Raw genomic sequence first — 467,834 nt, forward strand, 5'->3', positions numbered from 1 at the left:
TTTTATGTTATAGCAAAAATGGGACCAAGGTAAATCTTTTCAAATTACGTCAAAATAAACTGACAACTGTAACTCTAAAAGTGTGGACACTCTCTTATTGACATGGCATGTGGTTGTATTCGAAATGTTTCATAAACAATGGAATACAGTTCTCCCCTTATGATGACTCCACACCCCGGGGGGGTCCAAAGTAAGTTAAGGATAAAAAAAGGAAAGGAGATGGAAACTGTTTGCTTCATCAATCATTATGAGAAGGTAGGTGACTTGCTAACTAAATCACTAAAGTAACATACAGTATGTACTAAACAACCAGTAGGCTGACCAGGAGAGCAGTCTCATGTCTACTTTTCCTGAACTGAAAAAGATTTATATCTCACTAGAGTGTACCCTGTCATTTTCTGCATCCCATCAATGCCTGCCTCATACCTGTCATCAGCTTGTTTGAGCGGCTTGGACTGCCATCCATTTTATGGACATCACTTTGTTTCAGCTGTGGTTATTCTTTAAAATGTGCTATAAATAAAGTTGAATTCTTTTTGTGCCACCCAAAGAATGCGAAATATGTGATTTGAAGAGTGATTTCAAGCAATCAGGCCCTTAATCTTTCAATAAAGTAACACAGTGTTGGAAGTAAGCTGGAGGGGGGAGAATGTGATCCACACAGAAAGGCAAGACAAGAACCAGGCGGACCTCATTGTGGGGACAGCAGTGCAAAGCATGTCCCTGCTGTGCTGATCCTTGTTGCTTTTTACAGTTTACATGGAAGATTGACAGAATTGTGTCATATACCTCGACCATGTACCTCGACATACGATCGCTTCGACACACGGTTCGCCATTTGTTTGTACATCCGATGACATGACGAAATATGACGATTTAAGACAGCCGCAGTTTCTTTGTTTTCCCGCAACGGCAGATTTTCTTGTGAGGGAAATCAACATGGTTTCCAACAATGTTAGTGGAGGTGGTGAGTAAAGGTAAAAGGTGGGGCTTACCATTGAAATTATAGAAAAATAGCGTGTGGTGCGCATCCGTGAACTGGTTCAACCTTATAGCCGTTGACGAGCTATGATCTCGGCGGTCCTCCTCCGTTCGCCAGTCTTTATAAGTTAAAGTGACAATTATTATTACTGTAGCATTGCCAAAGAAATCACCAGCTTCCATAGGTTTTTGACCTCAAAACTTGTACAACACAACATGCCTATTGTTCGTCGCAGCTGAACAAGTGAAAGTAAAAAGTCCTCCCTCACTCTGACACGTCAACCACGCAGTGCGTTCAGGTACACCACGCAAAAATACATCAGCCACATTAGAACCCAATAAGTCATATTATTACAGGTGTTATTATTATTTTATTCCGATTTTTATTCATAATGTATTTTTTTCGCTTTGTGTAATTGCTGTTTGCAATAGTGCCAGCAGTATTTATTAAGGATTTAGTGTAGGTTTTGGGGCTGTGGAACGAATTAATGGAATTATAATTTATTCTAATGGGAAAATCCTGCTCGACATACGACCATTTAGACTTACAAACAAGGTCCTGGAACAAATTAACTTCGTATGTAGAGGTACCACTGTATCTTCTAACCAAGAAAAGGACAGCAGAGAGAGTTGGCCTGTAAACATCTGTTAGGGCAAACAGGTGGTGCAGCCTCCTCACTTCCTGGTGTAATGGCTGGACCACCAATTAATTTATGCTCTGTCAATCTCCTCATTCTCCTCCTTGTGGGTCTCTGTGACCTGAGATAAGAATGCTCTAGAGGAGTATGTCAAGACTGTTCAAGGTCTTTGAGGGAGAGAGAGAGAGAGAGGGAAGGTGGGCATTGGGCCTCAGGCAGTGTGAGTGGTGTCAAATTGACTGACATGTACAGGTGAAAGGAAATTGGATCAACCTTGTGTCGCTGAGGACACACACATGCAGACTCCATTCAAACGTTACCTAGTAGGGAACAGGGTCAACTTCAGATGTGATGTTTGCATCAAGAGCAGGTAAAAACACCCTGACCAAAACTGTTTTAGGTATTGATCTATTCCAGCATGGGGGATTTAATTAGTACTACATTTATAATGTATTAAAACCTAGTTAAAGTGATGGAAAGGAGTAAAGATTCTGCTATTGGAATTGAAAAATACCGTGCACCACTTTTTTTTTTTCCTCAAATACAATGCATCTTTATTTTGCACTGGTATTGAACTGAACTACAGTGAACCCTGTCTTATTACGTGTCATATGTTATTCACGAACAATAGGTGAAGATACATTTTTTTTTGTTTTAACCTTCTCACATGCTGGAAACATTTAAACTTATTGGAACATACTTTTTAAAGTGCTCCTTAGCGCCTGCAGCAACACGAAATGTACAGCAAACGGCAATGCACAGGCATATACAATATGCCCTCTGCTTTGAAAGAGCAATGAATAGTATTGGCACTCAGTTCAACTTGGGAACCTTCTCTGCGCTCTTAGTGGGGCAACACTTTGGATAATGCTAGCTAGCTCTAAGTAATGCTGGTACAATACAGTGAATACATTTATTCATCTTCTGAACCAATTATGCTCACAAGGGTCGCGGGGGGTGCTTGAGCCTATCCCAGCTAACAACGGGGAGGAGGCAGGGTACACCCTGAACTGGTTGCCAGCAATAGCCAAAATAAAATTGAATAATAGTACAATTATAATGATAAACCTTCAGTATTTGAATAGACAACAAAACTGAATTGAGTATACAGTGGTATGACAAAGGATCTGAACCTTTTGGAATTGCTCACATTTCTGCATAAAATTACCATCAAATGTGATCGGATCTTTGTCAAAATCACACAGATTAAAAAAAAAAACTGTGGCGGCTTTAACTAAAACCAACCAAACATTTATAGGTTTTCATATTTTGATGAGGATAGTATGCAAATAATGACAGAAGGGGTAAAAATAAGTAAGTGAACCATCACATTTAATATTTTGAGGCTCACCCTTTGGCAGCAATAACTTCAACCAGACACTTCCTGTAGCTGCAGATCAGTCTGGCACATCAATCAGGACTAATCTTGGCCCATTGTTCTCTACAAAACTGCTGCAGTTCAGTCAGATTCCTGGGATGTCTGGCATGAATCGCTGTCTTTAGGTCATGCCATAGCATCTCAATGGGGTTCAAGTCTGGACTCTGACTTGGGCACTCCAGAACTTGTATTTTGTTATTCTGAAACCATTCTGAACTTGATTTACTTCTGTGTTTTGGATCATTGTCTTGTTGCAGCATCCATCCTCTTCTTAGCTTCTACTGTCTGACAGACAGCCTCAGGTTTTCCTGCAAAGCATGCTTATAAACTTTTGAATTCATTCTTCCATTAATGATTGCAAGTTGTCCAGGCCCTGAGGCAGCAAAACAGCCCCAACTCATGATGCTCCCTCCACCATGCTTCACACTGGGGATGAGGTGTTGATGTTGGTGAGCTGTTCCATTTTGCCTCCACACATGAAGTTGTGTGTTACTCCCAAACATTTCAGCTTTTGTTTCATCAATCCACAAAATATTTTACCAAAACTTCTGTGGAGTGTCAAAGTGCCTTTTTGCGAACATTAAACGAGCAACAATGTTTTTTTTTTTGGGACAGCAGTGGCTTTCTCCATTGAGTTCTCCTATGAACACCATCCTTGGCCATAGTTTTACATATAGTTGATGTGTGCACAGAGCTATTGGACTGTGCCAATATGGAAGTCTTTAGCAGACACTCTAGGGTTCTTTTTTGCCTCTCTGAGTATTTTGCGCTGAACTGTTGGCGTCATCTTTGGTGGACAGCAACCTTGGGAGAGAAGCAACAGTGCCAAACTCTCTCCATTTGTAGACAACTTCTCTGACTGTCGATTGATGAACATCCAGACTTTTAGAGATGGTTTTGTATCCTTTCCCAGCTTTATACAAATCAACAATTCTTGATCGCAGGTCTTCAGACTGCTCTTTTGACCGAGCCATGATGCAAATCAGACAATGCTTCTCATCAAGACATTTCTTACCAGGTGTGTGTTTTATGGTGGGCAGGTTAGCTTTAAACCACTCATCAGTGATTAGGCACACATCTGACTTAAAATGTTTGGCAAAAATTGGTTTCAATTGCTCTTTAAGTCTCCTTAGGTAGATGGTTCATTTACTTATTTTCCCCCATTCTGTCATTGTTTGCATGCTGTCCTAATTAAAATATGAAAACCTATAAATGTTTGGGTGGTTTTAGTTAAAGTAGACACTGTATTTTCATCTGTGTGATTTTGACAAAGATCAGATCACATTTGATGGTGATTTTACGCAGAAATGTGAGAAATTCCAAAGGTTTATACTTTTTCATTCCACTGTATTTTATTCATCTGTTGTCTATGTGGTTGATATGCCCATGTGCAATGCATTTTAGCACCATTGGGAAAAGGAGTGCTTTTTGACTCAGTGAAATCAAGGACAAAATTGTCAAACTTCACATTTTTCTGTTGAAAACAACTCAGTAGGAGTTTACTGTTAAATACACAAAAAATTGGCCCTGTTTTCACTGCTGGAAATGTGTTTTTTTTTTTCACTTATTGCTAGGAATTTCATTCTTTAGTCGCACTTCTGACCTTGGAGAGAGAAAAAAAAACCTGCATGAAGAATTGAACAAATAAACAAGTAGGAGAAAGTCCAGGCCTTGATATTTAGATGGTGGATTTTCTTCCTGCGTGTGAAGCGTGCGTGACACGCTTCGTTGTTGCTGTAGGACCCAGATAATCAAACACTTCAACTCCTAACTACAAAGAGGTCCATCTTGTAACCATTATTGCATATCAAAATTCACTTTTGAAATGCTTGCAGTTAAGTGCAACATGTGCAGGGACGTTTATCAGGCTGATAGCTTTTCATCAGGAATTTGAACTATACTGACCCTTTCACCTAGTCTACTTCCTCCTTGCAGTGGCACCAACACTCTCTCTTCCTGTTTGGCCGGATGCAGAGCTGTGACTGGCAGCAAAACGTAGCTGTTATTTCTGGCATCAAACGGTAACACTGACGCCGCAAACTTAGTGGCACACTAAACTCAGAAATATAGAATCAATTTTATTGATTATTAATATGTTTTTTAAAAAAATATTTGTTTGGTTAAATGATTAGAACCTGAACTTTCCTGAATGCCATTTATAATAACAGACATCCAAATATTTTTAACTTGCAGGGCTCTCTGTGAATGCTCATGTTTCGGTGATATTGATGACTTTTATTATAATACATATTTTTATACTGGAGTGCCACGTCAAATTTCGTTGTTGACATCGTTCTTGCTGACAATGGCAATAAAGTTCTATTCTATTCTATTCTATTCTATTCTATTCTATTCTATTCTATTCTATTCTACTCTAGAGGTGGTCCAGCATCTTTGCCATCCTGAAACTGTCCACTAGATGTCCCTAAACCTTCCCTCCAATCGTCATCTACTCAACTGTTCCTCATTTCTTGACCAACTCATCTGTTCCCAATCCAAGCCAAAATGTCCTTTCTTTTTGCTGGGCCCTTTCCTATGTTGTCTGTCAGGTCGTTAATGTCCTTTCCCCTGCTGAGCTTTGGTTGGAGCGGCAATTTGGGTTCTTCCATTTTAAACTATTTAGTTGTTTAACAAAAAAAAAAAAAAAAAAAAAAAAAACACAAGTTGAAAGGCCATTGTTTCCTATCATGCCTTTACTTTTTTAATGTACTTATAGTAAAATACGAGGTGGGTCCGAAAATATCCAGGATTTAAGCACTTTTTTGTGTGTGAAACTGGTCCTCGAACTTTTGTGATGTACAGAACAAAGGTACACATTTTTAAAACACTGATCAGAGAAATACGTGTAATTTCGGAACGTGTACAAAGAAGTTTGTTTATTCGACCTTTAAAGTACTCAGGCTTGGCTTATATTGATGGAAAAGTAAGTTTGCTTGCCACATGCAAAGTCTGTTTTATTAGACAGTTGCATGCTTCTCACACAGTGGCCAAAGTTTTTTTTATTTTTTTTTAACACGCATTGCCATCTTTGAGGTAGTACTCACACATTTCATTCATAAACAGTGGAACATGTAAGGTAGAACACATTTGATGGTGCTGGTCGACTGCTGGTGGCAATATAATTCTACATTCCTGGAATTGAGTCACATACAGTATTTGTAAAAGTAAGTTATCAGCAACTAATGTTCATGTCGACCATGAAAGATCTAAAATACACCTCAAATTTTATGAAGTGCAGTAAATGTAACACAGGAATCTTACTTCTTTGAATGTGAGATGGCACCTGGTGTATATTATTCTCACATTCTTCTCAACACCTATTGGTCTTCTTTTTTTTTGAAATAAAATAATTCAAAAAAATGTCCCCGAATGAAAAAAACACATGTAGGGTTCATCATGAGATCTTTGCTCAGTAGAAGTCTGGGTTAATAGCGTACTGTTTGGACAACAAACATGCATTTGATGTCATTATAACAATGTCACTGGTTACAAATTACGCATAATTCCAACATCCTAATTTGCAATGTTGTTGTTTTTGTTGTTTTTTTTCTTTTTACCTCACTGTCAATACTCACATCACCAACGTAAAAATTTCCTCCTCACTGATGTTCAATTAGATGTCTTGCCTGTGGAGTATGAAGTATTTATTTATGTATTTATTTTTGAACAATGATAGAAATAACATTTCCCTTAATTAAGGCCATGAAAGCACTACCTGTTCACATACAAGATGCCATAACTTGTCCTGAAGTCTTGTATGTGCACAGAGTACAAATGCAATGTCCCTTACTATATTATGTATATAATGATGGAATCACTCGTCTTCATGAGATGTTATCTTCATTTGAGTCTTGAATATCAGGTATCCTGTAAGCATGTCACCCATCAGTGATTTTATTTGGCCACATGTAGGCATTGTCAGTATTTTAAAAAAAGTAATCACTGTTAGTAGGGAATAAGATGTATCGGCATCAGATGTTTGAAAACAAATACAGTAAAAGAAAATGTCTGAATATATGAACATAGCGTACAGAGGGGCTGATTTCACATTGTCATTTGATCTGAACATGTGTTCTGTGTTGTGTACTGTAACGACTCACTCCCCTCTGGCCCATGTCATCACCAACTGCTGATAAAACCTGACAAATCAACATTAAAAAAATAAAAACCACCCTTTACATTTCACCATTTTAAATTTCTTTTCCTCAAAACATATTTTTTTCATGCAGCCTTCATCCCCCAATGATAGCTTATGCCCTGGGCTATTTCATTGGCCCTAGAGTCTATGACTAGACATAGGGCCGGCCCAGGCCATTTGGGGGCTCTAAGCAAAATAATGCAAAGGTCCCCATATTTTTGGCCCACCATTTCGTCACAGTGTAATGTGAAACCCATACATGCAATCCAACCCATAAGTCCATATTTTGTATATTAATCAAATTTTGTTGCACTGTATACTTCAAATTTCTCACCCCAAATGATTGTCAGTACTCATAGTAGATAGCGCCAAACCTTTTTCTAAAAGAGGAAAGAAAGAAGTTAAGGAAGACCTTTTATTTTTTTTTAAGCTTGTAATCAAGTCTCAAAACTCACAAAAGTCAAATAAAGCAAACTGTAGTCAACAAAATAGAACAAATTAAACAATTGCCAGATTGGGGGCCCCCTTTTGGTCAGGGGCCCTAAGCAGCTGCTTAGTCTGTGTATAGGCTGGGCCGGCCCTGACTAGACATTGTGTGTACAACAAATTTGTCAAATAAATAATGTGCAATTTGTCTCGTAAGTAACTCCATAGTATTTATTGAATGAACGAAAATCTATTCTGTTTTGTTTGTAAATTAAACTAGTCGATTATTTGTTGATAGTGTGGTAGTCAAGTGGTTATCATGTCTGCTTCTCAGGTTGCGTTTAGAGTTTGAATCCCTCAACCTGTGTCACATTTGTTTTCTGCATGCTTGAGTTGATTTACTGACTTTTTAAAGGGTGCAAATTAGGCTTATTGAAGACTCAAGTTTGTATGGGGCGATTGGTTGTTTGTTTTTGCCCTGAAATTGGCTAGTGATCAATACAATCTCACCTGTGTCTCGATTTAAAAAATATTTTTTAATTCCCTTGATGATTTAACGTGATTTTTATGTGTAATTTTATTTCCTGTATCAGTTGTCTTTGTTTTTTAATTGATGTGATTTTTACGAATCATTTTATCTCTGTGGATCTTCATGTGATGTAAAGCACTTTGAATTGCCACGTGTTGAGTTTTGCTATACAAATAAATTAGCCTTTGACTTGCCTTAACAAACTTCAGCTTAAATAAGGCTCATCACGCCCATGAACTGAATAGAAAATGGATGGATGAATGCAATTGTTTCTTTTTAAATGTGATTTTAAGATTCTTAGTGGGGAAATAAACAATATTACAGATAGTCAATTACTTTCATTTTGATCTACTCAATGTCACTTATAGATCAATTTTAGTTCACCATATAACATACAGTGGTGGCCAAAAGTATTGGCACCTAGGGATGGGAATCGAAATCCGATTCCAATTCGGAACTGGTTCCTAGTGTTTCGAGGCCTCGACATCACAATGAAAAAGCTTTAACGATCCCTTTAACGAGTCCTGAAGACGCATATTGCGTCGTGACTGTCTTGTTGTCCAAACACATCAAACTAGCATGGAGGAGCATGCTGTGACGTCGTTACTCTCGCGAGATTCCGTAGACGCATGACGCAATCAACTGCCTAGGCTAGCAAGTAACTTTGCTCAAGAAGACTTCAACTAATTTTTCCCTAAAAATTTTCACGATCGTGATTTACCTTTTTTCTCCGACTCCGCCACACATCAAGGAAATGCCATGGCAACATCCAGTCAACGCAGTGATCTCCCGGCGAAGCGTAAAAAGGCAGATTCTATTGATTCGGCTACATCGACCGACGATCTGTTGTTAGCAAGCCCACCCGAATACACAAAGTCACTTAGCGAGGGAATTGGATCAATCGATAAGAAAATATCGATAGCATTAGAAATCCTTCAAGCCGAGATTAAAGAGTTAAAAGAAAGCCTCGTGTTTACTTAGCAGGAGGTAGTATATCTCAAGTCGCAAAACGATATCCTTAAAGGCGCCTTCGAGTCGACGACGGGTCTATTAGAATCCCTGAAAAAAGAGAACAAGATAATGAAAGAATCTATTTTGGACCTTCAATCAAGGAGCATGAGGGACAATTTAATTTTCTCTGGCATCGAAGAAAACACAGTAGACAAACCAGAAGCCCTCGTTAAGTCATTTATGGCAACATCTCTCAAGCTGCCCAAGGAAATGGTGGATTCGATCAAGTTTGCGAGGGTACACCGTCTTGGGAAGCCAAGAGGAAGCGGTCCGCGTCCAATAATCGCCAAGTTCGAGCTCTACCAGCAGAAAGTACTGGTGAAATCCAAAGGAAGAGAATTACAAGGAACAAGATTCGGTATAAATGATCAGTTCCCGCGCGAGATCAACGAAAGACGGAAAATCCTCTATCCAATTCTGAAGCGGTCCAGAGCAGAGGGCAAACGTGCAATTATCACGTTCGACAAACTTTTCATTGATGGTCAACTATACCGAGACCAAGTGCTCACCCCATGGCTATTCTGACCGATAAGTAATGCCTAAATATTTCTATTATGCATACAATGCTGAATGTAGCTGTCTTGATTTAAGCAAGACATATGTATAGATTAGGGATGCTTAATACTTAATACCTATTCCTAAACACTTCCAGTATGCATATAATGCTGAATTAAATTGTTTTGGGTTGATTAAGGCACATATGTAGATTAGGGCTGCATGATAACTATTTTGTCTGTACCTTCGAAACACTTCCAGTTCGTATATAATGCTGAATTAAGTGTTTTTTTGTTTGAGCAAGGCACATGTGTAGATTAGGATTGCATGATAATCACTTTGTCTGTACTTCCTAAACACTTCCAATATGTACACAATGCCGTATTAAGTCGATTTTATTTCAACAATGCACACGTACAGATCAGGGTTGCATGATAATCACTTAGTCTTTAAGAGTCACGCATGTCTCACACTACACATTTCTGTACTGGCGCTCATATTTTTTCTTTTTCTGGGTTATTTGTCTCACCTTTTCCACACCGCTGTTTTCAAACACACACTAAGTACACGCTTTAAAATTGTAATGTTTAGTGATGATGCTACCCATGTATTTAATCCTTCTAACAACGTCTTAATGTCGTGTGAATTATGCCAAGCGGTTTACAAAAAATTGCATTCATTTCTATTAGAATTTGATTTATTGCATACTCGTATGGCTTCTAATGAATGTGAATGGTTGATGGCACTCAGGACCAAATATTATAACACACATCCTGAGATCATTACTTTCCTTAAGATACTTAGAAATATCCGCATATGACATATATAAATTTGGTTTCATTTAATGTGAATGGCTTCCGATCGCAGGCAAAGAGAACTAAAATTATGGAATACATCACCAAATTAAAGGCAGACCTCTTCTTCATGCAAGAATCACATCTAGCCAAATCCGAAGAGAAATATCTTAAACACTCAAATTTTAACTTGATGTATTCAGCCAGCTATAACAGCAGACAAAGAGGAGTATCAATATTAATAAATAAAAGAATCTCATACACATTAAATAGTGCAATTGCAGACCCGGAAGGTAGATTCATAATAGTACAAGCTACCATAAGTAATAAACTGTTCACATTAGTGAACATATATGCCCCAAACAACGAGGATACACAGTTCTTCCACAATATCTTTGTTAAACTGAGTGACATGTCAGTGAACTCAACAATTATTATAGGAGGGGACTTTAACACTACACTTGATCCAAGTATAGATAGCTCCAATTATAAACTCACTAAACAGTCACAAACTGCAAGAACCATTAGGAAATATATGGACGATTTTGGCTTAAGTGACGTCTGGAGAGCAAAACATTTAACAAAAAGGGAATATACCTTTCAATCCCTAGCCCATGGTTCGTGCTCAAGAATCGATTTTTTTCTAGCGAATAATTCCGCTATTAATAATATTTCGCCAAGAATACATCCAATAATCATCAGTGATCATGCACCAATTTCTTTAGCCCTTAAAATTGACTCCCGCACGATACCCCACGCAACCTGGCGCTGTAATGATTCCTTGTTAGATGACCCAGCATTTGATACATTCGTTAAGAAAGAATAGAAAGACTTTATGGAACTTAACGATTCCCCAAACATCTCACCGTCATTGCTTTGGGAAACAGGAAAATGCGTAATTCGAGGCAAGATTATCTCATATTCATCATATTAAAAAAAACAAGAACAGAAGTTGGAAAACGAATTAGAAATGAAAATCAAACAACTGAAGGAGGAATTCGCCAATAATCCCACAGACAATACCACAAAAGAACTTTTCAGCGCCAAAGAACGGCTCAATAGTATTCTGTCTAAAAAAAACTCAGTTTCTGTTACAACAACTACGATATACCAATTTTGAGCATAATAACAAATCCGGGAAATATTTAGCAAACCAACTCGAACGTAACAAAGAAAAAACATTAATTACAACAATACAAGATTCAGCCGGCATAATAACACAATCACCAGAAAAAATTAACGAAACTTTCTATAGCTACTACAAAAACTTATACTCGGGGACAAACGATCATAATGAAGACATTGACCTATTCGTTAATAATCTTGACATCCCCCAAATAACTTTAGAAAGCCAACAATTGCTAGATACCCCACTTACCCTCGCTGAATTATGGAATGCCGTAAAGGACATGCAAATAGGTCGCGCACCGGGGCCCGACGGGTTCTCGACATCATATTTTAAACACTTTTGGAATATGCTGGCACCACTTTTCTATAGAATGGTTCAAGAAATCAGTGCCAAGGGTCAAATTAGAGACAATATGAACACTGCAGTAATCAAACTACTGCCAAAAGAAGGGAAAGACCTAACCCAACCAGCAAACTATAGACCAATATCCTTAATGAATACAGATATTAAAATTATTGCAAAGGCTTTAGCTACTAGATTAGAACAAACTCTTCCCACTATAATTCATAAAGACCAGACCGGCTTTATTAAAGGACGTAACTCTACAAACAATATAAGACGCTTGTTAAATCTTATTAATATTGCACAGAATTATAAACAGAAAGCAATTATCCTCTCTTCGGATGCAGAAAAAGCATTTGACAAAGTCAACTGGTTTTTTTCTCTTCAAAGTTTTGGAAAAATTTGGCTTCGGTGAGCCATTTATCCGCTGGATAAAAATATTCTACAATGCCCCAAAAGCCACTGTAAACACAAACGGGGTCATTTCACAAAGTTTCTGTCTTCAAAGGGGAACTCGACAAGGCTGTCCATTCTCACCCCTATTATTCGCTCTATTTATTGAACCATTAGCAATTGCAATAAGACAAAACGCTAATATCAAAGGGATCTGCTCGCACACATCGGAACACAAAATTAACTTATACGCAGACGATATACTTTTATATCTAGAAAAAACCAGAATCCTCCCTACATGAGACTTTTGAACTAATAAAGACATTTTCACAAATATCAGATTATGCTATAAATTGGTCAAAATCAATTATAATGCCCTTATCAACAAACTCATAGAATCCTGCAAATCAAAATCACAATATTCCAATAGGGAATATAAAGTATCTTGGAATCAACATTTCACCAAAACTTACAGAATTAACTAAACTAAACCATACACCCCTCCTAGCAAAAATATGTGAAGATTTGACACACTGGAATAATCTACCCATCTCACTTTTGGGCCGGATAGCAACAGTCAAAATGAAAGTATTACCACAAATAAACTATTTGTTCTCAATGATCCCCTTTAAACCCGCTCAAAAATGGTTTCAAGACCTAGACTCAGCCGTCACAAAATTCTACTTTAAAAACAAGAAAAACAGAATTAGCCTTGCTAAATTGCAAAGAAATAAACCAGAGGGGGGTCTAGAGGCCCCTAATTTCCAACACTATTATATAGCAAATCAAATACAATATCTTATTAGGTGGTTATATCTTAACACTGAACAACAGTCATGGCTAGAATTAGAGCAAACAGACTGCAACCAAATACAATTGGCAAACCTCCCCTTTATTAGTTCTAGTATTAAGCACCATAGCTGCTTCAAAAACCCAATGATAGCATGTACCTTGAAAGCCTGGTGGAGAGGTATGGAAATTACGCAATCACAATAAGCCCCGTGTAAATTCTCACCAATCTGGCACAACCCAGACTTTAGAGTTAATAAAATTCCTATTTATTTCAGCACATGGGATGATACGGGAATAAACCAGTTACAGCATTTGTTTAAAGATAATACATTCATGTCATATGAAAAAATATTACAAGATTTCCAGATCAAAGGGGTCAATTTCCTTCAATACAATAAAATCAGGGCAGCCATCAGAAGCAAATTTCCATCACTAACGGGTACGTTAGACCCACCACCTTTCGTAAATAAAATAATAAATATACATCCTCAACAAAAAAAAAATACTTTCAAAAGTATATAAAGCCCTCTCATGTAACAACTCTACTTGCCTACCAATCGAAAAATGGAATAACGAACTTTCGGTAACATTAGATAATAACTATTGGTCCAACATCTGTAAAAATACATTTATAATGACAAAGAATAAGAACCTTCAGCTTATACAGTTCAAAATACTGCACAGATGGCATATTACTCAATCTAAAATGCACAAAACGGGGTTCTCCCAATCCGATAAATGTACAAGCTGCAACGAAGATACTTCAGATACATACTTTCATGCACTTTGGCAATGTAAACCAATACACGATTTCTGGGCACAGGTAACGAAGAAACTCTCTTTCCTATTGAACTGCAGGATTCCATTGTCTCCAACTCTTTGTCTGCTTGGCGATCTGAATACAGTGAATATCTCTATCCATCAAACCCGTCCACTACTAGCAAGTCTAACGATAGCCAAAAAAACAATATTGTTGAATTGGAAAAACAAACAAAACATTAGCATTAACCAATGGCTAAATCTAATCATTGAATATATAACATTAGAGAAAATATCTGCCAAACAGACAAATAAAATGGACAAATACGAACAACAGTGGGAAACGGTCGCAAGAATGATGAATATAGAATAAGGATTCTCTCTCACCTGCGAAGGAATGCCACAAAAATAATAAAAATGTAAACATAAATTGATGTATGCGGGGTGTCCAGGGAAGTTGTATGCATCCTTCTGCAGCTGGAAACTGGACATGTTTAAATCCGAACTGTTTTATACACTCCCAACAGCATGTAATAAATAATTTTTCTTCCTTCATAGTTTAGTCGGTCAATGGGCTTATTTTACAAGGATACTCATAGACAATTTGGTTTCCAGCTACTGGGGAACATATGCAACTTTTTTAGGAACACCCTATATACTACTTATCAGACTTGGAACAATTAAGGAACTATGCGTAAATAATACACTTCACTGGTCCTTGGCATACATCTAATGGTGTTTGATAAACCTCTTCTTCTGTCAGCTTTACAGGTGGAGTTTGTTGGCGTCCTGCCCTGGGCCGTCCCGCCGCCGGTCTTGGCCCCCGGGATTTTCGGCCAGGGCTTGTCTGGTTGCGTCTGGCTGTGCGGGGGGTCCCGTCGGGCGTGCGCTGGTGTCGTGGGCGAGTGGGGGGGCCGCGCGGGTGCCGGTCCGGGGCCGGTCCGGGGCCGCGGCCCTTCCCCGGCCGGCCGGGGTGGGGTGGAGTTGGGGTAGGGGCCGGGGGGTGTATGCGGCAGCCATGGTTCCCTCCCAGGTCCGCCCGGCCGGAGCCGCGTCTCCCTGTACCGGGTGCCGGGGAGGTGCCCTCTGGTGCCATACCGCGCGCCCCTCTTGGCCCGGGGGTGGGTTGTGGGGGGTGTGCTTCCCTCCCCTTGGTCTGTTTCCGGCCCTGTCCGCCTCCCTGGGCCGCAGCGGCCGCCGCTGCCCCCCGGCCGGCGGGGTCATTGGCGGGGCCCGCGGGGCCTAGGGTAAGGCTTGCTGTCCCTTGCCGGTGGGGTGGACGCCCCCTGGTCGCCGGCGCTTGGTGTGGCGCCTGCTCGGGGTGCGGGGTGGGTGCTCGGTGGGTGGGCGGTCGCGGAGGCGCCGTGGGTGGTCTGGGGCGGGGATTGATCGGGGCCCTGACGCTTCTTCCGCCCTGGGGCCGGTAGTTCTGGTGGACGGGGCCACGCCCGCGGGAGCCTGCCTCTTAACTCACGCACTTCTCACTTCGGCACTGTAAATATTTTTCACCCTGGCACTTACATGCTCATACATTTCTCCGGGGAGAGTTGGGACGGGGCTTTACAGTCCCAGCCCGACTCCCCCCTGTTTTTAATGCACCACACACCAAGGTTGTGGGATGGTTGGGACCTGTTGGGGGGGGGGGGCCTCACGGCTGCCTCCTCACCACAGGCCCCGCCATCCCTGCACCTTTTTTAAATGCACCACACACATCATACTCCACAGGAGAGCTCCGGCAAAGGGCGGTGGGACGGGCGGCTGGGCAGAAACTCCATGCTGCGGTCCCACTGCCCCAAGCCAAGCTCTCCTATTTTAATGCATACATTGCACTACCCTCCCCTCACACCCCCATCACGGTGCTGGGTGATGGCTGCCAGTCGGAAACCTGGCAGCCACAGTAATAGGGTGGTAGGTGGGTCCCACACTTTTTCTATATGGCGTGGCTCCCGGGGTGTGGCCTCCCCTCTGCCTCGGCTGCCGGCCGCGGGAGTGGGTTGGGGGGTCGGGTTTCCGATCTTGCATCACCCCGTGGCAGTTCCTGGGCGTTCTCCTGCCTCCGCCTTCCCCTCTCTTCTCTGGCTGGGCATCCGCCCTGCGCTCCGTCGCGGGTCGCTGGCTGGGCGCCGGTGTATCAGCGGGGTGTCGCCTGCACCGGCGGGGGACCCTGCCTTGCCTGGGGCTTGGTGGACCGTTGGGGGTCCAGTGGCGTGGCGTGCCGTGCCGGTTGGGGGGCTGTGGCTCGTGGCCCGGGTGGGCGGGCGGGGGTGGGTGTAGGCGTGGGGTTGGTGATGCGTCCCCTCCTGCCATCCCTGAAGGCCGGTTGATGGGCGCGCGGGTGGCCCGGGGGACCACCCTGGGTCCCGGGGGGGGGACGATGGCTCCTTTGCTGGGCGGCGGGAGGAGGGATGGGCTGTGCATGGCCCCCCCACCACCCCGACCGCCCTCCCTCCCCGGGCTGGCTGGGTGGGGGCCGTGGCCCTGGGTTGGCGCCCGCGCGGTTTCTCCGCCCGTCTGCGTGGCTGTCGCGCGCCCGGTGGGGCTTGCGTGCTGCTGGATGTGGTAGGGCATGCTCGGGTTGGGGGTTCCGGTGCCGGGATTGGCGATGCGGCGGCGTAGGGTTGGTCGCCAACGGGCTTACACTCATAAGAGATTCACACGATTACTGGGTTCTAGATCACAGAACTGATTTGTGTACACTCTACCCCTTTCGATCACTTAGCTTATAGTCTTATAGACACCCCCACCCCCATTCTCCTCTTTCACTGGCCAATAGGCCCCCACATGGTGTAAACCGGAAATACATCTCGTTGACGATAGCACCAGCATATTAGTAACTAGTTTAGATGTTCAATGTATTTCTTGTTGTTTGTGTATGTTTCTTTTCTTTCTTCTCTTGTATTTCTTTTCTTCTGTCCCCCCATAATCCCTTCCTGTTCGCTGCTTTGTCATAATAAAAAGGTATTTTGAATGATCACAATGGGAGTATGTCAGACTCTCAATGTGAAACATTAAAACTGTTCAGAATCCGGGCACTTAGACTTCCATTCTCTGTGTCAAACAGCTGAACAGGACAGGTTTAAAAAAAATTTTTTTAAAAACTAGCATGGCGCCAATAACCACCCGCTCCAAAGTTTGGCTACACTTCACCAGGAAAGAGGGTGAAAATGAAAGGTTACGATGGTTTAGCACGAGCATTGCCGCTGTAAACATAACAATGACAGCACGTAGGTTCAAACGCTCGAAAGGGTGTCTTCACTTCACGAGGAAAAATTACAACAAAACGACTTGCAATCATTGCAAGGTGGAGATAACTGCATTTGGAGGGAAGGTGGAGATAACTGCATCGGGAGGGAATAGACTGCACTGTCCTCACCGAGACAGCTATACAGCTAGCTAAACTCCGAAATGACGATACAGAAGACGTTGGTATAATTTGCTGACTTTATTCAACCATCACTTGAAGAGTGAAACTAAAAATAAAAATGAAACAAATCAATTTCGTCCCCAATAACAAACAGGTTTGCATCAACGTAAATCAGCGATGATTATCGGCTAATTCAGTAATAACAAAACAGTTAGCATGCGTTCGCTAGCATTAGCACATCGTTCAAACCACTACACAACTGGATTTAAGTGTCCGATCGCGAGTGGAAACACACAACAACAACACAAAAGATGATACATACAGGCGTTGCCTCTGTAGATATTTTACAAGCATTAACAAAGAACGTAGGGTCGCAGCAGTGCTTCCCTCTCTCACTAACTCACTCACTCGCTTGGATGCGCATTTCTTCTTCTTCACGTGAGCGCGTTGTTCTTCGTGTGAGGAAGCGCAAGGGCGCCCCCACTTGAGCGTGAAAGCACCATAAAAACTAAAAGGCATGCATTTCAATATACTGGTAAATAATACTTTAACAGGGGTCCCCAAACTACGGCCCGCGGGCCAAATACGGCCCGCCCCGACATTTGGTCCGGCCCCCTGAACAATAGACCCTACCCACCGACGTCACAAAATCACGTGATCGCTGTATTGTTCCGCCCCATTGTCTGTCATTTTGTGTCTGTATTATCAATGGTCTGAATTAATCGAGCAATTTATAATGCATTTCATGGAAGACCCGGTGCTTTCGGATGCCGTAAACTCACTGGATGCGTTGCATAAAAGGCGTTATGTGGAAAAGCTTCAGTTTATCCATTCGCCAGATCCATATTTGATGCCTAAATCGATGTTTTTCGACCCGCTGTCTTCGCCGTCTTTGCCTGACATCTGCTAGCTACCCTGATATTTACAACTATCTTGTCCACACAAAATCAGCCTATTCTCACGAAAGTTTGAAAAACTTTAAGAGCTCGGAGGCTTATAAATACTTTGTTGCTGGTTGGGTGAAACAGGTCCTCGTCCACGAAAATTCGGCAGGAATCTATCTTGTGCTTGGAAAGGTGAGTTACGAAATTATCAATTCAAAATCTTTTGTTCTTGCTAACATCCACTGTCAGGTCTAATGTATTTCATGTCATTTGTCAATGAAGCTAGGGCTTTTAATGTTTATATGGTTTAGCGATAGCACTCTCACTACATACATACGTGTATGTTGTCGGCGATTAGCCTAGCAATGATCTTAATTGTTGTTGTCAGCCCAAAACCCTCTAAATATATATTAAATGCATTTTACCAGATATAAAATGACTACTACATAATCTGTGGTAATCATTTGGAGCCCAGTTTTCTCGTCGAATTGCAGCAGCCCATCTCGCTCTCCTCACCGGGTCTCTCGGAATCCGGTAGAACTTCAAGTCTCTCCGTCTATCTTCTCTGTTATTGCAACCGACCGCCACACACGCCTTCACCATTTTGATTATTAATGTTAACGAGCAGAAAAACACGCCGTAAATAGGAGGAATGTACGTAGCCGTAACAGGTAAACACGATGTGTTGACGGACAATTGGGCGGCACCAGTCAGGAGGGTGGAGTTGTGACGTCACGTGGGTAGGCTCTATACCAGAGAGCATTTTGATTTTTTTTTTTCTTTCTCAATATTGTTAATTATTTTCTGGCCTTTTTCTGTGAAGAACTCAGAGAGGGTTATTTGGTTATTATCTATTTGATTAATAGTGTTATTATTATTTATATTATTGTTTTTATTTTATTTACTTTTGTTCCGTGAAATATCCAGAAAGGGTTATTTGATTGTGGCATTCTGAAAAACAAAATTTTTTTACATCTAGGCACTCCTGCAATCGTCACAATTTTTCTGTTACAAACTGACCCCGGCCCCTCATCAGAGAAGGGAAAAGTTATGCGGCCCTCACTGGAAAAAGTTTGGGGATCCCTGCAAGTTTAACACATATTGCTAACGGCAGACCAATGACCTATATGCCAATATATACCATTTATTTATTTATTTTTTCTATTAGAAAAATGTTTCAGTAAAATGTTACATTCTTGTGCATTTGCCACTTATTGCCACAGTTAATATTGAGGCTTTGGGCCTCTTTTGACCTTGTTGTGAGTTTTTAAGGTTGTGACTTCTGATTAAACAAACTCAATGCCAATCAAAACGTTTGTTCTTCTTTTTCCCCAAATTAGAATCGATAAGAGAATCGATAAAGAATCGAATCGTTAAGCAATATCGATAATGGAATCGGAATCGTAAAAATCCTATCAATTCCCATCCCTATTGGCACCCCTGCAATTCTGTCAGATAATGCTCAAGTTTTCCCAGAAAATTATTGCAATTACAAATGCTTTGGTAGTAATATCTTCATTTATTTTGCTTGCAATTAAAAAACACAAAAGAGAATGGGAATGTTTTTTTTTTTTTTTTTTTAATCATTATCATTTTACACAAAACTCCAAAAATGGGTCAGACAAAAGTATTGGCACCCTCAGCCTAATACTTGGTAGCACAACCTTTAGACAAAATAACTGCGAGGAACCACTCCTGTTGTACATCAATGAGATTCTTACAATGCTCTGCTGCAATTTTAGACCATTCTTCTCTGGCCAACTGCTCCAGGTCTCTGAGATTTGACGGTTGCCTTCTCCAAACTGCCATTTTCAGATCTTTCCACAGGTGTTCTATGGGATTCAGGTCTGGACTCATTGCTGGCCACCTTAGACGTATCCAATGCTTTCTCTCAAACCATTTTCTAGTGCTTTTTGAAGTGTGTTTTGGGTCATTGTCCTGCTGGAAGACCCATGACCTCTGAGGGAGACCCAGCTTTCTCACACTGGGCCCTACTTTATACTGTAAAATTCGTTGGTAGTCTTCAGACTTAATAATGCCATGCACACGATCAAACAGTCCAGTGCCAGAAGCAGCAAAGCAACCCCAAATCATCAGGGAACCTCCACCATGTTTGAATGCGGGGACTGTGTTCTTTTCCTGTGAATTCTATGTTGATGCCTTTTCCCCAAAAGCTCTACTTTTGTCTCATCTCATCAGAGAACATTCTTCCAAAATGTTTTTGGCTTTCTTAGGTAAGTTTTGGCAAGCTCCAACCTCTGGGTCAGAAGTGGGGTCTTCCTGGGCATCCTACCATAGAGTCCCTTTTCATTCAGACGCCGACGGATAGTACGGGTTGACACTGTTGGTACCCTCGGACTGCAGGAGAGCTTGAACGTGTTTGGATGTTAATTGAGGTTCTTTATCCACCATCCACACAATCTTTCGTTGAAATTTCTCGTCAATTTTTCTTTTCCGTCCACATTTATGGAGGTTAGCCACAGTGCCATGGGCTTTACACTTATTGATGACACTGCGCACATAGACACAGGAACATTCAGGTCTTTGGAGATGGACTTGTAGCCTTGAGATTGCCCATGCTTCCTCACAATTTTGCTTCTCAAGTCCTCAGACAGTTCTTTGGTCGTCTTTCTTTTCTCTGTGCTCAATGTGGTACACACAAGGACACAGGACAGAGGTTGAGTCAACTTTAATCCATTTTAACTGGCTGCAAGTGTGATTTAGTTATTGCCATCAACTGTTCTGTGCCACAGGTAAGTAACAGGTGCTGTTAATTACATAAATTAGAGAAGCATCACATCATGTTTTAAACGGTGCCAATACTTTTGTCCGGCCGATTTTTAGAGCTTTGTGTAAAATGATAATGATTTGATTCTTTTCCCATTCTCTTTTGTGTTACTTTATTGCAAGGAAAATAAAAGAGATTACTACCAAATCGTTTGTAATTTCAATCATTTTCTGGGAGAAATTGAGCATTATCTGACCGAATTGCAGGGGTGCCAATACTTTTGGCCAGCAGTGTATAGGTCAATATTAGTTCACCAAATAAAATATTTGGTAAATTATTACAGTGATTACAGTAAAATACGTGTACTGTAAGAGACAAATTGCAAATGAGTTTGAACAGGGTGGTGCAGTTCACTGGTTTGACACTGTGTGGTAGTGTTGGAAATATGAATGATTGAAGTTGCTGCTACAGTGGCTATAATTGTAAGTAATGACAGCGTGAACCACGATGGACCACGAGGACTTCAATGTGTTAACATCCCTGTGAAGTTAACGCATTCTCTCTACAGCTGAACTTTTTTTCCCCACAAGTTCATAAACCTTACATTGTAGGACAATGTTTTAAATCAGCATCAATGTTATTTATTTTTAATTATTATTATTACTTTTATTTCCCTCCTTTTGCTTAATTCACACGCTGAATAGATAGTTTTAGGTTGTTTAAATATTTGGAATAATATTTAATACATATCCCTCAATATAAATACATGATCCCAATTGTCTCTCGTTGCATCGACTATAGGCGAACTGTTTTAACTTTAATACTGAGCTGTATAATAGGATGTCAGTGTTTTTAAGCGCTATATGTGTTACTAGTAAGCGACTTCCCCTATGAAGTGCATCACGCATGCTTCAGTGGAAATCCCGTGCATACTGCTTGTGCTGACGCATGTGGGCAGCGTGCATGAGAATTTGCTCAAAATCTCCCGAATCATAAATGAGCAGAGCGGGGGGGAGGCTGTTCGAGAGGGGGGAAGTCGTGTGTGTGTGTGTGTGTCGGGGGGTTTGCCTTTTGGGGGTGTCTCGGCGGGTGCCGAGAGTCTGGGATGGCGCTGAATTGCGAGCGAGTTCGCAGCCAAACTTTGTAGCGCCGAGGCAAAGCAGAAAAAGTTCGCCAAGGAGGCTGAGTTCCGCTGCCATGTTTCTCCTGGACCTCCCGTGTAAACCAGCGTATGGACTACAAGCTACAAAAACCTGCGCGGGTTGTCGTCTCGTTAAAGTGGATTTATTTGTGGGAGACCCAAGTCATCGCTTTGCTGCCTTCGCTGCACGCTGCTGTAGTTTCAATGGACTGTCGTCTCTCTTATCATCCACTGGACTGAAATGCATTGCTTAACTTGGAGATACGAGAGAGGGAGCATGAGAAGGACTTATACCATGTAGCCTGGCGTCGGTTCTTTCTAACAAAATGCATTCCCCCCGTGACAAGGAACTGGCGCTCTTAACTCGGAAACACCGACTCATGGCTGCGTCCATGCCCGGCGAGGATAGCCCTTTGCCGGTCAACACTTCCAGAGCCGACCGCAACGGCCTGGGGGGACTCGTGCACTGTTTTATATGCGGAAGCGGGGTAACGGCAGGGAAGGAGCTAAGGCTGCAAGTGACCTATCAAAAGGAACGATTTCCCTTTTTCCCTTTCCTTCAAAACCAGGAGCCAGCTCCAGGTGCGAGTGAGCTGAGCCCGGAGGGTCACGCGCTGGTGTGCGCCGTGTGTCACTGCTTCCTCGCGGAGCAGTGGAACTCCTTTGAGAGGAGCAGGACGCCCATTGAGAAACGCATGTACTGGCTAAAGCGGCCCTACCAGTGCGATTCTCGCCGGGTCCCGCAGGAGTGGAACATCTCCTACGAGCTGGAGAGGAGGATCAGCACCGGCAGTCACAACTACGATGGAGGAGCCGAGTCGGACTTCTCATCCTTCTCTGACAACATGTCAGACCAGGAGATGGAGGTGGTGGACAGGGGCGGAGGGAACAAGGACAAGTGTCTGAGAGCAGCTGGTAAATCACAGAGAGAGGTAAACAGGAAAAACTGTGTTAAAAACAGCCCCGATTCCCCCCGGACACTCCAACGCTGTCCGGTTGGAGTCTACCCAGGGTCACCAAATCCAGAAAGCGTGCTGTCTACGAGACGTGCACCTAAACTGATGAATAACGTGTGCCAGACAACATTTTCTTTGGCAAAGTTCCAGGAGAGCGTACCCCAGCGGAGCCGTGATAATAATTTCCCTGACCCACCTGTGCTGGACAACGGAGTCATTATGCGCAACAGGTTGTGGTTGGAGGATGGGACTGGGAAACACGTCTCACCTGGTTATCCTTCCACCACCTGCCACTCTAAATGTAATCACGATGTTCCAAGAGGGAGCAACTCGGATGAGGATGAGATTAACATCACAAGTGATGAAGATGGGGACATTCACCGTCGTAAAAATGTCACACACCGTGGTTCTACTGGTGACCTTTTGACCCCCAAAGTTGCACAATTGCATCACAATGTAGAGTCAAATGCAGATGGATGCGTGTGCTTCATCTGCGGAACTGAATTTGGGCGAGGCGGGAGTTATAAAGTGAGTGTCCAAAAGCAGGAAACGGCACCGGGGGAACCTTTTTTTCCCTTCCTGTGGCTGCACAGCCCCCCTCCAGGTGCATTACCCATCAGTTCCGCAGGTGCCACCCTAGTGTGCGGGAGCTGTCACACCTCACTCATGCAACAGTGGCACAACTTCCAAACGGCTGAGGTTCCTGTGCTACAACGCCTCTATGTTGTCCCGCTGAACTTGCAGAACAGGCCTACTCAGCCGATGGGCTCTGACCCCAAGGGTGCCTGTGAGGCCTGTTTTTTATGCGGTCAGGAGTGCGGAGCAGATAAAGTAGTGCACGCGCAAGCTAGTTTGGGGAAGTCTCGCAGTGTGATGTATTTTCCCTTCATCAATATGCTCCCCTGCCCACCCAATGCCCGGCCAATGCGAAATGGGTGTGTGCACTGCTGCTCACAGTGTCTTTTAATCCTTGAGGACATCTGGAGTGCTTATCGCCTTTGTCTCAGTGAAGACCTCATCACCTCTGTCAGCTCCTTTCTGGTCAGGTACCATTCCGTCATGGCCATCGAAGGGTTCGGTTCTGCTCGTTCTCAAACAGGGATGTCGTCTAAGAGCTCTGCGTCAGTGTGTTACTTATGTGGATCGGACTTATCTACGGGCTGTGAGTTCCAGCTTCATGTCAACCCTCCTGGACGTTGTGGTGAGAAGGAGCCATTCTTCCCGTTCCTCACAGTGCATCCGCCTGCTCCTCGAGCCAAGCCAGTTGATTCCACAGGCCTGGTGTCGGCCTGCACCCTTTGCTACCACGACCTGCACAATCAGTGGGCCCAGCACGAAAGCCGAGGCCTGGGCCCCACCACACCCTCGACATCTGGCTCTTCAAGCTCTCCTTGGGCCCGCCAGTACACCTGTGAGGTGTTTGTGTGCTTTTTCTGCAGGCAGGAGCAGCACAGGCAAGGGCGACTGTCCGTGGTCACTGTGGCTAGGCTACCTGTCTTCCTCTATGCGCCGCGCAGTGCTCACACGCTCATGGTGGATGACGGAAGGAGGCTGATGGTTGGCTCGTGTGTGGATTGTAAGGCCATGGTTCAGGTGGGCCAAAGCGTACCGGAGGACAGAGAGAGGATGCAACATGGAACCTCAGATGAAGAGAGAGAAGTACAATTAACCTCACCACAACCGGGACAACAGGTTGGTTATTTTTACATATTCCCTTTTCACCATGCAATGAAGGCTGCCAGCCTTGTTTAATTATGCTTTCATGCTCCCTACTTTCCTCACAATATGTGCTTGTCAATGCATTTGTCCTGGAATGACCTCATAGTTTTCAATAGCAAGCGATGTTGACGTTTTGCATAATTGAATTTCTGTCACATACAAGCTAACATTAAACAGTTTTTTTTTGTTCTTTGGTAAATAAGATAGTGGTAGTGGTTAGTAATCTCATGCAGTCTAGTTTTATGTAAGTAACTTGGGGTCTTGTAGTATTGAACTACAATGACACAAACATCAACACCCTCTGTAAACACTTGAAGTAAAGTAAATGGGGGCTGAAGGCCAACGCCAGCCTTGTGTTTACTTGAACAAGCAGGGCTGAGAATGCCTACCTTAAGCATCACAGTTTCTTTGGCAATGGCCAATGTTGACATTTTCATTTAGTGTTTCCTCAACATACAGTACACAATCAATCCTTAAGAATTGTGTTGGAAGTTGCTAAAAGGTTTTTGGGCTTCATCTTCTCTAATCATGCATTAAAAAAGAGTTAAATCACTGCTGCAACATTTCCCACAAACATTACATTTGATGTTATCTGCTAAAAATCTGAAAATTTTGCCCTAACTTCATTTACTCTCTAAAATATTTATTTATTTATTTATTTATTTATTTATTTTACAAATTTCTGTTCTTAAATACTGGTACTGGATTGTTTTATTATTTATTTAAATTTTTGTATTATAATTATTATTATTATTATTTTACAAAAGCAGGATTTAAATAGAAAATATTTTGTCATACAATAATATATTAATAACGACAATGGTCATGGAAGGCCAAAAGTGTCTTTTTTCCCCCTTTTTGACTTAAGTAAATGATTGTCAGTTTTCCACACTAAATCCACTTCCCATTCAAAATTATAAATATCTCATGTTTCACTGCAATACTCCTTTTTTTTTAATCATGCTTTAATGTCATTTTTCCTTGAGTAAAATTTTCATCCTGCTGTTTTAAAGCCGAGGGTGGAGAATGCAAATGGGAGCCAGTGGGGCTGTGTGAGTGCTTGTGATATTTTAATGAAGCGCTGAGGAGCCTTTAGACCGCCAGTTGGCCCCGTGAACCGCTCTCTCATGCAAACAGTTACCGACTGTACAGCCTCGCAGGACATAAGACAAACATCTGTGAATGCCATTCGCACTCGGCAATCTCAAAATGGAAGCACGCTCACGCCAGCTGTCGGGAGCTGTCCACCTCATTTTCTATCTGTCCCTGAAGATAACGGAAGTTTTTTACTTCCTTCGAAGTTATTCTACAGATACGGAGCCACGTTCAGCAAATATTTATGTCAAAAGTCTACTGGTTGTTACTACTTGTTTTTATACTGTTGATATTGGTCCAAACGGTCACCCATGTTCTCAGATGAGCTCATAGAGGGTACTCCTAACATTGAGTCTAATTATGGGATAGGTTTTTGCTTATTGAGACTGAGGTGTCGCGGAATGGGAGAAGTGTCATGTGTGGAAAGGTTTCGGGTGATCGTTTTGGACTGGGGTGCTTGCAGGTGGCACAGTCCTTTTGGCCTGTGTGAGCTAGTAATCTGTATTAAGTGACTTTGTCTCTGTTGGGAAGTGTGACTCTGTGTGTATGTTAGAGAGGGACAGAGAGAGAGGTGGATAGGACTTCAGGGAACAGGTGTTTTGTCCTCTTGGGTCATGTTTTATGCTTGACAAGATATTTCATTGCAGTTGTAGGGTGTGGTGAGATTTAATAGATTTAACAAAATCTCAAGTGAAGAATGTCATTACTGCCATGCAAAAAGACCTGCATGGCATTTTTTGAATGGAATCATAAAATTTAAGAAAAAAAATAGTCTTATTCAGTGTTGTCAGTAACGCGTTACTGTAATCTGATTTCTTTCAGTAACGATCAATCTCACGCTTTCATTTTTCTAAATCAGTAATGTAATTGAAGTTACTTTCCTTGATGCCGGTGCATTACTATTTTGTTATTGCCTCATAATGTTTGTAGAATGAAGAATACTGTAGGCATGGGAGTGACATCACATGTCACATTTTCTAATCAGAGATGGAAAAAAAACGAGTCACGTGTACTACCATGCTGTTTGAGTCCTGAGCGCTGGGAGTTTGCGGCCAAAACAACATAGCCTTGCTACCTTGTCAGGATGTAGGACTGCAGCTATCGATTAATTTAGTAGTGGATTGATCGATTAACTAGTTAGTTCGAATAATCGAGTATCGAAAAAGGAACATAACGTAAAATACCTGAGCTGAGCCTCAAATGGTATAAAAATAGAAATAAATGAGGATCTAAGAACAATTGGCTAACTTACATAGCAAAAGTCCGCTAGCTTAAATGCTATGAAATGCTAATTTTTTTTTTTTTTTTTTTTTACAATGCTCTTAACAAATGGTTCACACACATATTCCCACATAAAATGACTAAATATACCTATAAAATAAATTACATTATTAGCTTATGTTGGTCTTAACAGGGAGCAGCTGGATTAAGCCATGTGAAATGAGGCGGACTAGAGGGCAATGTATCCACCCAAATCAATAACTCTTAATGCAAACATTTTCAAAACAAACCATTACAACGGCACTTTAATTAAACAAATATTCGAAGCAGCAAAATTTAATTCGAACATTTTTTTCTAATCGAATACTCGAGTTAATCAATTAATCGTTGCAGCACTATCAGGATGCAATGAAAGAGGCGGGATATATACTACAATTGGCTGCTTTGCTCACTGGAAATACAGCCATTACTTCAGATTTTTGTCCAGTAAAGATGACAAAAATATCTCCGTGTGTTGCGAACTTTGCGCTGGCTCAAAAAGACCGCCAAAAGCATCCAATTCAAGCACCACTTGGTATTACAGCACAACGCGACAAAACTCGAAATAAAGGCTACAGGTAACGAGACAGCCAGTACTTTTTGATACTGCTCTTGCTCAATCATCGGTTCAAGCTCAGTTGTTGTTGAAGCTTTTGAAAGCTTAGGTTTAGAGAAATTCTAAATATCCATCTTGCCTCCTCAGCTGTAGTTTGGGTTAAGCAAAGCAAACGACCGTCTTTAAAGTGCTATAGTCACATGATCTGTTCGAAAAATAATTTGGACCCATTATGACATACTTTGAAGGATTCTTGGTCATTTCATTCATTTTTGTTGTTTGTTTTATTGCTTTACAACTTTTATAGACAACATTTTAATGGCTATATTTTATGGTGTTTATTTTAAAGGGGAAGTTCAGGATTTTTGACATTAGGCTTAATCTTTGAGTTAATTAGTCGTTGGAGTTGATTTGAACAAATTCTGTGCAGTTTGTCAGTTATTTGTTAGTTTAGGGCTCCGAAGTGGCTAAGCTAGCGCGAGTCAATGGTAGTTGAAATCAACTCCTACAACTAAACCCCTGCTAACTTGAATATTAAGCCTCATGTGAAAAATGCAATTACGTACGATGACATTTTTCTGTTGTCATTCTTATGTTGAGGCTGCAAAGGGAGAAAAATTGATAAAAAGTAACTGATAAATTACTTTTAAAGTAACTTAGTTACTTTAATGATAAAGTAATCAGTAGTAACTAGATTACTTTTTTGAGGCGTAATCAGTAATTAAATTACTTTTTCAAGTAATCTGTGACAACACAAAAGTGTAAAATTCAGCGGAAGTATACTGTAGCCTCTTGCTTTGGCAGTTGGGGGGAAAATGGGTAAGAAATGTGCAATACAGGTAGTCCCCGGGTTACGACGTACTCGATTTATGTGATTTCAACTTAACGACGAGTCTCTTTCGTCATTTTGCCTCCAGTCGTTTTTTTTTTCTTTTAGTCGAATAATCAGTACCTTATTGTACCTCGCAGTATCTTATTTAGTAGTAGTAGATGTCCAATCCATTTGAACTGGGAGGGTGGGAGCAAATGAAGCTGCCATCCCTCCCACTTCAAACAGATTGAACGTCTATGGCCGTCAGTAGCAGCCAATGCCAGGCAACGAGGTCATTTTAGGCCATTTAAGGTCATTTACCTGTTGATTTTCAGTCACTTCCTGTTGATTTTGGGGTATTTTATGGCTCACTTCCTGTTTATTTTGAGTTACAGAACAGGAAGTGACCTGGGAATCAACCAAATATATAGGCAGTGACTCTCAAACTCAACAGGAAATGACCTGTAAATGCCCTAAAATGAACAGCAAGTAACCTGTAAATGCCCCGGAAATCGGACCTAATGACTGTGAATGCTCTGGGTTTGAATGAACAAACGTTTCCCAGTCTAAATGGATTGGGCGTCGAGCACTGTCAATGGCAGCCTTAGAGTTAACCGAGACATTAATATGGTGGAAGATTTTGGTAGCAACTTGATGGTTCCTTTAAAAATAATAATTAAAAAAAAAACCTTTTTACACCTTTTTAAAACTATATCTCGATTCTTGACAAAAGCATATCGATAACCTTTTGGGATACAAAATATCACGATATATCACCATTTCGATATTTTGTCACACCCCTAGTCACCAACCTGCGACGTCAACAACAATGGCGACTTACTTGCCTGGCACGGCCAGACTGTTCTCCCTGAGTTTTTCAAACACTGAGAGTATAGTCTGGGACCCAGCCCATAAACGGCCTCTCGAGCAAGTACAAAATAAATCGACAAATCAGATTCGTTTATTTGCGTGACGTGTTCTTAACGGGCAACGTCACTCTTCCGCATCGGAAGTCGTCTCCACAGCACCAACACAGATGGCGAACAGGAGAGCCGAGAATATGTTCCAATCCACGGTAAAATCAGTTTAAATTACCAAAAACACATCGACACAAGTCATTGACAACAGTCTGTGTCGCGCTAGCCATGTTGAATAAACTCCGCTCTCCTCGTATGTTTACTTCCGCGCACAAGTCCCTCGTCCCGCCCGTCGCTGATTGGTCCACTCCGCTGTCTGTTTGCTGTGGCTTGCTCCGCCCTGGAAATTTTATCCGCTTAATAGTGGCCAGACTCAGGGGCAATTTACATGGCGACTCTGCGACACAAAGACGCAATGACTGAGTTGCGGACTCACCTCGCGTGCATATGGTGTCGGCGAAGACGAAAAATTCTGAATCCTACCTCCAAAGTGGAAGAATCCGATTACGGGGGGTTGAGGGGGGCTTCCTCAGCATGCATGTCAAAGGCTCCTGCAGCGCGAGACCGCGTCGTTAACGTCAGCACTCGTACACGTCACATTGGGCGTGCGCAGCGGTGCTACTAAACATTAAAAACAGCAAATATGGCGGAATGTCGGCTTTAATTTACTGTTTTAATAATATTTTTAAATTAAATATGTTGAACGTTTCAATTTTTGTGCCTTTTTTAGCAAAATAAAAATGACATTGCTTCGAGTGGGCGGGCATATTTTTTTCCGGGCTGAGGGATCATTCTCTGCATCATTCTCTGTCGCCCAGTAAATCTGCACTGCCCCCTAGGGCCTGGCATGAATACTACATCGTTTTCATGCGGAATCGCGACATTGTTCAAATGGAGACGCAAATGCAAATGCAAATTTGACATTTTTCGTATTCTCGGAGAGTCACAATGTAAACGGCCCCTCAATAGCTGGAACAGCGGTGAGTCTGGAGTACCAGGCTAGCCACCTACTAGTTAAACTAATTTTACAAATTGTATAAAAAAGAAAACATCAAGAATGCTTTCAATATCAAATTATTTTAACTCATAATAACGTTTATCTTTTTTGAACTACATACAAGCCTTTCTATCTGTGGATCCCTTTAAGGAATTTATTTAGAATTTGATCCAAGACTGGAGTCTTTGGTTTTGATGCTGCTACTTCCTCCTTCATACTAGCTACTTGGTACCACCTGTTATAGTGACCACTCAAGGTGTTTTAAAACTGAAAACACTATTATGTGAGTGCTTTTAAAAATGAAAACTATGGGAAGCCTCGGAAAACCGATTTCTAGCCTTGCGATAGCCAATGCACAGCTCAACACTCTATGTATTCCTGGATTAATGGCGGATTTTGTATTGATTGAGGAGCTTGCTATTGATACGCTTTTCTTGTCCTTACAAACGGATATCAGTAGATTCATTTTTTTAACTCTATCATAAACATGGACTGTACAACATACACTGACTACTGTACTATTATCAGTGAAATAAAACACAGAGCAGGCGCAGAAAGCTATCACCTTTATCCAATTTATGTCACATTCCAGCACAATTTAAAATAATCGTTATTCACACTTTCTAATGCCCCTTTCCCACTGAAACTAGTGGGTCAACGCGCATTTTTTCCAAGCCGATGCAACCCACTAGCAATTGGCATTTGGCACCTTTCCCATTGAGAAAAAAAAAAGCTGTGTCTTTTTTTTTTTTTTTTCACCCGTCTAACCCCCCACCCCTCCTCAGTCGTGCGTAAGGTTACGTGACGTCACCACGCTAAGATATGCGTCGACAAGTGCTCCCGAATTCATTCAGTTCAAGGAAGTAAACAATGCAGAGCAACATGGAAGCCTCCTTTCCGTTTGTGTTCTCTGTTTTCATGCTTTTTACTGCCCTCAAATTGGTCGACATGCGGCAAAGGATCAACACTCTGCTTGTGCTGAGGCAACGTAGGCGACGTGAAGTCTTCTTCTTCTACTAGCTTTGTTGTGAGCCTCGACGTAATTACGGTTGTGGGGCATGTTAAATAGGAGGCGAATGGCACGTTGTTATGACGCATCACGTAAGAGCCTACGTCACCACGTAGATTAGGGTGTTGACTGTTGACCCGGGGTTTTGCTTTCACACTGCATGACGATCAGAGCTGAAGTGATTTTAACGCGGGTCACTTGGCGGGTTGATTGACACGGGTCGAGGCGGGTCGCTGCACCTTTCCCACTGCCACCAAAAGCCAATTGTTAGGGGGTTGACATGGGTTTTTTGGCCAGTGGGAAAGGGGTATAATACACTCTTTTCTCTCACATTGTGTACGCAAGTGGTTAATATAGATGGTTGTGACCTATCCTATCACATGTGTGTTGTCACTGCAGATCTGGTATCCTGTGTAGAGGGTATTTTCTCTCAAAAGAAAAACATGCCAGGCTTCTCACGGCACTGCCAAGCAAGATTTATGTCGTAGCGGCGGAATGAGGGGGAGGTCAAAATTGCACTTTGGATCAGGAAGTGAAGCTTAAATAGGATATAAACAAATTAACTAGCGTGAACAATTGGAAGTAAAAGAGAAGAAAAATAGTGGGGTTTTGACTGAGGGAGGATTAACTGTATCAGCTGCACTCAGAAGAGAAATGAATAATAGTTTAAATAATTCACTGAAAAATAACAACTCAACCCAAGGAAAACCAATGTTTGAATACTGTCGTGCAGTTTTCTCACTGATAGATTCTGAAGGACTGACATGAATCTAACAGCAAATCTTTAAGTATTCAGTTGACTTAATTTCAAATACATTTTCACGTACGCAAACTGGTTTAACAACTCACTTTCTGAACACGTCTGTGAGTCTTGCGTTCTCGCCCAATTCTAATTCTGTGAAGAACACAGAAGTTAAGGCGCTCCAATGTTTGTCTGATGACTCAACTAGGGATGTACACACTTTAAGTGTGATAATGTAATGCATTATTCTCGCTGATAGATTATGAATGAAGTCAGTTCACACTTTAAGTGTGATAGATTGTCCAAATGGAATTCTATGGCATTCTCAGTACTCAGGAAAAATCCATGCCTGAGGATTTAAAGCGACTCTTTGACTTTAATTGGTCACACCTCTTAAGTGGTCACACACGCATTAGCTGATTACTCACAGTGAGTGCGTCAGAAGTTTTGATGGGAGAATATGTGTCTGGAAGGTGCACAAGCATAAATGAGAGAATATGCAAGTCAAGCAATAAGACAATAGACTCTGGTCAGCTCGACAAGCACATTGTGCATACACTGTTTTTTATAGAACAGTAAATTTTTTGAAAAATTGTGGGTCAAGCAGTCTACAGATGGATTTCCAATACTTGTAATATCATGAATGGTGTTCAAAACTGAAATTCCTAAGAATGGTAACTTCCTTGGAAGTGGTAAAGATCAAATACTAACTCTAGCTCTTTGAGATTTAATCAAGGAGTTCCAGTTGAGCTTCTTCTTCACTTCCTGTTACCATAGAAAGGAATGCCATTGAGAGCAGAAAGAATGAATGAAGAATTAGAGTGTCACGCTTCTGTTCTTGGCTTGTTGTGTTTTCCCCTCCTGGCATTAAAGTCATGGGCAGACAATGGAAAGAAACTGGTGCTCAGGGGCTTGACGTCAGAACCTCAAGGGCCATGATGGAGGTCAGTGTATATAAGGAAAATATTGACCTTTTTGATCCTGTAGTGCAAGATTGGGCATTAATTTTCCCAATGGGGCACATGAGAAACTAGAACAATAGCGACACTAAACCTTAAATATATTCATTTTTACAGACTGAAGGCCTGTCAAAGCGCCCCTGAAATAGTAGTAGTAGTTGTTGTTTTTCTTCTTGTGGAATCTGAGTTTGAAGTCCTACTCCTCCGTCATGCAAGAACTGATCATCTTGAAACTTGGTAGCTATGTAGCATGGGTCACTATCTATTGATCCTTGGAAACTGATTTGATTTTTTTTTTTTTTTGTATTGCCGGATTATTTAATAGAGAATTTATAGAATGAATGAATGAATGAATGAAAAGTTTGGAGTTAGCCAGCTGAGGGCAGCCTTCTATAGGTCAGGAATTTGCCAGTAGAGTAGGAAGCCTTCAGCCTGTATAGCACACTACTGCATGTTATTTTAAATAGATGTATTTCTTTGTTCCCATTATACCGTCATGATATTTGGCTTTGAAATAAATTCCACAAATATCAAGAAATGGAGCACACTGCATGCATAATTCCCTGAATCTCCTGCTATTCCGTTAAAGTAACTAAGCTAGACACTTGATTAAGTGCACCAGCACAACAATCCAAGAGGTTCCAATGGAGGAATAACAAAATATCCTGCCCTTATAAAGAAAAGTGTGGTCAGCGACTGCATTCAATCATTTAGGAAACAATATTAGATACTAATTCAGATTCACCATACATACATACAATGTTTTTGGAAATCTTATGAACAGTAGATTTTACCAGTCAAAATCATCACAGATGATGTTAACCGGTGGTCCCCAACCTTTTTGCACCGTGGAGCAGTGTGATGTGGGCCTTTTTTTCACAGACTGGCAATATGTGGCAGAAAATTAGAGTAAATATAAAATAATGTTCATTTCCATCCCCTTGTCTTAAGTCCAGGGAAAACGTAATTCACCATACGCTGAATCAACCTTTTTTAACAGCGGCCTCTCCTAAAACTTGATGGCAAATATCTTTGGTCGCAGGCATAATGAGTTCTTCCCCATTCGTGAAAGGTTTGTTGGCTTTAGCAGTACGGTTCGCCTCGAGGTATGATGCTCTCAGTGCATCCGCTTTTGTTGCCTCATTTGCTATCTTTCATATTATGCAGAATGGACTTGGTTGTAGGCTCCTCTTCGAGCTCAACAGGTGGCCTTTTCCCTGTAAAAAAGCTGTCCAAAGCACACATCCAACAGCAGCTTACGTTACTGTTTACATTGACTGACGATGGGCTGCTATAGACCCCAATCACCAACGTCACACAATCACGTGAGTGCTGTATTGTGCCGCCATATTGTCCGTTATTGTGTGTCCGTATTGTCAATGATCGTAGTTTCTAAAGGTGGATTCACTTGCAAATTATGGAAGCCCTGGTGCTTTCAGACGCTGTAAACTCATTGGATGAGTTGCATAAAAGCCGTTATTTGGAAAAGCTTCGGACGATCCAGTCGCCAGATCCATATTTGATGCCCAAATCGATGTTTCCTCCCGTCCGGTCCGGTCCCGTGCGTCAGAGCTCGTCCTGAGACCACAAAATTTCTAGTCATGCTCCAGTTTATGTCACGATGAGGAGTCGGGTACCCAAAATTGGCACCGGCCCGAATATAAACCGACATTTGGGCATCTGAGCGTCACCATTGTCACGATTGTAAAATGAAACTTGATCGGCGTTTCGACAACGGGCTGGTGTGTGCGTCGAAAAATAGCCGCCCCGCGTGAAATGTCCCCCCCAGAGGCGTAGCAAGGTTCCCCGGGGGCCCCAGGCAACAGGCAACATGGGACCCTTTGAGCATGTGCAAGTAAGGGGTTTATTAGTTCAAGCAGAGTAAAATAATACATATTCACGGTACAAGAATGTCGTTTCCGTGTGGGCGCTCCCGTCAGGGGGGGGCATTTCACGCAGGGCGGCTATTTTTCAGCACAACACCTGTTTCTGCGCTCACCTTCTTGTTGAACGACCGTGCCCACGAGCTTCGTAGTCTCCGTCTGATGATTTCTGCGATTGTGTTGGTACCACAACTATTGATGTTTTCGCCGCTCTCTGACGGCTGTTGACACAAACGCATCATGGATCGCGATAAACAAACCGTGCTGCTTTAGAGATTTGCCCTTTTAACAATGGGCACATAGTAACTACTAAAATGACCGATTATCTTCTCTGTTACTGCAACCAACCGCCACACACGCCATTTTGATTAATCAATGTTAACGATTGTCAGGAAGGTTTTTGGGTTTGTTTACTAGGCGGTGATTCCTTAGACAAGCAGAAAAACACGCAGTAATAGGAGGAATGTACGTAGCCGTAATATTTAAACACGATGAGTTGACGGACAATATGGCGGCACAAGTCAGGGAGGCGGTGTGAATGGGGTCTTTAGGTGTGCAAACACCCCTGTAATGGCGGCCAACCACTAGAGGGGACGTACACAAATCTCTACTTGAATTAGTCAAGAGGCAGAGGCCAGATTGTGGTTGTTAACAAATTTTTGCAATTCTCTGTGGTCCGGTAGCAAATGCGCGACGGACCGGTACCAGTCCTCGGCCCGGTGGTTGGGGATCCCCTATGTAGACTATGTTTATTTTTTTTGACTGACTCCCTGCACGACTTCAATTCCCTCTCAGTATCCATGTAAATTTGAATGTGAAAGGTCACCTGTCAATGTTTGTTTGATCCTGAACAAGATAGCTGGTAAAGTGAATGGATAATTGGTTGCTATAACAAAGTCGTCTTTGAATCATTTCAATTCTTATATTTTGAATCTACCTCCAAATGTTTTCTCCTTCGGAAGTTAACATGCTACTTTAGCTGCAAAGTTAACAGAAGAAAAAGGTGCTTTTAAAATTGCATGTCGAGTTTCATTTTATTGCTAGTGACAGAACTAGCTTAGCTAATGCTGAATTCATGCTCACAAGCCTATGTTGACAAATGAAAGTCATAATCCAGTTGAGTGGAGTGAATAATAGTAACAGCTTTTGGGAGAGTTTGTTATGGCACCAAATGGTGGAAATGATAAATTGGGCAGTGATGTTGGGTTAAATAAAGCAATTCTTTGTTGCTGTGAGTTTGTGCTGTAGGTATTTATTGTATTTCGTAGCACATGTGACAACTACAGCCCTCCAGTGAGACGGCGAGTGAGATACAGTACTTCTGGAGATAATACAAGGTGTTTGTGCCAATTTGGATGAAAGTTGTGAATGAGTTATCGTTTGACTGATAGTCATGGTTAAAACTTCACATAATGCAAGTCATAAAATCCCATCCATGCAATGTAATTCTAACGTCTTAAATCATACTCTGTTTCTCTATAAACCATGAAGTTGCCTTCTTAACAAACTAACAGCTTGCATATTTGTCGAGAGGTGGAGTAAAGCCTAACACTAGCACAAGTGAAGGAATATATTTAGAAATGAGTGTTTTATCAATAATCCAATGGATGACTCGCGTTCGTGGGGAAAGGGAAAAAGAATAAATTTGGACATGTGACGTGCAAGTGATATTCTTTCCACTTTGGATCACTATCCTCAAATACTGTCCTGTCACATCGGTGACTATTCACCAGTGAATATGGCTTTACAAGGCGTGCCTGGTCTGGCGGGTGATGTGGGCGCCCCTTAAAGGGATCTACGGATAGAAAGACTAGTAGTTCTTAAAAAGATAAACATTATTAAGAGTTAGAATTGTTAGGTGAATCCTGAGGGATGGAGGCAGCGTGAGCCTCACTGCCACCGGGTTGACGACCTTATCAACTTTATATGGTCCGATGAAGCGGGGACCCAGCTTCTTCGAGACCCCAGCAATGTTCAAGTCCTTTGTTGAAAGCCAGACCTCCTGGCCTGGCTGATACTGGGGGGCTGGTCTTCGGTGACGATCAGCCAACTGCTGGTTGCGCTCTGCCGTCCTTGAAAGCGCTGCACGAGCATCCCGCTAAACTTTATGGGCTCGTCGCAGGTGGTGCTGCACCGAGGGTATGGAGACGCTCGACTCCTGGGTAGGGAACACAGGGGGCTGGTAGCCGTAAGCGGTCTTGTAAGGCGACATACCTGTGGCAGTGCTGACGAGCGTGTTGTGCGCGTACTCCACCCAAGGGATATGGGTGGACCAGGAAGACGGGTGCTGGTGGCAGACGCACCGAAGAGCAGCGGCGAGGTCTTGGTTTGCCCGCTCAGTCTGGCCGTTAGTTTGATAGTGGTACCCTGATGACAAGCCCCACTTGCTTTGCAGAAGGCCTTCCATACTCGCGAGACAAACTGAGGACCCCTGTCGGACACCAAGTCAGTAGGAATGCCATGGATTCGAAAAACGTGGCTCACGAGTATGTTCGCAGTCTGTAGTGAAGAAGGCAACTTGGGCAGAGGAATGAAGTGGGCCATCTTTGAGAACCTGTCAACGACTGTCAGCACCACCGTCTTTCCCTGGGACACAGGAAGCCCAGAGACGAAATCCAAGGCGAGGTGAGACCACAGACGGGATGGAATTGGTAGTTGTCGCAGGAGGCCGGAGGGAGCACGGTGGGACGACTTGTTGCGGGCACAGACCAAGCAGGTGAGAAAAAGGCAAAAAATACAATACTCGAATACCTGCACAAGGTAGAGATTCAAAAGGAGGCAGCAGACGAACAAAAATCCTAGGCAGCGGATACGTAATATAAAGACTAGAGACTATAGTGCGAGATGTCAAATAGCGATCAGCAAAGCAAATATCTCGGCAGCTGACTTTGAGATCTTCCGTGCTTAAATGCAGTGTTGATGAGCCTGCATCGGCTGCAGGTGCGACGTCGGGAACGCCCCCACAATCAGCTCTGCAACAAAACACAATCTAACCAGCAGCAGAACATGACAAGAATAATTTGATAGTGAAACCACTCTTGATGTTTTCGTTTTTATACAATTTGTAAAATTAGTTTAACTAGTCGGTCGCCATTGTTGATGACGTCGCAGGGCGGTGACATCACATGGTTATGCTGCTGGGCTTCCAGAGTATGACTCTAGCAACATAAACCTGTCATCTGTTCAGCCCTTTCAATTTGAACCCGAGAGGAATATTGATGAGCATGACAGCACTGCCGATATTTCGCAAAACGAGCAGCAAAAGCAAAATGAACAGGAAAGACGGGATGAGACGTGACGAGAGTCGGGGAAAAAAAAAACGTTTTTCTTCCAAAATGTGCTACACAGGTGAAATATGCTACTAGAGGCGAATTTGACACACAAAGTACTACCAGCTTGTTTTGCTTGGATGCATACAGACAGAACATACTAAAGATGCCTTAAGAAAATACTTAAACATTGTAATATCAAAAAAGGGTGGTTTAAATATGCTACATGACTAATGTGGTAAACAGTGACCACAAGAAAACACAATACTTAAAAGTATGAGAGGGAAACACATGTAAAAAGTATTTTGAGGCCATGAAAAGGTTATGAAAGACTCAATAAAAATACAAACAGTAGGTACTCGCTGCTTTTAACCGATGAGTGCATGTGTTGGACGTCTCGCCGCATAGAAGGAATTGCAGTAACCCGGCAGTATTCGTCAAGTTACAGTGACAATCTATGTCATCACCCGAGCGTCCATAAAACATAGCGCCCTCCGTAAACAAACATGTACTCAATATTATAAATTTTTAAATCAATGGCAGTATTTTATGCGTTTCTATTTCTAATAACATACGTATCTTAGTAAAAGAGAACAATTGTGGCTTATTAGAGCCTACAAGTCTTTAAGTCCGAGATTCCCTTTAAATGAGGTTGTGAGGCCATATTACATTTTCATAACATTGTAAGATGCAGAGTAAGTCTGGTGAAAAAAAAAGTGGTATCGGTGCCTCCCTCCCAATATCTTAACATACGGTATTATATCTTACATGTTTGATTTTGATAGTTTATGTTGTGGTGATGTTTTAACTTAAGCCTGCTATGTAGTGATCCACTGAAATGTAAAGTGTGTGTTTTACAGTTGGTTGTGAGGCCATATTACATTTTCATAACATTGTAAGATGCAGACTCAGTCTGGTGGAAAAAAAGTGGTATCGGTGCCTCCCTCCCAATATCTTAACATACGGTATTATATATTACATGTTTGATTTTGATAGTTTGTGTTGTGGTGATGTTTTAACTTAAGCCTGCTATGTAGTGATCCCCTGAAATGTAAAGTGTGTGTTTTACAGTAGTAAACCAGGTTTAACTGGCGTAATTATAGAGGACAGAGTGCAAAGAAACTACAACTCTGAGTTCTTTTCCAGCTGCCCCCTTGCCATAACACACACAACACAAACGCACTCATACACACGCAAACCTGCCTCCACTCGGACACGTAAAATATATAATCTTTGATCTGCATCTAAATTCACAACAGCTGCAAGTGTGTTTGTGCACGTGTGTTTGCCAGGTGGTCTGCCGCACTGGCAGGTGTTTGCTCTTGTGCTCCCAAATGCAGCTGGATTGTGCCACAGCTGTCAGTGTGCAGGGCCGATTGTGTGCATGTGTGTGCTTACACAGTAGCCACCCTTGCTGCTATTTTTAACATGCAACTTAACATATGTTTCTAGCTTTTTTCATCCCGTCTTTCTGTCTGGTTTTCCTCGTTTCAGCTCTATTCTCGTGTCACTCGTTCATTTTCCCCCTTTTGCGGTAATCATTTCAACTGGATTAAAGAAGATGTCACCCTGCTGTCAGGATAACTGTAGATGTCAGCTGGAACCCTGAATAGCACATTGTGGACTAAATATACTTGGCACCCTTCAGTCAGCACACTGACTCCAAGCGACCAGACGGCGGATTTGTTTACGTTCTTTCTGTCGGCCAATCAGAGGAGGGATAATCATCTGTAGTGGTCATCTTTAGGGATCCATTTTTGGCTCTAGAAGTCATTCCCTTCTTGAATGACTCTCTCCTTCCATTAGCATCCCCTGTTGCCATGACCCCACCGCCCCCTTGTACAGACCAACCACCTGGTCTCTGACAGCTTGCTCCAGCAGGACAGCTGGGAAGTGTGACAGACAGAGCAGGGAGTTTTTGGACTGAGTTAGATGACAGAATGTAGCAAGCAGTTCAAGCAGAAGCCATGATGACTTTGGTGAAGTAGCCTGCACACTTTGCACTGGAGTTTTAAATTTGAATCCTGGCTTTGTCTTTTTAATGCTTATGTGACATTAGGAATACACCAAGATCCACAGATGAAACTGTTGATTTCCTATTGTCGGGTATTAAGGAGACCTCATCTATTTTGATTTTCTTGAAATAAGAGCTGACCAACTGCAGGAAAAACAAATTACATCAATGTCCCCAGAGACTCGCATCGCATACATTTTATCTTGATAAACCTCTCACACAATGTCACCCTGTATTCATCAGACCTCATGACCCTATTCCTTTGCTCCAGATTGTTCCTTGGCCAATTACATTTTTTTCTGAGCAGTTTTCTCAAGGCATTAAACTATTTCTTCCCTCTTAAGCTGGACGTATACTACACAAACATACACAAGACACAACACAAGACATTTGAGGCTCCCTGGCTTGACTGAATCAGTGTTGATTCCAAGTGTTTGGCGTGTCAAAAATTTGGTCGACCTTGACAATGATCTCATACAGTTGAAAAAAAGTTCCACGATTTTTCAAACACTTGAATCTTTTTCCACCTCACTGGGTCTGCTCAACGTGATTGAAATTAATGCACTTTGTGACTAGTGAAGCTATTACTGTCCTGGTTGAGAACTTCATTTGTAAGCTTTGTGTTGCTGGTGATTTATTTGTCCAGTGTGAGTTGAAATAAAAAAAAATATATATAATAAAAAACACTTATAAAATGAGTACTTTTATATGATAGTAGCTTTGCATTAAATACAAAGCAACCTTACAAAAAAAAAACAAGTATGTTCAGCTTTGTTTTTAACACTGGATAAGTGCTTGCTGCACAATTTATTTTATGACTGTTACTGAAAGGGAGAGTTGCATCCAAATTTCATTTTTATGAGCTTTAAATCATGCTCTATGATCATTCCTTGGTTAAATTAAAACTGAATCATTCACCTACAGTATGTTTGAGAAGTTGTCAATTGTCTCATGTGTGCCGATGGGGGCTGCTGAAACTCTCGGTGGTACCTACCTCCGCCTCTTTCCCCGAGCTCCTCCTCTGCTCTGACGTGTGCCGTAATGCTCACCTCCCTGCGCCACACTTCCCCGCTCCCTCAACTCAAGTTTACATGTAATGCTACAGCTTAGCTAACACTTAGTGCTTGGGCAGACTACAAGTGTGAGAAAAAAACGCTCAAAGCAGCTTTTTTAATCAAATGATTAATGTATTTATAAAATGTATTTTTGATGCAATTTCACATTTCCAGAGGATGACGCATTTTTTTAAAATAGCTTGACTCAGAAACAAAACTAAACAGGAGAGTTTGAGTAAGAAGGAGAAAGCGGGGGATAGGTTTCTTAAAGAGACAGTTCCATTTCCAGCCGTTTGAGACAGCCATGATGCAAAGACAAGTTTATATTAAGTGCTGTATGAAATATATAGCTTTCAGAAATGAACTCATGGTAAAATTGTTCCTTGAATATTCTGTAGATGATAACATATGCCTGAAAAATAGGCAATAACTGCCTTGAAAGGGACTGATAACACACAGCGATCATCATATGAAAGACGGTTTCTCAAAGGGCAGCCACTTTACTGGAAATGGTGGCTTTTATTGACTGTAGGTTTTTCTCTACTATTTTACATCAGAAAAATTAAATCCTTTTAAAACATTATAACAGCGTCCATAGACTTCATAATGATATTGACGAGTCAGATTCGACCTTCAGTGTGCCACGCCATCAAGTAGCGGCCCATCCCAGAATCCGCTTCAGTTATTTGCAGTCGGTCGCAGCGAAACATACACCAATCCATTTTTCGTACCATGCATGCATTTTGAAACGTGAAAAAAAAATCAATGGGAGAAATTAGCCGCTACAGCATTGGCATTGTACTTCGCAATATTTACGTAAAATAAATGCTACCTGCGCATTTTTTTTTTCTTTAACCAAGAATCGAGGCACTTTTACGTCCATATCTATAAAGAATTCAGGGATTTAAGCATTTATTTACAAGAATTTTCAACGGAAAAAGCGCTTTTTTTACATATGGTGGCCGCTAATTTCCTTACTGACTAGCCTCATAGTTTGCAATATTTACGTAAAATGAATGCTAACTGCACATTTTTTTTTGCTTTTAGCCAAGAATCGAGACTGTTTTATGTCAATCTCTATAAAGAATTCAGGGATTTAAGCATTTATCCACAAGAATTTTCACCAGAAAAACTCTGTTTGCATATGGCGGCCGCCACATCGACTGACAGACTAGCATCGTACTTCAACATATTTACGTAAAATAAACGTTAACTGACAATTTTTTTTTTTTTTTTTTTTATGCTTTTAACCAAGACTCAAGACGTTTCACATACATATATGTAAACAATTCAGGGATTTAAGCATTTATTCACAAGAATTTTCAACGTAAAAAGCTCTTTGCGATTCCATTTGGTCAGCTTTGACCACCACGCCAACAATGCAGGCCACCTATTAATCGGCCCCGTGTCCCGTCAATATCATTATGAAGTCAATGCAGCGTCAAATACAGTAGGTGCTTTCGCCATTGCATTTCGAAATGTGTTAGCATTAAGCCAGTGGATTTTGAGGCAAAATTTGCACTTCCTTTTGTTTTATGTATACTTTGATGTTAAATAAGAACTGTGAGTTGCATAAAACAGCTTTAACCCTGTTTTTTTTTTTTTTTTTTTTAAGAATTGTTCATTGTGTGCCATTTTAGTTTTGTGAAGTGAACTCCCTCGTGAGGAAAAGCGGCATGGAAAATGAATGAATGAATGAATGAATGAACTGCCAGCATGCAGCACTTGTATCTCAAAATGTAAGGAAAAAAAGTCCAAATCACGGTTTGTACTTAAAAAACACAGTCGGCTCACTCGAATCTCAAAGCACCATTGCACCTCCCTTCCACTGTGTGATGCACATCACTGCCCTCTACAGGACTGGTATGGGATAGTATTTTGGGGCTTCACAGTCTTTAAAACCAGGGGTTCAAGTTTAGGATTGTTAAACAAATTTTACTAGTTCAAGTACTCCTAAAACGTTCCAGTTAACAGAATTTTAATGTTTTGAAGCTTGTTTTCACACTTGCACATCTCTTACTGACATGACTTTGCGATGAATCAGAAATACACATACAGTGTCTCCATCTGTGCGGCAGATAGATGCTGCACATGCCTACTAAATGCCTTTTGTTGTTCATTTGAGGCTGCAGTAATAGAGCCAGTTTAAGTGGACATGATTTCACATGTAAAGCTTGCAGCGCTGTTAATGGTTGAATTTGTCCTCATTGTGCATCTGATACGTAAATAGCAGCCGGGTCAGTGGGAGATCAGTGACTAGTTAGTGTCAACACGATATATCAAGAATTAAGTTTCCCCCTTCAATTGACATCAATTTTAAAAGCTAAAGTTGTTTGGGAAGCACAAGCAGGAGGCTTCAATATGTTTTTATGTTCCTTTTCTCCTCCACAGGGTGCAATAAAAATAGCTCTTGGCGCATCACGTTTGCTGCCGGAGGGATTCTCCTCACTCGCTTCTTTCACTTTCCCCCACCATCTTTTTTCTTTTTCTTTTTTGCCCCCTCATCCAGTCCTCCCCTCTTTTGTTCCTCTTCCCCCCTCTTTTTCTCCCCCTTCCGCTTCATCTCTCCCTGTGGTATTAGAGGGGCCACATGTTGCTGGCCTCTCCTGGTGGTGTGAGCCCCATGGCAGGCCCTGGCTCCAGGCTGACGCGTAGTTTGGTGTGAGTGCGTCTGCCTGTGTGTTCGTGTGAAAGTGTGTGTGTGCGGCCGCTAACACAGTAACCTGATAGCGGTGTGGCTGAGCAGTACAGAGTGGAGCAGTGCTGTGATTTATCCCGCGGGCCCAGCAGATGGCTGCAACAGGAGTTTGTTTAAGTTTGCTTCAGAGCTGGGCAAGCGGCCAGGAGCATAGCAAGGGCCTGCCAGAAAAATGTTCAGTGACTCTGGATGCCTAACCACACTACTCCCTCTTGTAGTCCCCCCCCTCACCCCACAGTCAACACACACACATACACACAAGCCATTGCAGACTTGCTGTCGCTATTCTCCTTTTACCCCTCTCTTATTTCTCTCTTTCCTCCCATCTGTTTCACACACATGCTTACATCGGACTGCAAACACACAGGTACTCACACGCACACATTGTTCTGTCTGCAGCATCCCCGCTGATGATATGCGCTTTACATCTCATGAGGGGGATTGACAACGTGTCTGTTCTGGCAGAGGGACCAAAACCGTATAGTTGAGCTGAGTTATACCTTTTTTCTGATCACTTTGTGATCTCTAATCTACCATTCTTGTTCAAAAAACTCCATCACCATGACAGTGTAACCTTGAAGGTTAAACACAGCGAAATTTGTCATTTGTTTTTCTTTGCGGGGGCATTTGAAAAACATTTGCATTCCGGGTTTGTCCTGGCTTAATGTTAGGCAAGACTATCACCATTCGTATCATTTTCATACATGTGCATAACAGGCTCCTCTTTGGCTCTAAGTATACAGTCGTGTAAAAAAATTAGGACAACCCATTAAATCAGGGGTCCCCAAACTTTTTCCTGTGAGGGCCACATAACTTTTGCCTTCTCTGATGAGGGGCCGGGGTCAGTTTGTAACAGAAAAAGTGTGACGATTGCAGGAGTGCCTAAATGTAAAAAATTATTGGTTTTTAGAAAGCCACAATCAAATGACCCTTTCTGGATTCTTACGGAACAAAAGTAAATAAAATAAAATAAAATAAATATATATAATATAATAATAACACTATTAATTAAATATATAATAACCAAATAACCCTCTCTGGGTTCTTCACAGAAAAAGCCAGGAAATAAATAACACAAGTAAAAAATAAATAAATAAAAATAAAAAAATAAATGTTCAGGGGGCCGGACCAAATGTGGAGGCGGGCCGTAGTTTGGGGACCCCTGCATTAACAGTTGAGTTCTTCATTAAGAAATGTTCACATATCTATGTCTGACCTGGTTTTTCTTTATCTCTGGGAAAGAAAGTGATTTAATTGCAGGTAAACAACAAAAGTTAAGTTAAACCAAATATATCAACAAAAATGCATATTCTAACTGAGGAAAAAGTTAGGACTCTCTGCCACCTAATAGCTTGTGTTACCTACCCCCTTTGACTGAAAGAACTTCAGTGAGACACTTTTTGTAGCAATCTACCAGTCTTTGACATCGGTCTGAAGAAAGTTTGCCCCACTCCTCAACGCAGAATACTTTCAACAGTGACTGACTGTCGAAGTGAGAGAAAACAACATGGTGAGGTCAAAGGAGCTGTATGAGGCCTTCAGAAAGAAGATTATTGACCAGTGGTTCTTAACCTGGGTTCGATCGAACCCCAGGGGTTCGGTGAGTAAGTCTAAGGGGTTTGATAAAGGACCCTCAGGGCCCTATTGTCGTACACTGACTAAATCTAAGCAAAGGGGCATGTTACATTAGTTCTTTGACTGGCTTGTCCCCAATTTATATGCTTTATTCCATTTCTTTCAACTACTTGTCCTCTATCTGATGGAAGCAGAAACTGTTTTGCTTAGTGGAAGGTTGACTCACACTTGGTATGAAGATTTATAACAGACTGATGGGCATCATGGACTCAAATTTTGGCCTGTTTAAAAACATGTGGTCAAAATGAGAAGTTTGAACGGGAATTTGCTTAGATATTAGGTGAGATGTATTGGTTTTGAATTGGATTTTTTTTCTTTTTTTAATTATCTAATTCCGAAGGGTTCCGTGAATGCATATGTGAAACTCCTGGGGTTCAGTACCTTTAGCAAGGTTAGAATCACTTTTGTAGATGCTTATGAGTCTGGTAAGGAATGTTAAAAGATCTAAAAAGAATATAAAACCAGCCATTCCGAATAGTGTACCAGTGGAGGACATTCAAAACAACTGCCAACATGCCCAGGTCTGGCCGTCCAAGCAAGTTCACCCCGACACCCCGAGATCAGACTGCAAGATGCTAAAAGAAGTCTCCAAAACCCGTAAAATGTCATCACGGGCTCTTGTTACTGTTGATGTGAAAGTGCATGCCTCTACAATCAGAAAAAGACCGCACAAGTTTAACCTTCAGGGGAGGTGTGCAAGGAGGAAACCTTTGCTCTCCAAGAAGAACATGAAGGCTAGACTGAAGTTTGCCAGAGTGAATGTAGACAAAGACCAGGACTTCTGGAATAATGTTCTTTGGACAGATGAATCTGAAATTGAATTATTTGGACACCAGAACATAAGATATGTTTGGCATAAACCCAATACAGCATTCCAGCAAAAGAACGTAATACCAACTGTGAAGTATGGATGTGGAAGTCTCATGGTTTGGGGATGCTTTGCTGCAGCAGGACCTGGCCAGCTTACCATCATAGAATCCACCATGAATTCTATCATGTTTCAGAGGGTGCTTGAGGAACATGTGAGATAATCTGTGAAAAAATTCAAGCTGAAGCAAAACTGGACCATGCAACATGACAATGACCTAAAACATACTAATAAATCCACCAAGGACTGGCTAAAATGGAAGAGAGTCCTGGAATGGCAGAGTCAAAGCCCAGATCTTAATCCCATTGAGATGCTGTGGGTTGACTTGAAACGGGCTGTACATGCAAGAAACCCCTCAAACATCTCACAGCTGAAAGTATTCTCCGTTGAGGAGTGGGGCAAGCTTTCTTCAGACCAATGTCAAAGACTGGTAGATGCTACATGAAGCGTCTCACTGAAGTTATTTTTGCCAAAGGGCGTAACACAAGCTATTAGGTGGCAGGGTGTTGTAACTTTTTCCTCAGTGACAATATGCATTTTTGTTGATATATTTGGTTCAATAAGTAAAGTGTTGGTTTTTTTGTTTTATTTTTGTTGTTTACCTGCAATTAAATCACCTTCTTTTCCAGGGATAAAGAAAAATTAGATCAGACATTGATATGTGAACATTTCTTAATAAAGAACTGAACATGTAATGGATTGTCCTAATTTTTTCACATGACTGTTAATTTTTTTGTTTTGGATTTTTGCATGTAATTGTATCAGATTTGCAAGACAATTTGCATTAAGAATGCCAGAATATTATTTTTTGACCTCGTGACTATTTTAGGTAATTAAAATAAATCATCTTTCTGACATTTAGGGTCAAGTAGGCCACAAAAATTGGTTTTGTTTTTAATAATAATATTAATAATAATAATTTTTGCTTGCCTCTCAAAATTGCCAGAATGTCATTGGCCCTAAATAAGGCAAGTTTAAGGCACTTAAAAAAAATAAAACATAAACACATACAACAAAATGTGATGTCTACATATGTGGACAACAGGTCTCAATTATATTTAACTTATTATTTTAATCAGTATTGTAATTGTTATTACTATTTAGTTACTTCTATTACAATTTACTTACTTTTACTTACTTACTTTTTTTTTTACTATTTACTATTACTATAATTTTAATAAAAACTAAATTAATCAAATCACTTTTCTATTCATAGTATTTATTTATTTATTTATTTATTATTATTTTTTTAAAAATAGTATTCATAGTATTTAACTTATTGCCTGCCATTGACGAGAATAGACGTCCCAGTGCATTTAAACCTGGAGGACTGGCCGTGAATGCTCATCTTTCAGTGCCATTGACGGCGCTAGATGTCCAATCATGTCATCTTAGAGAATTTTATATTATTTTCTATGAGGCCAAAAGTTGACATAGATATTCTTAGTATCGAGTAGCATTTCCTTTCAACCGTATGACTTAAGTCAAATGTTTTGTGTAACCTTCTACAAGCTTCTGACAGTTCTCTGCTGGAATCCTGGCCCATTTCTCCTGACAGAACTGGTGCAACTGGGTCAGGTTTTTTAACAATTTCGGTCATTGTGCATTTGGAATATCCATTTGTGCCAAAGTTTTACCTTCCTGACTAATGTCTTGAGATATGGCTGCGCTGATGTTACAATAACAAGTGCTTGACAAGTGTTTTTTGCGCTGAACTACACTAATTCTTTGTGCTGGTTGCTATAGTTACTGCAGCTGCTTTTCTTCATTCAGCTTTTTAATTGAAATTGTGACCTTAATCAACATTGATTATTCATGTGATGTTGCTCTTGTACAACATGGCCTCTCACACATCTTTTTGAAAGCCTCTTCAAACACGCACGCGTGTCACATCAAACAGGGCACAGGGCACACAGGTGAAGAGAATTCATTTCCGCCTGCAGGAGCAGGAAGTGAGGAAGGGAGGGGGTCATAGGTCAGGTAACTTAGCAGCCCACTAATGAATATTTATTTCTCAAGGTCAGACTCTGTGATCACGGCAGGTTTATTGCCGGGTCAAGTATGCTTAGTGCTTTAATGTATAGTACATGTTAAGTGGGGCATAGCCATACTTGAACTGGCAATTGAGCGAAATTTATCAACCAGGCCTTCATAACTTTGAGTTATAGGTGTGTAAGGGAAATATATCCAAAAACTGCCAAGTAGAGCTGAAACTAGGGTTGTTCCGATCATGTTTTTTTCACTCCCGATCCGATCCCGATCGTTTTAGTTTGAGTATCTGCCGATCCCGATATTTCCCAATCCGATTCCTTTTTTTTGCTTCCGATTCAATTCCAATCATTCCCAATAATTTTTCCCGATCATATACATTTTGGCAATGCATTAAGAAAAAAATGAATAAAACTTGGACGAATATATACATTCAACATACAGTACATAAGTACTGTATTTGTTTATTATGACAATAAATCCTCAAGATGGCATTTACATTGTTAACATTCTTTCTGTGAGAGGGATCCACGGATAGAAAAACCTGTAATTCTTAAAGGATAAATGTGACTTTGTATATTGTGACTAAATATTGCCATCTAGTGTAATTTTATGAGCTTTCAGTAAATGATAATTCAGCCATTTAACTTCTGCCCAAATGCATGATGGGAAGTGCAACCATTACTGTGCGTAGTGGCACCAGTTGATATATCTTCTCTGTGTTGGGAAATAACATAGGGTGTTAAGGAAAAGATCAACTACTACCTTTCTTCCCCACATTGCTTCCCATGATATTTCTAATGGTTGAGAGAGGGATTTTAAGGCTTTAGCCAACTAAAGAAAGGCTCCAAAGACTGCCAAAATTCACTCCACTCATTTTACGCTTCCTTATAGCTCTATATATAGGTAAAATGGCGCCATTATAGATTGAACGCGACAATGCGTGAGTAGGTCGTGCAGCATATGCGTGAATTGCGTAAAATATTTTTAACGTGATTAATTAAAAAAAAAATTAATTACCGCCATTAACGCGATAAATTTGATAGCCCTACTTTAAGCAGAAACTAAAGACTCTGGATGAGTGTAAGACATTTTGTCTGTAACGTTAAATACAATTAGAAAACGATTTAATTAGAAAATGTTTTAAAAAAGCATGTCCGATATTTTTTTGCCGATTCCGATACTTTGAAAATGACGTGATCGGACCCGATCAGTCGGCATCAATCTTTAGCTGAAACGATTACTCGAATAATTCGAGTTGCTTGATTTTTAAAAATTGATCGAGGCGTTTTCTCCGCCTCAAGGAATTGTTTAATTTTGCCAGCTCCAAACATGACTTTTTGCCCGGACTACTTTTAATGCGGCACAACGCGCTGACGTCACGTGCGTAGAGGAAGAAGCAATAATACCTGACTGCAGCCGACAGCCGCTACAAACTACGCCAATGTTGCTACAAACTATGCCCACATGATGGTGAAGGTGGTAGCGTCTGATGCGTCTCATAGATATCACAGCTATATAGAACTAGATGTGAAATGACAGACTTCGCAACGTTATCACATGCATATAGAACTAGATGCAAAATGACAGACTCGCCGGCGTTAGTAAACAGCCACCATTTTAAAGCAGTAGACTTCTCAGCGCTAATAAATAAGATTAACGTTAGCACTGTGGAGGGCTAGGTTTCTATTAATTATGACTAATGTCGATGCGTGGCTAACGTGTTTTACATACAGGCTTTATTTAATCTGTAAAAACACAGTGCTATAGAGTTATGAGGGTGTAAAGTAACAACATAATAAAGCTAATTCTCAATTTTAGCTCGCTAGTCATTGCTGGATAAAACACCAAGTAGCACTGGTGCCTCGTGTGCTCCAATACAGCAGGTATCATGCAATTATTTTGAACACTGCAAAAACTAAAAATCCTATCAGGACTTACAATTTAGACTAACTTAAAACTTAACAAGAACTTATAAATAGCTTGACACAAATGGAAATTCAATTGAAACGTGGGACAAATACCTAACTTTTAAGTGATGTGTGTTATCAAGCGTAATGACATTTTTAGGTAAGAAATAAGACTTTTTTTTCTTATACGATCTTAAGTTTTTTGAGTGAAAGCAGTGAATTTTTTTCATTTTTCTAGTCACATCTGAGATGCAATTGTTGGCTGTTTTCAACAATGTACATCTAAAATAAAGACATTGATTGTCTAAAAACGGTTCAATATTGCGTGAATTGTCTTGTTTTCTCTTGTATATTCATAATTGCTCTTTACATTAAAAAATGTTTTAACCGATTACTCGATTAATTGATGGAATTTTCAATACAATACTTGGTGCTAAAATATTCGATAGCTGCAGCCCTACTGCCAAGGCTGAAAACTGTGTATGTTAAACCTGTACAATATTTTCGATAACAAATCCATTTATGTGCTTGACACCACCTTTGGCCAAGTGACGGATTGTTAGGTGTAACTGAATACTAGCCAATTAGGGAGGGACTGTGTCATTAGAATTCTCACTATTGAATAATTTTAAAATTGATGATCTCATTGAATATTTTATTCATTTATCGAAAAATTAGATCAGTATTTATTTTACATTTTAAATTTATTAAAGGGGTGAAACCTTTCTTTGTGTCTTTTATTTCGTGTCTTACGTGTCTTTGTATTTTACGAAAGCCTAGATGCGTTGTGGCACCATGCTGCCTCTCATAGGTTACTCCCGGTACTACAATATCTTTTAGTGAGTGTTACCGAGTTGGTCGTTGGTCTCCAGCTGCATTACTTGGCAGCAGTCCTGTTGGATCTCCGTGATAGGCTGTAAAACCCGACTGACAGCCGTTCTTTAGAAGCCGCCATACGTCAACCTGTGGATCTGCTGAAACCGTGGGAATGCAGACGTTTGTGAGTGAGCAACAAAAGGCCTTCGGCTCGGTGCTCTTACATGACTAGCTGCTCAACGACCAGGCCTGCTTGACCTCGTGACCGCAAACTCTCTGTGATGAGGTTGTCTCAAATTACATTGGTCCTAATGGTCGCTGTCTGCCTGCGTTAAAACAGGAAGGTGTAATCTCTGGAGTCTAGTCAGAGATCAGTGATGGATGATGGGCTTCTGTCCAGCAAAGTTGTTCCTTGGCTGGGAGTACAATGTCATGCTTAGTAATATTTAGTGTTTACCTCATAGGAAAGCATCTATTGGATTTAAGCAGAAACCTGTTTTCTCATACCTGAATTGACTGAATTTTAACCTCTGTACACATTGTAAAGTGGTTACATTTTGAGGCAGTATGTTTGTGAAATTAATTAGTGTATGAAAGTTAATTGTAATGCTTATATTCTACTGAAAAAGGCTTGAATGACTGTTGTAATTATTTTTGGTTCATAAAGGACTACTGTAATTTTTGAACTATGAGCCGCTACTTTTTTTCCTTCATTTTATAATTCTGCGGCCTAAAGTTCAGTCCGGCTTATTTGTTGTTTATTTTTGGTTAATAATGTAACACTCTATTTGATAGCAGCATCATAAGACTGTCAAAAGACATACTGTAATTATCATTATGACATGGCACTATCATGGGCATTAATGAATGCTTATGACAGATGCCATTAAGTGTCATCCGGCAAATTATGTCACTAACTCCATTTATGTCGAGCTCGGATCTTTTACATCCATTCAAAAGTGAGATAATTTGTCGGTAATTAATAATAATTTTGTTGCTGTCAAATAAAGTGTTACCAAATACTATAACTAGCAATTAATGAAACAACTGGAAGAGTAATTGAAGAAATAATTAGCACAGAACATTAATTTTGATTGTTATTTACAGCTGTAGTGCTGCAATGCATGCTAGGAAGCATGTTGGACAACTGTTGACAGCAGGTAGCGGCAGAGGTTGAATGTCTCCCCCAAGGGAGCAGTAATGCCCAAATGAAGCTTCTTGAAGCAATGAAGCTTTGCAGCCAATTGGTTCTAAACTCAGGCATGAAAATTTCTCACCTTTTGGAGAAATTCGCCGTTTTGAAGTCAAAAAGGGTGACCTACGTGAATTGTGTAGATCCGAGGAGAATTTTTTTTTTCCGGGGGGTTTGGGACGGGGTTCGGGAGATTTTTTTTTTATTTTTTATGCTGGACGCTTGGTATGCAAGCGGAGAAAGCGGCACAAAGCCAAAAAACCAGAGTGGCCAAACCAACAAAACAAAGGAGGGTACACTGTTGTGTCCTATTTCTTCAATGCCAAGCTTGGCTGCATGTCGGCCGTGAATGAACACTGCAGATCGTAAATCCATTTCACTAACTAACAAAATGTTTTATTGAAGTTGCTAAGCCTGTCGCGAGATGCAATGAGTCCATTTATCGCACGGTAAATAAAAATGAGGGCAGTAATTTTTACGGCTCTGTTTTATCGCCCCATGCGCGCATACATTTGTGCGTGCGTGCTGATAGCATATGAGACAACAGTTCCTTTCACAGATGTTTATTGGTCATGAACACGCCGTAAAATTAAAGTTCAGACATACAAAATAAGGAAATACATCTATATTAAACACTGTAAAAGTTTGTGTTGCTACATTGAGGCTAATGGGGAAAAAAGACAATCTACTTCAGCCTGCTTTAAAACATTGGCAGTCTTCTCCAAAACGCAAACTTGCGGTTAAAGGGTGACATTTCAAAATGAAAAATCGCTGGTTAACAGGATTTGTAAATGAAAAAAATTGATTACTGACACCACATGCAATGACAAAAAGAGATTTTTTTGCGGAGTGTAAAGCTTACAAAATAAGAGCACGTCGTGTTTGTCGTATAAATAACGATTTCTGGAGTTAATCCCACATACTTCAGAATTTAGATTCTACAATAAGAATTGCTTTAACATGACACCCGTTACGAAAAATCTGATTGGCAATGAATAATTATTATACTACTATTATATGTAGTAGTATGCTATAATATGAGTGCTAGATATTTTTTTAAGAATTGTTTTCAATCATGTTGAAAAGGCGAAGTCAGTGTTCTGAATCTGTTTACATTCCATTCTTTTGCACTAGTTAATGCTATCAGTATTTGACCTCATTGTTTATTTGTGATTTGTTGTTGTTATTTACATGTTTATTTGTACTTTAATAAAGAATTTAAGTGTTACAAAATCTTTTTGTGAATTAATAAGAGTCATCAAAAATTTAATTGTTAAATTACTGAAAAAAAGGGGAAAAAATTATTAGATTAGTCGACTCATCGTAAAAATACTAGTCAGCAGACTAATCGGGAGAAAATTAGTCTTTGGGACAGGCCTAGTTGTACAATCTGTGTACCGGAACATATTTCCTCCACACCTTTCTGACCTTTTTAACCTTCTGACCCATTTTCATGCCTGTAAACTTCATGGTATTTCATTTGGTCTTATAACAGTTGTATGATGCTGCTGTCATATAAAGTGTTATAGGTTAATATATTTTCGCTGTAAATATCCCATAATACAGTGAGGACAGTTTATACTCTTGTGCGGCTTATCTATGATGGTGGGTGGCGGCTTATAGTCAGGTGCACCTTATAGTGCAAAAATTATGGTATATGAAAATCTAGTTTAAGTAACATTAGTGATAGCACCACTAGTAGCTTATTATCTTAATTTAAACATAAAATACAAGATGGCAGTCACATGTGTTTTATTTGTCATCATGGGTATGATTCTTTTGTGGCTTTTTTAAAGTCACATTTGAATCTCAGTGCAACGTACACCAAGTAAATGCAATCTTTGAACAAGGGAACACTACATTACTCTTTATTTCCCTCCCACATTTGACCACTTGCTCTCTTGCATGTGAACAAGAGGCATAGGTGAGAGCGGGGTCCATGTTTATGGTGAAGCTACTGTCTGTGTGATTCTGTGGCTCAGCCCTGAGGTAAATATTTGAGAAGTGCAGGCACCATTAGCACAGGCTCTGTTTGATGGGCCAGTGTCGTGTAAGGCTGAAGATGACGTCAGCTTTTCCTCACAAACGCACTTTTGGGTTTGAACAATGGCTAATCGTTGTGCATCTGCTTCTTTCTCCCAAAGACTGTTCGTCCCGGTCGGAAGAATCTACATTTCTGATGATGTTTAGATTTTTTTTTTTTTTAATTCTACTCAAGAGTTTTGACTGGTCTAATGAATTGGTCACCTGGGCTTTGCTTTATATTTCACCAACTTTGTCGGTCCCTAATTAGCACGCTCATTCTCAAGTCAAAATCTTCCCTCTCCCCTTAATTCTTTGCCTCTTCTCGTCACTGTTCCAGTACAACGCGAGCCAATCTCACTGGCGCCGGAGCTTGCTTTTTAGTTTCCTCTCTAGAAGACAAAAATTTATTGCTTCTGTTTTGTTTTTTCATGACAAATTTCTGTCTTAACGTATTTATCGTTGCCTTTTTACAGTCATAGAAGATAGGGATGACTCACTCTCCCCTATGTGTAAATGTGCATGCAAAAAAGTGCACGATTCAGGCACAGATGTTTTCAAAGGCTCCAGCTTTTAAGGAGCACCGTTCCCTCTCCTCTTAGGGAAAAAGGGAAGTGTCTAATAGAAGGGGTGTGTGTGTGTCAGTATCACATACACAAACACACACATGCCATGGTTTTGAGAGCCATGGTTTTGGCCTCCCTCGGTCTCCTCAGCTTGTAAGAGTGAGAGAGCAAGGCAGGAAACAGAAAAGGAGGCTGTGCCAAGCTGGAGCTGAATTCCTGCCAAGAGTCTACTTGTTTGCTCGTCTGGCTGGAGCCAGAGGCTGACCTTATTAGCTCGGAGGGCAGCCGTCTTATTAAAACACATCTGGCGCTCAGGGAGCCCAAATAGTCCTCATATTGTCTTCCTGCTCGCTCCTGACCTTGCGTTACCTAGCAGGAATGCTGACAAGAGCTTCACGCATCTGTTGAGAGTTTCACCAGGGTAGTCCGCTCCACACACTCCCGTACTGCTCCCCTCCTCCTTGCTGTCTTTGCTGGCGCCTGCACGGTAGCTCAGTGGGACCTGTTTTTCTTCCTCTAGCCCCCCTTTTTCCCTTTTTTACTCCCACCTTTTCCATACAACCGCAATACACTCTTTGGTGCAGTGTCAACGTACCCCCCACGAGGAGTGCTTTTTTTTTAAAATTTAATCCTGCAAAGTTTCTGTATGGATACAATTCTTCCTGTGTAACCTGACCTTGGTTAAATGGCTGTTTTTTTAAGTGTGAGAGCAGGTTCAACTCACATGCCCTGCTCTATATTGTCACAATTGTTGTTTAATACCTGCATCCATTTTGTCATTTTTAAAATTTATATAAATATGAACGCTGATTACCTCCTTTTGAAGTTCAAAATTGACCAGTGTTGTTAATAACGGCGTTACAATATAACGGCGTTACTAACGGCGTTATTTTTTTCAGTAGTGAGTAATCTAATTAATTACTTTTCTCATCTTGGCAACGCCGTTACCGTTACTGAGGCGGGAAAGGCGTGCGTTACTATGCGTTACTAAGTTGGTTGAATAAAAAAAGTCAGAGAGACGGACTCACGGAGACGAGAGAGCAGAGCAGGAGTGGGGAAGATGCCGTTGTAAACGCGATGCTAGGTGGCTCCAATAATACCTGACTGTAGCCTACAAACTATGCCCACATGATACGGTAGATATCACATATTATAGAACTAGATGCAAAAGATAGACCCGGCTGCATTGGCAACATGTTTTAAGGACTACATGCGTTAGTAAACAGCGGCCATCTTAAAGCAGTAGACCTCTCAGGAAGGCTCTGTTGTAGAGATCCTTCCTAGCGAACCTACTTTTTTATTTTTATCTTATTTTTTTAAATATAAAATGGTCCTAAATCGGCAAAATCTTGACTTAAATCTATCTTTAAATTATGAAACATTTTTAAAACTTGCACATGTTGAAAGTAGACAGAAGGGAACTAATGCAATAGCGGGAGCAATTTTAACAACTTTAACGGTTGATTCACAACTTTAAATGACTTCCACACATAGCAAAGATTACTATCTAGTTATCGCAATACCCTTGTGTCTAGTTAAGTGGAGGGTAAAGAATTGGGCTTGGGCCACTTGTCCCAAAAACCCTTTAAACTTCACATTGTGTGACCTTTTTTTTTTTTTTTTTTTTTTTTTTTTTTTTGAGGGGAAAAAAAAAAAAAAAAACATGAAAATTATCACTAGTTACTTTGCCAAGTAACTAATTACTCTTAAATTCAGGTAACTGAGTTATTAACGCAATTACTTTCTGGGAGAAGTAATTTGTAACTGTAATTAATTACTTTTTAAAAGTAAAATTAACAACACTGAAATTGACACCCTTGTCAGGTCACCTGAACCATGTAGTGTAAATCCTGCTTTTTGTCTTGTTTTTAGGCAGTTGTCATGCCCAGTATCAAGAATGTAAGTTTCAGACTCTGTTCTATTGTGGCCTGGCATTATTCGGGGTATGTCGGGGTAAAATGATGAAACCAAAAATGACAACTTGATACTTTTAACACCTAATGATCTGATCAGTTTTGGTTGTACTCTCCCTGGCAAATAATGTTTTACAGTATTGTTCAGAAAAAAAGCAAATCATAGACGTTACACAAAACTTTTGTCATTACAAAAGGCAACGTTATGGTTTCAGGAAACAATAAAAGTAACCATGGATGTCCCGATGGCATATTTTCCGAGTCACCTGATTTTAAGAATCTGCCGATACCCGAGTCCCGATCCGATACCGAAAAAAAATAATTTTATTAAACAAAAGTTTCAAACATGTTACAGTACTGTGCTGTTTACAGTACTTCCTCTTCCGCTTTTTCCGGGAGTGTTGCGGAGTATAAAACATATATTTTTTTCTTTTGGCAATGCCATTGTATTCCTGGATTATTTTGTTATGCTGTTGTGCTTTTTAGTCTTTAAAAAATTTTTTTTTTAAAATAAAATGAAAAACTGTCCCGATCAGCCCGATTTCTGATCATACGATCGGATCGGGAACATCCCTAAAAGTAACCCCCCAAAAATTTGTAGTCTTTAAAGTTTACTTCAACAGACCACACACTGGTGGAAAAATCATTAAATTCTGAGGAAATAAAATATGGAATCCCTCAATTCTGTTTTGATAGTACGGTAGTACTACTTTTAATGGTACTAATACTATTCAGTGTTTCCCCTATATGAAAAAAGATTGTGGCGCACCGCCACACCAAAATAAACCAAATTAGATTTTTTTTTTTTTTTAAGGCCATTTCAAACCAGCGGCAGACTAGTGTGAAGGGTTCAGCGGCAACCTATTCATTGTGTATTGGAATGTCTGTAACTATGTGCGGCACCCCTTAAGAGACGATCGGACTGGGGAGCTGTGATGTACGGTGAAGCAAGTAGGAAGAATGGGAGAACAGGCGAGATAGCGAGAGATAGCTGTCACATGTTGCACCAGCCCGCTGTCATTTTGCTATTGTTTTTCTTTATTATTGTTGCCACAATGAAGTGGGTAAGCCAATACCGACTTCTCTCCTTCTTCCCCCATCCGGGTCATTACAGTATTTAGGACAAGTTTGAATGAATTTGCGCCGAGAGGCGGGGCCCAAAATAGAGCCTTGCTCTATTTTCAAAGCACCACCGCGCTAACGTCAAAAACATATCATTGTCCAATAGCAGAGGTGCAGGCGTACTCATATCTGTGCTATCAGGCTATTTCGGCAGACAGATATACGCAATCACAGCTGACGAAAGCTTGATGAATGCGCTTTTTATGTCAAGTTTTGTGAGCTGTGGGACACTCGAAAAATTACTCTCATACCTCTCCTTGCTAAGTTAACGGTACCTAAATGTGCGTTTTTGTGGAAATGTAGTACAACATAAAAACTATTCAACTTCTCACCGAAACTAGTAAAACTCTTTACACGGCTACTAGAATTTCCCCCTACTCCTTGAAATGCATACGTTAACAGAAGGACTAATATTGTTGTGGTAATATAGTACATATAAGGGCCACATAAAAGGAAAAAGAAGGACTTCCAAATGTAGGTCGTTCTATTGCTACCAAAAAAGTCGTATTATTACATAGGGTAATGTAGCTGTAATCAGCTACGCATTTACGTAATGTACCGTAGCTGAGAGCTACGTCATTAGCCTGGCTAATGATATATTTCAAATAGATCTTTATTATGGTTCTTCGTGAGAAAAAAATGTGAATTTTTTTTCTCATTTCTCATGAGAAAACGCAATTTCGCCGTGACGCGACATGGTGAGCTTGTCCGACTCCGATGCAGCCCACCACCACAGCTTAAAAAAATTCTAGAGTTAAATCCTGCTATTAATGGTTACGATTGCAATTGTATTTTTTCTTGGTTACTTCTAGTGTTCCTTAAAGCCAGGGCGTTGCGATTAGAGCTGACTAAAGTCTTGAGTCATAACTATATATGTTTTTTTTGTTCATTTTTACACAATAAAACAACTGAATAAACATCCACCGGCAGTGGTGATTCCATAATTTCGATTGGATTATATCTTGTTTGAGATCAAGGTGTTCTTAAGCATGGAAATTGGTGTGTCAACAATATTGCCTTTGTTCTATTTGGTAAAACCTAGTAAATTAAAAATCTGACAAGATCAGGTTTGTGTGATTCACACACAAAAAAGTTTAGCACAGCCCTATGACATGTTTTCTTGCCTTGAGTTTTTATGTAGGGTATTTCCTACTTCCTGAACATTCAATTGCAGCAAGAACCCAAGTTGAAGTCGTAATACTAACCTGGTTCCTCTTGTGGCCAATTGCTTCTTCCTTGACAATTGCACCATGTTTTTATAGTCTAATATATACAATACAGTACGTTGTTTGGGGAGCAGTTTATCTGTTTTAGCCTCTTCTCGGTACGAAGAGTCAGCATCTGTAATTTGGTGGTCCACTTCAGCCATGTCTACGTACGGCAGCCATAGTTAGTTACTTAGTCTGTCCTGCTTAAAAAAAAAAAAAAAATCCAGCACAGTTTACTAATTTTTGTGTTGCTAATGAATTTGTGCTCAATTATCATTACCAGCATCAATTGTCATTACCAGACTTAACACCTATAAGTACATGTCAGCTGCTACAGATTGGTGATAAGCAGTGTTGTTAATGACGCCGTGTGTATAACGGCGTTACTAACGGCGTTATTTTTGTCAGTCGTGAGTAAATAATTTATTACTTTTCCCATCTTTGCAACGTCGTTACTGTCACTGAGGATGTGAAGGCGCGCGTTACTACAATTTCGGTGAATGACGCGGGAGACACTGAGAGAGCAGAGCAGAAGGGAGGAGGACAGAAGGGGGTTATGACGCCATTGCAAACCCAGTGCTAGGTGGCTCGGAGCGTTATCATAGCATTCGAGTTCTCGCTAGCATTAGCATTTAGCAAGGCGAGCGTCATAGTAAACTCTCGGGCAACTTTTTTTAATTTAATTTTATTTTTTTACATACAGTTTGTGGTGTTCAGGAGTTTACAGTTAATTGAAAATAATGGACTGTTTTCCTGTTGACTTTGCATTATCATCAAGTGGGCGTTGTCGTTGTAGATGCTACAATTTAAAAATACTTTTTGTTTTTACTACCAAAAATAGTCACTTGATCTAAACTTTTCTTGAATGATGTATCATCAAAACAACTAGAGCAAAGATAGGGGAGGGAAGAGATTCAGAGCCTCACCTGCACATTGGAAAAAAAAATATTAGGAGTGTGACGGTACACAGAAGTCCCGGTTCAGTACGTACCTCAGAACGGGGGTCATGGTTTGGTGCGGGTTCAGTACAACAGCAAAACAAAAGGGCTTTTTTTCTCAAAGCATTTGAATGTTAAAGTTTGTTTACCATTACACTCTTAAATAGGTGAGATAAAGAAAAAAAAAAAAAAAAAAAAAAGTATGACCTTTTTTTTTGGTGTGAAAAAGTTCAGTTCAATTCAATCAACTAATATGAACATATTTGATGTAAAAGACGTTATAGAATGGCTCATGTAAAAACATGTAGAACATGAAAAGAAACGTCAGTTACTTTGCCGAGTAACTACTATTGAGGTAACTGATTTACTAACTCAATTACTTTTTAGGAGAAGTAATTTGTAACTGTAACTAATTACTTTTTTAAAGTAAGATTAACAACACTGGTGATAAGTGGTTACTATTAGAGACTACAGGCTCCCACTATTGATTTGTTCTGGTGAGTGTGTTGTACATTTCTAACTTACCAGCCACACTTGCTCAAGTTGTGCTTGTGCGAAACTAGTTGCTGTTTCTGCTCGTGGATGGTCTTTGACCCTGCAGCATCCTTTGCTTTCAGCGCCAACATCTAGATGCCCTCATGACCCTAAAGCGAATGGTTCCACTCTGCTATCAATATAGGATGTAGACATTTGCTTTTTCTAATTCATATTGCGTTCTTGGTGTTGGTGTGCCTTTTCTGGAAAAAAACAAATATTCAGTCTTCGGACTGTTGAATGTCCTCAAAGGGTCATAGCACCTTTTTTAAGTTTGGGATTTGTGACATTGAAGACTAATGTCTTCATGTGATGCCATTTTTTAAAAATCTTTCAATCAAACAAATGAACAAACAAACAAAAAACGACAAACAATTAGATGCAATTTTGCAGTGACCCCGAGTTCACCCCTTTTTCTTTGGTGCTATGCAGAGCATATAAAACTCCAATCTGTTTTCAGTGTTTCCTCTGTTAACTCCTGTGATGTGTTAAATAGCGAGCACACATTTCAAGAACATGCCTTTAAGTCAACCATAACAATAAAGATGATTATTATTCCCCTTACAAGAACCACGGCAGGGCTGAACATCTGCTGCTGAGTCTGCACATGCCCCTCATCTCTATTCAGCTTCTCCTCAATTTTCTGACCTTTTCACCTACATACTGTGTGTGAGTGAATCTGCTTTTATACTTTGTTTTCTACTGCATGTAATTCTACTTTGTCGACTCAGCCATTGTTTCTTCGCACTGTTCTCCCACAAGTGACATATTGTAAACATGAAGGGATAATCATGCTGTTTTTCTTGTAGCTCCGCCAGGTGACACTATGGCTCGCTTTTTGTGCTCCATGTTTGTACGCTGATGAATGCTCATTGCGCACACACTTCCTTCCATTTTAGCTTGTGAGCTAAATTTCTGTCATCAAGCAGTCGCTCTGCTCCGATTGGCTTCCAGTAAACTGCTGCATGCGTCACTTACCTCATTTTGTCATGCACACATACAGATATAATAAGCAGTATTATGTTGTGTCGGTGTTGCTGGTAAAACAATTTGAGCCCAGCAAAATTAAAACAAAACACGAAGAGCTGAATTGTAGTTGAATTTGCTCATAAAAAGTGATTCCCTACCAGAGTGCAGTGGCACCAAGGGCGTAGGTTTTTATAGGGACAGTAGAGACATAACACTAGCAACTTTTCAGGATGCTCAAATTGTCTCCTACCAAATTTTAAGCAATCTTATATGCATGGTATAATGAGTTCAGTTATGTAGGTCATTTAGATTGTCTTCCCATATGTTGTAAGGATAGAATGGACCCTACCATTATTAAGTGAACTATTTCAAACTTGCATTTACACCATTTCACTTGCTGAATGTGCCAGTCCATTCCCCCCCCCCAAATACGCGTTTTATTGGCTAAAGACTTGAGCCACCCCCGACACACACGCACACACACACAAACCCAGCAGAAATACATATAAAAAAACATGCTGCCTCCTCCACCCCCTTCGAAGAGGAGGGATATTAGAATGTTTTTTTTCGGCCAGCAGCAGCCACTGCAAGCGATTTAAAAAGATGCCGATGTTGTGAAGGTGGAGAAAACACTACTAATTTTGCTAGTGAAAGTCCAACCAGTATCAGAGTTAGCATAACATTCAACTGTGTGAACTTGCTAACCTGCAAAACTTGAGTAGGAAGCTGCTTAGAGAGAAGTGTCCTTCTGTTTGTGTTTTCTATGGTTAACGTTAATTAAACTGTGAGAAACGTAGTGAACTCCGCTGGAAACTAGGGATGTCCCGATCCAGTTTTTTGCACTTCCGATCCGATACCGATATTGTTTTGCACTTCCGATCCGATACCGATACCTATACCGGCCTATCTGAGCATGTGTTAAAGTTTAAAGTTATTTAGTCTCCTTACTTAGTTGTCAGACTCATGTTGAAAAAGGTTTTAGTACTCTTGATAACAACTAGCCAGCTGAATTAGGTGAGTTTGAATAACACACAACGGTTGGTAACAAGAAACTGACCTGTTTATTCAGTGACAAACACAAAACATTATAAATAACAAACAGAAATGGCATAGTCAGTCAGTAAAACATGCAAATAATATTGTAAACTGTCTTAAAAACGCAAAACGCACAAACAACCTCCGTGGAAAATCCCACAAAAATCCCCCAAGCTATTACTGTAGATGCTTTTAATGTTTTGTGCATTAGTTACAAAAATTGTATAAAAAGCCTCTCAGGTTTAAATAAACGACTATTTCAGTATCAAGTTAACATTTTAAAACAGTAAATAAAATACTCAAGTCCCCATTCTGTATCAGCAGCTTTAAACTACGTTCAATTCATTTAATTTTGCGAATCAACTGTTAAAGTTGTTAAAATTGCTCCCGTTATTCCATAATTTCCCTTCTGTCTACTTTTGACATATGAAAGTTTTAAAACTGTTTTGAAGATAGATTCAAGTCATGATTTTGCCAATTTAGGAGTATTTTAGATAAAAAGTTAATTAGGTTCGCTTGGAAGGTTCACAACAGCCTACTAGGGAAGTCTCCTGCTTTAAGATGTCGGCTGTTTACTAACGCAACTAGTTTTCAATACTTCAATGTTGCTAACGACGTCGAGTCTGTCATCATGCATCTAGTTCTATATACATATGATATCTATTATCTACAGTAAAACGAGTTTGACGTAGTTTGTAGCGGCTGTCAGCAGCAGTCAGGTATTCTTGTGTGTTTTTATCTAGCAGCATGAGTTGAGCTAAAGCCGTGAGTTGAGCATTGGCATTACCCGGGTCTATCACAAGCATGATGTTTACTCTCGGGACGCAATGCGGTCCGTTTCTCATTGCATCCCGAAGACCGCGCGGTGTATTAGTTCCGCTTTACTTGACATATTTCAATAATCTGAATTTGGATGTTTGTGAATCGTTCTCGAATCTTCCACGGGCGAATCGCTCAAGGTTGTAATGACGGCTGGGCATGTTGTACCGTGGGTCTAAGTGTTGGATGGTGCGTCTTTACTCACGAGCGATAATGGCTCGTCATCCAGAATGAATTCTTCGGCGATGACTCTTGTTATTCCCTAGCTGGGCTTTGGGACTGTCGAGTGCCAGAGTTTGTCACGCATAGCAAAAGTTTCTGCCAGTGTTAGTTGCCCAGGACCTTTCTTTTTGTCTTCAGTTTTCTTAACATACTCCTTTGTGGTGGTATTTCGCTAAATGCTTGATTAGGTTGGTTGTATTAAAACTTCTTACAGGTTTACCACCACGCTTGACTTTATTGTGGCATATGTTGCACTCTGCCTCTTCGTCTTTGTCGTCCTTTAAGGTGAAATGATCCCACACAGCTGACATTTTTACCGATAAAGTCTCTCGGTAAATTGGGAGACGGTAATGTAAATGTAGTGTGTTGAAGGTGTGCCGTAAAATGCGGACCGGATTTTAGGGAAACCGAAGCAAAAACTGGAATGGATTATGTAAATCGGTGCGCTGCTAACCCGGACCGGATTTTAAAAAAACACTGGATCAGAAGTCTGGATTGGAATTTTTCCGTGTCGGCCGATCCGATACTGATGCGCATTTTTTGCCCATATTGGCGTCCGATCCGATCCAAATATCCGATCCAAATATCGGATCGGGACATCTCTACTGGAAACTATAGAACTTTAGTTTTGTGTCTAAAAATAATTATAGCGGACAGCCAGAAGCCAAATCAATTAAGACGCCACTTAAAGACATTAGACCCCAATCTCATTGATAAGCCGCTTGATTGTTTTTCAGTGAAAACGTGCCGAATATTGCCAACAATCGTCCTGCTTTGTCAGTGTTATATCAATAATCCAGTGAGCATTGTTAGCAGGCTCATTGCAAAATAACTCCACACCATTGCAAAGGAGGTAAATACTGTGAGCAGCAAAAATAAAAACTGTCCTGTCCAAGGACACTCTTTTTTTTTCTTTTATTCAGTTTAGTTTTTTCGGTCAAATTTTTTGGCATATTGTCCTCATGAGTGAATGTTTCTAATCAATTTTAATTTGTTATTGTTTACTGATTTTATTACATTTTATTTTTCTGTATCAAATGGTCAAAAATGTACCTTGAGTGTATTTTTTACAGTTTGGATGTGACTTTTTTTTACATTCAGGCAAATTGATGCACGTCAAGTCTTCTCTGTTACAAACAAAACAATGTTAATAAAGTTATACTTTATTATAAGTTGATCTATGTTACTTTTTTTCTTTATTAGAAAAAAAAGGACACAATGTTAGGCAGATGCGTATTTATAATAGTAATTTTATAGACAAATGGTACTATTTACAGTGGCGGCAGAGAGTTTGGGGGGGCGCAAAACATTTACGGCTTCCTTGGGGGGGGCGTGACAGAAAATAATTGAGAAGCACTGCATTAAAGTGTTCGCGAAGAGATAATCAAACGATCCAATTTCACTTGATGGGTCAGAAAATTATTTATTTTACAAAATTAATTTTGAACAAAAAAAATGTGTTCCAGTGTATTTGCACATCAACAAATGTGTTATTCTTTGTCTAACCACTTTCAACTCCCTCACGATAAAATACACACACAACCCAAGATGCGCTGGCTCAAAATGTTTTTGCCGCTGCATTTTTGTTGCTCACATAGTTGCGATTGCGCATACTGTAGCCCTGATGACCGTGTCTCAGTGAGAGGTCCAACAATAATGTGGAAGAAAAGGCTGAGCTGAGCAGACAGACCCTTCATCATCCTCGAGAGGAGATTCCTGACATTCTTCTACTTCCCTGCCCACTACAAAGAGACACACTCCCTTGAGGCCTATCACGGGGCTCTGCCTTATAACGCACACACACTAAGAATTTAAAACCTTGACTGTAATGCTGTAACTGCATTCATCCAAAGTGTGTGTTGGTGCTGGAAAAAGAGGCTCTCTTCCTTCCTTCCGTGGATGAAATAAATAGCGGGTCTTCCTCCCTTTGCTTTCACATGCTTCCTGTTGTTCCCCTGATGAATGGCGGAAAGAGCACTTCCACACCTCTCACTGTTATCTTTGCGTCATCGCTATCTGAAGCTCTGCTCCAACTCCCATTCCTGACCTTTGCCCCCCCCCAAAAAACAGAGTGTGAGTGTGCGTGTGAGTTAGACGACCATCTCCTCAGAATGAGAACAGCTGTTCAGAGCAGCGCTGGCCACACACACACATGTATCCGATTAGCACTTGGTGACTCCACACAGCCTTCTCCCCCCTGCCTTTCCTCCTCACCTCCCTCCCCTTTTTCAGCGGGGGCCGCGGCACACTGGCGGCACCAATAATTTTAATGCCTAGTCTGTCTGCCAGGAGCACACGCGCGCATAGACACGCACACTGTGCTGACTGTTGTCGAGAGGGTGCTCCTCATTTCTTGAGCTGCTCTTGCTCTCTTTCCTCACACTTTTCTTCCACCTCTCGGTCTGAACAAGGTCAAGGATCTCATATAGGTGCCCTCATCCACTCTACTGTTGTACAACGACATGTGCCGATTACCGGTTTCAAGGTATACCGTGGTATGAAAACGTAAAGGTTTCAAAACCGCAAAAAATTTCCGCCATACCGTGCCTAAGGTATTAGCTATTTTTTATGTCCCAAAAATGCATGGAGAAATCCCTTGCTTGCAGCTGTAAGACTTAACCCTCCCCCACCGGTTGTTGCTCAGTGTCTGTGAGTCTGCTGTGCTACACGATGGCCGGAGGAAGTGAAACTCCTGAACTTTTCCCCCATCGAAGAAATTGAAATCGTTGGTATGGGGATACTTCGGCGACAGAAAAGTTACAGACGGCCGCGGCTGAGAGGAGGAGGGCCATCCGACATGTAAAACATGTTTGCGAAGGGTGGCTGCCGAGGAGGCGATTTCAAATTTATACAAAATGAAAGGTTATTAAACACTGTCATGAACATTTCCCACCCGCTATGAGAGTTAAATTTAGCGTGTTTAGTGTGCCTAGCGGTGGTAACACATTGTTTTTTTCTCTCTAGCAGCTGTCTATGTTGAGAAAGAGCGTGTATTATGTAAACATGATACGAGTCATACACATGCTTTTTATGGAAAATAATTCATTTATTTTTGTTCTGATGGGAATAATGTCGAGTTGTGGTTGTTGGATTAGGCTCACCTAAAGGAGTGCATATATTTTAATTTTATTTATATTTTTTTATTTATTTTAACTCTACATCGCACTTACGTTACAATTTGCTAATATGTTTTGAAAAATAAAAATCCTGTTCAATGGAAAAACGTTTTTATTTATTTATTCATTTATTTTTAAACCCAGATATCTCAAAGTAACACATTTTAGATCTGAAATTGCAATACCATAATACAGTGAAACCATGATATTTTAGCTTAAGTTATCATACCGTCAGAATATCCTACCGGCACATGCCTAGCTATAAGTTCTATTTATTTCTATTTATTTATTATATTCATGTTGATGTTACAATTTGCAAATATGTTGTGAGAAATAAAAGAAAATCCTGTTATATGGAAAAAAGTTGTTTTTTTTAAACGCAGATACCTCAAAGTAACACATTTTAGAGCTATAATTGCAATTCCGTGATACTGTAAAACCGCTGTCCCCATTCCTGCTCTGCTTTCTCCGTGAGTCCGTGTCTCTCACTTTTCTCGCGTCATTCAACAAACGTAGTAACACATAGTAACGCTTGGTTTACATCCTCAGTAACGGTAATGGCGTTACAAAGATAAGAAAAGTAATTAATTATATTTTCTACTTCTGAAAAAAGTATCGCTGTTAGTAACATGGTTATACTCTAACGCGGTTATTAACAACACTGGTGATAATATTTAGTCAACTTGTTTGGATAAACATTCAACAGAAAAAACCTAAAAAAGTTTTATTTTTGATAATTCAACAAAAACAGCAGGTATGGTCATCGGTGTTTGTGTTCTTTCTACATACTATGGTATGTAGGTTATATACAGTAGACCAGGCGTCGGGAACCTATGGCTCGCGAGCCAGATCTGGCTCTTTTGACGGCTGCAACTGGCTCGCAGACAAATCTTTAATTATTAAAAAAAAAAAGTTTAATTATGCTCCTTTGCACTGTTACCGGCATCCCCAAGGGGCCGCTGTCCTGTTTCAATTTGACCGGCATTGCCACTTTAGTGCAGAAGAAGAAGTGGGCTAGCGCAAGGGGAGAGAGAGAACGGGGTAGCGAGAGAGTTGCGATGGAGCGCTGTGTTGAGTGGCTGGGTGTCCCCCACTCGTTTTTGTTTCTGTTAATAAAGTCTCCGATAAAAAAACCATTTGACACTTCTATGTGTTTTTATACACTACGCCACCTCCCCGACGGGAGAACCAGACTTTGGAGCGACGACGAACGAGCCACGGAAATTGTCAGTCCACTCCCGGCAATGGTTCGGAGTTGAGAGGATCGCATTACCAAACACTGCAGATTGGGAACGGCGACGGTCACCGGCAACTAGAAAGCCAGTTCGCAATAATCTTAGTGGGAAAGTGGCAAACATACGTGTCGTTGTGTCTATCTATCTGTCTGTCTGTCTGTCTGTCCGTCCGTCCGTCCGTCCGTCCGTCCGTCCGTCCGTCCGTCCGTCCGTCCATCCATCTATCGCATAGGCAACACAGATGAGGCAGAGGCACTGTTCAAGTGGTAGTTGGCCGTATTTTGCTGTCAAAAATAGTGGCTGATGTGCGCATGTGCGTGAGATCAGGCAGTAAAGTTCCCTCGTTTTCAGTTTCGTTTTCCGCGTTGTTGCTTGTCAGCTAATTTTAGACACCCTTATGAGAAAATGGCAAAAAGAAAAATGACGAGGAGTATCGTACTTATCATCAGGACATAAGGACATAAATGCGGCACTGTTTTTTCCTCTCGCTTTGGATGAGTCAACAGACATAAGCAACTTCTCCCAGTTTAGCGCGATTGCCGGGTTTTGACTGAAAGGGACAACAAGAGGGGAGGATTCATGGATTTATACATGAATATTGTTATTTAAGCAGTGTGTATCTAACTGTTATCATTAATCAGTGCAAATGAAGTAGCTCTCAGTTCCAAAACGGTTGGTGACCCCTACTCGAGAATTTATCTAGGTACGGTGCAATATAGCATATAAAGGTTTATAAGACGAATGATTGAGTTTCAGGGTTCCGCTTGTGGTTTTGGTCATTTGGATTCTCTTTGCCCATCTGCAATTTATGTTGTAGTTCCTAGTCAACAGAAAGACAAGGAACTGTGAACGTGTAGCTGAATCCACAGATCAAAACCACTGGTGTCTATTGCAGCTATTTGTTACTCACTGAATTCCAAGTGACAGGCGTTTGGAAAGACTTTAGGTTGCTACACCGCAATACTATTTTTTGTAAGATATACATTATATTTGTATTTGTATCAAAAAATGTTTTTAATAAAAAAATATGATGCTTGAATATTTGGTACGGCTATGGGTAAACAATTTCAAAGACTCATTACATTAAATGAATTTACATGAATATAATACATGAATATGATCACTGATGTTTACTTTATCTACAACTGATATGCATTTATCAATCAGCATGAAGGTTTGTCGTATTGAATTCTGCTGCCTATTTCTCTGCTGTTTGTTAATATCGCGTATAGTCTACTTTTTCAGACAGCCTGGGTGCCTTCTGCATTTATAATGCTTATTAAGGTTGTGCCGTATCATACCGTTGCCAATATTACCAGTTTATTTTTTTGGTGGTGAAGTGAATTTTGAAATATTGCGGTTGTTATGCTGCAGTCATATGATAATGTCAGACATTCCGTAAAACGTCACTACAGAAGGTACACATACGACAATTTTGAAGAGTGACAGAACATAACCAAGTGTAAATACTGTATGTACAGTATACAGTAGATATTCACTTCAGGATTCATTAAAAAAAGAAAAAAAAATATATATATATACATATATATGTATTGTCTTGATATCGTTAGCTAGGAGGCATTAGCACCCCTCGACCCTTATGATTGTAGCAGTACGGAAAATGATTGAATGAATAATTTGTGTGCGTGTGTGCGTGCTTTTATTGTCCATTTTAAAAACTCATTTTCACAACTTTTAAAGGTGTGTTTCATCTATACCTCATGACTGTAGCTGTAATTAGTAATCATGGAATAGAAATATACAGTACATCAGAGGTCCTAGCTGTAAGTATCATGGTAGAGACTCATGCACATACCAAACTAAGCATTTTTAGCTGTAAAAGTAGCCTTTTTTCCATATTCCTTAATAGTACTCATTATAATGTACTGTATAGTCCCACCATATGAAGAGTCTTTAAAAAGGACGAAACAGACAACAAAAACAAGTTTCCAATGGGCACTTCTGTGACCTTGCTGTAGGTGTCAAATATGGAATTATATCTTTGGCCACCAGATGGTGCCAGTGATCTACTCAAGTGAGGACTGAGCATATGAGTGGAGCTCAGTCACAAAAAATGGTAATATAGGCAGCTTGGGAACTGAAAATCTGTGTGTGTGTGTGTGTGTGTGTGTGTGTGTGTGTGTGTGTGTGTGTGTGTGTGTGTGTGTGTGTGTGTGTGTGTGTGTGTGTATGTGTGGGAGGGGGTGTGTGCAGAGTGCAACAGTTTAAGACATTGTGTAGTGCAGGGTGGCTTGGAAAATGTACATGAATTTGTGTGTGGTTTTGAGGAATTGGGATATGGAGCAGCTGTGAAACGGCTTTGTACAATAATTGCCGTTATGTGTGTATTTGGGAGCGTGTGCATTTGTGTGTTCGCGCACGGTGTTTAGTGTCATCACTGGGGCTTGTGTTGTGGTAGACTCTCGGCTCCACGCAGCAGGCGAGTCTGTAATTAGTCAAGCCAGAGCTCCTACACAGTGTAGGCTTGTAGCGTCTGTGGTCCGCTCTCTCCCTTGCGCTGTCTAAACTCTTCCTCTGTGATTCCCAGTGCGGTCCCGGCTCTGGTTTGGCCTCGAGGCATGTCTCCTGTGTTTTGGAATGTGTCCGTGTCTCCTGGCCAGTCCTCCTTCATACTCACACTTGCCCGTTGGGTACAGTAGACTCACACTTAGGAACTAACATGTTAGCTTCTTTGACCTTGTGAACAAGGTTTACACAGATGACTGTTTTGAAGAACACAGGTTTTTTTTGGAGTTGCAGCAATTAATTTAAATTTATCTAATTAATTTTACCCGTGGGTTCTCGGGAAAGCTTACTTTTCATGGTGCCTAATTGTCGTAGGGGCAAGGTTCTAGGAATTCTGGTTAAGGTTAGCCTAGGGGTAAGGGTAACAGGGTTTAGGGCTTGGTGAGATGGGTTTTTTTTTGGTTAGGTTTAGTATAAAAGTAAGGGTAAGGGGCTAGTATGAGAGATCAATATTTTAAGGCCAGGTGATACATCGTTCCGATGAAAGGGAATGCAAGTGAATGGTCAACAGTTAGGGATCACTAAAAGTTAGCTTTACCTGGGTTCTCCAGGTTTCATGTATTGATGGCTCTTTCAGCGTATTCTTAATTGCCTGTTTGCTCCTGTTTTCTGAGTGGAGCTCCACAACCCTGATATTGGCACTGGCGGGACACAATCCCCTGCTGCTCCACACCATGACTCACATTAGGTACTTACCCCCCCCCCCCCCACACACACACACACACAATTTTGTGTACTCGTGTTCTGAGAACTGCCAGAGGACAAGAGGCTAAGCCACATTTTGAACCAGTCTGAGAACTAACCTATCTCTGCCCACACACAGACTGAAATGTTAGGCAAAATTTCATATATTCTATTCATGTTTATAGCAAAGGTTGATTTTTTTATTTTTGTCTCTACCATCACACACACACGCCCACCCCCCACCACCACGCAATTCTATGAATGTGTCCACACTTGCATCCTCCCAGCATGGCTAAACTAGATTAGAGTGTATAAAGGCTCATAATCCCTGCTGCCTCCCCAGCAGGCAGAGAGGAGCCTGTCCTCCAAATTAGGTTGGCTTCTCTGGGTGATGAATGGCTGCCAGAGAGGATCCACTAGATTCACTTGTGCATATTTGTATTTGTGCACGTTACCATAAGTGCCTGCATGCACTGTGAGCCACCTTACTATACTAATGTTTTTCGTTTGACACATGCATGACTAAATGTGAACTGAATCAGTGGACTAAACACAAAAAAGTCATTGAATTTCCACCCAGTGATGGTGTAAATGTAAGCAGTTTTCTATCTCCATGTGATATTGTGATTGACTGGCGACCTGTCCAGGGTGCTGTCTGCAGTCAGCTGGATTCAGCACCCTGAATGAGAGAAAATGAAGGAAGGAATGTGTTTGTGAATGAAAGAACGGAAAAGGGAGCTTTGTTTAGAAAATCTTCCCATAAGGTTGGAAGTCATTAGAGCTGCAAAGGCAGGACCACCTTGATAGTTTCTCTTTTCATTCTATTTATAGCACTGAGGGTGCCTTAGTCAATAGCTTGAAATTGTCAAATGTTAATGTTGTGTTATAGTTTGAAAAAATGTTTACATTTTGAACTATAAGACCACCCTGAGAGAGCAGACTTCCACCTAAGAAGCCAAATTCAAAGCATTGCCAGATTTGTGACCTCTTTGACCTTTGACCCGTTCTCTTTTCATTGTCTTACCTACCCAGTAAATTTAAGTTCAATAGGCTAATGTGTTATATATAGGGTTGGGCATCATTTGAATTCGAACAATTCAGATTCCGATTCCACGTTTCGATTCAGGTTCCAAATGATTCTCGATTCCGATTTTTTTAATAGGCCAGGTAAAAAATTTGCATAGTTTATATTGATTTCTTAACTTCTCCATTATTTTTTAAAATTATATGAACTTTTAATTAACTATGAATTTATCACAGGGCCATTTGTAACTTATATATACTGTAAATATCAGTCTTTGAAATTGAATATGATGAAGTTTCCACAGGAGAGCACTTTCACAAAGATGTTTATTTTTCAAAAGCTCACGGAGAACAAATTTACACATATTCTTTTGCCTATGTTTTAGAGTGTCTTATGCTGCAGGCATTTTTACATGTTATTGAACTCCCACTAATGTGACAACAACAACTTGTAAAACCCAGTTCAGATTAGCACCAGGTACAGTATACAATCAGAAACAGTTTTTGTTGAGGAAAATGATCATATCTGCTTTCTTAGGCAGTAAGCGTTCTGGACAGAAAGTGTCTCCTGCAGTGGAGAATACACGTTCACTGGGTGTAGATGAATCTTGAACGCATAAATACTGTGTGAGAAAGAGAGAAAAAGTCTCAAATATTATGTAGGGGTAAGGTAACTGTGAGCTGCTACGCACTTCACATACATGTACCTTATCTGGGAGCTACGACGACTATTTGTTAAACCGATTCCAAAACAAAGATGCATTTAATACTGTTGATTTTAAGGCGGCAGCAATGCACTACATAAAGTAGCTGCTTATATAGTACCTACATTAGCCCAACATAATAATTTGACTTATTCTCCATCCATCCATCCATCCATCCATCCATCCATCCATCCATCCATCCATCCATCCATCCATCCATCCATCCATCCATCCATCCATCCATCCATCCACCACTTAATCTGGGGTCGAGTGGCGAGGGCAGCATAAGACAGATGTAATTTATTGTTTTACTTACCTAGTTCTCACTAGTTAAAGGACCAGCCATGAAGCTGGAGATGTTTAATCATATTGGTCGTGCAGCCACCTTTGCATGATATAGCTGTGTTGCAAATTTTGCACTGAGCTGACTGGTCATGTTTCTTTGTGAAGTTGAGCCAAACTTTTGAGCGCCGCCACATCGTGTTCATGGTTAAAATCAAGTTACAATGCACAAGCATCCGCTTCATGTGGCTTCTTCTTCGTGGTGTTAGGCAGCTATTTTTTCTGATCCGCGGTCAGGGCATCGAAACATGGAATCGAAATTTAAAAATTCGAACAGTTCCGGGAGAATCGGAGTATTAGTCCCAGATCCCATCGATGCAACCCTAGTTATCAAGATATCCCAAAATTCCTCTTCTGAAATCTGTGACCTTTGACTTTTGACCTCATGACCCCAAAATGTTATCTTCTCTTCCATTTGATTTTAAAAACATATCCTACATATTTGGTAGTAATCCCTTTTTTATTGAGTTATCTTGAAAACAAACATAAAGCAAAACATCACTTTCAGTTATACAATGATGCATTTTGTCCCCCATGAATTTCATTCTCTCTCATTGTGTGATTGCTATTACAAGGTAATATAGAACCCTTGGTTCACAAAGATGACGTCATTAGAATGTGCGTGCAGGTTTGGCTCAGAAAATATGACAGTCCTCTTGTGTAAGTGTTAAGGTTAGCAGGCACTGTGTGAAAAAACTGTGAAAATAACCATCAAAACTAACCTTATCAGATGGAAAGCATATTAGTGGTCCTTATAACTTGCAACCACAAGCTCCTTTGGTATTTCTGAAAGGCTTGTTTCCTCTTGGGATCGAGAACAACTTTAATCCCTTTCCAGTCCAATTTGTACACCCAAAGACAAAACAATTAGTAGGCATTTTGGTATTGTTTGAAACTGAGTGAAAATCTATAAAAACGCCGCGTGAACAAAAATATATTCACATTCACTCACTTTATCTCCAAGTGGTCTATACTGTAGGTAAATCGCTCCCCTTTTCAATACAAATTACAAAGCTGCGCTGTACTCAGCCATGTTGTGGCTTGACTGCTTATTATGACAAGATTGCATGTACATAGTGTAGATATACAGATGTTAGTGATTTGCAATACTGTCAATATCACATTTAATTTTGTACAGGTAACAAAAATGGCTGAATCAGTTATAATTAATCAGTTTTTTTATTCCTTTGTTTCTGACAAAAATGTGATTTAAAAAAAAACTAATCAGATGACTAAAAAGAGGTCATTTTTAGCCCAAGATTGGATGCAAAATGTACAGAAAAATGTGAACATGTTTCAAAGCAAATTATAACCTTTCTTCTTAAGCAAAATAGTACTGACTCCTAATCCAATACTTCCCCTTGGGATGCAATTATTGTTTATTTGGGATGGTGATACTGACTGTTCTTCTTCTTTTGATTTGTTTCTGCACATATGGTCATTTTAATGCATTTGAATGCCGTCATATCTTTAGCCTCTGTGGTGCTTCATCATCTTTCAGCAAGCCGACTGACTGTATCAGCTATGGGCCATACAGCGTTCTTTGGGGTCTTTAGTATACTAATAGTGAAAAGCCCATTGGGAAGCACAGTAATTGGTCTTTATTTATGCTGAGTGAAGGCTATGATTAACTAATATCATCCCTTTGTGTATACAGTTTCCGCAAAAGTGCACACACGCACACAAAGATCCACTTATATAGCATGTGCAGTGGTGAAATTGAGTGGAGAATTGAACATTGAGCTAATCCCCGGTGGCAGACAGGAAGCTCTGTAATGCCACTGTCAGGCATTAAAAAGCCACATTGTAGTTTGCACGCAGCGCCATTGTGGATTGCTGGAGGGCTGGTGTAAACAACACAACAACATGCTTTTTGTCACAAATCACAAGCAGCGGGAGCACAATTAGTTCTTCACTGCCGTGTGTCGATCGCGGCATGCGGAGAACGCTCTTTTGCAGCGGCGTGACAATCAAATTAAAACGCCCGTTGCGTGTCTGTATGACTGCGAGGCCCGTGTGCGTAAAAGAAATTGTGTTGTTTGTCTCCTTCACCGCTGCTAACGAGCAGAGTGCGAGTACGAGCTTTTGTCTTTTGAAGAAACAGACGGCGAGCGGGGGGAAAGTGGTGTGCGTTGAGCGACTGCAGCCTACTAAACTTACACACGAGGGCCTCATGCATCACTTGGCTTGCAGCTTTCTTGTTCTGCCTCTGTAAGCACGGTGCATCCACACCTATATGGGGATGCATGTGTGAGTTCATGTACATTATTGTAGTGTTGGTGTTCTCATGGGCATCCTCCTGGCGTGGAAACTAAACACCAGTTTCTGTAATCAGAGCTGCAATGTGACGATCACAACAACAGTGTTCCCTGATTATGGCGTGGGCAGATCACCTTTACGTACCGTGTGTGTGATTATGGGCTCCCCCGTGATGCATACAGTATGTGAACAGAATGTGTGCATTTGGAACAAGCAACTCTTTAATATTCAACATTAAGCATTAAAACACATTTACTTTACTGTATGTAGTAATTAACATTATCTCTGATGAAAATGCAACTGTGAAGAAATTGTAATTGACTTTTCATTGTTTTCTGCTGAACCAGTAGAGTTGCAGTTTGGAACCGGAGGATCTGGAGACAAAATGTAATGTGACCTGACACAATTTTTTTTTTTTTTGCTCTGACTTGCGAGCAAAAATTCGAGATATGGGCGCTCTATAGGGGGCATGTCAAACCTTAACAAGCAGCAGGTTGGTAGATAAAGTGGTAAACAAATCTTGTAAGACAGAGACTTGCACTTTTTTAATGCCCCTCTGGATGATGACATGTCAACAGTGGAATGGGTAAAGAGCTAGTATGCAATCTCTTATTGAAAACGTGTTATAAATTCTTGCTCTTTTTTAGGAATACAGTGATCCTCGTTTTTCGCGGTTAATGGGGACTAGAACCCGCCGCGATAAGTGAAAACCGCAATGTAGTGCTTCCCCAAATTGATGTGTTCAATGTATTTGTTCAGATTTAGCATTGGAAAGAGATACATACAAGACATGTTTTGTAACCCTAAAAAAACAAAAAAAAAACTTTTATGTATATGGCAGAAAACACAGACAAGGCTGAAAAATCTTTTTCTGCTCTTGCACCCCTCTTTAAAATAAACTGTATTTTAAGCCAAAACAACTGTTGTGTTTGATAGAACAAAATGTCTATATGCTGCTATAGCAGTTTTATGACACATTAAGCACCAGAACGATTTTTATATTGTCCGTTTTACAATGGAGACCCCCGTTTACAGACACCGCGCAACCACATTTGTTTAAACCCAGCCATAAAAAGAAGGTAAGTAATTATATTTGTTATTCAAAATGTCTGTCATTTTTAGCTTAGAATCATTAATTGATGTCTAATATTTAGTTAAAAAAACAAACAAACAAACAAACAAACAAAAAACGACTTTATAAAATTATTCACTCGCATATTTTAAACTTTTAAACAAATTACGTCACAATGAAAAAAATAGTGTCTGTAAACACTAGGTCCCGGATATCTACCTCATAACTATCGATTAATTGTATTTTTTTATGTTACTGTCACTTTTTACCCGATATTTTAGTATCGATCCAATAATAATCGATCCAAACAAAGACAAATTGAAAAAAAAAAAAGTTTAAAAGGGTAAATTAGAAAAATGCTTGTCTGTAATAAATGCTTCATTGAGTGAGTCCACTCAAATCAGCACAGGCTGCTCATTTACAAACAATGAGTTGCCACACCAACTGTTTAACAAGTTAAACGATGATTGACGCATGCAGCGCTTTGACGTTTTGGCTTCTGAGCGTCCCTGGCAAGATCAAACCTTAATGTCTGTTAATGTCTGTCAATCATCGTTAACTTTAATAAGCAACTCCAGTGCACTGCCTGACCACGAAAAGTGGCAGGAGCGAGAGTGAGAGACTACGTGATTGGATCGGGACAGCTCTATAAAATACTGCATTTATTTATTTTTAATTGAAAAAAAATCTGCGATGGACTGAGGGTGTGGAGTTTGAAGCGCAAAGTAGTGAGGGATCACTGTAATGTAGTGACAGGATCTGTCGTTCACTTGAGTAAACGAATCCATTCCGGTTCGTTTAGTAAAAAGATTCATTCAAACAAATCGTTCAACGAATCGTTCGCCCCCCTCATCTCCCTCCGCGCCCAAATGAATCGTTCGGTTACTGAACGGGAAGTGACGTTGCCGAACGAATCACCAAAGACCGCTTCGCAGTATAACTGAACGGGAAGTGACATTGCTTGGTCCCTCCCTCTCTTGCACACAGGCACCGCTCGTCGTAGTTTCAGAAATGAGTGACAGGCGGTATTATTCAGCTTTCACAGACAGCCTCGTCTCCCTCCCTCCCGCTGCTGCAAAAGCGAGGGAGAACTTCCGCGTCGTCTGTCCTAGTTCTATGGGCTCAAAGTCATGGCTCGTGCTTGCATTTCGATTTAGGACACAGTTAAACATTTTCCTTTTGTGGAGGGAGTGGGGGTTTGGGCTCGGGGGCGCACGGACTTTCTTTAGCATGTTCTTGATCACATATACAATGCTGCCGCTACCAGCCAACGCAGCATGCTTGCTGTCACAAAAATAAAAATAAATCGAAAGTTTAACTTCTAAATATGGAACGACCAACACATCATATTTACCTCTCGCTCTGTTGTATTTTTGTTTTTATGCTCTTCACTATTATTTTAGGTCACTATTGTTAAAACTGAAGTGTAAATAGCTAGTTGTCAAATGTGCTGCTCTGAAATAAAAACAATACTACATTTTGATATTCGACAGTTTAATTGCAAATCAGTATTAAGATGATCATATTGAATTTTTGCACTGGTATTAACAAATAAAATAATCCGGTCAGCTCCCCTGTCGCCCCCTCATCTCAGATCGTCAAATGCTGACGAGAAATAATTGTTTGCTCTTTACGATGTTGCCTTTCTACTCTCATTAGTCTGTTAAGAAACATGTAGACATATTGCGACATCTCCCGTGTCCGCGTGCGTTGTTTTTGAGTAGCACATGATGGACGGATGGACATAATTTGTGAAATCAACACCCGACACGCTGACACGAAAAAAATAAAATAAAACAGTTGTAAAAAATTGACATGTATATACAGTTTCATTGCAAATCAGTATTATGGTGATAATACTAAATATTTTTTCTGTGCGCATATGAGGTAAATATCGCTGCCATGAAGCCTCCATATAGTGACAGTTCTCTGCCCCCTTCACTGCCGTGAGTGCCGTCACGCGACCGCAGCTCACTTTTGCTTGCCTCGTAGCTACCCGTGTTTTTATTTATTTATTTGTAGCTACCCATGTTTTAACTACTGTAAATTTGATAGTATGTTGTCATTCATAGGTAGTCCCGAGTCTGTTGAGAAAAGTAGTACACTAAACCATGCTCGCTAGATTTGTGTGGTGTTTTGTCTGTTTGAGCAGCATTTGATAGGCTCACATTAACAAATATGTGACAAAGTCATTTCCTTCCATTTTTTGACTCGTTCACCGCATTACTGGAAAGTCAAGTTAGCAGCAAGCTAGGTCAGGAACCGGAGGACCGAGTCACTGAACGGGAAGTGACATAACTCAGTCTTGCCCCCTTGCGTGCACGCTGGCTGCTTATTGGCTCCACGTGGAAGTGAGTGACAGACGCCCTGATTCTGTTTCCGCTCCCTCCCCTGCCCGCGATGAGGCTGGCGTCTGATTGGTCGTGTGTGATGTCAGAAGACGCTGCCACTTGCTCAACGCCCTCCCACGCAGCGAACAAGCCCTAACTTCATAGAACGAATCAGTGCAGATGGTGATTAGTTCGGTCTCGTTCACCCAAACAATTCGTTCAAAAAGACCGTATCGTTCGCGACCGATACAACACTACTGTAATGCCATTCATTTCAATTGGGAAATACAACTGTTTCCACTTTCAACTATATTCACGGAATGTATTAAACTCACAAGTCAAGGCAACACTGCAGTTTTTGGAGGGTTACTACTTGCTAGTCTGATCCCTGGTGTCTGTCGAGGTGCCCTTGAGCAGGGCATTCCCTCTTATCCACATCTCCACAGGTGCAGAACTATCTGCATATGTAGAATTCTCTACACTTGTGACCAATACAAAAGAGAATATATGCAGCAGAATTTAAAGAAAGAGCATTTAATATGTGAAAAAATATATAGTATTCACTACTACTGATCGTTTTTCGAGTTCTAGAGTTCTTCGTGTGCACAAGTCGTCATTAGGCCTATCGTAAAATTATCTCCGTCTGGCCCACTCACAAATCACAAAGTTTGTGGAAATTTCATTTATTTATTTATTGTTTTGATGTATTTGCATCCGTTTTAATTCTTACTTTTGCAGTGTCAAAACCAACGTCATGAAAGAAGGAAATAAGTTTATGATCGCCTCAGACTTCAACACAATACCATACATACTGTATAATTATTTCAATTCAATTAAGTGAAGTGTTGACGGTGAGGCACATTCTTCAGCTGAAGCAATTGCTCTTGCCACAGGGGTAAGATCATTCATCCTCATTTAAGTACAAACCAATTTCGTCTGCTCTCGACTGATTCCTTCGATTGAATTAGGATAACCTGGCTGTCCTCCATCCTTGTCTTCCTCTTAGTTTTAATACCAGTGTATTATCTCCACCTCCTTAACCCTCCCTCCCTACTTTAATCGGGTCCAATAATGAGACAGTGACAGATTACCCACAACCCTTTTATATACCTCCTCACACATTTCTCCCCCACTTAGTGAAAGTCAGAAAGTACCATTAACCTAATTTTGACAAAGCAGGCTGAGAATATGCAAGCTAAGCATGAGCCACAGGACTGAATGTTCTAGTGGCATTGTTTTGTATACATGACAGTGATAGGGTCACATCCGGGTGTGACGATTGCATATAAAACTTCAAGTCTATGTATGGTTTTAACTACTGATAATCCTTTTGATACAACAACACCAAATATAGTTTGTAATATGTCTGTGCTTATAACTCAAAACATCAAATTATTCCTCCATTCGACATTAACTGCTTTTAACACAATCACTATCAGGAGTTTTCAGAGCATGTTGACTTATTATTATTATTATTATTTCTTTTAATCAGAAAGTTAGGGTTTAGAATGACATTAAACTACTTAAAAGATGTTTTTAAAGAAATACTATCTGCAGTATTAAACTGCCTCTTGTTGTGAAGTGCTGTGAGTTCACAGGCACAATACACCAAGCGTTTCTTAATTTGTCCCTCACAAGTGTAGGTAAAAAAAAAATTATAATAATGATGAATGAATGCTCTTATCTCAAAAATATTTGGAAGGCATGTCACTTGTGCCCCAATGCACCACTGTATTCACTTTCTTTAGAATCAAGGCATAGTATAAGGTAATTTAATGTGAACTGGTTAGCCTTTTTTTCACATAATGCCATTTTGTTTTGTTTACAAAATGATGTTAGTACAAGAACTCAGCGAAACAGACACTAAAACTCGCAGAGCATTGTGTTTGGATATTCAACAACATGTCCCCCATGCAGCAGTTGTGCTGTTCAGTGACGAGGCGCATTTTCACCTGTGTGGTGCAGTGAATCAGCAAAACTTCAGATATTGGGCCGAGAACAACCCTTGTGAGTTGCATGAACACCCTTTGCATTGTCCTCAGGTGACTGCAAGGGCGTAGGTTTGCATAGGGACGGTAGGGACATAACACTACCAACTTTTCAGGTTGCTCATATTGTCCCCACCAAGTTTTAAGCAACCTTATTTGCATTTTATAATGAGTTCACTTCCATAGGTAATTTAGATTGACTTCCCATATGTTGTAAGGATACAATTGACATTATTTTCATTATGTTCAGACTTATATTTACTGCTTTTTCACCCGCTGAATGTGCTAGTCCATTTCCCCCCCTCAAACTCAAGTTTGATTGGCTGATGACTAGACCCCCCCCCCCCCCCCACACACACACACACACACAGACACGCACTGACCCGACGAAAATACAACATTTCGCCAACATGTCGTCTCATCCGGCCCCTTCAAAGAAGAGGGATATTAAGTAGTTTTTTTTTCACCCAGTAGCAGCCACTATAAGTAATGTAAAAAGACGTCAATGTTATGGAGTTGGGGAACACACCACTAATTTTGCTACTGAAAGTTTGCTACAACCTGCATTGGAGTTTGCATAACATTAAACTGTGTGAATTTGCTAACCTGCAAAACTCGAGTAGGAAGCCGCTTAGAGAGACGTGTCCTCAACTTTTGTATGTATTTTCTGCTGTTAACGTTAATTAAACTGTGAGAAATGTAGTGAACCGAGGTTTACCCCCTTCTACGCAATTTTCATTTTTGTTTTGTTTCTGTGGTCTTAAAGAAAAACTTGGTAACTTTTCAGTTTTGGTCAATTTTAGCGACGCTGGTGGACAAATGTGGTATTTTTTTGAAGAGTGCGTTTCCCATGAGGACGAGCACATGAGCGCATAGTGTCTTCCTATGATGGGCGTAAAAGAAAATAATTGCGAAGCACTGGTATAACTGAATGCAGATTTATTTTGCAATGATCAGTTAGTCTATCAATTAATTAGGTTCATATTTGTGAGAAATGTAGCCCTGACCCCAGTTTACCCAATCTAATGTCCCATCCCCAGCAAAAAGTGTACATGCATGTTACGCTGTTATATCGTCCCTACCCTACCCAACCCTAACCTAAACCTACACCTTTGGGTTACTGTATGGTGTGCTGTGGCAGAATTTGGTATATGGGTATGTACTTGTTACAGTGACTGTGAACTCTGATCAATATTGTGAGATGCTAGAGACTTCTCTCAGACCAAAATTGAATATGCTCTACAATATGGACAATGTTTGGTTTCAACAGAATGGGGCATTAGCCCACACTTCTCGACGTGCGATGGGGATTTTGAAAGAGGTGAGTTCCCTCGTTATTTAATCTCATTGTGTGGTGACATCGGTTGGCCCGGCTGTTCACCTGGTTTAAATCTGCGATATTTTTTTCTCTGGGGATACCTCAAGTCAAAGGTATACAGTAATCACCCTCGATCTATTGAACAACTGAAAGATGCAATTTGTCAAGAAATTACGGCAACATGAAATGACTCGCCCATTTATAGACAACTTTCGTGAACGCCTTCGACAGTGTGTGGACAATAACTGATCGCATTTGACTGATTTAATTTTTAAAACCTAATGAAACAGAATGGCATTATATGTACTTTTCGAAAATAAAAACACTTTTTTGTTTCTTTATTTGGCTTTTATTAAACCTGCAAATGTGTCAGATCATTTTGCCTGACCCATACATGCTTCCTTAAAGGGAACCTTGGATAAGACATAAGACATGCAGTTCTTAAAAGATAAATGTTAGTACGAGTTACAATAATTTGATATTAAAACCCCTCTTAATGTTTTCATATTAATAAAATTTGTAAAATTTTAAGCCAAAAAATTAACCAGTAGGTCGTCATTATTGTTGTCGACGTCGCAGCGCGGTGACGTCACATGGGCTCGCTGCCGGACTTCCACAGTGTCACTCGTTAACTAACATGTCGTTGGTTCTGCCCTTTGCCAGGGTTTTTTTTAAATATTCCTGCTGCCCTTGTTATTTGAATCATGTGCAGTTATTTAAGTTCACAATTTTTTTCACCTCACTTTTGGGGCTTCTCACCACGGTTTTCCCTCAGTTTTTTTTTTTTTTTTTTTCTATTGTCTACCGTTTTTGCAATCGCGTTTTTGTGTGTGTTCAATAAACCGTTGTACGCAACACCTCTGCATTTGTTGTCTAATCTGTGGTCAAGCTTCGCTTCCGCATTCGCCAACCATTTGTCACTTTTCATCTGAGGACTTGAGTTACTTTTGCAGCTAGTTGATCGATAAACAATACACAAACTATCGATGAAGAAAAAATAACATTGTCATTGTGGCGTTTCCTGGTTGTTGCCAAAAGTGTGTGGTCTTGAACGCTCCCTTATTGCAGCGCCAGTGCGGAGTGGAAAAGAGAATCAAGTTTGCTCACAATGTGTCTCACGTGCTTTAAGTACACAACAGTCCTTTTAGATCTCAATGTGCAAAATAATGCGTCATTATAACCTGTTGGGGCAATCTGTTGGGCAGAAAATGATGCGAATAGCCAGCAATGAGAGTAAGTTTAAAACATGTATTCATTCGTTTTTAAGCAAGCTTTCGGACTATCGGGAGCAACATTTTATAAAGTGAGACACAGGCAGGCTGATCATCGACGACGTGGACAGCGCATTTACGTGAAAAAAAATAAGGTAAGATGATGCAAAAAAAAATCAAACCGCTGTGTACTACTGATGCCATCCACACGACAGCTCTGAATGCTAACTATCTCCATAATAATGTAACGAATCAGGTTATACTATAGTGGGGGTATTCGCTTGCATTCCTCCTGAATGCACCGCGTGACTTACGGTGGTGCGGCAGACAGCAGCCGTGTGTTGTACAAGTTCCCAAAATAAAGAATTGCAACTTTACTAATCGGGTGACACTTTTTAGACGTTACAATAATATTGGAATAAGTTGGATCCCACAATAGTTTACCGTGAAGATTTTTTCACATCACTCTCCGGCTTTGTCACTAGAGTAGGAGTGCTAGCTGTCACTAGCGAACTTAACACACGTATGCTACTCCTCTCATCCCATTTTTGATGTTCATTTTGCTTTTGCTGCTCGTTATGTGAAATATCGACAAGGCCCTCTTATTAATATTATGTTCGGGTTTAAATTGAAAGGTGACACTGTGGAAGTCTGGCAGCGAGCCCATGTGACGTCACCGCGCTGCGACGTCAACAACAATAATGGCGACCTACTAGTTAAAATAATTTTACAAATTTTATTAAAACGAAAACATTAAGAGAGGTTTTAATATCAAACTTGTATAACTCGTACTACATTTATGTTCTAAGAGCTACATGTCTTTCTATTCTTGTATCCCTTTAAGGACTGTTACATTGGAAAGAGTATGTAGACTCATTGCCAATGAAATCTACGTGGAGCACTACAGCAAACCTGGGCTGTATCAAAAACGTTACATCATACGGAGATATAATTGTTGTATGTTAAAGTGGACTTGTAATTCAAATTTTGGCTTACAAAACCAATAATAGTAAAAAAACATCCAACAAGTGATGACTTTTAACAGAGAAGAAAAACTCTTAAACCGAGGCACTCGTAAGTCAAGGTACTGTTGTATTTCCATGTCAGTCACGTTTGTTGGTTGTGTTTAATGTGTGCTAACCACCCCCACCACTACCATACAACTTCTCGCCCTCCTAATCAGGCTGTAGCTGCACTGTGGTCTGTTCCGCCCCTGGCTCAGTGCTGTCTCAGAGCACACAGTCATTATCTAATCTTCCTCCATGTTTAATTTACAGCCTTGGCTGCTGCTGCCATATGTTCCTTTTGTCTCCGCCTTTACTCACACTCACGTACACACACACGTAGCATTGCATCAACCCCAAAAAACAAACATGCCAACGAAAGCCTCCGCCCACCTACCCTCAAGCGTGTTGACACAGACAGAGGTGTGTGTTTGTGTGATTATGTCTGTGCGTGTGTTTATTGTCAGCCAAGCGGGCTGTGAGGCGGAGGTGTATTGAGGCGACAGACTGACCCGCTTGAGGTTAGACACCTTTTTTTTCCCCCCGACCTCCATTTTTCTTTCCTAACTCTGTCGCTCCTTGGTGTTTTTGTTTGTGCTGTGGCGGTGGGTGTGTCCCACCTGTGCTTTGCATCCCAATAACTGGACTGTGACCTTCTGATGTCTCATGCTCGCAGGATGATGAGTGTTTGCAAGCTGTGCGCTTATCCGCAGGCAGCTTTGGTGAAGTGTCATAGTGAAATATTATGAACTACATATTAGCACTCCGAGGGCCCATTTTTGCAGAGCCCCTATCCTTATTCATTTTCATGCCTCTGCAGTCCTGTTGTTTTCACCCACCTACTCCAGTGTCTTGTGGGAAAGATAACCTACTCCCAGTGACAGGAATTGAAATACAGTATAGTGGGTCTACTTCATTCTGACTTTGCTTTTCTCAGAATGAAGGTTTCTCTCTTTTCTCGTTCTATCCCAGCTTATAACATCTATTCTTCTGTGGTCAGCTGCTTCTCCTTCATGTTACCTCTTCCTCGCTCCTCCTGGTCAGTAACACATGTTCTGAAATGACGTCTTCACACAGCAAGAGGGTGTGCGTGCAAGTCAGTGGGGGTGGGGGTGAGAGAGAGAGAAACATAGTGAAACGAGAGGTTTGCGGTTAGTAAGGCTTTCTCTCTGGCTCCAGAGGCCCTGGCCAAGTCAGCGACGAGGTTTGGCTCATTTTTGGCTACACACACAATTTTTCACACACACCCACATCTACCCCTATACCAGTGCTTCTCCGTTATTTTCTGTTACGCCCCCCCTAGGAAGACGTAAATGTTTCGCGCCCCCCCAAACTCTGCTGTCACTGTAAATAGTATCATTTGTCTATAATATTACTATTATAAGTACGCCTCTGCCTCACATTGTATCCTTTTTTTTTCTATTAGGGAAAATAACAGATCAACTTATAAAGTATAACTTTATTAACATTGTTTTGTTTGTAACAGAAAAGACAACGCGCATCAATTTGCCTGAATTAAAAAAAAAAAAAAAGTCACATCCAAACTGTAAAAATACACTCAAGGTACATTTTTGACCATTTGATACTGAAAAATAAAATCAGTAAATAATAACAAATTCAAATTGATTAGAAACATTAACTTATGAGGACAATATGCCAAAAAATTTGCCCGAAAAAACAAAACTGAATAGAAGAAGAAGAAAAAAAAGTGTAATTGGACAGAAGAACAGTTTTTATTTTCGCTGCTCCCAGTGTCACTTCCAGTTTGCAATGATGTGGGGTTATATTGCACCGAGCATGCTAACAGTGCTCACTGGTTTACTGATATAACACTGACAAAGCGGGACGATTGTTGGCAATATTCGGCACGTTTTCGCTGAAAAACAACCAAGCGGCTTATCAATGAGATTGGGGTCTAATGTCTTTAAGTGGCGTCTTACTTGATTTGGCTTCCGGCTGTCCGCTATAATCATTTTTAGACACAGTAAACAGTGGTCTTTCCTCGTCTACCACTGTATTAAATGTCAAAGCCAAAAGGCAAACGGCCCGAAAAAAGCGCATTCTCGGCGGCCGAGGGAGAACCGTAGGTGAGGGCGGTTGTGGTGACGATCCCAAGCCGAAAATGGCACTTCTCGGGCGGTCACGTGAGAACCGGAGAAGACAGTGGATCGCTGCGTGAGTCCGGCCGGAAAACGGCTTTCGAAAACGGCGCACAGCTCTCCAGCTCTTCATGAGTCTCTTCCGTGTGCTCTTGCTTACTTCAAAAATACTGTGCGCACTTTGAAAATTAGAGCGCCACTGCCACCAACTGAGTGGATGTGCAAGTACACTTTATTCTAGTACGGCAAAAAAAAAAAAAAAAACATGTTCCCCGAGGTCACACGCGCCACCCCAGGCATCACTCTGCGCCCCCCTGGGGGGGCGCGCCCCACTATTTGAGAAGTACTGCCCTATACCCACACGTGCACGTACACGCAAACACACACAATCTGTCTGCCCTTACCTCTTAAAACTGATGCCAACTCTCTTAGTCTTCTTACTGTGGGGAGTCCAAATTACAATTGATTATTTGTTATTATATTTATATTTATTAGATAAATGGTTGTGGCTATGCTGAGAGACTTAAACGTTCACATTTTACAGTGGAGCCTCTGAAGTCGATTGCCCCTGCGGTTGTGGAATTTCTAGCAAATAATTTCATGAAAAATATGCCTCTAAAGTCACACAAACCTTGACAGCATGAACTACCGTCGCGATCCGACGCCTCAAACCTGCTAAGCTCAGGAGAGCTCAGTTCAGCAAGCAATAAATGACTCACTGTGCATGTTTTGAGTTTTCTTTGAATGATGATCTGTCTCAACATGGGGTAATATGACAATAAGTACAAGAGAAGCAGAGACCTATTACACCTGAAGCTACATGAAGTCACTGATCTTCAAAGTAGAAAGTCTCCAGCTGTTCCCCAAAACTTTTTTTTCATACTTGTGTGACAAGAATGTTCAAAATGAGGTGAGATGTATCTGTAATGTGAATTATTGCGGCATTGCACATTTGTCATTTCAATGTTTTATTATTAACAGTGGTAGGTTTAACCTGGTTAACTTGACTCTGCAAGATTGTCCATTTTTACAAATATTTTACTTCGGTTTTGTGCTCGAAAAAAACAAAACACTTGTATCCCAAGTCATCTTCCAGTCTACCCTGCAAAACAAAAACCAGAATGTTTTTCTTTTTTCTAGTGATTAGGGGTGTGCCGTCTTAGGCACCTCACGATTCGATTCGATTACGATTCAGGGGGCTACGATTCGATTCTTGAACGATGATCACGGTATTGACGATGATCACGGTTGTTACGATTATCACGATTATCGATGCATCGTACATTACTAATTAATATCATAGACAAAAAAAAATTGTGTATTATTTATTTAAAATATCCTGATGATTCAACAGGAACAATGGAAACATGCCCATTCAACAAAAACCTGCCCTTAAAATGCTTTTTTAGTCAGTTATTTTTACAAGAAAGTGCAAAAACATTAACCATTTCAAAGGCAGTACTTATTTCATTCAACAATGCAATAAAATTTACACAGTTGGAATGTATTCCACATTTTCTGGAAACAAAGTGTCTTTAGATATAAGCCTTCTGTACACGTTCTGCATATGAAATACACATGAGTGAATTAGCTAATTAGCTATTAACTATTAACACTTCAAAAACAACAACAATAAAGGCTAAACAGTACAAGAGGGTTCTTGTACTCACCTCTTGTAGACGCACACAGGTCTTAGCAACACACTCAGGACATTTTTCAATTGACATGACTTCAAACTACAGCTGGACATCTGAAAGACAAGGAGCAACAAACTATCTCTCTTCCCCTCTTGCTCTAAAAAATAACTTCTGTCCCTGCCTGTCTCATACACAAATTTATTTTTCAGTCTTTTGAAAGAGAGTAAATCTCTCAGTCAGTTACAGGCAGCATCCATTATAACGTGCGTGCGTCCGTAAAAGGTGTCCGGGTGAATTGCATTTTGAATTGTGTTTAAATATCAATTGCTTATTGGGCTCTAAAACCGCAACTACCAAGGCTACCTACTAGCATTTTAATGGGTAGCTTTAAGATAGCTCGCTTTTCCAAAGTTCATTTGTTTTAAACATAGAGCACGTATTTATTTTTCATTATACAACTGGGAGTTGCATTAAACAGCTTGAAACCTCTATCTTGATTAAATATTCACTATTTGCCAAAATGCTGCGTATTGTGAAGTGAGCTGAATTAAATCACAGGTAGACTGGTGCCACATTTGTGACTTCATTGTATTCCTCAACAACAACAAAAATTGGCCAAATGTTTTCAGTTTATTCAAATGCTGTCATAGAATAACAAGTTCCTTTGGTTTGGGTCCCAAACAGTTTGCATCCCCAAATATTTGGACTTTTTCCACAAAGATGATCAAACGCAAGCTCATTGAAATGAAAACAATCATGTCATGGCGTCACCTCAAAGAATTTAAAGTGTCCCGTTAGATTACTCTACTTTCATTCCTATACCTCTTACAGTCCCTTTGCATAGTTTGATTGCTGAGTTTTATGTATTTGTAACACCTCCCAGCATTTACACACACACACTCACTCTGACTGAAGACATGACATTTTCTGCACTGAAAGGGACAGAGCTATAAGTGAGAGGCAGCTGGAGGGGAGGTGTGATTATAGTCTCTTAATGTGGTCTCGGAGCTGTACTGAGTTGCTTTTAATGTGGCCTTAAACACATTACAACCCCCGGTAGGTCCAGCTGAGGTCACCACCAGGTGGGCTAAAAGGAGAGGGTACGAGAGAGGAATTTGATGAAGGAGAGCACACGATGAGCTGATCTGACGAATTGTGGTTTTTACTGAAGTCTTTCCCTTTTTGCATTCTGAATTTCTTCCAGACACTCCCGCCGGCTCCCACTGCAGCTCATCACTCGTCCGACAGTGAAAGTGGGAGTTGTCGGTGAGCGGAGCCTTTAAAGGAAAGCCGCTGTTCTTTAAGAGCACACATAAAAATGCAAGAAGCTGGCGCCATTTAAAAAGCCATCACACTTATCAGGCAGGACAGCCTGGAGAGAAACAAATTAAGCGGAGTGGATGGAAGACGATGCAACAGCATACCTACTATTTCTGTCTCAACCTTTTGAATGTTTGACTTTTTCATTTTTATTTTTTAAAATATATTTGACTAGTTTGCTCTTTTTCCTCAACCACACATTCTTTTCACGTGGTTCCTTTATAATGATAAGCATCCCTCCGTGCATCACAAGGAGCTGCAGATGTGCTTTGCGTTGACATTTTTCCCCATTAATGCGTAAATCTGCTTAGATATGTAGTCATGTCAACCCCAGGCACAGCATCAGTATATGGTATTGCGTAGTGGTGTGACAAAATCTCGAAATGGTGATATATCGTGATACTTTGTATCCCAAAAGGTTATTGATATGCTCCTGCAAGAATCGAGATATCACTTTAACTCAGAAAATGAGCTTTGTGTAAACGCATACACTTCAAACATAACTTTGATTTTAAAACAGCTATTTTTTGCATTGGTTACATCACAAACATCTGAATAATGTTTTCCTTTCACAAAATATCATAATGAACAAGTCAAATGGAGCTTTTGATAGCAAGTAACAATTTGTATATACATGCTACTGAGAGATACGGTGGCCGAGAGGTGTCAGGCAAAATGCAAAGTCCAAACACTTTGCAAATAGAAAAAGCACGAACCCCAATTGCAAACGCTTTGCAAAAGAAAAAAAGCACGAATGCAAACTGCCACAACACGATCCCCAATTCCTAAAGCGTGATCGCAAATTGGCAAAAGCACGAACCCCAATTGCCACAACACGGCAGCAAATGGCTTGCAGCACGAATGCAAAATGCCACAACACAATCCCCAATTCCTAAAGCGCGATTGCAAATTGGCAAAAGCACGAACGCCAATTGCCACAACACGACAGCAAATGGCTTGCAGCGCGACCGCAAAAGGCTCGCAAGACAATTGCAAAGACGACCCAGAAGTTAAAAAAAAAATAACAATAATAATAAAAAAGACGTCACTTTGCTATATGTGCTTTGTGACCATCTCTACGGGCCTCCGTAAAGTTGCCCCCCCATCAGACGCAAATTTATATAAAAATGATGTTAATCGTTTGTGCTGCAACGGTTTTGTAGATACAGTATTATGCTTTTATTGAGATATCAATTTTGAGTGGGGACGTCACTCGTAGCTTTTTCTTAGCTTAGCTCCTGCAGCTAATGGAGCATATCAACTCTCTCAATAACAGAGGGGATGTCCTAACAACTAGCACGAACAGAGCACAAAAAAATTTGGGTCCATTTTGCAGTAAATTGGGGGGCTTGAGAAATTAGTTTCGAGTGATGATGTCCCTCTAAGCCCCTCATTTACTGCAAAATGGTTTCGAATTTGTGCCATTCGTTTGTGCTACTTTTTAGACACCCCTCTGTTATGTTATGTTATGTTAATGGAGCGTACCAACTCTCTCAATAACAGTTCAACTGGATTGGACGTCTACTAGTGATAACTCATTCCAGTTCACAGCAGAAGCTTGTTTTTCTGTTTATTAGTTGTTTGTAGAATATCCTAGAATGATTTCCTGACCAATGTATCGATAATCGTTGTATCGCTACATCGTCAGATCATCGTTATCTTAAGCTTTGTATCGCAAACCGTATCGAATCGTGAGGTACCAAGAGGTTCCCACTCCTAGTATTGCACAACATTACAGTATTGGTTCAATAATGTCGACTTAATGTGTTTTTGCTCAGTAAACACTTGTAATAGTTTTTTTTTATACACCTGTAACTAGTAAGGCTGTATTTTCCTGTGCCTCTTTCACATCTGACTGGGAAAACTCGCTGTATTGTCAATCACACATTGAATGGATGTAAAAAGTATCATTTTTCAATAGTTCAATGGTGACATTTAAAATAATAATTTCATAGCTTTCACTTCATTTATCAAGCACAATAAAGGCAGATCAGTTCATTTGAGACACAAGTGTTTGGGAAGACGTTCACAGGATGAATTAAACTCGTAAGTCAATGCATCATTATGCATCATTGCACGAAATGATAACCCGTCATTTAATTTCTTTTTATTTTCTAATTATGCCTGCTTGATGGACATGATCATTTGATGTTGAGTGGCTGTTTATTTGCTGCCATAATTGGTAGCTGGACATGCCGATCAGTGTTTGTGTGGGTTGATGTGGGTATACATGCAAATCCCTCACTGCGTTTTATTGTAATACACACAAGGTATAAAAAACCCACCTTGGCCTGTGTGTCCCATTCTGCCAGCTGCTCACCACACTGCTACTATCGGCCTTGTTGCTAGGATACGCAGACACAGTTGCTCACCCCTTGTCAAATATGTTTTGTTTGTGTCCCTAAAAACTAGCTGCTATACAGTACACAAAATGGTGATTATTCCCCAACTCAAATTCATTTAAACTTTCATGCATCCTTGTATAAACACATTTTTACCATTTGCTATTTATACTGATCATTTGCTTCATAAGGTTCCTGACATACATTCCCTCGTCAGGAGGGGGCAGGATGGAGGCGTCATTGATTGTGTATATATGAACCAATAGAGGGCGCTCGCTATCTATTTGTCTATTTACCTTCTTGTATTGAGCATCACTTTCACTCTGTTTCTGACTCCTTTCCTCGCTTTTTGGGGTCTCTGCTCATCCTCATCCCTACTTCCCGCTTCTCTCCTTGTTTTATGCAGGGACCACTCCCAGTTTCTGCCCTCTGGCCTTTTTCCCCATCCATCCTTCTCCTTCCTAACACTCTTAGCCTCTTTGTTCCTTAGCAAAAGCGGAAGAGAACCCGGATCCTTTCCAGAAAGCCCTTCACTGCTCCAAACCTCTTCATCTATGCCTCTCCCTCTCTTGCTGTCTTGCTCCACGCATTCATCACTCTTGCCCCTCAGGCTTTGTTCTGCCTTAATCAGCAGCTTAAGTGTTGCATTCTCGCCCAGACAATGCTTGCCATTCAGTCTGCGGCTGTGTAAATAGGTGTGTGCCCTGTTTGTGCGCCAGCGGGCGAGCCATGCCAGCCTTAACGCGGTCGTAGGGATCAGCCAGGGCCCCCAGCTACTCCTCACAAACACACAACATAGCAGGAGGTGGCTAAGCAGAACTGGGAGCTGCCATACAAAAGCAACGGAAGCATGCTTAATGACAAATTCTAATAAAGCTGTACAAGTGACACGGAGGCATTATCAGACAAGGGTTGTCTTTCGAACAGTTTGGTTGCTTCAAAGCCCAAACTTGAGATACAAGCACTGTATGGTGGCACTGATTTAGCAGACTATACATTGAACAGCAGTTTGGCAGGTAGTGAACATGTTTTTCGAAAAAATAGGCTCCCAATTCAACTTTATTTCAAACTAAACATTAACTCATTCACTCCCAGCCATTTTCAACGGAGCAACCCCCTTCGCTCCCGGCCGTTTTACTGGATTTTGACTGATTTTGCAAGGCCCTCAGAAAATTCTGTTCTATTGCTATATAAACATGGAACCCACCAAAATAAAGATTACTCTCTTCTTTCAGCAGAAAAAAAGTTAGTTCATATCATTTTCCATTCTTTAGAAAACAGCATTATAAAATAGCTTAGTTTGAGCAATTTTCCAATTTCTGATGAAAAAACAGAGAAATTGAGCTTTTTGTAAAAGCATACATTTGAAACATTAACTTTGACTTTAACACAGCTATTTTTCGCTTTTGTGACATGCCAAACATCTGAATAATGTTTTTCGTTCTACAAAATAACATAAACAACAAGACAAATAGAGCTTTTGATCGCAAAGTAACAATTTATTTACACAGAACTAAACTATTGAATTGTTGAACTATTTGCGCACACCGCTCCCGGTTGAATTAGGTGGCTCCCAGTAATCTGTTGCGTCCGGATCAAGATCGGTCTCACTTTTTTCATCATCTTCATCGTTGGTTTCAACCTTGGGCTCTGGAGTAACGCAACGTGACTCTCGGCAGACGTGATGAACTTCTCTCTCATCACCGTCTGTCTCATCAAGATAGATTTTTTTGGAATCCTTCTTTGACGATGGTTTCGTTTTCTTTTGAAAACGCTCATCCAGTGTCGTTGGCCTTTTTTTTTTCCGATATTTTTTTCACAAGTCTTCACAAGATCCCTCCAACTTCCGTTTCCTGACTATTTTTCTTCACTTTCTTTCTTGGCCTGAGATGAGTTCTTACAAAATGCGCTACTGCCCTCCAGTGGCCAGTTTTATTGCTTTAAAATGGGTTTTGAGCATTGTGCATTACAGTAAAGGTGCATCAGAACCTAGAGAATAGTCTTGTCAAAAAAAAAAAAAAAAAAAAAACACAACAACAAAAAAAACATAAAAGACGTATAAATACGTTTTTGGGACACTGAAACAAAAATGTTTGTCCATTTTTTTTAAATTATTGACAGTAGAACTCATAAACTGACTGTTTTTTTGCCCCGATGATTTATGAGGATCTCAACCATCTAATCTAATAGTTATTAGAAGTGGGGATCTTGAGGCACCTAACGATTCAATTACGAGTACGATTCAGAGGCTACGATTCGATTATAAATCGATTGTTGATGCCCCCCCCCCCCCCCCCCCAAGCTTTTAGCTTGTAATGTTTCGTACATTAGTTACAAAAATTGTACAAAAATCCTCTCAGGCTTAAATAAACTACTATTTCAGTATCTTGTTAACAGTTCAAAACAGTAAATAAAATACTTAAGTCCCCATTCTGTATCAGCAGCTTTGAACTACATTCAAATAAGTTAATGTTGTGAATCAACCGTTAAAGTTGTTAAAATGCTAGCGTTATTCCATAATTTCCCTTCTGTCTACTTTTGGCATGTGAAAGTTTTAAAACTGTTTCATCATTTAAAGATGGATTCAAGTTAAGATTTTGCCGATTTAGGAGTATTTAAGATAAGTTAATTAGGTTTACTCGGAAGGTTTGCTACAACAACCTTCCAGACATGTCTGCTGCTTTAAGATGGCGGCTGTTTACTAACGCCGGCGAGTCTGTCATTTTGCATCTAGTTTTCTATACATGTACTGCTAACGCCGCCGAGTCTTGTCATTTCGCACCTAGTTCTTTATACATGTGATATCTACCGTAGCATTATGTGGGCATAGTTTGTAGCGGCTGTTAGCCGCGGTCAGGTATTATTGTTTTTTTTTATCTAGCGGCATGAGATGAGCCAGAGCCGTGAGTTGAGAATTGATGTTTACTCTCGGTCTAGTCCTCGTTGCGTCCTGAAGACCGTGCTGACTGTGTTATACTGTAGTTCCGTTACATGGCATTTTTCAATTATTGGAATTTGGATATTTGTGAATCGTTCTCAAATCTTCCACGGCTGAATCGCGAATAATCTAAAAATCAGAAACTTCCCACACCTCTCATAGGTATATCAAGTTCGAAATTCCTAGTTGGGCTGCATAAAAGATGGCAATGGACATGTACTGTATATGCCCCATCAATGGCATTGAATGTCAGGTTATTGACAAATGTATTCGTTAATTGTACGAGCTAAGCAAAAAATTGAACAGAAAAATATGCGGACAGACATTATAAAAAGTTTGGACACACCTTATTCAATGCAACACAAATGAAGGTCCCAACTCCACTGATAAAGCAATGCATTCCACTAATCAACCCTAAAAAGGCATTCCCTTGAAGTCAAAAACCATTTTAGGTGACTCACTCTTGAAGCTCATCAAGAGAATGGCAAGTGTGCAAAAAAATAATCAGAGCAAACGTGGCTACTTTAAAGATAATAGAATATTATACGTTTTTTTTTTTGTGCAAAGAACACAATTCCACACGTGTTCATTCAGTTTTATTACCTTCAGTGAGAATTTACAATGTAAATAGTCATGAAAAAAGAAAACGCACAAATGAAAAGGTGTGTCCAAAATGTTGGCCTGTGCTGTATTATTTTGGTAGTCAAGGGTTTTGAGTTACAAGGTAATGGATTAAACTCAAATCTCATGGTACCACTGTAGACAATTTTCTCTATTGGCTTCAGTCTTTTTTTCTTCTAAACAGAACCCTGACTGCATTTATTTGGCCAAATATTCAAATAAAATGATAAACTAGCGTTCTGTGACTTGAGCTTGATTACTGACCACCTGGTCGGGTTTTAAGGACTTGCCGCCGGCCTCTTCCCAGCTGGATGATGCTTTTTGTCAGGCTGGCGTCAAATGCAGCCAGGCGGCTTCACTACCAACACCTGACCATCTGTTTGCAGCCGCGACGGCACTCGGAGAACTCTGGAGACAAATCTTGAAAGTGCACGCACACAACATGTTGGGAAATGTGCGCTTGATGCACAAACTCAGAATGACAGCAGCGTGGGCTAACATTCTCTCAATGCTATCTGTCCACCTCAGATGGCCATTTGTGCTTGTTAATCTATCGCCTGGCAACAAAAGCAGCCTATCAACAACCGCCACGCCCCTACCCACATGCTCATAGAGCGGGGTTGATTTGAATCTTTGAAAATGCACATACCCCAAACACACACACACACATTAAACTCCCCACAAATCCTGGCCTGTCATTGCTCTCCATTGTTTGGCTGTGCTTGCTTTCTCTTGGTGTGACTGCCAGCAGATGGCTAGCACTGAGCTGTCAGAGTCGGCCCGGGGCCCACACACATGCATGCACACGCGCACATGCACGCACACACTCATACTGCAGGCGAGTCGCCTACACAAAGAGTGTCTTATTGCACACAGAACATATGCGCAGTGTCCACTGAATGCTGCTATTGGCGCTTTTACAGCTTATATGATATGTTTACTGTGCAGCAGGCTTCTTTATTCTCGCGCACTTATGCATCCAGGCTTTGGAGACACTCAGCTACAGGTGCCCCTCACGACCTCTCTTTCTGTAATGACTGTGTAATCTCATAAAAGGGCCACCTCACTACATTAGCATGTGTAAAGGCCTTTTGTGCGTGTGCCTGTGTGCGTGCGTGTGCAAGCAACAGTCTTAAATCTTGCGTGCGCGTGCGTATTTCAAAGTGATGCTTGTGTAAAAAGCAGGTGTCAGACCTAATGGAGTGTGTCGGCCGCTGCGTCAAAGCAGCTGCCGCCGCCGGGGTCGCCTCAGGGTTAGAGGTCAGGGTCTGGGTGAGGAGTCGTCTGTAGCGACACGACATTCCTCTGCTGGCTAATCATAGTTCTGATGAATGACTGCAAAGTGGCAGCTGGTAGACAGAAGGCTGTGGCTAAATGTGTGTGTCGGTGTTAGAGGAAGATACGAGAGGGGAGGTGGGTGGATGGAGGATGAAGGGAGGAGGGGCTTTGAACTCATCACACCAGTGTTGATCGTGTCAGGTTGAGACATGGATGGAGGTCTACATCAGAGAGGACAACACATGCTTTTGTCTCAAACATAAAACTTCAACTCAAAGGTTCACGCACACAATGTTACATCTGCAGGAAGCCGCTTCTAATGACAGGTTGTGTGTGTGTGTATGTGCCCCCTGGACACACTTTACCAACCCAGCAGAAAACAGCTCTTTGTGTTGTGGCCTCTCTCCCTCTATTTATGTATGCCTCTCTCTATCTTTACTGCTTGCCCTCTGGAGGATACGGTTGTTCTGCTGTGCTCTGCTCAATATATTACACACTGTATACATTTTCCTCTGGCCTGACAACAGATATATGAGCTGAGCTGTATTTTTTGGCTGACACCAGCCTTTCACGTAGCTTGAATTGTGCTGTAATGCCTCCACAAAAAAAATTGAAAAAGAGCTTTCACGATAGAAAAGTGTACCTCTGGATAAATGCACTGGATGGACAAAAATATGGGGACACCTGGCCATAAAGCTGAAAGCAAGGGAAAATAATAGTAACTTTGCAACTTACGCTTTCCTGGAAAGATGAACATTTGTGAGGTCGAAGGTCTCTAGGCGATTGCCTCATAGCTTACAATCACCCTTAAAGGTCAAGATTTGAAGCGTACTTTTATAACCGTTATGTCGGTGGACCTGTGTGATAACACAAATCGTCTTGGCGAGAGGATGAACGATGCATGGATGTGTCCCATATCTTTTGTTCATACCTAGTTGATCAGCAATCTTGTCATATCTCTTCTTCAGACTTGAAATCCTTTCATATTTCCTCCATCACATCTTAATACATTTTTTTTTCTCAAGAGATATGTTTCTAATGTCACCATGCTGTCTGAAAAGGGGCTCTTCCTCGATGTGCAGTATACAAGCTTGGAGCAAATATTGTGCTCATACACTTAACCATTGTTACATGGTTATTCATCCAGGACACAATAACTTGGATTAATAGGAACGATGTATTAAAACTGCTATAGTGGTGCCCTGAGATATGAGTACCCTTAATGTTTTTTAAATGCTTGAGGCCATTGGCAGCGTTTTTTTTTTTTTTTTTTAACTGGTTGATAAAATTCTAAGAAATGAAGACAAAAAACAAGCACCAGTTTGACAGACAGTTAATGACACTCCAGATTGAGGTTTTCGGTCAAACTAACACTCTGTTTATCTGTAACACTCCTTAAAGGGTTTCACGGATAGAAAGGCTTGTAGTTCTTAAAAGATAAACATTATTAGGAGTTAAAATAATTTAATATTGAAACCTCTTATGTAGGCCTGTCGTGATAACAAATTTTAGTGTGCGATAATTATTCTCATAAATTATTGCGATATGTGATATTATTGCGCCCCCCCAATTTATTTCTAACCAATTTACAATAACACAGTGAGAATACAGTATATATTAATAGATCAAGTACACCAATTTAAACGCGATAAATATTTACTCTTAAATTCAAAAATACTTTTTAAGAAATCACAACTAAAAACAATAGACCATGCCTCTTAAGTAAAAAACAACAATATTGATACCGCACAGAAACACAGAATAAATGAAATGTGTTAAAAAAAAAAAAAATGCACTTAATAACTTAAGCATTTAGGCAAATGAAAACTTTTCCCGTCATAGCTTCTGCCAGGGTGTTCCATAGGGATGCAACGATACAGTTAAGTCATGGTTCGGCACGATTTTTGATACGGGGGACACGATTTTCGATCCGATTCAATACATTTAATGCTCTGTAAAAAAAAAAAAAAAAAACAATTCTATTTTTTGTTTCGTTTTTTTGTTGTTGTTGTTTTTTTTAGTTTTTTGCTAACAAGCAAAAATTAAATTGCCATCATATAAACATGCATTTTAGTGCATAATATTTATGTGCTTACTTCTTACTGATCTGAAAAAAATTTGTATAAAAGTGCTGAGAACAATCTTTACTGTTTGTAAAGTGAGGCAGGGCACACTGTTGATTGCTACAGCTCTCCTAGCAGCTAGGTTTACTACATGAGCAAGACATCCTATTTGTAGTCCGAATCCATCTGTGTCACGTACTGAATTAACAATATTTGCAACATTATCTATAGTCACTGGTATGGATTGATTTGGCCTTCTTAACTTCCATTCAGTCATGACAGTTTAGAATTCATCGATGTAGCATATGGACTACGTGTCCGATAATCACTCTGAGCTCACGTAGCCAATGGCATGGGAGGTAGCACATCTAGTTTGCCATTTCATGATATCTAGTGTGTGCGCGCATTAAAAAAGTTAGCAAGCGCCGCTGAAGTCACGTCTGCCCATTACTACACAACACCAGCATATGACACTCGACTTTCATAAACAGGATGAGTTTGAAGCAGCTGTTCGTTATCAAAGCAAGGTTGTTCATAGCAGCCAAGTCGGTAACAATGTTTTGGCGGACTTCGTTGTAAATATACGGCGTTGTGCCGAAAAATAGCCGCCCCGCGTGGAATGTCACTCCTGACGGGAGCGCCCACACGTCAACAACACCGGTGCGCCGTAGATGGTCCACAGTCACTCCGGAGCACTGACGCGGCCCGTATATGTTGAACAATAGGATATAATGGGAACGATTGGCTCCGGCGCTAGTTTTTGCCGGACCCGGAACGAAGATGCATTTTGCGCAGTTGGTAACGAGGAATCCGAACTTTTAACAGCACGTCTGCCGCACGCGCGCACGCACGGGCACGTGAGGCGATAAATCGCAGCGGAAAAATTACCGCCTTCATTTTTATTTATTGCGCGATAAATGGAATTATTGCATATTGCGACAGGCTTACTCTCATGATGTTTTCGTTTTTATACCATTTGTTAAAATTAGTTTAACTAGTAGGTTGCCATTGTTGTTGACGTTGCAGGGTGGTGACGTCACATGGTTATGCTGCCGCGCTTCAGAGTATGACTCCTCCAGAGTATGACTCCAGCGACATAAACATGTCATCTGTTCAGCCCCTTTCAATTTGAACCCGAGAGGAACATTGATGAGCATGACAGCACTGTCGACATTTTACAAAACGAGCAACAAAAGCAAAATGAACAGGAAAGACGGGATGAGACGAGACGAGAGTGAATGGGAAAAAAAAACTGTTCTGCCAAAAGGTCCTACAAGAAACGTCCTACAAGAGGCGAATTTGACACCGAAAGTACCACCGTACGCTTTCAGCTTGTTTTGTTTAGATGCATACAGACTAAGGGTGTAACGGTACATGTATTTGTATTGAACCATTTCGGTTCGGGGTCCTCGGTTTGGAACGGAGTCGTACCGAACGAGTTTGTAATGTAATGTAAGTTATGTAACCCTTACTTTTCGAGGCTGTGAGTCGATCGGGTACAGTTTCTTTGTGTAGATTATATTTACTCCGTCTTCTCTACTATAATGAGGACCAACACAATAGGACAGTATAAGAAATGTCAACGGCACGATAATGTGGCCGCCGCAAGAACGCAGTGAAACGCGGGCGTTAAAGTCAATCAGCCAATGCACACCAGTCGCAGTGCGGCCGCGTGTCAGAAGCAGCTCAACGCGACTCACAAGAAAAGAAAGGCAAAGTTTATTATTTGACGCGAAACGCGGGCCTCCTGCGTCAATACAGACTACTAGCTAGCATCGGGCAGACCGGAAGTCACTCGTGTAAAAACACGGTGGATCCGGTCGATTTTCAAACTAATATGCAAGCGTAACTCACTTTTTGAGTCCATCAGATCTCTTGAGTGGTAGATCGGGGCACAGTTCACTTGTCTTTGTTGATTTACTGCTGTGTTCTCTGCTATAATAATAACCAACACAGCCCCGTGTTCAATACAAAACCCTCCGACCACAACAAAACAAGTAGGAACTAATATTCACATAGGAACTAAAGTTATACAACATAAAATATATCAATGAATACTACATCACATTTGTAAAATATAAACACATAATAAAATAAATAACAGCCCATTTAAATAAAATAAATTGAAATGAGCTAAAACACCTGTAATTAAATAATAAGATCCTGCTCACACAATTAAATTTATTAATTTCTGTGTGGCGCTTTGAGAAAATCCAAGCTTTTGAAAACCGTTCATAAGGGAAAAAAATTATTCATTGAGGTATTTCATTTGTGAAATTCATGTTAAAATCTTTGTCATTGGGATGGCTTTTCTCTTTAGCACAGGACTTCTTTTTTCTTCTTTCTTTCAGAAACAAAGCTGACCAATACGTGAGGTCTGAAAGGCAAATTGTTGTTGGATTATTATCTTTAAATACCCGCTACTTTTTGAGCAGAATTCTAGCTTTGTATAGGCTAATATTCCTCTTGTTGAAAGCACAAAAGTGTGTAATAAACAACGAGCACATTTATATTTTGCGTTTTGTTTTCTTACTGTACCGAAAATGAACCGAACCGTGACCTCAAAACCGATGTACGTACCGAACCGAGATTTTTGTGTACCGTTACACCCAGACACGGCGCTCCCCATACGCATAACACACACTGCTCGTAGGGCACCAACTCTGCCTGAAGGGGCACAAAAAAAAAAAAAATCAAGTTTGTAAAAAATCCTAAAAAATAGTAATTGTAATAATAACAACAATATATAGTATTTAAAATAAAACGTTGTAAAGCCTGATAAATGCAAGTAATACAAATATAAGTAACATAGGCTCATTATTTACACAAAAAAAGAATCTCCTGTGCGGCCCTCTCGTCAGTCTACCTTTGGTGCCCCCCCCCCCAATTCCCTAGTGGTTTGCTCCATTATGCTTCAGTCGCAAATTTGGCAGAAGTTTATTCTTGAAAGGAAATGTCATCGAAAAGACAACAAGAGTCGGGGGCGGAAAAAAGGAAGAGGAAAAAGCAGCGAGATGATGCCCGCGCATCACTTGCAGGTGAGAATGTTTTGTTTTTTAAATAATTGTTTATTTATTACCAGCTACGTTTACATGACTACAATAATCTGATAACTGGGAATAACCAGGTAATGACAACAATGAGATTTGACGCATTTACGTGCACTTCAGTGATGTGATAATCAGGAAAAAAATGGTTTACATGTTAAGTCAATAGTTCGATTTCTTTCCAAGTACATGACGTAAAACTCTTGGTCTCAGCATAGGCCTTCCTCCATGTTTACCAAAAACCCATGCTTGCTTGAAGTTGTCCCACTGAACCTCATCAAATGCGAGTGTGGCGATTGCGTTACACAAGCTCGCTAACTGCAGAGTAGGCCCATAGGCTGAAAGCGAATCAGTTTGGCGTCCCTAAGGCCTCTCTAGCGACATCCGTTTTTCCATTTGTACACATGCTCAGAGATGTAAAATAGCTGTGTTTATCAGATAAAGGATAGCGGATCATGTTCTTTACATAACCACTTGAATAATCTGGTAACTCCAGAAATCGGGTTATGATCGGTTTATTAGAGTGCACAACCAAAAAAAAAAATCACTCCAAAACGCTGTGGTGGAAATGATGTGACTTGCAAATTCATTGCACAATCAGAAATTTTTCCATTAGTAAGAAGCCATAGTCATTTTCGAGAGGTTCAGTGGCCAATAGCGACATCTACTGGTGAAACAAATTAGAAAAAAAAAACAATTCTAAAGCTATGTAGATTTCCCCTTTTATATTCATTGTTTCCACATTATATCCAGAATGTTTATATAGTGCCCTATCAGTCCATGTCTATAAAGATATAATATTAAAGTTTTCATGTATCTGTGTTTTAAATATGGGCCTGCATAATACTATAATTAATTTAGAAAATGTTTGTACCATGGTTCAAAACAAAATTTCACCGTATAATCCCTGAATGTTTTGTCTTGTATTGGTGGATGGGGGGGATGGGGGGTGGGGCACGGGGGGCGGGGGGCGGCACCACAAAGCATTTATGCCTAGTGCACCAAAATAGCTAGCGCCGGCCCTGGTTACACCCCTAATACAGACAGAGCAAACTTTAACTCTTGCAATGTCTTCGAGTGTTTTTTTCTCTATTACTGACAACAGAACTGACATCACCTATCTAATTTGTTAATTGATTGAGTTTTGGACGCTAACAGTGCATCAGCACACGTGGACCGACAACAATACTCAAAGGCCTATTTGCTTTATCCTCTAAAAAAAAAAAAAAAAAAAAAAAGGACTAATATTATTGTAGTTTACTGAGGCACTGACAGTAGTTGTAGAAAGTAGTAGAGCGTCTTCTTCGGCCATGCCTTCATGACTCTATTATAGTGTCCCTGGTGGCCAAGTTGCACACACCTAAAGAATCCACAATCATCATCTACAAATTATCTAGTTATGTATATACTAGGGCTGTCAAACAATTAACATTTTTAATCGAGTTAATTACAGCTTGAAAATTAATTAATCGTAATTAATCTCAATTAATCGCAATTCAAACCATCTATAAAATATGCCATATTTTTCTGTAAATTATATATATATTCTGTAAAATAATTTGTTGGAATGGAAAGATAAGACACAAGTTGGATATATACATTCAACATACGGTACATAAGGACTGTAGTGGGCATTTCACTCTACTGTCATTTAAATCTGTCTATGCTGTCCTCACTCCGAAGCGTCTACTTTTTCCAAAGCTAGACAGCTAGTGAACGATGCCTTAATAATCGGACTTCTTCCTTTCTCATCTGATTTATTAATAAAATGGCCTCAAACCACTGTCCTCTTTAGACCGTAGTGAAACTACAAAAAAAAGTACACAAGCATTGCATTAGCAACAATGTTAGCTTAGCACGCTATACAGGTTCACTAAACATAAACAAAAAGCGTCTCATACAAAAAATATAACATTTCGCTTACTAACATAATATGTACATTCTTTACAACAACCATACTTACGGACAAATCTTGTCCAAGGATAATATAAGCACAACATTACAACGTAGGCGTCAGCCCGAGACGTCGTGCAGCCATATTGAACTGGCAAGAAAGCAATAAACCATGTCGCAAAGCGACCACAAGAGTTCGCTGTTAGACAGCACAAAAAACCTTGCTGTAAAACTTAACAAAAGGCAGAATACTGTCTGAACGCTACATATGCGTTAATTGCGTCAAATATTTTAACGTGATTAATTTTTTAAAAATTAATTACCGCGCGTTAACGCGATAATTTTGACAGCCCTAGTATATACTAATCAATTATGTCTAATAATATATGCTTTTCAATTAATTATTATAAAGGATGTTTTTTCTTTATTATAATATTATTATATTAATATTATTTTTGGGTGGGGTGCTTGAATGTATTACTGGCATTTCCATTAATTTCGACAGGGAAAATTTATTTGAGAGACAAACGTATCGAATTGTGTAGTCATGAAACAAATTACAACTCTTATTACAGATGACCACTCTACTACTTACAACAATAAGCAATAATAGACTACAGAATATATGAATCCTCTTTCTCTACAAGCCTTACTTTGCAACAAAAAAAAAAAAAAAAAATCAAATTTTGTGTGTGTGTTCCAGCAATGCTCAGCTCAAAAGAAGGCGCTCTAATAGTCAGCTTGTTTTTGCTCTGTCCACGAGGCCAATCGATAGCACTTACCCTTTTCCTGTTAGACTCCCTAATAGACCTGGAAAAGAGGCACTGCAGCCTGCTAGTTGTCACCAGCTGTGTGTTGTGTGAGAATATACAGTATATGTGGCTACTCGTCTGCACATACTGTGTTGTCTGTTCAGCTGGGTTCCATTCAAAGGACCAACCCGATAACACATCATGCTTTTTTCTTAGTAGTACAAGTGTGGCCTACATCACCCAAATTGTGATGGCCACTTATTTGGACATCAGGTCTCAATTATATATACAGTGGTACCTTGACATACGATCGCTTCAACACACCATCTTTTTGACATCCGACGTCAGGGGCGGACTGGGACTAAAAAGCAGCCCTGGACTTTGACTCGGCCCAGCCCACAAGAATCGCTATACGAAGGGAAACACGGACCCCCTAGGGGTCCGGGGGCATGCCCCCCCCCACCCCCGGGAAGACTTTTTTTTTTTTTTTTTTTCATTTTATTGTAAAATGCATCAATTTCGTGCACTTTGAGAGAAAATGAAGAAAATGTGTCTAGATTGTGACTGTCTGACTTGGGGCGCTCAAAGTACTGCAATGCTGAACTGGAGTTGGGTTCATTTTCTGTACTAGCTCTATGATCAACCTGAAAAAACAAATGAAAGAATTTATTTTTCAAAGCAAGTTTTATGTATCTAATGTATTCTAATATATCTCTATATATCTCTGTCTATAAAATGATTTCATTGTTCATGCCATAATTCAGTGGTCTCCAAACTATTCCACATAGGGCCGCAGCGGGCGCAGGATTTCATTCCAACAAAACAAGACAACACCTATGCACCAATCTGGTGTTTTACAAGTGCAGTCAGGTGCTGATTGTTTTAGCAGAAACTTCATTGGTTAAACTGTCCGTACTCGATCGGTTGAAACAAAAACCAGGCCCCACAGCGGCCCTTGAGGACCGGTTTGAAGACCCCTGCCATAATTAATCTTGCCATACAAATAATAAATTTCAATGAAAATACAATAAACATTTCAAGACAAATCCTGGATACATAACCTTCATTGGAAAGTATTAACCAGAAAACAAAACGATATATACACGATTTAAAAAAAAAAATCATATCAATTTGACTTACTAAACTTTAAAGTAAAACCATTCATTTTATTAATATTTTGTTATATTTCTTATGAATTAATATTGCTGCTGCGTGTGCATACGTTGTTTTACAGCTAAAATGTTTTTCTTTAGGAGAGTGATAGTAGGACTAGCATGCTGTAACTTGACACGATTGCAAATGGACTAGCTGGCACTAACCCTTTAATTGTCATTTAAAATGTAGCTACCTGGTGGATAACAATTTCCGGTATACCGAGCAAGTGACTCTCTTCATCCCTTTTTACTTGCCCTGCGCTTGTATGGGGAACTTCCACCAGCTTATCATTACACCCTCCCTCTTCTTTTCTCTCTCCTTGCACCGGCTGCACGTCAGAGCGGCTCCCGCTACCCCTCTCACCATTGCCGGGGGCTAGGCTGCTGTTACCCGACATGGCCGTTGCAGCCAGACTGCTGCTTGTGAAAATATTTGTAAACTTAAGACATTTAAATGCTTTGCTCTCCTGTTTCTTTGATTTTTTTCTCCCTAACCTAAGTTCTCCGTGCCACCCTTTTTTTCTTATTTTTGCCACCACCATCCATATTGTGCATTAACGCTCGTCGCTAGTTTGCTTAGTACAAAGAACCAATGAAGGGTACTTTGTGTTTTCTTCGTTCTTTTATCAGACTGGCAATGAACAGCCAGGCGCATTGCTGCCACCTGTCGGATTGGATGCGAACTGTAGATAATGAGAGGCTAGGGGGGATAAAAACAGTGATGTATAAGGAATGGCGGCCGCCGGCCGTCCAGGGCACCGGCCGTTCTGTGATCCTCCAGAACCCACAGATTACCAGTCCGCCCCTGTCCGACGTAAAATTTGACTCGCCATTTGTTTTTACATCCGACGACATACTAGAAATATGACGATTTATGGCAGCGCTGCAGTTTCTTTGTTTTCCTGCAAGACGGACGCACGGCGGATTTTCTTGTGAGAGATATCAACATGTGTTCCAAGAAGGTTAGTGCTGGTGGTGAAAAAAAAGAAAAAAGTTGACGCTTACCATTGAAATGAAGATGGAAATGATTTAAAAAATATGAGCGTGGTGTGCGAATCTGTGGACTGGCTCGACAATACGGCCGTAGATCTCAACGGTCCTCCTCTAACCTCCGTTCCGTCTTTATAAGTTAAGGTGACAATTTTTATTGAGATAATATCGCCAAAGAAATCGCCAACTTTGTCAGGTATTTAATCTTTTATTTCACAACTTGTGCAACAGAACACGCCTACTGTCCGCCGTAGTTGACGCCAGCAACAAATCATTAAAAGAGAAAGTAAAATCTTTACCGCACTCTATCTCACTTTCACGTCAGCCACGCGGTGCGTTCAGGTACAGCACGCACAACACATCTGCCACAATAGAACCCGATTCGTTACATTATTACAGGAATTATTATTATACTGTATTATTTTCTGATTTATTGATAATTTATTTGTTTTGCTATGTTTAATTGCCATTTGTAATAGTACTAGCAGTGTTCATTAAGAATTTATTGTAGGTTTTCGGACTGTGGAACGAATTAATGGAAATATAATGTATTCTTATGGGAAAATTCTGCTCAACATAGGACCATTTTGATTGACAAACAGGGTCCTGGAACGAATTACATGTAGAGGTACCACTGTATATTCATACAGTGGGGCAAATAAGTATTTAGTCAACCACCAATTGTGCAAGTTCTCCTACTTGAAAAGATTAGAGAGGCCTGTAATTGTCAACATGGGTAAACCTCAAAAATGAGAGACAGAATGTGAAAAAAAACCCAGAAAATCACATTGTTTGATTTTTAAAGAATTTATTTCCAAATTAGAGTGGAAAATAATTATTTGGTCACCTACAAACAAGCAATATTTCTGGCTGTCAAAGAGGTCTAACTTCTTCTAACAAGGTCTAATGAGGCTCCACTCGTTAAGTGTATTAATGGCACCTGTTTTAACTCATTACCGGTAGAAAAGACACCTGTGCACAACCTCAGTCAGTCACACTCCAAACTCCACTATGGCCAAGACCAAAGAGCCGTCAAAGGACACCAGAGACAAATTTGTAGACCTGCACGAGGCTGGGAAGACTGAATCTGCAGTAGGTAAAATGCTCGGTGTAAAGAAATCAACTGTGGGAGCAATTATCAGAAAATGGAAGACATACAAGACCATTGATAATCTCCCTCGATCTGGGGCTCCATGCAAGCTCTCACCCCGTGGCGTCAAAATGATAACACGAACGGTGAGCAAAAATCCCAGAACAACACGAGGGGGACCTAGTGAATGACCTACAGAGAGCTGGGACCACAGAAACAAAGGCTACTATCAGTAACACAATGAGCCGCCAGGGACTCAAAACCTGCACTGTCCCCTGCTGAAGCCAGTACACGTCCAGGCCCGTTTGCGGTTCGCTAGAGAGCATTTGGATGATCCAGAAGAAGACTGGGAGAATGTGTTATGGTCAGATGAAACCAAAATGGAACTTTTTGGTAGAAATACTGGTTCTCGTTTTTGGAGGAGAAAGAATACTGAATAGTTCCCGAAGAACACCATACCCACTGTGAAGCAGGGGGGTGGAAACATCATGCTTTAGGGCTATTTTTCTGCAAAGGGACCAGGACGACTGATCTGTGTAAAGGAAAGAATGAATGCGGCCAAGTATCAGGAGATTTTGAGTGAAAATCTCCTTCCATCAGCAAGGGCATTGAAGATGAGACGTGGCTGGGTCTTTCAGCATGACAATGATCCCAAACACACAGCCAGGCCAACAAAGGAGTGGCTTCGTAAGAAGCGTTTCAAGGTCCTTGAGTGGCCTAGCCAGTCTCCAGGTCTCAACCCCATAGAAAATCTGCGGAGGGAGTTGAAAGTCCGTGTTGCCCAACGACATCCCCAAAACATCACTGCTCTAGAGGAGATTTGCATGGAGGAATGGGCCCAAATACCAGCAACAGTGTGTGAAAAGCTTGTGAAGAGTTACAGAAAACGTTTGGCCTCCGTTATTGCCAACAAAGGGTACATAACATAGTATTGAGATGAACATTTGGTATTGACCAAATACTTATTTTCCACCATGATTTGCAAATAAATTCTTTAAAAATCAAACAATGTGATTTTCATTTTTTGTTTTTTCCCACATTCTGTCTGTCATGGTTGAGGTTTACCCACATTGACAATTACAGGCTTCTCTAATATTTTCAAGCGGGGAAACTTGCACAATTAGTGGTTGACTAAATGCTTATTTGCCCCACTGTATTTATATATTTTTCATGAAAATTTAAATGATAAATTAGTGAAATGTTATTAAAAAAAAAATCTTCTAATTTTTTTCACGAAATAACGTTGTAAAATTGATAATTCGTATAATAGCAATAATAAGAATTTTACTTCAAAATTATCTTGTCTTTAATAAAAAAAAATAAATATGAATAAGCTTTTTGAAAAATAAAGACAATAATTAAAGTTGAATATTTTTTATTTAAGCTATTTTAAAAAAAACAATTGAAATGAATTCAAATAAATAAAACCAATTGGTTAGTCCGTCACAGTTCTAAGATCAAGGGTTCAATCCGCCTCCAGCCTTCTTGTGTGGAGTTTGCATGTTCTCCCCATGCCTGTGTGGCTTCTCCCCGGGTAATCCAATTTCCTCCTACACTCCAAAAACAATGCATGGTAGGTAGATTGTACACTTCAAATTCTTCATAGGTGTATTTTTAAGTGTGAATGGTTGTTTGGCTACATGTGCCCTATGATTGGCTGTCAACCAATTCTCCGGCCATAGTTAGCTGGGAAGGACTCCAGCACCACCGTGACCCTCGTGAGGATATGTCGCCTGGAAAATGAATGAATGAATAAGAGAATATTCAAGCCCCCGCCCCATTTTTAAAAATGTAACATGTCAAAAAGAAACTACCGTAATTTGAACATTTTCAAAAATAAATAAGAGAAGGTGGCAATTATGAGTTTAGATGAGTACAATATAAAGGTGTATGATGTATTTAAACACACACGCGCATGAAAATACTGTATGTCCAAATAAGCTCCCTTACTGGGTTCAATAAAGTTCAATACAAACTAATCCTTTGCATGCATGCATCCTGACCTCAGGGAACAAAGGAAAGGACATGTTTATTGTGCTATGTCCAACACTGTGCGCAGCCTGTCAGATTATGCCCGAGGAGGACATGAGAATGAGGTCAGAGTAACATTTTGTAAGCAAAACTGACTGACCTCTGGTATCTTGTCAGAGATTTTAATGATCATACAGTTTATGCACTGCTAATTAAATTTGAATCGCATTAACATTTGTAATGGTTGACCAGAATTGCAGTAAAGATGCGTCTCCGATCTTCATGTTCACTACTTAAAGGTGCGTGTTTGAAGTTTGACATGTGCTCAAGCCGCAATGGTGTCAATGTTTCACTTTCAAGAATATTGAGCCATTTGCTACACGATGAAGTGTTATTATATTGTAGAATTCAGTAGCTGCAAGGTTGCCTTGATAATACAGTACAGTAGTTGTAGTTGATACTCTAAAAATTGTATGTGTGCTTGTGCAGTGTTGCAGTACATATACAGTTTGCATCTAGTGTCAGAGAGTGGGATTGGATTTTTTTTGTATCTTCCTATAACTGTGCCCTTGATTGACCACAACCAGCCCTCAAGCCACCTACTGGCCAAAATGTACATTTGGATTTATGCTTATTGGGATAATGTGTGTGTGTGTTCAACATAGGGTGGTGGGGTGTAATCTGAGCCCATGGCTAGGACAGCACTGCTGCAGTGTCCATCCAGGCAGAAAAAAACAACATTGGAGCCGCAGGGCTGATGGAAAGAAGAGAAAAGAGCGATGGAGGGACAGATGAATGAACTCATGAGAGAGAGAGGACAAAGCCTAGTGCGCTCTTTTCAGTCTATCTTAGTGGAAGAGAGATGTCAGTGTGTGTCAGTTCGCTCCACTAACCAGCCTGTAGCTGGAGAAACAGATCTCTGGCTCACACTTTCTTGCTTTCCTCGCCTCCCACACCCTATCCACTTCCTCATATCTCCTGGTCCTCGCTCCTCTGCCTGCGTTGGGGCCAGCAGAACAACTCAACAGCTCAGGGGAGAATAGAAACTAAAAGACTGAGCAGTGAACCAGTCATCTCTAAAAGGCTGGCAGCGTATAGTGCAGCGGTCGCTCCATGGGTGAACGAGATCGCCAAATGGTGTGCGGTGAGGCCCTGAGGGCGAAATGCACCGCCGGCCTCCCTCGGTGTCGAGGAGGGCAGCGCGCAACTTCCCGAACACAGAAGGGATCAAATCTTTAAATCCCCTGGAAATGTCAAGCACGTTTGATGAAATGTCAGTAGAGCCGCACACAAACAGGCAGCCGCCGCACACGCTGGCATGTACGCTCAACAGCATGGCCGTATTGCATTGTAGGGCAGTCACGTCCTGTAGGTGACATCTGCCTCCACTTCTCAAATCCCGAAAGGAGAGTCACTGTATCCCTCTGGAGGAATATATTCCCAGTGCTGTTATAAACAGTAATCCATGACATTTTTACATGCCAAACATCTGCTTTACTCTTCTCTAATGCCAAGCAACAGTCATTCAGCTGGTTTAATTTGATTATTTGCCTATTCATCGGATTGTAAAAAGTATTATTTTATCAGTACGTATTAATGTACAAGTATTTCAAAATGACTATTCGTACGGATGTAAAAAGGTAATGTGATCTAGTTGGATTTCTATTTGGAACTAAAATCTAGGTACGCACAGTTGAAGGCATACAATTTCAATAGGCATTAAAGGATGATATAATGATTTAACTTTATTTTTACCTTTTTTGATTGTTATAAATATGCATTTTTTAGGGATGGCAATAATGTTTTTCTTTTGTTTTCTTTTTTTGTACTCGCAAATGGCACCTCCAGCCATAGACTTCATAATATATTGATGTAACACAGGGCCGATTCATAGGAGGCCTATCTCTGTCAAAGCTGACCGGGTGGAAACCCGGACAAAGAGCTTTTTATGTTGAAAATTCTTGTGAGTAAATGCTTAAATCCCTAAATTCTTCATAGATATGGACGTAAAACAGTGTTGATTCTTGGTTAAAAGCAAAATAAACGGGCAGTTAGCATTCATTTTACGTAAATGTCAAATGTGCTGCTAGTCTTTAAGCCACTGTGGCGCCGCCTTATCACCACAAAGAGCTTTTTTTGTTGAAAATTGTTGTGAGTAAATGTGTACATCCCTGAATTCTTTATCTATATGGATGTAAAACAGTCTCGATTCTTGGTTAAAAGAAAAAAAAAAAAAAACAGGCAGTAAGCTTTTATTTTGCGTAAGTATGTCGAATGTACTGCTAGTCAGTAAGCAAATGTAACGGCTGCCTTATGTAAACAAAGTGCTTTTTCCGTTGAATATTCTTCTGAATAAATGCTTAAATCCCTGACCTTTATATAGATATGGACGTTCTTGGTTAAAAGCAAAATAAATGGGCAGTTAGCATTTATTTTACGTAAATATGTAAAATCTGCTGCTAGTCTTTAAGCCACTGTGTCGGCGCCTTATCACCACAAAGAGCTTTTTACTTTGAAAATTCTTGTGAATAAATGCTCACAGAGCATACGACAGGAGAAAAAAAGTCTTAAATGGCATTATTATGTGAATTAGAATCATATTTTGAGACGATTCGACTATATACAACAATTTAGCAAAGCGCAGATGACGAGAAATTAGTCTTTTAATCTGCCGGTTAGCCACGCCTACCATTATAGGGCTTTAGCGTCCCCAACAGGTGGATGACGTCAGCGGTAGACTGGGCTCATCAGTTTTACTATTCAGCCTATTGAGGGGGAATTATTCAGAACGAGGAAAACGTGACGAAGAGAGCCGCAAAATGTCATTGTTTCAGTCTCTCTACTCCAATATTTTTACAGGATATTCTTTTTATCCAGGTATTTTCCCCAATTGCTAAATAAATGGCATGGTCATGACAAATAACAGTCTTGTGCTAAATGGAATATGAAATAATAAAAATGCATTTATTCAGGATGACATGGCAAAATTACTCCATAATGGTCAAAACTGTCGACTTCACCTTTACTGTCGCACCTCCCGAACGATATTTTATGACACCTAAATCGGACATATGTCATTTCCCTTCCGGCTTCGGAGAATGTAAACAAACCAAAAGGCGTGACAGCTAGCCAACATGCTAACCCAAACCGAGTGATGTTTCAAAGTCTTCGAAGCGGAAAACCACACATAACTAGCCTGGATTATTTGACATGACGACTGGGTTGCCGATTGTCTTTGCGGATCGGCAAGCCGCCCGGCGGAGAGCAATTTACAGTTCGTTCCCCGGAGGAGGGTGCCTGCAGTTGTTGTGCAGCTAATGTGCTGCTAATGTGCATGAGGAGAGCTTTTTTCATGCCTATCAATGATCAGACATAATTAGTCTTTTATTTAAAGAAAGTGTGTCGTGTTTACTTTGTAATAGCTGCATTAATATTTGACATAATACTAAACAAGATGTTTACTCACTTCCTCGTAAGTCCAATGGTCCCACAGTAGTCAGGCTTGTTTAGGCCAATATCCACGGTGAATGGGAACCTTTTGAAACTCCCAAAAGGCGCATACGCCTCTCCCTCATACAGAATGATTTTTCTGTAGCCGTTTGGCTGGCGTGATGCGAAAAATAAACGTATTAATCCGCAAAATCAGCTGAATCCTTCGTCCTCATACACAACGGTACGCTGTATAGTGAAGAGGACGCCTTCTACCGTACACGTCACAGCGCCCTCCTCCTCAATGCAAGACCGAAGCCGGAAGTCACTCATTTTCATGGCGCGGGATTAAAAATAAATAAATAAATATAGCGATCGCTTCCACACACATCCAAGCGGTCCATATCATTCAGGAGCATAAAATACCGCGTGTAATATGAAATAAACATGCTTTTTCGTGTCACATGCACTTTAAATCCCTGAATTCTTTGTAGATATGGATGCAAAACAGTCTTGATTCTTGGTTAAAAGAAAAATAAATGGGCAGTTAGCATTTATTTTACGTAAATAATGTGAATTATAACGCTAATGCTGTAGCGGCTAATTTCTCCCTTTGATTTTTTTCACAACGCTTCAAAATGCATGCATGGTACGAAAAAATATAATAATTACCTTGAATCCTCGAACAAATCACTCCTGAGACAATCCTTCCTGTTTGTATGCGGTACAGCTTTCGTACTTTTTCAACCTGAATCCGGCGTTAGATCGCTGCATACGTGTGTTTGAGAATAACTCCTCTTGATGCTGGGTGTGGACAGGCCCCCTACTTGAAGGCGTGGTGCAGTGGCTGAGGAAGTGACCCGTCAATATAATAGTGAAGTCTATGCTCTAGCCTAAAGCTTAACTTCCACTGTATTAAGCACGTGCATAGCGGGCATGCTTGTACGTACGAGTAGAAACATAAAGCTCGAGTTGGGGCTGTGCTGGAAGCTGATCTATTCTTATTATGGACACTTACCAGCTTGCGTGTGCAGTGTTTTTGCCAAGCGGAGACTGGGAGAAACAACGCCCCTGCCGCGTGGTTGTGCACAGGCACGTGTTCTCCCACAGACCCTCTCCATTGAAGGGACGAAAAAGAGCTTTTACGGGCAGTCCGGGTTAAAATGTCTGGGCTAGTGTACTCATCAGGGCATTGGTGAAGCATGCATGTAGTAGAAAAGTATTTTATATTAATTTATTTTATGTTCCATATAGTACCTTTAAACAGGTCACTGAATTCTTTTCGTTTGGGAGTTATTAGCGGATAGAAGTCATAGGACATATTTATGGTATTTGCATCAATGAAGCCCAGTGTGACTTGATATGCAAGATGTCACAGAATTTATTCAGTTAATAAATTGAGCCACTATTGTAAGGTAATGTAAATTTAGCATTTTCTGTTTTTTAAATAAGCCAGTTAAAAAAACCTTTTATTATTCACTTCAGTCTCTAATGGATTTGGTAACAAAATAATATTTGTATAATGTTTTGAAAAATTACAACAATCTACAACTTTGCCATGTTAGCAAGAGACTTAAAGCTGATGGACATGATTTGCTTTTGTGGATCAAATTAATTGATGTGGCAGTCCAGTTCTGTCCCCGGGGCCTTGAGTTTGTCACCTATGCACTATTGGATTTGACCCTCAATCAGCAGGTCAATCAGCAGCATGGTTTATGTGCCCCACAAAATGTCTGTCGCACACCTTGCGACCCCCGTTAGGATTAGCAGTACGAATGATGAATATAGTAAACCAAGGTAACCAGACTATATACTGTAAGTGTGTCTTAGTGTTCTGCAATGAACACTTAAAATGTATTTTAACTTAGGCAATAGCTCTTGCATTAGCTCTCAATGGACTGTGCGGGTGGACCTAAAGGACTGTCTGGTGGCAACTCAACTATTAAGGTTTCGTGTACACGCACAGTCACCTCCTGTGATGCACCAGCTGACATCTCGATTCTCCATTGATCCCCTCCGCTACCTTGCTGACTAACTTATCGACCTCCTCCAGTATATTTCCTGTTTAGACCTTCGCCAGTGTTTGTAGACAGGTTCACCCCTGCTGGTGACACACTCCCAAACAATGGTGTCCAACCCCGTCAATTAATCTTGCAGTTGTCGCACGGCAGATGCTGCCTGGCGCTCAACTATCGATTACCTCAGTTCTGAAGAAAGTGCACGTCCCTTGAGTGGACAAGGACGATGCGCCTTACACCATATTGGAGGCTCAAGTCAGTCCTACTTTCAGATACAGTTTTGGTAGAGTTGCATGTGGTTCAGTACAAGGGTCTATAGTGAGAGATAGTGAAAAATAAAAAGAAATGTTTGGAATTTGGAGCCATTTTAAAGATATTTGTTGGGACTGCTCAATCAATGTCATGACTGTCTTTATTAACAGCAATAACACATTATCAATATCTGTGCAAGTCTGGAGGCTTGCCAGTGTTTATTGGTACTAATGAGAGCTGAAAGCTTCGAGTAGACTCCCTCTGTGGTTGAAAATCCTCCTTTAGCACCGAGCCCTCCTTCCTGATTAGAGGAGATGTTGCTCAACAGTGGAATTAACCTCAATTAGCACTACTTCAATTGATATTTCTCATTTCACCTCCTGACTCCTGCGCTGCATCTCCCACAATTCTCTTCCACCGTGACTCAACAAGAGTGTTCACTTAATAACACTCTTCAAAATGAGGCCTTTAATGACATTCCTCTCATAACCGAAGCTCTCTGAAGTAGTTTGTGCCCACAAGACACTCATGTTGTGCAACATGACACACTGTAAATAACAAGTGTGATGGCCGAAGATGAGTCATACGAGAGCAATGGTAGCAACGGCATCATGTGTAGCATCAAATCTTTACCAATATGTTGTGTTACAGTCAACCATCTGTTTTATCATTTTGTGGGGATTGTTTAACCGACAGGCGTTTTAAATATGTGTGTCTATTTGCACTTTTAATCAAGAGAGTATACCTCAGGATAGTCATGAAAAAAAGTTAATTGTAATTTTTCTGAATGTGTTTGCACTAGAAGTAATTATGGAACTTTTTTTTTTAAGCGAAAGCCCTTAAGACTTCACTTTTCTTGCTGTAAGCTGGTTAATGTGTTGTAAACTCAGATTCCTTCATGTGATCTAAAGAAAAGCCATTGTAATAGTTCATGTGTTTAATATAGTGGGAAATAATTAGAAGTTTAATAACATTTACTGTGGGTACACTCATCTAACTTGGTCAGTGTGCTAAGTTCACACATTTTATGTGAAAGTAAATCATTGGTGGGTTCCTGCCGGGTCTTTAAGGTCAGAATTATGATAAGGTCAAATTTATTAATGTTGGTAGAATGTCTTAAAAAGCAAGGGCGTAGGTTTGGTCTCAATATTGGTAGGTGACGATATAACAGCATAATCTGCATGTACACTTTTTGCTGGGGACGGGACATTAATAAAATCAAACAGATTCGGTGAACAGGGGTCAGGGCTACATTTCTCACCAGTATGAACCTAATGAACGGATAGGCAGATGATTAACGCAAAATAAATCTGTATTGACCTATACTAACTTTCACACTTCAAATTTACAGTACAACGGCTTAGTGTGATAATTTTTCTTAAATCTAGTCGAATAATTTTCTCCATCTTGTTTTAAGAGTTAAAGGCTAGTAAACAGAGTAATGTGTCAGATTCTTCCACTTACTTTAAATAAATATTACTACAGTATTATTTGTTATTAAGCCCATACATCTAAAAGTTGGCCACCTAAATCAAGAACAAAATAATCAATAAACTTGAAAAGTATGGGATCAGGGGAGTGGCACTACACTGGGTGAAGAGTTATTTAAGTAACAGAAAACAATTTGTGAAGTTGTGTGACTATTCATCATCATGCTTGGACATTGCTTGTGGTGTCCCCCAGGGTTCAGTGTTAGGTCCAAAACTGTTTATTCTTTATATAAATGATATATGCAAAGTTTCAAGAATACTAAAATTAGTTTTATTTGCAGATGACACAAGTATCTTTTGTTCTGGGGGGGATTTACATGAGTTCCTGGATAGGGTTTCTGATGAAATTTGTAAATTAAAAACGGTTTGACAGAAACAAATTATCATTCAACTTAAGGAAAACAAAATTCATGTTATTTAGCAGATGCAATAAAAACAGTAAAGTACAAATACAGATAGATGGGGTAAATATTGAAAGGGTCTATGAAAACAAGTTTCTTGGGATAGTTATTGATGAGAAGATTAACTGGAAAGCTCATATTAAACATATACAAAGTAAATTATCAAGAAGCATTTCAGTCCTGAGTAAAGCAAAACACAGTCTTGACCATAAATCACTCCACATACTTTACTGTTTACTGCAGAAGTCTGGGGTAATACTTATAAATGTACAATAAATTCACTATCAAATTTACAAAAAAGAGCCATAAGAATAGTAAATAACACTGGTTATAGGATCATACAAATACTTTATTTTTAAATTCAGGAACATTAAAATTCATGGACTTGGTTCATTTTCAAACAGCTCAGCTAATGTACAAGGCTTCACACAGGTCACTTCCTGGCAATATACAGAAATTATTTTTTAACAGAGAAGGACAATACAGTTTGAGGGGGGAGCTTCCCTTACAGCATCAGAGGGTACGAACTACACTAAAAAGTTTTTGTGTTTCAGTTTGTGGAGTGAAGCTGTGGAATAAACTAGATGAGGGGCTGAAGCAATGTCCAAGCATGACCCAGTTTAGGAAGTGGTACAAGCACATGGTTTTCACTGGGTATAGGGAAGAGGAAGGGGTTAAATTATAGGGGGTATTCACATATCTGTTATTGGCTAAGTCCTGTTTATTTTTGTTTATCTTGCATCTTATATATATGGTTATTTAGTTTATTTCATTGTTAATATGAGGACTAGTTACATAGGGCGGACAGATATCATTAAGGAATAGAAATGGGGGGTAGGTTTTAATAAGCAAATGCTTCATCCTTCTCCTTTTTGGACACAATGAATAAATTCTGATCTTGTTTATTATTATCATTATTATTATTGTCTTAACTATTTTTTCTGTTATCTCGAGAATATCATGTGTTCTGTCTGATTCTTAAAAGAAAAGAAAAAAAAATTCATTTTGTTTTTCGTTTTTTTTTTTTTTTTTTGTCTGTTATTTTAATTTTTTTCTCATGTCCAAATAAAGCATTCATTCATTCATTCATTCATTCATTCATTCATTCATTCATTCATTCATTCATTCATTCATTCATTCATCCATGCTTTCAAATAATGTTTTCAACAATATATATTCCTGAATTAAGAACATTTCTGACAAACAAGTTTTTTTTTAATATTAAATATACAAATTTTTTGCTTAAAATAAGTCTGTTAAGCTTATTTTCAGCAAGCTAGTATATGTCAACCAATCTAAGTGAGTAAACTTCCTTGAAGCATTGGCAGATAATTTCACTTATTTCTAGTAGATTTACACAGAAAACAAGGAAAGTTTTTTTTTTTTTTGGTTCGGGTTTTCCGGTGCAAATGTATTGGTTTAGGTGGTTCACTGTTCGATTTAAACCTTTGTTTTCAAAAACTACTCAAGAAACATTTTGAGAACTTCCAGAATAAGTGTCTGCATTTCATAAGCAAATTTGAATTCCAATATCCGAACTAGGACTGCAGTATTCGAATATTTTAGTAATCGAGTAATCAACTGAAAATCCTATCGATTAATCGAGTAATCGGATAAAAGATATATTTTTTAGGTGAAGAGAAATTATAATATATACATGAGAAAACAAGACATTTCATCTAATATTGAGCCATTTTCAGTCAATCAATGTCTTTATTTTTGATGTACATTGTTGAAAACAGCCAACAATTGCCTCTCAGATGTGACTAGAATAAAAAAAAAAGACCAATTCACTGTTTTTCAAAGTTAGGTGTTTTTCCCATGTGTTTCAATTGAATTTCCATTTGTGTCAAGCCATTTTAAAATTCTAGTTAAGTTTTAAGTTAGTCTAAATTGTAAGTCCCGATAGGATTTTGAGTTTTTGCAGTGTTCAAAATAAATGTATTGTAACATATCAGGTTATAATATGGCGGGGATATTTGCATGCGTTCCTGAATGCACCGCGTGACGTGCGGGGGTGAGGGAGGTGCGGGAGAGCGAGAGACGTGCCTTCCTGTTGTTGTTGTCGTTCCACAAGTTCTCAAAAAAGAAATATTTGCAACCTAACGAAGCGGGTGACTCTTTGTCAACGTTACAGTACGATACCTGCTGTATTAGAGCACATTAGGGACCAGTGCTACTTGGTGTTTTATCCAGCAATGACTACTGAGCTAAAATTGACAGCTTTATCATATTTTCATTTTACACCTTCATCACTCTACAGCGCTATGTTTTCACAGATTAAATAAAGCCTGTATGTAAGACACGTTAGCCACGTATCGACAGTGGTCTTAATAGAAACCTAGCCCTCCGCAGGGCTAACGTTACGTGAGCAAGTAACAGTAACATTAATCTTATTTATTAGCGCTGAGAAGTGTACTGCTTTAAGATGGCAACTGTTTACTAACACCGCTGACTCTGTCATTTCGCATCTAGTTCAACATACATGTAATATCTATGAGACGCATCAGATGCTACCTGCTACCACCGTAGCATCATGCGGGCTAGTTTTTAGCAACGTCGGCGTAGTTTGTAGTGGCTGTCGGCTGCAGAAAGGTTTTTATATATTTTTTATTGCATCTTCCTCTACGCACGTGACATCAGCACGTTGTCCCGCATTAAAAGTAGTCCAGGCAAAACATGATGCTTAGAGCTGGCAAAATTAAACGATTCCTCGAGGTGAATAAAATTACTCGGGTCAGTTTTTAAACTCGAGTTACTCGACTTCCTCGAGTATTCATTTCAGCTCTAATCCGAACACAAATCATATTAACAATCATCCAAAAGAAATACAAACTTCTTAATCATCTCTTAACTATGCAGGATTGCAAGAAAAAGAAACTGTTCTGCACATGCACATAATGTTAAAAACGGCCGCGAATGCTGCGGTTCCAAAGTCAACACTACAAACTTTTGAAAAAGTAATATTTACTTAGGTTTGATTATGGACGGACATGTAGACAACTTCTCCTCGGACACATCCTGCCATGTGGCTGCACACAACTAAACTGCACGCCGCTCTCTCACCGTTCACGTCTTCGCTGGGTCTTTAAGCATTTATTTCTGCCATATTCATGTTGCCCGTGTATGTTTATGATGTAACTTGTTTATTTAGCACCTTTGGATAACATTGAGAGTCCAACTGAAAGTAAAAGAGTGCTTATTCACCACCACAAAAGCTTCGTGTGCAAAATATCATCATGGGTGAAAAATGTGACAGAACACCCGCTGTGAATGTATGTGTGTGTGTGTTTGGGGTAAGTCGTCAGCTAATCAAACTTGCATTTGAGGGGAAAAAATGGACTGGCCCATTTAGCAATTCAAAAAGGGGTCAATGTAAGTCTGAACATATTGTACTTCTGTAATTCACTTAATAATGGTAGGGTTGATTCTATTCTTACAACATGGGGAGACAATCTAAATTACCTTTATAATTGAAGTCATTATATAATGCAAATAAGGTTGCTTAAAGGTTGGTGGGGACAATTTGAGCATCCTGAAAAGTTGGTAGTGTTATATCCCTAACGTCCCTATGCAAACCTACGCTCTTGTTGAAAAGGCATTAAATTTTGTTTTGTAGAATACATTTTATATTGGAATGCACTGCATGAAATAGTGTCTGAGAAATTTCCTGACTTTTGTGGAGTCACTGATCAAAAAAGAAACATTGCAAGCTTGGCAGTCAAATTTACTCCAGAATTGAAAGTGAATTATATTTTAAGTTGGCTTTGAGAGGGCTTATAAAGACTTAAATCTCTACATGTGCCGTCTGATTGACTGACTTGTCCAAGGTGATGTCTTATTTCTTCTCAGATTGCAGAGATGCGCTCCAGAAAGTAGTTGTGATGACTTTTAATGATCAAATTAGTGCAAATTGCAAAAGTACAGGTTTTAAACTTCTAAGCCAACTCGTTTTCCAAGACCTAGTTACTGTCTACATAGAGCAAACCTGGAGTGCAATCAATGTGATAAGACTGCTCTCTAAAAACAGCCAGTTTTTAGTTTTTTATTCTTGAGAAACATTCCCTGAAGGAAATCATCCTTCAATATTTACTATTTTCACTTTGGTTTTCAGAGGGCCTTCTTCTACTTGCTCTTCTGTCTGTTTCCAGCTTGGTGGTATGTTCATTTCAAAATCTATGATAACTCTTTTCCTCATGCTGCTCCTCATCTACCTTGCTTATTCTCCAATCCGTTTGTCAATAATGGGAACTTCTTTAAAGTATCTCCTTTCTTACAGTCACCCTTTCCTGCTCATGGCCTCATCACTTCCCTCCTGGAGCCTCATCCCAGGTTCCCCTCAGCTCTGGAGCAGAGCAGCGCACATCCAAACAGCTTGATACTTTCAGGGTTTTTCTCTATGTCTTTGATTGCATCTATTTTTTGACTTCTGTAGCTTCACAGGAAGGATACTTCCTGTGCTGCATCCGTCTCTTTTTGCTCCTCTTCTTGTGGATGCCAACTAGTCGTGTGCCGATTACCGATTTCAAGGTATACCGTGGTGTAAAAACGTCACTATTTCAAAACCGCAAAAAAATTTCCGTCATACCATCCCTATGGCATTAGCTATTTTTGTTGTCCCAAAAATGCAGGGGAAAATCCCTTGCTTGCTGCTGCAAGGCTCAACCCTCCCCACCCGGTTGTTGCTCAGTGTCAATAAGTCAGCTGTGCTACGCGATGGCTGGAGGAGGTGAAACTCCTGAACTTTCCCCCCCATTGAATAAAACTAAATTGCCGGTATGGGAGTACTTCAGCTACAGAAAAGTTACAGACAGGCGCGGCTTAGAGGAGGAGGGACAGCCGACATGTATAATATGTTTGCGGACGGTGGCTGCCGACGAGGCAATACTTCCCATATGATTTCGCTTTTATACAAAATTAAAGGGCAGTAAACACTGTCATGAATGTTTCCCACCAGCTACAAAAGTTAACTCCAGCGTGTTTAATGTGTCTAGCGGTGGTAAAACGTGGTGGGTTTTTTTTCTCTCTTGCAACGGTCTGTGTTGAAAAAGAGAGTGTGTGTATAATGTAAACATGATACAAGTGATACACACGTGCTTTTTATAGAAAATAATTCAATTATTTTTGTTCTGATGGTAATATTGTTGAGCTGTGGTTGTGGGTTTAGGCTCACCTGAAGGACTGCATTTATTTTAATTTCATTTGGAATATGTCAGTTATTTTTTATTACTTTTTATGTATTTTAACTTAACGTTATACCAAATAAAAATTCTGTTCAATGGAAAAAAAGTATTAATTCTTTTTTTTTTTTTTTTAACCCAGACTTGTATATGTAACACATTTTAGAGCTGTAATAATTGCAATACCGTGAAACCATGATATTTTGGCTTAAGGTTATTATACCGTCAGAATCTCATACCGGCACATGCCCAATGCCAACACCTAAAATAGTTGAACCAGCGATGGGGCTGGATGATTGATCCAATTTCAGCCAATTATTCACAATAGCTCTGTTCACTCATATTAGCTAACCAGCAGTCTGTATTGTTTTTCCTTTTTTCCAGGATATATTTCATGTTTTATTCATCCCATTTGGTGCCAGGCCCTTTGATAAAAGCTACTACAGAAACCATGACATTTTTAATGCAAAATATTGTGATTTCTGGGCTGACATTAAAGGGTTAATACAGAGTACAGATGCATTTTCTTAACATTTAAAACTACTTAAATTTTGTACACGTCAATTGAACACTTATGTCATTCTGTAACCTCTTAAGTCATTTATTCACTGCGAATGATCACTGCTATCCGGCCAGTCGAAAAGGATTGGACATCTATTGCCGTCGACAGCCAATGAATTCAATGTTGCACACAGCCTTCCCAGTCATACCGTATTCTTTCCTCTCTTCTCTTTGATTTTAATGTCTGTCATTGGCAGTCAATGGGTTAAACGTAAAATTTCTTCTTATCTTTCAGGCCTACACTGTGACAGAGGAGCCAACCAGAAGCGGTGAGGAAGCGAACTCAAAGACCTCCCAACCTGCAAGTGACCTCACTGCTAACACAGTGACCTCGGAGCCAGAGATATCCGAGTCGGTCGACCGCCCATGTTCCAGTGAGTCATACTGTCATGAATGCTAGAGATGAAGGCAGTTTTTCAGTCTTAAGTTGTTCTGCAATATATGACCATAAAGGAGTCTGAAAGTGATGCACACAGCTCATATTTAAGTTACTGACTTAATAACGCTTTTGTTGTTCAGATTTCTTTAAGCTGTGAAGTGGTTTGATTAGCTTAAATGATTAGAGGATGTCAGGTTGTATGCTATGCATTGATTCAACCCTCCTTTTCTAGCTTTTATAGTCCTCGAGCTTGTGTGACTTAATGTCTTTGTTAGAATGCTGTTACAATTTTGTCTTTCTATAAAATAGAAGCTAAGAGAGTTTGTGCCAATGGCCTAAAAAGAAAGATATCATGACATGCTTTTAGAGTTCTTTGTGTTTATAGTATATGTAATGTGCTGGATTCTTGTCTTAATGGTGTTTGTATACCGTCACCACCCGGTCCGTTTCGTCTTTCCTGAATGTAAATTTAATTTTTCCTCCAACCACAGTCTTCTTTATCTGTCTATTCCAGCACCCTTATTTATTACTTCCCTATCTGCCTCTTTTGATCAACGTTACAGCCTGCTCAGGCTTCCTCCCTTTTTTTTTTTTCTCTCAGGCTATTTTCTGTTTAGCCATGAGGGCCCCCCGATCGTTTTCAGAAGGCACTCACACAGAACCAATCTACACACAGCCAAACACACACATGCCGACCCGTCATCTTAACCACAAGTAGGTCTCTGGCACTTGGCTAAAGAGTCGTGACAAAGGCCGCAGCATGAACGCAGACATGCACGGTGCAGTCTGATCGAACATGACTCCCTGTGGTCTCAGGGTACATGCGAGCTGCATTTTCATGAGTTATTTAAGTACTCTCCATCAGGTTTGTTGGACTTTAGCTCACTTTGACATGGCGCATCCTTTTCCCCTCTACTCTGGTGAAAAACCTGACCTGATCACACGCATTAAGAGACCATAGATTTCTCACTGCTTTTAATTTCTAGTCAACAGTTTAATTTGATCTTAATGCACGAATCCGATTTTTTCGTGTTTTTCCGACTCGAGTGAGGCATTAAGTTGACAGTCTGAACGGGACAAGTCACATAGAAGTGGACCATTTCAAATGCGATCTGGGTCACTTTCGTATGTGGTTTAAATCCGATCTGGGCCACATTTTTCCAGAATATGACGGCGGTCTGAACTGTCAAGTCTCCCCAATCGGAATTCATGCAGCAATTTCGTCAGCAAAGAGCGAGAGCGGCAGGCAGGAAGGATGGCAGCATTAGCTGTGCATTACAGTTAGCGCCTAGCTTGAACTCGGCTTTTACGCAGGAGGCGGGCTTGACCAGTGTTCTTCCTCTTACTTTAAAAAAGTAATAAATTACAGTTACAAATTACTTCTCCCAAAAAGTAATTGAGTCAATAACTCATTTACCCTAATGTAAGAGGAATTAGTTACTTGGCAAAGTAACTGTTGTAACTGTTACTGTTATGTTTCCTATATTGTACCATCTTTATCAGTTGCTAAAGCGCCCCATCTTGTGGCCGGTTTAATTATTGTTTCCGCCAAAACAGTAGAAGAAGAATGCAAATAGGAAGTTCTTCAAACGTGATTCGGTGTGTTACATGGCAGCTTCACTCTCAGAACTTCTGTGGAATTTGTGTTTGTTAGAGCAACGTCTTTTCACAAAAAAGAAAAGAGAGACACATAAAGGATTTCAGAAAACATCCGGAGTGTGAGCCTTTTCAATGTTTAGCTGTTTGGATAGCGGAAGCGAGGCCATTTACAGTGAAAAGACGGCAATACGGCATACAGCAGAGCTACAGAAGCCACTACGTGGAGCCACTGCCATCTCAAAGAGCTAAGTGAAATACACTGAGGCATCAGACGCCTGCACATTAACTTAGCACATTATATGTGATTTAACTGAATCAAAATGACTGAAAACAAATCTCGCAAAAGTTACACTCAGTCATTCGCCTCAAGTAAATCTTCATCACACGCAAGCTCAAAGGCGAGCATTGAACTGCTAAGAGCTAAAGCAAGAGCAGAAGCTGCCCAAGCCAGGGCTTCCTACGCACAAAAAGAAATTGAAATAAAAGTTGAACAAGCTCGTTTACAAGCCACTCTTGATGCACTTAGAGCTGAGCAAGAAAAAGAGGCTGCTTTAGCCGAAGCTAATGCTCTTGAAGCTGGCCTACATGAATTAGGCCTTGAAACACGCAGTGAAACTTATGAGATCTCTCTGCCTGATAACCAGCAACAACGAACTGCCCAATATGTTTTAGAGCAAGCTACTGTCGCTGCAGCTCAACAGATCAGTTTCCCCAAGGCTGATAATCTCTCTCGAACACCTCCTTCTCAGTCAGAAGACGTAAAGCAAGAAGATATGTCAAGCCACCTGTTAAACAGCGCTGCACTCGACAACAGCCTCAATGCACATCAGTCAGCTAGCTTTAAACCACTCATGCCTGTTATCCAAACTGCTCCTAAAGCATTCAATCACAGTGAATGTGCGCCAACTCAGCCAACCTACGACCTTGCCAAGTACCTCGCCCGCAGTCAGCTCATAACCACCGGTCTTTCTGCCTTCGACGACCAGCCGATGAACTACTGGGCGTGGAAATCATCTTTCAAGAACGCTGTAGCAGGGCTAGACCTTTCCGCGGTAGAAGAGCTTGATTTGCTAATCCGGTATCTTGGAAAAAACTCAGCCAGACAAGTCAAACAGATGAAAGCAGTGAACATCAGGTGCCCTGAAACTGGTTTGAGAATGGCCTGGGAAAGACTTGAAGAAACATATGGCTCTGTAGAGGCTATCGAACAAGCGCTGTTCTATAAGATAGAAAGCTTCCCCAAAATCGCAACACGAGAACCTTTCAAACTTCAAGACCTGGCTGATCTACTATTAGAGCTCGAGGCTGCTAAGCTTGATGGTTACTTATCTGGCTTGTCGTATTTAGACACATCTAGGGGGATCCAACCGATCGTTGACAAATTGCCTTACAACATACAGGAGAAGTGGATGGCCTACGGCTCCAAGTACAAGCGTGACCATGGTGCCAGCTTTCCACCTTTCACCGTTTTTGCCAACTTCATACGTATTGAAGCCAAAATACGTACTGACCCAAGTTTCAACCTGTACAGCTCTAACCAGCCAGCACCTGAAAGAAAATATGGTCCTAAAACACCCATATCCGTTCATAAAACTCAAGTGTCATTAGAGGACAAGTCAGAGGGAGAAAAGATGAAAACGCCAGCAAACCCAAACAAACAATGTCCGGTTCACAATAAACCCCATCCATTGAAACGTTGCAGAGGATTCAGAGAGAAATGTCTGGATGAACGGAAACAGATTCTCAAGAAGTTCAACGTCTGCTTTCGTTGCTGCTCATCCTCCGATCACCTAGCAAAGAACTGCACCGCAGAAATTGTATGTACAGAATGTGGCAGTAATACTCACATCGATGCCCTCCATCCAGGTTCTGCTCCCTGGGAGTCTAAAGCGTCCCTTCCCATCACAAGGCAAGGCGGGGAGAACGACAAAGCGGACACCCAAGAAGTTACTTCGAGCTGCACTGAGGTCTGCGGAGAAGGTGTGAGTGCAAGGGAATGTTCAAAGATAACGCTGGTGAATGTGTACCCTGCTGGTCAGAAGGAGCTGACAAGAAAAATGTACGCAATCTTGGATGAACAGAGCAACCGCTCACTTGCTCGCTCTCAGTTCTTTGACCTGTTTCAGATCCAAGCAACAAGTCATTCCTACGTGCTAAGAACGTGCGCTGGGCTCACAGGAGTAACAGGAAGAAGAGCTTGTGGCTTCATGGTAGAGTCAGTGAACGAAAAGTTAAACATTCCTCTGCCGACACTCCTCGAATGCAATGAAATTCCTAACAACCGTTCAGAAATTCCTACACCAGAAGCTGCACGTCATCACTCTCATCTGCAACAGATCGCTGACATCATCCCGCCACTAGAACCCACAGCTGACATACTGCTTTTGCTCGGCAGAGATGTTCTAAGGGTGCATAAAGTCAGACAGCAAATAAACGGACCAGGTGACTCCCCATTTGCTCAAAGACTTGATTTAGGATGGGTGGTGGTAGGTGACGTTTGTCTGGACGGAGTGCATAAACCTTCACAAGTCAATGCCTACAAAACCTTCATCCTCGAGAATGGCCGCACAAGCTATTTCCAACCATGCAGCAGTCAAATCAGAGTCAAAGAGACGTTCACAGAGGTTCTAGAACACCTTCACAGCTCACCACAAATCGTCCCAAGTGTTCACAGTCCAACGTATAATGTGGACAACGTCGGCCATCAGATTTTTGCATGTACAGCAGATGATCACAAACTTGCTCCTTCATTCGAGGATGCACAGTTTCTCCAAATCATGGACTCGGAGTTTTATCAGGACAGTGATAATAGCTGGGTGGGCCCCTTACCCTTCAAGTCGCCACGACAACGGCTTCCCAATAACAGACAACTGGCTAATGACCGGCTCATGTCTCTCAGACGCACTCTAGACAAACGTCCTGAAATGAAGGCACACTTCATCGAGTTTATGGAAAACATGCTCAGCAGAGGACACGCAGAAGTTGCGCCACCTCTTGAAAGGAATCAAGAATGCTGGTACCTTCCTCTGTTTGGAGTTTATCACCCTAAGAAACCTGGCAAAATCAGAATTGTGTTCGACTCAAGTGCTCCTTACGAAGGAGTTTCGCTCAATGATGTGTTGCTAACAGGCCCTGACCTCAACAATAGTCTCGTGGGTGTACTAATGAGGTTCAGAAAGGAACAAGTCGCGACAACAGCTGATATTGAACACATGTTTCACTGTTTCGTCGTCAAAGCCAACCACAGAGACTTTCTCCGCTTCCTATGGTACAAAGATAACGACATTTCTTCAAAAGTCGCTGAATACCGTATGTGCGTGCACATATTTGGAAACAGTCCTTCACCTTCTGTCGCAATGTACGGCCTGAAAAGAGCTGCAGCTAGTGGTGAAGAGGATTATGGAAGTGATGTAAGACAGTTTATTGAGCGAGCTTTCTACGTTGACGATGCTTTGAGGTCATTTCCTACTGAGGAGGAAGCAGTCCACGTCCTCAAACGAGCACAAAGCACCCTTGCATCTTCAAACCTCAGACTACACAAAATCACGTCAAACCGTTCATCTGTCTTAGAGGCCTTTCCACCTGAGGACAGAGCGAAAGACATCGAGAACTTAGATTTGTGTGCTCAAGATCTACCAGTTCAACGCAGTCTAGGGCTGTTATGGAATATTGGTACAGACTCTTTCGTATTCAACGTCGATGAAGATCAAAAACCCTTTACACGTAGAGGCGTCCTCTCTACTGTTAATAGTCTGTACGACCCACTTGGGTTTCTCGCCCCAATCACGATCCAAGGTAGATTCATCCTGAGAGAACTCAACACAGTTACAGCAGACTGGGATACAGCTCTTCCAGACAACATGAATGCAGAGTGGAGTAACTGGAAAAACTCACTCCAAGACTTACAAGGTCTGCAAATACCACGTCCATACACATCCATTTCCACAGTGAGTGCTCAGAAAAAAGAACTTTGTGTATTCGCCGACGCCTCCGTGAAAGCCATTGCTGCTGTTGCCTACATAAAAGTATCCACTGCAGACAAAACAGAAGTGGGCTTTGTATTCGGTAAAGCAAAGCTGGCTCCTCAGGCAGGTCTGACCATCCCGAGGTTGGAGTTATGCGCAGTGGTTCTCGCAGTCGAAGTTGCAGAACTAGTTGTTGCAGAAATGGACATTACATTCGACAACATTGAATTTTACACGGACAGTAAAGTTGTACTAGGCTACATATACAATCAGTCCCGAAGATTTTATGTGTACGTGCATAACAGAGTGCAACGCATCCTCCAATCAGCACGTCCCAACCAGTGGAAATACATTCCATCTGAGCTCAACCCAGCGGACTATGGGTCCCGGTCTGTACCAGCTGCACAGCTTAGCACCACAACGTGGTTAGAAGGACCAGCTTTCCTAACCAAGTCTTCTGTGCAGTTTCCATCTCCCGACACGTACCATCTTGTTGATCCTGCCCTCGACACAGAAATACGTCCCGCAGTGACAACAAACTTCACTCGTGTGACAACGTCTACACTAAGTCCCACACGCTTTGAAAAGTTCTCCAACTACAGGACTCTTCTCAGAGCACTAGCTTGTCTAATCCACGTGGCTCATTGTTTTCACCACTCCAACCAAACTTCTAGCTGTCACGGTTGGCACCGCTGTCGACCTACAGAAGAAGAGCTGATTAAAGCCAAAGTTTGTGTTGTAAAGACTGTTCAATACGAGTGCTACAAAGAAGAATTCAGATGCATACAAGAGAAGACCAAAATACCTCCCTCAAGCAGTCTTTGGAAACTGAACCCCATTCTCGACAAAGACGGACTTCTAAGAGTAGGAGGTCGTATTACACAGTCTGAACTTGGTATTGACATCACCAACCCTCTCATCATCCCAGCGCGGCACCACTTCGCTATGCTTCTAATACGCCACTACCATGAGTCTGTGAAACATCAGGGGAGACATTTCACAGAAGGTGCTATTAGAGCGGCTGGATTCTGGCTGGTAGGAGCCAAACGAAGCATCAGCTCAGTTCTTTTCAAGTGTGTCACCTGCAGGAAATTGCGAGGTAAAACAGAATGTCAACAAATGGGAGAATTGCCATGTGAGCGAATCCAAGTGGCACCCCCTTTCACATATGTCGGCGTCGATGTTTTCGGACCATGGGATGTCATGTCGCGTCGTACAAGAGGAGGACAAGCTAACTCCAAAAGATGGGCAGTGATGTTTTCATGTCTGTCGACAAGAGCAGTCCACATCGAGTTAATTGAAACAATGAGCACCGACGGTTTCATCAATTCCTTGAGACGCCTGTTCGCAGTCAGAGGTCCTGCGAAGCAAATAAGATCTGACTGTGGCACAAACTTTATTGGCGCTGCCAGAGAAATGAAACTGGATAAGACAAACCACAACATGAAAGACATTGAGAGCTACTTAAATGGACAAAACTGCTCATGGGTCTTCAATCCGCCGCACGCCTCACATATGGGCGGTGCCTGGGAGCGAATGATTGGAATTGCCAGACGTATTCTCGACTCCATGCTCCAAAATTGTAAGACGATGCAGTTAACACATGAACTTTTGTCAACATTCATGGCTGAAGTATCCGCCATCATGAATGCTCGCCCACTAGTTCCTGTGTCGACCGATCCAGAGTCACCCCTCATCCTTACACCTTCGATGTTGCTCACAATGAAGACGGGCTCAGCATCACCACCTCCAGGCAACTTTGAAAATGGGATGCTCCTGAAAGAACAGTGGAAAAGAGTACAAACTCTCGCCGACACGTTTTGGTCCAAATGGAGACAAGACTATCTTCATGCTCTTCAGTTGAGACACAAATGGCAGGATAAGAAGACAAGTCTCAAAGTAGGAGATGTTGTTTTGCTTAAAGACTCGCAAGCGAAAAGGAACGAGTGGCCTATGGCTATCATCTCGGACATCTTCCCAAGTCAAGACGGATTAGTGAGAAAAGTCGACGTAACAACTTCTCATGCAGGCATCAAAAAGACTTTTCGTCGGCCTGTAACTGAACTGGTCTTACTTTTATCTCCCGAGTAGTGTATATCGTTTATACAGTTTATGTGGGATTATAATCCCAGGCGGGGAGTGTTATGTTTCCTATATTGTACCATCTTTATCAGTTGCTAAAGCGCCCCATCTTGTGGCCGGTTTAATTATTGTTTCCGCCAAAACAGTAGAAGAAGAATGCAAATAGGAAGTTCTTCAAACGTGATTCGGTGTGTTACATGGCAGCTTCACTCTCAGAACTTCTGTGGAATTTGTGTTTGTTAGAGCAACGTCTTTTCACAAAAAAGAAAAGAGAGACACATAAAGGATTTCAGAAAACATCCGGAGTGTGAGCCTTTTCAATGTTTAGCTGTTTGGATAGCGGAAGCGAGGCCATTTACAGTTACTTTTCATGTTTTTCACCCCCCCCCCCCCCCCCCCAAAAAAAATAAAACATAGGCCACACTACATAAATTTCAAAGGGGTTTTGGCCCAATTCTTTACCCTAAACTTAGCTAGACACATGCGGATATTGCGATACCTAGATAGTAACCTTTGCTATGTTTGGAAGTCATTTAATGCTGTGAATTAACCGATAAAGTTATTAAAATTGCTCCCGTTATTCCATTAGTGCCTTTCTGTCTACTTTTGACATTTGGAAGTTCTAAAACTGTTTCATCATTTAAAGATAGATTCAAGTCAAGATTTTGCTGATTTAGGAGTATTTTAGATAAAAAGTTACTTAGGTTCGCTAGGAAGGTTCTCTGCATCTCTCCTGAGAAGTCTACTACTTTAAGATGTCGGCTGTTTAGTAACGCCAGCGAGTCAATCATTTCGCATCTAGTTCTCTATACATGTGATATCTACCGTAGCATCATGTGGGCGTAGTTTGTAGACTATCGGCTACAGTCCGGTATTATTGGAGCCACCTAGCATTGCGTTTGTAACGGTGTCACAACTCCCTTCCCTCCTCCCCACTCCCGCCCTGCTCTCTCATCTTCGTGAGTCCGTGTTTCTCAGGCTTTTTTCTCGTGTCATTCAACTAACGTAGTAACGCATAGTAACGTACGCCTTAACATCCTTAGTAACGGTAACGGCGTTGCAAAGATGAAAAAAGTGATTAATTAGATTACTCACTACTGTAAAAAAATAATGCCGTTAGCAGTGTTGTTAATCTTACTGAAAAAAAGTAATTAATTATAGTTACAAATTACTACTCCCAAAATGTAATTGCGTTAGTAACTCAATTACCTGAATGTAAGAGTAATTAGTTACTTGGCAAAGTAATTGGTGATAATTACTTTTTTTTTCCCTCAAAAAAAAACAAAAAAACATTGGCCACACTATGTGAAGTTTTTTGTGAAGGTTTTTGGTACAATTGGCCCGAGCCCAATTCTTTACCCTAATTTACCCTTTACCCTGAATCAACTGTTAAAAGTTGTTAAAATTGCTCCCATTATTGCATTTGTTCCCTTCTCTCTACTTTCGACATATGAAAGTTTTAAAACTGTTTCATCATTTAAAGATAGATTCAAGTCAAGATTTTGCCAATTTAGAAGTATTTTAGATAAAAAGTTACTTAGGTTCGCTAGGAAGGTTCTCTACAACAGAGCCGTCCTAAAAAGTCTACTGCTTTAAGATGGCGGCTGTCTACTAACGCATTTAGTGCCATGCAGTGTTGTTAATTTTACTTTAAAAAAAGTAATTAATTACAGTTACAAATTACTTCTCCCCAAAAGTAATTGCGTTAGTAACTCAGTTACCTGAATGTAAGAGTAATTAGTTACTTGGCAAAGTAACTAGTGATATTTTTTTTTTCCTCCAAAAAAAAAAAAAAAAAAACAGGTCACACAATGTGAAGCTTAAAGGGCTTGGGGGACAATTGGCCCAAGCCCAATTCTTTACCCTCCACTTAACTAGACACAAGGGTATTGCGATAACTAGCTAGTAACCTTTGCTATGTGTGGAAGTCATTTAAAGTTGTGAATCAATTGTTAAAGTTGTTAAAATTTCTCCCGTTATTGCATTAGTTCCCTTCTGTCTACTTTAAACATGTGTAAGTTTTAAAACTGTTTCATCATTTAAAGATAGATTTAAGTTAAGATTTTGCCGATTTAGGAGCATTTTAGATTTAAAAAAATTACTTAGGTTCGCTAGGAAGGATCTCTACATCAGGGCCTTCCTGAGAGGTCTACTGCTTTAAGATGGCGGCTGTTTACAAACGCATGTAGTCCTTAAAACATGTTGGCAATGCAGCAGTGTCTGTCATACGCATCTAGATCTATAATATGATATCTACCGTGTCATGTGGGCGTAGTTTGTCGGCTATGGCTGCAGTCAGGTATTATTGGAGCCATCTAGCATCGCGGTTGCAACGGCGTCTTCCCCACTCCTGCTCTGCTCTCGTCCCCGTGAGTCCGTCTCTCAGACTTTTTTTTATTCAACCAACTTAGTAACGCATAGTAACGCACGCCTTTCCCGCCTCAGTAACGGTAACGGCGTTGCCAAGATGAGAAAAGTAATTAATTAGATTACTCATTACTGAAAAAAATAACGCCGTTAGTAACGCCGTTATATTGTAACGCCGTTATTAACAACACTGGCCGTTAGTAACGCCGTTATACTCTAACACAGTTATTAACAACACTGGGCTTGGCCACAGTCATTGAAAAATAAAATGAAGAAAAGGATAAGCCTTATAATGCTCGGTTTTCTTTCTTTGAGTCAAATAAACAATATTTCAGTGTTGCTTACATGGCCGAGTCTGGGCAAACTGAAGCACACGCATAAGGCTTGTGTGTGTACGTCACACAAGCACAGCGCGTGCATGTGTTTTATCAATCCCATATAAACTATGAATATTAGACTAAATGGGGATTAGTCATATCTATTATTTGTATCCTCTTTTTGGAAATCAAAATATGATCACCCTGGAATGACGTACAGCCAGCATATGTAGTCATTTGTTTTGATGCTTCTGCGCATGCGGGTCAGTTTGCTCAGCGTACGTCGGACTGCGAATTAGTGCATATGCGTAATACTTGAATGGGCTCAATGGACAAAGGTTGTCTGAACGAGCACGCCAAAAAAACAGATATGACAAAAAATCAAAATTGTGCATTAAGACCTGCAGTATGAACCTAGCCCAAGAGGTGTGCTTTATGTATATAATGTAAATAATACAACGAAAACATAGTGCAGTTGTGAATTATACAGCTTCAGGGGCTTTCTAATATAGAGCTTTCACTTTATTCATGTTTGTGTGTCCTTGACATGTGTTTGTCTCGGCATTAATCATGCTACAGATGTAATTGCCACGAGATGATGCTTTCAGTGTATTGTGGCAGCAACATTGCAGCTGGACTTGGCAGTGCTTGCAATCTGGCTGCTGGCCAGTTCAATACAATTACAATCACCCGCTGTGAGTGTGTGGAGCACCACTGGGTGCCGGTTGAGGGTGTATTTCAGGATATTTTGCATTTGCTTTTAGGAGGAAGACTCCAATGCCTTGAGCAGAAATGACCACAGTTAGTCATGTTATTTGAGGTGCTTTGAGGACACATCATCAGGAAAGCAGTCTGCTTGTTATGAGAATCATGACTGGGCAGGAGACCAAGTGACAACCATTTAGGACACGGAGAGGGATGACACTGCTTGCACACACCCAGTCTGCTACTTGTCTTTTATTTTCTTGTCTCCCACCTGGAGCGGAGGGTGAGGTGAGACTTTCAAGGTTGTCACAGCTCCCAAAAAGCTGATTGAAAAAAATGTGTATATTGAGCCATGGGAAGTTGCCACCTTCCTATTCTCCTTTTACCACCGAGCAGAGTTAAGGTTAAGCTCAGTAGTCATCATAAATCACAGTGATGGTGGCAGGTACTCTCAAAAGCCTCACTTAGATTTTTCTTTTAATACCAAGGTCATGGTTCATTACAGTTTTGCTGTTGAGTTTTGTTATAAACACAAGACAACATTTTATTTTGCGCTACTCTTTTTGTGCCATAGAACTGTGATTGTTAGCCCCATGAAAGCCTTTAGTTTTGTTTAGTTTGACAGTAAGTGAACAAGAATTGGCGATAAAAAGCTACTCTTTTTTTTGGGGGGAAGAATTGTTTACAATCTGCCAAACTGCTGCTTGTTGTGAAGTGGATTGACAATAAACTCTCGCTCACAGCGTGATTCTCGAAGACCTCGTAAGTCAGGTCACTCAAGGCATGACCGGGTTGGGGGTAGGTGTGGGAACCTCTTGGTACATTACAATACGATACGATTTGCGATACAAAGCTTACGATAACGATGATCTCACGATGCGGCGATACAACGATTATCGATACATTGGTCAGGAAATCAACCTAAGATGTTCTACAAAACGACTAATAAACAGAAAAACAAGCTTCTGTTGTGAATTGTCATGAGTTTACCACTAGTAGACATCCCATCCATTTGAACTGGGAGGGTGGCAGCGAATGAACATTCGTTCAGCGGCATTCGTTCATTCGCTGCCATCCCTCCCACTTCAAACGGATTGAACGTCTATTGCCATCAGTGGCAGCCAATGCTAGGCAACGAGGTAATTTTGGGGCATTTCAGATCATTACTTTATTGATTTTGAGTCACTTCCTGTTGATTTCGGGGCATTTTATGAGACACTTCCTGTTGATTTTGGGTTATGGAACAGGAAGTGGCCCAGGAATCTACCAAGTGAATAGGCAGCGACTCAAACGCAACAGGAAGCGACCTGTAAATGCACTAAAACGAACAGAAATTTACTTGTAAATGGCCTGAAAATCAGAAAGAGTGACTGTGAATGCTCTGGTTCCGTATGAATGAACGTTCGTTACCAGTCTAAATGGATTGAGCGTCGAGCACCATCAGTGGCAGCCATAGAGTTAACTGAGACACTATTATAGTTGAAGATTTTGATAGCAACTTGTTGGTTCCTTTTTTTAAACATTGACACCTTTTTAAAACGATATCTCGATTCTTGGCAGGTGCATATCGATAACCTTTTGAGATACAAAGTATCACGATATATCACCATTTCGATATTTTGTCACACCCCTAGTTGGGGGTTTTAAGACGTTTGCATTAGACAGCGTGATTTGCGCCATGCTGACAGCACATCATTAATAATAGACTGCATCAAATTTGTGGGCAGGGTAAAATACTTGGAAAATCGCCATCCTCCTTGTGACTGAAGTCAAACATCAACTCCTACTTTGATCCTTTTCTGTTTTGACATTTAAAAAAACCCTAAATTTGCAGCATGCTTGCTAATAGTTCCATAACGTCTTTTCCTAAGGGGGAAACAGACTTTTTTTCTTTCATTTTTTGATACTAATTCGGTAATCATCATGGGATTTTTTTTTTTTTTTTTTTTTGAGAATCAGAGGCCTGTTCTGCTGAGTGGCGCCAGTCCTGGCTGCTGTGGGGGGATGGAATTAGTCAGGAGACAGTGGGTTTGGCACCGTGCCATAGTTATTAGCCACTCTCAGGGTGGGCACGGGGTTATGGCCTCACTCAATCGTTCACTCTGTATGTGTGTGCGCCTATTAAAGTGTTTGTTTGTCTGCATACGAGTCAGCCTCCTCTGGTCACACTGACCTCATTGTGTAGTCACTCCTGCTTGATTTGTCCACTCTCCAACACATTCCTCTCCAACAGGCTGAGAAACAGACCCTTCGCCCTCCTCACTTTCACCACCCCCAAGCCCCCCTCACTCACGCTCTCTCCACTTTCCTGCGGATGGATTTGATTTAGTGACTGTGGTTTTCCATCCACAGCCTGGGAGCCAGCAGCGGCAGATTTAGGGAGAGACCTATAGATTCACAGCCAGCAGAGCACGTCATTACTTGGCTCGAGCTCATCAGCAAATACATCAGCAGGACAAAGCACTAATAGATGTGAACCACCACTATTCAGGAAGTAATGAACCTTCCTTCATTTCATCCCCTTAATTATTTCCTCCTCATGGCCTGCATAATCGCACCAAACAATGACGGGAAATGAATAAAACACAACCAGAATTCAGCTGTTTAACCCAATGAATATAGAATATATATGCACACAAAGGATTATGAGAGTAGATATTTTGGCTTTGCAACTCAGTGCGAGGTTATAGCCTAATGTTAAGCGATGAGATCAGGTTCTAGGAGCAAACCTGAGATGACCACTTAGTAAAGACCTCTTGATGCTCAACTTTGACCTCGCTGGGGCAAGGAAACAGGTGTTCTAGCAAGATTAGACCTGTCTGCCTGCACGTTCAGTGCTGCTTTGTGTTTCTTTGTCATCCTATTTACAGCTGCTAAGAGTCAGACCAGTTAGGATTGACAGCAGCAATCCATAATCGTGCTGAAGGATGAAATTGTTGTTAAAAAGAGTAGATATGTTGTATTCTTCACTTCCATCAATTGTAAATGTGTAAAAATTATGTGCATTGAGGCAGCGTTTATGCCGAAACTCCTGGAAAGATTTCCACGTAACTTGGTGGAGGTGTGACACATGGCATTTAGGTGTAAATACAGACAAAAAAGCCCATTCAGTCATAATAGAGCTATTCCCCTCGATCAAAGAATGCTAGTAGGAGGCTCCCGTTCATAACATACATCGCAATATTATGATCATCTCATTTTACGCTATTCTTGCTGTACCACATTTGATTCTTTAGTTGGCATATGCTTAGCCTATTTACAGAATTTACTGTTTAGTTAATTGGAAGGCTGAGAATAGCCATTCTGCCACCTCATTCTTGTCAGACAGCAGAAAATGATGAAAGAAAAAAAAGTTTTTTAAAGGTTTTTTTTTTGTTTGTTTTTCATTCTCTTAACGAACAGAAGATGACGACACACAATTCAGGAACAAAAAAGAAAGCAATAATCCCCTATACATTTATTAAGGAAAGAGTAATTAAAAGCTGGCTGGCCGCGACGGATTCTGCCTCGACCTTAGAATATATCCAGTTTATATTTTCCATCTCCACGAACAGTGGAAAAAACCATGCAACCTAGTGCCGCCCATAGCTAGACTAAAAAATGGAAACAAAAGTCCTTGTACACAAGCAGTACTGTAGATAATCACACAATTACGAGAAAAAAGAATGATTATGTGAAGTGAACAGATATGTTCAAGTGAATGAATGGAAATACTAGTCCTTCTAAAAAAATAGCATATTGTGATAGAGTTCATTATTTTCTGTAATGTACTGATAAACATTAGACTTTCATATATTTTAGATTCATTACACACAACTGAATTAGCTCAAGCCTTTTATTGTTTCACAGTAATATTGATGATTTTGGCAAAAAAGTCAAGAAAAACCAAAAATCCCTATCTCAAACAATTAGCATATTTCATCCGACCAAAAGTCAACCTTCAATTAATTACATCAGCTATGCACTCACTGCTTGGTCAGGAATCCTTTTGCAGAAATGACTGCTTCAATGCAGCGTGGCATGGAGGCAATCAGCATGTGGCACTGCTTAGGTGTTATGGATGCCCAGGATGCTTCTATAGCGGCCTTAAACTCATCCACAATTGCCACGTTTACATGGAGCCAAATATTCCAATTACAATCGGAATATTTGTTCAAACCGAATAAATGTGTTCCATATAAACACCTCATTCGGAATGAACAGGCCCAAACCGAATGGAATTTCATTCCGATTCACAGGGGTGGAATATTCCTTTTCCCAAACCGATTAGAAGTAAAATTATATCATGTAAACAGGGAAGCGGAATGGTGTCTGGTTGCGTTCTTTCTGCGCATGCTCCGTACTGACGTGGTGACGTCACTTGGTGACGTAAGTAACGTCACTTGCAACATGGCTTCCAAGCACACGCACAGCGCACCCACACAACTTTTTAAATGAACGGCGTGTCATTCTGAAGTTTTGTTTCCACTCGAAAAGTTAAAACAGCAGCTAATCTGACGATCGATCTCCATGTTTTGCAACGTGACGCTTTGTTTTGATTAATCTGCGCATGTCAGACGGCAGTTGTCAAACGTCCTTTCGGAATAAAGGCAGTCACATGTAAACGCTGGATCGGAATAGATGAAGTGACATGTAAACAGCTGATGTGAAATTTCCATTCGGAATGATTTGAATCGATATGAATAAAAGTCAGCATGTAAACGTGGCTAGTGTTGGGTCTGGTGTCTCTCAACTTCCTCTTCACAATATCCCACAGATTCTCTATGAGGTTAAGGTCAGGGGAGTTGGCAGGCCAATTGAGCAAAGTAATGCCATGGTCAGTAAACCATTTACCAGTGGTTTTGGAACTCTGTGAGCAGGTACCAGGTCGTGCTGAAAAATAAAATCTTCATCTCCATAAAGCTTTTCAAGAGATGGAAGCATGAAGTGCTCCAAAATCTCCTGTTAGCTAGCTGTATTGACCCTGCCCTTGATAAAACACAGTAGACCAACACCAGCAGCTGACATGGCACCCCATACCATCACTGACTGTGGGTACTTGACACTGGACTTCAAGCACTTTGGCATTTCCTTCTCCCCAGTCTTCCTCCAAACTCTGGCACCTTGATGTCCGAATGACATGCAAAATTTGCTTTCATCTGAAAAGAGTACTTTGGACCACTGAGCAACAGTCCAGTGCTGCTTCTCTGTAGCCCAGGTCAGGCGCTTCTGCCATTTCCAGCACTCGCCTGTGCACGGTGGCTCTGGATGTTTCTACTCCAGACTCGGTCCACTGTTTCTGCAGGTCCTCCAAGGTCTGGAATCGGCCCTTCTCCACAATCTTTCTGAGGGTGCGGTCTCCTCTTCTGATTGTGCAGCGATTCCTGCCACACTTATTCCTTCCCACAGACTTCCCACTGAGGTGCCTTCATACAGCACTCTGGGAATAGCCTATTCGCTCAGAAATTTCTTTCTCTGTCTTAGCCTCTTGTTTGAGGGTGTCAATGATGGCCTTCTGGACAGCAGTAAGGTCGGCAGTCTTGCCCATGATTGCGGTTTTGAGTAATAAACCAGGCTGGGAGTTTTTAAAAGCCTCAGGAATCTTTCGCAGGTGTTTTGAGTTAATTTGTTGATTCAGATGATTAGGTTAGTAGCTTCTTTAGAATACTTTTTCATGATATGCTCATTTTTTTTAGATAGAGACTTTTGGTTTTTCTTGACCTTTTTGCCAAAATCATCAATATTAAAACAATAAAAGGCTTGAACTACTTCAGTTGTGTGTAATGAATCTAAAATATATGAAAGTTTAATGTTTATCAGTACATTACAGAAAATAATGAACTTTATCACAATATGCTAATTTTTTGAGAAGGACTAGTATGTCTACACTGACAACCACCAAAACGAGGTCAAATAAACAAGCATTTATTCAGCATTTCAGCCAATATTACTGTCATGTGCCTTGAAGATATTTCCATTTCACCCCCTCCCCAAAGTACATAATTTCCCATTTTTAACTTTATATCAATTTATTGCTTTTAGAAATGCCAATTGGTTGAAAGTCCACTTTTGAGCTGACAATTTTAATGCAAACAGCAAAATATGTGCGCTTGCTGACATACTGAACTCCTAATGTTAGCATTTAATGAGCACATGGTTAGGGTGACCGTATTTTAATTTAGGACACTTCGCCTGGCCTCGAGATACTCAGATTTGACTCAAAGTAAACTCAAAGATGCCTTATCACTTTAATATATATAAAGTGTGCCTCCTCTGTCTGGATAGAAAATTCAGTTTCATATTTAAAAAAATAAATAAATAAATAAAAATCACTATACAACCAAAGACAAAAATTCAAAGTATCAGAGGTTACTCAACAGGCTTTATTAGTCCCAAACTAACAGAATGATAATAATGTAAAAAAAAACTGGAAGGATATAATGATTAAAAAAAGATAAAAAATAATGCCTCTTCTGTATTCGCGAATCATCCTTGAACAAAATAATAGCTGTTGTTTCCATTCTTACTGTACCAATAGATAATCTGAAACAATGTTCTAAATAATACTTCTTCTGTAGAAAATCCAGCTTGAACAAAAAGCTCTTTTCTCTTTCCAGTGAAATAATATAAATCAAAACGTAGCCTCACAACAATACTAATTTAACAAACAAAACACAAAAACCTCTATTTAGTCTTTAGTTTTATGTGTTTTAACACTTTGGGGAGGATGGAACACTGCTCCGATGTCTGTTTACTCAGTTATTGAGCACAGCAGAACCAACCACTGTGCAGGCTCTCTGGGAACACGTCACATGCAGCACAGTAGGGTAGTAGTCAGTCAATTTCAACGCACGCGAATTGGTCCCGTAAAAAATAATGAAAACTGACCATTTTCATGAATTTATAAAACCCTGCCGGACACCCTGGACAGGATGGGAAAAGTGGACATAGGAGCACTTTTGGTCACCCTACACATGGTGCAAACTGACTGTTTACTATTTAACAAACATATTTTCAATTTCTGAAATAGACCTAGCGTGGACTTAGCTTGAGAACATCTAACAGTACATTAGAGCTGTCCCGACTAGTCGACATAGTCGACGTCATCAATTATGTAAATCCGTCGACGAGCACAACATCCCATCGACGGTTAATGAAGGGTTAAAAAAATGTATGCGTGGAAAGTTCAGAATGTCAGACACTTGGTATGCAAGCGGGGAAAGCGGCACAAAGCCAAAAAAGCGCACCAGAGTCCAAAACATTACTTATTTTTAAAGAAACAAAGGAGGGTACACTGTTGTATCCTGTCTGCACGTCAGCCGTGAATGATAACCACAGGAGATTGTAAGTCCATCTAACTAACTAATGACATGTTTTATTGAAGTTGCTAAGCCTGTCGCGATATGCAATTAGTGCATTTATCGCATGGTGAATAAAAATGAGGGCAGTCATTTTCACGGCTGCGTTTTATCGCTGCGCGCGCATGCGTGTATATATTTGTGCGTGCGTGCTGATAGCATATGAGACTCCAGTTCTTTTCTCTCATCAACACGCTGTAGAATTAAAGTTCAGACATACAAAATAAGAAAACACATCTATATTAAACACTATATACGTTAGCATTGCTACAGTACATTGAGGTGAATGGGGAAAAAATACAACCTACTATAAAACAGGCAGCCTTCTCCAAAACTTGCAGTTAAAAGGTGACACTTCAAACATGAAAAATCGCTGGTTAACAGCATTTGCAAAAGGAAAAAAAATCTATTACTGACACCACATGCAATGACAAAAAGTGTTTTTTTTTGTGGAGTGTAAAGCTTAAATTAGCGGTTTAGCAAACGTACTTCCGGTGAACATTTCAAAATAAAAGCATGTCATGTTCGTCATATAAATAACGATTTCTGGAGTTAATCCCACATACTTCAGATTCTACTCTAAGAATACCTTTAAAATGACACCCTTTATGAAAATTCTGATTGGCAATGAATAATTATTATAATACTATTGCATATAGTACTACAGTATACTATGATATTGATGCTAGGTATTTTTTTAAGAATTGTTTTGAATCATGTTGGAAAAGTGAAGTCAGTGTTCTGAATCTGTTTACATTGCATTCTTTTGCACAAGTTAATTCTATCAGCATTTGAACTCATTGTTTATTTGTCATTTATTATTGATATTTATCTGTTTATTTGACCTTTAATAAAGAATTTAAGTGTTCCAAAATGTTTTTGTGAATTGATAAGCGTCAACAAAAATGTCATTGCTAAATTAGTGAAAAAAAAACATTTTTTTTAAATTATAAGATTAGTCGACTAATCCTAAAAATAGTCGGCTGACTAATCAGGAGAAAATTAGTCGTTTGGGACAGCCCTACAGTACATAAGCAAGTAATGATCTTTGTGTTGACTGAGTGATTGTGATTAACACCCCAAAGTCACATGATAAATGTTGTTTCATGCTGATTTTCTCGTTTTTGTCTCTTTCCTCCAACCAAGCATTGTCAATTTTCCCCTCCCCCCTATTCATTCCTCTCTCTCTCTCCACCTCTGTTGGCTGTGGCTAAGTGCTTTTTGCTGTCTCTCTGCAGGTGGCACTGTAATAAAGCCTGTCAGGAGAAGGCACGGGTCGTACTGTCATATGCTCTTGTTAACTCCCTACACCCACCCTTTTCTCCCCTACCTACCATCAGCACTACTACACTCTCATCTCCAGCTTTCATTTCCCCTTATTTGCTTTTTCGTGCCTGTCTTGCTCTTCAGATCAAAATGGATGGTTTCATCTTTCATGTTCTTCTGCTCCTGCTCTTGTGATTTCCTTAAGAGCTGGAACAAGAAGTGCCCCCTTTTCGACATCACAACCTATGTCATATGACTTTTGTGATAGTGGACTGTAAAAAAGAAACAACTAATTCACTTCATTGGTTAATTTATTAGGAAGTGAGAACCCCAGCTTCATTATCTGGATGATACACTGGCTTCTAAAGAGAAGAATAGCATCTCTATTGTTGCCGTGCTGACTCTGGATCCCCCACTTGAAAGGAAAAGACAAAAGCGAGAATTAGGCCAGCATGGTATATCGTTTTAATATCGCCATCGCAATGTCCGCATGCGCAATAGTCACATCGCAGGACGTGCAATTGTTTTACTTCATAAAACCAGTAAGTGTGCAGATCCTGAATCATTTTAGATACAGCAAGCCTTGATTAAACGGCGTTATATAAATTAGGGATGTCCCCGATTCGATCACGTGATCGGAAATCGGGCCGATGGTGCCATTTTTCAGAGGATCGGAATCGGGCGAAAATGATCGAGTTGTTAATAAAAAATAATGTAAAACATGTTACTTAGAAATAGGGGTGTGACAAAATATCGAAATGGTGATATATCGTGATACTTAGTATCCCAAAATGTTATCGATATGCTCCTGCCAAGAATTGAGATATCGTTTTGAACAGGTGTCAATGTCATTTTGAAAAGGTGTCAATGTCTAAAAAAAATAAACCCAAAAACAAAAATGAACCAACAAGTTGCTACCAAAATCTTCCACCATAATAGTGTCTTAGTTAACTCTAAGGCTGCATTGACGGTGCTCGACGGAGTAGACGCCCAATCCATTTACACTGGGAATGTTCGTTCATTCGAAACCAGGGCATTCACAGTCATTCTGTCTGATTTTCAGGACATTTACAGGTCATTTGCTGTTCATTTTAGGGCATTTACAGGTCATTTTCTGTTGAGTTTGAGTCACTGCCTATTCATTTGGATGATTTCCAGGTCATTTCCTGTTCTGTAACTCAAAATAAACAGGGAGAGGCCCATAAAATACCTCAAAATCAACAGGTAAATGACCTTAAATGGCCCAAAATTACATCATTGCCTGGCATTGGCTGCCACTACCGGTCATAGATGTTCAATCCATTTGAAGCGGGAGGAATGGCAGCCAATGAACTGAATTAATGAACTGCCACCCTCCCAGTTCAAACGGATTGGACGTCTACTAGTGATAAACTCATTCCAATTCACAGCAAAAGCTTTTTTTTCCTGTTTATTAGTTGTTTGTAGAATATCCTAGAATGATTTCCTGACCAGTGTATCGATAATTGTTGTATCGCCATATCGTCAGATCATGGTTATCGTGAGCTTTATATAGCAAATCGTATCGTATCGTGAGGTACCAAGAGGTTCCCACTCCTACTTAGAAATGTTAATGTTTTTCTGCTTCCACAGCCTCTCACGCTCCTTCGCGCGGTAGGCAGTGCGACCAAACTGTTATTCGTGGTCACCAGTGCAGCTGGCGTTTGGTATTTAACGTTACCAATGATTGACAGGTTTGTAGCTTTGATCTGGCCTGAGAAGCCTCGGTAGCTCTACGATCAAAGGCAGAAATGTGTTAATCATCGTTAAACTTGCAGCCCAGTCTGAAGTGTGCTGTGCCAACTCATTCATTGTTTAAGTGAGAGGCTGTTCTCGGCAGCTTGAGCGAATTTGAGTGGACTCACTCAATGAAGCATTTAATGAAGACAAGCATTTTTCTACGTTGTTTTTTAAATAATTCACATTATGAAGGGGGTACGGCGGGACAGTGGTTAGCACGTCCACCTCACAGTAAGGGAGGTCCAAAAAATCAATTATTGGATGCATCGCGATTCGACACGTGACGATTCGATTACGATTCATAAAGGTTAAAAAACGATGATTTTCCCTAATGACTTTCTGACAGCCGCTCATAGCGGAACGAAATTCAAGACACGTCTGCCGCCTGGACAACCTTAACGGACGCACACACAACGTTATGATGGATGCTGCCGGTTACTGAGGGAGAGAATTACTCCTTTTCAAAAGACTGGAAAATAAATTTGTGTAAGAGACAGGCAGGGAGTTCCAGGGACCCGGCGGTCGCGCGTCTGTGCGCAAGTTATTTTTTAGAGTGAGAGGGGAAGAGAGATAGTTCGTTTCTCCTTGTCTTACAGATGTCCAGCAGTAGTTTAAAGTCATGTCAATTTAAAAATGTCCTGAGTGTGTTGCTAAGACCCGTGTGCGTCTATAAGAGGTCAGTACACAAACCCTCTCGTACTGTTTAGCCTTTATTGTTGTTGTTTTTGAGATGTTAACAATTAGCACTGAAAGCAGAAGCAGAATTAAAGACGCCATGATTTTAACGAGATATTGTTGCGTACTTACCTTGTTTCGATCAAAAACTCCATATAGCATGTATCATCGAGTGTCAAGACACAGCTGTGAATGGCCACAGCTAGATTTTTTCAGGACTTTATAGGTGAAACATGGTCATATAACAAGGGTTACGATGCAGAAATCGCAGACGTCAAGGAGTGGTCGATTTTCTTTTCATATATTTACCCTTTTAAACGTTTTTTTTTTTTTTTTTCCCAATTTTTCTTTGGATCGATTATTTATCATCTATAATATTGGGAAAAATGCGATAGTAACGAAAAAAATACAATTAAGTGATAGTTATGAGGTAGATATATGTGACTTTTTTACAGACGGCAATTTTTTCATTGTGACATAATTTGTTTAAAACTTTAAAATATGTGAGTAAATAATTTTTTTAAGTCGATTTTTGTTTTTTTAACGAAATATTAGACATCAATTAATGATTCTAAGCTAAAAATGACAGATATTTTGAATAATAAATATAATTACTTACCTTCTTTTTATGGCTGGGTTGAAACAAAAGCGGTTGCGTGACGTCTGTAAACGGGGGTTTTCAGGGTAAAACAAGCTAAATAAAAATAGTTTGGGGACTTAATGCACCATGAATCTGCTATGGCAGCATATACACATATTGTTCTATCAGACACAACAGTCCTTTTGGCTTAAAATGCAGCAGTTTATTTTAATGAGGGGTGCGAGAGCATGAACTGCTTTTTCAGCCTTGTCTGTGTTTTCCGCCATATATAAATGCGACATTGGATAATTTCTCGCGGCACACCTGACGATCTCTCACGACACACTAGTGTGCCACGGCACACCGGTTGAAAAACACTGGTGTAAATAATGTTTAAACACAAATAAAGGACACCACTTGCGAGCACAGCCATTGTGTGACAATACTATCACCAAGTGTACAGCACATGAACGTTGATTCGCTCAAAACAAGTCACAAGTAGTTAACAAAGTACGCACACTCTTTATAGTTTCTGTACCTGTGCAATATGTCTCCGTCTTTCCCCATTCTTCGTGTGGGACTCAGGCGAAGTCCTCTTCACTGACTAGAGCCATTAAATCTTATTTCTCGATTAAGACACACATATTAAGGTGGATAAGTAATCTGTAACAAGTAGGCAGGACAATCTAAAATACACTTGATTGGCAGACAACAGCTATTTTTTCATACTTCCTGGATATATTGGCTTTTATTGATGTTTTTCTCTAATATTGCACATCATAAAATTTAAATTGGTTTTTTTAATTCTTTCTGCGATGATGCACTTGATCAAAGCTTGTCTTTCATTTTAATACTGGTGGACCAGCCAGCACACCTGTCACATTTGGTGAGCTCAGAATTATGTGTGGTGGAAAATGCAAACTTTGCTGCACAGTAGATTCACACTCCCCCATCTCACCAAATACAAGAGAACACAGATGAGTGTGTTCAGTTTTAGCAAACGTAAATTAGTAAACCGTTACAAAAGCATGTGATTGCTGTTGTTTCAGATTAAATCAACTTTATGCCTCTAGAGGGAGTCGTGGTGCAAATTCAGTTGCTTTCACTCGTTTGGATCTGGCCGGATGCATGCATCACTTACAGAGGAGTTTTCTGGTTCTCTTTGTCTAATAATACAAGTATGTGCTCACAGTATGCAGGCATCTATGTTTGTGTGTGCAGCGTCGTATTTGCAGCAGCCACATGATGGCAACACTGAACCCTTTCTTTAGAGAAAGCTTTCTTTTATTCTTCAGAGTCCGCTGTGACACACACAAACATACACACGCACACACACTGTGACAGTGTGTTTTTAATAATTTAGTTGTGGCCATGTTAACGGTTGACAGAGAACATGGCCTTTCTACTCTGTTGGTGGATCACTGGTGGTTGATTTGTTTTCACTCTCACCTTTTCTACCCATGTCTCCTGTTTTTGTGTCATGTAAAAATTACTTTAGTGCATTACCTAGAATCAGAAATTAAGGATCGCATTATTTTGAGTACAGTGGCTCTTAGTGATGCAGATGACTTACGATTTTAAAAATACTGGCCAGTTTCAAGTCCATGATTTTCTTTTAAGGATATACAAAACTGGATGAACACTGTATTGTTGCAGTGAACCAACTCGCATCACAACACAACAGTTTGGCAGAATTGTAACTACAATAGGTTTGCATTAACAATATTTTTTTTTTAGCTAAAATCATGTAGACATACAATATACTGGCAATACTTATGCATATTTGTAATAGTTTGTTAAAAATGTTCAGAAACCAGTTATGTAGTACTGGTTATGTCTTGCCCAACATGACCATGTCACACACAACAGGAAAACAGTTTAATTATATAATTTAGGGCTGTCAAATTATCGCGTTAACGGGCGGTAATTAACTTTTTAAATTAATCACGTTAAAATATTTGACGCAATTAACGCACATGCCCCGCTCAAACAGATTAAAATGACAGCACAGTGTCACAATTTCCACTTGTTACTTGTGTTTTTTGGGAGTTTTGTCGCCCTCTGCTGGCGCTTGGGTGCGACTGATTTTATGGGCTTAAGCACCCATGAGCATTGTGTAATTATTGACATCAACAACTAGTTTATTTTTTTGATTGAAAATTTTACAAATTTTATTAAAACAAAAACATTAAGAGGGGTTTTGTTATAAAATTTCTATAACTTGTACTAACATTTATCTTTTAAGAACTGCAAGTCTTTCTATCCATGGATCGCTTTAACAGAATGTTACTAATGTTAATGCCATCTTGTTTATTTATTGTTATAATAAACAAATACAGTACTTATGTACCGTATGTTGAATGTATATATCCATCTTGTGTCTTATCTTTCCATTCCAACAATAATTTACAGAAAAATATGGCATATTTTATAGATGGTTTGAATTGCGATTAATTACAATTAATTAATTTTTCAGCTGTAATGAACTCGATTAAAATTTTTAATCGGTTGAAAACCCTCATATAATCATGTCATATTCTTTTTTTTATGGAGTAGTGGAGTGCTTTTTTTCTGAATAAAATACACTTGGGGAAAAAAAAAATGTTGTAAGAAGAGTAAAAGCATTTACAACAAAAGATTTAAGATGAGAGTATTTTTCAATGCAAGCGTGTTCTTGGAATTAATTAAACTTTTACCTCGAGGCACCACTTTCTAATTGTAGTTGAATGGGCTGCATTGTAGATTTACGGTAAATCAAGTGTTTTAATTGTAAGGGAAAAAACATTAGTCATTGCTTCTTTTAAATTATGTTCAAAGGTGTTCAATAAACACTCGGATTACAGTGTTGAACATTCCAAACACAATCATGTATTTCATCTTTATGCTTTACCAAAAGAAAAAAATTGCACCTAAAATTGATACCATGCAGCATTTTTCCCCTCATCTCATCTGTTTTCCTCTCTACCCTTCTGGCCATACTCTTAAAAAAAAAACCGTTGAGCAGACACTGAAAATAAATGTATCTCATTCTGCTTAAGCGCAGTCAAACACTGTTATTGCCTTGACTGTGGCACTCAGCTTCGGGAAGTGTGTGTGTGTGTGACGTGGGTGAAGAATAATATGACCCCAACACTAATCCAATCACATCCACTAAGCAAATTACAGCTCCAGCGCACCCTGTTTCTCGCTTTTCATTTCCCTCTCTCTCAGTCGAGCCATGAGGGTGTTTCATGTGGTCTGCGTGGTTTTCAGCTCGCGCAGGCTATATGTGTTTTTCTAGGCTCTGCCTCACTTCAACAATCCCCCCACCCCGCGCCTTCCTCCTTCATGATAAAATCAGTATGAGTGCGTTTGGGGCCATAGGAGCCTGGCGTTGCAATCTGGCCAGGCTCAGGCAGGCTCAGGGGGGATTGGAAGTGACGCGTTCTGGGCTGTGACGCCCCCTAGTTGGGACTCCCAAGCAGCCTCTCTGGCTCCAGGCGGGCTGTTGGAGTCCAGCATGGTGTGGAGAGGGAGAGGCGGCGCTCCATCTATCTCCCATAAGTCCCCTCCCCCCGTTTCTACCTCCGCTCTCCTTGTGTCTGTCACTTCAAAGAACTCCTCATTTCTACATTGCTTCTTTCTTACCTTCGTTGTCGTCACCGCTTCCAGCTTGCCGCATTTTCTTCCGCCCCTGCTGGGTGTTTCTCGCACAAACACTCGCACGGCCCTTGAATACGGGGTCACGATGGAGGCGTGCTGTTAATTAGCCGCCAGTGGTTGTTATAGCAATATGATGATAAGGTGTAATTAATTAGGTGGCGTGTGCACAGTGGGAGAGAAAAGAGGAGGAGTGAAGGGGAGAAATACACGGCTATCAGGCCTCCTTTTATCCACGGAGCTCGTAATGAGAAAAAATGAGACGCTCCCAAGCTGGGAAGAAAGCATTTTGTCCTTTCACATGTTCTCTCTGCCTCTTCCTCGGCTCGTGGTTCTGTCACTGCCTTGTTTCTGTTTCATCTGTCTATCTCATCCGAGCTCTTGCTAGTGGGGTGCCGGTGAATCGGACTCACTCGGCATTGTATTTCCTTCATAAGCATGCGGCCTTTGGGACATACTCATGAATATGGCGCTTGACTGCTTTTGTATACAAAGCGTATTTTTATACATTATACTTGGGTTAAATGCAAACCCGTTTTAATTGCAATTTCTTTGCTGCCACGCTGCTTTGTTCAGGAGAAAATAAGCATTTGAAGAGAGGAAAAGGCAAGGGGTGCACAAACACTGTGCTCTATTGATCCTCTCAGCAACTCCTCGACACCTCTGCATGTCAACAACGGTGTACGCTTGTGTGTCAAAGACTCGACCATGGTGCAATACGTCTGTTTACCACACCGGTGGAGGATCTCAACTGTTGTCGACCTTTCCACTCTTAACCACATCATGCATATTTAAACGTGCACAACAAAGATCCTCACGTTCGACTAACAGCCTGATGAGCTTTGTAGTAAGGTAGTTTAGCTACAGTATTTATAACCCCACATTAAAAACCTTGAAACTTCATTAGGAACACTTAAACAATATAGTGAACTCAAGGACAAAAGTAAAAAAATAATACCCGACAACGAAACTCTATTTATTTGCCAATTTTAGTCTGCCGAGATTAAATTGATGCAAAGTCTTTTGATTGATTTAATATGATATTATGTACACATTTAACACAGTTACATTTCACCTTAAGCAATAAAAATGCAAGCAAAATTGATGTTTTGCAATTTTGTTGTTGAAACATTTGACTGAATATCTAAAACTGTTTTTCAGCCACTGTGTTGTGGAGTAGTGTCTGGTATGCCACGGAAAATCCTCCACTTTAACCTGATGTAAAAATGCCTGTTGAAAAATGAATCTGCAAATGTAGCGTTACAGAGGGGCCATTTACATGGTGACGCTCCAAGAATACGACAAATGTCATGTTTGCATTTTTATGGTTCTGTCTTGGTTCCGTCTCCATTCGAACAACGTCACATTTTTGCATGAAAATGATGTAGTATTCATGCCAGGCCTCAGGGGGCAGTGCAAGAGTTTGCGTCTTTGCCTTCTGTTTTCGCCGTTACAATGTAAAGGCGAGGCCATTCCGCAACACAATTGTTGTGTCTAGGTGTCGCAGCATCACCATGTAAACTAGAGGCGTTCCAAAAAATTGATTATTACATGTATTGCGATTCGACACGTGACGATTCGATTACGATTTATAAAGGTTAAAAAACGATGATTTTCACTCATAACTTTATGACAGCGGCTCGTTGCCGAATGAAATTCAAGGCATGTCTGGTAACGGACGCACACACAACGTTATGATGGATGCTCCCAGTTACTGGGAGAGAGATTTACTCCTTTTTAAAAGACTGGAAAATAAATTTGTGTATGAGACAGGCAGAATCAGAAGCGCGACCCAGCCCGCTTTTGTGCGCGTTATTTTTTAGAGCGAGAGGGGAAGAGAGATAGTTCATTGCTCCTTGTCTTTCCTACTGTCCAGCAGTAGTTTTAAGGCATTTCAATTGAAAAATGTCCTGAGTGTGTTGCTAAGACCTGTGTGCATCTATAAGAGGTGAGTACACGAACCCTCTTGTACTTTTTAGCCTTTATTGTTGTTTTTGAGATGTTAATAGTTAGCGCTGAGCGCTAAGCTAATTAGCTAATACGCTAACGTGTATTTCTTATGCAGAATGTGTAAAACCATAATTAAGTACGGCGGTGACACTACAAACATGCGAAATAGTACAGAAATCTGTTGTTGCGGGAGAGCGAGGGAGAGAAGAAAGTGTGCACGCTGTAATGAGTGTGTGTGTGTGGCGGTGTCAAGAGCAGTTGTGACCTGTAACACTGTGAAAACAAAGTATATTGGTTGAAAGAAGTCTTATTTCTCAAGACACTTTGTTTGTATCCAGAAAATGTGGAATTCATTCCACCAGTGTAAATTTTATTGTATTGTTGAGAGAAATAAGTACTCCCTTTAAAATGGTTAATGTTTTAGCACCTTCTTGTAAAAAATAAATAAATTTAAAAAAGCAGCTTAAGGGCAGCTTTTTGTTGTATGGGCATGTTTCCATCTTTGCTGTTAAATCATAAGGATATTTTAAATAAATAATGGACATAAATGTGTTTGGCAACTTTATTAATCTGTACTTTACGATGCATCGATAATCGCGATAACCGCGATCATCGTTGAAAAATCAAATCGTAGCACCCTGAATCGTTATCAAATCGAATCGTGAGGTGCCTAAGATGGGAAACCCCTAATGGACCGCTTCCATGAGTGTCTGTGCTGTTTGTCAGTAATCATGTAAATACTCTTACATAACAGTAAGCGGCAGCAGGTAGCTAATTGCCTTTGTTGAGTGATGCGTCAGTTGGAGGTGACAGTGGCATTGTGGCTATAGCCAATAGCGAAACTATAACAGTGACAGCGGTGGGAAAGATTTTGAAAAGAAAGATGATAACTCACAACTGGACACTGAACAAAATTCTGACCTAGATGAAGGCCTAAGTATGAGTGATAGTGAAAAGAAAGCAAAGACTGTTTTCCTCGCGGTGTGATTTGGCAATTACCTCATGATAGAATTGTTTGTCTTTTTTCTCTAAAAAAATGTACAGGTTTACCAAGTATTTGATGGACATCTGTGGACTACAAAAATCTGAACTACTATTCAACTCATTAGACATTCAATTCACCTAAATTAAGAGGGCGGGCAGTGAATGCTCATGTTTCAGGGCTATCGATAGTGCTAGAGTGCTAACCGATTTTGACTGGGCGCATGATCATTGCCATTCCTCCCTGTCAAAATGGATTGGATGTTTATCAACGTCAATGACAGCCAATGAGTTAAATGACCGCCCTATAGACAAGTTTCCGAGGTACTTCCGCTTTACCTCCGCCTGACTGCTAGAAACTTCTGTTTTAGAATTTCTCCATCCAAAACAACAGTGGAGCTGGAGTAACATTACTCATCAAAATACATTAAAAAAGACAATTTGGAAATACTGCCCCCATCTGCCATCATCACGACAGGGGAGGACAACATGTTCATGAAGGCAGATGTGGAACCAAGCTCGTGCCACCACAAAGACCGAGTGTTTTGTAGCTATGTTGCCGCTGTGTTATGGAAGGTATGCTCTTCCTGTCCCTGCATTTTCATGTGTGCGGTGCTCAAAAAATACTAAAGACAAAATCTTGCGAATGAAACGACTTGTTGCTTTCGATATTGTTATTACGATGATGATTGTAATTCTGATGATCTTTAGTAGTAGTATTTACTACAACTACCCAGGGGCGGCCGAGGCTAACTACAAGCTTTTTAACTACAGCAACTTTAAGATACGCTATTGGAGTTGGAATTATCGAGAACAGTGGGAGAAAGTCCATCTGTAGGCTGCTGAGGGTCTGCGAAATTTCGGGTGAAAGTTTAGCAAGGCTCTCAAGCCGCTCCGGACCTCTGCTGTCTGATATCACATTATTGTATGCTATTTTTTCTAAATTGTGATTTATTGACGTGTTTTGCACATGCACCAATCGTTTTAAATAAAACAAGAAATGGAATCATGTTGACCAAATGTTTTATTGCGATCAACCTCTGCAATAAAAAAGAATGACATACTATTTTTGTTTATACAGTGCCTTGCAAAAGTATTCAGCCCCCTTGAACCTTGCAACCTTTCGCCACATTTCAGGCTTCAAACATAAAGATATAACATTTTAATTTTTTGTCAAGAATCAACAACAAGTGGGACACAATCGTGAAGTGGAACAAAATTTATTGGATAATTGAAACTTTTTTAACAAATAAAAAACTGTAAAGTGGGGCGTGCAATATTATTCGGCCCCCTTGCGTTAATACTTTGTAGCGCCACCTTTTGCTCCAATTACAGCTGCAAGTCTCTTGGGGTATGTTTCTATCAGTTTTGCACATCGAGAGACTGACATTCTTGCCCATTCTTCCTTGCAAAACACCTCGAGCTCAGTGAGGTTGGATGGAGAGTGTTTGTGAACAGCAGTCTTCAGCTCTTTCCACAGATTCTCGATTGGATTCAGGTCTGGACTTTGACTTGGCCATTCTAACACCTGGATACATTTATTTTTTAACCATTCCATTGTAGATTTGGCTTTATGTTTTGGATCATTGTCCTGTTGGAAGATAAATCTCCGTCCCAGTCTCAGGTGTTGTGCAGATACCAACAGGTTTTCTTCAAGAATGTTCCTGTATTTGGCTGCATCCATCTTCCCATCAATCTTGACCATCTTCCCTGTCCCTGCTGAAGAAAAGCAGGCCCAAACCATGATGCTGCCACCACCATGTTTGACAGTGGGGATGGTGTGTTCAGGGTGATGAGCTGTGTTGCTTTTACGCCAAACATATCGTTTTGCATTGTGGCCAAAAAGTTCAATTTTGATTTCATCTGACCAGAGCACCTTCTTCCACATGTTTGGTGTGTCTCCCAGTTGGCTTGTGGCAAACTTTAAACGAGACGTTTTATGGATATCTTTGAGAAATGGCTTTCGTCTTGCCACTCTTCCATAAAGGCCAGATTTGTGCAGTGTACGACTGATTGTTGTCCTATGGACAGACTCTCCCACCTCAGCTGTAGATCTCTGCAGTTCATCCAGAGTGATCATGGGCCTCTTGGCTGCATCTCTGATCAGTTTTCTCCTTGTTTGAGAAGAAAGTTTGGAAGGACGGCCCGGTCTTGGTAGATTTGCAGTGGTCTGATGCTCCTTCCATTTCAATATGATGGCTTGCACAGTGCTCCTTGAGATGTTTAAAGCTTGGGAAATCTTTTCGTATCCAAATCCGGCTTTAAACTTCTCCACAACAGTATCTCGGACCTGCCTGGTGTGTTCCTTGGTTTTCATAATGCTCTCTGCACTTTAAACAGAACCCTGAGACTATCACAGAGCAGGTGCATTTATACGGAGACTTGATTACACACAGGTGGATTCTATTTATCATCATCGGTCATTTAGGACAACATTGGATAATTCAGAGATCCTCACTGAACTTCTGGAGTGAGTTTGCTGCACTGAAAGTAAAGGGGCCGAATAATATTGCACGCCCCACTTTTCAGTTTTTTATTTGTTAAAAAAGTTCAAATTATCCAATAAATGTTGTTCCACTTCACGATTGTGTCCCACTTCTTGTTGATTCTTGACAAAAAAATTAAATTTCATATCTTTATGTTTGAAGCCTGAAATGTGGCGAAAGGTTGCAAGATTCAAGGGGGCCGAATACTTTTGCAAGGCACTGTATGTACAATCCTTGTATATTTCCCTGTAACACCAATATCCGTGTCAGCCTTTCTACATTCGGCAAATGTAATATAATTTGTAATTTCACCTCATTTTGGTCACTCAAGTGCCCATCGTATCAATCTAAACCTTACGTCAACACAGGCTGAGAGGTTGTTATAATTTTGTCCACGAATGATCAACGAAGTGATAAGAACAATCATACAATCTCATCTACGTCTCATCTACGTCGTGCTGAATCCATTTTTAGAGATTCCGTGAGTTCCTCTGGCTTGATTTCGCAGTTTTAACTTTGTCAACACACTGCTGACTTCAACCGCAATTCATGTTGTTCTTTCTAAACCGGAAGTTCAGAGCAGACATTTTCCAAGATGGCGCCGCCTATATTTCGCTCAGGAAACTTGTCATAACTAATTTCCACATATTCAGTTCTGGCTTGCATAAAAGTGCAGTTTAATGCAAAAGATTTTGTATGCAATGTATTTTAGGGGGTGAAGCTATAGTGAAAAAAATGTTTAAATGGCCGTCAATTATTTGTGAAATTCTGCACCCCTTTTGTTTGAGTCTAGGAAATATTAAGACCACAGAGGGCCAACGAGTTACTTGAGCGCGACAGATGATTACTGTGTATATCGGTGCAGACGGATAGTGACAGTGGATATGAGTAATGGGTTTTTGTCCTCAAGAAACATTCCTTTTGCCATTATGACCAAGAATGACAGCCTTTGTTATCAAAATTTTGCGAAACCACAATTAAATATCCTGTTGACATTTGGAAAAATGTATTTTACCCTGATAAAACCAAGTTGATTATAATTTTTTTATTATTATTATATTAATCAAAAACCTGTTGTTTGAACTGGGGTGTGTAGGCTTTTTGTATCCATCACCACAATCACATGGAATGACAGGCAACCACACAAATGTTGTCGATCCATATCTTGTTTCTTTACAACCCCCTGCCATCATATTCACAACCCACTTTTCTTTCAAACATCCCCTTCCCTTTATCCCCAAATACCGCCATACACACACGCGTACACACCTTGACGTCTCATCTTCTTCAACTATCATTTAGCTTTACGAGGTGTGCTAAAAGAACCCTGAGAGGGGGGCCGCCTCTCTCTCCCTTTTATATGGGAAGATATTGATATGGTCCACGAGTTGGACGTGCCTTCCTCTGTTTCCTGAAAATTGATGACAGGAGGGGAGTGCAAGGAGTCTGCTGGGTACTCCTAGTCCGTGTATGTATTGGCGTCTGTGTTTGTATAAGACGAGTCCTCTGCGAGTGTGCCTCGCATGCAAACTGGCTCATTAAGGAAATAAGAGGAGGTGGTTTGGAGAAGCGACAGGTTAAGCAAAGGAGAAGTGTGCTAATTGAGCGGGAACATAGTCAGAGATGTGCCCTTCTGATGAATACAGCTCTGTTTATAGGTCTGTGTGTGATACTGTAACTATAAACGGGGGGTCAGCTAATGACTGGATCTTTACAAGTCTTGCGCTCTAAGTGAACGTATCAAAAAAGCCTATGAAATACTCATCAGCTTGCGCGTGACTACAGTTTGTGTTGTGTAGTTGTACTCAGAGACTTCGCACGAGGATCAATGTTGCACCTGGTGTTCTGTTTTACAGTGGTACAGTGGCCGTTAGACAAACACCCATGTTGGAATAATCTTTTTTTCCCAATTGGAGTACATGAAAATGCAATTAACCGATTGGCTGCCGTTGGCAGCAAAAGGTGTCTTATCCATTTTGAGTGGGAGAGGCTGGCAGCGAATTACCTCCCACTTAAAATGGATTGGACGTCTAGCACCATCAATGGCACTGAAAATGACCATTCACAACCAGTCCTCCCAGTTTAACCCCTTCAGACCTGTGCATGTTTCTGAAGGACATGACTCGTTCGCGTTTCTAAACCAATAAATACACTGAATTTTGTTGCTATAGCCACTTCTGGGAGATGATTATATGAAACTTAAAATAAAATAAAAGCATGAAATGTCCCTGACCAAAAAATTGCACTTTGTTCTGGTGTAAGAGTAAAAATCTGCTTTTTGTTTGTTTGTTTGTTTGTTTGTTTGTTTGTTTGTTTGTTTGTTTTTTGCCCAATAGAAAATAGCGTGCATGAAGGAGTTAAATGAACTGGATTTTGAGACATTTCACCATGCAGTAGGATGAGAAAATGTCTCAAAATATTTGACGGCCGGTGTACTGTTGTCAATTTTGTCAATGAGTTAATTATGCTTTTCTGGTATGCCTGCATTGGCCACCGTGGGCCAACATAATTTAAGTTTTGGCTTCAGCAAGTAAAATGCATGTTCAATCAGGTTTAAGTCGGGGACTGAGTTGAGTTTACATTTGCCGGAAAAAAAAACAAAAAACATTTTAGTTCCTTTTAGTGGGGTTCTGGTTATTGTTCAGCAATACTATGAAGCTCCATCCAATGACTTCTGAAGTATTTGACTTGACAATTTCTCTTGTTGATTTCTTTGGTCAGCACCCACATCATCAATAAATACAACTAAACACATTTCATTGTCGTTAGTCATCAGGTTTCTATGTTTGGTCAGAGAGAAGACAGAACAAGCACAATAAGTGTTGAAAAATAGGTCTAGACATTAGAGGTTGGAATCATGGGACACCTCACGATTCGATTACGATCCAGAGGCTACGATTCGATTATAAATTGATTATTAATGCACAACCCCCCACCATCCCCAGCTATTAGCTGCTTTTAATGTTTCATACATTAGTTTAAAAAAAAAAAAAGTACAAAAATCCTCTCAGGCTAAATAAACTACTATTTCAGTATCAAGTTAACAGTTCAAAACAGTTTATAAAATACTGAAGTCCCAATTCTCTATCAGCAGCATTAAAATACATTCAATTAATTTAATGCTGTGACTCAACCGTTAAAGTTGTTAAAATTGCTTCCGTTATTCCATAATTTCCCTTCTGTTTACTTTCGACATGTGAAGGTTTTATTACTGTTTCATCATTTAAAGAAAGATTCAAGTCAAGATTTTGCCGACTTAGGAGTATTTTAGATAAAAAGCTAATTAGATTCGCTCGGAAGGTTCGCTACAACAGAGCCTTCCTGAGAAGTCTACTGTTTTAAGATGGCAGCTGTTTACTAACGCCGGCGAGTCGGTCATTTTGCATCTAGTTCTATATACATATGATATCTACCGTAGCATTATGTGGGCGTAGTTAGTAGCAACTGAGCGTTGTTTTTAGCAGCAGTCGGAGGTTTTTTATCTAGCACATGAGTTGTGGATGTTTACTCTCGGTCGGTTCCTCATTGCGTCCCGAAGACCGTGCTGACTGTGTTTTAGTTCCGCTTTACTTAGCATATTGAAATAATCGGAATATGGATGTTTGTCAATCGTTCTCGAATCTTCAGCGGCTGAATCGCGAATAATCTAAGAATCGGAAATTTCACACACCTTTACTAGACATCACCTTTACACTGCTCTGTTTCGGATATGAAATTTAGAATGTAGGAAAACGGAAACCACACCACTTAGGGGACTATAGTCTTCCCCCCTCTGATAGTGCTTGTGTGTGGAAAAGCATCATCACAAGCACTACAGTAAAAAAATAGAGCCAATGCTTGTAACAGTTTTGTATTGTTTTAGTGCATTAGCATACTGTGTCACTTCTTCGAGGCAGTGAGACTAATCTCACTTGAAGAAGTCACCTTCACTTGTCAAAGTTGAGTCACGCGACCATGCATCACAAGTAATGTGTCTTAAGTGGTGTGATTAGTCAACTTGTTTGTTGTGTGAATTGTCTGTTTTGCATATTTGTCTGCTTCTTGTGTTTGCACGCTTCCACTGCCTACTACCTTTTTTTCCTTCTATTCCTGGGGATAAAGAAAAGGTTTGTTTGATTAATTAATGCTGTTAGACATGAATGTAAATGATCAAAGGAGATCATTTGCATTTGCCGTTTAATTATTCATGAGCTACAAACGCTCATGAATTAGGACACCTGTGAGGGTCTTCTCCTTTCCAGCTCATGCACATATGCACGATGCATCATGGGACGTAACCCTGTGTGTTTAACCGGCCCAGCTCATCACCCTGTGCGTGCGTGTGTGTTTGTGCGCTGTCAGGCATGCGGGTCACGGCAGGTTCACGTAGGTATTATTGAGTTATGTCGCCACTCTCGCTGGGGTTCAGCATTGTGATTAGGTTACAGCGTCGCGCTAAGGCTCAGACTGTCACCCCGGCTGTATGATTCATCTCCATGGAGACGAGAAAATCTCTGATCTAATTAACCCTGCTGCTGCCATCTCTCGACCTGAGGGCTGCACGGCTGGCGTGAATATGGACTACGTTAGGAGGTGAAGATGTTTAAAACCAGCCAAAAGGGTGGCGCTATGAAAACAACTGAAATCCTGCCAAAAGCAGGTTTTTTTTTTTCCTTCATCTCCTCCCCACCCCATCATCAGCAGCATCCGACGGAAGCACAAATGGGCCCTTGTTGCCATGGATATGAGGAATGGTTCCGCACGATGGGGCTCGGTGATAAATAGTGGGATGTGAAGGAAGTTAATAATTTATCCCGTGGAGGGAGTGACTGTTCTGGGGAGCGTTACCTAGCATAATGGGTTAAGTGCTGCGATTGCCGCGTGCCAAGCAGCCGACTCGGAGGAGGTAATATATAAAAAATGAATAAAGGATGAGCTCCCTGCTGGGAAAGAATCGTCAGGGGAGAGTGTTGTTGTGTGTATGTGTGCCTGTGTGCGGTGGGGAGGAAGGCTTTCTTGAATCACTGGATCGGCAGGTAAAGAACAGTCGCAAACTAATAGAGCCTCCCTCAGGCTTTCGTTAATGCTCCACTTTCACTCGAAAAGTAAAACAGCTCCAAATGCTTTGCTCGTTTAACCCTGTAAGTGACTATTTTCCACATTTATAAAACAAAAACAGCAACAACCCCATAAAGGCGTGGTGCTCACACTACATCACATTTTGGGTCATGTAGGCCACAATATTATATTTGGTATGCTCAAAGTGATGTCCACAAACATGTACTGTATCCTTTTAATTAATCATTGTTTTTATATATTTTGTGGGTAATTAATAAGTAATATGGTAAATTAATAAATGGTAATGTAAAAAAAAAAAATTAAATGAATAAACACAGAAATAACTCTGGTTATGGCTCCCCAAAACACTTGAAAGTTTATTGGTTGATTATATATTCTTTAATTTCATCAGATTTAACTCATTGCGCGCCATTGACAGTGATAGATTTCCAACTCATTTAAACAGGGGCAACTCATTGTGAATGCTTTCAGTGCTGTTGATGGTGCTTACTTGGATTTAAATGACAACATGGATTGGACATCTTTTGCCATCAATGGCAAATTACTTAAAATTAGTTCCCAAAAAGTATTAAAAGCATGAAGTAGCTATGTCACAGTCATTAATCACTGCCACTAACCAAACTGAATTTTATTATGGAATAACCCTTTTAATTTCCTGTTGGACTCCCTCTGTGTACCCTGGAGATGTTTTCGTAAAGTATGAAAAAAAGCATCCACAGGCTCACTCCGCCGGCCAAGAGCACGAACACAACACCTGCTTTGTGTCTTCTTAGCAATTCATGAGGTGCTACGCTCCCAAAGACTCCTCCCTCTTTATCCATCTGATGCCGGAGGTCATGTGGGGGTCACCGTATTGTGTTAATCCTCTGGAACATATCAGATCAGCTTGATTTCATTATTGTCCCTCTGATGCCCTACATGTACTCCTGTGGGGGAAGGAGGGGGTGTTATAACTACTTCAAATGATCCTCTCACAACAATGTGAGGAAATAAGATGCGGTGAATTACCGTATTGGCCCGAATATAAGACGACCCCGATTATAAGACGACCCCCTCTTTTTCAAGACTCAAGTTTGAAAAAAGACTTTTTGAACACCAAATTAATTTTTATACAGAAACGACCACGGAAAGCTTTTCTCTGACTGTGAGCATTTTTTAGGCGATCTTTTTGAGCTCTCCATCTCCGTACATTACACTCTGTGACACCATATTTCACAGCCGCTTTGCAGTTGTTTGAAGACACCGCCTCATTTATCACCATCAACTTGAAGTTTGCGTCATAACTTCTCCTCAGCTGCCGGTGTTCTGCCAAAATATGCTACATCGGCGAAACGTCCTACATTAGTCGAATTTGACACCTAAATTACTACCGTGCGCTCTAAACTTGTTTTGTTTAGATGCATACAGGAATAACGTACTAAAGAAATGCCTGCAGAAAATACTTAAATGTAGTTATATCAAATAAGGACGGTTTAAATACGCTACGTGACTAATGTGGTCAACTGCTTCAAAGCTAACACAAAAAAACACAATGGTTAAAAGTATGAGAGGGTAATACATGCAAAAAGTATCTTTGAGGCTGTGAAAAGGTTCTAAATAACTAAATAAAAACAAAAATAGTGAGTACTCACCGCTTCCAACCGATGTGCGCATGCGTGTGAATGCATACGCAAGCGCCCTGAGCATTGTGTAGGACGTTTCGCCGCGTAGTAAGGAATGGCCGAACACCTGTTAATCTGGCCAATCTTCGACCCACTTTTCTCCAAAGTGTCGCGAAGTTTCTCCATTTTTGGTTATCTCTTCTATTACCGGTATTTTCTTCTCTTTTCCTTCTTACCACTTTCTTCTTCGTGTCAGGGGTTCGCTTTGGCCGCCCGAGTCGCGTTCAGCATTCGATTCATTGATGACTGGCGCCATCCAGCGTCGTGAATGGGTATATGTCTAGGCCGCAGTTTTTTTTTTTTTTTTTTTTTTTTTTTTTTTTTAGGCCGCAGTTATAAGACGACCTCCTCTTTTTCAATCTTATTTCAGTGCAAAAAACATCGTCTTATATTCGGGCCAATACGGTACTTTATACTTCGGACACTCTCTGCAGCCGAGCGAGGATATGGAGCAGAACGAGCTTGTCTTAAAACACAGCAATGACTATTCTGAAAAGGTTTTCAATGCATATGGCTGGTACCGATGAGTTTCTGCTCCTCAGGCGCAATATATGTCTGTCTTATAGTTCCTTTTCATTTTGTCTCTTCTTGCTCGTGGCTGATAAGTGAAGCAGATAGCCATGATGGATGAAAAGTGCCTAGCACGTATAAACCACTGTTTTTATTGTTCGTGTGTCAGCACTCTTCTTTAACATCGTGTGTGTCCTCTAGTGTTTTGTGACCACAGGAGAGGGCCTTGAGGTGACTACGCACATATTCACATATTCACAGGGAGGAATGAAGCATGCAGATTAAGGAGGAAGGGAGTGGGGGTGGGGGGTGGGGGGGGGGGGGTTTAGCAGGTGCAATCACCATATGCCATGAGTAAACCTGAGGAAGTCAGGTTGCATGATTTTCAATATTAGCTATTGTAATAAACTGTTGATGCTTTTTTGTTGTTATAAATGCCACGTGAACATCACAGATTTATTTTACATTAAACAATTTTTAACGGTTACCCTGTCTCGTATTTCATGGCGCATTCATTCCGTAGCAAGACAGAAAATTAATGAAAATGTAAAAAAAATAAAATAAACAGTTGATTTATTTCTAAATTAAATGAAAATGTGCATCTATTTGCTTGTCTCTGTTTTGTGTAGTAAAGTTGGGGCGGAAACAATCTGACGTTAGCATTTCTATTAGGAACTCAAGTTCACTCATTCTAGACATGCAAATTCTAGTACCTGATTGCTAATGTTCTTCAAGCCAACGTCATAGCAATACCGCTAATTGTCAAATTAAGAGGGGAAAAAAATTACTTCCAAAAGTACCTGGGAAACAAATCCCAAAATGGCAGACTTTTTTGAAGACACCTTTTCAGTAATGCTGATAGCGTGGACGTTAAAAACTAACGAACAACAATCAAAACAAAAAAAACACCACTGTTGGAAGGTTTTAGCAATTTTAAACTGATTTTCAAAACTCTACAGTAAGAGGTTGGCAGCTAGAAGTGAGTAACATTTGCCCATTTAAACTATTTGCATGTGGCTTTGTGCCTGCATGGTTAAATCGGGATTTTTAATGTACAATTTGTATGCCAGTCATGTTATTTACGATGATTTGAAGTAGGGTTGGGCGATATGGCCTTAAGCACGTATCACGATAAATTGAGCAGATTTACCTCGATAACGATAAATGACGATAAATTCACCCAAGCAGACTGTTATATAATTTGAAAATCTGAATCAATGCATGAAATACAGATTAACCGTTTCTTGTTGATTTATTTACCAGCTTTCAATTTAATATATTTAACAATTGTACATGCAGTCTAAACATTAAGTATACAAAAATGTATTGTAAACAATAAGAATTCAAGTATGAACATTCAAAACAGTTTGTATGGCCTGAACAATGTACATTGTCAAAATCAATTGGCCTGTGCAAACATGTCATTGTAACACAAATTACTGACAGCTTGAACAGTACACTTCAAAAAGACAACTTGTTGTTGATGGCTGCTATGACATAATTACTCAACACAAGTGTTTACTGCAAGGTTTCAGGGTTTTTTTCCCAGTGCATTTTTTAATACATACACACACACACACATTAAAGCTGCATTGATCTAATGACACAGAATTAAGCACATACAGAAAAATAGCTGGGGCCATTAAACATTTATATTATAATTTTAACTGTTTGATTGTACTTTATGCTGAATGCTATACCATCACAAACACTATCAGAGAAATCACACACAGACAAGAGATACACAATAACGTGATAAACTAATGCTGCATTCCAGAGAAGTGGGAAGTCGGATTTATCCCACTCGGATGGTACCAGTTCCGACCTCAAAGCGTTCCAAGCAAATGTAAACAACAAAGATGGCTGATCGCGACGAGGTGTTTTTTATTTTGGCCATTCAAAGACATTTTGACCTCCAGCGAACCTGCCTTCCTAAAAGCGATCAAATAGTAGAGGAAAAACGACGGCTGCGTTATCGCCCACACTGTAAACTGCCTTTTTTCAGTTACATACTTTGCTGATCGTCAATATAAAAACATAGCACAACAAAGATAATTCACTGTATGAGAAAAAAAATACATGGCGTCTCAAATAAACTTGATTTACTTCATTATTGTGTTATCATTCAATACGTTTTCATTAGCGCCATTTTGTCCAGTGACGTCAGATTGAAACAACTTGGAAGTCAGGGTAGTTATTTTTTCTCCGACTTCGCGACTTGGACCTCCCAGTTCGAGTGGCGTTCCAATGATATTTTCCTACTCGGAGGTCGGAAAAGTCCGACATCCCACTTTTCTAGAACGCAGCATAATTGCTAGATGCAGTCCGAGACCAATCCATTCATTAAGTTCAGCTGTTTCGACAAGTTTAGAGCCGCTATCCGACTCCATCACGTTCATTTGTGGTGTTAACCGCTAGCGTTAGCCACTAGCGTTAGCCTGTGGCTTGGCTACCAGTAGAAATCATTGAAAGTATCGTCTTTGGAAATCGGGAGGACAGCGGGTGAAAGCCCGTCTTGATGCCGCCAAGAGTCTATTTAATGTCGGGTGAAAGTTTGGCGAACCTCCCTTAAGCAACACTCCATCACGTTTGCTTGTAGCGTTAGCCGCTAGCGTTAGCCGCTAGCGTTAGCCTACCGGGCTCGTTTGTTTGGCTTCCTGATAACCACGTGACTCCATACGTAAGCACACTGTCTGCTTTCTTAAAGGGGAATGAACATAGCCGAACAACACAGAGTCAAAGCAGGATGAAAAGACTATATTTTCTTGTTTTATTAAACTACCGAATTTATCGTCATGGTCAAAATGACGTCGGTCATCGTAAAGAATTTCGGTACCGGTAAATTTTCGGTTTACCGCCCTGCTCTAATTTGAAGGCTAAACATCCTTTATTGCTCTGAAATTTGAGCATACGGTAAGTGGTGCTATACATACATACATACATACATGCAAAGTCGCATGGATTGAATTTATGGCTGCAGCTATCGAATATTTTAGTCATCGATTAATCGATGGACTAGTTAGTTTGAATAATCGAGTAATCGGATAAGGAACATGAAAAATGAAAATACCTGAGCTAAACCTAAAACGGTATAATTTGTTTTGCTTTGTTTTTTATAAATGAGGATCGATGTTCGACAAAAGAACAATTGGCTTACTTACATAGAAAAACTCCGCTAGCTTAAATGTTATGAAATGCAAAAGTTTTTTTTTTTCTTTTTTTACAATGCTCTTAACAAATGGTTCAGACACATATTCCCATTTAAAATGGCTAAATATACCTATAAACTAAATTATGAATGCATTAAAAAACATTAGCTCAAACAAAAACTTAGCTTACGTTGGCCTTAACAGGGAGCAGTTGGATTCAGCCATTTGACAAGAGGCAGACCAGAGGGCAGTGTACCCAGCCTAATCAACAAAACTAAATGCAAACACTTTCAAAATAAACAATTACAACACCACTTTAATTAAACGAATACTCGAAGCAACAAAATTTAATTTGAATATTTTTTTTCTAATCGATTACTCGAGTTAATCGATTAATCGTTGCAGCACTAATTGAATTGGTGTATTAACCAAAGCATGATGACACAAGTAATACTGTAGTAGTCAAGTGTTTGCCTGGCACCGCCAGACTATTCTCCCTGTATTTTTCAAACACTGTGAGAAATAGTCTGGAACCCAGCCCATTAACGGCCTCTCTAACAAGTACAAAATCAACCGTCCAGTCAGATTCATTTATTTGCGTGACGTGTTCTTAATGAGTAACGCTGTCTGTTTGCTGTGGCTTGCTCCGCCCTCGGAATTTGATCCGCCTGACGGTCGCCAGACTCAATCGCTGGAACAGCGGTGAGTCTGGTATAGACCCCAATCATGTGACGTCACAACTCCGCCCCACTTACTGGTGCCGCCATATTGTCCGTCAGCTCATCGTGTTTACATATTACCGCTACGTACATTCCTCCTATTACTGCGTGTTTTTCTGCTTGTCTAAGGAATCACCGCCTAGTAAACGAATCCAAAAACCTTCCTGACAATCGTTAACATTGATTAATCAAAATGGTGAAGGGTTGTGTGGTGGTTGGTTGCAGTAACAGAGAAGATAAACGGTCATTTTAGTAGTTGGTGTGTGCCCATTGTTAAAAGGGCAAATCTCAAAAGCAGCACGGTTTGTTTATCTAACAGACATAACAATAAGAATACCGATACCATATGAGACAGACAATAAGCTTTTCTGTGGTTGTATATCTGAAATACATACTATATTGTACTCTTAGAAGACATCTATAAGGCCAATGGTTACCTGAAGATGTTTTGTAACATATTGGCAAACACCAAGATATACTGCATGAAACATGTATGGCAGTAGCTAAACCTCCTACGCGCAAAACACATGACCGTTATTCTTGTACTCTCATTTGAGATTTTCTTCTTCTTTGGTTACTGCCAAAAGATAAATTGCAGCCAGTGTTATATGAGATATTCATTAGTTCAAATTATCAGGTAAATGTTATTTTGTTATCATCTGATTACTTCTGTTTCGCATAAAGAGAAATCTCACTTATCATGCAGACATACAAATAGTGTGAGAAAGAAGTTACTATACATGGACATTAGTTGAGCAACACAAACTGCACATGCAAGCTTATTAGTGTCATATTTCATGAAGCAATGTGGGTTAGTTAGACAGCGGCGAAAACATCAATATGATGCCAACACGAACGCAGACATCATCAGACGAAGCTCGTTGCCTCATTCGCGCAGCAAGAAGGTGAGCGCAACAACAGGTGTTGTGCCGAAAAATAGCCGCCCTGCGTGAAATGTCCACCCTGACAGGAGCGCCCACACGGAAACGACTTTCTTGTACCGTGAATATGTATTATTTTACTCTGCTTGAACTAATAAATGTCATACCTGTGTGATTGTCATTGGGATATGGTCGTGAAAACCTGTAGACTAATACATATCTGTTCAAAGATGGTTATGTGGCCCAGTCCACGATTTGTTGCTAAAATACATTACTAATATTTTGTGTAATTTAATTATTTAAAACTGATCTTACAGTCGTAAATCCATTACTGTAATGCGTCCATGAAAACATTTGATGTTTTCACATAAATAAAGTGTTATAAATAAGCGCTTCCGGCCAGGGGAACATTTCACGAGGGGCAGCTATTTTTCGGCACACACCGGCCCGTTGTCGATCAAATTTCATTTTACAATCGTGACAACGGTGACGCTCAGCTGACCAAATGTCGGTTTATATTCGGGCCGGTGCCGATTTTGGGTACCCGGCTCCACATTCATGACATAAACTGGAGTATGATTGGAAATTTTGTGGTCTCAGGACGAGCTCTGACGCACGGGACAGGACCGGACGGGAGGAAACATCGGTTTGGGCATCAAATATGGATCTGGCGACTGGATCGACCGAAGCTTTTCCAAATAACGGCTTTTATGCAACTCATCCAACGAATTTACAGCGTCTGAAAGCACCAGGGCTTCCATAATTTGCAAGTGAATCCACCTTTACAAACTACAATCATTGACAATACGACACACAATGACGGACAATATGGCGGCACAATACAGCGATCACGTGATTGTGTGACGTTGGTGATTGGGGTCTATAGACCCTACTCACGTGACGTCACAGCCACGCCCCCGCGCCATGTTGTCCGTCTACTCGTCATGTTAATGCATTAGCGCTTCGTAAATTCCTCATATTATGGCGTGTTTTTCTGCTCGTTAACATTAATAATCAAAATGGTGAAGTCGTGTGTGGCGGTCGGTTGGAAAAACAGAGAAGATAGACGGAGAGACTTGAAGTTTTACCGTATTCCGAGAGACCCGGAGAGGAGAGCGAGGTGGACTGCTGCAATTCGACGGGAAACCTGGGCTCCAAACGACTACCACAGATTATGTAGTAGTCATTTTATATCTGGTAAGATGCATTTAATATATATTTAGAGGGTTTTGGGCTGACAACCACAATTAAGATCATTGCTAGGCTAATCGCCGACAACATACACTCAGACGTTGTGAATGAACTACCTGAAAATATATAATTATAAGGGGATAATAAGACAGTTGTCATACAATTAATTTACAATTTCACTATTGAGGTCAAAAGCCAAAAAATAAATTCAACGAGGGACAATCTGGAGTAGTGCTATCGCACTTCATATTTATTACATATTATATATGTATGTAGTGAGAGTGCTATCGCTAAACCATATAAACATTAAAAGCCCTAGCTCCATTGACAAATGACATGAAATACATTAGACTTGACAGTGGATGTTAGCAGGAACAAAAGATTTTGAATTGAAAATTTCGTAACTCACCTTCCCGAGCACAAGATAGATTCCTGCCGAATTTTCGTGGGCGAGGACCTGTTTCACCCAACCAGCAACGAAGTATTTATAAGCCTCCAAGCTCTTAAAGTTTTTCAAACTTTCGTGAGAATAGGCTGATTTTGTGTGGACAAGCTAGTTGTAAATATCAGGGTAGCAGATGTCAGGCAAAGACAGCGGGTCGAAAAACATCGATTTACGCATCAAATATGGATCTGGCGAATGGATAAACTGAAGCTTTTCCACATAACGCCTTTTATGCAACGGATCCAATGAGTTTACAGCGTCAGATAACACCGGGGCTTCCATGAATTGCTCTATAACTTGCACGACTAATTGAAAACAATGAGAATAGGTCTAAAAAATACGGACAATATGGCGGCCGGATACAGCGACCCGTCATTTTGTGACGTAGGTGAGTAGGGTCTATACCAGGCAAGTCAAGTGTAGCTTGACTTAGCTAGTAGGCTTGTATGCACTCAAAATTCGCGCTGGGTGTTCCGCATCATTTAGATATAAGCACCTTCATCTTTTTTATGGGCCCTCATTGTTACCAACACTTAGTGGTGTTAAGCAGGTATAGCTACAGTGAATTGTGACAGTGTCATGTACGCAAAACACGGCCAAACGCAACCAGGAGTCACCACCCTTATTTTCTTTTTGCGGCACCCTGAGTGACAGCTTAATCAAACCTCCTCCCTGTTGTACACATGCGGACCCACACACTCGAACCTGCACATGCATGTGCCTCTCCCCAGGTTCCCTTTTGTTCCCTGCATCTGTTTCTCTCTGTGATTAATTGCAATTAGTGAGAGGTTTGAAGGCCCGTGGAAGAACACAGCGAGAGGAAAAGCGAGGAGATTAATGAGGGGAGGCATCCGCGGGAGAGGGAGGGGATCGAGAGAGAACGGTGAGGAAAGAGAGAGATTGGACAGATGACATGGTAATAAGGGAGGGGCTGAGAGAGGAGGAGGAGGAGAAGGCAGGGATGCTCGGATGCTAATGACATAAGAGATGGGAAGAGCGCGGGAGCGTGACATGGAGCTAAAGTGGGAGAAGAGAGAGAGTTGGTTGTCAAAGCACAGGCCACAGAGCAACACCGCAGGGGACTGATTAAATATGGAAATTATAATTGCTAATTGACCTTTATTAATCAGAGCAGCGGAAGGGGGTGTTTTTTGAGGCTCCTCGTGGGCGCGCGACACTGAGTGTACTTGTTTGAGTGTTGTCTATGTGCAGCGTCTGAACTCCCTCTTGTCTCAAATAGCTCTCTCATGTTTAAATACAGCATAATGGGTGTTACAGCTAGAACACACACAAAATGAGAATGTGAATGTGTTAGTTAGAGAGCTAAACAGGGTCAGTCTACATCCGTTTGGGACTGCCAGATGTGCATGAGCGTTTACTTTCCCTTGTGCTTTTTTTGTCTTTGATATTTAGTAAAACCCTGACAGTTTTTACATCAGGAGCCTTTCAGCTGCTTTTTCTGCCTCCACTAAGATTTATTTTATCTTGCTATCAATATAAAGTTACATTTATGATCACACAAACAGAGGCACACTCATGCACATCAGTCATGCAGCCAGATCACACAGATTTGATTAGAGACCTCCTAAATTCATTAACACAATGTGATTTGGCCAGTCGTCATTAGAGCAGCATGTAAACTGATCCAAAGTGGTTTGATTTGGTTTGAGCTTGTTAAAAGGGAACTAAACACAAAATTTTTTTTCAAGACTGTGAATGTTGTGCCACAATTAAAAGCATGGCGTTTTGATATAAAAATTATAAAGGAAGTTTCTTCAATTTTTATTCAGCTGGCATCTTGTCCAACACCACCTTCTGCTGTCACTTGAAATTAATGGTCTGAAACTGGAATGTCATGTGACCAACCCAAGAAAACCGATTTATGGTCTGTGACGACTACCATAACTTCGGTCGACAGCATCGGTGAGGTGAATGATAACTGAAGTATTGTACATTTCTATTCATTTGTTATTTCTAAGACTACAATGTCAGTCTGAATGAGATGTTTTGAGCAATGGTAGCGTATACAACAGAATTTTGTTCCAAGCCGCTTCTCCTCACGATGGTTGCGCGGATGCTGGATCCTATCCCAGCTAACTATGGGCAGTAAGCGGGGTACACTCTGAATTAGTTGCCAGCACACACTCTTACCTAGGGTCAGTTTAACCATTCATGTTCTTGGGACGTGGGAGGAAACTGAAATACCCAGAGAAAACCTACCCAGGTACATGTAAACTCCATACAGGAAGGCCAGAGCCCCGGATTTAAAGCAACACGCGGTAACTTTTCAACCTTTATAAAATATTTTCATGACATTTGTGATAATATGTCGACTGACAACTACAGTAATTTCCCGAATATAACGCAGTTTTTTTCCCCCAAAATCAACTTGTAAAATCATGGTGCGCATTATAAACGGGTACATGGATGGAGACAGAAATATATGTGTATATATAAATATATATATTAGGGCTGTCAAAATTATTGCGTTAACGCGCGGTAATTAATTTTTTTAATTAATCACGTTAAAATATTTGGCGCAATTAACGCACATGTCCCGCTCAGACAGTATTCTGCCTTTTGGTAAGTTGTACAGCAAGGTTTTTTGTGCTGTCTAACAGCGAACTCTTGTGGTCGCTTTGCGACATGGTTTATTGCTTTCTTGCCAGTTCAATATGGCTGCACGACGTCTCGGGCTGACGCCTACGTTGTAATGTTGTGCTTATATGATCCTTGGACAAGATTTGTCCGTAAGTATGGTTGTTGTAAAGAATGTACATATTATGTTAGTAAGCGAAATGTTATATTTTTTGTATGAGACGCTTTTTCTTTATGTTTAGTGAACCTGTATAGTGTGCTAAGCTAACGTTGTTGCTAATGCAATGGTTGTGTACTTTTTTTTTGTAGTTTCACTAAAAAAGGACAGTGGTTTGAGGCCATCTTATTAATAAATCAGATGAAAAAGGAAGAAGTCTGATTATTAAGGCGTCGTTCACTAGCTGTCTAGCTTTGGAAAAAGTAGACGCTTCGGAGTGAGGACAGCATAGACAGATTTAAATGACAGTAGAGTGAAATGCCCACTACAGTCCTTATGTACCGTATGTTGAATGTATATATCCATCTTGTGTCTTATCTTTCCATTCCAACAAATTATTTTACCGAATATATATATAATTTACAGAAAAATATGGCATATTTTATAGATGGTTTGAATTGCGATTAATTGCGATTAATTACGATTAATTAATTTTTAAGCTGTAATTAACTCGATTAAAAATTTTAATCGTTTGACAGCCCTAGTATATATATATTAGGGCTGACAAACGATTAAAATTTTAAAATATATATATTCCTAGTATATATATATTAGGGCTGACAAACGATTAAAATGTTTAATCGAGTTAATTACAGCTTAAAAATTAATTGTAATTAATCGCAATTAATCGCAATTCAAACCATCTATAAAATATGCCATATTTTTCTGTAAATTATTGTTGGAATGGAAAGATAAGACACAAGACGGATATATACATACAACATACTGTACATAAGTGTTGTATTTGTTTATTATAACAATAAATCCACACATGGCATTATTAACATTCTTTCTGTTTAAGTGATCCACGGATAGTAAGACTTGTAGTTCATAAAAGATAAATGTTATAGTTACAAGTTATAGTAATTTTATATTAAAACCCCTCTTCATATTTTCGTTTTAATAAAATTCGTACAATTTTCAATCAAAAGTAGTGTTAATATAATAATAATAAGAATAAAAATAACAATAATAAGAATTGAGTGACCAAACTCCGAGTAATGCCAGTTCACTTGGCATTGTTGTTTAGCTGTGTGAGAATAGGGCCTCATTACTACAGACTGAAGTGCTTTTCTTTTTGTGAACATTATTTTTTTTGAGAGATAGCAATATTATTTTTGTTGTGCTTTCACTAAATGATACTTCTGTTTGTTGTGAAGGAGTTGCAGAAGCTTATGCCAATAAACGGTGCAGCCCAAAGAACGCCTGTGTCCAATCGCTTTTATAACAGATATATCTCTGTACATATCTTACCCAAAATATAACAAGAGACACATAATTGCCACTAAAAGAAAGCAAACTTACCGAAATATGTGTGGAGCACAAAGCAAAAGCATAAACGTCTCACAACTACTAATTCTCCCACTATTAGAAGGAATAACATTAGTATGGAACGGCGCTGCGCTGCCCCCAAGCGGCCGGTGGCATTCTCTTCACTCTTAATGTCCATAAACGGCGTCATTGAAATCTGTTTGAGGCAATGCGAGAGCGGCTCATTCAGTGCATGCGTTAATTGCGTCAAATATTTTAACGTGATTAATTTTTAAAAATTAATTAACGCCCGTTAACACGATAATTTTGACAGCCCTAATATATATATATATATATATATATATATATATATATATATATATATATATATATATATATATAAACCGATTTTTTTTTTTATTGACACGGCCACGTTGTGTTGAAGGAACGTATGCGGCGATCCATTGCCAACCATTACGGTACGTGACGTCACCATTTTGTTCCGGTAATACTTCACTCTAATCGGCCGAATGATTTCGTCTGTGTTAAATTCTGCTTTTTTCACTGTTCATCAAGCACAGAATTTAGTTTCTTGAACTCATTTGAGTCAATGTTTATTGCAGCTCCGCAACTTGGACCATAACAAACGTAAGCACACAGACTTCCTGTGTCCGTTAACTATATCTGTCCCTCGGGAAACTCAGACCCAAATAACAATAGTTCCTATTGTTACTGTCGTATCGACAGCGATGAGCTCTCACGGATTTCCGATTACGTTCTCACTTTCATTTTACCGTATCAATCCATGGAAGAAACATTTATTCATCATGATGAAACGAGCAAGTTATACAGCAGCCTATAAAAGAAAATTCACATCTGTTTTTTTTTCTCCTTGATTCTGGTAAGTTGCAGAAGTTGTCAAATCATATTATTACCGTAAATATTGTCAGTTTATGGTAATGTTTCGAACTACCAATGTGCTATGCTTGTGCTGTGTTTCATCAGTCAGTAAAATGACATTCCTGTATCTGTACACGAGCTCTGTTTTCTTGTATTCTTCTATTTATTGGTGCTAAAATTAGGGTGCGCGTTATAATCGGGTACAATAATTTTCCATTGATTTTACAAGTAAATTTGGGGTGCGCATTATACACGGGTGCCCCTTATATTTAGGAAATTACGGTAGTTGAATTACACCTCTTTTATATCTTGAGGGGGTCTGAGGAGGGTGGCCATACAAAAAAAAAAACTACAAATGTGCTGACTGCTTTACGGCATATGTCACTTCCCCCTCTCCCCATTCATTATAAAGATGGAAGTCGATACGAATGCCTTCGTGCGAATTCTGTAGAGATGGCAGAGTAACAAAAGAGACAAAAAGTTTTGTCTGAGGAGGAAAAAAGAGAGGCTACCAGGATATCCAGAATAAACATTGGTCCGGCCTTGTGATGCCCCTGAGTTCGGGTGGGGTGGGGTGCTTAGCCACACTAAGCCACATGGTTGCTAAACGTCATATGCTATTGTTTAGCCACAACTGGATTCATTACATTATTATTATTCATCTTTCACACAGCCGCTGGAACATAAATATTGTTTAATCCATCTACTGAGATTGATTTTTGATTGATTGATGATTTTACGACACTGCCGTCACACACGGCACTGTGCGCGCTAGTCCTCATGGGAAACGCAGTCTTCCTTAAGGCAAAACACTACCATGTTTGTCCACCGGCGTAGCTAAAATTGACCAAAACTGAAGCTATCAAGTGTTGCTTTAACCCTTGATCTCAGAACTGTTAGGCAGAAGTCCTTAGCCCTCTTCCACTGTGCTGCCCGAATTCAAGTTATTTTCCCTTTAATTGCAGATTCATGTTCCATGATCTTGTCAGGTCTTTTTTCCTATCAAAGCCCTTAAACGGAAAGGTGACTGGAATGTATATCTGTCTGTGGCATAAGTAGTCTTTACAATCGTGTTCTGGGTGAAAACAGTCTTGTGTAATCCTCCCCGTATTCTAATAGCCTAAAATCATTTGTGTTTATCTCAAGATCAGACCTATATGAACGAATTTAACACTAACCCACTGAATCAGCCCCTTTCCATCAGTCAGGGGCCAGTGGGACATGAGACTTCAAAGGGACAATCGTTGCAGGGTCCAGATGTGATTGTGCGGTCAAGCATCAGAGATTAAACACAAACTTGGGACCGCATACATGTAAACACATAAGAGAAATGACTTTCCATATTTTGTGTCATGTCCCATTTGTCGCTTTTCTGTCCTCACATCACACGCGCAGACTGCACGTGGTATGTACTAGACTGTAAACTGCAGACTGTCTGAGATCTTTTCCAGCCATTATTCCCTCTTTTGTGTTCTTAGCGAGAAGCCCATCTCTCCTGGGGATTGGATCGCTTGTTTTAGGAGTGCAGCACAGCTCATCCGCTTTGAACGTGTTGCCAACTTCTTATGGAGAAGCAGTGGAGTGGTATGTTGTACTTTCTCAATCCAGCAGAGGGTGCTTAACATAGATGAGCCCTCACTCCCAATAATGGCAAAGTCACCCACTGTGCAATGTTAATAGGCACTTTGTGAAATTAATTAGCGAAGAACGTTATTCACCAATCAAAATCTAAGTGGTGATGAACCTAGGCTAGTGGTTTGTGTAAGGGTGATGACAAGGGGGGTATACAGACTGATTTGTCTGGTGTGATCATCCTGAGTCTGGAAGGAATGGATGGAAGTATGGCTTCCTTGGTATGTGCATGCATATGTGCATGTAATCCCGTTTGTGTGTGTATGTTTACCGTTGGGTAGAGACAGTTTGATTGAGCTTCGCACTGTGAAGCTGTCTGTTTGCCAGACAGTTTGTCTCCCAGCCAAGACTCTGCAGCTGAGAAGAATACAATAATTATCCGTCACATGGTGGGAGCATTCTTCATCTGGTCAACCGTGACCACCCTTTCCGCACCTCGGACCGCAAACCGAGCCACATTTTGGGTCTTTCTCCATTCGGCTTTAGTCAAAATGTTTCATTGTTCTTTTTGTCCAGCGTTCCGGCATGTTTACATTTGGCTTGTCTCTGTTTGACTTTGAAAGACTCCGGGAGGGCGCTCACCTCACACTGTGGTTGTGCTGTGTTTGTATGTGTGTGTGTGTGTGGGCAGAGTCGCACTGTTCAGCAGTTTGTGAGGAATGTCAACAACCTCTAACCTCTGGGCTCATTAATGCGAAGGATGTGGGGTGATGATGTGGCGCTGGGATAATTGGTGTGTACGTGTTGGGGTAGACTTGATTTATCACACGTTTGTCGGCATGGAAGACAGGTCTTGCTAATGCCAGAGGTCAAAAGGTTAGGCCAAAGGTCTTGAAAGGTCAGTGTGCTGAGTGGATATCAAAGAGCATCCCGGGACCTAAAGATGACCGATTGGCTACCAGAGGTCGGCTGACCAAACAAAACTATATAAACATGCTAACTGCAGCACCGTCACTAGTGCGTGCAAGCTAAGGTCACTGCGTTAGATCAGACTGTGGATTCCACCCGCGCATTTTACTACATTCAGCAACGACGCGGGTTACCTCTTGACAGCCTGGTGACAAATATGGTACAAAATACGCGTCAAATCCAAGCGTGCTGGTGCACCCAAACACACATGCACACAAGCAGACAAAGCTCCACAAAGGCAGCTAATTTCACGCCGGCTCTACTGGGGCCCGCTTTGGGCCCGGCTGTGAGGCACAGACAGAGAGACAGATGGTGCAGGCCTGGCAGGAGGAGTTTCTGCTGTCCTCGTGCGCCTGCGATTGTTGACGCGCTTGTGAAGCTTGTCTGCCATAAACACCAGCGGAGCAGACACTCTTGACGGCCACGTCACTTCCCGACCGCCTCCAGCTGCCAAGTGAGGTGTCAGGAAACGTTACCCCCATAGCGACCCGCGCGTCTTCAAAGATGGTTTTCAAGCCAGTAGTGCGGTGTTTTGTAAGTCGTTTCCCTTCTAAGAGGCCACCGAGTGGAAGCTGCGCATTTTAAACGGAGCACTTGTTTGAAGATGAATAGCTGGCAGTGAATGAAACACAGTCTTGTATCCTTCCTGCAAGTATTGTGTTTTCATAGTTTACGTGTAATCGAAATGACTGCTTGCAATGATAGCTTTCGCATATCTAAATCTTGTTAGAGCGCTCGGCTTAGTTTAAGATGAGGGTGAAGGAGAGGGAAAAGGAGGAATGACAGAAGGGGTGGGGCTACAAACAATTGCGAGAAAGAAGAGGCACGCAACTTGAGTAGCAGCAGACCTTAACGTGGTGAGCGGTTGATGAACACAGGTGGCGCTAGAAAGCTGTTTTAGCAGGCAGCAGGGATGAGATGAACGGGTCTGGCAGGACGGCAGGCAGGGCGACTGACTAACTGACACTTTGGACCGACAGCTGAGCAGACAGCCGGACGGACCGACGGGCCGACAGCCAGCGCTCCAACCGGGCAGACGGGGAGCTGGTGTCATCCCATAGCGAGCGAACAGGCGGGACGAGCGGGGTTCATATTCCCCGGGACAGGTGGCGGGACATGCCACTGCTGCCACCTGGCACTCTGCACCTGCCCTTGTGTTCCCCCTCGCTCCGCCTCCCTCTTCATCTGGGCCAGGATATCGCTACAGGCTCTTGACCTCATCCTCAACCATACACCCATGCTGTGAAGCTACAGCAGTGACTGGGAGAGACTATCCTCATTGTCAAGGCTCCACTCCACGGGAAAGAATGATATAGGGCACATTGCGCATAGAGTTTAGTCATATAAGTTTTGAGTGGCAGTGGTGAATTACAGTAATTCACAGACACATAAATAACATCACATACGCTGTAAATGAGCAAATTATTGCACAAAACAAAATAATGAATTGAAATAGAACCACTATGACGCTGCTAAAGCCTGAGTTATGCTTCTGCGTTGCTGTGACGGCGTAGCTACCATGTAGACCCTGTGGCGTCAATGAGCATTCGATAGTTCTGCGGCAAGGGAACGCGTTGCTCTGTAATTCCCCGCCAAGCCACTAGAGGGGTGTGGCGTTGCCTTTGTACGGTTTTGAGGGACTCTTGTCGACTTCCTCTAGTTTTCCTCCGGTTACACAACAATGGCAACGGAGATGGAACACTTGAATGTGGCTGTTCAGCTCATCAACATTGGACAACAAATGTTGATCATACAAATGTTGAGGCGCAGGCGACGCAGAAGGCTGTTGCATAGGTGGTCTGTCCGACTATTGATGCCGCACAGAGACTGGCAGTTTACGAATTCTAGCATCGGGTGGAAGCCAGCAAGCTGCGTTGTCCAGCGTTTTGTCTGATATCTTTGCAGTGTCCTACAACCAGCCAGTGAGACACAATACCAGATTTCTGGCGGCTATAGAACTTCCCAAACTGCATTGGAAGCTTTGATGGTAAACACGTTATCATAAAAGCACCGAGGCACTCTCAATCAGTGATGGTGTATCAAGTGTGTGAACTGTCTGGTGTTGAAAATTAAACATCAAAACAACTCTTTTGACACCAAACCTGTGCTTTATTCTTCATATAATTGAAGTGTAAAATGTAAATCAGTCACAGACTCACAGCAAACATATGTACACAATAAATGATAATGTGCACCAACCAAAGGTACGACATAAAGCTGGCAGTTTTTGGCCGACTGTGTCACCGCTTGGTGTGGCCATTTGCTTCCGAGCACAGGCATACTTGTCTCGGAGGTTCTTCCATTTTTTTTAATGCAATCGCTGACCCCCCCAGCCCCGAATTTTCAGCAGTCTCCTTCCACGAATAGCTTGCCATTTAGCAATCTTTATCATGTCTTGATGAGACATTGTAGAAGTTGTCTTACTTGCAGACGTCTTCGATGATACTTTGGTTGGCTTGGTCCATTTTTGCATGTAGCACAACAATGTTTGAAAATGGGGGTGATTTTGCGCTGAACCGGAAACTGCAGTCTGAGCGTACCAGTCACTGTCCATTTGCGTCACGTCACCACGCGTTGACGTGACGCCCAGTCAGGCTTCTGTGGAGGTGCACGTCAGGCTACGGCAGACGGTCGTAAATCTGGTCTGCCTTGACGGCGTAGGTCTGCCGCAGAAGCATAGCTCAGCCTTATGACAATACAAGTCTTCATAATTTGTCTGATAAATCAAGTGGTGAAAGTGTCAGTGCAGCGAACCCCCTTTTCAAGACATAGGGATCGAGTCACTATAGAAAAAACTTGTGATTATTGACACCCCACTACATTTTACACTTTTGCCTACACAACAGCAAATGACTACCAATGTTTTGGCATATAAATGGCACCAGATAGCGACAAAGCAATACTATTGTTATGTTTTTACTAGGGCTGTCAAATGATTAAAAATTTTCATCGAGTGAATCACAGCTTAAAAATTAATTAATCGTAATTAATCGCAATTCAAACCATCTATAAAATATGCCATATTTTTCTGTAAATTATTGTTGGAATGGAAAGATAAGACACAAGACGGATATATACATTCAACATACTCTACATAAGTACTGTATTTGTTTATTATAACAATAAATCAACAAGAATGCAAGAACATTATTAACATTCTGTTAAAGCGATCCATGGATAGAAAGACTTTTAGTTCTTAAAAGATAAATGTTAGTACAAGTTATAGAAATTTTATATTAAAACCCCTCTTAATGTTTTCAATTTGATAAAAGTTTGTAAAATTTTCAATCAAAAAATAAACTAGTAACTCGCCATTGTTGATGTCAATAATTACTCGGGCTGTCAAACGATTAAAATTTTGGATCGAGTTAATCACAGCTTAAAAATTAATTAATCGTAATTAATCGCAATTCAAACTATCTATAAAATATGCCATATTTTTCTGTAAATTTTGTTGGAATGGAAATATAAGACACAAGATGGATATATACATTCAACATACTGTACATAAGTACTGTATTTGTTTATTATAACAATAAATCAGCAAAAAGGCATTAACATTAACATTCTGTTAAAGCAATCCATGGATAGAAAGACTTTTAGTTCTTAAAAGATAAATGTTAGTACAAGTTATAGAAATTTTATATTAAAACCCCTCTTAATGTTTTTGTTTTAATAAAATTTGTAAAAATTTCAATGAAAAAATAAACTAGTAGCTCGCCATTGTTGATGTCAATAATTACACAATGCTCATTGTGAAACAGGCTAAAACTGTTGCGTCAGGCTGAAACCCATAAAATCAGTCGCACCCAAGCGCCAGAAGAGGGCGACAAAACACAAAAAAAACACAACAAGTAGAAATGACACTACTGTCATTTTAATCTGTTTGAGCGGGGCATGTGCGTCAATTGCGTCAAATATTTTAACGTGATTAATTTAAAAAAATAGTTACCGCCCGTTAACGCGATAATTTTGACAGCCCTAATAATAACACAATGCTCATGGGTGCTGAAACCCATAAAATTAGTCGCACCCAAGCGCCAGCAGAGGGTGACAAAACACCCAAAAACACAAGTAACAAGTGGAAATGACACTGTGCTATCATTTTAATTTGTTTGAGCGGGGCATGTGCGTTAAAAGCGTCAAATATTTTAACGCGATTAATTACCGCCTGTTAACACGATAATTTTGACAGCCCTAGTTTTTACCTAATCCGCTTAGAGGGAAATTTGTTAATGCCGTGCCACAAATATGCGGGTTTCAATGTCATGCTCATCACAAGTGGTTGTTATACAGTTTTTCCTTTGCTCATCAAACTTAATGCTAACATTTTTTATACAGTATAATCCTGCTGACTCACGAATGAGCTATTACATTTATTGCACTCTAAAAAACAGTTTCTACATTAGTACCTGAATGTCGTAGTTTTTTGTTGTACATATAGGGTATAGTATTAGCATAATATAGACAAAGTTTGTCTGTGTGCGTGTGTGTGTGTAACCGATTATAAATGGTTGACTATCTGTACGCACATTAATTATTCACAACTTGATTTGCAATAACATTGATTTTGCAGAACAATAAATGTGTTCTTACTGATTGCAGTCATTTTATTCAGGCGAAGAGATATTGTACATGCAGGTTAGTCCTCTGTCCCAATCACTCCTGGCCAAGGTTATTTGTAGGTAGAGCATTTGTGTGTGTGTCTATAATTCTGTCCCCCCCCAGGTAGCATAGGCCACCTGCTCCCATTCACCCCTCTAGAGCCCTCTGTGACCACGATGCCGCCAGCAGCAAGCTGCTTAATTAAACTCAGCGTGCTGGGCTCGTCGTCTCTTCCTCCCACTCACAGTGAGACACCGGCACGCCAGTTCGTATCAAATGTGTGAATTTGTATTTAAATTAATAACACAAATAGACACAAAGAATGTAATCCGCCCACTCGCTGTACGGCAGGAAGACACAGAGTGAAATGCAAACATTTTTTAACGTGGAAACAATTGTGCGCCTCTCAAACATGCACGCTCAGGCTTCCCGCTGCCAACACCATGTCCTGTTTTACAGTAGGGGCGTTCTATTTGGCTTGCTACTCCTCTCTGTCATCCCAATGCATCATTTTAGTAGTCCCCTGATGTCCTATTACATCCCATCAAAATCATCAAGTAATATGTTTTCTTCAGTCGGAGTTTACACTTTGTTTTACTATATATAATACTGTCTAGAGGCTTTTGCTTTGGATCCTTGTTTTAGCATTCTAGCATTGTGTGTTGGAAAATTAATAATTTACTTTATTGATTTACATTTCATTTCTGATCCTATCACGCTTGTCTTCTCGTCCTGTGCCTATGTTTCATTTCCTTGCAATAGTGAAAATTAGTTCACGGGAAGTCTAGTCATATCCTCTTGTCATCCTCCCCGTTTTGCATAAACTTTAGGGGGGAACATAAAACACATTCTTGGGGCTATTTAAGTAGTATTTCTTCCTGGGAGGGATTTTAAGACTTATGTAAGCTAATGTGTGGTCATACATTCTGTCAGGGAAATCTCCTGACCTATCTATATGTCATCCAAGCTTCAATAGAACATTCAAAGACAACTTTGGTTTTGCATGGACAATGGCGTACCGCAAGCAACACGTCACTTTTGCTTATTAATATTCATGACATTAGCAATAGTTGCTAGGCGGGTATACTCCCGTTTGTCCCTAATAGTAAATGTATGGAAATAGTGTATGAACGAGATGTTTACTGAGCTAAGCCTACCAATTCTGTCCGAAATGATGTCCCTGGTGCCACATTCACAGGTAAAGATGTGGAAGAACATACAAATATTCAGTTAAAGAGATGGCTTGAATGTTGAGGGCTGAAAAATATGGGAAAAACAGCCGACCTGATCCAGAGGTAGCTTTTTTATCGACAACTTTTTCTTGTGTGCATTGCCTTGCCCCACTGACAATGACATTCTCCTGTTTCAACAATCTGTCCTTTACTACCATATGCCCTGTCTTTCTTATATCCTCTGGTTGCGATCGCAAAATACTACCCAGTGACAGCCAAAGAACACTTTTAATTTTTTGATTAATAACATCTTAATTATTTAATGTATTTACACTTCCCCCTTACTAAAGTTGTTGTTTTTTTACAACAGGAAAGGTAACATCAGTGGCAGTCAGATACCATTTTAATTTTTTTCAGGTCATTCATTGTCAGACAGAAGCAGCACGGGAAAACGCCACGCTAAAAGATAAGTACAAATATCGAAATGGCTTACCTCTTCGTCCTCTGTCGGACCATGGCCCCCAACAAAATGTTTACTGCATATGAAGGTAAATGGCTTCACCTTGTAGGCGTTAAACTGGTCTTTTGACGGCCGCACAAGTTGATCCATTCTTCACATTTTTTCCTCCGAGTTTTTGGCTTCGGGAAACGTATGAAGAAAGCATCCTTCATACTGTATGCCTCGAGTCATTTCTACAAGTTCCATAGCAGCAGTGTCTACTCGGCATGTTCTTTTTTGAAAGATTACCGGCAAAAAGGAGTAATAACATGAGTTGTATACGAGGATGTGTCTATGTTGACCCACTTCCTGGATAAGATGGTGACATACGGTCTAAAAATAGCATTCGTGCGGTACGCTATTCTTTGTTGATGAAAATCACCAGAATTTAAGGCACAACAAAAGTTTTCTTTGCACTAATTACTTGTTAGTGCCTGTAACAATGTGAAGGGTAACTGTTTGATTTCAAGCTGCTACTTCAAAGGTTGTCAGTCAGACTTGTGTTTGCAAAGAGAATATAGTAAAATATGGAATGACAAATAATAAAGAATGTTGGGATAGCTGGTTTTGAGGACTATAACTTAAATAATTTACAATAGCGAGTGTGAATATTAGGAGGTTATATTAAGTATGTTGGTGCATGTGGCAGAGAAAAAGTAGCAGACATTGGCAGGGAGGAACTTTTAGAGGTGTGACTGTTCCCTAAACAGATTTGAGGGGCGGCCCTTCCAAACCCCCACAGCTTCCAAAATGCCACAGGGACTTGTCCCATAATCCCTTGTTCCAGGTAAACAGCTTTCTTCCTCCAAAAGCTTGGGCCCACTCCTCTCGCACACACCATCAAAAGCTCCCCTTTGCATACGACTTCAAAATCTCCTCTTTGCTTGAAGCTCAAGGCCCCTCGTGGCTAATGCAAGTCACCGATGTGCAAACGCCGCTCTGTAATTGTTAAGAATCAGCCAGATGTCTGCTAAATTGCCACTGATGAGCTGATTTCACAAACATTTGAGTGATTGTGTTCCTCTAATTGGTTGCTGCCTTAAGTTTGTGTTGGAGCTCTGTCACAAGATTTAAGCAATAAATGTACAAATAATGTATACATTATAACTGACTGTTGGTTATTTGTACAGTGAATTTAGGTTGTAATTTTGTGTGACATTTCATTTGCTGAAGATGTCCCCATACTTCGAATTTGATGAAGTAATGATTTTTTTCCTCCAATAGCATTTTTTCAGGCATTGTTGTTACATTTGGTTGCTAAATTTGATGTCATTAATATACCACCAGTATAAAATAATTTGCAAAGTTTCAACATTTTAAAGGCCAACATGATTCATGCTAAACATGTTTCTAACCCAAATTACGTTTATTTGCAACCTGTTCGATTAATGCTCCTCTGTTTAAATGTTAGCCCCCTCCACTATAGCAATCCCGTCAAGGAGACAAGAACAACAAATAGATGGCCAGGACAAATGTGGGGTGGAAAGAGAAATAATTCCTCGATGACGACATTTTACAAGGACGGCAATTATTAATGTAACCACATCACAGTTTTGTGTCACAAACCAATTGTCTTTTTATAAATTACTGCAATGGCATGACACTTTATGTGTTGTGCTCAAAACTGTTTCGAATTTAACTAAAAAGCCATCAGGACTATTACTCTGCACAAGTAAGTGTACTTTCCCAGCTAAAAGCTAAGCTAATGCTGTTGTTTTGGACAGTGATCTTCAAATGGCATTAACCATTTTCAAGCCTCTTTTTTATTGTAATTGTTGAGTCTCTTGTATCGCAAGGCACTAATGAATACAGTTTTTATATATGTATCAATGGAAAAACAGTAGTACACAACTGACAGTGATAGAATAATCAGATTTGCCCTTCGCCCTTTCAGCAACAGTGCTCACTACAATGGACAGCTAGGTTATTATTTCTCATCATGCCTACAGAGTTACAGAAACACTCCCGATTTGGATCATCATGATTTGTGCATGAAAGGGTTAAAAATGAACTGTTGTTACTAGGGCAGCAGCTATCGATTATTTTAGTAGTCGATTAATCAATGAACTAGTTAGTTTGAATACTCGAGTAATCGGATAAGGAACATGACAAATTAAAATACCTAAGCTGAGCCTCAAACGGTACTTATAAAAAAAAAAAAAAGAAAAGAAAAAAAAGCGTAAATGCTATAATTTTTAAATTAAAAAAAAAAATTATTTTTTTTACAATGCTCTTAACAAATGGTTCAGACATACTGTATATTCCCACAAAAAACAGCTAAATACATAAACTACATTGTGAATGCACTAAAAAAACCATTAGCTCAAACAAAAACCTTAGCTTATGTTGGTCTTAACAGGGAGCATTTGGATTCAGCCATGTGAAATGAGGCAGACCAGAGGGCTGTGTATCCACCCTAAGCAATAAAACTAAATGCAAACACTTTCAAAACAAACCACTACAACGCCACTTTAATTAAACGATTACTCGAAGCAATGAAATTTAGTTCTAATATTTTTTTTCTAATCGAATACTCGAGTTAATCGATTAATCGTTGCAGCACTAGTTGTTACTTTGACCACACAGTAACTTTGGCATATTACCACTTACACCACTCAAACTCAGGACACAGATCAACAACATTCCTACTCTTCTGTTTTATGTTAGTTTATTAATTAACTCAATGGCTGCCATTGACGGCAATAAACGTCCAATTCATTTTGACTGGGAAGACTGACAGCGATCATTCACTGCAGCTCCTCCCAATCAAAGAGGAATAGATGTCTATCGCCATCGATGGATGTTTTTAATACATACTAGTATATACATAGTATATATATATATACTGTATTTATATATGTTTTTTTCCCTTGTTGTTTTACCAACTACACTGCAAAAACACAAAATCTTAGCAAGAATATGTGCCTAATTTCTAGTAAAAAATATCTAATCACTCTTGAAATAAGACAAAATCCCTTAACAAGTCAAATTGGAGCAAGAGATATTTTCTTATTTTTTAGATTATACATATTAAATATCTTGTTAACCCGGAAAATGTTTTTGGTTTTGAGTGAAATATCACTCAAAACAAGCGTTTTTTTTTTTTGTCTGTCAAAATCACTTTTAAGGTTTTTGAAGTATTTGTAAAAGAGGACACCTCTTGTTTTAAGAGATGGACCCAGCTTGTTTCAAGAAAATGTATCCTTTTGATTGAAAAGCATGCACGTTTCGTGTACACATCTTTAACTCACCAATTTCATCACATAATGATACAAAATTGATTCTTTGGATAACAATATGGTATTTGCAGTTATTACCAAGTCTGCCACGATTCATGTACTTGTACTACAAGTACATGTACTACAAGTAGACGTGTATTTGTACTGCAAGAACTTGTACTACAAAGTGCCTGTGTACATGTAATACAAGTAAAGTAGTGTGTGTGCACTACAGGTACGTGTCCTTGTACTACAGGTACGTGAACTACAGGGACATGTATGTGTACTTGTACTACAAGTACTTTGTATGTGTACCATAAGTATGTGTACTTGTTTTATGGGTACTTGTGTGTACTTATAGTATGTGTACTTGTAATTTCTTGGTAAGAAAAATTAACTAGAAAAAAAAATGCTTGTGGCATTGGCAGAATTTTCTTACTTGTTATAAGCAAATCTTACCTTGTTTCAAGTAATTTTTTTACTCGTTTAAGAAGTGGCATTTTTTTCTAGTGTACCACAGCACATAATCTGTGACTACTAAACTGGCAGTGGCAGTACATGGTGTGTGCCCGCGTGCTATAGGACACACCCCTCAGGTTACCCTTAACATTCTCACATGACCCTGGCGATGACGGCCTTCCATGTTTTGTTTCATTTAGCTCAGCCGCATAACGTGCAAAGCTGTGCTCGCTCCTCCTCTTGCGTTATTGTTCGACAAAGCCATTCTGTAACACGGCAGAGAAACTCCTCTGTTTACACTCCATCACAGCCACTTAAACACTACTGCCTTGCATCCCCTCTGTAATCTCTCCCTCCTCTTTCTTTTCTTTTCTCCATCCACTCCATTTAGTCATTAGGTCGCCTCTCATCTGCATAAGCTTGCTGTTGTGCAGCTCAATTGCGCCGGGCTCTAGCTCATGTTTATTAAATAAGGCTTCTTGTTGTGTCAGGCCCACAGCTCTCAGCCTTGTCCTGCTATTGCCCGGCGTCGCCGCTTTCTATCTTCCCTCGCTGCGCTCCGCTGTTGCGGCATTAACGACTGGTTCTGCTGGCCGTCACTCTTCATAAGTGGTGTCTTGCTCAATGTGTTCGCCTCGTTCCCTGTGCGAGTGCACCTCAATGCCCCGGTGCGCGTTCTCTCTACAGGCCCCACTCAGAATGGAAATGAAGGGAGTCTGTAATGAGTTCCACTCAGCCAAGGTCCCCGACCCCATCGCCATCAGCCAGCTTAGAGGAGAGAATCAGAGAGACGAGAGAGGGCAGCGAGACGGGGGTCAGAGATGGAGGGAAGAAGAGGCTCGAGGGAAAACACAGTGCTTTTTTTTTTTTTTTTTTTTTACACCCCCCTTCTTAGTGCCTGGTTGCCAAGCTGCTACAATGTTAAGCTGGCCTTTCTTTGAGTCTATAGGGAACAGTGTGGGACCGTCAAAGGGGGAAGGAAAGCAGCGACGGAGAATGTTGAGGGGGCGATTTGAAAAGGGGGAGGGGAGAAATGACTCTACAGAAGACAGGAGAGATTAAACATGGCACAAAAGGATGTGCGGTAGTTTGAACATATGGACGGGGCAATATATAGGATGATGACGTGATAACTGACACGCATCCTCCTGCATGCTCACCGCACTGTGAAACACTTCCTGCTCTCATCTGGCCAGGACGCCGCATTGAGCTTAATTGCATTTAAGCCTTGGAGGCTTAATAGCCATCATTTATGGCCATAAGTGTTAACCCTGAAACCCAACAAGCCGTGTCATCCTAATTGTTGGCTTGGATGCATGGAGGGGAGGTGGACTTACAGACCATGTGGCAAAAGCGGGAACAATTACGATGGGTGTTCGTCCAACTCATTGGCTGCACCTGACTGATAGGTGTCCAATTCATTTGAACTGGGAGGGGCTGTCAGTGAATGATCATGTTCAAGTGCTGTCAATGGCAGCCCGATTGTTTAATTGGACACAGTGTTTAGCCCTTATTCCAGTGATTCTTAAACTTCAATTAACCCCCAAGGGTTTGTTCTAGTTTAAAACATGCACTCGGTATGGGAGTAAACACTGCCAACTGGTTTGCAACCAACAGGCTTTATTCTGTTTCCTTTAACTGGTAGTCTCTACCTGATGGGAGGGGGAAAAAAACGGTTGGTTCATTGGAAGGTTGACACAAAAAAATGGTTGAGAGTACCTCAGACCTACTGGGTAGTCTGTTTTCAATTTTTGTATTCTTCTAGTGTAATATTCACATTTAATTGATTTATTTTTCGTTCCTTTTGAACAAACAGATTTGTGTCAGCAAATCGTGCACTAATTAAGTATATAATAATCAGAAAGAAATTATCTTTATTACCGTATTGGCCCGAATATAAGACAGTGTTTTTTGCATTGCAATAAGACTAAAAAAGTGGGTGTTGTCTTACATTCGCGGTCTAGACATTATACCCATTCACGACGCTAGATGGCGCCAGATATCATTGAAGCGATGTTCTGTCATGACAAATGTCAGCTACTCTCAAGTTTAACCAGTTTGCATTATTTTATTGCAATAATTTTCCTTATTCAGATTTGTTTCAAGACTACAGTTACAGTTAGACTTCACTTTGATGGTTAATGCAGTTATTGCAATTTTGTGGTTTTATCACAATAGATTGGTTTATTTACATTTCAAAAACCAGAAGCCATTCATTTACGAATGTGTTTGCGCTTTAGTTTACATATTTAAATGTTCAGATATTAAAATTTAAATGAGGCAAAATAACATGCTTTTTCTCTCAAATATGTTGTTATAATCATTTGTTTCAGATGTACTGTAATTATTTTCTGTATAAAAAATTAATTTGCTGTTCAAAAAGTCTTTTTTCAAACTTGAGTCTTGAAAAAGAGGGGGTCGTCTTATAATCAGGGCCGTCTTATATTCGGGCCGATACGGTATCTAAATACGATGGGTTTGGTGAATAAACATATCAAACGTGCGGGGTTCCGTACCTTAAGCAAGGTTAACAGCTACTGCTTCAGTCCAATGCTTAATTAATGTGCATATACTGTATATAGAATATAGGATACATGACCTTGATATGAAAGAGGGTTTCTCAAAGTATTGAAGTATGCAAATCACGCATTTTCTAGACCTCCGTTAATGAAGAAAATAGCTAAACACAAAAAATGACGCCACTTACAAGCACAGCCGTTATGTGACGAATGTGGCGTCGGTTACACGCACGTGCATACAACACATAACTGCTGACACACTCAAAAATGGTATAAAATAGCTAGAAAAATGAGCACACAATTCTAATAGCTCCTGTACTTGTTCAATCTGGCATGGTCTAGCTTTCTTTGAGACACAGATGATGCTGCCAATAGCTGCACTGACCACGGTCACTGGGTAGCCAATGCGTGACAAATCGGCAGGACCATTTGAGATACTCGCATTTGAATGACTAAAATAATTCTGGCATTTAAAAATGTCTGAGAGTAGCTATTTTGTCTATTTCTCGACTATTGCACATCAGAAACAGGAAATTCAGTGTTTTCTTTTTTTTTTTCCATTTAATCAAATATGATACTTTCGGCTGTGATTCACATGATAAAGGTGTTGTCTGTTCATTTCACGGCATTCCCATTGATTTCAATAGGAAGAGATGGTTGTGTTTATGACATGGAATGAATTAGTCTTATCTCAAGGCAACTTGTACAGTAAATACTAGCTGATTTATTATAACAATGCCTGCATGTGCACTCTTTGCATGTGTAATTTGGACTTTCATTGACCTGAGTGCTGTTTGCAAAGAACTCAACGCGGTCACACATTAAAGGACTCAAAGGAGCTGCTGCAAACTGATCTTGATTTAGTGCGCGCATATGATTCCTTTGGAAGTGGTTGAGTTATACTAGCTGTTATTTACACAAGGTATATCCCACCAAGGCAGTCCGAGGGAGAAGCTGGAGCTGTGTCAACGCCGACGGAAATGAGAGGAGAGGAGCGTGTGCGTGCTCGTGTGTGTGTGTGTAAAGTGAGAGTTGTATCGGAAAGGCTGTGATAGATGAGAGACAGCTGATAAGACAACCTGCGGTGGGAGCAGTCAAACATTGTGGAGATACAGAAGGTCCTGGCCTTTCCTATTTATCCCTCTTGTGTGCATGTGTGTGTACATATCTATGAGTGTATTTGGATATGCTGACAGATTTCCACCTTTTGACACATTTATGAGTGTTTGGATAGGATTTCAGTTGAGGTTTTTTAGACGTTTGGGAATACTGGAAGCATATATTTACCCCACTATGATAAAAGAAAAAGCAGAACCATGCATGTGCTGGCGTGTATCTTCAGCATATCTGATTAGTAGGAGATGGCTCGAGTGCGTGTAGCATGCGTGCATGTATGTATGTCTGAGTAAACGAGGGTAATGGCTGACTCTCCGCGGCCCCTGACCTTGCTGGGCCGCTTAAGTCCTCCTCTGTTTCTCCTCACGCTGATTAAAGGGTCAAAGCTTCGACACGCACATGCACACGCACACACAGCGTGCCTCCTCAGGCTGTGCTGTCAGCACAATAGAGAAGGAGAATGGGGACATTCAGCAATGGTGAGACAGAGAGGGGGAGCACAGAATAGAGCAGCGGCGGATTGACAAAGATAATAGAGAAACACGGATATCACGGTGTTGGCCTGCATGGAGAAGGCATATCTGCTCAAAGAACGATAAAAGCCCGCAAGCATCATATCTACCTGCTTTTTCGAAGCAAGGGATGGTTGGGCGGAGTTAAAATAATGGGAAAAAATGAGGCTCTGGGCAATGATGATTTTTACTTGCTGAACAATTTGCTTTGATTCTTTCTTCTCCTTAAAGAGGATACATTCCTCGGGTTTTTCTAATTGATTCTTACATTTATGCCACCTGTCTGTCTTGATGCCTCACATTGTGCTTTATATCTCTCTGCCAGCGGGTTGTTTAGCATAGAGACACACTTCGGAAGAAAATAATGTGTGAGAAACTGTGTATAAGTGTGTGTGTGTGTTAGACTGACAGGATTTTATCCCTCATGGCAGCTTTCTTGGCATTTGACTAAAGAATCGGGTGTCTGCAGGCCATGTTGTTGAGTACGCTTGCTTGTATCCCCCTTCGAGTTTGTGTGTGCGTTCCCAAGTGTGTGTGGGTATATGCAGCGCTGACCTATGTAAAGGGAAAGTATGTGTGCGTCCCATAACAGGCAAACTAGCTGCCACTCATGCTAAAAGGCTTTTAAATTCCTAGAATATACTCTAAGAAATGTAGGTTATTTCTCTTACTCTAACACTATAGGGAGTCGGGATGCTTTGCCTTGAGATACAATTGATCTAAACTACAAGATTATCGAGCCATTGATCACATGATTTTTGCTCTGACTGTCTGTATGCTTGAACTGTATTTTGAGGGCGAGGGCAAACTTGAGATATGAGCTGTGTGGTGGCAGGTGTCTCAACTATTTTTGGAACATTTTGGCAGATATAATTAGTCCGATTAGATCCGATCCAATCACGTAATAGGAAATCGGGCCCGATTGCGTCATTTTCAGAGAATCCTAATCGTGTGAAAAAGACTGAAGCACTTCAGTTCTATATGTACCCTGTAAAATTCATGTATTGAACTTAAGGATTTTTTTGTCAGTGCATAGTGGAATTTCCAATAGGTATATTACCCCAACATAATTTGTTTGCATCCTTATATTGTGCTGAAAAACTGAGTTTTTAGTTTTATTTTGTTCTATTTTTGTATGGCTATCATGCTGGGATAGCTTTATTCAAATAAATTCCTTATTACATTTTGGCAGCCTGAGCTGAAGGTTACCGTCAAACTAACATAAAACCAATGGCATGTATTCAACACAACCACGTTGCCTTTTTTGTTTTTCATCTAACACACAATACACTCCCTTCATATTTGAGAGAAATGCCTAAATATATCTTTTTGTGGTTTCAAACATTACCAATTCACCATCCCCCAAAGTTAATCTCTCAGCCCCACACCTTGGCATCAACTCCTCATCTGTATAATTGCATCTCAAGCTCTTCAAAAAGACTGTGCTACCTCCCCTCTATATCCCCTGTTTTCTGGAGTAAAAATACCATTTGTTTCGTGAACTGTTCCAGAGAGGAGCAGCCAGAGTCTCCCACCTGTTAGACACCGATAGCATGGCTGCGCGCACACTTGATCTAGTTCCTCAGGAGTCCCTGAATATTGCACATTATCCAGTGACACACACCTCCTGTGTGTGCCGCTACACGCTCTCTCACTCGCTCGCTCGCTTTCTCTTAGGCCACTGGCTTGTTTCCAGGTTGCAGCATTTCAAAGCTTGTTATTCTCTTCTGAGCCTGGTGGTCATGATGACAGAGACTGCTGCTATTTGTTTTGGTCTGAGGAGGTTGTGTGACCTCTTTGTTAATACAAAAAGGTTGACTGTGTTACCATAATGCAGCTTAAACACATCAGAAGCAAAAAATACTGAAGTCACAGGACTCAAAGTTAATATTAAATCCTCCAAGTGAAAGGGGAGTTTATCAAAGACATTGTGACTGTCATATGATGTGCCTTTTGTACATTTTTAAATTACCTATGTACTATTCCACTTAAAGTAAAGTATGCTCCTTTTCTTGATGAACATTAATCTGGTTTCATTGCCTGTTGTGCAGCTTCAGGTCTGATCCTAGACTCTTGAATACTTATAGTAATTCGTAACATATTTTTTTCGGTAATAAACTGGCCAACTGCACAATGAGTTTTTTTTTTTTTTTTTTTTTTTTTTGTTATTATAGCTGTATTTGATGTTTTCTTTCCAAAAATAATAGTGCTTCACTTTTATCAATAACAGCCTGAATGGTATTATTCTAACAAGTCGTATAACATAGCTGTTTTGATACGGATGTTTGATTTATGTCGACATTTTGTTGACTTTATGCTGACACTCAAGCATGTGCAGTCATGCTAAAAAATGCACTGATGTCATCATTGCGTTTAAGTGTCAGATTTGCATATTGTTAACAATGTATTTTTGTTGGCAAAAAGGGGGATTTCATTTCTTTTCTTTGTATGATCTCCTATTAAATTAGTGCGAGAACAGATTTTGTATCTGAGCACTGAGACTTCATGGAATGTAAGTCTCAAGGGAATGTTTGTGTGTCAGTGCATTTCTTTGTGTGCACACGCGCTCACTTTTTGTACACCCAGGAGGCCGAGCCACTTGAAGCGTCGCCATAGTGCGGTAATTAGCAGGCAAGGGTAAAAGGTCGGCAACAATTCTGCTGGCCCGGGACAGGACCTCGCTCTCAAGAGCAAAGAAGAGGTGCCGAGGTGCCGGGAGTTGAAAAGGAGGGGTGGTGTGAGTGAGGCGGGGGGCGAAGCAACCAGCTGGAGGAGGCTCCTGACAGAAACAGGAGAGAACAGAAAGGCATTAAGCTGTGTTAGTTTAGTAGCGGTTAGCGTCCCCACTCTGTCTGTGCTAGCATATGTCAACATACTTACTTTTGAACAGCATGTGTGTGTGCGTGTTTGTACAGTAGGCTATGTGTGTAGGAAGTTTAGGGGGTAAGGCAAGTTCAGCACATTTGGCTACTTGCTAACATTGTTTGAAAAAAATGCATTGTCATTCTGTCAAGTGTTTGGGGGTTTTCTTGCTCCCTAAATCATTTCATCCTCAGTTGTTGGTTATACCTAAACACTTAGACACAATAGGGATGTAGAATCAGTCGGTCTGCTTGTCCATCTGTCTGTTCAGCCATCTCATTTGCAGCACATCATTTTGAGTCCCCAAAAACATGTCACCATGTTTTACTACACCACATTCGCCCCACTCTAGTATGTATCAGTAAGTATGAATTAATAAAGGGACAAAACAAGAGCTCTCCATCTCTTAAAACCTCTGGTAGATGTCCTGTCACATCCACAACTGTTGAGGAGCGTTATTATGACATGTTCTGTATCTCTTGTGAGCTGGAAAAGCACTATCTTTATCAAAGTATAATGTCCCGAGAGGGGATGGGCGACAGTTGTTCCTTGTCAGTTTGTCATCTTGGGTTGAGTGGAAAAGTAGGCCTGTTTATAATTAGATGCTTCTTACAGAGTGTATTGAATTGTTATGACTGTATTCCATCGCATGCAACTAGGGTGATTACCTGTCCGGTTTTAGGACGGACACTCAGCCTTTTCAGTTATGTGTCCAGCGTTCTGAACAACCCATTAGACGCAAGGGCGTAGGTTTGCATAGGGATGGTAGGGACATAACACTACTTTTCAGGATGCTCAAATCATCCCTACCAACTTTTAAGCAATTTTATATGCATTATTCAATAAGTTCCGTTATAGATTATCTTCCCATACGTTTTAAGTATAGAATTGACCCTACCATTATTAAGTGAATTATTTCCATTATTTTCAAACTTACATTTACCCCTTTTCACTTTCTGAATGTGCCGGTCCATTACCCCCCCCCCCCCCCCCCCCCCAGCAACGCACGTTTGATTGGCTGATAACTTGACACAGCCTAGACAAACACAGGCAAACTCACACAACCACAGAAACGACCCCTTGAAAGAGGAGGGATAAAAGAAGTTTTTTTCGACCAGCAGCAGCCACATTAAGTAATTTAAAAAGACGCCAATGATGTTGAGGTGGAAAACACACCACTAATTTGGCTGCTGAAAGTCCGACATGAATCAGAGTTAGCATAACATAAAACTGTGTGAACTTGCTAACCTGCAAAACTCAAGTAGGAAGCTGCTTAGAGAGAAGTGTCCTTCTGTTTGTATTTTCTACTGTTAACATTAATTAAACTTTAAGAAAAGCAGTGAACTCTGCTGGAAACCACAGAACCAGAAAAATGTGAGCAAAAAGCTTAGAGAGAGACTGGTGCTGCATAACCTCATATGTTGCTCACACAACACAACGTACACACAACATAATCATATTTTACTATGTACATAAAAAATATATGTATTTTTCTGGGTGCCGCAAGCTACCCACTCTAGCGTTACGATCGACTGGTCGACCGCGATCGACATCATGAGTAGGGATTGGAATTGATAAGATTTTTACAATTCCAATTCCATTATCGATATTGCTTAACGATTCGATTCTTTATCGATTCTCTTATCGATTTTAATTTAGGGAAAAAGAAGAACAAATGTTTTGATTGGCATTGAGTTTGTTTAATCAGAAGTCACAACCTTACAAACTCACAACGAGGTCAAAAGAGGCCCAAAGCCTCAATGTCAACTGTGGCAATAAGTGGCAAATACACAAGAATGTGTAACATTTTACTGAAACATTTTTCTAATAGAAATAAAAAATATTGGTATTTATTGGCATACAGGTTGTTGTTCTGCCTTTGGCAATATGTGTTAAAGCAGGGGTCCCCAAACTTCTTCCTGTGAGGGCCACATAACTTTTCCCTTCTCTGATTAGGGGCCGGGGTCAGTTTGTAACAGAAAAAGTGTGACAATTGCAGGAGTGCCCAAATGTAAATTTATTTATTTATTTTTTTCAGAAGGCCACAATCAAATAACCCTTTCTGGATTCTTCACGGAACAGAAGTAAATAAAATTAAAAAATATAATATAATATAATATAATATAATATAATATAATATAATATAATATAATATAATAACACTATTAATTAAATAGATAATAACCAAATAACCCTCTCTGAGTTCTTCACAAAAAAAGGCCAGGAAATAAATAACATTATTGAGGGGGGAAAAAAAAGTTCAAAATGCTCTCTGGTATTGTTCAGGGGGCCGGACCAAATTGGGGACCCCTGTGTTAAAGTGTATTATTTACCATTACTGTATATTGAAATGCATGCCTTTTAATTTTATGGTGCTTTCACGCTCAAGTGGGGGCGCCCTTGCGCTTCCTCACGCGAAGAAGAGTGCGCTTACACGCGAAGAAGAAGAAATGCCGCATTCAAGCGAGTGAGCGAGTTAGTGAGAGAGGGAAACACTTCTACGAGCCTACGTTCTTTGTTAATGTTAATATCTACAGAGGCAACGCCTGTATGTATCATCTTTTGTGTTGTTGTTGTGTGTTTCCACTCGCGATCGGACACTTAAATCCAGTTATGTAGTGGTTTGAACGATGTGCTAATGCTAGCGAACACATGCTAACCGTTTGTTATTACTGTGTTAGCAGCTAATCATCGCTGATTTACGTTGATGCAAACCTGTTTGTTATTGCGGACGAATTTGATTTGTTTCATTTCTATTTTTAGTTTCACTCTTCAAGTGATGGTTGAATAAAGTCAGGAAATTATACCAATGTCTTCTGCATCGTCATTCGGGAGTAAAGCTAGCTGTATAGCCAGGACTGAGCCTTAGCGTCTCGGTGAGGACAGTGCAGTCATATTCCCTCCCGATGCAGTTATCTCCACCTTGCAATGACTGCAAGTGGCTTTGTCTTAATTTTTCCTCGTGAAGTGAAGACACACTTTCGAGCGTTTGAACCTAAGTGCTGTCATTGTTATGTTTACGGCTGCAATGCTCGTGCTAAACCATCGTAACCTTTCATTTTCACCCTCTTTCCTGGTGAAGTGTAGTCAAACTTTGGAGCGAGTGGTTCTTGGCGCCATGCTAGTTTGATGCGTCTAGACAACAAGACACGTCACGACGCAATACGCGTCTTTAGGAATCGTCAAAGGGATCGTTAAAACTTTTTCATTGTGATGTCGAAGCCTCGAAACACTAGGAACAGGTTCAGATTTGGAATCGGATTTCGATTCCCATCCCTAATCATGAGCACCCCTGATTCCTCATTTCAATTAATTAGGTTGGTATTTGTGAAAAAGGTAGCCCTTACCCCCGTTCACCCAATCTGTTTAGTCTTATTATTGTCCCATCCCTAGCAAAAAGTGTACATGCAGACTATGCTGTTATATCGTCCCTGCCAATGTTGAGACCAAGCCTACGCCCTTGATTAGACACTATTTGGGCCGTGGTTCAGTTTATGTGACACAACTCTGCATCACAGTTGTCCCAAATTGTATGTGATTGGCCAAGAGTGGCTTCAGTTTAAAACATCCTATATCATTAGTTCAAAAAAATGTAAACAAGGCTTCATGTGTGTTTATCTGATGACATCATTTCCTAGCTGAGATTTTACAACAGCGCTAGCAAACACGCCAAAACGGCAGACTTCTTTTAACATTGAATGGACAAAAGAGCACGATTTCCTCACCAAAAATAGTTAAGACTCGTTCCATGATTTCAGTACAATTTGCCGGTGTGACGTGGACGTGAGCAGCGGGGGCAAATAGCCATAGAACGTCACGCGGGAAGCGCGAAACATAAAAGAATGAGGCGAGCAAGGTGCGTCGACATTGACAATATTTTTTCGAGAACCCTCATCGTCTCTGGATAACAAAATAACTGTAGCTGAACTCTATAAAGTTGTTCCTCTCATAAAGGCTTCACTTCTTTTGAACAGTTCAATGCTTACATTTTTTTTTACACAAAAATCTTGTTCTTAAGAATTTTGCTTGTTACAAATTTTTCTTGTTAATACAATTAATATTACAAAATATCCTACACCAGGGAAACATCTACCAATGGCGAATTTGACACCCTAAGTATGACCATGCACTTTCAACTTGTTTTGTTTAGAATCATATAGGAAGTACGTACTAAAAATGCCTTAAGAAAATACTTAAATGTAATAATATCAAATAAGGGTGGTTTTAATACACTACATGACTAATTAGGTCAACAGATAAACACTATGCTTTAAAGCTACCACAAGAAAACACAATACTTAAAAGCTAGCAGAGGAAAACAAATGCCAAAAGTATTCTAAGGCAATGGAAATGTAAAATAAAACACAATAAAAACGAAAATAATAAGTACCCGGTACTCGCTGCTTTTGACTGATGTGCGCGTGCATGTGCAAGAGTACTAGGCATTGGTTGGACTTTTTGCCGTGTATGATATTTTGGCAGAACACCGTTTCAAAATAAGATTTGTACTTGGGCACGTTGCAATTTGAAAACGCGATACTTTAAACTAAATAAATTGTCCCAAAAAAGTTTGACCTTTATTTGGCATTTTTTACTATTTTGTTATACAAACATAATCTATAAACCACAAGTCTGATGTATATACTGTATATATTTTTTTTCTATATGTTCTTCATTGTGGACTTATGGAAGTGGTCACCCTACATGCAATCCCATACCTGCTCAAATACTCGATCAAATACTATATACGAACACATATTGGCAAGTAGCACGACATGTTAACTAGCCATAGTGCAAGCATCATTGACAGACAACTACATTGCCAGACAAATGATTCTTGTTTACTATTTTACTGTCATGGGGTGAGTTGAACATTTTGATGACCATGTCAAGTCACATCATGAAAATGTAAAATAAAGCCAACTGACTTTGCACTTGTTAGCCAGATTAGCATGCTGGCCGAGGGTCCGCTCATTAGCATTCATAGACGTTTGTCGTGACATCTTCAGTCTTATCTCCTTTCTTTGTCCATATCTGATGACTGTACATTCATACTCTAAAGCAAATTTTATGGAAATTTAGAAATTTTTCATGTTTTTCACAATGTACGGTAATTATAGAATACCATAGTGTGGTGATGTCAGCCAACTTTTTAAAACCAACGCGGTTAAAAGTTTTCATAATGCTTGTTATAATTGCTACTGATCTATATAGCCTAACATTAGCTGTTCAGTCACAAGTATGAGGTAAACCTGCTTTGTCCACCATATATTTATATTATTATAATAATCGAAGTTAGAATTGTGGTTGAACTGATGCACTGAATAAATAATGAAAGGGAAGATAATGTGGAATTTAAAACGGGTTCCTGATAAGGCTCCTTGGTCGACTAATTGTGCACTTTCCGAGGTTAAAATTCAATGTAAAGTAAGTGGACAAAATTAATTTTATTGAGATTAGTGCCCCACGGAAAAATCATTAGACTATCAAAGGTCAAGTGATGTTTTTATTCCCTCTCATTATCTCCCTCGCTAATAATGGATTTACAAAATAGTAAAACACACAGTTCAAAACCTCTGCAAACCAAAACCACAATTTTATATATATATATATATATATATATATATATATATATATATATATATATATATATATATATATATATATATATATATATATATATATATATATATATATATATTTCAGAGGTTGCATTAAACTTTTTCGTTGTCTGTCATTTTGACTGACAGGGTCATAAAAATCCGGTCATAATCTATTTTTACCCGTCACTTAAATTTTTAAAATGATGATAATGACATTGTGGTGACCCTTTGTTTGGAATAATTCACCTTCCGTACTTGTGTGTCCATTTGGCCGAGCGCGTTAGTGGCTACGACACAGTCACGTGACAGAGACACTTAAGAGCCGCGCGCGTTCCGGCTTGAATAGAGAGTTCACAGAGAGCAGCAGAGCTACAGCGGCTGGACACAGCAATTCAAGCTAACAAGACTCTTAACATTGCATACAGCTTCAGCATATTCAATAGTATTTGGTTTTCATTCATTTTAAATTAATATTCTGTCTGAACAAGCTTTACAGAGAATCCACACCGTGCCATCACACATCAAGCAGATGAATATGTAACTTTTTCTCCGCAGTGACAAAAACAGCTGACTGTGGCCCCAGTAGGTAGGCTACATTATGGAACAATGAAATTAACAGTTCACCTGCTGTGGCCTGAACGGAGTCTTACACCTTCCTCCTGGTGCGCATGGACTTGAATTGCGTGCCCGCTTGTGCAGTCCCTGTTTTTTCACCTCTTTTATCAACACCATCATCGTTTTGGGGCTTTTTGAAGAAACTTCGGACACTCAGTTGCCTTGACGTTTTTCAGAGTAAGGCCAACAACGTCATACATCAAGAGAGACAATAGCTAATTAATATGCTCACTCGCCACCCTGTGGTCTGGGGTGTGAATTGCAACCTGTCAAAATGACAGGTGGACTTCAGTTTTTTCCGTCACCGTTTTAAAAAATCGGTCAACGACGGAAAATATTCGGTTAACGCAACCCCTGATATATATATATATATATATATATATATTTATATATAAATATATACTCACCGGCCACTTTATTAGGTACACCTCTCAAACTGCTCGTTAACACTTAATTTCTAATCAGCCAGTCATATGGCGGCAACTCAGTGCATTTAGGCATGTAGACATGGTTTAAGACAATCTCCTGCAGTTCAAACCGAGCATCAGTATTGGGAAGAAAGGTGATTTGAGTGACTTTGAACGTGGCATGGTTGGTGCCAGAAGGGCTGGTCTGGGTATTTCAGAAACTGCTGAACTACTGGGACTTTCACGGACAACCATCTCTAGGGTTTACAGAGAATAGTCAGAAAAAGAAAAAATATCCAGTGAGTGGCACTTCTGTGGGCGGAAATGATGTTGAAATGTTGATGCCAGAGGTCAGAGTAGAATGGCCAGACTGGTTCGACCTGATCGAAGGGCAACAGTGACTCAATTAATCACCCGTTACAACCAAGGTAGGCAGAAGAGCATCTCTGAATTCATAGTACGTCGAACTTTGAGGCAGATGGGCTACAGCAGCAGAAGACCACGCCGGGTGCCACTCTTTTCAGTTAAGAACAGGGAACTGAGGCTACAATTTGCACAAGCTCATCGAAATTGGACAATAGAAGATTGGAAAAACATTGCCTGGTCTGATGATTCTCGATTTCTGCTGCGACATTCGGATGGTAGGGTCAGAATTTGGCATCAACAACGTGAAACCATGGATCCATCCTGCCTTGTATCAACGGCTCAGGCTGGTGGTAGTGGTGTAATGGTGTAGGGAATATTTTCTTGGCACTCTTTGGGCCCCTTGGTATTAATTGAGCATCGTTGGAACGCCACAGCCTACCTGAGTATTGTTGCTGACCATGTCCATCCCTTTATGACCACAATGTACCCAACTTCTGATGGCTACTTTCAGCAGGATAATGCGCCATGTCATAAAGCTGGAATAATCTCAGACTGGTTTCTTGACCATGACAATGAGTTCATTGTACTCAAATGGCCTCCACAGTCACCAGATCTCAATCCAATAGAGCATCTTTGGGATGTGGTGGAACGGGAGATTTGCATCATGGATGTGCAGCCGACAAATCTGCACCAACCGTGTGATGCCATCATGTCAATATGGACCAAACTCTCTGAGGAATGCTTCCAGCACCTTGTTGAATCTATGCCACAAAGAATTGAGGCAGTTCTGAAGGCAAAAGGGGGTCCAACCCGTTACGAGCATGGTGTACCTAAAACTCCATGTAGCATGTATCACCGAGTGTCAAGACACAGCTGTGAATGGCCACAGATGGATTTTTGGGGGACTTTATGGGTGAAACATTGTAATATAAAACGGGAGTGGTCGAGATTTTCTTTTTCATATATTTACCCTTTTTAACATTTTTTTTTTCAGTTTTTCTTTGTTTGGATCGATTATCATCTAAAATATTGGGGAAAAGGCGACAGTAACAAAAACAAAAAAATACAATTAAGCGATAGTTATGAGGTAGATATCCGTGACTTTACAGACACCATTTTTTTTCACTATGACGTAATTTGTTTAAAAGTTTCAAATATGTGAGTGAATAATTTTTTTGTCGTTTTTTTTTAACTAAATATTAGACATCAATTAATGATTCTAAACTTAAAATGACAGACATTTTTAATAATAAATATAATTACTTACCATCTTTTTATGGCTGGGTTGAAACTAAAGTGGTTGCGTGACATATGTAAATGGGGATCTCTGGGGTAAAACGGACAAATGAAATATAGTTTGGGGGCTCAATGCGCCATGAATCTGCTATGGCAGCATATAGACATACAGTATTGTTCTATCAAGCACAACAGTTCTTTTGGCTTAAAATCCAGCAGTTAATTTTAAAGAGGGGTGCAGGAGCAGAAACTGCTTTTTCAGCCTTGTCTGTTTTCCGCCATATATACTAGTACTGTATATATGTATATATTCTTTCTTTTTTTTTTTTTTTTTTTTTTTTTTTATTGATACTGAGTGCTTTACAAGAGGAAATCTTTGTTTGGGCTAATTCTAGTTTGTAACTGCAGATAAACAAAAAATCTGTTCATGACAAATCTGAGACTGTGTGAATAGAATGGATCCTAGGGCTGTTAGGGAGGACAATTGTCCAATCAGTTGACCGAATTGGAATTGCTCTGTAATTTTTTTCCAAGCCAGCAGGGAAATTTAATTTTGGACGTGACATTTCAGAGACAATGTGTCAGCATTCAGTTATTTGAAGAGGCCACTGAAGCAAAATAGCCCTGGCATTTATTTGCCTTCCATATTCACAATCGTTTAGTTCACTTACTGTAAATCAAAAGACAAGCTATGACCCATTTCATCAAGTTCAATAGTGTGGTAGTACAGATCTCACAATACTTGAGCAATTCGTTGTAATCTTACATTTATACACTGGACGTGGAGAGCAGGCTGACTTAATGTATGTTTATTGTCTTTCTCAAGCCTTGCTTTGTGAGATGTGCCATAAAGGTTTGTTACGGCTGGTTTTGATGGCCTTACTTTCGAAAAAAAACCAGTTAATGTCAACCTATAAGATTTGGATTGAAATTAGAAAATAATAAGGATGTGCCACTGTTGAAAGAACCTCTGAGGAGCAAATCAGTGCAGCGAGTCTTTTTTTTTTTTCTTTGTAGTTCACAAAGAAGGTATCCTGTTTTTTCAGTATTCCACAAGTCGAGCTTAGGAAGAACAGAACAATAATGACACTCACATTGTGTATCATGGAACTCTAGGTTCATGCAGAAGATTTTTTTTTGTTGTTGTTGTTGAATGTCTTGCATGACTGCTTGTAAATTAAAAGGAACACTGACTATTGACACCTCTTCTCTATTTCTTGGTCAAAAGTCTCTCCTTCTGTATAGTATTAATAAATATACAATGAAGTATATCGCATCCTACTGCTTTTATACATATCGACTCGCACTGAAAATGGCAATGAATGTGATATATTTGAGTCTCACTGTGATATTATTATGTGGTCTGTGTTATCGTTTGGCCTGTCGCGTGATCTAAATAAAGCAGGGAAATTCCATTCATGCATTCAGATATTTGAAAGCTGAGAAAATGACAGTAAGTAAATGTTGCCTTCCTGGAGTATGATTGAAAGCTAATGTAAGTTATCTTCCAGGCATATAATTCAAATTTATTTTGTCTGACACTGCCATTTCTTATCATTGTGTATGAGCTTGTGTATTGTACATATGCATTCAGGGATGTACATATAAATTACTTCTAAAAATGTCTGTTTATGAATGCCTAATATGATACATAATGAGTTTTACTCCTGCACAAATAGATGTGTTCAGTTTTGTCCAGTACTGGACTCAATGTGGGTTTAGCCAAGAGGTTAACATAAAGGTCCAGCATGCAGTGACGAAAGGTCCCCGTGAATAGATGAATTATGTGTATGTGGAGGCGGATATGCTATCTGTTTGTGTGCTCTGTGCTCCACATTGAGGGTGTGTGCCGGTTAACTCATGTGGGCCAACTGGCACTAAGCCCCCCTGGCATTGGGTTGGCATTCAGATGCCCATTCAGCTTCCACCACCTGTCTGGTCCTTGGAAGAGTCACCGCACCCCTGCAGTGAGCGACTCCTCTGCGGTGTAGAATGTAGTGCATCCATGTGGGTCGTTTGTACTTTGTGTGTGGGATGTAGGTTGGGTGGCATTTGTACCTTTGGAGGAGGAGAGCAAGCAAGGGCAATTTGTGCTTCTGGACCTCCAGATCGAGAGAAGAGACGGTCAGACTGGGGCAACCATGGAGCCAATATGTCTCCTTTCCTCAGTCCGTCTGTTTGCCTGTCCATCTGCTTTCTTAATTATTACATTTTAACTGTGTATCTATGCCTTCGTATCCTGCACTTAGAAGTCAAACAAAATACATGTTTAAAAGGAAGCAGTGCTTTACTTATGCCATTGATAGTGAGTTCCCCTAAAAATTAGCTGTTTTTACATTGACCACATTGTCACCACTTACAACACTGAAACTAAGGAAACAGATTAACAACCGTTCAAACAGTTGTAATGTAATTTCATCAATTAACTCATTGGCTGATCATCTGATCGCTGCCAGCCCTTTCAATCAAAATGGATTGGCCGTCTATTGCCGCCAATGGGCCTGAGAGGGGATCATTTGATGCTAGCTGTCGAAGTTAAAATGGCTATCAATGGCATTAATTTGATAAATACAGTGGTACCTCTACATACGAAGTTAATTTGTTCCAGGCCGTTGTTTGTAAGGCGAAATTGTTTTATGTCAAGCAGGATTTTCCCATAAGAATACATTATGATACCATTAATTCATTCCACAGCCCAAAAACCTCCATTAAATCCTTAATAAATACTGCTGGTACTATTACAAATGGCAGTTACACATAGCAAAACAAATAAAATATAGGTCTGTCAAACGATTAAAATTTTTAATCGAGTTAATTACAGCTTAAAAATTAATTAATCGTAATTAATCGCAATTAATCGCAATTCAAACCATCTATAAAATATGCCATATTTTTCTGTAAATTATTGTTGGAATGGAAAGATAAGACACAAGATGGATATATATACATTCAACATACGGTACATAAGGAATGTATTTGTTATAACAATAAATCAACAAGATGGCATTAACATTATTAACATTCTGTTAAAGCGATCCATGGATAGAAAGACTTGTAGTTCTTAAAAGAAAAATGTTAGTACATGTTATAGACATTTTATATTAAAACCCCTGTTAATGTTTTCGTTTTAATAAAATTTTTTAAATTTTCGATCAAAAAATAAACTAGTAGCCTGCCATTGTTCATGCCAATAATTACTTACACAATGCTCATGGGTGCTGAAGCCTATAAAATCAGTCGCACCCAAGTGCCAGCAGAGGGCGGCAAAACTCCATAAAACACAACAAGTGAGCGTTTCACTGTACTGTCATTTAAATCTGTCTGAGCGGGGCATCTGCGTTAATTGCGTCAAATATTTTAACGTGATTAATTTATAAATTAATTAACGCCCGTTAACGCGATAATTTTGACAGCCCTAATAAATTATAAATAAAAATCTGAATAATGATATAATGATCAATATAATAATAATTCCTGTAATAATGTAACGAATCGGGTTATAATTTGGCGGACATTTTTTGCTGTACCTGAACACACCGCGCGGCTGACGTGACGAGAGAGGGAAAGCTTACTTTCACTTTGAACGTTTTCTTGAGAACACCGTCAACTGCGGGGGACCGTAGGCGTTGCACAAGTTGATGGAATAAATAATTAGAAACCTGACAAAGCTTGTGATTTCTTTAGGGATGTTACCACAATAATGATTGTCACCTTACCTGATAAAGACTGGCGAACGGTGGTCGGAGGAGGACCGTGGAGATGTATTGTTGAGCCAGTTCACGGATGCGCACCCCACACTCTTATTTTTCTATAATTTGCATCATCATTTCAATGGTAAGCGTCACCTTTTTCCTTGTTTCACCACCTGTACCAACCTTTTTGAAACCTGTATTGATTTCTCTCACGAGGAAATCTGCCGTGCGTTTGTTCGCGGTGCTGTCACGTCGTCGTATTTCGAGCATGTTGGCGGATGTCGAAAAGATCGTGTGTCGAAGCGATAGTACGTCGAGGTACCACTGTGCATGTTAAACACAAGTGAACCGTACTTAGTGATTCTTCCACCTACCACAAGAGAGAGCCGATGTACCCATACTTCACTTTAATAATTAAATAGTAAATGGAGTTGCATAGCGCCTTACCACCTTTATGGCACTCAAAGTGCTTTGACACTATACCATCATTCACCTACTGATGATGCAACACCAGGAGCAATGTGGGGTTCAGTACCTTGCTCAAAAATACTTCGACTAGGTCACCAGGGTGGAGAATAGATCCTACAAACTTTGGGTTCGGGCAAGTGCCAGCAGAGGGCGGCAAAACTCCATAAAACACAACAAGTGAGCGTTTCACTGTACTGTCATTTAAATCTGTCTGAGCGGGGCATCTGCGTTAATTGCGTCAAATATTTTAACGTGATTAATTTTAAAATTAATTAACGCCCGTTAACGCGATAATTTTGACAGCCCTAATAAATTATAAATAAAAATCTGAATAATGATATAATGATCAATATAATAATAATTCCTGTAATAATGTAACGAATCGGGTTATAATGTGGCGGACATTTTTTGCTGTACCTGAACACACCGCGCGGCTGACGTGACGAGAGAGGGAAAGCTTACTTTCACTTTGAATGTTTTCTTGAGAACACCGTCAACTGCGGGGGACCATAGGCGTTGCACAAGTTGATGGAATAAATAATTAGAAACCTGACAAAGCTTGTGATTTCTTTAGGGATGTTACCACAATAATGATTGTCACCTTAACTGATAAAGACTGGCGAACGGTGGTCGGAGGAGGACCGTGGAGATGTATTGTTGAGCCAGTTCACGGATGCGCACCCCACACTCTTATTTTTCTATAATTTGCATCATCATTTCAATGGTAAGCGTCACCTTTTTCCTTGTTTCACCACCTGTACCAACCTTTTTGAAACCTGTATTGATTTCTCTCACAAGAAAATCTGCCGTGCGTTTGTTCGCGGTGCTGTCACGTCGTCGTATTTCGAGCATGTTGGCGGATGTCGAAAAGATCGTGTGTCGAAGCGATAGTACGTCGAGGTACCACTGTGCATGTTAAACACAAGTGAACCGTACTTAGTGATTCTTCCACCTACCACAAGAGAGAGCCGATGTACCCATACTTCACTTTAATAATTAAATAGTAAATGGAGTTGCATAGCGCCTTACCACCTTTATGGCACTCAAAGTGCTTTGACACTATACCATCATTCACCTACTGATGATGCAACACCAGGAGCAATGTGGGGTTCAGTACCTTGCTCAAAAATACTTTGACTAGGTCACCAGGGTGGAGAATAGATCCTACAAACTTTGGGTTCGGGCAACAAGTACTCCACATCTGAGCCACACCACCCCACACAATTACTGCTGTAGTTGCGATGAAACATTGCTAATCACGATTATCACATCATTCATAGTGCAAATTTTGACCAGGTAGCACTGGGCTGTCTTATCTAAGTTTATCTTAAAAATGCTCAGGTCATATCACGTACGTTTGTTGCCTGTACTACTGGTTTTCAACTTGAAACAAAAAAAAAATTCATCTTATCTGCCTTGTGAATCGCAGGCTTCAAACATTAGCTTAATTAAGCAGCTGACGAACTGATTTGTTGATTCCTTCCTTCAATGTAAAAAAAAAAAAAAAAACCTAGATGAATTGGTGTATAACAATGACAAACGGAAGGGAAAATACCCTTATTTATCATTTGAAAGCTGTTTAGTTTCATTTGTGACATAAAGGCATTTGTAGAGCTTACTATGGATGTTGCCATTGAATTATCTCTGCATTCTGAGCAGTATGTGATGCTATATTTCTACTGTGGTAGTCAAAGCAAACAATGACAGCTCTTGTGGCCTTACAACATTTTGCTTGAGAGACCCTCTAGTCTGGAAATGAAATGGTGCATGTTTAACACATCAGTTAATTAACCGCTCTAGTTTGCTTGTCATTTCTCTATGCTTTCCCCTCAATAGAGCGAGAGTGGGGCTGACTGTGTTGAGAAGTTGTGGCTTTTCTGCAAACCCCGGCGCTCCCTTTTGGCGAGGGATTGTGTGAACATTAAGGATTAATAATTTAGCAACTGCAAAGAGTGCTTCTGATTAAATAATGAAAAAGCTCGCCGCTGATGATCAAGCTTGGCCGAATAAGTGAGTGTATGTCTGCTTGCATGACAAAGGGGTTTATCCATTCACATGCCCGCTTGCACTCAGATGACGCCCCATCACATAATAACTCCAATCAAGGACGATCTACAGCAACGGGGCATGACAAGAAAAGAGTCATTACAAAAGCAAAGAGATACTGCCTGTCCTTGTGCACTTGCTGGGAGCATCAAGATGCAATCATCAAGGACAATCAGGCAAGTGAGAGATGACATTTCTCACAAGTGTTATATTATTTCAGCCTCAAAACTAAAATCTGATTGCTCATTCCTTAGTTCATCACAAGTTGAGGTTGTTTCATGCCTGTATTTCACAAGACCTTTGCAACAGAATCATTTGCGCAATAGTAATACCTCTAAATTAATACAATAAAGTTTTCTGTTTTCGCTCAAATTCTTTCTTTCTCCCTTAACTATGCATGTACACATATACTGTATGAGTATATATATATATATATATATATATATATATATATATATATATATTTATCGCGTTAACGAGCGGTAATTAATTTTTAAAATTAATCCCGTTAAAATATTTGACGCAATTAACGCACAAATGCCCCGCTCAAACAGAAAGGACAGCAAAAAGAACTGCAAAGTGAAAGGTGCACTTGTTGTGTTTTTCGGAGTTTTGCCGCCCTCTGCTGGCGCTTGGGAGCGACTGATTTTATAGGCTTCAGCAACCATGAGCATTGTGGAAGTAATTATTGGCATCAACAATGGCGGGCTACTAGAGGGGTTTTAATATAAAATTTCTATAACTTGTACTAGTTATTATCTTTTATTTTCTATAAATGTTTATAAATATATATTTTATTTATTTATATATTTATATATTTTATTTATTATTTTTATTTATCTTTTAAGAACTACAAGTCTTTCTATCCATGGATCGATTTAACAGAATGTTAATAATGGTAATGCCATCTTGTCGATTTATTGTTATAATAAAGAAATACAGTACTTATGTACCGTATGTTGAATGTATATATCCATCTCAGTCTTATCTTTCCATTCCAACAATAATTTACAGAAAAATATGGCATTTTTTATAGATGGTTTGAATTGCGATTAATTGCGATTAATTACGATTAATTAATTTTTCAGCTGTAATTAATTCGATTAAAAATTTTAATCGTTTGACACCGCTAATATATTATTATTATTATGTTAGCGCTCTCTAAATTATCGCGTTAACGGGCCGTAATTCATCTTTTAAATTAATCACGTTAAAATATTTGACACATTTAACGCACATGCCCCGCTCAAACAGATTAAAATGACAGCACAGTGTAATGTCCACTTGTTACTTGTGTTTTTTGGTGTTTTGTCGCCCTCTGCTGGAGCTTGAGTCCCACTGATTTTATGGGTTTCAGCACCATGAGTGAGCATTGTGTAATTATTGACATCAACAATGACGAGCTACTAGTATTTTATTTTTTGATTGCAAATTTTACAAATCTTATTAAGACGAAAACATTAAAAGGGGTTTTAATATAAAATTTCTATAACTTGTACTAACATTTATCTTATAAGAACTACAAGTCTTTCTATCCATGGATTGCTTTAAGAGAATGTTAATAATGATAATGCCATCTTGTTCATTTATTGTTATAATAAACAAATACAGTATTTATGTACCGTATGTTGAATGTATATATCCGTCTTGTGTTTTATCTTTCCATTCCAACAATAATTTACAGAAAAGGCCCTTAATCTCATCGTTATCCATGGAATCCAATAATGAATTCAGAAGTAGTAAATAGCACACTTTTTAATTTTAAATGTACTTTAATTTATGATAATATTTATTATAACAATTGGCCTTTTCCTACAACCATACTATTTCAATGATGAGGGAAAAAAATTGGAGTCTATTCCTACAACCATACGTTTTACTCTTCTGTAAACAGCGATGAAATAAATTATTAACAGATGATAACGATGCTTTCTTCTGTACAATATGACCTTTCACAAAGAAATGTTTCAGGTGTGGTTAGTTACAAGAAGTTCTGTGCATAGGAGGCAACCTTGCTACAGTGGTCTGAAAAAGTATCTGAACCTTTAGGAATCTCTCACATTTCTGCATAACATCACCATCAAATGTGATCTGATCTTTGTCAAAATCACACAGATGAAAAAACAGTGTCTGCTTTAACTAAAACCACCCAAACATTTACAGGTTTTCATATTTTAATGTGTTTACAGTATGTAAACAATGACAGAAGGGGGAAAATAAGTAAGTGAACCATCACATTTAATATTTTTAATATTGAATATTTTAGCTATAATAACTTCAACCAGATGCTTCCTGTAGCTGCAGATCAGTCTGGCACATCGATCAGGACTAATCTCGGGCCATTCTACAAAACTGCTGTAGTTCAGTCAGATTCCTGGGATCTCTGGAATGAATCACTGTCTTTGGGGTTATGCCACAGCATCTCAATGGGGTTCAAGTCTGGACTTTGATTTGGCCACTCTAGACGGCCTCCGGTTTTCCTGCAAAACATCCTGATAAACATTTGAATTCATTCTTCCATTAATGATTGCAAGTTATCCAGACCCTGAGGAAGCAAAACAGCCCCAAATCATGATGCTCCCTCCACCATGCTTCACGGTAGGGATGATGATGTTGATGTTGATGTTGGTGAGCTGTTCCATTTTTCCTCCACACATGATATTGTGTGTTACTCCCAAACAATTCAACTTTGGTTTCATCAGTCCACAAAATATTTTGCTAAAACTTCTGTGGCGTACCCAAGTGCCTTTTTATGAACATTAAACGAGCAACAATGGGGGTTTTTTTAGACTGCAGTGAATTCCTCTGTGGAGTCCTCCCATGAACACCATTCTTGGCCATAGTTTTACTTATACAGTGGGGAGAACAAGTATTTGATACACTGTTGATTTTGCTGGTTTTCCCACTTGCAAGCCATGTAGAGGTCTGTAATTTGTATCATAAGTTCTCTTCAACTGTGAGAGACGGAATCTAATAAAAAAAAAACCAGAAAATCACATTGTATAATTTTTAAATAATAAATTTGTATTTAACTGCATGAAATAAGTATTTGATACATTACCAACTACTAAATATTTCGGCTTGTAGTTCTTTTTTAAGAACCCCTCCTGTTCTCCACTCATTACCGGAAGTAACTGCACCTGTTTGAACTTGTTACCTGTATAAAAGACACCTGTTCACATGCTCAAACAAACAAACTCCAACCTCTCCACAATGGCCAAGACCAATGAGCTGTGTAAGGACATCGGGTATAAAATAATAGACCTGCACAAGGCTGGGATGGGCTACAGGAAAATAAGCAAGCAGCTTGGTGAGACTGTAACAACTGTTGGAGCGATTATTAAAAAATGGAAGATGTTCAAGTTGACGGTCAATCTGCCTCGTTCTGGGGCTCCATGCAAGATCTCACCTCGTGGGGCATCACTGATCATGAGGAAGGTGAGGGATCAGCCCAGAACTACACGCCAGGACCTGGTCAATGACCTGAAGAGAGCCGGAACCACAGTCTTGAAGAAAACCATCGTACACACATTACGCCGTCATGGATTAAAATCCTACAGCGCACGCAAGGTCCCGCTGCTGAAGCCAGTGCATGTCCAGACACGTCTGAAGTTTGCCACTGACCATCTGGATGATCCAGAGGAGCAATGGGAGAAGGTCATGTGGTCGGATGAGACCAAAATTGAACTTTTTGGTCTAAACTCGGCTCGTCGTTTTTGGAGGACAAAGAAGGATGAGTACAACCCCAAGAACACCATCCCAACCATGAAACATGAAGGAGGAAACATCATTTTTTGGGGCTGCTTCTCTGCCAAGGGTACAGGACGACTGCACCGTATTGAGGGGAGGATGGTTGGGGCTATGTATCGCCAGATCTTGGCTGACAACCTCCTTCCTTCAGTGAGAGCCCTGAAGATGGGTCGTGGCTGGGTCTTCCAGCATGACAACGACCCAAAGCACACAGCCAAGGCAACTAAAGAGTGGCTCCGTAAGAAGCATCTTAAGGTCCTGGAGTGGCCCAGCCAGTCACCAGATCTGAACCCGATAGAAAATCTATGGAGGGAGCTGAAAGTCTATGTTGCCCAGCAGCCCCGAAACCTGAAGACTCTGGAGAAGATCTGCATGGAGGAGTGGGCCAAAATCCCTGCTGCAGTGTGTGCAAACCTTGTCAAGGACTACAGAAAACGTTTGGTATCTGTAATAGCAAACAAAGGTTTCTGTACCAAATATTAAGTTCAATTTTTGTGATGTATCAAATACTTATTTCATGCAATTAAATGCAAATTTATTATTTAAAAATCATACAACGTGATTTTCTGGGTTTTTTTTGTATTAGATTCCATCCCTCACAGTTGAAGAGAACTTATGATAAAAATTACAGACCTCTACATGCTTTGCAAGTGGGAAAACCAGCAAAATTGGTGTCATCTTTGGTGGACGGCCACTCCTTGGGAGAGAAGCAACAGAGCCAAACTCTCCATATGTAGACAACTTCTCTGACTGCCAATTGATGAACATCCAGACTTGATAGTTTTGTATCCTTTCCCAGCTTTATACAAATCAACAATCCTCGATCGCAGGTCTTCAGACAGCTCTTTTGACCGAGCCATGATGCACATCAGACAATGCTTCTCACCAAGCCAATTCTTAATAGGTGTGTGTTTTATAGTGAACAGGGCAGCGTTAAACCACTCGTCAGTGATTGGGCACACACCTGACTTAAATTGTTTGGTAAAATTATTTTACCAAACTCTTTAAGTCTCCTTAGGCAGAGGATTCACTTTCTTATTTTCAGCCTTCTGTCATTGTTTGCATGATATCCTCATTAAAATATGAAAACCTATAAATGTTTGGGTGGTTTTAGTTAGGCGCAGAGTTTTTTTTTTTTTTTATCTGTGTGATTTTGACAAAGATTAGATCACATTTAATGGTGATTCTATGCAGAAATGTGAGAAATTCCTAAAGGTTTAGATACTTTTTCATACAACTGTCATATTTGTGTGTGTCTCAGTTCTTTTTCTTTCCTTTATGCAGCACCTGATTGAGCCAGATTGGCGGGGTAATGCGACACACCTGTGCTTGATTAGGAAAGCTCAGTATTTAAGGAAGCTTGTCACCATCTGCAAGTGTCAGACTATTGCTTGCTATTTGCCTTGCTTACCGCCTGTGTGTTCATCGTCATCCTTCGAGTTTCCCGACGTTCTACGGTCGTATTCTGGTTTGGTCATCTTTACTTTAGTGCTCTTTTGGGCTTTGTAGTCAGATTCTTGTACTGTGTTATATTCATGCATTCTAGCGTGCTCTCTTAGTTGTACTTTGTTAAACTCGCATTTTTCGCGTGCTCCCTTTGTTGTATTTTATTATATCCGCGTTTATTGGCGTGCTCTCTCAGTTCTACTCGCATTTTTGGCGTGCTCCCTTTGTTGTACTTATTAAATACAAACATTAGCTCTACCTGATCTCCTTGTCTGTTTTTGGGATCCACATCAACGGCTTGCCGTTCATAACGACAACTGTATTTGAGTCTTCATGTTTGGACAACCACGCTAATAGGTAGCCCTACCTTTCTGGCACAGTTTGTACATTAATTCAACTTTGAACTCTTTGCAAAGTTAAATTCGAAGTCTTAGTTTGTCAGTTTTGGTTCAGGTGCATATGGCAGTATTTCCTCACTAGTGTGGTCAAAGGCCAAGAGAGCCTGTTGCTGTCTGCAGGCTATAGATGTTACTAGTGGCAGCAGATTTACAGCCTTCAGCTTGACCTCTGAACTGCACCTCTGAGGTCATAGCTGTAAGCGGCAGGCGGCCACACAAGGAAGACCTTTTGTGCCCTCGGTCAACATGAAGTTCAGAAAAAGGTCTCTGTGTGCTCATGTTTTTTGATTAGCTTGGCATCACTATTGTATTACACTTCACTCAGGAGGTCCACTTTGAATGTAGCTGTGTAGTTTAATATAAGTGTACTGTGGGTGTGTTTTTGTAAGGAGCAAAGAGAACGTAATGTGGTCAGGGCCTACCTTCTGTAATGTAAACCATCCTTCATGTTGTATCTAAGGCTGCTAATGTCTGAAAGCACTGCTGTCTGCTGTTTTGTTATTCATGGCCAAGACCTTGGCTTTGTGAGAGCACTCATCAATAAAACCCTGCCCTACTAGTATACATGTTTGTGTGTATTTAACAGTTCACTGGACTCGCCACCTCCTATAAAGATTTTGCATCAATACTTCTAAGTACCTCATCCATCATGAGTTGGCATGGTAACACCACATTGTCCATGTGACATTATCCTAATATCGTATTCATTGCCATATAACAGTTCAAAGGCTTGCTTGCTGATGATTGCCCCTTTTTAAATACATTTTTCAACATGTATTACAAACTAACAGGCAATGGTAGTTAACACATATTAAACATGCAGTAATTAAATTGGCCGTGTTTTACTTACTGTATATCATTATGTTTAGGAGTCAGTCCCATGTGATTTTAGACAAGGAGCAAAACAATGCACCTTTACCTTCCTGACAAAACAGCCACAAATAATGATCGGTGTCAAAATGCCCTTGTGCTGACTCGCCTGCACATCGTTTGCACTGCTAGTGCAAATTGAGAGGGTATCATATTGCAAGGGTGGCATAGAGAAAGTAAGCCTGGACTTTCTTTTCTGATAATAAGGTGACATTTTGCACAGCATCACTTTTGAATAAGAGCCCTGTAGGGTTTTGTTGCTGTTACAGTACATATGTTATGTTGCTTCCTTCTCAAACAAGGAAAGAATTGTTTGGACCTTGTTAGCACATTGGGAGGAAGAACAGAGGGTGACTGCAGCTTGCCCTGAGGACAAATATAATGTATAAAATGCACATGCCCAAGAATTATATTGAACATGTATATAGTAAACAAAATTGAAACACTTTTTCTGCGCTTTTTTCATGACTTGTCCTATTTCTCCAAACTATTGTTGACAAATCTGTCTAAATTTGTGCAAAATGTTCCATTTTATAGTACTGGGGGATCTGGGGGGTTTATTTATTTGGGTTAATAGGTAACACTTTATTTGACAGCGGCGTTATAAGACCATCATAATTGTGACATGACACTATCATGTGCATGACTGAATGCTTATGACAGATGCCATTAAGTGTCATCCAGCAAATTATGTCACTAACTCCATTTATGTCCAGCTTGGATTTTTTACATCCATTCAAAGGGTGAGATAATTTGCCGGATGACACAAAAGGACATCCGTCATAGGCATTAATTAATGCTCTTGGCAGTGTCATGTCATAATTACGATAGCCTTATGTCGACATTGTCAAATAAATTGTTACCAAATACCATAACTAGCAATTAATGAAACAACTGGAACAGTAATTGAAGAAATAATTAACACCGAACATGAATTTTGATTGTTATTTACATCTGTAGAACTGCAATGCATGCTAGGAGGCATGTTGGACAACAACAGTGTTGACAGCAGCTGGCAGCAGAGGTTGACTGTCTCCGCCAAGGGAGCAGTGATGGCCAGATGGAGCTTCTTGAAGCAATGAATTGAATTGAAGCCATGAAGCTTTGAACCGATTGGCTGCAAAGCTTCGTGGTGGTTCATTTGGTCTGATGACAGTCGTATGATGCCTCTGACAAAGTGTTACCGGTCAATATCTTTTGGTGTAAATATCCCATTATACAGTGAGGACAGCTGCGCCTATAGTCTAGTGTGGCTCATAGTGCGAAAATTAGAGTATTCCCTTTTCAAAATGATACATGAATATAATCCATGCAATTATGTAAGAAATGACGGATTGACAGCCATCTTAATGTTACCACATTAGAACCCCCTTTTGAGGAAATGCTTGTGCTTTGCCACGTCTTTCAATGGTCCACAGCAACCAGCACTTTAGCAAGAAAAATATTTGAACTTACAATTAATTTGTTCTTCATTTTATACTTGATGCATATACTTCTAAAACTTGTAGCAAAATAAAACACTGCACTCTGAGTGAATTTCCAACTAGCATAGTAGAAAATCATTCGACTCACTCAGAGGCTGCGTTTCAGGAAAAAAACGGTCTTGTTTACGACACGATGGATTAAAGACTGACATCATCCGCTGCATCGAATGCGAAGCTTCTTGAGGGAATCTGACATGACGTCCGACGTGGCCGCCATTAACTGCAACTGATTTCTTTAGTTGTTTCTTCGTTTTCATGGAATTATAAATTCGCTCTCTCTGTAAAAGCATTTTTTTCAAGGCATTAAGGTAGGAAATCCAAATCAATTCCACCTTTGATATATGATCTGAAGGGTCAAATTTGTTGAAAGTGTATTTTCAGCTTCTGTTTGTTGCTATGTGCATGTATGAATGAAAAGACATCAGTAATGAGGATTTTGATACCAGGTTTGCTGGTGTGGTACCCTAAGATTTGGTCGCTACAAAGTGATGAAAATATATGCATATTGTTCCCTAATTATTTTCATACACGTTAGTTAAAATTATAAACTTGCACTGCTAACGAGAAATCTAATCACCTTTCGGCCTTTTCAACAGTTTTAGTTAGCAAGAACTCAAAATTTCGTGCGCAGTCTCATCTCATCATCAAAAAGTCATTGCATCGTTTCATTGGGATTTCATCATTAAAGAGCCACCATGTTTACCTCATCACTGTCATGTTGTCGGTTTGAAAAAAAGGGACGTCAACAAAATCATGTTGTCACACCAATTTTTGACAAAAACAACACTTACGTTTGCTCTGTTTTTGGTCGATATGCAAAACTAACCCTCACACATGTGAACTCTTAGTCAAATGCAAAACTTAAATTGCAAAGTGTCTGTATACAGCTCGGTCAGTGATTAGCCAATAATTTTTGCTGTTCAAAATTTTGGAGTGGCCTTGATTCCACTCGAGTAGAAAGAAAACTATACTAAACAGCCAGTCTTTAAAAGTCAATTTGTGTCAAGTGGTAGATGTTTCATAAATCGGATCTTGACGCAGCAGAAAGCAGAGCAAATGTTCTTGAGTCACGCTATTAGATGCTGCAATTGAATTGTTTTTGTTTCATTATGGCTCTTTACTTTTTTAGGGGTAGATAGTGCACTGATGGGGGAAAAAAAACAAATATTTTACTTGTACATCAAATAGATACATTTTTCTTATGCATTTTTAAATCTGACCAAGTTGATTGTCAATCAGCCTCCTGAAGCAAAATGTACTTTATTCTGAAGGTCCACTGTAGAAAGCTACATTTGCTAAGCAGTCTTCTCTCTCTTCATGCTTTCTGGGCGACTTGCGTTCATGTGTATATCTTGGTTGCCATTCTGGCCTGTGGCTCTCCTTTCTGCTCTGTCTCCTCTTTCATTTTCTTCCAACAAGCCCCCTGCCCTTTTTCGCTGCAGCTCAGACAAGATTATCCTACCGTTATTCCACCTCAACGTTCTGTCTCGCACTTGCCTTAGCCCTCAGGCGTGACCCTGGTGGCGACAGGAAATGGGTATTTGCAACCCTCGCTCCTCTTCATCTTGTACGTTCCGTGCGTGCATTTCCTCTCCCTCCTAGCTGAAGTACTTAGGACAGGTCACAGATCATTTGGAGCACCTTGAGTGTACTGAGGCAATTACTCTCCCCTCTGGTCACCTCCAGTGCCCCCTCCTACTCTCCATCCTCCACTTTGAGTGGGGGCCTCTCACCATTATCCCCCTCACCGCACACCGTGGAAGTCACTAGCGATGTCAGTCCCGCAATGTTCATTTCACCCGCTGTTGTGTGACAGCTGAGGGATCATCTGTGTGTGGCTTATCTGCAACGCGGCCATCAGCATCATCAAGGTGCCACCGTGTTTGTTATCTATCCCAGCAGAGGAGGCTGGAAGCCAGCTCGCATTGGCTCCTGAATAAGGCGAGCAATCCATCATCTATCTCCCTGTTAGGTTCCCTTCATTGCAGGAACACACACAAATACTCATCGTGTGTGTGTCTGATTTATGGCAACTGTATGGTCTTCAGCAGGTACTAGCGATCCATTTAGTGACATCACACGAAGGAGTGAAAATCAAAGAGTCATGACACTTACTCATCCTGTGTGATCTTTTATCACGCACGCACACACGCATGATTGGCTATCCTTCTAATTGAGGATACAATCGATATGTTTGGTGTAAATCCTTATACTGTCGTCACCCTCAGAAGTGTTTGTACCCTCTTTTCCATTGATTCATCTGGTTTGTTTACTTTGACAGGGAATCTATCAAGCGTACAACCACACACTCGAGCACAAATCACCTGAATCATGCAGTCAGATGGTACTATTGGTCAGTCTGTTGGGACAGCAGACACACACAAATGCAAGCATGTACACAGTAGACACACAACAGAGCTTGCCAATAGCAGTCAGTGAGATTGATGAAGCTAATTTTGTTGTAAAAAAAAAAAAAAAAAAACAATAATAATGAAAAAAACTCCCAAAACAAACCAGCCTTCATTTTATCATATTTTGAAATGCTATTCACCATTGCCAGGTAGTAAGTGCCATCATAAAATTGCCGGACAAAAAATGCTAGTAAATTATTCATTTCATACCTAATAAAAGTTGTGAAAAAAGAACACCAATAAAATAGGAAAACATTTTGTGACCAATACAGGAATACAATTCTGAATGAATAACAAAAAAATAATTGCAGCCCAACAACAGCTTATAACATCTTTACCAGAATGTTTTATACTTTTAAAGGTACGATGAGGAATCTTTTGCGTAAATTAATAGTTTTCTACTCCATGCATGGTCCATAAATGCTCTAATGAGCAGGGTTGGGCATCGAGCATCGGGACTAACACTCCGATGCTTCCAGAACCATTCGAATTTTTATATTTTGATTCCATGTTTCGGTGCCCTGACCACCGTGCAGAAAAAAATAGCTGCCCAAAATCACGAAGAAGCCACATGAAGCGTGTGTTTGTGCATTGCAACTTGATTTCAACCATGGACACGGTGCGACGGCGCTCAAAAGTTTGGCTCAAAAACTTCACAAAGAAAAATGACCAGTTGGCTGAGTGCAACATTTGCAACTCAGCTATATCATTAAATGTAGCTACATGACCAATATGATTAAATATCTCCGACTTCTTGAAATACAAGTGCCGAGTAGTGCACTGTCTTCTGCTGTCCCCGCGACCCAACCCGAGATTAAGCAGTAGATGATGGATGGATGGAATAGTACGAGAATAAATCGTATTATTACGTCGGGCTATACGGTAGATATCACATGTATCTAGAACTAGATGCGAAATCACCTACTCAGCGGCGTTAGCACATGTATAGAGAACTAGATGTGAAATGGCAGACTCGCCGGTGTAAGTAAACAGCTGCCATCTTAAAGCAGTAGACTTCTCAGTCTATATTGATTACATAAGCAGCTACATACTTTAAGTAGCGCGTTGCCGCCGCCGTTAAAATCAACATTATAAAAAGATCATCAAATTATAATCAAAAGAAGAATTTATATTAATGCTTCGTTGCAGCTCGCAGCTAAGGTACATGTATGTAAAGTGCATAGTAGCTCACATCTACTTTACCCCTAAGTAATATTTGCGACTTTTTCTCGCTTTCTCATATTCATGTGTTCAGGCTTCATCTACACCCGGTGAATGTGTTCTCCACTTGCTCCACTATCTGTCCAGAACGCTCATGCTTACTGCCTGAGCAGGCAGATAGATCGTTATCCATCCTCAACAAAAACTTTCTGATTTTAAACGGTACCCTCTGCTAATCTGGACTGGGTTTTACAAGTTTTTTTGTTTGTTTGTTTGTTTGATATTCTGCACCAGGTTAGCTCATTAGTGGGAGCTCAATAACATGTAAAAATGCCCGCAGCATTAGACCTCTAAAACATGGGCAAAATAATGTGTTTTCTCTGTGAACTTTTGAAAAATAAACATCCCTCCGCACATGTGGAAAGAAACTTATATTCAAGTTGCAGGACTGATATTTAATCTATATACACGTTAATAATAGCCCTGTGAGAACTTCATAGTTAATTGAAAGTATATATGATTTAAAAAAATAATCGACAAGTTAAGAAATTAATATAAACTATGCCATTTTTTTTACCCTGCCTATTAAAAGAATCGAGAACCGTTTGGACCCGGAATCGAAAAGTGGAATCGGAACCGGAACTGTTCAAATTCAGACGATGCCCAACCTTACTGATCAGTACACAGAGACCTGACATTTTAACTAGTGATGGGTCCAGTGATACTAATGCGCCGGCGCGCACGCCGAGCTCATGGAGCAACCCCTGCGTCGGTGCGCGTATCGCTACAAGAAAATCACGTGACCGATGCATGAACTCATTGAACTGTGTCGACACAGTCATGACGCGGCAAACTGCTTCAAAAGGAAGCGCGTCTGTCAACGCGATGGAGCTGCTGAAACAATCCACATCTCACGGTTACTTCCTCGTTGTCTACATGCTGTGGAAATGGACGTAAGACAGGGAAAATGCACTTGTCATCTTCCATTCAAAATACAATTAATTTTAATGTAAATCTTAGTTTATTAGTGTGACTGGTACACGCGGGTCCGTCGTTTGTGGAGCCTTGCCTATGCGTTGACCTGCATTTGACCTGCTAGCTTAGTGGTCTGAGCGAACGCCATTCGTCCCCGACGCGTAGTGCGCGCGGGTTCGAGTCCTGATCGGAACGTATCGCGGCGCGAGACCAAAATTTTCGGTTTTACTGTTAGTTATTTTTTGTTTGCAGGTGAAATGTCGCATTTGTACTTTGTATATGACTAACCTGCCATATACAAACAGTTGCCACCTCCTCAATGCTGAAGCATTACTGGCCCAAGCATGAGAATGAAGTTTCTGATAATCCCAAAATAAACACAGGTATAGAGCCATTCCTTTACTTTCCCACAGTCACTTTTTTGGTAATTTATTAGAAATCTGTAATTAAGCTATAACTTATTTTTTATCCAAACCTCTTTCAACTGGAAATTCTTGTGCATGCTGGTATCGTTGGTTCCATGCGAGTGTGTTGTCCACAGCAGGCTTGTTTAATTTAAAAAAAAAAAAAAAAAAAAAAAGGTAACCAACTAAATTTTAAACATTAAAAAAAACAACTATGTTTTTGAATAAAATTTTATCAGAACAAAAAGTCCACAGGCATTCCTCATTCACACATTCATTATTACTTACATTTTCACATTATAATATATGTTCACATAATTTAAAGATATGGAATAAGGCAATATGAATGCAAAGACTTAAATTATTTGATTTTACATGCTATGTCATCAATTCAGTGTCAGTCTGTCAAGTGGGTTGCCTGTAGGGATTTTTTATGTCCAGCAGGTGTCAGTATTCAATGACACAGTATCCACACTGTGTCAACACAGTGTGTCACTGTGTCGACACGCTTCATGAGGTCTCACGGACCCATCACTAATTTTAACTGAGACAGCCCCAAAAGCCATTTTTCTTTCTTTCAATAGAGAGTGTTCAGGACAAACACTCTAGGCCACAGGTGTCAAACCGATTCCAGAAAGGGCCAAGTGGGTGCTGGATTTTGTTCCAACCGATAACGCGCAGAGAGTTAAACCAATGAACTTCCTGCTGAAACAAGCAGCACCTGACAAAGTTTAACTGATTACACATTTAAAAGATCTAATTGATGAAAAGGTGTCCTCTTCATTGGTTGGAAAGCAAACCTGCACCCACTTGGCCCTTTCTGGAATCGGTTTGACACCTGTGCTCTAGGCAAACACGCGTCTGTTCACGTCCACACTCATCCCCACAGCAGCAGCTCTGTTTCACTGAGCCTCAGCTTACTCTATGCTTGGCAAAACACATTTTTAATCCACTAAAGATTTGCTACTAATAGTGAACAATCGCATTTTCTGTTTAAATGTTTCTGGTGATGATTTGATGGGCCGAACGCTCGTTTCTTTATGGTCGTGCTTGTACAAGCATGCGCGGTTGCACGCCATGCATGAGCTTAACACAGGCTCCAGTTATGCTTTAGGCCAGACGTGGAAGTCACGAGTAAGAACTGTCAAACTCCATATATCACCTTTAAGGGTGAACAAATAAAACGCCATTAGTGCAATTGTTAAATTATTGCGAAAGGAGTAGATGAACAATTTGATTGCACTTTGTCAAATATTCGGGTCAAAATGCCTCTACTTAGGAGCAGCTTGGACCTTTAGTTACATTTAAAACTAAGGGCCAACGTCCCTGGAAATGACTACATGCCATTATGTTTGACATTTTCTAAACTAAACGTTTTGTCGGAAATAGCATTTGTGAACTATGAAAGTAATTGTTTCTAACAGCATGAGTTCTTTGTCAAAGTGATATTTAACAACAAACCGCTGTGTGTAAGTGGCTTTCTAGCCTATATTCTAAAACTGTCAATTAGGAGCATAAATGTTGTGATTTGATTTTTTTCCACATCTATCCATTCTTTATGGATTGTTCTCCCTTGTCTTGTGGGTGACTAAGAGTCTGATCTCAACAGACATGGCAGCATGCATCTTTTGGGAAAGTGGGAAAAGCCCAAGTACCTACAAAACATGCACCTTAATGAAAAAAAGCAATTAAAATTGACTCATGGCCTTGTGAGCTTTATTAGAAGAGGGCTATCAAACAGGCGAGTTGTCGTTTCCTCCAAATTACAGAGAGCCAGTTCCCACGGTGACCGAATTCTAACAGCGCTATTGTTGCAGCCCCCTTTGAAGCTTTCCCAGTTCCTCCCAACCCCTTGCTCTTCTTTTTTGCTCTTTTTTTTCTCTATTCATACCTTCGTCACATCATGGAGCCAAGGCCAGGCTCCTTTGGCCTTATATCCAAATGATCCAGACACGTTAACTATCACGAACTAGACAATGTACAAGTACAAAAGCATGTCACTGAAACTTAAATACGTACTGTATCTGCACACTGAGCTGATTTCGAGACGGAACTCGAATCTCAGGATTATATTCACGTTTTGTGTCAAAATGAAATGATGCAAATCGAGCATTTATCCCCAGTGAGATGAGATTTATACGGCTGCTGAACAGATTTGTGTGTGGAAAAAGCAGACAGAAAGGAGGGATTCTTGAAAGCCACTTCAGTCTTTGTGGCGGTGAACTGAGACACTCTGTACAATGAATAGCGGTGATGTCAGGTGATTTCAACGGTGGGACATAAATAACCATAGCAGTAGCGATTTGTGGCTTTAAACTACTCTCAGATCTTCTGAGTAAGTTGTGACACTTTAAAGAAGCTGGAGTCTCAACCTTTTTTTCCCACTTTATCAACTGTACCCTTTTTGTTTCTTGTTGTTTCTTTGGGTTATTTAGTAGAAAAGAATTTTAAACAGCGATTGACACTCATATTCACACCCATTTAGAGTTTTTATTCTTCAAAAAAAAAAACATAAATAGCATTTACTTGTCGTGTAGGTGCTAGGAAGCCGAATTAGGCTACCCCTTCCAACCACTTTCTTACCATGCTGCCAATGACTTTATTCAGGAATCCTTAAAATGTACTTTTAAAGTCAGTGGAATTGCTAGGGTCTTTTGGGGCTCCAAGCAAGAAATCCCAGGGGCCCCTTACTCGACCTGTGCACACCTCAATAATAGGGATGTTTATTGCATTTTGAGTTTTGTGTGTGTGTGTTGCAAAACATGAAACAAATTTCAAATATCCATTTTGCAGCCTCAGGTGTAGTTTTGGCAAAGCAAAGTGAAGGATCGTTTCTCAGGCGCTAGTCAGATGATCTGTTTGAAAAATAATTTTAACCCATTATGAAATACTTTGTAGGATTCTGGTCCATTTTATTCATTTTTGTTATGTTTTATTGCTTTATAACTTTTATAGAAATCATTTTACCTGCTAGATCGTTAAGTTCATATATAAATACAGTGGTACCTCGACATACGATCGCTTCGACACACGATCTTTTCGACATCCGACGTAAAATTTGACTCGCCATTTCTTTCTATATCCGACGACATGCTCGAAATACGATGAAATGACAGCACCGGAGACGGACGCACGGCTGACTTTCTTGTGAGAGAAATCAACACAGGTTTCAAAAATGTTGGTACAGGAGGGGAAACAAGGAAAAAGGTGACGCTTACCTTCTAAATGAAGATGCAAATTGTAGAGAAATATGAGCGTTGGGTGCGCATCCTTGAACTGGCTCAACAATACATCTCCACGGTCCTCCACCTACCACCGTTTGCCAGTCTTTAAAAGTTAAGTTGACAATGATTATTGTGGTTACATCGCCAAAGAAATCGCCAGGTTTGTCACGTTTTCATCATTTATTTCACAACTTTTCCAACACAAAACGCCTGCTGTCCGCCGCAATTGACTGTGTATACAAGAAAATATTGAAAGCGAAAGTACAAAGTACTCAACTGCACCGCTCCTCTCTTTGTCACGTCGCTGTGCGTTCAGGTACAGAAAAAAAACGCCTGCCACATTAGAACCCGATTCGTAGTAAGTAATGTGTTTTGCTATGTGTAATTGCCATTTGTAATATTACCAGCAGTATTTATTAGGGATTTAGTGTAGGTTTTTGGGCTGTGGAACAAATTAATCGAATTATAATGTATTCTTATGGGAAAATCCTGCTCGACATACAACCATTTCGACTTACAAACAAGGTTCTGGAACGAATTAACTTCGTATGTAGAGGTACCACTGTATAGACCCTACCCACGTGACGTCACAACTCCTTCCTCCTGACTGGTGCCGCCCAATTGTCTGTCAACACATCATGTTTACCTGTTACGGCTACGTACATTCCTCCTATTTACGACGTGTTTTTCTGCTCGTTAACATTAATAATCAAAATGGTGAAGGCGTGTGTGGCGGTCGGTTGCAATAACAGAGAAGATAGACGGAGAAGACGGAGAGACTTGAAGTTCTACCGGATTCCGAGAGACCCGGAAAGAAGAGAGCGAGACGGGCTGCTGCAATTCGACGAGAAAACTGGGCTCCAAACGATTACCACAGATTATGTAGTAGTCATTTTATATCTGGTAAGATGCATTTAATATATATTTAGAGGGTTTTGGGCTGACAACCACAATTAAGATCATTGCTAGGCTAATCGCCGACAACATACACGTATGTATGTAGTGAGAGTGCTATTGCTAAACCATATAAACATTAAAAGCCCTAACTCCATTGACAAACGACATGAAATACATTAGACTTGACAGTGGATGTTAGCAATAACAAAAGATTTTGAATTGAAAATTTCGTAACTCACCTTTCCAAGCACAAGATAGATTCCTGCCGAATTTTCGTGGACGAGGACCTGTTTCACCCAACCAGCAACGAAGTATTTATAAGCCTCCAAGCTCTTAAAGTTTTTCAAACTTTCGTGAGAATAGGCTGATTTTGTGTGGACAAGATAGTTGTACATATCAGGGTAGCTAGCAGATGTCAGGCAAATACGGCGGAGACAGCGGGTCGAAAAACATCGATTTAGGCATCAAATATGGATCTGGCGAATGGATAAACTGAAGCTTTTCCACATAACGCCTTTTATGCAACGCATCAAGTGAGTTTACGGCATCCGAAAGCACCGGGTCTTCCATGAAATGCATTATAAATTGCTCGATCAATTGAGACCATTGATAATACAGACACGAAATGACGGACAAGGGGGCGGAACCATACAGCGAGCACGTGATTTTGTGACGTCGGTGGGTAGGGTCTATAGGAAAGTCAATTACATGCAATGAAATTTTTCGGCCACTGGGGGGCACTGCCCTGCCTGCCGTCCCTCAATCTGCGCATAAGCATATAACTACATTTATATACATCACATTTATTCCTGAAACCTCATCCTGCAGTCCTTTTTTTGTTTTATGTTTGAACAACATGTGGCTTTCATTATTACAATTTCTCTTTTTTAGTGTAAACCTGCTTTAGTCCAAACCTGATTCTAAACACTCCATGCCTTCGTTTTTGCAGTAAAAGCCAAAATTAACCCAAATTTCAGACTTAAAAAGACTAATCCGAGCAAAACGACCAGAAGTACCCCGTCCACCATTGCTGAGGTGTGCAGCCCGCAACACACAGGCAACGGCAGCTAATGTTACTGTTTACATTGACTGAGGTTAGGGAGGTTGCTAGGTTGCTTTAGGTGTGTAAACACCCCAGCAATGGAGGGCAACCACTACTCTTCTCTATCACTACTCCGATTGCAGATTGCAAGGCAATGCAGCTGTTCGCTGCAAACTACTGGACGGGAGTAGAAGTGCAGCCATTGAATTGTTTATTTCTACCAAAAACATCAGATCGATACAGACGGATTTGAATCATTACGAGAAATGCTTGATGCAATATCGCGATATATTTTTGAATCTATTTTTTGAACACCCCTACACAATAAATAGGTAAACAATGTTCAGGCTACATCAGAAGAAAAACAAAGTTGGCAGGCAATTTATATATAAAACATTTGAAAAGAAAAACATTTAATAGTGTAAATAGATAACATCAAATAAAATAAACGTATATACTAAAATTACACACTTATTTCATGAAATAGGCGGTGTTCAATGTCCGTGTCAAGTGCAGGTTGCTATGGCAGATAGAGTAAGGGGGGTTTGCTACTGTGGTGTCATTTTAAATCTCCAATTCTTGTCCTTTCTGCTGAGTACATTTGGGCAGCCCTCAGGGGCTCCTTTATTGGCCAGAGCCCCAAGCATTTGCCTGGCTTGCCTGTCCGCTAGCCCCACCGCTGTTTAAAGTAATAGTTCACATTCAAATTTTGTGTTTGAAGCAGCATCTGCATGCATATGAAGCGTTTTCTTGCCACTGGAGACGAAAGGCAAAAACTTTGAGAATCTAGTGCTACTGACGTAAAGTAAAGATGATGATCCAAGTTGTTGAGAAAACGCATAGAATATGAAGAGTGAAGGAAAGAATATACATCCAATTAAACCTCCTTGAGTTCAATCAACAGTTATTGTTCTGCGATGGATGCTCCTCATTTTTGGCTTTAGGTTGCAACTAAGCTAACACGTTAGCTAAACACAGACTAATGCAAAGGCGAGGCCATGGTGAAGAAGGAAACTGTTACCAGCAGATTAGTGCCAGCAAAAGGATTTATTCACACAAACACAGTGGGCATGTTACAGAAAGTCACCTATTGGATTGCGCGGATTATGGATTTATCCCATATGATTTGTGTGTCGCTGGTAATGCTGTGGTAGAGCTGCTGAATATTTTCCAGTCGGCTAAAGCTAGAGGACAAAAGTGGACTGCTATCGTCTGCCTGACACATGTTAAAGTTAGATATTTCATACAAGAATACCCCTTTTATACTGCGTGTTACGTACCTGACTGGTGTTTAATCGGTATTTGGTTCATCTTCACTGACATCAACACCAATGTAACAATAGTGATGTACAGGGTGATTCAAAAAGAATGCCGCAAGATCAGCACGCAATATTTCAAAAGTGTAAAACATTGCAAAACTCTAGCATGGACATGTGTTGAATATAACTTATAATATAACAAGAAGTTTTATTTCATGTTTTACAAGGCAGCCACTACCGGCAGCATGTACATCATTAAGCTGATTTGACAATTCCTCTAAAAGGTGCTTCAGCATGTCATCGATACTGTATTTGCTGGAAGTGGTAGTATGTGAGAGACAAAGTTTATGTTCTACCACTTCCGGCAAATATTGGTAACATGAAAGGTGGAATAACAGCTGCAATCAAGATGGTAGACCTTGACATTTTGAGGTGTGTTCGATTCTATTCGAATCACACTGTTTAATTTTGATCCCTCTGTGTTCATGCAGGTTTGATATTGTCACATTGTCGTAATATAATATCTACTACGGCTGGGCGATATGGCCTTAGGTACTTATCAATGGTAAATTGAGCAGATTTACCTCGATGATAATAAATGGCGATATAGTCGCCCAAGAAGACTGTTATACGTATAATATGAAAATCTGAATAAATGCATAGAATACAAATTCACCATTTCTCGTTGAGTTATTTACCAGTTGTCAATTTCACATATTTAACAATTGAACATTCATTGGAAACATTAAGTGTATAAAATATCTTTTAAACAATAAGCATTCCAGTATAAACATTTAAATGGCTTGTATGACTTGAACAATGTACAACATTGTAAATATTGTTGCGGCCATTGTGCAAAAATGTCATTGTAACATAAATGACTTACAGCATGAGGAGCTTGGACAATGCACTTTAAACAGAAGACTGAGTATCAGACAATTAATGTTAATGGCTGGCGTGACATGATTACTCAACACAGAAGTATTTACTTCAAGTTCCTGCTGAGAATTGTTAACAATAATGTTAACAATTTCCGGTTTCATTTTTTTTTTTTTGGAGCATTTTCTGAAATACACGCACAGACACACATTAAGCTATACTGCTCTAACTCTTATGCCAATAAAACATTTAAGATTTTATGATGGCAGTAATGACCCAGAATAAAGCAAGCACATACAGAAAAATAGCTCTAGCCATTAAACGGTCATAGTATAAGCTACATTATTGGCTTATACCTTATGCTGCTTGCTGAGCAAATCCATTGAAAATTTTACCATCATAAAAGCTATCAGAGAAGTCACACACACAGATACAAAATAACGCAACATATTAATTGCCAGGTGCAGTCCGTGCCCAAAGCACTGCTCCCGCATCCACTCATTGAGTTCAGCCACTTTGTCAACGTTAGAGCAACTGTCGGTGGTGATGGCGATAGGGTTCTCCTCCTTTTTAGAGAGCAATTGCATCAGGCCTGAGCGATCTTTTTACCCGTGTGGTTGTCTGAGAAATAGGCTGTATCCAGCACCTGAGTGCGCAGCTCCTACTTGTTGTCTATGAAATGGACCATCAAACTGATGTAGGGCTCCATGGTTCGTCGTCCTTCTCGAATCCAAAATATTTCCAAACAACCGACGTCGAGTTCTTTCTTGGCATCAACACCACGCTATGAGCGTTGACTAATGCTATGCTCGAAGTGCCTGTGGCCTGCTGCCGGTAGCTGTTTCACTATTATCCAACTACATCCATCACGTTCACTTGCCGCGTTAGCGTACCAGTTGATAGCACATGCTTCTGTTTGTTTGATTTTCAGGTAGCAACGTGACTTCACACGGAAGCACACTGGCTGTACTTTCTTAAAGAGGAATGAGCATAGCCTAACAACACATAGTCAAAGTGGACTGAAAATACTTACATTTTCTCTTTCATTAAAAAACCTAATTTACTGACATGGCCAAAATTACGTCGTTCATCTTGAATCATCTAGGTAACTAAATTTTCGGTATACCGCCCTTCTCTACTCTTTATCTTCTCTGTCTAGCTAGCTCGCTAGGTCTAGCTTGTGATCTAGTTACCTTGCTAGCAATCTATCTAAACGATTTTTTTTTTTTTTAATGACTGTGTTGTGAGTTTAGAAACAATCACCTTGTAAACATAACTATTGTAATACACTAAGAAGGTTTTGGGGAAAAAACCAAAATGTACTCTTCATGCATGTTTGGGCATTGAAATGTGATCTTACACATGGTGCCAACCTTTCAATAAAGAACCTAAAGTGTATCAAATACTCTTTTAATTTTTTTTTTTTTTTTTTTTTTTTACTTTTATTTGAGCGAGGACACAATTTAAGTTTTCAAATGTTGGTACTTGGAAAAATAACATGTTTGGCCATTGCACGTTATTTTATTTTGGAGTGTTTCTGGTGGATATTTTGGGGAATTAATCCAAATCATTATTTGCAACATGAGACATCACTGATGTTGGTCCACAACCTTCGGTATTGAACCAAGCGTCTGATTGATGGGATTTAGATTCTTCCAAATCAATCAATAACGTCATGCCTTCTCGGATCGTTTTGCTTTTCTGTGCACTAGGCCACAGTTATACAGTGCAGTGATTCCTTCTTCCTCATTTTTCTCCCTTTTTCACAATCTTATCTGGCTCCCTCACTGTCGCTCTCCTTCCTGGCGCCCTTCCTCCACACAGTATTTGTGAAGATGACAGGAAGGTGTTTTTCCTTTGTTGGTGAGCTGCTTGCATATTTTCTCCTCTGTTGACAGGTAAAAGACATGAAAGACACTAAAAGACAGAGCATGATGGAATCCTCCTGAGGATGGAGAGGCAGCGGGATAAGGAGAGAAAGAGAGAGAAAGGGGTGCAGTGCGAGGGGGAGGGTAAAGATAAGGTGCTAAAGGTAAAGCATTTAGTGATAGTGAAGGGGCGGGTTGAATCATGTGGAGGGGGGAAGTTCGACAATCCGTGACCTCGGTTAAGTCTCTTGGACGGCGTGCTGATGCGTGAAACCTGAGCACACGCAGCATCAGCACGCCTCACTTACTGAACACAGCAGAGGCCTGACAGAGGGCAAAGCGCGCACACACACACGCACGAGTGTTGCACTTCTTGTGGCACGTTTACTCCCTTCGTCACACACACGCAGCATCCTCACGGGTTTCTAGCAGAGAAGGTCAAATCGGGCCTCGCGGCGTCGCTCTCAGTGCCGGCGCTCCGACGACCCCTCAGCTTCTCTTCACTGCTTTTGTATGTGCGTGAGTGCGTGCGGCGCAACGTGTGCGTTCGATTGGCGCACGGCCAGACCTGCGCTTGTTTGCGGCCTTGCACAGTTGTATGATTCACAACACGCCTCAGGCAGGTCAGACTATAATCCAACTGGCTCGCTTGTTCTCTCTCGCCTCCTCCTGCTGCTCGTGTGTGAGTGGATGGTGCTAACCACCTCTGTCCAATCAGCAGAGTTAATTGAGACAAACGAGCCAATGAGGAAATGTCACAGAGTCAAGTGGAAAACACTGCCAGCAGCTCTGTGTGTTACGCAGTGTTTATGCTGGGTCCAGCAAATTAAATATTAAGATCTGTTCCTTTCTGTGTGTGTAGGTGCAACCTTCCCATAAAGTACGATTCTCCTGGTGCTTCTGCTTTTCTGCATTTGCATACCATTCACCTGCACATAGGGAGGCCATTTGTATAACACCAAATAGGAGGACACCTTGTTGTCTATAGTCAGGGGAAAAAAATAGCAACCAGAGGCGTAGCGTCCCATTAGGCATACGCAGGCAATTGCCTAGGGCCCCCAGCCAGCAGGGGCCCCCAGAGGGCCAACAGATTTGGCACACAAAGATTTAGCACACTCAGCTTGACCGCACTGTCGTAGCTCCAAAAATTTGGAATGATTCAATACCATGGAATCATTGGCAGAGTATCTGAGTAAAGAGTGATCCACCAAGAACTTTATGAATAGTCCTTGCTGTAATATTTTATGTTGGTTTTCACAGGCCACCTCATTATTCATGTGACTACTTAAAGAAATGGTGATTTTTCCAAGAAAGTCTATTAATGGGTCTATCGTATTCCTCGTTGAATACTCTATAAGAAAAATATAACATAAATGCATCTAAAATAATCCTAAACGATTTTATTAGCAATTTTAATACTCCTTTTAGCAAGGTTCCTTGGGTATGCGGTATGCCGCTGCGTACGTTCCCATAGCAACCAGTCCTGTTATTGTCCTACGTCACAAGCGCTGCATATTCTAAGAACGAGAATAGGCGTAAGCGTAAGGTGCGCATTTCGAGCAGGGGACGGCCACCCCACCTGTTAGAGGATTAATCTGTGCGTCCATGAACGAATGTAAGTATTTCCTCTTCATGCCATAAAGTTCTTATGATAAGTTAGAGCTGTTATCAGCGCGACCGTTTCATGTTTTTCCTGTTACGTCGGCTGGTTGATCCCACTCGTTCTCGCTGCATCGAGGAGAGCGTTCTTTACATTTGCTATAAGAGTGAAGGTGTTAGTTTAGCATCTTAAAATGATGTTGTACATCCATATGAATGTAAAGTGCTTAGTTTTCGCCACTTTTATGGCCAAGATGACCGCACGCAGCGCGCACTCGAACCCCTCCCCCACCTTCGTGTTCATTTTACTGCGCAAATATGTATGTGTGTCACGTGACTCTCGTGAGAGTGGGCGGCGATCGGGCCTTATTTTAATTAGCAAAATGAAGAGAAGTTATCCGTCTGGAAATGAAAAAAAAAAAAAAAAAAAGCAGAAGAGGAGAAAAGGAAGCAAGACAGCGGTGAGTTTACTATGTTACTGTAGTTTTATGTCCTAATGTAGTAGAAGCCGGGCACTTTGAGTGTCCTAAAAAGCACTCTATGAGGCGTTATTATACTTTTATTAAATATGCTATTGCTCCAAGACCAACTGTCCCCCTTACTTGCACACGCTCAAAGGGCCCCATGTTGCTTGTTGCCTGGGGCCCCCTAGGACCCTTGCTACGCCTCTGATCGCAACAATACAATTGTACACATAATAATGCAGTGATTCTAAAAGAAGTTGTTCATTGCAAGACATACTGTATACAGTATCTATGAAATACCATATCACGATTTTCGCCTATGTGTACCAAATTGGCAAAATTGACTTGGAGAAGGAAGATTTTGTTGTTGTTGTTGTTGTTGTTACTGACAGTATCTTTTTTTTTATTTTATCAATGCATCCCTTTTGCAAAGTGTAGTGCCACAATGTAGATCATTTATGGGTTTTAATGTCAAAACTAAATTTGCATATACAGTGTATCACAAAAGTGAGTACACCTCTTGCATTTCTGCAGATATTTAAGTATATCTTTTCATTGGACAACACTGACAAAATGACACTTTGACACAATGTAGTCTGTGTGCAGTTTACATAATACAGTTAATTTATTTTCCTCTCAGTATAACTCAAAATACTGTATAGCCATTAATATCTAAACCCCTGGCAACAAAAGTGTGTACACTTAGTTAGTAGATACGTACATACCTAAATGTCCAAATTGAGTACTGCTTGTCATTTTCCCTCCAAAATGTCATGTGACTCTTTACAGGAGTGCTGTCAGCATTGCTGCAGAGATTGAAGAGGTGGGGGGGTCAGCCTGTTAGTGCTCAGATCATACGCCGCACTCGACATCAAATTGGTGTGCATGGCTGTCACCCCAGTAGGAAGCCTCTTATGAAGACGGTACACAAGAAAGCCTGTGAACAGTTTGCTGAAGACATGTCAACAAAGCACATGGATTACTGGAACCATGTATTATGGTCTGATGAGACGGTCGGACGTATTTACTAAGGAGTGTACTCACTTTGCGAGGGGTGTACTCACTTTTGTGATACACTGTAAATAAATACATGCAAAAATATGAATCCCAGTTTTTAATAGAATTTATGTTGACAAAAACGAAAGAAAAAAAATACACTATTTATTAGGTGCATATACCAAAAGACAAAATATTTAAACGCAACACATAACTGATATGACACAATTTTAAAAAATATATATATTTTATAGTATTTACAATACTGAATTTTCCAAGAGACAAAAAAACCACAGCACACGCAACTACTGCCAATGTCAATGTTGAAAGCAGCTAACGGCTAGCATGCAAAACTTTAATCAAAATCACCAATTCCTTCTTGTTTACAGTCCCGTCACGTTGACAACGGAAATTAACTCATCTGATTCAGTGGTGCCTACAAGTTGAAAGTCTATTAAACGTTAAGGTAAAAAAGAACTTTCCTAAGTGCTTAACATTGCATTGCCTGGAAGCGGCTCTCAATGCAGGGAGCACTCGCGAATACACTGAAGTGTGTTGTGTTCAGGTGCAACTCCAAAGAGGCTGTTCAATAAACCGGAAGAGAGGTATAATAAATGAAGGACTGTCCTGCATAAATCAGGACATCTAGCCACTGTACCTGAACACACACGTATATTCATCGAATAAGCAATGCTTTTAATGAGCCCATCAGTCCTTTTCCGGCTTCTGTGCTGGGTCTCTGGCTGTGTGCACTTGTCTCCTAACTACGGGGCTCTGCGAGAGGCAGCAAATCTTGTGCGTTTGAAACGGCGACACATGAAGGGTTGGGAGATGCAGGTAAGAGCTGAGTGACTATAAAAAGCCTCATCAGAGCAGAGATATGTTGCGTTGATGTGTTCCCTTGGCTCGGCAGTGGAGACGCTTGTGTTGTCAATGCTTGAAAGCAGGTGCGCCACAAGGCATTCTGGGAGTGTTGTTATATGACGGCGCATCAGTTTGGCAGCTCTGGCCAGCTCCCCCCCACATAGAAGTGTTTATGCACGTGCGTGTGTTGGTGTGTGTGCGTGTGTCAGCCACAATAACAGCTCACAGACATTTAAAAGGGAAATCCATTCTGAATCAGGTGTGACAGCAGTGGAGCGAGCAGGCAGGGAGGGAGAGTGCAGGCTTGATTTGTGAATATTAAAAAAGGGACTCGAAGCACAACATGCAAGTGCCAAGAGGCTCCTGAAGATGCCATCAAGAGCAACTCGGGAGAATATTTTCACACTTCAGAAATCATCAATTTTAATGAGTTTATTGAGATAGATGTCTGCCAGTTTCAATGAGCCACACAGAACGAGGAAGAATGTAATACCTGTAGCTTTTAAAACATCTTCAAATCTGATTTCTGTTACTGCATGAGACCCCAGATCATCTAGATTAGTGATCTTTAATATCAGAGGAACAGCAAAGATATCCCATCCCTCACGCACCCATACTGTTTTCATACTTTGACATGTAAAAACACATACTATGTACAGTTTTAGCTATTGTGAGTTCACACACACTGTATGCTTGAGAAACCACATAAATTTGTATCGTTAGATCCACTAACACTATCCTAATGTTAACACATAATGCAAAAATTAAATATCCAAGATATCCATCCATCCATCCATCATCCTCCGCTTGCTCCGGGGTCAGGTCGCGGGGGCAGCCGCTTTAACAGGAAAGCCCAGACTTCCTTCCAAGATATCTTGCATGCCGTTTTGAACCTTAGGCGAGGAAATCCCTAAATATTTTTTAAACTGTTTCCAATTTTTAGTCCTCACACAGTTATTCACAAAGTGGTGAACCTCACACCATGCTGAACAACGTACCGTACTTGACTCTTATGTGTAAAACAACAACAACAAAAAAGTAGCAGTTTACTGACGCTCACTGAACTGAGTTCTATCAATTTACTGTTCTCGCCGGTAAAATCAGGTTTAGTGGTGGTTCAAGTAAAACTGATGATATTTGTGTTCGTGTTAAACAAGTGTGTGAGGAGCATTTCTGGCATGCCTTAAATATGTGTGACACTTGAGGCGACTAGAAAAAAAAATAATTACGAAGAGGTGTGTGAAACTGTAATGTCATTTCAGGATGAAAATGGCTCGAAGAGCAGCTGGTTGGCATCCGGTTGCCGACTAAACATTTCGTCACGATCACCCTGATGTGACCTTTTCTTTTAAATACAAGAAGGGCCCCACAATTCCTGAAGCTAATTAATAACTAATGCACACCTAGTTTTTGTTGTTGTAAGTGAAGCAGACTCACCCTGCCCTAACCACAAAAATGTCACCCGATATCCAGTACAGCGTGAATATATCAGCAATGCCTTAGTGAATCTCACAGGAATCATAAATAGGTAAACATGCACAATGTAAATCTTAATGAATTAAAAAAATTGATTCATTCATTGCCATCAACACAGGCCTATCACTGGCAGCTAATAGGTTAATTCTAGTGCTGTCAAATTTATCCCGTTAACGGGCGGTACATTTTTTTTGTTTGTTTTTTAATTACGTTAAAATATTTGACGCAATTAACGCATGCACGGAATGACCTGTTCAGGCCTTGCCTCAAACAGTTTACAATGACGCTGTTTTAGCACATTGAGATCAAAAAGGCAGAGAAATGTGAGTTCACACAGGCGTTCATTGGATCGCGTCTTTTATTGGGTTAAGCTTTGGCAACTCTTTCACAACAAATACAAGTACTCTGGCGAACGACGTGGGGATTAATGACAGGTGATGATCTTTTTGTTAATACGCTTAATTGAACCCAAGGCAGATAATGGTTGCCCAATTTCCCATCATGCATTTGGGCAGAACAGTTAAGTCACTACAGCATCATTGAGTGTAAGCACAACAAAAATGATATTCCTATCTCTGACAGGAGACAATCTTTTTCTTAACACACTTAATTGAGCACAACGCAGAACATACTGTATACCATTTGCAGCCACCACTGACAGTCATGGTTGCCCAACTTCCCATCATGCATTTGGGCAGAACAGTTAAGTCGCTACAGTATCATTTAGTGAAAGCACAATAAAAATAATATTCCTATCTCTCAAAAAAATAATGTTCACAAAAAGAAACGCGCTCAGTGCAAAGAGAACTGGCATTCCGAATCAAAATAGCTATGCAAAATACACATAAAACTTACTCAGACTTGCCTTGGCTAGCTCTCTAATTAATTTAAAACTCGTCATTGACAGCTTGTGGTGTATTTCAATCACTACCTTACGTAGTTAAAGACACTGTGGAAGAACGGCAGGGAGCCCATGTGACGTCCCGCTCTGTGATGTCAACAATGGTGAGCTTGTAGTTTATTTTTTGATTGAAAATTTTATAAAAAACGAAAACATTAAGAGGGGTTTTAATATAAAATTACTATAACTTGTACCGGTACTCAAATTTATATTTTAAGAACTACAAGTCTTTCTATCCGTGGATCCCTTTAACAGAAAGAATGTTAATAATGTTAATGCCATCTTGTGGATTTATTGTTATAATAAACAAATACAATACTTATGTACAGTATGTTGAATGTTTATGTCCGTCTTGTGTCTTATCTTTCCATTCCAACAATAATCTACAGAAAAATATGGCATATTTTAGGGATGGTTTGAAATGCGATTAATTACCATTAATTAATTTTTAAGATTGTTTGACATTCCTGGTTAATTCAAGAAATAACATTACGGTAGAACAATAGAATGTTTGTTGATCTGTTTCCGTAGTGTCAGTGTTATAAGCTGATGTAACTTGTGGTCAATGTTAAAACAGTTCAATTTTAAAGCAAATCCGTTTCGCTTGTCAATGGCAGCCGTTGAGTTAATAATGCTCAGTAATCTCTCATCAAATGTTATGATGTATGTTATCTTTACCATAAAGCATGGAATCTGGCTTCATTTTTTTCATCCTCCTCAACGCATTTCACTTTGACCTTTTGCTTCACAGATGCTTGTGTGAATGTCCACACACATTGCTAAATACTGATGAAGGTGTGTGATGCTTTGAGTTCCTCGTGAGGCTACGCTTTTTGAATGCTGCTGCAAAGAAATGCTATGGTACACGTGCAGTACATGTGAGATCAATACGGGTTTAAAACTGTTTTTTTTTTTTTTTTTTTTTGTCATGAAGCAAAATTTGTAATATTGCACAAAGCATGTTGGTGTCAGTGTTGTTTTTTTTTTGAAAATAATGTGCATGTGCATGCATGTGCCAAAATGTGCATGGTGCTCAGCTGGTCAGGCTAGAGTAGTGTAATTGCAGGGTTATTGCTGCCGTGCCTGATGGGTAATGGCACATTTGCAAATTAATTCTCAGTACTGGGCTGTGATTAGCATACGGACAGAAGTGAGTAAAATACCAAAGCAGGGTTGATTCTTGATCAACACAGGCAAGGTATTAGTATTTCTTGTCCTGCTTTTATATATTTAGTGGGTACAACATTAAAATAATAGCTATTATTGTGGTTGTAGTTTGCATTGCTATCTTATGGCTACCTGAGCATTATTTTTAACCCATCGGGGAATATGCACTTTGAGATGTCCCTTTTTTTCTTTTTTATGGTGATGTCAGTACCTGAATATACCATGAATTTCAACACATCTTAAATTGAATTATTTGATTCATACTGTGCCTTATGATTTCTAAGAATTCCATTATGGTACTTTCGAGCTTGATATTAAGACAAGTATCTCTCTGTTTTTGAGCTGGCTGACTAGCCTCCTCCGTTTGCACTTTTCACTTTTATTTTTGTTCTTTTCTACCCCTATGTGTCGCTTCCCTGTTATTTTCTGATCATAACGTTTTCAGACACACACTCTGCTTTGGTCCTTAGGGAGTGTTTTCTCTCTCACTCTCGCTCTCGCTCTCTCTCTCTCTCTCTCTCTCTCTCTCTCTCTCTCTCTCTCTCTCTCTCTCTCTCTCTCTCTCTCTCTCTCTCTCTCTCTCTCTCTCTCACTGTCGTTGAGGATGAAAGAGTGAGAGAGAGGTTGGATGTGTGTGTGTGTGGGTGCGTGTGTCTGCCATCTTGTATATTACATTAAGCAAAGGAATTTGTCAAAACAGGGTGATTATCATCTCTTCCATGTCTCCTCCTGTTTGAGATTAATGAGATAAATTACAATTACTGAGATAAACAACAATCATAAGGTGAGGTAATGAACTCAAGAAGATAAAGTTACCAATCTGAATGTTCTCATTTCTAAATTCATGACCATATACAATTATAAGGAAATGACTGTCTTTGTCGCTATATAGTCTGTAAAGCGTCACAGAAAATACAGTCCTCACAAGAGAAATTCCTGGAATGGTCTGAAACTGCAAATCCCTGGGAAACAGTCAAGTGATCCAAGCGTAGCAATAAAATGTGGCTTTTAATGACATGGCATTTACATGTATTGAGTTAGGCAGGAGGGCAGGCAGATGGCAAATATGAACACTGGCACTTGTTAAGAGTCCCATTTTGTAGCCATTTTGGGAGTCATTAGAAATCAACCTGTAATTACTTCATGAAGTGTTTTCTTTTATATACATACATACATACATACATACATATACATATATATATATATATACATATAGTTGCTAGTTTTGCAAATATTCATAATTTTGAGTGTTCAAAATATTTTTGTGAGGAATTTTAAGAAAAACATGTATTTTTTTTGTAGTTTATGCTGTTTAAATGTGACCATTAAGTATAGATTTTTAACCTCAATGACATTGGTTCCAAGCACTTCTTAACAATGTTGTTAGGTAGCACACCGCTATGCTTTTAAGTTACATGCACTTCAGACAAATATTTTTAGGACTAAAAGCTAATCATGTAACACCAAGCAATGGGTGAAAACGGGGGAAGACGAAGCAGCCATGCTACCTGCTAAGCTAATACGAAATAAGCATAAGTTCTTGTTATGTACGGTCCACTTTGCTGTCTGGAATCACATAACAGTGAGACGAAATCATCTATGAAAACAAAATATCTTAAACTGGATGAGCTTATCATAACGTTATATGTACACTGTATATGTACAGTATGGATCAAATTAGATTGCAAAGAAAGTAAGAAAAAAAAACAATGCTTTGTACACTTTATCACAATAAAAAGAGTGTATATAACTGCAAAGGGATTCAATTTATTTCATGATACAAACTTTAGGCCTTTTCTCAAGTCTTACTATCGCATATGTCAAAGAAATTATAGTTTTATTCAGTATTTGCTTATTGTATTCCTCTTTTAAACTAGGAAAATACATTCCATTATGAGATGGGCATCCACTTGAGATTTTGTGTGTGGAAGTGTGAGTGCGTATAAATATATAGAGTATGATTATCTAGCTGAATAGACACATCTACTCACTGCAGTCATGTACTTGTCTTAATTAAACAGTCATTGATTTCCTGTCTTTGTATTAATAAAAGGGCTATGTTCCCAGAAGGTCCACCACCGCCCACCTCCTTCCACTCCTTAATCCATACATTTCCCTCCCAGCCCACTTGCTGTCTTTCTTAAAGCAACAACCAAACCACCACTACCACCATAAGAGATTTCTCATCTTTTGCCTTCCTTGTGTGCACTAATTCTCACTATGATTCGTCTTTTGGTGTGCTTTCATGCCATTTGAATTCTCCTAAAGGCATAGGACCCCCTTAGTCCACCTCCCCTCTGTATGACACTCTTGCCAATAACCCCCTACCGCCTCCTTTCTCTGTCTCCCCCCCGCTGAGCGTTTCATCGAGTGGGTTTGAGAGCAAATCAACCCCCAGGGCAAACTATCCTTGTAGACCATCTCCATGCAATATCGTTCTTCCCCCCTCTCGTCGTCATCTTCTCTTTCTCGCCCCTCCTGCTGATTTGGACTTTGACATAGCAGATAACTCCTCACCCGTGGGTCTCACCAGTAGAGCATAATATTTCAGAGAAGGTGTGTGTGTTTCACAGGAAAATAGAGAAGAAAAAGAGGGTAAAAGAAGCCAGGATGGTGAACAGTCTGCGCAAGATATGCCAAGTCTCCTGGACTGACACATAAGTGCACCCACACACTCTTGGACCACAAGACTCATTTTAAAGAAGGACGGAGGCGGAGATCTTCCATTTCCCTTTTTCGAACATATCTGCTACATTGTGCGCTCGGAGTTGGATGCCGCTTTTCTACACTGTCTGTTACAGTGTGAACAGATGCTCCCTTGATAGTCGGCGCCCCCTCGCTGTCACCGGGGCTGTCCAATCAGCCGTCACCCAGACTTGGAGTTGAACTGTGAACACATACACACACTTCCTCAGGGTGGTGGATCAGCAATGGGGAGCATTTTCCTCTCATCTGTACCCGCACCTCATGTATCTTGTCTAGCTCTAACCATACTCCCCCTTCATTTTTTGCGCGTGCACACGCACGCACACGCCCCACGCTATCTGGCTGTGTTGTAGCCTGGAGGGAGTTCACTCTGCCCTCCTCTCCTCCACCTCCTTCTCTCCGAATCAGCAGGGAAAGAGAGGGAGGGTGAAAGACAGACAGAGAGAGAGAGAGAGAGAGAGAGAGAGAGAGAGAGAGAGAGAGAGAGGAAGCAGAGCACTCTCTCCTCTGATCATCTTTCTTGGATAGCTGGATAAAAGACAGTCCCGTTGGAATCTGCCGTCGCTCCCGTCTGCAGGATTTACCCAATCTGTATTTTATACTCCCTCCTGCCTATTTTCCGACTCATTTTGGCACAGGACTGCTGTCTTTCCCCCCCTCCCCAAAATTCTCCAGTTGTCCCGTCGGCTTGTGTGTGTGTGTATGTGTGTCAAATAGAGGTTTGTGCAAAGCGCATTTCCTGCTGCCGCTCTGCTCACAAACAGACAGCAAGTGTGTGACCCTTCGCCCCCAGGGAGCGAGAGCGAGAGAGGTCGAGAGCGGGAGTTGCCCTTTGCACCGCTTTGTGTGCATCCGTCTGTGTGATTGTGTGTGTGTTTGTGTGAGTGTGTGCGCCTGTCTGTCTTAGCTTGCTGGGCGGTCCCAGCCTCATGCTTGGTTAGCGAAGACCAGAGAGCAGGGATGACAGGCTGAGTCCCACCCCGGTGTGCCCCACACACAGAGCCTTGTTTCTGGGTGACCGCCGAGGGCACGTCCCCCCCTCCTGTCCATCTCAAGTCATCCAGGACGGGACGACAGCCCTACATTGCAACCATGTTTGGACTAAAAGCACCACTTTACTACTTGCCAGGTAAGGAAATGAACAATGTTACGGTGCAAATATTCTTGTATATCTACACGCATTGTTGGATGACAGTGTCCTCTGAGAGAGGAGCGCATCGGAGGGTAGCTTTTGACTACATCTGAGGAGACACTTGTCTTTTGTGATGCTGTTACTGAGGTTGCAACCTGAGATGCACGTGGGGTAATGCCGTGTGACAGCAGCTCTCACTGCGCCTTGTTAAGCTCTCAGCCCTTTTAACAGCGCGCCAGTCGCAGGTAAACCGGACACTTAAGTGGCGGCGTCGGCTCTATTTGACAAATGGAAAGCTTTGTTGGTGTCTGTTTGCAGAGACGTGCCTGTGGCTTGAAGCGTGTAAGTGCGAGTGTGTGTTTGTGCCTGTGTGTGCCGGGTAGTGTGGAGATGAACGAGGACTCGGGTGGCGTGAGGTTACCGCCGGTCGGCGCTTAAGTGCGTCTCACGGCTCACTGAGCACTGATTGTGGAGAGGATAACCAAGAGAGACAAGAGGGGTGGAGGCGTGATGGGTGGGGGGGGGGGGGGGGGGGTGAACTTTGAGGCCATGTTTGCTTCTTTTAAAGATTCATTTATCACACTATGCTTGTTGTTACTTTCACCTTAAATGCAACATAGGTCACAGTTGTTGCTTGTCTCGGCGTGAGTGTGATGTGACGCATATTGAAAAATGCTTTGGTTAAAGACTGTCTTCATGAGCGAAAGCTGCTCCCCATTGACGAGTGCTGCTACAATTTGGTCCAGCATATGACAAACTACAACCTGTGGTCACTTCATCTCATTGCAAACATTATCAAATGTTATAATTTAATGAATTGCTGTACATATATATATGTATTGTATTATTTATTCATTTCAAGAAATAGATTACATTACATAGTTTAACCTTACATGTTACAAAACATTTGGATAAGAGTCCAATTGTAGACCTTCATTCTTATTTGAGCTGTCTTGTCCTCATATGATTCAATTTCCAGGCATTGAATGATCATACTTCAGCACTATTAATGGCATTAGATTTCCAATTCATTTTGAGATTGAACACGAAAATAATTAAAATAGATTAAAAAAAAAAAAATTTTTTTTTTAAAGAATACAGTATTTTAACTTTTTTTTTTTAAATTAAATAAAGTTTTTAATTTAAATTTAACTTTTTTTGTTATTTAAAAAAAATGTAAATAATAGTAATAATAATAGAATATTTACTATTTATTTACTTTTTTAGTTAAAAATTAATACACATTTCAAAAAGTAAAAATGAATAAGAAATTATTTAGCAGTTTTATATTTTTTTTAAATAAATGTCAATGCATTTTCATTTTGTTTGCAAATTACAAATATTTACCAGTAATACTGTAAATGAATAAGATAATATCACTGGCAGCACCTCCCAGTCAAAATTGATCAGACTTCTAGCGCTTATAATGGCAGGCAATGTTGATTTATGAAATAACATTAAAGCCATAACCACAGTATGGGAAGGTTGTTAATGTATTTCTCTAGTTTAAATGTTGTAAGAGGTAAAATTCCACAGTAACTGTGTGGTCAATGCTCAAAGAGTCCATTTATAGAGCAACTGTAAAACAACTAACACAACTGATTTGTCAAAGCTGCTCATATTAGAAAGCGTCACATGATGTTGGATGGGGCAATGAGTCACGTTCACTTACTGTTTGGATGAATTTTTAACAGCTTTGTCCCTGTATAGATAGGCATACACTCATTTCCCTGGATTTAATGTCACAGAACAGCCACTACTTCCACCATCCTTCCCACCGTCACAATTCCCGCTTCTCCTCAACCTCGCTAGCATGCCGTGCTCAGAAGAAATGTTTTGTGATGGAGATGGGCTGCTAAAAGGCAGCCGAGCTCATGCGGTGTGAGAAATAAAGACAGAAAGGCTCGGATAGAGAGGTTGTGTATGAAGGGACGGTATTGAGGAGGGAGGAGGTTGTGTAGCAGCCTTTGGCTGCTTGTTCTCTTTCAACCTGAGGTGATGGATGGGTCAGGGATGACAAGAAACGAGAGGGACGGAACTGAAATGGAAATGGAACAGCTGAAGAACCATCCAGAAGTCACTCAGACTTGGGGAAAAAGATCTTGGGTGTAACAGTGGCCATCACTGAAGAGGTTGTGTGTAACCACCTTCCACCTCTGTTATTTTCCGTGTGTGCACGCATGTATGTGTGCTTACATGCACTGAGCACTGCAGGTTACTTCTTCACCCTCCCCCCTCTCTTATTCAGCCACTGAATGAGCCCCTGCCTGCTTTGCCGTCTTAACCGCCGTTGCCTTGGAGACCATGTCAGACACATGCTAGTTCCCCATGATTATTTGACAACAACAGCAAAAAAAGTGGGGTTAAATAAAGACTAATGGGCCCAGGGTGGGGGAGCCTGGGTTGAAGAGGTAGGGGAGAGGACAGAGAAATTAAGAGCGTGTAACAGAAAGTGACGTGGAGATAACGGTGGCAAGAGGAAGCACTTGAACTTCACATCCCAGCGAAGGTACACACACGCAGGGAGCAACCACTTCAAAATGGAGGCTCATGGTCACTCCCTCTCCATACGCTTCTTTTCACTCCTTACTGTTATCCTTTTCTTGCCCGGCTTGTCTTCCTCCCTTGTTTCATCTCCCTTTGAAGGTGTGATTTCACATGGAATCATGTGTGGTCTTTGTTTTGTGTGTGTTGTGAAGAATTGAGGAAGACACAGTCACAGCATAAAGTACGCCTGCTGGTGAATAAAATACAATATGCATCCTGTGTGATTGCAATATATTGTATTGCCTTTATGTAGCTAATAATGCCATTTAAAGGGCAGCTGAAGACTTAAATCCATGAGCGTTTTACTTGGTTAAATTGTATAGAATGCATCATTCGCTGTCTCAAAACTCACATTGCCAAAATATTTTTGAATTAACTGCGTAGTTTTTGAGTTACTGCCATAGCAACACCCTAGCAACGAGGGAAGCGCCTCGCAGCCAGCCGCAACCTGATGACGTCAATTCCTGAAGACCTCGCCAGCAGTCAAATACGAAAGTATAGCACCATGCTATTTTTGTCATATATTGCAAACATTTTCTGGGTTTTACTCACCAGATTCGTCGTGCCATCTCAATGTGTGGCGATGAATTGCTCACACGAAGGCACAAGACTTTGAGAGGCCCAAAAAACCTTCTTCTGGAAGGATTTGGACATCTTTTGTAAGAGTCAATCGGAAGAACTTCTCCCCAGCTCCTCGATCGCGTCTGTTTTCAACATTTCAGCGACGACGTTAGGGTGCACTGGGCAGTGGACGGCAAAGCAGACAAAAGAATAACAGTACTGGTATGCAACGTTTATTCAAGTGCACACATGGCCCGCAGCAGCGCACGTGCACGCGGGGTCGTAGCTGGCAAAAGTTGACGGGCGGTCAATCAGGCAACGGTACAACTCAGAGATCAGGCTTCGGGAATCCTGGGAAGGAACACAGAAGTCAAATAGCCGGGTGATACAATATGAGAAATACCTGAATGCTGGACGTAACTGACGGTATGCCGAAAGTGTTGGTCTGGCGGCAACGACGAGCAGGCTTATGAAAGTTGCTGATTGTGATGGGTTGAAGCTGTCGTCGTTCCCCCGTCTGGCCTCCTGCCTACCCTAAAGAACGACAGCTTTGAAATGCTAGGAGGATACAACGTAAGTAGACCTTTACTGGCATTTTTATACGTTTATTACTTGATGGCGACCGTTTTTATGTTGCTGTTGCTTGCCTGTCAGAAGACAACTGAAATGTTGTCTATTCACGTCAATTTGATACATTTATTACTAAATCTACATAACATAAAAAAATGACACGGTTGTTTTGACAAACTCATCCAAAGTTTATATTCGGAAAATTACACCAAAATCCGAAAAGCTCTTCAGCTGCCCTTCAAATTTTATTATTTTGGTTAAGAGGGCCGTTTGTAATATTTTGGATTACTTTCAAGGTGACGTTAAATATCAATTGCAGTTTCTCTCTTGGAGGTCACAATGTTGTTTTGTCGAAGAAGTGAATTTCATGGCAGTTTAAAATAAATCGTGAATAACTGTGTAATGCTTGGATCACTGTTTACTGCCACCAACTTTGACTGGACATACATCAAGGAAAAGACTTAGACTGTGGTTTTTCATCAATCAGCAGAGCTAACCTCACTGTGTGTTTGTATTGAAGAATTTGTTGATAAAATTATTACCAGTAGAAAACATATTACAGATTGTATGTACAAATCAGTCCTGTGAAGTATTTTTTCTTTTTTGATACAATATACTGTATACTGGGTTTTTTTCTATATTTTTTTTAATCCATAGAAAACACTTAATGGAAATTCCTGTGATTTTAGGGGGTAAATAGGGAGTAAAATATCAAAAATAAAACATGTACATATACATTTGAGAAATACAATTCACTATTCTTTATTAGCTGAATGGCAGCTGACTTCCACCATGTTAATCGCTATGTAGCCTTAAGGCTAATGTTATGGAAAGTCAATGCTGTTTTAGTTAAAGTAAGCCAAGCAGTCAAGTATTACGAGTCTGCTTGTCTTCGCACACAGTTAGACAATTAGAGATGTTTCAGTTGTTTATGGGTTTATCATTGTCCATAATGGCCCTAACTAGTACTTTTTTATTGTTGACAAGATTCCTTAGCTCCCTCCCTATTCTGTGTGTTAAAGTTTATGTTCCAGTGAGCTTAACATCTTCAGATAATTTGAACTGCAGTCTCTTGTTTTGCTATAAACAGTTTAAGTTGACATGTACATTTATATTTTTTGGATCTCATGTATCCTAAAATGTTTTTCAAACAGAAAAATATAGAAATACAGTTAAGGTATTAGTAATTGATATTTTCCTCAATAGGTGCCTCATCCTCTCAGTTTGACTGAATATGATAATTGAGAGTCCATGCTCGATTGAACCTGCTGATTTTTGTGGTCTCTTTATTGTGCATTATTCCAATTTGCCATCAATCTGAAAACAACACACATTCGAGCGTGTTGAGCTGATCAATATGTGTGCAGGGAGGTTGAGCTCCACATTAGCGCAGACTAATTGTGATTACTGAGGGCTTGTTAGGAGGGAGTGAAAGATAATGTACGTCAAGGATTTTCAAAATTGGCAGACATGTCGTGCCTGTCAATTCATTGACTGGAACAGCCGAGTCCATACTGCGTTACGAAAGATTATCTCTGCAGTGTTGTAATGATTATGAAGCCCAATCTCCTTCCTCCTACTTATGTGCTGAAGCTGGATCAATCCTGAAAAGCTCTGTGTGTGTATATGTATATACAGTAAGTGTGTGCGTGTCATGCAATCGCCACCCTTCTCTCGCCATCTTTCTACTCCCTTCTCTATGCTTTTATCCCCTTGTATGCTCTATCATTGTATCCATTTATCTATTTTACTCCCCCTCCACTCTGCAGCCCCGCCGTCCGTCCCGCCATTCCTTCCACTCCATGCTCCCTGACAGCTCTGTCATTAGATGGCAGTAGTGGCAGTAAAACAGTCACAATGATGGACTACTGGCTCCCTCACCTACTCTCTCCCGCTCCCTCTATAAAAGCTCTGACCCGAGCCGTGTGTGGCATCTGTTCCACGCCAGTCCGCAGGTGGCACCTCTCTGGTCACGGCCGTAAAGGTTGTAGGTGCCGCGTCTCACCGGCTGCCCCCGTTAGCCACCTCGTAAACCCAGAGCTGTTAAACTCTGACCTGCACACCTGCGGCCTGCACTCTCGCCTGGATGTGAGCCACCGGCCATGTCGGGGGAGCTCCAGTGACACACATGCTTTTAAACTCTTTCTCTCTCACATACACATTTGCTTGATATAAGCATCAAACTGAGAATATACACTATACCTACAAACCCATCATCTTCTCTTGTTTTTACCCTCATGTTATTGTGGTTGATTGCTTTTTAAGCCTTGAGAATAATTGAGGCATGCGCACTTGCACAACCTTATGAAATATAATATCAACTGTTTCATTTGAAGTACTTGCATCAAAGATTATAATGATTTGTTTTGATTAACGATGGACAAATGCTACAATCTGGTTCATAGTTTTAAAAAATATCGTAATTTTGAAACAACAACGAAAACAATTGCTGCTGTATCAAATTCCAGTTACCTATGACACCTGGTCATTAAAAAAAAAGAGAGAGAGAGAGAGAGAGAGAGAGAGTGAGCTATGGCTAAAGAAGAGACCTGTTCGCCAAGTCCTTGGCAGCCATTTTTTTAAACATAAAATTCTGACCCTTTTATCAGTAACTTAAGGAAAATTAGCATCACCGCTCTGCCACCTGGGGTATTCTGTTAAGCTGTGGATTTCTGTGATATAGTGAAAGGGTCTCAAAACATGCTTTTTATTTAATTTTATTTTTTTATTTATTTTTGCCGTATTATCAATGCTAAAGATTGGCCTACTTTACAAAAGCACATTCCTACACAAGTATGGGATGCAAACTTTGAAGTGAACATTTTAGAGGACAGTTTATGCATAAATATATACAAATATTTGTTTTGTACAATATTATTATCAAGAAGGCCTGATCTCATTTTGACCATGTGCAACAAGCATCTGCTTTCGGTGAAGCGTCAATGATAATACTTTACCAATGTCAATCCAAGCTTTTTTTAACATTTTAATACATTCATTCATTCATTTTCCGAGCCGCTTATCCTCACGAGGTTCAGGAGGTTGTGGGAGCCAATCCTAGCTAACTATGGGCAATAGGCAGGCTAACCCTGAATCAGTTGCCAGCCAATCACAGGGCACAAGGAGACGAACAACCATTCACACACACACTCATACGTAGAGACAATTTAGAGTGATTTTAAAACATTTTATACAGTAATTCATATATGACAGCATTGTCAAAACATACAGTATTTGATATCTTAATTAGAAAACTGGGGTATTAAGACACAATAATTCACCACATAAACAGCATACATCAACCAGTTCAGGGTGTCCCCTGCCTACTGCCCGTGGTTGGCTGGGATAGGCTCCAGTACCTCTGCGACCCTAGTGAGGAAAAGCGGCATGGAAGATGAATGAATGAATGAACAGCATACATCCATTGCACAAAATTCACAACATCAGCAATATTAACAGTTTATTGCTGTGTTTGATACATGTCAGATTAATTGGACAGCGAATGTTTTTTGTGCTGCATTTTGTCTCGCGACAAGTAGTTTGTCAAGCAATTGATTCTCGTTCTGGGCACCCTCTTCATCTCTTTTGCATGAAACGACTGTAAACTTACATGAACCTCATTTGAAACGCAAGAGTGACGAGCATGTGTGTGTGTGTTTCTGTCTGTTTATGTGTGTTGTCACCTCTCGCCTGATATATTGTTCCAACAGCAGAGATTGCTTTGCTGTAATTGCCTTCATCTTCTATTGCCTGCTCTAATAAAATTAGACTACAGAGAATTCTAATTAAACCCCGTCTGCATCTGATGGGTCCGGGTTCATGTGCACTCAGACATGCATGCACATGTTTTTGATATTATGTTCCATTTATGTGCACTGAGATGACTTGTGGTTTAACATTTGAACGGGCAGTGGTTTATATGCAACCTACCAGCTGTCCAGCATTGTAAATGAATTGTGGATCAGCGTAATGCTTCATACATGCTGTATTATAAGGCTGTGAAGGCATTTTGATACACAAGGTTGTTTAGACTAGAGATGGTCATTTAGGGCTGGGCGATTTTAAGATTAAGATAGAAGATTGAAAAAAACTTTTGCTCAATTTTGGTGAGGTGGCGCAGTGAGATAGTGGTTAGCAGGAATGCCTCACACCTCTGAGATCCAAGGATTTAATTCCTGTGTTGTGTTTGCAAGTTCTCCCCGTGCCTGCATGGGTTTTCTGCAGGTACTCCGGTTTCCTCCCACATCCCAAAAATGCATGGAGGGCTGATTGAAAACTAAATTATCCATGGGTATGAGTGTGTCGATGAATGGATGATTGTATCAATGTGGCTTGCGATTGGCTGGCAACCAATTCAACATTTACCCCGCCTACTACCTATAGTTCGTTGGGATAGGCCCAAGCATTCCTGCGACACTCGTGAAGATAATTGGCCCGCAAGATAAATGAATAAATAAATTTTGCTGATCAGTTGTATCATATTTAATCAACCATATGCAGATGGAAAATGCCTACCGTATTGGCCCGAATATAAGACGGTGTTTTTTGCATTGAAATAAGACTGAAAAAGTGGGAGTCGTCTTATATTCGGGGTCTAGACATTATACCCATTCACGACGCTAGATGGCGCCAGATATCATTGAAGCGAATGCTGAACTTCAGTAATGTTCTGTCATGACAGATCTCAGCTACTCTCAAGTTTAACCAGTTTGCATTATTTTATTGAAATGTTTTTCCTTATTCAGATTTGTTTCAAGACTACAGTTACAGTAAGACCTCACTTTGATGGTTAATGCAGTAATTGTAATTTTGTTTTTTTATCATAATAGATTGGTTTATTTACATTTCAAAAACCAGAAGCCATTCATTTACGAATGTGATTGCACTTTAGTTTACATATTTAAATGTTCAGATATTAAGATTTGAATGAGTCAAAATAACATGCTTTTTCTCTCAAATATATTGTTATAATAATTTGTTTCAGATGTACTGTAATTATTTTTTGGATAAAAAAATAATTTGGTGTTCAAAAAGTATTTTTTAAAACTTGTCTTGAAAAAGAGGGGGTCGTCTTATAATCAGGGCCGTCTTATATTCGGGCCAATACGGTAATTTGACAGATTTTGAGCAGTCCCTCAAAAAGAATCCAATGTGGATAGTTTTCATGCTGTTTATGACACTCCAGGTGAATTGATCTATAAATCTAGACTAAATTACACATATTATGTACTAGAATACAAAATACATATAACTTTTTGAACGCCTGCTAGCTTACTGGTAATAAACATGGTATACATCATTGTATAATAATTACTTGCAACTCTGTTTTGTCTAATCGCCGTCAACAGCAGTGAATGATATAATGACGGTCTCTTCTGTAACATTTCTTAAATGTGTATCTACAAAATAGATATATACACACACTCACACTTAAAATAAATACCCAAAACAAAACACTTTTGAGAGTCAATGTTCCCCCCATTTTATCACCAGATAAATGTGCCGAGAAATGAGCACACAAAAAAAGATAGATGAGGTTAGCGGTGGAAGCTCAGTAATCCTCCCTCATTTCTCGGGGTAATTAAGAGGCGAAGATTTATGAGGAAGAGGAGGGCAAAAAGGGATGTACCACCCAATGAGAGGGTAATAGGGATTTGGAAACTGCATGCTTCCACCCGCCCCGTTTTTCTTTTTTAATTCGGCGATTCTGCGGGAGAGTAGAGTTTGTGTGCATGTTTGTTGTGTGTGTGGTGGGTGGGGAAGGCCTTTTAAGCTGACAGCCTTCCAATCATTAGTCATTGGGATTTTGGAGTTTAGCCAAGCAAGATTAAGACAAGAAATGTTATGAATCTTCCTTAGCAATGTCTCTTAAATTTTCATATCCATACAGTTTGTCATGTGTTAATGCCGCATGTGGAGTGGCAGGCGCCCCGCTCCCTGTCTCCCTCCCTATTAGTCATCGCCAAGGTTCATGGAGGCAAGCAGAGTGCTGCAAATGAGGTTGTAAATACCTGTGCCATGGTGCTTCTCTCAGCTCGTTTGTGTGGGTGTTGAAGAGGTTAAAAATGAAACGCAGATGACCCCTGGGTGTCAGCGAGAAGTGCAAATGGTCAGTGGGGTAGCAGATTCCTGGATGGAGTGTTATATTTAACGCACAGTACAAGCGAGATGGGTCAGAGGCCGCATTCTGAGTGCTGAATTAATCATATCCGTCTTTTGCTTCTCGTGTATGTCCGTGTGTGTGTTTGTTTGTAATCCCTCTATGGGCCCGGTTGCCGCCTTGCTGCACACAGGATATGGAAATTAATCATTGGAGGCAGATTAATGGAATGGCAAGAGCTCATCACATCCTCTTAAAGAATAGGAAGAGAGCCAAAGAAGCATCTCCTTGCCTCTCACTCTCCCTTTTTAACACCTTACATAAATCTTCCGACTGTCTGCACCTCTTCGGAGATGCCATGTGATCAGTGATGGCCTCAAAAGACAGTGTTAAAATAGGCTGTGTACAGTTTATGTGTACATGTGTGAAGCGAGGAGTGTGATTGATGATAGATGATGGCTGTGGCCTGAATATATGGCTCAGAGTCGGTCAGATGGCTTCCTCAGGAGGAGTAGGAGTAATGAGAAGACAGCACAGGATTACAGATCCATCATTCTATGTGTTGTCCCACTAAACAAATAGCACTGGGGTCATGGTGTTGTATAAATCTCATCCCAAAGTATTTGTCTTTGCGCATGTTGAGGGGGGTTTTAAACACAGAAAAAGCAAAAGGGGCAAAGGTTTTGATGCTATTTCTTCCTTTAAGCTCATAAGTCTGGTTATGTGCTTTTATTTATGTGTTTGTCTTGCTAACGCATATGTAAAGGCACAATATGGTGGGTCTGTTTGTGATTTTGTCTGCAGTCTCTTAGTTTTCATGACTATTCACATGTCAAAGCATGAACACTAAATCAATGGTTAAGGTCACAGCAATGCCACATATATCAAATTCAAGAATGTAATATTCCCAAAGCAAGATTGACAAGTAGTGGGCCTATAGCTGTTAAATTGCTTAGTATTTGGTGAGGATTGACCTTGATCTTAGAAAGCTTGGCTGAAGTCAAAGTTCACAGTCAGTTCACATTCAATTTGCAACAAATACGTCATTCCACGCCTCAAAATCAGCCTTTTTGTGAGAGTTCACCAGAGCTGTATTTAGTTATTGTGCCCTTATATTTTTACTTATTGTCCCCCCCAAAAGCCACTGTTCCTCCTAATTAAACTAAAATAATAACTAAAACAAAAAAGTGATGTCCATACCTGTCAAGTTGTACGGTTTCGACATAATTTGTACAAATGAGCACTGATTTTTAAATGTGTACGCCGTACGTTCAAAATCTGTACGTTTTTCGTGCATTGTGGGTTTTTTTTTTCTCCATTCGGATTTTGTCACCGTTTTGGCAACGAGACAATGTGCGTTACGATGCGTTATTACGTTGGTTGAACGACGCAAGAAAAGTCAGAGACACTGAGAGAGAATAGTGTTGTGACGCTGTAGCAAACACGATGCTAGGCTAGGTAGCTCCAATATTTCCTGACTGTAGCCGACAGCCTACAATCCACGCCTAGATATCAAATGCTTATATGAAGTGCAGCCATCAACACATAATAGAAATTGCCAAATGTTTTACATACAATTATAACAAAAGTAACTGTTAAATTTTATTAATCATGATGTAGCTGAAGATATTGATTGATTGTGATGTTACAATATCACCAATAAATTCATATTATTTTAAAAATTGAGTTTTATTTTTGTTTCATATTGCACGCTATATAGAACGTTGTAAGATTAGTCACCAATTTGTAAGGGCATACGTCACTATTTTTAAGACTGCCAACGGCCTCGGGTTGACAGGTATGGATGTTCACCTTATAGTCTTTGTCTTCAGAGCACTTTTATGAAAAATGCACCAAGTATCTGTAATGTTTGTGGAAATTCCTTAAAAAAATAAGACCTCAAAATTCCTCCAGTAATTAAATAACTTAATCAACTAAAGGGGACGATTAATAAAATATGTCACGTGAAATACATAATAATTATTTTCCGTTTGTGTTATTTAAGTCAACAAAGCTTTGTCCACTGTTTGTGCCGAACCATAGTAACGTTTGCTATGTTTTTATTTATTTATATCATACAATCTATATGACAGCAGTGTACATCTTAACACACAAATGGCGTCCTTTTTAACATGGAGCTGTTTGGAAAGATATTGGGTCAAAGGTGAAGTTGCTACCATTTTTTTTAACCACTTTGTGAAAGCTTTGATAGGGAATGTTTGCGCCCCTGTTGGGTGAACCTAAAACTGAAAGGCCTAACAAGTTTGTATCAGTAACCTTAAGTGAGTGGACAAACATACGCTTTTTCTCTTCACGCACGACATAACTTGTGCCTGGAGAGAAGCGCTTGTGGGAAAAACATGCCCCCATCCAACACACGCAGTGAGGTCTACTATAAATCCCATAGTACAACCAGTTGAAAGATGATGCATTGATCTGACACACAGTCGTGCTGCACTCTGGTGCTGATTGATGTGGCCTGGCTCCTGGCTCTGTGAGTGTCTGTGCCGCTCTTCCTGCATCATGTCAAGGGAGGTTTGAAAACAGGACTCGGGGACAATTCAGAGGAGTGAAAGCAGCGGATGAAGGTCAGAGGACTGAGAAAAGGGTAAGGAGAGCGAGAAGGAAGCACATCAGACAACGGATGCTGTTTTGTGCTGAATTAAACTGATGACAAGCACATGAAGGTTGAAACCAGGAGGAGGGAAAACGGGTGTTGAGTGAGGGAGGTTGATTGGCGGGAGCCAGGAGCAGATTTGGGGAGGACTGGCCATCTGAATCTTGTCAGGGAGTAGCTGTCAGAGGTACGCTGGCAAAGCAGAGGCAGGCATGGGGAGGCCAGGTTGGCATTTTGGCTGCCACTGGAGCGTGCACCTGTCGACAAAGGGAGATCCTGCCAAAGAAGAGGAGGGAGTGAGGAGTGACTGATACACAGTGTGGGCTCCTGGAAACAGTCCCTAAAGATGTAGTGTAAGATATTAATGAGGAATTTAATTCTATCAGACAACTGTTTAGGCTTTGCACATCCATGCACACAGGTATAGATGTGCTCACTCATCTCCCAGCTGTGATACATGCAAACACACGCACCAAAAATCCTAAATGCACATACTTGCTCTTCTCACATGCACAGAGTAAACTATGGTTTTGTGCATGTACAGTAGATGTTCTTCACATAGTTTCAGTGTTTTCTAATCAGCATTTAGGTGTTGTTGGCTGCTCGACACAGCGCGAGCAGATGCCGGAGCCAAAAGCCAATGCCCTCGTTAGGCAGCTGTCAGAGAGAATTTGTAACAACACACAGGAGCCCAAACACACACGTAAACTATGCGCATGAAACACGCACTGTACATAAAAACATTGTTTCTGTGTTTTATATTTTATGTGTGCGCACTTTTACATATAGTAATTGTCTTGTGCTGCAAATACAGAGTTGCAACCCATTGCCAAGCATAAAACGTGAGGAATGATGAGATCTGTGTTTCTGTTTGTTCCTCACAAATCCAAACCTGCAGTAGTACTTTCACTTATGATTCTTTTTTTTTTTTTCCAAAGAGGAGGAGATGATGGCATCAAATTCAAAATACTGTAATTTCTGGACTCTAGAGTGCACCTGTCAATAAGCTGCACCACTTCACAAAATTTAAGACAAAAAAAATCCACATATGCGACCCACGTGACTATGTCCATGTCTTAATATGAAATATTAACATACACCCGCAGTCAAAATTTTTGAGACACTTCACCATTCGGTTGGATGAGAATCTGTCTCAAAACATTTCACCACGAGTGTAGAGAGATGTTACACAGAAGTATTTGATTGATCAAAATATCTTTATTAAACAAATAAACACTCATCAATGCGCTGAGTTGCATCGTCCTCATTCATCTGCAGCGGCCTGTCACTCGGAGGAGCCAGACACCAGTAGACTCACTCGTGTTATCTGAGATAATCTGAAACATTAAAAATAACACCTAATTTAAAAAAGCAAGTCATTACATGTAAAGTGAAGAAAAAAGAAGATACACTTTACCTTGCCTGCTAAATTTGAAACAGACAAACTCCTCTTAGAAATCCCCCTCCGATGGCATCACAAACAGTATACCCAGGACTAGGAGTGGGAACTTCAGGGTACCTCACGATACGATTAGTGAGACAAGGCTCACGATAACAAATATCTCACGATATCACGATACAGCGATTATCGATATATTGGTCAGAAATTTGATTCATGATATTCTACGATACAACTGTTGAAACACAGAAAATATTTCAAAATAGAAAAAAAATACTGTTTAAGTCATTTATTAAACAGTGACGCTTTTTCTGTGCAACATTGCTGTAAAATATAAATCTACTGCAAATTGTTTACCTGCACATATAGAGGAAACAAAACACTACCACTGATATCTCTTGGAGAGATCATGATGAATGGCACCCTTAATTTCTTTAAAGTTTAAAATCTTTTTTAAAAAATTAACAGTGCTGTAGGTGTCAGTCAGCAGTTGAGCTTGGTGTGGGGCAATGATAAAATTGGTGGGTCTTTTCTTCGTAAATGACCTTTGTTGCCAAAAGCATTGGTTTGAGCACTTCCACCATGAGATGTCGGACTCAGTCAGTCACATTCTTCCTCACCCTAAAAACAACAAAATAAAACAAAAAATATTAGCTTCTTAATAGCTTTTGAGTTGAAATCATGATTTTTTTTTGTGTTGGAGGTATTGAGTGAATTAAAAAAATATTAATTGAATGTATAAAAATTAAAAATGCAATAATTACCTATTTTTAATATGTAGGCTACATTAATTATCATGCACATCACCTTAGATATGTTGGAAGCTATTCAAACCATTTTTATAGCTTATTGTATCAAAATGGCAGTAATAACAGTTTGTGTAGTAAACTAGATGGAAAGTGGCTCTCAAATAATATCAAATAAATTAGTAAATTCATGTAGGCTTGTTCGATATTCATTTTCATCCAGTTTAGGGTCCTAGTTTATTTTATATCATTCAACACCAAATGTAATCAAAATAGTACATGTAAATTAAAAAATCAATTACATTGCAAAACTTTCTTACCTCAAGTGATGAAAGCGAAGCAGTGAAGAAATCCGGTGTCCACTTCGTCACCAGCTGCCAGTGACCCTTATTTTTGTTAGACAATTCTTGCATTCAGCAAAGTCCTTGTTCACCTTACGTCCTTTCTTGTTCATGTAAAATCTAAAGTGTGTCCACATGTGTGATTTGTAGCAATATTTTTCTCACTTATTCCTTCACCGTTCTCACGAAGCTTTTTCATTTTTTTATTCAACCCAATGGCGTACCGCACGCAGGTTATTTTTAGACCGTGACATCGCATCGTAAAGCGGAAGTAAAACCGAAGTGGGACATTATAGACCCGCCCTCGCATAGACCCAACGTAAAAAGTGCTACTTTTCGCCGGTAATCTTTCAAAAACGAACAGGCCGATCACGCATTGCTTTTTTGGAACTTGTAGAAATGACTCTAGACATTACGACCATGAAGGATGTTTTCTTCATCTGTTCCCGGAAGCCAAAAACTCGGGAGGAAAAAATGTGAAAACCGAATCAACTTGCGCAGACTTTAACACCAGCTCGGCGAATCCATTCACGTTTCATATGCAGTAAACATTATGTTGGGTTGGCATGGTCTTTCAGAGGACAAAGAGGTAAGCCATTTTTATATTTTCACTTTATTTTTTTAGCGTAACGTTGTGCCGTACTGCTTCTGTCTGACAATGAATGGTATGGACAATGATATCTGACTGCCACTGTTACCGTTTCTGTTATACACATATATATATATATATATATATATATATATATATATATATATATATATATATATATATATATATATATATATATATATATATATATATATATATATATAAACTTTAAGGGGGAAGTGTAAATAAATTATAGGATTAAGATGTGTTATCAATGAAAAAATTAAAAGTGTTCGTTGGCTGTCACTGAGTAGCATTTGCGATCACTACACAAAGCTAACTAAATTACCCCCAAGAACGGTAAGAGACGTAGGACAACCAGAGAATATATAAGAAAGACAGGGCTGATGGTAAAGGATAGCTTGTTGAAACAGGAGAATGTAATTGTCAGTCGCGTCGATAAAAAAGCTAAAGCTTTGTTTAGGTTGGCTCGTTTTTTTTCGTCTTTTTCAGCCTTCGACACTAAAGCCATCTCTTTAACTGAACATTTTTATGTTCTTCCACATCTATGCCAGTCAATTTGGCACCAAGCACATCATTTTCGGAGAGAATTGGTAGGTTTAGCGCTGTAAACATCTCCTTCGTACACGATTTCCATTCATTTCCTATTAGGGACAAACGTAGGCTTGTCCTAGCTTTGTCCCAGTTTAGCAACAGTAGCTAATGCCATGAATATTAATGAGCGGAAGTGACGTGTTGCTTGCGGTACGCCATTGGAGCTTCCTCTCTTCTTCTGTAGACGACTTGTGTGCACTTTACCTTCACCGCTACTCTTGAGCTCCCCTATAGGACTGCCAAGGAATTGCTCAACAAACATTGAGCAGTTTACAGCGTCCATACTCCATTGAATGGCCAATATGTCAAATAAAAGTATTGTGGCGAGCGACGTGGGGAAGGATGAAAGGAGGATAACTTTTATTTCACACTTGCTGCTCTTGTGCCCCATACACCGCACGACTCTAAGAAACAGCACGCTTTATTGAACACAACGCACAGTATGTAACACTGGCAACACCACCATGCATCTCGGGCAGAACATACAACAATGGGCGGAACACAACAATCGCAACAGTATTGATACTTGGCGGGAGCATATCGATAACCGATCTGGTTGCAAAATATCGCGATATATCGCTGTATTGAGATATTGTCACACTCTTACCCAGGACTAACGGCAAAAAACACAATTTGGGATTCTGTTGTTTTTAAATCAAAACAAAATCAAAACACCTATAGCTAGCTAGCATTTAAACTTCTTCTGTAATGGGATCAAGCGTGGAAAGAAGCCTTCCTGGGCAATTAACTCTGATTGTTTGTTGGAAACAACTAATTGGCTCTAGCATAGCATTTTCTTGTTGTAGCAAGCAGTTTATTCTCATGCTTTTCAAATCATTCTTTTCTTGTAGTATATAGCATCAGATGGAGTCCTATTAATCTATAAAATCTATAAAAGAGTTTTTGATGACATCTGATGAAGCTTCTGCCAAGCTATGTCGGCACTAGTATAACAGCTGAAGTCCGTTTCATGGTAAAATTTGGATATCCAATCTTTTAAAATATGTCTAATCATCCATGGTTAGACTTAAATGGTTCTTCTATTGCGGCAGCAAGTGTCTTCTTCCCTTAGTAGCAGTGTCAGCATGATGTGCCGGGCAGGGGGGAAAAATGAAAACATTTTTAAAAACAAATTATGAAGTCTTTTTGTCCCCCCCAAAAAAACAAAAACATAAATAAGCCACTTTGTCATAGAAGCAGCAGCAGAAAAAACGGAGAGAACGAAGTAGTCCACAAAATACCATAACTTATTTCAAAACAAGCAGCAGTTGGACTCACGGTTATACTGCGTATTCATCCAAAACACCGGCTAGAGGCTGTTTAACAGCAATCCCATTTGAAGTTTACTGTAAAAACTAAACATAAAAAAAAAGAATTGTATTTAAAATCTTGAATGTCTGCTTGCTTAATTTAAACACAATGCAAGATGCCATGGACTAATGAATATCTACTGTTTATGGCAGGTTTACTGTATATTGCTTTAAGCTATTGATTTTTTTTTACCATGGGGAATATATTATTTGTCCTCTGTGAGAAACAACTAATATAACTGCAGCTTACTGAATCGCTAAGTTCTGAAACATCATATTTTGTGTCTATCAACGTACTGTATGGTACCACCTCTTGAATGAAAAGCACTTCCATTCATTTCCATTCCATTCATTATGTGAGATGAATGTTGCGGGTTTAAAACCCAGAATGAATTGAACCCTAACTGTATGGCTAAACTGTAGCATCATCCTAAAGAAATTTGTATTTGTAATTTTTTTGCATTTTTTAAAAAATAACAGTATACTGTATAATCAGGGGTGCACATAAGTGGTCCGCATGCGCGCATGCGTACTGGACGTAGACAAACGCGCTGGCCCTCAAAGGCTTCCATATGCTTTTGCGTACCGATGGCTGACCACTGTATTTGCGGAGGACACGAGAAAATAACTTCTCAAAATGTCGAAGAGGCAGGCCACACTGAGTAATTACTTCCGTGTTCCCCCACCCCCGTCAAAAGACAGACAGACGACAGAGACGTCACCGGAGCTACCGAAAAAAAGGACTTTTGCTGGCAAGAAGCAAATGATGCTTGCACGGAAAGCGGTACAAAATGAAATGCGGTACAAAATGTGCCGTGAGAATCCCAATGTCGCCGATAAGAGCAGCGCATTTTATGTAGGGTCAAAGAATTTCAGCCATCCCAACTTTGAAAACCCACGGAAAAAACAGAGAGCATGTGGCAATTAAGCAAACTATCGATGTCAAACAGGACCCCACTCGCCCTATGGACAAGTGGCGGAATAAAGGTAATGAACTACGACATGCACTGACAAACGTGTTTTTGCTCGCATTTTACAAAGCTAAACATGCACGTTCAATGAGGTCTTATGAGGAGGACATCCCACTTTTAAAAAGGCTTGGAGTTAATGTGGGAGCCGCATAATGCCCTTTATTTTGAATTCGTGCTTTTTATCTCTTTACATTTCACTTCAAAGTAATGGCAATTTTGTTGTGCCATTTGATGTTAATCAAGCATTAATTGTTAATATAATTAATTAAAGTTAATTGGCTCTAAGTAAAGCTTGTCATAAATTTATCGCATCAGGCGGGTTGGCTCTCAAGCTCAATGAGGACCAAGTCACATCTCCAGGTCCTCCTCTGAGAACCTGGGCAAAAAAATTATGTGCACCCCTGTGTATAATGTATAATTATATGGACTGATCCACAGAACATGAGTCATGGTTTATCACATTGTAATAAAGCCTCGAAATACTACAAAATGGAGCATTATCCCATGCATGAAGCATAGAGGACATTTGACATTAGTAAAACAACAATGCATAATTAACAGGCCGAGTTAGCTAAAAAAAAAAAAAGAGAGAGAGAGATAGAGAGATCGAGAGAGAGGCATTTGGCAGGTGTCCAGGATGCTGTTTTGTAGCTAAAGTGTTAAGGGCAGCAATAGCTCTCCTGTGTTAGCCTTGACTCTGGATGCAAGTCGTTGGGCTGCCCTGTATTCCTCTGATCTGGCTCCCCTCTTTCATAATGAGCACCGCAGAGGGCAAGATAGCGGGATACGAAGCACTTTCAAGGCTGGTAGCAGCTCCGTAGCCTTGAGGTGTTATCTCTGCCCCTTACTGTGTAGCAGAGAGTGTTGCTGCGCTGCACAATGAGAGGAAAAAGAGTAAAGGACTAGGGCCATAATTGCTGCACAGCCTTATATTTCTTTTCCCTTTTTTTCATCTGCTTTCCGTGCAGAGCAGGATGGTTAGCAGATGGTCTTGTTACCAGCAAAATCAAAATGAAGGCAGTAAAATTTGCTTGTGTTAATTTTCACGTACCCCCAGGTGAGACCTTGAGCATTCACATACTGTACACAGCTACACACTCGCCTCTATTCACACATGCCACCGATAAGGACACATCCACACACACATTACTGACATGCACAGTGCTGCCCTGCTGGCTTTGAACATGCACCATCTGCATGCAGGCAAAGTGTCTCGGAGGAGTGAGAAGTGTGTTCTTGGCTTGGGAATGTGTTTCTAATGTTCATAGCCATAGCTTATGTTGCTTTGGAATGTAAAGAGTGTTACCAAACACCTGATGTATCATCTCTCAGTTCTCCAAAGAAAATGTTTCAGGAGTAGGATGACAGTTATTAAAAGAGGGATGAATTGGCATTTTCAGTTTAAGAAAGCTAACGGGAGGATAGAAAATTGTGAGTGTTCTTTCATAGATATAGTCTCATTCTTTCATAATTGACACTTCACTTTTTTGTTTTTAGTCTAAACTACACATTTACTTTTTTTTGTATTACTTCCTCACATTTTCTTGGTGAAGACTTCCAATGGCAAAAAATGATACTCAAATGTATTAGTGGCTCATCAGATGGGATTTCAAGGTTTATCCTGTGCTGAAAAGTTGATGTAAAATATTGTCATTTTCAGCAAATAATAACGGTCATTGAACAGTAAAGTGGTTAAGTCACACTGGTTGGCTTTATGTCATATAACTTGCAGTTTTTATAATCACACTTTGAAGAGAAAAAATAGAAGAAATCATACTTACATCACTGATTTTTGCTATGTTGTGGATTAATTGGTTAAGATTTATTTTTTCTAATATTATGTTCTCATTGCTGTACATGCAAATTTAAATGGGTATTCTCTAGAATAAGGGTCCCCAACCTTTTTCGCACCATGGAGCGGTGTGATTTGGGTCTTTTTTTCATGGACCGGTGTTTTGACAAATTTTGCAACCCATCAAAAACTGCAACTATGCGGTTCTGCGCATGCACGTAACATTAAAAATGGCCGTGAATGCAGCAATTCCAAAGTAAACACTACAAATTTTCTCTAAAGAAAGGAATATTAACTTTCGTTTGATCGTGGATGGATCTGTAGAAAAGTTCTCAGACCCATCCTGCCATGTTAGCTGCACCGCTCTCTCACCGTTAGCGCCTTCGCCGTGTCGTTAAGCATTAATTAAGAAGCCTGCTTCACAAAGATGCGATGCTGGAAATTGTTGCAAGGTTTTCAGTGTTCTCGTAGCGCTGTCACGATATTCCGGAATGACTTTAATTGTCTCAAATGTATGTTTAAGGTCGCCGTCATTTGCGATCTCTACAAGCTGATCGTCCTGGTGCACAGACATGCTCGAATCACTCGGTTCATTCACAAACGGGTCACGAATCCACTCCTTCGCAGTTCATGGGTCTTCGAGGTTGTAGGCTCATCTTCTAGCTCATCAGGTGCCCTTTTTCGCCGTAAAAAATCTTTCCAAAGATGTCTGTTTTCCAGTCATTTTCGCTCGTGTGGGGGAACAAATGTGCTTCACCGCGGCCTAGTCATACGTTATTATGGAGGACAAAAGATGTACTGCTTCCAGTCCAATCAATGGATTTCTATGACGACATTCTAATCTATACTGTAGTATTATATCTAGAGTAGACAGGGTGTGTTAATGTGTGTTGATGTGTTAAGCAGGGCACAGGCCAAAGTTAATTTGGCCAGAATGCGATCGTTAATAAAATATTATCTCTGTGCGGCCCAGTAGCAAATTCGCCACGGACCGGTACCGGTCCGCTGCCCGGCGGATGGGGACCTCTGCTCTAGAATATAATAGAAGCACCTTAGCTTCTCTAGTATCGCCAAGTTGGCAACTCAATAAGGCCAGAGCATTCACTTCTAATTGCTGGTGAGTGATGGATGTGGCCACAGTTCCCGTCATTCTTTTTAGAGCATAACCGTTAATAACATCACTTGTCACTTGTTAATCATAGTACTTTCCATCACTCACATTCCTTCAGTGTTTCACAAGCAGATTTGAGGAATGGTTAAGTTTACTGACTTTTCTTTTCGTTTTCTCTATTTGCCTATACTAGACCTACTGATAGAAAGAACACCACTCATGCTGTATATTGAGTTTAGCTGACTAATAGATATGTTGTATCAATGCAGATGTCCTTATGTGTGTGATGGTCAGAATGCAAAATGGCGCTGATGTGTTTTCCAATTGATTAATATTGTCTACACTACACTACAACAGTGGTATTAAACAGGTTGAGGCCTTTATTAAATTCACCATTAAACCTAACTTGTCTTCAAAAGTTAGGTCACTCTTAATTCAAGGCACCAGTAGGTATGGAGTCGAGTTTCCTCATGTTTGTGATAATTTGATTGAAAAGAAGGCTCAGAGGAAAGAATTACTGCTTGTTGAATGAACCCAAATGACATATGTTCCATTCAAACATTATATAGATTGTTACACACATTTGCACACAAATGTACTCTACACTGTTATACCAAGCCGCTACACCACCCACACAGCCTTTGAATAGAAATGAAATGAATCATATGTGACGATGAGTGTTCCAAATGTATAGCATTTATGGACAAAAGTATTGAAACAAATACCTTAATTAAACATGGTGAGGTCTACAAGGGCATTCTTCAGTCAATTTAGTTTGGAAGAACTCAGGTCCTGACCTTAACCACATAATTTTTCTTTTGTTCTGTTTTATATGTACTGGCAAGGTGTTCCATTGATTTTTTTTATGATGTAATGTATGAACCAGTCAAACCCTCTGTGGTGTGTTTCTGTTCACAAAAATGCTTGGCACAGTACTTGATGTGTGCCGAGTAGTGATGAAGTCTGTCTGTGTTCTGGACGTGATGACCACATTAATGTAGCACTAATACAACATTGGTGTTATACAGTCGGGAGAACAAGTATTTGATACACTGCCAATGGGTTTTCCCATTGACTGTGTATCAAATACTTGTTCTCCCCACTGTACTTGTATAGGTAAATGGTGTCATACTTGTATAGCGCTGTTCCACCTTTCAAGGTGCTCAAAGCGCTTTACACTAAATTGCCATCTACCTACTGGTGACGCAGCACCAGGAGCAATGTGGGGTTCAGTATTTTGCTCAAGGATACTTAGGCGAGGTCATCAGGGCAGAGACAACTACTTTACCACTGAGCCACACCATCCCCCGACAGTTACATTCTGTCCTGTGCATGCTGATAATTCCTACACTCTCTCTCCCTAAAGTAGTCTTGTGATATGTAAGATGCAGAAGTACAAACACAGGTAGTCCCCGGTTTAAGAACAGGTTACGTTCCTGCGCTGGCGATGTAACCCAGATTCCTGAGTAAATCGGACATTACCCTTTAAATACCTCAAAATTCCCTCTAAAAAAAAAAAATCTATCCAAAAACATTTATTATTCGTCATTGTACTGTCCTCGCCAAGACGTTGAAGCTTAGCTCCAAAATGACTATGTCAGACATCCATGTGGTTTGCTGACTTTATTCAGCTGCTCATGACATCAACAGTTGCAGAATGAAACTAAAATAAAATGAAATTAAATCAGTCTCATCTTCAATAACAGCAATTCAAATTTATGTTTACAAGTAGCTGCTGATACTGCTGATATCAGTTAGCATCTCCACATCATCAAAAACAATCACATAAACTCGCCCCAATTATTTGACCACAATTGACAAAGCACAATAAACAGTACAAAAGAAGGGGTTATAAACAGCCGTCGCCTCTGGACGCTACACAAGCAACAAATGTACGCGCAGGCTGTCACCTCTGTCACTCAGCTGCTATGTGTGCGTGTGTGTGTAAATGCGCTTGCTTCCTGTTCTTGTCATGTACCAATGTACCAGCATATTGCATCACACTCATGCATCACAAAGCTTTCACCACAAAGACTGAGTACTCTTTAATATGTCACAAAAAAAAAACTGAGAACAGTATATAAGGCACAAACAAATAGCATTCAGTGTCAGGTCGTCAGCGTCCCAGCATACGTTTGCATGCCAACTATCCATTACCGCTTGACCTGATTGTTTTCGTTGCTTGTCAACATCAGTAAAATCCTGTGTCTCCGATACACAACTGGTTTCTCCATCTCGTACCGATACAGTTCTACGCTTCCTGCGCCAAAACAAAAGCATGCATCACAAAACAAAGTGAACATTAAAAAATTAATAAATAAAATGATGAGATGTAGGCATCATAAAGTCAAAATCGCATAAGTCGGGTCCTTTGCAACCCGGGGACTACCTGTATAAATAAAGACCTTGGAAGATTAATTGGATTAAACCTGTTGACTGTCACATCCTTGCTGCTTTTACTGCTTGTATTTTACATGTAGTTTTTATTCATGTAAAATAAATAGTGAATAAGATGGCTAGATGAATGCTGTTATCTTGAAGACCTATGACCAGCAACGCTAACAAGCCTTTTTCTCACTTTAGGCACTGTTAAACCTTGTCAAGCATTTGTTCCTGACGTTACTATGACTTAATGCAAAAAAGTACCTTAATTATGGCACCAGAGCGCATCAAAATTTCATAAAATCTAAGAACAAATACATATCCAAGTCGCACCTGACTATGAACCGCAGATGTCCACGTGTTAATATGGGATATTTACATCGAAAGATGTTCCACAGAAAGATTTGACTGATCAAAAATCTCTTTATTATGGCTTAAGTTAGGATTAGATAAATTTAACATCAAAATAAAAATAAAAATGCATATACAGTGGTACCTCGACATATGATCGCTTCGACACACGATCTTTTCGACATCAAACGTAAAATTTGACTCGCCATTTGTTTCTACATCCGACTGCATGCTCAAAATAATGACGACATGACAGCACCGCAAACAAACGCACAGCAGATTTTCTTGGGTGAGAAATGAACACAGGTTTCAAAAAGTTGTTACAGTTGGTGAAACAAGGAAAAAAGTGATGCTTACCTTTGAAATGAAGATGCAAATTATAGAAAAATATGAGCATGGGGTGTGCATCCGTAAACTGGCTCAACGATACAGCTCCACAATCCTCTTCTGACCACCATTCGCCAGTCATTATAAGTTACGGTGACAATTATTATTGTGGTAACATAGCAAAGGAAATCGCCAGCTTTGTCACGTTTTTATCATTTATTTAAGAACTTATCATATACAAAACGCCTAGTGTCCTCCGCAGTTGACTGTGCTCTCAAGAAAACTAACGTATTATCTCTACTGCACCGACCTGTCTCATTGTGACGTCAGCCCCGCGGTGCGTTCAGGTAGAGCAAAAAGTGTCCGCCACATTAAAATCCGATTCGTTACATTATTTACAGGAATCATTATTTATTATTATTATTATTTTTACATTATTCTGATTTTTATTCATAACTTTTTTTTTTTTTTATTGCTATGTTTAATTGCCATTGGTAATAGTACCAGCTGTATTTATTAAGGATTTAGTGTAGGTTTTTGGGCTGTGGAACGAATTAATGGAATTATAATGTATTCCTATGGGAAAATCCTGCTCGACATACAACCATTTCGACTTACAAACAAGGTCCTGGAACAAATTAACGTATGTAGCGGTACCACGGTAAATACAAAATTGGGAAAAAAGATTCAAAAATTAAAAATAAATACAAATTAAATATATTAATTGAATTAAATATCAATCAATCAATAAAAGCGTGCGCTAGTATTTATTTATTTAATTGTCAGTGTGAAGCAAATGTTATTCATATGAAGAGGTGGCCCTATGTTTGCTTAGAATTTAACTGTTTGCCTTTTGGTTAGTTATGCAGATGCTAATGCTATGTAGATGTAAATGAGTAGCGCTACACTAACCTGGACATTATCTGGGTATTTGCTTATATTAATTGTAAATGCTAAACGCTATTATTATTGTCTGCAACAGCTAGCATTGGATTTTGTGATGACTAGCTCGTTCTTTACTTTTTGTTTTACTTGGTCATGTACAGGCAGGCATTACCTACTTAACCACTGCACTTGTATGTCGACTGACCAGTAGGTGAATAGTTCAACACACAAATTCATAAATAGGTTGTTTCCTTATTAAAGCTGCAGAGTCCAAATGAAGAGAAAAGGTAGCTGAAACAATAGAAGCAGTCTTTATCAATCAAGGATTTTCTTTGACATTTGGCCCCTCAAATGTCTAAACAAATCCCTCCTTCACCTCTTCAACTGACATGCATGGCTCATCAGATAAACATGGCCACTTCAAACAAGTTCAGTGTCTCTGCCAACAGGCCTGATACAACAAAGGAGTGTGATACCAGAAACAATCAGTGCCGTGTATGCATGACTGTTATCAATGGCCAAAATATGTAAACGGTAGTTTTTCCAGTTCTGAAAAGGGTGATTGGGGACAGAGTGTTTGCGACAATTGTTTAGTGGCATGTCACAGCTTGAAAAAAGTGAGCTGAGAAGGGAGCGGAAGGCCTTGTTCATTAGGTTAAATGCTGTAAATAACATCAGAGGGTGCCGCTAAATGGGAATCAATGCAATTACCCTATTAGCATGGGCTTGAACTCTCACTGGCTCATCAACACACACCCCTTCCGCTCTGTCTAATAATTGCGCATTTCCCTCGCACACAGTGCTATACTGTAATGTGTGGCAAACTGGCGAAGCAGTGCACAGTCACTTGCTCGTCACTTTCATTGCCGGATAAGCCAAGTGGGCACACGAGGAGGTCCTCTTTTCAAAATGATTTTGTTTAGATTTGCATAACCCCCACTCATCAGCTCAATTTGAAGACCTAACAGTGTGTGGGGGGAGACTTTGCTTTGCTGTTAATTCATAATTAGAAAGATAATTGGTTTGGCTGGCACCGTCCTTTTGCTTGTTAAAGAGGTGCGTGTGAATGTGCCATGATGTGCTCAGGCGGCAGGCATGATAAATGTCTTTTTTATTATTATTGTTGCTGAACATTTTTGCCGTGTATTAAAAAAACTGCCATTCATCATTAGTTGTACTGACAATAAAACTTCACGATCATTCTGACTTTCTTTTAGAAGAGTTGCATGGCTTCAAAACGTGAACAACCACTCAATAAAAGTGTGTGTGTGCTTTACACATTTTATACACGTATTTGGAAGGGCTTATTAAGGTGGTACATATGCAAAAATAACATCAACATCTTAGAGAAACAAATCATCTTAAAAGAAGCGAGCATTCACATCTGATGTGTTAAATGATATGCATCGACTTCTACATCTGGTTCTTTCATCTTACTTATTATTTTCCCTACTTTACACCTGTATCCTCATTCTGTAAGCTTCAGCCTTCATGTCCTGAATTTGAACCCACATTGAGTACAATATACTGTCTAAACTCATAGGAAGCAGTGCTGAAGTCTGTAAGTGTGTGATCATTGCTGTTCTGTATGCACGGGCAAAAAGCCGGCGGGGTTAAAAGGCTTCGGCTTAGCTTGAAGTATTGACACTGACAGCTAACAATTAACCGCCACCAACATGTCTAATAGAGGAGTGCACATTGATAATTTTGTCACAGCTGAGGCTGAAATGAGGAATGGCTTTGAATAATTAGAAAATGCTATAACAAGATGCTTTTTTAAAAAGTTCCTCAGTCCCTTTTATTAGTGGCACGAAGAGCATATTTGTATCATCCATAGACATAAAACAAGTATACAGTATAAAATCATCTTTACTTTCTCTTATACGCTCACACACACAGACGCAATGACCAATACGGGGGGCGGAGGGTCTGTAGTGCTCGTGTGCCTGTTTTTCCAGATCAATGATGTGCGGCTGGGTGATCGATGTGAGGGCTTAACGGAGTGGAGAGAGCTAATGGGCAGGTCAGTGGCTCAGACACATCCTGGCTCCCCCCAGCCTATTACCACCATGTCTGTGAATAGGCCTCACCACACTCCCCCTATTGCACACTCAAATACACACGGGTAGACAGGAGGGATCACAGCCAAACACGTTCAATCCATACATCTCCTCCCTATATCTTTCGTTTAGCCACATCCCATCCGAAAAGCTCTTTCCCCCCCTTTTATTACACTGCTCTGCTTTCTTTCACCTTACACTGTCTTCTGACATCAGAATATTAGAGCTGCCACAATTAATCGACTAATCAATAGTCAAATTAGTAGAAAAGTATTTTGATAGACGATTAATCGTTTAGAGACATTGTTTACCTCAGAATTGTCCACATACACTTTTTGTTTTTAGCCTCTTAAGATGGCTGCAATTGACGCTTATAGATGGTTGCCAGCCCCTTGCATTTAAAATGGGATGGATGTCTAACGCTGCCAATGGCATTGAATTGTTCATTGTAAATATTTTCTTACTGATTATTATTTTATTTTTTTTTACTAATTAGTAAATTATCAAATAAATATATGAATTAATCAGTTCAAAAAGGGGAACATTTAAATATTCTTTTTTGTTTTTAAAATGTGTATTAAATTAAAAGAAAATAACTGGAAGCAGTCACTCATTCTTATATGTTTTTAATGTGTTATTTATTTTAATTTTTTTACAAAACATTACATATGATCTTTTCATAGACTTCATAACCTATTGGCATGAGACGGGAAACGGGGCCGGTTTGTAGGAGGCCTATTTTCAAAAACTTCAAATTCAAATATTTACAAAACCAAAGCTGCTACTAACCTAAAACCAAAACAGCCACCTACCTTAGCCATAGCCTATATGAGTCTCCATGAGCAGCGGCATCAAAAAATTCAAAGTCGTTCCCTTATAAAATCCCGATTAATTATTTTTAATATGAGTATAACACAACTTACAATGGCTATGAAAGTCTCATATTTTACACTTGTTGGGTCTAAACTATGTACTATTCTGCAAAGTAACCCAAGAGAGGATGTAAATAACTGAGACAGCAGACAGAGAGTGAGATTTTACATGACGGCCGCTTGGGGTGAGGTCGGAGAGAGCGCAACGTGCCAAATCGGAGTCTCACCGAAGTCTCTCTCAGAGCTCCTCATTCTGCCGTCTTTTTATTAGGGAGCCGTTGTTATGGTTACACAACACAGTCATGCATTACATCAGTTGCAAGGCGTCATTGTGACGGCAGTTTGTGATTTGCAACGCACCTCTAAGTGAAGATAGCAACTTAGTTTTGAACACACACACTCGCACACAATGTGGTTGGGGAAGTACAAACATGTACATTAGTCGCTCCGCCTGAGTATGCATTGTTACAGTGTTTAACTATCATTCGCGTCATAGCTTGGGAGTAGTTATGGGAGAGCATACTTGTACGACTGGTGTAATAAGTGTCATACAATAAGCTTATCTTACACACTAGATGCACAAAAATCACCAAATGCAGAGACAATCACCTATATTTTCAGGATCAATAGCAATATTTAACATAGCATATAAGTTTTTGACGAAAATAGCAACTTTTTTTTTTAATTTACTGCAAGTTTTCAACAGCTAATAAATCACTCGATTTAACATCAGAAACTTAATACTTGAGGAAAACACGCAGAATCAACTATAAATAATATGTGAATAGATTATTAATAAATTATATATACAATCACAACTTATTATCGAATAGAATTGCCCCAAATTCTTCATAGATAGGGACGTAAAACAGTCTCGATTCTTGGTTAAAAGCAAAGAAACCGTGCAGTTAGCGTTTATTTTACGTATGTTGACGAAGTACAATGCTACTTAAAACAGTCTCGATTCTTGGTTAAAAGTAAACTATGAGCCTAGTCAGTTATGAAAATTAGCCGCCTCCATGTTGAAATAAAAAAGAAAATTCCTGCGAATAAATGCTTCAATCACGCATGCATGGTACAAAAAAACATAATGTTTACCTTGAATCCTCGAAAAAATCACTCCCGAGACAATACTTCCTGTTTGTATGCAGTACAACTTTCGTTGTGTGGTACAAAAAAATATAATGTTTACCTTGAATCCTCGAACAAATCACTCCCGAGACAATCCTTCCTGTTTGTATGCAGTACAACTTTCGTAGTTAAATCCAGTCGTGCGTAAATCCAAGCTTAAATCCAAAATGAGGGTGTGCCGTCTTCGGCTATTACTAAATGAAGCTTGGCCCCCTCTGATAAGGCGTCGCGCTAAGAGTGACGAAGTGACACGTCAATAGTAATGATGTCTATGGATCTTTTTAACTCAGTTTTCAACTTAAGTTAAAGAAATATATTTCAAGTTTGCAAACAAAGCAGGTAAAACATACTGTTCTCTTTGTATCCATTATACATTTTTTAAATTATATATTTTATATTTTTTTTGTTTTCAATTCAAAGCAAAAATAAGGAAAATAAAAGCTATATACTTTATAATTTATTTTTATATTAGAAAAATATTCATTTTTGACAAAATGTAACAAAAAAGAAAAAACATTAAATATCGTCTTATATATCTTTCACTCTTTTTTATTTCTATTTTCAATTAAAAAAAGTAAAAATTAAAAAAATATATTCTCTCCTATTTTCTGTAATATAAACAGTAAATAACATTATTTAAATATGAACTGACTATCGCAAAAAAAAAAAAAAGATTATTATTTTATCATTTTATTATCAAAATAATAATTTGTAGCAACCCAAGTGTATATATTTACATAGCTGAGACGGCATGTAAGACACATATTTTCCGTAATGTTAAATAGATTTAAAGCTTTAAAATACATTATCATGCTATACCCACTAATTCCTGACATGTATTTTCACTGGAGATGAAAGCCCTTCTTCACTGAGGTAAACAACACAGGGGTTTTCTTTTTTACCGTCACTTCCTTGTTTAACCTGTCACATTGCCGAGCTCCTCCCCTGCTGTTGGTTCAACTTCTCATCAGCATGTTAATTACCCCTATTAGCTGCCAGGGAAGAACGTGGAGCACACAGTGGCCTAGCCAGTCATCCAGCAGTAGCTGTGTAAATATTCATTTACATACGCACATAAAAGCCACAGGCTGTATCGGGATCCCTGCCACAATAAAGAAAATACTGTTAAGATTGACATTGTTGGAGGGATAATAATTTAAAAATGTTTTATTGCAGTTTCAGTTTAACGTGGAAATGCACTGAATCGAATGAAAAGTCCAATATGCTCATATGGCAAACAAATGATGAAAAACATCTCGAAATAAGATGCGTTGTGGTTCAACTCCACTGCAGTACAACCACACTAATAAAAAAATGCTAAATAATCCTTCTAATCTATGGCATTGACAATTTTTATTACATTGTTTGATACAGGTTGTGTTTTGGATGTCATTATACTGTGCAAATCTCACCCAATGAAGTGTCTCGAATGTTGTTCTCTGATTTAGATGTAGAATAATATGGATGAAAACCAGGCGTGACCTCTTTTATAAACTACACTAGTGTATATTCGTTTTTTTGAGCCAGTCTCCCATGTTGAAGGCTAAAAGAGCTGCCACTTGTCATCCTCATAATCGAGTTGTTGCATGAGGGAGTTCAAAGAGGTGAAGGAGGCATCCTGAGTGGGGAGAGCTGCCATAATATCAGGACAAATAGGCGTAAATGTAATAATTAGCACTTTTTTTTTGCAGCCACCGCTCTTCCACAGCCATGCTGTCTCCGTCTCCTGTGGCTGATAGATTGTAATGAATGTAACAGCAGTCAGATCCTTCAAAAGCCTCTCAAAAGCTTAAGCCCCTTTATTAAATTAAGCAAACGATGCCTAGGGCCAGGTCTGCTGCTGGGGAGAGTCGGTTGGGGGAGTTGGGGTAGGGGTAAGGGCTGCAGCGATAAAGCAGAACGTTAGCAGCGTCGATAGAAGGTAATCATGTTGGGGGTAGAATAGGAAGGTGGTGGCCAAAATTTTAGCTACACATCAACTATGTAAACACGTAAAAAAAAAAAGTCAGTGAAGCTCAGTTGTGTTACAGAAGTATCCATTTGCGGTATCAGTGTGAAATGAGTGTCAACTTATCACTTACAGCAAACAATAATCACCAGAAATGACTCAACTCATTGTTGGTGAATGGGAGAAAAAAAAGCAGGATCAAATTAAACTATTAAGTAAAATACATTTTAACACAGGCATGTGTGAGTAAATCAACAGAAGGAGGCTCTGTCAGTGTGGAGAAAGCTGTCCAAGTGGTAGCGTGTGCACAGACGGCGCGAGGCAGATCAGAGGCGGAGGTCTCTTTGCCGCATCATACCTGCTCGCTCTCACTGGCAGGCAGGTCAAATAGAGGTGAGGGACACACTAGCACTTGGATGAAAGACAAGACACACAGTCATTACCACACACTGCACAAGTGCATCCATACACACTTTCTAGAGTAAGGTCATAACATGTAAAGCACTGACATTAGCTAGGGTCAGTGGTGGGAAGTAGCAAGGTAAAAATACTTGATTATCATACTTACTTGTAAGTAGTTTTCAGTTGTCCATTCCTTCTTTTTTTAAAACACTTTTTTACTTCCTAAATTTAAAAACCGATATACAGTACATAACTTACTTTGTCAAAATAGATTTCTTTCCCCATTGTGCAAAGTTATCCAAAACAGTATTGTACAGTATAATATATCTTTACTGAGCTCACTGGCTACCATTGTCACTGACAGCCTCTCCCACTTCAGATGAATTTGACATCTATCACCGTCAAATGGCAGTCAATGGGCTAAGTAGTCTGTCCTTTTCACTTAAATAAATTGAATTAGTACTATTTTTTTTTCTACTCAGGTATCTCGACTTCTAAGTAACGGGTGTCATGCAGGTCGTGGAAGGAGCCCCACAATTTGTATTTAAAAATTAACACGCTGCCATTTAAAAAGCTTCCTCCCACCTCCTCCTCAGACATTGCCTATCTAATCCAAATATCCATCCCTGGCTTTGGTAGAGCAGCCCCTCTTTACCACTTACAAGAGTGGCTTTGATTGCACAAACTGTGGAGCTGCTGCTACCTAATCCACAGTAAGACCATTGATGAACCAGGAAGGGGTTGTGAGGTTTTATGAAGCTTGTCGTCTGTGTGCTCACTGTGTGCTCTTGGTTAATGGCTGTCCCCTTGTGGACAATCCACGAATTACCTCTCCTTTCTACGAGTTTATAAGATAATTGATTATCTTGACAAAAGTGTCATTTACCTTCAGCTGTCGCTTATTTCAAATAGACATGTATGTGACTTCCATATTTAATCTGGTTTTAGTTAATCATTCCAGCTATCATAGTGCCTTCAGATGTTTTGAGAGATTTACAAGATTAAATGATGGATTTTGTGGGATTGTTTCAATTGCGTGATTTCTTCTACATAAGGGTGCATATTATTACAGTCTAAAACGAGACTTGTAATCCACTGATTTGTATTGCCATGTTTTGATTTGCAGTCTTTGAGGCATTCATTTTTATTCATTCTTTAAATTCTATTTTGACTGTGGTTGATTGGCAACCAGTTTAAGGTGTACCTTGACTTTTGCCCCCAAAATGCTTGAATAGTAAAAAATACAACAATAGCCTAGATTTACATCGTTACTGTCCAGAAGGGACCCCTTTGAATCATCGGTTGAATATATTTTCTTCATCAGAAAAGTGGATTTGCGTTTTCCTTCAGATGGCTTTTATGACTGAAAACCATCTAATAATAATAATAATAATAATAATAAGGTGAATTAATATGCATGGATTTACATGTAGTGTACTTCCAGTCATTCACTAACTGAATTTGACATCAGAAGTCATGGAAAATTGTTGCATACAAATTGTTTGTTTTAAGGATTGTGAAGTCTTTGCAAGGTGAATTTACACATTTCTTTGTAAATATTATATGAAGAGTAGATGATGAAGAGTGACACTGAGAACTCTAGCACAGGGATGTAAGTAGTATGTAACATTTAAGAACCCAGCCAAAAGTAAATGTGCAGTTTTTTTTAACAACATTGTTCTCTGACGTGGGTAAATTTAGGAAATATTTTTGCCTTTACAGAGACTTTATGAAGTGAGTTGGTGGGAAAACAAATTGAAAATGTGCCTTTTAGGTACATATTGTGTGCCCAAATGAAAAGAACAAACCTGTTTAACAAGAAACTTGAAGTAGACACACTATTTGCTTTAGTGGACCATAAAATGTGATGCAGTGGGCTTCATCTGAATTTGATAAATTTACAGTACTGTAGTATATTAACCTTCTAAAGGGCACTTTTTAAAATTCATAGTATTTAACTCATTGACGGCACTAGAGACATCGAATCCATTTTGACTGGGGCTCTCATTCAAATTGATTGGACATCTCATGCCGTCAATTGCACCGAAAGATGAGCATTCACAGCCAGTCCTCCCAGTTTAAGTAGACTTTAGAATATTTTGGGCGGACCATAACCAGATTATAATCTGTTTTTATTTATTTAAATGTTATTAATTTTGTTTTATTAACATTTTATTGATTAAAATAATAAAAATATTATTTTAAAAAAGATAGTTGTTATGAATAAATAAAAATATAATAATAGACCTGGTGTCTACATGTGGACATCAGATTTTGTTGTCCACCCTTCTATCCCAAATGTTATTACAGTGGTACCTCGACATACGATCGCTTCGGCACGATCTTTTCGGACCTGACGTAAAATTTGACTCGCCATATGTTTCTGCATCTGACGACATGCTCTAAATACGACTATCTATGACAGCGCCTCAGTTTCTTTGTTTTCCCGCAAGACGTAAGGCAGATTTTCTTGCGAGAAAGCAACATGTGTTCCAACAATGTTAGTGCGGGTGGTGAAAAAAGGGAAAAAGGTGATGATTATTTTAGTAACTTCGCCAAAGAAATCGCTTGCTTCATCAGGTTTCTGATCATTTATTCCATCAAATTATGCAACACAACACGCCTAGTGTCCCCCGCAGCAAGTAAACAAAGTGAAAGTAAAAACGCTCATGCGATGCGTTCAGGTACACCACGTAAACACATTCGCCTCATTGGAACCCGATTTGTTACATTATTACAGTTGTTATCATAATTATTGCTATTATTATATGATTATTCTGATTTTTATTCATAATTTTTTATTTGTTTTGCTCTTTGTAATTTATATTTGCAATAGTAACATCTAGAGGTGTGCAAAATTTCTGATTCTTAGATTATTTGTGATTCCGATTATTGAATTATACCAGGTAAAGGGGAACTTAAACACAGTCAGTGCGGTCTTCAGGACGCAATGAGGAACAGACCGAGAGTAAATATCATGTTCAGTACATGCCGCTAGATAAACGATAATACCTGACTGCGGCCGACAGCTGCTACAAACAACGCCTAGTTGCTACAAAAATAAGGCAACATATGGCCACAGTAGATATCCTATATATGTAGAACTAGATGCGAAATGACACAACGGCGGGATTAGAACATGTACAGAGAACTAGATGCGAAATGACAGACTTGACAGCAATAGTAAACAGCCGCCATCTTAAAGCAGTATGCTTCTCTAGTAGGCTCTGTTGTGGCGAACCTAATTAACTTTTTATCCAAAATACTCCTAAATCGGCAAAATCTTGACTTGAATCTATCTGTAAATGATGAAACAGTTTTAAAACTTTCACATGTCCAAAGTAGACGGAAGGGAAATTAGGGAATACCGGGAGAAATTTTAACAAATTTAACGGTTGATTAACAACATTAAATTAATTGAATGTAGTTTAAAGCTGCTGATATAGAATGGGGACTTGAGTATTTTATGTACTGTTTTTAACCGTTAACTTGATACTCAAATATAAGTTTGGTTTAGCCTGAGAGGATTTTTGAACAATTTTGGAACTAATGTACAAAACATTAAGTGGGGGGGCTATCATCAATAATCGATTTATAATTGAATCGGTGCCTCTGAATTGTAATCGAATCGTTAAGTACCCCAAGAGTCCCACCTCCAGTAACATCAGTATTTATTATGAATTTAGTGTAGTCATGGAAGTAATGGAGTGTAATGGAATTATAATGTTTTGTTATCGGAAAATCCTGCTCGACATATGACCATTTCGACTTAAACACAAGGTCCTGGAACGAATTAACTTCGTATGTAGAGGTACCACTGTATTGTGGTCGACCATAGATGACCCATACAGTAATGTTATGTCCAGTGTGAGGACGCCAGCCAGCTCTTTAAGGTTTGTTTAATGACCAAAATAGTCACTCTCCCAATGAAGGGTTTTAAAGGGAAAAAATACAGCAGTCTGCGTAAATGTGTTAGTTGATGCTCTATCTGTTAATTAGTCATTGACCTATCGTAAATTGTATAGTTTGAGGGGTAGTAGCTACTTTCTTGATTCCATGTAGTAGCGGGCTCAAAGCGAGGTTAGTCCCTCGGCCCTGGAGGCGTGGCTGAGGGGGGAGCAGGTGCTTATACCCCCACCCCCTCCGGCTTGTTTGTCTGTCCGTCCGGCCCCCGCCTGCGAGGAAGCCCCACCTCCCGGCGCCCGGCTCGGCTCCCAGCAGCCGGCCACCTTCTCTTCTTCCTCTCAGCTCCTCGCTGGAGCTTCCTGCGTGACAACAAAAGTCGGACTACTCGACGGATGGATGTATCCGCGTCTCCACCGCCAACGACGGCAGGGAATTACTAATTTATTAACCCTGGAATTAGCGCGTTCTCGCTTCTTACGGTGAGTGAAAACCTTGTTATGTTTTGAAGCCCTTTCGGGGGGTTGTTTGCGTTAAGCGAGCATGCGGCGAGGGGTTGTAAAGGAAGTCCGGAGGATATCGAGCAAACGCTGGTCTGTTTTTTGTTTTGTTTTTTTTTATACCCTCAACCGTCGCCGAGCGGTTATTCAAGTCGCGAAGTGCGGAAGGGGAAGCAAAAGCTATTGCAATTGAAGCGTTTAGTTCTCGTGCTCCTTTCCAGACAATTGTCTTTTAAAAGCTGATTAGCCTGAAGGGATGACCCCCTCCGTCACACCCACCCAAATTAACTTCAAGTTACCGTAGGGCTGTTGCGATTATTATGCAAAACACAACCTCGAGGCTTGCTTTACTGAATGACCCTTTAATGTGAAGTAAAGTGTACAGTAGCTTTTCCTCGACACTCGCTGATACCAAGGCTCGTTACAACCTCATAGTGTTTTGCGTGCCCGTCTGGAGATGCACGTTGTTAAGAGCCATTTGGTGCCCTCGAGTGAAGAATATGACCCTGTTTGTTGACGTGTGTTTAGTGTGTGCACGTATGTCGGCCCACGGCAGGTGGACCGCGTTGAATCACTTCCCACGCGCGCGCCTTCACTTCACTTGAAGCGCGGGCACGTTCAACAGCTGCTTCTTGAGGCGCGCACATGCCACTCATCGCTCCTCACACACATTTTTTTTCAAGTGCAATTGGCCACACACAGCAGGTACAAAACTCACTGCTTTTGCCTCACTTGTAGTATCTCGTGTGTGTACTACTTTCTAGTAGTATTCATTCATGAAACGAAATATACGAGGTGTTACAAAAGTCCAACAACAGCTGTCACACGATGTTGCAAACCAAATTCCTGAGTTTAACCATTCTTTGTCAGCTCATCTGCAAAAAGCTGAAAGGTTTTGTGGCATTCTGTAAGTCAAAGTTGTGACGGGTAATTTTGCTGTGCGCAATGTCCTGAGCATCTGACAGTTCCTGGCCAAGAAGATCAATGTGGTGGAGAAATCTCCCTACTTACCTTGCCTGGCTTGGTGTAATTGTTTTCTTTTTCAAACTCAAAGACACTCATTCTAAAGATGTGGATGGCATGAAGGTGCGGAGGATATCTGAGAAATTGTACCTGTACATGTAGATGTTACAGAGTAGGTCAGAGAAGTTGATTCGATTTCAGGGTGATTTGTTCGAAGGGGAAAACTCGTAGCTTTCGATCAGAGACATGCAGTGTAGCCCACCCGTCTCATCAGACCATAGGACATGGTTCCAGTAATCCATGTGCTTTGTTGACATTTCTTCAACAAACTGTTTGCGGGCTTTCTTGTGTACCGTCTTCAGAAGAGGCTTCCTCCTTGGATGACAGCCATGCACACCAATTTGATGTAGAGTGTGGCATATGGTCTGAGCACTAACAGGCTGACCCCCCACCTCTTCAATCTCTGCAACAATGCTGACAGCATTCCTGTAACGAGTCACGTGTCATTTTGGAGGGAAAATGACAAACAGTCCTCAATTTGGACATTTAGGGATGTACGTAGTTTCTAAGGGGTGTACTCACTTTTGTTGCTAGGGGTTAGGATATCAATGGCTTTATTTTGAGGGGAAAATGAATTAACTCTATTACTCTCTCATACTGACTACTTTTCATTGTGTCAAAGTGTCATTTCGTCATCGCCGTTGAGCTGAAAGGCAACACACGGAGCGCGATGCAACACACACCGCCATATGCCTGTGCGACATCGCTCGTCTCTGATTAGCTATGAATTTGGAAGGCGTTTTAAATAGAGATGTCCCGATCTGATATTTGGATCGGATCGGACGCCGATATGGGCAAAAAAATGCGCATCGGTATCGGATCGGCCAACACGGGAAAAATTCCAATCCAGACTTCCGATCCACTTTTTTTTTCTTCAAAGTCCGGTCCGGGTTTTCCAGCGCATCAATTTACATAAGCCATTCCAGTTTTTGCTTCAGTTTCCCTAAAATCCGGTCCGCATTTTACGGCACACCTTCAACACACTACATTTACATTACCGTCTCCCAATTTACCGAGAAACTTTAATGGTAAAAATGTCAGCTGTGTGGGATCATTTCACCTTAAAGTAGGCCTGTCGCGATAACAAATTTTAGTGTGCGATAATTATTCTCATAAATTATTGCGATATGCGATATTATTGCGCCCCCCCCCCCCCCCATTTTTTAAACCAATTTACAGTAACGCAGTGCGAATACAGTATATATTAATAGATGAAGTACACCCATTTAAACGCGATATTTACTCTTAAATTCAAATATACTTTTTAAGAAATCACAACTAAAAACAATAGACCATACCTCTTAAGTAAAAAACAACAATATTGATACCGCACAAAAACACAGAATAAATAAAATGTGTTAAAAAAAAAAAAAATTGCACTTAACAACTTCAGCATTTAGAAAAATGAAAACTTTTCCCGTCATAGCTTCTGCAATGGTGTTCCATAGGGATGCAATGATACAGTTAAGTCATGGTTCGGTACGAATTTTGATACGAGGGACACGATTTTCGATCCGATTCAATACATTTAATGCTCTGTAAAAAAAAACATAACAATTGTATTTTTTTTTTTTTTTTTTTTTTTTTGCTAACGAGCAAAAATTAAATTGCCATCATATAAACATGCATTTTAGTGCATAATATTTATGTGCTTACTTCTTACTGATATGAAAAAAAAATTGTATAAAAGTGCTGAGAACAATCTTTACTGTTTGTAAAGTGAGGCAGGGCACACCGTTGATTGCTACAGCTCTCTTAGTAGCTAGGTTTACTACATGAGCAAGACATCCTATTTATGGTCCAAATCCATTTGTGTCACGTACTGAATTAACAATATTTGCAACATTATCTATAGTCACTGGTATGGATTGATTTGGCCTTCTTAACTTCCATTCAGTCACGACAGTTTGGAATTCATCGATGTAGTATATGGACTACATGTCCCATAATCACTCTGGGCTCACGTAGCCAATGGCATGGGAAGTAGCACATCTAGTTTGCCATTTCATGATATCTAGTGTGTGCGCGCAACCGCGCATTAAAACAGTTAGCAAGCGCCGCTGAAGTCACGTCTGCTCATTACTACACAACACCAGCATATGAGGGCTTTCATATACAGGACGAGTTTGAAGCACAGCGCTCTTACCGGTAATTTCATTCAGCTGTTCGTTGTCAAAGTGAGGTTATTCCTACCAGCCAAGTCGGTAACAATGTTTTGGCGGACTTAATTGTAAATATCCAGCGTTGTGCCGAAAAATAGCCGCCCCGCGTGAAATGTCACTCCTGACGGGAGCGCCCACACGTCAACAACACCGGCGCGCCATAGATGGTCCACAGTCACTCCGGAGCACTGACGCGGCCGGTATACGTTGAACAATAGGATATAATGGGAACAATTGGCTCCGGCGCTAGTTTTTGGCGGACCTGGAACGAAGATGCATTTTGCGCAGTTGGTAACGAACTTTTAACAGCACGTCTGCCGCACGCGCACACACACGTGCACGCGAGGCGATAAATCGCAGCGGAAAAGTTACCGCCTTCATTTTTATATATCGTGCGATAAATGGAATTATTGCATATTGCGACAGGCTTACCTTAAAGGACGAAGAAGACGAAGAGGCAGATTGCAACATATGCCACAATAAAGTCAAGCGTGGTGGTAAAGCTGTAAGAAGTTTTAATACAACCAATGTAATCAAGCATTTAGCGAAATACCACCACAAACAATATAAGAAGTATGTTAAGAAAATCGAAGACAAAAAGAAAGGTCCTACGCAACTAACACTGGCAGAAACTTTTGCTATGCGTGACAATCTGGCACTCGACAGTCCCAAAGCCCAGGGGATAACAAGAGTCATTGCCGAAGAATTCATTCTGGATGACGAGCCATTATCTCTCGTGAGTAAAGACGCACCATCCAACACTTAGAACCACGGTACAACATGCCCAGCCGTCATTATATCCTTGAGCGATTCGGCCGTGGAAGATTCGAGAACGATTCACAAACATCCAAATTCCAATTATTGAAATATGTCAAGTTAAGCTGAACTAATACACAGCGCGGTCTTCGGGACGCAATGAGAAACGGACCGCATTGCATCCGGAGAATAAACATCATGCTTATCATGGACCCGGGTAATGCCAATGCTCAACTCACGGCTTTACCTCAACTCATGCTGCTGGATAAAAAACACAAGAATACCTGACTGCTGCTAACAGCCGCTACAAACTACGTCAACATCGTTTTACTGTAGATAATAGATATCATATGTACATAGAACTAGATGCAAAATGACAGACTCGACGGCGTTAGCAACATTGAAGTATTGAAAACTAGGTGCGTTATTAAACAGCCGCCATCTTAAAGCAGGAGACTTCCCTAGTAGGCTGTTGTGAACCTTCCAAGCGAACCTAATTAACTTTTTATCTAAAATACTCCTAAATCGGCAAAATCATGACTTGAATCTATCTTCAAAACAGTTTTAAAACTTTCACATGTCGAAAGTAAACAGAAGGGAAATTATGGAATAACGAGAGCAGTTTTAACAACTTTAACAGTTGATTCTCAAAATTAAATGAATTGAATGTAGTTTAAAGCTGCTGATACAGAATGGGGACTTGAATATTTTACTGTTTTAAATTGTTAACTTGATACTGAAATAGTCGTTTGTTTAAACCTGAGAGGCTTTTCATACAATTTTTGTAACTAATGCACAAAACATTAAAATTTAATAGCTTGCGGGGTTTGTGGGATTTTCCACTGAGGTTGTTTGTGTGTTTTGCTTTTTTAAGACAGTTTACAATATTATTTGCATGTTTTACTGACTGACTATGCCATTTCTGTTTGTTATTTATAATGTTTTGTGTTTGTCACTGAATAAACAGGTCAGTTTCTTATTACCAACCGTTGTGTGTTATTCAAACTCACCTAATTCAGCATGCTAGTTATCAAGAGTACTAAAACCTTTTTCAACATGAGTCTGACAACTAAGTAAGAAGGCTAAATAACTTTAAACTTTAACACATGCTCAGATAGGCCGGTATCGGATCGGAAGTGCAAAACAATATCGGTATCGGATCGGAAGTGCAAAAACCTGGATCGGGACATCCCTAGTTTTAAAATTCCGTCTCTGAGCGCCAACAAGTTTCCATACTGCTGCTTTTTTATTTACATCCCGAAAATCATGCCGTGAGGTATCGTAAAGTATTTGCTGGTCGCACACAGCTAAAATGATATGCTTCTCTATGTTGACAAAGTGTGGCGTGTGGATGTCAATTTCCAGGTTGGCCAGTGTCCTCGCATGTGATTTGTCGATCAATAAACCCATTGCTGATTGGTTGTAGTGACAGTGACAGAAATGGAAGAAAATTCCCTTGTTAACCTAATTTCAAAGTTTGTAGTTTTATGCATTTATTATGAAAGTATTTATCGGTTAAACCAGTGTTGTTTTTGGCAGCCTTTATTTTCGTCTTAATCTTTTGGACAATAATACTTATTAGTCTTAGTCATACTTTAGTCATCTCAAAATGTGTTAGGTTGTCGTCAACTAAAACTAGACGAAGACAAAGACTAATTTCGTCTAATTTCAGTCTATGTTTACTAAAATGTTTTTGTCTGTAAAATGCAATTCCTCCCAAAATGAATATATAAATAGATAAAGGTTTCCGACAAAATAAATAAATAAAGGTTCCCAACTATTTCAATTATACTTATGTAACCCCTGTGTCAGCGCCGCCCCGCGTTCCGCTCCCACCTCTGACTAGGCCGGGACGCGAACCCGCGCGCCAACGACGCTTCCACTCGGCAGGCAAGATCGGTAACCACTACACCAATAAGCTCGAGCCAACGGCGCAGCCGCTAGCGTCCTTACATGAAGGAATCGGCAGGGAGGTTTCCACGCTCCACATGGACTCGCGTGTACCCGTTACACTCACCCCCCGAAACCTTCGCTGCCGATCCGGGTACACGGCACCATTGTAACCCCTGTGTCAGCGCCGCCCAGCGTTCCGCTCCCACCTCTGACTAGGCCGGGACGCGAACCCGCGCGCCAACGACGCTTCCACTCGGCAGGCAAGATCGGTAACCACTACACCAATAAGCTCGAGCCAACGGCGCAGCCGCTAGCGTCCTTACATGAAGGAATCGGCAGGGAGGTTTCCACGCTCCACATGGACTCGCGTGTACCCGTTACACTCACCCCCCGAAACCTTCGCTGCCGATCCGGGTACACGGCACCATTGTAACCCCTGTGTCAGCGCCGCCCAGCGTTCCGCTCCCACCTCTGACTAGGCCGGGACGCGAACCCGCGCGCCAACGACGCTTCCACTCGGCAGGCAAGATCGGTAACCACTACACCAATAAGCTCGAGCCAACGGCGCAGCCGCTAGCGTCCTTACATGAAGGAATCGGCAGGGAGGTTTCCACGCTCCACATGGACTCGCGTGTACCCGTTACACTTACCTAGACACCATGAACTGTATAGAAACAAAAAAAGGTTTAAGAAAATGCCCGCCACGCTAAAGTTGATGCTAATGCAAATGCTACATTTACTGTGTGATGATCACTCAGCACAGACTTTTAACTCTTTAAAACCTAGGCCTATTTTGTCCAAATTTGCATGCCTCTGATGTTGCCTTTATATTTCAAAGAAAAAATGTTCACAATGGCCTGGTTGGGTCCCTTTTTTAAGGACACTATAATCTTCATGTCCAAACTTTTTTTTTTCACTGACCAATTATAATCAACATTTTGGAGCCAAAAAGACAACAATAAAAAAAATCCCAAAATCGTTTGTCAAAATTTGTAATATTGATGTCCCATTGACAACCAAATATAATTAACAACAAATTTTGAAGCTTAATTATATTCATTCAACTTGTTAGGATAAACATTGAACAGAAAAAAAATAGACTGAATAGTTTTATATTTGATAAGTCAACAAAAAAGGCAGCTATGGTCATTGGTGTTTTTTGTTCTTTCTACATACTATGGTCAAAACAGGTTATATACAGTAGACCAACAGTGTAAAATAATGAGGAAAAAAATGTCTATATATATATGCTGTATATCATCTAACACAAAAAGGGTTTGGAGGATATATTTTTGTGAGGTTAGGTATTGCACCGATAACCTTAACAAAACTATATACGGTACGTCCAGTCAAGCTTCTCGAACACACCCATCCATTTAATACAAATTGAAAAGATTGACAGTGAAAAAAAAATCAGATATAACATTGAAAAAAAAAATATTGACAATAAACTAGTTCAGTTCAATTTTTTCAGGCATGCTACCCAGTTTCCCCTTGAACAGGACACATGGCTACGTCACACTACGTCACACAGAACACTCCTCCGCCGTTTGCGCACTGCTGTCACTTTTCACTAGCTAACTCATCCGGACAAAATGACAAATCTGGCCAATCCACTTCCTAGAGTCGATGAAATAATGCATTAGCTTGCGCTAAATTTATTTTTCGATTCATTCGGCACATTTCAAAGTCGCTCGCTACCTCGCCTCCCTCTCCTTAGGTGGCGCCTTGCTTGGCAATTTATTAAAAACGTTAACATTACGTCCGTCCTTTGTGATCTCACAATGGCTCCTGGGATATGTAGTTTTTTGTGGTGCTTTCGGTTTTGAAAAAGGACAAGAAATGATGGAAATATGGACATAAATACATGGTCCATGCAGGAGCGCAAGTCGCGGAATATATTTTTTTTCCGAACTAGAATAACGTGCAATTGCACATCCACTCATTGGGTGACAGTGGCGTTGTCATTTTCAGAGTGTGCGCAGTATTTTTGCATTACGTACGTAGTGTTTGGCTACCTTTAATACTAAGGGTGTAACGGTACATGTATTTGTATTGAACCGTTTCGGTTCAGGGTCCTCGGTTCGGAACGGAGGCGTACCCAACGAGTTTCTAACGTAATGTAAGTTATGTAACCCTTACGTTTCGAGCCCGTGAGTCGATCGGGTTACAGTTTCTTTGTGTAGATTATATTTACTCTGTCTTCTCTAGTATACGTTTCTATTATACGTGGCCGCTGCGAGAACGCAGTGAAACGCAGGCGTTGAAGTCAATCAGCCAATGCACACCAGTCGCAGTGCGACGCACGCGAAAAGAACGGCAGAGTTTATTATTTGACGCGAGACGCAGGCCTCCTGCGTCAATACAGACTACTAGCTAGCATCGGGCAGGCCGGAAGTCACTCGTGTAAAAACACGGTGGATCCGGTCGATTTTCAAACTAATATGCAATCGTAACTCACTTTTTGAGTCCATCAGATCTCTTGAGTGGTAGATCGGGGCACAGTTCACTTGTCTTTGTAGATTTACTGCTGTCTTCTCTGCTATAATAATAACCAACACAGCCCCGCGTTCAATACAAAACCCTCCGACCACAACAAAACAATTAGGAACTAATATTCACATAGGAACTAAAGTTATACTGTACAACATAAAATATATAATATATCAATGAATACTACATCACATTTGTAAAATATAAACACATAATAAAATAAATAATAACCCATTTAAATAAAATAAATTGAAATGAGCTAAAACACCTGTAATTGAATAATAAGCAGTGTTGGGCACGTTACTTTAAAAAAGTCATTAGTTACATTACTCACTACTTCTTCCAAAAAGTAACTGAGTTAGTAACTGAATTACTCTATAGTAAAAGTAACTAGTTACCAGGGAAAGTAACCATTTCCGTTACTTTAAAAAGAACTTGTTGTATGTCAAAGAATTTGACATTTTCTGAGCAGTATTTGAGTCAGTGGAATAGAGAAGAACAGACAGGTAGTTAACTTGTTAGGTGCTTCAGCAGATTTGAATTGCTTTCCACAGATGTCGACAAAAGCTTTGCCCCGGGACATAAATTACACATTACATGCAGGTTCTTTCCTTGAATTTCGACAAACTTGAAATACTGTAGTGTCTATATCTCCACCTCTTAAAGGACAATTTTTCTTCTGAATACTCTGCCATCCCAACCCTGTGCATCTGTTTTGCGTGTGTGTGTTTGCCGCACGCGCTGTTCCAAGTTGCTTGTGAAATCACCGGCTCTGATTGGCTTACCAAGACACATGACTCTAACCCTCAGCCAATCACAATCACTTCCATCGCATCTCTCGAGGGGCTGCATTCAGGTAGGCCCGTTTCCCGACAATTCACGTCACCTTCAAAGCGTCTGCCGTCCTTAAGATGGAAGCAGAATTATTGCTGGCTGACAGTGGGAGATGGGAATGAGGCTAGCATCAGGTGTAGCAAACACAGAAACGTTGCCAAACTTTGGAAAGCATTGTCTAATTGAATGAGCAGGGACAAACAGCTTGGAGTCAGAAGTACGTGCGCTATTCTCGAACCTGAATGCACCCCAAGTCTTGGATGACAAATCAACAGAGCAGAGTCTCGACTCGACACGGCTGGTAGTTTCTTCAATTTATTCAGAGTAAGTAACGCACCGCTTTTGACCGTCAGTAACGGTAACGGCGTTGTAACGGCGGAAAAAGTATTTAGTTAGATTACCGGGTTACTGAAAAAATAACGCCGTTACGTAACGGCATTATTTATAACGGCATTACTCCCAACACTGATAATAAGATCCTGCTTACACAATTAAATATATTAGAGCTGAAACGAATACTCGAGCAACTCGAGTAACTCGAGTTTAAAAACTGATCCGAGTAATTTTATTCACCTCGAGTAATCGTTTATTTTGGCAGCTCTAAGCATCACGTTTTGCTTGGACTACTTTTAATGCGGGACAACGCGCTGATGTCACGTGCGTAGAGGAAGAAGCAAAAAAAAACAAAACTTACTGCAGCCGACAACCGCTACAAACGACGCAGACGTTGCTAAATACTAGCCCGCACATGCTACGTTAGTTGCAGGTAGCGTCCAATGAGTCTCATAGAGATCACATGTATGTTGAACTAGATGCACATTGACAGACTAGGCCGCGTCTGGGCAGCGTTAGCAAACAGCCGCCATCTTAAAGCAGTAGAGCACTAAGCGCTAATAAAGAGCACTAAGCGCTAATATATAAGATTAACGTTACTGTCACTACTAGCTCACCTTACGTTAGCCCTGCAGAGGGCTAGGTTTAAATTAATGAAGACCACTTTCGATGCGTGGCTAACGTGTCTTACATACAGGCTTTAACATAACATAGCGTTGTGGAGTGATGAGGGTGTCAAATAAAAACTCAATAATGCTAACTATCAATTTTAGCTCAGTAGTCATTGCTGGATAAAACACCAAGTAGCACTAGTCCCTAATGTGCTCCAATACAGCCTGTATCATACATTTATTTTGAACAGTGCAAAAAACTCAAAATCCTATCAGGACTTACAGGTTAGACTAACTTAAAACTTAACTAGAACTTAAAAATGGCTTGACACAAATAGAAATTCAATTGAAAAACGTGGTGGAAAAATCCCAACTTTTAAGTGATGTGTGTTATCAAGCGTAAAGGCATTTTTAGGCGTGTTTATATATATATATATGTATATACTTTTTAAAAATAAGATCTAAAGGTTTTTTGAGTGAAAGCAGTGAATTAGTCATTTTTTTTCATTCTAGTTACATCTGAGATGCAATTGTTGGCTGTTTTCAACAATATACATCAAAAATAAAGACATTGATTGACTGAAAATGATAAAATGTCTTGTTTTCTCATGTATATCTATAATTGCTCTTCACCTGAAAATATATTTGTTTTATCCGATTACTCGATTAATCGATAGAATTTTCAGTCGATTACTCGATTACTAAAATATCCGATAGCTGTAGCCCTAAAATATATTAATTTCTGTGTGGCGCTTTGAGAAAATCTACCAATAAAGCTTTTGAAAACCATTCATAAGAAAAAAAAATGTTTCATTGAGGCATTTCATTTGTAAAATACATGTTAAAATCTTTGTCATTGGGATTGCTTTTCTCTTTAGCACGGGACTTCTTGACAATGGGACTTTTCTTCTTTCTTTCAGAAACAAAGCTGACCAATACATGGGGTCTGAGAGGCAAATTGTTGTTGGATTATTATCTTTAAATACCCGCTACTTTTTGAGCAGAATTCTAGCTTTGTATAGGCTAATGTTCTTATTGTTAAAAGCACAAAAGTGTGTAATAAACAACTAGCACATTTATATTTTGCATTTTGTTTTCTTACTGTACTGAAAATGAACCGAACCGTGACCTCAAAACCGAGGTACATACCGGACCGAGATTTTTGTTTACCGTTACACCCCTATTTAATACAGTGGAGAACGAGGTAAGACTGATATGAGTACTGTGCCCAAAAATGGCAGCGGACAGCATGAAGCGAAATCAATGAAGATGTTACTTAAAGACATTAGACCCGAATCACATTGGGTAAGCCACTTGAATTTTTTTCACTTAAAACGTACCGAATATTGTCAACAATCGTCCCGCTTTGTGAGTGCTACATCAGTAAACTAGCGAGCATCGTTAGCAAGTTGCTCAGTGCAAAAAAAAACCCACACCTGGTGCAAAAAAAAAACCCACACCTGGAGCTGATACTGCCTGCAGTATTAGACATGGTCTCGGTCATGCTGGACGATACAAGTGCTACAAAAATAAAAACTGTCCCTCTGTCCAAGGACACTCGTTTTTGTTTTATTAATTTTTGTTTGGCATATTGTGCTCAGAGTTAATGTTGCTAATCAATTTGAATTGATTATCATTTATTGATTTTATTTTATTTTTAATTTATTTGTACTTAACCTGTCCTGTTCAGCTGCTTGACACAAAGAATGGCAATCTGAGTGTCCGATTGGTCTGAACAGTTTTAATGTATCACATGGGAGCATAACATACTCCCATGGTAATCATTCAACGTGCCTTCTTTATTAGGAGAAAGCAGTGAACAGGAAGGGGTTATTGGGGGGGGGGCAAAAAAGAAGAGAAGAGGAGATACAGACAGAAAAAGCACAAAAAACAACATGAAATAGAAATACATTGAACGCCTACACTATGAATAGGTTGGTGCTATCATTAGCTAGTTGTATTTCCAGTTGACACCGTATGGGGGGGCCTGATGACCAGCCTGGCGGGGGGGGGGGGTTATTGATTTTATTAAATATTATTTTTCTGAATCAAATAGTCAAAAAGTGTGCCTTGAGTTTTTGTTTTTTGTTTTAATTCAGGCAAATTGATGCTCTTTAAGTCTTTTCTGTTACAAACAAAATGTTGATAAAGTTACTTTTTTGTAAGTTTTGTAAGTATTTTTTTCTTTAATGTTAACAAGGAAACAATGTCATGCAGAGGTGTGCTTAAAATAATTTTATAGACAAATGATACTATTTATAGTGGCGGCAGAAAGTTGAGGTGGAGGGGCGCAAAACATTTACTTCTGCCTGGGGTTGGGGCGTAACAGAAAATAATTGAGGAGCACTGGCTAAAGCAACAGTGCATATTCTCTCTGGCCAAAAAAAAAAAAAAAAAGTACCGTGTGTGCAAGCCTGGAGACTGGAGAGGACACTGGTGAGTGGTGGAAGGGGGCGCAGCACGTCACATGAGTGATACAACCAGACACTGCTTTGATGCAGGCTAACTACTAAGGGTGTAACGGTACATGTAATAGTATTGAACCATACATACGGACGCGTACCAAACGAGTTTCTGACGAGGCTGGGAGTCGATCGGGTTACAGTTTCTTTGTGTAGATTATATTTACTCCGTCTTCTCTACTATAATGAGGACCAACACGTTAGGACAGTATAACCCAGAAACGTCAACGGCGCGACAACGTGGCCGCCGCGAGAACGCAGTGAAACGCAGGCGTTAAAGTCAATCAGCCAATGCACACCAGTCGCAGTGCGGCCGCGTGTTAGATGCGTCCCAGAAAAGGCTCAACGCGACGCACGGGAAAAGAACAGCAGAGTTTATTATTTGACGCGAGACGCGGCCCTCCTGCGTCAATACTACTACCGGTAGCTAGGATCGAGCAGACCGGAAGTCACTCGTGTAAAAATACGGTGGATCCGGTCGATTTTCAAACTATTATGCAATCGTAACATACTTTTTTAGTCCATCAGATCTCTTGAGTGGTAGATCGGGATACAGTTGACTTGTCTTTGTTGATTTACTGATGTCTTTTCTGCTATAATAATAACCAACATGGCCCCGTGTTGAATACAAAACCCTCCGACCACAACAAAGCAAGTACGAACTGATATTCACATACGAACTAAAGTTATACAACATAAAATATACAATATAAATGAATACTACATTTGTAAAATTTAAACACATAATAAAATAAATAATAGCCCATTTAAATAAAATAAGTTGAAATGAGCTAAAACATCTGTAATTAAATAATAATAATACACACATCCTGCTTACACAATTAAATTTATTAATTTCTGTGTGGCGCTTTAACTTGAGAAAATCCACCAATAAAGCTTTTGAAAACCGTTCATAAGAAAAAAAAATGTTTCATTGAGGCATTTCATTTGTAAAATACATGTTAAAATCTTTGTCATTGGGATTGGTTTTCTCTTTTGCACAGGACTTCTTTTTTTCTTCTTTCTTACAGAAAGAAAGCTGACCAATAGGCGGGGTCTGAAAGGCAAATTGTTGTTGGATTATCTTTAAATACCCGCTACTTTTTGAGCAGAATTCTAGCTTTGTATAGGCTAATGTTCCTATTGTTGAAAGCACAAAGGTGTGTAATAAACAACTTGCACATTTGCATTTTGTTTTCTTACTGTACCGAAAATGAACCGAACCGTGACCTCAAAACCGAGGTACGTACCGAACCGAGATTTTTGTGAACCGTTACACCCCTACTAACTACACATAAAATGTCACACATTGTGAACACGTGATGGAAACTATTGTGCTTTTTCGTCTTGTTCTCGTCTCTTCAGACGAAAACTGGAAGACATGTTTTCAGCTCGTTATTGTCTCGTCATTGTCATGAAAAAATTGTTAGTTGACAAAATATTTTCATTATAGTCATCGTTGACGAAAACAACACTGGGTTAAACTGTGAAAATTAGAGGCAAACTTTGCATGTCGATTTACAATGTGTGCCCTGAATCTTCTGCAATCGCCCCTTTAATTTTAAGTTGGGAGCCACTTTGCTCGTAGTAAAAAATGCTACCTGGCACCCTGCTGACTCGCTTCAAACAGTGGTACCCTGACTGACAAGAGCACTGACATTTTTCAGTCTGGTCAACTTTAGTTTTTGTCTAAGCGTGCATTAAAAAGTATCATTAAATGCTTCGAATAGCCGTTGAACAAAGTATTTGTTAACAGGACACACATAGTGGCTTAATTCGCAAAAACTGACTTAAATCATGAATCTTAAGAGTTAGAGCATTTAGCCAATGACACAGACATACAACAAATGTACTACTGTACTGTATACTTCTAGGGATGTCCCTGATTTAATCACGAGATCTGAAATTGGGCTGATCGGGCCATTTTTAATGGCATTGCCAAAAGAACCCAAAAAATTTATATTTTTATACTCCGCAACGCTTCCGGAAAAAGCGGAACAGGGAGTATCGTAAACAGTACATTACTGTAACATGAACTTTTTTACAAAATACTTTTTTTTTTCCCCCAATAGCGGATCAGGACTCAAAATCGGGTGACTCAGTCTCGGTGGGGAAAAAAAATTTGCGATCGGGACATCGTCTCTTTGAGTGACTATAAATAGTTAACAGCGTTATGTAGGGTGTTTTATTTGTGAAATATTCATTCATTTACAGTTAAATGAATCTTATTGTGCTTTCTCTCAAACTGTGTGAATATTATACATTCCTTGAGTCACATATTCTACATTCAGGTATGTATAAACTGAACTACCATACTACGTGTTCAGTCATCCACCTTACTGCCCGGATATGTACGTTTTAGTATGTTGGCTCTTGTATGTTTAAAATGTGTGTAGTATCTCAACTGTACTTAAGATGACTTTGACAGTACTTGCAGTAAAGAAGCAGAATTGCATTTTTCCAGCAGCTACTTAGTTGACGCTACATTTTGTCCACAGCGGTACTCAAATAGTCTCCTGCCTGTCTGCATAGTTGAACTACACCATCTGCATTATATTTCTGTAGGGTCTGGCTCAAAGAAAAATCTATTTAAATTTGAAGCTGGGACTAAAATCTACACTCAACGTATTATGTCAGCATTTTCATGTGTTTTGTAATTAATGACAGCATTCAGAATTATGCTGGTGGTTGGTATTAGTGTTAGCAGGTCTGTGTTGGGTTGTGTTTATCGGTATTACCCTGAAATAACTGCTGTGGGATTGAGTCTTTGTTAAATCTAATGTTATGTCTTTTGTACTTGCTTGGAGAAAAGTGTAGTTTGGCTTATTTAGCCTTTAAAAATGCTGTTGGTTTTCTGGCAAAGGTTTTACGTTTTTTTTAGAGAACCCAACATTGCATTTTAGGCATATCAGCACAATTTGATAATATTCCAAAATTAGGTGCTGTCACAGAATAATAGTCATCAGTGAGACTTACAGTAATTCCGTGTCGGAGAATAATACATTTTCATGCAAGTTGTGAGGGATAAAAGAGCTTTATTCAAAGTTTTGTTCTCAAAAGTACTACGTTCTGTCCAAAGTTATGTTGGATTACCAGCCAAATAAAGATCAAGCAGGTGGTTAAAAAAACAAAAGGACCAGGGTTGAGGCAGAGACGGACGCAACACGAGCCAGGTTCAGCTGTGCCTTGTAAAATGCTCAGCATTAGCCACCTATGCTACAAAACAAGCCCACCAAGTAACTTGACAATCCAAACACGGACTACAGGTAAGCTGACGAAAAGGAAGGAAGGAGTGGAAAGAACAGGGCAACGAGCGCCGAGCTTCTCAGTTCCTAAGCAGGATACTCTACTTGTTGCATGATCAAACGTGCGTAGAATCAAAGACACATTGATTTTAATTAGATACTGTCGCATAATTACCTTGTTACAATCCAATAACTCCTTTTAACATGTATCACTGAGTGTAAAAATGCAGCTGTGAAATGCCGGGACAATACTTTGTTATGATTTGAAATCTTAAACGCACATGGCTCGCGAGACCAACTTTACGGACAAAACAAGTGCTCGAGATTTTAACTCTCAATATTCTTTTTTGAATGATTTTTCTTTTTTTTTACTTTTTAATGTCTAGATCAGGTCCTGTGAGGGCCACATAACGTTTCCCTTCTTTGATGAGGGGCCGGGGTCAGTTTGTAACAGAAAACGTGTGACGATTGCAGGAGTGCCTTCATGTAAAAATGTATTTTTCAGAAAGCCACAATCAAATAACCCTTTTCTGGATTCTTCACGGAACAAAAGTAAATAAAATAAAAATAATAATATAATATAATAATAACACTATTAATTAAATAGATAATACCCAAATAACCCTCTCTGGGTTCTTCACAGAATTAAGCCAGGAAATTAAAAACACTATGGGGGTTGGGGAATTTTTTTTTTTTTTTTTTTGTTCAGGGGGCCGGACCAAATGTGGCCGCGGGCCGGATATATTATTAACAATATTGGGAAAATGCAACAGTAACAAAAACTATACAATTAAGCTATGCTATAGTCTATGAGGTAGATTTAAGTGACCTATTTACCGACGCATTTTTATTCATTGTGACGTAATTTGCTTAAAATTTGAAAACACGACTGAATATCTTAGGTTTTTTTTTCTTTTGTAAACTAAATGGGAGATGTAAATTAAGGTTTGTAAGCTAAAAATGATCATTTGAAAAATAAATATTACTCACCTTTTTGTAGCTGGGTTGTAAAGGGGGGGGGGGTGTTGCGATGGGTCCGTAAACTGTGGGTCTCAGGGGTAACATTGACAAATTAATAATTGGTCTGGGGCAAATTGCTTGATGGAACTGCTTCGGCAGCATGCAGACATATTGTTCTATCAAACACATCCATTTTATTGGACTTAAAATACAGTAGTTCATTTAAAAATCGTCTGCAAAACCCACAAACTGCTTTTTCAGCCTCTTGTGTGTTTTTTGCCATATATTATTCGGGTTACTGATATTTTTGATATTGTTACTCCTCCCATTTTCACTCTTCCCTCTGAAGTACCAGTTTACAGCACCTCTACATACGAATTTGATTCATTCCAAGACCTGATGTTGAAGTAGTCGTATGTCAGAGGGATTTACCCATAAGAATACATTACAATTCGATTAATTCATTCCACAGCCCAAAACCGAATCCTTAATAAAAATTGCAAGTGCAATTACAAGTAGCAATTACACAGAGCAAAACAAATAAATTATAAATACAAAACAGAATTATGATAATAATAATAATAATGTAACTAATTGGGATCTAAAGAGGCGGTTGTGTTTTGCACGTTGGTACTGAACTAGAGGTGCACGATAATTATCGGTCCAATAATAGGAATTATGACGTCATCACAATAAATCCAATAACATTATTAATAGGCCCGATAATATATAATATTTTCTGCACTGTGTCGGGGGATTTGGATGTGTGCGTTTTAGTTGTTTTATGGACCAAGACCACAAAAGTCTCCTCTTGCACCAAATGTGTTATCTGTTGACAAAGCACAATATCTGTTGGGTTTATGTTTGTTTTAGTTCAGTGCTCATTGTTCAGGGGAACACATCGTCAATGATATTGACTAATTGATTGTGATTGACTCAAATTTTATTTATTTCAAAAAATAAATATGGGTACTTTATTTGAAGTCATAACTGTTCTTGTCTTTGTTTTTTTCATTATAATAATGTTCATGTCATAATGAAAATTCTGGTTAGGTCAAAGGCAAGTCTATGCTGAATCCACCGCTAGTATTTTTGGCCTACACGTGTTCAAAAACCCATGTGAATATACATTTAAAACTTAGTACATATCAGTTATCGTATCGGTATCAGCCTTGAGGAGCAGGAAGTTAACAATATCGGTATCGTTTTCAAAAAATATATATTGTGCACCCCTATAATGAACGCACCGTGGGAGTGACGAGAGAGTGAGAGAGACAGTTTTTACTTACTCTTTCCATCTACGGTTGTTGTTGGCGTCGGCAACGGCGAACAGTAGCAGAGTTGTGTTACACAAGTTCTATACACAAGTTCTAAAATAAATTATTAAAAACCTGACAAACCTGACGACTTCCTTGCCGATGTTCCAATAATAATAATAATAATAATAATGAGAGCCGACTTAAGAGATCGTAGACGTATTCACGCCACCGAGTGAAAGCCGGGCTGTTTTTTTCCTCCTCAATAAAAACTTTTTGTCTGTTTTGTTGCTCTGCCACTTTAGCAGAATTCGGGGGGAAAGCGTTCGCTTCAACTTCCGTCTTTATATTGAATGGAGGAAGCGACTTATGCCATAAAGCAGTCAGCACATTTGTATTTTTTTTTTTTGTGTGTGTGGCAGGGTTCCTGCCACCCTCCTCAAAGTTAATTAGTGCCGGTGAAACTGATACAGACCCTCTCAAGATATAAAATAGGTGTCACTCAACTAGTTGTCAGTCAACATATTATCACAAATGTTATGGAAATATTTTGGATGAAAAATTACCTAGTATTGCTTTAAAATATACATTTTCTGATTTGCGGATTTGCTTTGTCATCATGTATCTTAAATCCTGATTTTGGCTTCTTGAAGTTGATGGAGCATGAAGATTGCTGCCTAAATATTTGTCACGTTATCTGTCAGTGTCTACAACTAATACACTAATTGATTTTTTTTTTTTTTTTTTTACGACAACATGCATGGTCAGAAAATGTGAACGCAAATGCATACGTTCACTATCAAGCATTATTATTAGCTATATCACAAAACGCATTTTCATCTTGAGTTCCTCAAATGATCTGACAACCTGTTTTCTCAGATTGAGGAGGGAATAATTGCAAATTGCCAGATATAATCTGGCATTAAAAGACTCGGGGCTACAGCCCCTAAATGACACTAAAGCACTGACATTCATTTAAATGTGTTTGTCTGTTTTTTGTTGTTCCGTTTTTAGTGCATGTACATGTGATGATTTACAGAAGGAAAAATGGAATTGAAGACTTTTTGGGATTTCTCCCTTGTAGATGACTTTTGCACAATGAAAGTGGAAGATGATGTATGAAAAGCTGGCTCAGACATGAAGCTTTTCCCCCTCCTGACGTGCCATTTCAAAGTCGTTGAACACTTTCCTTAACTCTGTCAGCGTTTTTTCTGGGGCCTTTTGTGCTGTTTGTGGTGTTGAGCTAGTGGTAAGCATCTGGGGGCAAGATGGCAGCTGCTTTCAGGAGAATGTTGGTGACAGTTTGTCTGTGGTGACAGCACCTGGTGCTGTTTAGAGAGTGATTAGCACAGTCCCAAGCAGCTCCCTGCACTGTTTACACAAGGAACCATGGAGTTAAAGGTGACCCACTTTGCATTTCCTTATCAACAGCATTCATTGATAGCTTTGAATAGCATTGACTGTAAAGTGGGCAAGGGGAAGAGAAGGCTTTTGCATGGGTTTGCATAGTTCCTCAATGGAGAGGATGGTGTTTATTTTACTGGAAGAGGCTTCAATTTGACTAGCATTTCAAAACAATGTCCTGAGATGGTATGCAGATGGTGCTGCATGCAAACCACTCTCTTTGTATGTCAGGGCAGGGTTGCTATGTGGTCTGCCTGTATAATAGTGGAGAAACCATTATAGGATGTTTAGGAAATGAAGGTTTTGCTTGGCCAACACACACTACTTTTTTTCCCTCAAGCCGCCACTGTTCGCCTCTCTGTAGAGTGACTAAGTGAATATGTTTGGGATTTTGAGTAGTGTTTGATGGCTTTACCCTTTTGCGTTTGAGATGAGCCTACCACTTGAAATTAAATGGTTGTACAATCAAGTCATAAGGTTTAGAGACAAGACAGCAAGACAACCTACTCTTTTCGTTTATCAAAACCTGCTGCTTCACGTTCTACATTTCCTAGGGTTGTCTATCGCTGTTTGTTCACTAGCCACTATGTGCTTCCTTATTAGTTCTATGTCACGGACATATGTCCTTGTATGACTTCACTTAGCAAAACTCACTCATCCCTATGTGGGCATGGTGTGGCTGATATGTGCTTGAAAGGAAGTTGTATAATCTTATAAATAAACTCCTTTCCATGGATTTTTTTCCTAACAGAAGTAGTAATAGGCCTAATTTCCTTTTTACTGTGTCACAGAATGAGATAAAAAGCAAAGATGTATAGCGACTGTGGAATAACTGTTGTTTGCTTGGGTAACTTTGTCTATTCACAACACCAAACCTGTAGATATTGTGGGATAGTTTGTGTTAGGCGGCATTCCCTGCAGCCATTGTCGTGCTGTGGTGGCTGATAAGCAGCGGCTCAACAAACAGGGTAGGCAACATGAGCACACTAGATAAGGGAATGATACACACTCAGCAGTGACCATCCTTGACTACTTGCCCTCACCTTTCTCATTCCCCATTATTAATGTGACTGTGCTCAATACATAACTCATGTTCCACTTGTGTATGCATGTTAGTGTCGCTGTTGAACCTAACATTGCGCTACAGACTTTTTTTTTTTTTTCTACAAAGGCCTTTTCTTTTGCTATCACACCATCATTTTATCCTTCCCTTCTGGCAGTGTCAGCCTCTATCTTGCTTCAACATCGTTTGTCTGTTTGCCACTTGAAACACACACATACACCCCTGTCCCTTGTGACATCAGCTAAATCAGCTGACTGTTATATTGTGTGTTTGACTCAACTCACGCACATGGCTTTCCGTGTTCACCGTGTGGCCTGTTTGTGTTATCTGGCTGCTGTTTGCACAGGTAGAGCTGTTCTTTTATTTATCACTCTTCATATTTAAGCTAAAGCCTGGTGATAATCTGATCCTTCATTCCATTTCTCGATGACTATATCATGTGTCGCAATTCATTACAGGCATGAAGGTCATACTACTGAGTAAAAATCGGAGTGGCTCTTTAGAACTGAATAAAAAGGTTTACTGTAAAATATCCATTGCGCTTTTATCACACCCTGAGTATTACAGTGCTGTGTGCGACCTTTTAACTAGAAGGGTTGAACCACAATTTTTAAAACATTAATGAAGCAAATGTATTAAAGATCAAGCATTTGTTACAGATAATTTTTAGCATTTTAGCTTGAGAGCATTTGAAAAAATGTATAATTCATTTAGCCCATTATATGTAATTATTAATGTGATATTATATTATTATAATTTACTAGTAAAATGAAATGTTTTAGCGAGGTTCGAATGAATGAATCAAATTTTGGTGTAATGAGCTCCAAGATGGTGCCATATGTCACCATAAAATTACAACCACCTTTTGGCACCACCTGTCTATTTTCCTGGGATTATAAAGGTGGAGGCATTTTATTTGATGTTACATTTTACATTTTAATTCAGTTTTTGATTACAGTCCATCACATTCAAGCATTACAATGACTATATACTGTATAATCACGTTTTAAAATGTATTTCGCACTTCAGTTGAGGTGAGGAGTTAGAAAACAGAAAATCCGCAAGTTTTGACTGTTCGTGTATCCTGTTGCAGTCTGTGAGCTTAAGACTTCATTTTTTATAGCATCACAGGTGCATCATCCGTGATATGCTCAGCAGCATGGTTCTGTTCTACTTGTTTGCCTCCATTTGTATGTTTGAGTTCACATGGTCAACATCTGTCACATTTTTGCCCCACTGCCACATTCCCCTGCCTCACTCGAGCAGGTGCTTAAGAGACAAGGTCAGCAGGGCCTGGTTGTGGTGTAGATCATGATGGCAAGGATGGATGAGTCAAGAGTGGACTTCCTGCTTCCTCTCAGTCAAACAGCTGGGCTGGTGCTGAAGCTGGCCCACTCATTAGGGGGAGCAGTGGGGGCCGCGTCCCTCTCAGCAAGAAGCTGCTGAGAGAGCGCATCCACGCAGACAGCAGCTTGACTCCTGGGGCATGGACCATGTGAGCCAGAGAAGACAGAAGGCTCTAATGTGCGCGTGGTACTGTGTGTGTCTGCATATGTGTGCTTGCACCCTAAGCGGCGTTGTCAAGCGTAACCAGACTGTGCTGTCACGCGCCCACGCTAGTGTCTCCGAGAACATAGCCACACACTCCTCAGATGACATGCACGCTCACAAACACACACAGCAACCTCTACCACAGCAAGCATGTAATTAACAGACAGAGGAAATGGCGCTGTCGGGGTGGGTGAGTCGGATGCAGGAAAGAGGAGGGGAAAAATATCATCTGAGCTTGTGCCTCTCATCAAGACACCTACTATCTGTGGATGCGTGGATCTCCAAATAAAAGGAGGGGAAGGTGACGAGAGAGAAGAAATGCCGGCTTGTCTTTTGAAATTTGTGTTTTTGTTGCAAACTGCTTGGCAGGCAGGTGAAGTGGTGGTGGTGTGGTGTGCAGTGTGACTAGAACAGCGCAAGAGAAGAGGTGAGGGTTGAATAATGAGAACACACACACACTTAAAGCTTCCTGCATATTGCCTTTGTGCTTTGTGCGTGCGTGTGTATGTGTGTAGGTCTCTGACTGCGAGTACTAAAGAGTGAGAAAGTGAGGTCAGAGGGAGATGTACTCTGTTCACTAAAGCTGCATAATGGAGGCCTGCTGTATAATGACAGCCCTCACACAGGCAATGCTCACTTCCTGATTCTTTGCTCCTCCCTTCCTTGTTTCTCGCCCTTACTCTTTGTCTTCCTTCTCTCGCTTCAGTTTGGCAGCCAAGGAGATACTGCTGTGGGATTTCCTTGATATGATTTCTTGGCCTTTGCCATCATGCAAATGAGGTGGCGTGCATACACTAGCAGGTGTGTGCGCATTTGCAAGCACACAAACAGGCACATCCGTTTTTTCGTGCTGGAGGGTAGATAGCCCTGACATCTCATCTTTGAAGTCAAACAAACCTGAAACCACCAGAGCAGGTTTTTCCTGCCTTTCTGTGAGTGAGTGAGTGAGTGAGTGAGTGAGTGAGTGAGTGAGTGAGTGAGTGAGTGAGTGAGTGAGTGAGTGAGTGAGTGAGTGAGTGAGTGAGTGAGTGAGTGAGTGAGTGAGTGAGTGAGTGAGTGAGTGAGTGAGTGAGTGAGTGAGTGATATTTCACGGGATTAAAAAATATACTGTATGTAAAATTAACTTCGTTACATTGCATCATTCTAAAGCAATAAAAAAAAAAATATGTAAATGACTATTTTGTTGCTGAAACATTGGTCATTTCAATGAACTAAAGGTACATCCAAAATATGACAATGGTAAATATTGATCGATGCTTTACGTCTTCATACATTTTGATCTTATGATTGTGGTAAACCAATAGATATATCGATATAGATCAATGTATCGTTATACTACTAGTAAAAAACAAATTCTAAGATTCATCTATAATTCGAGTCGGTAAAAGTCAGATTTGCTGATTTTTTTTTTCCACGTCTCCTTAAATCCCAATTTGAATCCCACCAATTCACATGCAACCCTACTAAATGGCAATGTTTTACAACCTCCTAGCAGGAATATAAAAGTCTACAATTAAGTGTTGTAGTGTTTGTATTTCAAATCCATATGGTGGGAGGAAAATACAATCTGTTTTTCCCTAGTATTTGTTGATTTAACTGTAGTTGTACTGGCTTAAATGCTCTCTTTAGTGTATTTCAGAAGGCGGTACTACCCTTTATTCATTGTACTGCTGGTTTATGTTGTGCACATCACTTATATTTCTCTATGACTTTTGTGTTTTTATAGTAAGAAGTGCTCTTACATGCCCATACCCCTTGGATAGCCTTGTCAGCAAAGCTAACAAAGCTGGCAGCTACGGATGACATGTTCTCATCACGCTAACTCCAAAATCCCTCCTGTATGAGTGGCTGAGCTACTTAACTCTAGCTAATTTCATCATGACGGGAAGTTGAACCTGTTCTCAAATGGAAGTTGTTCCTTGCACCCAGTGTTGTGTCCTCCCTCAACTGTTATCAAATTCTTGGATCTGAACATTTTTTGTACTTGTTGTCACAAAATGCTCCCTGTCACACAAGAACATTTAAACTCACTTGTGTGTATTACCATTCCACCCATGTAGTTAAAGCTCTTCTACAAACAAAGAAGAGTTGGCAAATTTCTTCTAATGAACTATAGTCTCTAATAGTTAAACCCTTCAAGCAGGTTACTGGAAAAACCAGTACAGCACAAATATAAATACACAAATGCACATATGTGTATTTGTTCCACGAATACAGTGTGGAAAGTCAACAAACACCAAGATTGTTGTACAAGAGCTCGATTTGAAAACGTGTTTAGCTACCTCCCTCGCCAAATGTGAAAAGTCGGTGAATTGCAGCCATATTTATATTGCCAGCATGAGAAGGATGCTAAAACCGAAGTGTGCCAAGCTTGTTAAAACGGGGAAAAGAAGCATCTGCTTTCCCTCGAAGAGAATGGTGCTCTCGCAGTTGGTGGCGGCGATCCTTTCCCATCGTCGCTTTGTTCAACTTGGCAGAGACAAGTTGGTCGATGGATCAGTCCGATGGGCTACCACTGCTAGTTTTAACAAGCTGATAGGCAAATCCCTTCCTGGTTAAAGATTAACCACTCGCCAAAGCCGCCACTGCATTATCTCCACGCTGGCCGGGGCACACAGGAGCCAAGAGGATTTATTTTGTGAGTGTGTGAGTGAGAGAGCTTGATAGAGAGAGCACTGTCATCTGAATTCAAACCACTAAAAGGTGGAACTGTGTGTTTATGTGACAGTGGGGGTTAGTGATCTGCATTACTCTGTGGGGTGTTAAAGCTGTGTGTTTACTGTATGCCATTTAGCAGTCAATCTGTTCAGATTTTGTGTATGTGTGTGCATGTGCATGCTGGTGTGTGGTTTGTTATGTACAGCACATTCCGTTTTTCAGACCTTTGTTTTATTTTCCCTGAGGGTCTTACAGTACGAGGAAGCTCAGTAACATATTCCTCTTTATTAACTTCAACTGTTGAATTTAAGTGCTATTCTAAAAACACCATCTATTCACATCTTCTTGGACGCAAGAGTGTTATCAGGCGAAGTGTGTCTTTCTTCTGGTCTTGCATGTGGCTGAATTTAAAAAGCAAGTCTCCTTTACAAATTAACTGGGAGATGACTCCATCTACTGGACATTTCTAGAGCCGCCACACTTGGTGTATTACTCAGCAAGGTTTGAGTACCTTACTTTTCCAGAGTAACAACATTTATGCTAAAATCCAGGAGAATTTTTTGCCAGCTCTGTTTTTAATTTGTTTTATAAGATTTGACTTGGGAACAATGGCTATGCCATGCAATCATGATGCAGAGGAAATGGTATGGTCTTTTTGTTACTGATGTTGGTGGAGGATCTGTGGAATGTCCCCAAAAAACGTAATCTGATGCATATGGTGGTTATGATCTTCATGGCTATCACTTCATTGACTCATGAAGAGGTGGGTATTTTATTTTCTTCGTATGCCGTACAAAAATATTTTTTTGATAATGTACGGTTTTGACAGTACCTCACTCGTGAATCTAGGTCAAATCTATGATGGTGGTAGCTTCATGATAAGAACAGCTGAGGTGTGTGATAGTGGGGAGATAAAGCAAGAGCATGCCCTGGAGAATAGAGTGATGCTTTATCAAGAGGTGGCATTTGGATCTGTGCTCACCACAATGTTGTTGTAGCTCTGCCCCAAAGGTAATCCCTTTGTGCTGTCATCTCTCTGGCCTGCCAACTCTCTCGCTTTTCTGAGAAAAGAGAAGTTAGCAGCAGGAAGCTGCTAAAAAAATGACCCATCCACAACCGTGCAGTCAGAGCAGGGCAGACAGAGCAGAAGCTGTTTCTGTACTTTTCCAAAGGACTCCACTACTATCCACTACTATTACCTTGACAGCCACTGGTTTAACATATACCTGAGTTGGATGGAAAGACACCCTCTTTTCGTGTGTTTCCATTTTTGTCATTCATGTCAAATTAGCTTTGACATACCAAGTATGGCGATAAAGTAAATTGAGCTTAGCTCATTGTGGGCAGTGCTTCTAACACCATGGTTCCTCAATGCTCGAGGGCTTGTCACAGGCCACAACATGCCTTTCTGTCTCAAGGAGGGAAGGGAATTTAACAAACCGCAGTTCTCCGATTTGTATCAATACATGCGCACACGCCAAAGGGGTCAGGCGTGGCGAGTGGCTGAGCATCTTCCTCTGCTCTCCCCCTCCCCCAGCTCGCCTTGGCAAGCCATGCATGCCTGTGTCTGTTATCTACAAATGGTTAAGGAATTATAGGTTGAGGGGTAGAGGAGGAGGAGGGAGAGTGTGAAGGAGGGAGGTTTATGTCTGTGTGGGTGGGGGGGCAGCGGCAGGGGGGATGAGGTCATGTGACATCGCAGCAGCTGCTAGGCTAAGAATTTCTGTTTTCTCACTCAGAGGGAGAGAGCGAGGACACGGAGGGGAGAGATAGGCAGCGCGTGTGGTGTGTTGCTTTGTTAGATAAGCGTGGAACAGTCTTTGTAAGAGGCAGCACGAGAGACAGGAAAGCAGGCGGGGAGGGAGAACAAGCCGGACAGGCGGGCAAGAGGCGAAAGATAGACGTGAGGGAGCAAGGGAGGCGATCGGGAAGATGGTGTGCGTCCTCTCAGTGGCCGGCGGTGCGCGCTGGTGTGGGCTGAATGTGAAGATGCAGACATGGGGGATCCAGGCGCTTCCACTCCTTTGTGCAGTAAGGGACTACAACCACACTATCTGTTTGCCTGTTTGGGTGGGAGGGGGGTTGTGATGAGTGGAGGTGACAGGAACCAGGGCCAGACATCCGGATGTGGTCCTGTCTGTTTGTTTGTCAAGCTTTATGCTTGTCCGTCTCCTTTCACCATGTGACTTCATGTGTGAAGTTGCCCTACAGCCTTCTGTCTTTACTGTCTCTATTCATTCTTAACTACCAAATGGTCCTGTCTTTCATTTGCCCGCTTAGCTGACTTTTTCTGCCTCAGTAGAATTTCACTGCCAAAAAGAGACTTAACTAAGTAGAATTACAGGATGGAGTAGCCCGGGTGTTTGCTGGTTTGCCACTCTTCCAATGGCGCAGTGTGTATTGTTCAGTCAGTAGTCATTGTTGACTCCATTATTAATTGTGCACCGGGTTCACATAGAGTGCACCGGGTAACTGAAGGGTTACAGGCAGGACGATCTGTGAGCTGTTGGAAGTGTTATTCTCGCTCTTTCTCATGCATGAATCCACTGCTGTGTATGTGTCAGACCCATGCAGGGTGCTGTGCTGCTTGCCTCCGGAGGGGACACAATCTATTTATAGCCCTCTCAGCCTGGAGGGTAAACTCAGATATAAAGCCCATTCATACAACTAAGTTCTTGACATTTTTGTCTATGTCAGTAGGTCATTCTTCGGTGCTCATTTTATGAGTACCATGCTAATATGAACATGAACTGTGCATGGGTGTGTTTGTATTGTCAGAGCATGTAAGGCTATCACACGCCCTTCTGGCATTTAGGGATTCCACTGACTGAAGGGCTGTCAACGCGGTGTCACCTTTCAACACGAGCATACACACAAGAAGGAAAGTAACCACCACCGACCCTTTATTCCTCTACAACTGTCTTACATAAAAACTCGACCTTTTGCGTTTTGTTCTTGAAGGAAATCTAATGGGTGCTTGACCAGTCATAATATTCACAGTTAACACGCCAGGTATCACAGTCACTTTGATTGTGTCAGAGCATACAGCGTTCCTATGTTGTGTATTGTCTCACCTTTTGACCTCAAGCAGACATTCAACCAGACTTTTAAGCTCTTGGCTGGGGAAGGTTGACCTGCCCTCATAACCTCCCAACTTTGACCTCAAGCTATACAATGAATGGCCTCTGCCCCTCACACCACCAATCCCCATCCGCTCCAGCTGTCACTGAAACTCAGCACCACACTGCCACAGTACAATAAAACAACTTTGTGATCTTTGTTTTTTCCATCCGTTTTGACGAAGGGGACATTAATTCACTTAAATGTTCTCAATATTGTCACTTATGTAAGGTGTGAAATGAGTGAATGTCCTTGTGAATGTCATTATCCTTTAAACCTTTTGAAAGTTCTCTCTCAATGCTCTGTCAACTACTACAATTTGTCCATCTCTTCTGATTATTTGCAGGCATGAGCCATGAGCCAAAGTCGCCATCCATAGGAATGATCTCCACGGCAACTCGTACAACGGCGACGGTCAGCCCTCTCACCCCGTCGCCTCTTAATGGCTCCATCGTAGCCAATGGAAGTCCAGCTGCCCAGTCGGCTCACTCTGGATTCGCTGCAGCCCTCCGAAAATTGGCAAAACAGGCGGAAGAACCAAGAGGTAATGTTACAGTAAAGGAAATTAAGACCTCTTTTGTAACTGACTTACAGCTGAAACGAATACTCGAGCAACACGAGTAACTTGAGTTTAAAAACTGATCCGAGTAATTTTATTCACCTCGATTAATCTTTTAATTTTGACTGCTCTAAGCATCACGTTTTGCTCGGACTACTTTTAATGCGGGACAACGCGCTGATGTCACGTGCGTAGAGGAAGAAGCAATAAAAAAAATGTTAAAAAAAATATATTTTTTTTTAAACTTACTGCAGCCGACAGCCGCTACAAACGACGCCGACGTTGCTTAAAAACTAGCCCGCATGATGCTACGGTTGTAGCAGGTAGCGTCTGATGCATCTCATAGAGATCACATTTACGTTGAAGTACATGCGAAATGACAGAGTCAGCGCCGTTAGTAAAGAGCCGCCATCTTAAAGTGGTAGCCTTCTAAGCGCTAATAAATAAGATTAACGTTACTGTCACTCGCTCACGTGACGTTAGCCCTGCGGAGGGCTAGGTTTCTATTAATTATGACCACTGTCGCTGCGTGGCTAACGTGTCTTACATACAGCCTTTATTTAATCTGTGAAAACATAGCGTTGTAGAGTGATGATGGTGTAAAATAAAAACTTAATAATGCTAAATGTCAATTTTAGCTCAGTAGTCATTGCTGGATAAAACACCAAGTAGCACTGATCCCTAATGTGCTCCAATACAGCAGGTATCAATCATTTATTTTGAACACTGCAAAAACTCGAAATCCTATCAGGACTTACAGTTTAGACTAACTTATAATTTAACTAGAACTTAAAAATAGCTTGACACAAATAGAAATTCAATTGAAACACGTGGGAAAAACACCTACAGTGCCCTCCATAATTATTGGCACCCGTGGTTAAGATGTGACTTTTAGCTTCTAATATATTTTTTTTCAATTCAAATAATATTGGACCTTAATGGAAAAAAAAGAGAAAAATCCTACCTTCAATACAAGTGCAATTTATTCAGTGGGGAAAAAATCCCACATAAAGAAATAATTATTTTACATCAAATAATGTGTGTCACAATTATTAGCACCCCTGGTGTTAATACTTTGTACAACCCCCTTTTGCCAACAAAACAAGGTCTGGGGACTGAGATTGCCATGGGAGGAGCTTGATTTTGTGTCTGGTGAACCATTTCTGTGTAGATTTGGCCATATGTTTAGGGCCATTGTCTTGCTGAAAGACCCAGCGATGACCCATCTTCAGCTTTCGGGCAGAGGGCAACAGATTTTGATTTAAAATGTCCTGTTATTTCAATGCATTCATGATGCCATGCACCCTAACAAGGTTCCCAGGGCCTTTGGAAGCGAAACAGCCCCACAGCATCACTGACCCGGCCCCATACTTCACAGTGGGTATGAGGTGCTTTTCAGCATGTGCATCTTTCGTGGCACGCCAGACCCACTTAGTGTTTGGTTCCAAAAAGCTCAATCTTGGTCCCATCTGACAAAAGCAGTGTGCTTTGGTCAGATGGGTGTTGGCAAAAGGGGGTTGTACAAAGTATTAACACCAGGGGTGCTAATAATTGTGACACACATTATTTGATGTGAAATAATTATTTCTTTATGTAGGATTTTTTCCCCACTGAATAAATGCACTTGTATTGAAGGTTGGATTTTTCTCTTTTTTTTCATTAAGGTCCCATATTATTTGAATTTTTAAAAATTATTAGAAGCTAAAAACACATCTTAACCAGGGGTGCCAATAATTATGGAGGGCACTGTAACTTTTAAGTGATGTGTGTTATCAAGCGTAATGGCTTTTTTAGGTAAGAAATATGTATGTATATATACAGTGTGTATATACAGTGCCTTGCAAAAGTATTCGGCCCCCTTGAATCTTGCAACCTTTCGCCACATTTCAGGCTTCAAACATAAAGATATGAAATTTAATTTTTTTGTCAAGAATCAACAACAAGTGGGACACAATCATGAAGTGGAACAACATTTATTGGATAATTTAAACTTTTTTAACAAATAAAAAACTGAAAAGTGGGGCGTGCAATATTATTCGGCCCCTTTACTTTCAGTGCAGCAAACTCACTCCAGAAGTTCAGTGAGGATCTCTGAATGATCCAATGTTGTCCTAAATGACCGATGATGATAAATAGAATCCACCTGTGTGTAATCAAGTCTCCGTATAAATGCACCTGCTCTGTGATAGTTTCAGGGTTCTGTTTAAATTGCAGAGAGCATTATGAAAACCAAGGAACACACCAGGCAGGTCCGAGATACTGTTGTGGAGAAGTTTAAAGCCGGATTTGGATACAAAAAGATTTCCCAAGCTTTAAACATCTCAAGGAGCACTGCGCAAGCCATCATATTGAAATGGAAGGCGCATCAGACAACTGCAAATCTACCAAGACCCGGCCGTCCTTCCAAACTTTCTTCTCAAACAAGGAGAAAACTGATCAGAGATGCAGCCAAGAGGCCCATGATCACTCTGGATGAACTGCAGAGATCTACAGCTGAGGTGGGAGAGTCTGTCCATAGGACAACAATCAGTCGTACACTGCACAAATCTGGCCTTTATGGAAGAGTGGCAAGAAGAAAGCCATTTCTCATAGATATCCATAAAAAGTCTCGTTTAAAGTTTGCCACAAGCCACCTGGGAGACAAACCAAACATGTGGAAGAAGGTGCTCTGGTCAGATGAAACCAAAATTGAACTTTTTGGCCACAATGCAAAACGATATGTTTGGCGTAAAAGCAACACAGCTCATCACCCTGAACACACCATCCCCACTGTCAAACATGGTGGTGGCAGCATCATGGTTTGGGCCTGCTTTTCTTCAGCAGGGACAGGGAAGATGGTTAAAATTGACGGGAAGATGGATGCAGCCAAATACAGGAACATTCTGGAAGAAAACCTGTTGGTATCTGCACAAGACCTGAGACTGGGACGGAGATTTATCTTCCAACAGGACAATGATCCAAAACATAAAGCCAAATCTACAATGGAATGCTTCAAAAATAAACGTATCCAGGTGTTAGAATGGCCAAGTCAAAGTCCAGACCTGAATCCAATCGAGAATCTGTGGAAAGAGCTGAAGACTGCTGCTCACAAACACTCTCCATCCAACCTCACTGAGCTCGAGCTGTTTTGCAAGGAAGAATGGGCAAGAATGTCAGTCTCTCGATGTGCAAAACTGATAGAAACATACCCCAAGCGACTTGCAGCTGTAATTGGAGCAAAAGGTGGCGCTACAAAGTATTAACACAAGGGGGCCGAATAATATTGCACGCCCCACTTTTCAGTTTTTTATTTGTTAAAAAAGTTTAAATTATCCAATAAATTTTGTTCCACTTCACGATTGTGTCCCGCTTGTTGTTGATTCTTGACAAAAAATTAAAATTTTATATCTTTATGTTTGAAGCCTGAAATGTGGCGAAAGGTTGCAAGGTTCAAGGGGGCCGAATACTTTTGCAAGGCACTGATATATATATATATATATTTCATAAGATCCAAAGGTTTTTTGAGTGAAAGCAGTGAATAAGTCTTATTTTTTTATTCTAGTTACATCTGAGATGCAATTGTTGGCTATTTTCAACAATGTACATTGAAAATAAAGACATTGATAGACTGAAAATTGTTCAATATTAGATGAAATGTCTTGTTTTCTCATGTATATATATAATTGCTCTTCACCTAAAAATGTGTTTTATCCGATTACTTGATTAATCGATAGAATTTTCAGTCAATTACTCGATTATAAATATTCGATAGCTGCAGCCCTAAACTAACTGTCTAAGCAGACATTTGTTCTTGCTATGTTTGTGTTTCATGGGTGGCTTGTGCACTGAAACACTATTGCTATTTAATAAGCAAGTTAATTGATTAGTAAAAACTTAATAAAGTTGAGATTTTAAATTCCAGGGATTTAGGCATTGATCAAATACACAACTTCTGACATTGCATAATTTCTAAATCCTTCCATGAGTAAAATGTATTGAAACACCTAACCCAAAAACTCCAAGCACCTCCACTCTTGAATTTATTATTTATTTTTTTCTGGGTTTCACCCAAGTCTTTCTTATTTTTGTGTGGAGAAAATGCATGCACAATAGATTTTCAGTCTGGGAGGTTGACATCACTACTCCGAAACCTCCCACTTGGGGACGAGGAACCCTTTTAGTGGTTTTGCAGTGTGTTGTGGGTTGAGTTTCCAATCAGTTTGGTTACATCTTTTTTAAATTGCCCTTTTTTAAATATCTGAATTCTAGAATATGCCATACAATTCCAAGCCATGACATTACCGCTATTGTCTTTTACAGAAGATTTTTATGTTAGGCATCATAATTCATAAATATATCCTTTCATTCTGGAAGCAATTGCCTTTATATCACTTTGTCTTTAAAAACGGGCTCATTTCTACTCTTACACAATTTCCAACCTTCCATTATAACACCCTTTCTGTTGTTCGTGTTCACATTCCCTCCTTCACTCTGAATGTTGCTGCTGAGTGAGGTCAGTAGGATTATTTTTAGGTCTATCTTCAAAACATGCCTGACTTGGTCTACCTGTTCAATGTCTATTACTTAGTACACTATTGGTTCTTTTTCATTTTCATGACATTTATAATGATTATATTGGAAGCAGCCAATGTTTTTGCAGTGTCTCTTATGGATTTTTCTGGTTCTTTGTTTCTGTTCATTTTTCATGTTGATTACAATTATGAATAACAGGACACTCGTTTTCGGTGGCAAAACCCAAATCTGAAACCAAGCGTAGACATGCAGGTCTATTCATTAGAATAAAAAAATGTAATAGGACACAGCTGGGAAAAAACACACCCGAATGTGTTCCAATATTTTTGCTGTAAGGAAAAATGGGTTTGTTAACACAACATGTGTTTCGTTGTGTGGGCTGTAGATTGTTTACTTAGATCCACATTAAGTTCAAGTTGTCATCAAGTGTGCAAGTTCACATGCTTGGGCATTGCATAGCTAGGAATCAATATCTGACTATGGTGCAGTTTAAATACACTATGAAAGCTTATATACCATGATGAGTTTTAATTTTGGTACAACAGATTGCATTGTCAAAACTTTGTCCCAACCTTATTATGAATCTCAACCTTTTGAAACTTACTTTACAGTGCAACTGCTTAGTGACTTTCTTCCTTCCCGTCTCTATTTATAGAGTTTATAGAGGCCTGTATGTGCTTGTGCGTGTCAGTGCTGTACCTATATGTGGAGAGACCAAGCTAGCATTGTGCCTACCCTTACTCTGGATCTTAAATCCGCATCCTGGCTATCCCCAGACACATTGCTCCCCTGCAAATGATTTATTAAGTGCAGATAGAGAGAGGACTCTGCTCTCATCACCTCCTTCTCAATCCTTCTCCCCTTCATCTCACTTCATGCCCGCAAACCTGCTCTATTACTTTCTACTTCTGTGTCTCTCCAAAAGAGAAATCCACTTCCAAAAGCCATTCCAGTCACCATGTGTGTGTGTGTGTGTGGGTGTGGGTGTGGGTGTGGGTGGGTGTGTGTGTGTGTGTGGGGGGGCAAATCTCGCTTTTTTTTAAAAGATATTTTTTTATCTTGTCACTCTGTCTTGCCTTTTTTATATTTTACTGCTGCAAGATGAGAGTATCTGAATGTCAGGTCCAAGCATTGTATTCATTGTCCTGGTTGTGCAAAAAATACAAGCTAATTACTGATACATCTGGAGCACCTCTTTCTTTTTATTAAAAGCATAATAAAGCTAGTTTGCTATTTTGGTGTCCTGCTGACTGTGCCGCCTGGCTGGTCTAGGATGTGATGTGCATGTGAGTCAGCCATCAGTTCATCAGGGGCAACTCTGCTTGTGTTCTGAGCCATGACCCTGGGGTGGGTACAGGCATGTCACCCCCAGAGCTCCAGCTACGGCTGTGTCTTCTGAGCCTGTATTTATAGGCAACACCCTCACGCATGCAAATAATTGTCTTTGAAACCTTGTCAGCAAGCTGCAGCCTGCCGTCTTTTCATGAGCTGCCTTGATTCCATTTCTCATGCTGTGGTTAGATGACTTTTACAGCATACTGTACATGGGATGGTGTGACTCACCGTCCTGTGGCCTGGAGGAATTAGCTCGGTTTGAGTAATGCGATCGCCGACGCTGTTTATGAGCTCACATGCAAACCCAGACATAGGAATTGCCACTTGTCTGTGGCAACAATAATGAATAGTTTTGTGTACTGAGTGCTGTGCTGAAGAGAGGAGGTGATGGATAATGAGCCTCAAAGTGGAGGGGGATAAAAACTCACACACTGCAATGATAACACGCTGCCTCAAAAATCTCAGCTCGCTGATATGTGATTAATTAGGCAGATCTGGGTTTAATCCTCGCAGTTGTTTCCCCTCACACGCTTGTAGACTCATCATCAGAATTTCATCACTGGCTTTATACCAACTGTTGTACACTGCCTGGAAATAGAGTGACTGCAGAAAGAACAAAGGTGCACAAGATAGTGGACTACATTGGCGAGAAAAAAGATTTTGAAAGTAATTAGCTGATTTGGGAAAACCTGAGATTTTTGTCAGATTGTGGATACGACTGTAAGATGTGTGTCTTTGTGCGTGTGTCCGGAGGCTCTCCTTCTTTCTAGGAGCATGCTGGGACAGTGAGGCAGTGTGTCTGTGACCTCTCCATCTGGAGCCTGCCTGGAGCTCACACAGCCTGTCTGTGTTGTGCATGTATCTTCAAGGCAAAAGCCTTCGGGCTGTGACTGTCACTGACACATTCACAAACAAGCCCATTTGACACCATATTACCACCCACTCCACAGCCCAACCTCCTCCAGATGACATAACTGGATTTGATTTTGTTGCTACATTTAACAGCAATGTAAAGTGTGTACAGTCAGCAAAAGACTGAATGTCCTTGGTTTACCCCTAATTTCATCCACCATTTTCTTTTCTCTCCCTGGCACACTTAGTACAACACTGCATGAGTCGCCAGCCTTATCTGAAGGTTTTTTTTCTTCTTCTTTAAATTAGATGAGGTCGATGGATGAAGGAAAAATGTTCCGCGGGGAACACAGCCCATGACAACAGCTTGTTTTGTTGTTTGTCATTTATATGTGCATGCATGTGTGGCTCAGCTTGAGCGGTCAAGTGCGGAGGAAGTCTTGGAAAGCGGAGACTTGTAATAGAGGACACCATCCAGAAAGAAGCCTCACATAAATCAAACCGACTGGGACTCCTTGTTCACATTGTCGAATCACTTCTTTCTTCCCTTTCCTCTTGGCATCGCTCTTCTTTAGATATAATTTTTATATTTATCATAAAGCCAAAATACTGAAAAGGGTGTCTTTTTTTCAAAATGATAAACCACTTAACATTACACATAACAAAAATCAACATCAAGTGTTTAATGCTTGTTTAAGAATAAGAAGGTCTCTGCGTATATGCTCAACTTTGCATAGCTGATGTTGTTTTTCTTCAGCCTTTAAATTAGTTCATATAACTGTGCTTCCACTGGTTACAGCAAAGTAAAATCACTCAATTTTTCAGTTTTTTGTTTTGTTTTGTTTGTTTTTTTGTTTTTTGTTATGTTTTTTTAAACAAATGATTGATCAACAATTGACTGGTATACCCAAGTGTATCACTGTTAAGTACAATGTATTTTGTTAACCAATCAGTGGTTTTCAAAGTGTTATTTGAGTACCACCAATGATACAAATGCTCCCTCTAATGGAACACGAATAATGAATTGAATTAAATGTTCAAACAATTTTAATCTACGACAGTGCAGTTATAAAGTACAGTTCAGATGTATTCAATTAATACTATAAAATATTCACATTTAATGTTAAGAACTGTTATTTTTCAAATATTTAAATGAAATTCAATTTAACAGAATCCATAAGCACATTACTATATTTTTCATCCAAGCAGAGTGTTAATGTTTAGGCTGTCGTTTATAAAATGACTTATGCCTTTTATTCCCTGAGCATTTTGGCCTACTTCACGGATGTATTTTATAACATTGGCTGCTATTGATGGCGATATAGAACCAGTTTATATGAACTGTTAGGACTAGTAGTGAATGCTCGCATTTTAATGCCAGATGTCCAATATATTTTGACTAGGAATGGCAGTGCTCATTTTCTAAATATAGTGTTGTTAAATGGAAACGGTGGTAGGTCATTACCTAGGCATTCTGTATGTAGGTTTTCAAATGAGTTGCAGCAAGATTTTGTGTCAATAGTGTTGTTTTAGGGTGGATATTTCCTTTTTTTCTCCTCACTTACCTGCCCCCCACCTTCCCATTACTTAATTATTTAGGCTACTTTGCCTTCTTGCCAATCTTTTCTGCTTTAACATGAAAAAGGAGGAGGAAACAGAGGAGATGAGGGGAAGGCTTGAGGGAGACAGACGGGAGAGATAAATGGAGTGGAGGTCTGTTGCTTAGCAGTACAGTATCATTGTGATCACTGCTCCCCTCCTCTCATCTCTGCCTCTTCTCTCCTTCCAGCTTCATTTGTTCCCCCATCGTTGTAGAGCATTGTGAGTGTGCATATGTGTGGTCGGTGAATAGGCTGTGACACAAGAGCTGTATTAAGAGTACCTACGTTGCCCAGGCTGAGTGGGCAGCTATTGATTGGCCAAGTCTTGCAGGGGAAAGTAATGGCCCTCCGAGGTGAGAGGGGAGGATTACGCTACTAATTGCCTTTGTGTAGACAAGATACGCACACCAACACACCCCCACAAATACTCACCACGTTTTCCTCTCTGTTCCACTTCTTACTTTACCTCACACCTCCTTTGCACTCTGACTTTTTTTTAAACCCCAGTTACCACCCATGTCATTTTTTTCCTTCTCATTTCTCACCTCACTGTGCTTGCCAAGAACACACCCCAACCCCACCTCTCTTCGTACTACAGATTTCTCCGTCGCTTTACTAACAATTTTGATTCCTTCCATTATTTACGATATTTGTCAGAATGAGATAAAAATTAGTCATTTCCCTGACCGCACCCAACATCAGAGGATGTTGTCTGTTCTGTTACCATGGTAACTGTCGCTAGGAAGAAATGGCGACATTTTTTGTTCTGATGGTGGGAAGGAAGTAGACCTGAAAGTAGCCTGCGGTTTCAACAGTTTCTTTTTGTGCGGCCGCTTTGCGTCATAAGTGCTCAAACTATCTGCTAAAGGATTCACTTTTGTACTCATTAGTGTGTGGAAGTGGTTTCAACCCAATTCCACTTTGTAATGTTGCTATTTTATTCAACCCCGCTTATCAAGATTATAGAACAAAGGATGAAGATATCCGGCACCCTTGTGAGGATTCATAGTTATCGGCAAACAAATATACAGTAAATATGTGTCGTCTTGGAACTGAAAGTGTGGTGATGTGTGAATTTGAGAGCATATCATTTGGGAGCTTTACGACTACAAAGAGAGTAACTGTGAAGTGAGGAAAGCGAGGCATGTGACCAGACTGTGACCCTAAGCTACAGGCTGTCCCTGGAGGGTTTTGTTAATGTGGCGCAAGCCTCTGTGCAGCGGAGAAGCTCATTGGGCCACCTCCTCACCACCTGCTGTGTGTTTTGGAACTATGACTATGTAGCAGAATTGCATACCTATGTGCAACGAGCTACACTTTTTATGAGTGTTTCTCTCTTGAGTTTCCGTTGTGTACTCTAACAGTGCTGCTCCTCCTAATCACTATCACTTTATAATGGGGTCCCGGGGCCATACGTCTGGCCTTTTAAGTGTGTTAAGTGTTGCTCTTGTAGTGCTAAAATTCCCTGTTTGTCTTTAGTAATGGATGGGCATTTGAAATTATGTTGATTTATGAATCTGGAAAATGAACTACGTCAGATGTATTCTTAATGTAATCTTGAAAGGACCATTCTGAAGAAGTCTTCTTTTTTCCCAGTGATATTTTGATCTGTATCTTCCAAGAAATTCCATTCTCTTGAAAATTACAAGCATGTGACTGCCAAAAATACAACGAAACAGCAGCCCTGAATTCTTAACCCTTGTTATGGCTTTGTACTTTTTGTTATAAGGCTTTTAAGCAGGTTCAATCAATGAATAAGATGGATAATTCACACCTACTGGTTGGATATTCCATGATTAATGGTATATATGGTTGGGATTTGTAACTATATGACCAAGGCATGTTGCTATGACACAAGATATTCTACATTTTACTACATTTTGTAATATATTACAATACTAATCAGTTCTCATGTATAGCAGATTAACATCATCTTCACTGCACTAATTTCACTTCCCTGTCATTTCCCAGCTGCCTCCTCCATCAGCAGTGAATCCTCCCCGGTGTCTTCGCCAGCCACCAACCACAGTTCACCAGTCAGTACGCCCAAGAGGGGTCCTCTCGGTCCAGGGCCTGTCCTGGTTCCCCCAGCAGGCCACAGTGTGCCAAACACTCCACCTGTCGTCACCATTGCTCCAACCAAGACTAGCAACGGCCTCTGGAGGAGCGAGGGACGCCAGGTAAAAAATACAACTGCGAAAGCTATTCTATTTTTCAACCTCACCTTGTGTCTTAACATGCGTCAGAGTCTTTATTCTTTATCTTTCCACTTAGCACAAATGTACAGTACCCGCAGACAGGCTTACGAAGGTTGTGGTACATATATGTATATATTTTTTTTACATTTGTACATTTGACATAGTTTGTGAAGCAATGAGTGGATTGGCGTTTACTACCCCCTCATGCCACCTTTATCCACCTTCCACAGCCCGTTTGACTCCATGACCTTAAATACTGCCATCTGCCCCAAAGGCAGCCTAACTACTTAACTCTCTTACCCTTGGAGCATCTCCTGCGAAGTCCAAAGCCATTTCATTCCTCATCCCCCTCCAACTACACTTTGAGTCCCACCTTGCTCACCCACGCAGTCAAGTGCATCCTCCACCTCATGAGTCCTGACACACAGTTGCTGTTATGTAGTGGAGCATTAGAAAGAGGGAGGGAGGGAGGGAAGGAGAGCTGCTTGCTTTGATAAGGAGTGGATTATGGATTATGGCCTTCCTTTAAGCCTTCTTATCTCGGCTCGGGGCTAATGGTGGAGGCCAAGCACACGGTTATGGACAGCACTTGCCTGGCACCGTGCACAAACTTGCCTGGACACTTAGTTTGATGGATCTAAAGGGATAGGGCTTGAGGCAGGAGGGCATCATAAACAGCCAGTGAGGAGGTCACATAGCTTGAAATATATGAGTGTATTCAGGCCATTGTCGTCTTGCTTGTACATCCCCCTTCAATGAACTTCACTCAGCTTATTGATTGACTTTTTACAAAATAACACTTGCAGAGTTCAAGGGTCACTCAAAGATTGGAGGGGATGTCATTGATGTTACTATGTCAGCAAGTTAAATCAAAAACACCCTTTGCCTTGAAATTTCATGTCAACCAATTTCACTTGCTTTTCAAGGATGGAATAGAAAACAAAACAAGGCTTTGAACTCAGCATTCGAAGTAAATTGGACTTAAGTAGTTTAAACTCATCATTTTAAATAAATTGGACTTTAAATACCGTAATTTCCGCAGTATTGAGCACACGCGACTATGGGGCCGTTTACTTGGTGACGCTCCGAGAATACGACAAATTTCATGTTTGCATTTATATGGTTCCATCTCTATTCAAACGATGTCGCAATTCCGCGTGAAAACAATGTAGTGTTCATGCCAATCCAATGCAGATTTACAAGGCGACAGCCAGTTATGCACTTCCTTGACACATCAACCTCCTCAGGCCAGAAGACAACATACCCGCCCATTCCAAGCAATAGCATTTTTCTTTTGCTCCAAAAGGCACAAAAATGCAAAAAAAAAAATACCATATTTAAAGTAAAAATATTATAAAAACAGTAAATTGAAGCAGACATCCCACCATGTTTGCCGTTTTTAACATTCAGTAGCAGCGCTGCACACGCCCAAAGTGATGTGTGCGAGTGCTGACATCATAGGCGAGAGAGCTTTCCATTTACATGGTTGCGGAGCAAGCCCCGCAATCGAATCCTTCCACTTTGGAGCCCGGAATCAAAGGTTTGCGTCTTCGCCTTCTGTTTTCGCTGTCACCATATAAAGGCGAGGCCATTCCGTAACACAATTGTTGCGTCTTGGTGTCGCAGCGTCACCATGTAAACTGCCCCTATAAGCCACACAGCACAAAGTTCACATAAGTCTGGGGGGGAATACATATATACGCCACACCTGACAATAAGCTGCAAGTTTGCATTTCTTAATATGGGATATATACATAGAGAGATGTTGTACAGAAACATTTGATTGATCAAAAATATACTTTATTGACCAAATTAACATCAACATGCCAGCACCATGCAGCGGTCTGCAGAAGGAGCCACAGGGCACAAGTTCCACTCATGTTCTCAGAGGTAGTCTGACCATTAAAAAAAACGACTTTAAAAACAAAAACAAAAAAAAACCCCCACTACATTTACAAAGGAGAAAAAGCCACTTTACCTTGGGCTCTATGGTTGCAGCTGACAAAGCTCAGGACTAACATCAATACTAACGCTGGCTTAGCAGCTTTGTTGTAGCACACTGTGGCTATCCGTCCTCCTTAAATCTGCCAAAACAACCCAAGGCAAACCTTAAACTGTTCTTCTGTAATGGAATCAAGCATCGGACTGAGCTTCGTCAGCAATAAAGTATGCTAAGCATCACTAGCGTTGCATCCTCGCGTCGCATAAAATATAATTATATCCATACTTTTCAAATTGTTCTTGTGTAACGGTACATAGCATTGGATGGAGCCTCCCAATTCATCTGTAAAGAAATCCCCAGTGGTTTTGATAAAGTCTGATGAAGTGGCTGGCAAGTTTTATTGTTTCTAGTAGAGGCCGAGATATCAAACAATCCATAGTTAGACTTGTATAGTTATTCTGCAGTAGTACCAGAGGTCGTCTTTTGACAACAAGCTGTTATTTACATGGAAAAATGTGTATCGGAATGCAAACACAAAGCTAAGGATGCATTTGCGTTGGAGCACACAGGAACTCGAGGGTTTTTTTGTTTGTTTTTTAATCTTTTCTTTTTTTTTTTTTCTCAAAAAAATATTAAGCTAGTTTGGTCCCACAAAAATCTATAAATGAGCCGCTTCGTTACAAAAGCCGCAGGGTTAAAATGGGGCCACATATAGTCCCTTAATTACAGTAAATAGCCAATATTTTGCACCATTCAGGAATTGAACACGCACCACTGCTGTAGAAGCCGAGTGTGCGGGCAACTGAGCTATGCACTCTGGCTGTCAGGTAAGTTGGCAGTACACTGCTTTGAAGGCATTAAGAGTGAGGTTGCAACTAGTGATGCACGATAATGCATTTTTCAGCCGATAACCGATAATTTCCTCCTCGTTCCAACCGATAACCGATAATGTCAAGCCGATAATTTTGTTAAAAAATTTATGTAAAATTTTAAAGTATACACAAGAGAAAATATTACTGTGCAAAAATATTATTGCTCTTTTTTTCCAACATCAAATGTGAACAAGTAGTAAATTCCAACATCTAAATAAAGACAGATTGTCTGACATTGTGTAATGGTAAACTTTTGGCAACAATTACTTACAGAGTAAATACATAAGTTGCACAAAAATGGCTTTAAAAGTAAGCCATTCCTAACGTATAACATTATTACACAGCAAAAACACAACTCCTTAAAACTAGCTAAATTCACTTGTTTTCAGAGTAAATCTATTGGAAATAAGTGAAGGCGGCGGTGGAGAAGTGGAGAAAACTGCTTGGTTGCGCACATTTGGAGGCTAAATCAAGTATATAATTATCGGATTGCATTATCGGTTGATTTTTTTTTAATCTGTATTATCTGTGTGACGTCATAATTGCCATTATCGGCCGATAATTATCGGTAACCGATATTATCGTGTATCTTTAGTTGCAACCATTTCACACAACTTATAAAGTTCAATTTACTCAGACATTGAAGTATGGTCCATATACTTTATCATGCGAGTTAATTCAATTTAGCTAACCAAGTTCATAATATAAACTTGAGAGAATGATTTAGGAATATTCTGAATAACAGGTTAAGAAAACTGACAGATTTGAGTCACGTCTACTTAAAATCTGGGCTGGGACTGCCCAGCTCAAATGGATTGGATGCCTGCCGAGTGAAAAACAAATTTAAATTCGAAGAACAAAGATGAAAAGAGTCTGTGACCCTCGTGAGGAGAAGCGGCATGGAAAATGAATGACTGAAAGATGAAAAGAGCCAAATACAGCTCTGGAGCCGCAGCGTGCTGGCCAACGATTGGACGTCTATTATCGTTTATGACAATGAAAGAGTTCACTTTCATGTTTGTGTGCCTGTGCTTGTGTGTGAAAAGGTCAATCTGGAATTGAAAAGGCCATGTCACCAGGTTTGTGGGGACTACAGAAGCTTTGTGGAGCAAAAGAATGAAACGGTTGAAGCAATTGACGAAGGCAAAGATAGTAGGGTTTGGCTAGTTCAACACCATGGGTGCGAAAGATTGTGTCACAGCACTGCCTGCCTGCCATGTCACTTGTGTGAGCACAACGACCCTTGTGGTCAAAGAGCCACAAGGCCAGAGCGGAGACTCATTTCAAAGGAAATGCTTAGCATGGAGGCCACGGTGTTATCTCTAAATCCCTTTACGGTTTCCAGTAAAAGCTTGTTTGTTGCTGCGTTAACATACAATATGAGCTCTCATTTCTATTCAGTGTCCCTGAGATGAGCCAGTTCTTCATCCAGAGGGGTAATGGCCAAAGCAGTGATAGAAGAAGGGTTTGGTGCGTTGGCATTTTGCTTTAATGACTGCAGGATTCTGCTCCCGCTGCGGCCAGTAATTGCTTTTTAATTGGCAATTTAGAGTCGGTGCTCCATCTGAGAGGCGCAAACGAGCACTCTACAATGTGCTGGGTCTCCTCACCACTGAAGGTTACGGAGCCTGACTCGCTCTGAGGAAGATGGCTGTAAATGGATGGTGTTCTTGGAGACTGTGCACTTGTATGTGTGCGTGCACGCGTGACAAGCTGCTGTTAAAGACAAGTCAATGGTCAAAGTGTAATGTCTGTATAGGTGTAATAATGTCTGGGTGAATGAAGGTTTCTTTCAAAATGGCATTGTAACTGGTCTCTTTGGTACAAGCTCTTATAAAATAGTTAACTCGTTGGCTGCCATTGAAAGTGATAGAGATTTTAACTGGGAGAACTGGCAGTGATCATTCCCTGCCAGCCCTCCTAGTTGAAATGGATTGAACATCTATCACTGTAAATGACACTGAAACATTGTCATTTGCGGTCTACCCTCACAGTTCGAATGGATTGGATGTGTTCATATTAATGGGGGCTCATCTGGGAGTAGGAATGAGGACATTTAGCACCCAAAGCAAAAATCATACCACAATAGCCATCAAATGAATTCACAATATTGCTTGTACAAATATGATATGTTTATAGGGCCTGATAGCTGTGCTTAAAGATTCTCATTTAATATGTGCCTTAGTTGTTTCAAAGAAACATGACAAGAATGTGCAGTGGCAATGTTAAGGCAATCACAGAATATCAGCTGTACCTCTGTGCTTTGTTGCATCCTCTTATGATGGGATTTCTGTGAAATTGGGTGGAAGGAGCAGTTGCTTCTACTGGTAATCATCTTCTGGGCATTTCACCAACCAGCGGTTACTGAGTCACTGCCATCATTGTGAAAACCATGTCACAACTAACTGTATAATACAGAATATCGGTAGACACAATTTTCATTCAAATTAACCAAGTGCATCATAAATTAATGATCAACAGCATTGCATTGTCTTTTGATGTAATTAAAATGTGTCTTTAGTTGTGCTAATAATAATTGTGTGTACTGATCACTCATATTGCCACTCAAAGATATATACAGGTGCCGATTTAAGCAAAAAACAAGAATTACTAATGGAGATATTCTCTCACTTATGGAGAAAAATGACTTAAAACTGTGCACAGTTCTTGCGTTTCATTTTCATGTTATACAGAATATATAAATACATATATATAAATAAGCCTTTTTAGATAAAAGAAATATGGCGTATTAAAAAGACTGGAACAGCTTCCAGTTTTGTGAATCCATGTGAATGTGGATCTAAGAGAGAAAGAAATGTGGGCAGAACACATGAGGGGGTATTTGAAGATGAATGTCGCACATCAGCATCAGCTTGGGTCACTGGTTGCAAAAACACAACGCGGAGGGTCATGTCTCACTAAATTGGATTTGTTTTATCAGTGACAGTTAGACTAGAGCTGTTGCAAGGTTCCTCTCTCATCCTGCCCGGACCAGAGGTTAATTTAGCAGGGACAAGAACTATCTTCTCTTCTCCCATCGTTACCACCATCCAAGACTCATTTTGTGGGAGATAGCTGTTCCTGTACTCACTATACCCCCATAAACGGGTTCCTTGTACAACTTACAAAGGTTGCAAGATTCTCTGTTCAGCAATTGCATTTGTTGCCAAAGAGAAACCAAAGCTTTCAGAACGTGCACTCCCACTCCCACAGCAGGGTGTCTTTTGTAGCTCTGAAATGTTGTCTGTGTGTGTTTGCGTGTGTGCATGTGGGTGTGTGCTCGCGCTTGTGTTTGTTGTGGAATTGAAGAAGTGAGTCCAAGCGCACTGCCAAAGACCGAGAGGGAGGTGACAGAGATGTGGGATTGACAAGAAACACAGGCAGCGGGGATGTTTCTCTTTGCATGTTGCCTTCCCTGTGGATGTTTTTGTGCAGTAGCAGTAAACACACAATCCAGGAAGTTATTTTTCTCGTGTTGATGCTATACATTACAACATTCTGAGCAATCACATTTTTTGCTTGGATGATGATGATGATGTGACTTTTAGTCCCACCTGGGTTCGACTGTGTAGTCTTTCATTCAACAAAATGTATTCTCCGAGCAATTGTGAAGGGTTTTATATTTTTAGGGAATGGATGCATTTTGCTGAGGTGTAAGACATTGAGACAGAAAAAGAGAGATAAAGAGAGAGAGACACACAGAAAGCGAGACACAGAGAGCGAGAGATGGTGAGACTGAGAAAGAGAGAGGCAGAGAGAGAGGCTTCTGAATCCTAACCAGAGCTTTTTTCCCCTCACAGGATGGGCTCCCATCAACACTGACAAGCGTGTCGGTCACATGTCTGCTTAAACAATGAATAAGACTCTCTTGCTGCATCTCTTCCCCAGGCTGATTCGGGGCCTCGCGGGGCCAGCAGGGAACGCCTGGCTCCAGAGGGGACCCTCTCCCAGGAAAAAGGCCCCTCTGTCCCGGCTCACCTCCTGGGAAACCCATACGCCTTTGGTCTCCCCCCTGGTGCTGTAATGCAGGATTCACGTTTCCAACCGCTCAAGTGAGTCTGCATTGAATTTACAGGAACATTTACAATTTGCCCAACACACATTGAACTTCATTTCCATCCTTTTGATTTTATTAATAGCCTTCCAAGACAGTTGCCTAATGCTGTGCCGCCTGGTCCCGTACCAGAAGAGTACCTCCGTGGATTCAGGCCCTATGCCACAACTGAGGATGCCCTCCGCATGCCCTCTTTGCCATTGGGCCTTGACCCCGCCACTGCAGCAGCTGCCGCCGCTGCGTACTACCATCCCAGCTACCTGCCCCACCCTTCTTTCACCCCGTACAGGTGGGCTTCTGCATAGAAACATTTTGGAGACGCGAAATACTAAGCCTGTCGCAATATGCAATTCCATTTATCGCACGGTAACTAAAAATGAAGGCGGTAATTTTTCCACTGTGATTTATCGCCTCGGGTGCACGTGGATGCGCGCGTGCAGCTGACGTGCTGTTAAAAGTTCGGCTTCCTTGTTACCAACTACTCAAAATGCATTTTCGTTCTGAGTCCGGCAAAAAATAGCGCCAGAGCCAATTTGTTCCCATTATTTCCTATTGTTCAACGTATACCGGCCGCGTCAGTCCTCCGGATTGACTGCGGACCATCTATGGTCTAGGCTATTTTTTAGTTTAGTGCAGTTTAAATTTAGTGCAGGTGGAGAAAAAAAAGAAAAGGTGACGCTTACCATTGAAACGAAGATGTAAATGATAGCAAAATATAAGCATGCTGTGTGCATCCATGAACTGGGTCGACAGTAGGGCCGTTGAATGTCGATCTCGGCCGGCGGTCCTCCTCTGTTCGCCAGTCTTTATAAGTTAAGGTGACACTTCTTATTGTTGTAACATCGCCAAAGAAATCGCCAGCTTCGTCAGGTTTCTAATCATTTATTCCATCAACTCGCCGAGTGTCCACTGCTGTTGATGCCAGGATCGAAACAGAAACTAAAATAGCGCTCTCTTGCTGACCGTCAGCCCCGCGGTGCGTTCAGGAACAGCAAAATAAGTCCGCCACATTAGAACCCGATTCGTTACATTATTACAGGTACTGTACTGTATTATTATTATTATTGCTATGATTATATTATTGTTATTCTGATTTTTATTCATATTTTACTTGTTTTGCTCTTTGTGATTGCTATTTGCAATAGTAACAGCAGTATTTATTAAGGATGTAGTGTGGGTTTTTGGGCTGTGGAACGAATTAATGGAATTATAATGTATTCTTCTGGGAAAATCCTGCTCGACATACGACCATTTCGACTTACAAACAAGCTCATGGAATGAATTAACTTCGTATGTAGCGGTACCGCTGTATTACACATGGAATGCCATAGCAGAAGCTATGAAGGGAAAAGTTTTCATTTGCCTAGATGCTTAAATTATTAAGTGGAATTTTATTTTTTTTTCTTAAAAAACACATTTATTCTGTGCTTCTGTGCAGTATTAATATTATTGTCTTTTACTTAAAAGAGGCATGGTCTATTGTTTTTAGTTGTGATTTCTTAAAAAGTATTTTTGAATTTAAGAGTAAACATTTATTGCGTTTAAATGGGTGTACGTGATCTATTAATATATACTGTATTCTCAGTGTTATTGTCATTTTTTTTTTAATTGGGGGTGCAGTAATATTGCATATCGCAATAATTTATGAAATAAATTATCGCACACTAAAATTTGTTATCGCGACAGGCCTAACGCGAAATAAAATGAAGGAATGTCACTATAAGGAAGTTAACGTAAGAGTTTATCCGTTGAATTCACACAAGTTAAGAACAGTGATACTTTGAGTATAGTACTACGTGTTTTTACATTAACCATAGAGTAACTTTTGCATAGTACCACTTAAAATACTACAACTAAAGAAGCGGACAACCATCCAATTTTTTTAATGCTATTCGATGAATTAATTGACTGCCATAGACTGCAACAGATGTTCAGTCCATTGTGATAAGGGTGATCGAACGATTGCTGCCAACCCCAGCCTTGTCAAAATGAATTAAAAGTCTTCTGCCGCCAATGGCAATAATGTTAATTGTTTACAATAGCAATGAATGAGTTAAAATGGAGAGAATGAGAATGCAAAGAATTAAGCCGTTTCTACATCATGATTAATTATTTCTGCAGCTCACCAACCAAGGTGTAGTACAATACAGAGATGCAGCCATACACAAATATGAAGGTCACACATATTCATTTAGCTGCAGTAAAAGTTATTTTTACAGAGGATAACGAATATTTTAATATATGAAAGTATAATGTAGTGGAAACCCTTGGAAGCTCAAAACACAACAATACATTTCAAATGAATATATCCCTTTCAAGGTAAACTACATTTCTTTGAAGTTCCAATGTATTGTAAGTCAAATTAATACATCCCTTTCAAGGGAAACTACATTTCTTTGAAGTTTTAATGTAGTGTCGATCTTTCCAAGAGCAGTAGTGGTCATTCGGAAAATACCAGCAGCAGAATTTTCCCCCCTAAATGGGATCATTTTGATGCTACATTATGTATGACTGTGTGCTAGAAGTGTGTGTGTATGTTGAAGGGCCCTTCTTGCTTCAGGCCTTCACACAAACCGCGTTCCCCCCCTTCCTCCTGTCAGCCTCGCAACATCAGAGAAGTGCATCAGCCATCATATACTACACCATAATGGCTTTAATGAGGGGATGAGCTGTGGATGTCGCTGATACACACAAGCAACACACATTTGTAGTATAACACAGTCTCTGACAGCTGCTGTGCAGTGATTGAGGCTAGTTGACAGTCACTGCCGCTTTCTTGAGAGATAGAAGACACTGTTTCTTCTTTTAGGAGACCGAGGCACAGAGGTTAATGACAGTGAGTGGTGTGCTCCTCCAAGGCGAGACTGACGCTATTTTTTTTTTTTTTCTTGTGGAACGCTCATCTCCTAGGATGGACGACCCATTCTGCCTCTCTGCTTTGAGGTCACCTTTCTATCCGCTACCAGCAGGGGGAGCTTTACCCCCCATCCATCCATCTGCAGTCCATATGCACTTATCAGGGGTCCGCTACCCTGGGGACTTCACACACCCTTCACTTTCAGCACTGCAGTCAGAGAGGTAATGTTACCCTGATATAGACACACAAGCATTAATGGTATTTTTTTTTCTGCGCAACACTCAATGTTTGCATGAAAATTAAAAAAGAAAAATCACCACAAATTGGGAGCGGTGGGTCCGCAGATACATACAAGCAAGTAGGCAAATTTAACAAAATCTATCATGTTACAAATGCTAACCACTACCAATTGCTACTCCTTGTGAATAACACAAAAATATATGTATTTTAATTCTCAGTTTGATTGTCCCAATGTTTTATGGACAAAATTGTTTTCTTCTGGTCTCGCAATAGTGTAGAATCTAAATTTTGAAATTGGTAACAAATCATCACTATAATTTATATGGACATATACTTCTGCTCACTTCAACCTTTGAAGATATCAGAACAGTCACCCCAGTCACATCCAGCTTTGAGCTCCAGTATCTTCTCACATGCTTGTCAACAGTGATGCATTAATTGACAATCCTCGCAAAAAATGCAAACTATTAAATGATTTGGGGGGGGGGGGGGGGGGGGAAATTGAATTTTTGGGTATTTTCTTTCGGGGGGACAGGGGATCTTAAATACCAGAACTTGATATACTCGAGAAATTACGGTAAATTTGATTCGTTATTTTTTTATTTATTTATTTATTTTTTTAATTTCATAACCCTTTTGTGCCTTCACATATGTGCCCAACTACTTTTACCTCAAGGCTTCAGCTGGAGGATGAGCTGCGGCAACGCGAGAGAGAGCGGGAACGCGAGCGGGAAAAGGAACGAGAGCGAGAGGCTGAGAGAGAGAAGGAACGGGAGCGCGAGAGGGAACGAGAGCTGGAGAGGGAACGAGAGCGGGAACGAGAAAGAGAGCGAGAGCGGGAACGGGAAAGAGAGAGAGAAAGAGAGCGAGAGGAGAGGGAAAGAGAAAAAGAACTGGAGAGGCAAAAGGAGAGAGCGCTAAGAGAGAAAGAAATACAAGCCTCCAAGGCTATAGAGAACCACTACCTGGCTGAGCTGCATGCCATGAGAGGACAGGAGGACCGAACCAAGCCAGAGAGACTCACCCCTAATCGGGCTGGTATGTGTCACTGCTGCCACTATCATTGTATCTTTCAAAACCTTCCCCTCACAGGCTATGACCTTTCTCTTTTACAGATAAAACCAAAGAGCCCCCCCTTCCAGCTCCAAAACCAGTCCCACCTGGACTGCATTCTGCAATGGTACAATCACATCATCCAGTCCCAGGTCTAATCTCCGGCCACAGCCTCTACATGGGGCCCGGCGCTGTGGGGACAGGTCTCCCGACCTCAATAATCGCTCCCAGGAACAATGAGGAAGAGAGGTGGTTGGCAAGGCAACGCAAGCTGCGGCAAGAGAAAGCCGATCGCCAGTACCAGGTGTCGGAATTTCGCCAGCAGGTTCTGGAACAGCACCTGGACTTGGGACGGAATCCTGACGCACCAGAACACAGAACGGACTTGCACAGGTGATGATTGATCTGTTTTAACTGGAAGGTTTGGCAGTGAACAATAATGTTTCAGTGCCAATATACTGCTATAGACAAAAAACTTCAATCAGACAGGACGTCTTTTGTCGTCAATAGCAGCCAATGTGTTTGACTTATACTTCACCTTGGACAATTCATACAGTCACAAGCCATCAGCCTACCAATGCCAACATTTTACATGTCTACCGTCATTATCATCATAAATAGGCCAAAGTAGTACCACCAATCGACCTCTAGATGTCCCAAGCTCCACTTAATAGTTAGCCAATCGGCTCCGCCTGACAACCGTACGTGAGTAATGTATGCAAGAGCAAGACAAATGAAAATAGTAACGTATCATGCACACAGAACACAGTCCAACTCAATTCATTTTAATATCTAATCCAATATTAATATTATTCCATTATCAATCACATTATACTATCTTAAAGGGACTGTGCGGGTATATACTCATGACTGTCATCTCCACCCTAAAGCATAACTGCAGCTCATGTGAGGTGCGCGTGCTTGTTCAAGTACGAACATAACGCAATGAGCATTGGGCCCATCAAATAAGCACAAGTCACATAAAAGTGTTATGCCAAGAGGAGACTAGGCAGAGGCTCAATAAAACAGCACTGCTGCCACAGGGACATACGTAGACGTACGCAGGCGTGTCTCTATTAAAGGTAAGAAAAGGGGCTTTTTGGGGCAGCCTCAGTTAAAATGTCAGGGCTCTATGTACTCAGCAGAGTATTGGTGGAGCATGTATGGGGTAGTATTTTTGATAAATTAACTTTTTTAAAAATCCATGTAGTCCCTTTATCTTACATTGACTGACAACATAAAACATGAACATTTCAATATAGATAGACCATTTCACTAAAACATATTACTTTTACCCAAATAAAGATTAATTTTTGGTTTGCATTTTAATATTTACATTGAATACATGCTTGCAACTATTTTTTTTTTTTTTTTTTTTTTTTTTTTTTTTTTTAACTCTTTATTTTGTTATTTTTATATATATATATGAACAACAGGAACAAAGACAGTACAAACTAACATATATATATGAACAACAGGAACAAAGACAGTACAAACTAACATAAAATTACAAAATAAAACAGTACAAGGGGGGCATATAAATTCTCATTTAGTTGAGTGAGCAATGTCTTTGTCTTTGAATAATGTCCATTTTCTCCAGTTTTGCGTAAAGTCACCTGCTTTGATTCGCAGATGAAAGGTCATTTTCTCCATCACGTAGATCTCCTCCATAATGTCCATCCAGTGTCCTGTTTGTGGAGCATCACTTTTTAACCAGTTTCTTGTAATGGCCTTCTTATAGGCGACAATCATTATTTTGAAGAGGTACCTATCTTCTTTCATAACAACTCCTTCTGGGATCAATCCCAGATACAGAACCCGTGGGTCCCTGGGAACCTTATAATTTAAGATGTCCTCCAAAAGTCCAATACTATCATCCCAGAAAGATTGTAGTTTGGCACATGACCAGAAAATATGACTGTGATTGGCGTTATAGCTTCCACATTGTCTCCAACATTTTTGTTGTAGTCCAGTCTGTTTGCTTTTAATTTGAGGCGTGATAAAGAAACGTGTCAGATTTTTCCAGCCAAACTCCTGCCAGCGTTTGGAGCTTGTAGAGCTGTGTTGTGTTTTGCATAATAGACTCCAATCACACTCTGAAATTTTGGTCTGCAATTCACCTTCCCATTTAGATTTTATATACAGTGAAGTGTTGCCATTACATTTCTGTAGGCATGTGTATAGTTTAGAGACAGCTTTGGAAGGCATTTCCTTATAGGCATCCGTCATCATTTTAACCAGCACATTGCTCTCTGATGATATAACAGTTTTCACTTGTGTATCAAAAAAGTGTCTGAGTTGTAAGAAACGAAACAAGTCTTTGTTTTCTAGTTCAAATTCGTTTTTAACCTTTTCAAATGATTTAAAAATGTTACCTTCTGTCAGTGTGCATATGGCTGTGATACCTCTATCTGTCCATGTTGTAAAGGTTTTGTCAGTTTGTCCTGGTCTGAAAAGAGTTGTTTGTGAGGGCCATAGCAATAACCTGCAGTCCCCTTCAAGTTTATATTTTCTAACTATGTCCGTCCAAGTTTTTAGTGTTTCGGAAAGAGTGAAGTTGTCGTCCTCCTGGTGTCTGTAGTGTTTTCCTCCTAACCTGGTCTGAGGTAAACTTTTGTTCTGGGTGAGTTCTATATTTTTCCATTTAGCATAATATTCTGGAGAACACCAACATACCATGTATTTCAACTGAGCAGCATAAAAGTATTCTCTTAAATTGGGTAACGCAAGGCCTCCATTTAGTTTCTCTAGTTGGAGTGTTTTGAATTTGACTCTAGGTCTTTTGCCTTCCCAAATGAATCGCGAGATCTGCTTATCCCATGCTGTAAATTGAGAGTCTGGGATCCGAACCGGTAGAGAGAGGAATAGGTACAACAGTCTAGGTAGTATATTCAGCTTTATTGCCTCTATTCTTGAGCTGAAATCTGAAGTTATTGATAGCCATTTTGACAGGTCTTTCTGTATGTTGTTGTTGATTTTATGGTAATTTATCTCATATAGCTTATTCAGGTCTTGTGTAATAAAGACTCCAAGATATTTTATATTTCCCAAGTCCCATTTTAATTTATATTTCTGTCTGATGGAGCTGCTCGGTGTGTAGTTCACACACAGGACCTGTGTTTTAGTTATATTTAGTTTGTACCCAGATTTCTGGCCAAAATTATCCAGGACTGACAGAAGTTTGGGAAATGCTGAGTCTGGGTTTTTTAAGTACGTGACAATATCGTCAGCAAATAATCCTATTTTATGTTCTTCTTGTGCTATTGTAATTCCTTCAAGTTCGTCATTCTGTCTAATTTCCTGGGCCAGTGGCTCTATGAAAAGAGCAAATAGAGTGGGGCTCAGACAACATCCCTGCCGGGTGCCTCTATAAAGTGTAAAATTATCTGTTAAGGTGCCGTTGATCTTAATTCTGGCAGTTGGCTCATTATAGAGGGATTGGATACATTTAATGAATTGACTGTTGAAACCCATCCTCCCCAAAACAGAGAAAAGAAAGGGCCAGCTGACGCGATCAAAGGCCTTCTCTGCGTCAAGGCTGATTAAGACTGCACTTAGTTTTTGTTTATTAATTGTATCTATTAGTTGTATTGTCCTTCTAATATTATCTTGGGTTTGTCGGCCTTTTATGAAACCTGTCTGGTCTCCCTCTATCAGCTCTGGCAGTAAATGTTCCAGTCTTTTGGAAATTATTGAAGTAAATAATTTGTAATCGACATTGAGGACAGAGATTGGTCGGTACGACTCGCAGTACTCTTTATTTCTACCTTCCTTGGGGATTACAGATATGACCGCTTCATTCCAGGAAGGGGGGATTTCAGCGTGTTTGAGTGTCCAGTTAAAAGACTCCAACAGTAAAGAGGAGACCTCTTGCCTGAAGGTTTTATACCACTCATTTGGGTACCCATCACTTCCAGGGCTTTTATTACTCTTCAGTTTACTGATGGCCTTGTCTAGCTCTTCTTTTGTTATTGGTGAGGTTAAAGCTTTGTTTTGGGTAGTACCTATGGAGGGAAGATCCAGTTTTAACAAATAGTTTTCAATCTCCATCTCGTTTATATTCTCGGGTGACGAGTACAGCGTTTTATAGTAATCTTTGAAGGTTTTTTGAATTATGTCTGGTTCATATATTATTTCATTGCTGGATGGTTCCCTGATTTTGTGTATTGAGTGTTTAATTTTTTGTGTTCTGAGACGCTTTGCCAGAATCTTTGTGGCTTTGGGTCCGGATTCATAGAATATCTGTTTTGTAAATCGTAATTTCTTCTCCATTTCTTCAGATACCATATCGTCTATGTCCTTTTTTACTATTTTTATTTGTTCGGCCAGTTCGTCACTATGGTCAGTTTGTTGCTGTGTTTCTAGTTTTCTTAGCTGTTGTTGTGATTTTTCATATTTAAGCCTTTTTATTTTATTTATATAGGATGTCCTTGAGATCAGACGACCTCTTATTACTGCTTTGACAGTGTCCCAGACTATTGTTGGGGCAACCTCGTTATCTCTATTTATGTTAATACATTCTTTGATTTCTCTCTTTATATCTTCCACATTTGTCTTATTGTTTAGAATTCCTAAGTTCAATCTCCATAGAGTTTTTTTATTTATGTTATCCAGATTTATGGTTAAATAGATTGCGTTGTGGTCCGATACGTCTGCAGTCTCTATGGTACATTCTTTAACCCGATGTCTCTCTGTGGTATTCATCAAAAAATAGTCAATTCTGGAGTGAACTTTGTGAGTTGCTGAGTAGTGTGTATAGTCCCTCTCTAGTGGATGCAGGTCCCTCCACACGTCAAACAGGCTGGATTCCTTAATTAACGTATTCAATCTTTTGGATAGGTTGTGTTTGTGTCTTCTGATACTTGTTGTATCCATATTATAGTTCAAAATAATGTTCCAGTCTCCTGCACAGACTATAATTTCCTCACTCATTGATTCAATTTTATCAAAAACAGATTTTAGAAATGTTTTGTCGCTCTCCGGTGGAGCGTATATATTGATTAGAGAGACCAGAACACTGTCTATCCTACCTTTGACAATCACATATCTGCCCTCTCTATCGGTTTCTTCTTTGATCAGTTCGAAATTAACAGAGTTAGGTAGCAATGTTATTACACCTCTTCTTCTGCTGTTCTTACATGAGCTGTAATAGGAGTTCACATAGCCCAGCTTTTTAAACTTTTCATGTTCTCTTTTTGATAAATGTGTTTCTTGCAGAAACACTACACTTGGTTTAGCCTTTCTCAGTTTTGCTATAACCTTACTTCGCTTTATGGGGTTACCAAGGCCATTCACATTTAAAGATATTATTTTATGTGACACACTCATTTAAAGTAAGAAGAAATCAGTCGCCCCGTACACATAAGAAAAACAGTAACAACATCAGTAGAACAACTGACTCTAACATAACATAAATACCTGGAACTCCAAAGGAGGAGCAGATTTTTCTCCTCCTCCATGACCCCGTTGGTGGGTCTAGGGTAAAACCTGTCGTATGGAAAGGGCCCTATGAGGGGGTTCAGTAGTGAAACTACTACCATCCTATGTGTCCAACGATCTCAGTCCTGTCCCTGGAGCCGCTCCCAGCGCAAAAACGTTAATTCAGAAAGTGAATTATGTAACCAACATATTACTGCTCCTGAAGCCGACTTTCCTTTCACTCCGTGGGGCTCCTCTGGAACTCCCGGAGCCTCTTCTTAGCTCTATCAGCCGCGGTAGATGTCCCTCCCTGCGGGTTCTTGCCTTGTCGCTGCCAGCCAAGCAGCTCTTTCAGCCGGGTCACACCGGGGTCCACCTCGTCCTTCGCGGCGGGCACCTCCACACTGTAGCCCCGCCTCTGCAGCTCCCGTCCCGCGTCGTGCGCGCTGGTGTAGGTCCGGACTCCGCTGTCCCAGTGGATTCTCATATTGGTGTAGGGGGTCTGGAAACGTATCCCCTTCGCCTTCAGGCATTTTTTAATGTCGTTGTATTCCCTACGCTTCTGCACGATCTCTGCAGCGTAGTCATGGTCGAAGAATAGCGGGCGGTTACCGAGCTGAATCTTACCCCTTTTCCAGGCTTCTCTTAACACGGTTTCTTTAGTTGTGAATTCCTGGAAGTTAATGATGAGGGGTCTTGGGGGGGCCTCTGGTCTTGGTTTCGGGGCGAGGGAGCGGTGAGCCCGCTGTATCTTTAGGTCCATGTCTGTGGGTAGTGGCAGCTCACGTTTGAGGAAGTCTGAGACGAAGCGCATCACGGAGCTTCCCTCTTCACCCTCTCCAACTCCAAAGATGCGGATGTTGTTTCTTCTTGACCTGGACTCTAAATCTGTGAGTTTTTGTTGCAGAGTCTTCTGGTGTTTTATAGCTGCTGTGAGCGCTTCGGTCATTTCCACAGCCAAGTCCTCCACTTGCCCCACTCTTGTCTCCGTCTCGCCCATTCGCTCCCTCAGCCCCTGCAACTCTTCGGCCAAGCCATCGAGTTTACTGCTCACTTCTGTGTGAAACGAGTTAATGTCCTTTCTCACGTTGTCATTGTCCCCCTTCATCTCGGATTTTAAATCTTTTATCGCTTCAAGTAGGTCTCCCGGTGATATGCTCGTTCCGGGGTGTCCTGTAGCTCTACATGGGTTGCCGCTAGCTTGCGATGCTACTTTGCTATCTTTGGTAGCGGAGCTGTTTTTGTCTTGAGTTTTCGGCATTACAGCTCTTGTCTGTTGAGTCTTTTTGTTTCGGCTTCTTTTTATCTATCTAGATTTTCACTTTCTGCTAGAATAACGAGTCTTTAATTAAAGTTATTGAATCTGCGCTAGGGAGCCTCTCAGCACACGTCCTTCTACTCCATCTACCACCGGAAGTCCTCCGCTTGCAACTATTTTTAACCATTAGACCAATAATATTTAGTGAAAAAATAGGCTGAGTCCTGTATATACAGAATATGTGTATGTTATATATATATATATATATATATATATATATATATATATATATATATATATTTTTTTTTTTTTTTTTTTTTTTTTTTAATGGTGGAAAACACTCAGGTGACTTGAAGTTCTGCTCTGAGATCCCCAATTTGGCCAAATTTCAAAATTGTCCTATATGCATGTGTGATACATCATTGGAATGCTTAAAATCTCAATTTTCTCAATTTTTGAACAGGAGGGCATTTTTTACAAACAAAAAAAAATTTTACACCCCTAAACCCTAACTGGAGGTGTCAGCATGATTTTAACGAGATATTATCACGTACTTACCTTGTTTCGATCCCAAAACTTTGTGTAGCATGCAATGTTCCCTCTAAACTGCGCGTGTGCGCAATCGCGCACTGCTGGCACCTACTCTGCGCACAAGAAATTCAATGCTGCGCACAAAAAAAAAAAAATCAACAGAAACGTATGTTGTAACTCGGTGAGTGACAGGTGTCAAGCAAATGGTACGATAAGGTTCACTTCCGCTACGCAGCCAATCATAGCATTGACATTGCTTGTGTATTGCCCAGCCTACACGCGCGGTGTAGGTTAGCAAGCTGACAACAGTGCGTGAGTGCGGCGGAGTTGAGAGACGTAAAGGCCAACCCCTTATCATGGCGAAACGAACGGGCAGCGACACATCCACTCATCAGGCCATAGTAAAAAAGAAATGCGGTGCACATAAGAAGGAGTGACTGTCGGAGCATGTGCAAATAGACGAACAAGCGATGAAACTGAAGCCAAAGTACCAAGTGAGTTTTCAGAGGGAAAAATGTGGACTGAATGGAAGTTGGACTACCTCAAGCGTCATATTCAGCAGAAAAGTCATTTGAAAGCTGTTGAAAATTACAAAGACTCAAGACGCGACAGGAGATTGGTACATTATTGCGGGAGAATGCAAAAGACCGACAGAAGAGAAACGAGCTGTCCTACTAAACAAAATCTGACCCAGAGCAAGTTGAAGTTCTCGTTGACAATATTTTACTTGCCATCGAAATGAATGCGTCAATGGTGTCAGTTCAACAAATTCGCAATCACATGGCAAAGTATGTGAGTATACCAGAAAGCTGGCGAAGAAAAAACTATGCCTTTTAATTTGTAAACTCAATCAATGATATAGAGGAGAACGAGACTATGTGCAGTGTTAAAAATGCACCCTGGCATACACTGATAGTAGATGAAAGCACTGACATATCAGTACACCAAATGCAAGTCCTATATATTAAGACATGAAAAATAAGGTACAATTTAAGTCAGATTGGTGTGTATTCCAGTGACATTTATTAAGATATTTTAATTATGGATATTAATCATTAAATGCTCTTACTACTAAATAATTTACGGGCAGTAGAAATGCTAATAGGCGTGAAAAGGCGTGATACTGGTGTGTGGCCGCTATGTACCGTATTTTTCGGACTATAAATCGCAGTTTTTTTCTTAGTTTGGCAGAGGGTGTGTCTTATTTTCTGGAGCGACTTATATGTGAACTTATTCACACATTATTATATCATTGTTGCTAGTTAGCATGTTCTTTATGCTATAGTTATCTGAATAACTCTAAATAGCTATGTTACATTGACATACCAGGCATGTTCTCAGTTCGTTGTTTATGAGTCATGTAATGTTATCATACCGTACACTTATTCAGCCTGTTGTTCTCTATTGTATGTTTATTCTAAATTGCCTTTCAAAATGACATGTCTGTTCTTGGTGGTGAATTATACCAAATAAATTTCCCCCCAAAATGCAATTCATACGCCGGTGCGACATATATGTTTTTACCTTTTCATTGCGCATTTTTTGGCTGGTGTGACTTATAGTCCAAAAAATACGGTGCACATCTGATGTTGCTCACCGTGGGCCGCAGTGTGCTCAGGGAGATTGTGTGTTTGCTCAGACACATGAAAAATTAGAGGGAACATTTGGTAGCATGTCTTACTGAGTTTCAAGACACAGCTGTGAATGGCCACACCCAGACTTTTTGAGGATTTTATGGGTGAAACGTGGTAATATAACTAGGGTCGTAATGGAGAAATCGCAGACATCAAGGAGTGGTCAAGATTTTCTTTTTCAAATATTTACCCTTTTAAACGTTTTTTTTTTTTTTTCTCTCTCTCTCCATTTTTCTTTGTTCGGATGGATTATTTATCATCAAAAATATTGAGGAAAATGCGACTGTAACCAAAAAAATGCAATTAAGCGATAGTTATGAGGTAGATATCCGTGACCTATTTAGACACTATTTTTTTCATTGTGACGTAATTTGTTTAAAAGTTTAAAATATGCGAGTGAATAGTTTTTTAAAGTCTTTTTTTTTAACTAAATATTAGACATCAATTAATGATTCTGAGCTAAAAATGATCGACATTTCGAAATAATAAATATAATTACTTACCTTTTTATGGCTGGGTTGAAACAAAAGCGGTTGCGCTGGGTCTGTAAACGTGGATCCCCAGGGTAAAACGGACAAATTAAAAATAGTTTGGGGGCTTAATGCGCCATGAAACTGCTATGGCAGCATATAGACTTATTGTTCTATCAAACACAACAGTTCTTTTGGCTTAAATAAAGCAGTTTATTTTAAAGAGAGGTGCAAGAGCAGAAACGGCTTTTTCAGCCTTTTCTGTTTTTTTCTGCCATGTATGTATATGATTCAGCCCATTTTATTTTTCCTCCCTAAATATTAATTAATGAATTCATCAAATGGTTATGTGTAGCTGCTATGCAGATTAGTGTGCATGAGGCCCTAGTTCGGGACACTGTTGCCAGTGTTTTGAAGTCTCCAAGACTGACGAGCTTCAGAAGGTTGTTTTCAGACAGGACTGGAAAAAGATCAAGCCTGTCAGAAGAAACACATTGACTCTATTTCTGTCCACACCAGCTTCTGTGTCCGACACAGAGGTAAGACTGACAGCTATGTTTAGGCGATGATGCATAGTGAAAAGTGGGGTCCTGGTAACTGCTGTTTCATGAGTTCTGCTTGGGAGGGTTTCAGACAGGCAGCGGGTGGGACGGCTAAGCCACACAAAGGCAGATTCTTGACTAATCCTGTCAACCTTGCACAGCATAAGCCTCCTACTTCCTCTCCTTTGTTCCAATGCTTGTGTTGTTTGTGTGTCTAAGAGGCTGGGTTGTGGTTGATACTGAACTAGTCGGTTGGACAGCTGGGATACACCCGTCTACTATCACTAACGGAATTACACTTTACGCTGTAGATTTTAGATAAGCCCTTTTAGCCACAGACAAACAAATGTTAACAAAAATAGGAGGCATTCATCGGGTGGCTCCTCTTGCCGTATGTTCTGTTGCTGTTGCCTGTTTGATGATACTGTAGTAGCTGTTCCTCTCTTGAATACTGCCTTTCCCCCTCTCAAAGTATCATAAGCTTCTACTCTTCAACAAATCAGCCATCGATATTATTTAGCCACTAATACTGACCTTTTGTAAATTTTACACAAAAGTACAGCAAGTAACCTGAGTACTTTTAGGTTTTCACATTTTGGTAATATAATAGCATTTGTCTTAATCCATGTCTGCAGCAGCTCCAATAATGTGAAGCTGCATTACTTACTGTTCACGACTTTGACTTTTAGTGCAAATTCTTTCCTACTAAAAGATAGAAAATGTGTGCTGAATTGTCAGCCGTAATCCTATTCTGACATTTATTTTCCCACTTTCCCCAAGATTATCTCCTTGACTTCTAGAATTATATCTCGGCCGTCCGTGCGTGCATGCACACTAGATCCAAAATGACCATTTGTTTGTACCTGGAGGACAGATTGTGGCTTGGATACGTCCCTTCTGTGCTCTGGGCTACCGTGTCTATGTTTGATAACAATTTGTGCACACACTCTGGAAAGTGTTTAAGAGCCATGTGTAGAATACAGCTGCCATGAATAATCAACTTTTAAAGAAGGACTATTTTTATAGTCGATTCAGCGTTTAGAAACATTGTTGACTTAAAACATGTCCAAATACTCTTTTTGAGGCTCCTCACTCATAGGCTGCCATTGACGCCAATACATGTCCGATCCCTTGTAACTGGGAAGAGACCAGTCCTGACCAGCCCTCCCAGTCCAAATGCATTGTACGTTTATCGCCGTCAATGGCAGTCCATGAGTGTGATAAACTTTGGCATTTTATGTATACCGTACTTTGTTACGTTTGTATGACATCTATTGCTGTCAATAGCAGCAAATACTTTAAAAGTAAATATTCTCTTATTTAATGCATTTTTCTTCATTTCCTTCCCTCCTAGAAAAAGGAAAGCAAATATTCTCAAAAGTAAACTCTTTGGTCCTTGATTTTTTTATCGATCTTATATAATATATATATATATATATATATATATATATATATATATATATATATATACAGTGCCTCGCAAAAGTATCCGGCCCCCTTGAATCTTGCAACCTTTCGCCACATTTCAGGCTTCAAACATAAAGATATGAAATTTAATTTTTTTGCCACGAATCAACAACAAGTGGGACACAATCGTGAAGTGGAACAACATTTATTGGTTAATTTAAACTTTTTTAACAAATAAAAAACTGAAAAGTGGGGCGTACAATATTATTCGGCCCCTTTACTTTCAGTGCAGCAAACTCGCTCCAGAAATTCAGTGAAGATCTCTGAATGATCCAATGTTGTCCTAAATGACCGATGATGATAAATAGAATCCACCTGTGTGTAATCAAGTCTCCGTATAAATGCACCTGCTCTGTGATAGTCTCAGGGTTCTGTTTAAAGTGCAGAGAGCATTATGAAAACCAAGGAACACACCAGGCAGGTCCGAGATAGTGTTGTGGAGAAGTTTAAAGCTGGATTTGGATACAAAAAGATTTCCCAAGCTTTAAACATCTCAAGGAGCACTGTGCAAGCCATCATATTGAAATGGAAGGAGCATCAGACCACTGCAAATCTACCAAGACCCGGCCGTCCTTCCAAACTTTCTTCTCAAACAAGGAGAAAACTGATCAGAGATGCAGCCAAGAGGCCCATGATCACTCTGGATGAACTGCAGAGATCTACAGCTGAGGTGGGAGAGTCTGTCCATAGGACAACAATCAGTCGTACACTGCACAAATCTGGCCTTTATGGAAGAGTGGCAAGAAGAAAGCCATTTCTCAAAGATATCCATAAAAAGTCTCGTTTAAAGTTTGCCACAAGCCACCTGGGAGACACACCAAACATGTGGAAGAAGGTGCTCTGGTCAGATGAAACCAAAATTGAACTTTTTGGCCACAATGCAAAACGATATGTTTGGCGTAAAAGCAACACAGCTCATCACCCTGAACACACCATCCCCACTGTCAAACACGGTGGTGGCAGCATCATGGTTTGGGCCTGCTTTTCTTCAGCAGGGACAGGGAAGATGGTTAAAATTGACGGGAAGATGGATGCAGCCAAATACAGGATCATTCTGGAAGAAAACCTGTTGGTATCTGCACAAGACCTGAGACTGGGACGGAGATTTATCTTCCAACAGGACAATGATCCAAAACATAAAGCCAAATCTACAATGGAATGCTTCAAAAATAAACATATCCAGGTGTTAGAATGACCAAGTCAAAGTCCAGACCTGAATCCAATCGAGAATCTGTGGAAAGAGCTGAAGACTGCTGTTCACAAACACTCTCCATCCAACCTCACTGAGCTCGAGCTGTTTTGCAAGGAAGAATGGGCAAGAATGTAGTCTCTCGATGTGCAAAACTGATAGAAACATACCCCAAGCGACTTGCAGCTGTAACTGGAGCAAAAGGTGGCGCTACAAAGTATTAACGCAAGGGGGCCGAATAATATTGCACGCCCCACTTTTCAGTTTTTTATTTGTTAAAAAAGTTTAAATTATCCAATAAATTTTGTTCCACTTCACGATTGTGTCCCACTTGTTGTTGATTCTTGACAAAAAATTAAAATTTTATATCTTTATGTTTGAAGCCTGAAATGTGGCGAAAGGTTGCAAATTCAAGGGGGCCGAATACTTTTGCAAGGCACTGTATATATTTTTACATTTTTAAACAAACTGGAAACTTTTTTTTTTAATGAACTAAAAAAGAAAAATAAAAACCTCACAAATAATTGCTCAATGTCTAACGATGTTGCATTATATGTTCACAGACCAAATAACCACGAACCAGGAAACCGAGACCTCCATTCCCACTTAGGTGCACCTCCGCCTCTCATCTCCCCCAAACCCTCCCAACTCCCACGTGAACATCACCCTCCACCTCCCACAACCCTGTGGAACCCAGCTTCTCTAATAGAGACACCCTCAGAATCCCGACGCACCCACGATCCCTCAGGGATGGGACACTACGAGCTCAGTCGGTTACCGCCTGGCCCCTCCAAGTATGAGGATGGGGCCAGGAGGAGAGACAGTGGAGTAATGGAGAAATATCTGCAACCGAGAGGCCCGCCTGGCCTGCAAGAGCCCAGTACATTCCTTGCCGATCTGGAGAAATCCACCCACTCTTTCTTCAGCCAGCAGCGGGCGTCCATGTCCCTGTCTAGCCAGTATGAATTAGAAGGGGCCATCAAAAGCAACACTGGACTGAAGAGCAGCCAAGCGCACGGTCGTCATGGACAAGCAGTCGGCATTGTGTCTGCTTCGAGTGCGGGACAGGAAACAGTGCCAGACACAATGCTCATCTATGACGAGCTTCTTCAGCAGCATAGAAGGCCAGTCAGTAAACTGGACTTGGAAGAGAAGAGAAAGAGGGAAGCCAAGGAGAAAGGTACTAATCAGGATTTGTATGTTTTAAATTAACTAATCCTCATGAAGTGTTGAAAAAACGTAATGAATTTTGTCTGCATGGTCTTAAATTCCTTAAATTTTAAATTGCGCTGCATTACGTGAAAGTGTGACTGTGGGGCAGTTTACACAACAACGGTAATGAGGTGAAATGGCAAAAAACTTTCCCAGATGTCCATACTGTATAGATGGATACAGCATTTTGGGGGGCTGAAACAAATTTTGACATCGTTCCACGCTGTTGTCGCTGTTTAAACGGCTGAAAACGCAAAAAGTTCTGGTGGCAGCTGTCTCCAGGATTGCCAGATCAGAAAGAGTCTCCACCCCAATCACACCATAAAATCTAACCAGGTCAAAAAAAAAGCAGACCAGATTACAACCTTCCTTCCAAGAAAAGGTTTTCTCAAAAGTAGTGCAAATTTTATCAAACCGCCAAATTAATTTCCTTCCGGCCTAGAGTCAGGAATCCGTTCAATTTGGCAACAATGTCTGTCTGCCATACTCTTGAACAGAACAAGAAGGGTTTACATGCAGGAATCAAGTTTTAGTGGCGCTGCCATCTACACACTGAGCATGCATACTAGAAGATTCATGAAGTTTTGAGTCTTCATGGGCTTGCAGATTCCCACACACAAAAAAGTAACAACAAAACGTCACTTATGCATTTTTGAATCAGACGGTTGTCGTGTTAACGCGGTCTGAGAAATTCTAAGAATGATTTTTTTGTTGTTGTTGTTGCTATGTTGACCTTGAAATTTGTCCCGGAATTGGCACTAAATTCTGTTCCACGTCATCCGAGAAACATCTGAAAAAGTTAGTTTCACTTGATGAAAGCTTTAGGAATGCTGCTATGCAGGGGTCGCCAATTTTATAATGATACAATATAGGCATGTCGCGATAACAAATTTTAGTGTGCGATAATTATTCTCATAAATTATTGCGATATTATTGCGCCCCCCCCCAATTTTTTTTAACCAATTTACAATAACACAGTGCGAATACAGTATATATTAATAGATCAAGTACACCCATTTAAACACGATAAATATTTACTCTTAAATTCAAATATACTTTTTAAGAAATCACAACTAAAAACAATAGACCCTGCCTCTTAAGTAAAAAACAACAATATTGATACCGCACAGAAACACAGAATAAATAAAATGTGTTTTAAAAAAAAATAAAAATTTGCACTTAATAACTTAAGCATTTAGGAAAATGAAAACATTTCCCGTCATAGCTCTGCAATGGTGTTCCATAGTGATGCAACGATACAGTTAAGTCATGGTTCGGTACGAATTTTGATACGGGGGACACGATTTTCGATCTGATTCAATACATTTAATGCTCTGTAAAAAAAAAAAAAAACAATTGTATTTTTTTTTTTTTTGTTTTTTTTTTTTTTTTTGCTAACGAGCAAAAATTAAATTGCCATCATATAAACATGCATTTTAGTGCATAATATTTACGTGCTTACTGCTTATTGATATGAACTGCTTATTGATATGAAAAAGATTTGTATAAAAGTGCTGACAACAATCTTTACTGTTTGTAAAGTGAGGCAGGGCACACCGTTGATTGCTACAGCTCTCTTAGCAGCGAGGTTTACTACATGAGCAAGACATCCTATTTATGGTCCGAATCCATCTGTGTCACGTACTGAATTAACAATATTTGCAACATTATCTATAGTCACTGGTATGGATTGATTTGGCCTTCTTAACGTGACAAATGACAGTTTAGAATTCATCGATGTAGTATATGGACTACATGTCCCATAATCACTCTGGGCTCACGTAGCCAATGGCATGGGACGTAGCACATCTAGTTTGCCATTTCATGATATCTAGTGTGTGCGCGCAACCGCGCATTAAAAAGTTAGCAAGCGCCGCTGAAGTCACGTCTGCTCATTACTACACAACACCAGCATATGACGGCTTTCATAAACAGGACGAGTTTGAAGCACAGCGCTCTTAATTTCATTCAGCTCTTCGTTGTCAAAGTGAGGTTATTCGTAGCAGCCAAGTCGGTAACAATGTTTTGGCGGACTTCGTTGTAAATATCCAGCGTTGTGCCGAAAAATAGCCGCCCCGCGTGAAATGTCACTCCTGACGGGAGTGCCCACACATCAACAACACCGGCGCGCCATAGATGGTCCACAGTCACTCCGGAGCACTGACGCGGCCAGTATACGTTGAACAATAGGATATAATGGGAACGATTGGCTCTGGCGCTAGTTTTTGCCGGACCTGGAACGAAGATGCATTTTGCGCAGTTGGTAACGAACTTTTAACAGCACGTCTGCCGCACGCGCGCACACACGTGCACGCGAGGCGATAAATCGCAGCGGAAAAATTACCGCCTTCATTTTTATATATCGCGCGATAAATGGAATTATAGCATATTGCGACAGGCTTAATACAATATCGATTCCTCGGACAACAATAAGATAATTGGCAATATTACGAAGGCTACCACTATTTGATTCCATTTAAGGGCCTTATATGCGCATTGAGCGGAATCAGTTACATCTAAATGAAATTAAAATAATTTTTTTTTTTTTTTTAATAGAAAATTATATTGTGAAAACGACAGACAATTGAATTATTTTTTTACAAAACAGCATAACTAAGAGACGACTAACGGTATTATGTTTTGTGATATAATCGTTTTCAATTCGATTATCCTTTAACCAATCAATATAACAATCCAGACTGATGTTTCATTACACTAGTGATAATATTTGAGTTAGGTTTAGTGCCCTGTATGACCTGCTTGTTATTTACAGGTTACTACTATGAGCTGGATGACTCGTATGATGAAAGCGATGAGGAGGAGGTTAGGGCACATCTCAGGAGGGTAGCAGAGCAGCCCCCACTCAAACTTGATGACTCCACAGAGGTAAAACACATACCAGCACAAACGGGTTCCTCAGACCTGCCAGTAGCATTTTATTTCTCTTTCTCAAACGTGATTTCTGTCCAGAAATTGGACTTCCTTGGAATGTTTAGCCTGACCACTGTAGGCCGGCGGGAGGAGTTGGTGCAGCAGAAGAGAAAAAAGCGGCGGAGGATGCTCAGGGAGCGCAGCCCCTCGCCAGCTGCCTCACAGTCCAAACGCACTCCTCCCCCGCAACTTAGCACGCGCTTCACCCCCGAGGAGATGGACCGAGCGCCGGAGCTGGAGGAAAAGAAGCGCTTCCTCACTATGTTCCGTCTTTCTCACGTCACCCTCCAGCAGAGACGAGGCAAGAGACTAGTATATGTAGATTATTAAATCCCATCCGTGGTAATCGTGCATCCACTCCCCTTGTGTGTTAACAGTTGTGTATCGGTTAAACTTCACAGCATCGACCCAGCGCCCTTTACACGCCACGCTGACATATTCATCAGTGACTCATATCCGTGTTACATCTCATTCCAGCAGAGCAAAGCAGAACCATCTCATGCTCATTAGCTCTCCCGGCATTGTAGTCGTTCTCAGCGGGCTCTGTAGCTCGCTGACGCTTCACTTCAATTGAGCGCAGTCTGCTTCACATGCAGCCGCCTCTCATTAACATGTTGACTCCAGATGCCACCATCTCACCCTCAATTTCCTGTATCATTAACAGCGTATTTAAGTTGCATGCATAATGTATTTTTTCCGTAGTTTAAGTGGAGGATTTTATTCCTTGAATAGCAAAGTTCACTTATACAAACATTCTTTACAGCTTTATTTAACTCCTAGGCGACTACCGTATTTTTCGGACTATAAGTATAGTATAGTATATTATAGTTTGGCAAAGGGTGCGTCTTATACTATGGAGCGACTTACTGTATGTGTAATCATTTACGGTCGGTCCGACTTCTCTCTCGCTAACCGTTTTTAAAATAAATATATATTCATATATTTATACTAAAACGATAGATGAATGTTAAATAAAAACAAATAATTTGGCTAAAACAAGGCGCTGTACATGCCTGCGCATGTGAACGCAGTGGCCCCGCTCTCTTTTCAATCTTCTCCACCCTCCGCAAGCAACCTGGTATTTCCTTTTCGATATGGAGCAGCTGTAGGAGTGAAAAACAAACTAAAGACAGGGGAATTGAAAAGCAAACAACTGCGGTAGGAGTGGGATATGGAAAGGATTCAAATTGATTGTTGAAGTTGCTATACAGAAACCTGTGTCAGCTTCGCTGAATATAAACGAATGTGGTGCTTTGGTCCCATACGAGAAATATATTTAACAAACTTTATAAGTGTTATTTTGTGGTGTAAATGCATTCATAACGATCATAAAAAACGTAAACTATTTAAACATTGAGAAAACTTTTTTCTACCAACTCAAGGAAATTAAATGTCAAATCCACTATCCACCTGTTAGAACAGACATGCAAATATAAAGGATACAAATGTTTATTGAATATCCATCTTACAGTCTTGTTTAACTGGGAGAATTCGTCACAAAAGACAGGCTTTAATTTGTTATCATTATGCATATACAGTGGGGCAAATAAGTATTTAGTCAACCACTTATTGTGCAAGTTCTCCCACTTGAAAATATTAGAGAGGCCTGTACTTGTCAACATGGTTAAACCTCAACCATGAGAGACAGAATGTGGGGAAAAAAACAGAAAATCACATTGTTTGATTTTTAAATAATTCATTTGCCAATCATGGTGGAAAATAAGTATTTGGTCAATACCAAAAGTTCATCTCAATACTTGGTTATGTACCCTTTGTTGGCAATAACGGAGGCCAAACGTTTTCTGTAACTCTTCACAAGCTTTTCACACACTGTTGCTGGTATTTTGGCCCATTCCTCCATGCAGATCTCCTCTAGAGCAGTGATGTTTTGGGTCTGTCGTTGGGCAACATGGACTTTCAACTCCCTCCGCAGATTTTCTATGGGGTTGAGACCTGGAGACTGGCTGGGCCACTAGGCCAGGAGCTTGAAATGCTTCTTACGAAGCCACTCCTTTGTTGTCCTGGCTGTGTGTTTGGGATCATTGTCATGCTGAAAGTCCCAGCCACATCTCATCTTCAATGCCCTTGCTGATGGAAGGAGATTTTCACTCAAAATTTCTCGATACATGGCCCCATTCATTCTTTCCTTTACACAGATCAGTCGTCCTGGTCCCTTTGCAGAAAAACAGCCCCATGCTTCACAGTGGGTATGGTGCAATTCAGTATTCTTTTTCCTCCAAACAAGAGAACCTGTGTTTCTACCAAAAAATTCTGTTTTGTTTTCATCTGACCATAACACACTCTCCCAGTCCTCTTCTGGATTATCCAAATGCTCTCTAGCGAACCGCAGACGGGTCTGGACGTGTACTTTCTTTAGCAGGGGGACACGTCTGGCAGCGCAGGTTTTGAGTCCCTGGCGGCGCATTGGGTTACTGATAGTAGCCTTTGTTACTGTGGTCCCAGCTCTCTGTAGGTCATTCACTAGGTCCCCCCGTGTGGTTCTGGGATTTTTTCTCCCCGTTCTTGTTATCATTTAGACACCACGGGGTGAGGAGGGAGTTGAAAGTCCGTGTTGCCCAACGACAGCCCCAAAACATCACTGCTCTAGAGGAGCTCTGTATGGAGGAATGGGCCAAAATACCAGCAACAGTGTGTGAAAAGCTTGTGAAGAGTTGCAGAAAACGTTTGGCCTCCGTTATTACCAACAAAGGGTACATAAAAAAGTATTGAGCTGAACTTTTGGTATCGACCAAATACATATTTTCCACCATGATTTGCAAATAAATTCTTTAAAAATCAATCAATGTGATTTTCTGGGTTTTTTTCAACATTCTGTCTCTCATGGTTGAGGTTTACCCATGTTGACAATTACAGGCCTCTCTAATATTTTCAAGTTGGAGAACTTGCACAATTAGTGGTTGAATAAATACTTATTAGCCCCACTGTATGCAACAGCATTGTCACAAACGTGATCACACAAAACGCAACCATGCATCCCATTCCTGCATTTCCTCCTTCTCCTGAGTCCTCACCAATAAAACATAAAATTTCTTTTTTTTCCCGGGCTCGTGCGTACAAATAAAACATAAAATTTGGGGGGGGGTTCGGGCTCGGGCAAGCGAATCAAGTTAATTGATCGGGGTCGGGTCGGGCTGGATTTTTTTAGGCCCTATCTAACTTCTAGCGTCATGTAATGTTAGCATACCGTACACCTATTCAGCCTGTTGTTCTTTATTGTATTTCAAATTGCCTTTCAAGATGAAATGTCTGTTCTTGGTGCTGGATTCTATCAAATAAATATACCCCAAAAAATGCTACTTACGTATACTCCGGTGCGACTTATATATGTTTTTGTCCTTTTCATTGCGCATTTTTTGGCTGGTGCGACGTATAGTTCGAAAAATATAGTTATCAATTTGGAATGAGAGGGGCCGGAAGTTACTTACCTGTCCAAAGGACAGCTACTCCATTGCTGTTAGAGCTTGGTGATATGATGATAAACTAATTTTTTGTCATTATTTCCTTCATTGTCGGTAAATTTTGGATTTTGGAGTTATTCCAGGTCATTTCCTCTTCATTTAGATGTATATCCTGGTTACTCGCTATTGAATTTGGGGTCATCCCGGTTAAGTATCGGCCATTAATGAAGACAAACATGTAATTTTTAAAACCATTTTTCTCTCTTAACTTTTTTCATCAAAACTAAAATACAATAAATTACAGCATATCATTAAAGTGATGTAAATGACGCATATCGATTTTTTTTTTTTTTTTTTCATATATCAGCCAGCACTAATTCCCGCCAATGGCAGGAAACAGGTTAAGAAAATTGGGGCTTGGGAAATTCAGGTATTTTATTCTTGACTTTTCTCATCTTATAGATAATGAAAGGGCAGTGGAGCTGCTTCAAGCCATTAAAGAGAAGAGCGTAACCTTGGATACCATCAGACATGCTCCTCATCCGCTGTGCAAAAGCCCTCCGACGCAGCTATCTGGTGAGACTCATAAATATGGTTGGGCATCGTTTGAAATTGAACGATTCCGGTTTCCATTCCGATTCCATGTTTCGATTACGGTTCCAAACAATTCCGATTTTTAAGAGGCAGGGTCAAATTAAAAAAAAAAAAAGAGGCATGGTCAAAAAAATTTATAGTTTAAAATTTATTAGTTTATATTAATGTCTTCTCGGTGATTTTTTAAATTATATGAATTTAAATGTCATTATTATTTATCATTATTATTTTATTATTATTTTTATGACTATTTATTATCATACAATTAATATGAATTATATGAACTACTCATAGGGCTCTTTTTAATTTGTATATCAAGGGTTTTCAAAAGCTCACGAAGAAAATATTTATACATATTGTTTTGCCATACATGTATTTTAGGTGGGAGCTACGACGAAGCATTAATATAAATTTTTCTATTGATTACAATTTAAAGTCGATGAGTCAAAATAAAAAGGTTTCCTTATTTGTAAAACCGATTCTGTTGTGTTTACAGACACATGCAATGTTTATGTTGTGACAATACGTTAGGCCAGTGAGTGGCGCTTTAGGAGTGTGTACGCATAATGCGTAGAAGAATAGATGAGAGATTCTGGCTAAGATGCTATGTGATGTCTGGATGTGCTCACTGATACGAGTTCATTAAATAAGTAAGGGAATGCTTCATATGGCTGCTTCTTTCTAAACAAGCAACACAACAGATTCTAAAACAAAAAATGCTTTTAATACTGTTGATTTTAACGGAGACATCTACTGCTTTAAGATGGCGGCTGTTTACTAATGCCAGTGAGTCTGTCATTTCGCATCTAGTCCTCTATAAGTGTGCTACCGCTGCCGACTCTGTCATTTCGCATCCAGTTCTAAAGACGTGATATCGACTATAGCCCGAAGTAATAATACGACTTATTCTTGTACTATTCCATCCATCCATCTATCGTCTACTGCTTAATCCAGGGTCTGATTGCGGGAACAGCAGAAGACTGACGTAATTTATTGTTTTACTTACCTGGTTCTGACTGTTTAGAGGACCAGCGCGGCACTCAGCTATGCTACTCGGCACTTGTATTCCATGAAGCCGGAGGTGTTCATATTGGTCATGCAGCCACCTTTGCATGATATAGTTATGTTGCAAATGTTGCACTGAGCTGACTGGTCTTTTTTTTTTTTTATATATATAAAGTTGAGCCAAACTTTTGAGCGCCGCCACACCTTGTCCATGGTTGTAATCAAGTTGCACTGCACAAACACGCACTTCTTCTTCGTGGTTTTCGGCAGCAATTTTTTCCGCTCGGCAGTCAGGGCATCAAAACATGGAATCGAAATTTAAAAATTCAAATGGTTCCGGGAGCATCGGAGTGTTAGAACCGGGTCCCATCGATGCTCGATTCCCAACCCTACTCATAAAGCACTTCCTAAAATGTCGCATTATTCACTTGACAAAATATTTTTCTTCAGAATGTTCAGGTTTGCATTTCACCATGAAATGGAACTACAGCAAAATTTTTAAAAATCCCTGGCATGAACAAAAATTCTGGGGAAAAAAAAAGTCCGTAGACAAAGAAATACTAGTGCTGACACACAAAGAAACAATTTTGGATGAGGCCCAAAACTAAAAAAACCGAAATAGTCCTACGATTGACCGGCTACTATTAGCCATGTGCCGGTTACCGGTTTCACGGTTTCAAAACCACAAAAATTTTCCGTCAGACGTATTCGCTATTTTTCTTGTGTCAAAAATGCAGCCAGAAGCGGCTTGGCGCAGCAGCGCTCACCCCCTCCCGTTTGTTGCTGTGTGTCAAAGTGACGCTATCGGCTAGCCAGCCAGCTAACCCAAAAACAAATACTCCAAACATAAGGCGTACTGTTCTTCAATTTATTGAGCTCTCAAATCGTGGTAAGTGTAATATACAAAATGAATACATTTAAAATGTTGTACAATTAGATTTTTCCATGTGAGTAGCTTCAACAGATTAGCACCATGGAAAAAGTTCGCCAAAAACAAAACACACATTTTCCTTTCAAATTCAATATACAAACAAACTACACACATTTTCCTTTCAAATTCAATATACAAACAAACTAAAAGCTTACAAAGATGAATGTTAGCCTAGGCTTAGCTGGGAGAGCAACTTCGTTGAGTGTGACAGTCGCAGAGTGAGAAAACAAGCTTGATTCGCTTGAATGAAGGGGAAAAAGTGATAGCGTCAAAGATCGCTAATTGCGAAAGAGGATCTTGCCCTAAGCACAAATCCACGTTCGCTGGATCAAAGAGAGGTCTCACTCCCAATGTTTAAATTTTTTTTTTTTTTTTTTTTTTAGATGAAACCTTTCCACAACAATATTGAAATTTTAACTAAATTATACATTTTTAACTAACTTATGAATTCTTTATGTTCTTTTTAACACAAAGGCATGACATCATGTAGACTAGAGTTGACACAGTGGCTGAAAATGGCGAAACGTCACTTAAGCTTTTCCACCCTCAAAAAAAACGGCATGCAGTATAATTTTTTTTTTTTTTTTTTATTCAGAAGTGTTTTTACTTTTTTATAGAAATTATTTTGTGCTTGCTCTAATCTTGAGCAACTTGAGCTGTGGCTGTGAGTATAGTCTATAAGCAGGGGTGCACATAATTTTTTCGCCCAGGTTCTCAGAGGAGGACCTGGAGATGTGACTTGGTCCTCATTGAGCTTGAGAGCCGACCCGCCTGATGCGATAAATTTATGACAAGCTCTACTTAGAGCCAATTAACTTTAATTAATTATATTAACAATTAATGCTTGATTAACGTCAACTGGCACAACAAAATTGGCATTACTTTCAAGTGAAATGTAAAGAAATAAACATAAAAGCACCAATTCAAAATAAAGGGCATTATGCGGCTCCCACATTAACTCCAAGCCTTTTTAAAAGTGGGATGTCCTCCTCATAAGACCTCATTGAACGTGCATGTTTAGCTTTGTAAAATGCGAGCAAAAACACGTTTGTCAGTGCATGTCGCTGTTCATTACCTTTATTCTGCGACTTGTCCATAGGGCGAGTGGGGTCATGTCTGACATCAATAGTTTGCTTAATTGCCACATGCTCTCTGTTTTTTTCGTGCTTTTCAAAGTTTGGATGGCTGAAATTCTTTGACCCTACATAAAATGCGCTGCTCTTATCGGCGACATTGGGATTCTCACGGCACATTTTGTACCGCATTTCCGTGCGAGCATCATTTGTTTCTAGCCATGGTACCTCCTGTAGCCACTTTTCGGCAGAAGTCCTTTTTTTTCGGTAGCTCCGGTGACGTCTCTGTCGTCTGTCTGTCTTTTGACTGGGGTTGGGGAACACGGAAGTAATTACTCAGTGTGGCCTGCCTCTTCGACATTTTGAGAAGTTATTTTCTCGTGTCCGCCGCAAATACAGTGGTCAGCCATCGGTACGCAAAAGCGTATGGAAGCCGTTGAGGGCCAGCACGTTTGTCTACGTCCAGTACGCATGCGCGCATGCGGACCACTTATGTGCACCCCTGTCTATAAGTTATATTGAGTTTAATTTTATTTAAAATATTTTTTTATTTGATTATTTATTTATTTTAACACTATATTCATGTTCCAAATTGCAACTATGGTCTGAAAAAAAAAAAATCCTGTTCTATGGAAAAAAGTAATTTTTTTTAAAGAGCATACGACACCAGAAAAAAAGTCTTAAATGGCATTATTATGTGAATTAGAATCATATTTTGAGACGATTCGACCATATACAACAATTTAGCAAAGCGCAGATGACGAGAAATTAGTCTTTTAATCTGCCGGTTAGCCACGCCTACAATTATAGGGCTTTAGCGTCCCCAACAGGTGGATGACGTCAGCGGTAGACTAGGCTCATCGGTTTTACTATTCAGCCCATTGAGGGGGAATTGTTCAGAACGAGGAAAACGAGACGAAGAGAGCTGCAAAATGTCATTGTTTCAGTCTCTCTACTCCCAATATTTTTACAGGATATTCTTTTTATCCAAGTATTTTCCCCAATAGCTATATAAATGGCTTGAGAAGGACCAGTCAGCCCGTTGAGGGGGAACTATTCACAATGAGGAAAACGCGACGAAGAGAGCGGCAAAATGTCATTGTTTCTGTCTCTTTACTTCAATATTTTTACAGGATATTCTTTTTACCCAAGTACTTTCCCCAATTGCTAAATAAATGGCATGGTCATGACAAATAACTTGTGCTAAATGGAATATAAAATAATAAAAATCCATTTATTCAAGACGACATGGCAAAATTACTCCATAATGGTCAAAACAGTCGACTTTACCTTTACTGTCACACCTGCCGAACGATATTTTATGACACCTAAATCGGACATATGTCATTTCCCTTCCCCGGCTTCGGAGAATGCAAACAGACCAGGAGTGACAGCTAGCCGACATGCTAACCCGAACCGAGGGATGTTTCAAAGTCTTCGAAGTGGAAAATCACACATAACTAGCCTGGATTATTTGACATGACGACCCGGTTGTCGAGTTTCTTTGCGGATCGGCAAACCGCCCGGCGGAGAGCAATTTACAGTTCGTTCCCTGGAGGAGGGTGGCTGGAATTGTTGTGTAGCTAACGTGCTAACAGCTAACTGCTAATGAGCGTGAGGATAGCTTTTTACATGCCTATCAATGATCAAACGTAAGTAGTCCTTTATTTAAAGGAATTTTATAGTGTTTACTTTGTAATCACTGTATTCGTATTTGACATAATACAAAACAAGATGTTTACTCACTTCCTTGTAAGTCCAATGGTCCCACAGTAAATATCCACGGTGAATGGGAACCTTTTGAAACTCCAAAAAGGCGCATACGCCTCTCCCGCATACAGAATGATTTTTCTGCAGCCGTTTGGCTGGCGTGATGCAAAAAATAAAAGTATTAATCCGCAAAATCAGCTGAATCCTTCGTCCTCATACACAACAGTACACTGTAGCGTGAAGAGGACGTCTTCTACCGTACACGTCACAGCGCCCTCCTCCTCAATGCGAGACCGAAGCCGGAAGTCACTCATTTTCCTGGCGCGGGATTCAAAAAACTAAATAAATATAGCGATCGCTTCCACACACATCCAAGCGGTCCATATCATTCAGGAGCATAAAATACCGCGTGTATTATGAAATAAACATGCTTTTTCGTGTCACAAGCACTTTAACCCATACATCTCAAAATTTTTGGGAGCTATAATTGCAATACCGTGATACCGCGGTATTTTTGCTCACGATTATCGTACCGTCAAAATATCATACTGGCACATGCCTAGCGACTATTCAAGTGTATATTCCGACAGCTGGGCTCTGAATAGAAGCAAGGGCGATAGAAAATGAATGAAAGATAAAAGTTATGTGTTGTGACCTGAAGTATGCTTGCATTGTTTCAGACTCTGCATGTTCCCAGCCCAACTCGGAATCAGAAGACCACCACGTCAGACCCCATAGCCCTTCCTCACATTGCCCGTTGTCCCCGTCCCCTAACGGCCATCCAAAACTCCTCGGGGACACGCTAAGACCAAAGGATCCTCCTTCTCCAGCTGTCTACCCAGACAAGGCCCGGGGGCCCACCGACGGCCCGGCCTCCAAGCGGAATTCCAGCCTGCTGAACAGCTTGCGGCCCCCGCTCCCTCTACAGGCCAAGGAGGGCGTCCACAGCGTAAACGGACGCACTAAACCCTGGGACAGCTTCACCCCAGAGGAATTTGCCCAGCAGTTTCATGAATCAGTGCTGCAGTCCACTCAGAAGGCACTTCAGAAACACAAAGGTAAGCTGTGAAAGCACTCGCTAAACTCTTTGGCTGCCATTGATGGCGTTCCATGGCCAATTCATTTGAATTGGGAGCGGATGGCAGTGATCATTCCTCCTCCTTCAAATGAAATGGACATTTTATCGCAGTGAATGATTTCAAATGCAAATACCGTGGATCCTAATGATTCGAGCAAAATCATTTCCACGACCAAGCTCGTAACATAAATGTGCTCGTATCATGAATATATTTACTCCATTAGAAATAATTTAATTTCAGTTAATGTATGTATACCTACCGTGAACTCCCATGTTATTTATAGATAATATTTCAAGGCATCAATTTAAAGCAACACTAGGGAACTTTTCTAATTAAAATATTTTCGTAACATTTGTGATATGTGGACTGACAACTACTTGAATGACACCTCTGTTATCGCTTTCACTTGGCACTAACTTTGAGGAGGGTGGCTGGAACCCTGCCACAAAAAAAAAAATACAAATGCGCTGACTGCTTTACAGCATACGTTTATTCCCCCTTTCCCCATTCGTATGATATTGTTAGCTACAACTGGATTCATTACCTCATCACTATTCATCTTTCATACAGCCGCTGGAAACAGGAATATTGTTCAATTTATGCTCCTAATGGGAAATGCAGTCTGCTTTGGCAAAACACTATCGCTTTTGTCCACATGTGCTCATAAAATCGACCAAAACTTTCCTTAGTGTTGATTTAAGGGTAAATTATCTGAAAAATAAATTAAATGTATAAGAAAAGACTATTTATATACAAGATTATTTAAATACAAGCAAGAGGAGAGAGAGAGAATGGGCAGCCGTACACACGTCGTGAAATTAAAGGAAATAATAGCATTACCAGTGTTGTTAATCTTACTGAAAAAAAGTAATTAATTATAGTTACAAATTACTTCTCCCAAAAAGTAATTGCGTTAGTAACTCAATTACCTGAATGTAAGAGTAATTAGTTACTTGGCAAAGTAATTGGTGATAATTACTTTTTTTTTTTCCCTCAAAAAAAAAAAAAAAAAAAAAAAAAAATTTGGGCCACACTATGTGAAGTTTTTTGTAGAGGTTTTTGGTACAATTGGCCCGAGCCCAATTCTTTACCCTAATTTACCCTTTACCCTGAATCAACTGTTAAAAGTTGTTAAAATTGCTCCCATTATTGCATTAGTTCCCTTCTCTCTACTTTCGACATATGAAAGTTTTAAAACTGTTTCATCATTTAAAGATAGATTCAAGTCAAGATTTTGCCGATTTAGAAGTATTTTAGATAAAAAGTTACTTAGGTTCGCTAGGAAGGTTCTTTACAACAGAGCCGTCCTAAAAAGCCTACTGCTTTAAGATGGCGGCTGTCTACTAACGCATTTAGTGCCATGTCTGTCATTTTGCATCTAGTTATATCTATGTACAGTACATGTGATATCTACCATGTCTACCATATCTACCATAACATGCGGGCGTAGTTTGAAGGCTATCGGGTACAACATGTATTATTGGAGCTACCTAGCATCGCGTTTGCTCGGCGTCACAACTTTCTTGCCTCCTCCCCGCTCCTGCTCTGCTCTGTCGTCTCGGTGAGTCCGTCTCCCTCAGACTTTTCGACCAATATAGTAACGCATAGTAACGCATGCCTTTCCGTCCTCAGTAACGGTAACGGCGTTGCCAAGAAGAGAAAAGTAATTAATTAGATTACCCACTACTGAAAAAAATAACGCCGTTAGTAACGCCGTTATATTGTAACGCCGTTATTAACAACACTGAGCATTACACAAACAAAAAAATGGGATAGGTAAACTGGGGGACATGGTTAGTGTTCGCTTGTAAAGACAAACGATTTGATGCACTTTAATGCAAAATTCAATCACCAAGAAGACAACGAGGACGAGCGACAGGTGGGCAGATGGGGGATTCTATTGATGGGAGATGGTCGTATGCCACCTAGAGGGACACCAAGATACTTTGGGAGACAAGTTTTTTTCCCCAATTATAATACATTAGAAAAATGAAATTCTGCGCTTTTTGAATGTTTTAAACAAGATTCTTTTGCCTAGACACAAATCATAAAAGTGAATGGGGACGTATAAAGACAAACACAGGTTCTATTCTGACAAACAATATATATTAATACACTGTATTTAAGTACAGTTGTAAAATATTGGATCTGAGGGGAAAAAAACTAATCAGGTGTTGAACCATGGGTCAGAAATGAAGATATGAATCAAATCTTTACTTTGATGCTTCACATACAGTCAAAGTTCTTCCACTTGTCTTAAATTCATGCAATAATTGGTATTTTATTTTCTTTCTTGGGCCTCCTATCATCTGACTTGGTGTCTGTGAAAGACTTTCAGTGAATGTGTCTTAGGAGACGTTCATTTGAATTGAGAGCGTATTCCTTTAAAAGATTCCTATCATCTCTCAGAGCTCTCATTACTGATGAGCACTTTAATTTCGATAAGGCACCTTCGGTTCTGCGACAATATGACAAGCATCATTATATTCTCTCAGTTTTATCTTTTAGAAAGTAGTCGACTTTAACTCACTTAAAGTCATGGCAATCATCGTCACGAAAACTCGTATTTCTCAGTCGCTCCACTCCTTTTGAAGTTTAAAATCCCATCATTATGCTTTAAGGCGGGGCTACTGGGATGTCGGAGTCATCTCCCCTTCAGGAGTCATCGGTTCATTACAACATTCCGGAGCTCCAGGGCGCCCCCGGCAGGCCACCTCCACCGCACTCCCAGTCGCACTCCAGCACGCATCCGTCGGCCCTCGCGCTGGCGCACGCACACCCCCAGCCCAATGGGCAGCACTTCTCCGCACCGCTCCACCGCGACGCCTCAGGGATGAGGGAGGACCCGTCCGCTTCAGAGGACGAGGACGACGAAGAAGAGGAGGGGGAAGAAGGGGCTATCCCGGCTTCCAAGTGGCAAGGGATTGAATCCATATTTGAAGCTTATCAGGAATATGTCGAAGGTAAATATTCTCTTTTTGACCCTTTGTCTCATTAGTTGTTAGCTCTATATTTTCTTCCTCATTTTTACGAGTGGCCACTTTATTTCTATGCTAAACACAGTGGTACCTCTGCTTACAAAATTGGTTATGGAAGTTCTCATAGCTTGAAAATTCCGTAAGTAGAGATGAGTTTTCCATGTAAATGTTCTAAGCACTACTGAAACGCCATATTTAGTTTTATAATCGGGGTGAAGGTGGAATAAAACAACAGCCAAACACATTTGAATTATTTCGATTATTTTAGTAGTCGATTAATCGATGAACTAAGTAGTTAGTTCGAATAATCGAGTAATCAGATAAGGAACATAAAAATTAAAATACTTGACCTGAGCCTCAAACGGTCTAAAAAAAAAAATAAATAAATGAGGACATATGTACAACAAAAGAGCAATTGGCTAACTTACATAAAAGTCCGCTGGCTTAAATGCTATAAAATGCCCACGTTTTTTTTTTTTTTTTTTTTTTAATGCTCTTAACAAATAGTTCAAACACATAGTCCAACAAAAGACGGTTAAATATACATTTAAACTAAATTACGAATGCATTAAAAAAAAAAAAACAAATGCATTAAAAATAAACATTAGCTAAAACCAAAACTTAGCTTATGTTGGGCTTAACAGGGAGCAGCTGGATTCAGCCGTGTGAAATGAGGCAGACTAGAGGGCTGTGTATCCACCCAAATCAATAAAACTAAATGCAAACACTTTCAAAACAAACCATTACAACGCCACTTTAATTAAACAAATACTCAAAGCAGCAAAATTTATTTGAATATATTTTTTCTAATGGAATACTTGGTTAATCGATTAATCGTTGCAGCACTAGAATTATTCTATGTACCTAACCTAACCGTTCATACCTGTAATGAAGTAGATGACAGAACATAATGCAAAGGAAAATGTAAAAAAAAAATATCTTTCCTTCCTTCTCTTTCAAGATGGTGCCTATCACCTATCTTACTCTTTGTGACACAAAAATGCAAGGAAACCTGTGCTCGTATGTGCTACTAATGTAGTGAACCATGTGTGGGCTTAAAAAAACTTTTCATGGGACAAAAACGCAAGGAGACTTGTGCTCTTTTGACGAAGATGTAGAGACCGCTGTAACGGCAACAACACCGTCGCGCCTGTACATGTCATCATACTGCGACACCCAAAATGAAACCTCATCAACAATATGCCAATAGGAGAGCAGAATCTCGTTACTGATGCATGATGGGAAACTTAATGACCAATAGGGCAGCAGGATCCTATGACATGACATTTAAAAGCAGAAAGTGCATATGAATCTCTGACTGTAGAGTACAGTATTGGGTTTTTTTTGCCTCATGTCCTGAAATTTATTTCATATCAAAAGGTAATATTTCTCCGTTGAGGCATGTCGTAACCTGAAAATTCCATTCGTACAGATGTTTGTAAGTAGAGGTACAGCTACGTTTTTGTGGTGCATCTTGATAACTAGATGGAAGTAAAGCTCTCTTATTGTAGTCAGGATTTGTTTCAGATGGTGAAGACTCGATAGCACGTTTTTATTCCCGCACTTTTATGTTCTCTTCTTTTATTCCCTTAAATATTACGATTTGCTTTGAACAAAGCCTTTGTTCCTCCAGTTGCTTGTCATGTTCACTGCACTCATTTTTCACTTTTCTGTCCCAGCTCACTCATTTTTATGTGTGTTCTTTTTTGTTGTTTTTTTTTTTTTTTAAGAACAAAGTCTTGAGCGACACGTGTTGCAGAACCAGTGTCGAAGGCTGGAAGCTCAGAAGTACAACCTCAGTCTCACTGCTGAACAGCTATCGCATACCATGGGGGTAAGACACACACACCGATCTTTTTTTTTTTAATATCTTGGCAAAAGCTGCTAAGGTGTAAATATGTCAAGGGCTGTTTCCAGTCTGCCAAACTGCATACGCAAAGAGGACATACGAGTAATGAATGTATATGACAACCTGGAATTGTATAAGTTCATTTCAATGTGCTGCTATTTTTCTTTTAGCCCTATGGTTTATGGATTTTTACATATCAATGACCCAAATGTCTTTTGGTTTAGATATTGCATAATAGCAATCTGTACACCTAAGTTTTATAGTCCAGTGCAGTTTATATATGAACAAATGCTTTTTTATTGTAAGATTTTGGTAGGTGCGATTTATACTCAGGTTTGCTGTATAGTCTAAAAATGATGGTAAATGCATTGCACACTATTATATAAAGTAATTACTGTAGCCATATCCTTTGTAAAACATTATTAAACATTGCAGTCATGCCTGTGTAATTCATATTTTATTGTAGCTTAATATTTGGATTTTTTTTCTTCTATAAAACTGTATTTGTTGGGTACAGTATTTTTCATATTTCTTAGAGATTCTGTTGTTCAAAACTTTGTGATAAAGAAAAATTAAGCCAGTTTTAGATTCAACAGCACAAATTTAGTTGCCAAAACTACCTTAACAAAATTTGTGATACCGAGTGTGATTAAAACATTCACTGCCATTGACTGCGATGGATTGAACGTCTATTGTCTACAATGGCAGCCATTACGATTGTTTTCACCTATGAATCTTTATAAATGTTTATGTCAGCATTGTATCTAATTGGTGTCTAATTGGTGTTTTATCTTTCTGCAGGATCTAATGTCTCAGAGGCAAAAGCTGGCCATGGAAAGGGAGAAGCTGCAAGCGGAGCTGGAACACTTCAGGAAGTGTTTGACTCTGCCACAGACACACTGGCCCAGAGGTGGACATTACAAGGGCTACCCTCCAAGGTGACACCCCCTCCCCTCCAAAAACAACACATCAGATGCCCCTCTCCCCCAGATAATTCTCCTCTCAGACTGACAGTAGATTTTCCCAAACCACTTGGCTGCACGGGGGAGAACCAGGCTGATAGAAAAGTGAAGGAAGGGTGGTCTGCGCCACAAGCCAGCGTGTGCCAACATGGCCACTGAGAAGATGGAGTCCTGCATTTCTCACACGTTTCTTCTTGGTCTTTTTCTTCACCGCCACCCAATCACAGACAATCCTGCCAACGAGAGAGAAGAGAGACTCCGAAAGTCCAGAGGAACGCTCGCGGCCAGTTGGGAAGTGAAGTCACGGCGGCGTTCGCGGTGGACATGCACTTAAGAATAATAGCTGAAGAACTACCTGGTGGTACTGTGTTACAACAAAGACATCTTTGAATTTGGACAGAATGTTGAAATGCACATTTTTGGGGAAATAATTAAGGAAATGTTTTATTTCAAAAGAGAAAATTTGAGAATAAGAATTTTAAAAGGTGCTTCAGCCTTATATTGTACATAATATGAAGACTTAAAAGAATTTTTGTAAGTTTATTATTTTAATCATTGTTCTTTTAAAAGGAAAAAATGCCTGCCATGTTTTTTTTTTTTTTTTTTTTTAAATATGTTTATGCTTTTGGGGGTTTACAAAAAACAGCCTTGCTTTTAGTGTTTTTACTGCTGCTGGCCAGAACAGCTTCTTCTGAGCAGAGGGAGAGAAAACGAAGTCCCTTCCTTGCCACCTTTTTACTCACAGCGTAGCGTGATGTCCATTTCAGCTCCTCCCCTGCTAACTTAACACAATGTTTGCCTCCCGCTGGAGTGTGCACACAACCAGTTTTGTTACTTGACTGGCTTGACTTGATTTTTTTTTTTTTAATAGACATGAAGTAAAGTTGCCAGCCAATGTTGCTGGTTCCTGAAGACTCCTCCTCACACATCAAATAGCATCAAGCGACAGGCCTTTGCCAGATCCAAGCCTTTTATCCACGACCATGAGGGGCCGAGTGCCAAACAATACATTTCAAATTCAAATGATTCAGCCAAAAAAACCTAAAAATTACCATATCCAGAATGGAAATAAGCTAAAAAGCCTACAAACTCTCGTCGTATCCCTTACAGGAGGTCCAAGGGTCCTCCCTAATCATCCAAGCTGTTGCCAACATGTAATCAAGTCAAAATAACACAAATACCAATCTGTTTACAGCCTTATCTGAGGCTCTAGTCAGAGACTCGTAGCAACCAATCACCTCCATGGAATTTCACCCTTAAATCCGTCTGGAAAACGTGTGGAAGGGAAATCATTCAAACGGAAGCACAACACCCTCTCATTCATTATCAGCATATAAATAAGTGCCTCATTTATTTTGGACTGTCGTCGATCAAACTGTAGCTCAAATGTATCACGTCCCTTCATTTTGCCTAAAAACTAAAAGTCGGGAGCATCTCGGCCTGTTGATTCGAGGGCCAGGTGAGCGTGATGGCAAAAGCCCGGCCTCACCTTTCACCGTCCACGCACGGCCACGCCAGAGCGCCATTACTCAGCGGAGGATGTCTAGATGCTGTGAAATCCTGTTTTTGAAAAATTTGTTCGTTTGAATCCATTGTAATGTAATATATTCTTTGTTGAATGTAGTAATTAGGTATTTATGAATATATGGCTGTGATTTCAGACAAAAAAAGAAAATAAAATATTTCAAAAATGTTCATATACCTTTGTCTCTTCCAATTGAAATGTTTGGTCATGTGGAAGCCGTTCCATTGACACCATGCACTTCTTAAGCTGTCAAAATGAGATGTGACACCCTTCGAATGAAATGTGAGTATATTTTCTTCAGAGTCGATCAGAAGCATTCGCTTCAAGGTTAATATCTTACTTGCATACAAACACTGGGGGGGGTACCACAAAACGTTTGTTTTCTGAAAACACAAACTTAAGGAATTGATTAATTGCGAAGTTTTTTACGTGATGGTAAAAATGACCTAAGCAATTTTAAGAGCGCATCAAGCTGTTGAATGCATTACCCTATGCGGCGGGGTGGTGGCGCCAATTTTCTATAAATGATCAAAATTGGGCCGATCAGTGGTTTGAATAACATGGTTGCTAAGTACTAATGGAAACTATTATCGCTACAACGGCAACAAAAATCGGCAACTAATTCTGTATCAAAGATCTCGGCAATTTAAGACTTTAAAAACTCAGTTATGAGAATGGATTTTTTTTTTTTTTTTTTTTTTTAATATAAATATATACACACGCGCACACTCACCGGCCACTTTATTAGGTACGCCATGCTAGTAACGGGTTGGACTCCCTTTTGCCTTCAGAACTGCCTCAATTCTACGTGGCATAGATTCAACAAGGTGCTGGAAGCATTCCTCAGAGAGTTTGGTCCATATTGACATGATGGCATCACACGGTGCAGATTTGTCGGCTGCACATCCATGATGTGAATCTCCCGTTCCACCACATCCCAAAGATGCTCTATTGGATTGAGATCTGGTGACTGGAGGCCATTTGAGTACAGTGAACTCATTGTCATGTTCAAGAAACCAGTCCGAGATTATTCCAGCTTTATGACATGGCGCATTATCCTGCTGAAAGTAGCCATCAGAAATTGGGTACATTGTGGTCATAAAGGGATGGACATGGTCAGCAACAATACTCAGGTAGGCTGTGGCGTTCCAACGATGCTCAAGTGGTACCAAGGGGCTCCAAAGAGTGCCAAGAAAATATTCCCCACACCATTACACCACCACCACCAGTCTGAATCGTTGATACAAGGCAGGATGGATCCATGCTTTCATGTTGTTGACGCCAAATTCTGACCCTACTATCCGAATGTCGCAGCAGAAATCGAGACTCATCAGACCAGGCAACATTTCAACAACAAAGGAGTGGCACCTGGCTTGGTCTTCTGCTGCTGTAGCCCATCTGCCTCAAAGTTCGACGTACTGTGCGTTCAGAGATGCTCTTCTGCCTACCTTGGTTGTAACGGGTGGTTATTTGAGTCACTGTTGCCTTTCTATCAGCTTGAACCAGTCTGGCCATTCTCCTCTGACCTCTGGGATCAACAAGGCATTTCTGCCCACAGAATTGCCGCTCACTGGATATGTTTTCTTTTTCGGACCATTCTCTGTAAACCCTAGAGATGGTTGTGCATGAAAATCCCAGTAGATCAGCAGTTTCTGAAATACTCAGACCAGCCCTTCTGGCACCAACAAACATGCCACGTTCAAAGTCACTCAAATCACCTTTCTTCCCCATACTGATGCTCGGTTTGAACTGCAGCCTGCAGGAGATTTTCTTAAACCATGTCTACATGCCTAAATGCACTGAGTTGCTGCCAAGTGATTAGCCGATTTGAAATTAAGTGTTGACGAGCAGTTGGATAGGTGTACCTAATAAAGTGGCCGGTGAATGTATAAATTTTTTAACCCAGGTTTTTGTTTGTGGAATGGCTCACAAGTATTTATACTAGATACCAATTTTAAAGTTCATGCACCAGTACTAGTATTCTCACCTGTAAGAAATCTCACGCTGTTGAGGGGCAAAAGGGTCACTAGCGATGCAAAATTTTAGTAAACATCTTGTGCTTCACTAAATTCATACATATACTAGTACTGTATATGTCAACGTGTTATTTTGCGTCACTTTACAAATCAAGTAATGTTTCAATAGTCTTTGTAAAATACAATAAAAAAATCATAAGGAAATAACTTTATTACATTTTAGCACACATTTCTCCATACAGTTTACGTAAAGCTTATAAAATGAGCCAACTGATGCATGTGAAAAGGACATCGTCATTGGAAGTCTGAAGATTTGGGTAAAAAGAATTCCAACACTACAGTCCAAACGTTACTTAATTCATTATTGATTGAAGAATCGAGATATGTTTCTTCAATAATCTGCAAATTGTCCTTTACTGGATCCCGGCTGCAGATTGGAGCGCAGCTTGTACATGCAGTTGAGCGAATGGAGGAGAAACCCTCGAATGGTGTTAATCTCCATCAGGGTGAGGTTGTCCAGCTGTAGAAGAAAAGCAGAATGAGCCCACTTAACAACACTTACATGTGTTTTATGGCAATACCATAGCTCCATATGCAGCTGACGATAGACAGCAATGTGCAGTATAACTACTCCTTATTCCTACCAGGTCCTTTTAATGTGGCAATCTGCTTTTCCTTGACAAGCTCACCTTATCTTTGTGGTTCAATAAATATAGTTCAGTGCTGTAGATTGTATGTGGCTCCAAAAAAAACTAATTCAGTATTGAGGTTTTGCCGTTGCTGTGTAGCAAAGAATTCCCAATTCAAATGTTTGATGCTCTGACCTTAGCATGCGCTTCCTGCTGACTGATGAAGCTGTCTGCAGAAAGGCGGAGTTTAGCTATTCGCGTGTCCCAGATGTCTTTGACGAGGGTGCGGATTTCGTCTGCTTTGGGGATGTTGTCAGATGCACTGTACACAATAAGAGAGCACAATCGGTAAAGAGAATGTTTGTAGATTTTTGCCGACTCACTGGTTGAGCAGCAGTTTGGTCAGTTCCATGTAGTAAGGACTGGGGACGGGCGTGAAGGCGGCCTCTCTCCTTTCAAGCTCTCGCATCTCCTCAAGTTTCTCTGCAAGATCAAGACATATAATAGGAAATTCACTAATACAGAGTGAGTCAAGTCAACAAAGGTGAGAAAAACAACATCCATCCATTCATTTCAGTGGACATTAGAGATGGGATGCTCGAGCCTTCCTGCTCGAATCTGATTCAAGCAAATGAAGAAGAGGTGTGTCAAAGCAGTGTTGCGAAAACGGCATCGAGCAAGCCAAAAATCACGTGACCATTGCTGACGAGGCCTCGAACGTCACAGATGTGTCAGCGAGTCACACTGTTTCCACAGGAAAATGAAAACTCGGTGGGAGCCCCCCCGCTCAATCGGTGGGAACACAATAAAAAGTGGCAGGATAACGCAGTTATTCGGCGGTTTTTTGAGAGGAGGGATTTTCGCGAGTACTACAAACATTTGCTCATTTTCAAGTCGGGAGTCGGAATATCAGTATCACTTAAATATCATTAAATTCATTCACATTGTTATACACTAGATAGTGGCATATGTTTATTTAGAATAGATACAAATACAACACAACACCCCTCCCCCTAGAAATTATACTTACTTAAAAAATAAAATATTTCAGAAACCTTTCCTTACTTTTATTCGGCTCAATTATTTCCATCTTATGATTTTGGATATCCTTATAGTATGCAATAAATAATATCCCTGTTCCCAAGCACTGTGCTTACTGTACTGTAATATTCACAAAAAAATAACAATACAGAGTTACTCCCCGACATCTAGGACGAGCCACTAACAAGACGAGCACTGTCGTGTATTTTATATACTGCTTTGAACACGTCTTCACAGACAAAGCAATGACACGGGCTTAAAAAGGTCAACTTTAATTGTGTAAATCACACTTAATGACGACACGATCTCACAGTTGAAATAGACGACATACACTTAATTCTATTGAAGATATGTAATGCTGAGGAAATTTCACAACTTTAGTTTTAAAAAGAAACATGCACTGTTTATCCAGTAGATGGGGGTCTTGCAGTGTGTCAAACGCCTCGAAACAGTGATTCAATTTAGGGAAATTGTGGTCCAAAAGTGGTTCATTGTTTCGGAAAGCCTCGGTTTTTCCATCCCTAGTGGACATTGAGTCTGTTAATAAATCTATCTATATATACATTTTTGGGACCTTTTCCTACTGTAAAATGCATGTCTTGGCTGAGTAATGGTTGTGAACATTGCATAATGTTATCTTACCAACATCCATCCAGTCTGGTGGAACGACTCTACATTTCTGTCTCTGTTTGAGATTGAGGGCCAACCACAAGGGGACATCCAGTGGCAGGCCGGGATTAAAAGGTCCCAGGTCCCCCTACGAATAACAACACACTCTCCTTACAGAAGGTATTTATCGTTTTCATGAAATACTGTAAGTCTACAACTAATTCAAACCGACGCACTCACCCCGATCAAATATAACTTGTCTAGGTTGAAATTGGGTATTATTTTCACCAACTCTTTCTCAGCGAGGAACTCGACCTCTGAAGGGTCCATAGTTATCCGTTAAAAAAAAACATGAACTGCATCAGCAAACAAACTTTACTCGCATGTCACAGCTAGCTAGCAAGAACTTTCCCGCGTCGGAGAGAGCAAAACACTAGCTGGAGCAAAAACAGCCGTGATTGGCCTAACGTTGCCTCTGCGTGTTGACGTCTAAAATATTTCCTCCAATCCACATCAACTACAGGATGCGTAGACCGACGTCATCGTTGCGGCCATATTGAATGTGGCAAAGTGGAGCGCTTGGTAAATTTACTTTAATTAGATACATTAAAACATCACTTGGCAGATAGAAATGATACTTTTATTAGTTTACCGTCAGATCTTCTGTGCTCAATGTGGCGGAAGCGGAGTCCAATTGCTCAAGGCGGCGTCTTTAAATGTCTATGGGTGGACGAGGAAGAGACATGACACCACCAGATGGCAGTGTTTTACAAGATGTGGCCGTCTACCTGGCAAAATATATTTCCGTTTAGTTTGTGTTTAGGTGTGGAAAATGTACAGTACATTTCTTTTGGAACACCAGATGGCAGTGTTTTACAAGATGTGGCCGTCTACCTGGCAAAACATATTTCCGTTTAGTTTGTGTTTAGGTGTGGAAAATGTACAGAGTACATTTCTTTTGGAATTATCTTTTAAAGCTACGGATTTTAAAAAACAAAACAAAAAAACAATACTGTAATTTTGTTTTATTTAAATTCCTTTGGCAACCTATTTCTTAATCAGGGCAAGTCATGTTCTATGCTGTCATAAAAAACATATTACACAATTATTTAGCAGAAAAATGTTAAAATTGATTTCAATAGTAGAGTGTAGATTGGAGAAAAAAATAACAATTGTCCGTTACACATTGAAGTATACACATTACAGTAATCATAAAAATGTCAAGTCACTTATTGTATATTTAATGATCAAGAAATAGAACCCAACATTCTGTATCATTTTAATCCACACAAATAAAAACAAGACACAAACTACTGATACTCTCTTGAAGATGACATGATTTAGTTGATTACCCCCGTTGCAGTGTGAGACATAATGTACCATAATGGGTATTACAAAGAGTACATTCAGTTCAAAAATCTGTAAAAATGTCATGACGACACATGACTAAAGTTACGTGCAATTGCTGACCAACAGTATTTTCAATCATTTTACCAACCATACAGTATACATTTTAGTCTTGTGATTTCGAGAATAATTAAGAGGGGTTGACTGAACAAAATACTGCAATCTAAAAGCAAACATATGAGGCAAAACAAACTTCAGCACTGTGATCTTGACAGCAATTTGAAATAAGTTTAAAAAAAAAAAAAAAAAAGTGCTGGTACTTCTACTAAAGAATACAATACATTATGAGAGTTTTGGGTGAGTGAAAACAATGCAACAAATCTCTTATTAAACATCTCAGTACAATAATCTCCAAATTCAAACAATTTAATGCGGTGCCTTGAGATATAGCAAGTTTTTAGCTTTTACTTGCTATAGTTTGCTGCCATCATTTAACAGCTGACTTCTTGGCAGACAGCTGACCGTTCTTCAAAAGAGCCCTAAAGCTATTTATTGCCGCTTCCAAACAAAATGTGCTGTCAAATGTAATGTCTATTTAACCAAACCACATGAATTTGCCTTGCAAGTCTTCCTGTTAATGAACGATAAACTCTGTAGACGGACAGCCTAGCCATTTTATCAATGTATTTTTTAAAAATAAAATCTACAACCAATGTTGTGATTGGTAAACGCATATTGTTTAAACTACAACTCTGTAATATGGTGTCCAAAATGTACATAAATGAAGAGAAGTAAGACACTCACTGAATTGAAGTTTAAGGGGGGGAAAAAATCAGGACAAACATCGTGGCATTCTATTTCATTTTGTTATGACCATGTTTCAATAAAGTACAAAATTATGGAGAGCTATTTTTTTCTTAATCCTGTCACAAACTTTTGAGTTGCAAGCATGGTCCCAGAACAAATGAATTTCTTATCTCAAGGCACCACTGTACAGTATTTGAAATTTCAAACAAGTATTATTACTTCAAACCTATGTAAAGAAGACATTTGACCAAATGTTTTCAAAGTTTAATTAAATGCAATAAAGACACAGGATTCTTTTTTTTTTTTTTTTTTAAATGCATTGCACCACATTAGGTCTGCAATTTCTGCTCAAAGTGCACATAAAGTGCATGCCCTTGATCATTTGGCCAATAAAGGCCTTTGTTCTCTGAATTCTGGACAGTACCAGAATTCATATGGAACCGGGACTGTGTTGAGCTTTACAGTGCTACAAGTAGCAATGGCAGCGATATCCATACGTCTTTTAAGCCCTTCTGGCTGACCGTCTTAACACAGATCCAGAACTGACTTGTTGATGACTGGGTTAGTCCAATCATTCCTGAGGTCGTCCAGGTGATTGTCAAAGTCCATTAAGTTCTCGTAGGACCTTCCCTCCAGTAGAGCTGACGTAATCTTCTGTGCTTCACCCCAGTCCTCAAAGGAATCGCTAGAAACGTGGATGAAAAGGTCAAGTGTTATTTGGACAATCATTATATTTGAGGGCTCCAAGTAAGACGGACACTTACAGACTGACATCTCTGCTTCTCCATTTATTTTCATGATGATCATAAATGAGCACAATAGGCTCACGGCAGCTCATTTTCAATCTGCCGCTGTCCACCTGAAAACAAACAACATATATGGGTGATGTAAAAAGTCTACATCAATGCCATGTTTTGGGGAAAATCATAAACAAAAGACAGTATAAACATCAACTCATTCAATGGCATTGAGGGTAATAGATGTCCAATCCGGTTTGGCTTGGAGGTCCGCCTTAGTCAATAAGTAAAATAACAAGAAGTCAAAAATAATATCTTTACCATAACAATTGCAGCTTCACTGAAGCATTCAGCAATCCTTGCTGCCACTTTTTCCGCAACTTGGTTAGGCCTGGAAAAAAAAAAAAAAAAAAAAAAAAACTTAAGATATATCACAATTTAATATATTTTTTGTTTTTTTATGGGGAAAAGTTATTTAAAAAGTAATAAATGTGTGTTTGTCTTGAGTAATAATACATTTTATTTGAGAGCACGTTTTAGGACACTCCAGGACACTTTACAACTGAATTTGCAAGAGATAAACCTGGTTTAAAAGAAAGTCTTTGTTAGTTGATGATTCTTTCCTGATGTAATTTGTAATGGCAATGTATGCTCTTCATCTAATGAGGTAATTTTTGTAGTTTTCATTAACGCATTCACTGCCATTGAGGGTGATACTTGTCCAGTCATCTTTTGTTCCTAATTCAAATGGATCTATTATCATCAATTATAGCCAATAAGTCAAATTTTTGCGGTGATTCATCACAACTCTGGTTTGCAGGTATGTCGTGGCCATTCCGCATTGTTGATTTAAAAATTATCAGCACTGTAAAATTTAGTTCTGTGTCCAGGTGGTCCCAGGGTTAAAACGTACCGGACTTACGTGATTTCATCTTTATGACGCCTGAGTCTCATCCGCCATTTTGCCTCCAGTGGTCTGTTTTTTTTTTTTAGTCGCGTAAACTACTGTATTCTACATCAGAGTATGTTATTTTTTAGTTCATTTTATTTATATGACTGTTCTGCCCTTTGGCGAAATGTGTAATAATTATTTGATTATAATGTTGACTTTGTTTTGTGATGCATGCTTTTATTTGGGCGCAGGTAGTACTTCCGCATGCGAGTCACGGCGCATGTCAACACAAAGAAGAGCGCACGTGCACCCACGAAGAAGTCGCGCAACCAAGTGAGAGTTTAGCTCCAGTGTCTTGGCGAGCACAGTACAATACATGTTTTTAAATAGTTAATTTGAGATTTAGGAGGTATTTAAAGGATTAATTCCGATTTACGCAGAAATACAGGTTACATTGCCAGCGTAGGAATGGAACTCGTTTGTAAGCCGGAGACCACTTGTATAATAAAATGGATTACTGAAGTTGATGACAGTGACAATAAAAGGAAAGTTGAGGGGAATAGTATTTATGGTATTTACTGTTTGACTGTATTACTCTAACAAACCCGATATTAAAAAAATAGCACTTATATTTAGTTTAAGGAAAACAAGCAGAATAAATTTGCCATTGGGCATAAGAGATACATGACGCCTCCTTATCAAGGAAGCCCACCTTGCACGTCATGCAACTGACTGATCATGATTGACGCTGACGAGGCAAGACATCTACAGACGCCTGCACCACTAACTCCTGCAATCAGTTCTCCCGGGCAGTCCAGAACAAATGGCGGGATGTCCTATCCCAACACAAGGAACACAGGAGAACGCTCGATATCCAACTGATAACACGACTGATAAGACTCCAAAAGCCCCCTTGACGCTGCGGTGGCAAAATTCACAACCCTCGTTGCCCTGACAGCAGTAACTACCGAATTCTCCTGTCTAATCCACAAACAGACAATAGTCCTAAACAACGCCCAAGCACACCCTTTTTCTGCCCCCAGCCCACCCCACGAGAGCCTTCAAAAAGACAATGTTTAACTAATAATTGCCATTTTTCTCGGGAACCCTTTGTTGACTTGTGATATGGTGACCTTTGAAGGAGTCTGCCTCTTCACCAGAGTCTGTTTAGCCTTGCCGTTTGATCGCTGTCGACCTGAATAAATTGTCAATTTTTGCTTCGAAGCCTTTTCCACCTTTCAAAATGGAGTCAGCACAAGGGGTTAAGACTAAGGTGAACGCACGGAGTTTGGCCTTTTGGCCGGGTTTCGCCAGCCTGCGTCATTAGAGCTGTGCCAGCGCGGGTCCGGCGGTTCAGCTGGCATGATGAAGGATCTGACAGATTCCTTCATCACCCAGCACTACAAGGTCTCGTTACAACATTACTCATTACTACAGTGGGGTCTCTCTACCTTGAATCCTTTGTGCGTTCATTGGCTTGATAGTATCCAGCGATGACATAATTGTTTTCTTTACACCAAGTGTCAATCTGAAAAACACAGGCATTGTAGTCAGTTTACTTTATGCTATGGTGGAAACTTGATTCGGAATTTCACCCAATTTGCGTGAGAGGAATTTACTCACCAGGTTTAAAGCAACTTCTAACATTGGTGCAAGCGCCAGAGTGCCATGGAAGAGCGGTACGCAGTCCACACACAAGACGGGCTCGTGGTAGTCTTTCTTTTTCTCTTTGGCTTTTTCAGCAACCAGCAAGCCGTTGACGGCGCTGTGCGGATACTTGGCGGCGTGCAGGAGCATTTTACAGTAAGCCTGACTTGTCAGCTGAATAGGCATTTTGGTGAAGGAATCGGGTAGGTTGACGTCAAAGTACTTGGGGCAAGTTAGCTACTACCGCATGTCTGTCGGCACGTTCAAATCAGCGTGTCTGGTTGACGCTAAATTTTCACAAGTAAGTGTAACATTTGAAATTCATTTGTTAATATCTTGAGAAATGACCACGTCTAAAAGTTATATGATATTCAGAAACGCTGCGTGTCAACTTGAACTTACTTCTCCCGAGTACACTGCTGAATGCTCGTGAACCTGAGCCGGTGCCGTCGTAAACCAGAATGTTGCTACCGTAAATATTAGATAAATAGAGAACTAGATGCAAAAAGTTGGAGTCAGCGGTATTAGTAACTAGCGGCCATCTTAGAGCAGTAGATTTATTTGGTGGGTTCTGTTGCAACGAACCTAAGGGGAGAAAATACTGGAAATCTTGACAGATTTGGCGTAATGATATTTTAAGTAAGCAGTAAATTTATTACACCTAAACTTTTATGGAAAACTAAGCCGTCTGCGAATCTTACATTTTCAAAATACCAACTGTGTTAATCATGCAGCACTGACACAAAATGACCAACAAGTGATGCGACCATCCCAATTAGTCACAGCATTCTTTATGTATCTAGCACCATGTGTATGGGATATCTATTTTTGCTACCATAAAGCATCAAAGTCCGTCGTAAATAGTCCGTGGCCAACTAAGTACTTCCGGTCTACTGCACTTTCTTTGAGACTATCGGTAGGCGACAGCAAGAAAAATACAGTAAGCTCCTTAAATTGCGTCTTTCTTGTGTGGCGTCTGTTTACTTTCGTCGTGCTAACTTTAATCAAATAATGCAATTTAAAAAGGGATGCGCTAATCCCGACGTTCTGCCAGTTAGTCCACAGCGCGCGAGTGACTTTGTCAAAGCTCGGCGAAGCTAGCGCGAGCTTTTCACATGTAGCACCTAATGCAAGCCACAATTGTACATTTGTGTCTATTGAGTGCTTAATATTGTTGCGCGGACAGAATTTTCCACAAGCAAACCGTAGGGATACACTATCCATAAAAAGGTTGATGTTATTGAATGAAACGGGGCGCTTTGACCTTGCGTCTGCGGCTAATGCTAACGTTAGCCGAATAACACGGTCAAGTGCTCAAATTTGAGAAAATGGGAAAATGGAATCCATGAAATCGGTTTATCTACCAGGAATGAGCTTTAGTTTTTATTTGTAATCGCTGAGGTAGAACATCTGCGCAAGACTGCAATCCTAGTCATTTGAATATCATTGATTAAAAATAATTAAAATTTTAAAAAATGTGTTGCTTTCCTTTGCTATCACATTTCATCATTTTTAAGTGTTTTCTCGAAAAGTGACATTAAAGGCATTAGATTGTAAGTACACCTTTGTGGTGACTTTTAAAAGTGTTTGGCCAACTTGCTGTATTAATGTTTCATTCATATGATATTCAAATAATGTACCTTTTACTTTTATCCCGCAGAATGCTGGCAACCAGAGCCCTGAGTCTTGTTGGCAAACGCGCCATTTCCACATCTGTCTGCTTACGTGGCGGTCATGGTGATTATCACATAAGAACGTTTCATTAATGTCAACGCCATTTGATACATTTTTAGACAAAAAAAGAAAAGGCAACAAGACACCTGTATCTTTGATTATACCATTAAAGATTAGAATGACCTGGTTTACAGATAAACTACACGCACATATACCCAGGGATGAAAGTGGGCCGGAACGGTCCGAAAGCTGTTCTGGAATAAAATTCGAGGGCGGTCTTTGATTGCGAAAATATGACTGACTGTCAGACCTCTGTGGTGAAAAATAAACTGCCAGCCTGCCACACACGTATCTCTGATAGCAGTCTACTTACATCAGATTTACATACGCAAGTGTTAACAACAAACCTAATAAAGTGCTTCTGTAGGGTCATCCGTTTCACCGATATTTGTTATTTATTCCACGTAGTTCTCCCAGTTTGAGTATCTTGAGTCCAACGAGACAGTTGACTCGCATCAATGTGCACATGCGTGCAGCGAACCACCCTGCCTGGATTCCACTTGTCCGTTGAATCGGCTACCATCCTGACATGTGATCAGCATCGATCAAATACACGTTTCTGGGACAACAAAAAAGAACAAGCTTGTTGAATTACTGCACTAAAAAAAGGCAATACAACGGAAAATAGAACTTTAGGAGAAAGGAAAGAGTTGAAGAGGCTTATTTAATTTGCTTTGATGGGGAGGTTCAGAACATATTTCATGTTAAAATACCTGACCCCAGAAATAATGAACAGAAAATTCAGATTTTTTTTTTTTGTTTATTGAAAGCTTTATGTCCTTAAGCGTAATGTGTATCATAAATGATACATTGAGCATTAAAAGTTCAGACGAACACAATAAGGTTTTAAGCCTTTTTTTTTTTTTTTTTTTTTTTTTTTTTTTTTACTGCAACGAGGTCCAGAAATGTTTGTCCCAAAATGTGATACATTTGGCAATATAGTTAATGTGCACTTATTTTTGTTCATTTACCTATGACTGAATGTTTTCAAAATATATTGCATTTGACGGCATAATGTAAGTCATTTGTGCTCATTTTTGTTCATGTATGTTTCTTTAATAACAGTAAGGCAAATGTTTACATTATCTTCAATTTTAATACAAATCCTATGTATGTCCTTAAGTAGTCAAAAATTAGGTTTTGCATTTAGATGTGAGGGAACATAAAAATGAGGAGATGGAGGTTGGGGTTGCTGTATAGTCTGTTAACTTATTTTGCCCAACTTTGACAAATTACAATTTTGAATGAAAATCCGTTTCTCATGTATGCCTTGTTACAGTAAGTGTAATGTAGTTGCCCGATGAATGTGTTAAACCTGTTGTTTCATTGGGTGGTTTTAGGAGGTTTGACCCCCACCCCCACAGAAGAAAATAAATAAATACATTTTGGCTCCGTGGTGACCTTTATGTGAGGGAGTTCCAGCTAATTCTAGCCACTTTCATCCCTGCATGTACCCCAAAAACACAAAATTAGACTGGGTTTGATCCAGGATGAAGATATTGTGGAAGTAAGGAATGATGTGAGTTGACAGCAACTGTAATATTACACAGCAGTGCTAAAATTAGCTCACCTGTTGAAGTAAATTCCTGATCTTATAGTAACAATTGTTTATAATTATTGTGAGAACTCATTAACAAGATGAATGTTGTCACGCTGATGAAAATAAAGATTCTTTTTAATTGACTAGGCGAACAAATATGATGACGGCTGATAAGTCAAAGTTGTAGTTTAATTAGCTCTCTTTACATTTTTGCACACGTATGCCACTGTGCCATTTTTGTTTTCAGTGGATATTATGTTGCAGCTCTACTCAATGCGTTGTACGTTTGTCACATGTCTGTTTTGCCCATTCAAAAATAAAATGTTTCATCAAGTAAAAGCATTTTATTTTGTAGCATATTGTTATCAGAAGTAAAATGTTCCATATCACAAATGACTTTTTTTCCCCCCCCATATCACCTGTTGACAGGTGTCGCCAAGGTGGAGAGCTACACGCTCCCTGCGTACTTTGACAAGAGGGAGGACCCCCTTCCGGATATCCGTTATGTGCAGAGCCTGAGTCCAGAGCAGAAGTCACTAAAAGAGAAGGAGAAAGGCTCATGGCTCGCACTCTCTAATGAGGAGAAGATTGCATGTAAGTTTTTTTATTTACGGACTAAACACGTGATGACAGAATAGTACCACATTAATATATGTCAACATGTTATTCAATGCAGTGTACCGCATCAGCTTCAAGCAGAGCTTTGCTGAGATGAACCAGGGAACCTCTGAGTGGAAGTCTGTGCTGGGTGGTGTGTTTTTCTTCCTTGGCTTCACTGGTCTGGTAGTGCTCTGGCAGAGGAAGTATGGTGAGTTGGGTTCATGTTCTCAGTCTGATTATATGCTGAAATATAAGTAAAATATTTACAAGAGTATTTTTGTAATTTTCCAGTGTATGGACCAGTCCCTCACACATTTGAGCCTGAGTACAAGCAGAAAGAGTTGCAGAGGATGCTGGACATGAGAATGAACCCAGTGGAAGGGTTGTCATCAAAGTGGGACTACGAAAAGAAGCAATGGAAGAAGTAAAGTCCCAAGCGGACCATGTCAATATTTGAAAATTAAAGCAGACCAACTGAAAGATCCTATCTTGCCTGCAATAGCATATTTCTCAGCCACCCTTGTTACCTCGGTGTGATCAGTGTGGAAGGCCTCTTCCTCTTATGTTTATTGTAAATTACATAAATAATAAAAAGTTCTGAATCCACCTTGTGTCTGGCTGAAAATGTGTAGGGAAAAAAATACAGAGGTGGGACAAAATAATGGAAACACCTTAAATATCATCAAAAGCTAATGTAATATGATGTAGGTCCGCCTTTTGCAGCAATTACAGTGTCAGTTCTCCGAGGTAATAATTCATACAACTTGTGAATTGTTTCCAAAGGAATTTTAAGCTATTCTTCAGTTGGAATACTCTTAAAGTACTTTTTTTTTTGACAATGGCAGTGGAAATCAACGTCTTAACTGAATCTCTAAAACTGATCATAGATGCTCAATTATTTTTAGGTCTGGGGATTGTGCCAGCCATGCGAGATGCTCAACTTCATTAGAATGTTTCTCATGTCATTCTTTAACAAATATGTTCAATGATTATGATGCCAAAATGTTAGGTGTTTCCATCATTTTGTCCAACCCATGTGCATTTATGTGCGGATTTTACAATCTTTAAAATGTCTGTGCTAATTAGACTACAGTGTATTCACCACATCAATGCTTCAAGAAAACATGGCTACATTTGGTGACTTTATTTTAATCCACCAAATGTCCCTCAGGCCCTTGTTTTGATCTTGACAAGTTTATGAACATTTCTAAAAACTTGCCTGCTGTGCAGTATTTATCCTTCTTAAATTCCCATAAGATTTCAATAATTCATAACTATGGTGAAATAACTTTAAAAACAAGAATACGGAGAACCACAAATCTGAAATTGTGAAGTTTAGTGATAGGCTTGACGATTAACGCGCCCTTTTTCAACGTCCGACAAATGTCGCCTAGTATGACGTCACTCACCGGATGGAATAGTATAATCACGTCAAAACAATCCGGAAGACGGCAGTACATGTTTGAAGTTGAACTGTCGGAGGCACGACTGAAAAGTTTGGATACATAATTTTCCTTTTTAGCTTCTTTAATTCAATTACATCGTTTACATGTAAATGTAACTTGATACGTCAAAGTTTAGCCTAGCCTCGTGTTTTGGAATCATTGTCTGTGTTAGGAAACCTTTCCACGTTCAAATAATAAACATCAAGGTAAACAGAACGATTAAATCACCATGGGCAATGGAATGAACAAGGTAGGATAAAGTTGTTTCATGTTGGGACGTTTAAACAGTCTTTCTTTCCCTTTTGGGAATCACGACAAATTGAAACAGTTTACGTTCGCCATAGTCCAATGCGAAGTTATTTATGTCAACGTTGCATTGTACTTCTGTATTGAGTTTGCCTTTGAAAATTAATGCACACATTAGCAGTTAGTGCAGTTGAAACTACAAACAGATCTAATTCGGTTTGGACATTATTTGAACATTCATTCATTTTCGAAACCGACTCCCCACGAGAGTGCTGAGCCGATCCCAACAAATTCTGGGCAGTAGGTGGGGTAAACCTTAATTTGGTTGCGATCTAACCGCAGATTAAGTGAAAATGAGGCAGAAATTTGATATACCTCAAATTTCTTCTTACAATTCAAACAAATCTGTTCATCTTAGACAGGAAATGAGAAACTCCTGCATTTACAGTGGTATGGAAAAGGTTGGCCAGACAGTATTCATTATTTTCATTCGTAAATCATTGAGTGTTTGGATTAGCAACTATATACTAGTAGGCCTATACGTACATGTATGACAAGAGTAAAATATCAGAATTGAAACTAGGTTTATCTGACTAACGAAAGATGTGCAATATGCGTCAAAACAAAAGTACACAAGTGCAAACATTTGGCCACCCTTGTCGTTTTGTTGATTTGAGCAATGGAAACTGATTAGCACTGGATATTAGAAAACCAAATTGGCATATACGCATATCAAGCCTTGAACTTCATAAAAAGATGGATGCGATCAAGGGAAGATTTACTGAAGGTGGCCAATTGCATGTTATGTTTCTCTTTGAATCTCAAGCGAAGATTGGCAACATGTGGGCCTCAACCGCTCTCAAATGACCCGAATAAAAAGTTATTGCTGACATTTTAGCTGTCAGTTTCCACTGTGAGGGACGTCATGAGAGATGGAAGACGACAACAACAATTATCAAGGCCACTAGTGTCAGTGCAAGAAAAATATCTTAAAGGTGTCAAGGCGAAGGATGGTTAAATGGTCAAAGACATCCCACAGACTACCACCAAAGAACTACAGTATCATTTTTCTGCAGACGGTGTCGCTGTGCATCGTTCAACAATTCTGCACACTTTTCACAAGGATAACCTGTATAGGAGTGATTTGGATGAGGTAGCATCGTTTTGGAACATGGTACTGTGGACTGATGACCCAGAAATTGAGTTATTTGGTGACACCAAGGGGTGTCCTACATTCCAAATGAAAGTAATTGATACTCACGGTAAAATTTGGTGGCTGGTCCATCATACTGTGGGGCTGTGTGGCACTAGGGATCCTGCTTGCTTGAATTCCACTCAATATCAAGAGATTGTTGAGAACGATGTTTAACAGTTGAAGTTACAATCAGGCTGGATATTTCAACAGTACAAGTACAAAACTGCAATGTTGCTCAAAATCTATTCTGGTAGTCGTACAAAGGAGCAAGCACAATGTTCTGGGGGGACGATCCATGTCCAAAGGCCTAAATATTGTTGTAAATTTGTGGGCTGCCCATGCTCGACAACCATCAAACATAACTGGAGATGTTTTGTTAGAATGCATGTTTTTTGTTTTTGTTTTTGTTTTTTTGTTTTTTTTTTTTAAGAAAAAAATACCTCTGCACAGAAATTCAGAAACCCACTGGAAGTCATAAGAAACATCTAGAAGTTATTTTGACAAAAATGAAGATCTACTGAATATTGATCCTTTTTTTCTGTTGGGCATGCAAATTGTCAGGATTTTTTGTCCATACAACTGTAAACTGCTTTTATAACAGTGTGGTCTATTCGTTACAAGTTTACTTGAAGCATGTAGAACAAATACGTCAAACATTATTCAGTCCACACCAACTCAAAGCCCCCACCTTGACCACCAGCATCACCATGTCATCCCGCTTTCTGTGGGCTGAGCTCCCACAAATGTCAAAAACTAGACTCACTTTCTATGGCCTTCAACTGATCTTTGAATGATGACTCAAATGGGGACAAATCAGTCTCACATATTTGACATCCGGTACCTTTACTTTAGCACAGCGTGCATATCTGCCAATTTTGCTATTTGCTTTTAATCTTTTCAAACATTTTTTAAGTTGGTGAATTTACATATCTTTAATCCTTATTTCATTTCTTTTTCATTCAAGCACAATGTTATCTTCAAATGTGTAATATTTGACAGTCTTTTTTGGGGGGGCAGGAGCTTATTGGCCTACTATCCCACTGAATCTTAATATTGATGAATGTTTTAGTATTTGGGGAGCTAAGGGTCTTTAAGGGGTAATTTAAGTTGGAGAATCACTGTATTAGAGTCAAAAGTTCTCTACTGCTACTGCCTTTCACCACTTGTTCTTGGGAATAATGCTCCAGTGCTTCAGGCCTTGTATGTCCCTGAGGCGAATGTTGCCATTCTTGCAATGGATTCTTAAGCTCTAAGCCTCAAATCCAATCAGGCTCAGCTCAGGACATTTGATCCTTTTTAGGAGAACTGTATGAAGCCTAACTATCATGTAGACACTAAGAAAAGTACAACATGTCTGTGACATTTGCTTCACAGGTCGTCGACGGTCTTTACCTTGGGAATATAAGAGGTAAGGACTTGCAGTGTTATGTTACTTATTGCTACACCTCATTTTGTTTTCCTGTTTTTTGCGATGTGTGTGTTTTTTGTTTTTTTTTTAAATATGACAAATGTGAAGAACAGTTAAGCTTTTAGATTTTTTTCTACTGATGCGAAATACTACATTCTGTCTTTTGGTTGTTGCGTAATTTTACATTTAATCGGCCACTTTAGGTGACAGTGTTCCAATTTTAGCCACTGTAGCAATGACGTGAGCACGGGCAGTGACTTAACTGTCTCTAACTGCTTTATTGACAGTAAATGAGCTTTTTCACTTGTCTGTGCTTTTCCTAGATGCCGAAAACCGACAAAGCTTGTCAGAGAATGGCATCACCCACATCCTGTCTGTGTATAACAATGCCAGACCCGTATTTGAGGTTAGTGAAACAAAAGAACTGCCAACTCTCACTTTATGAACCCAATAGATAGACGGTTTTCTACATACTGTATATATACTAGTACTTAAAAATGTGATGTGTCTTGTTAGTCAGCAGAGGGAAGTGATGAGTTATAACTGATTCAAGAGTGTCCTTATTGTACTGTATTGGATTTTGATAATGGGACTTTTTCAGTCATGCCAATATTAGATGCATCTAAACATAAATGACGCTTATTCATGTTCAGTTTTGGTTGACACATTCAGATGACTATAGCAATATTGTTTTGGAATTGTAGTAAGACGTAGTGGTATAGGACTACTGCACAGGAACACAACACTTAGTAATTAACAAAAGGAAATGCTGGTTTTACAAAACAATCTCTGGGTGTTGCAATATTTGCTGTGATTACTTGTAGTGTTTTTTTTTTTTTTAATTTATTTACTGTGTTTCTGATTTGCAGGACAAGACCTACCTTTGTATTCATGCAGCTGACGCCTCCACCCAGAACCTGTAAGTGTAAAGCGCGCACGCACGCACGCAACCTCCAAGCTTCTGACATTTTCTTCACATTTAAAATAACTTGACTTTTAAAATCTGGATGACTAAGGGAAAGAATAGGTATTATCAAACCATTTTTGTATTAGTTAGCCAAATCCTATCAACCATATGGGGAGGTGGGTGGTCCTTTTGTAATTCAGTACACTCTTTGTTTTGTTTTTTATGAACATTGCTACGAAAGCTTGATGGGATAATTCCATGTGTCATCTTTAACGGTGTTGAAATCCTCATGAGCTGGTCCTCCACCCTTGCAGTAGTCCCATGACTCAGTGTTTATATTAAGCCTGTCATTAATCATTATTTTATATATATTTTTTATGAATAAGTACATTTGTATATTAATAAACTGTTAATAATTTTTTTTTAGATAAAAACAAATACAAATGGAAATATGCTCGTTATGGCCCCAAATAACACTATATACTTGATGAAGAATAACTCAAACAGCATTAATAACGTAGCATTTTTTTTAAAATCTTTTTTTTTTTTTTTTTTTTTTTTTTAAGTAGTTTATTTCTTTCACCCTTTTCTAAATTAAATGAATAATGGAATATCTTCTTTTCCCCTTTTTTGTTTAATTAGAAAATGTTGTAAAAGAAACTATGTTTAAAAACAAAATTAAAATGGATGAATAAGATAACATATACTATTAACTTAACGCCTGCCATTGACAACGATAGATGCGCAGAACTGGCAGTGAATGCTCACGTTACAGTAACAATGACGTCCGATCAATTTTGACTGGGGAGGCTGGTAGTGCCGGACTCTCCCAGTGGCTTGGGCGTCTTGCACCGTCAATAGCAACCAATGAGTTAAATATGTATAATGGATTCCTCTCTGCGTGGCTTCTGTTCATGTTCACGCAACTCTAGCTTTACTCATTATGGACAAAACGCACACTACAGGCTCTTGAGCCTCTCTTAAAGTGCCAGTCGTGTTTGATGGCAGCTGAGAACTGTACAGTGAAAAATACTGGTAAATATGATATTTCACACTCAGACAACTTTTGATGCTTCTGTCAGCAGATAAGAAAAATGGCTTTGTTGCTTGGATAGATGTTGCTGAGTAGCCTGGATAGATTTGACCTCCCTCCAGTGTCGCAATCACGCACCTTCCCTTAGGCAGCAGAGGAAGGAAACCTCAGTGACATCTGGCTGTTGCCTTTGACCACCCAGTGCTTTAATGATCCCCACTGTGTCACAATCTCAACTCTGAATGATGCGCATAGCTAGGCCAACTGCCGCCCCAGCAGCCAGCAAGGGGGCCCCTCCCATTGCAGGAGGCCCAACAATATGGTTCATATAAAGAGGGCACCACATGCAGCTGTTTGGGGCCTTGTCCAGGTCTAACGTCTGTAATGTGGTGTGGATGTCAACTCACCCCCGATTTGAGTTCCTTTTTTTCCCTTCCATGTTGCATTTATATAGACATGAATATTGATGTGTTTTGCTCATCATTGAGCAAACGCGTTATGGTAATCTTTATAAAGACGAATTTGTCTGTGTGTCTCTCTGTGTATTCATGTTTTATGGATGCCGAAACAGCTCGGCGGATTTTGACCAAATTTTACACACTGGCACTTTATGTGCTTGGGAGTGTTCTAGGATGGGTTTGATCTCTTTAGTGCGGAAAATACATTTGAAACTAAAAAAACTGCATGGAAAATCCTCGGGTTGTTAAAAAAATCGATTCTGAGATATATCGCTAAATTATCATGCAATTCTCATATCAATTCAAAATCCGTCAGTATCAAACCTTACCCATGTATTTTTGGTGGGCATAAACAATTCGGTGGCTGCACTTTTACTCCCGTCCAGTAGTTGGCAGCATGCAGCAGCATTACCTTGCCGTCTGCTGAAGTAACAACATTAGCCTAATCCGAGTCACGATATGTTTACGTCGCCCTCTAATGGTTGACCGCCATTACTGGGGTGTTTATACACCTATAGCGGCCTAGCGTCAGTCAATGTAAACGGTAACTAGGGATGGGAATCGAAATCCGATTCCAATTCGGAACCGGTTCCGAGTGTTTCGAGGCCTCGACATCACAATGAAAAAATAAGCCTTAACGATCCCTTTAACGATTCCTAAAGACGTGTATTGCGTCGTGACGTGTCTTGTTGCCCAGACGCATCAAACTAGCATGGCGCCAAGAACCACTCGCTCCAAAGTTTGACTGCACTTCACCAGGAAAGAGTGTGAAAATGAAAGGTTACGACGGGTAAGCACGAGCATTGCAGCCATAAACATAACAATGACAGCACGTAGGTTCAAACGCTCGAAAGTGTGTCTTCACTTCACGAGGAAAAATTACAACAAAGCGACTTGCAGTCATTGCAAGGTGGAGATAACTGCATCGGGAGGGAATACGACTGCGCTGTCCTCACCGAGAGGCTAAGGCTCAGTCCTGGCTATACACCTAGCTAAACTCCCAAATGACGATGCAGAAGACGTTGGTATAATTTTCTGACTTTATTCAACCATCACTTGAAGAGTGAAACTAAGAATAGAAATGAAACAAATCAATTTCGTGCCCAATAACAAACAGGTTTGCATCAACGTAAATCAGCGATGATTAGCTGCTAATAACAGTAATAACAAATGGTTAGCATTCGTTCGCTAGCATTAGCACATCGTTCAAACCACTACACAACTGGATTTAAGTGTCCGATTGCGAGTGGAAACACAACAACAACAACACAAAAGATGATACATACAGGCGTTGCCTCTGTAGATATTAACATTAACAAAGAACGTAGGCTCGTAGAAGTGTTTCCCTCTCTCACTAACTCGCTCACTCGCTTGGATGCGGCATTTCTTCTTCAGGTGTAAGCGCACTCTTCTTCACGTGAGCGCGTTCTTCTTCGCGTGAGGAAGCGCAAGGGCGCCCCCACTTGAGCGTGTAAGCGCCACAAAAACTAAAAGGCATGCATTTCAATGTAATGGTAAATAATACACGTTAACCCAGCAGTCTCCAAACTGCGGCCCGCGGCCCAAATACGGCCTGCCTCCACATTTGGTCCGGCCATTTTGAATTTTTTTTTTTTCTCAATCGTGTTATTTATTTCCTAGCCTTTTCCTTGAAGAATTCAGAGAGGGTTATTTGGTTATTATCTATTTAATTAATAGTGTTTTTATTATTAATTATTGGTATTATTATTATTATTATATTATATTATTATTATTATTTTATTTACTTTCATTCCGTGAAGAATCCAGAAAGGGTTATTTGATTGTGGCTTTCTGAAAAACAATAATTTTTTACATTTATGCACTTCTGCTATCGTCACACTTTTTCTGTTACAAACTGACCCCGGCCCCTCATCAGAGAAGGGAAAAGTTATGTGGCCCTCACAGGAAAAAGTTTGGGGACACCTGCTTTAACACATATTGCCAAAGGCAGAACAACGACCTATCTGCCAATATATACCAATATTTTTTATTTCTATTAGATAAATGTTTCAGTAAAATGTTACACATTCTTGTGTATTTGCCACTTATTGCCACAGTTAACATTGAGGCTTTGGGCCTCTTTTGATCTTGTTGTGAGTTTGTAAGGTTGTGACTTCTGATTAAACAAACTCGATGCCAATCAAAACGTTTGTTCTTCTTTTTCCCCAAATTAGAATCGATAAGAGAATCGATAAAGAATCGAATCGTTAAGCAATATCGATAATGGAATCGGAATCGTAAAAATCCTATCAATTCCCATCCCTAACGGTAACATTAGCTGCTGTTGGATGTGTGCTGCGAGTGGCACACCACAGCAATGGCGGACGGGGTACTTCAGGTCGTTTTCCTCTGATTAGTCATCTGAAATTTGGGTTAATTTTGGCTTTTACTGCAAAAACTGAGGCATGACGTATTTGGAATCGTGCATTCAAGCAGGTTTGGACAAAGGCAGGTTTGCACTAAAAAAGAGAGAATGTTATAATAAAATCCATACTGTATATTGTTCAAACATAAAACAAAAGCATTTTTGCCAGAGTGCTGGTTGAGGTTTCAGGAATAAATTGATATAAAAGTACTTTTAGCATTCAGGAAGAATGAGGGTAAGGTAGGCGGGGCAGTGCCACCCCCCAAGTGGCCGAAAAATGTCATTGCACGTAATTGACTCTCCTATATAGACCCTACTCACCTACGTCACAAAATGACGTGTCGCTGTATCCGGCCGCCATATTATCCGTCATTTTTTAGCCCTATTCTCAATGGTTTCAATTAGTCGTGCAATTTATAGAGCAATTCATGGAAGCCCCGGTGTTATCTGACGCTGTAAACTCATTGGATGCGTTGCATAAAAGGCGTTATGTGGAAAAGCTTCAGTTTATCCATTCGCCAGATCCATATTTGATGCCTAAATCGATGTTTTTCGACCCGCTGTCTTCGCCGTCCCTGCCTGACATCTGCTACCCTGATATTTACAACTATCTTGTCCACACAAAATCAGCCTATTCTCACAAAAGTTTGAAAAACTTTAAGAGCTTGGAGGCTTATAAATACTTCGTTGCTGGTTGGGTGAAACAGGTCCTCGTCCACGAAAATTCGGCAGGAATCTATCTTGTGCTCGGGAAGGTGAGTTACGAAATTTTCAATTCAAAATCTTTTGTTCTTGCTAACATCCACTGTCAAGTCTAATGTATTTCATGTCATTTGTCAATGGAGCTAGGGCTTTTAATGTTTATATGGTTTAGCGATAGCACTCTCACTACATACATATATAATATGTAATAAATATGAAGTGCGATAGCACTACTCCAGATTGTCCCTAGTTGAATTTATTTTTTGGCTTTTGACCTCAATAGTGACATTGTAAATTAATTGTATGACAACTGTCTTATTATCCCCTTATAATTATATATTTTCAGGTAGTTCATTCACAACGTCTGAGTGTATGTTGTCGGAGATTAGCCTAGCAATGATCTTAATTGTGGTTGTCAGCCCAAAACCCTCTAAATATATATTAAATGCATCTTACCAGATATAAAATGACTACTACATAATCTGTGGTAATCGTTTGGAGCCCAGTTTTCTCGTCAAATTGCAGCAGTCCATCTCGCTCTCCTCTCCGGGTCTCTCTGAATACGGTAGAACTTCAAGTCTCTCCGTCTATCTTCTCTGTTATTGCAACCGCCTGCCTCACATGCCTTCACCATTTTGATTATTAATGTTAACGAGCAGAAAAACACTCCATAATAGGAGGAATTTACGTAGCGGTAATGCGTCAACACGACGAGTTGACGGACAATATGGCGCGGGGGTGTGGTTGTGACGTCATGTGAGTAGGGTCTATACTGTATATGAATTCAAAATAAAGACCTAGCTGGTAAAATGTTGTCTATAAAAGTTGTAAAGCAATAGAACAACAAAAATGAATAAAATGAACAAGAATCCTACAACGTATTCCATAATGGGGCAAAATTATTTTTTAAACAGATCATGTGACTAGATGTGACTAGCACCTCAGACACTGTCCTTTGTTTTGCCAAGGCCAAAACTACACCTGAAGAGGCAAGATAGATATTTTGAATTTCTTTGTATTTTGCCTCCACCCCGAAAAGTCAAACTCTAATTAATCTGGATCGAATCGAATCATGGCCTGTGAATCGTAATATGAATCGTATCACCAGATATGAGGCAATGCACACCTCTAGAAAATCCCTGATTGTGGAGGCGACAGCGCCGTCTTTTGGGCAAAAGACACATCATTGCGATTGCAATGTCATGGTTGGCTTTCAAACTTTACGGTTTCATGTACAAATTTCAATGTGCTGCGATGATTCATTGTGCCTTTGAGTACTCCACAACAAGACCCTGGATTAAAAAAAAAAAAAAAGTACAATTTTCTGGAATACGAATATTACTAAGGGATTTATTTCTCCTGGATATTAATACTGTACACAATGATGGAATAGCAATTGCGCATTAACCCCTTTATGGTGCTCTGTTACTTTTACTTCCTTAAATATGCAGCTGTAATGTAGTATGTATTATCTGCGATTTGGTTGTATTGCGTTCACATCACGCAAACCTGAGCAACACCAGGCCATGCTGTTGCTAGTATTAATATAATGCATCCACACAAATAAATCTAGTATAATTTTAAGTCTGTTTGTTGTTTTGTTAGCAGTGATATTTACTTCACTTTCACTATCAGTCACTTCCACGTTTCCTCAATTTGGCTGCTTGTTGGTTTTCTGGGAATTACTTGTTTTAGACTTGATTCAATGAGTGACGAAAATCACTTGACAGTTTACACTTTGAAGTTAAATCGATTTAGCATCATGTTTGTTTTTCATTGTTAGAACAATCAGTTGTTGTGGATGCTTTATTTTAGACCCCAAAATAAATATATACAGTATCTTTGGCCATAGCTTACATTAGAAACTAAAGCTCAAATGATGGGTGAAGATTTTTTTTTCTGGTGACAATCTGATTGTCTTTGAGGCCTAAACTTCCTGCATGCAAATGCAAATGTTTTTAATTTTTTGTTCAAAGGTGTGTGCGCAAAGTCAGAAGGTGTAGAAATTAAATTTAACTAAACAACCAAAATGTGTACTGTCACAAAATGCTCCTTTTAGATATATTTAATGAAATTGTATCATTGTGCCGCATTATGCCTTGGTTGACGTCGAAAAATTCTCAATTTTAGTTGTAATTCACAAGATTTCCCCTAAATGACGGCTTGTCCAAATGCTAATTGTGGTTGGAATGGACATTTCATCAACTGAAAATGGGTTTACGACTTCGGTAAACATCGAGTTTAAAATTTATATATATATTTTTTAATTGCCCATGAAAAAAAAGTCAATCGGTATAAGCCCGATATTTCTAGCAACTTTAGCTGTGAATGAAAGAATAATAGTGAATGAGGACAGTGCACATTGATATGATGTGACCTTTCCCAGGATATTTCAATCCGCGGCATCTTGAGATCTTGAGTGTTTTGATGATTTTTACCAGATTCAGCTGGTTTGAACCAAAATACTCTGTCACAAGGTGAATTTCTGCATATTAAACAAGATGAGCGGAAGCTTCAGTGCTGGGAAGACGCAACAAAGTGCTGAGGAGACAAGTTCTGAAATGGACTTTGGGTCTGAGGAAGAAGTGTTGCTCGAGTGAGTTTATTTTAGCCGGCGACTGTTACTTTGCCTGCTGTTGAGTAACCAGCAGCTTGTCCCAAGAGTCTGCTCTATCAGCCACCTACTTCTTGATAATGTGAAACACTATCTGTGTTACTAAACTGCCTATAAGGGGGGAATATTCATCCAGAACATTAGTCTTGTCTTTTTTTAACCTCACTATTTTTTCCATATCGTTTTGCTTAATTTTCGTTCACATGGGTGAGAAAATGAAGTCAGCGTTTTCATTTCAAGCATTGAACATAACAAAAGATACTTTGTTTTGTTGTGCTCTCTGCTCTCTGTTTCAATTCCTGAACCCGAGTCGGTGCAGTTATTTATGGAAAACTAGTGTCTCTGTGAATAGGAGTTAGATTTTCTCTGAGGCATCTGTGTGTTCGGCCAGTATCATATCCCAGTTCTGCAACCCGCAAACACAGAATCTGGGCCTCGTCGTTGTAGTTTCATTTCAAGATGCTATTTCCCGATTCTTATAATGTGTCATCTATTTTTAGCTTTATAATAGGGGTGTAGCGGTACACATAAAGTTCGGTTCGGTACGTACCTCGGTTTTGAGGTCACGGTTCGGTTAATTTTCGGCACAGTAAGAAAACAAAATGCAAAATATAAATGTGCTAGTTGTTTATTACACACTTTTGTGCTTTCAACAATAGGAACATTAGCCTATACAAAGCTAGAATTCTGCTCAAAAAGTAGTGGGTATGTATGTATGTATCACTACTGTAAGAAAGAAGAAGAAAAAAGAAGTCCTGTGCTAAAGAGAAAAGCAATCCAAATGACAAAGATTTTAACATGTATTTTACAAATTAAATGCCTCAATGAATAATTTTTTTTTTTTTCCTGATGAATTGTTTTCAAAAGCTTTATTGGTGGATTTTCTCAAGTTAAAGTACCACACAAAAATTAATAAATTTAATTGTGTAAGCAGGATATGTGTATTATTCTTGTTATTTAATTACAGGTGTTTTAGCTCATTTCAATTTTTTTTTTTTTTAAATGGGCTATTATTTATTTTATTATGTGTTTATATTTTACAAATGTGATGTAGTATTCATTTATATTGCATATTTTATGTTGTATAACTTCAGTTCCTATGTGAATATTAGTTCCTACTTGTTTTGTTGTGGTGGGAGGGTTTTGTATTGAACACGGGACCATGTTGGTTATTATTATAGCAGAGAAGACAGCAGTAAATCAACAAAGACAAGTCAACTGTGCCCCGATCTACCACTCAAAAGATCTGATGGACTCAAAAAGTGGGTTACGATTGCATATTAGTTTGAAAATCGACCGGATCCACCGTATTTTTACACGAGTTGTGACGAGTGACTTCCGGTCTGCCGGATCCTAGCTAGTAGTATTGACGCAGGAGGGCCGTGTCTCGCTTCAAATAATAAACGCTGCCGTTCTTTTCTCGTGCGTCGCTTCTGGGACGCGTGTAACACGCGGCTGCACTGCCACTGGTGTGCATTGGCTGATTGACTTTAACACCCACGTTTCACTGCGTTCTCGCGGCAGCCACGTTGTCGCGCCGTTGACGTTTCTGGGTTATATACTGTCCTTCCGTGTTGTTCCTCATTATAGTAGTGAAGACGGAGTAAATATAATCTACACAAAGAAACTAACCTGATCGACTCACAGCCTCGAAAAGTAAGGGTTACGTTACGTCAGAAACTCATTCGCTACGCCTCCGTTCCAAACCGATCACCCCGTACCGAAACGATTCAATACAAATACATGTATCGTTACACCCTTACTTTATAATATTGTATGGTAGGATGCTACCTGTCAATTGAAAGTCACTTTCTGATTTGATGTAAAATAGGACCACGTTTGAATAAAACACTGAGCAACAATTTTATTACAAATTGTCATTGTTTTTCTTCTTTAGGTCATGTTTTATTTTTTCTCCACATGTTGTTACTACATGAACACAACTAGCCGTATCCTTTGTAAAATCGTAACAGTGTTATTAAACATTGCAGCCATGCTTATTTTAAATGGAATTACATTTAAATATTTCAGTAAATATTTTAAATAAACCAAACACATCTATTAAGTACAGTCTTTTTCATATTTATGAAGAAAATACGTGTCCTATAAATTAAAAATCATTGTTATAGGGACAAAAAATGTTAAAAGGACAGACAACAATTTTAACGTGCAGTCCTGCAGATAGAAGTTTGTTTAATAAATTGAAAAAAACAATTTCATTTTTCTGATGAATAATATTGGAGAAAAATTACAATAACAGGCAGAATTTCCAGGATGTGGCTACTCAAAATGGAGGCAGACATTTTAACAATGCCAGTGTTATTTTAGCCAAACAAATGTGAGTATCCTTCCTTAATGCTTTATTAATACCCACTTGTTAATGAGTCTATCAGTGTGTATGTGCATGGGTCTATCTGAGGTCACAAAATGGCATCATGGCCTAATAGATTTGTTCACGGAAATGATAAGCCAACATGCTCGCGAAGATGACTGAAAAATAGATGTCTTTAGACAGCTTTTTACGGGGGAAAAGAACACCTGATGAGTCAGAAGAGGAGCCTACGCCAAGTCCACTCCGCATAATAAGTGGCCAAAAGTTAGCAAACGAGGCAATTAAGCCTTCAAAGCAGCTTTGGCACATAGAGGCTAAGCACCCAGGAATAATGGATAAGCCTTTGGAATTTTTTAAACAATAAAGTGCGAGCATGACTGACAGAAACAATTAGTGAGGGCCACCACATCAACAAAAGTGAATGCATTGAGAAGATCACACCTCGTGGCGAACCGTAATGCAAAGCCAAGAAACCTTATTATGCCTGAGACCAAGGATATTTGCTGTCAAGTTTTAGTAAAGGCCACTGTTAAAAAAGGTTGATTCAGCGTTTGGTGAGTTACATTTTCCCTGCAATTAACGTTCGGTTTTAGCCCCGTCGTGTTAGTTTATATTTCCTGTATTTTTCTACCACACGTTGCCGGTCCGTGAAAAAAAAGGCCGACATCATACCGGTCTGTGGTGCAAAAAACGTTTGGGACCACTGATTTAAATGACAATCTTTCAGACAAAGGTTATATATACTAGGTGTTGTCTGTCCCTTTTAAAAATAGCTGTCAAACCTAAAATAACAACAAAAATGTTGCCCAGTGTAATTGATTATTTCAATGATTTGGCTTTATTTCACAGGTTGCAGCATTTTAAAGAATGCATCCGCTTCATCCACGAGTGTCGCCTGAATGGTGGCGCGTGTCTTGTTCACTGGTAGGTGATCCGTCTTGTGATTTTGCTCTGGTATTAGGTCTAATTAGATGCACGTTATTATATAAACCAGAAACATGCCGCTTCATTTCCTTAACCGTGTGCCGTTCATGCAGCCTTGCAGGTGTGTCTCGCAGCACAACTATGGTAGTGGCCTACCTGATGACCGTCACCCACTACAGTTGGGAAGAGTGTCTCACAGCAGTCAAAGCCGTCCGCTCCTTTGTCGGACCCAACTGTGGATTCCAAGAGCAGCTGCAGGAGTACCAGACAACACAAGTTTCAGAGGTACAGTGGGGCAAATAAGTATTTAGTCAACCACTAATTGTGCTACTTCTCCCACTTGAAAATATTAGAGAGGCCTGTAATTGTCAACATGGGTAAACCTCAACCATGAGAGACAGAATGTGGAACAAAAAACAGAAAATCACATTGTTTGATTTTTAAAGAATTTATTTGCAAATCATGGTGGAAAATAAGTATCTGGTATATGCCAATAGTTCATCTCAATACTTTGTTATGCACCCTTTGTTGGCAATAACTGAGGCCAAATGTTTTCTGTAACTCTTCACAAGCTTTTCACACACTGTTGCTGGTATTTTGGCCCATTCCTCCATGCAGATGTCCTCTAGAGCAGTGATGTTTTGGGGCTGTCATTGGGCAACACGGACTTTCAACTTCCTCCTTACCCCGTGGCGTCAAAATGATAACAAGAACGGGGAGCAAAAATCCCAGAACCACCCGGGGGACCTAGTTAATGACCTACAGAGAGCTGGGACCACAGTAACAAAGGCTACTATCAGTAACACAATGCGCCCCCAGGGACTCAAGTCCTGCACTGCCAGACGTGTCCCCCTGCTGAAGAAAGTACACGTCCAGGCCCGTCTGCGGTTCACTCGAGAGCATTTGGATGATCCAGAAGAGGACTGGGAGAATGTGTTATGGTCAGATGAAACCAAAATAGAACTTTTTGGTAGAAACATAGGTTCTCTTGTTTGGAGGAAAAAGAATACTGAATTGCACCATACCCACTGTGAAGCATGGGGGTGGAAACATCATGCTTTGGGGCTGTTTTTCTCCAAAGGGACCAGGACGACTGATCTGTGTAAAGCACAGGTGTCAAACCGATTCCAGAAAGGGCCAAGTGGGTGCAGGTTTGCTTTTCTACCAATGAAGAGGACACCTTTTAACCAATCAGATCTTTTACATGTGTAATCAGTTAAACTTTGTCAGGTGCTGCTTGTTTTAGTATGAAGTTCATTGGTTAAACTCTCTGCACGGTATCGGTTGGAACAAAATCCAGCACCCACTTGGCCCTTTCTGGAATCGGTTTGACACCTGTGGTGTAAAGGAAAGAATTAATGGGGCCATGTATCGAGAGATTTTGAGTGAAAATCTCCTTCCATCAGCAAGGGCATTTAAAATGAGACGTGGCTGGGTCTTTCAGCATGACAATGATCCCAAACACACAGCCAGGGCAACAAAGGAGTGGCTTCGTAAGAAGCATTTCAAGGTCCTGGAGTGGCCTAGCCAGTCTCCAGGTCTCAACCCCATAGAAAATCTGCGTAGGGAGTTGAAAGTCCGTGTTGCCCAACGACAGCCCCAAAACATCACTGCTCTAGAGGAGATCTGCATGGAGGAATGGGCCAAAATACCAGCAACAGTGTGTAAAAAGCTTGTGAAGAGTTACAGAAAACGTTTGGCCTCCGTTATTGCCAACAAAGGGTACATAACAAAGTATTGAGATGAACTTTTGGTATTGACCAAATACTTATTTTCCACCATGATTTGCAAAGAAATTCTTTAAAAATCAAACAATGTGATTTTCTGTTTTTTTTTCCACATTCTGTCTCTCATGATTAAGGTTTAACCATGTTGACAATTACAGGCCTCTCTAATATTTTCAAGTGGGAGAACTTGCATAATTAGTGGTTGACTAAATACTTATTTGCCCCACTGTATATACAGTACAAGATGTTTACCAGAGGGACCACTTCTTTGAGTATAACTCAACAATGTAATGACATCACATGATTATACTTTATAAAGGGAAAAAGCAGGTCCTGCAAAGTGTGCTGCCATTGCAGCTGCCACACACTGAGTGACAATTGCAGAGGGGGTTGCTGGGATTGCATTAGCTTGGTGCTGACCGTCACGTGTTTTGAATCTTTGTCAGCATCTTGCAACATGTTCGCATGTATTTGTTTCGAGGAAATAAGAGTGAATGGATTTAGACAGAGTGAGTTTTGTGATTAGAATTTTTAAAAGGGACACTCCAGTGGAAGTCAAGATTAATAATACATTGCTTGAATCCAAAAAAGAGTGTTGCTAACCTTGCCAAATTCAAATTAATAAGACAAGGTAATAATAATAAGATAAGGTTTAAAAATGGAGAAGGATAAGGCCTGACAGAACAACTGTACCATGCCAGCGAGGCTTTGTGAACACGAGAAGCATCTCTCTCATCAGGATGACTTGGCGAAAGCAGAACAAGCAATCGCCCGTAAAGCCTGCAGGCAAGGGCGGCTCGTGTAGCAGTTGCCATCAGTTAATGCATACGATCCGCAACAATTAGCCTTAAAGAGCATATGACACCAGAAAAAAAGTCTTAAATGGCATTATTATGTGAATTAGAATCATATTTTGAGACGATTCGACTATATACAACAATTTAGCAAAGCGCAGATGACGAGAAATTAGTCTTTTAATCTGCCGGTTAGCCACGCCTACCATTATAGGGCTTTAGCGTCCCCAACAGGTGGATGACGTCAGCGGTAGACTAGGCTCATCGGTTTTACTATTCAGCCCATTGAGGGGGAATTGTTCAGAACGAGGAAAACGCGACGAAGAGAGCTGCAAAATGTCATTGTTTCAGTCTCTCTACTCCCAATATTTTTACAGGATATTCTTTTTATCCAAGTATTTTTCCCCAATAGCTATATAAATGGCTTGAGAAGGACCAGTCAACCCGTCGAGGGGGAACTATTCACAATGAGGAAAACGCGACGAAGAGAGCGGCAAAATGTCATTGTTTCTGTCTCTTTACTTCAATATTTTTACAGGATATTCTTTTTACCCAAGTACTTTCCCCAATTGCTAAATAAATGGCATGGTCATGACAAATAACAATCTTGTGCTAAATGGAATATAAAATAATAAAAATCCATTTATTCAAGACGAAATGGCAAAATTACTCCATAATGGTCAAAACAGTCGACTTCACCTTTACTGTCACACCTCCCGAACGATATTTTATGACACCTAAATCGGACATATGTAATCTCCCTTCCCCGGCTTCGGAGAATGTAAACAGACCAGAAGGAGTGACAGCTAGCCGACATGCTAACCCGAACCGAGGGATGTTTCAAAGTCTTCGAAGTGGAAAATCACACATAACTAGCCTGGATTATTTGACATGATGACCCGGTTGTCGAGTTTCTTTGCGGATCGGCAAACCGCCCGGCGGAGAGCAATTTACAGTTCGTTCCCTGGAGGAGGGTGGCTGGAGTTGTTGTGTAGCTAACGCGCTAACAGCTAACTGCTAATGAGCATGAGGATAGCTTTTTACATGCCTATCAATGATCAAACGTAAGTAGTCCTTTATTTAAAGGAATTTTATAGTGTTTACTTTGTAATCACTGTATTCGTATTTGACATAATACAAAACAAGATGTTTACTCACTTCCTTGTAAGTCAAATGGTCCCACAGTAAATATCCACGGTGAATGGGAACCTTTTGAAACTCCAAAAAGGCGCATACGCCTCTCCCGCATACAGAATGATTTTTCTGCAGCCGTTTGGCTGGCGTGAGGAAAAAAATAAAAGTGTTAATCCGCAAAATCAGCTGAATCCTTCGTCCTCATACACAACAGTACACTGTATAGTGAAGAGAACGTCTTCTACCGTACACGTCACAGCGCCCTCCTCCTCAATGCAAGACCGAAGCCGGAAGTCACTCATTTTCATGGCGCGGGATTCAAAAAACTAAATAAATATAGCGATCGCTTCCACACACATCCAAGCGGTCCATATCATTCAGGGGCATAAAATACCGCGTGTATTATGAAATAAACATGCTTTTTCGTGTCACAGGCACTTTAAATTTACCGGGCGCTTGCCAGTATGTTTGCATTCAACGTCGGCCAGCACCAAAGGGCTTCCGGCCACTGGGACCCCGCGGTGCTGCTCATTGCCAACTGTCCACTACATTATTACACAAAGCCCCATATTACATAAAACACATATGTACCTGACAAAAGATGTATTTTGATGACAGAGGTTGTATTTTTTTTCTCTGCAGGCCTCAGAAGTAACGCTAGAAATTAAATGGACCCTCTGTCGAACTGGAGCCGACCACAATGCATCCAATGTCGTTGCGTCATTGCTTGTGGCTGGCCGCTTATTTTACCCGTACAAAGCCCAATTAACACATATCGTTGAAACTGGAGTGTCCTTTTAAGCGTAATGTGTAACATTCTCACAGTGTTAGGAAAGTTCCATTTTCTACATAAACTTGTTTAAATTGCAGTTTACTAATTGTAAAGTAAACTGTTCAGTTCATAATTCAAAATTTTGAACTGAAGTTCATGGTTAAAAAAACTTTTGTAGTTCTCTTCTTCTCAATATTTGGTACAAGCCATTATTGACAGAGTTGATATAGAACCACAGACAGCAGCCATTTTATCCACTTCAACACTTAAACTGTTTCAGATTCATATTGACTTAGAAATCTGTGTCGATACTGACCTGTTGGTAAAACTCTCATAAAGGTTGCGGTTGCAGTAGGGGTTGTGGTTGCGGTAGGGTAGGGTAGGGTAGGGTAGGGTAGGGTAGGGTAGGGTAGGGTAGGGTAGGGTAGGGTAGGGTAGGATAGGATAGGATAGGGTAGCTGACACACTTTGTCCTCGGGTACAGCAATGCTCAATGCTCGCTAATTAAGTTGGAAAAGGCGGTTGTGCATCATATTGTTGGTTTGCCAACTACCATTGACACCTGGAGTCGAGATACTAAGGAAGAAGATTGAACCAATCAGATGAAAGCAACTGCAATGAAAGTTTGACATATCTGGCGGGGGTATAGGCGGAGGGACCTTGAAGTTGGACGTGGGACTCGGGCTTTGTGACGAAGTAAACCTGGAAATTCGAAAACGGTCGTTTTAATTTCTGGTTTTGGAAAAAGGGCCAAACATTTTACTGGACCATTTTTTGTGTTTTTGGTTTCCAAAGGACTCCCCTTTGTTGACAATGCAATATATTTAAGTTAAATAGGGAGAAATTACAGTACATGTAGTCTTTAATTTATATCCCATCGAATTGTTGGATATCAGTTAGATTGATTTTTTTTTTTTCTGTTACCTCTGACTTTTATCAAGAGAAAGGACCCTGGACACCATAATGATTTAAAACTTATATTGCCTAAGTTGTAATAACCAGAGTTCATGATAAGAAGCCTGAAATTAAGGGTTTGTGTGAATCAGTTGACGATAATGGTTGATACCAACCTTTGTTCCCAGTTTAAATTATACTTATAAGTACCGGCCATACCTTTAGTTTAGATACACTGTGATAAAGGAAACTGTACTAATTGGCAGGATAGAGACCTGATCCTTTTGAACGGGAAGAGTTGGCAGTGCAGGTAATGGTTTAACACATTAATATGGACCATGGTTTCTCATAATTTTCTCACTAAAACAATTCAACTTGAAATCACCTTTTAAACAGTAGCTGTCATAAATCCTTTATTTACCTGACAGGCAGTTATTTATTACATGTTAACATTTTTAATTGTCGTACATGTGTTAAAGAAATGAAAGTGCTGTAAAACCTCAAATGAATTAAAACTGACCCATAATTTGTAATGATGTAGTGTTTAAGGAAGTGAAATTCTTAAAAGTTACAAGGTTAACACATCCATCACTGTATTCTAAAACACGAAACGATTATTAGTGTACTTGCCAATACCTCTAATGACGTGATGAAATGGCGTAAGAATAGGTGGTGATTTTTTCTGCATGGATTGATATTGATTTACACCAATCTACCAACAGTACCGAGAGTGGCTGGAGTCCAGTTTCCAAGCTAATCCGTTTAAGGACCATGAGCGCGTAGGCGCCCTATTGATCCAGTTCACGAAGCAACAGGAGCATCAGAGAGAAGCGGGAGACCACCGTTGGATAAAACGGGATGCGGACGTGTGCTCACTGCCATCTGACCCTGATGGCAGTAGCTGAAAAACACAACAGCCCAGCAGCAAATCAACACCCAAAATACTTAATTTATACTTCATGCTACTTCTCTAGTAATGTGTTGATTTGATTCAGGCTTTCTATTACCTCAGTCGTAGCACCTCTTTGTTTCCCTTACTGAGAAGCCTTACTCTGAAAACCTCAGCACCTTAGCCATGATGACATCACCTGTGCTTCCATTTGATGCAATACACTCAGCAGCCTTAAAGATTTTTCTTATTACACCGATTTCATTGACATTAAGTGATTTTATGTCAATGAATGCGGTGGAAATGAACTCAGTCGTTCATTTTATTCATTGATCGCTACATTGACTACATTTTAATTTTTATTGAAGGTACATTTTAATTTTTATTGAAGGATCTTAAAAGTCCCAACACTACCATCTTCCTGATTTTGAATGAAGCTCTGATTTTTCTTTTTAGCATTTGTAGATTTTTGTCTTGATTTTATCGGTACAGTGTACACGTATTTTAATTGCACATTTGTGTTTTGGTGTTTTTTAATAAAATGTAGTCACAAATAAAATGAAGTGATTACTGTGTGGATTAATTGAACTGGACCTCTATTGGTATTATTGGCAGGCAATTAGTTAATCATTAATACACTAATATTGATGTTGAAATCCAATCTATTTCAGTTCAGTTAAAATGTATAGGACAGTTTGCTGTCAATGGCAGGGAATAAATTAAGAACTACAAAACTGGGCATGTGAAGTTGGCATTTTATACTCATCATTTTTACACAAGTCTTGGTCAGGTTAAATTTTCTCCACTCTGGACCACTTTGTCCAGTGTATTTAGTTTTAATTCATCTTAGCACCATCATCACAGTTTGCCCAAGCAGGAAATTGCCAGGACCTTATTTGACCCGAAATAGAGGAAATGCTTTTCAAATAAATCATATAGTTAAGTTGCCAGAGTAGAGTGGATAATGCAGGGGTCCACAAAAAATTCCCCACGCCACAAGTTTGCGTGTGACAGACAACTTTTGACGTGGGCAGTAACTGGTGTCAGGCCGTTTCTTGTAAATGCCCACGGTTCAAAGAACTACACTGCCGTAGTAGGCGGGGCCTGTTGAGACTTAGTCTACGGCGATTGGTTGGAATCCAGATGACATCATACAATGTCGAGCCCATTCACAACAATAAACTTGACAGGGACGTCTGAGAAGCAAACATTTATTAACATCTCACATCTCATCAACGTCTCATTGTAAGTGGTTTTACTTTCGCTTTTCTGGATATTTAGACCTTCAGTCCTTCAGATAACTTTCAAAACGAATACTTGGGAATTTTAATGGTACTTTTTGCATGACACGCATATTTGGTTTAGGTGAGTCAACAACAAGATGTCAAACTCAGGAGGTCGCAGACTGAAGCAGTGGCTGATTGAGCAGATCCAGAGTGGACAGTATGCTGGGCTCCTGTGGGAGGATGGAAGCCGAATTATGTTTCGAATTCCATGGAAACACGCAGGGAAACAGGATTACAATCAAGAAATAGATGCATCCATTTTCAAGGTTGGTACTTTCAATTCAATTTTAACATAGGTTATTTTCCTGTAAAATTGTATGACAATTTTAATATGTAATAGTATTGTGATCTTTTGCACTACCTGTTTAACTCGTTCAATGCCATTAACGGTGATCACCGTCAATGGCATCTATTCACCAAACAATTCACTGCAGCTGATTTCAACTGCTATATATATTAAGTTTTGGCTGTCCACTTACTGCAGGCATGGGCCGTGTTTAAAGGCAAATTCAAGGAGGGCGATAAGGCCGAACCCGCAACTTGGAAGACCAGGCTGCGTTGTGCGCTTAATAAAAGTCCAGATTTCGAGGAGGTGACAGAACGCTCTCAGTTGGACATCTCGGAGCCTTATAAAGTCTACCGAATCGTACCTGAGGATGAGCAGAAACGTGAGTTTGTCATTTTGACATCATTAAGTTTAAACATCATGAAATAGTGTCAAATTTTCTCATATTATCCATGATCTGAAAATGTAGAAAAGTAGATTCTCAAATTATTCTTCCATTGTTTTACAGATGGAAGAAGCTCCATGCTGTCGGTGGCAACCATCAGCAGCTCTGGTAACATGGACTTGGACTGCAGTCCTACAGACATAGAAGGACTAATTAAAGAGGTCAAGCTCCTTCTTGTCATTGCTGTTGTCTTAGTGCTACTTTGTTCATATTTATTGTTGCTCATGCAGGAAGAAGGCTGTCGGATCCAGACAAGTCCCGAGTATTGGCCACAGACAAGTGCCAACGGTAAGAAAAGCTTGACAATAAACCACAAATGTATTCAAGAGGTGTGAGCTTTTCTGCTGTTTGTGAGATGTGCAGTCAAACTCTCCAATGGAAGAATTGACTAACATCCTGTTGAACTTTGCTGACGAAGATGATAAAGCTGTTGTTGTATAAATATTTCTGATGATGAGGCAACATAATGACACAAGAACATGTTGAGAAGACATTACAATGTGTCCACATTTTAAATGATTTTCTTTCATTTACAGCCTTCTCACTGCATCACGATCCGTTACCGTCTGGCACTTACAGCTCAGGTAATCATTTTGTGTCAATGGTCACACGTGCACTTTTAAAAATATATGAATGTCCAGTAAAAAAATAAGGATTTGCCAAAAGATCATCTCCTCTGCTCGCAGTAGTGGCGATATCGCTAGAATATTGTGCCCAAATATATGTTTATTTGTGTTTGTCAGCACTTCTCCTTTCTTGCGTTCAGAAGTGTGGCATACCCGAGATGCTTATTGTGAAGCAGCTTGTTATTGTACAGGTGCACCTTAGTCTTCCCTTGAGAAAATTTGCAGTTTACAGATTAGGCAGTCCTTTAAACAATTTCTGAGAGAATTAGACCTTTGCTATACATCAAAAAAGAGCTTTGATTTCAGATCAAAGCAAACGTGATCTGTTAATTAATGTCGTCCACCCACCGTGATAAGTGAAAAGCCGAAAAGTAGCGCCCCCCCCCCCCCCCCCCCCAATTATTATTATTTTTTGTGTATGTTCAATGTATTTATTCAGATTCATCATTGGAAAGAGATGCATATAAGACATGTTTTTTAAACTTTTTTCTTCAAAGTATAATTTAAAAAAAAAAAAACAAGCATAGGTATATATTTCAATAAATTGTTTTTAAGCACTTCAAATGTAATAATTATGATAAGTTTTAAACATGTTACGTCCCACCGAATTAATTTTAAACAAGAAAAAATGTAGACGCCCAGTCCATTTTTAAAAAACTGAAAAATGCTTGTCTTTATTAAATGCTTCATTGAGTGAATCCACTTAAGCTGCTCACTTACACACAATGAGTAGCCAACAATGTTGACGCATGCGTCACTTTGAAGTCTCGGCTTACCAGCGCCTCTGGCAAGATCAAAGCTTAATTGTTTTACACTCATCGTTAACTTTAAGGGGTATGAAAATACTAAGGGGCTGTGAGGTATCAATAGAACCGTTATGTGGCAAGATAACAAATATTAATAAAGTTAACAAAACATAAATCACATTCATGAGCAATTATCAAAAATAGATCAAAAATTACAAACATTACCGAAAGTATTCCGGAAACAGCCGAATGGAGCGGAGACGTCACAACAAGGAAACAAAAGGTCGTGGCAGGTGCCATTGTTGTTAATTGACGAGAGAGTTGCGTTCGTGTTTTATCAAAAAATCGCTAAAATGGTTCAAACTTGTCATGCTATGTCGTGTACAAATAGCCATTTGTCGCAATGTAGTACCCATGAGTTCCCGAACGCGAGAAAAAGAGCTGGACTACGCAGACAATGAGAAAAAGTTTGTCCATGCTAAGAGGGCTAATTTTGCAGATCCAGCCTCCGGCACGGTTTTGTGTAGTGCGCATTTTACGCCTGAAAGCTATTCAAACTATGGAAAAATGAAATCAGGTTTTGCTAAGAAATTGCTGATGAAAGCAGATGCGGTGCCCACTATACACACGCAGCCACCTAAATGTCCCGAGATATCAAGAAAGAGGACGGAGACTGGCTCTGTTGAGACCACACCAGGCTAACCAAAGGAGCGGAGCAGCCAAGCTCGAAATGGCCAGATTAATGGCCAGAGTGAGTACTCTTTTATAATAAAAAACATATCACGCATTGGATATAGGACTGGACACATGTGTAAATTATCGCTCGTAAAATATATAGAACAAATCCTCTAATCCCATTCATATTTGTATCTGTTGGGAGAGTGAAAACCTATGATAGCACAATAAATGATAATTATTCTATACATTCTTTTGCGGTCACGGTGTATCAGCTTCACAAAATGAAATGCAAAACAAACCATTCAGTGTTTCCCACGCGATATGTTGCCGGTGTTGCATTTGTGTGATTGCTCCCCTTAATGATCCTTTCATTAGGCTGCATTGGCTTTCGTTTGGGCTCAAATTGATAACCCAAAACACCAAAGAAAGGTTCATAACTCTCCTCGTCACCATTAGAAAAATGTTCGTTACGTCGGCTTCATCGCTGCAACTAGAAACAAAATTGTCCACCATCATCGCCGCCATTCAGTACTAAGCACTGAGCCCGGTTGTTTCCTTGTCGTGACGTCACGCACACAATATGCTAGATTTCCGGGATCTCGGGGGCGGGTCCTTTTAGCTTCACAATCGATCCAAATTTCTATCATTTTCTTGGTGTTGCGATGTGTGTAATTACATGAAGTGAATCCAAAAGGCATGCGTTTATGGATAAATAATGGAATATTTGCATTTCCCCAGGTGTTGTAATACCCTTTAATAAGCAACTCTAGTACACTGCCTGACCATCAAAGAGTAGTGAGAGGGAGGGAGGGAGGAAAGTAGAGTGAGACATAGAATTCATAACCTATTGACATGACACGAGAAACGGGGTGATTCGTAGGGGGCCTAATTTAAAAAACTTCAAATTCAAATATTTTCAAAACCAAAGCTGCTATCAACCTAAAACCAAAACAGGAACCTACCTTAGCCATACAGTATATGAGTTTCCATGAGCAGCGGCATAAAAAAATTCAAAGTCGTTCCATAATAAAATCCCAATTAATTATTTTCTCTATAAGTATACTTAAAATGGCTATAAAAGTCTCAGATTTTACACTTGATACACAAAAATCCCTAAATGCAGAGATAATCATCTGTATCTTCAGGATCAATAGCAATATTTAACATAAAAGTTTTTGACCAAAATAGCAACTTTTTTTTTGTTTGTTTTCAACAGCTAATAAATCACTCAATTTAACATCAGAAACTTAATACTTGAGAAAAACATGCAGAATCAATCATAAATAATAAGTAAATAGATCATTATAAAAATCTGTATGCAATCACAACTATATATATAATAGAAAATCCCTTTAATATCATTATACACTATATACTGTCAGTGAAAGAGGCTAGCGGCCACCAGGCATAAAAGGAGCCTTACTGGTGAAAATACTTGTGAATAAATGCTTCAATCACCGAATTCTTCATAGATATGGACGTAAAATAGTCTCGATTCTTGGTTAAAAGCAAAGAAACCATACAGTTAGAGTTTATTTTACGTATATTGACGAAGTACCATGCTACTATGTTAATGAATGAGACTAGTGGCCGCCTGGCGTGAAAGGAGCTTATCTAGCAAAAACTCTTGTGATTAAATGCAAAATCTCCGAATTCTTCATAGATATGGACGTAAAACCATTCTCGATTCTTAGTTAAAAGTAAACTAAGAGGCTAGTCACTTATGAAAATTAGCCGCCCCATGTGTAAACAAAGATGAAAATTCCTGCGAATAAATGCTTCAATCACGCATGCATAGTACGAAAAATATAATATTTACCTTGAATCCTCGAACAAATCACTCATGAGACAATTCTTCCTGTTTGTATGCGGTACAACTTTCGTAGTTAAATCCAATCGTAAGTAAATATAAGCTTAATTCCGACATGAGTGTTTGCCGTCTTCGGCTATTACTAAATGAAGCTCGGCTCCCTCTGATAAGGTGTCGCGCAAAGAACGACAAAGTGACACGTCAATAATGATAATGTCAATGTATGGACGTAAATTCTTAGATATTCTTATTCTAGAATTCTTCATAGATATGGACAAAAAACAGTCTCGATTCTTGGTTAAAAGCAAAAATACGTGCAGGTAGCATTTATTTCGCGTAAATATTGCCAACTATGGGGCTAGTCAGTTACGAAAATTAGCCGCCTCCAAGTGCAAACAAAGAAGAAAATTCCTGCTAATAAATGCATTAATCACTGAATTCTTTGTAGATATGGACGTAAAACTGTCTCGATTCTTTGTTAAAGAGCAAAAAAAAACAGGCAGTTACGCATCTATTTTACGTATATACAGTGCCCTCCATAATTATTGGCACCCCTGAAAAAGATGTGTTTTGTAGCTTCTAATATTTTTATTTTTTATTCAAAGAATATGGGACCTTAATGGAACAAAAAGAAAAAAATCCAACCTTCAATACAAGTGCATTCATTCAGTGGGGAAAAAATCCCACATAAAGAAAAAATTATTTGACATCAAATAATGTGTGTCACAATTATTAGCACCCATGGTGTTAATGCTTTGTACAATCCCCTTTTGCCAACAAAACAAGGTCTGGGGACTGAGATAGCCATGGGAGGAGCTTGATTTTGTGTCTGGTGAACCATTTCTGTGTAGATTTGGCCATATGTTTAGGGTCATTGTCTTGCTGAAAGACCCAGTGACGACCCATCATCAGCTTTCGGGCAGAGGGCAACAGATTTTGATTGAAAATGTCCTGGTATTTCAAAGCATTCATGATGCCATGCACCCTAACAAGGTTCTCAGGGCCTTTGGAAGCGAAACAGCCCCACAGCATCACTGACCCACCCCCATACTTCACAGTGGGTATGAAATGCTTTTCAGCATGCGCATCTTTAGTGGCACGCCAGACCCACTTAGAGTGTTTGTTGCCAAAAAGCTCAATCTTGGTTTCATCTGACCAAAGCACTTGGTTTCATCTGACCAAAGCACACGGTTCCAGTTGAAGCCTGGGACCGTGTGTATTTTTGTGTGAGAAGCATCATGAATGCTTTGACATACCAGGACATTTTAAATCAAAACCTGTTGCCCTCTGCCCGAAAGCTGAAGATGGGTCGTCACTGGGTCTTTCAGCAAGACAATGACCCTAAACATATGGCCAAATCTACACAGAAATGGTTCACCAGACACAAAATCAAGCTCTTCCCATGGCCATCTCAGTCCCCAGACCTTGTTTTGTTGGCAAAAGGGGGTTGTCCAAAGTATTAACACCAGGGGTGCTAATAATTGTGACACACATTATTTGATATCAAATAATTTTTTCTTTATGTGGGATTTTTTTTCCCCACTGAATGAATGCACTTGTATTGAAGGTTGGATTTTTCTATTTTTTTCCATTAAGGTCCCATATTATTTGAATTAAAAAAAATATTAGAAGCTAAAAAACACATCTTTTTCAGGGGTGCCATACCGTACCAATAATTATGGAGGGCACTGTATGTCGAAGAATGACGCGAATGCCGTAGCGGTTCCCATTCTCCCATTGATTTTTTTCATAACGCTTCAAAATGCATGCATGGTACGAAAATATAATATTTACCTTCAATCCTCAAACAAATCACTTCTGAGACAATCCTTCCTGTTTGTATGCGGTACAGCTTTCGTAGTTCTTCAAAAATCCAAGCTTGAATCCAGTTTAGACATGAGCGTGGGCCGTCTTCGCCTGACTATACTAAATGAAGCTCAGCCCCTTCTGATAAGGCGTGACGCAAAAAAATGACGAAGTGTCACGTCAATTGGTAATGAAGTCAATGAATAAGAAGACGCGATCTGGCTTGGGACAGCTCTTATATATTTATTTTATTTATTTATTTATTTATTTCACATTTATTTATTTATTTATTTTTTTTTTTAATTGGGAAAAAAAATCCGCAATGGATTGAGGTCGCTAAGTTTGAGCGCGAAGTAGCAAGGGATCATTGTATTTATTCCCCCCAAATTTTTGAACATATTTTTGAAATGGTTGACAAATAAACTCACACCTCGGAAACTGTCACTTCAAGTCTTACTTGTTAAATTTGTGTGTTGAGCATGTTTCTGTAAGCAGACACATCATGAACACCTAAAAGCTGAATTTGCTTGTTTTCTAGCAGGTTTCACCTTACCTGCCATAGATACATAGAAGTAGTTTTAAAGTTATTTGAAGGGGAAAAACTGCTTATCACCAAAAGCGAAAGCGAAAAACCCTTACAATCAAATGTAAGACGTTAAAAAAATGATTGCTCGTCAAGCATCTCTGCGTGATTTATTGTTGTAAATGATCACGCAGACTAGGTCTTAATAGGCCCCGCCTACTACGGCATTGTCGTTCTTTTAACTGTATGCATTTACAAGAAACGGCTTGACAGAAGTTGCTGCCCACGTCAGAAGTTGTCAGCCTCACATAACCTTGTGGTGTGGGGAAATTTTGTGGACCCTTGCGTTACCCACTCTGCTCTAGCAACTTAGCTCATTCACTGTTATTGACGACGATAGACGTCCAATCCATTTGGACAGGGAGGGGCTGGCAGCGATCAAGTTGTTGTCTGTGAGTTAATTTATAAAAATAAATTAAAGCCGTTTAAATTGTAGGATGATTGTTGATTTGTGATAATGTGGCAAAGTTCTACAATGGGGCAAATAAGTATTTAGTCAACCACCAATTGTGCAAGTTCTCCTACTTGAAACGATTAGAGAGGGCTTTAATTGTCAACATGGGTAAACCTCAACCATGAAAGACAGAATGCGCGGAAAAAAAAAACAGAAAATCGCATTGTTTGATTTTTAAAGACTTTATTTCCAAATTAGAGTGGAAAATAAGTATTTGGTCACGTACAAGCAAGCAAGATTTCTGGCTATCAAAGAGGTCTAACTTCTTCTAACGAGGTCTAACAAGGCTCCACTCGTTACCTGTATTAATGGCACGTGTTTTAACTCATTATCGGTATAAAAGACACCTGTCCACAATCTCAGTCAGTCACACTCCAAACTCCACAATGGCCAAGACCAAAGAGCTGTCGAAGGACACTAGAGACAAAATTGTAGACCTGCACCAGGCTGGGAAGAATGAATCTGTAATAGGTAAAACGCTTGGTGTAAAGAAATCAACTGTGGGAGCAATTATTAGAAAATGAAAGACATACAAGACCACTCATAATGTCCCTCGATCTCAAGATCTCACCCCGTGGCGTCAAAATGATAACAAGAACGGTGAGCAAAAATCCCAGAACCACATGGGGGGGACCTAGTGAATGACCTACAGAGAGCTGGGACCACAGTAACAAAGGTTACTATCGGTAACACAATGCGCCGCCAGGGACTCAAATCCTCCACTGCCAGACGTGTCCCCCTGCTGAAGAAAGTACACATCCAGGCCCTTCTGCGGTTCGCTAGAGAGCATTTGGATGATCCAGAAGAGGACTGGGAGGAATGTGATATGGTCAGATGAAACCAAAATAGAACTTTTGGGCAGAAACACAGGTTCTCGTGTTTGGAGGAGAAAGTAAACTGAATTGCATCCGAAGAACTCCATACCCACTGTGAAGCATGGGGGTGGAAACATCATGCTTTGGGGCTGTGTTTCTGCAAAGGGTCCAGGACGACTGATCTGTGTATAGGAAAGAATGAATGGGGCCATGTATCGAGAGATTTTGAGTGAAAATCTCCTTCCATCAGCAAGGGCATTGAAGATGAGACGTGGCTGGGTCTTTCAGCATGACAATGATCCCAAACACACAGCCAGGGCAACAAAGGAGTGGCTTCGTAAGAAGTATTTCAAGGTCCTGGAGTGGCCTAGCCAGTCTCCAGATCTCAACCCCATAGAAAATCTGTAGAGGGAGTTGAAAGTCCGTGTTGCCCAACAACAGCCCCAAAACATCACTGCTCTAGAGGAGATCTGCATGGAGGAATGGGCCAAAATACCAGCAACAGTGTGTGAAAAGCTTGTGAAGAGTTACAGAAAACGTTTGGCCTCCGTTATTGCCAACAAAGGGTACATAACAAAGTATTGAGATGAACTTTTGGTATTGACCAAATACTTATTTTCCACCATGATTTGCAAAGAAATTCTTTAAAAATCAAACAATGAGATTTTCTGTTTTTTTTTTCCACATTCTGTCTCTCATGATTAAGGTTTAACCATGTTGACAATTACAGGCCTCTCTAATATTTTCAAGTGGGAGAACTTTCACAATTAGTAGTTGACTAAATACTTATTTGCCCCACTGTATATGCTCAATGTAAAACTGGTTCATCTATCACCGTCAATGGCAGCCAAGACTTAATAAATTGTAGTAATATTCTGTGAATGACAGCTGAAAAGCACTTTTTTTTTTCATTTGTTGACTAACTAGTCTGTTTTTGGTCAAAGTCATTAGATTAACACGGTGGTATTTATTTATCCTGTAGCCTTCTCCCAAATGATGATCTTCTTCTATTACGGAGGCAAATTGATGAACAACACATTGGTCACACATCCCGAAGGCTGTCGCATCTCCCCGGCCCAGCAGCACCTAGGGCGCGGTACACCCTACAGCTCGGACAGCATGCAGAGCGTTTATTTCCCTCCTGCCGAACTCATCGAGTTTGAACGGCAGCGCCACGTCACCCAAAAGCTTTTGGGCCACTTGGAGCGAGGGCTTCTCCTGAGGGCCAATCAGGAGGGCATTTTCATCAAGAGGCTATGTCAGAGCAGAGTTTTCTGGAGTGGTCTGGCTGATGTGGGCTCACATTATAGCCCAGTGCCTTGTAAACTGGAAAGGGATTCTGTGGTGAAGATTTTTGACACTGGGAAATTTCTTCATGGTGAGACCTTGTTTGGAAGTTACAAAACTACCTGAAAAATATTTTCTAACCCATCACGCTTTGTCCTGTAGCACTGCAACTGCACCAGGAAGGTCAGCTTCCAGCTCCTGATCCCACGGTGACGTTGTGTTTTGGAGAGGAGCTTCATGATCTCAGCACTGCCAAAAACAAGCTGATAATCGTCCAGGTAAGAAAATGATACATTCCAAGCTTTTCTTTTTAAACTTTGCTCGAACGTAACAATTTGATGCCCGCCCCGTATTGCGGCAGATCACGGTGGTGAAGTGTCAGCAGCTGCTGGAAGCGGTGAATTTGCGGCGCTCGCAGCCGTGCTGCTCCAACATGGAGATGTGCGATGACGTCTCAGCAGAGCAGATGGCCAACATCTACCGGGACCTGTGCAGCTACAGTGGTCCCCAGAGGTCTGCCTGCTACAGAGAAAACATGCCCATTACCGCCTGAGGGTCAGCAAGAGCGCACATGCAACTTATTTGAAAAACTCTTCTATTCCCTCCAAACTGAGCTTATTTCCAAAGTTTAAATCTCCATTATTTTGTACATTGGTGCTATTTTTGTATTATATACAAAAATCAACTGGCACTAGCTGACCACAACATTTGATATACCTTCACCATCTATGATCTCAATTCAACTCAAACCTTTGTACATCGTTTGCTTCAAAAAAACATACAGCAGGGGTGTCAAACTCATCGTTGACACGAGCCACATTGTGGTTCTGGTTTCCGTCAGAGTGAAATTTTATCTGCCCACCCATATAAACGTATGACTGCCTCATGACTACATATACACAACAAAGTCAATGATTGGAACACCAAGACTGAAATTTAGGGTTGGAAGTAGAAAGCTGGTATAAATCGATTGGCATTTTCATTCATTTTCACTATATTACTGATAAATACAGTAGTTAAGCAGTTCATTCATACATTATTGCCAACAACTGTGCTTAAAGGGGAAGTTCAGAATTTTTGACATTAGGCTTCAAATTAGCGAGGGTTTAATTAGTCAGTGGAGTTGGTTTCAACAAATTCCGTGCAGTTTGTTAGTTATTTGTTAGTTTCAGGGCTCCGGAGTGGCTAAGCTAGTGCGAGTCAATGGGTTTTGCTAACATGCCAATTAAAAACGATATTAACAGATCTAACAGTTCAAACAAAGCCATGTCGTGGTCAAAGACTTAACACTACAGGGCGTCAGGGTGAAATCAGCGGTGAAAAAAGCGATGTGACGTCACTCCATCCTGCTTCCCTAAACAGCCTGTTCCCTGCAGAGCTGCTGGATTACAAACGTTGCTGTTCATACTTCAATTATTGACATGCAATGGTAAGTTTTAATAACTTTATCTTGAAAACAGAGCCAACAGTATTGATTGCATGGGTCATCGGCGATTCTCATGCATGCACATGTTGTTTTTTTATTGGCACGGAATTTGTTGAAACCATCTCCACCAACTAATTAAACCCCGCTAACTCGAAGATTAAGCCTAATGTCAAAAAATTCTGAACCACCCCATTAAGTGTGGAGCAGAGTTTTGTCAGCTAACAAAATTATTTTAGAATAATAATATCAATAAATCAAGGGTGTAGGTTTGGGCTCAACATGAGTAAGGACGATATAACAGCATAACATGCATGTACACTTTTTGCTGGGGAAGGGACATTAATAAGACCAAACAGATTGGGTAAACGGGGGTCAGGGCAACATTTTTCACGAATATGAACTTAATTAATTGATAGGCTAACTGATCATTGCAAAATAAATCTTTATTGAGTTATAACAGTGCTTCTCAATTATTTTCTGTAACGCCCCTCATAGGCGCTCATGTGCTGGTCCTCATGGTCAACACAGTTTTCAAAAAACAACCGCTTTTGTCCACCAGCATCACTAAAATCGACCAAAACTGAAAAGTTACCAAGTGTTGCTTTAAGACCACATAAACAAACCAAAAAAAAAAAAAAAAAAGGGTAGAAGGGGGTAAACCTCGGATCAATACATTTCTCACAGTTTAATTAACGTTAACAGCAGAAAATTCATACAAAGTGGAGGACACTTCCCTCTAAACAGCTTCCTACTCGAGTTTTATAGGTTAGCAAATTCACACAGTTTAATGTTATGCAAACTCTGATGCAGGTTGTAGCAAAATTTCCATAGCAAAATTAGTGATGTGTTCCCCACCTCCATAACAGTGACATCTTATTTACATTACTTAGAGTGGCTGCTGCTGGCTGAAAATCTTTGAAGGGGGCGGATAAGGCGGCATGTTGGTGACATGTATTTTTGTCGGGTCAGTGGATGGGTGCGGGGTGTGTCATCAGCCAATCAAATGTGAGTTTGGGGGGGGGGGTGGACTAGCACGTTCAGCAAGTGAAAAAGGGGTAAATATAAGTCTGAACATAATGAAAATAATTCACTTAATGGTTGGGTCAATTGTATCCTTACAACAGATGGGAAGGCAATCTAAATTACCTATATAACTGAACTCATTATAAAATGCAACTAAGATTGCTTAAAAGTTGGTGGGGACAATTTGAGAATCCTGAAAAGTTGGTAGTGTTATGTCCCTACCGTCCCTATGCAAACCTACGCCCTTGCAATAAATGTAAAAATCCTCAAAGTTACTGATTGCACTGGTGGAAGTAGATGAAAAATGGTCTTACACAATTTATTATTTTAGGGGTTTAAAGAGCAGTCAGGAGGTGTGGTATCTGCTTTTGTTAGTCATTCTTTTTTTTAAAAAACTGATGCCTTGTTTTCAAAATTAGAAGCAAGTAAAATTGTTCCATTCAAGAACGATTCCATTGATTTTAAAACATGTACTGGTAAAAAATGCTTACAATATCTCAATGTTTTTGAAAGTGCTGACAATTTGAAAAGTTGCTATTTTAGCAAAAAACCATGAAGCTCCTGCGCATGGTTTGCTTTTACGGCCACACAAAATCATGTGGCGGACCGCTTATGTCCTCCAGACCTTGAGTTTGACACCTTTGTTTGATAATAGAGATAATAATAATAATAGATAAGATGGATAATAATAATGTTCACATTTGAATTTTAGAGAACCAATCCTTCAACAATGTTTGAAGAGTTGTGTGAAATGCACTTTGTATATATAATTTAAACTTGATTTCAGCTCATTTAAACTGCCCCAAAAGTCCACCCTGTTTTACCAATGGGGCGATGTGTGACACACATTCGTTTCAATATTTTAAAGAATTCATGGTCCTTACTACTGTGCTCTGAATGTAAAACTTATTTGGAGAATTAACCAAATTTTATTGCTGTGATTTAATGGCATATTAGAGATAGGTTTTACTATCATTATGCTTTTTTGTACCATTTTTACTGTTTTTTTTTTTTTTTTTTTTATTATTATTAAAATTGTACTTCAATGAACTGCTCTCGATATTTTGTAATTATATTAAGTGTTTGCAAATTTCAAAGCAGATTAAACAATTATGTATTGTTACATTTCTATAATGTAACATGTGTTCCATATTTGACATATGAAGAAATCAACATGCAAATCCTGAATACAACCTGTATTTACATTGCAGAAAAGCGAATAGGACTTACTACTCAATTAAGATCCCTCCTATACATTATATATAAAATACAATGTACTTAAATTCCAAGATTTGATAGTTTTCCAATGTACAAGGCTAATAAAAAATATAAATATTGAATTTAAATTTGGGGGGTGGGGGGGGGGCACTGATACATTAAAAGGCATTCAAAATAGCAAATTTTGGAACAAAAGGGATGGAAAAATGTGTAGAAGTGAAAGGTGAACTCATGAAACAACATGACGATGAAACTAAATATCAAAAAGCTTATAAATCAGGAGTATAATTTTGAACACGATGATAATCAATTAAAATTATTTAAAGAGGAAGACTAAAAGGAAATTTGTCAAATGATTTTAGTGATGATTTTTGTTTACTGTAAAAAGGACCAGAAAACAGACATTTCTCCCCTCTGCTGTTTCTTTCATGTAAACCTATTTTTATGTTTTTTCATATTTAACGACATACAGCTAAATGAAACATTATGAAAGATATCCAAATGCCTGTGTAGTATTTAAATATTCAACGACATTACTGACTCAATTCATTTAAACTATGCTTTGCCATTACTTCATTATTTAATCTCAACTGGCTAGAGGACATAAAGGACACTGTAATTACTTCAATTAGAAGTATAAAAGGGATGGTGAACTATATTTATTAATAGAAAGCAAAAGCCTTGTTTACATACAGAAATATAACAAGACAGCACTTATGTGTTCTTTAACTTCTTTCTTGTTTGAAAAACCTGTGCATGTGTGTGTGGATGTAGGGGAGTTTTTGTTAAATTCTACAGAACAGGAACATTACTGAGACGTTGTCACAGGAAGCAAACAAACCTCACCGCCCACATCTCACATCTGAGCCTGGATTCCTACAATATTAAACACACAAAATATAGACATTGGGTTCATTCAATACGCTTTTGATACCACATCACAATAAAATCCTACTGTGTTCCTACACAATATTTCTAAATGCGGCAGAAGTTCAGGAGGAAGAGACGGATGCGTTTCTGCTAACAGTGTGTCTTTTGTGCTCACGTCCAGTGTCTGCAGTGCGGTTGTCTTTGTGTTGCAACAGCTCTTTGTGGCGTCTGAGGCTTCCCACAATTTACCATTAGAGACCAGCGACACAAGTGATGTTGCCATCCGTGACCATCATCTGCTCCATGAAATGTCAACGTACTTAGTCTCACAAGGAAATGGCGCTTCAAATGAATAAAAACTGCATATAAGTCATTACTTGATTCACCAGGAATGATTTAATATATATCTATATCTATCTATCTATCTATCTATCTATCTATATATATATATATATATATATATATATATATATATATATATATATATATATATATATATATATATATATATATATATTAGGGCTGTCAAAATTATCGCGTTAACAGGCGGTAATTAATTTTTTTAATTAATCACGTTAAAATATTTGACGCAATTAACGCACATGTGCCGCTCAGACAGTATTCTGCCTTTTGGTAAGTTTTACAGCAAGGCTTTTTGTGCTGTCTAACAGCGAACTCTCGTGGTCGCTTTGCGACATGGTTTATAGTTTTCTTGCAAGTTCAATATGGCTGCACGACGTCTCGGGCTGACGCCTACGTTGTAATGTTGTGCTTATATGATCCTTGGACAAGATTTGTCCTTAAGTATGGTTGTTGTAAAGAATGTACATATTATGTTAGTAAGTGAAATGTTATATTTTTTGTATGAGATGCTTTTTGTTTATGTTTAGTGGACCTGTATAGCGTGCTAAGCTAACGTTGTTGCTAATGCAATGCTTGTGTACTTTTTTTGTTGTTTTACGATGGTCTAAAGAGGACAATGGTTTGAGGCCATTTTATTAATAAATCAGATGGAAAAGGAAGAAGTCTGATTATTAAGGCGTCGTTCACTAGCTGTCGAGCTTTGGAAAAAGCAGACGCTTCGGAGTGAGGACAGCATAGACAGATTTAAATGACAGTAGAGTGAAATGCCCACTACAGTCCTTATGTACCGTATGTTGAATCTATATATACATCTTGTGTCCTATCTTTCCATTCCAACAATTTATTTTACAGAATATATATATAATTTACAGAAAAATATGGCATATTTTATAGATGGTTTGAATTGCGATTAATTAATTTTTTAGCTGTCATTAACTCGATGAAAAATTTTAATCGTTTGACAGCCCTAATATATATATATATATATATATACACAGTGGGAAGAATAAGTATTTGATACACTCCCAATTGACTGTGTATCAAATACTTGTTCATAACTATCGCCTAATTTTTTATTTATTTTTTTGTTACTGTCGCATTTTCTCCAATATGTTACATGATAAATAAACAATACAAACAAAGAAAACTTGGGGGGGTGGAAAATGTTGAAAAGGGTAACTATATGAAAAAGAAAATCTACTCTCCTACTCCTTGATGTCTACGATTTCTACGATTTGTTATATGACCATGTTTCACCCATAAAATCCCCCCAAAATCCAGCTGTGGCCATACACAGCTGTGTCTTGACACTCAGTGATGCATGCTACATGGAGTTTTTGGATCGAAACAAGGTAAGTACGCGATAATATCTAGTTAAAGTTATGGCGTCTATAATTCTGCTCTCGTGTGCTCTCATCTCCAGATAGGGTTTTGCTGTTTAATTTTTTTTTTTAAATGCCCTCCTTTTCAAAATTTTTCTTCACCCAGAAAATTGAGATTTTAAGCTTTCCAATGATGTATCACACATGCATATCAGACAATTTTGAAAGTTGGCCAAATTGGGGGTCTCAGAGCAGAACTTCAAGTCACCTGAGTGGTTTCCGCCATATATATATACATATATATATATATATATATATATATACATATATATATATATATATATATATATATATATATATATATATATATATATATATATATATATATGTGTGTGTGTGTGTGTGTGTGTGTGTGTGTGTGTGTGTGTGTGTGTGTATATATATATATGTGTGTATATATATATATATATATATATATATATATTTATACTGTATATATATATTTTGTATAGGCCAGCATAGCAGTTGAGTGTTTGCAACATCTAAGTGCTCAAAAGAGCCATTTTGTCAAGTGGTTTTTAGTTCACGTGAAAGCCTGTTTTGTGGCCTTTCATGTAAAAATAGATTAAAAGAAGTGAATCTATAAATAATATTAAGCACAAGAGTACTTTTATTTTTTGATGCATGTTAAAGTCTGTGGCATTTCAAAATTAAATCGAACATTATAATATTTGTACCGTATATCTTTCCCCCCCCCTCCTTTTTTACGCTGCATATCTTTTGCACATTCATAGTCCATATTCAGATCCATCATGGTCTAAAACTAGACCTGGCGAAGCAGATGCCCGGCACAGATTCTTTTTAATGTTCGAAGTTCTCATTTGGGATGTGCCAGAAAAAAACAAATAAAAAGAAACGGTACTATTGGGGTTTTTGTGATGAGGACTGCTTTAGAATCATTGTGGCTGAGATTAGAATAGACAACCAGAGAGGAACTGGGAGAGCACACAAGCAATGCAGGTGGACAGATATCCCACATCCTGGAACGCAGGGAGAAAGCCACCCATGGCTTTACTTGCACACACACACAGAAAAACACTGATTAAGCTTCATATCCTCTTATTGGTATCGGTTCAAACATAAATTTGTTCTCTCTTAACGCCTACGCTTCAGTTAAAGGGTTTGGTTATAAACTTTCTCCGAGTTTCTGTAATTCAGCAATTCAAGTAAAACCAAAAACAATTTATCAAAACCCTAACCAGAGTTTGAAACCCTAACCATAGCTTTATATTCTAATTTGGGACACTAAACCTAGTTTGGAACCTTACTTTGAAACCATAATCTTTATTTGAAACCTAACTTCGAAACCCAGATCCAAAATGAAAATGAAATAAAACCCTATTCCTAATTTTGAACTCGAACCCTGGTTTGAAACCCTACTTTGGAACACTAAATATAGTTTCATAACCCAACTTTGGAACCCTAACACTGGTTAAAAACCCTACGTTGGGACCCCAAGTCTAATTTGAAACCCAACTTTGGAACCCTAACGTGATTTTAAAACCCTGATTGGTAAATCTAGGTTAAAATAACTAACCCTAGTTTGAAACGGTAACTTGAAACTATTAAGCCTAGTTTGAAACCCTAATTTGAAACCATGACCAAAGATTGAAATCCTAGTTCGAAACCCTGACGTAAATTTGATACCACAAATTGAAACCCGAATTTGAATCCTGAAGCCTAGTTTGAAACCCTAGTTTGGAAACCTTGCCTATTTTGAAACATTGGGACCTTAAATCTAATTTGAAACCTCACTTCGAAACCCAGATCCTAATTGAAAATGAAATAAAACCCTAATCCTAATTTTGAACCCGAACCCTGGTTTGAAACACTACTTTGGAGCACCCGAACCCTGGTTTGAAACACTACTTTGGAACACTAAATATAGTTTCATAACACAACTTTAGAACCCTAACAATGGTTAGAAACCCTACGTTGGGACCCCAAGTCTAATTTGAAACCTAACTAGGAACCCTAACATAATTTTAAAACCCAGATTGATAAATCTAGGTTGAAACTAACTAACCTATGTTTGAAACGGTATCTTGAAACGCTAAGCCTAGTTTAAAACCCTATTTTGAAACCATGATTTAAGACTGAAATCGTACTTCGAAACTCTAACGTAAATTTGACACCACAAATTGAAACCCGAATTTGAAACCTGAAGCCTAGTTTGAAACCCTTACCTACTTTGAAATCCTACTTGAAACCCTAATCCTAATTTTGAACCTAAACCCATGTTTGAAACCCTACGTTGGAACACTAAATGTAGTTTCAAATCCAACTATGGAACCCTAATCCTGGTTAGAAACCCTAGGTTGGGACCCACAGTCTAATTTGAAACCCTACTTTGGAACCCTAATGTGTCTTTAAAACCCTGATTGGTAAATCCAGGGTGCAACTAACCCTTGTTTGAAATGATAACTTGAAATTTAAAGCCTAGTTTGAAACCACGACCTAAAATTGAAATCCTACTTCGAAACCCTAATGTAGGTTTGACACCACAAATTGAAACCCTAATTTGAAACCTGAAGCCTAGTTTGAAACTCTTACCTATTTTGAAATCCTACTTGAAACCCTAATCCTAATTTTGAACCCGAACCCTGGTTTGAAACCCTATTTTGGAACGCTACATATAGTTTCAAATCCAACTTTGGAACCCTAACATTGGTTAGAAACCCTGCGTTGGGACCCTTAGTTTAATTTGAAACCCTACTTTGGAACCCTAACGTAATTTTAAAACACTGAATGGTAACTCTAGGTTGTAAATAACAAACCCTTGTTTGAAACGGTATCTTGAAACGCTAAGCCTAGTTTAAAACCCTATTTTGAAACCATGATTTAAGACTGAAATCGTACTTCGAAACTCTAACGTAAATTTGACACCACAAATTGAAACCCGAATTTGAAACCTGAAGCCTAGTTTGAAACCCTTACCTACTTTGAAATCCTACTTGAAACCCTAATCCTAATTTTGAACCTAAACCCATGTTTGAAACCCTACGTTGGAACACTAAATGTAGTTTCAAATCCAACTATGGAACCCTAATCCTGGTTAGAAACCCTAGGTTGGGACCCACAGTCTAATTTGAAACCCTACTTTGGAACCCTAATGTGTCTTTAAAACCCTGATTGGTAAATCCAGGGTGCAACTAACCCTTGTTTGAAATGATAACTTGAAATTTAAAGCCTAGTTTGAAACCACGACCTAAAATTGAAATCCTACTTCGAAACCCTAATGTAGGTTTGACACCACAAATTGAAACCCTAATTTGAAACCTGAAGCCTAGTTTGAAACTCTTACCTATTTTGAAATCCTACTTGAAACCCTAATCCTAATTTTGAACCCGAACCCTGGTTTGAAACCCTATTTTGGAACGCTACATATAGTTTCAAATCCAACTTTGGAACCCTAACATTGGTTAGAAACCCTGCGTTGGGACCCTTAGTTTAATTTGAAACCCTACTTTGGAACCCTAACGTAATTTTAAAACACTGAATGGTAACTCTAGGTTGTAAATAACAAACCCTTGTTTGAAACGGTAACTTGAAACTCTAAACCTAGTTTAACACCCTAATTTGAAACCATGATTTAAGATTGAAATTGTACTTCAAAACCCTAATTTACATTTGACACCACAAATTTGAAACCTGAAGTCTAATTTGAAACCCTAGTTTAGAACACTTACCTATTTTGAAATCCTACTGAGACCCTAACCCTCACACTAGTCCGAAACACAACTTCGGAACTGTAACCCAATTTATGAAAACCCATTTAGAAAATGGAACCTTAAACCTAGTTTTCAATTTCACCTGTAACCATAACTCTAATTTTAAACCACATTTTGCAACACATTTTCATATGGGAGCCAGAGGGCATTTATTGTGGGTTGTAGTTCATTAGCAATGGGAGCCAATGAGGATTTTTTTGTGGATCCAATTATGTTTACCATGGAGTCAAATTACTGCAAAGGGTCCAACGCATGATATATTTAGCATTTGGAATTTTTTCACAACTGTAATTAAGAGGAATGAGCAAAACATTTTGACGTTGGAACAGTTGAAATAGGCAGAGGTGGGTAGTAACGCGTTACGTGGACGAAGTTACATTTACTTGAGTAACTTTTCGAGAAAAATGTACTTCTAAGAGTAGTTTTACGAAGCCATATTCCTTACTTGAGTAGATTTGTGAAGAAAAAACACTACTCTTACGCCGCTAGTTTGGGCTACACAAGAGTCGTTACATTTGTCCTTTTATTCTACAAATTAGATGTTTTGTTTTTTGTCAGCGATGCCAAGAGTAGCGCTACTATATTCACCAATGAGATGTCGCATAAAAAATCACATGACTCCATTACACCAATCAGAATTAAGCTTGCCGTCACCAATCAGAATTAAGCTTGCCGTCCTATGAACACACCAGCCTGTTCAATCACGTAGTGTCTTTAAAGCGCCTTAAAAAAATCAAGTATTTGACATAGAGCGCTGCCCTCAACATGACTCGAAAGCAAGGATTTAAGCCTCTCTGTTTTTACTTGGCACCGATTGACATGGAAAACTGGAGATATGATCCTTTTAATTTATTATCAGTATCTATGAAGGAATCATTCACTATTCAAACTAGGAACTTTTTTCTCCACTAGAGGGCACACGTGCTCTTTGGATGAATAATGCTTTATTTTTGTCTTTTTTTTTTTTCCCCCTCTTGCTCTCTCACCAGAATTCAATGATGTTTTTAAATGTATTTATTTAGCTTATTGTAGTGATGTAATGGGTTATTGTACAGTATGTTTTTAACAACAGTTCATATAGATAAGTTTGTGCTGAGAGCAAAAAAAAAATACCATTGTTAAAAAAAAAGTTACTCACAATGTTACTCATTACTTGAGTATTCTTTTCACTGGATACTTTTTTATTTGTACTTGAGTAAATTTTTTGGATGACTACTTTTACTTGAGTAATATTATTTTGAAGTAACACTACTCTTGAGTCAAATATTTGGCTACCCCACCCACCTCTGGAAATAGGCCCAGAAGATGGTTTTTTGTGAATCCTTACTGAATGTGGATTTAATGGGAAGCTTTTTTCCCCCAAGATTTTGGTGTAGGATTACCAATGGAGTTTTTCTTTTTTTTAATTATTATTATTTTTTTGCGGAGGCAAGTTGAAAATCAATGTGCCACTGGAATGAAGGGAACTCCTGAAAATGGGGTTGTTTCTGTCAAATTTCAATGGAAGTGTAAACATAGAATCAAATAAAAATGCAGCACTAGATACATTTTGGAGTTTTATTTTTGCCATTGGAAATCAATGTTTCTTTTAGGGGTTTTTTTACGGCGAAAAAAAAAAACATGCTTTAGCCGCAACCTTTAAATTGGGGGTCAGTAAGGAGGGGGCTAGCGAAAGGCTGCTTGAAGATCATACAAGTCTCTCTTTAAGTTGCTCACTAAGGGTGTAATGGTACATGTAATAGTATTGACCCGTTTCGGTACGTGGTGCTCGCTTCGGAACAGACGCATACCGAACGAGTTTCTGACGTAATATAACCCTTACTTTTTGAGGCTGTGAGTCGATCGGGTTACAGTTTCTTTGAGTAGATTATATTTACTCCGTCTTCTCTACTATAATGAGGACCAACATGGTAGGACAGTATAACCCAGAAACGTCAACGGCGCAACAACGTGGCCGCCGCGAGAACGCAGTGAAACGCGGGGCGTTAGAGTCAGTCAGCCAATGCACACCAGTCGCAGTGCGGCCGCGTGTTAAATGCGTCCCAGAAGCGGCTCAACGCGACGCATGCAAAAAGAACGGCAGAGTTTATTATTTGACGCGAGACGCGGCCCTCCTGCGTCAATACTACTACCGGTAGCTAGGATCGGTAAAAATACAGTGGATCCGGTCGATTTTCAAACTAAAATACAATCGTAACCTACTTTTTGAGTCCATCAGATCTCTTGAGTGGTAGATCGGGGCACAATTGACTTGTCTTTGTTGATTTACTGCTGTCTTCCCTTTGCCTGGTATACCAGACTCACGGCTGTTCCAGCAATTGAGTCTGGCGACCGTCCAGCAGATGAAATTCCGAGGGCGGAGCAAGCCACAGCAAACAGACAGCGGAGTGGACCAATCAGCGATGGGCAGACGTGATGTTGTTAAAGCGACAAGTAATTATCGTGAGCGGAGAATGTAGACGTTTATTTAACATGGCTAGCGCGAGCCATGTTGACTGTTGTCAGTGACTTGTGTCGATGTGTTTTTGGTAATTTAAAACTGGTTTTACCGTGGATTGGAACATATTCTCGGCTCTCTCGTTCGCCATCTGTGTTGTTGTCGAGACGACTTTCGGCACGCAAGAGTGACATTACTCGTTTAGAACACTTCACGCAAATAAACGAATCTGATTGGACGGTTGATTTTGTACCTTTTCGAGAGGCCGTTAATGGGCTGGGTCCCAGACTATTTCTCACAGTGTTTGAAAAATACAGGGAGAATAGTCTGGCGGTGCCAGGCAAGTCTTCTCTGCTATAATAAAAACTAACACGGCCCTGTGTTTAATACAAAACCCTCCTACCACAACAAAACAAGTAGGAACTAATATTCACATAGGAACTAAAGTTATACAACATAAAATATACAATATAAATGAATACTACATCACATTTGTAAAATATAAACACATAATAAAATAAATAATAACCCATTTAAATAAAATAAATTGAAATGAGCTAAAACACCTGCAATTAAATAATAAGAATAATACACACATCCTGCTTACACAATTACGGTAAATTTATTAATTTCTGTATGGCGCTTTAACGTGAGAAAATCCACCAATAAAGCTTTTGAAAACCGTTCATAAGAAAAAAAATGATTCATTGAGGAATTTCATTTGTAAAATACATGTTAAAATTTTTGTCATTGGGATTGCTTTTCTCTTTAGCACAGGACTTCTTTTTTCTTCTTTCTTTCAGAAAGAAAGCTGACCAATATGCGGGGTTTGAAAGGCAAATTGTTGTTTATCTTTAAATACCCACTATTTTTTTAGCAGAATTCTAGCTTTGTACAGGCTAATGTTCGTATTGTCGAAAGCACAAAAGTGTGTAATAAACAACTCGCACATTTATATTTTGCATTTTGTTTTCTTACTGTACCGAAAATGAACCGAACCGTGACCTCAAAACCGAGGTACGTACCGAACCGAGATTTTTGTGTACCGTTACCGTTACACCCCTATTGTTCACCCAGTCAAACTATTTAAAAAAAAAGTGTAATTTGTAGACTGGAAAATACAGCACTTATATTTTTTTCAGCATGGTCTTACTCTTAGTAACTCTCTCTAACATTGATGGTGAATGACATTGAGAATTCAAATGGACTGGATTTAGATTATTAGATTGCAGTTATCAAGTATCCACAAGCCGCCAGAATCAGCTATAACTGTCTAACGTGGAGGATGGGCCCACTGTCGGTGGCCTATCAGTGGGTGAGAGGACAGATAAGATGTTGCGTCAGTTGTCAGTCAGGTTGCTGCACTCTAGCAAGATCCTTGACCGCCTGATCTAATGTGGACAGGAAACACAGGAAGGAGCCCAGGAAGATGAACAACTTCTCCCCCAAAAAGAGGAACAGACTTGCAGACATGCGATGGTCAACTCTTGCCATTTGCAGACTCATGATAGTGAAACAGAAAACATTTAAAAATGCAAAACCCAATCAGATGGGAATATACAATATAAGAGTATGTTACAGTGTCCTCAAAATAACATACAGTTAAAACTTATCGTCTGCCATTGGGAGGGGGGGTCAAACGTCAAATCTATTTGAACAGGAAGGTTCGCAGTAAAAGTTCAGGAGTTTACTCATTTACCGCCAGCCCTCCAAGTTACAATACATTTGACACCTATGGTCATTCAATGACAGTGAATAAGTTTCCATTCTAAATCAACAACAAAAGTTTTCTAACACTACTACTACTGCATCGCAATACTAGTTTTTAGGTCCAAGGTAACAAAGGAAATAGCTGAAATTGGAAAAATTGGAATTGAAAAATTGGAAAGTTATTTATTTATTTATTTATTTTTTTGTAACTGAGATAAAATAAAAACAAAAAATGTTTTGGGGAAAAATATCTCACGAGATTAAAAAAAAAAAAAATGAAAAAAAAATATTAAAAAGTAAATAAAATTAAATGTTTACATTTATTATGTTTATATTTTTTATTTTCTGATTAAAAAACAACAAGTTGGTTTTCTTTGTTTTGCTTTGTGTTGTGTTTTGATTTAAAAAAAAAAAAAATCAAAACATTCAAACTAACTGAATTTTAAAAAAAAAATTAACTATTACGTGACTTTAGAATTTTTAACCCATTGATTTACAAGGCCTTGGGTGTGAATGCCGTGCTGGTGTGTTAAATTTGTTGTTATCAAATTAAATATGGCCCTTCATGGCCAAGATAATATACACACTGTACATACAAGAGTTGGACAAAATAATGGAAACACCTAACATTTTGGCATCATAATCATTGCACATAATTGTTAAAGAATGGCATGAGGAACATTCTAATGAAGTTGAGCATCTTGTATGCCCGGCACAATCCCCAGACCTCATCATTATTGAGCATTTATGGTCAGTTTTAGAGATTCAGTTAAGATGTCGATTTCCACAGCCATGGTCTCGCAAAGAGTTAGAGGGTTTTCTAACTGAAGAAATGGCTTAAAATTCATTTGGAAACAATTCTCAAGTTGTATGAATCAATACCTCGGAGAATTGAGGCTGTTTTTGTTGATGTTTGAAAATGTATTTATTATTTTTTCCAACCTCCGTTCATAGAGTATATTGTATGACATTGCAGTTCTGTACTGTATAAATTTGATTTAACTAAAATATTGCTGAGGTGTGTAAAACTCAAAACTGGTTTCATATTCCACTGAAACAAAACTTAGTGCTAAGGAAGGAAGGAGATGCTGATATTGTAGGGGAAGACCCGGTGGGGTGCGGGTCCCCGGGGGGAGCCTGAACACAGTGCTGTCATGCATCACGGCTTGGTGCTCTCACTTAGAACATGGGTGCATGCAAACTAATCATGATGTGTGTAGGTAAGGTGATGTCACATGCAAAAAAAAAAACAATGCTTCTGCCCTATGTACAGTAAATCAATTAATAAATCATTGGCTGCCACTGACAGTGCTAAACAGACTGAATGTAGACATACAGTCATGTGAAAAAATTAGGACACCCTATTAAATATTCAGTTCTTTATTAAGAAATGTTCACATATAAATGTCTGATCTTGTTTTTCTTTATCTCTGGAAAAGAAACCCATTTAGTAGCAGTTAAACAACAAAAATTAACATTGTTTTACTCATTAAACCAAATTTATCAACAAAAATGCATATTCTAACTGAAGAAAAAGTTAGGATACCCTTCCATCTGATAGCTAGTGTTACCTCCTTTGGCTGAAATGATTTCAGTGAGACGCTGTTTGTAGCCGACTGCCAGTCTTTGACATCAGTCTGAAGAAAGTTTGCCCCACTCCTCAACGCAGAATACTTTCCACCGTGACTGACTATTGAAGTGAGTGAAAACACCATGGTGAGATCAAAGGAGCTTTCTGAGGCCTTCAGAAAGAAGATTGTAGATGCTTATGAGTCTGGTAAGTGATTTCAAAAGATCTCAAAAGAATATAAAATCAGCAATTCCACTGTCTGGAAAATAGTCTACAAGTGGAGGACATTCAAAACAACTGCCAAGAAGCCCAGGTCTGGCCGTCTAAGCAAGTTCACCCCGAAAGCAGACCGCAAGATGCTAAAAGAAGTCTAAAAAAAACTCTAATATGTCATCAAGGGACTTACACCAGGCTTTTGCTACTCTTGATGTGAAAGTGCAATGCGTCTACAATCACGAAGAGACTTCACAAGTTTAACCTTCATGTGAAGTGTTGCTCTCCAAGAAAAACATGAACATCAGACTGAAGTTTGCCAGAGTGAATGTAGACAAAGGACTTCTGGAATAATGTTCTTTGGACAGATGAATCTAAAATTGAATTGTTTGGACACTAGAAAAGAGGGCATGTTTGGCGTAAACCCAATACAGCATTACAGGAAAAGAACCTCACAACAACTGTGAAGCACGGAGGTGGAAGTTTCATGGTTTGGGGATGCTTTGCTACAACAGGACCTGGCCAGTTCACCATCACAGGATACACCATGAATTATATCGTGTCTCAGAGGGTGCTTGAGGAACATGTCAAATCATCCGTGAAAAAGTGAAAGCTGAAGCGAAACTGGACACTGCAACATGTCAATGACCCAAAACATACCAGTAAATCCACCAAGGACTGGCTCAAAAAGGAAGAAATGGAGAGTCCTGGAATGGCAGAGTCAAAACCCAGCCCTTAATCCCATTGAGATGCTGTGGGTTGACTTGAAACAGGCTGTACATGCAAGAAACTCCTCAAACATCTCACATCTGAAAGTATTCTGCGTTGAGGAGTGGGGCAAACTTTCTTCAGACCGATGTCAAAGACTGGTTAATGGCGACAAAAAGCATTATTTCAGCCAATGGGCTATTAAGAGGTAGGGTGTCATAACTTTTTCCTCAGTTAGAATATGCATTTTTGTTGATATATTTGGTTTGATGAGTAAAACAATGTTATTTTTTGTTGTTGACCTGCTATTAAAGGACTTTCCTTTTCAGAGGTAAAGAAAAACAAGATCAGACATTGATATGTGAACATTTCTTAATAAAAGAACTGCATATTTAACCGGGTGCCCTAATTTTTTCTAGAGCTGTCAAATTTATCGCATTAACGGGCGGTAATTGTTTTTTTAAATTATCACGTTAAAATATTTGACGCATTTAACGCATGCGCGGAATGACCCGCTCATGCATTGCCTCAAACAGATTACAATGATGTTACAATGTTTTTTGCATATTGAGAGCTAAGAGGCAGAGAAAGGCGAGTGGACACAGGCGTTCATTAGACCGGGCTGTTTATTGGCATAAGCTTCAGAAACTCCTTCAAAACAAAAATAAGGATCATTTAGTGAAAGCACAACAAAAATAGTATTCCTATCTCTCGCTCTCAAAAAAAAAAAAAGTTCACAAATAGAAAAGCGCTTCATTCTGTATTAATGAGGCCCAATTCTCACACAGTTAAACAACAAAGTAAAATATTTAGTCATAATATACAAACTATCAAAGGTCTCGTACATTGTGAAGCCAGCACTCAAATGATCGTGAAGTACAATGGAATGGATGGACCCAGTATACAGAGAACTACGGCGTCAGTCGAAGGACAAAACGCACTCATTGGCTTGATTTCTAAGTAATTTAAAACTCGCCATTGACGTGTATTTCAATCACTACCTATACCTCTACCTCACGTAGTGACACTGTGGAAGAACAGCAGGGAGCCCATGTGATGTCACCGCTCGGCGATGTCAACAATGGCGAGCTACTAGTTTAATTTTTGATTGAAAATTTTACAAATGTTATTAAAACGAAAACATTAAGAGGGGTTTTAATATAAAATTACTATAAATTGTACTAACATTTTTCTTTTAAGAACTACAAGTCTTTCTATTGGTGGATCCCTTTAACAGAAAGAATGTTAATAATGTTACTGTCATCTAGTGGATTCATTGTTATAATAAACAAATACAGTACTTATGTACAGTACGTTGAATGTATACTTTGTATATCCGTCTTGTGTCTTATCTTTCCATTCCAACAATAATTTACAGAAAAAATATGGCATATTTTAGAGATGGTTTGAATTGCAATTAACTAGATTAAAAATGCTTTAGGCATTTCAATAAAGTATAGTGTTTGCATTATTCAAAATTTTAAATCAAAATTTTACACTTTTACCGCAAATTAATATTGGCTCCAAAAATCGGTTATCTACCACTATCCCCTACCCTCTAACTACGAATCATCAGTATCGGTCCCGATAAAAAACACATCCGTCAATCACTATTTTATATTACTGGTCTACTATTTTTATGCAATATTAATCAATATAAGATGATGAAAAATATATTACTGGCAAATACCGCAATGCTTTTCAACACTCAAAATGACCAGGATGTGTTATAAAACTCCACCTCTTCTATCAATCTGCAGAAAGAAATTAATGAAGGTCTAAAAATGCATTTATATTTTGGGCGAACGTGAATGTGTCTCTGCTAGGCCTGGGCGCTATTTAAATGTAGTTAATTAATTATTCGATTATAATTTAACTCATTTTGTTGTGGTGCATGTTTTGACTCTATAAAATATACAATTGAGATGCTATTTTTTCCCCCAAATTATCACATACAAAATGTTTTTTTGCAAATGTCAGCAATTAATTAATGTAATTAATCTGCACTGAGACACAAAAAAATAAAAAAGGGCATCTAATGATCCATGTGTATATACGTATATCCCAAGGCTAAGGCCATGTCTACACATAGCAGGGTATGTGGCATAAAGAACTTTTTCTACGGTTTGGCCTATCATCCACACGGACATTTAAACAAAGGTTCTTAAAAACTGTATCCAAAGTGAAGATGTGCAAATTCTGTGTTTGTGGCGCCACCATGAAGACACTGATAACCGAAGATTCAACAGTGGAAACTACACTGACTGCAACAAACTTTGTCCCTACGTCACACATGAGACCAATGTTTGCATTTGGAGTAAATTAGACAGGTGCTTTTTTGCTTCCATTTGTTTACAAACTCTTGTAGTGCTTCAGATTGAAGAACTCATTCGAAGGATGTGGGTATTACGGACAATTATTTTTCGTGCATCATTATGAATGTACTGTACCTAAAAATTAATAAATGTGGTTGCTTGTGGAAGCTTTTCTTTCTACAAACATGCTGGTGTGGAGGTAATTAAGGCAGGATCCTTGGTTTAAAAAAATAAAAAACCTGCTATGTGTGGACATGGCCTATACCTACCAAATTTCATTGTGATTTGTCCACGAATAACGGAAGAGTTTTAAGCCTGTAGTCAATTAATCTAATGAATCAGCCCTGAGACCAAAACATACTGTAGGGTTCAGTGATCTATTTGTATATTCCCTAGAATTTACCTGTCAAATTTTATTGTGATTCGTCCATGAATAACGGAAGAGTAGCAATTTTAGTTCATGTCCTCCCCAAGAAAAACAACAACAAGAACAAAGCATGCGAGTTCTTAACGCCCCCACCCCTCCACACCGTCTACAAATAAAAATAATGAGAGCAGGAAATGGAGTCAGGTCTGTGGAAAATAAAAACCTGCGCAAGCACCCATCTATATAAGGCAAGAATAAGGACAACATTTTTAATGAAATTAATAATAACGAAGGAGTTAAGTGTGTCTAATCTAATTATTCAGAGGTTAGATTGTTGTATTTTAAAAGAGCTGGCAGCACAAAGAAGCGGAAGATTCTTATAGAATCACATATTTCTAACGCAAGCCCGTCAACGGGGGGGGGGGGCTAGGACCATAGGGGCCCCTGAATGACCCTTAATTTATTTTACTTTACATTCACATATTTCTTTTTTATTTAAATCAATGTCTGATGAATCAATGTCTTTTTTATTTGAATCAATGTCTGATTAAATATTATGTTCTAATCGATATATACTTAAAACTTTAACATATTAAAAATTTCAAATATTGCTTTTTTTGCACAACGCCTCCCCTCCCCTCTTTGTTTTAGCAGAGAATGGTTTGACCCCGCTCTGGCGCACTACAGTACTACGAAGCACTACGTATGTGCCCTGAAGCGGGAAATTAAAATCTGTCATTGTTGTAATTGTAAACTCTAAACATGGCGAATCGTCATAAATCGGGTGCTAGACCGAAAAGACAAGAAAAGACAAGAAAAGAGAAAAGAAGAGAAAAAGTAAAAAGCGATGAAGATCATAGAGGTGAACGAGAAAAAAATGATGAAGTTTTTAAAAGGGGGACAAGAAGCCATTGAATTAGGGCTCGAGTTGGCTGTGGACGGTGATGTCGGTAAGTGGACAACAGCCGCTAACACTGAATGTTTACATTCGTGATCACCGTGACCAAAGCCTGATTCGAGTCTGTCACCGGCCGCTTGTAGCCTATTGAGCTATGGTATCAGAAGACATGCTGCTCGAGTTGAGCCGAGGAGAGAGAAGGTGATGGGAGATCAGGGATATACAGTGGGGCAAATAAGTATTTAGTCAACCACTAATCGTGCAAGTTCTCCCACTTGAAAATATTACAGAGGACTGTAGTTGTCAACATGGGTCAACCTCAACCATGAGAGACAGAATGTAGAAAAAAAAAAACACTGAAAATCACATTGTTTGATTTTTAAAGATTTAAAGATTTTTAAATCATGGTGGAAAATAAGTATTTGGTCAATACCAAAAGTTCATCTCACTACTTTGTTATGTTCCTTTTGCTGGCAACGCCAAACGGCAAATGTTTTCTGTAACTCTTCACAAGCTTTTCACACACTGTTGCTTGTATTTTGGCCCATTCCTCCATGCAGATCTCCTCTAGAGCAGTGATGTTTTGGGGATGTCGTTGGGCAACTCGGACTTTCAACTCCCTCCACTGATTTTCTATGGGGTTGAGATCTGGACACTGGCTAGGCCACTCCAGGACCTTGAAATGCTTCTTACGAAGCCACTCCTTTGTTGCCCTGTCTGTGTGTTTGGGATCATTGTCATGCTGAAAGACCCAGCCACGTCTCATCTCCAATGCCCTTGCTGATGGAAAGAGATTTTCACTCAAAATCTCTCGATACATGGCCCCATTCATTCTTTCAGTGCAGTATTTGAGTCCCTGGCGGTGCATCGTGTTACTGATAGCAGCCTTTGTTACTGTGGTCCCAGCTCTCTGTAGGTCATTCAATAGGTCCCCCCCGTGTGGTTCTGGGATTTTTGCTCACCGTTCTTGTTATCATTTTGACGCCACGGGGTGAGATCTTGCATGGAGCCCCAGATCAGGGGAGATTATCAGTGGTCTTGTATGTCTTCCATTTTCTAATAATTACTCTCACAGTTGATTTCTTTACACCAAGCGTTTTACCTATTGCAGATTCAGTCTTCCCAGCCTGGTGCAGGTCTACAATTTTGTCTATGGTGTCCTTCGACAGCTCTTTGGTCTTGGCCATAGTGGAGTTTGGAGTGTGACTGACTGAGATTGTGGACAGGTGTCTTCTATACCGATAATGAGTTAAAAAAAAAAAAAAAAAGGTGCCATTAATACAGGTAATGAGTGGAGCCTAGTTAGACCTCGTTAGAAGAAGTTAGACCTCTTTGACAGCCAGGAATCTTGCTTGTTTGTAGGTGACCAAATACTTATTTTCCACTCTAAGTTGGAAATAAATTCTTTAAAAATCAAACAATGTGATTTTCAGTTTTTTCCCCACATTCTGTCTCTCATGGTTGAGGTTTACCCATGTTGACAATTACAGGCCTCTCTAATCTTTTCAAGTAGGAGAACTTGCACCATTGGTGGTTGACTAAATACTCATTTGCCCCACTGTAGCACTCTCAGTTGTATTGTACTGTAGCCTACATGGGACAATAGATAGAAATTGTTTGCTTATATTGTGTCACATCACATTACGGTCTGTTAAATTGAAATGTCCATCTGAAATTAAATCATTTGAAAATTTACAATGTCATTGCTTGCAAAGCATTAAAAGTACTGCGTATGATGTCGTGACAAGCCGGTGGCAGGGGTGCGTGGGGTGGGAGGGCTATAATGGTCTCTTGTCCTTGGGCCGCTGCAAGTCTGTTGACAGCCCTGTTCTAACCATTCATTTACAGTAAATGAGCACCTCTTCAATCTGGAAAGAGAGAAATACTGTGATTATTCAAGTTGGAAGTTTTGAACTTTAATTCCAGGATGGAAATAGCAGTTACTGATGTTCAAAATTTAGCAGAATAAAAAAAACGTTTGAGTTTTCTGTTTCCTTTGTAATTAATGTCTGCTTTAAAAAGTTAAGGTGTAAAAAAAAAAAAAAAAAAAAATCTGAAATGTGAAAAATCCTAGATTTTAGCTTTAGGCCATATCATCAAGTCCTAATTTCTGCCCGATTAATGCTATTGTGAACAGGCTCATTCTGGCGTCTGTTAACGATTGTAGTTGTACATCAAGAACTTTTTTGTGTTTGTTTTAATCATTCAATGGGAAAAAAAATCCACCGACATTTTAACTGTGGAGTGTAAGCAGCAATTTGAATGAACAGGTGGATAATTAAACAGTATAATGTTTGTACTGTATATTCCCAAATCTGGAATCGGGATTATGCTGCAGTGTTTAATGTAATCATAATTTAATAATGAATGTGTACTGTATTGTTGTCTATGTAATGTGTGAGTGACTGCATGTAAATCTGTTGATTGAGGAACAGGATGTTTGTGGTTGGAAGAACTCTGCTGGTCTAACTACAACGTTAGACCGACAGCGTTAGTCAGGTCGATTACACAACCTCTTTCTGAGCAACAAGCTGAACGCCGGCTGGCACGCACGCAGGTGCTGCTGGGATGGAGATTATTTAAAGAGGCTCTAAAATGGCTCCAGCACATGTGAAGGTGAAGAAGATGCTACTGTCAACCACAGATTTGTACAGAAAGTGGCGGGGATAGTATGTACTTCCCCCTTTAAAACACCAGTGTCCAAATTGAACCATCACGAGGTGGAATTTTACTATTCAGAGGAGCATTAGTACAATTTACCGTCTCTGTGGTTAACCTCAGTTATTTGGAAAATAACTGCAGATTTGAGGTTATTTCTACTGTTTTGCATCTCTCTAAGGGAAGAATGAACAATAATTTGGAAACAGCTCTCACATGCAATTGTGCAGGTGTACCTGCTGTATTGTTGTAACCAGTTTATTTTTGTCCAGCATTTTTGGTTCATGTTTTGCATGTTACTTGCAAGGACCACTGACGCGGATCGTCTCTGGCTGGTTAACCATGGCATTTTGCAGTCAAATATTGTACCTCAGGGGAAACACCTCCTTTTTCCATTTGGGGTGATGGAAGAGTAAATCACAGTAACTTAAAGAAACTTAGAGCTAGAGAGACTATTTCTTACTATTGTCCAATTTATTCAACAAGAACATGAATGAGACTAAATCATTATATTAGCTTTAGCCACCCAATACAGAACAATTTTTTCCCCCCTCGCAGAAAAAATGACCCATTTGGATGTACATACATTTTTGCCGCCATCTAGTGCCACATTGTGGAAGAACAAGAAGGTTGCTCGTTTCTCATACATTTTACAGCAAGAAGCACTGTACAAGTAGCACCCCATACTTGGCTCAAAAGTACACCTTTAAAAAGTAATTCTAATATTCAAAACGACGCTACATATTTACACATATGATTATATCGACTTCTATAATGACAGAGGAATAGATCATAATTTCAGTGTCCACACCAACATTACCAGCGTTTGACAGGCCTATAGCCTGTAAAAATATATGTTATTTTAATTGTTACAATAAATGCTAGAAGTCGACCAATATGGGATTTTCAAATGCCGATGCCCATACCGATACCTCCCCCCAAAATAAATTTCAGCCTATTGCCGATATCCAAAACCGATTTTGTAAGCCAATATTTGAGGCCGACATACTTTTTTTTTTTTTTTCAAAATCACGTACATTATGAAAGGCAATTTTAAAAAATGGCTTTAACAGCTTCAAATTTACAATAATGACCTGAGACTTAAAGGATTAATTCCGTCTAGTGCTACCAAACCAACGAACGCAGCACTTCTCTTTATGAATATACTATACGCTACTATAGACAGTATGTATATACTATACTTTATATATTTCAATCTACTTGCTTTCTATTCCTCTTGTGCTTATCTTATCCATTGCTGATTTCAATTATTATTAGTAGTAGTAGTTTTTGTTTTATTTTTATTTATTTATTTTATTCTATTTGTGATTAAATGCGATTTTTATGTATACGGTATTTTTATTTCCTTTTTTGGTTGTCTTGGTTTTTACGTTGAATTGATTTAAATGTGATTTTTTATGATCTTCATGTGATGTAAAGCACTTTGAATTGCCTTGTGTTGAATTGTGCTATATAAATAAATTTGCCTTGCCTTGCCTTACTCACTCAGCAAGAACAGTACATTATTTTCACATAATTAAACCCACCAGGATGTCACGACGAGATGTAAGAAAGTGAGAGTTTAAGGGGATGCTCACCGTGCTAAAGCAAATGCTACACGAATGCTACATTAACGCTACAAGTAACATTTAGTTTAAGAATCACTCAGTAAACACCTTAAAAGACTAAAGCAACATTGTCCAAATTGAGTACTGCTTGTCCTTTTCGCTCCAAAATGTCATGTGACTCGTTACAGGAGTGCTATCAGCATTGCTGCAGAGATTGAAGAGGTGGCGGTCAGCCTGTTAGTGCTCAGACCATACGCTGCACTCTACATAAAATTGGTGTGGATGGCTGTCACCCCAGGAGTAAGCCTCTTCTGAAGACGGTACACAAGAAAATTCGCCCGTCTCATCAGACCATAGAACATGGTTCCAATAATCCATGTGCTTTGTTGGCATGTCTTCAGCAAACTGTTTGCGGGCTTTCTTGTGTACCGTCTTCAGTCTTAGTTTGACCTGAAACACAAAGAAATGACATTTAGCAAATATTTTCTGCATGACGAGGATGTAAAATCTGAAATTTTGAATATAGCCTCTAATTTTAGGAAAACCAAACATGTACCTCTTTAGAGGCATTTTTCATTTAATTTGGACCCAAGCAACACAGATAAAATGATAACAAGCCAGGAACAAAATTGTATTATTTTCTGTAACATGGTGTAATATATGACTATAACAACTCATTACCCTTTGATAAAGAAAATAGTTTTTTATTGAACAATTGGTGTCGTGGTTCATTGTTTACACCTAACATTTTATAGATTAGTGGACTGTGACGGTTGGTTGTGCAGCATTTGGATGCACCAATCGGTCCAAAAAGTGCTATCATATGTATGGTTTGTCCAAGGACCAAGAACAGCAGAAAAATGGATGGCAGTGGTCAGCCATCAAAACATGAAATTAAAAGGCTTTTTGTTTGTTTTTAGCTGTTTAAAAAGGGGCTCAGTGCCCACAGCCAGCAGTCACCATCGAAAGGCATCAGAAACTGTCACCAGCGCAAACAGCAACCTAAAAAAAATATTACGTGTGTAACGGTACATGTATTTGTACTGAACCGTTTCGATACGTGGTGCTCGGTTCGGAACGTAGGCGTACCGAACGAGTTTCTGACGTAATGTAACCCTTACTTTTCACGGCTGTGAGTCGATCGGGTTAGTTTCTTTGTGTAGAATATATTTACTCCGTCTACTCTACTATAATGAGGACCAAGGCGGTACGACAGTATAACCCAGAAACGTCAACGGCGCAACAACTTGGCCGTCGCGAGAACGCAGCGAAACGCGGGCGTTAAAGTCAATCAGCCAATGCACACCAGTCGCAGTGCGCCCGCATATTAGACGCGTCCCAGAACCGGCCCAACACGACGCACGCGAAAAGAACGGCAAAGTTTATTATTTGACGCAAGACGCGACCCTCCTGCGTCAATACTACTACCGGTAGCTGGGATCGGGCAGACCTGAAGTCACTCGTGTAAAAGTACGGTGGATCCGATCGATTTTCAAACTAATATGCAATCGTAACCCACTTTTTGAGTCCATCAGATCTCTTGAGTGGTAGATCAGGGCACAGTTGACTTGTCCTTGTTGATTTATTGCTGTCTTCTCTGCTATAATAATAACCAACACGGCCCCGTGTTCAATACATAACCCTCATACCTCAACAAAAAAAGTAGAAACTAATACTCACATAGGAACTAAAGTTATACAATGTAAATGAATACTACATCACATTTGTAAAATGTAAACACATAATAAAATAAATAATAGTCCATTTAAATAAAATAAATTGAAATGAGCTAAAACACCTGTCATCAAATAATCACAATAATACACAGATCCTGCTTACACAAATTCATTTATTAATTTCTGTGTGGCGCTTTGACTTGAGAAAATCCACCAATAATACCTTTTGAGAGCCGTTCATAAGGAAAAAAAATGATTCATTGAGGCATTTTATTTGTAAAATACATGTTAAAATCTTTGTCATTAGGATTGCTTTTCTCTTTACCACAGGACTTTTTTCTTTTAGAAAGAAAGCTGACCAATACGCGGGGTCTGAAAGGCAAATTGTTGTTGTATTATCTTTAAATACCCACTACTTTTTGAGGAGAATTGTAGCTTTGTATAGGCTAATGTTCCTATTCTTGAAAGCACAAAGGTGTGTAATAAACAACTAGCATATTTATATTTTGCATTTTGTTTTCTTACAGTACCGAAAATGACACAAACCGTGACCTCAAAACCGAGGTACGTACCGAACCGAGATCTTTGTGTACCGTTACACCCCTAAATACGATATATATATATATATATATATATATATATATATATATATATATATATATATATATATATATTAAGGCTGTCGAAATTATTGCGTTAACGAGCGGTAATTAATTTTTCAAATTAATCCCGTTAAAATATTTGACGCAATTAACGCACAAATGCCCCGCTCAAACAGATTAAAATGACAGCATAGTGAAAGGTGTACTTGTTGTGTTTTTCAGAGTTTTGCCACCCTCTGCTGGCGCTTGGGTGCGACTGATTTTATAGGCTTCAGCACCCATGCGCATTGTGTAAGTAATTATTGACATCAACAATGGCGGGCTACTAGTTTATTTTTTGATTGAAATTTTTACAAATTTTATTAAAACGAAAACATGAAGAGGGGTTTTAATATAAAATTTCTATAACTTGTACTAAAATTTATCTTTTAAGAACTACAAGTCTTTCTATCCATGGATCGCTTTAACAGAATGTTAATAATGGTAATGCCATCTTGTTATGATTTATTGTTATAATAAACAAATACAGTACGTATGTACCGTATGTTGAATGTATATATCCATCTTGTGTCTTATCTTTCCATTCCAACAATAATTTACAGAAAAATATGGCATATTTTATAGATTATAGAAACATTTTGGTGTAAAGAATACAGGTTGTCATCCACTGCCTTGGTACTCTTCGATGAGGGTGATACTTTTAAAGCTTACAAAATTGCTAATAAGCACGGGAAAGCCTGTCGTCTACCAATACTTACAAATACATATGAGTATATACATCACAAAGTGCCTCTGAAAGAGTTGACAATTTAAGAGAGGTAGTGACTTAATTTATCCCTGGCAATACCTTCCTCGTCAGCTTAAAAAGTAGGAGAAAATCGCTCCTCAAACAAGATAAAATATATATGATTACGCCACGCATACATCATAAAGCGCCTCAGAAAACATACATTTGAAAATTCAAGGGGTCATTTTTTTCATCACTTTACCTCTGAATATACTTGACAGCCAGCTATTCATATGAATGAGGTCAGCACTCGTTGAAGCGGTGTTTGGAACTACCTGAGGTTCCATTACCCAGAAGTACCCGGAAGTAAAATCATTTAATGCATCCCTATGCGAGTGTTGCAACTCTTTCTCCACGGCTCTGGAGTTGCCTACACATAATACTGATCAAAATCCTTTTTTATTGGCTTATTCTTTTTGTTAATTGGCCGATGTTGTAAAAAAGTCCATACTGTATATCGGACCGATATATCAGCCAGCTGATATATATCGGTCGACCTCTAGTAAATAGGTTCAAAACAATAGCGAATAATTTTGTCATAAACGCAGGTTGTTTGCATGCCTGCTTAATCTGTGCAAATAAACAGTGTCGCATCTTGATGCACGCATTCCCTCAAATTATAAAGCAGATTTGTTCTAATTATGTGCTGAGTGAGTAAATGGTTTATTTGCAATTTCTGGTACATTTAAAACCCAGAAGGGGCGTCAAAGTAGTCTGTATCGACAAATCTAGTCTCTGGATAGGAAAATGTTACACACAAACTTGAAGAGAATGAAAATAAACACAGAGAATGTGATGAATATATACTGCATTTACAATAATGTATGGCTTTCTTTTGTGTCAAAAGTTATGTTAATAGGTGTTTTGGCCAAGAGAGCTCAGGTACTGCAGCAAATTAGCAAGTATGCTCTTCACTCAAGCATCTCAGTTGTTGTTTCAACAATTACAGCTGAGCACAAAGAAGAAGCAAACAGGAAAAAATAAATTAGAAAGAGATTGTTGCTGGAAGTACATGTAAGAGTCTCGAAGGAGGTTATTAAGGGAAGGTCACAGGAGAGGTTAGAGGGAAGCTGTCAGATAAAACCACAAAGCTTTCAAATACATGTATTAATCTGATTTTAGCAAGAGGAAGAAAAGTACTCCAGATTTACAAAACAAAACAAAAGAGGTAGAGTTAATTTATTGATTCAATTATTAAAAAGGTTCTATGCATTTGGATTAATAAAGGAAATGCCATGACTGAACATGGTTTTACATATTGACCCTGCAGAAAAGCCTGTGAGAAAATGAGATATGTGTTATTTAGTGTACAGAATTGAGAAATTTCCCTAACAGTTTAGGGATGTGAGAGTACCTTTGTGATATATTTCCGTGAGAGTGGAACTGTTTTTTTTTTTTTCCTCACATGAAAAGTTATTTTCAGATATATTTTGATGTTGCAAAACACAGCAAATACACAGTATGAACTCAAGGCAAAGGTTCAAGCTCTTTCTGGAGGAAGTCGCCCCTTTAAAAAGTTCACAGAAACATCCAAAACTTTCACATATTCTCATCAGGCAGGATTACCCTCACACACAGTCATCAGCGGGTCACTTGCGCCACAATGGCAGATGCTCATCACATCCTTTGACAACAAAGTGGCTATATACTATGTAGTTTGTGTATGTGTAGCTGTAAAGACCCCTTGTTAAATTGCTATTTCAAAGAAAAAGAAAAACACACCTTTTGGAATTATGGCCAAACTTTGTTGCCTTGGTTTATTCAGTTTATTCACACATCATTCAAGATATACAGTGCATGGTCATCTGCAAGCAGTTCATATGATAAGATGCGTGAAAAGGACATTCGAAAGAAGCTATTTAAGTTGGACAGCATACACATACAAGCACACCCGTACACATACATACTTTACAATTAAATATGGACAATTTCAAAATTCTGATCACAATGGATTTGATATGAGACACCTTAGATATGTTATTCAAAGAATCAGCATATTATACATACATTGCTAGGAGATGAGTTTTGAGTTTTTTTCTTAAAGATGGAGTGTGACATTTTAAGTGTTTCGTCAAGTTCATTCCACATCCGTGGTCCTCTGCACACAATGCTAAACCTTATACACTTTAGCCTTCTTTTTTTCCCCAGTGATTTGATTTTTTTCTTCTGGTAGTGTATGTGTGCTGAGGAGTACAGATTGGGATGAGGTCACCTTATTTATGGTTTAGTTTATAGATGATCTGATACATTACGCAAGCATTTTGATCATAGTTGTGGTGTTTAAGCCTCAGAAGGTGGTGGCGGTGGAAAACATATTAAAGCATTAAACTGCATTAGCATTAGACCATGTTAGGGCAAGTATAACTTTTTTTTCTGCAGTATTTCAAGCTTTTTTAGATAAGTTGGATATGTGTTGCACCATATGATATTACAGTATTGTAAATGTGGTTCAAATAAAGATTTATACAGAATGATAAGTGCAGAGAGTGGGAGATCATGTCTCAGTTTGAAAAACAGAGCAGCATATTTTGACAGTTTATGTGTAAGAACAGCAATGTTTGTAAAATTAAGATACTCATCAATATGGACCCCAGGAATTTTGCAGAGCTGACTCTTTCAATGTTTTCTCTGTTTATGTCGAGGCAGATTTGTTAAATGGTTTGTTTTTTATGGACGCGAAACAGAATGTAATTTGTTTTATTGATATTTAGAGAGATTTTATTAAATTTTAACTTTTTCTGTCAGGGGTGTGTGGACTTTTTTTTTTTTTTTTTTTTAATTGTACATTAAATGTTATTGTGCAGAATACTTATATAGTATTACTATATTTATCTATCCCTTACTTTGTAATGATAGATTTCGCAGTGAACTCCCAAAATTCAGGTGGAACAAGGACCAAAAGTTGCCAAAAAGGTTTGCAATTGCCTAAGAAGCCACTAGATAGCAGCAAAACACCACATGTGTCTTAGTGAAACTCCTCAACTGACTTCAACACAAGCAATTTTTTTCACTTTTTTTTTTTTCTTCACCTCTTCTACTAGTAGAGGGATTATCTATCCATAACAGTACAAACCAAAATAACATCATACAAATCCAATTATTTTGACCACCCCCTACATGCCTCTAAAGTTTGGGGAGGGAGGGAGGGATACAGCTGGGCCCAAGAATTACTCCACCTTTATAATTCCACTTAGCTCACAGCTTTCTCATCAAGTTCTGAATCCTGGCGTAAAGGCTGCTGAGCAGAGGACCCAGGGCGCCTTCAGCCTCTCCCCAGGGGTGAATTACGATTTCCGGAGTAGGGCCGAAGCCAGGGAAACACTCGGAATGGTCATCCATCAGCCTGCTTGTCTGCATCCTCCTGAACAATGTTTGACCCCTAGGCCTGAAGAGGGTCACTATAGGGGTGACTTCCACCTTCACAGGCACATACCTATAGATCTTAAGTATCCACACAGTGACAGTCACACCTCAAATACTGTTTGCTAATAAACACATTCATGCTTATTCCAAACACAACAATAAGCATTCTATTAGAGTAATATATTTTTGGCAGTTCTCGTTAAATCTAAGCAGAACTATTTTCGTGAAGGGAGAATTTTTAATAGCAGCCTTAAATGTGAATGCTCATATAATCGATATTTTTTTTCTATTCCCCGTGTTTATCAACATTTCTTTAAACTATTACTAGTACTACATTTTTTTTCTAATTTAAATTTGAGTGACACACATTTAGGGCGTATTAGATGCATGCTAAATAGACATGCAGCCAGCCCTTTTGTAAATCCAAATTTAAAAGTGTGAAATCAGCTTGAACAAGTTAAATTTGGTCTTTCTCATGCTGTTTTTTTTCCCCTCAATACAAAAAGGTTTGCCAAATAAGAAATAGTCTCTGAAATATAGAATTATTTATGCTGCGATGGGCCCTAACCCTTTCATGCACAAATTATGATTTTTTTTTTCTTAAATGTTTTAATTACATTAATGTACAGTATGACAGAAATCTCAATCTTGCCGTTTTGGAGCCAATTGCGGCCCACGGGACTACAACCCCGAGCAAAAAGTACGGAATCACCAGTCTCGGATGAGCAATCACTCAGACATTTTATAATGTAAAACAAACTCAGATAAAAAGCTTGAAAAAATAATGAATTAGTTGAAAAGTGCAACTCTTTAGCATTCAGAAACACGAAAAGAAATTAATAAAAAACATTGTGGTGGTCAGTGAATGTTAATTTTATAGAGCAAGTGCAGGTAAATATATGTGGAATCACTCCATTCTGAGGAAAAAAATATGGAATTATGAGAAACAAACAAAGAAATAACAATCAAAACACATCTCTAGTATTTAGTAGCACCACCTTGGCTTTTATGAAAGCTTGCAGTCTCTGAAGCATGGACTTGATGAGTATTCTTCATCAATTTGGTGCCAACTCTCTTCAATTGCAGTTGCCAGATCATCCTTGCAGGTCGGAGTCTTGCTGTGGACCATTTTTTTTTCAATTTCCACCACAGGTTATCAATAGGGTTGAGATCTGGGCTATTCGCAGGCCATGACATTGACTGGATGAGTCTTTCTCCAAGGAATACTTCAACAGTTTTAGCTCTGTGGCATGATGCATAGTCATCTTGGAAAATGACAAACATATTTTCAATTGAAGGGATAAGAAGGCTGTCTATAATTTCAATGTAAACTTGTGCATTTATTGAAGATTTAACCACAACCACCTCCCCAGTGCCTTTGCCTGACATGCAGCCCCATATCATCAAGGACTGAGGAAATTTTGATGTCTTCTTTAGGACCATCTTTGTAAATCTCACTGGAACAGCATCAAACAAAAGTTCCAGCATCATCACCTTGTCCAAAGCAGATTCTTGATTTGACATGTTTTAAAACCTCGTAGATAACTACATCACCAAAACACGGAAATTAGTGCAGCGCAGTGGCTCCGCCCAGGGGATACAATTTTTGACTGGGGTAACTACATTGGCACGACACCTTCGGGCGTTCCATATTCAATGGATGATGATCTTGGCGAAAAGTATAGCCTAAGCAGCCTGATTTGAAATTCCCCTCAAGAATGATCGGAAACAAAACAAAAAAAAAAATGCTCATTTTCAACTTATTATTATATTCTTTTAATTTTATTGCTGACCCTGCGTTTCGGGGTCATCAACATAGTAGTGCTGCCCGCATGTATTTTGCGATGAGCAATAAAAAAAAAAAAAAAAAAAAATATATATATATATATATATATATATATATATATATATATATATATACAAATAATTTTAAATAAAATGGATGAATTAATGGAAGTATCCATTTCGGGGGGGTTACTGGAGGAGTTATTCAAATATTATAATTAATATATAATAATATTGTTATATCATTGTTATTATCATTATCATATCATTATTATATTAATAATAATTATTAAAACACTCAGGTGACTTGAAGTTCCTCTCTGAGACCTCCAAAAACCCTAACTGGGGGAGAGAGCATAATTAAAGACACCATGATTTTAATGAGATTTACCTCTTTTCAATCCAAAACCTCCATGTAGCATGTATCACCGAGTGTCAAGACACATCTGTGAATAGCGACAGCCAGATTTTGGGGGGATTTTATGGGTGAAACATGGTAATATAACAAGGGTCGCGATGCAGAAATCGCAGACATCAAGGAGTAGTCGAGATTTTCTTTTTCAAATATTTACCCTTTTAAACGTTTTTTTTTCTTCTTCTTCTTCTCTTTGTTTGGATCGATTATTAATCAATTAAAATATCGGGGAAAATGGGACAGTGACAAAAGAAAAAAATACAATTAAGCGATAGTTATATTTACTGACCTATATTTACAGATACTATTTTTTTCATTGTGACGTAATTTGTGAAAAAAATTTCAAATATGCGAGTAAATAATTTTTAAAAGTTTTTTTTAATTTTTAAACTAAATATTATACATCACTTAATGATTCTAAGCTAAAACTGACAGACATTTCGAATGATAAATATAATTACTTACCTTATTTTTATGGCTGGGTTGAAACAAAAGGAGTTGTGTGGTGTGTGTAAACGGGGTTCTCCAGGGTAAAACGGACAAATTAAAAATAGTTCGGGGGCTTATTGCACCATTAAACAGCTATGGCAGCATATGATATATTGTTATAGCAAACACAACAGTTTTTTAGGCTCAAAATACAGCAGTTTATTTTAAAGAGGGGTGCAAGAGCAGAAACTGCTTTTTTCAGCCTTGTCTGTGTTTTCCGTCATATATCATATGATGTATAATAATAGGATAAAAAAGAATTAAATAAATTCCTCTAATTAAAAAAAAAGAAAAAAGCCATGAGTGATAAAAAAAATATCAATAATTCAAATTAAAATTCAATTGACTATTATTGTTTGTTAATGTATGTATGTATGTATTTTGCTCTGGGAATTTGATTTGTTCATTTATTTTTTGTTTGTTATATAAATCGCTTGTCATCTCACATCGCTTAACTCTCTGGCTGCCATTGCCATTGAATGATCGCTTCCAGCCCGTCCCAGTTCACCGTCTATCAGCAATTTCAATATCAATTTCCCTCTTTTACTTGCTACCACAACACATACTCTATGACCTCGGCTGAGAGTGAATGAATTAAGCTAATAATAACTTTTGAATAGCTGTACACTTTAGTGACCACTGTCCCTGAAGGGGTTAAACATGGCTGTTAGATGGGAAGGTTGCTTGTGGAGGCATTGGATCTGTCTATATCTCTGTCTGGATCCTGACAGCTCTGGCTTTGGTCTGCCCCCGGACCTCCTACATGCATGTTGCACTGTTTACCGGCCTCGCCTCACGCGCCTCCTTCCACAAATCTATCACTCCGGCAGGACCACACGCACATGCATGTTACACACAAAATCCCAGGGTTAAGGTTACCCCCGCTTGATTATAACCTCGCCCGCAACAGCTTTTCTTCAAGATAAAAGCAACCATAACTGTGCTGCTGTCTTAAATTCAATGAAATGCAATGTTGATGAGCCCTTTAAAGATGTCAGAGGCAGCAAAGATAGTCTTGTGTTGCAAGAAGATCCTCGGGAAGGATCCATCGGGAAGGTTGAAAATACAACCGGTTCTCACAGGGACCGCAATCCACCACCTTCACCACGTCATCAAAAACAGTCAGAGGGGGCAGATTGGTGCTCTCATTGCTCATGGTATTTCCTGTAATAAAAGGGCAGTAGAGATGATGTGCTGCTGGCAAGCTGATGCCAGCCTTTGATAGCGGCATGCACGAACATCCTGGCCACATGGCCGAGCTTTGGAAAGGCTTAGAGTTTGAAAAGTTTGTAGCATTAATTCTTCATGTGTATGGACAGCATACAACACAATTATCAGTATTAGAAAAACTCCCACGTGTTAATTTGAACCATTTTTTTGTATTTATATGGGGCCATACCGGTGTTAAATAATAACTCCTAGTGTTGGTGTTAAAATTCCAATGTCAAGAGTTAGAATCTCTTCCCATCATTCTGGTACAAGTTGACCTTTGTCTAATCTGTCCATAAGATCTTGTTCTAGAACTGCACTTACCCTTTTAGATATTTCTTGGCAAATTCTTATCTGGCCTTCCTTTTTTTCTGAGACTCACCAATGTTTTACACCTTGTGGTGAAGCCTCTTTAATTACTCTGGTGAAGTCTTCTCTACATTGTTGACTTGGACACAGATACACCTACCTCATGGAGTTTTCGTCATCTGGGTTAGCGCAGGGGTTTTTCTCGATGAGGGAAAGGATTTATCCATCACACTTGTTTTTCATAGTTTTCCGGCATCGTTGAACTTACCAATGTGTTCCTTCTTTTAAAGAACCTACCGTTGACTTGCCCACAGCTAATGTTTTTGCTATCTCTGATGGGTTTGGTTGGATTTTTTAGTCTAATGACGCTTGCTTCACTGATAGCGACAGCTCTTTGGACTTCATAATCTCAATGACCTCATCCGATTTAAATGGAATACAGGCATTTTATCTACTCCTTTCAAATGAAACAACAAGGGAATTACGTACATATTTGGCCACTGAGCAGCTGAGTAGCCAGTTGTCCAATTACCTTTGGTCCCTTAAAAAAGTGGGTCGCACATTTATTTTGATGTCATTCTTTCTCAGTTCAAATGCTAGGGAAGTAAATACACCTAAATCAAAGGTCCAAGTCTGCACTTAAAGCACATTTTAATTGTTTCATTTCAAATCCATTGTATTGTGGTACAGAGCTGGAATCCTGAAAATGGTGTCAATGACCAACTATTTATGGGCCCGACTGCAATACAAAGTACGTTTAGCAAGCACCTTTTGAGTATGTTAACCTTTCTTCAATAGAGGTTTTTACAAATATCCAATCTCAAGTCAGCAGTCACATTTTATATTCAATACATCTAACAGATTCATATCTACGTGTTTGTTCTGAGGCTGATAACCTTTGCAGCTTTGGCTGCAAAAATACAATCTAAAATCTCAACATGCCTGGCAACTAAACTCCACTTAACACATTTCATAGGTGGCCCAAATGAGGTCATGGCATGTTAATCATGTTACCCAACAGCACTCAGCAGCCAGTATTGTATAAATGCATTGTCTGTACTCTCGCATTAGGCCGAGTGTGAGGCTCGCGACATGTTTACGCTCACGTCTTCCGCGCCTGGCGACTATCCAAGCAGTTCAGGACGACTTGTGCGAGTCTTACGAGTCCGGTCTGTATGGATAGGATCTTTTTGGTCTTGATTACAATAGTGTCACCAAAAGACAGACGACGTCTTGGAGAGGTTCTATCTTTAGCCTGTTTGCCTGTACTCTCTAAGTTAAAGACAAAAGGTGAGCAAAGACAGGGCAGCAGAGTAAAAATGGATGTAGCACTAAAATATGACAGCATCCAGAATAAAATATCTGTCTGGTAGAAGAGTCTTCCTTCCCTAGCGCAATTGTCTGACAGTCACATTGAAGAAGACAAAGCTCTATCTATGTCTGCCACCCTCCCCACACTGCTTAGGCCGCTGTTGGTTTAACCTTAGCGGGCATCAGGCAGCCTTGACAGCAGCCAGACACTATCATGTGATTTATGATGGCACACACAGAGTAGAGAGGAGATGACCACTCCGATTTGACCCCCAGTTGTCTTATCAGCCACCCATCAATATGTTGGAGACCACTTGGACATTTTGTTAACCAGCACGAATTGGATTCCTGAAAGTTTTTTTGTAATGGCTCCTAAAGGGAACCTCGGACTTAAAGACATGTATTCTCTAATAAGCCACAATTGTTCTCTTTTACTAAAATATTTTATTAGAAACACATAAAACATTGCCATTGATTTAAAACTCTATAATATTTAGTACGTTTTGACTTACGAAGGGCGCCATGTTTTATTTGCAGCAAGACGTCCAACACATGCGCACATCGGTTAAAAGCGGCGAGTACTTCCTATTTGTGTTTGTATTGAGCCCTTTATTACCTTTTCATTGCCTCAAAATATTTGTTACGTGTTTCCCTTTCATACTTTTAAGCATTGTATTTTCTTGTGCTAGCTTTAAAGCAGTGTTTTTCAACCTTTTTTGACTCACGGCACGTTTTTACATTGGAAAAAATCTCGTGGCACATCACAAACCAAAAATGTTCCCAAATTATTTTCTGTATAGTATATTTAATTATAAAATAATTTCTCAGTATGTATACTTACTCAGTGTGAAACTTCAGCCTGTTTAGATGAACACAAAGTCGATATCCTCATTCTTCAACAGCTCTCAGTCTTTCTCTGTTTTTATTTATTTATTTTTTTAATAGCAGTTAGGCTTGAAAAAGCTCAGAATTATCAGACAAGGGGACTTGAACAATGTCTTTAACCTCATCAGGGCCAAGGATCTCTCAGACAATGGCTTTGCAGGCATTTAGTATTAATGTCTCTGTCACAGTGAGGGACTTTTTGGATTTAGCAACAAGGTAACTGGCTTCGAGGCCTTTCTCATTTACCTTCGCAGTTTTTATCAAAAAAGTTGCCTGTTTCTCTGTTTTCACGTAGGCGAACAAAATAAGTCCATTGGGTAGTTTTAAGTGACGGTGTGTCGGGTGTTTCGTTTGGATATGACGTTTAGGAAAGCTGCTCGTGTCGCGTTCAAGAACTGCTCGGATTCCTAGCCGTCAGCCATTTTGCTGTCCTTGACAATGTGTTGGAATAAAACACAGGGGGAGGATTGCCGGTCGTCACTTATGGATAAAATAGAAAGGACACTTTCGAGTATATCGACACATGACGAGTCTAACCAAATAATGTGCAGTAGATGTGCTGGGGTTCCACATTGTCGCGGACAACAAGTTCGTTGATGGCTAGAAATCCATGCAGTTTTTGAACGCGACACGAGCATAACTGCGCTCATCTGCACACGACCGAGAAGTTTCTACCTACTCCTTCCTACTGCAACGACGACATAAAAAAATATTGTAATAGCCCCGAATGGGAAATAGAAAGGAGAGTAGTCAGTGATGACTTTCCCACTTTATTGTGGCAAGAATGGAAAAAATTAAACAAAATAACAGCGGCATCCGCAACAACGCTCTCACGCCGGTCTCCCTCCCTCCTTGCTTGCTTCCCGCTACGTCACCACTCTGCAGTCTGTTGGCCCCTTCAAGGGCCCGCTCAGTTACGGACATTCCAATATTTAAATGTATAAATGCGACATTAGATCATTTCTGGTGTGCACACTGGTTGAAAAACACTGCTTTAAAGCATATTGTTGATCTGTTGACCACATTAGTCACGTAGCGTATTTAAACAACCCTTATTTGATATTACTACGTTTAAGTATTTCTTTTCAGGCATCTTTGGTATGTTCTGTCTGTATGAATCTAAACAAAACAAGCTGAAAGCGCACAGTAGTACTTTGGGTGTCAAATTCGCCTCTTGTAAGACGTTTCGCCAGTGTAGCACATTTAGGCAGAACACCATTTTTTTTCGACTCTCGTCTCGTCTCATCCTGTCTTTCCTGTTCATTTTGCTTTTGCTGCTCATTTTGTGAAATATCAACAGTGCTGTCATGCTTATTATTGTTTCTCTCAGGTTTAAATTGAAAGAGTTGAAGAGATGACTCCCGAAGCCCGGCAGCAAAACCATGTGACGTCACCGCCCTGCGACGTCAACAACAATGGCGATCTACGAGTTAAACTAATTTGATAAATTGTGTAAATTTTAAAACATAGAGAGGGGTTTTCATATCAAATTATTTTATCTCATAATAATGTTTATCTTTTAATAACTCCAAGTCTTTCTATCCGTGGATCCCTTTAAGCACTGACATTATTTTATATTACGTGTGTATACATCTCTAAATATTCAAATATTAACCTGAAATACATAAAGTTTTCATTACTTTTCTTTCTTTTTTTTTTTTTTTTTTTTTAATGTTTAACCCTTTAGCTTTTTACTACCCGTTCAGCTTGTTCATATCAGTTTTTGGATTGAACAGAATTGGTACGCGGTCCCGAAATTGGTAAAAACAAACAAAATAAAACAAAACAAAAAAATGATAGAAACATGAAATAATGAGAAATGAAAAAAAAAGTATTTTTCATGGGTTTCAATAGGCCCAAATTGGTCACTGCAAGGTACAATTTCATGTAAAGAGTAGAGGCGTGCGAAATTTCCGATTCTTACATTATTCGCGATTCAGCCGTGGAAGACTTGAGAATGATTCACAAACATCCAAATTCCGATTATTGAATCATACCAAGTAAAGCGGAAATAAGACACAGTCAGCACGCTCTTCAGGATGCAATGAGGAACAGACCGAGAGTAAATATCATGTTCAACTCATGCCGCTAGATGATTAAAAAAAAAATAAAAGAAAAAACAATAATACCTGACTGCGGCCATCAGCTGCTACAAACAGCGCCCAGTTGCTAGTCGCTAGAAACATATGGCAACATACGGCTATGGTAGATATCACTTATATCTAGAACTAGATGTGAAATGACAGACGACGGCCGGGTTAGATCATATACCATGAACTAGATGCAAAATGACAGACTTTCCCGCGCTAGTAAACAGGCGCCATCTTAAAGCAGTAGTCTTCTCTAGAAGGCTCTGTTGTAGCGAACCTAAATACTTTTTATCTACAAAAAAAAAAAAAAAAAAAAAAAAAAAAAAATCAACTAAATCTTGACTTGAATCTATCTTTAAATGATGAAACAGTTTTAAAACTTTCATATGTCGAAAGTAGACAGAAGGGAAATTATGGAATAACGGGAGCAATTTTTACAACATTAACAGTTGATTCACAACATTAAATTAATTTAATGTAGTTTAAAGCTGCCGATACAGAATGGGGACTTGAGTATTTTATTTACTGTTTTTAACGGTTAACTTGGTTTAGCCTGAGAGGATTTTTGAACAATTATCAATCAATAATCATCAATGCAGTGCATCAATAATCTATTTATAATCGAATTGGAGCCTGTGAATCGTAATCGTCATCGAATCGTTAGGTCCCCAAAGATTACCACCTAGAGTAAAGAGTGCAACATATAAAGAACTAGAAATTTGGAAATTACAAAACATTCAATAATGCCAGTTACATTACATTATATATAGCAATTAATACATCCAAAACATTTTTTAAACGTTAGCTGGACAGATTTACAGCCGATTTGAGGATGAAGAGATGAGTGAATGGTTATTTTGTGTATTCAATATTTGGCTACCTATTTTTTTTTTAACTGCATAGAGATTTAATACTATGTATGAACAGCACAATATCAAGCATATTGTTAAGAAACCCATCTTTATAAAACAGCTATTTTAAAGAAACGCATGTGTTTTGTACAGTGTAATTCGTTGTTCTAAATGCTGCAATATAAGTTAAATCCTGAAGACGGCGCCCTGCACTGTGTAATAAACTTAGTAGCACCCTGTACATCATCCCACTCAGGAAGGCAACATCACTACAGCCTGTTTGATTAAAAACTATTTACGCCATGAAGTCAGTAAATAGCTATTCTTTGAACTATTTCAACTGTAATCCAAATTTAACAGTGATGCCACACCCTTGTCAATTGGATTTCACTCACACCTGGCATGTCTTTCCCCAAGCCAAAGGAAAAAGAAACATTTTCCCACAAAATTTGCCACAGGACATCTTTGAAAATAAGCCCAGGGTTGACTCGAAGGTGATGTAAACAGATATCTATTTCTGTGGCCATGACACACTGCGGTTTTGAACTGGAAAAGGGAGCAGTGGCCTGACGTGACAACAAAGAAGGCCACACAGACAGCAGCGGTTGGAGCATCTCTTTGGACCCTGACATGGACTGGTCGCTGTTGGACAGTTGTAGGAAATGTCATCCTCGCCAAGTGTGAAAATATCACTCACTTGTGTGGCATTCTCTTATAGTTTGGAAATTTACCTATCACATGTCTGCCTCCTTGTGTGATGACCTCGATTGATTTGAAGAGGTAAATTTTTCATTGATAGAGGACTAGAAACAAACATTTCAGAGTTCTGGAGAGGAAGAAATGAGCCAGATCACTATGGTAAAGTCAACCTGACACAGAACAGACAGAAAGCCCCCTCTCATAAACTCACTCTACAGTCTCTCTCTCTCACACACACTGACTCACGCACTCACTCTCACATAAAATTTAACAAAACGGACACACTTTCTTTCCACCAAGTCACACACTCACGTATTCACTCGCACACATACACGACCTCAGTGATGGGAGAAATTTAACATGTGGGTGTATTGTTACATGCTTTATCAGCTCAGCGATAGTGTGTGCGCGTCCATCACAGAGTCAGGAACAATCAAAAGTGAGACATCTGATGTCAGACATCACCCATCGCATTTCTTCTCTCGGACCACCCAATTGACTCCATCAATCATAGGATTGGGTGCCAAAAACTCTCCTCCCTAATCCAACAACCTCCCTTTTTTCACCTGCTGACATGCACTCACTCACACATCAAAATGTTGTCCCGCACACTCTTGACCAGTGTGCATCAACACATAACCAGTGGCGACCTTATCAGGGGTAGGGCTGACAGCACCCCTAAAGATCAAGCCAAGCTGCAATTTTTCTATTCCTCCATGTTGCAACACTTTAATTTAGCACTATACAATACAAATTTAGTCAAAATTTCACTATAAATTCTTTTTTCTTTTTTTTTGCTTTTAATTCAGTAAGACACTGCTCTTGTTTTAGTGTACAATTTTTTAATTGTTAAAGTTTGATCTATAAGGAAGCATCATTGATTATGTAATTAATAATTTTGAGATCTCCTTTCAGGCTTTAAATGATTATTTACATTGGAGGAATAATAACCTTTCTGTTTTCCACCATCCCTGAAATAGGGAGGCCTGCTAACTGACCAACGTTTTGGCCTTGGAGTACATTTTTTCCCTAAAGATTAACAATAAAGTGATTTAATATAAGGCTTTTGCTCTTTTCTGTTTATCCCTTTATGGTGCAAGTGACTATTTTTGGTAATAAAAAAAACCAACAAAAAACTTGACAGATACATTTTCAATTACTATTATTTATTTTATTTTTATTGTTCATGATTAATGTAATTTTTGTCAAATGTACAGTATATTTTTTAAAAATAATGTAATATTAGGGTGACCATATTTTGATTTCCAAAAAAAGAGGACAATCGGCCCAGACTCAAGATACTCAAATTTTACTTAAAGTTCACTCAAAGATGCGTCATCGCTTTAATATATTTAAAGTGTGCCTTCTCCATCTGGATAGAAAAATTCAGTTTTATAATTATTTAAAAAAAAAAAAAAAAAAAAAAGCTATGTGACCAAAGACACAAATTTAAATTTACAGAAGTTACCTAACAGGCTTTGTTATTCTTAAAATAATAATGCAAAAAAAACCCACTGGAATTAAATAGTGATTAAAAAATGCCTCTTCTGTATTGGCTCCAACAGAAGTCAACAATTGAAGAAATGTAAGGTTAAGAAGGGTACATACCGATAGCCTGTGAGCGCCTGTATTCACGACTCACAAAGGCTTGTTTGTGAATGAGAATTGACAGTTGACGCCATGTAGAGGCGTAGCAAGGGTCCCCGGGGGCCCCAGGCAACAAGCAACATGGGGCCCTTCGAGCGCGTGCAAGTAAGGGGGACAGTTGGACTTTATTTCATGGACGCACACATTTTAAGTGGTGGCCGTCCTGTGCTCGAAATGCGCTCCTTACGCCTATTCTCGCTCCAAGAATACGCAGCGCTTGTGACGTAGGACGATAACAGGACTGGTTGCTATGGGAATGTTTGCATACCCAAGGAACCTTACTAAAAGGAGTATTAAAATTGCTAATAAAATTGTTTAGGATTATTTTAGATGCATATATTTTATATTTTTCTTATAGAGTATTTGACGAGGAATACAATAGACCCATTAATAGACTTCTTTGGAAAAATTGCCATTTCTTTAGGTAGTCACATGAATAATGAGGTGGCCTGTGAAAATCAACTCGGCAAGGACTTTCCTGAGAGTACTGGGTGAGTCACTCGATAAACAATCATGTGGTATTAATATCTGTTTGGACTTTCTTAAACATGTAAATTCTACGTGACATGGTTAGTGCTGATTGGGATAGATAACAGAATTGATAGATAATCTGCCAAATGATTCCATGATACAGAAACACTCCCTAAGCTTGTCGCTGCCACAGTACAGTAAAGCTGTTTGTGCTAAATCTGTTGGCCCCTGCTGGCTGAGGGCCCTAGGCAATTGCCTGGTTTGCCTAATGGGACGCGACGCCTCTGACACCATGATAAAGCCAGTCTGTGACTGCACAGCAGAGGTGGGTGGTAGTTAACGCGTTACATGTACTCCGTTACATTTACTTGAATAACTTTTTGAGAAAAATGTACTTCTAAAGAGTAGATTTGTCCCAAAAAATGCTACTCTTACTCCGCTACTATGGGCTACTCAAGAGTCATTACATTTTTCCTTTTTATTCTACATATTAGATTTTTTTTTTTTTTTTTTTTTGCTAGTGTTGCCATTGCCAAGAGTAGCGCTACTGATTTCACCAATGAGACATCGCAACAATAATCACATGACTCTATTACCCCAATCAGACGCAAGATTGCCGTTTTATGATCACGTAAGCCTGTTCAATCACGCGTCTTTAAAGCACCTTAACAAATGAAGTATTTGACATAGAGCACTGCCCTCAACATGAATCAAAAGCGCAGATTTTAACATCTCTCCTAGTTTTTATTTGGCACCGATTGACCAAGGAAAACCGGAGATATGATCCTTTTAATTTCATAATAGTAACTATGAAGTAACTACAGTATTCACTATTCAATCTAGGAACTATTTTCTCCACTAGAGGGCAGGGCACGCATGCTCTTTGGACGAATAATGCATCATTAATTGTACAGTATCATTATGACAACAGTTCATATAGATACATCTGTGCTGAGAAAAAAAAATCCATTGTTAAAAAAAAAAAAATCAAACAAAAATAAGCAGTTACTCAAAATGTTACTCATTACTTGAGTATTCTTTTCACTGAATAATTTTTTACTTGTGCTTGAGTACATTTTTTAGATGACTACTTTCACTCTTGGTTGAGTAATATTATTTTCAAGTAACGCTAGTCTTACTTGAGTAATTTTTTTTTGCTGTATCTATGTATTTTAAACTTAATTACACTTTTAGGTACATGAGCGTTTGATTATATAGGTATTGAAGACAAGTCTTAACAACTAGGTAGGCTCTTTGGGAACACGTCATAGACCCGACAGTACCGTAGTATTCTGTGCAAATCGTCAGTCAAAACACTGGAAATTTTCATGAATTTATAAAACCCCGCCGGATGCCTCGGACAGGATGGAAAAAGTGGACATGTCCGGGCAAAAGAAAATGTTTGGTCACCCTATATAATATAGCGATCATTTGCCACCAATCTCACCTAGTCAAAATCGATTGGACGTCCAGTGCCGTCAATGGCAGCCAATGAGTTAAATGAGTGCCTATATCATTTGACTAGAAGCCCCGACAACTAGTGGTCCGCTATTATTAATTTTAAAATAATAAAAAGCCACTGTATGCCCTCTTCTATTTGAGGGATTTTGTTTCAGCTGAGTCACAACTGGTGCCGATGGCCGGTCATCGAGGCGACGGGTTCTTCTGCGGGGGAGTAAACCAGAGTCACAGTGGGAGACAATTATCAGTGGAGGGTATCCACTCAAGAAAAGTCCAGGGGAGATTGAGGATGATTGTGGGAGTGGGTGGATTACTGCCTGCAAGATTAGAGCTGTGATGATACAGCATTTTCTCTAACAAGTATCCATTTGGATTCCATTTCCTAGTCCCCCGCAGCGTCGCTTTTGCGAAAAATTGTCGGCAGCTCTCTGCAGTGACGCACATAGGCTGTGACTAATATGCCACACACGCACAGGTCATCACTCTCGCAGATAGATAGCGGCAACTTTATTTCAGACAATAACAATGACCGCATCCCTGAACAGTGAGCCTTGCAACATTTTTAGACAGAAAGCTAAGAAATCAAAGGTGACACAAAGGATAAGCAATGAGTAGTATTAATATGATGAATGAGATTAAAGTCAGTAGCAGTATATTATTAGACACGTAGCAGCAAATGAGTAATTTTAATGTGATATTTTTTTTTTTGGGGGGGTAAAATATTAATGTTCCTGATTTGGTTTCTTCCTCGTTTTCATAAAATATGAAGCACTTCAAATAACAAGACATTTTATTGCAGTGGTTTGGTTCCAACACTAAATTTACATTTAGGTAAGACTGGCCAATGTTGACCTTCAGCAGAACCTGCTTGTGCATCATTTGTTAACCATCACCAACAGTTACGAAGCCATATCTCCTCATGCCTACTTGTACCTCTGAAAACCTCACAAAAATTGACACAATATATTTAGAAATTAAGAATGCTATTGACACTTGGAATTTTATTTGTAAACCAGATTAATCCTATTGTCTATGATGAGCATCTAACAATGGACAAAATGCATTTTAACTCCATTCAAAAGAAACCCACATCATGAGACAAGTGGAAGTGGTGAGAAAAACGCCAGTGTTTTGAAATAAAAAAAAATAAAAACATCTATGTTGTAAAAGCGCGCAGGTTTGCATAGGTCATTTAGATTATCTTCCCATATGTTTTAATTGTTGTAATTGACCCCACCATTATTAAGTGAATTATTTTCATTATGTTCAGACTGACATGTACCTCTTTTCACCTGCTGAATGTGCCGGTCCATTTTTTCCCCCACCTAAACGCACATTTGATGGGCTGATGACTTAACCTCCCCCTACACATACACACAGACATTAGATATTATGGATATTAGACATTATTTTCCAGCCAGCAGCAGCCGCTGTATTAAACGTAAAGAGACGTCAATATTGTGGTAGTCGGGAATATACCACTAATTTTGCTACTGAAAGTCCGACGTGTATCAGAGTTAACATAAAATTAAACAGTGTGAGCTTGCTAACCTGCAAAACTCGAGTAGCTAGCTGCTTGGAGAAAAGTGTCCTCCTGTATGTGTTTTGTACTGTTAACGTTAATTAAAATGAGAAATGTAGTGAACCGAGGTTTATCCCCAACTCCCCTGTTTTCCTTTTTATTTTATTTATGTGGTCTTAAAGCAGCCCACAGGAGCTTTCATATTTTTTTGTTGAGTTTGGCTATGCTTGTGGACAAAAGCAGTAGTGTTTGACCTGGAGGACGGCTCCATTTTTATATTTTTGTTATTCCCTGACAAAGAGGTTTTATCAGTTATATTTAATTTCTTTATTTAGGCAATGTTGAGTGGTCTTAAGACAAATGTTTTTTTTTTTTTTTTGGATTCCTGGACAGTTAAGAGATGATTAACAAGCTTGTATTTATTGTGTATGTTAATATAATTTATGTTCAAATAATGCAATTTAAATTTGCTCATAAAATCCAGACAATTTTTATGAAAGTTTTCAAATATTTTTCTTTAGTAATTTTTGAAAACAAAGGTTTGAATTGAACGGTGTACGCTTAACCAATACACATAAAACTTAGTATATGTCAATACAGATTTATTTTGCATTGATCATTAAGAATGTCCCGTGCCCAGCAAAAAGTGTACATGCCATATCGTCCCTACCAATGTTGAGACCAAACTTATGCCCTTGATGTTGTATATAGGAAAAAGTTCACATACACTTCGGTAACACCTTGCCCCATTCGATGTTTAAGGTACAGTCGCATTGGAGCAATCTACCATTTATATCTAAATACAAAGTAGGTCGTGGTTCAAATTTTGACAAAAAAAAACAAACTAACTTGGAATTATATCGTTGATGGATAGGGTTCACAATTTTTTTAAAAATCAGGTACAGAAAAATGCCTATAAAATTGATTTAACTGCAATTTCAACACAACCTGTATTAGACAATTTGCACGTGTCCCTGAACGCTTCTGATATTTTCAAGTGACAGCAACCACCATTTCCTATGGACTTGAAAGAGTGATGATTGCAGAAAATATATTTATTTATTACCATTTTAAAAACATTATTTACTGTATTTGCATAGACTTCACTATCAGTTGACGAGACAGCTCCTACAGACATTGCCCCCTAGGGGGCTGGGTCAGGCAGAGCGTCATGGAAGCTTTCACTGCGATAAACTCAAACATGCTGCGTTCTAACGCCAGATTTAGGTGGAAATAGGACGAAAGTTTTAGTGCATACAAGCAGGCAGGAGTGTATCAAGAGTGACTGGGTCGAGGATCCAACACCATACATGCATGAAACATTTGTGAAAAAAAGGAAGAGAATGGAAAAATTGGCGTAACTTTAGCTTGAAATATTTAGGTAAAATGAATGATAACTGCCCAGTTTTTTGCTTTTCACCAAGAATCTAGACTGTTTTATCTTCATATCTATAGAAATTCTGGGATTTATGCACTTATTTACAAGAATTTTCACCTTAAAAAGCTCTTCGTTTTGCGATGGCTGCCATGTCGGATTTTGTATCAATACACAATAGCGTAACTATACATTCAAATAATCAGGTAGTTTTAGGCCAAACGCCTGTTTTTTGGCAAAAAGCATCGTAATTTAGACATTTCTGCGTCCATACAAAAAAACATTTTGGCTTTAACGTGTTTTATTTTATGTAACATTTCAATCTAAAAAGGAGGAGGGCCATATAGTCAGCAAGACGTGCTGTAGCTATAGTGACATTGGAATTCAACCTAAATAAGTTGTGATTGTAGATAGAAAAATGCAAAATTTGCTTTTGCTGAGTAAAATAAGATTATTCTGTATGCTTTCGTCACGTATTAAGTTTCGAATGTGAAAATTGAGTGATTTATTAGCTGTTGAAAACTTATGTCAAAATTGCACTTAATTAAAAAAATTAAGTCGCTATTTCAGGCAAAAACTTATATGTTAAATATTGCTATTGATCCTGAAAACAGGTGATTGTCTCTGCATTTGGTGGTTTTTGTGCATCTAGCGTAAAATCTGAGAATTTTACAGCCATTTTAAGTTTTGTTATACTTATATAAAAAAATAATTAACTGGGATTTTATTAGTGAACGGCTTTGAATTTTTTGATGCCGTTGCTCATGGAGACTCAAATATGCCTAAGGGAGGTGCCTGTTTTGGTTTTAGGTCGCTAGCAGCTTTGGTTTTGAAAATATTTAAAGTTGAAAATTGGGCCCCTACGGAGTGGCCCCGCACCCCGTTTCCTGTCAACAGATAGTGAGGTCTATGGTAGTTAGCTGTCGGCATCCTATTATTCGAAATCTGTGAAATGACTGTCAACCATGTTTTCACTAAATGTTAACAAAATGTCTGCCATGTCTACAATTTTGCACAATGAAAATGAAGTTCAATAGAAAATTATAACATTTTTGGGATGATATAGAAGCAGTTATAGGCCAGCTGTTCAGATGTCGCTATTTATGGAACTGGAGCTTTCTGCCATGCTAATCTGCCATCAGCTATACAGCCGCGGTGGTGATGCTAACCAAATTAGGGTGTAGCATATCGAAGCGTGCCCACATTAACTGAACCGAACTGCACCTTGTGGAAATGTGGCTATTGTAATTATAGCTACCTTGTGGCAGCACCTGTTACTTTATTGTCCCCAAGGGTAAAAGCTGTCTATTTAGGGAGAGGCATTTATTTGTTTAAGTAGATGACATACATGGTGACTATGTAATTGAAGCACAGCATGTATTATAGCAGGCACATTTTATCTGTTTACATAGGGTGCATTTGACAACTTTTATTCATTAGCTATCTGGTGTCAAAGTGAATGTTCCATTTTGCAGATAAGCAATTTGTAAGCACAATTAAAACAATGTGATGCAGTCATGTGGAGTGATGTTGTGTACGTTGGATTTGTGTTTGTTTGTATTCAATAACATGCACACGCATGTGCATCTGTGTTATACAGCCACAACTTGCCTGCCTGCATTGGCCCTGCAGGGAGACTGATAGTTGTTCAGATAAGCTCTTTCTCCATTTACAATCACAGCTCCTGAGATTGAGTCTTTTTTCTCTAATAAGTAAATTACCCCTAATACCCTCTGCGTTGTACTTGGCTGCTCCCAGCCTGCTCACAGGCTCATGCAAAACAGATGTTTTGTTAGCCGGGCCACAGTACGCAAATACATCATTGTTTGTACAGTGGAACCTCCAAAGCAAAATGACCCAGAGATCGTACAATTCGGAGTGGGAATATTTGGGGAAGTATTGCATCAAACATTGCGTAATAAACGGTTTGGAGTACAATCTTTGTCATACAGTGCAGGGAAAAATTATTTGCGCTCTTTTCATATTCTTGTTTTTAGGGGGAAGGGCTACTTTCCACACTATGTGGTCATGAAGAAACGGCAAGTAAACATAAAACACATTTTTTTAGGGCTGTCAAAACTATCGCGTTAACGGGCGGTAATTAATTTTTTAAATGAATCACGTTAAAATATTTGACGCAATTAACGCACATGCCCCGCTCAGATTAAAATGACAGCACAGTGAAATGTCATGTTGTTAATTGTGTTTTTCGGAGTTTTGTCGCCCTCTGCTGGCGCTTGGGTGCGACCGATTTTATAGGCTTCAGCACCCATGAGCATTGTGTAAGTAATTATTGACATCAACAATGGTGGTCTACTAGTTTATATTTTGATTGAAAATTTTACAAATTTTATTAAAATGAAAACATTAAGATGGGTTTTCATATAAAATTTCTATAACTTGTACTAACATTTATCTTTTAAGAACTACAAGTCTTTCTATCAGTGGATCGCTTTAACAGAATGTTAATAATGTGAATGCCATCTTGTTGATTTATTGTTATAATAAACAAATACAGTACTTATGTACCGTATGTTGAATATATATATCCATCTTGTGTCTTATCTTTCCATTCCAACAATAATTTACAGAAAAATATTTTATAGATGGTTTGAATTGCGATTAATTGCGATTAATTACGATTAATTAATTTTTAAGCCGTAATCAACTCAATTAAAAATTTTTAATTGTTTGACACCCCTAATTTCTTTTACAATGTACTGTATATGGTGATTTTATTTCTAAAAGTAAAAAAATACGATTCAAAGCTAGCTGGCCCTGTGTGACAAAGTTATTGCCCCCTACTGTAACTGGTTGGGCCATCACAGCAGCAATAACTGAATTCAACTCATTTTTCATAACTGGCAAGAGTGTCTTTCACATTGCTGTTGATATTTTGTCTTACTCAGCCTTTAAATATTTTTTTAATTCAGCAAAACTGGAGGGAGGGCCTTTGACAATAAATGGCCTTTTAGAATAAATTCAATTCTGACTTTGACTTTGCCACTCCATAATGTTCATTTTGGATTTTTTTTTTTCCCAAGGCATTCAGTACAGAGCGTTCTCGGTGACGATGTCCTCGACCTACGACGTTTCGACTTTACGAAGCTCCGTGCCTTGTTGGCCATTTTGGCCAAAGTATCAGTGTTTCTGCTCATCTAGTGGTTAGTGCTTGTCTGTGTTTGTGCACTCAGAATATCTTTTGTCTTTTTTGCCGTTTCTTTTACATAATGGCCCCAAAAAAGAAAGCTGCAAGCTGTCTTTGCAATTACCATGACAACTAAGTTTAAACTGAAAGCAAAGAACAAAACTACTGTAAGCCATGGCTGACACCAACAAAAACGAAATGGAAACAAATCTTCACGCACCCCTCCTTCTCTCTCCCGAGTCAGTCATGCGGTGCGTTTATGGACGAAATTTAAAACACTGCACACATCAACACTGCAACCTGAAGAATACATGCAACCCGATTCGTTACAGTGTTTTAGTTTTTATTTTAATGTAAAGTATTTGACGTGCATTTGGACTTTAACAGTAAGATCCGACTCACGCGGAAATTCGGCAACGTTGCTAATAAGTAGAGCTGGGAATCTTTGGGCACCTAACGATTCGATTACGATTACGATTCAGAGGCTCCGATTCAATTATAAAACGATTATTGATGCACCCCCGTCCCTTTTTTTTTATTTATTTATTTTTTTTAAAATAAATGTTTTGTACATTAGTTCCAAAATTGTTCAAAAATCCTCTCAGGCTAAACCAAACTACTATTTCAGTATCAAGTTAGCATATAACAGTAAACAAATACACAAAAATAACAGTAAATAAAATACTCCAGTCCCCATTCTGTATCAGCAGCTTTAAACTACATTCAATTAATTTAATGTTGTGAATCAATTGTCACAGTTAAAATTGCTCCCGTTATTCCATAATTTCCCTTCTGTCTACTTTTGTCAAAGTTTTAAAACTATTTTATCATTTAAAGACAGATTCAAGACAAGATTCTGCCTATTTAGGAGTATTTTCGATAAAAAGTTAATTAGGTTCGCAACAACAGAGCCTTCTAGAGAAGTCACTGCTTTAGTACTGCTTTAAGAAGGCGGCTGTTTACTAACGCCGGAAAGTCTGTCATTTCGCATCTCGGTTCAGTAATATTTGTTCTAACACCGCCTTCGTCTGTCATTTTGCATCTAGTTCTACATATATATGATATCTACTGTAGCCGTATGTTTGTAGCAATTAGCAACTGGGCGTTGTTTGTAGTGGCTGTCGGCCGCAGTCAGGTATGATTGTTTTTTTCTAGCGGCATGAGTTGAACATGATATTTACTCTCGGTCCGTTCCTCATTGCGCCCCAAACACCGCGCTGACTGTGTTTTACTTCCGTTTTACCTGGTATAATTCAATAATCGGAATTTGAATGTCTGTGAATCGTTCTCGAATCTTCCACGGCCGAATCACGAGTAATCTAAGAGTCGGAAATTTCGCACTCCTCTACTAATGAGAGTGTGAAAATATCTCGATACAGCGATATATTGCGATATTTTGCAACCCGGTCGGTTATCAATATGCTCCCGCCAAGTATCGATACTTTTATCTGACATATTGGCCAAGCAATGGAGTATGGATGCTGTAAACTGCTCAATGTTTGTTGAGCAATTCCTTGGCGGTCCACTAGCGGCGCTCAAGAGTAGCGGTGAAGGTAAATAGCGCACAAGTCGTCTAGATAAGAAGAGAGGAAGCTCCAAGTGGGTTGAAAAAAATATAAAAGCTTTGTGAAAACAGTGGAGGAAAAAATGAGAAAAATATTGCTACAAATTACACATGTGGACACACTTTAGATTTTACACCAACAAGAAAGGAAGTAAGGCGAACAAGGACTTTGCTGTATGCAAGAATTGTCTAACAAAAATAAGGTTCACTGGCAGCTGGTGACGAAGTGGACATTGTATTTCTTCACTGCTTCGGTTTCAACACTTCAGGTAAGAAAGTTTTGCAATGTAATTGATTTTTTAATTTACATGTATTATTTTGATGACATTTGGTGTTGAATGATATAAATCAGGACCCTAAACTGGATGAAAATGAATATCGAACAAGCCTACATGAATTTACTGATTTATTTGATATTATTTGAGAACCACTTTCCATCTAGTTTACAACACAAACTGTTATTACTGCCATTTTGATACATTTAGCTATAAAAAATAGTTTGAATAGCTTCCAAGATATATAAGGTGATGTGCATGACAATTAATGCAGCCTACATTAAAAAATAGGTAATTATTGCATTTTTAATTTCTATATATTCAATTCATATTTTTCTAATTCACTCAATACTTCCAACAAAAAAAAAAAAAAAAAAAAATCAGGATTTCAACCCAAAAGCTATTAGGTAGCTAATATTTTTCGTTTTATTTTGGTGTTTTTAAGCTGAGGAAGAATGTGGCTGACTGAGTCCGACATCTCAAATGCTGAAGCAGATGGTGGACGTGCTCAAACTAATGCTTTTGGCAACAAAGGTCATATACGAAGAAAAGACCCACCAATTTTATCATTGTCCCACTCCAATCTCAACTGTTGACTGACACCTATAGCACTTTAAAATTGTTTTTAAAAGATTTAAAACTTCAAAGAAATTAAGAGTGCCATTCATCATGATTTCTCCAAGAGATATCAGTGGTTGTGGTTTGTTTCCTTTATATGTGCAGGTACACAGTTTGCAGTAGATTTATATTTTATAGCAATATTGCACCGAAAAGGTGTCACAATGACTTAAACAGTACTTTTTCTATTTTGAAATATCTTTTTTTTCCTTTCAACAGTTGTATCGTAGAATAAATATCATGTATCAAATTTCTGACCAATATATCGCTAATCGCTGTATCGTGATATCGTGAGATAATCGTTATCGTGAGCCTTGTATCGCGAATCGTATCGTATCGTGAGGTGCCCTGAGTTTCCCACTCCTAGCTGCTAGCGTAGGGAACGGAAATCGGTCGTAACTCGAAGACTCTACGAAACCCTCGTGCGCATAATCTTAAGATCATGCACTGATGGCCAAACATTCTCCTTCAGATCTCATGGTTCTATCAATCAAAGCAAGTCATCAAGGCCCTGGCAAAGCAAAGCGGCCCAGACTATCAAACTTTCCCGACCGTGTTTGACTGTCAGTTGATTGTTGTTCTCCATAATGTGGTTACATTTATGCGGGATATAACAAAACATTTTCTTCTTCCAAAAAGAGAAAAGAGAAAACTTCGCTATAGTCCATTTGCTAGGCCCCCAAAAATCTTGGAAATTGTTCTGTTCTTTTGGGTTTTCAAAAGGCAAGCCATAATATGTTTTTTTATGGTTTTCACCATGGAACTCTGTCATAGATTCAATTTTTGCCCAGTCTTTTCCTTATTGAGTCATGAATACTGACCTTAACAGAGGAAAGGGAGGCCTACTTTTTAGATATTGTCCTGGGTTCTTTTGTGACCTCCTGTATGACTCATCACTGTGTTCTTGGGGTTGTTTTTTTCCATTTCAGGATAATGGCTCACATCTTGGTTCACTGGAATCCTAAAACTTTAGAAATAGATTTTTAACCCGTTCCAGAATATTGGATGTCAATTGCTATATTTCTCTGTTCTTGAGTTTCTTGGAATTGTGGTATTTTGATTTGATATCTTTTGGCTGACTTTAAATAATCAGATATGTTCTATTTCAATGATTTACTGTTTCAACAGAGCTGAAGGTAATCAGGCTTTGGTGTGTCAATGAAAATGAACTCAGCTTTCCAAATAACGTTAGCCGCAGTTAATTGGTGATATAACAATATAGACATTTACATTTTCACACACGGCTAAGTTACTTTGAATATTTTTATTCTTTTTGTACTAACATCAAAGCTGTGGGAGTTTGCCCACAATAAGTGTTTCTGCTATTGCGAAAGAAATGACTGACACTTGAACAGCTATGCCTGCTGTAGTAGGTTGTTGTTTTTTCCCCCTGGATATGGTGGTTTCTTGCAAATGAAATTAGGAGCATAAAAAGGCTATAGACTTCACTATCAGTTGACGGGATACGGGGCCAATCTGTAAGGCGGCTATTTTAAAAAACTTAAAATTAAATATTTTCAAAACCAAAGCCGCTAGCGACCTAAAACCAAACAGGCACCTCCCTTAGGCATATATGAGTCTCCATGAACAGCGGCATCAAAAAATTAAAAGTCATTCCATAATGAAACCCTGATTAATTATTTTTATATAAGTATAACAAAACTTAAAATGGCAACAAAATGCTCAGATTTTACGCTAGATGCACAAAAATCGCCAAATGCAGAGACAATCACCTATATTTTCAAGATCAATAGCAATATTTAACATAGGAGTTTTTGCAAGAAATAGCAACTTAATATTTTTTTATTTAGTGCAATTTTGATGTATGTTTTCAACAGCTAAAAAAATCACTCAATTTTCACATCAGAAACTTAGTACTTGAGGAAAGCATCATTTTAATTTCATTCAACAAAAGAAAGCAATTCTGTCAGATAATGCTCAATTTCTCCCAGAAAATGATTGCAATTACAAATGCTTTGTTCGTAATAGCTTCATTTATTCTGCTTACAATGAAAAAACACAAAAAAGAGTGGGGGAAAAAAAATTAAATCATTATCATTTTACACAAAACTCCAAATATGGGCCGGACAAAAGTATTGGTACCCTTTGAAAAATCATGTGATGCTTCTCTAATTTGTGTAATTAATAGCCCCCGTTACTTACCTGTGGCACATAACAGGTGGTGACAATAAATAAATCTCACTTTCAGCCAGTTAAAATGGAATAAAGTTGACTCAACCTCTGCCCTGTGTCTTCCCTGTGAGAAAAGAAAGAAGACCAAAGAACTGTCTGAGGACTTGAGAAGCCAAATAATGAGGACGCATGGGCAATATCAAGGCTACAAGTCCATCTCCAAAGACCTGAATGTTCCTGTGTCTACCGTGCGTAGTGTCATCAATGAGTGTAAAGCCCATGGCACTGTGGCTAACCTCCCTTGATGTGGAAAAAAAGAAGAAAAAAAGAAAAATTGACGAGAGATTACAACGAAAGATTGTGCGGATGGTGGATAAAGAACCTCAACTAACATCCAAACAAGTTCAAGCTTTCCTGCATCCAAGGGTACAACAGTGTCAACCCATACTGTCCGTCGGCGTCTGAATGAAAAAGGACTTTATGGTAAGATACCCAGGAAGACCCCACTTCTGAACCAGAGACATAAAAAAGCCAGGCTGGAGTTTGCCAAAACTTACCTGAGAAAGACAAAAATGTTTTGGAAGAATGTTCTCTGGTGAGATGAGACAAAAGTAAAGCTTTTTGGGAAAAGTTATCAACATAGAGTTTACATGAAAAAAACGAGGCCTTCAAAAAAACACAGTACCCACAGTCAAACATGACAGAGGTTTCCTGATGTTTTGAGGTTGCTTTGCTACCTCTGGCACTGGGCTGCTTGACAGTGTGCATGGCATTATGAAGTCTGAAGACTATAAACAAATTTTGCAGCATAATGTGGGGCAATATGTGAAAAAGCTGGGTCTCCCTCAGAGTTCATGGGTCTTACAGCAGGGCAATGACCCAAAACACACTTCAAAAAGCACTACAAAATGGTTTTAGATAAAGCACTGGAGACTTCTAAAATGGCCAGCAATGAGCCCGGACCCGAATCCCATAGAACACCTGGGGAGAGATCTGAAAATGGCAGTTTGGAGAAGGCACCCTTCAAATCTCAGATACTTGGAGCGGTTGTCCAAAGAAGAATGGTCTAAAATTCCAGCAGAGCATTGTAAAAAACTCATTGATGGATATCGGAAGCAGTTGTTCACGGTTATTTTGTCTAAAGGTTGTGCTACCAAGTATTAAGCTGAGGGTCCCAATACTTTTGTCTGGCCCATTTGTGGAGTTTTGTGTAAAATGATAATGATTTAATTTTTTTTTTCATTCTCTTTTGTGTTTTTTCATTGCAAGCAAAAAAAACAAAAGACAAACGAACAAAAGACAAGATATTACTACCAAAGCATTTGAAATTGCAATCATTTTATGGGAGAAATTGAGCATTATCTGACAGAATTGCAGGAGTGCTAATACTTTTGGCCAGCGCTGTGTATAATATTGTATAATCCAACATGGCGGCCGTCACAAAAAAAAGAGCTTTTTAAGTTGAACATTTTTGTAAATAAATGCATAAATCAGGGAATTTCTAAAGATATGAACGTAAAATAGTCTAGATTCTTGGTTAAAAAACAACAACAACAACAACAAAAAAACAGGCAGTTATCGTTCGTTTTACTTAAATATTTCAAGCATAAATTATGCTAGTGTGTAATCTAATGAGAGGGCAGAGAGCTTTTTAACTTGAAAATTATTGTACATAAATGCTTAAGTCGGGGAATTTATACAGATATGAACGTAAAACAGTCTAGATTCTTGGTTAAAATTAAAAAAAACAAAAAAAAAAAAAAAAAACAAAAAAAAAAAAAGGCAGTTACCATTAATTTTATGTAAATATTTCAAGCCAAAGTTACACTAAATTTATCCATTGATTTTTTTCTCCACATTTCAAAGTGCATGCATGGTGCTATTTAATATAATAATTATGTTGAATCCTCGACCATATCACTCGAGACATTCCTGTCTGCTTGTATGCAGTAAAACCTTCGCCCTGTTTCCACCTAAATACGGCGTTAGAACGCAGCGTGTTTGAGCTTATCACAGTGAAAGCCACCTCAAATTTCTGCCTGGGTCGGCCCCCTACGGGAAGGCGTGGCACAATGTTTGTAGGAGCTGTCTTGTCCACTGATGGTGAAGTCTATGACAAGGCTGATATTTGTTTCCCCAGAGCTTTTAAATAATGTACTACTGCCAATTCGTACTTTTTTTTTTTTTTAAATGGTGTTGAAAATTTCAAACTCCTCTTATTACTTGAGTATGGACTGTTCTATTGTACATTGATGAATGAAAAAGTATATTAAAGGTACTCCTCAGATATGCGAGTAGAGACCTTAGTAACCTACTTCATCTGAAATTTCCCCTTCCCATCACTTTTATTTTCCTTCTTGTCACAGTCACTGCTGCCCTTTTATCAGCGCAGCCAAGTATATGCCCCGTGGACCAATACATTTCTCACAATAACAAACAGGCTTTGTGTGAGGTTGTGCGCCAAAATCCGCCGCCTAATGATGGTATCAATCGATCCCGGGGTCTCGCTGAGTTGAGAGTGTGTAAGCGAGACCCAATGATCAATAGTGCCACCTGGAAGACATATTTACTCACACCGCTTGTTTGACATTCCTCAAGATTGTGTATCATTGAAGTAAACATAGTGAGGCTGTTAACGTTTGGTAATTACACATGCTCGCATGTAGTCATCGCAAAGTGATGATGAACTTGAGGTTGAGGAGGGGAAGAGAGAGGGTTAAACCTGATACCCTGTGCAGTTTAGCAAGTACATATGGGCATGTGGCTGGAGAAGAATAGTGTGTATATGTGGAATATGTTTGTGCAGAGTGGCGGTTTGTGGGTGGGTCTGGGTTTAGTGGATACCCACACTCACTGATGCTACGCCGTCAGTGATGTGCCATGTGTGTGTGTGCAAGGATGCATACTGTCTTTTCCATGTGGTTTCCAAAAATATAGAGGTATGGACACACGCTCGCTTCCCCACACCTCCACCCTATGCACACACACATTACCGAGAAAGCGCTGGCTGAACCTCCATGCACGCTTTTGCCTGTGACCCCAATCTATTTCTGTGGCAGCTTCACACCGCCTCGTCACAGCTCGTCACACCGGAGGCCCGCGAACACTGACTCTTTGTGCGTCAACAGTGGCGCATGGGAAGGATCTTCTGCTGCACAACACACATTGTAAGTGGGCCTCACTGATATGCTTGATGATGGAGAGGATTTTATGCTGCACTCACGACTGCAGGGGAATAGGAGCTTAATCAAGCGTGAAGCTTTCCAGTCAAATAACACCAGCCAGCCACAACATTATGACCACTTGCCCAAAAATATGATCCAATACATGAGCAGTGTCAAATATTGTCTTTAAAAGGATAACAGCCAGTTTTGATTGACATATGGCTTACAATTGAGACATTCTTCTCTTTGTACACAAACACACTAATTTCCCAGTTAATTTCAAAATAACGACATGAGGCCTGTTTTGCTGATATTGTGATTTCCTAGTAATGTAACAGAAATGATCATTTGGAAATGTAGATACTTGAAAAGATTTTTGGAAGTGTTGCAAAATATCATTTAGTGAAATTATGAATACAATAGGTGTTTATAAATGGAAAAATATTATCGCTACGGTGACCATATTTTGATTTCCAAAAAGAGGACATTGGGCCCGGCCTCGAGATACCTGAATTTTAAAAGTTCACTCAAAGATTTAAAGTGTGCCTCCTCCGTCTCCTCCGGAGGAAGTTCAAGTTTTATAAAAAATATATATACTGTACATTATTGCTATATAGTATATATACTATATGGAAATATTTCTTAACTCAACAGGTTACAGGTTATTTATTTGCAATCAATCTGCATATCAACAGGCTTTATTCTTCCTAAAAAAATATTCAAACAATAAAAACGCCCCCCACCCCAAAAAAAATTAAATAATAATAAAAAAAATAATATAATGAAGACCCATGGAAATGTAGTCCAGTCAATACACACACATAGTAGGCTATGTGGCAACTAAACATTTTTATAAATTACAACAGCATAACTACAAGAACTACTCCTTATTGTAGTCTCTAACTGCCTGGTCTCTTGCCAAACCGTCAGCCCAGTAGATGGCGGAAATGCCCCGTGATACAAGGGGTAAACTGCCAACAAAAAACAAGAAGAACTACTCCTTCTCCCCCTACTGGTAGGAGCTACATTAAAGCAGGCAGGCGCTGCCTCCCAGAGGCCGGAGAGATTTTCTTTAAATTGTCCCTGTGAAAAATCATGAAAACCGGACATTTTCATAAATTTATAAAACCCGGCCGGACGCCACAGAGAGGACGTGAACAGTGGACTTGTCCGGGCAAAAGAGTACGTTTGGTCACCCTAATTATAGCCATACTGCATCATAAGAACAAATGCGTACATTATGTGTACAATCTCTGCTTGAACTAATTTACACAAAATATTTAAGCACTGTAATCGGCTGTCCTGTTTGTCGTATAAACCTTATGAATAAATGATGCATGAAAATCACTTTGGAATAAAATGACTGAAGTATCCTTTCTTTTTTGTGCGCAGGCGTGCATGCGTCCACGACATCATAGGTAGACGACAGTTTAATGTGCATTGATGCAGTGTGGGGCAAACGAAGCCCATCTGGAAAATATTGTCAATGGCTGAAGCCCTGCAGCTAAAAAAGCTTCTGCCCTCTTTATCCAGCTTTTAAGGGGCAAAAGCCTCCACGGCTCTGGCCTTCACCGTCCTTTACATGAAGAAATGGGCATTCACTGAAGATAAACTTTGAGAGGGACATGTGCAAGCATGCATACACACAAACTAAATCGTGTTACTGGCAACATCTCTTCCATTCTGACCCCAAATGGGAAGTAGTGGACCAGGCTACAGATCTCTATCATTGTGGCCCCAGAGACACTCTGTGCTGATTATGTGTGTGTATGGAAGACAGGCTGGGTCCCAGGAGAGAGGTGCATATAGAGGAGCCCTGAGGCCACAGGAAATCCACAGAGACAGACAGACTGAGAGAGTGAAGCCTGTCGTAGCGAGCCACGCTAAGGAAAGTGAAGGAAAACGCCACTGAGTGAGACCGTCTGCAGACAAACATATCGTCATGAGCGTAAAGTGAAGAGGAGAGTAATGCAGACTGACAGAATTAAATTATCATCCAATCACTTAATCAGCTTTTACCCCGCTTGTCAGGAATGCAAGTGGTGAATGAGTTAATATTTGACAAAAGATTGTAAAAGGGAACTAAACCCAAGATTTCAAAACTTCCTTGTTGATTCTAAATGTACATACTTCCTAGCTCCATACCGTTTGGTTACTTAAATCCATGTTTATCACTTGTAAACCCCCCCCCCCCCCCCCCAAAAAAAAAAAACGGTTTCAATTGGGTGGTTTTGCATCTTTCAAGTTGATGCCCTGAAATCATCCATCATCATTTGATATGCTTAATAAAAAAAGAAAGAAATTGGGTAATTAACAATGCATTTAACCTACAGCTGCTGTGACATAAACCTTACATGGGCAGGTGATAGCACTCTATATGTGTTGTGAATGTTGCATGATGAAAATAAATGAATTCAAATGATGTTCCTGCCGCAATTCTGTCATTTTTTGCACCTATAAAATTTAATATAAAATTTAATTCGATATGACTCAAATTTGTCATGACTAAAGTTCCAACAAATGAATTCATCTTGAAATATGGGTCAATTACAAATTTAGTTTTAATTTTTACAAATAGGATTATCCTTAGTTTTGTTGGAAACTGGCCGAGGTAATATTTTTTTTAAAATGTTTATTTTGTGCACAT

General features: G+C 39.7%; 6 protein-coding genes across 12 annotated transcripts; 4 read left to right on the top strand and 2 right to left on the bottom strand.

Annotated features, from left to right (window-relative positions):
* Window positions 1-21,878: 21,878 nt before the first annotated feature.
* gse1b (Gse1 coiled-coil protein b) lies at window positions 21,879-360,772 on the top strand. 6 transcript variants are annotated; one of them, XM_057857114.1, is made up of 17 exons: window positions 21,879-24,570; window positions 123,194-123,332; window positions 305,135-305,332; window positions 315,619-315,827; window positions 322,548-322,711; window positions 322,799-323,002; window positions 325,624-325,791; window positions 326,487-326,848; window positions 326,926-327,256; window positions 339,936-340,552; window positions 343,358-343,470; window positions 343,555-343,816; window positions 347,397-347,510; window positions 352,928-353,305; window positions 355,948-356,289; window positions 358,035-358,138; window positions 358,955-360,772. In XM_057857114.1, exons 1-17 carry the CDS (start codon window positions 22,249-22,251, stop codon window positions 359,093-359,095), a joined length of 6,168 nt encoding a protein of 2,055 aa, XP_057713097.1. In that variant the 5' UTR covers window positions 21,879-22,248; the 3' UTR covers window positions 359,096-360,772. The 6 variants fall into 6 exon arrangements, with proteins under 6 accessions (XP_057713097.1, XP_057713269.1, XP_057713443.1 ...); XM_057857286.1 differs by lacking the exons at window positions 21,879-24,570; window positions 123,194-123,332 and adding an exon at window positions 240,345-240,930; XM_057857460.1 differs by lacking the exons at window positions 21,879-24,570; window positions 123,194-123,332 and adding an exon at window positions 276,753-276,945.
* A 2,043-nt stretch (window positions 360,773-362,815) lies between these two features.
* gins2 (GINS complex subunit 2) lies at window positions 362,816-365,326 on the bottom strand. Its single transcript, XM_057840396.1, has 5 exons — window positions 365,136-365,326; window positions 364,929-365,043; window positions 363,629-363,728; window positions 363,441-363,567; window positions 362,816-363,136 (listed from the first exon to the last, which is right to left on the bottom strand). Exons 1-5 carry the CDS (start codon window positions 365,223-365,225, stop codon window positions 363,008-363,010), a joined length of 561 nt encoding a protein of 186 aa, XP_057696379.1. The 5' UTR covers window positions 365,226-365,326; the 3' UTR covers window positions 362,816-363,007.
* Window positions 365,327-367,340: 2,014 nt separating this feature from the next.
* emc8 (ER membrane protein complex subunit 8) lies at window positions 367,341-370,771 on the bottom strand. The gene is made up of 5 exons (XM_057840382.1): window positions 370,302-370,771; window positions 370,130-370,206; window positions 368,108-368,177; window positions 367,814-367,908; window positions 367,341-367,734 (listed from the first exon to the last, which is right to left on the bottom strand). Exons 1-5 carry the CDS (start codon window positions 370,509-370,511, stop codon window positions 367,575-367,577), a joined length of 612 nt encoding a protein of 203 aa, XP_057696365.1. The 5' UTR covers window positions 370,512-370,771; the 3' UTR covers window positions 367,341-367,574.
* A 405-nt stretch (window positions 370,772-371,176) lies between these two features.
* LOC130918648 (cytochrome c oxidase subunit 4 isoform 1, mitochondrial) lies at window positions 371,177-374,805 on the top strand. Its single transcript, XM_057840545.1, has 5 exons — window positions 371,177-371,265; window positions 371,986-372,062; window positions 374,029-374,193; window positions 374,276-374,407; window positions 374,491-374,805. The coding sequence occupies exons 2-5, from the start codon at window positions 371,987-371,989 to the stop codon at window positions 374,625-374,627; spliced, it is 510 nt and encodes a 169-aa protein (XP_057696528.1). The 5' UTR covers window positions 371,177-371,265; window position 371,986; the 3' UTR covers window positions 374,628-374,805.
* Window positions 374,806-375,619: 814 nt separating this feature from the next.
* On the top strand, window positions 375,620-396,572 carry dusp22a (dual specificity phosphatase 22a). 2 transcript variants are annotated; one of them, XM_057842923.1, is made up of 7 exons: window positions 375,620-375,894; window positions 378,460-378,493; window positions 378,817-378,899; window positions 379,363-379,412; window positions 389,775-389,849; window positions 389,963-390,134; window positions 395,893-396,567. In XM_057842923.1, the coding sequence occupies exons 1-7, from the start codon at window positions 375,874-375,876 to the stop codon at window positions 396,073-396,075; spliced, it is 618 nt and encodes a 205-aa protein (XP_057698906.1). In that variant the 5' UTR covers window positions 375,620-375,873; the 3' UTR covers window positions 396,076-396,567. The 2 variants fall into 2 exon arrangements, with proteins under 2 accessions (XP_057698906.1, XP_057698896.1); XM_057842913.1 differs by lacking the exon at window positions 375,620-375,894 and having other exon boundaries at window positions 375,909-378,493; window positions 395,893-396,572.
* Window positions 396,573-397,209: 637 nt separating this feature from the next.
* Window positions 397,210-410,315, top strand: irf8 (interferon regulatory factor 8). The gene is made up of 9 exons (XM_057842900.1): window positions 397,210-397,304; window positions 397,425-397,611; window positions 397,830-398,013; window positions 398,140-398,237; window positions 398,307-398,364; window positions 398,613-398,660; window positions 406,577-406,972; window positions 407,044-407,159; window positions 407,243-410,315. The coding sequence occupies exons 2-9, from the start codon at window positions 397,441-397,443 to the stop codon at window positions 407,432-407,434; spliced, it is 1,263 nt and encodes a 420-aa protein (XP_057698883.1). The 5' UTR covers window positions 397,210-397,304; window positions 397,425-397,440; the 3' UTR covers window positions 407,435-410,315.
* Window positions 410,316-467,834: the final 57,519 nt, after the last annotated feature.

The sequence above is a fragment of the Corythoichthys intestinalis genome, chromosome 1, assembly GCF_030265065.1.
Source record: "Corythoichthys intestinalis isolate RoL2023-P3 chromosome 1, ASM3026506v1, whole genome shotgun sequence".
NCBI classification, from domain to species: Eukaryota; Metazoa; Chordata; class Actinopteri; order Syngnathiformes; family Syngnathidae; genus Corythoichthys; species Corythoichthys intestinalis.

Coding starts and splice junctions, on each gene's coding strand:
- gse1b (XM_057857114.1), top strand. CDS start 22,249: ATGCATTCCCCCCGTGACAAGGAACTGGCGCTCTTAACTCGGAAACAC. Junction 343,471..343,554: donor AACTTGATGACTCCACAGAG/GTAAAACACATA, acceptor ATTTCTGTCCAG/AAATTGGACTTCCTTGGAAT. Junction 356,290..358,034: donor TTATCAGGAATATGTCGAAG/GTAAATATTCTC, acceptor TTTTTTTTTAAG/AACAAAGTCTTGAGCGACAC.
- gins2 (XM_057840396.1), bottom strand. CDS start 365,225: ATGGACCCTTCAGAGGTCGAGTTCCTCGCTGAGAAAGAGTTGGTGAAA. Junction 365,044..365,135: donor ACAAGTTATATTTGATCGGG/GTGAGTGCGTCG, acceptor TGTTATTCGTAG/GGGGACCTGGGACCTTTTAA. Junction 363,137..363,440: donor AGCAGGAAGCGCATGCTAAG/GTCAGAGCATCA, acceptor TTTCTTCTACAG/CTGGACAACCTCACCCTGAT.
- emc8 (XM_057840382.1), bottom strand. CDS start 370,511: ATGCCTATTCAGCTGACAAGTCAGGCTTACTGTAAAATGCTCCTGCAC. Junction 367,909..368,107: donor GTGAAGCTGCAATTGTTATG/GTAAAGATATTA, acceptor GTTTGTTTTCAG/GTGGACAGCGGCAGATTGAA. Junction 367,735..367,813: donor AGAAGCAGAGATGTCAGTCT/GTAAGTGTCCGT, acceptor CCACGTTTCTAG/CGATTCCTTTGAGGACTGGG.
- LOC130918648 (XM_057840545.1), top strand. CDS start 371,987: ATGCTGGCAACCAGAGCCCTGAGTCTTGTTGGCAAACGCGCCATTTCC. Junction 374,194..374,275: donor TAATGAGGAGAAGATTGCAT/GTAAGTTTTTTT, acceptor TATTCAATGCAG/TGTACCGCATCAGCTTCAAG. Junction 374,408..374,490: donor GCTCTGGCAGAGGAAGTATG/GTGAGTTGGGTT, acceptor GTAATTTTCCAG/TGTATGGACCAGTCCCTCAC.
- dusp22a (XM_057842913.1), top strand. CDS start 378,436: ATGTCTGTGACATTTGCTTCACAGGTCGTCGACGGTCTTTACCTTGGG. Junction 378,900..379,362: donor ATGCCAGACCCGTATTTGAG/GTTAGTGAAACA, acceptor TCTGATTTGCAG/GACAAGACCTACCTTTGTAT. Junction 379,413..389,774: donor GACGCCTCCACCCAGAACCT/GTAAGTGTAAAG, acceptor TTTATTTCACAG/GTTGCAGCATTTTAAAGAAT.
- irf8 (XM_057842900.1), top strand. CDS start 397,441: ATGTCAAACTCAGGAGGTCGCAGACTGAAGCAGTGGCTGATTGAGCAG. Junction 398,014..398,139: donor ACCTGAGGATGAGCAGAAAC/GTGAGTTTGTCA, acceptor ATTGTTTTACAG/ATGGAAGAAGCTCCATGCTG. Junction 398,238..398,306: donor TAGAAGGACTAATTAAAGAG/GTCAAGCTCCTT, acceptor TTGCTCATGCAG/GAAGAAGGCTGTCGGATCCA.